The sequence below is a fragment of the Apis cerana genome, linkage group LG1 (assembly GCF_029169275.1).
Source record: "Apis cerana isolate GH-2021 linkage group LG1, AcerK_1.0, whole genome shotgun sequence".
In the NCBI taxonomy this organism is placed as follows: Eukaryota; Metazoa; Arthropoda; class Insecta; order Hymenoptera; family Apidae; genus Apis; species Apis cerana.
Genome location: NC_083852.1, coordinates 2445649 through 2926117, shown reverse-complemented (window position 1 = coordinate 2926117; position 480469 = coordinate 2445649). Strand labels below are relative to the sequence as shown.

The 480469-nt window shown below is 39.4% G+C and overlaps 4 protein-coding genes and 5 long non-coding RNA genes across 56 annotated transcripts; 5 read left to right on the top strand and 4 right to left on the bottom strand.

Moving 5' to 3' along the window:
• The first annotated feature begins 436 nt into the window (after positions 1 to 436).
• Positions 437 to 6997, top strand: LOC107994899 (protein henna). Of its 3 annotated transcripts, XM_017052028.3 has the most exons (9): positions 2705 to 2827; positions 2953 to 2981; positions 3587 to 3715; positions 4056 to 4210; positions 4307 to 4489; positions 4643 to 4839; positions 4983 to 5245; positions 5594 to 5823; positions 6640 to 6997. In XM_017052028.3, coding segments are annotated over exons 1-9 (1350 nt in total). In that variant the 5' UTR covers positions 2705 to 2826; the 3' UTR covers positions 6803 to 6997. The 3 variants fall into 3 exon arrangements, with proteins under 3 accessions (XP_016907516.1, XP_016907518.1, XP_016907517.1); XM_017052027.3 differs by lacking the exons at positions 2705 to 2827; positions 2953 to 2981 and adding an exon at positions 437 to 662; XM_017052029.3 differs by lacking the exon at positions 2953 to 2981 and having other exon boundaries at positions 2679 to 2827.
• A 472-nt stretch (positions 6998 to 7469) lies between these two features.
• LOC107994898 (circadian locomoter output cycles protein kaput) lies at positions 7470 to 15077 on the bottom strand. 2 transcript variants are annotated; one of them, XM_017052026.3, is made up of 12 exons: positions 14936 to 15077; positions 13568 to 13612; positions 13350 to 13498; positions 12988 to 13079; positions 12346 to 12550; positions 12184 to 12279; positions 12037 to 12112; positions 11480 to 11718; positions 11169 to 11410; positions 10664 to 11071; positions 10351 to 10512; positions 7470 to 10106 (listed from the first exon to the last, which is right to left on the bottom strand). In XM_017052026.3, the coding sequence occupies exons 1-12, from the start codon at positions 14974 to 14976 to the stop codon at positions 9690 to 9692; spliced, it is 2172 nt and encodes a 723-aa protein (XP_016907515.1). In that variant the 5' UTR covers positions 14977 to 15077; the 3' UTR covers positions 7470 to 9689. The 2 variants fall into 2 exon arrangements, with proteins under 2 accessions (XP_016907515.1, XP_061941183.1); XM_062085199.1 differs by lacking the exon at positions 13568 to 13612 and having other exon boundaries at positions 14936 to 15069.
• Positions 15078 to 18917: 3840 nt separating this feature from the next.
• On the bottom strand, positions 18918 to 474788 carry LOC107992839 (protein muscleblind). 43 transcript variants are annotated; one of them, XR_009832635.1, is made up of 12 exons: positions 445690 to 446499; positions 424970 to 427324; positions 424138 to 424479; positions 91642 to 91812; positions 90392 to 90472; positions 87815 to 88000; positions 74331 to 74549; positions 66171 to 66353; positions 60279 to 60320; positions 59622 to 59751; positions 37760 to 37844; positions 36842 to 36906 (listed from the first exon to the last, which is right to left on the bottom strand). XR_009832635.1 is itself a non-coding variant. In XM_062085025.1 (11 exons), the coding sequence occupies exons 3-11, from the start codon at positions 424321 to 424323 to the stop codon at positions 40345 to 40347; spliced, it is 1257 nt and encodes a 418-aa protein (XP_061941009.1). In that variant the 5' UTR covers positions 424324 to 424479; positions 424970 to 427324; positions 445690 to 446499; the 3' UTR covers positions 38698 to 40344. The 43 variants fall into 43 exon arrangements, 35 of the variants coding, with proteins under 35 accessions (XP_061941068.1, XP_061941009.1, XP_061941025.1 ...); XM_062085025.1 differs by lacking the exons at positions 36842 to 36906; positions 37760 to 37844 and adding an exon at positions 38698 to 40403; XR_009832642.1 differs by lacking the exons at positions 74331 to 74549; positions 90392 to 90472 and having other exon boundaries at positions 66192 to 66356; positions 445690 to 446497.
• Positions 44218 to 50658, top strand: LOC133667337 (uncharacterized). Its single transcript, XR_009832736.1, has 2 exons — positions 44218 to 45163; positions 45362 to 50658. It is a non-coding gene; the product is annotated as an uncharacterized LOC133667337 (long non-coding RNA).
• LOC133667335 (uncharacterized) lies at positions 80795 to 83672 on the top strand. The gene is made up of 2 exons (XR_009832733.1): positions 80795 to 81640; positions 82517 to 83672. It is a non-coding gene; the product is annotated as an uncharacterized LOC133667335 (long non-coding RNA).
• Positions 164276 to 179862, bottom strand: LOC133667336 (uncharacterized). Its single transcript, XR_009832734.1, has 2 exons — positions 174865 to 179862; positions 164276 to 174811 (listed from the first exon to the last, which is right to left on the bottom strand). It is a non-coding gene; the product is annotated as an uncharacterized LOC133667336 (long non-coding RNA).
• On the top strand, positions 254511 to 255297 carry LOC114576850 (uncharacterized). Its single transcript, XR_003696326.2, has 2 exons — positions 254511 to 254643; positions 254721 to 255297. It is a non-coding gene; the product is annotated as an uncharacterized LOC114576850 (long non-coding RNA).
• Positions 468283 to 469202, top strand: LOC133665649 (uncharacterized). Its single transcript, XR_009828780.1, has 2 exons — positions 468283 to 468905; positions 468981 to 469202. It is a non-coding gene; the product is annotated as an uncharacterized LOC133665649 (long non-coding RNA).
• On the bottom strand, positions 471397 to 474826 carry LOC107992733 (RRP15-like protein). 3 transcript variants are annotated; one of them, XM_017048780.3, is made up of 2 exons: positions 474765 to 474826; positions 471397 to 472168 (listed from the first exon to the last, which is right to left on the bottom strand). In XM_017048780.3, the coding sequence occupies exon 2, from the start codon at positions 472162 to 472164 to the stop codon at positions 471475 to 471477; it is 690 nt and encodes a 229-aa protein (XP_016904269.1). In that variant the 5' UTR covers positions 472165 to 472168; positions 474765 to 474826; the 3' UTR covers positions 471397 to 471474. The 3 variants fall into 3 exon arrangements, with proteins under 3 accessions (XP_016904269.1, XP_061941218.1, XP_016904268.1); XM_062085234.1 differs by lacking the exon at positions 474765 to 474826 and adding an exon at positions 472386 to 472561 and having other exon boundaries at positions 471397 to 472242; XM_017048779.3 differs by lacking the exon at positions 474765 to 474826 and adding an exon at positions 472386 to 472558.
• Between the last annotated feature and the right edge of the window lie 5643 nt (positions 474827 to 480469).

Below are 480469 nucleotides of genomic sequence, written 5' to 3'. Positions count from 1 at the left end.
ATTATCATTTAAACTTATTTGGAAATTCAATATTGTATCTCTTTTTATTTTAAATTACATTTTATTACTATTTTTTGCTTTTACAGATATAAAAAATATTCTTTCAATTCATTCTTAATTAATATTTATTTGATTTTATATCGTTGGAAAAATTTTCAAGAATATCTGCGAAGTCTCGTTTTCTATTTAATAAATGAAAGATCTGAAATCTTTCTCTTTATACAAATAGTAATAATTTTAAATCAAATATTGTAGTTAATAATAATAAATATAAACAATGAAATCATTCATTGATGTTACTGATAATAATTTAAAAAATTTAATAAATATAGTTATAATTTAAAAAAAAATATTGTTCGTTTTGATCGTTCGATATCGTTTTATGAAGTAGTCATACATATTTTTGCAATAAAGTAGCGTGGCGTTAAAGTAGTTTAATTCTCGCAATCGAGAATATTTGTGTGACGGAATCTTATTAAAACTCTTAAGCACGTCGCAACAAGAACCAGTTGCATCAAGACATTTGCATTGTGAAAATCGTGATCACTACGAATCGATTTTAAAAATCTTTGACAAAATTTTTCATCGAAATGTATGCGAAACCTATATCAAAAGATCAATCGATCATTTCAGATGAAGAATTTTTTTCACTTCCTGATAAGGTAAGAAAAAAAATTTATTTATTTACCATTTGTTTGGAAAATTAACTAAATAATAATAAACTATACAGTTATATTGTTATATAGATTTATGTTGTTTATTATTTATTATAAAAGAAATATATTTTTTATTATGATTAAAATTTATTTCGTCATATTATACATGTATACGTTATCTAGAGCGTAATTTAGAATAATATGGAGGAATTGTTGGTATGTATTTATTTTTAAGCTTCAACATTTATAAACTTAATTTACATTACTGTATTATTATTTTATGTTGTATTACAATTATAAAAAGAAAATTTTAGAATAATAATAATATTAGATAGAAATTTAATGTTATAAAATTAAAAAATTTTAACTCGGTTATGGAATTATTAAAAACTATCATTTGTTTATTTATTAAAGAATAGAGTAGAACCTTTTAATCTATAGTCTATAAATAACATACAATATACTTAAAATATATGGATAACAAAGAGTACAACAACGAATTAAAATTATATAAAATACAAAATATAATAAATAAATAATATAATACGTAAAATATAACGTAAATATAACAAAAATTATAATTATAATTCAAAGATTGTAAATGTTAGTAATTAGGTTCTATAAGAATATTAATGAATTTATAAAAATCAGTAATTATAATACATAACGTAATAAAATATAAACATAAAATGTAAACATAATATAAATAACATAATTTGCAACGCATATATATTACATAATTATTTATATAACATTATATAATCATTTAATTATCTTTCTATATTTCTCTAATATATGTGTAATTGGATTCGCGCATATTGATAAGAAGATTTTTAAAAAATGTATTGTTGAATAACATGAGATTTTTTTGAAGATTTATATTTTTTATATTTATATAAAAATAATCAATAAATTAACTTATCTATACGTCTTCAGAAAAATTCACAATCCAATGTAAATTAAATTTTTGAATTAATTTCTTATTCCCGATAAAGATATTCTATTAGTTTCACAATAGTTTCGCTTAATGATATTCTTAATGAGCTTCTAATAAATTCATTACCAAGTTTGTTATGAATAAACGTTACGTTAAAAATTGACAAAATATATTTTTATCACGTAAAGAAAAATATAATAATATTCGAAAATATTTGAAAAATAGAAGTAATAAATAATTAAGGAAAAATACACAGACGTTAGGATACTGATAGTTAATGAAATCACGTGGTCCTAGTGTCGTGTCACAAAGCAGTTTACCTTGAAAAATCGAAAAGCATAAACAAGATCTAAGATCAAATCAAGTTAATCTTGATCTTGATCGATTATTGAAAGCATAATGATGATAAAATTCCAACGACTGAATCATCTTATTTTTATAACATTAATTTTTAAATAGGAAAAATTGTTAAATAGACTTTTGATTGAAAATTTAAAAATTAATTTGACAAAAGAAACTATCTCTTACGCAATGAAATTTGGAAAAATTTTTCCAAAATATTAAAAACAACGATGATAAATATTAAAAATATTCGTTCTGATTTTTTTCGTTTCAATCTATTGCAAACTGTGTATATACTTTCATTTGTATCTCAATATACCGTAAATAATTTCCTTTATTCCATATCACTCGTCAATTGGCACAATAAGAGAAAGCATATTGTATCTTTTTTACAATCCACATCAAGCACGCGTATCTCTTTACATTCACTGTGCGAGTTCGAAGAAACGTTTCAATTAATGAAATCGACTTTGACATCTTCAAAAATTATTATGATGCAAAACAAGCGAAAAATTACGCGTGACTATGAAATTTTTCCTCATTTTTCCCTATTTCTATTTTTATTTTCGGGAAATTTTATCGATAACGTATCGATATAATTTTCCCAAATGATTCAATGCGTTTAAGTTGAAACTGATAATTTGGAGGATAATGTTCCGTTAATTCTCCCATGAAATATCGGATAATGTATTGAATAGCGAAGGAAAAGTAGCGAGGGAGGGAGGGGAAGTCCATGTATAGGAGATATATAGGAGACGGGTAATAGATTAACGAAGCATAGTTTCTCTAAACTTATCTTCGGATAAACGAATAAAGTGTTTCGTGAAGGAAGAATTTCATTTTTGTTTACTCGAGTGATCATATCGAATCATATTTGATCATAATGTGCGAAGTAAGGATAAAGAGTTTTGTCGATTTTTTTTGTAGTTATTCCATTTTTTTCTGAATTTTTTATTTTGATTATTGTTATTATATCTAATATAATAATTGTTATTTCTTATTATTTTTGAAATGTAGTGTACTATCTTGTTATTCAAGTTCAAAAGGTGTGTATATATTTTTTATGGTGCAAATTTATAGAGTTCGATTTTTGAAAATTGAACATGACGTGATTTATTAAATTTTTATATTAATAATAATAAACTATGTAAAACAGGATCTATTAGATATTTTTAATTAAACGAGAAAAGAAATTTCAATTTTTAATAAAATTAAATAACATGTAATTTTATATTTAATTTTTAACCAATCAAACAATTTTTAAAAAAATATTTTGATTCTCTTTGTCTTTTATATGTTAATAGTAATTTTTACGTAATATAAGGAAGATTTTTATTATCACGAAGATAAAGTTACAATAAATTACTTTTAATGGTAAATTTGATATTAATCGTTTCTTATTTCATTTATTCAAAACTTTAGAGATAAATATAATATATAATTGCTTTTTTTTTTTGAATTTTATTATGCTTAATAAGATTTAATATTATCTCACGAAGATAAAATTCTTTTGAAATTATGTATTTTTTAAAATAAACTGTATAATTATCTCACAAAATTGAAAGTAATTGAAATAGCTTAATTGAAGTAATTGAAGTTATAAAAATGATACAAAAATATTTTATTAATATTATATAACTATTTTGAAAAGCCTAAATTGGTGCATGGAGGAAATTACATCAAGGAAGGCAGGGATTCTGCAAAAAGTACTTGCCTGATATTCTCACCTAAAGAAGAGGATTCAGTTGGAGCATTGGCCAGATATCTCAAGCTTTTTACAGTAAGTGTATCAAGTACACGTACAATCGCTATAAATAGATGAGATTTTTCTCTTCAACTGCAAAATTTTAAAACGGAGCAATTAATTTATAAAATGAACGAAATAAAATAAAACACATAAAAATTAAGTTAATCACGCTTCATTCTTCGAAAATAATAATCGAAAATAATCAATGTCACTCAAAATTAAAATTATTTAATATAGGCGACAATATCACGTTTAGAACTTTCGATCGCTCGACTCCTTTCTCAATAATTTCAACCGAGCGATCGCGCTTGTAGATATCTGAAATTAATTCGTCTTCTTTCGCAATAATCTTAAATGGCCATCACATTTACAGGAATATGAAGTTAATCTGTTGCATATCGAATCTAGAAGTTCTCTTCGTCAGCCCAACGTGTACGAGTTTATGGTAGAGTGCGCGCCAGATGGAGACCTTGGATCGGTGATCGAGAAACTTCGAGAACAATGCAGTTACTTCTCGATCATTTCCAGGTATTTTAGAGAAATGATGATTGCTGGATACTTAGAAACAGGAACTCTTCTATGTCTTATGTAATTTTACATAATATTGCTGCTCGTATCTATCAGAAACCATAACGACAATATGGGAACTGTACCGTGGTTTCCACGAAGGATAAGGGATTTGGACAAATTTGCGAATCAAATTCTCTCCTATGGAGCGGAGTTGGACAGCGACCATCCTGGATTCACGGATCCGGTTTATCGACAACGGCGCAAATATTTCGCCGACATTGCTTACAATTACAAACAGTAAGTTTCGTTTTTTCAATAATCGAAGATTGTTCAATATAAAATTCTCGTAAAGAAGAATTATTAAAAATATGTACATCCTTGTCCCAAGAAACAAGAATATATAAACGAACACTTACAAACAAAAGGTTACGAATATCATTATATTATTAGTGGCCAACCAATACCAAGAGTAGAATACACGAAAGAAGAGATCGAGACGTGGGGTACGGTGTTTAGAAACTTAACGAAACTTTATCCCAAGTATGCCTGCAAAGAGCATAATCACGTGTTCCCTCTCCTGATTGAGAATTGTGGCTATAGAGAGGACAATATTCCTCAATTAGAAGACATATCAAACTTTTTGAAAGGTATTAATTATTTCATAAAATGAAAAATAATATTTCGTTAGTATTTAATATAAAACGCAAAAAAAAAAAAAAATAATAATTTCCAGCATTTTACTATACATTATATTCTCTTCATTTTATGATACTCTTACATTTTTACTCAGACTGTACCGGCTTCACTCTAAGACCAGTTGCTGGTCTCCTTTCTTCGCGAGATTTTCTTGCTGGTCTGGCTTTTCGAGTATTTCATTCCACGCAATACATTAGGCACAGCAGTAAGCCATTATACACACCTGAACCAGATATATGCCACGAAGTATTAGGTCACGTGCCTCTCTTTGCCGATCCATCGTTCGCACAATTTTGTCAAGTGGTTGGATTGGCTTCTCTCGGTGCTCCTGACGAATACATCGAAAAATTAGCCACGGTAACAATTAACTCATTTTGAAATTTGGATAAATTTTGTATATTAATCGATACTGATTAATCTTTCTTTCTAATTGCACCCTATTTATTAATTATATTTTATTCGTCAAACTTGTTAAAGAAACTATTGTCCGGGATTCAGACTTTCTTGTTGAAAGATTTGACGTTAAAAAAAATTTCTTTAGTATTTATCTCACGTTATTTTTTATATTTAAATATTTTTCAAAGTTAGACATATATTTGTCTTCGTCAAATTTTGATTACACTTTTAATCTTCCTCAATATTTTGTACTTTACATATTTTGTACTTCAGAACGAATAATAGGAATGAGGAAAAAATTTATTTCAGTGTTTCTGGTTCACTGTTGAATACGGTCTATGCCGGCAAAATGGAGAATTGAAAGCATATGGTGCTGGATTACTTTCGTCTTTTGGTGAACTCGAGTATTGTTTGAGCGGTAAACCAGAATTACGAGCATTCGAACCGGCGAGCACAGCTTTGCAAAAATATCCAATAACCGAATACCAACCTGTCTATTTCGTCGCTGAAAATTTCGAAGACGCTAAACAGAAAATGATGTGAGTAATAGAATTAGAATGATAATTTTGCAGCTATAATGATTATTTTATCATCTATGAGTGTTTGTGTTAGGCGATACGATAAAACGATATTACTATTAATAAATCTTGCACTTGAATTTGTAATTGCAATTTAATATGTCAGATTATTATATTATTCTAATCGTAAATAATTTTAATTATTCCAAATAAGTTTCATAGGATATCATAATTATGTGAAATGTATCATCATATAAATAGATAAGAATTATGATAAATAAATAATATAAATAAATAATTAATAAAATATGTTCAAATATTAAGTAAAAGCATTAATTTGTTATTATTTGTATTTTGATAACGAAAGGAATTTGCGAAATCATTTAAGAAAAATATATCAATTTTTTTTATATTATGAATAATTATGCAATAATCCAATATTATATTATATTATATTATATAATATATATTATATAATAAGAATTTTAATCTTAAAATACATTAAAATAAGATTCAATTGTTTATATACTTTCTTAAGTCGATATAATTTTTACATATAATTATTTCGAATACATTTCATCACAAATATAAATATTATGTTAAATTATAATATTTTAATTGAAACAATATTTTATCCATCCTTCATGGAAACGAAAAAATATTAAACGAAATAAAAATTTTGTCTATTTATAATTTTAATTTTTTTGATTGAGATTTATTTTTTATAAAGATTGGTCTATTTTATTACAACTTGTTAAATAACATTCTTTTTTTCATACTTATTAAATGAAAAATCATATTTTTCTTTTGATTTATAATTTTTATTTTTGATTCCAGAAAATTCACTGAGACTATACCAAAATCATTTGCGGTGAGATATGACTCGTATACTCAAAGTATTAATATAATCGACAGTAAAAATCAAATCGAGAGTCTCGTATACAATGTGAATCAAGAAGTACAAATTTTGATGGATGCTTTGAGAAAATTTAAACAATAATTTTTATACGTTATTTTATCGATTACTCACCTTATATTCATGTTATATTAATGTATTACATAGGATATTATTATAACACAACTTAGAAGTTGAATTAGAAGTTGTTTAATAATAAAGTACTTAACAATTTTTTAACAGAAAAGAAGAAATGTTTTTATGTTAAATAATAAATAATAAATCAATTTTCATGATTAATTTCTATATTATTTTTGTGATTTATATTTAAGTGATTAATTCTTAAGAGAATTTTTAATAGAAATTAATTGTAAAAAATTACAATTGATTTAATCGATTGATAAAATTTAATTCTCAATATATATAATACAGATATCTAGATATTTAAAAATATTTTTTAAAGTAAATCGTAAATTTAATTTTATAGCAAATTGAAGTGGAAATAAAGTTGGAGAAAAATATACAAATGTACGAATTTCGATAAAATAAAATAAAAAAAATTTCCTTACAAATAAATGATAAAAATGAAAAATAATATAGTATAAAAATTTTATCTTGATTTTTAAAAAATTCCTTGTGCTTACATTACTTTTATTTCTCTTTTAAAATTATATAAACAATACTTATATTTAATGAAATATTTAATGTAACAAAAAAATTATAAAATGAATGAGAGTAAGTAATAATTTCAAGATGAATATTACCTCAATAATTTCATTACTAATTTTAGGAATTTTTATTTGCACATTAGATATGTATATATTTTTAAAATTTTTATATTATCATATACAATCATTTTTCGGGAAAAAGTTATTGTCTTAATATGTAATAGTCATAGCCAGACACATTCATCGTGACATGTCCAGTTAATAGAAATGTATATGAATTCCTCAATATACTATATTGTATATTGTTGTATATTGTATATGTATAATAAGATAGAATGAAATAAAGTTCTTTTTTGCTATTTATTTCTAATAGTGAATAAAAATTTTTATAATTTATAATCTAAAATTAAAAAAAATATATTATAATTGATAAAATATATTATATTAAAATAATTGGAAAAAAATTAAAACTTCAAAATTCTTATGATATTTTAAAAATTAATTTTAAGCTTTGTATATGAAATTTGGAAGATTAAAAATTTTTTTCCACTATTAGAAAATAAGCATAATTTTCATTCTATCTTAATGTATATCCATTTAACAACGATCATAAAATATATTGATTTTGATGCACATTCACGGATATAATAAAACATCGTTCCTCTATAGACACATACAAATATTTATGATACATTTACAACAAAATATATTACTTTTTCATTTCGTTAATTATACATACATATATATATACGTATGTAAATATACCCTGTTTTTGAAAAATTTCTATTCTCCATAAAAATATTGGGATTAAAAAATAATTATATGAAAAATAATTATATTAATGATAATGAAAGTTACATTGATGATAAATAGTTTTAAAGAATAAAAATTTTAAAAATTATAATATAATTTATTCTAGTAATGTAAAATAATTTTAGAGAATCGTTGTTATTTCTAGATTTTTATGATTTTTATGATTTTTAACACTTATTTATTTTAAATTGATTGAGATTCTAAATAAATGCAAATGAAAAGATAATTTATCCATTTGAAATTAATTTATCATCTGTAACTTCCTTTGTTGATCCTTGATCATCTGAGGCATATATTTGAAATATAAAATGCATTTAATCAAGAATCCAATTGAAAAGCTTAAAGAAAAAAAAAAGTATGTCACATTTGCATTAATTTCTGAATTTTTATACTAAATAGTTATCAAATAAACTAATATTTAAAACATTTTATTAAATATTATATTGATTCTCTTCTATTAATTAATTAAACGTTTGTATTCTTGGATCCAGGTTATTCATTATGAATTTTTTTAATATTTCAAGTTTTTCTTCTAGAATTTGAAAAGTATAAATTATTATAAATTTATTTATATTTCGATATAAGCACTTTTTCTATTAAACTAGTCAATTACAAATATGTTTTGTACTTTTATAAATCATATTAAACAGCTATCATCTCTTATCACATCCATTTCAAATTCAAACGATGAGTGGACAAACTTTATACAAAATTTTTATACATATGTATATACGATATGGGAGACATAAAATGGCTCTTTGCAAGATATAAATATCAATATTTCGAAGAGTAGAAAATAAAAATATCGATTACAAATAAATAACGGAAGTAGTGATTCGTTATTATGATATTATGATATAAACTGGACGGATGTATTATGAAAACACAATATAAGAAAATTTTTATATTATTGTAATATTGCAAACTGAATATTACAGAAGAATTGAATTTTTTCTTTTCTCAAATATAAATGATATTTTTTTAATTAAACTTACAATTATGTTATTAAATTAGCAATTAATTGCATTTATATTTTTCTAATATATTTAAAAATTAATTATTTAACAAAATTTTCAATGATAAAAATTTAAAACTGTATAAATTTGATATATTGTAATAAAAATTTTTAATTCAATTATCAAATTTAGATAAAAATTCATTTACAATGAAAGAAAAAAGAAAAAAAAATAACATAAATTTGAAAAATAAATTTTAAAGGTTTTAATCTTTTTATGTCAAATAAAAAAGAAGAAAGACTTACAAAATCCGTCCAATTCGCATTCTAATTATAACACTGCTCCCTAGACGGAATATTTTTTTGTACAACTCACTTGTATAAAAATATGAAATCCTTCGTATCCATTGCAATTACAAGCGAAATTACAAAATTACATCGTTTCGACAACGATTATTAAATATTTAGGTCCCTTGATATTTCTCTTACCGAATATCTCTTCAAACTCCAACTTCCATGATAAATAAATTTCAATACGAACATATATTCAATTTATTTAATTCTGCGATGATCTTTGTTGATTCGAAGCTGATTCCATCTCGTTATACAACATGTCTGCTTGATGCGGACACATCTGAAAAGGCACGAGATCAGGCTGGTTGCCATTCTGTTGAGTTGGTCCTTGTTGTTGGGATTGTTGCTGCTGATGCTGTAGTTGTTGATGTGATTGTTGTTGAGGCTGAATCATCGTGTCTACGTTACCTTGAGCTTGACCAGACATTGGCACTGGACTCACTGCTAACGAATGCGAAAAGAATTCTATAGGCACTATAGGCATTGGAACTGTGATGGGAAGAGGAAGAACGTTCACTCCATGCACACTACTTGATGTTGGTAATTGAACGTTCGAATTGGTTGTATTGCATCTATTTATTTGTTGACACGTGTTGGTGGCATTGTATGGCATTCCCGTCTAAAAGAATTTTGTTAATTTATCAAATGGATTGTATTTTTATGATGGAAGTATAATATAAGAAACATTATGTAAATTGGATAATAAATCTGACAAATTTTTGTAATAAAATTATATAATGTAATTTTAATATAAATTAGAATGAGAATAGAATTAGATTTTTATAATAGAATTATGAAATTATTAATTTAAATTTGTTAAATTTGTAATTATTGAATAAATTGAATAAATTAATTAAACTCACATTGAGTGATAAAATTCCATATTTAAGCAGCTGTTCCGATACTTTTCTCAGTTCTTCTTGCTGATGCATTATTAATTGTTGCAGTTCTTCATGTTTTCGTTGCAATTCATCTTGAATTTGATTCTGCGCTGGTGTCATTACGATATTTTGCTGATGTAACATCTGAAATTACACGTACGTACTCTTGAAACAAAAGAGAAAAATGTAACGTGTTATTTCTAAGATTCAATTATATACTTCAATAAAAAATTTAAAATTAGAAACATTTATAAAAAAAAATCTATTCCAGAAATATCATAAAATATGCTATTACCTCTTGCGTTGGTAATGAAGATATAATCGGCACGGAAGGAGTCTCAAAATCTGTGTTGACGGATTGCAAATTAACTCCCGCATACTGTGAATGTTCCATGAAATTAATACAACTTTGATCCACTTCCAACAAAGATTGTTGAGATTGCTGTTGTTGTTGCTGCTGATGCCTAGTATCTATTTGAAGCATTTGAGTCTTCGATGCAACAGAACTGTTTGCAGATGTACCTTTTGAACGTGAAATATGCGTTATCTGCGAATGAGGTGAACTTTGCATTGAGGCTGATATTGACGAACTATCAGAGCTTTCGACATGATGTCTCGGTCGAGTGTTTGATGGTATTGATTTCGATGTCTTGGATGACTTTGTTGGCCACTGTGTTGGAGGAACTGGACATGATGTTGTTACCTAAACATTAATGCATTTGAATTAATGAATGTTATATAAAATTCGATAATATATAATTAATGACTTTAATTTGTACAATTAATTTTTCTAGATTTACCTGTTCTTGTTTTACTGACATTATAACATCTTGACTCTGTTCTTTATTAAAACTCTGCGATTCTTTGCGCAATTCTTTGATCACATCGATATAACTAACGACATAATGCGTACACACGATAAATTCAGGCTTTGAGTTCCACTGATTATACGTAATATAGAATCTAGTCTGCAACCATATCCATTGTTGTCCCTTCGTAAGGAATCTATAGTAACAGGAGGTTCCCTCACCCTTTTGCATTACTATAAATAAATTTTTCGTTATTTCGATTTATCAGCAATTTTTTTTTTTACTTTTGCATTAATACGTACGTGATTCATGACATGTTACCACTTTGTCCAAATCGTCTACATGATAATAATCGTATCCAGAGGTACCCAATACTTCAAATGGTAAGTAACCAATAATGGGTGGTGCTCGATGATCCAAAAACAAGAATTTCCATTCGAGGCTATGACGTGAGGTGAATTCCGATTTCGTATTGTCCATCACGGATAATTCACGGATCAATTGAGGTGTCTGGAGGCGTCCTGTACCCACGAAAACCAATCTAAGAAGACACAAATGAATTTATTGCAATATGATTCGATTAATAACATAAGTTTTATTGATAAATTTTAGTAATATTAAAAATAAATTAATTACTAAATTTTTAAATATAATTAATAATACTTATTCCTTCATAAATACAGACTAAATTTTAAAAATTGTGATGCAAATCGAAATTATGATACAAATAAAAGTGAATTATTTCTTTTTATCTTATCACAATTTTTGATATAATTTTAATATTAATTACTATTTAATGATTTATGAACAACAATATATTTTATTATATATATTTTATTATATAATATAAAAAAATTACTTTGTATCTTTTCCAGTAGTATTTCCGAATTTTGTATTAGGAAGCAGATTGTCCACTTCTGTATCGACATCAGAACCTATAATTAAATATTAGATAATAATATCAATATTAATGGAAAAATTATATAAACAATTGTTAATTACATACGAAAATATCCGACAAATTGCACAAGCTCGTATATTGGGTTTTCTTCAATATTTTGACCTCCTCTTTTAATGTGACACGAAAAAGATATTTTGTCCTCTATAAATATAAATATAAATAATATTTATAACATAATTATTTTTCTATTTTTCTTCAAAGATTTACCTTCTCTGATATTCCGTCGATCTTTTGTGATAGCAGGATTTAATAGTACATTATAAAGAGGAGATTGATCTTCTTGATACGTGATATCATAAACGGTCGTATTTTCCAATTCGTTTGGAAGATATCCAAGAAGAGATGTGACGCTTTCAGACACATAATAAATGCGCCCGCTTGAAGAAAATACCATTATAAAACCGTCCAGAGCCTACATTTAAGAAATGTTATTCATGTTTTTAATAATAAAAAACTTTGAACAATATAACATCGAAATTCGTTCCATCAATAATACTAAGTCTAAAAATTTTTATTTAAGCTTGAAATCATTTTAAAATGAAAGCATGAATTTCTATTTATTTGATTAATATAATATTTTTATTAATATAATATTTATTAATAGTCATTTTAAAAAAAGTAAATGCTCAAATCAATCAATTGAAAAATTATTTATCATGTACAATATATTATTAATTGTTAAAATTTTAATAATATTATTTGTAATTTTTCTAAATCACAATAATTAAAAATACAATTTCAAGCTTATAGTCAACAAACATAATATTTTAAATTGAATGCGATTTTGCATATAATAATCGAATTTAATAATGTAATTAATTTAATAATTAATTAATGTGACAAATGTACCTCTAGTATTAAATGTGTAAATTCCTCATTTGATAGAAAAGATGGTTTCCAATCTTCTTGAATTTCATGCACTCTTGATCTAACAGCTATCTCTATATCATTTTAAATTTCAGAATTAATAATAATTAATCAAAAAATCAATATAATTATAATAATGTACTATAATATACTATAATAAATTATAAGAAAAACAAAATTCAAATTGAAACTTTTTTCTAAAAATTTCTTTTTTCAAAATTAATTAGATAAATTAATTAGATATAATCGTGATCGAAATCGATCAATATTGAATATTGGACTAATATTGAATACAATTTCTTTCATTTATAATTAAAAATTTCGGAAAAATAAAAGTAACGTACCATTATGATTTTTTAAAAACAATATTGTCGACTTTAACACTGTCGATTTGTCCATTTTTCTCGTATTCGAACTGACCATACTACCAAGCTCATTTACAAGCATGTTAAATTGATCTCTTCGTTTCTTCTCACTCAAATTACGTGATTTCCTGAAAAAAAAGAGAAAAGATATTTCATATTTAAGTTAATATTCTGATTTTTAATAATTGAATGCTTACCGCTTCGAGTCATCTTTGTCATCAATATCATCGTCCATTGTGTCACTATACAGAAAGTTATAAGTAAAAAAAAAAAGGAAAGATAAGAAAAAAGAAGATAACATTCTAAAATTTAAACTATTAAATGATATATTTAATTATTTAAATATTTAAGAAATAAATTTAATTAATTTTATACAATTTATAATCGTAAGAGAAGGAAATATTATTTTTCAAATATTTATTTAACGTACATTAAATTAAAAAATTTTTTCTTCTATTTTTTTTTCTTACCAAAATATGTAATGTTTTATTACATGTATTTAAATTTATTAATTATTAAATTATTAACAATAATTACAAATATATCTGCTTATGATTTTCTCGATTGTCACAAGAAAACACGTGCGATACAATCAGATCAATATCAGAGACCGCTTATTGTGTAACAGGTTTGGAAATCAATATTGGTTAAAGAATGTTATCGGAAATATTTCGAAATATTCATTTTTTTTATATTAAATTATTTAATCAATATTTTAAAACTACTGCTTCATAAAATATTTCCTACATTTAAGTTATTTAAGTTATTTAAGTTATTATTTAATATAATTAAATTAAAAACAAAACATGCTTTCAACAAATGCTAAAAAAAAATTCAATTAATCTCAATAACAAAATATTAACATAATCAATTAAAATAATTATAACGATTTAAATATTAAAAAGTCGATTAAAATTAATATAAACTTGATCGATATACATGTAATAAATTAATTACTATAAGAAAAAAAATTATTCTAATTAACATAACAAATTAAAAATAATATTTCGTTTAAAATAATTTGAAAAAAATTATCAACAAATAAAAAATAAATATATAATAAATAAATAAAAATTGTATAAATTTTGTTTCGACTGCACATTTACGCGTTTATCGATTTAATGTCTACCAACATTCCGATCATAGAGCACAAACGATTGTAATCTCATCGATATGAATCATAATCTTCGATAATCAAACAGTAGAAATATCGATCGAAAACGATTGTTGACTGTGACACGGAGATGCATCAACGATTGTAAATATCGATTGACGCAACTTTCTATCATCACAGTGGATTGTCTCCATCGAATATCGATTTTCACGTAACAACCGAAAAAATCAAACTATTCATATATATTAAACTTTATATAATAACAAAATTATATAGTGACAATTAATAATCAAACTCAAGAAAAGAAGAAAAATATTTAAATATTTTAAATCAATTTGTAAAAATAAAAAAAAATTCAAAATCAAGAATGGATGACAAAGAAGGTATGTCAAATTGAATCATTCTACTAGAAGAAGATTTATTCTATTAAAGGAATAATTGTATCACTCACTCGGATTGTCGAGAGGATCGCCCTCGTGAATAACTCGCCATGTAATCTCGTCTACGTATGCTGTCACGATCGTTGTGTATACGTATCAGATACGTCTTCGATCAGCGGCCTCAAATCTTGCCGACTTTGTCCTCTCGAGGTTTTCCCTGATGACAAGTGATCGTCGACCACGTCGAATACACTGAATTCGGATGCCACTTGCGCAGCGAACAACGATACATTTTTTTTTGCACTACACAGATCCAGAGATAGGTCCAGATCAGTTCGCGCGCCAGCTGAAATTCGTCGATGTGTCTTCTAATAGTTAACACGGCTTACGGTGCACATACGTATGTATGTTGCTTACGTATATCTTCACTATGGAAGATCTCACAGGCTGCATAGGCCTGAAGTTGCACGCGGATTAATTCGCAATACGCCTATACTGCTATAGTTGCGAGAACGCGGTTACGAATTTAAGAACGCATATTCAAATTCGAAAATGAAAACATATATATAAATTAATTATTTACTAGATAGTACAATTTGTTCAGGTTTTTCAATTATCTTTGAAATTTTTAAGAATTATTTCCTATTCTTTTTTATATATTTTTTATTAAATTGTTTTTATTAAATATTTAAATGAACTTTAAGAAGTCATTATAGATGAAAATATTCTAATGATGAATATAAATCTTATGATTTAGATATTAAATTTTCATTTTATTTTTATCTTCATCATTTTTTTTCAATTTTAAATGCACAATTGACAAAAATTTGAAATAAATATATCATAAATCTTAAATATTTCCATAAGCAAGTATTATTTAAAAATACTAAACTAATATATTAAATAATATTTATTATTTACGTTATATATACATAATATATTTACGTAATATACATATATTATTTGAAATATTTTTAATCTTCAAAAATTTTCCTTAGTAATTTAAGTTAAATGAATTATTAACTTTGATAGGCGGTCAAAACTGAGGCTAACTTCATGCGAAATACCCATGGAAACATGATGGACGCCAAATAGCTTCCGGCAATGCGCAATCGCATCTTATCAATGCATTACCGCCACGAAATCGCGTGCATGAGGTGAACAGCATTGGAACGGATCGTAGTCTCATCCACAAGTAAAATCATATCCGATTGGTTAAAGCAAGTGCATTTCGATTGTTGCGCCAATCGCGACTGTTGCATACATAGTCTATAGATGCAGTGTGCTAGAACTTGCTGGGAAATGCGATTAATATGCCTATTTTACCAATGTGTATGTTCTCGTTATTAAAAATGCAAATTCCGGGAAACTTAAAATCAAAGAGAAAAATTTGAAATTAAAACAAATACTAAAAAAATAAAATATTATAAACAAATAATATTTTCGTTTGATTAAAATGCAATAATTAAGAAAAGTACATAAAAATTATTCATTGTTAATTGTTATTTTAAAATGATAAATAATAATCCTAATTAAATAACAAAAAGTTTTAATATTTCTAACTAAATTTCAATATATTTAATACATTAATTAAAATTAATTTTAAAATAATTCTAATTAATTAAATAAAAAATAAGTAAAAATATGTGACACTTATAAATATATGAAATTTAAAATCAATTGATTTATATATTCTTTAATAAGATATTTGAAAATATCTTTGAAAATATAGGACAATCCTAATAAGTAGAATAGTTCTATTGATCAGACATACTAACTAGACAAGATAGAACTAAAATTTAATTAAAATTTTATATCCTACATTATATATAAAAATATAAAATGAATCAAATAAGCTCTATTAAAATTTTTAATCAGTAGATTTGATGAAAAAGATGATAAAATGATTAAATATTGGAAATTTATGCATCTTTTAAATATATAAAGTTTGCAGAGCAAAGATAAACAAGAAGATGAAATAGTGGAAAAAGGATAAAGATAGAATAAAAATTGTACAATCAGCACCATCTCTAGAGTGCTACAAATAAAACATAAATATTGTCAAAGAGAGCAAAGAATAGGTAAAAGATATGGTAAGAATTAATTGCCAGCACCATCTCTTGAGTGCTATTAAATATATTTTTTCAAAAACAAAGTAAAGTAAATATTCAAGAGATGGCGCTGATTGTGAATTCTTATTCTATATCTATCCTTTTTCTACTATTTGTTATCCTTGCTTATTCTGTTTTATTTGTGGCACTCTATAGATGGTGCTGATTTCCGAATTTTTATTCTATCTTTATCCTTTTCTCAGTATTTGTTCTTCTTCTCTATCCTTTCTCTTGGCTTTAATCATAGACTTTAATCATAGACATTGGCTTTAATCATATGGATAAATTGAACACACTTTCATCAATTTTCTTTTTTCATTATGTTCTAATTTTTAATCTAAAAAATTTAAATATTATATTCTCGGCTTCAAAATATATTTCTAAGATATACAACTTATATACAAAATATAATATGTTCTGTATATATTTAGAAAATAAATTAAAAATAGAAAAAAATTTTATTTTTTCAGAATTTTACTTTTCAATATTGTTCAATAATCTAGATAATTATTACATATAAGGAAAAAGAAAAAGTATGTTATAAATTTTACATAATGTTTATTATTTATAATGTACTCAGAAATGTCGGGCCTCAACCAGTGGGCCTTCTCTCTCTTTTTTTTTTTACTTTTTTCTCTTTTGACATATTTGATTAATAAACATCACAATGTTAATTTTTTTTTCCTCTAGTCCATACAGTTTTCTCTTTCATCTTTTTCTTTCTTAATTTTCTTCTCTCTCTATTAAAAGTGACGCGCAAGCTGCTCGTATCCGTTTTATCTCTTCATGAGAATTGTAACGCTGAGACCTAACACTTTTATCGATTTTGGTAGCGCCACATGTAGAATATTTCATTTTCTTCTTTGTTTCTTTTTTACTCTTCTTTTTTTTCTTTCAATTTTATTTTTATTCTCGTTGAATACAATATTAAAAATTAACGAAACAAAATGAATAAATTTCTAAATTTCTCTTCTTTCTTTCGTTTCATTCTTTCATTGTAACAATTTATCTTATTTATCATTTATTTTTAAAACAATAAAACAATAATGGATTATCACGTAAGAAATTAACTCGAGAATGAAAGATATCTCGCTACAAATCCGTCACGAGCAGATTGTGCCTCGCAAAAAATAGATAATTAATCCAGTTCTTGATTCCTCATCCACAAGTTCAACATGCCAGCATATTCGTATAATAAAACATATATACATATATATGTAACAATTGTATAGAAAAAACAAAACGGAAAAAGAACAAAAATGAAAAAGAAACACATAATATTAAAAATGATTTACTATTTTATATTAGTAATTTATATTTATCGCAAAAAACTGTATTCGACGAGATGGAATTTTCTCTCATTCCCCCTCTCTTACTCTTCCTTTCTTTCTAATCATTCTATCTCTCTCGCTCGCTCGTTCGCTCGTTCGATTTGTTTTGATGGCCAATAATAATATAATATATATATATATGTATACATGTATACACATATATATTGTATATTTGAAGCATAAGTGCATTCGATTAAAATACAACTTAGCATTAATAATTTCACGTATTACAAAAGTTATCGTTGAATATGAAACAACTTGATGCGAAGATTAGAAAAAAACGCATCATTTATTTTTTTTAATATTATTTTTATCTTCTCTTTCTCTCTCTCTCTCTCTCTTTCATTCGCTTTCACTCTCTAACTCTTTCTCTCTCACTTTTTTAAAACTCTTTTATTTTATCCTTCTTTGTATTCTCTTTATTTCTTTTTCTTTTTGTCGTCTGTTCTTATTTTGGGCCGACATTTTAAAAGTATGTGAGTAAGTGGGCATTAAAAATAGGAAAGAGAGGATATTAGGATATTATTAAGAGATATTTTTTACTATCTCTTTCTTTCTTTCTCTCTCAAGGAGAGCGGTAAGGAAATTTGGGACCAGGAAATTGATTTTCCTTTTCTCTTTCTTTTTTTATTCATATTATAGTAACCAACCACCCCCACTGTACACGCTTCTGCTCGACTCTTCGTCCTCTCATGGACATTGAAAAATTAGGATACGCAAATGTCGAGATCGAAGAATGAAATTCGAAGGGGACGATAGCCGTACATGGGATATCTTAGATCCCTTCATTACCGATCGACGATAGTCGACATTAATATCATTACAGCATCATCTACGTCTCTCCTTCGTTTTATTCTCCGATTCGACCAATTGAAAATATGTCGTAGCTCGGTCGCCGAACGTTCGCGATTTGGAACAACGAGGATTGTCCTTCTCTCACCACTCTTTCTCATTCTTTTTCTTTCTCTCTCTCTCTCTTTTTCTCTCTTTTAACCATTCTACTTACAAATATTTGCTCTCTTTTTCTTTCTCTGTTAGGCGATTAACAACATTCAAAGTCTCAGCGACATGAAACAACGCGCGAGGATCGAACTTCCGAAATATCGTTCACCACGCGATTACCTCTGTATTCGTCGCGTTACTAATTTTACAATTCATTAATTCACTTGTTACGACGTATCTTTTTGCAACGCCTTCGTTTCACTCTCTTGTTTCCATCTCTTTCATTTATCATCTTTTTTCCTGTAAACATGATACATTCTTGAACACAACGAGATCATGACGCGAATGTAAACCGTTCGACGACCGATCAACGGCTGCAAGCTAAGAAAATCGGCACGGAAGCGATAGTGGCGCACGGGTACGTGACCATTCTTTTTTTATTATTTTTTTTATTTTTAAAGTTCTCGTTTATATTAGGAATCGAAGGGGGACTGAATATACTCGAAAAACCTTGGTAAAAATATGTGCCGTGACCCCGCGCCACTCGGCTCGCCGACGCTTCTGGCCCACCTTAATTAATTTCTTTTTTTTTTTCGTTTTTTTTTTTAAAGTTTTTTGTTTCACCTGTCTTAATCTCCAAACACTTCGTTCGGCCGTTGGCGCTATACGAAATGATCAGTTACAATATCATATTATATATATAATATATATAATATATAATATAATATATATATTATATTCTACATTACATTACTATGTTCGAAAAATAATATTACAATATATAGTGTATGTTGTTATGTGTATTATCATATTAATATTTTTTTTGTTGTTTTGTTACTCTTCTTATTCCTCCTCTCCTCCACGATAGTAACGCCTCGCTTTTTTCTTACTTATCGCATTTTTATCTCTCTCTCGCTCTTTCGCTTGCGCTCTCTCTCTCTCTCTCTCTCGCTCGCTCGCTCTTTCTCTCGTTCTCTCTCTCTCTCTCTCTCTCACGCTCGTTCTCTCGCGCAAATCATTTTCGTTTTCTCTCTTTCTTTCTCTCTCTCTCTCTTTTTTCTTCTATTATTATGCGCGGTAATACCTAAAATTTACAATTAGTTCATAATCCGAAGACGACGACGATGCTGCTGAGAGGGCAAAATAGAGAGAAATCTCGCTTATTATTCGTTTTCCCAGAGTTGCATATTTAACGTGTCTCCGGTGACATGTGTGTCATGTGTGTCCTCTGTATGTGTATATATGCATGTATACGGTCGTATAAAATTATTATTATTATTATTTTTCATGGCTAAGTCTCGATACGATACAAACGGCGCTTGAACATTTTTCGTTTAGAAAAATTCGTTTCGCGTGAATCAACGAATCACAGTGGAACAGGACGGGAACGATCGATTCGAGCCAACACGGTCCCCCAACACGGCCGTCGAGTTATCGAATCTCGATCGTTCTGGCCGTTCGCTATCACGGAATGCCCTAGAAGATTCATCTTCACCGTGGAACCATTTGTGTCTTGCTTCTCTCAGCAGTACGCGCGTGTCACTAAATCCATTTGGTGTGTGTTGTGTGGATGTAAAACCGCTAGGCGCTTTTCTCTTTTCTCTCATTTCTCCTCGCTTTTTTTTTCTTTTTTCATTTTTAATTTGAATAACAACCATTTTTTTTTTAAATTTGTTTTACTAAATATATCACAAACTGCCGGTGATTAGTGTAGCTATCGAGCTCGTGCCAAAACCGTTTATTTGCTTCTTTCGTTGGTCTATAAACCACGATACGCGATGATTGGGTCAAAAATGACCTACGCCAGTAGATCCAAATTTTATCTAATTTTCGTTTATTTAATCAATATTATTACCGATTGCGAAATCGATTAGGTCAAAAATAACCATCGAATACAAAGCAAACGTTCGTATCATTCGTGTATTTTTTGTTTCGTTATTTCGTTAAATGAGTGTTTTTTGAGGATGAAACGAATACTTTTTTTTAATACGTTTTGATTATATTTTTTTGTTTTCTCTTGAATAAACGCTTTTTGGCACGAATTCTCAAGCTACCACCGGAAAAATATAACGTTAAGGGATTACATGTTAATAGTTACATCACTGTCAATAGACGCGCAGCTCCGAAGGATTCTCCACGAAATATCATGGAACCGTTCGACGAAGAATCCTTCGGTCTCGTCTCCAACGTACGGTTAGTTTTAAGTTGTCGAACTAGTAAATTTTTTTTATTTTCCGTTTTATTATGCTGCCACAGAAGATTCTCCTTTTATTTTTTTTTTTTTCGTTTTCGTTTATTCGTAAACTGTAAATACCTTTATAAATTCATTACCTTAAAAGTATATATATTTATATATATATTATATTACGTAATAATTTTCGTTTCGTTTTGTTTTTCATTTTCTTCCTTTCGCATTGCTCGTTTTTTTCTTCTTCTCTTTTTTATCGATAGAATCGTCGCGGATGCCTAATAGAATCGATTTCGAAATTTTGAATTTTTTTTTTTTACTTTCCGTTCGTTCGTCAATTTTCCATCTTCGATTTATTCATCCTTCCACTATCGAAAAACTTTTTTTTCTACTCTTTCATTCTTTTCTATTTTCCATTTTCTTATTTTTTTATTCGTATTTTTTTCTTACTTTTTTTTTTTAGAAAACTTGTAGTCAAGGGGGGCGACCGTGTTTCTTAATTACGTCGGAAGGACGTGACAGAGGTTTCGGGGGAGTAAAGGACAGAGAGGAAACCAAGCAATTGTCTCGAGATATTACAACAAGTAGAGGTATAAGTAACACCGGATTAATTCTGTTTCATTCGAGGCTATACAGGCATTTTGTTATCATTTTATATTTTTTTTTCTTTTTTTTTTTTCTTTTTTTGCCGTAGACACCGCGAAAAATGAATGGAACACTAATACGTTCAATATGGCCGACATTGGAACACTCGGAGAAAAAGTGTTCGAACGAAAGTTTTTTTTTTTTTTTTTTTAAATGATGCGAGTCGAGCACCCATCGAGCATCGTTGTCGAGTTAAAAACGTTCACAATATATCGGCGTAATCTTTTTCTGATTTCACCGTATTTTTCCACCTGGTCTGATCGGTGACCGGTTGAACTGAAATTGAAATATCTTCGAATCGGAATCTAAATAAAATCGATCTGCTTATAAAGAGAAAAAAAGCTGTGGCCTATTGAATTGAATTTGAATTTTTGAATTTTTCGCACGAGGAACACTTTACCAACTAGGAACCTATTCATCAGATTGCGCTGCGAGCGTCTGCGTAGTCGTGTGTTTTTAGTTTCATTTTAAGAGGAGAACGCTTAGTAACTAGAACTGTGTATCTGGAACTATCGATGCGAAGAATCTATCATTGTCTATCAAGAATAAAAGAAAAACTTTTACTGATCGTATTAATAATTTTTTTAACGTGTTGACTCTATAGAGATCGAAGCCACCATGACGATACAAAGATTTAATATTTTCTTCGCGGTAGGGTGAAAATAATTTTACTTATTTATTTATTAAATTTTTTAGAACTAGTTTAAAATCTAACAAATATAAATATACAATTGAAAGACTCGAAAAAAAGAAAAAAAAATTTTCGATATCTTTTTCGAGAAGAAAATTAAAATTAAAATTAATTTTGCCAAAAGTATCTACATATTCGATAAGTTTGAACGATTTTCCCACCGAATCATCTAATTATCACTGTGTAATTATCACAAATACCGAATAACCTCGAGTCAACGTGTTAAAAATCCCTAACGACGAAGTATAAGCCGATATTTCGAACTTTCTAACGCGAATTTCGAGTAATTTGGGGGATCGATATCGAAGAACGTGTTTTTTAAGACAGCAACGATAAAGTGGGGCCTCGACGCGGAACGGGGGGGGGAGGGCATTCGAAACTAGCGATCAGCAAAAAGTGACACCGTGCAACTTTCTAAGCGGCTATCTATCTCTAATAGTATACAAACATTGTGGGCGATTAATATTACATACTACATATAGATATAGATATATTAATAATGACCATCGTCTAATTGTAGCGTAGCTCAGGCGTGCGCGTTTGCATACGTATAAATGACCAAGAACATCTAACTAACACGATTTCTACCACGATATAATAACTCGCGTATCTGTGTGTTTAGACGTGTGTAATAATACGTATGTGTATGTGTAATATGTGTATTATTATGTGTATATATATATATATGTGTGTGTGTGTCCCTTTATGTATACACGTCAGATCAGAAAAAGTCTAGAGAAGCGTTTTCGCAATAGGCGCAGAAGCTCACACGTGAAGCAAGGGAAAACACGAGCACTCGTTTTGACGTTTGTTTCGAATAAATCGTTGTGCGCGTTCGTTCACCTAATTCGTTCAGGATTATAATCGATTAGACGATCTGTATGTTGCGATGACACGTGTTCTATCTATCTATCCTAGAGTTGGCCATCCTATATCCACGAAGCGTCGCGTCAAACATGAAAACACGTAATCGCTTGAAACGCTTTCACCGAGTCGAAGGAACTGCGTCGAAAGAGCAGTGCGTCGTGATCATTTTTTAAAATTTCCCGCCGAAAGAGTGGAGCGAGCGATTCCAAGCCTCCTTTCGACACGGCGTTTCAAATGGACGATGTACAAAAGGCTCGATGTAATAAGGTTTACAAGATTTCCACTTGAACAACTTGAATACCAGTTTCTCTTTCTCGTTTTTTCCTCATTTCCCTCGAATAAGATTCACGGGTGATTAATTATTAAATGATAATTATTCAACGTCCTCTTTGTCTAAGTCGCTAGCACAGAAGAAGCGGGGGGTTAGAACTTTAATAGTTTGCGTTCACTTCGACGAACGAGGGTTCGATATTCTTTTTTTCCTTGTTTTCCTTTTTCCTTTTTTTCCTTTTAGTCGTAACGAAGATCAAGAAATGTGTGTTTCTGGGCAAGGGTGGGGTATGATGGGGACCAGATGTACGAGAGGGTATCCGTATTTTTTTATTTTTATTTTCTTTGTATCGCTCTTCGAAATATTTCTCAAATGGACGTCTCTTTCTGCAATCTTTTTAGTTTGTTGAAAAAACGGCACAATTGCGTGTGTGTTTTTTTTCCTGTTTCTTCTCTCTTTGTTTCTTGTTGTTTTTTCTCACTTTTTCTCGTTCAAGACAAGGTATATATATACATATATATATACATACATATATGTATATATATGTATGTATATTCGTCTGTAGAAGATCCTGCACCGGAGAGCAAAGAATGGAAGATGGCTGTTTCTCGCGGTGCGCGCGCGCGCGTGCCTCTGGCCCTCTGTGGTCTGTTGACGAGGAAACTATGTTAAAGGAAGCTAACTATGTTCTTCTTTCTTTCTTCTTCTTCTTCATCTTCTAACCTCGTTTTTCCATCGTTTATTTCATCTTTATTTATTTATTTTTTTTTTCGTTTATTCCTTCGATTTATTTCATTTATTCCTCTTTTAAATACGTCTACGTTATCTAAAATCATGTTTTACCTTTAAGTAAATGTAATTATTTAGCGTTTATTTATTTATTTATTTACTTCTTTTTTTTTATTTTGTTTGCTCGCTCGTTATTTAGAGAGTACTTTTTTCCTTGTTAATAGTTTTTTTACGTTTTATATTTAGACACTAAACGGTTACTTGGGCGTGAGATCGAATATCGTCTCCGCTCTCGTCGCGGTTTTTTCATTTCAAGAAAAAAATTGAAGGACGTGAAGGAGTGATGTAACCGAAGTGGTGTGAGCGAGGAGGTAGGGGAGTTTGGTTAAGGAGGAAGCAAAGAGAGAGGAGGGGGGAGGGGAGAGAAGATTCGGAGGAAAGAAGAAAATGGCGGAAAGAAGGGAAAGAACGAAAGCGGACGTAAGAGTTCGTCGTCTACCTTGGCGGAGATTGTTTGTATGCGGTTGGAGGATTTCCCGTTTCGTTGTACGATAGAAAAAATGGACAGAGTTGTCGGTCAATCAAAAGGATAGACGTTTCTATACGTATTTCCCTAATTAATCTCATTTCCTCTTATGTTTATCTTATGTTTTGCTCGTCGTCCGTGTTCGTAAAGGAGAAACGGCGGGCGGCCGCGACGGATTTCAAAAAGTCTTTCATTTTCTAAAATCGACACACTAATGAGAAGCTTTACTAGGGCGTTTAGGCTGGAATACAACTAACATGCAATTAATCGAACCGGTAAAAGTTTCTTTTTTTTTTTTTCGCTTCGTCCACTACCAGCTAAGAATCTGTGTAATCTATGATGTTTTTTTAACCACTACGACTTTATTTATTTAATTATTTAATCGTTTCCCGTTTAATATAATTCTAAACTCGAAAAATACTATTTAATTCATTCGTTAGCTTAATTCTCGAGAAAAAGTTAGTTAATTCGTCGTTACGTGTTTTTTTTTCACTTTTTTCTTCTTATTCTTCTTTTTCTTCATCTTCTTCTCATTCACTCCCATTCTATCTCTTTGTTTAAACATCGAGGCTACCAATGTCGAACGCGTTTTATCGTTTTATTCTTTATTTTTTTTTTATTATTCCTATTATTCTGTTTTGTTCTGCTAGTTGCTCGTTTATCTAGAAATTCCAAGTTTGAAAACACGGCATGTGTGTATTTCTATATGTATGTGTGCGTGCATGTGTTTGAACAATCTTCTCTCTGCTACATTATTAAAAATCGAATCGAGGTATCTTTTCAGTAAACAATCTCATCTTTTTCATTTTTTTCTTTTTCTTTTTTTAAACAATCTGAGAAGAAAATTATCCATTTCAGGATGATAAACGGATATTCCAAACAAAAAAGGAACTTGAATTCTCTCGAAGAATCATACATCGATATTTTTATATATATTGTAATATATCGCGTGTAGGTACGAGATATGACTGTTCGAACGTGTATGCATGTGTTTGTATATCTATGTATATTTGTAATATGTACGTTTTACAAGTGTATAACTTGTAAAAAAATTCAAATTTATTTCCATCCTTGATACATTTCATGAATCGCGTTCAACACCGTACGTTCGTCTTCTCTTCCATTCCATTCGTCTGGATCTTTCCATCCATCCTCCTGGGAAACAATCCGCTCTTGCGCAAACGACAATATTACAGGTTGAAGAAACAACACCTTTCACCTCTGCAGAGAAATATGGATTTCATCGTTTTCCATTCCCCGTCGAGTAAAACAAACACCCATTTATGTCAAGCATAAGTATTTCATTTTCTCTCTCCACTATTATTCCTTCTTCCTTTTCCAACAATCGTTTTCTTTTCTTTTTTTTTCAATTCAACGCTTTTGTTTCCTCTTTCCCTTTCCTCGCACAATTTCCCTCTTTGCGTCAACGGTTATCAAATATCATGGATTGAAACTTTGCCAAAAAAAAAAAAAAACTGTGACTTTTTCATCCAGAGATCCACCTGTTCCTCCGGTTATGTCTTCCTAGGGATAAGTTAATTTACATATTTCGTAATTAGCCCGCTTACCGTATAGAATAAAAGTCAAAAATATATCATCATTATATGTATATATATGTATATATATATATATATATATTCTTCGTTCTGTAATCTACCATCTATATTTAATTTACTCTAATGTACTCGAGAAGCGTGTACGCGCGACGCTATTTTTATTCCTTTCTCGTATTAACTATGGATTGAACGCGCATCCTCTATGTGCACGTTCGAATCCACATAGAACTAAAGCCCGTCATGCGATGTCTCCTTATACTCCGTCTATTAGCGGTTAGAACAAAATTCCCCTCGAGTGTTGCTCCATCCCTCCTTCGTTCTCGTCTATTAACGGACAAGCTTGCCCTTGATGTGGACGGTCTGTAGTATGTATTATATTTTCGGTATGTATATCGTTTGTTTACTCTCTTTCTCTTTCTCGCTTTACCTTCTACTTATCTGATTTTATACTTTTTCTCTTTCTCTCTTTCTCTCTTTCTATTCACTCGATATATCCGTGTGTATACGTTCTATCGACCGACCCATACGCCTTCTCTCTCTCTCTCTCTCTTTCTCTCTCCATTATTTTTCCACGGATTCCTTTTCAATCGGCAATCCACTTCTCGATACGGGCTAATGGCAATGATACTCCATTCGCGTTCCACGAGCCGTGGACGGGTTATCCGACGGCAAATCCGATCGGACGGACGTCCGTGTCGACAATTTCGGATTGGGATGGCGACGGTAGTCCAGTCGACGGTAGACAATCCGATTAAACGCGCGGCGAAAATATCCGTACGAATTCCCGGATTCGCACGCGTTTCGAATTTTTTTCGCCATTTCTGTTCGCTGTTTTCCATTTCTCTGCAGAGGGTCCTTTTCTCTCTCTCTCTCGTCCACGCCATTGAATCTTTCCATTTCCTCTCGGTCGTTTCTTGCCGCTCATTCTTGCCATTATCATTATCATCATCATCGTTATCCTTCTTCATTCGAGAATCGGTTTTTCGCTTCCTTCGGCTCCTTGTTGTTGTTATTGTTGTTGCTCTCTATTGTTTATTGGATATCTGGTTCGTTGGTTTTCTCGGCAGAGTCAAAAATGCGCGCAAGAAGCTAAATAGGTGGGTACACGCGAGCGATATGTTGCAGCAGCTAATTGAATGGTGGGACGCGATGGGAGACGAGCAACTGTGGATGCCCGATTTCCCGATTATTAAACAAAACGGGTGATAATTTGTTCGAGAAGTGAAGAAAATTACGTTTGTGAAAAAGGATCGAAAGAAAGTTTCGCGAAAAAATAACGATCTAAATGAAGTTATGAAATATATACGATTAATGCAAATTGAATAAATTGCATGATTCGAAACGTTAATCTAAATAAAAAAAAAAAATCAACGTTCAAATTAAATTAAAAACTTCGCGCAAATTGAGATATAATTGATCAGACGATTCGACAATTTGTTTTTTTCTTTAATCCTAAAATAATCCTAAACAATCTGTTAATAATAATTTGCATTCAGATAAATGAATAAATTTCATTCGTATGTAAAAAGAAGAATATCGATTATTAAAATATAACGCGGTTCACAGTTGCTCGACAATCACGTTACCGATGCGAACCAGGGTATATTCGTTAGCCACGCGAAACAGCATTCTTTGTTTCATTTAAAGCGACAGCGTATACAAATCGTCCTATGAGCCCGTCATCGCCGGGCAAAACGTTGGACAAATCATCGATCTCTACTGGATATAGATAATAAAAGAATCGTTGTGTTGCCTCTGGCGACACAGCATTCAGCGCGAGCAGATTCTTTGCGTTAGTATTATTATTATTATTATTATTATTATTATTATTATTATTATTATTATTATTTTTAATACGAATATAATTTAATTGTTTAATGTTATCGCTTTGTGATTGATTGCTTGCTGCAGCAGCTAAAACCCTTGACTCAAGTTGGGAAGCTTGAAACTCCGTTGTGAATTTTTTCTCATCGTATCTCATCCCTTTTCTTCTTTTTCCTTTTTTTTTTTTATTTTTCACTTTTTCATCTTTTTATCTATTTATTTCTTTTTTTTTCTTCGTTGACTTTCTCGCTCTCTTAATTTCTTTTTTTAATTCATCGTATTTATTCCTCTTTATTTCTCTTTCTTCATCTTGTATATCCTCTTATATTCCTATATACGTATATACACATATGTTGATTTTTTTTATCGTTAATTAATTACTTTTTTTTTTCTTTTAATCATTTTGACATATCTAGAACGATCTTAATCGTTATTACTCTAAGCGGTAGAGTAGTTAGCACTTTTCGTTTCTATTCCTTCCGTTTCTCTTTCTCCTCTCGTTACTGGCGTTTTTTTTTCTGCACTATCCGTTATTAACACTAATACTCTTGGTGTATTTATTACTAAGAACGTTTGGTATCGAAGGGAAAGACGGCTTTTTTCTTTTTTCCGCATCGTTTATCCTCAGTTTATTAATTCATTAGTTATTTCCTTATTCTATCCTCAGTTTCTTCTTTTTTTTTTTCGAAATTTTTAATGCCGTGACCGATTCGAGAAAAAGAAAAATCGAAAAAATATTCGTTGATCGACGCTAAGTCTTGGAATGGGAATTTTTAATCGTGGTTTTTGCTTTTTTCTTTCTTTCTTCTTTTCCTTCTGTAATAATCTCTATTCTTCGCTTCGAGAGGCGGGCAAACCTTTACTTTTATTATTTCTATTTATTCATTTATTTATTTTTCGTGCATAGTGGATGCATGATGGATGAAATTAAAACGAGTGAAACGTAAAATTCCAATTTGCAAAAAGGAATGGCAGCTGTAGGGACGAATTGTATTATGTAATATAATAACGTTTCCCCTATTCGAGAATTATTTATTTCGTGAGAAATGTTTTGGTTTGGCCCGCGTTCGAAGCAGAGGCATCGAATTTCACGTGAATCGGGAAAATTATTCGAAAAGACTCGCCTCTATACCCGATATTAGGATCACAATTGAAAAACGTCTCGTCACCCTATATTCATACGACGCTAGTGAACCACCTTTTTAATTATGGACATTCGTTTAATTATTGTACTTATAGTTTTTTTTATACATACAACTCACGTATTTCGTTATCATTATTTTTTTTTCTCGTTATCTAAACTCTATATGTATGTACATATTCTAGATGCGGGCACGAAGGAACTCGTCCGTCTATTCTATTCAATTTCCTTTCATTCGTCTATCGAACGTTTCTGCGCGAAAAAAGGAAACAAGATGGCGTATCTCAAAATCCTAAATGAAAATTGATATTCGTTTGGGGAGTAAAAAAAAAAAAAAATTAATCAAGATTACAATAATTTCATTGTACAGAATATGTCCCGTAATAAATAGGAAATATGTTTAAAAAATATAGTAAGTCTAAAAAAGATAGATATAAAAATGTATCTTATTTTATCTCGTTTACGAAATGTAATAAGTTTTGAATAATTTTTTAAATTTGTTATTTATTTTGTTCATTGTATTTCTGTGATCTACGAATAAAAATATGAATAATAAATGAGAAGAAAAATTAGATTTTATCCATTCTTCAAAATTTGTTCGAAATTTTAAAATATTATAATTCAAAATAAATTTATTATATTCTAGTTTAAAACAATTGATTTGAAAAGATAACCGATTTATTTATCTTTTTTGAAGATAATCAGAAACAAAATGACGGATTGTCATTTTGTTTGTCATCAAAAAACTTGTTGTATCTCGCGAACAAAGTCAAATGAAATATATATTTATATGAACTTCTTTCCTTGTTTCTCAGTTCATGAAAAATTTTTCCCACTAATTATGATTGTTTCTATACACGAATTATAATTCTAATAGAGAAAAATGATTTTATGATTTTCAAAAAAATAAAACGTGTTTAAAAAAAGAAAGGATAAATATAGAAAAATCACGTATCACGTTCGTAGGCGTATCATTCTAACGATCTTTTCTAAAGAAAAAAAAAAGACGTGTATACATCTTTACTGCTCTCGAAATAACGTTTTTATCCCTATATACACGAGTAATTTACAAGTGTCGAATCTTTCCCCTCTAATACCAACAATGACGTAAGAAACGTAACGAGAAAGAAAAGGTAAGGGAAGAATGAACGAAAAAAAGAAAGAAAGAAAAGAAAGGAAAAACGAAAAAACTGTCTGTGTGTATGTGTATACATATTTATATATAATATATATTTATATTTCGATTAAATTTCCTCTTTCATTTTCGTTTCTTTCAATTTTATTTCCAATGCTCATATATATTCGTCGAGCACTACCATTGTATCTTTTAACTTCTCTTTTATCTTTCTCTTTTTCTTTTTCTTCTTCTTCTTTCTTTTTTTTTTTCTTATGTACGTGTACGTGTTATGTGTCCTTTGATTCTTAAATGCTGTACAGGAACATTTATACTTGTTTAATCGTTTTAATCGCTCGTTCGATATTTTTTGCGTTTTTCACTTTTTGTATTCAATAATAATTATTTTTAATAACCTATATTTTATTTATAATACACTTATATCCTGTCAGTTAAGAGTTAATTTGTTACACCTATATCCGTTTAAATAATTAACGCTAATATTCCGTCTCTCGAGTTGTAGCGGTTAATTAATTAATTAAGATAGAAAAAAACATAATGTTAACAAATTTAGAAAAAGAATACGTGAAATATAATTGACGAGCTTTCTGGAAAAAGATTTCAGTTCCATTTTCTTTTTTCCCTTTTTTCTTTTTTTTTTTTTTTCTTTTTCTTTTTTCAATATATCTTAAATATAATAAAAAGACGATGATAATGAAATGGCGGTTGATCTTTAAATGGCGACTCCTAGGCCATTAAAAACTAATTAACTTATCTCTCAAAATTCATTTCTTTTCTCAAATATATATAACTCTTAATAATAATTATATATTAATGATATAACAATTTTGATAGAAAAAAAAATTTCTAAAGTATATAATATATATAAATTAGAGTCTTTCAAATAGATTTTTACATGATAAATAGTGCCGTTTTCCATAAAGCTGATCAATTTTTTAGAAAAAAATCGTCTTAGAAAAAACAAACGACGCGGCTGTCTCGCTGTATGATTGGGCTTTCATTGTCTTCGTGAAATCGTGCATGTCGGCTGCTTATATATTTGTATGAATGTGTATGTGTATGTGTGTGTGTGTATATATATATATATATGTTTATTCGCGTGTATAGACAAGTGAAGAGAGCGCGCAAAGGACCCTGGCCCATCTTGAATAATGACTAGCTCAACAACGCGTTTTCTCGTTTGCAATCTTAAATCCCGGGAGAGGGAGGGGGAAGGAGGGAGAGCGGGATGGGGAGGATCAATGAACTGATTCGCTCTTTGAACGGCTTGGTCGGGAAAGTAGGTGAAAGCCTTTCCTGGACGGTCATGTTCTTTTTTTTTTGTTTTTTTATTTTGTTTTCTCTCTAAAAATGTAACCGAACTTAAGAAAAAAAATTAACAACAAGAAAAATAGTCAAGTAATAATAATAACATTAATAATATAATAATAATAATTAGGTAATAATTAGGTAATAATAATTATTACAATAATAATGTAATAATATAATAATAATAATAATAATAATAATAATAATAATAATAATATAATAGTAATAATCTTAATAACCTTAATAATAATAAACATGGAAAAAAGTAACGCGAATGAAAAAAAAAAAAAATTCTTCGAAAAACAAAAACTTTGCAAATTGAAACAAAGTAATCGAAAAAAATTGAAATACTCTTCATTCAAATTGAAATACTTTTAATCTCTCGATTCACTTTTTTCTCACTTTTCCTCCTTTCTCTCTTTTTTCTTTCTTCCCTTTTTTTTTTTTTTTTTTTTTTTTGTTTCAACTTAATCCCTGGTAGAAACGACTATAACGCATCGCGATATAATACTTTTTTGCTTTTTCCCCCTTTTTTTGTATTTACGTATGATTCTGTCGCTGCTACGTTTTCATCACGCGTCGATTGCACTGTAATTTTTTACTTTCATCTCTTCATTGTTAAACGTAACCGGAGGGAAGAGGGGGGAGAGGGGAAGAAAAAAAAGGAAATGATTAAAAACGATTATAATAAAATAACGTTGAAATAAAATTCATAAAAGAGGGGATACGGGGAGGATTTAAATACTAGTACGGTAGGATATATCGATTAACATTCCTATCTATCTATTTATCTATTTATATAAATTGTATTTTATATATATATATATATATATAATATTTATATATATATATAAAATAAAAACGAATATTAATATAGTTAATAACATGAAATATAAAGACGGGGGGCGAAGGAGCTTCGACAAAGTGTAAAAACGTGTAAGAACGACGAAAGACTTTGTTACCGACGGTGGGTCCTTCGCGCGGCACGCGGGAAATTCAAATCGATCGAACGATCGATCGTTCGTTATTAATCGCGATCAATCATAAAATACATATTTCACGAAACTTATCGCCTATAAAGAAACAACTACTTGGAAACAGAGCACGTGATCGAAAGAAATATAATGATGAAATAGAATTTTTTTTACATTGGATTCGTTTCACGAGCAGCGATCAATATATAAAACGATTTGTTTTTCGTGTCACCTTTTCGTGCCATCATTCGTATTAAATCTCTCTCTTTCTCTATTTCTCTCTAACTATCCTTCTTTCTATCTATCTTCTGTTCTCTTTCTCCTCTTTTTTTCTTTCTATCTCTTTTTTTCCCCTTTTGATCTGCTTTGATCTAGCACGCACATCCTTCCTCTAAAAAATTCCATTACTTCTTTAATTAAATATAATTTTTCTCATATATATTTGTCATATACATTTGTCGTAATTAGTTAGTACTTAAATAGCGTTTACTCGCCTAAGAGTGTATTGATTTTCGGCGTTTCCTTTCGCGGAATGGAGAGAGAACGTAAAAGTAATAAAAAAAAAAAAGAAGAGAAAAAAAAAATATCGATTAAAAATTCATCTCGAAATTGGAGAGTCGCCGGAAACCACGTTGTAAGGCTTCGTTCCTTCGTTTCGAAGGAGATATTTATTTTTTTTCTTTTTTTTTTCCCCTCTTTATGTATATATTTATATATTTATATAATATGTGTAATATATATATATGTATGTATCGTTTCGTCGTTTCATTTACGATCGAATCCTGTTCTATAATCAATATTTCGCTGTTTTCTCTCACTCTCGCGTCGTTCGTTTTCCCTCCTTCGACTTATGTATATATTTATATATATATATATATATATATTATTATTATTATTCTGTTTAATTTTTCGCGAAATCAATGCCTCCTGGCGCGTGTGCACGTACGCTCGATCGATCAGGTGATCAGGTGCGTGCACACGCGCAATTATATCGATGTAGAAACAAAATATCAGTGAATTTTTCATTTAGTGTATATACGAGTATAAAAAACTTCGTTATTCGTTATATTGGGGGGTCAGTTTTTACTTTTGAATGCGCAGTGCATCCCTTGAAGATTTTTTTGTCATGTCGAGATAATCGATTGCTGATAGACTTATGGTCGAACAACCCTTCTGATATTAATCGTTGATTTTATTCAAATGTATATAAATTAACTCGGTGAAAATATACAAATATATATTTTTTTCTTTTTTCTTTTTTTTTTTTTTTTGAAGATTCCAGTTTCTGAAATCTTTTCAATTAATAATTAATAATTAATTAATTAAACAATTTGTGAAATAAATAATCGAATATCTTACATCTTAATAAAATTGAACAATAATACTGTAATGCTAAAAAAAAAATCGTTCATTCTCTAGAAATTCTTCTTTTCTAGAAATCTCTCTCTCTCTCTCTCTCTCTTTCTCTTTCCCTCCCTCTCTTTCTCTCCCTCCCTTTCTCTCCCTCCCTTTCTCTCCCTCCCTTTCTCTCCCTCTCTCTCCCTCTCTTCCTTTTTTTTAACATCTTACTACTTATCTAAAAAACTATACACAATAATATAAATATTTTTCTCTTTCACTTCTCGTAGGAACCAATAATCATCATTAACCTTTTTTCCCCCAAAACAAGAATGACTTGAACAGTCGGAAAATGGCTTTGAAAGGGGAATTCCTCGATACGATACGATAACGGTATCGATTCGGCAAGAGATAATAAAATGAACGGTAGCAACATCAAAAGAGTTAAATTATTCCATAACCGATGATATATCAGATCCACTGCAAAGATCCGAACAAGCCTAATACTCGTACGATATGAATTCGTTCGATTGGCACGAACGCGAAGAAATTTTACGATCCCGCAACTCGGGATATACTCGGTTTCCCAGGGGATCGTATAACTTCTAACCACGTTTCCCTCTGTATGCATAGTACGTAGTATATAATATATGTACACATAATGGTACCAAGATCTTACATGGAACATCAACCGCGATTCCCTGTTTCTCTCTTTCTCTCTCTCTCTCTCTCTCGAGAACGTGTCTCGCGATGAACTGGTAAATTCTTTTCAATTTATTCCCGATCAGCGATCGCGTGGAAGAACACAGAAATCACGAATCGAATAAGACACTCGAGGTTAATGGAAGTTTTCCACGGAAATGGGTGTTTCCGGAAATTGGAAGGTGAAGTGGATATAATTGAAGGGGGGGGAAAAAAAAGAAGAAAGGAAGATATTGAAGCAAAAAAGAAGTGGTGGTGATTAATAACGGAGAAAGAATCTCAAATCGAGCGAAACAGAACTCGATGGAAAAGCTTTAGACGATTAAACGAATACTTTGAAGCTCGATGGATTTTTTTTGAAAGAAAAAATTTTCTCTAAAATTCGATTATTTCGACGTACTCGTACTCTTGTTTTGCCTCTTTTTCGTGGAAGTGTTAAGAGAATTAGAGAGAAAAAAAAAAAAAAAAAGAAAAGACAGGATCAAGGAAGACCTCGTGTACCGTCGGCCACTCGAGTGTACGTTTCTCTCGCTGATCTTCGACAATTCGACGACCACTCGATGCGTCCATCCTACATAATCACGAATATTGCACTCAATTTTGTTCGCGACTCATTCAACGAACAAAGTAATCTTAATTAAACCAGAGATAATCCGTTTAATTAATACCGTTATCGAGTAACACGTTCCCGAAAACGGGCGAAACGACGATCATCTGACCGTCGAAAGTGATTCAACGAAAGTGAAGGACGAACACATTATGCGCGCAAGGAGGAGAAAATAAATTGGCGGAGCCAGAGAGAAACATAATCCACGACGAACGAATTTAGCGTTTCTTTTCATTTCGTCATTCGTTTTTTGTTTCATTTATTTATATATTCATTCATTTATTTATTTATTTTCTTTTTCGAATGCGCGTTTTTCATCTTCAAGGGATAGCACGAGGAGGGAGGGGGCGAGAAGAAGAATGGGGACGAAATTCGTACCCATTCTTTCCATCAGCCATACTGGCTGGATATCCATACGAATTTCGTTTCTTCGATCCGCCCCTCCCTCTTTGATCCGCGTTCGATCACGCTCGCCTTTTCTCCCGATCTCTATCTAGCTCGACGAAAACCTACGTATCGGAGGAGATTCGCAGAGGAGGATGAAATAGAATCGAGTCGATCCTTCCTGCGTCACCGAAGACGACGACGACGACGACGACGAAGAGAACGACGAAGACACATTGAAACACATATGCATCTCTCTTGTTTCTCCTTGTTTCGATCTTGCTCGATGTGATCATCAAGGCCGTTTTTACGAGAAGCTCTCTTGTTCTTTCCTCCTTTTTTTTATCCTTTTACTTCCTTTTACTATCTTTCTCTCCGTTTCTCTCTCTATCTATCTGTCTCTTGTCATCTCTCTTCCATTTCCTCTTATTTATTTATTTTTTTCTTTCCTCGTTTCGTCGTTTTCCATTTCTTCTTCCCTTTCGATCCCTCGTCGAGTATCTTCAAATCTTCTCTCAAGACTTTTCTCTCCCTCGTCCGCTCCATCATCTGCATCTGTCTGCCGGTTGTTCTATCTCCTCGCCTCGTCGTGATACACACATCCGCTAAACGAGAAGGAGTAACTAGGGCGTCGCAGGCGATGTGATCGCCATCAAGGGCGCTGGCGGCAACGCGACCGGTATGTGATAATATTTACACTGGGGTCGCATGCACGCGCCCTTCACTGCGTCCCTGCACACGGTCACGCGATTCTCGATCACCTCCACGTTTCCTGGAAAAATTGGATTGATGAGTTAGAGAGTGGAAAACAAATTTTTTTTCTCGAGAATCTCTCTCGGCTTCACGACGACCCACGCGAATGAAAATTATTTATAATTATATTACGATTATATTATGTTTTACGTATTCTTTTCTCTCTTCTTTTAACGAGCTTTTTGTTCGCAGCTCGCTTGAAAATATCCCTACGCATGATTGATTTTGTTAACGTTTTGTCAGCGATTCAGAACCAAATTGTAAAATTTTTAACGGTAATTCGAGTAAATGGAGTAATTTGTTACTTTGATAAAGTTGCGCTCGCGTTCGAAACAGCGGTGACCAATAGATTTGTCATCGTGATCGTATATTGCGAACACGATCGTTTTGCGGTGGATGCGCGGTCGTCAACAGCGAAACGGCCGCAAAATACAAATACCATCTGACCAGAAAATCGATTCGACACGTAAGGAACGTATATACGTTCATAGAAATCAAATATAAGCTGTTAACAATTGCTATAATATTATCTGGCAATTTATTACTCGAGTTTAAAAAAAATACACACAAACGCTGTACACGTGACAGATATTTAATCCAATGCATTTAACGATACATAGTAACAGCTTACATTAACAGCGTACTCGTAACTCGTTTCGTAGCTAGAAAATCGTCAACGACATAACGAACAAAAATAGAATAAAACAAGAAGCACGAAATGAAAAGTGTAAAAGAAATATTTAACGAATCAAAGGAACAAGAAAAAGAAAGAAAAATATATATAAAAAAAAGAAACAAGCTTCATCTTCCATATACTTAAGGGAAGGGAATTAACACACCGCGCCACGTAGCGGTAAATCATGAAAACTCACCGTCACTGAGATGGATAAACTTGCAGGCGGGACGGTTGCACACTTGTCGATTAAAATCTTGGCACACCGGGAGGGTGTCCAGTAACTGAAAGAAAATGTGCCAGATACTTTTATTACGGACACTTGGACGAAATCGATCGCGAACAATAGTTACAAGGAAAAGGAGGAGGGGGAGAAAAAAAAAACAACTCTCACAGTGTCTCCCATCAGAATCACTCGTCCACAATCACGCGCGCCATTCACGCTACGTTTCACGCAACAGGGCAGAAGACAAGTGTCCCGTCTTCCTCCCCACAATCACACGCACACATGTTCTTTTTGAAAAATTCATTGGACACGCACATTCAAACTCATTTCAGTGTTAGAGCATATTCACGGTACATTACATGCTCTAAAAAATCGGATCGTATACGAATATTAATTAATTGCTACTTAAGTGCGCGAATAATCGACATATAGAAACAGATATCGTGAATTGATTTTTGTGAATTGATTTTCTTCTCTCTTACGAATTTTTTTTTTTTTTTCTTATTTTTCTTTTCTCATTATTATTTCTGAAGAATAATGGATTTAAGGAAGTCGATTATTCGCGCAGGTCGAATTAAGAGGAAAATTTGCAGTAGAACTTTTCTGTTTTCAAAAATGATCATTCCCTATTTCTATTTATCGTGACATTGTACTCTAAAAATTTAATTTCTTTCTTTTCTTTTTTTTTCATTTTTTTTTTTTCCACTAGATCATCGGGCAAGTCAATAAATCAGCTTGCTTTCACCGTGATCGTTTTCACGATACGACACGAATACACAAGTTTCAAAAATTGGTGAAATTCGAATGGGCGAGAACAAAGGACTCGTTTTTTTTTTTCTACGTGAACGGTTTGAGTCTATAATTATGGTAATCTTTTTTTTTCTGCTTTTTGCCATCTTTTCTCTTTTCGATTTACTTCTTTTTTTTTTTTTTTTTTTTTTAAAAAAGCATTTCCCAACACTTTGTGTGCAAGGAGCGTGCCTATAAACGAGGATCGTTTGATTCGCAAATTCTTTTTAATTAAAGAAACGCAACAAAGAGAAAATTGAAACGAGATTAAATCAAACGGAAAAATGATATTTTCCATTGGAATAAATTTAGGTTAATATATTGGCGCCAATTATTCTGTACACGATAACGGATAAATCGATCAATTTGCGAATCAAATGTTGGAAGCCCTCTTCTCAGCGGGCCATTCAGCACAACGACTAGACTGAAGATATCAATGTTAACAAAAATCTGTGTGTGTGGAATATAAAGGGAAGCAACGATCGTAGACTCGTCTAAACTGACCCCGTCCTTATTGTCTTTCTCACTCTCCCGATCGGGGAACGAGTATGCTGAACAGTGACATAAAAACGTAAAAAATCTGGCTGCAGCAGGAATGAAAAAAAAAAAAAAAAACAACAATTGTAATACGTAAAATACTGTTGTGTATGTATATATAATAATACGAGCACGATCGAATAATAATCCTTACTATATATTTCCGTCAATTCGAAATTTTTGTATATTATATTTCCCTTCTTTTTTTTTTTTTTTTTTATCCATTCTACGAGCAAAATATAAAGAAGTCAACTTGGAAGAGTTATCTCTAGCATTAAGGTAAAAAAAAAAAAAATAATAATAAAAATAAAAAAAATAAAAAAATAAAAATGAAAAAAGACGCAAGAAAATGCCAGTTCCAAATTGTCGAAACGAAAAAACTGAAGGAAAAAAAAAGGAATATTTTAATGATGAAAATAATAATAATAATAATAATAACAATAATAATAATAATAAAAAAGCCTCAAATGAAGCGAAAAATATCCGACAAGCTATACTACTGTCCGTTCCTTTGTTTAACCCCGAGCGAAAGTTGTATGCATATTATATGTACACACACACAGAAACACACACGTACACTCGAATCTAGGAAAAGATTATCTGATGTATGTGTATATATATATATATATATATATATATACACATATCTATATATATATATGTGTATATATATATATATGTGTATATATATATATATAAATGTATGCCCGAGAGAATATATGAATATAGACAAATGCAGCAAAAAAAATAGATTAAACATCAAATTCCAGAGAACTGATATCGGTGTTAGCAAAAAACGTTAGGTCAGAAGCGGTTAACAACCTACCAGACAGAGTATTATATATATGTATATATATTAAAAAAAAAAAAAATTAAATTAAAAAACGAAAAAAATAAAAGAGAAAATCGAAAAACGAGGAAAAGAAAAGAAAAAAAAAATAATAATAACAACGAAAAGGAAAACTGATAGAAACGAATCGTTTACTTAATAGATCAATTGTAATACAGAGAATTAAAACATTTAAATTTCGCGGGCGAAAGTAATACCATAGGCTCACCATAGAAGCGTGCAAAATATACGTGTAAATAACGAAGGAAAGGAAAAAAAAAAGGAATTGAAATGAATAGAAAACATATAAATAAAAAAAAAAAAATAAAAAGTAAAAAAAAATAAAAAATAAAAAAAATAATAAAAAGAAAATGCTGCAACTGGAATTAAACCTCTTCTTGATTTATAAAGCGATCACCGATCGAGTTTCTTCTCGTGTGTTACACAATAACCAATTAGAAACTGCAACAGAGAATAATAATATTGATGAAAAAAAAAAAGAGATAGGAAAAAAAGACAAAGAAATGATTGTAAACGAACAATCCTTACGCGTGATAAACAAGATATATCAAATGATAGTAAATAGCGAATAATGATGGTACAGATAGTATATACATATATATATATATATATAATTATATATATATACATATATATATATATATATAGAATAACGAGACTAATCGAATATAATAATCAGAAGAATAACGATAACAAGAGTAAGAATAATAAACTATGTAATAAACTTTTGCAACTGCGTAAGAGATAATTTGCTACAAACACAGAGTCTGGTCATGCAAATAATGGCCCGGGAGAAGGGGGGTTGGTTCGTTCTGCTTGGGTGATCGATCAGATTTCCCGATTCGATTAGATTCGATTCGATATTTCCTTCCTTCTTTTTTTTTTTTCTTTATCACTTTCGCATACCTGAGAGTATCGCGAATTATATCGAAAGAGAAAACGAAAAAAAAAAAAAAAAAAAAGAACAGGGGAGAAAGATGAAAATCCCCCTCCCCCGACACGTACGTTAGATTATTGAAAAGAACGATTAATCGCGAGATTTTTCAACAGATGGTAATAAAACAGAGTTCACGCAATTCGTTCACTGTGATGGTCGGCCGTTCGTTCAAGGGGAGGAGGATCGCGCGTAAGACGTAACGTAGCCCCTCCTCGTCACCCAAGCAATTCGTGTGCTGCCAAAAGCCGACTTGAGAGGACCGCCGAAAGGGTTTTTGGTTCGCGTGCGTGAATTATACAAGACTTAAAAAAAGACACACACATCCACTCACTACTAAAGCTACGTAAATAAAATAGAGAATAATATAGATAGATAATATAAATAGAATAAGAAAGTGGGATAGACAGATAGAAAGATAGGTTGGCAAAGTATATCCACGGTGGGCGGGATGGGTATCCACGCCAGCGAACCAAACCGCCCCCGTTGGTGGTGGCTGGACAAAAGTCAGCGGTTATTGGCATTCGTATAAAAAATGTGGATAAATGGGATAATGTTCGTATAAAAGCTGTCAAAAATTAATAATATTCTACTGCAAATAAGTTCAACACTAGGTTCAACTGCGACTCCGCAACCATAACAACAGAGCTGATTATATATATTACATATATATATGTGTGTAATATGCTCACGAATAAATCAAGTTTCAAACATGGAGGAAACATGTGATAAAAATGTTAAGGGGGTGGGGGGAGAGTATTTTAAAAAAAAAACATATATATGTGGAGATATGCTAATAGGTCTCTTTTCGAAGAGAGAGATTTCGTGTGAGAGGTAGAAAATGGCGGACAACCATGAATCGTCTGGTTTGTTCTTTCTTTCTTTCTTTTCTTATTATTTCTTTTTTTTTCTTTCTCTTTGATTTTAATGGAAAGCTTTGTCAATTCTGTTCCCTGCGATTTTGCATTAAAAAAAAAAAAAAAAAAAAGAAGAAGAAAAAAGAAAAAAAAAAGAAGAAAAAAGAAAAAAAAATATGGAGATTCCGCGGGCACGCATCTTTGATTCTTGGCCCCGATTTTTTTTACTTTTATACGTTATATTTTCAATTTTTTTTTTTTTTTTTTGATTATTATTTGTTTTCTCGGTTACGTAATGCGTCAGAAGCTCTCTATGCAAGCGACAGGATTGTTCCGTGTTTTCGATTGGCGACAGCGGTAAAATTAGAATAGTCTGGAGAGTATCCAGAGAGCGGAAGGAGAAAAAAGTGTTGCACGTCACGTGGAGAATCGTTTCGAAAATTGACAAAAACTGTTACTGCTGCGAGATGGCTCTTTTCTTTTTTTTTTTTTTTTCTCTCCTTTTTAGCTGCTCTTGTTAAAACACGCGTGTTCTGCCACGGTTCAATTTGGAGGATCACGCCATTGTCGTTTTCTTTTTTTTTTTTTTTATGGAATTCAACTTGATTGTTTTAAAAGAATCGCGCGTGAAAAAAGGGGGTTGAGATATATGCAGGCTGTATGATGGTAATCTGTAAAAATGGTCGTACAAATGAAAAAGGATGATGATTTTTTTTTTAACGCGAGTCGAAAATTTGGAACAAAATTTTTACTCGTGTAAATGTTTCTACCCGGAATAAACGGTTTCCGTAAGTCAATTAAATTCAAGATTAGTAAATGATGGTTTAAAATTATTATTTCTCTCTGGGCAACGTCGCATTGAACGTTAAAATGTTAAAATGGTTCGATATTAATCACAACAAATTATTGAAATTGATCGAATGAAATCAAACTTGATGAAATAAAATTTTTCGAACCGTAAAGTTAATTTATAATACGTATATACTCGATGAATTAGAATTTGATTACCATATCGGAATCAAATTTTCTCCAAGACGAAGCTTTTCACGAGAAAAATCTCGCGTCACGTTTTCGACTCGCATTTTTCACGCGTGAAAATCACCATTTCTATCAAATTTGTACGACAAAATTGATCAAATAGTGTCGGAGAAGATAACATTATTAGGCTCGCGAGTCTCGAGGTGGCTCGATGGTATTCGAAGCGAGATTGACACGCAACCGATGCTAATACAGGGACTATTAATATTAATATACATGCAATATACGTTCGGACATTACGTAACAACGGTCCATAACCGTGAGAGATTTGTCTAGTGCGATTAAAAAATTGAGAAAAAAAAAAAAAAAAGAAAAAAAAACAATAGATGCATAGAAAAATGGGGAGAAAGATATAAATTAATAATTCAATTATTTAAAGCGGTTTAGGGTACAGAAAATTAATATACAGGATGTTTCACGATGAATGTTGTTTGAAATAATTTCGATACTTTTTCGAGATAACGAGGACAAAGAAATTGTTTTTTTTTTTTCTATTATTTTTCGTGTAGAATTTGTTGAAATGAAAATAGTAATTCTATCTTTTTTTTTTGTTATTACTTTTTATAATATTAAATAAATCTCTTTATTTTGATAATTTTTTTTTAATACTAATTATAACGATAGTAATAAACAATATATTGAATAGCTTTTTATATAATAATTACGATAAAAATAATCATTATATAAAATAATAAATCTTGAAACTACGTTTAAAGAAATGAAATGGAATAAAAAACGAATTTCATTAAAAAAAAGAGAAAAAAGAAGAGATTCTTAACTTTATTTTCAAAATCGAATCTCATTAGTTCAAACACCATTCAAAGCATCCTGTCTATAATTTCTCATAGATGCGGCTGCATTAGACGTATCTCGACAATAATTATTCACAATTAACGCGCAACGTTAATGAAATAAGCGTAATCAAGACAATGGCATGATAGATATATATAATAATAATAATAAATATGTATAGTAACAATACATATGTATATAATCTATATATATATATAAATATATATATATATTTATATTTATATATATAAAATACATGGCAAACCGTTCAATGGCAAGGTATTCGTACTAATTACTGAATAAGAAGCGTGCATCTCTTTCTTCGTGAAGGTTTTGTTTGTAGGGGGGTGACGACAACGCTTTCGAAATAGCATGATAATAATAATAATAATAATAATAATAATAACAATAATAATAATGATAATAATAATAATAATAATAATGATAATGATAATAATAATGATAATGATAATAATAATGATAATAATAATAATAACAACGATAATAATAATGATAATAATAATACTAACAATAATAATACTAATAATGATAATGATAATAATAATAAGAATAAGAATAAGAATAATAATAAGAATAATAATAATTATTATTGATGTAATAATAATAATAATAATAATAATAATAATAATAATAATAATAATAATAATAATAGACAAACACCAGATAAGGCAGTGGTTATTCGCAGTTATAGTTGCGGTGAGCAGTCGTGAGGGAGATGCCCCCAAAAGCTACGTGTTAGCCAAAGTTATCGAAGGTTCAGGTGCATCACGTTCAATCGTTCCAATTCCGAAAGGAGAAATCGTGAATAAAAATCCGAACTTTAAAAAAATCATCCCTCGTGAGTAGGTACTAAAAATACCTTGAGGTATCAAGTATCGTTGAAAAAATAAAGCGTGAAATGAAATATAAAATGAAACTTCGGAGCGATCGAAGCGCCACCATCCCCCCTGTTAACCTTGTAGGTTAGCAGCATTAAAAAGTTCGGGCTTGCATCAAAGCACCATGACGATCTGCGCGAGAGTTAAAGTTTCTTTTCTTTCTTTTTTTTTTTTTTTTTTAGTCGCGAGGCCGTGGATAGGACAATTGTCTTCCTATATGGACGGATCGTCTCGTATGGACGAAACACCGTGAAATTCGTCCACGGGTGGAACGTGTTCGTTTCTTGCTACACCAACAAAAAAAACACCACACGACTAAATGGTTCCTGATCCACGTGGACCGGGATCGTTATTGACAAACAAGATTGTTATTAGAGAGAGAGAGAGAAAAAAAAAGATAAAAAAAAAAGATTAAAAAAAAAAAAAAGAACACATAAATGAGAGGTAACACAGGCACATTACCACGCATGCATCTCGAAAACTCGTTTCACCTGTTCAATCAGCGTCTGGCGCTTCTAATGCAGACCCGAGACTGGGTAAAAAACTGGTTACAATAATGAGTCTACCTGTCCGCAGCTGTCTGTGTAGACGACACAGTGAGCGTTTTGGGGGACCACTTGGGCCCCGACAGTGGCTAAGGCTGCTAAGGCGATCCACATGCAGCAAACGAGGCAGTGTTCGGTACGGTTTTTTTTTTTTTTTTTTTTTTATTTATTAGATATATATATTTTTTTTCGAAGTATTTTCGAAGTAGCAGTAGTTTTTTTTAAAAAAAATTATTATTACATATTATTACATATTTTTAGAATTTTTTTTTTTGTTTTTTTTTTTAATTTGGTTTTAGTTTATTTCATATGATCAGGTTTTTAATATTGGCAGTCGGTCGCGAATTCGGTTGAGAAGGCACCAAAATCAAAGTGAAGCACGTCGAAACGTGCCCTCGGAGCACCCAGGTACATGTACACGGAAAAAAAAAAAGAATTCGAGTATGTTGTAGGTAATAGTAGGTAATAGTGGTAACAGTTTGTTGTTGTTATATATATATTTTTTTTTTTTGAGGATGAGGGTATTTTCATTTGTTTTTTTTTTTTCAAAATCATTGTCGCATTTATCGTCGCATCGTTCGTTGGAAGATGTCCGCCAAAAAAAGTAGGGGATGCGAAGATAAGAGATATTTTTATTCGTGGTATTTTTATTTTTTGGCAAATTCGTAATTTTTTTTTTTTTTTTTGGTCGATGGACATGGTCACAACGGTTATTTCGTTATTTTCCGATCATGGTGCATGGAGAAAAAAAAGTGGTGGTCGATGTGGGCGGCAGGGAAGGGGGCCAAAAAGGGGGGAGAGTTACAACAGAATGATAATGTGAATATTATTCACGGATGATGAAAGAAATTTGTATGTATATATGTATGCATGTGTGCGGACGCGTGATAACCGTGTGTAAATTTATCACCATTATTAACGATAATCATCGCGCGCATCATTGCGGTTGTTTTCGATTTTTCATTTTTTTAAAAATTATTATTATTTAAACGTATGTTCGTTAATCATCACCGTGTGTGTTTTTCAATATATGACAAAAATAATGGGATATATATATATATACATATATATGCATGTACCAGGGTGTGCACGAAAAATATGTGCGTATGTGTGTGTGTGCGTGTGTGTATGTATACGCGGACACAAATATAAATATATATATATATATGCAAAACACGTCGTAAATAACACGATAAATTGTCGGTGGTTGTTTCACGGGGTGATGGGCGAACATGGCAGCGATAATGCGGCAGCGGTGCACACATACCAAGCCAGTTCATATATATATATATACATATATATATGTATTATAAACCATATATATATATATATATATACGTGTATTGATGTGTACGTGTGTCGATCACGGTATCCACGGATAAAGAAAAAAAAAAAAAAAGTCATCGCGGAGGAACGATCGAGTATACGTTACAACATGTGCACAAACAGGACAGGTACGGGCGTGTTGCGCGCAGAAGAGAATATACCGTGTCCGAATTCGAGACCGAAAACGGTAATTCCGAGGATAAATACGATATTCGTGAGACGGCCCATCACCGAGAGACGTATTATATTTCGTTTGTCGATCGATATATGTATACACATATATATATATATATATATATGAAATACACGTGATTGTATTTAATTCATTTTTTTTTATCGTCGTGATGTAACAGAAACGAGTGTGTGACGACACAAAAAAAAATATATATATATATATATATAACCCGTTGAATAACGTGTGACGAGAGAGTACGAGTTTCGTTCGGTGGGAGAGGAGGAGAAGGAGGAAAATAAAAATCGGGACGTGAATTAAGAAATTTATTAATCACGATGAACGAGGAAGGGACAGGAATGAAAATCCCCGCCGGAAGAAAGAGAAGGGAGAGGACGAAAACGGGAGAGGACGAGAAAATAATATAAATATATGTGTATATAGAGAGAGACAGGGAGAGAGACAGAGAAATAGGAGAGAAGAAGCGTAAGGTTTGTCATGTGCGCGGGAGGGAGAGAGAGAAAGAGAAAGAGAGAGAGAGAGAGAGAGAGATTGGTCACAATCGCCACATGAATGCAATTAATCGGAGAAGGATGCGGGATTGGATTTCGCAGCAGTCGTCGCAGATTCCGTGGAACGGGCGGGTAACTCAGGCACGTGCGGCGTTTCAGGATCAATTTCGGGGAGATAGGGTGATTCGGGCACGTGCGTGGAGGGCCGTAGTGCGGTCGTGTGGCCGGACATTCGGTACAGTGAGAGAGGGATCGGGGAGGTATCGTCGATGGAACCGGAATGTAAGCGTTGACGGGACGGAGATCAAACAATTGTATGCGTGGTAATTTGTCGGTCGAAAGACGTGCGTTGGAAATCCAGGCGAGGGCAAGCATGAAACAGAAAGTTTAAAGAGAAGATTATGAACGATCGCGCGATTCAACGTGCAACTGATTGTTTTTTTTTTTTTTTGGTCGGATCGCATGTGTGTACGTGTGTGTGTATCGTGTTATATATATATATACATTGTCAATTATTTTCCTTGCTCTCCCTTGTGCGTATGTATGTGTGTATGTATGTATGTATGTATACGTGTGCGTATGTGTGTAATGTGAGCATGTAATGTGTTACACGCATTAAGAAACAAACAAAAAAAATGGTACAAGATTCACAGCAATGACGATATATGATATCAGCTACGATCTAATATGGCCTCTCTCGTTTCTCTCGACGAGAAAGCGTTGTATGTTTGTTACAAGGATAAGCGGATAATTGGAATGAATATAATTTAATTCGTTTCCACGAACCAAATGCAGTCGTGCTTTTTCTCCGCAAATATAAATATATATATATATATATCGTGAAATAATATAAAATATCGTGTTCGCATGCGCTTAAGCTTTATATTATTTTTATGTTATGTTCGTGTGATCTTTTTTTTTTTTTTTAATTATTATATGTTCAGTATTATGTGACGTATATATATATAAATATTGACACCATGCGCGTGTTGGTAAGTAACGTTCATGTCGCAATGTTAGGAACTGAATCGCAATAATGAAATAAATTGAAAAAAAAAAAAAACAAATATATATATATATAGACAGAGATAGAGAGAATGCGAATGAGAAGAAAAGACATAGAAAATAGATATAAAGAGATATATAGCAAAGAAAACATTTGTTTTTATTTCGTTCGTACATGATAAGTAGCGATGAAAGATACAGAGAAAAAAGATACGAGCACAAGCCATCGATTATAATAACATTCTACGGTACGCGTGTCGCGTGTGAAAGCCGTTAAAAAAAAAGAGATAGAGAGAGATGTATGATCTACGTGCGCGCTAATCAAAATACAGAGAAGAAGCGGTTTTTCTAATACGCGTCTAAAAAGAAAAGTGTCTCGCTGGATACAACGAGATATATATGTATATAATTAATCGTGAAGCTCGAAGTGCTTGAAGCTTGCATATGCGACAAAATAAAGTGCTACTGCGATACTTACATCGGAAAGAGTGCTTCACATCGGTTTCTATATCGACACAGGTGTATACAGATTGGACAGAATCTACGATCTAACCGGCCGATCCAAATATCACGTTCTTTCTTCGTATTCTTTTTCTCCTTCTGTACGTATATATACAATCTGTATACGTAGTGTACATGCATCCTCTTCTGGAGTTATTCGATCGACAAGTTTCACGATGTATTCGAAATAAAGAGGGAAATGATGAAAAGGACAACCGATGAGAACCGATTCTGTCCATTCGTATCCACCGATCGGCCGTCACACGTTGGACGTTAGAGTGCGGCGATAAACCATCGGTCAAATCGTCCTGGCCATTCGAGTGCAGCTCCGGTTTAATTTGCTCCAGGTCTGTTCGTGCGGTGCCATGAACATTTATTTTACGTATTCGCGATACGTAATGGCATCGACGAGTTTCATATCGCGTTATGTATATAAATATCTCTTTTCTTTTTCTGGAACCGTCGCGACTACTGCCACTGGGTAGCAGTGTGCGTGTGCGCGCATGCGCGTACGTTTCGTGTCACCTCAAACGTGAGGTTAAGAGTCAAGAATGGTGAATCGAAAAATAACCGTTAAATGAAAATTAACGGAATGTATATATTTGTCTTTTCGTTATCACTTCCCCTTTTAAGAATCTCACACTTTTTTTAGAATCGTTTCCTTTTTTTCCCTTTTTTCTTTTTTTCTTTTCTCGTGGTCGATGACACAGAACGTCGCGTAGCATATGATCGTCGAACAATTCTGCGTAGCACTCTTCTCGCCTTTGAATCGCAAGGCAAATATTTTGAAAGCGATCGAAACAGGTGAGGAGGCCTCGGCGCGTTATAGTACTGTATAATACATATATGTATATACTTGATGCGATCAAAAGCGTGGATTATTTCATATATATATATGTATAAGAGATATATGTATAAAATATACATAGGTTGTAAAATAGAGATGCATGAATACAGCCTGTTTCGGTGACACACACCCTTTGGAATCACGATTATCCTCTCGGTGAAGCGTTTTGCCCACGGTTAACCGAGACTCGACGTGTTGCAAAGGTCTCTCTCCATGTGCCAAGCAAATTACAAAACAATTCAGTATATATATATATAGGCACACGCGCGTAAATATATATTCTTACACAGGCGATAGCGGCTAAATAATATAATAATCGAAGCTGAATAAGAAGCCGACCGAACGCAGGAAGAGTTTGGGGTTCGTTACTTGGATATCGGAAGTTAACTCGAAGAAGGTCGATTTCCATACCTTTGTAACTTTCTCATTGTCGTTATCGATCATCTTGTTGGACTGTTGAAAATGTTGGGTATTTCCTACTGGAATTCGAAGGGAAATTTAATCGAGATAGTAAATCGATCGATTATTCTAATTTTTAGGCCATTCCTCCTTCCTCTACATTTATTTTTCCTTCGAAGCAATTAAAGAAGACGAGTCTATATAATGAGATATATTTTTAAATTACTTTGTAATTTAATTGACTCGTCGGCATTTCTTTCCACCCAAGATTTCAAAACTTTTGTAAGATTGGCGTAAGTATTTATATCTTTTAACCCTTTTCTCTCTTCTTATTTAAAATAATATTTTTGAAAATCTAATAAAGAAAAATCTTCAATTTTATGCAAAAAGAGCTTTAATTACTCAAAAAGGAACTATCGTTAAACGTTTTGACATTTTGATCCAACAATTTTCATCGATCCAAAAGATAATCAAATCGCAAGTATATATATAAATTCATGTAATTATATCGACCTTCTTCCCTTCTTCAATTATTAGTAAAATAATAACGGAGAGGGGGGAAAGGATAAGTCTAATGTGGCGATTGTTGATAAAAATGTGGCTCAGGGAGCGGGAACGTCGACGTGATAAGATAAACGGATAATATACCTAGATATTACTCCTTCGTGCCTCTGAATTTCGCAACTAAAGCGCAAGGATAAGCTGTGGTAGAGGCGAAAAGGTCAGGAATATGTGTATACATATACACACTTATCATACGTGTGTGTGTGTGTATATATATATATATATAAAACGTAATTTTACGGTCAGAGAGACAAGAAAGAAATAAGATAGTTTAAAAAAAAAAAAAAAAAAAAATATACAAGAACGCTCGCTTTGATGGCGTTCGTCATAATAAAGAAGCGGCTAACATCTACAAGGTTTCAAAAAACGACCGTGTGCTTGGCATCGTTCAAGGTGTGGGCTCTTTTCAGGTGAGAAACGAGCAATTTTACACCGTCTTGGAAATACAAAACAAAATTTGAAACGAATATTTTGCACTTTCTTTTTCTCTCTTTTGTTGAATCCATCGAGAGTGACGCTGTTAAAAGAAAAAAAAAAAAATGAATCGAGGAAAATAAAAATAAAAATACAAATATTCGCGCAAAATAATGAGCATCTTTGAACCAAAAATTCATAAAAATTATAATTGGTTTTGCTGCCGGTAATTCTCGAAATGCGAAAATAAATTGCGAAAAGGGATGCGCTAACGATTGATAAATTCAAAAATGTAAAAAAAAAAAAAAAAAATACACATATATATATATATTTGAAAAAAAGAACGCTAAGAAGGTAAGTAACAATACAAGCACCAAGTCGAACAGATTGTCGAAGGATATTAAAAAACAAGGGAAGCAGGAAGCGAGGCTAAGAACTGTGAGCAATAATGGGCGCAATATCGAGTAATACGAGTATATGTATATATATATACATACATATATATATATCGTATAATATGTATATATATATATATATGTATAAATATAAATATATATATGTATAAATATTACAAGGGATTAGCGAGTTCTCGGGAAATTCTGTTTCGATAGAAAGAGATGAAATAAGAAGAAGCATTAATAAAACAAATATTCATGCATTTCTCAAGCATTATTATTACAAATACTGGCTGACTCCTTGACAAACCCCGTGAGCGTGCACGCGCAAAAACGCATTCGGGACCTCGAAGACTCATTTGCATCATCGTTTATCAATTTTTTCATTCGTTCTCTCGAAATTTCGTTATATATTGTAATATATATCTTTTCCTTTTCTTTTTTTTTCCCTTTTTTTTTTCTTCTTCTAAATATTCCCTAATGACTGTCTCATTCCTTCCTACACTTTTTCTATTCCCTTTTTCTCGATCATAGAATATATATATATAATTACTTCCCTCTGCTCTTTGTCTCTGAGTCGACGACGCAGACTACACGAGGCTATATCATATACTCAATTATATCGTATTATATCGTATGTACGTATAATGTCGTTAAACCATCGATAATTGTTTTAATTCGTTTCCTTGACATTGAAAAAAAAATTGGACGACGTGTCGTTATCTCTTTTTTTTTTTTTTTTTTCCATTTCTTTTTTTCACTTCTACCTTCTATCATTATCGTTTCGCTTTATCGGACCTGATGATATCGTGCAACGTACGTGTCACATGTCTGCACGTGTGTGTGTATATGTGTGTACGTGTGTGCGTGCACTAAACGCGTTACAAGAAAATTAGCGCGTACTTGTTTCACAATAGTCGAATCGTTTCTCTTTCTTTTCAATCATTTCTTTTTCTCGAATGTTTTTCTCGCCGATATATATATATTCACGTTAAATCATCTTCGACGTCGTCCGATTACGTACGCGACCGATGGTCGCACATTATATACGTACACGCTCGATATTTGATTTTATTTATCGAACGTGCCCATGAGGACGAGTATAATTGAGAAAATCAGAGACAGAACACGGTACACGATAATGAATACTACCTGTATGCGCGGTAATATTACGCTGTTTAACGCCGTAGAACGTTTATAATTCTTATTTGACATTTTTATGTGTGTATATATGTATATATATATACACACACACATATATATTATGTATATATTTATATATAATAAAGTCAGCATAGGTCGTAAGATGGCTCACCCGCCATATTGGGCCGGTCATCTTGCGACGTTGCCGACACGATTTCTTCGTTGCACGATATCTAGATGCAACATTAATCGATAGGTATGCTTATATTTTATATTTTAATATAAATATAATTATTATGTAAGTATTATATATATATATATATATTAGACATTAGATGCTTTCTTTCAATGTGTTTTTCTTTTATCTCGAGTTTACTCTTGTATACTCAAGTACACGTGTGTCGTTTTGTGTGCAACGGTGTACGAGTGCAAGGGGAAGGCACTTCCGCTGTTTTTCGATCGATACCTCACTGAAATCTTGGGATCGTGTATCTTTTACGCGATGATTGTCCTTTGAAAAATTTATTTCAATCGCAAAAGTTATTAAAAAAAAGTAATAATAATAATAAAAATAAGCTAAATATTTATATCGATAAATATTTAGAAAATTTTTTCATTGACAGATTAATTAGATTATTAACGATTAAATTTTTAGAAAGTTCCCAATTCCAGGATTTCAATGTGGATCTAGAAAAAAATCAGCCACCCTCGATAGTGTACGTACAAGTGTGAACAGCGAGTTGAGGAACCCTAGAATTGTCGGTTCGTGTGCGTGACTCGTTAGAAACCGGAAAAACGCGTACAACCTGTGCACATCCTCTGTACGAGGCATTCCAGTTCAGGAGGCCATTCGAATTCGTTCACGAACCGTATATCGTTACCTTATCGTTACGTATCTTTGTGTACAGGGTGTATCTATTTATAGGAACCGAATATAGCAAGAATATTCTGCTCAGTGTGTCGATAGAAAATTGTACGATATTTCTTCGATTGCACCAAAATGTCTTCCTCCCTTAACTACCTATGTTTTTACAAATTCTAATAAATATTTTTATTCCTTCGAAATTTAACGGTAAAATTAATTTAATGGTAAAATTCTAAAATTACTTTATAATTGATTTTCAGGTATCGAATAATACTTGAAAATAATTTACGATCTTTTGATACAATAATGATAAATATATAAAAGTATTCAACAGAAGAATAAAAAAAAATTTTGAAATTTAATTCAAAATTTATAAAATTACGTATCTTACAATTATATTGCAAGAACGTAATAAATAAATAAATAAATATTTAATAAAACAAGAATAAAAATAAAAACATTTTAAATTAGTTTGCATTTGTATTGCAAATAACATATTGGAAATTATTCTACGATAAAGAAAAATTTGTAGACCCATCACATTTACACAAGATATACATCTTATATCTACACTGACTAGAATACCTTACTGAAATTCAATCCCACGTTTCGCATACACCCTGCATCATGTATGTATCTCTGTGTGTGTAAATGTAAAAATGTAAACATGTATGCCTGAGTACATGTACGCATGTCACGTGTCCTCTACAGTTACTTGTCAGTATTATACATCGAGAACGTACTATCACAACGAATCGCCAATCTCTTTTCTTCCAGAGTTACTCCGCATTTGGCCGCGAGACACGAGAGCAATCTCTATCAGTTTGTGTTTTTCGTCTATCGAACGATACAAAATAATACGCGTGTACACTCTGTCGCTATGGAAGACCGAGTTTCTTGAACAACGTTGGGACGAGAAAGGAATATATCGTGTGAACTGACCGCGAAGAAATTGCCTCGACATTTTTTGTGCGTGTTACGTTCGCGCGCACGTACAATACGTACACATTGCGTGTGTATTGCAATCGTAGCTGAGGGATTGCGATTCGAATCTTGCGACCAAAACAAAAGAAACCGAGAGGAGATCGAAACACGCGTTTGCGAACTTGTGGACATCGTTTGTAATGGTTAATCATTTTTCATTTTTCGAACAATTCACTAAATAAATAAAATTCACATAATTGTTAATCGAATACGAATCGAAGGAAAAATTTGATATTTTCAAAATTTGTTAAATAATCGTTGTCGCGTAGTACTTTGTTGTACCTCGCGGTTTCTTTCATTCAACATAACCTCTCTTTTTTAACTATCTTCATTGTATATGCCAGTGAATACTTAATGTATATATATAATATACGTATATAATAATACATACAATATAATTTTATCCTCGATCTTACTTTCTCCTTTAATGCGTTAAAGAAAATTATTATTTACATACACACACATATATATGTATGTGTGTGTTGTGTGTATGTTTATATTTATGTATATATATATATACTTTTTTTTCATCATTAATTATTATCATCATCGTTATTTATAATTCATCGTTATCCTCGAGTTTTCAAATCACTGGCAAACACGTGTAAGGATACGCTGAACAGAGAAATGAATTCTACTCATTCGCGTGACATATTCATTTCGCGTGCACTCGAATTAAATTACTGTTCGATGAAGAAATGCACAAATATATACTATATATACTATAATATACTAATTATTCCGACGCGTATATAAGATATACATGTATATATATATCTCTTTATCTTCCAGTGTTGGTGTGTATTTGTTGAATTTGTGCGGTCGTGTACCATTCGTAATGCGCATGTGAACTCGTTTCACGTACAATTCTTTTTCGTTTCTTTTTTTTTTTTTCTTGTTATCAGCTTATTAAAGTCTCTCGTCTTCCTCTCCGTATCTCCCCTCCTCTCGCAAAAACTTCAGCCTTCTCCTTTACGCGAGTGTTTTTGTTTGTAAATGCACGTTTTTTTTTTGTTATATTTTTCCTTTTTTTTTCGTTTTTTTATTACATAATATTTATTATATAATTCTTTTTTCTTTCCTCTTCAATATATTCGTTATATATTATTTTGCGCTTGTTTTGTGTGTTTCTTTACAATTCGGCACGATTATTTCGTTTTTGTTTCTCTTCTCGGCTAAATGCATAAGCTCGTGAGTTGCAATTGACGAGGTTCACTGTGTGCAATTTCCTTTTTTTTTATTTTTATTTTTTTTTGAACTCCCCCGAATTGAATCCGTGTCAGGGCAAAATGAGGCTTGCCTTCGGTGTTTCACGCGCTATTACAATGCTAATAGATAAATATATTATATATGTATATATGTATGTATGTATGTATTAATCATAGCACTAGATAAAATGAGATAGGACGAAATCTCTCCGCTAAAATCTATGCACGTACGTTATTTTTAATCATACGAATTAAAAGGATCGCCCGAACACGACGGCGTTTCCATTTTCCAAAATCTCATCGATGTGTGCAAGGTGTTTCTAGGAAACATACGTTACTATAATAGTTCTCAATTGATATCCCTAAAAGCTAATTGGAAAGGGTGGGAGGTCGGATCGGTAGAAATTCCAGTGACAATTCCGACGTAACACCAGTCTCTCAGTTGAAGATCGATTTATTCAACCCTTAAGGCCTCAAGCTGGATAATTCGTGTAATCTCCAGAATATTCAAGATTTCGTTTCAATCGTTTAAATTGTTCTTTTTTTTTTATTGAAATTGAAATTGATAAAAACAATTTATAAATATATTTTCACTTATACTTGGGATGTTAAATTTATAATTTATTAGATAAACAAATCCTTTGAGAAGAGAACTTTAATGATTTTGTTTTGATTTTCTACATGGATTTCTACGAACACTTGAAACCCTAAAAGGTGTCTCTAAATCGGATTAAGCGAAACGAATATAAGAATTATATTTCTCGAATATAGAAGACTAGGTAAAAAAAAAATGTCTGTAATTCACTGTCTTTCTCTATTTTCCCGTCCAGCTGCTCCCCCTCTCCATCTCTTTAAGAGTAACTTATATTATATATATATATATATATATATATATACATATATATATATATAAAATATGGTAAACGATTAAAAAATAGTTAAAATTTAAGAAACGATAAACAAACAATATTAATAATAGGGAATAAAATTCGATCGATATTTGGACTATAATAATAATAATAATAATAATAACAATAATAATAATAATAATAATAATAATAGTAGTAGTAGTAGTAGTAATAGTAGTAATAGTAATAATAATAGTAATAATAATAATAATAATTTCTAGAAAGTTGACGGTTAACGAGAAAATATCCGACTAAAGATGGACTTCAACGGCTGAACAAAAAAATAAAGGGACTAATAATATTCTACTTAAAAAGAGAGGGGAGGAGGGGTGGAAAGAGGCAAGTTTATACGTGCACACGAGTATCGCACGTGACGTGACTTTTAGGCCGAGCAACGTATCCGTCCATCATTGGCGTTAGAAAATAAAAAATATATATTTAGAATATATTATATGCGTAATATATATATATATACTATATATAGAACAAACATCGATATAAAGTACGATAATAATAAATCGGAGGAACGATATTTCCGGTGTCGCAACAAAATAATATTCGAAACAAAACGAAACAAAAAAAAAAAAAAGAAAAAAGAAGTCGCGTGGCGACGAGAAATTTCAACAACTTATTCATTATACTTTATATATTTTCACCTTATCGATTCTACATCACGTAAGTATCGCGGGGGGAAAATTAATAACATATCTTTTCCGCTTCTTTTTTTCTTTTTTCTTTTTCTTCCTTTTCTAGAATCTACGCAACTAAGAAGGAAACGTTACACGCTAGAAAAATAATAATTAAAATAATTATAACACGTTGTTGGAGTAAAAAATAAAAAATAAAATAAAGAACAGAAAAACAAACGAAATAATAATTAAAAAGGAAAATAAGAAATGAACCGCGATCACGGTCGTGATTAAAAATATTTATTCCGGATGGCTCATCGTCATTGTGATGAAATTGGCAAGTCTTCGAAGACACAGAAGAAAGGGAGGAAACAAAAAAACGTGAAAAAAAACGCGATAAAAATTTGCCGTGCGTGGACGTTTCTCGTTCGGTTTATTATTATTTTTCTTCCATTTTTTTTTTATTCCTTTTTATTCTTTTTTTCTTTTTTTCTTTCTGTTTTTTTTTCTCGATCGCAACAAAAGGGACGAAGTTAAATGAAGTTAATCGTTTCGCAAAAAAGTCTTCGCGTCTTCGTTATTCTCTATATTCGTCACGTGTAAGCATTTACGTTCGAAACGCTCCAAGTGGAATCGGGTCGATAAGGCACTGTTCACCGACAATGTCTGACTAGAAAATGAATCTATTTTCGGAACTCTTGTTTACTTGTCTGTTTGTTTACTTGTCTGTTTGCGTTTCTCATCCCTTATTTCGACGTTTCATTTCTCGTTTCGCTCGCTATATATTTCTTTCTCTTTCGCTTGTAGGAACGTTCCCCTTTACGATATTCAATTCCTTATAATCAATATAATCATAGTGTATATACGTGTGTGTATATATATATATATATATATATATATATTTCTAATCTCACGATTATGTTATCACGCTAAATCAAAAAATAGGTCGGCAACGATTTCGATCTAATTACTCTTTCGATATTCCCAATTCCATATTGTATCCTACACTATCGTCGAAACTACACTATACCGTACGAAACGGAAATAAAAACGATTTGCATCATAAAAAAAAAAGAAAAAAAATACGTATCCCTCTTCGACCATGATCCATCTATCTATCTATCTATCTATCTATCTATCTATCTATCTATCTATCTAGGGGGAAGGAATCACGATCGCGAAGAGGACGATCGAACAACCATCATCTGTATATATTACGTGTGTCTAGCGGGACGTTCCCCTGCGAAAGAGAGAGAAAAAGAGAGAGAGAGTGCGAGAGAGAAAACGCGGAGGGCCCAGAAGAAGGAACCAGAGACGTGAAAAGGGTGGGGCGAGAAAAATATCCCCCTTTTCGAGTGGAGAGCGACAACGACCCTTCCCCCCTCCCCTCCCGTTTACGAGGTCTTCATCTTCTTGTACGGTTGCATGATCACCCCAGAACTGACCGGAATCGCTACCTGCGGCTGGGCCGCGATCGTGGCCGGGTTCGGAATCTGCGGTATCTGGGGTACACCCGGTACACCGGCTGCCGCCACGCTGGCCGCGACCCCAGGCATGCTGGCGACACCCGGTAGAACCGTGTAAGGATTCTGCACGTATGGATTTCCCTGGACGGCGGCGGCCGCGGCCGCGGCCGCCCCAGGAACGGCCGGTATCGAGGCTTGAACGTAAGGATTGGGAAGGATCTGTTGCCTCATCAGCGAGTAAGGATTGATCGGCGCTCCGGTCGGTGGCCTCGAGTAGGCCAAGATTCCAGCGGAGAGGGGGGAGGTGAGGGCGCCGGGAATCCCGGTCAGGTTCGGAATCACCGGCCTAGGTGTCGCCGCTGTGGCCGGGAGGCCGGCAACTGCCGGATTGCCGGCCGCTGCGGCCGCGGCTGCCGGATTCACCAGCGCTTGCTTGTTCAACGCGACACCGGTGTAGTTCAACGCGGTGAGCTGATTGATACCGTACGACTGGGACGCCTGGGAGAGCTTGATCGCTTTCGCGTAGTTCTTCTGGGCGACCTCTTTGGCGAGGGCGGCGGGGTCAAGGGACGCGGGCAATCCGGATGCCATGCCCAGGCTGTTGAGCATGTTTAAACTTGCCATGTTCGTGGCGTTGTAGTTGGCCATGGACACCATGTTCGTGACCGAGGGCACGTTCGTCATCGAGGCCATCGAGGCCATGACCACGCCCGGCATCGAGGTTAGGCCGGCGACCGAGGTCAACGGGCTCATCGCGGGCTGCACGCTGGCGGCCGACAACGCCAATTGGTTCTGCAATTGTTGCTGTTGATGCTGTTGTTGCAATTGGTGTTGTTGCTGCTGCTGCTGCTGCTGCGCCTGTTGCTGCTGGTGCTGCTGGTGTTGCTGTTGCTGCTGGTGCTGTTGCTGCTGTTGCTGCTGCGAAATGGTCGCGGGACTCGCGTGATTCAATTCGGGGGAGTTGTGCGCGTTTTCGGCATCGTGATTCTGCGTTGGATTCGGCTGCTTGTTATTCACGTTACTATTGTTACTGTTATTGTCGGCGGTTGGAGGTGGTGGCGGTGGGTTGTTGCAGGGATCCATCATCACGCCATTGTTGGCGTCGGCGCAGTTATTGACTGTGGCGCCGCCGGTTCCTTGGGAGGAGGAGGAGGACTGAACTACCACCGCGTGGTGGTTGCTTTGCACGTTCGGGGGTTGCACGACCGATTGGTTAGAGGTTTGGGTGGGTAGGGGTGGTGTTCCAGTGTACTCACATGACACAGGCACGAAGGGCTGCTGCAGCTGCATTAACTGTTGATAGGTCGTCGCGCCGGTAGGCTGATAGACCGGCATGCCGGACTTGTCGCCCGCCGGTCGTTTATACGGAACCATTCCTGGGAAGGCCTGTAAAACAGAAGCGTGGGAAAGAGTTGGCGATTAATTGGAACGATGGTTTCGTCGTTATGGTTCGAGAACCTTGAGTGGAGGCTTCTCGTTTCGAGGGAAGAAGCCTCGACTCCGTCTTTCTTTCGGTTCGTTCTCTTTTCGATCTTCTACTTTTCCTTTTTCTTTTTTTTTTTTGAAATTTTTTTTTCTTCCATGCGAGAAAAAAAAGGATCGTTTCGTATTTTCGGAATTTCCTTTCGATTAAAAGTTAAAAATTCAAGATTGTTTTCGATATGAAACGAACGGCTTTCGTGAATTTTTCTTCTACTTTTATTCAAACTCAGCACCTTTAATCAATAAAAGAGATTTTACGTTAAGCAATCAACATTACGTACAGTGCTGTACAATCGTTTTTTAAATTTAACTAAAATTTAACTCGATTCGCGAAGGAGTAAAATAATGAAAATTGTTTTTATTCAATTGTTATATGTATTAATGTAATCAGCTTTTTTTTTATGATTCAGTGGTTAGATTTCTGCACTTACAAAGTTCTCGTAGTAGAACGATCCGACAGACTTCATGTCCATCTGCAACAAAGACAGGATCGGTTTCAACTAATTTCGAGGATGAGGTTGTACGAGTTGCGTCTGTATAATTGGATTCTCGTAGGAAAATGACAGAGAGAAAGAGATAGAGAGAGAGTGAGAAAGAGAGAAAGAGAGAGGAGATGTGGTATCGGTTCTCAGAGAAACAGAATTAGATATATTCAATTTGTCGGATGGGTGATACACAACACGACAAAAGTAGGTGATAGTAGTAGTAGTAATAGTAGTAGTAGTAGTAGTAAATAGTAGTAGTAATAGTAAACTAATAGTAATAATAGTTAGTTAGTAGTTAAGTAGTAAATAGTAGTAGTGTGTAAAAGTTGTGCCGATGACGCAGCTTGCGGCGACGTTCCCAAATGACGACGATCGTTGTTGGATAACACTGTAAAATTCTCGTTTTTCTGTTCTTTTTCTTTCTTTTTTGCTTTATATATATATATATACATACATACATATATATATATATACTTTCTTTTTTTTTTTTTTTTTTGTTAATTTAATTTCTCGTTTCGGCTGTTTCGCTCTATTTTTTTTTTTTTTTTCCTTTCAAACATTTCAAACATTCGTTTTCCTTCGCAATCCCTGTTTCTACGTAAGATCGAAGGAGAAGCGTGTCAAAAAGACCAGTCAAATTTCTTGCGTAACACATGGAACACCATGTTGCATCGAGGCCAATTAAATCGAGAGAAATCGTTGATCCTGCTTCGATTCAGAGTCAAAGAAAAAAAAAAAAGATGGTCCATTAGAAAACGCATAACGCCGAACGCAAACATGGACGATAAGCTTTTCTTTCTCTTTTACTTCTCGGTTCTCCTATTTTTGAGGGTAAGCTTTCCAGCAAACAGAGAGAAATTAGAGACAGACAGCGGCAGAGAAAAAGAGTGGAATAGAGAAAAAATAGCGGGTGAAAAGGAAAGAAGAAGAAGAAGAAGAAAAAGAAAAGAAATATACGTTCATCCGTCGTTTCGTTGTTATTCTATTTATTTCTCGACAAAGTCGTGAATCTCGATCGAGCTTATCACGGCTAATCTGCCGTGTATATCTGTATATCTGTATATAATCTTAAGAGGAAGAACTCTCTGAACAACGGAATGCTGAGAAGTAAGATTTTCTTAGAGAAATTTCGCTTTCGGATTTTCGTTCGAATGAAAACTGCCTGACTGGTTGGAAAAAAGTAAATAAAAAGAGAGAGAGAGAGAAAGAAAGAAAGAGAAGGGGAGAATAGCGATAATAAAAAAAAAATATATATATATATAAAGTTCCGAGCTTGAAATACTAAACATGGATTGCACGGTGATTAATCATCGGATAGAAGAAGCGAAACGAAAGGAGAGAAAGTTTCTTTTCTTCTTTTTTATTTTTCTTTTATTTATTTATTTATTTTTTTGCTCTTTACTCAAGTGTATTGAAAGATTAAAGTTAGAAGAAGAAGAAGAAGAAGAAGAATAGAAGAAAAGATAGATAGAAGCTGCACAAAGTTTCAGATGCAAAAGCTGAGAAGCTGGTATAAAGAAAAGGTTTGTTGTCGAGATATATATATATATATATAGAGAGAGAGAGAGAGAGAGAAAGAGAGAGAAAGAGAGCGGATACGAATAAGATTTGTTTTGTTATACGAGTATAAATATATATATTGCGTGTATAAATATATCGAATGTGATAGAGGGATAAAGAATAGAAATAAAAAGAAAGACAGAGAGAGAGAAAGAGAGAAAAAAAGAATGTGCTCACGAAACAGCAGGACTCATGGTGTAATCAACCAGATGTACAAGTCTCGGCGTGTAAATAGTGGCGGAGAAAATTCGTTTTTGCCATTTACAAAGAGGGATTGAGGAACATATCGCAAGCTCAAGTGCAAGATATACATGTGAAACAATGTCTGTCTGTCTTTCGGTTTTATCGTAAAGAAAAAACGCGAAATAAAAAAAAAAATAGAAAACATATTATTCGAAAAATATTACGAAGAATCGAATAGATGATAATAGGAGTTTACATTAAAAAAAAAAAAGAAAAAAATAAAAATGAAACAAAAAAGAAGAATCGAAGAAACGACGAAAGAAAGATAAGAATAGTAAATACATTTAAGAGTAAAATAAGAGTTGCTCTTGAGCAGTGCTGTTCGCCCATTGTGGCAAAATCTGTGATGAAATTCTCCTGGCAACGATACCCACAAGCAATACTAAGAGCAATGGGTAGCAATAGAAATGAGAGCAAACTTGGATTTTTAAGATTTTAGGCTCTACTGCTTATTGCATTGTCTATTGCATTGCCGAAAATGCTCGATCTTATACGATATTAGCCGACGTTATCCGATTTTACCCGATGTTGCCCGAACGTTCTCTACAGGAACAGCTCTTAAACAGCACTGCTCTTGAGAGAGTATTTTTCACAATTTATTTTAAAAATACACTGCATTAAGTATCCATTATTAAATAATAATAAAAAAAAAGACGAAAATAATCCTCGAAAGTAATTCTCAAGAATTTTACTCTCAGATATATTCGCATCCTAAGACTGAAATAGCGTAGAAAAGTTAGCCTGTGTATATTAAAGCAAATCTACTGTGCTTTTAGCAATTTCGACGTACGACTCTGGAAACCAAGAGAGGAGATACTGTCTGACGAAGAAAGTAAAATGTTAAATTAAAAAAAAAAAAAAAAAAGAAAAGAAAAAAGGAAAAAAGAAAAAAAGGAAAGTAAGGAAAAATATTTCACGAAAAATATCGCGCATACAAGTATTTTTTTTTTTTTTTTTGGTTCTCTATTCGAAAAAAGACAAAACTTTCGTGTCATCGTCTAGAGCGTCGAGGGGATGACGCTTGAACACCATCACCTCGGTAGTCGCTTAAGCACAACATGCATCATCGGCGCAAGCTCAGAGTTTACACAGATCTAACGCTCCGTAAACGCAGTACCATAAAATGGTATTTCATTCACTTTTATATATCCTTCATCTTCTCATCTTTCTTGAAGTATATATATTTACATCGTATCATTAAGTTTTTCTATGCACAACCACAGTGCCACAACGGTCTCTTCTATTTTCTCGACACAGAAATCGAAGGAAATCGATCTCTTTTACGTTTCTTTTTTCGTATTTTCGTTTCTCTTATCTAATGCAGGTCCTGGCGATACGGAGATTAGAGTTATAGAATTTCGTCAATGATGTTTTGCTTACGAAACACGGGCGCATATCATCGATAATCTGTTAAAAATCCGCTAAAATTGTTGAAAATAATTTAGAAGAGTTGTCTCGAATAATATAATCGTTTCATTGCCAAATCATATTGATTGATTTTTGATCATCGAGGCAAGATTATTATCATACATAAGAGAGAATGGACCGAAACGTGGACGATGATCGTCGATGGTATTTCGTCGTGTATTCGACGATTCGAATTGAATTTGAAAAATTTCGAAAAATGCGCGCGTGATTCGAAACTGTGAAGCAATAGCCATCGATTGGATCGCGATCGATTACGAACGATCGTCATTCGATCGCCGATCCTCTCTTATTTATATGGAGAGGATTTCGCCAGAAGGGGGTAAGTTTACGTGAAAATTGATCGTGTATATCGTCAACAACCACGAACCTTTTTTTTTTTTCTGCAATCGATAAACAGTGATCCCCTTTTCCCCCTTTTTTTTTGTAATTTTTTCAAATTCGATTTTTTTTTTCGACGAAATTTTATTCGAAACATCGACGAATATATATATATATATTTTTTTCTTCTTTTTGATTTTTGTTTGGCGATTTGTGGTTGATGATCGATAAAAAAACAACGAAGCGATCTATAAATACATTACGAGGCGTAAGCTCTGATACGGACAACATTGCAACGAACGACAGAATACGAAGCGAAATTAAACGATGAAAAGTAAGTAAATTGTTTGAAGAAACCAAAATGAAAAATGAAAGAGTATAGAATGGAAGAAACAGAGAAAGAAAGAGAGAGAGAGAGAGAAAGAGAGAGAGAAATATAGATAGATTTATTAAAAATTTTGTTTCACGAGCAAAAAAAATTTCGAGAGAAAAAAAAAATTTAATTTGTTCGTGTATCATATGCAATTAATTGGTAAATAAAATTTAATTGGTGTATTATAGTAAATAATTACTGACAACAAAAAGATATGAAAAGATATGAAAAGAAGAAAAGACGGAAAAAAAGTAATAATGAAGAAGAGAGAAAATATAATAAAGGAGCGCGAAAAAAATTAAAAGTGCGGAGCTTTATATATCGGAGCTATATATAATCTGGAACACGCGCAAAAATTTCTCGAGGTTGAACATATGCTTTTCTCGAGGTTGAACAAAGCGCAACGAGATTCTTATTAGAAGTAATAAAAAGGAAAAATAGAGAGAGAGAGAGAGAAATAGAGAAGAGAGAAAAAAATATATGATATGATATGACAGAGAAAGAGAAAGAGAGAGAGAGAAAGAGAGAGAGAGAGAGAGAGCTAGAGCTCTAAGCGCGCTCGGCAGTGTATTCACAATCGCAATGAATTTATATGTCCATAAACTTAAAGATACGAGACTACAAGGAATTTCCGGAAAATGGCCCGAACTTCTTGATTTCGTTCTTCCGTTTTTTTGGAACACGCGCGGCGCTACTATCGCTTGCGGGTGTCTGGAAGCCTTTTGGAAGCAGAAATCGTGATTTAGATTTAGAGTACATACGTGTTTCTCGATGCTCGAATTTACTGGATCACAAAAATAACATTAATATTAGTTGCGATTATATGTATACTATTATGTATTATTTTGTTCAATTTCTAAAGTTGTTTCAAGCATTGTAAAAAGTGAATTACTATAAATTAGCACCAATAATTTATCTTTTCAATTGCGTAAAACTGGATATTTCTTCAAATATTTTATATTATTGCGTTTATTGTATCAGTTATTGATAAAATTTTGATGTTTATTTATTGCAAATATGCTTATATTGCATTGTTTTGTAATATTTATCGATTGAGAATTAAAATCTTTCTTTAATTTTCTTTAAATTTCAATTTTCTCAAAAAAATTATAGAAAGAAGAAAAGTATTCTCTTTCCTTTGAGATATTATACAACGACATTTAATAATATTTAAATCTCACTACATCTAAATTAAATTAAATATTTCGATCTCTCCGAAATTTGTATTAAAAATCGGTACATATATTAAATGTTATATTAAAAGCATTGAAAAAAAAAATCTAAAAAAATAAAAAATCTGTCTACAAAAAGCAAGAAACTCTCTAACAAACGGCAATTAATCAGCGTAATTCGAAACGAAATAAAACAATTCATAAATATTCTATGTATATACAAATAAAACATCAATTTATCAAACTAAAAAAAAAAAAAAAAAAAGAAAACCATTCCGATAATCTATCGAATAATTCCGCCACGAATATTCCGTAAACTCAAAAATAAAGCTATTTAAGGTGCTAATTCACAGTTACTCACCCTTCGTGATGCAATGGTTTCCAACCAACGTCCATCGGAAACCAATATGGGTGCCAGTACATTTTGAGAATTGAACTCTGAAAAATCGCTCACGAGAATTGTTCCTGAGAATATTTCTCACGAATGTCACATTTCATCGTGACAGTGACACTCTTTCAATGTCCACTCGCGAGAAATAATAATAATAATAATAATAATAATAATAATAATAATAAAAAATTATTAACCTTCACTCTTAAATGCAATCGCACCCTAATAATATATAATTAATACACAAAGAAAAAGAAGAGAAAGAATAAAAAAAAAAAAAGAAAGAAAAATGGAACGAAAACAGTTCGGGCCAATTTCGCGGAATTCAGCTACGAAAAAAAAGGAAAGTGTACTTCATGCATAAGCCGTGGTACCATTAGCAGATCATCATTGGAGTCGCGCATCCGCTTCTTGCCGAGTTCGATGCTTGCCATACTGGCGCTCTGAAGTCCTCCGGGAACCGCAGTTGCCGGCACTCCTGACACTCCGCCAGCCAACGCGCCCATTCCCGCTACGTTCGTCGGCATAGTCGCCGTCTGCTTTTTCATTTTTAGTTTTTTTTTTGTTTCGTTTTTTATTTCCGTGTTTTGCGTGTGTGTATTTTCGATCGTCCAAATTTCCCCGTCAATCCATCATTTTTTTTTTCCCCAATATATTTCATTTTTTTTTTTTTTTGAATTTATATAGGAATATATATATTTTTTTTTTTTCAGTTTCGTGTCCCGCAGAGAGATTACCACAGGCACGCCGACCAGAGATTATTTCGTCACAGAGTAGACGTTTCCAAGTTTCCAAGTGTTGTTTCGTTGATGTATATTGTAACAATTATACAGTAGTTGTGCAGTGTGTTTTTTTCCAATTGTATTATTATTATTATTTTTTTTTTGTTTTCCATTCGTTGCATTCGGCGTTATATAGACATAGTAGGTGGTTCAATATTTTTTTTTTTTCCCCCGGGGAATTTTCAGGTATCCAGGGCGCACAGAAGGGGGAGATTTTTCGGTCGGCATAATTTTTCGCAGGCGTTAATTGGCAGGTAGCGAAGCGCACGAAGGTATATTTTTGTCAGCAAGCATGAAGAAGCATCGTCAGGCGGAAGAGGGCAAGATAAAAATCAAAAAAAGAAAAACAGACCAGTTGAGGCTAAAGGCAAGAAACGACAGTATCGCGTATATAATAATAATAATAATAATAATAATAATAATATAATATACAATAAAATATCCAAGTTAATCCAAGTAAAACAACGTATTTTAATTATCCTCATTATCTATATGCATAATTTATGTACAACTTAATTCAAAGCGATATATATATATATATAAATATATATATATAGCTTTATATATATATATATGTATACCAAAAGAAAACAAACATGATACATTATACGTATATATAATATGTACATCTGCCACATTGATGAAGATATACATATGAATACACGTGTTTATGTTTGACGGTCGAACAACTCGTAAAACGACACGTGTAAATTAATGCGCAGACGCGACACGCTTCTCGGGTTACTCTCACACGCGGCGCTCAAGCCTTGACGCGTGTACTTAATTGCCTTGCATCCGTTCTACCGCGATCTGATCGCCCATTCTTTCCCGCGATCTCTCGTTTTTCATAATGGAAACATCGACGTGGAAACCCGGCAGGAAGGGTGTCGAGTCGCGATTGCGCGCCAACAATCACACGTTTTTTTCTTTTTTCTCTTTTTTCTTTTCTTTCTTTTCTTTTCTTTTCTTTTCTTTTTTTTTTTTTTTGATCCAATAAACGCGGTCGGACGAGTTGGAAGAAACACTGCGAAATATACAAACTGGTGCTGGTGGAAGGAAATAACAGAGATCGTGGTTTCGGCGTTTACCCGGACCGTGGTTCATGGATCCAGCTGAAAAAATACAAGTTTGAAAGAGAAAAGAGCGAAATGAACGGAGAGCTCGATATGGCGATATAGCATGTGATCCCCTAAAAAGAAAAATCTGTGAACAATTTTCTCTTTTTTTTAATTGAATAAAAATAATAAAGATGTATATATATATGTATATAGAGATATATATAAGGTGGATAGATAGAAGATGGGAATCTCCACTCTGCTCGGCAAGTATCTGCGAACTTAATAACAATGGACACCTTTGTACGTGGTTCGGTCAAACGTTTATGGGAGAAACAGGCGTGTCCTGGTAATTGGAAATAAAGTGAAAATAAAAAAAAGACGGATCAAGATGGTAAAGTGATAAGAAATAATATATATATATATATACATATACATATATACATATATATATACATATAGAATCGGAATACAAGGAGCGAAAAATAACCGGAGGATCGCCCATCGGGATATGGCGTTTCTGACATCAGCAACACCTGCAATAATTGGTCGAGCTATCTGTCGAAATTTATTAGTTTCACCGTGATATCCTCTCGTTTCATCCTGCATTCTCGCGTGTACCCCGCCCCCTCTCCCCCTTCCTCTTTGTTGATTTTCTTCGAGGTCGAGACTACAGAAGAATCGGAGATGGAAGAAACGAAGAGATAACCATTCTCGATATTACATCGCGCGCGACTTGAGCAAGAGAGAAGACGGATGAAACGAGAGGAACGAATCCTTTCACTGGTTCACAAACAATCATTCTGGTTCCTGAAAAAAATTCACGAAATATACACATTCGTTTAATTTATCTCATTCACGCCCCGCACTGGTGCTGGTTACTCGGTGGGTCGCCTCTCTCGAAGTTCCTCATCTCTTCCTGGACACGGACGACGGTCGGTTTCGTTCGAGATTGTATCGAGCGTGTGTGTAGGCGAATGTACGTGTGTAAAGTGCGTGTCATATGTGCGTGCTGAACATTGTGTGTAACATTTTGTATGCGGAAATCGAAATACTGTTGGACAAGTGATTCCTTACTATCGGCTTCGGTCCATCGTGCTTTTTTTTTTTTTTTTTTGTTTTGCATCACATCGCAGCGATGGATATACTCTTTTCTGTGGGTGGTATTATATCGCGCGCGCGCGCGCACACACACACACATATATATATATAGATATAGAGAGAGAGAGGACATATTTCGTGTCGCATTGTTTGACAAACATTCAGACATCAGACGGCGTTAGCAATTCCGAAGAGTGCATTTTCGAACAGTCGCATTGAATTCGATTAGACGATGGATGGATGGATGGATGGATGGAGGGGGAGGAAAGGGGAGAGGGGGACGCGATCCTCGATTACGTGGTCGATGATACGACGAGAGGTCGAGGTTAATCGATCTAATGGAATATCGTGGAAACGATGCGAGAGAGGGGGAGGAGAGGGGGGAGGAATGAATGAATGAATGAATGGGATGCTCGAAACGAATGGATAGATCAAAGGGCGGAGTGATTAAATCGGTTTATTTGACAAATTCGCCTCGCCGACCGCGATTGCCTTTTTATTTTATTTTATTTTATTTTGTATATACATATATATATATATACGAATTAAACTGTTCACGAGGCAATGATTTCTGCGATCAAACGTTCACGATTGATTTTAGTTGAATGGTGTATCGTATTATTCTATTGGGTTGGGACTAAAAAAAACTTTTTAACTTTTGTTTTTTTTTCAGAGAAATTCATTGTCTAATTCGTTGCACTTGATAGACAGAATCTAAAGCGAGTTTAATAAAAAAAAAAACAACGAAATTTATTTTCTTTATAAATGGCGAAAATCGAAAATCTACTTTTTAACCAACCCAATATTTAAAAAAAAAAAAAAAAAGAAGTAAAATAAGACAACAAATGACATGAAACAATTTTTACAAGATCATAAAGATCGTACAGAGATAGAGAATTATTTAAGACGAAAATTTCGCGAATCTTGGTGAAATCGCGCGGCCAAAATGGCGGATACGTGGCACGAGCTCGAGGCAAATTTTCAGACGAAGGGTTACTCCATCGGTACGCGGTATGCACCCTTGGGAAATTGAAAACCACTTTTAGAGAATGAGACTTCCCTGCCAACAAGCTGGTCTGCCGCAATCATCCATGTGAGACTTTTCTTCCATTGTGTCCGGGTGTGGCTGCAGATCTTCTGACGCGCGACGTTGCTGAAAATGTCTTTCTCGCATTCTCTCGTTTCTCTCTTTTTTTTTCCTTTCTTTCTTTTTTTTTTTATTATTATTATTCCTTCTTTCGTGTTTTTCCTTCTATTTTCCTTTCCTCTTTTTTTTCTCTCTTTTGTTTTCGCCAGTTTTTCTGATTTTCCTCGCTCTTTTCTTTTTTCTTTCCTTTCTTTTTTCCTTTTTTTTTTTCTATCTATCTATCCCCCGGACAATGGACAATTTTCGGTCCCCCGAAGATACTGATTCGCGAACGGTCGAAGCGTAGAATATCTATTCTCCCCCGTCGTTCGAGGAAACGTATGAATTTTTCCATCGGCTGCCTCTTCAGCTTGCCTCGTTTCTTTTTTAATTTTTTTTTTCTTTTTTTTTTTTTTGCAATTCCTCATCGATCGTTCCTCGAGATCGAGAATTATCTCTTAAAATTCGGGATCGAAAACGAAGATCGCGCGCGAATATTTTTTTTCAAAATTTTTCACAAAGAAAAAAAAAAGAATCACGAACGATGATGGTCGTTCGAGGAAAGATCGCGAGGTTTCATTTATTTTTTTTTTTTGTTTTTTTCTCTCTTTTTCAACAAATCTCGAAATTTTCTTCAAATTCGCGAAGATCGTCGCGAGAACGCGTGCAAACGTGAACGAAGACAGGAGGGATCCAAGAAACACGCTCCCTTTCTCCCAACAATCCCATCGGATCCGAGACTGTCTCTCGGACAATTATTATTATTATAGATGCGTATCTTTAACATCTTTCCTTCACGTTTATTTATCTATATTTTTTTTTTTTTATCTCGATTTTCATATTACTTTTTTTTTCTCACTAGGCTCGACAATTCTCGAGTGTAGCGTTTTTGTGTGGGGCAGCAAAACAGCAGCGAGGGTTGATAGCCGGGGTTCGTGCAGCACAGCTTGTCAGCAGAGTGGTGTACGTGTCATTCGTAAAAGACATATCACTTTAACTACTTAATTCTTATTTACAAGATCGTGACCACGCTCCATTTCGACGTGGAAATTTCTGTCGAGCGTCTTAGGGAGCTATTGCATAATTGTCAATTAATACATACATACAAACATACATATATATATATATATATATATATATTATCAGAATGTAATGTTTCAACATTAGAGAGAATTAAATATACATATATATATATAAAACATTAATTGTAAAAAAATAGATAAATCGTGTGACAGTTGAATATATTGAAATGGAGCGGTCACGTGTGGCTGCGGAAACATCTTGTACTTTTATTACGACCTAGCCACCGAAACAGGTGATTGGTGTATTGCAACTAGTTCTTTGCACCTGGATAGCTGCGATAGGCTGCTAGAAAGAGAGAAATAGAACAGTGGTGTTTTTTTGGTGATGTTAACAAGAATTCTGCCTCGTGTACTACTCACTACACGCTACGAGAACGGCTGAACATCATACAAGGAATAATGTAGTAAAACTGGACGAACACAAAAGCGACAAACAATGAAGGTTTTGGGGAAAGGAACGTGGGAGACGGCGTATCGAACGACGGGACGTCGAGTGAGAGGGGAACAAGAGAGAATTAAAAAGAAAAAAAAAAAAAAAAAAAGAGAGGAGAAGAAAATCGTAAAACCAAAAGAAAATTTGGGAGAAGGGGAAGGGAAGAATGAGAGACTGAGAGAAATGAATTGGATAAAACGAAATAAACGAAAATACAGGAATAACTGGGTTACATAACGTGAGAGAAACTAATATAATATACATCTGGACGATAACCGTATCGAATTTGGCGCCTCGTTTCACTTTTCATTACTTCCTTACAAATTATTATCCGATGGGTAATAAATTCTGCGTTACCGATCGACACGTTTAATTAACGCGCGCTATCTCGTTCAATGGGGAGGGGCGCTAGTAACTTTTCTAGGGACATTTAGTCGATTCATGCTCGACGACACGCTACCCGCTACGGTTATCGCTTTAATTCGAGCACTGCGCAACTATTGGCCAATTTTACTTTGTGGTTTCGTTAACCTGTCTCACGTGCGACAGTGCCATACATAGAGAAATATATATATATATATGTATATATATAAATATATATATATACGTATCGCTATATAATAATACGTAATATATATAAAAATATATAAATAAGTGAATAGATAGATAGATAGAGAGAGAGAGAGAGAGAGTTCGATGTGTAAATAGCGTGTGTGTATATATATATATATATACTGTATATATATATACAGTAAGAGAGGGACTACTGCGTTGAAGGGGGAAGCCCGACGTATATACTCGACGTAGATTGGCGAAAAGCAGCGCAGCAACGAAAGCTCCTTTTGACGCAAACCCAGGAAACTGAAAGAGGGTGACAGAGAGTACACGTGAAAGATCGAAGACAGAGAATAGATAGAGATAGAAAAAGAGAAACAGAGAGAGAGAGAGAAAAGAGAGATAGAGAGAAAGAGAAGATAGAAGAGAAAATGACGTGAGGGATGAAAAAGAAAGAGAAGAGAAGGTGGAGAAGGGTTCGATGTGCGGTCAAGTAGGATATGCGTGCACTTCGAGAGTCTTTTGTTCTTCGAGAACGACGTAACTTCCGTCTTTTTCTCGAGGGTTCTCCTTTCAAAGCGCCTCGATACGCATTTACCCGGCTTCCCTTTCGATCGTTAGACGAACACTGATGTACCGTGGAACGGAACGAATCGAAAGAATATTCTTTTTTCCTCTTTCGTTTTTTTTTTCTTTTTTTTTTTTTTTAATATATTTGCCAACGGGTTACGAGTCGGTTCAGAGGCTGAAAACTCGAAAGTTATCCCTTTTCATTTGCGCAAATTTCGATCGTCCGCATGCAAAGTCGCTTCGATCCTCACCGGAGGTAGGCGTGCCAATTAAAGCCACGAATACACAACGTGTAACGGCCAGACTTTCACCACCAATATATCTTTCCGCGAAGCTCAGCCCAGATTCAAACAAGACAACAGCACCGGCTGATAACCACTTTCCAGCGACGAGAGACAAGAAAATAATAGGGATAGGGGGAAAAAAAAAAAAGAATAAAGAAAGATACGTGTACAAGACATCCGCACATGAAGCACACGCCACATGGAACTGAAAGAAAGAGAGAAACAGAGAGGCGAGAAGAGAGTTAGAGTGAAGAAAGAATGGTGAATGGACGTGAGAAGGAAAAACGTCGCAGGATGTCTTGGATGGGTTTTAACCGGGAATTAGATCTCTTTTTAAGTTGAAATTTTTTTTCTTATGATTATTCTCAAAGCACTGCCATTTAAAAGTTGAAAGACTAAATCTGATTTAACTTTCACTTATATTCTCAAGAAACTCGGAGAGTTTATTTGAAAATAAAATTATCGAAGGAAGGAAAAGATTGCTTCGACATTTCTCAGAGAAATAACGAAGAAACGGTTTACCACTAATCACAATATTCTCATATACCTCGTTCAACCTTGATCCCCAACTTCCAAGTGGCAGCGCACATCGTAGATTTAAATTAATTTTGTTTCACCGGAACAAAGTTTCTCAAGTTTCGTGGAAATTTGCTAATGACCACGCAATATCTAAGAGATAAGAAAGAAATTCGAGGGTCGATTGTTCGCACAATTCTTTCACCGAGTATCAATTCCGAGGGAAGTCCCTCGAGAGGAGGAAAACTTTCTTTCAAGAAATCCCTTTTTCAGGGATGACGACTCGTTAACGATTCGAGACCGAGAATGGAGATCGCGGCCAGTTTCTCGCGCGATTCTCAGACAGAAAGAGAGAGAAAGAGAGAGAGAGAGACACGGTTCCTGAGAGACTTTTTTTCCTCGAGCACGGTGGTCGACCGACTCTTTATCCATCCACCCCGTCTCTCCCATCTATCTCATTCCTTTAATGACGACAGCTACATCTTTTGTCGCGTGGTCATCGCGGCGGAGGATCCCTGGGATCGCGGGGACAAAGATTCAAAGGGAGCTCTCGGCAAGACTTATCGGATATTAGGATGAAAAGGTTTCCTCTTCGCTTCGGGAGGAGAAATAGAATGTATCGTATCATGTCGGGATGCCTCGAGAGGGAAAAGGGGTCAAGGTATCCCGACGAAAAAGCAAAAGGAAGGAGAGAAGGAAGAAGAAAAGGAAGAAAATAAAACAAAAAACAGAGGATCATGTACTCTGTCTAGGATAGGATAGGATGATAAAATCGAACGATTCGTTGGGATGGTTGAAAGATGCTTGATAGACAGACAAGTGAAAGAAAGTTTAGAATGACAGAAGAGAGAGAGAGAGAGATAGTTAGCGATGATAGAAAGATACAGAAGAAGAAGAAGAAAGGCAAAAATAGAGAAATAGATAGATAGAGAGAAAGAGAGAGAGAGAGAGAGAGAGAGAGAGAGAGAGAGAGAGAGAGAGAGAGAGAGAGAGAGAGAGAATGCATTACCGCAATGCTAGCCCGAGATTGTGCGGCCTTAATGTGGGCTTGAAGGTGCAGAGGGGGGTGGAAATAGCGGCAGGGGTCCCGATTGCATCGGCCCTTGACAGCGTCCATGCAGACCGTCACAGAGCCGTCCTCGTTCGCCTGCACCGTCTCGAGGGGGTGCGCAAACCGGCACTCCGTCTCGCCGCGTTTGCACGCCCCGCGTTGAAACTCGCGACATACCTACAGCAAGAGCGAACACGCATGGCATGGCACTCTATCTATGTGGCCAAAGGGGGCTGAGGGGCTTGGGGTGGGGCGCAAAACCGGGGGCAGCTCCGGGAACAGTTGGATGAGGCGATTAAGACTCGTGTGGTACTCGTGTGTCTATCTGTTTGTGTTTCTGTGTGTGTGTGTGTATTTCATATGCTGTGTATCCGTGGTGCGTAGGAGGAATACAATAATAACAATAATAATAATAATAATGTGTGTAATAATGCGTGTAATAATGTTCTTATATATCACAGAGGAGAATGGATCGAGTTTGGATTTTTTTTTTTTTTCTTCTTTTCTTTTCCTTTCTAGGACGAGGTTTTTATCTTGGGAAGGGCGAAGCGGAATGATAAACGTTCGGAATTGGAATTAGTTTCTCCTTTTGTCGAAGAAATGTATCTGATCTATGGACATTTACGAATGGCCGCGTTGAAATGGTAAACGAAATTAATGGCCATAGGTTATGAATGTATTCTCGTTATTGTTGAATATGCGTGTCGCGTGTGGAGGGAACGCGATAAAGGAGGATGGACGGAGGATGGGTTTCAACGAATGTTCGTTGTGCAATTTTGCAACCAAGGAATGAATATTAATCGTGAACGCGCGTGAATGCGATTTTGTACGTGTTCCGGAATTTTTCTTTTATTCGAGGATATTGATACATTCACGATTAATTAATTAGTTGATCGCTCAAGCTTATTTTAATTATTTTATTTTATCCTTTTCTAAATGTGGTCAATTCTTTTTATCGCGTATGTGATATACGAAAGAATCTGACTTGAGCATTCAACCGAGATTCCTGGTTAACTATTATAAAAGAATCGAATGATGATTTGTTAATTCGAATTCAATATGGAAAATAATGAGAGACATATCTCGAATAATATGTGGACAAAGTAGAAAAGGGGAATCGAGAGAGGATGTGTGTATAAAATGACAGATAGAGAAAGAGCGACAGCGAAAAAGAGAGAAAGAAAGAGAAAAAGGTAGAGGCGAAAGTGTGAGAAGAATGCAAGATGGAGAAAGTGAAGTAGTGAAGAGTGATCGGCAGAAGGAATCGAATAATGCGAAAGAGCGCCCCATTTATGGATTCGTACGGGTCTGTCCTGGGAGGCGAGTGAAAGAGAGAGAGAGAGAGAGAGAAAGAGAGATAGAGAGAGAGAAAAAAAAACAGCCCACCTGACTTTCTATCGGTTTCTCATCTATTATTTCTGGCCGTCAATATCGGTATCCCGATCCACTGATTCTAACTAAGCTTCGGAACTACAACACCGACACACTTTCACGATTGCGATGGATCCAGTCTTCCTCCCCAACGAATAATATTTAAAAAAAAAAATTTTTTCTCACCGATCGAATCCAAAAAAAAAAAGACTCCGAAATCTCCAAAAGATTTTCAATTTTCAAATTCAGAGAGCGGGCCATATCAACGCCCAGAAAAATGAAGAGAGGGGGTGGGGGAGAGAGAAAAAAAAGTACAGACACATCTAATCACTACACTCTACTATACTGGAACTAAAATACCGTGTTGAATTCTGTCAAATAGGCGTCGCTGGTGTACCCTCGCCCCGCCCAATAAGGTCAAAGGACACAGAGAATCGGACGGCTGTGTATCTCGAGAAAGAGGGGGCGGAAGGATGGGGTCGTGAACCAAAAAAAAACACGAGAAGGGGTGGAATAGGGGGAAGGTCGAAGAGGTGGATCGTGTTGGTTGTTGGGTAGTAGTGGTGATGGTGGTAGTAGTGGTGTGGTGTAGAGTATAATAACGGATGCCTCCACGAATGCATCCCAGTTCTCGGTGTTCATATCAATCGGGTTAATTCGCACATGTGTTAGAGGAGTTCCTTGCGCATGCATCACCTACTATTTCCGCCCGTTTGTCTCTTCCGTTTTTCGTTGCGATGCGCCCCGTTTTTCGAAAAATATATAGTCCGATGAACCTTCGGTAATATTTCACGGCGATTTATACCGCCGATCGTGCGAACGAGAAAGTGACAGTGACGGAGCAATGAAAAGGAAGAAATAGAGAAGAAAAAAAAAAAAGAAAAAGTAAATTGAATAAAAAAATGGAAATGTAGTTTATAGACGATAATTTAACCGGGTGATACTTTTTTTTGAGAATTGTATCTATGCTACGTTTCAATATTGATTGAATTTTTAAGAACGTATTCTAACTATTTAAGGTACTAAAGATTAATTTTACGTAACGAACAAATATAAACAAATTTATGAAATTTATCGAAGCTCGTTATATTTACGATATATGAATACGAAGCAATGAATATTTTATTCATTCGAATGAGAAAACGAAATTAAATTTGTATAAATAAATAATAAATTCGATAATAGGTTAAAATTAATTTTTTATCAATAGATGTGATATATTTATTTGTACAGTTGTGAAGTTTTTTTTTTTATTTTGTATTTTTGTAATAAAATATAAATACGAGTAAAAATATTGCCATAAATATTTTTTTTACGCGTAGAAAACAGTTTAGAAAATAAATAATGATATTTTATAGTTGATACTAGCGACACGATGAATACTTTTCTCGATAAATTATATCGAATTTCTGAAATTAAATATATATAATAGCGTTTTCATTTTAACTGAAATTTATAACATTTGCGTAATTTTAATATTAAAATAGTCATCTACTATGACACGTAAACTAATTGCAAGCCAATACTTATCATACTTATCCGATAATATATACCTAGCTACAATTTCAGCAATTGTGAATCATGCTTGCATGCTTAACAATTTTCTCTAACATTTACCTTAATAACAATATATATATATATATATAATAAAACTCTAATTTAATATCAAAATAAATAACATTCTCAGAACTCAGAGTGTAAGCGTTACAAGCGTTCTGAAATAGCTCGCAGTGAAATAAGTACGCAATTGGTCAGACAACGAGTCGCCTATACCCTTACTGAAAATGAAATGTTCTTGATTGGAATACGTTCTTAAAATTTGAAAATTTCTACTAATACTGAAACATAATCGTGTGAATGCATAATTCTCAGAAATGATCAGAAACTCAAATCAATCTAATAATTGATTCGTTGCATGGAAAATTCTTCGACATAGATGGCGCTTGTTCTTTGCTATTTATAGCATATACCAAACCTCCTTAAAGGAAATTGCGCCATCTACAACGAACGTATAACGCAATTTTCATTATCAACCGCAAAATGATTCTTTTTTTTTTTTTAATTCTCAATCAAAATCTCGTCCAAAATATATCGACGCACCCGTTTGCGTCGTGAATGAGCGAACCGACCGCAGAACGGAGTGAAAGTGCAGGACGAATCAATAACGAATCATATATAAAAAAAAAAAAAAAAAAAAAAAAAAGAAAGAAAGAAAAAAAACATCGAATTTCGTCAACTCGACTGTAACAACCGACTGTAACAACAAACTGTCCGATAAACCACGATTTTTTCCCTCCCGACTATATATTTTTCACGGTGCATCGCGAAACTCACCTAGCATTCCGTAGAGAACCATGCAAGCCGGGGGTACGGTGTGTTTCATTCAGCCGTAGACGTATACATGTATATACGCGCAAAACGTCCAGCGCGTGGATTAATGCAGGCGGCCAACGATCCGCGTCGTTGCGTATTGGCTGTGTGTCCGTGTGTGTTAGGAAGTGAGACAGCAAGCGGTGTGAGTGTGATAACGCATGCATCGCGAGACACGGTGCTCAAAAAAAAAAAATTTTTCGCTATATTTATTTACTTTTTTCTTCTTTTTTTTCTTTTTCTTTTTTTTTTTCTTTCTTTCTTTCTTTCTTTCGTACGCTCGTTCGTATTTGCGGCGTGTTCTCCGAACGCGTCGATGTCTCGCGCGCATCACCGGAAGCGGAGGATCGGTGAAAATGGCGAGATCTCGACGAAGGTCTTCGAGGGGGGAATCAAGCACGGGAATCGAACGATCAACGAGGCGTGCACACACATACACACACACACACGCACACGCTTGCACGCACACGCATACATACATACACGTACACAGGCGATACACGAATCTTATACCATAGATACCAAACATATATGTATATGTACGTAAAAAATATATATATGTATATATAAATTTACGTATAAATTAATGAAATTGTATATATTATATATATGGATACACAAAGATACGAATACAGATATATATATGTACACATATACGAATATATATAGATATATGGATATATATATATAGAAAGAGAGAGAGAGAGAGAGAGAGAGAGAGAGAGAGAGAGAGAGAGAGAGAGAGAGAGAGAGAGAGAGATGCAAAGAAATATGCAAATATTCGTGTGAGAAAGAAGAGAAGGAAAGAAGAAGAAAGAACGACAGAGAGCAGACAGAGAACGATGACAAAGACGGTGAAAGAGAACAGACAGATGAACAATCCCTTTTTTTCTCCTTTTTCTTTGCTAAAGCTGCGTTTACATTGGCCGAGCAATCTACTTGATGGGCCACAAAGTCGTTCACAAAGTTATACATCTAAAGCTGTATTTACAGTAGGGAAATTTTATCCATCTTGAATCGCTTGTTTTATTGGAATTTTAAGCAACAATTTATAAAACAGATTGACGATTTTTCCTTTAGCCTGATCCTGAACGAAGCCTTGTAAAATGAGACAAAAAAGTTGTTCCAATGGAAATGCGGCTTTAACGTGAACGATCAGAGACGTATTTTCATACGCAACCACTTGAAGCGAGCAATACTTTTCAAATCTTCCATTGGTTCCTTTTCCTTCAACGCGCACATGTACGTACACAAATTCGAACCTCCCCCTTTTTCCCCCCTTCCCTGGTTCCGTCGTTATTTCGAAAACACGCATATATCCGATAATCGGTTGTCGAGATTTTATCAAACAAAAAAAAAACAAAAAAAAATCGAATTCGTTGTTTCAGCGAATCGCAGACAGAGAGAGAGAGAGATAGATAGAGAATGGAACGACACATCGGCTTACGAGACGGGAACACGCATGATTCACTGAACAGAGAACGCGAGAGGGAAATAGAGAAAGAGAGAGACGCAGAGATACACGTAAAGAGAAAGAGAAAGAGAGAGAGAGAGAGAGATAGAAAGAAAGAATAACAAAGAGGGAAGAGTATAGAGAGTACACATTGATATGCGTGGCCGTGCTCTCTGATCACCACGCTTCCGGCACGTTCACTCGGAAACTTGGACAGCTTTATGGGACGCGTAATCGCTGGTGTGTGTGCTCGTGTGTGCTCTGGTTAGTCCGCCACGATCTATACTCGCTCGCGGAATCCACGGATCCACGGATACACGGGGAATCGAATTGCAAACGTGGGCGAGACCAAAAAGGATTCGACGCCGTGGGAGGACTTCCGTGGAACCAGAAGAGTTTCAAACCTCGCGTTCCTCGCCGTTCGTCGTTCCGTTTCCGATCCACACGACTTGTAGAAATAAATATATATATATTTTTTTTATATATATATATATAGATAGGTTTTATAACAATGTATATACGTTACCCAACTTTTGTTAATTAATGCGGAGAGAAAAAAGAAAAAAAAAAGAAAGATGAAAATAAATGAAGAAGGAAAAAAAGAAAAATGAGAAGAAACGAGAGAAGAAATTATTAAAAAAGTTACACGTACTGCCCGCTTAAGCACACACATAAAATCGAACATAACGGCGTGGAAACAAAGAATGATGAAATATTATCGATATTGTCACGTGTGTATGTTCATCGTGCTTGTACGTGTGTTATTATGTGTACGTGTCACGTGTCATCGCTTGTTGTATACGTACGTGTATTGCAGGTAAATGCATATATATATATATATGTATGTATATATATATATACATACATATATATATAGTTTTATACATATGTATATATATATATATATATGTATATATATATATATAAAAATATCAAAAAACTCGCATGCGATCGTATACATAATGTAAAAGCACCTCCTCCTAGCTGTAAAAGTAAACACATAAATCGCAGTTCACGTTCAACAATTAATAGAATTAGTTAAAAAACGAGATAGAGTGTGTGTGATATGTTGGCAATAAAAAAAAAAAAAGGAAGAAAAGGAAAAGACAACGAATAAATATAAATCTGGCGCTGTAAAAAATTAGATACACAAGTACGTATATATGTATATGTATAAATATAAATATAAATAAATAAATATACAGATATGTACATATATTTATTTATCTTCGTTGCCAAAAAAAATCCGAAGATATATATACTGCCGAAGATATACATATATATATGTAAAAAAAACACGAGGAAAAAAATTACGAAAAGCTGTAAAGAGCATTAGCTTTGTGCAATTACGCCAACGTCGCGACGGCCGACGCTTTTCCAACGAGACGGCTGCTCCTTCGTGTGGAAATGAACAGTTTCCGGCGTGTTGAAAAATCCTATAAAAATTGGTCTTTGAATTGGGATCGAGATTCGGTTGTGTAATTGTACTTTGTGAAATGAAATGCGTGGCACGTTTGGAAAAGCGTCGTCGCACCAGCAGCTCTGAGCTAGCTAATAGAAGTAAAAAAAACAGGTAAATGCGTGTATCAGCTACAAAGAAAAAGAAAGAATCAAAATTAATATTGTTAAGTTCGAATAAGAATGATTTAATTAAAATAAACGATAAATTAGAAAGAGAAAAACAGATAATAGAACGTAAATTTAGAGGTGTGCGGGATCGACTCGGGACGATCTTGAACTTCGGATTGGCTCGGCAATAATCGGTCGCGTTCGGCTGAAAGCCTCGATAGCTGCTGCCTCGAGCCGATCGCGCCCGATCAGTGCCGTGTCGTGTCGAAGTTACGACTGTCGTTCGAAAAGAATCTCGAGTGTTATGAATGTCGAGATGTCATTCGATATCGTCCGATCTTGTCCGATCTCGCCCGAATTTTGCCGAATTCCCGTTAATTCAGGATCCTGCACATCTCTTACGTAAATAGAACGAAACATCGGTACCGATTCCGATAGATTAAGAGAAATAGAAACAGAGGGACCTTAATAATTAAGTGCCGGCCTTTATGAAAATAAATCTCACGTGAGTAACATTGTATAATAACAGAATTTGTGACATGTTATACGATATTACGTAAGTAAGATCGCTCGATATAATGTATGCGTGGCGTATGGTAAGTTAAGGTTCGTAAGTTAAGTGTAACATCGATGCAAATAGTAGATGAATAGAAAATTAAAAGGGGAGGGGGGAGAAAAAAAATGAGAACAGACAAATAAATAAAGGAAATTAATGGACATCACTACGCTTTCATTCATTCTATTGTCATTGCACTACTACGTATGATTAGAATATAAATAAATAAATAAATAAGTCATCGTTTCTGCTTTCTACGGCGGTTTAGTTCCCTGATTGGTCAAGCTTCTTGCACGAATATCTTTTGGAAAAAAATTTTATTTCGTTATTTCTTTCTTTTTGTTTTTTTTTTTTTTTTTCCTTCTTTTTGGCAATGATCTTTCTTCTTTCGACAAAATGAAAAAAACTTGGGCCAATCAAGGTTAGTGATTAATTAATGTAATCTAAGTAAGGCGAAAAATCCAAACATATGTTCATATCGAATATTAATAACATTATATATAGATATATATGTATATATATATATAAACAGGCAGCAGGCAATTAATTTGAAAAAGATCATCAATGATGTAACGTCCGGGAGAATATGTATATCTTCTCTTTTTTTTTCTTTTATTATTATTTATTTTTTTTTTCATATGGATGTAAAATAAGGGGGGATTAGAGGTCGAGGAGGTTCGAGATCATCCAGACGGGATCGAATTGAGAGAGAGAAAGAGAAGAAGAGAGAAAGAGAGAGAAAGAGAGAGAGAGAGAGAGACAGAGTGAAATTGGGCGTGATTCGGTTTCGTTCGTCGTTAATAACAGAGTTATCGGATTTTTCAGCGTGACCTGTGTGTGCAACCTTTCTACTCGATCAGTAGTAGCCTGTGGCGTTAGTTTTTCACGGCACGATTGCGATCGAAAAGAAAAAAAGTACAAAAAGATACGAGAAATAATTAAAAAATATATATATATATATAAAGAAAAAAGAAATAATGAGATTCTAATAATAATGAAAAAACAGAATTAAAAAAGGTCACTTATACGATATGCAGAGACTATTTTGTTTCTTGCAAGCGGCATGTATGCACTACGGAAACGTTCGTAATTCTTCAAAGAGGAAAAGAAACAAAAAAAAAAAAAAAAAAAGGGAGTACAGTTTTAGCATATTTGGCACAAGTTCGATCGACTAAAAGAGCAAAAGGCACATTACATTAAGATGGAAATAAAAATATGTACGTATATATTTGAAAATAAAATAAAAAAAAAAAAATATATGACAAAGGGAGACTGTAAATTGAATAGAAATAAAGCAACGTAATTGAGAAGACTAAAGAAAAAAAAAAAAAAAAAAAGGAAAGACACAAAAAGCACACAAAGTTTCAATACTTGTCTTTTTTTTTTTTTTTTTTTTTAATACTATTTTTTTTTTCTACTTGTAATTTCTTTTTTGGTCGTACAACAGAGATATATATATATATATAAAACTTAAAAAAACAAAAAAAAGATTCAATAAACAGTCTGTGCATTGTTTTTTTTAATTTCAATTATATTTCTTTTATTTGAATTCATTCGTCAATAAATTTCATGTTGACCCGAACTTAGTGCAAGTCATCGAGTGTTACATCACAAACAGATATATCGTTTACGATATACTAATTATCATCATTATCGTACGTTACCAAATATTATAATAATTATAATTACCGTTTAAAGACCAATTATGGTTAGCTGATAAGTCGATCGATAATAGTTCCGAATTCTATTTGCAATAGTTTGTTTAATTAACGACATTACATTGCATAATAATTCATATATTTTTCTTTTTTCCGTATTCTTTTTTTCTTTTTCGTTCGTACTTAATCGTAAGGTCCTAACATCATTACTTTAGACGAGGGAGAGAGGACAGTACAAAAATTTGAAACGTGTTTTTTTTTCGCGGGAAAGGAATAATCATGGAAGATAGTGGGAAAATTTCGAACGCCGCGAAATATCGAATATTAAAAAGAAATATATAATAACAGTAATAATAATAATAATAATAATAATAATAATAATAATAATAATAATAATAATAATAATAATAATAATAATAATATTAATAATAATAATAATAATAATAATATTAATAATAATAATAATATTAATAATAATAATAATAATAATGATAATAATAATAATGTTAATAATAATAATAATGATGATAATAATAATAATAATAGTAATAGTAATAATAATAGTAAGAATAATAATAATGATAATAATAATAATAATAATAATAATAATAATAATAATAATAAAAATAAAAGGAATATAAAAATTCGAATATAAAATCGCGTAGGTAAAAAAGAAAAGACACTTGTCGAGCCCCAGGCTGAAAAGTTCATTGTAAACACGATAAAATCTCTAGCAAAATATAGGTTAAGTGATATCGTAATATTAATCGATCATTCGTGTAAAAATAAAAAAGCATCGTTTAGAATTTAGAAAACATCACGAAGAATAATATCGAACCAAGGCATCTTATTTTCAAACTCTCGTTCTCCTCGATACAAAACACAATCAGTTAATTTGTTAACCTACCTACTATATACACGTGTTACTATGCGCGCGCATGCATGGCTGGAATGGCGCGTAAGTACAAACGTATTCTGCATACGTACATGAGTGCATCATAGATTCTTTAAAATTCTGTTGTTAAAATTCTGTTGTTCTTGCAAAAATATGCAACGATCTTCAATGTTTTCACAAAAAATTACTTATATATATCTTTAAATCTGATCTATCATCTCAATTTCGATTTCATTCTAATGTTTCCCTTGAATTTGCCTTTTTAACATTCAAGGATACTTTGTTTCTCTACGTCGCCTGTATTTATACCATTAAGATGACATGATTTTTCGTTCATCGATTGATCTTCTCTTCATTAAGCATTTTAACCTACGATATATATCATATTCTTTTAACAAATATTTTCATCGCCAATAAACTTGAACTTTGTTAATTTTATTCATTAAGCAGAAATATTCAACAAATAGCAAAATTTCTCCGTTAATAATAGATTTCTATTTAAAATAAATAACGAATTACAATTTATTTTCCACCGAATTCACCAAATTTTCCCAAAATTCCATAAATAATTCCAAATCTCGCCAATTCTTCACGCTTAAATCCGATCGTAAAACGCGACAAAGAATTCGAGCGATTTCGAACTAAAAAAGAAAGAAGGAAAAAAAAAAAACTTTGAAAGAATCATTCGAACAGTCACGCGATCCATCGATTTCTCTTTCTACCCTGTTCCTCTTAGGCGATCAGACGTAGTAGAACAGAGAAGAGAAACGCCATAGATTTCCTATCCGTTGGCGTTTGGGAGTCGGTCTCGTTATCGGTCGAATACACGGAAAACGTATTAAATTCGCTTTCTACGAAGAGCAGTTTCTTGTTCCGGAGGAAAAAAACCGGGAGGGAAGCTCCATTTCACAAACGATCCGCGCCGAGAGTTTCACGCGCGCAACACCTTTACCACCACTCCCTCTCCCCCTCCATTTGGCCGCCGATTTTATTCATTTTCCGCCGCGCCGATCCAACGGGCGAAACTTGTTAATTCCGCGAGAAGACCCGGCGGGCGAAAGAAGCGATACAGGCTCCGGGGAAATCTGTAAACTCGAACGTTATAAAACTTATCCTGCTCCTCCACCCGCTCTAAAAGAGCGGGGCGGGGAGGAAAGCTTTCGTTGCGCGCGTAGAAGAGCGCAGTTAGAAGAAACGTTATCGTTGCGCGGATAAAATCCTTCCCACTTGTGTTACTTAGCGAAGGTCTGAACGGTAATTTGCGAGTTTCTCAATTAAGATCCGTCGTTATCCGTTTTCGAGGGATGAAAATATGCACGTTGTTTTAGATCGATCTTCCTTCTCTCTAAACGTTGTTTTTTCGTTTTGAACGATCCTCTAATACGTAGGTATAAGCAATCTGAAGACGAGATTTCTTTTTCTTTTTTTCGTAATTATGTAAAGATATATATTATATTTTTTTAAATAATTTTATTTTCGATTGTATCGGGTAATCGTTTATTTTTTTTCAATGTTCGAGTTAAGTTATACATCCGGAAGAAAAATAATTATATAAATAGGGAATTTTTTGGAAATTAGGAGGCAGGAAACGTTGTACAATGTTTGTTTGTAATTTCGATGATGTGTAAAAGAATTGTTTGCGTTAAAAGAGAATTTTTAATTTTACGAAATATTAGAAAGAAATATTTGAGGTTATTGAAATTGGTTGTTTTATTTTTTTATCATTATTTTACTTGTTCATGTTTTTTTGTAGATTTTATATAAAAATTGTTAACAGCATGGAATTACAAATTCCTACTTGCTTTTACATCAATCGAGACTTTTAACATTTCCTGCATGTTCCATTCAGTTTTGATTTAATTTTTCTCCATTTCAAGCAATTTCTTTCGTGATTTCGAACGTGTCCGCATCACGAGTAGCTTTTGTTATTTTAAATTGATTCTTTGAAATAAAAATCACAAAATTTGAGGAAAACTATTACCTAAAAAACAAATACCGCTTTTTATTAAAAATCTGAAACGCATCGAAGATCGTTGCACACCTGACTCTAATCCACTCCTCACCATGATATCTTACTATCTATCATTTTAATAATAATAGTTAATAATCACGAGTTTCTCATCGTTATTAATCACGTTTTTTTTTGTCGTTGCCATTATAATAGTTGCTTCCACCGATTTGTATCCAATCATACAATCACCGCACGAACAAAAGAAAAAAAAAAAAAAAAAGGAAGAAAAATCAAGTGGCCAGTGGCGCCACCGTTCTCGAGAACTCTCTAACCCCTATCTTCGTGTAATGCAACTTTCTTAAATTTCGTATTCACCATATACGTACAGTGCTATGATAAGTGATTACTAAAAAGGTTATATAGAAATCGTTAGAGCCACAATCGTTTCATCAAAAACGTACCGATATAATTGCCTAGTTACCGATCGAGGAGCCGTGTTCCTTTCTGCAGAGGCACGGACTCGCCATTTTGTTTCCGTTTCATCATTAATGAGCTTCGTTTCGCTCCAATTCGCCCTGCTACAAACGATCCGTGAAATTCATCGTCACAGCGCAGTTTCGCGCGGATCATGGTCGTTTAAGCGTTCGACAACTCGACCCCGATCGAATAAAATCGAAAAATAATTTTCTCGCCCCCTCTGGAACGAACGACAACGAAGCTGAATATTTTATTACGCGACGTATCTTATTATTATTTTTTTTCTTTTTTTTCTTTTCTTTTTTTTTTTTCCCTTTTTCGGATTTTACACGTTTTCACATCGCGCACGGATTATACTGATTTATCGAATATAATATTATCGTATATAAATATAAGATTTCCTTGGGACGATGGAACGAATAACTCGTTCTCCTCGACCCATCGAGATGATCTCGGGAGAATCGACGAGAACCATCGAGATATCTCCGATTTCCAGCCTTAGGTTCTTGCCTTTTCTTTTCATTTTCTCGAAAATCTCGAATTTTGGATCCCCGATCTTCTCTCGAACGTTCTTCAAACCTCCGACGTTCCTCGAAATGAATCTGACCCGGTCTCTTCTTCCCAAATAAGATTGAGAAAAACAAACGAAAATTCGATCTCGGCCAACTCCGCGATACGTTACCGACCGATGCACGGTACAAATCCGAAATGGAAACGCGCGAAGAAATCGGCGGGGCCGATTTAATTGCCGCGCGTAAACACAGGTAAAGATAAAAAACGAGAGAAAAGAAAATGGGGAGAGAAGAGAGCTTGTTTATCGGCGATCGATAAAATCGACTTCAATAGTACGCGTGGACGTAGATCAGGTTGTGGATCGGATGATGGTGGGCGTGAGGATTGTGCAACGGGGTACAGAAGGAGGTAGTGGTGATAGTCGTCGGGGATGGTGGATGATTGACAGATTGCATCGTGGAAACGGGCGACACCTGATTGGGGGGACCGGCCGGCACTTGGTACACGGTATTGGGCGCGGCCATCGGGCACCTTGAGGCCCCGGCTGCGCCGTGTTGGGCCCCATGCTGTTGTTGTTGTTGTTGTTGCTGTTGTTGTTGTTGTTGAATGTAGTTTGGTGGTAGACATACCTCGAGGCGGTCGGTACGTGGCATCTTCTGCGGCATCGCCACCGTCTGCGGGACCACGCCCAATGGGCTTCCGACTCCGGTTGGGTCCGCAGGCCCCATGATCGCTGGCATGATGGGGCTGGGCGCGAAATACGGGCTGTACGTGTTGCCAACCTGCGGCATACCGGTCAGGTACGGATTCGTCGCCTGTGAAAACAAACCCGGAAAGTATCCAGGTAACACGGATTAGAAAAAAACCCCACCTTCGCCTCCACGCGAGTCGTCATCGTTTGTGCATCCCCCGATCTTAAGTTACTTTTTCTCGTTTATTTTCTTTCTTTTCTTTTTTTTTTTTCTCTCTCTTTATGTGCTAGATGCTCTTCGCCAACCACCCTTCACGACGCAAGCGCGATACAGACCCACCCGATCTACGTGTGATGCGATTCGAGAACGAGATCTTTGTTACTTGGACGCGAGATCGAGATTTCGCGAGCGATTCGTTCGAACGTATTTTTCACATTGATATTTTTTTCTTTTTTACTCTTTGAATGCCATTAACGTTCTACTTTTACGTCTATAATACTATCAATGATGGAGAAATTTGACAAACAATTGGAAGAAGTTCGACACCTTTGTCTTATATAAGGATAAGTTTTATTTCTTTTTAAATATTTGTATATTAGATTCGAAAGCTTAGACAAAATTTCAAGCTATGAAAAATATATCGTTTCTTATTTATACTCTACTTTTTTTATTCGAAAAATATTGTGCATACTTTAAAAGAGCATGACATCGAGTAATAACAATTTTCTTTCTCTTCATTCAAGGATATATAAATTCGAAATATATTAATAAAATTCAAATCTATTCAAAATCAAAGGAGATTTCAATTACTAGATATTAAACCTTCGCGTATGAATCTTTAAAAATTGCAACGTTCTCTTCTTCGTTTGAAACAAAAGAAAAAATTAAGAAGCTAAGATAAAAATCAAATTTTAATCTTTAAAAAGTCGACAATTCCACGATTCCGGGAATCGCTTTGAAAACTTTGAAAAAAAAAAAAAAAAAAGAAGAACAATCGATCAAAAACCCACGAAGAAAAGAACGATGACGGAATAACTCGCGAAATCTTGATCTCGTTCGTCTCGTCGCGCTTGTAACCGCCATTTTGAGCGACAAGCGCGCGTTCCCATTAGAAGCATTTTTGGTTTTGCAGAGAACGGGCTTCCCAGAAGCGAAGGCAGGTAATTTGAAGCGCAGCCGAATGAGCTGAACGCCCGTTCCTTCTTCTTCTTAAGGACCCTGTGTGCTTGTATTCTTCGAACTTTCGACGTATAGAAGCTTCCAGGACAACCGAGGCACGCCAACCGCCGAAAAACTTTGAGCGATAATGGCCGTTGACCCGGAAAACACTTTTTTCCCCCTTCGAAGAGGAAGAGGGAAAGGAATATAAAGTCTTCCTTGGTTGGAAGCGTGCCTCGATCGTTCGCGATCGTTTCGCGCGCGTTTCCCTCGCTCTCGATTTTTTCTTTTTTCTTTTTTTTCTTTTATCTCTTTAAAAATTCGACGTTGATAGTTGTGGAAATTAAATAATTAAACGTGTTACATTGGGGAATTTGATGATCGTTCGAATTGATATGAAAATAGAAAAGGTTGGCAATCGTTTGTTCCGAGATTAATCTTTTGAAGATAAATATTAGCTTTTTTTTTAAAAAATAAAATCTTTTAAATAGTATTTGATGAAACAAAAAAAAAAAAAAAAGAATTTATGATGTTCGAATGCAAGTTTACGAAGAAAAGAAAATCTGTATGAGTAATTATTAAAGAATAAAGAATTTAATGTCATATTTTCTCGAAAAGATCAATATGATAAACCTTTTCACATTTTCGCAAAACATTGGTTTCAGAAAAAACTGCATGCACGTATTTTAAAACTTTTAACACTGAACAATCAAAAGGGAGTAACAAATATAATACGAACGAATTTCTAAATTTTTCATGGAAATAAGTGAGAGAAATATAGAGAGGGAGAGAAAAAAAGAGAGAGAGAGTGAGAGAGAGAGAAACGCCACGATTTAACTTGGCCGCAAAATAATTCATGCTTTCAAGGAAAAAACTCTCTAAAGGTAAAAAAAAAAAACTCTGTCGTAATGTACAGAGAAACTTCTTAACTTTTGATAAAAACAAAATGAAACATTTCGTGAAGCATGCATATCAAGTCTCAATCTTAATTTACAGTGCGGCACTCTTTTGAAAACAAGTTGAAGCTTTCATACAAACGCTTACTAGTCTTACAGGCACACTAACACGCGCGATAGCGGTGCCATCTGAAATAAATCTGCGGCTTCAACTTCGTTGTGTGATAATAACTCGAAATCGAAGATTAATTAAAAATCATTAAGGTTAAAAATATTACAAAAAAAAAAAAAGAAAAGAATAATAAGCAAGATTTCTGAAGAAATTCTATATATAGAGATATAATACGTAATTAAACATTCAATATTTACGGAAACAGATTTATTTCCTACGCCAGCGCCATCGCGCGATTACTTTAATTAACTAAAAAATTAGTGGAAGCCAACCAAAACCAGGAGTTACCATAAAGGCGTGGGTAGCGAGAAGTTGCTGCTGGATTTGCTGTTGAAGGTGATGGTGTGGTGCCGGAGGTGCTGGTGCCTCCTGTTCACCAATGACGTAATTGGAGAACACACCAACAATCAACCACAACCACGAGAGCCACAGCGGCAAACATAGGGGACAGACAGGCAGTCATACGAGTAGTATAGGATTCGATGTCACGTAGCAACGACTATGAATTATATGTCATGAAAATAAAAGGCGGGTGGGCGTAATGATGATCTGATTTCTTTGGTGAAAATTTCCTCTCTAGGCGTTAAAATTATCATAAATAATTAATTAGGGGAACGAATCAATTGTATTTCGCTATTTTCATTGCATGTGCACGCAATGAGAGACAACATTTGTTAAACTGATCGTTTATTTTTTCTTTTCTTCTAAATTTTTCCTTCTTATTCTTATCGTTCGTTCTTAAATGGAACAGATGGGGTACATTTTGTGGATTCGCCAAATGATATATATATACATATTGTATATATATATATATTGTGATTTCAAAAAGATAAAAAAAAAAAAAAGAAAGAAGTAACGTTGACGAATCAACAAAATAATTGTATTTGCCTTTTAATTTATATTCGACAGTAATCTAGAACTAATAATAACTGTACTACATTTCTATTTAGAAAAAAAATTGATCTTTTAATAAATATATATATATAATATATAAATATTGACTGTCTATCAAGAATCATGGATAAATTAAAGGAATAAGGGGTGACACTGACCAAAAAACATGCGGCGTGCTAAAGTTTACTCTCTGAAGTTTTATCTCTCGGTGCAATGCCCGCAAATAAAGAACGCCGATAAATGAAGACGACGAGGTGTAAAATTTCTCTAATAACGATACAAAAATTAAATAGAAACTTGGAAAGAAGAGGGGAAAAAACTTAAAATTTTTCAGAGAAAGAAGATGAGGAATAATTTTAATAACATAGATAATTGTAACATATTTATCATACAACTATTAATTGTTAGAAAAAGATATCGATCAACTTATATTATATTTCAATCTTTTTTAATAATAAGGATCAAATGATACACTTCATCGTGACTATTTACACAGCGTTACCTACCAAAAGGGTAATCTAGTGGTAGTCGTCGACTAACACAGACAAAACTCAAAAATCTCTCGACCGTGGTAAAAAGAAAATGTGTGGATGTGTGAACAGCAGAAGACGTGGTGCAACGAATGTGTTAAAGTTTGGACATACCACTGCTGGTACCTGGCCAGGCACTAGTGGCTGGGCCGGTGTAAGACCCATCTGCTGCATCAGCGCGTTCTTTAGGGCCAAATGGTTACGCCCGTTTATCAAAAGCTGGTCCTTCAGATGCTGCGGTGGATGGAAATATTTGCATGGGGGTTTTTCCCGATTACATCGGCCCTGAAACAAAAACAAAATGCAATTCATCAGAATCCACCATTAGAATTTAATTACTTTATCTTTCGTCACAGCTCAAACATTAAATTGTATTCTACTTCTTCCAACTATTTTAAAACAAATGATTATTCATTGTTTAATTTCCGCAATTTTTTTTCAACTATTAACAACTATTTAACAACCATCACATTGCGAGTGTAACAATTATCCACGTTCACAAACTCCACTTCTCTAATAATTTGTCCAAATCTACCTTTTCGTACATATATCGCGATAGAAATGTATCGTAAGATATTCAACGACAGCAATATAAAATTAACAAGAAGCCTTAAGGAAGGAAATTCCTCTTTGGCGTGCAAGGACACCGAGCTCGTATATACAAGTGGCACGGAAGCACGATTAAAGGCAATTTTAATTACGGATCCTTCCCCACCGTGAACAATATTCCCGCGAAGGGTTACACGCGTGCAACAGCATGCCACCATTATACGCAATATAGTCACGTGGTAGCCTGATGCGCGCGCATACGACCTATCTGCAATTTGTCCGTAAGTGAAACACTCACGTACAAGTGGTTTATAATGCAGCTAATATCGAAAGCTCCTACCTTTAGATTTTACGCCCTCTCGTAACTTGGGTGTCGCAACGAGCTTTAACGTGATTTCAGGCTTCTACATGTTCGTCGAGTGTAGTAATTTAAAAAAAAAGGTAGAAAATAGTAGTAAAAAAATGCGAGGAAAAAATAAGGAGCACGATTAAGAACATATGTTCGATAAAATTGTAGATAGCGGTAGCAAATAAAATTCCATGTATAAATTGGAATCACGATGAAAATAATATTTACGATTATCAAGAATTTTATGTAAAGAAAATTTTAGTCCATTAAAAAAAAAAAAATATATATATATAATAAGAAGTAGAATAAAAAGTTTTTTATTATTTTAACTGCATATTGCTGCAACACGAAATATGGCTTCTCATTTCATAAATGACGAGGGAGAATTTTTCTTCCACTTAACTCTTTCGAGACTAATGAGATAATACGACCCAAGCTAACCTTTATAAAGATTGCTAGATATGTCGTCGTATTTTCCTATTAATAAATAAAATTATTCTCAGATCTTAAAAATTTCGTTAAACACATTTATTAATATTTATTATTAAATAGAAACACATTTTTAAAACATTTCTTAGTATTTCAAATATAGCGATAATGAAGAAGACAAGTGATAAAATAAAATCGACTCCTTAAGTTGGAGGTTAAAAATATTAAATTTCAATTTTAATTCGTTCAATGATAATAAAAAAAAGCGATGTGAAGAAAGGAAAGATTTAAGAAGATTGACGACTAGTGGCTGCCAACAAGATGTTTTACTCGTCACAACAGGTTCTAAATAAGCCAGTTTTCAACCACCATTACTTCTCGACGACACAACTGTGACACGGAAGTGTAGGTGAATAAGAATAGATCGATAGAACGCAATCTCTATTCGCAACATCATGAAACGGGTTCTCACACTTGGGACACGTTTTACCATCGAATGATTGCACGCTCGTTGAAAATCCACCTCGTTGAATTTTCTTCGCTTCGTTGTAAATTGTTCGATTTATGATACAAAGGAAACTTGATTAACATCGAATTTCTATTAACACGTTGAATAGAAACTTCGATAGTTTGTCTGAAAGATTTATTAGAGGCCTTTTGTGCAGCCTGTGTATTGATTGACTATTTCTCGAAATTTCATTACTATAGATAGAATTTTTATGAGATATATTTCCTTTTCAAGAATATATTCCTTCAAATAATACAATAACAAGAAGGAGAATAATAAAACAAAATTGCTTACACGTAACATTTGTATCCAGAGATATTTGAGAAGGCCGAGTAATCAACCCGAGATATATTATACATAGAATACATGAATTTATAAATACACGAAATATAGTAAATTGTATAATTATCACGAATTAACATGTATATAAAACGTAGCGTAATTCGAATAAAATTAGATAATTACGACAAATATAAGTAATAACGTGAAACCATGTTTTACATATTCCTGTATTACATGCTTTTAATTATATATGTATATTAATGAAATACGAATGAAAAAATAAATTTTCCAACTTTTCATTTTTCTTCTTCTTCTTTTTTCTTTTTTTTCTTTTTTAAGAAAAAACAAAAACAATTTCACGTCCATTTCAAACGCAAGAATATCAAGATCCAAGGTATCGTAACACGTGAAACTTTCAACCACAAGTATAATCGACTGAACGTTCCCTGAAATTCTCCCATAATCTAAACCCAGTAGCATGATAACAGGGAGCGGCGAATGTCCTTTCCTCAGACACGGTCTGGCAACTTATGCAAGTTGCTTTTGGAACGACCGTTAAAATTGAACAGAGAGAGAAACGCGCACAAGAGATGATGCAACTTGCTGTACACACGGAATATCAAGTTGTAACAAATGGAAATATTTCGTCCTTACTTATTTACAAAAACCAATAAAAGAAAATTCGTGTAAATATATATAACACTTGTTCCGTCTTATTCAAGATTTTAAGCATCGTTTCCAAATCTGTCGATTCTCTGTTCATTTCTCCGTTAAATTTTACAAACTTTCGTTTAATATTCGCGTTCAAAAATTAAGTAAAAGTTTCTAATAAAATAAGAAAATAGTAAAAGAATATTGGAAAATTAATTGCAAATCTTAACCTTAAACTTATACAAACTTTTTTCATTATTTTTAAATTTCCAACTTCTTGCACATATACACTTATCTCCTTTGTACATCTCGTATAAAACTTTCCATCTGATCAATATCCTCTTAAGAAAAAGGAATAATGAAGAAGCCGTTTATAACGAATGGAAACAAATAAAGAATAAAACGGAAGATAAAGGAAATAACGCGTGCGACGTAGCCACGCGGATAGAGGAGAATTGTAAGTAAGGGGAGAGGAGGGGAGGGGATAAATGGCAGGAAGAGGGAGGGGATGGCACAAGGTCAGGCGGTGTCACGATGGTACTAATTAGACCCTAACAATATTAGTTCAGGTAAGACGTTCTAGGATGGTGGTGGGGGTAACAGCAGCCGGTAGACACCCGTGCTTTCTTACGGGAATCCAGTGGCTTTCCATAATAGCAGCTTGCGAGCGTGAAACCGACCTTAGAGAGGATGGGCTCGTTCGTAAAGGGATGCTTCCTCAAATATCGCCTAATTAAGCACATTCGAGAGTTTCGAGGAATAATGTGTACCAGCGGAGAAACTTTCCCACTGTGAGGGAACAATTGCTGCTCATATCAAATATATCGTATCACACGATATATTCCTTCTTTAATTGTAATTGAACCGATCTTTTTCCTCTTTTTGAGATTTATTATTATTATATTTTAATTCTCGCTATTAAAATTTATCTCTATTATTGTTCTAATAATTTTGAAAGTCGTCGCGTCTCTTTCTGGCTCGCTGATAAATAATTTGTTATTTATTTATTCAAGTCGAATTTTATTCTATACGAACTTTTTCGAATGAAAACAAGCACAGAGTTAATGTATAAAATAATGTATAAAATTATCGCACGAGAAAAAAGAACGACTTGAACGAAAGAAGTGGAAAGCAATAAAGAGGAAACTCAGTGTACACACAGTTCTCCGCTTCTAAACGTGTTAACATACGAACTTAAACGAATAAAATGCAAATTCCTTCCGGGCCACGGACCAGATTGTCCCGCATCTTTCTCCATTGCAATCATAAAACCGCTGTAACATCGTAAATAAGCTAGCTAGACAACAGAGTCCCGGGTTTTTGGCATTTATGAAAAACCTGCCGGTTTGCAATGATGCTTTTCGCGCTGATTCTTTACCTTTCATCCGTTCATATCCCATTACGATTATCTTTTCGTAAGTGAAAAAGACTCCAGTTTTGATCCGTTATATTAATAATTGACGCGAATTTTCTTATTTTTCGTTTACAAAGATTTTGAGAAGGGGACGTACGAGAAAAAGAATAAGATCTCTGGTTGTTGGAATCGTTTAAGAGAAGAAAATTAAAAAAAATGCAAGTTCTAATTTCTCCTGAAATAGAAACGGAGGAAAATGAGTATATTAAAAAAAATTACTCGACAATAATTTCAACTGCTGTTGTAAAACGTAAATGTAAATACCTTAAATTAAACAATATTCTTGAACGAAGGAAGAAAAACGAAGGGAAAGTAAAATTTCCGTAAAATACAAGAAAATTCAACATTTAACGTATATAAATGAATTTGAATAATAAAAATAGGAAATGAGATTAAAAGGAGAAAGGAATGAAATTAAATAAAAATTCGGACGAATTTTGAATTACGAATTATTCAAGATACAATGCAGATCGATCCTCTCTAACGATTCTCAACGATATTTATCAAAATTTTCAACAACAAGTAAATATCTTAAATTAAACGATATTCTTTACGAAGGAAGAAAAACAAAGGAAAATAAAATTTTTCTACGTAAAAATACAAGAAATCCCCTTCAACAATTCTCAACGATATTTACAAAATTTTCAACAAGAAATTTACCAATTTTCAACAATAAATAAATATCTTAAATTAAACGATATTTTTTACGAAGGAAGAAAAACGAAGGAAAGTAAAATTTTTCTACGTAAAAATACAAGAAATCCCCTTCAAGCGATTTTCAACGATATTTTCAACAACACGTAGAAATTTACCAATTTTCAATAATAAGTAAATATTTTAAATTAAACGATATTCTTTACGAAGGAAGAAAAACGAAGGAAAGTAAAATTTTTCTACGTAAAAATACAAGAAATCCTCTTCAACGATTCTCAACGATATTTACAAAATTTTCAACAACAACTAAATATCTTAAATTAAACAATATTCTTTACGAAGAAAGAAAAACGAAGGGAAAATTTCCTACGTAAAAATACAAGAAATCTTCAAACGATTCTCAACGATATTTTCAACAACACATAGAAATTTACCAACGTATTCACCGTTGATGATTCCGAGAATACGTTTAATCCTCATCGTTGGTTCGAAACGATTCCCAATTACAATTGCTCCAGACAGGGAGCAATGTCGAAACGTTTAACATTAACTCTCTCGCTCACGAAATATCGCGCGTTGTTTCAAAGCCCCAATTAATTTCCCCGTATTCCTCTGTCTCGCGAACCTCCTCCTTTGCATAACGCAATCACATAATCTTCGATCGAAACAGCTACTACGCTTCTCTCTCTCTCTCTCTCTCTTCGCCACGGAGGCGAAGGTTCAACTTAATAATAAACAGAGGAACACATTATCGTCGGGATGCAAATAACGGCAGTTTCCTTGGAATTTAAGGAGAGCGCTACATTTTAGGCGGCGTTAACTGGTGGCCGTAGTATTAAAGTTGATTTAAACGGTCTACCGATAAGAAACAGCATTCTCTCCGGGGAGCCATGCGAAATGTTCCCCCCTCCCCACTAATTTTAATGAAACTTTAATGATATTTAGAGGATTTTAGGAAGGAGGAGAGGGACGAAGGGACGTCGTAAATCCCGTGTTTCTAACAAGATGCGACGCGTCTTGGGCGAGAGTGGAAATTTTTTCCAGCGGGGATCGTTAAAGTTTCAATCTTTGATCCGCGGATTGTGAATTTTCGAGCTTTTAAGACATCCGTCCAAAGGAAAATAACAATACCACGACCTGTTCTTCCTCTGTTTCGATCTTGAAACGATATACAATAGAAACGATAGATAAGAAAAATTAGAATAGTGAATTACAAATGATACACGTTTAATTTTTCTTCGCATTCGTACTGAAAGTTCAAAAAAAAAAAAAGAAATTCTCACTTTAACATTTATATACGCTCATTCAAGACAGATTCGAGAGAATGAAGAAGATGAAAATAATCATTTACCCTCCCTCGATAAATTTCGATAAATTCCCCGCTAAAGTGTTGAACAAGTGTTTCGCAGGAACTCGGGAAGCGAGGAAATGGAAAAGGAAACGAGCACAAAATCGTAAATCGGAAGGGCCACCGACAAATAACCTTTAACCGGTGGTCATTCGTTGATAAATCATTGACCTCCTCCCTCCAAAACGAGCAGGTGCGCCACGAGCAAAAAATATATATTTCCACTCTCTCTCTCTCTCTCTGCTTCCTCCCTTGTTTCGACTTTCCGCCGTTGCTGAGGGAACGTCCGTCCGTCGTCGGGTGGATGAAGACAGGGGTGGGTGGGGCGTGAGAAGGGGTCGACTCAATTACAGTCGCTGAACGACGCGATAATTGGGATCAAGATTGATCGTCTTCCTTCCCCGACGCTCTGACCTTTCGCGAGAAAACAACTGCCGCCCGTTTCCTTCTTTCTCCCCCTCCTCGTCTCACCGCGCCGCTGAAGGTGTTGCGCGAACGGCCTTGTCTCGTCGGCAACAAATCGTCGCGTTCGTTCCGAGCCGAAACGCGCGTGCATGAATCATCAGCGAGTACGAGTTTGCTCGACGCGTTTCGAATTTCGTCGACGAGCGAAAAACAGGCGTTTTGTTTCGCACGAAGCGAGGACGATTGATTCGAGTGGGAATTATTTGTGTTATTTTGTATAATACAGGATAACGTTTATTTTTATCGCATAGAAATATATATTTATATATATATATAGTGAATTGTGTGAAATTTTAAGGATGAGATTCGTAAGAAGAGATAATAGTGTTGTTATTTGCTGATAGAAGATATGATATTTTGAATTTTTCATCGTACACGATAAGACCTTTTGCTTTCGTGTAATACAATTAAGATGTTTTTGTTTAATACCGTGGCTTGGTTACAGGAAAGGAAATCCACTTAAAGGGTTTCGAAATTACCAATGTGAAAATTTCTCGTTTAATCTCGTTAAAATAATATAATTGGAAAAGTTTTTCAGTATGAAAACCGCGTGGTAATTTCTCGAAAGTGATGGAAAGCTTGATTACATTGATATTTTCTCTCTCCTTCTTTTTTTTTTTTTTAACGAAAGAGGTAGTTGTTCTACCGCCACAACACCCTCCCCCCTCCTCCCTTTAAGATTGTAGACGCCTTTAATCACTTTGAGTAGCGAATTGAATAATTCAAAGGCGGGATTTGTAGTTGAGAATTGGAACAGAGCAAAGTGCCTGGAGCGATAGTTAATTTTAATTTAATTTACATTAGGGGATTTGTTTGTGCGGGCCGAGCGCGAGAGTATGCATTTAGACATAAAATCTTGACTGGGAGGGAAACTTGAGGGAGAAATTGTAAGGAACGTGCTCGCGGATTCCATCAAGATTTAAAACACTGCGAAAATCCTTTCGAGTTTCATTCATATTCTAGTTTACTTACTCGATTTTTCCTCTCCTCCTTCTTTTCCCTCTTCTCTCTCTTTCCAAACGAAGAGAAAACAAAGTCGAACGAGATATAGAATTTATCTTACGGAGAGTTATTATCCCTCCTCTCCTCATTGCAACATTACAACAGATTTTTACCGTAAGAATAACCAAATTTTATTATTCGTTAAAATTCCGATACGAGTAAAATCAACAAGATCCGTCTAAAATCGAATCGACCAACCCAATTAATTCATCTTCACCATCTTCGAAAAACGGAGGAATCCAATTACAATCTCAAGCAACAATCGAGACACGATACATTACCAAACCAAGCCAAATATACACACACACACACATATATATATATAGAGGACAGAGGGAGAGGTATATCGGCGCGAAACAAGCGTGTTTAAACGTAGCCACGAGGCTAATGTCGTAGCCAGCGTTCCCCCGGCGAAATTAAGGGAAATCGTGCGCCGGTTGCCGCCATACGACACGTTGGAAAATCGATATGCAAATCTACGCGCAAATTCTAGTAATCTTGGCCTGCACAGCCCTTGCACAACTTCCTCCATCGTTTCACGCGTTCACCACCGCCATCATCGCCGCGCTCCACTTTCTCTCCGGAGGGGGAGGCTTTCTTTTCGCCGCCAATCCTCCGCGAGGAATGCGAGAGGAGGGCGAAAGGTTATAAAGCGGGGTTTGAAGGATCCGTGTTCCTTCGGCCGCGGCTTCGACGGCGGGGCTTTGTCGAGGTGAAAAAGGTTGCGAACCTCTCCCCCCAGAGAGAGGGTCGAGTCGGGTCGAGTTCGTTTTTTTTTCTCCTTTTTTGCTGTTTTGAAGGGGAAGGGGGATGAAGGGTCGTTCATATTTGTCGGTCGAGGATGCCTTTTCTTTTTCTGCGAAACGTTTTGGCATGATTTCGGGATGGATGGATTGGAATTTTTGATTCTAATTAATGCCGTTCGATTTTTTAAAAAGGGAATGGAACTTGTTATTCCATCTTTTTATTTATTTATGTACTTCGTGCTCGAGTCGGGTTTCACTTATTTTCTTTTAATTTTAATAACAATTGTTTCGCGACAGCAAGAAGAAGAACGTGTTTAAAATATTCAGAGTTGGTGTGGCAATAAGATCGAAGGTTCACGATCCCGTGAACCCTGTTCGAAGCAACTTGGAGAGGTGAAAAACTGCTTGGGCAAGAATCGTGGAAGGAATGCGCCTAGGCGAGGTTTAATTTTTCAACCTGGTGGAGAAAAATGAGCGAAATGTCGAGGGAAATCTGCGGCATTAGTCGCAACGGTGTGTTAAAGGCTTCGATCGTTTTTCGATACTATTTCATCTTGTCCCTCTAAATTACGGTTAGTCGATTTCGCAAAGTGAAGAGTTGGATTTATTTTTAAAAGTTGCCGCCGTCGTTTATCCACTTTTCGACTCGATTTCAATGTTTCATTTAATTTTATCGAATCTCGTCAATAAGCTCGTCGAGCTAATTATTATTCAGAATCAGCCACCGTCGTTGCGTCTGTATAAATTTAAATAGCGAATTTAAATAACAAATAAATTTTGGCTCGAAGGTATGCGCGAGATTATCGAAAAATTAATCTCCTTACCGAATCAATTTCGCAATGAAGCGTATATATTTTATGTAATAATACTTTCGAAAAAGTAAAAATGAAAAGTCTGACGTCAGAATAGAAGAAGAAATAAAGGTAAAGACGAGTAACGAAAATTTTTCGAAAGACTTTATACGACATATGGAAATCTTTTCGAGAAAAAGAATTCCACCCCTTTGAAATATAAACACGTAAATAAATTCCAATAAAAAAAAATCCTATAATAAAATACAGAAAGATATACCAATCTATCTAATGCAACAACACGAATCACAAATATCTCGGGCAAGAAATTTGTAACGAAATTTCGAGAAAAAGATTTCCATCTTTGAAACACAGATACGCTCCAATAAAAATCCTATAACGCAATATTATCCTCAAAGAACGACGGAACTATCAAAGAGAAACTCCTACGCGCGATGTACACACGTTCTCGAAACGAAAAATTCATAAATAAAATTCTCCTCTAAAACAACAACGTGACAAATCTTTTTGGAATAACAGAAACAAAAATATTCGATATTACGATAAAAAAAGAGGAGCTCACCGGCCGAGAGCGTTAATTGCGTGTACAACGCGTAAGGGAGAATTAATGGCGCGCAAGGGTTGGGGGAGAAGGCTCTTCTGTTCCGCAATATCCTTTTCCAGGGGAGCAGGTAATACGATCAACATCGAAGCCTGCCCCCCTCCACCTCCGCCCAAGGAAATATCGAGATGGCGGGACGGCACGGCAAAGCGGATATTGGCGCGATGATAGGCCAGATTGAGAGGAACTTTGTTATCTGGATTACTTAGGGGAGTGGAAAAACACGGCGTTGTTCCCCGATCGACGACGTCACGGCATCTCCCCATGTATATGTATACAACGCGCGTTCCACCTAACTTACGCCCGACTTGGAAAAATTTAAGGATAAACGAGAAAACTTTCTCTCTCCCTCCTTCCTTCCCCCCTTCATATTGGCTAATACGCCTCTCTCATATTTCGCGTTTACGTCCCATCGCGCGGTTTCCCCTCCCTCTCCCCCCGCGAATTTCGACTCTTGCTTGCTATTCTTACCAACCAACGAGGTATACGCGTCGTGTATATATATATATATATGTATGTATGTATGTAGATATACAGGCCTCGGATGGAATCTTTGAACGAGCGTTCATGAGGCGGGAATCTTTTGGGAATGTCGAGATTCTTGGATAATTTGAAACTTTCTTTCCCCGAGCCTTGAAATGGGCTCGAATATTTTACCTCCCCCAGTGGGAGGGGAGAAGGGGAAGAATCTCGAAATCGAGAAGTTTTAATAGGGTGGAAAAACGGGGGAATTTTCCTCCTCCTCCTCCTCCAAGGATCCCGAGAGAGACGTGATTTCCCGCTTTGGAATTTTTATTCGTTCACACGCATTTCGGATTTCGGGTCTAGGATTAAATTCTGGGAAGTTATTGTTGAAGAAGGAAATCTCGGATCGGAAGGGAGGGAACGAACGATATGATAGTTGTATGTACGATTTTGGAGGAGGTTTGGAAGAGTTTCATACCTCTTTTTTCAACTATCCGTTTCTTCTCCTTTCCAACGTGAAAGGGGAGGAAGAGAGAGAGAGAAGAGAGAAGGTGAGAAAGAGAGAGAGTTTTAGCCGAGACGAGCCGGTTAATTCGAGAAGTGGCGAGAAACGTGTACGTTCCTCCACGTGAACAACCGTTCCTCTCTCGTGTCGGTCGTCTTAGAAAAGCTCCCTGACGCTGGTAGAAAAGCCAGGGCAAATGACATCAGGGGTCCCGTTTCATTACGCCGGGAACGTGAAAGCCCAGCTGAGTCAGTGGCTATATCCTTGGTGTAAAGGGAATTCAGTTATTTCCTTTTTTCCCCCCCTCTCTCTTTCTCTTTTTCCCTCTTTCTTCTTCCCTTTCTCCTTCGTTTTCCTTCTCTCGACAGTAGAGATATTTATCGGAACCGCAAACCGCGTTCTTTTTGTTTCTGAAGTTCACGCGGCACGTCCTCTTGTCACGTCGCGTTTTAGGGGAGAGGCAGATGATGGAACGAGGTTGAAAACGTTTCATGGGTCGAAATCGTATTCCCCGCGAGGTGAGGGAACGAGGAGTCGATGTTTTCGAGCGCCGTTTAAACAGGTTATCGTTAGGTCGAACGAATCGTCGTATCGATCTTCGAGATGCGAAAAATTTCCTTCTTCGAGTAGATTATGTATACGATATCCTATATAAGATTGTCTGAGAAAGAAGAAAAAAGGATTCCATTTCATTTCGGTGAAACGATAGAAAATTTACTTTGTCGGGATAGAAAGATAGAAGAGAGAAGGGGAAACCTTGAAAAATTAGGAATTTTAATTCGATGATCAACCGTAACCGCTATCTTAAATTAATTAAAAAGTGGACGTAAAGCCAGGGCGAGGAGTAATCGCTTTTATAATTTCGTGCCCCTCGCAAGAAAAAGAAAGCAGGAAAACGACACGCTTAACCGCTTCGAATTAATTGAATTTTTCATCGTCGCGAAAGTTGCGCCAAGTTTTCGAGCAAATGGCAAACCGGCTAACAATATCCGCCGGTGGAACACCGAACAGTGAATAAATATCCCGCCGCTTCACCGCTCGCTCTTCAACTTTCCTCCAGACAAAACTGTTTCTCCATGATCGAATCGACAGGATCTGATCCTGTCGATTCCATTCGTATCGAATCATCCGTCGAAAACTTTCTTCGATTCGTCGTCGGCTAAGTTGTTGGCCATCGATCGCAATTTTTATCTCATTCTGCATTGAATTTAACGCAAAAATTTATACTTACGCCCAGGATTATCATTGCAGCGCGAATATTTTAATCTCTTCGTATCGTCGATTTGCCACGAAAATTACGATTACGATCGAATCGCCTACGTTCGGCTAACAGGTCGCTCGATAAATCGTCCAAAATTTATTCTTGCATCCAGGATTCAGGATCGCTTATTTTAATTATCTTAATTATCATTGCGTCAGAAGAAATATATCTTAATCTCTTCGTCTCGAATTGTGACGATCGCCGATTTGCCACGAAGATTTAGAAATATTTGCGATAAAGGTACAATTATTTACGATCGATCCGCATTCTTCGCTCGATAATTTCTCAATTCCTCGAATTACGATCGAATCGCCTACGTTCGGCTAACAGGTCGCTCGATAAATCGTCCAAAATTTATTCTTGCATCCAGGATTCAGGATCGCTTATTTTAATTATCTTAATTATCATTGCGTCAGAAGAAATATATCTTAATCTCTTCGTCTCGAATTGTGACGATCGCCGATTTGCCACGAAGATTTAGAAATATTTGCGATAAAGGAATAATCATTCGTCGTGAAAGGATTGATCCATATTCGATAATTTCTCAATTCCTCGAATTCGATTGGCAAAAAAAAAAAAGAAACGAATTACGATTGCGATCGAAACGAGCAATCGAGTTCGATCGTATCGTCGACTAACGTTTATCGCTTGATAAATCGTCCAGAATTCCCCATCCCCCTCTTTCATCGATCCACGAGGGAACTCTTCTCTCTTTTGTCGCTCCCATGAATTGTAGATTTCTGCCTCATTGTTACGTTATTATTATTATATCGGTATCAGACAACGGTTTTCAAACTACACAACAATCGCCACTTCTAACCGATCTCTTTACCCGGACCCTCCTACCTTCTTATCCTATCCTTTAATTCCACGGAACGATTCTCGCGTTCAATTAATCTCCGCTTTTGCATTACTTCCATTACTTGCACCACTCGCGATCGCGGATTTATCGGTTTATCGGTTCGAACAGCGAGACGTTCCGAAAGAAATACATATCCGTTGTCGCTGGCGCTCGTTATTGTTAGATTTCAATGGAATCCACTTGCTTTTGTACGCCCATTTTTTTTCCCCTCTCCCTTCCCCCCGTTTAAATAATCTCGATTCAATTTTATATTCGTCATTAACAATTTTCGTATTTACTCGGCGGCTCGTTAATCCTTCGAGGCGATTCTTTGAAGATTGTCGCGCGACGCACAAATGGTCGTCGTTGGAGACCATTAAAAATGTGATGGATTTTTTTCCAGACGTTTAAAGAGGAATTGGACGAAATTGGATTATCCATTGTCGATGCTTATGCATTCGTGCAATATTTAAACGAAGTTAAGGAAGGATACATTTCGAGCTTGAGCTTCTTTTTCCTAAGAAAAATATTATTTTTAAATATAAAAATTCACGGGACTTATGAAAATGTGTACATCGATTTGATCTCGAAATTCCTTTTTTCCTTTTTTGAAATATAAAAAAACATTGCTCTCCAATCCCTTCAATTTCTTAATCTTCTAAATTATGAAATCAATCAAGATTCCATTCCCACTTACTTATCTTAGATTTTCACAAATTCAATTCGATCCAGTTTCAAACCTCTTCCCCCCCCTCAATCGATCCGATCGCACGAGACACCGGCAAGTTATTCAACCCATCCTCATCTTCGATATTTGCCCACCGAATAAGAGAATGTAGCCATCGCGTTTCCGCATCGATGATTATTCCTCGCGCTTCGGATGAAGTTTCCAATATCTCGAAGATCCATCCTCCCTCTCTTTCTCCCTCTCTCTCTCTCTCTGTCTCTTTCGCATCCAATCGAACGTGGCGCCAGACGAAAAGATGGTGGAATGAAAATCTTGGCCGTGCGATCACGCGGTTACGTGCGCGCAATATGCAAAAGCAGATTGCGAAACTTCCATTCCAGCGCCGGCGTGGATAACGACGTGGAATTATTAACGGGACGGTCGCAAGGGCGCGACACTTTCCAACTAAATTAGAGGAGTGAACAAGTTGGCCGCGAGGAGCGCGGGCGTCTCTCATTATCCTGATAAATTTGGTGGGCAGTGGTGGGGGCGGTTGGATGGCGAGGAACGATAAAGGCGGCTGCCACGGTACATATTAACGCGTAAAAGTTAATTCCGATCCCTGGCGATCCTTTATGTGGATCACGAACTATATTGGATCAAGCCGCCATCTTCGATGTCGAAGTTGGTATCCTCTGTACGGGAAGATAGTCCGAAAATTCCTAACCACGTTTACTACGTTGTGATAATTATGTCGTTCTTCAAACAAGTATATACAAATTTGTGTATATTTACGGTTTTTGATGTATCGTTGTTTTTTGGTAGCTTGAAAATGTTTCGATCGAGATTAAGTGAAAACTTTTCTTCGAGACGGAGTTTATTAGGTTAGGAAAACTGGTTTAAATCATTAAATCGATTGACGAGTTCGATCTCGATTAAAATTGAAATTAACAAATCGTTCTCTGTGCGTTCTCTTTGAAAACATGTTAGAAAAATCGTGGAAAGATATGATAAGTTGTGTGAAAGACGTCGCAAAATTTAAGATTCAGATTTAGTTATTTTCTTTCTCGAGATTATTCTCTATCGAATAAATTTGACGAGGTTTCGAAAAGCCTCCATTAAAAATTTCCATCTCCTCCTCGGAAACGAGAAAGGAATCGCGGTGCAAACAGCGTCGATGGCTTTAATCTGTAAAACATGAAAGAAGTCACGCCCGTATCGTAAACCAAATCCGTGGTAAACGGAAGCGCGCGCGCATGCGCGATTACACGTGATTCTTGAAACATATATATGTATTTGTGTGTGTGCGTGTATTTACGGTCGACCGGAGAAATTTATGTGCCAATGGCCAATCCGTATTTCACGCCGATAGGAGAACTATGAGGCATTAAAGCGACTCCATCTATAAAAAGTGAAAAGGGAGAGGAAGAGAAAAAAAAGAGGATAAAGAAAAGAAAAACATGAACGAACCTGGCCAAACAATGACGGCCAAAGTACCGATCTTCGAATTGAAAAAACAAACAAACAAACAAACGAAAGATAGGTGAAAAAATAAAACGGAGAATAGAAGGGAGGGGGAAAAAGAGAAAATAAACGGAGTAAAAAAGGAGGAAGAAAGTCGATGGAAAATATCAGAGATAGATTTCTAGATTCGTCGGCCTGTTTCCGGTAAACTGAATCAGAATATTTCGAATATATATGGCGAATACGTTTCAACAATTTTTCCTCGACGTGGTGCATCGTTAAACACGCCACCATTCGCACAAAATCGTGCTATTATAAATACTAAATTAAGCCAGTGAACCTGCTCTCTTGATGGACACTGCGCGCCACTGGCGTAATTGCCGTCGAAAACATTATCGAACAGAGAGAGAGAGAAACAGAGACGCGTACGAAGCTCGCGTATGGGAAATATTTGTATATAATATATTTACATATATATGCACCGTTTTATACGTTTCATGATCGAGATTTAATACTTGGCTGCTCTCCCCAATTTCGTCCAATTTTGTTTCTTTTCCATCTCTATCGTTTATCCTCGTCACAATAGACCGTTATCCGGATCTCAAATATTTCTATTTCCTCTTCCGCAAAATCGCACGTCACAAAGATCTCGATCGTTCGACCCAAGGCAAGCCACAGATTAAATTCCAATTTCTCCAGGTCCAAGGTCCTTTGGAAAACGGACGGAGGAGGGGGGATAATTATGGTGGAGATCTCTCCAATGACCGGCGCAAAATAGAATTCCACGCGCCACGCGTCTTTCGCCCGATCTTCCGCCGCTATACACATATCTATATATATACACTGAAGCGTGTTCTGGCGTGATTGTCGCCGGATCGACGATTTAACAAGACATTTCTCCGAGTGTGAGTTATCGTTTAATGAACGCCTCTTCGACTTCGGGACGAGTGAAGCACCCTAGAGTCTAGAGTGCACCGTGCGGGCCTGGCCTTGCCACTCGAGCTCTCTAAGGGCTGCCAACCACCCCCTCGTGCTCTCCCTCTTTCGTACAACCGTTAACCGGGCCCGTGATAATTTGTACGAGAAGATGGACGAGGAGGAGGGAGCGAGATAGAGGAAGGAAGGAAGGAAGAAAGAAAGGGAAATTTGAGTTCTTAAGCGTTCGATTCGTCAGCACAATTAAACGAATTAATAGGCGCCGCTTGGCCTCGTTCCTTATTCCTCTCTCAATCTTCTTTCGACATTCCTCCCCGAATTGAGAAGCCACGCCACTTCACTCAACAGATTCGACAGATTTTTCCCACTCGAGCTAAAAGTTCGACTAACAATCAAAGTTTGCTCGGAAATGTACCGATTCCCCCGCAAATGGCCAACCGAAAAACTCGAGTTGGATCGATTCTTAGTTTCGGTTTTGGCGGGAATTCGTTCCATCTTCGCACAAGGAAGAATTATTGTTTCGATTTTATTGTCGAGGCGAAAGAATTCGTGAGAAAAAGACTTGGTCGAACGATTGATCATTCGTAACAAGGATTTCGTATCTTTGTGTTAAAGTTCAACGAAATTTTCGTGGTCAAATTTCTTCGTACAAATTTACGATCGTTGTATGCGTGATCGGGTGTGACTCGTAAACGAGTTTTCTCTTATTTTCCCCGCCGCGATAAAAAGAAGGGGCTGAGAACTTCTTAAGAACGCTTGAGAAACTCTCCAACCCCCAATTTCCAACTTTTTTCTTTCCAGCCGCAAAAGGTGGATAAGATAAAACGTACGATACAGTGAGGTGCACGTAAATCAGCCGAGTACATCGAGTACGGCGTTTGCGTTCGGATCAAAGGGAAAAGAAGAGATCCGCGAGAAAACCTTCGTTTCGAAGGGCACAAAAAGGGAGGCGAAAAGGCAAGGAGCTTGGAAGCTTGTACCACCACAGTTTAACCTCTCTCCCGAGTCATCAAGAATTCTTTTTCGCGATGCGCCACCGGAATTTAGACGCAAAGGAAAAGGAGACGGTTCGTCCTTTATAGAATAACAATTTACCAAATTAGGCGGCTTCAAAGAAGGCGGCTCCTGATCTGGATACGCTTCTGGAAATCGAGCAGGTCGAGAAAAGAGAGGGGAACAAAGGAGGAGAAGATAAGGAGAGAGGTAAGAACGAAACAGAAACTGGTCAAAGGCGAGGAAAATTTCCCGAATTCTGAATGATCGGAAGAGGAAACGTTAAGAGCTCGTGGCAAACCTGTTTTCCTCCTACGTCCCTTTATTCTTTTCCGAATCTTAACTCCTATCTCCATCTCTTCCTTTCGTTTCGTGCGGATCCTCGAAAAGGCTTCGTGGTTTCGCCGGATGGAATAGGAAGAGTATCAAAGGCGAGGCGGTGTGAATCTCGAGAACGGACTTTAATAAGATTAAAGTCTGTCGTGATAATTGTTTGATGTTTCTCCTTTCTTTTCTCTCTCTCTCTCTCTCTCTGTAAAGACAATTTTTTTATTTATCCTTCGCTAAAAGCACGCGATTCTTCGTTTATACGTTTCTCAATAACACGTTTGATCAATTTCCACGTTTATACAAGTCTGGGATAAGATCTATTCACTCGTTGTTCTTTTGTTCGTTTGAGATTCGAATAATTATTTCATCCGCGAAGACGGATATATTTCGAATTTCCAGCTTGAAACAGCGCCTCCAGATATAAAAAGAAGAATTAAGATTCGAAGGGAGCCGTTCCTATTATCCTTAAAACTTATTCGTGCCACTATTTTGTCCTCGCTCCGTTCCAAAGCGCAATTTTAGAGAGCTTCCCCCGCCGTTTTATCGCCTATGAAATCGTCATCTTTATTTCATCTTTCCGCAAATCCCTTACAACGTGAAATATCCGCTCTCTCCTTCTCGCGGGGACAAATCTCGCGTGAGAAAAATTCGGACGGGACGCTCGAAATCCCCCCATCGAGCGTGGAAAAATCGCCGATAAATAATAACAACGATAAAAAAAAAAAAAGAAAGAAAGAAAAACGAGACGAGCACGCTTTTAACGCGTTCGAACGAAAATAAAGCAACACCGTGTGTAATTCCGTTTCCATTATCGTGGCCAACGTTTGAGCATATTCCCGGGGCAGCGGACCGGCAAAACAAATTTCGAAATCTGCGGGGGATCCGCGCCGTGTTGCCGGTGTTCATGAACGCATTACACACGTTTCGATGGGCTCATATCGCGTCCACGCTACATTGATTTAATCCTCGATTCTATATCGGCGACGTGAGCCGCGTACCACATCGCGTAAAAAAGCAATCGGGGAGGGAGCCGGGTGTTCATCATCTACTTTCGATCTGGATTATCGGCTGATGGTAACGGATGCGTATCGCGCGATGCGCAACGAGCTAAGAACCGCGGGAATAAAAGGGAATTTTTCGAGTTTTCTAATTTTAATTCTCTTTTTTTTAAATCGCTTTTCAAATCTTCGTGGCTTTAAATCTTCCATTTTTTTGGGGGGAATATTTCTTTGGGGATATTCTGACTTTTAAAATTTGCGAGGCATGGACATTTTTCTAACAGAAATGTCGAACGTATATATATATATATATATATATTCCCTTGAATGAACGGATCGAGCAAGTTACATTTCAATAACGTTGTAAATCATCGAACGCAACGAAGCTCGGTTAACGGATAAAGATAAATCGACATACGGCTACGTAATTAATCTTGGAAAATCGAGTTTAAAGTTACGAAATCGTCGATCTTTACGTGATTTATATCCGTGTTGAAATAAAAAAAAAAAAGTCGAAATAAAGATGCATTGAATTTTAAAAAAAAAATCGTAATTTAATTTTTCGTTTTAATTAATGAATTGCACTATTTTTCTTGTATGTACCACTCAATTACGAATCGCATGAAACTGCATTAGCTTGGACAGAAAAACAGAAAATTATTTTCTCCCCTATTCTTTATTATCCCAAAGAGAGACATTATTATCGAGGAAACGAATTAGAATCAATGAGAGAAAATAGGTGGTAGGAAAATCAGAGTAGAGGTTCCTGGGACGAATACGTAGGAACTTTTCCTTAGCAAATAGAAGAGGAACATAAGATTGTCGACGGGGAAATGGGCTCTCCATAAGGCGTGGAAAGAAAGGGAAGGGAAGGGAAGACAAGGAGATGCTTTATGGAGACCTTCTTCTTCGGTTAACACACTAAGGGTCACCTTGTTATCCGGAGTCATGGTCGGTTTTATTAGCTGGAATAAATTTCTAGCGATTGGACACGCTGCATTCGTCGAACACGAACAAGCTATCCCCTAAGTTTTTCGCCCTTTTCGTGGCGAGCGTTTCGAGACGAAAGATTCGACCACTTCGTGATGGAGAATTAAACGTCTCACGATGGGAGGGAATAAAAGAAAATATTTGTCCGATACTTCGAGTCGATTATTTATTTATTTATTTATTTATACGTTTGATATTAACCAATATTTACGGGAAGAAAAATAAATTGCCTTTTCGTACGATGCATTTGTAAAAGATGTGGGGAATGAAAAAAGAAAAATTAATAAGCAGTTAAAAAAGACACGAATGTAAATTTAAATAATAAAACGTTCTCGTAAATCGTTTGATAACTATGCAAGATATCGTAACACGTGTGCACCATTACAGGGGTGAATTCAAGACACGAAAGCTATAAATAAAGGATATTATACCGATTCTTCTTTTCAGTTAAAGATATAAGGATTCTTTTGAAACGATGTTGGATGGAATTTTGTCGGCGGAATTTTAACCGTGCTTTAAGTGTTATTTATTTCTTTTTTTTTAAATTCCTTTTTCTAAAATTTATCATGTTCTCAAGATTTTTTATTCTTTATATTATCTCTTTATAAATATCCTCGATGATTTTTTTTTCTTTTTTTAGATCGCCTACAAATTTTTCCCCCAAATTATTCCGAATCGTTCTAAGTCGTTTCGATCTATTTCCTTCTTTCAATTTCGTTTTATCAATGATAATTTCTACGAGATATTTCACGGAAATATATTTTTATCGTTTTACGCGAAGTATCACGTACACGCACGCTATTAAATTTTTCACATTTTTACAAAGATAGCAATTTGAAATGATAATATGGAGACTAGGAGAAATATATATTGCTTAGGGATTACAATAATATTTTACATTTGTTTACAAATGTTTTACCTCGTAATTATGATATAGTGAAAATACAATTTATTGTAATATACGAAAACAAGTAAAAAATAAATAAAAATAAATATCTCTGTTTTTTTAAATACTAAATATTTAGAATTGTATTTAATATCTATGATGCTATTCAATTTAGATTTCAAGTTTAATCTAATATCATAATCCTGGACGTTTCGTGATCTGCAATCTTATAAATTTTATTTTAGATCAAACAATTTTTTTTCAAAGAAAATTCAGTTAAAATTAATCAGAAAATTTCCCTTGCTTCCAGCGTGGAAACAAATATTCAACGCTTTAGAAACTCATCAGCGAATTGAACCACCGTGAACCGGAAAATCTGTATAATAGAAACTATGGCGCGAATAATACAAAATTACACGATAATAATGGCCGAGGCAATTACATGATTAACAAGAGTAACGAATGGAGAGATGTACCAGAGTTAATACGTTTTTCTGAATTTTTAACGAAACAACACCCTTTTACGCGCACAAACGCGTAGATAATATTTCGTTTCTAAAATCAAAAAGTTTTTTCTTAATCGCCAAATGCCAAAAAATACTTCCATTTATTCCAAATTCATCAATTTAATAAAAAAAAATTACACGATTACGAAAAAGATATTAGCATCGATCATTAATGAAATAATTAAACGAGTGTGTACATTAAAAATTCAGTAGCTCTAAAACGTCCAGATAATGTTTAAGAAATTTCGAGAGACGAATTTTGGCCATCCTCGTTCAATGTAAAACGGAAATCGCAGAGATCTTTTCGATAATATCTCTAAAATCACGAGTCAAGAGATTTTCTCAATCGCCAAATGCCAAACAATAGATCCATTCATTCCAAATCCATCAATTTAATAAAAAAAATTACACGATTAAGATATTACGCGGATACCATGTTTTCAACTGCGATATTAAATTCAATATCGATCATTAATGAAATAATTAAGTGTGTAACACGTATATAAAAATGGCTCCGAACGCGAACATTCATATTAAAAAAATTTCGACGGGAAGATAGTGTGCGCCGATATATTCGAGCCACGAATCCCTTGATACCGTTCTAGCTGGAACACGAGACAATCGTGCGAAACAGGGTTGGGTCCAGGTGCGTTGGCCACCTGCTACCGACGCCAGCCTCACCCAGCCAGCCACCTTCGAAATTCGCAGCGCGATTTGCAAGGCGGCAGACGAAACATTGGCGGGCGGAAGTCGGCGAGCAGGGAGTTGGTGAGACACAATGCCGCCATTTCCGCCGGTGGGACACGGCTGCTTTAACACACGTTTTTCGGAAAGAGCGGTGGGTTTCAAACTGCTGCTTTGGATAAAATGGCCAAGTCGAACAATGAAATTTGAACATTTTAAGGAATATTCTTTCCAGCAAAATTTTCTAAACAAAATTTGAATTCAAGAGGTTTGTGAATTATTGTATATCACCGTGTATGGTGGTATATCGTTGTTATTAATTTCTTAGGAAAGGAAAGGCAGAAAGTCAGACGGAGAAAAAAAGATTGTAATAAGGCGGAAAGGGCGCAATTGAGGTATCTAACGATATCTCCATCTGCCATCTCATCGCGTGTATATTTTATACTCATTAGTGGCATAGAATTAAGCTGCCGTGTAGATAATTGCAAACCGTACTTACGACAGTTGTTTGCAAAGTGCGAGAGGGGCGTATTGATTTTTTCCACGTTTCAAATATCCGCTCTTTGCGATGTTGCCTCTTGTAAATTTTCCAGTTTTGTTTTTTCATCATTCAAAGTAATTCGATCTTTCCTCTTTGCTAACGAAAAAGTTTCCCTTGGTTACATTGTATTGTATAAAATTCAACGTATCTAGTACATCAATAAAATAATAAAGGAGAATTTGGGGAAGGAACCGTGGTCAGTTTCTAAAGAAAACATTTGAAAAATGATAAAATTCGCAAGTGTTTCTCATTAAGATGGCTCGTTCCACCAATTTCAAGCGAAAGTTTGTCGTTGCAAAGTCAAATAATCGATAAGATACAATTGCCAGGAATATAGAACCGCAAGAAAATTCACTAGCAAGGCAACTTCCCACCTATCGCTACAAGTTCAACCACCAAAAGCGATCCGCACAAATTTCAATGGTATCGTAACAAGAGAACTTTGCTCGCATTTTACTTGCTAGACGCGTTAAATCATCTGTGTCTACGTCGTTTATCGCCAAACTGCGTACAAATGTTCCGCATTCGGTCGCGAAACTTTATTACTAACGCGCTAGGGACTTGTGACGCTCGCCTCCTGAACTCGAGAGAGGGGAAGGAGGAAGAAACAAGACGCGTTTAAACGAAGAAAATTTACGTTTACAACAAAATTATAACTTAACAAATTTATTTATATATCAATGATCATTGGTAAAAGTCTGAAACTATGAGAAAAATGAAATCTAGAAAAAGTGTTTTTCTCTTTTTTTTTTTTTTCTTATTTATTACCAATCCAAAATGAATTAGCCAAGCAATTTCATTCGTGACAATTAACTTTTACATTTACAAAAACGCGTATACAAATCCACCCTCTGTTGTCGTACGCTTTCCTATCCTCTTCTCCTCTATCATCTCGCATCTCTCCGCACCCCCAACCCGATTCTCAACTTTTAATCTGCTGGTGGTTCGACTCGATCCACTTCTAACCGAGGCAGAACAATCGTTAGCCATTTTCGTTCGCAGCCACGATGATATCTTTGGGGCCGGTCGTAGGCACGCTCGCCTTTTTTTTGGCCCACTAACCACGACGCAAAGGGGTTGAATAGAGGCAGAAGGGGGAAAAAAATCAGAGAAAGGGAGTCGAAATTGCTAACGACACACGGCGGCTAACCGCGTTGACCCTCCACGTGGAGAAGTGGCGTCGTCGTGCCCTTTCGCCGACAATTTCAAAGTGAAAAGGGCTGGGTATGCCTTCCGCCATTGTCTCCACGGTTTGCCTCTTCTCGCCCGCTATTATTCGTTTTGCGCGCCCAGGGAGTGAGAGGAGGTGGAGGGGAGAGGAGAAACGTTATTGCTTATTAAAACGATCGCTCGGGAGATGCGCTTTTAACCCATCAAGATCCAACGTTCTATTAAACATGGAAATTTCTTCCAGTTTTCCTACTTTTCGCATTTCGGTTAAAATGTATAATTTTGCCTTCAAATCCGTTCATCGAAAGAAACTTCACGATAATTTCATCATAATTTTAAGATCATAATCTCAAAACGATCGAAATCTCAACCACTTAGCGTAATATTAATCTAAAAGACGGTATATTTTCTGATTCATAATTACTTAACGAAAGAGTCTAAGAGTTTAGAGCCTTAGTTTCAAATACTTTCGAAATAATCTTTTTACACGATCTTCTAATACATCCCTTTTCCTCCAACATTCTGATCAGGAAAGAACAACAGATTTTCAAGAAAAATACGATCAAAGAAAAAATCAACCTAGCATAATATTTTTCCATTTCGCGATCTTCTAATACACCCCTTTTCCTCTGATATCCTGATCACGAAAGAACGATAGATTTTATCCAAAATCTGTAACTGTTTAAGAAAAACTCCAATTTCGAATACGATCAAAGGAAAAGTAACTAGCGCCACCTAGCGTAATATTTTTCCATTCCTCATTCCACGATCTCCTAATATACCCTCATCGTGAAAGAACAGCAGATTTTATCTAAAGTCAAAGAACTAGCAAAACCAACCTAACATAATATTTTTCCATTCCACGATCTTTTAATACACCCCCTTTTCTCTGATATCTTGATCACGAAAGAACGATAGATTTTATCCGAAATCTGTTTAAGAAAAACTCCAATTTCGAATACGATCAAAGGAAAAGTAACTAGCGCCACCTAGCGTAATATTTTTCCATTCCTCATTCCACGATCTCCTAATATACCCTCATCGTGAAAGAACAGCAGATTTTATCTAAAGTCAAAGAACTAGCAAAACCAACCTAACATAATATTTTTCCATTCCACGATCTTTTAATACACCCCCTTTTCTCTGATATCTTGATCATGAAAGAACGATAGATTTTATCCAAAATCTGTAACTACTTAAGAAAAACTCCAATTTCGAATACGATAAAAAAAAAAGTAACTAGCGCCACCTAGCGTAATATATAATATTTATTATGTAATATTTTAATATTATATAAATATTTATTATGTATTATATATTATGTATTATTTATTATGTATTATGTATATTTATTATGTAATATATTATAATAATTATTATGTAATATTTTTCCATTCCTCGTTCCACGATTTCCTAATATACCCTCATCGCGAAAGAACAACAGATTTAATCTAAAATCAAAGAACTAGCAAAACTAACCTAACATAATATTTTTCCATTCCACGATTTTAATACGTCCCCTTTCCCCTAACATCCTGATCACGAAAGCACAACAGATTTTATCCAAAATCTGTAACTACTTAAGAAAAACTCCAATTTCGAATACGATCAAAATAACTACCGAAACAATCGAAGCCAATTAAGCGCCACCTAGCGTCGTTTTCCACTTAGAAAAAGGAACGAAAGATTCTCCCTTCAAGGAGATTCAAGGTAATAATATTAATGGATGCGACAACGCCATTCGCATCTGGGACGACAGCCAACTTCCGCGCCGGATTCGTGCGTGGATGGGGACTTAAGTACGTCGAAGTAGATCGCGCGAAAGACGGCATTCGATCGGCAGGACGAAGCCTCTCGAACAGGGGCTACTGCTGCCACCACCATCTTCAGCAACTTTCCCCTCCTCCCCCTCACTTCCTCAACACGAGTCGTCCCTCGATCGGCCGGCTCGCGCCTAAGCGCGAGCTATTAGAGCCCTGAGGATCCCTGCGAATTTGCACGTGGGCCAAGTCACAGCCGGCGAAGTTCTTGCGGCAGCAAATCCAGAGCAAATCGACTGCTTAATCGAGTGACGAGAAATTTGAATAAAGACCCGGCTGGCAGATTCGTGGCAGTCTGCGCGCCTTTATTCCGCTCCTCCCCCCTGCGAGAACGATCCTATTATCATATCCGAGGATGGCGAGGAACGAACGAAATGAATAATTTCTAATTAGAGGGATTTTTGTCTTTTAAGGGAAGGATGGAGAGAGAGAGAGAGAAGATTATGTATTGATCCTAGATTCTGTATCTTTGATCGTTTACGCGATTCGAATCACGATAAATAAGATTTATTTTGATCTCGGAAGTAGATGGAAAAATTTATTAATAGATTATGTATGTATGTATACGTTCAAGTTGACATATGATTTATTCGAGGAATAATATTTTTGTTTACCACGGTTCTCTGTTTGCAAACAGGAGATGCAGACTTCTTCCCTTTGATTATTTGCATCCGTAATCCGGGATCGTGTCTTAATAACACCGATGTCGAAAGGAACGCGTAAATATTTGAGGATAACTTTGCTTTTCGAGCATGTTCTTTTTTAGGATAATAAGATTCGCACGATTCCGCGCCGTGAATCGAATGTCAGAGTTCGAGAAAGAGTTTATCGGATGGAAAGTTGGAGCCGACGACGATCGAGTCGGGGAACGAAGCTACCGTGCGATTTAATAAAAAGTTGTTGTACGTTTTTCACCGTGTAAACGTATAAAGCGACGTGTAACAGGTAGAACGAATGGGGAATGTGGAGAGAGAAAAAAAGGAATTCGAATCGAATCTTAATAAAAGTTTCAAACTTTCCCCCGAGTTAAAATTAATCGAAAGCTCCATTGTTTATTATTTATCAATTTATTTATCAATACCCATTTCCATATTTCATTAGCATACGCCTGTGCATTACACGATTTCACCTTGTTGATCACGTCACATAAAATACCTTATGAATAGGAAAGTGTATTAATCTTTTATCGCATCAATTACGCATCGCATCGTAATATCTCGCGTTAAATTTATATCCCTCCAGCGGAAAAATTTTATATTCGATTCGAATCGACACGCTGTCTCGATATCCATATTCATTCCGTTCTATTTTCATTCTAATTATATACATATATATATATAACTTATAAACGTTGGAAAAAGATGAACGTTACACTGCAGATAAAATACTATCAACATTACGTTATCGTTTATATTAGAATACATTAAACACGTATGCATAATTTTCAAATCTTTCCCGATAAAAGTTACCAAAAATCTAAGCAAAATTCATTTTACATCCGAATACGAATATTCCGTGGTAAAAAATTACTCGATCTCCCTCCCTCGCTCGATTTCCATCCCACGATTTATTTGCTAGAGGAGCGAGAGGATCGAATTAGAGTCGCCTCCCCTCTATACCGCTCGCAAATTTCTGTTCAGCCGTTCGAAATCCAAGAAAAGTCGGGGAAGAGAATTTCGATTCCTCCTTCCGAGTTCTGCCTGCCTCCCCCAGCCCCCCTCTTTGATATGTGCGGTTAAATCGGTTTTTCCAGACCGCCATCCCCATGAAATATTCACGAAACGGCTCGCCGCAACCCTTTGAGAATACCGAGCGGAGGAGGGGAGGGGAGGAGTCTTGCAAAACTAATAACTTTAATGAACAAGCGCGGTACAGGCGGCCTCTTCTTTCGCGGATGGGGATGTGATAGGATAAGAAAGAGATTTTGCACGAAGGCACGTCCGCGTGTGAATTCGTGAGGACGCATTCGAAAGTAGATTGCCACCGTGCTCGTGGGACATCTGGTGCATCCGGGGAAGGGAAGAAGAATTCGGTCGATCGGATCCCGGTAACGAAATCTCCTTCATTTTAATTGGGTCTATCTTTTTTCCTGTTACAGAAGGAGAGGGAAGGAATTTTATCTCCTCGATTTTTATTTACACCTTATTCTGGGAGGAGGAAGGGGGATACGCTCGAATTTTGCTCGTTAAATCGTATTATTTCGGACAATCGAACGAATAATTTGGACGAACGAATCTTTAGAGTTTCGAATATCTCTCGATATAAATACGAGTATAAGTTTGCGAAAAGCGGTGTTTCACAATCGAGCGTATACTTCTCCTTTTTTCCCATTGTATCCATAAATGCACAAAAATCCACTTCGCTGTATTGCGATACTGGATTCGCGTGGTAAGTAGGGGAAATCTGCAAAATCCGATATTCATCGTAAAGGAATCTACAAAAGTTGGGGAAGAGAGAGAGAGAGAGAGATATGAGAAGGAGATGTTGGACAAAACAAAATGACTGTGCATCGGTCCTTTGTCCGGTGGAAAAGCGGTCGAGAAGAGATTTCTTTTCTATCGTCTCCTTGGCTCTATCGCTTCTTCTCCTCGGAACTCTGCCAGTCTGGCTTTATCAGGGCGAAGAAAAAGAGACAAAGGCGAGAGAAGGGGGAGGAGTTTGTTACGGTCGCATGTGAATTCTGGAGAAGGCATTCGAAGTTGATTGCGCCGAGGTGGCAGGACATCTGGTCCTTTATATATACATTGAACGTTTGCATGGAACGAAGTATCTCTCCTTGAAGGGGAGCCAAGCGGAAAAGACGAGTTCGCCTCGGCTTAAAATGCTTCCATTTTCAACGGACATAGATCCGCGCAGATGTTCCTCGCGAGATTACACGGCTCGATCTTGATTCCCTTCTTTCTCAGTTTCTTCCAGACAAAGGGGGCAAGGAAATATATGCCGGACTCGCGAGATCTACGAAACAAATTCCGAAGGAAAATCCCCAATTTATCGATATTTAACGTTAAGATGAATGAAAAAAAAAGAGTAATTTTTCATCGAAATTTTTCATCTTTTATTTATAATTGGATCGTCTTGAAAATTTGTTCTCTTTCCTCGAAATAGCAAATTTTGTTTCTTCATCGTTCGTTTTGGAAAATAAAAAATTGCACGTGTATAATTATATATGAAATGATCGAACGAGATTATTCTCCGTGTAAAAATTGGTTCCTTCTATTACTATTATATTAAATTATCTCTAATAACTAAACCATTTTGAAAAAGTAAAATAATAAGTACTACAGAAAAATGGTAAGAATAAGACTTAAGAATAAGATATAAGATGTACAAAAATTAAAATACATTCGAGTTATTCTAGAAAAATTAAATCGTGAATTATCATCAACTTCACAAAAATTAAAAAACTAATTCTTCAAATTCCAACCACGACATTCCTAATTAAACCTAACATAATAAACATTAAATATTAATACCTCAAATCTTAAGCATTCAATTCCAACAGTTTCCAACAATGACACTTCCAATCTAATCTAACCTCACCACTTCTCAAAGCAATAATGAAAAAAAAAAATTCTCAAATTCTCCACCGCGACGCTATTGCAAGCTCGATGAAGAGCTCTACGATCTCGCGCAAGGCCGAGCCGCAACGATCGCGTAATCGGTGTTAAACAGCGGCAATAATTTCTCGTCTGGTCCTCGCTTATTATCGGCCGAGCCACGATTGTCAAGAAGAATAACGAGCTTCCCCGACGAGTGGCGAAAGGGGGGAGCGAAGGAGAGGAGAAGGAGAGGGACAGAAATGGCCGGTTTCAGTTTCCGCGAGCGGTCGTTTCACGGAAGCCCGATGTCACTCCACGTCCCGCGGAACCCGTGACTTCTTTCAATGAATGTTAAATTACCCCCCCTGGCGGCCAACCGGCGCACTGCTATTTCCATTTCGAGGCGGAGGCCGTGCCTTTGCACTTTACCGGTGGCTGAGCCGCGCACAGATGTCAACCGGGCCTGTCGCCGGTCCGGCTAACGTATAGCGCCGTCACATGCAACCTGCCGACATCTCCGCAACATGTAAATTTTCCGCGGCCGACGTACGCGTAACTTTAACTGCCGCTCGGCCACGAGGGGACACGCGAGGATGGATGCGAGTTTATGGCGCGATGCGAGCAACGGGAGGGGATACGTGGCCGACCGTGGCGCCCTCTCTCTGGCGTTAATTGAGGCTTTCAAAGTGGCATGATTGGTTTTCAGGTTAATTCTCGAGGTTACGTATCGAGTCCCCGCGTGGATCAAGTTGGCAGGTGAAACGCGTTATTATGCATAGAGATTGCGTAATACGAGTGCGGAATGGAACGCGTCTCGTCGAAGAGAATTTCGACCATCCTCCGTTGAGCGTTAAAAGTGAAATGATTCTCGAGGTGAATTTTTAGAGATGCTCGTCGCTTTAAAATCTAAGAGATCGTGTAATAGAATGAATATTTGAAGTTTTAATCAGTTTGTATTTGGAAATTAAAACTGGGATGATTGGTTTTTGGATTAATTTTCGAGGTTAGATATCGAGTCCCTGCGTTGATGAAGTTGGCAGGTGAAACGCGTTATTATGCATAGAGGTTGCGTGATACATGCAGAATAGACGCGTCTCGTTGAAGGAAATTTCGACCATCCTCCGTTGAGCGTTAAAAGTGAATTGATTCTCGAGGTGAATTTTTAGAGACACTCGTCGCTTTAAAATTTAAGAGATCGTATAATAGAAGGAATATTTGAAGTTTTGATCACTTTGTATTTGGAAATTAAAAGTGGGATGATTGGTTTTTAAGTTAATTTTTGAGGTTAGATATATATATATATATGTATAGTTCCTACGTCGATAAAGTTGGCAGGTGAAACGCGTTATTATGCATAGAGACTGTGTAATACGTGCAGAATAGACGTGTCTCGTTGAAGGAAATTTCAACCATCCTATTGAGCTAATTATTCTTGAGGTAAACTTTTGAGGTTAGGTGTTGAATATTTTGTTGAATCAAGTTTTAATTATATTTGAGAATTAAAAATGAGATGATTGATTTTGAGATTGATTTTTGAGGTTGACTTAGAGCCCATGGATTGGGTGTTATAATTATTTTCGTATCGGTGTATTTTGTAAAAGAAAATTTTAATTTTTCTCTGAACATCACGAAAAGTTGAAAATGGATCGATTATTTTTAAGATCGATTTTGAAAATTTTGGAATCGAGCGTAGGAATTTTATAATAACGTTTCGAGCGACGAAAGATTTAAAAATATAAAAATACAAATCTAAATGTTTTATTGGAATACTGAAAAGCATATATGAAGACCGGTGTCCAATATGAAAACAAAATGAAACATAGAAGAAATAAAATCGTTTCCCGCTTTAAAAACTCTAAACCATATTTGTTTCAACACTCTCTAACACATTGATTCGTGAAAATATTTTGTCGGTTTGCGTCCGTTTGTCCCGTATTTTAACAGTAGCTATTGCTTTTTATTTGCACCCGATAGTTTTACGAGAGGATCGTTGTTTTCGAAAGGTTTAACAACTTAATTAATATCTGTACCTATTACGATACACACAGCCACGTTTATATAAAATCGATAAAAAGAAAAACGTATCGTGCATTGTATATAAAACACCACAGAATAATACAAAAAATCAACGTATTTTTTTTTCTTTTGTTTACTTTAACAACAAATATTATTACTTCGACAAATTTTTTTTTTTTACAAAATATAACAGATTTACGAAAATAAATGAAAAAACGAAAATTAATTAATTTTTTGTACACGTGTTCACATTTTAACAGCCACATTAAAAATCATACCAAGTCATGGTAGAATAACTTTAAAAAAATTTCCTCGCGATTTATATAAAAGAAACAACAAATTTTGAGATGCAAATGAGAAACTTTTCCGTAATCTTTCGTAGCGTCTACATTTTATCTTACTGTTTTCTAAAAAAAAAAAAAAAAAGTAATATTCAGTAAGTTTCATCAAACTAGGGGACCCTAACTTGTTATATCTCTCCTAGTAACTACATCACGACAAATAACCAAGGGAGAGGAAGGGGGCTGTTGGGAAGGAAAAAAGGAACGGCAAAGAAAGAAGTGGAATAAAAGAAGGGAAAACGGAGTCTTAAAATACAAGTTTTCTCGAGAACAACGATGCCTCGTCGCGAAATTACGCGTAGGATTATCGCGACAAACAGCGATGCCTCTCCTTCTTGAAACACCTTCTGAAACTCCTCGTCGTCGTCGTCGTCGTCATCGTCGTTGTCGTTTCGTGTACATTACAGTAGGCCGGCTCTCAAAAGCAGATTTAAAAGTGCACTCTGCAAATTTCGTGCTCTCGAGCGCGCGAATACCTAGAGGCGATTATGAAAGGTGCAGAAACGACACGGAGGCAAGATTTTAAAGTGCAGGATACACTTACGTACCTCTGGACGTCCGCTTGGGGATGAAACTACCCGAGACCGAGGGCGAAGGGAAGGAGAAAGAGAATGAGAGAGAGAGAGAGAGAGGGCAACGTGGAGATGGAGAGCAACAGGTTGCAAGCGGAATTTGCGGATGTCAACCGAGGGAAGACAGCGCGGAGTAGCTCAAGGCGATCTGTATTGATCCCCTTATGAGTGCTTAAATTACAAGCGTATCCTTTCGACTTTCTTCTTTTACACCTTTCTCTCTCTCTTCTCGTTTTATATTTTTCTATTATCGTTCCTTCCCCTTTTTTCTCGGTATCTCGGTTGGATATTCGAACGACGGCTAGCTAAAGAAGGGAGAGAAAATGACGAGGAGGAGATATTATTAAGTAGAAACAGGATTTTGCTTTCAAATCGTGACAACAGTATTAGCAGTAGGGAATCGAGGAGGGAAATTATCTCCCTTTATTCCCTTCATTTCGGTTGAATATTTTTATTTTAAGAAATTTCCTTCCTCCTGCTATTTTCCCCCTCTTATCGTTCCAATTAACCAACCTCACGATAAAGATTAAATGCAGTAAGTCCATGGCGGAGAAGAAAACTAAAACTAAAAATTCCTTCGACTTGATATATATAAATATATCCAATTCCAAATCCTCTCTGACGCTCCCCCTCTCCCCTTAATCCGTACACGGGAACGATCCAACCCGAGGAAATCAAAATCCTCGAAAGATGAGGCAGATTTGGTCGCGAAACGACCGATTTCAGAGTTTGGGGCTCGACTCTCGATCGAACTCGAATTAATTTGTTTAAACGGGCGAAAGAGAGTCGATGGCGGCGGTACTGGTGGTGGAGAACACGGCCGAGGGTGAAGGAGGGCCGGTTAATAAAACGAGAGCTATCCCGTCGAAATTGCGCCGCAATTTCCCCGATTTGTCGCAAACAATGGCAGCGTGTGCAGCTGGGAGAGGTTAATTACGTAAACACGCTCCTCCGTATTTTTGCAACGTTGAATTAACACACGGAGCAGAGATGGGGCTGGTGGAACGTTTGGAAAGTAAAAATAACACGATTCATTTGCGACTCGACACGCCCCCGCTCTATATAATAATTCGATTCAATTATATATCGTTCGTATCCCCTCCCCTCCGTTTCGAAATCAGGCGAATTTATTCGGGCGACGGTCGTTAAAACCGGAACTGGATGCCGTTCTGCACTCGCGTTCCCATTAAAACTCGCGGATTTATCGCGGGGAGGCGAACTCTCGAGGCTCAATTAATTCGGGATTCCAGTCCTGTTCGAAGGATATCGTGGTGGGAGAGGAATAAACTGGCCGCGATAACGAGCGAAGGAACGGAACGGGATTTCTTTATCATTCATCAGTGTTTCACTTTTCTCGAGACGTTTACTTAAACGATGAAAGACATATGAAGTATTTGTATTCGATTTTCCAAACGAGTTGGTTTAATTTTCAAGAATTAAGATCAAGGGAAAAGTATATGTATAACTTTAATAACGAAAAATTACATCGAATGTGTTTAACACGAAGTCGATATTTAATTAAAAATCGATCTTACCTAATGCTTCAAGGTACGTATAATTTATATAATAGTTCGTAACCATAAAACCACTCCCCTTCCTTCAATCTTACTCGCGCCACTTAAACCCATCGCTACCTAGACATCCTAGACCGGAAAAAGAGCACGCAAAGAAAGAGAGAGAAAAAGAAAAGAAACGAACAAAACAGAGAGAGAAAGACTACGCCTCAAAAAGAGACTTCTCCCCGACCTGAATTACGGCATAAGAATAAAAGTAGCGGAGGCACGCGTACCTCGCCCGTAACTTATGAATTCCACGTAATTACGCGGGCAAACAGTGGCGGCAGCTGGCCCCGGATTTTCTCCCCCGCGAAACGCAAGCACAACCGGATAAAGAATAAAGAGAGAGAGAGAAGCTCGAAACGGAGGAAACGCCGTGGAAAAACGGAGCGAAACGATACGAGACGAGGGAGAGGAAGGAATGTTTCGAGGGAGGAGAGAAACGAGGGGAGGGACAAAGACAAAGGCTCGAGAGCAGAGGAGAAGGAAGACTGCAGGGAGGGGAAGATGGAGACGAGAGATGGTGGTTGGAGGGTGGTTTACTCGGTTAGCGTGGAAGGTTGGACGAAAAGAGGGTTCAAACTGCCTCGGTTCATTTCCATAAATACTACCGTACTGTGTCCTACGACCGAGCAGTACTGTCTACTCTGCTTCGAGGGAGGGTGGCCCCTCCCCTCGCTTCTCCCTCTTGTCGGACGAGGAACAACAACGGGGAAACAAATGCTAGGAAATACCGGCGGAGCTGCTCGCTCTCTCGCTCGCGGAATTTTGCCTATCAGCTATTTGTTGTCGTTTTTCACGGGGAGGAAGGGGAGGGGAAGAAGAAGCGCGTTGGCCGTTGGCAGGTTCGATCGATGAGCGGCGATAGGAAAAACAACGTCGACGTGGATTATTCATCGAGGGATCATCGAGGGTTGAGGGATGATAGGGGAGATTGAGGAGAAATTGTATCGAGAGGTGGACACTGGTGATAGAGATCGATATCGAGCCGAAGGCCTCGTAATTATTAAGCTCGATTCCGGTCGCGGCCCGATTTCTTCCTCTTCCTCTTTCTCTTCCTCTCTCTCTCTCTCTGTGTGCTATCGATTTTTAGAGTTTCGCTTTTAGAGTTCCATCGGTGATTTTAAGGCTCCTTTTTTTTTGTTTTTGTTTCAAGAGACGTTGTTTTCTTTCTCTAGAGATTGATATTTTAGGCATTAAATAGGCAGTCGATATTAGAGGCATTGTTTATTTCGTTTCTACGGAGAGACGAGTTTTGATAAAAGTCTACTCTGGTTTCGATAATTTGTGCACTCGTTTGGATCTGGAATTTTGTAGTTTAGCTATCGATCTTTAGAGTTTCGCTTTTAGAGTTCCATCGGTGATTTTAAGGCTCCTTTTTTTTTTTTTTTGTTTCAAGAGACGTTGTTTTCTTTCTCTAGAGATTGATACTTTAGGCATTAAATAGGCAGTCAATATTAGAGGCATTGTTTATTTCGTTTCTACCGATTTCTTCCTCTTCCTCTCTCTCTCTCTCTCTTTCTCTCTCTCTCTCTCTCTCTCTCTCTCTCTCTCTCTCTCTCTCTCTCTCTCTCTCTCTCTCTCTCTCTCTCTGTGTGCTATCGATTTTTAGAGTTTCGCTTTAGTTACATCGGTGAAGGTTTTTTTTGTTTTTCTTTCAAGAGACGTTGTTTCCTTCTCCAGAGATTGATATTCACGTAAATACCGGGTATTGTTATTTCGTTTCTTCGTGCAGATAATTTATGTACTTCGTAAATGTGGAATTTTGTAATTTTTTTTTTAGTAATATTAAGCTATCAGGTTACGGTATTTTTGTGCCGATTTTTTCTCTCTCTCTCTCTTCCCTTGCTATCGAGATTTAGAGTTTCGCTTCAAGAGACATTGTTTTCCTCTCTAGATTGATATTCGTGTAAATATTATGATTTTGTCTCTATGGAGATTGAGTTTCGATAATATACGTAATTTCGATATTAACCTATTCGACAATTTTTCTTATTTAAAAATATAACAAATTTCGTTACTTTTTGTATCGAAAAAAAAAAGAAACGATTAAATATCTAACGATCGATCTATCCATATATTATAATTTCCAACCTGGAATCAGTATGTACGTATTTTAGAATTGTAAATTTGACGGCGCAAACTGTTTTTTGAAAGACAGGAAGGGATTGTTTCGATAATGGCGGAATTTCGAGCGAGCGGATAAACAGGATTGGAATCTTTTGGCGGAAGAAGGGGGGTAATCTCGAAACAGTTTCCGCGGGAGCAATTTATAGGACTTCTGTAACGGCAGGTGCTTTCCAAGTTTTGAAATCTCATAGGTCTTCCCCGCGAAAGTGATCGTATTACTCGCGCTACGTACACACCTCCGCTTCAATTTTGATCCCGGCAACGAGATAGCAGTTCCTATCACTTTGCATAACCGTATCGGGAAAGTGATAATACAATCCCTTTCCCCTTCTCGACCCGGGCTATCGCTTTTTCATTCCTTATATCTGCTCCAAGTTAAAAAGGAAGATTTTTTTCTTTTTATAAAGTAAAGCGCGATAAAACGAAAATAAAAGAGATTTTTTTCGCAAGGCATCTCTTCCATTAAGGGTAAAGCGCGGTGGATGTTCGTGGCAAGAGGCATATCGAACAAGCGCCAGACATTTTCTATATGAATGTCATTCCAATTAAAAAAAATGGACGCAGAAAATATATATTTCAACTTCGTTGTTACTCGTTACTTCCTATAAATCGCGAGCTAAATATCGAAAATTCAGGGAGCGCGGTAACATTTCGAATAATGAAAATCCACCTTGTTCGAGAGTGACCCGTATTATTAAAAACTCAAAGTCGATAAAATTCAACGTGCGCCAACATCGAAGCGTCCATTTAAAAATTAGCAAAGTAAAGAGAAGAAGGTATAAAAAAAAGTTTAAGGGAGCCACACAAAGTTACCATACGGTAATATTGGATGAAATATTAAAACCCTTAGAGAGCCACGAACTTACCATGGTAATATTGCACGAACTTCACACACATATATATATATATATATACATTCCCACTTGGAGGGGAAAAAATCACTTACACCAACTCAAAAAAGTTTACATTTTAATAAATAGCTACAAGCCTAATCCATCTTCCAACGATCTTCAAACATAGATTGAAAATATAATAATCCATAATCTTCAACATCTCTCGAAAGTTTCACAAATTGTATCCCATTCAAAAAGAAAAAATCCCTCTCTCCTAATTACAAGCAAAATTTTGCTCCTCGTCTAGCGTCAAAAGAAAAAAAAAAAAAACTCAGAAACAAAGGCAATCCATCGAAGGCAATTTCGATGCCCCCAACTTCGATGCCCCCTTTTTTTCGCCGAGAGATCGTTGAACCGTGGAGCATTCGTCATTTTCTTTCTCTTTTTTTTTCCTTCTTCCACCCCTCCCTTCTCCTCCACCCCCAAAAAGCGACGCGCAACAAAGAACCTTGCGCGGGCCGCCTCTGTCCGTCGGCTCGTCGTAAATATTCATAGACGTGGGCCGGGCGCATGACAAACGATCTCAACCTTCACCCGAATTTCATTCCTCGATACCGCGTAATTGGAAGTCACTCGTTGCCAAATTGGATGCGGCGAAGATGAGTGGCTCTCGCGATTCCCGTCCAAATTCTATTCGGGGGAAGGTGGCCGCGGGGAGGAGATCCGTCACCGCGATCCGTCTTTGTCTCCTCTTCGCCATCCGAGCCGATCACCGCCGCCCCTCGTCACGCGTTATACTTTGCAAAATTGCGTTTTCTGCCTCGTCAAACGCAGCACGGTTACGCGCTGGATAATCAGGTTTACGATTGGGAAAGTCGGGGGGAGGAAACGAGCTCCTCTTTCGAAACGAGTTCCGTGGAACGAGCGGGGTTTTGACGAGCGTTTCGTTGTAGGATGGATTGTTATTTCTTTTCTTTTTTTTTTTGCAAGATTTGAATTCTTGATAAAGAGTTAATTATATCATCTAGATTTTTGTCAAAAGGGTAATTATTATAGGAACGTAGAAAAGAATTAGAGTAGAATTATGCAAAGTATTAAGAGTTGAGTATAGCTGGCGCTAGGATCGAATTGTTTGTTATTTAACGAATTGGTTACGATACAATTACGATACAATATTCGTAGAAATAATAATTGCTTCACTCTCTCTCTTTTTCTTTCACGACAACCATTCAAATATCGAGACATTTTATAAAATATCGTGATTTTATCTCTCGTTTTTGACGTAAAATTTCCCTTTGTTCGAGACGTTTCCGCGAATTCTATAAATATGAATGACGTTATCTTATTTCGAAAAATACGATTTTCCTTTTCTTGCGAAGAATTATTACGTACATAATGTCTTTCTCTAGCAGGGAAAGACTAAGAAAGCGATGTTTCAGTTTATACAGCGTGACATTTTCACTTGGAAGACGAATTTACGAACTTAGGGGGAATGTCATTCTTCGTAAAAAGCGAGAAAAAAAAAAAAGAAAGAAAGAAATCCAACTTCTTTTTAAGGAATTTTATAAAAATCGGATAATAAACTCGCTTTGAGTTATAAAAATATCGTTCCCTTTTTACGCAAAGAAACTGGAATCTTAAAGGTATTGTAAGACGCGTAAGGAAATAAATTCGTGTAGAAATACACGTTTCTTAGAAGAAACTTATAATATTTTTTTAAATATCTTTGTGCCGCAACGTGTAAAAATGTAACGATATCACGGCGTAACTTCATCTTCTCTCAAAGTTATTCGACTTTCTTGCTTTCGAGAAATCCATTGATTTTATGGAAATTGAACGCCACCATTCCGCATCAAAGAATAGCTCTCGCCATGAACATTGTTTCGCAAAAAAATAACCTTTCAGCTTATGTATCATATTTAATATTTTAGGAAGGAGATCATTGTTTATGCTTTGAACGTATTTTCCCTCTGATGAAAGTTTTAATAATGTACCAGCTTCCAATATGATATTTTATACATTGATGATTCAAGTATACGAATTTATATTGTATCTCTTGTTTTGGATAAATATTTACACGGATAATTTTTCACAGTAATATTAATTTTACCAATATTTGAGTTTATCCGTTTCGATATATTTTTATTAAATTTTGAAAAAAAAAAAAAACACCTTTTGATAAATTTGTATGCAGTATAAATGTCGTCAATATCGTCATAAAACATCACACTTTTTTCGGAATATGACATCCCCTCGTTCAACACGGGGACCACCGCGAATTATGTTGAATAAATAAAAGCGTGCGATGATAAATAAAATGAGCACATTCAAAAATGAGCACGATTAAAATTTAAAAAATCGAAGGCAATAAATTGTCAACGAACATGTGCAAACAATTCCCTCAACACATAATCTCTCATCTTTTATTGACGTATTAACAACCAATAATTTGCCATACAATTATTTTATTAAAACTTAATAACGTTAATCTCGGGGATAACCGATAAATATTTCCCCGAATGCAACAATTTTCACAAGCAAATTAACGTTCCCTAAAATTAACGACGAATATTCACCACCATTGATATGCGTATCATAATACATAAAACATGCCTCTTTTTCTAAATCCCTTACAAACTAAATTAAATTACTTTATTATATCTCGTTTGTTTTACGTACGCATCGAAAAATATACGATTAAAGGATTAAACATAATTCGGTTATATCATTTAATACTCTTCATTCAAAAAAAAAAAGAAACCACCCAACACGATCCATTACGTGCATCAATATTAACCATCCTCTCCACTACAGTCAAGACACGACAAAAAGACTCCACAAAAACCTCATCACCTCCTCTGAAAAAGTAAAAAAAAAAGAGAAAGAAAACAAATCACTGCCCCAAATCCAAATCCCAAATCATCCCTGTCAATCACACGCCATGCCAAAACCTCCTCCCCCTCCCCCTCGACTGAGAAATCTCGCTAACGACTCGGTCGAGATCTCGCTCGATTTTCCCCCTCCCCTGGCCAAAGTCTCAGCCTATTTATAATAAGATATACCGGCGGATGAGCAGGGCGGAGGAAAGTGTTAGGGCGCGCGTCCACTCGCCAATCCCTCTCCCCCCGTGGGCCTTCAAGGAGGGAAAGAGAGCGTAGGATACGGTGGCGCGCGTTAGTATATACCCCAGGGGTGTGATAGTGGTACGATGTATGGTTATTGGCCGGCTGGCGGCATCGATTCTCACGGCGAGGGAGCCACAGATCACCCGGAAACTGAAACTCCCGCCGTATACTCCCTCCCTCCTCCCGCCCTTCGGCAGATCGCGCTTCCATCCGTCGGCTAAATACTTTATTAGCAAGTTATACGGTTCTCCCCTGGCGATTCGGATCCGAATTCAGCCACGAAACGCGAAACCTGTCCGTCGAACTGGGTATACTTCTTTCCATCTTGTGTTCCTCCCGCTTGAGGAGACGTTGGAAACGTAATTTTTCAGGTTCTTTTCGATTTTCATGGCTCGAAGAATTGTCTCAAACGTCTTAAAACCGAGGATACTGTTGAAACGAAGATCAAGTTGAAGAGGTATTTTAAATTAATTCCGGCTATGTGAAGACATCTTGGAAAACGAATATTCTGAAACTTCGAATTAAAAATTACATCTCCACATATATGATAAAATAGTATTTCTCAATCTCGCGCAAAATCTAATTTAATCTAATATCAGTTCGGAGGAGAGGGGAGCGCGTAAAATCGCAATAGCTCGTCGTGTACCGGTTCGTCAAGCTTCTCTCGTGTTTGCGGATCCGTAAGTAATGCGAGAAGCTGGGCATATATACCGAGGCGGCGAAGGGAGGGGAGGGGGGCATCGGCAATAACGAGACGGCAGACACTGCAGGCTTCGCGCAGCACGAAGCGTCAACACCAAGTTTGCCAACGTCCGGCCCGATCCATCACCTCCCTCCCCCGATCGATCCCGATCGCCTAATTGTCCGTGGCTGGAATCGTTCTAGGAACGTCTTAGAGCGTGCAATTTGGGGACAATCTCCGTACGACGGCTCGAGAAAGACCCTTTGTCCCGTTCCTCGACCGATCGATTCCTCTCCTCTTCGCCTACTCTCTCTCTCTTTATATATATATATATATGTATATCTTTGTTCGTTCGCTTTAAATTCAATCTCGCGTAATCACGTAGCCGTGCGTGAACCGTGCTCTCCTCGAATGCTGGCGCGGCGCGGAATTGGTATTCAGTAAACGGGCGAGCGTCTGTTCTTCGTTCCACGGTACGGTGGGTCATTGAAGGGATGATGCGATTTCGGGATGGTTTCGGGATCGGAGATGGTTGTCGCGAGAAGATGTCGTCGCGAATGAGGGATTCGAAGAACGATGGATTCGATGACGGTGGTGTATATATATATATATATAGTGTGTACGCTTGACTTTGAGATCCGCGCTTTCATTTCCTGTGCTAATTTATCATGAGGTATTTCAGCGTTTGAGATAAAAGGAAAAGTCATCATCTGCGTTGGATCATTAGGATTCAGTAATAACTAGGATTGCGGCAATAAGTAAGAAAGGATTCTTCCATCGCATATGAAAAGCAAGTTTTCAACCGAGAACAAGATCCTGTTGAATGTTTAATGAGATGTGCGACGAGTTATATATAGCCAACGTATCAAACTATAGCTTGTTGAAGTATGTACTTCTGAATAATTATATTTTGCTTAGTTACGAAGAGAAGGGAGGGTATAATTTTCCTTAATAGAAGGGAAACGTTTTTGCTGGATATGTTGATATACGAGCGTGGTCAAGCAAGCAGAAAATGTTAATAATAATCCATCCCTCTAAAAATGTAGACTTTCTCCAATTCTCCATACAAATATCGAATATCGAACAAATGATGATTTCTCGTCGTAATCGTTCTTTTATTTAGAAAAAAAAAAAAAAGAAAGAAGAGAAAAGAAATTACCACCGAAATAACTCGAATATCGATTTATATATCGGCGTCCAATTGTTGATAATTAATGAAACAAGAGGGGAAAGCAATAATAACGCCCTCGATAGTTACGTACCATTGGCGAAGATGTTGAACACGAGACTATCGACTATCGATTCGTTCTATTGGTACTTGAATCGAAGTGCAATAGTTGGTGCGTCGGTTGTATACGGGGCATAATTCGAGTAGTAATTTAAGCACGGCGAATTCGCAATGGCCATTACAATACGCCGCGAATGCAGTTTAATCAAATATGTGTTTACCTGGCAAATAATCTAGTGTGTAATTACTAATTACACGCGGAGATATTATACGCGAGGATATATTACGGATCGGTTGAATATTCGTATTTAACTGCAACATTCATGGGGGAGGTGGATGAAATAATCGATGTATCTGGTTAATTATGGTCTTTCCAGCCTTCGATTTCTTATTGGAATAACTTTGTTACCTCGTTTCCGCCATTAACCACCTTTGATTAATTGAGCCGTTCGAAGAAGGGGAAGAAAAAGAAGAAGATTGGACGCTTACCTGAAACAAAAAAATTAAATACACGTAAATAGGCGAGTTTGAAAATTAACATTACGAAGTATACACGATTCATTTTCTGATAATTTCGTAATCTGGAGAAATTTGATATTATTCGAATATTCATTAAATGATTACAAATTAAATTATTTCGTTCCCGTGCTTTGCCGTTAAATTCAAAAATGTTAAACTGTATCGTTATGATCGTTGAAAATGTTGTTCGAAAGAAACAATTTTACACGATCGTGAATAATTTCTACGAAACGCGTAACGTCACAGCGTAGAAAGATGACTCGAGGCGTGTTTACTCGACTCGTCTCTCCTATGATTTATATCGGGATTTGGCAGGATTTATTTGAACATCGAGTTGGTAATCCGATCACCATCAATCTCGGCCGATTTTTCACTTTTCTATCAAACTTCACGCAACTCCAGGCGGGATATTTATCGAACAGTTTAAAGAGAGAAAAAGAGAAAGTGGAAGAAGAAGAAGAGAGAGAAAAAAAAACGAGAAAATTCAATTGCAACATTTCGTCCGAGCAGCGATTCGAACAATTATAAACAAGAGACATACGAAATTACCTTGCTCGAAACGAGGTTTCAAACAACTTTTCCCCGAATTGATTCGAATAATCCCGCGCAAAGAGGTTAGAAAAAAAGAGAAAAGAAAAGAAAAAAAACACGGATAACATAATAAAGCGAAGCGTTCCCCGGCGGACTTCATCAAAGATTCAACCGGTCGCACAAAGGGAGCCAGCGGACGAGTTCAGAAAATTTCCAACCCGGCGTTCACCAAATGAAAATTCCGACAGCACACTTCGAATAGAATTTTCCAAAATTATATCATTATCCTCGCCCTTTCGGCTAGGCGAAGCCACGTATAAAATTAACGAGGATATTTTCCGCGTTAGAGGGCATGTTTCGAAAACCTGCAATCCGTCCGACAAATTTATTGAAATGAACACCCTTCGAAGAGGAATCGCAAGATTAATATAAAACGTATAAGAATATTCTTTTCATTTCCCTTTATCAAAAACCGACTCTTCTTTCCCCGAAACCATTTTACGCGACACTTGGAAACGATGAAACGAGAGATCGATCGATACATGGAGCGGCCATTTTGGTCCCCTGAAACGGGGCAACCGGCCTCGACCGGTGCTTCAACGCGCAACGGTGTTTCTCGCGGTGTAAAAGCCGCCGGCTACGTGCCGAAAGGAAACACACGCGTCGTGACTTTTCCTCTGTTTCACGACTCGCGTTAACAGATCGCATAAAGATTACTAATGGAATCCGTACGAGCGCGTAAAAGTTGTTCGCCGACCAACTGGCTGGACGCCACCAACCTGGTTCCTGGAAGCTCTGCATTAGCGAGTTTGCACACAGACGTATACACGGCGGTGTCTCGAGCGCGTTTCAGCCGGATAGGAAAGCCGTGGAGTAGCGGCTGATTGGAGAATGCCCACGGGAGTCGTTTCGTCCTCGAGTCCTTTTACATTCTTATTCCACCGTCTCTCTCTCTCTTACCCTCTGTTGTACTCCGCCGCCATTCGCCAGGAACGTTTTACGCGCCCTGATATACGTTTACATACGTTCGAAACGTGTGTAAATGGCGGACGTGAGGCAACAGCCACCGGGGTACGCTTTTCGCTCGCGCATCAACAGAACTCTTGAAAATTTTACTCTTGCTCTCCTCCGGGAGAGGAGATACGTGGCTCCTTCGAGAAGACGGAAGGAAGAGGAAGAAGTTCGAGACATCGTGTACGTGTAAGCGTGTAGTAGAGGTCCGTTCGAATTCCGCGTCTGCGACGTTTTAATAAATTAGGAAACCTTCGGCCGCCTCCTCTCTCTCCCCGGGATAGCCGAACCGGGAATCGTTTATGGCGCGCTTTCCAAATGAATTCCTTATTTTCCCTCCCCGTGTCTCCCCCCCAGCTTGCGACCTTTTCGACCAATCGCGCGAACCAGGTGAATTTTACATAGGACGGTTTGTCCGGAGCGTCGTCAATTTTTCAACAACTCCCAACTTTTGCTCTACTGGGATGGTGGAGGGGCGGGTACCAGTGCGGCATCGCGAGACCGATACACCAGGTATCGAGAAACGGAGGATGGAAAGAGAGGAGGAGATTATTTTTAATACACGTTGCTTTCGAGACACTTTCGAGACCCATGCGACGCGTTAATTTAATCGTGTCGTTTCTGGAAGAATTCTTTAAATAGAGTTGGGCATCGAAGAATATATGATTGATCTGTTTTATGAACGATAAATTGTCGAAGTAACTTGGAGTATTAAATTTTGCTTGTCGGTGTTTAAGGGGTGAATAAGGATTTCGAAGAAAATTTGTTACTTGGAATTTTGATAGAGATTGACGATTTGTTAGTTCGGCAAGTTTTGAGGAACAGATTGAATTTGCTTTTACGTATCTAGCAGAACTCGTACTTTGAAGGTCTGTTTCAAACTCAAATTTATTATGTATAACACACGTGCTTTTAGTCGAGCTATCTGGGCGCTTGAAACATTCAAGTAGTTCGACATTCCGCCATGGTTAAATCGTTTTTTTTTTTTTTACAGAATGACGATTCTTTCACTGCGATGTCAATAAATTGTTCGAGAGAGTCAAAGCTGAACGAGTTAAATTCGTAAAATTATTATTAATTAAGATACATCTATAATAATCAATTATCTTAAAAACGTGTTTTGGATCTTTTTACCAGTAACATCGAATTTTCCCTTTTCGATAATTACAATTTTAAAATTTGTCCAACTTTTGTCCAACTGTCGGTAACGAATATAGAAAAATATAGTTAAATCACGATTAACGAAATCGATCGTGAAGTTGGAACGAAAAAGTACGCAATTTTCTCCGATTTTAACGATAAAAAACGGAGAAACTTCGTCGTATGGCTCTTTAAATATCCTACTGCCCTTTCTTCCCTCCGATCGATTTCTTCTCTATCGTTCAAACACGTGACCATTCTCGTGGCTCGATGGTTATAGCCTGGTCTTTCCTTCTCTCCCTTTAATTAATCCAAGGATTCCTTTCGAAAGCTCACTATGACCGAAGTTCGTTACATCTATGTTTATGAAACGGAAATCTTTAAGACGATTCTACAACTTTGATCTCTCGTTCAATTTAATTCCATTATTCCTCCTTTCGATCGAATCAAGAATTTCACTGTTAATGAAATCGATTTTAGAGAAAGTTAACGATCCAGTAAAACACATATCCTCCTAAAGTTAAATTTAAAAACTATTGATTTTTTTACTCAAAAGCAAAACCATAAACTCGACCCATTTTCCTCTATTAAAGGATATGCATTTACGTCCACGATTATTCCGTGCAATCTGAACGCACATCCAATCCCAGAACCAATAATACCTCCTCTATAAATTCGCATATTGAAATAGCATCCGCCTAATGTCGAATATTTCCTTCGAAGAAAGGAAACCGAATCGAACGAGAAGTGGCGTTTGATCGTGGAGGGGGGAATGGGATAATAAACGGAGAAGGAGAGGGGGGGGGGGAAGGAGGCGCGCGTTTCAAAAAAACACGCGATTCCGTAACCGGCGAATCTTTAATCGCGATCTTAGACAATATCGGGGAGTTCCGATATCGAATTCGAGCGATTCCTTCTTAAACATACAACACGGTCGAGATTTCAATAAAACGGTACGAAAGAAGGAGACGGCGCGAGAGAGAGAGAGAAGCATAGAAGCCAGACGACTATTTTCAAGAAAGTTGAATAGAAAGGAAAAGAGAGAGAGAGAAAGGGAGAGAGAACGAGAAGCCAAGCTCCTTTGTAGCGGACCGTGTGTACCCCGTTATGGAATTCCTTCCTCTTTTGATATCATATTGCATTCATCTCGTCACGATAAGCCTCGAATAAGAGGTAGTATAAAAAGTGGCTCAACGTAAGCCGGATAGAAGTGACAGAACGCGGGGCCAGAAAACACGGCTTTTCTCTCCTTTTCTTCGCCCCATCCATATATATATATATATATATATACATATATCCATCGAACCGAGTTCCCCAACGTGGAAAAAAGAGGTTTCCAACGTGTACTTGTCAAATAGAGATAAGCTTTCATAGTAAGAAGCAAATATACCGGCCTAATAAGCCTTCTCACAATTCGAAAACGAACCGTCCGCCGGCGCTAGAAAGCTAGGAGGCGCTCGTGTCTCGTCCGATGTACTCTCGGTAAATACGTCTAACTTTCAGAGATATCCTCGATCACACCGTATGATATTCGATCTATACGTAAAACTTCTTTTTAATCCCTTTTCGTACGATGTAAGTTACGTTGTTCTTTTTTTTTTTTTTACAGAGAGACGAATATGTATCGTTATATACGAAACCTAACCTATAAACTACTCGATGAAGTAGGCGGTTTTTCTCTCCTTTTCTTCGCTTATCTCGACTCGAGGTTCCTCTCTCTCTCTCGAAAAAAAAGAAAAAGATGGTTTCGTCAAGTGGTATACTCGTGAAATGGAGACAGCTTTAGTAAGAAGCAAATATACCGTCGCAATAACCGTTTCTCTCCAATTCAAACGAACTGTCTCTGCACGACGCTAGGAGGCGTTCGTGTCTCCTCGAGTGTACTCTGCGTACGTACGTCTATTCCGGAGATATTCTCGATTATATCGCGGTATTCAACCGCAAAAAAGTTTCCCTTCCCTTTTAACCCCCCTCCACTCCGCGTAATACGCGTTCACGTTTTTCTCTCTTTCTTTTTCTCTCCCCCCATTTGCCTTTTCGGCGGAAAGTGGTCCCGAATTTTATATACATACATATATATATATATATCGTTCGTTCCAAGAGCGGGTCCTAACCTATAAAACTCTGTCGAGCGAAATAGAAGTGTGCATCCCGCGAAATAAACGCGTTTCTCCCTTCCCACCAGATGGGTATAAGGACCTTACAATATCCAATTGTGAAGGGAGGGGGTGGGAGCGGCTGCGGCGAAAATTGTTTCGGAACGGGTCCACGGGGAGGGACACGAATGCTGCTCGTCGCCAGATATCGTAATGACGGTGGCCGTGAATGCAGCAAGTCGCTATTGACGGCCGTACGGAAAAAGTAAACGAAACGAGATACCTCTCCCTCTCCCTCCTTTTCTGCCAGAGATTCGAGGGAAAAGGGAAAACGGATAGAGAAAAAGTAGCGAGAGGTGAAACAGAGGGAGGGTGGGTGTGGGTTGAATAGAGAGGTTGAAGAGATGGAGAGAGAGAGAGAGAGAGAGGAGAAAAGGAGGGCAGCAGATGATAACGGGGAAGAGAGTTTTCGAAGGGTGCGGAGGTGGCATAAAAGCGAGTAGTGGAAATCCGGACTGGCTGAAAGGAGCGATGCGGGATTACGAAAGGATTTATTTGAGATTTTCTGCTGCCGCCGCTGCTTGCTACTGTCGGCGACGCTGGCGCTGCTGGTACTGCAACATCTCGACTTGGATCGGTGTACAAATAACAAAAAAAAGAGGGAGGGGGAAGAGGAAGGAGAAGAGGAGAGAGAGAGAGAGAGAGAATCCCCACCCAAGAGGGGATATAAAAAAGGATAAGTTGGTGGCAGCGAGAGGAATGGCGATACCTAAATCATACGGACGCGGCGTATCGAGAAATGTCGTTTTGTCTGAATCGGGACCCCGTTTTCTTGTTACAGGATCGACCCTCTGCCAGACCTCGGTCTTGCTTATAAATTAACCGAGATCTGGCAAAATATATATATATATATGTACATAAATATGTATATCGAAATATCATCGTTTCATTTTGTAGAGATACGTTTTGTAGTTTGCTTCTTGTTCGCGATTCGTCCTTGGCACGTGAATGGGAATAGTTCGTGTATGCATCTTTCAAGAACAGCATCGTCCGAGAATAATTCGTATTTTTTATTTTACGTCGTAAAAGATATTTAAGCATATTCTTTCGTATATAAGATTCAAAAGGACCTATAACCTAGAAAATAAAATCTAGATATATCTAGGAATTTTCAAACATTCCTATCATATCGTCAACTGAATTGAATTTAAATTACATTAGGAAAATTAGACCGAGTAGAATAAATGGAAAAAAAACGAAATTTTCCTCTACTCGCGAACAAGGAACAATAGGGAAGATCGAAACGGTCGCACGCATCGTCGCGTATAGATAAATAAAAAATCGACAGACAAGAAGAAAACTTCTAAAACATTCGCACCGCAAATTTAAATAATTACGTGCACGCCACCGTGCGAATCCGCCTTAAATGGGATAAGTAGAGGGGCGTGCGAAGAGTATTAAGCGCAACGTGACGATCCTTCAATTTTTCTCGTTACATCTCTCTCGTTTTCTACTTCGCACCTTCTTCACTCTGTTCGCGGAGTGAACGCTCCGCGCGAGTGTCGGTGTGAAGGAAAAAAGTGGCACAAAAAGTAAAAGAAAAAAGTTAAAGGCCAAGGCAGCGAGCGAAGAATGAAACTAATTGCGGTTCCCGGCTTACGAATGATTCCGTAACGACCACGATGAAACTTTTTTTTCGCGGTTCTAACGACGCCCACAGCGATCGTCGCCTACCATGTTCCACCATCGAAGGATATTGTCGTTGTTAAATTCACGGACGACCCACGACTCCTTTCCACCATTCTTCTTATTATTATCGGACATATTTCAGCAAGGGGACGCCGGGTTTAACGATACCATCTCTCGTCTCCAGTGTTAAAAAATCTTGACGGACGGTCTTTCCTCCTGCCGAACTTCAACCAGAGAGTTTTAATATCCCACTCTATCTACCCTATCTCAAAATACTTTTGCCATCTCTAATCCCTGATATATTATATATATTAATAATTCGATATCCGAAAAAGGAGAATATCATCGAATTATTATTTCAACAAATTGATAAGAAGAAAGATGCAGAAATAAAGAGAAAAAAATTCCTCCATAGTTCCAAAATATACGCTACAAAACTACCGTCCCCGAATTCCGTCGTCGACGATTCGGCGACAAAAGGGGCGAGCGGAAGCGGGGCGAAAAGTTGTCATTAGCGGCGATGACGTCGAAGCACGGTTCAGCCGGGGATAAACTACGGGGGCCGCATTAGTCGGGGAGCTTACGTTTGTCGACGTTCCCCGTCGCAACTTCGCAACAACAATTACGAGTCTCGGCCGGCAGCAAGACGTATATTTGCCGGGAGACCTTCCCAAAACCTTGGCTCGGTTAATAAAACCTGCGGCGCACCTGCGACGACGCGCAACGAATATCGTCACTGTGCTCGCGATTAATAATGGTTAGGTTAGGTTTAGGGACGGGTATTAAAGCGGCGGTGGTGTAAAATCTATCTGTTTACGATTCTCGAGGGGGCGTGTCAACGTTATTTCTAATTTCCCCGCGAATTACGGCCGCCACGCTGCGAACACGTATGTATAATAATTCTAAAATAAACCCTCCTCCCCCGACGGGGGAAAGGTTTGGTCAGAGATAAAAAATTTACGTTTATTCGGGGGGTGAGAATTGATGTTAACGAGAGAGAGGAATCGAGCGAGAAATATTGATTTTTTTCCCGTCTGAATTTATTCCGATCGGACGAATGCGGGGGAATGCGATAATGGGGATAAAGATAAAAACAAGATTTGTGAAATTCGCCGAATATTATTTAATTTTTCGAACGAGCGAATTTAATCGGTAAGCAAACCCGTTCCTCGAAGTAGCGCGTTAATCTATTGTATCGCGTCTTTGTTTTCATTTTCGAATAGGGAACAATCGGAATAACTTCGTTATTGGCATTAGCCGCTTCGAACAATAGCTAGAGTTCGCTCGATCGATGAAAATTTCGAGTTAGAGGGGGAGGCGTTTATCTTTTCTCAAATGCTCCATTTTCGTCCAACATTTTTATTCGTATGACTTCAACGGGAAGAAATGCTTCCCGAATGTTTTACTTTTTTTTCTGTAAAAAACAAGCGTAAACGAAACGAGCGATACTCGAAACGATATATATATCGAACGCAGTCGATTGCCATTCATTCTAAAATGAATTATTATACGCGATACGATGCTGATACCTTACAAAATATTCGAAAGATCCAATCATTTAATTCGAAATCATCGTCGAGTTATTAATACGGATCCTTCTCGCTCGGATTTTCGGTTTAATCGATCGGCCAGTTTATCGCGGCCCTTCTTCTCTCCTCGTTTATATATCATCGACAATGAGGGAGCCAGATACCTCTCCTACACGAATAAATAAACGAATCTTTCGCGCGATTGTCGAAACGCGTCAGCGCGGTGAATTATGAATAGCCTTGTAAACGAACGTGAAACAATGAAATATTATCGAAACGAATTTAACGAAGCTGGAACAAAGATATCGATGCCATCTGCATTGTGTATATATATAGAATCCCTTTTCATTCACCGCTTGCGCGATTTTTTTTTCCTTTTCGAGTTTTGGAAAAGATGATGTGAAAAGTGGTGTTTCGAGTCGTGTCTCGCACGCGAGTTAAAGTTATTTCTTTTCTTCCGTTCGAACGAAGAAAATAAGAAGATTCGTCAAGAACGTGTCTCTCGTGGAGAGAACCACTGCGGCCAGGTTCATTTTTAGAGGCAATCTCTCTGGTTGGCTCGTAATATATTTCACAAGAATCGGATATATTTCTGCGGTCCGCTTACATAATATAAAGGATTTATTCTATGCCTTTGTAACTGCATCTGGGTTTACGACACTGGGATTGTAATTCAACACCTATTGACACACTTGTATTTAATAGAACATGAACTCGGGGAGGCAGCCGTGTATATTGCGACAAACGTTGCGCTGGCTGGATTATATCAAAGGAAGACGACCGTGAGTGCAATTTAATTGCACGTGGAATAATGAAATTCTATTCCCTGTCTGGTGAATCTTAATTCCGAGACATCGATGCGGGGAATGTATAACTCGGTCTATATATACACGTATACACGTATGTATGCAACATTTGGAGGAGAACTGTTATTGCGATATAGCGGAGGAATCGAGCTTCCTCTCTTATTGGACCGCACAAAGCGATACCTGGAAAACTACTACTTTCACCCTCTTCGTCCCTTTTCGTAGGTGGAATCGATTTCGAGCCAAATAAATTTTGGAAAAAATTTTTCCTTTTTTCTCGACAACGAATTATTTTCTGATTTTAAATCTCGAAAAAAAAATTACCTTCCCCTTTTGAACGAGAAACAAGCGTAAATCTCGGAGAAATTCGTTTTCCCTAAAAACTTTTTAATTTCCTTCGATTAAATTTCGGTAATATTCGATGCAATTGGGATTTGCCAATCGTGTCGCGAAACCGAGTATCCGCAATCGAAAAAATAATTATGGAAGAGAAGAGGAGGGAGAAGGGGATGGAAAGAAAGAAAAAAAGGAAAATTGTTCGGTGGCTAAAAAACGCTCTTCTATTAATACGACGTAAAAAACTGTCCTTGGGATGAAAAATTGTTTAAAGAGCGGAAAATGCAATGGTTGCGGGAAGATAAATGTGACAGTTTCATATTCGAGTCCATATTCATCCGGTTTTTGCCGCGTTCGAAAAGCGGGAAAAGGTCGGGAAACGGTTTTCCAATTAACCAGAGCCATGTTCTCCTGCGTCGCAAGTATTGCAAACTCTTTGATCCGAATAGAAAAGAAAATGGGGCATAATCGAGGCTTGATCGAACGATTATAAATAAAAATATCCACAGGCTGATGAACTTTTCGCGTCGCTCGTGATCCGATAACAGCGATAAAGCTTGATTATTCCGAAATCGTGGAACGAGTCGATGAAGAAGAAACGTTAATATAATAAATAAAACGTTGGAATTCCGACAAGCTTAATCGCCACTCGTACCGACGATCTTTCGATTATTGCAAAAATTTATAACGATATGATAATCGAGTTTCGTTGCGGACAAAGGAATGGCGCACTTGGAATTCCCATATAATTAATAACAGCCGTATTTTATATAACCGCGGCGACGAACAGAACGGCTAATTTAAACGTTGAAACGTTGATAAAATTCCTCGATCCCTTGTACCCATTAACGACACGTTCGTTCACGATTATCCATTATTATTATTATTAAAACTTCCAGCTTGAACGTTGTGTTACAGAAAAATTTATTAACGCGACGAATTCATTGTAACGAACACTCGGTAACAATATTATAATAAGAAAAAAAGAAAGAACCATAACAAAGTTTTGTTCAAAGACAAGGCGCTCGATTAACCCGCTACAACCAATATTCTCGTCACAAACTCGCGTTTCGCCCCTGCACATACGCGCCATCCCCTGTAACAAATATTCGTACACACGATCTCGGCAAAGTTTCGCGCCCGATCGCCAAATCCCTTCCTAAAACGTCCCTCTTCTCATCCGCGCGGATCGATCACTATGATCCATTAGACGTTAGATCCTGATCGGAGCCGTGCGAATTGCGAGGATCGGTCCGCAGAGGGCGGTTCCTCCTCCGTCGTCCTTTTCTCGCTCGTCGACGAGGGGACGCTCGATTCGAAGGAAGTGGCTGAGGGGAGGGAAGGCTCTCACGTACGTGTTTCACACGACTCGTTAGGCGCCAGGACGGCTGGTGGTCCGAGCGTCGTGGAGGAATGGCGCTTTTCCCTTTCGACAACCCTCCACCGACATCTTCCACATCCACCGCATACACGTCGTTGGAGGATCGTTCTCTCTCGTTCCCCCGCCGATCACGCGAAGCCAAAGTCGAGGTCGAGCTAACCCGGGCCTAACCTGCCCTCCCCCGCGAATTATTTCCTGGGGAGGCGTAATCGTTAAGATGGAAACGACACGTGAGAGGTTAAAGGTCTCCGTCGTATCGGGTAATCGGAGGGGCGCCGCTCAGCTGATACCCTCCCCTTCCTCTTTGCTTTGCTTTACTCGCGTGCAAACAACGATCGCACGCGGTGGTTCCTCCTTCGATTCGAGCAGGAGGAACGGTCGTTGACAGTGTTGGCCGCGTTAAATGGGAGGAGAGAGAGAGAGAGGGATGAAAGTTCACCTGGAAGCCGCGACTCGGTTGTTAGATGGACGCGTGTCGAGTGTGTTTGGACGCGGTCGAACGCGTGGAGCAGGGATTGGCGTGGCGTGCGAGTGGTAAACGCACGAGGGATAGATACGTGGGGGAGAGAGAGGTTGCACGCCGCCCTCTGGCGGGGTGAATCGGGCGAAGGAGGGGGAGTGGACGTCGGCGTGCGGGGACGGGCGATAGTCGGAGTGGCGCCGCGACTCCCGTGACGTCTGTCGGCGCGTCGGCCAATCAATAGCATCCCCATGGCAACCACAGATAACATCGGACACACACCGGTGGCGCGCCGCCTTTCGGCCACCTCTGCTTCCCTCGCACGCACACACGTCTCCTCCGTCGGCAAGACTCCTTTCGACCATCCTCCCTTTCTATCCTTCCCTCTCTCTTCTATCCGATTCCTTCGGCGATCGGTTGACACCAGCTTTTGAACCAACGTTTCAATTTTCCGCGCACAGTTCTCCTAGCTTGGTATCGTTGCATTCGAATTTCCAATGCCGCCTCGCGTGGAAAATAACGAAGAAGCGCTAATCGATCTCGAGCCCTCGATTTTATCCCCTCGAGATTATTCCACTTGTGCATAAGGAGAGTTTCTCCGCTCGCTGCTCCATCGCTTAATTGCGTTTACTCGGGGAAAAGTTCCTCCTCCTAGACGAGATGCACCGATGCTCCTCCACTCCCGTCAATACTCCCGAGTTCCATCTCTTCCTCGCGTTTCGAGGACACCGAATCTTCCAACATTTGCCGCAGACTTTCCGACCAGTTACACGCTCGAACGAGGGATACCGGTCGCCTCTCCCTCTTCTCCTAATTGTCCCACGCGGCGTCTCCGGGGATTGGCGTTATGACGCTATGGGAAATGGAGTGTTTTTTGTTCCTCTCCCTCTCTCCTTTTCGGGAATCGAATTCAATCAACCCGATCGAGATTGAGTTTCTGTTTCGAGATGGATGTAGGAAAGAGTCGATTGACGGGGAAAGTGGGTAATTGGCGGCCTCGCAAGAGAAACAATCTTTGCGAGATCCCTCCACGGTTGATTAGACGTAGAAAATCCGTAAACGATATTATTCACCGTTATTCGTCTATTTGTCCATCGATTGAATCAAGTAATCGCTAGATTTTCACGAGTCGTTTCAAAAAAATAACACTCGCTCTTAAACCGGTTGACACAACGTTTTCAACGACGGATAAGACGCGTTTAAACGAATCCATCCATCGATAAAAGTGCCTCGTAAATTCAATTGGTTCGACATTCTCGATTTGTTAAAAATCCAACGTCGAAACAGTGAAAAACACGGGTGCAGAGGTTAAAAGCAGAAAAAAAAGGAGAGCGCGACTTTGACAGGGTTGGTAAGTGGGATGAGTGGCAGAGAGAGGGAGAGCTCGGGAGAGAGAGAAGCGTAACCCGGTTGGACCAAGTCCAGCCACTTCTCGACATTTTCGATCAGCTGATCGACGAAGGAAGAAACGGGTGGCGCCGTCGCTTTTGTAAATTCGATTCTTCGAAATTTTCGATAGATTATCGTTACTTTTATAGACTCATAACTTTGTTTAAAATATTGATATTCACTCACCCGAGTATTCGATTACACGTTTAATTACGTTTTCTATGCACGTTGTTAATTTGATTTAAAGAAAGAGAAAAGGTATTTCTTCCTAACAAACACGTTAAAAAAAATAAAATAAATCGAGGATAATAGTCGCAAGCCTGATGTGCCCACTGATGTGATTTTAATTCGCTCTCTGGAAAGTTTATTACATCCGTTCCTCGTCATTCGTCGTACGCGATATCAGATATTTATATTGAATTACTCGAAAGGACTATTCGGCTCCGTTATATTTAACTCGAGTATTATCCTCGCCGTTCCGAGACCCATTTATCCTCTATTCCCATCCCCGTCGTTTTTCTCGTTCTCGTTAAAGTGGCGCCGTAGACGGTCATTAGTCGTCCACGTATTCGAGTATTCCAACTCTTGACCCGTTCGATCGGAAAGTCGGTCATCGTTCCATCACGATCCTCGAATATTCGGATTTCATGGTTAAGCGACAGGTAACGAAAAATGCAAATCAGAAATATATAATGGAGAGGAGGACTGGAATGAAATAAAATAACCAGGATTCGCAACGGTCGATAGAAATATTAATGGAATCGTTGAAGAGATTAAACTCGATCGAGCTGATCCCCTTTCGTCTTGTTACAACTTTTCCAAAAAGGGACATCGAAACAACTTTCCATCACGACATGTGTACACACATAAAAGAGAATCTGTTCGCTTTTTCGAACAAACAATATGCTCTGCGCGCAGAATCGATCATTCGACGTGTCTCGAGGCGAGCCCCATCCGGATATTTGACGCGATTCCAACCTTCTCGAGACTCTTCGAGGCAACGATAAAAGTTTCCAACGGGACGAGTGGAGATGATCTTCGTCTCGAAACCGGATTACGGAGCTCGCTAACGACGCCGCAACGTGACGGCGAAGCGGCAAACTGTATACCGATATCGCTGACGCGAATTTTATCGTGTTTGAGGACGAGTACATGGGTTAAGCGTAGTCTAATACCACCGTTATTGGAATCTTTAAGAATAAGATTTCGCTTCTCCTCGATTTTTCACTCTCTCTCTCTCTTATCGGTCGTTCGAGAATATCGTTATCGTCGCACGGGTTATGGAATTTGGCGTTTGTTAGAGATTATAATATTTCGAGGAACGGCGAAGACAGGCGATTCGCGAAAGTCGAGAATTAAGATTTATAATCGCGTTGGAAGGGAAAGGGGGGAAGAAGCTCGATCGAGGAGAAAAAAATTTCACTGGAGAAAAGTTTTCTCCGACTTTTGCGTTTCCAATTTCGGGGTTTCGTTCCGAATTAATCGTATTTATCTTCCATTCAACATCCCTGATAATAAATATCGTATAAGCCGCGTGTCGATAAATCTACAATTTACGAAGAAGCAAGAGTCCCAAGAAGCGAGCAAACTGTATCCTGAAGAAAATTTACGGCTCTAAAAACTCGTTAACCCACTTCGGAGATTTCTACAATTTTAAACAACCGATAAAAAGAGGAGAGGAGAAGAAGAAAAAAAGAGGAGAAACAAAGTAAGCTGTTGTTTCTACCTTTCCACTTCGACCTGAACGTTGTTACAATCCGACCGAACGATACGATAAAGCTAAAATGGCCGGCGTCGTAAATCTTCCGAGCTCTGTTTGCCCGACAAAACACGGGAATGGAAGGGAACACCATGGAAAAGCTTGTTAAATAATCACACGCGATAAAGGTTAAAGTTGCAGAGGAGAGAACGATTAGTTTCTTCGTCCGTCAATGGGGTCCACGATTACAAAATTACTCTTAATTTTCGTCCCATTCTTCGCCGCTTTATTATTTATTGCGCGCGAATAAAGGCCAATTTGCACGGCTTCAAAGGCTAATTTTCTTTAAAATTGCATCGAACGAGGAGTCGGTAAAATTAGTCCTTCTATTTTTTTACTCTCTACATACACACACGCGCATATATATATATATAAAGATCAATTTACACGATTAATGGAATAGCTAATTTTAAAATCGGAGAGTTCGCAATTGCAAGATTAGAATCGTTAATTTCACCTGTTTCGACCAACCGATTACTTATGCGCATAAATCACCCCCCGTCGACGCATCGAGATTGCTCGCCTTTAAATAAATTTCACTCGAAAAATTTTGACCGATTCACCCGACGAAAGAGAGAATTACTTGCTCCACTGGAGAACTGGCTTAACGATCCGCCATTCTCTCGTATTTTCCTCGAGAAGGCTCGCTGGGTAAACCGCGCGATTCGAGGAGGTGGCGAGAGAAAAAGGGAGGATAGACAGGGGAAAATCCCCCGGATTTTAGTCGGAGAAACTTTTCTCACCTGTCGCGCCATACTTTATTCGGCCGACAGCCACTGTTCCATGACGGCCGTAAGGAAATAAGGGCGTCTACGCGCGGGTTGAAAGAACCAAGGGAGGAACGAGAGGAGAGAGGGCATAGATAGTCGAAAGTCGTTTCAGCCGGGTGAACCGTGTCGGGGGGAAATTGCAGAATAAACAAAAATGGATCCTCCAAACCAGACTTGCCGCTTTACGTATCCCGTGGATGTGAAAGAATCCCGAGAAACAACGGACGAGCTCGTAAATCAAACGATGTCTGCATCCACGAATCCTAAAGGGGCCCCCCTTTAATCCCACATCCATTATTGGGCAGGAGGGGGTGGTTTTCTTCGGGGTGTAGAGGCGCCCCATTACGCCATCCTCGTGTTTGGGACGCGGTTGGAGAGGAAGGGGGCGAGTTCCTCGCGACCACGCATTATTTCCTGTCGTGGCATTCGATGTAGATGGCCCCGGGCATTCCGAACGTTTGATTGAAAATTTCTTGAGACTCTGGAATGGTACGCGCGGCAATGGACTCGCCTGCTGGGGTGGCTTTATCCCTCTTCCACCGGCGCAGGCGAAAAAGGACGGAAGATAAAGATAGGGGGAGGGGGAGGATCGATCTATTTAACATCCAACACTATTCCAGACCTCGGCCTGGACGTTTCTCGGGGGAGGGACGCGCGAATTCCTAATCCGGACGAATGGAGGAGGGCCGAGTTTAGCCCGCACCGATTTTTCTTCTACCCTTTCCGATCGAGAGCGAGGATGACGGTGGTTTTACCACGGCCTCCTCGTTCCTTGGGGAAATATTGGGCCGGGTGAAAATTCGAAGGTACGAAAATCTGTGAAGAAATTAACTCGATCCGTAATAGGTGGAATTTGGTGTTTGATTTTTTTTTTTGTAGATTCGCTTTCTTGAAAAGTTATTAAGTTATTTTGAATGAATAATATATTAGAGAAGCTCGATAACATTGAATTTCGTTGGAAGGAATCTTTGAGGATCGTGGTGTACGTGGTTTGAAAGTCTTGTCTCTGTGCAGAAATTAACTTGATTAGTGTTGTGGAAATGTTTGATCTGTTTGATCTTTTTTTGTAGTCTAATTCGCTTTCTTAAAAAGTTATTAAGATGCTTTTAAATAAATGATATGTTAGAAAAGCTCGATAATATTGAATTTCGTATCGGATGAAAATACGATCTTCGAAAATTGTGGAGAAATTAACTTGATCCGTAATAGGAAAATCGTGGAAACTCTCGTTTGATCTTTCCGTAGTTCAAGTACTAACGTCACGAGTCATTGAGATATTTTCGAATAAAGGTTATCACAAAAGCTCGATAATATTGAATTTTGTTGAAAGGAATCTTCGAGGATCGTGGTGTACCATCGTTGTGTAAAGTGGTTCTACAATGTGGTTGATCCTTGGGAAATATTGAGTGGGATGAAAATTCGAAACTACGAAAATCTTGTCTCTTTAGAAATAAAATTAACTTGATCCGTAATCGTCGTCGTGGAAACTCTCGTTCGTTTGATTTTTTTTTATATTCCAATTCTCAAAGTAATTAAGGCGCTTTTGAATAAAGTGTATTACAAAAGCTCGATAATATTGAATTTCGTTGAAAGGGATGTTTGAGGGTCGTAGTGTATAATTTGTGTAAAGCGACGAATCGGTAAATAATGGAATATAGGAAACGGAATAAGAAAATGAGACGAGATACTAATATATAAGATCTATTACGTGGCTTATTAGAGTTCACCCTGGTGTTTTTTCCCCCTCTCGTTTGTTGCATCTGCCGCGACTCCTCTTGGAAGCTTCTTCTTCTTCTTCTTCTTCTTCTTCTTCTTCTTCTTCTTCTTCTTCTTCTTCTTCTCCTGGTCGGCAGCAAGTTGCCGCCAGTTATACGAAAAGTTGAAGCAGAAAGTGATGCGCCGCAGGAATCGGCGAAATTACTCGTAATTACAAGCATGATTTATTAACTTTGGAAACTTGCTATCTCAGGATGCGCTCCCGCTTCGAGACAACCTCCCTCTATATTAAATATACAGGACAATCCATGCACACCGGGTGTTCGAGAAATCCCAATCTCATTTTCGATCAACAACCATTCCAACAAAGATTTCAATCTCCGATAAATTCGTCGCGATGTTCGATTTTGAAATCGAGGTTGATCGACAAGAAAAAATTTAAATTTCAATTTAATTAATCGTTAAAATTATCGATACCAAGATGAATAATTGCACGTGATAAAATCGAAAAATAATAATTCTTGGAAATCCTCGAACCGATTCAAAAAGGACTATAAAAAAGATGGCGATTCCGTCACTCGCGCTTCGAGATCGTTGATTAATCGCTAAAATTATCGATACCAAGATGAATAATTAGACGTACGTGATAAAATCGAAAAATAATAATTCTTGAAAATCCTCGAACCGATTCAAAAAGGACTATAAAAAAGATGGCGATTCCGTCACTCGTGTTTCGAGATCGTTGATTAATCGATAAAATTATCGATACCAAGATGAATAATTGTACGTGATAAATCGAAAAATAATAATTCTTGAAAATCCTCGAACCGATTCAAAAAGAACTGTAGAAAAGATGGCGATTCCGTCACTCGTGTTTCGAGATCGTTGATTAATCGCTAAAATAATCGATACCAAGATGAATAATTAGACGTTCATGATAAAATCGAAAAATAATAATTCTTGAAAATCCTCGAACCGATTCAACAAGGACTGTAGAAAAGATGGCGATTCCGTCACTCGTGTTTCGAGATCGTTGATTAATCGATAAAATTATCGATACCAAGATGAATAATTGTACGTGATAAAATCGAAAAATAATAATTCTTGAAAATCCTCGAACCGATTAAAAAGAACTGTAGAAAAGATGACGATTCCGTCACTCGCGAGCCGAGATTGATCGACAGGAAAAATCTGCGCTTCGAGATCGTTAATTAATCGCTAAAATAATCGATACCAAGATGAATAATTAGACGTTCATGATAAAATCGAAAAATAATAATTCTTGAAAAATCGATTCAACAAGGACTGTAGAAAAGATGACGATTCCGTCACTCGCGAGCCGAGATTGATCGACAGGAAAAATCTGCGCTTCGAGATCGTTAATTAATCGCTAAAATTATCGATACCAAGATGAATAATTGTACGTGATAAAATCGAAAAATAATAATTCTTGAAAATCCTCCAACCGATTCAAAAAGAATTATGAAAAAAAAAATAGCGATTCCTCGGAATCGCGCTAATCGAGGTTGATCGAGAGGAAAAATTTGAGATCGTTTAATTAATCGTTTAATTAAAATTATCAATACACACGGATGAAAATAACAATTCTTGAAAATGCTGAAACCGATTCAAAAGGACCGTGGAAAAGAGCGATTCCGCGGAATCGCGCCACTCGCGGCAGCTAATTCGATCGTCGATCGAGCGGTTTAATCGCGAGCCGAGGTTGATCGGCGGCCGAAAGCCTTTAACGGTATCGAGGACGATCGCGGAAGCGATCGATCTGCCGGCGGCCGCGCACCCGTTAATGGAAAATGAAATTGTGGGCCGGATTATTATCCGGAGAATTTGGATTATCCTCGCGCGTAATAGAAAGCCCATTAGCGCGGGCATATTGTTTCTGGCGACAAGCCGCATCGTGCAAGATTACCCGATGCCCGATTAACGCTAAAAGTAGGCATAATTGCTATGATTAACTGCTCTATCAACCGAGATCCCCCGTAATACGCGGTTTCCGGAACCGGAAGCGACGCGGCCGCCGCCCATTACACGCGAATGAGAAAAACCGGACGCATCCGGTTTCAACGGATTTCGCGGGAGATTTGGTTAGGAAATCGAGGATAATCGGTTTGAAGCGTATTTGTGTTTTCTTGGGAGGGAGAAGCAGTCGATATTTAAGAAAAAGATTGGGATTCTGAGTGAACGTAACTGTAGATCGGTTAATGGGGAAATCTTGTTACAATTTGACGAATTTATAGACATTTTAGATTTCTTCTTTCCTTTCTCTGAATTTTAAAATTTATACCTAAACGCAACAGATCTTGATTAAAAAAAAAAAACAAGATTGTAAACTTTTATTATCCATAAAATTCACAGAGATACGTTCGAAACATTCTAATAAAACAGACACGTAAATCTTGCATAACGCGAGATCTCCGACTGTATATCGGTGCAATATCGACGTATCGATTTTTCCTTAAGAAAAATCCTAAAGAGAGAGAAAAAACGTAACGTTCTTTTCCCCGTTCTATCATAAACTTCCTTTGAACTTCCTTCAACGAGATGAAAAATCAAAGATGCGAGTCTCGTGGAATTTTTTCTTGGATACAACTTTCCTCGATCGATAACCAAACAAATCAAAGAAATTCTCCTAAATCATCATCCTCGATCGAAACGTGTTTCAAAAACCACTTCAGATCGATCCTACGCAAAATCGAAATGCAGAAATTTGATAAATAAAAAAAAAAAAAGAAGAAACTCACACTCCTTAAAATCGAACGATCAAACTTCACGCGGCAGCTTGTTAAAGCCCCCATTCGAAAACGCCGCTTCCGCTTCGGTTTAAACCGAATTACCAGAGAAGGGGGTTGGAAACGAGGATTTAACTATCGGCGCAAGAAGTTTTCGACCGGACCGGTGGGGAATTAAATCGAAGCTCGAAAGCGATCTTAATCGTTGACTGTTAATCACTCGATTCACCATCGTGGGAATCGAAACTTTCCAAATCGGTCGGCGAGGAAAGAGAGGAGAGAGAAAGAGAAAAAAGAAGAAAGGAGGGTGATTGATGCCGAGGAGTTAACGCGAGTTCTCTTGGAAAATTCGTCAGCTAACGAATACGTAGCCAACGGGGGGCGGCTACCCCCTTCCGAGTTTTAAACTTAACCGAGACCAATGCCTATCCGAAACTTCTCCCTTCTCTCAGTATCAATGCAGCTGGTACCGTACCAGTCGCGTGTTGCCGCCTACGATTGATTCCCGGTCATAGTGCATCGGCCAGCTCGACTAATTAATGGCGCATATCCCCCCTTTCGCCCCTCTGGTGTCACGATCACGGCGGAATTCGGCTTGGAAAAAATTTCGGGGAATCATTCCGCTTATTTATCGAGCCGAATGAACGAATTATTCCATCACTCGCGAGATATGTATCGTTAGAGGTTCGAGTAATGTAACGATCACTGCGTGCATAGATCGATATATTAAGGCGCAATCGAGCTTTAAAATATTGAGCGATATATATATATAAATGGTATGTTATAGGATTTAAAGTTCACTGAAATTTTATTTATGGTTTTATTGGTTTTATTATTCAATGTTGCTAGCAATTACTTCATAGTCGGCAGCTATTTGTTTTTCTTAGATACGCGTAGATCAGTCGTTTTGTAAACAGATACGCGCAATCACGTATAATCAAAATATATTCCTTCTGCAAAACTCGTACGTTTATATTTATCGTTGTCAACATGTAAAAATGCCCTGTAAAAATGTTAAGCTGCCGAAAATTTGCCGAAAATTTATCGCGCTACGGAAATTCTTCGAGATAAGACGAATTTCGTAAGTTTCATCGAGATATTGTTTGTAATTATAAAGTTTCTATTATACCAGCAATGCAGCAATCCGAGTGACGATCGTCTACGTGTTTAAAAAATTACGAATCGTTGAGTTGCAATGAAATTCACGGGATGTTTATGTGAAAAGTAAAAAAAAAGGAGGGAGAAGAATATAAAATCGAATTCATTATTCATAAAAAGGGAATTGATTCGTGCTTATGACTGTTTCCCTCTAAAATACATTTTTGCTCGAATATCGTTCAAGATCGAGGGCAAATTTTAACGATAAGCGATCTACTTGGAGAGTTATTTACGCTTTCGAGGGAGGTTTTATCGACGATGGGTCGGTTAATCCGCGAGTCTGCGTCCGCGTAAACCGAGCCAGGGACTATACGATAATTTCATCGAACGCGATTCACGCGAATACAGTTTCGAAATCTTTTCAGACTTTGTTACTTCGGTTAAAGTAATTGGGATCTAAACTACCCGTCCAATCCTCCAACGGATGCACAGATGTATACTCGATCGGAACGATACTTTTGGAAAGCTCGTAAAACAACGCAATAATTCTTCTTTTTTCTTACAGAGCAATTTTTCTAATTAAAAGAATAAAAAGACATAGGGGATAGAGATCTTTGTTCTATACCTGACTCGAATTTTCTTTTGCGTACGTGAGATCTTCGTGTTTCTGAGTCAATCGAAAGAGAGAGAGAGAGAGAAAAAAACAAGAAAATCCTTTAACGAACAATCTTTCCTTTTGCAAGAAAAGGGAGCAAAGAAATAATAACAATAACAAAAAAAATGCTTTAAATTCTCAACGAACAATTTTCCGGACTCGAAATCCAGAGTTTCGTTATTAAAATAGGATCCCCTTCGATCGGCCCTAATTACATGGTGCAAAAGCGAGTCGAAACTTGAGTCGGGAAGACACTATTAACGGGAATCGAGGTCGAAAAGCGGAGGGAGGGGTCGGGGTAAAGGGCAAAAACTAGAGGGGATCGAGCGGCCCTATCTGCAATTGCAATCGATAGTACGGCCAGACCTCAAGTTCTCGAGAGTACGATATTTAAATGTCAGGCGCATAACACGCGTTCGCCACCTCTACGAGGGTGTACCCTAACATTTATACCTCGCCCTTGTACTTAGCGCGAAACACCCTTCCGCGCTATCTCCCTTTCCTCTTTCTCTCTATCTCTCTCTCTCCTTGTTTCTCCGTCTCTATGTCTCTTTCTTTCAAACTCTCCGCCTCGCTTCGCTCGCCATCTATCAATCTCGCGTTTCGTCTTGCTTAGTCATACAATTGGTCAATAAAAAAGAATTTACGTCAAGCTCAATTATTATAATAATTAGCTCTTTTTTTTATAAGATAGATGCTTAGAATTAGACAGAAATCTAAATTTGATAGATTATTACAAGAAAGATTTAACACGAAGAAGAGGTTCAAGATCGAAGCGGAAGCTGCTTCGACGTACTTCGTTTCAAGTTGACGGTTAACAGTCTCGTAATGAATTCGATTCGAATGTTTTTCGTTTTGGAAAAGAAAGAGAGAGGCAATCCTCGGTCGAAATGCTCGATTGCACATTTCTAAAAAAAGAGATCATTCTAAACGGAGAGAGAAAACGGAAAATTGGAAGCGAAGAGGCGCTGCGAACGTTACGAAACTCGAGAGCATTCGACGGCAGCGCCGCGAAACGGTGGAAACGGGGAGGCTTGAATGGCTCCTCTGGATCCTCCTCGACTGTGCGGACGCGCGTGCGAGAAACGGCCGACGGTTTAAGATCGTCGCGTAATATGCAAACGTTATTAATCCGAGAATGGGCCACTTTGGGCCGTGAATGGCTTCATTTGGGGATACGGGAACCGTGGACCGTGGAACAAGCACGTTTCGCCACGCTTGTCGACCGGCCAACTTTCGACTCACGCGATCTTAATGGCTGCCCGTTTCCTCTCCTCACTCGTTAACTGCTTACACGTTTCGATTCCAGAAGGCGTGGAATTTCTTCCTTTGTTTTCCCTTTTAACATCCTCGCAATTCAATCACTTCAAGTATCGATTTAATCGATTTATTAATCGGAAAGAGACGAGGCATAAATGTGGCTTACGCTGTATATATTATTGTGTTAATAATATTTACATAATTCCAGAACGTGTAGAATGTATACAAACTTTCTGGACAGATGGATCGTGTATACTTTTTAATAACTTAAAAAAAAAAATCATCAATTTGAAACTTAATAAAACTTCAACTTTAATAACTCGAATAACAACGAAGAAACTGGGCTACGAATATATACCTTTCGCAGCTTTCTCTTTAAATCCAGCCATTTCTCCAACATTATCAAAATTTAAACGTGCGAAATATGCCAACTGGAAAACTCTGCGGAGATTCTTAACTCTTCTTAAAGTAAAGAACGTAAACGAGACGGGGAAAAAAAAAAAAAAAAAAGAAAATCGTGACGAAAGGACATTCACGAGAACTTCATCAACGTCAAAACAACGAGTCAGACACGGGGGCTGGAGCAGAAGAGGGGGCATCTTTTCGAGGGAGGAAATTTCGCGGAATAAAAAGACGACAAACTCGTCTGCCGGTGTGTAAATGAGGTGCACGCCGACACGAAAACTCGGATTGCGGGGGTAAACACGCGCCCTCGCGCGGCCATTAGGTATTCCCCGTGTAGCTCGTCGCAAAAGGAAGCCAGACCCAATTTTCCAGCCCCCTTTTGTGCGACGCGGCAACCTTCCGAGTTAAGATCCTCGCAAAGGCGTGGCGCAGGAGAACGCGTTATTAACTCGAGAGCACGGAGAACGATGCAGGTCGCATGTTAACGAATAAATCTCGGGAGAAACTGTGCGAAGATGGGCGGGCAGACCCAAGTTTCCGTTTCTCAATATTGGTTAATTAGCGGTGGAGGTGGTGGATGGCGGTGAGCTTCGAATTTTCAAATTTATGAAACTGTTCCTTGGCGCGCGTGCCGCGGCCGCGTTATCCCGCGCGGGTTAATTTAGAAGTTGAATCGCGTTGAATATTCCCTTGGGAGGAGAGAAAGATGGAGAGAGGGATTAGAGGGATTTTTTTTTTGAAAATTTTTTTTTTTCCGCCCAAATTGGAAGAATTCTGCAAGTTGTTGGATCGCGTTTCGACGGAGTCATTTGTGAAAGAATCATTTTCGAGAATTTTCGCTTAAGCTTAATTGCCACGATAAAAGGAGGAACGCAAAGAAACATCGGTTTCAATCGCGCTTTTGAACGGTAAATTTAATCAAAAGTGTCGTTAATCGATCGATCGTTCCTAGTTTTAAAAAGAAAAAAGAAAAGAGATGAAAGAAGATAACACAAGTTGGAACCGACTTCTCCAAGTACTAAATTTCCCCCACAAAAACCTGTACACCCGGGCCACAAAATTAATTACTCGATCAAAGCCGGTACATAGTCAGCTACAACAATAAAACTCGAGCAAAACTTTTCGAATCGAAGTTGAAAGAGGGGCGGAGGGGCGATGAATAATCAGCCGGAACAAGGAAAGAGTGATCCTTGGGTCGTTTCGCATACGAACGAGTCCATAAAATATTTCACAACGGTCTGGTTACACCGTAATTGATGCTCCCTCGAAGAGATCGAGCCGAGGCGGAATAGCGGGCGAAGGGAACCGGAAATCGAGCGGGGTGGGGGGACGTCGTCATAAGCTAGAAATATTTTTATTCGATCCGAAGCCGAGTTTCGTAACTATATCGTCACGAAACGCTATACAGAGCGTGGACGTAAGCAGGTAAGTAGGAAGGAGTTTATGGCCAATTTTATCTAATTTACGGTAAGACTGGTTTTTGGAATAACGAATAAATAGACGCCAGTCACGCATTCGGTATGCGTGTGTTGAATGACAATCGTGGGAAGGAAAGGACACGTGAATTGCGTTCACCATCGGTGTTGATTCTTGGCTGGTAACGATAACAGGGACAACGTATTTCGCCCGTAAACGTTCGGTTATTAATAAATGGAAAAGACGATAATAGAAATATAACCTTTCTCCCTTTCTCGTGTGTCCTTCTTTGTTTATCCAATTGCGTTAATCATCGTTACCGATTCTCGACAGATAAACAAGTACAAACGATTATTAATAATGGAAAGAAATAGTAAATATAACCTATACTTATATTCGTGTTTCTTTATCTAATCGTGTTTACGTTACATTATCGACCTGATTCTTGACGGGTCGATAAAAAAGTTTCAGGCATGAACGTTCGATTAAAAGTAATGGAGGAAACGATATAACCTATAACCTTTCTTCCTTTTCCACGTAATATCTTTCTTTCTTTATCCATCTTTCCCTTTCCCTCATTTTACCCTCGTTATCACTCGAAAGGAATGAAATCTCGTTGCGTTTGCTTTATTAACGCGAAATACGCTTGGGAAAATAACAGGCAGTCAATTAAACGGGGTCGCAGCGGCTTGTTAGTCAAAGAAATAGCGGGGAATTGGTAGTTTTTTGCGAAGGCCGGCTCGAAATGATTTATAGTCGGCGAGTTTTTAGCTATTTCTACCCCGAAATGACAGGCCGGCTAATTAACTCCGCTATTGTTGCCCCATGCCCGGGGTCTATCCCGCGTAGTAGCAAAACTATTATTACTCACGCCACGTTGCTCCGTCGGTAATTAACGAACACAGTCCGAATATTCTGACACGAGGAAAGGAGGGGGAGAGCGGATGACTCTGCTCTATCATGTTCTTCGCGTTTACACCGACTTGGCAAACGTTCTCCTCGCTTGTCCAGAATACGTTTCATACGATGTTTAAAGTTAACACCTTAACGGATTATTATTTCGTACGTATGAATCGATCTAATTTGTTTATTCATTTTAAAATACTCTATTTAAATCTTAAACGTTAATATTAATATATCGGAATTTTGTGATCGTTACCTCTTTTATTCTTCCTCTGAAAGATTGAAATTTAGAAACACTCGCTTACCTGGAACAGAAAAAGAGAATTTCTCGTGTTACGTTTTGCCAAATACGATATTAATTAACAATTTCTCGCGCCCAATGATTCATGGAAAACTCGATCACCACAAAATTTAACATATTATCGTCGTGCAATCGAAAAGCCAGGATCCTCCATCTTTCTAAAACCTATGTGCAACAAAGCCCTGTATATCAATAAAGCTTTCCTTACTTTCCTAACGAGCGACATCAGGTATGCGATGATTTATACCTGCCGGATGTTACCAACGGCTTAATATAATGTGCCGTTGGGGGATTTAAATAATTAGTATAATGAGGTGAGCGAGGGTACCTGAACCGACGACACCTCGCGTGCCTCGTCCGAAGACGTGCCCGGGGAAGACGAGAGACAAAGAGTGTGGTATTATACGGAGCGTGTGTGCGTGTATACAGAGGGGCTGGGAGAGGAAAGGGTGCTCCAATTTCAAACTGCTGATGTCAAGGAGAAAGGGTCTGGCCAACCGTTGGAGGGAACCTTTCTCGTATTACTAATTAATTATTTGCGGGCTTATACCGCGCCCTGTAACCAAATTTACATTATAGCGTGTAAGACTTTCTTACTCGCCTGCGTGTATATGTGTGTGTGTATGTGTGGGGCCACATGCGAGGTCGCCGTAAAGCGTTTTCACGAAAAAGCCGTTGGAGATACCGAAAATTTGATCGAATAAGTAACAGTTTCGTCGTGTGGAAATTTCACGAAATATTGCTTTTATTTATTATGAATTTTCTTATAAATTACCAAGAGAAAAGAAATTTCCAATAAACCGTTAAATAATAATTATATATAAATAATTGTTGAGCGAAAAACGAGCAGCGTTTTAATAAACTTGCTTTCCCTTTATTCCAAATTTCTAACCGTTTCAACGGATAGAAAATATTCGACACGATTTCATGCCAAACGACATTTCGTAAATCCTCGCGAAAAAGGAAAACCCTTTTCGAACTCCTCCTTCCGATCTTCTTTCGATCCTGCAAAATTCCAGGGGGGACGAAAAATATTCTCTCTATCGTCTTCGGCCGAGAAAAAGAGGAACGAAGAAGCGATCGAGTCGTTAAATTCCGTTACAGAGACGAAACGGCGCGGGATGAAAACAAGACGGGATAACGCGAATAAAGAGGAAGGAAGGAGAGGGATGAAGCGGTGCGCGGTTGGAAGCCGGTTGGAAAACGTGAGAAAGATACGCGCCAAGGAGAGGGGAGGGGGTCAGAGGCCAGCCGCTAAGGTTGGTCTCCGGATACACCCTTAGTTTCACATGCCCGCCGCATTTCGGAAAACTCGAGTTCACCTCTCCTCGGCTTATAGTTGAAGTTTGATACGACACGTTGACGGTGCGCGCGTTTAGTGAAACGGGGGGAGGGAGGGGGGGATGGGACCTCTGCGTACGCGGCATGAATAAAACATTTTCGAGAGACTCGTAAAACCTCGTGTTCCTCCCCTTTCCTCCTTACCACCGTTTCTTTTTCTCTTCCTCCTCTCTTTCTCGTTCCAGCTTCTTCCACCTTTCCCCTCTTCCCTCCTCGCTTCTCGTTCTCCCTCGCTTCTCGTGGATTTCGGACGAGAAAGGAGGGGGTTGATCCCGATCGCGGGGAGAGAATATCGATGCGGCAAAGTGGACGCTCGTGTCTCGATGAGGGTGGTTCTTTTCGGGGAGGAAGGGGATCGAAAATTTGGAGGAGAATTGATTGTTTGAAAAGATGAAACGAGAGACGCGCACATGAGGAATTAAGAATTAAGAATTAAGAAAGAAGTCCGTTTTTGCTAACGATACGATTAAATATAGCAGTACAGTGACTGAGGGGGGAGAAGAGGAAGTTATCGTCACGAGGATAACGGCGGGCTGGAGAATTTCTGTTCGTTCCAAGGGCGATAAATTTCCTCGTCAAATTTCCCTCGTGCAATTAAGTTTTATTAACGAAGACATTGGGATTCCGTTACGTGGTGTTCCGTACGTGTAAAACGCGCATCGAGCCGTGTATCGAGTTCTCGTTGTAACAAGTGCCACGTCAGGACGAGGGCCAGGTTCTCCGGTTTCATCCCTTCGTAACGAGCATCGATCTGAAATTCGTGAAATGGGCCGGTGATTTGAAAGCTGACTGGTGGAACGGTGGAAAAAATCGCCCAAGTGACATTTGATCGTTAGTCGAAATTTTTTGTTCAATCGGATCATCCAAGTATCGTACAAGTATTCTCGTTAATCTTTCTCGTGAATGTCTACTTCGTAAATGTAACGGGCTCTTCTGTTTAATGAATTTCACCACGATTAAATGGTACTTTTTGTATCTATCGTAGATTCGAAAAATCATTTGAGACGAATATAATTATATAGCTTCGGGAAATCGTATTAATTAATAGAGCCGCCATAACGTAGCGGCGAGATATGCAAAGCGCGCGAAATTCGAATCGAATATCCATTCGACCAAGAGCGAGTAACGGATTGAAGGGGCCAATCGTTCGCTTAATATCGCGTAATATCGTTTCAGGGGCACGATCTCAAGTTTTCGAGGGAATTCGAGGCTGGAGGTGGGTTACAATGGGAATTATGGGCAGGGCACGGTTCAACGCCGCAGCTGCAAAGGAAACACGGTGAATCAAACTTAAAACACCTGTTTGCCCGCCCTCCACGCTTCCCTGCACGTCTCATCGCAACTACGGGACTCTTCCCCGTGGTAAAATATTATTGACTTCGTTCTATTCAAATCCAATAATTTCGATGGCTCGATTTATCGGCCAACCATCCGTACACTTGTTTCCTAATCAACTTTTTCTTTATTTATCTTTCGTTCGGCTCACTTAATTCTTTTCGTCGTTTAATTTTTAAGCAAGATAAGAAAAGTTTTACGTGCTTCTTTTAAAGAGATTAATCTTTTGCATACGTTAACGTTTAGATAGACAGGAAGTTTCTAATTAAAAATGGCCAACACTGTTTTCTTCTCTATTGCGTTATTTTAATTATTTATTGAAATACCCGTAAATACCAAGCAAAAACGAAACGAATCATTCTTAAATGCATCCTCAAACGAATAACGAAGCGTTAATTGAAAAGAAAAAGAAACTTACACCGTTGTCTTAATTGTCACATTTTGTTATCTGAAAAAACAGAACCTTTGAACGCTCGAATAAAACTTCGAGGAAATCATATCGTGGAAAGGAAGCGAGGGAAAGGAAATATCTCGCGAAATGGATGACGCACTAAATAAATAAAAGAAAAAAGAAAAGAAAAGAGCGGCGAAAATAGAAAGCTTAAGATTATTCGAATCGCATGCATCGGTCACGATTTATCAGTGATATCCCAACAAACGCGATAGTTCCTCGAGATACGATCATTCAATTACCCAAATCGTATCTCGAGGGATATTTTCTAAAGTGCCTCGCGGCACGAAAACGTCGGACGAAACCGTCGAGGAAGAGGAGAAAGAGGGAGGGAAGAAGAAGAAGAAAAAAAGAAGAACGAACGTATGCAAATTGGCAGCTCGGGATAACCAGAAAGAAACTGGAGCAGGCTTCATGGAAAATTATTAACATTCCACCTTACAAGTCCCCTAATATCAGCCAACAAAACGCATGCATATCCACTATCACTCGCTTTCTCCTTGTTCAAAAATTGGCCACAGGGAGACGAACTTTCGTGTATCACGAATTATCGCGGGTTCTTGGCAAGTTTTGCCACCGCGTGTCAGGATTGTTTAGAAGACCAAATCAAGACATCGCATCTATAAATAAAAATCAAATTCTCAATCTTTTAATTATCGATTGCATAAATATCATCGAATTAAATTTTTATCTTCGTGTTTGTGCACACGAGAATTTGTATTTGTAGGAAGAAGAAACGAATTATTTGTTGAATTTATGTATATGTATAATGCATGAATGAACAGCCACGTGACATAGCGACCCACATCCATATAACGCAATTTGTTCTTATTCTTAATTTATTGAATATAATTCCTTCTCACTTTTGCTCAAATCATTTCCGATATTATCAATACTCCTTAGCAATAACGGATGTCAAACCAATGATCGACATTTGTGCTGAAATTTCTTCGACTCCATCATCGTGATTATTATTTTTAAGCGAGATACAGACATCTATCCCTGGAATTCAATTAGCCCTCCCCGATCTACCATTGAAACATCGCGTAATCTCGAACGTTGCGGAGAATCGGGTTCGAAAGTTTCGTTACCTTCGAAATTATTAGCTCGAGCTCGCCAGCTGCCAGCCAAGAAAACGGAATCAAACTTAATTTCGCTCCCCCCTCGGACACACCTGACTGCTCCCTGGCCTAAAATCTTCCCCCTCGTTGTAGGCCCACCTTGTATCCTCCCCCCCTCTGCCGCCTTAGACCGCGTAACTGACCGTGAAATATCATTCCGCAATTTCGTTTAATTAAAATCTGATTCAAAGTTGGCGAACGAGCGACCGCCCCGGATAATACTCGTTACACCGGCTGCGGTTAATGCATCAGCGAAACTGTTCAACTTCCCTCGCCAACCTCACCAAAACCCTCCCTCCTGCCTTCCTTCGGTTATCTCCGGATTCTTCTTCTTCTTTTTCTTTCTCTCTTTTCTTCTTTCCTTCCTTTATTTTCACTCGACTTTTCTTACAACTCGCCTCTCCCCTCGTTTTTTATCCGTCTCTCTCTTGGTTTCTTCGACAACTATCCGGGTCTTGCGCTTTCTTTTATCTTCTTTCTCTTTTTCTCGCTTGATTTATGGCGGCTTGCTTCCCGATTTTCCAGAAATTCCTCTTCTTCCTCTTCTTTTTTTGGAAATTGGAAGTCACCTCGTCGCTTCGTATTTTCGGATTTTTGTTTCTTTCCTTTTTGGAAAATGGGCTTTCTTTGAATTTCCCCAGACGAATGTATTCGTCACAGCGAAATTAGAATTAAATCGATCTTCAACGATAATTAAAAATTCCCTTAAAAGAATGATTTATTCGTCCCTATAAATAATATTTTAAATCGAATAATAATTCCACAAGCTCGATATGAACTACTAAATAAAGTTTAAAAAAAAAAGAGGGAGCAATAAAACAACACGGGGCAAAGTATCCCCCGACACCTGTAAAATTTCAATCACCCGAAACTCGACGGAGAGAAGCGAGCCAGGCCGTAAATATTCGTCCACCATAAAAGCGTATGTAGAGAAAGAGAGAGCACAAAGACAATTATTTGGCCGGGTATCGGGGATACGGTTTAATGGCGGCTTTCCCGAGGCGGTTTCCATTGAATTTTTCATCGTATCGCGTGCAACCGGTCGCACGTTCGGTCGCCTCGATCGACCCCCTCCTCTCTCTCCCTCTCGAATAAGGAAAAACCTTGGCCTCAGGGATATTCCTCGCGTAACCACGGCCTCCCTCAAGAGTTGTCCTAAAAGTCCGCGGCGATAAAAGAGCGAAACTCTATAAAATATCGCAGCAGCCGTTCCCCCTGCCTTATCAGTTATATCCGTCGTCTCGCGGATAAGGAACAGCCGTATAAAGCTAGCTACTCCGCTGGATTGAAAACGCAAACGTTATTCGTCTTTTACGCGCGTCCATGTTTGCGGCCCTTGCACGACTTTAACTTCGACCGTGACCCTTTTTCACGTTCCCCTTTCACGAGTTATTAAAAAATACGCCTCGTAACACGGTCGATGGGATAAAGTTCGAACAGGGGCTCGTGTTTGGAATATTTGGGAAAGCGAAGCCTCTCGAGTCGAGTGATTATCCTTTTATTTTTCCTTTTATAATCGACGAATCGGCGGGGGGATGAAGTTGGACGAACGTGAGCGTTTTTGAATAATGTTATTCGGATGCAGGAGGATGGAAGAAGTAGGTAGATCCTGTAAGGGTTGAATATTCATAGGGAAAGGAAGAGGAGAGAAATTCGAATTTTTCTTATTTCTAATGAATTTTGATTTAATCACGTTTTTCAGAATTATTGGATTAGCAGTGTATCCGAGTTATTTGTAGAGAGGGATGTTGGAAAGAAACTTATTCGAAACGTGTTTTGGTCAATCGATGCTTCTAATTGTTTCTAACTTCGATTCGTTCGCTTTTACTTGGCGCAAGTTACTAATGAAAAGTTGGACGGTGTACGTTATTCATAGGGTGAAATGTTAGAAAGTGTCTTTCCAACGGATTTATTATAGCGTACATTATTCATAAACCGATGTTAGAAAGAAACGAGAGAAATTTTTTCCTCCCTCACCTCGTAAGAGAAGTCTTTCGATCAATTGTAAGTTGACGCTTCTAAAATCTTTCTAATGGATTTCGATTTATTCGGTTTTATACAGTTTGAAGTTATTAGCACGTAGGATGGTTGGATACGCGGAGTGTACATTACGGAGAGTGCTCGGTCGAAGCGGAACTAATCCGTAACAAGACATATCCATTTCGGAGTCATCCATTAGTTATCGACGTGTTGGAATTTCGAAATGTCAATCATTCAACCGTGTACACCGGAGTTTATAACGAGATCTGCCAACAATTGAAGGATAAAGGGGGAACGTAAAAATAACTCTGGTCGCGTTTCATTTGTACGCTCGTTGTTTACAAAGCGATATCTCGCGATATACCTTGTATTTTTCTATCCTCCAGCCACAACGGAAACATCAAAATTTCCGCGAGAATTCCACCGCCGCCTCTTGAACCGAACTTTTAAAATTCGCCTCAAAATCGTTTCCCTTTCGTGGACAATTAAATCGTGGTTGAAATTAACCTACGTCCCAATTTTCCCTCCCCACCTTTGTCCCCATTCGCGTAACATCCTATTTATTAACGGAACAGAGCTCCTCCATAAATTCGACAATTCCTGGATCACGATTCTCGTCGCGACAAAAGGCAATTTTCCCGCGGCAAACAAGAGACACAAAGAACCGACCGCGGCTTTTCTCCACCAACGAATTTCCCGATCTTTGATAAACCAACCCGCTCCTTAAACAGCCTTTCAATTTACAATTTTCGTACACAGTATTTTCAACCGCGACGACAATTCGCGCACAACAACTTCCCAAACGATATTAAAATAAAATGGAAATTTAATCCAAATTAATATCGTTATTTTCGTTTCTTTCATATCGAAAAATTGTTCAAAGGGATCATCGGAACGTTCAATTTGGAGAAATGAAATAAGATGTTTGGAATGAAGCGGACTTGGTTAAATTCGGCGAGGTAACGGCGTAAGCAACGTGTCCCAAATTTGTCAAAGCGAGGATGTTCTTCCCGTTTCTTTGATTATTCGTCGTCCATTTGTCACGTAGCGCCTATTTGCGGCGGTAAGGCTAGCCGGATGTAACAATTTGCGGCCCGACTTTGATCTTCCCGCGTCATTTTCCCGCGGATCCAACAAATTCTCGGCTAACAAAGCGCGTCCATATCCCATCCCCGGAAGGGCCATCAGGTGACCAGGGCTTTGTCACACGATTATTGCCCTAATACTCGCCCGGACTTGCCCCCTTGGCAATCCTGCCGGTATCCGACCACGGCGTGTTCCCCTTCCAACCCCTCTTGTAAACCTCTTCCGGTGAGATGTTGCTTCCCTCCCCCTCGCCCATTCCTCGAGATCGAAACGAAATTAAATCCAGATGGCTTTTGAAATTTCTTCCTTCTTTTTAATCGAGCCACCAACTTGGAATTTTTTCTCGACCGAATTTTTCGCGCATTAAAATAAACATTAACGGAGAAGGTGGCTGACGAAATTATTATTTTCGAATTAAAATTCTATTATTCCGTGATTACTTTAAATTATGAGAGAGAACATTAATTTTCTTTCAATCCTCGCGCAATAACTCATCCACTGTATCATTTTCCAACGAAAAGTTAACATCCTATCCTAAAAATAATCAAACATTCCTTCCTTCGAAACCTATTTGAATCTTGATCCTGAAACCTTGCCATCCGATAAGTGGCGCGCGCCATCTGGGGGCAGAAAATTGCCCGCAGAAAATACCGATAAATACGAACCCGATTTATTATTGATACAGGATATTATTAAATCCGTTTCACCTCGTTCTTCGAGCCAACTTTAAATCTCTTCTCCTGCCTGGTTGATAAAAGAAAGAGAGGGAGGGGAAGGCGAGGAGGAGGAGGAGGAGTGAAAAAAAAGAGAGAAGCGAGAGAAGACGGCGCGCTGTCCACGAAGGTGGAAAAGAGACAGGCGAAGGGGGAACGGCGCGAGAGAGTGGAGCAAGCCGACGAATTTATTAACTTTAAAAGCTGGCTGCAATGCCGCCTATGTTCGAGGCGCTTTCATGGCTTTACGACCCCCCCTCCTTCCCCAGCGACCCGGCAACCCCGACTAACGCCCCCCATTCACCCTCCCCTCTCCACTCCACCCGCCCCACGGATCCATGATGCTCAACTTATAATTTTCTTTGAAGCTTCGTGGCTTATCGATTGGCCTTTATGATTGGAATTTGTAATAACTTTCGATCCGGCCACCGTTTCCCGCGCGCGTGCCTCCGCAACCCCTCCTCCAACCAGGCAGGGATTTCATATCGCGCTAGCCACCGCCGTCGTGGGAGAGGAAGAGAGACAGGTATGAGGTATCCAATAATGGAGTCACAAAGATTTAGTCCCTACTTGGACGGTCTTTGTGCGTTTCGCTCGATACCGAATGCCGTTGGCCGCCACCACGAAGGAAGGGGCGGGGATGGGAAAGAGTGGCCAATTACCGGCGGTGTCTCTTCCTTCCTTCCTTCCTTCCTTCCTTCCTTCGAATCCACGCTCTTCACGCGTGACACCGTTGATAAATGACGTTGGACACCATCGAGAGTGTCCTTTGTAACCGAGGAGAGGAGGAGGAGGAGGAGGATTGAAATTATTTCCGCGAAAGATCGAAACCTTTGGATTCGAAGGCTTCTTCCGCCTCGTTTCCGATGCGGGGTTAATGGGCTCGAATTTTGGGGAGTTGGGGATTATTGGAGGAGGATCTCGTTTCGAGGCAATGGTCTTGGGCCGTTTCAGGCTAGTTCAAGTCGAGGTATATGGAAATTTTGTATAACATCGAATCTTTGGAATAATGAAAACTTGATGAACCGCGTTGATAATCGTTAAAATCACTAAATCTATAAATTTGACAAAGAGGATATTGTATATGGAAATATCGATAAACAGCAGCATCCAATCCAATCGTAGCCACCCGAGCATGAAGTAAGTAACCACCTCGAGGTAAACGCTTCGAGGGCAGAATTAATTCCTTCCTATCGTTTCAGCTGCTGCGTTCAAACTTGCTGAACACGCGAGAACACGCAATGCCGGGTCGAACAATTTTTGAACAATTATTGAATATCTTTCGAATATTTTCGAACTTTTCACGATCCAGGGAGGAGGGAAATTAGAGCGGTTAATTGACCGTTGGAGAATTAGAATGTTGGGTGGCCAATTATCGGACTCATTAAGCTGGCTAGACAAATTTGTTCTTCCGAGCCGGATATCCAGGAGGGGGAGGAGAGATATATAGATCGCTTGGATAAAACTGTAATGCTGCTGCTGAAAGTCGGTCGATCGAATTGCTGAACTTGGATCTTGCCAATTACCTTGGCAATTGAGCGACTTGAGCCAGCGGATCGATCTTTCCCTTATTGCAGTTTTTAATGTCGAAATTTATTATTGAATCGCCCCGTGCAGAAAGAAAAGAAGCTCGATCAAAATTCGAAACGTTCATTCGTTTTCCACGATATTTTCGCCCTATTTAACTATTGCGACAGTATAAATTCACCGAGACTCGTATTCAAACGAGATTCAATTACAATTTGGGGAAAATTTAATTGACCTCTCTACATTATAATCGAATCCTTGAATCGCCTCGCTGGTTTTATTATGTCAATTTCGTATTATCGTCGATAAAATTTTATCAATAAGTACAATTTATTTCTATTATTTATATCCTCGATGTTAATTGCGGGAAATAATTTCTGCGACTTGACGATATATTTTTTATATTTGCGCGGTTCGCTTATCACTTCTTACAAGAGGAGCAACTTATAACAATTGCGTGGAATAACTTTGAATTTTCATCCATAATGATAATAAAATGTAAAGAAGAACATAAACTGATCGATTTTAAATTTTCAAAATGTAGTAACATTTAAAGTAGGTACGATTTCTTATTCGAGCTCCGTTCAATCCGTTCAATCTGGACTCTCTCATCATAAATTTATTGACCTGTAAAGCAATCAAGAGAAGAAGACAGAGAGAGATAAACTTCTCGAAGATTGAACATCAATTTCCTTTCTTTTTCCGGCAAACAAAGTGGCAGAAAGTAGCCAAGCGAAGCGCGAGAGAGATTCGAGAAATGTCTTGATCGCGTCATCGCGCAGCCAAGTTGAAAGTTGCTGCCAAGAACAGCCTCCTACGAACGATTCAGCCACGCTAATTTAATCTTTCTTCCAAACTTTCAAACTCGTTGCGATTCTTTCCTACAACCCATTCACCTCGAACAATCTAACGAGACAACCTGAACAAGATGCAACACATGAAAATATTTGAAAACTGTCAAAAGAAGATTATTATTATAAATATATACATTTCACAAGACTTTTGACAAGATTTTGACAATACAAGAAACGCAAAGAAAATATATTTGAAATATATTTGTCGAATTGCGAGCCAATTTTTACCAAAGCACCTATATATCAATTAATATTCAATTGAAAAATTTATACTTTTATCGTATCCACAATTTTGTCCGAAGATCTATGCATTCAAAGATTTATAAAAATAAGATATAATACAATCAAACTATTCACGCAAACTTTTCTCCTATTTTTAAATTATCGCAAAAAGAAAGTCTCTTTTTCAAAATCAGGAACAACCTTACAAAGATATTACAAAATCGCTTGCATTATTTACTTCGCCCTTTCTCCATCGCAAGATCAAACAAACGTTTCCAAAAACATTCGATTCAAAACCAGGATCGCCAACCTACAAAATCTTTCGACGCATTACGTACTCACTGCGGAAGACAAAAACTACACCTTCTCTCTATTGGATGTCACAAAAGAATACATCAACTCGATACAAAGGCAATCCTGGTCACATTACCATCGATAGAAACTTTTCCCTATTTCGACAAAATCGTTTACATTATTTGCCCTTTCTCCATCACAAGATCAAACAAACGTTTCCAAAAACATTCGATTCAAAAGGTATTTCCCAAATCGCCAATCTACAAAATCTTTCGACGCACTACATACGGAAGACAAAAACTACACCTTCTCTCTATTCGATGTCACAAAAGAATACATCAACTCGGTACAAAGGCAACCCTGGTCGCATTACGTCACATTACCATCGCTAGAAACTTTTCGACGTCGTCACAAAATCGCTTGCATTATTCGCCCTTTCTCCATCGCAAGATTAAACAAACGTTTCCAAAAACATTCGATTCAAAAGGTATTTCCCAAATCGCCAATCTACAAAATCTTTCGACGCATTACATACTACTGAAGACAAAAACTACACCTTCTCTCTATTCGATGTCACAAAAGAATACACCAACTCGGTACAAAGGCAACCCTGGTCGCATTACGTCACATTCGATCAAGCAATAACATTTCCAAAAAACATTCGACTCGAAAGCTATTATTAGGATCGGCGTTGCACGCGAGCCAAACGCGGTCGCGGCGATAATAAATACAGACGACGAAGCAATTACGAGGTCGGCACAGGCGGAACGAATACAGTGCTGGTACAGGCCAGTCGTCCACCGGGCAATGTTTCACCAGCCAAGGCAAGACGTATTGCGACTCGAAAATGCCGAGGACTCGAGTAGCCGCCGCGGCTCGAAAATGAATCCTTCACTAAGATATTACGTATATATATATATATATCCGCCTCTGATCCCGATCCATTCCAACGAGGACAAGAGAATGATGTAAGGGGGCGGCCAAAAGGGGTCTCGGCCCGGAGGAGGAAGCCGAGTCGGGGTTGGCTTTACGGGGGATACCCCGGGTAAATGCCCCATGAATGAACGATGAGCCTTGGGGACGAGGAGGCTCTCCTCTCCGCCCTCCCCTCCGACCAACCGAATTCGAATCGGATTCCGGAGTCGACCCAAATCACGATTAGACTCCCATGTTGTTGTCGATCAGGATACGGATCCTTATTATACCTTCTCTCCTTCTTCTGGTGTCGCTCAAGGAGCAGGGGGATTTAGATCGTGTTTCACGCCAAGTTTTTTGGAAATTTTCGAAAGTGGATATCAGAATTGGTAGATATTTTTTGATCTTTCCAAGGAAAGTCGAAAAATGTTTCGATTCCTTTTGTAAAGAATTCAGAAAAATAGAGAAACAATTTGTAAAAGAAGAAAATTTCAATGGGAGATATGTTTGCGAATACGAAATTCTTTTGGAAAGAAGTGAATAATCGGAATCTAAACCGATGCCCCCGCCAACGATTCGTGGCGTTACACGCGCAACTGCATTAAACCGTATTAACTTTCGGAACGAAGGACGAACAGAATTCGGTTAGCGTAATCGTGTTCATTATCCCCGGCATTCACAGGATACTTGTCGCGATCTGGGTCGGGTAGTTACAAACAGTGAGCCGGCGATTGCGCAGGAATTTAATATATACACGTATACATATAAAACGTCCCATTAGATTCGCGTCGTTTACGAAGATACGAGAGACAAAATGTGGATAAATCGTTTTAATCCGCGCGTACGAAATATTTTTTCCTTACCAACGTTTCATGGATCGCTTTGAAATCCGTTTGAACGGGATTTCGTTTCCTCTTACTTTCTATTTAGACGTTAGAAGGGAGATTTATCGAGTTTTCTCCTCGACAGTGGTTTTCGTTTATTACATAAATTTGTAGTGACTATTAAGCGTCGTATTTTACGTTATAAAAGTAGGAATAAAGAGAGATTAATCGAAATAAAATTGTTGAGAAAGGAATACGAAGTTACGTATATAAAGTTATTTTGACGAGGACTAAATTAATATCTGAATTTATTTATTCTTCAAAACGCGACAATTGTCAAACCATAGCTACGAATAACTTTGTTGGAAAATTTTTGACAACGGATCAACTTCTGGCTTGGAATCGTTTCGAAATATTTTTCGCGATGTATAAATAATTCGAGTAAAGGATCGTTTTTGAATATATTATATCGGCAGCAGACAATTGATGAAAATCTGGTAAATGGATATAAAAAGAAAGAGAGAGAGAGAGAGAGAGAATTCATAGGAAGGAATAATTAAATCGAAGCTTTGAAAGTTTAAAGAGGTTCGTCCAATCGGGAAAACATGAAACGTCGACAATAGATCATTCAGGTATTTGTTTTTCTCGCTCGATAAAAGAGAATGAAAATTGACTTAAAAACCTGGATAAAAAGGATAAAAAGAAAAGTTGGAAGTGGATTCGAAAAGTTGTCAAAGTTGTCACTGATCGAAGAAGTGAAATCTTTTTAATCGCACCACTCCTTTTAATTGCACCGACTATTTTATATATATATATTTGTATGTATGTATGTGTGTGAAGTACGTCAAGTTTTCGAGAGGTGGTATCGAAAAATCGATAAAATCTTGCGATGAAAAAATGATGGTGCCCAGTGAAGTCAAAAAAAGCCGAAAATCAATGCGATTCTATGTGCGAAACGAATTCACGATCGCTTTCAATTTACCGATCCTTTTCGAAAAAAGCGTTCAGCTTTTTCAATCTACGATAATTTTATTTCCTGTGTTATATATTTATCCTTTCTAATCATTTCGAAAATACTTCACTGCAATTCTGTACATCACTCTACATTACCCTGTCAAAAACTATTCACCAAGAACTGTCGTATATATATATATATATATGATATATACTCTCCTCGTCTCGATCCCTCAATCGACAACCGTGAAACTTCAGCGCGCGGTGAAAAAGTCTCTCTCAAACTCTCGACCCGTCCAATAATATAACCACCCAAGTATCCCAAGTTCACGAGAATACGTGAATCGCGAGAATAAGCGACGAAAGAGAATAAGAGGAAGGATCAAAAGGATCGAAAGGAGAGAAAGCTGCGATACCCCGGGAATACGGTTCGGATTGACAGATTCTGCTGACTGATAACTCTCCAAGTAGCATTGGCGGGATTTGATGGAGGAGGAGGGACGAAAGGATCCTGGAAAGGTGATCCTGCAGTACCAACGAGACATCTACGGAGGAGGAGGAGGGGGAGAAGAAGAAGAAGAAGGGTGGAAAGCGATTGACGCATGAAAGATTCATGGGGACGCGCCGATGGCCACATCAAAAATGCCGTGGGGCTCGCCTCGATTTCTCTCCTTTTCTTTCGTGTCTCGAGCAAGCTGGCTCGAATTACCAACGACTTGCTGATGCTGTTGCTGCCTCGATCCTTTTCCAGGCCCGTTAAGTCCGCTTCGGTAATCGGGCCGCGTTCCTCTCCTCGTTGATTAGCCGGCCGGAAACGAAAATCGGGAGGGGAGAGCCGATTCGATCGATCGTAATCGCTTCCCGTGGAACGAGCTGGTATTCGCAGTGCGGAGATAATTTTCCAAAGCTTATTTCTAATACATCATTAGTCGTCCCGAGGAGGGTTGCAAAGATAGTTTCTCGATTTTTCGGGAGATATTTGTTTCTGTATCGTAGTGGCAGGAAATTTTACAAGGTCTCTTCGAATTTATCGCCGAAATTTCCATCCAACGTTACGGGCTCTCGCTTGTGGAAATAAATTTAAAAAGAATCGATCCCTGGCTTAAATTGATCTTTAAGCCAATACGACGGAATTACGACTCTAGCCGGGCGTTATTGCCCTCCTCCTTGCCCTTACCTTAGGTTTCGCGTTACGACGTTAATATATCGTCGCCTCGGGATCACCGTCGTAATTATCCTCTAATACCAATTCATAAGAGCGTCGGCCATTTTCAAACCCCCTCTAACACGTAACTCTAGGAGAATGTAACGTTCTAACGCCTGTACATATGTATATATATATATATATATATATACACGTGAGCCCAACCAACACACGCGCGCGATTCATTCTCCTCTCAAGAGACCGATACACGTGTATCGTTTTCCATGATAAGAGGCCCGCACCACGACGAAAGGACGCGTCCTCGTCCTCGCCTCGTTTCTCGCCCAGTTTCCCTTACCTCCTTATTACCCTTAATCTTTATCTCTCTACCCTTAATTCTTTTATTTCGTCGTTGATTTTCCTCTCCGCTGTTTCTCGCCTCTCTTTCTTAACCTCTCCTGAGCGAGAATTTACATTTTTCTTAATCCGGAGAGAAGTGTCCAATCTCCCCATTGCTCTCGTTCGATTCTCGATGATTCAACTCGAAATTCGATTTCACAAATATATATAACATGGAATATTTATATTTTGATATTCTAGAGAGAAATATTACATTCTTTGTTTCAATATTTTATAATGTGAGATGCAGCCTCGATTCGCAATATCAAATATCTTTCTCATTTCGTTGAGAGTAAACGTTTCTTTAAAAGTGGAAGTAATTTCGAAAAATCAATCGATCATTACTATATCATCACAAAAAACTTTGAAAATAAATTATTGCCATTGTCAAACTAGGGCTAATGTCGAAGACATGATCCAATACGAGATACGAAAATCTATTTGGAATTATATTAACCTTCATAAGATTCTAAAATTCAAAGCTTCGGTTTGATCGATAAGAAAAGGGAGAAAAAAATCCTTGCAATGGAAATTTCCTTTCGAAGGAGGGCTCGAAGATGACCGAAATGACGCGCGTCGCCTAGTTTCGCAAACCCCCTCTCCCCAAGAGAAGAATTTGCCGCTGAAACGAAGCCTCCCCTCTCTCTTCCCCGCCAAAGGATCGAAGAGAGGCGGGAAGAGCAAGGGAGAGGGCGGGGGAGGAAAGAGAGAGCGCTATAATGGCTCGACGGTGATTTGTGGAGGGCGCAAAGTTGATTCAGGGGGTGAGAACGGCACAGCTTTTCGGCCGGCGAAAATGAGCTCTAAATCAGGGATGGCTGGGGGAACGGGTGTAGCAAAAAGAGGTAGGTTGCCATATAGATAGGGGGTGGAAGAGGAGTCGGAAGAAGCGGGCGGGCGGAAGGATAAGGGAAGAAGGATAAGAGATGAGAATGGAAAGCGAGAAGAGAATGGAGACGAACGATGGTTGACTCGCGGAGCTGAGGGGAGAAGCGTTGCTCCTTATCCTCGAAGAAAGGAAGAAAGGAAAAGGGGGTGCGTGATAAGGGAAAAAATAGGACAACAAGAAAGAAAACAGCGACACGATTCCGAATCTAAGCGACGAATAAAAATCTAATTTGAAATTTTCGTCGTTGGGGGTGAAAGAAGAAATAAACGAGTTGAAAAGAGACTCGAACGAGCTCTTCTTTTTGAATTATACGAGTAATAATATAACGGAAAGTAACGATTCGAGGAGGATGCCGTTTCGATGTCGAAAAAAAAATCTAATTTGAAATTTTCGTCGTTGGGGATGAAAGAAATAAACGATTCGAAGAAGCTCTTTTTTTTGAATTGTACAAGCAATAATATAATAGAAACGATTCGAAGAACGCCATTTCGATGGAAGAATAAAAAGAAAGAGAAAAAGAAAGGGAGGAAAAGTGGTGACGGTTCGAAAACTCGAGAGTGAAAAAGAGAAATATCCGACTTATCCCTCGCCAAAAATCAAGATCCTAGGGACGAGTGGAAAGAAAAAGGAGGTACGACGATTCGAAGAATCGAGGGAGGCGCGACGACGACCACGAAGAAGAAGAAGAAGAAGAAGGAGAAAGGGTAATCCGCATCGAAGCGAAAAATACGGTTTTTATCTCGAAAACGTAAGGTGGGAGGGTGGTCTGGATAATTGCGTAATTAATTACAGCTTTTATCCAGCGGGCCCGTGTCGGTTCGGGGAAGGCCAGCCAGCCCTTACCCACTTTGCCGACCGAGCACCTGGGCGATCGTGATTTACGCCCGCCACGGTAATTAACATAGATAGAAACCGGCCCCCACGAAACTCTCCGTTCTCTCCTCCCCCTCCCTTTTCCTCTTCTTATCGCGAGCCGTGACATTCAAACCAGCGGAGGAACCGGCGTTGGTACCTGGGCCAACGAGTGATTCTGGGAACTATCTGCCCTTCTTCCTCGCCGATCTATAAATGTTCGGCGAACAGACGTAAAAATGTAAAAATATCGTCTCCAAAAAGGGAGAAATATATATATATATGTGTGAAAGAAAATAAGAAGAGAAGAAGTGAAAGAAACGATTCTTTGGGGAAGTTGGAAAGGGGGAAAGGAAACGTTGTTCTTTCCTCGCCCCCTCGATCTTCGCCTTTGTCTCTTTGCGAGGATTCCTCGGGAAAGTAGGAAGATTGCGTTGGGTGATAAGAGAACTGGTGGGTTTTCTTGGGACGGTTAGATAGGTAGCGAATGGGGTTTCGCCACCTATTGTTCCACTCGGATTTTCACGACGGAACGTTTTGCGCGACGCTCCGATCGATCATTCGGATCGAATTTCGAACATCTCGCGAATTTTAAAAATTCGAAACGACTCTGAACATATTTCGCTTTCGGTTCACAGATGTAGCGCGAGTGTTTCGAGTTGGAAAAAAAATCATCGACCTCGAAATTAACGCCTCCTTCGAATACAAAAGGAAAAAAGAGGTAATATTCCAGTTGTAACTTGAGTTTTTCAATTTAAATATTGTCACGGAAATTTCTTCAAAACTTTTTCATACACTTTGCGAAACTGACCGTTTCCGAAAGCAAATCGTAAATTTCATTGCACGATCACGCGTGGATCAAGTTGCGATAAGTTACGCTCTTACTTTCCTTTTCTCCTCTCCCCCATCTCCTTTCGAGAAGGTAAATTCATCCCCCCCTATCCCGTGCACGCGCCGAAATGAAAAATAAACGGTAATAAAAGCAATTTATGCCTCGCGTATTACGCGTTGTAATAGAATTACCGAGTTATACGCGGGAATATTCGAGCGAGAGTAAAGTTACACGGCGTAATAATGGCGTATTACGGGTGGCTGGCAATAAAACAAGATCCACTTAAGAATCACCGTAACACCTGCTTGTCTTCGTTCTTTCGAGTCGGTTATCTTCCAATCACGTGGATCGTTTAACGCTCGATCGCGATCAATCTGTTGAAACGATGATTTTTATAAAAACACGTTTACAAATCGAACAGTGTGCTTGTTAAAGTAATCGTGATTTAATATCGTTACGAGGAAAATTTAAAATCGCGAACGTACCGAATAATAATTCAAAGTTATTTTCTCGAGAAAAGAAAAGGGAAAATTTCGTAAATATTGCGCGCTTCTCTCCATAAATTCCAAGGAAGAATCGACATATTAATAAAGAAACAGGATTTCATTAATATTCATTGCAAATTAATATTCGTTGGAAAAATCGTTAATTAGAATTGGCGGCAGACGACAAAAAGGCGCGATCGAAGGAAAATCGCCGCCCCATTTTCCCTCCCCTCCTTCGACCCAATTTCACCGCCGCGAACAACAAACTCCGATTCAATGCTCGCAGATATTTATCGCGTTGTTTACCAAAACCCCTTTCAATTTTTCGCCGAAAACGACTTCCTCTCCCCCGCCGAGCGTTTCAACCCGAAATGAACAAGACAGATGTCCCTCCCTCTCCCTCCCTCTCGAGAAAGAAATATTTTTCCAAAATTCCTCCATATATATTTCGTCCCCTCGCGCGTCACGAAAGAACCCTTTTTCACGCCCTTTTGGAAAAAATTCCTCCATCTTTCCCGAACATTTCGACCAAACTTCGAGCGTTCGTGCCTGGGATAGATGTAAACGTCGTCCCACGTCTCTGGAACTGTTCGTTCTTTCGAACCATTTCCACAAAGAAAAAAAAAAGATCGTGAAGAATAGAAAAAGCTCGATTCCTCTTTTCATCGACGAACGGATATCGCGCGTTCGTTTGCCCCCAATCCAATGCGAAACCCCCTTCGAATCAAAGGGCGTGGACTTTTCCCTTTTCTCATATAATAACAATAATCGCTTAGAAAAATTGCAAGAAAGAAGGGGTAACGAAAGCACGGAAGGCTCGAAAAACGATTGAACGGTTAGTTCAATATGGGGACAATTATCGGATAACGCTTACGTACCCATGAAGCAAACTCTCGAGTTCGGTTCCTATTCCCAGGCAGGAAGAAGGCAAGGTTTGGAAAACTTCTCTGGGATAGGGAGGGGAGGTCTTGTATGCTACGTGAGGAGAACAATCCTTGACGAGGAGGGAAGTTGGATTCTTAATGCCTGGGCTACTTCATCCATCCTTCCATTCGGTCGAGAAAAGTCGGCGATAAGAGAGGAGAGAAGTCCTCGGCCTTCGTGCAGGAACAAAAGCGAGAGGATGAGGGATAAAGCGTATGCAAATCGGTGGACGAGCGAGGTGCGAGGAGGGAGGGAGGATATCGACGGTATCAATTCTATTCCGCGCCAGAGATCGATGAGATTGGACGAGCCGAATGGAAAATATTCCGGGATTAGAGCGATAAAGGGCGAGTCGGGTGATGCTAGTCCACGTTTTTCTCACTGGCCGGTTATGAAAAGTAACGTTTCTTATGTTTTCGTGAGGAGGGGGCCTTCTTTTGGCTTTCTTTCTTTTTCTCGAAGGACAAGATTCCGCTTCTTGGGTAGCGGCTATCACGCGAAAATGTATTTATACGTATTTCAAAGTGGATATTATTTTGGATATCGAAGTTTACTTGCGAGATGAACGGAATTTCATTTTAAACGAAGCCATTAGTCTCGATTGATCATCGTGCAACCCCGTCGAATAATTACTCATCGTGGAGCAACCGATGAATTTAATATCGTAACGGGACAATTATCGTCCCACGTGTTTATCGTGATTCAACCGGATAATTTAACAAGCCCGCGTCAAATCGAAACGTGGAAAATCACGATATTTTGTAGCTGCGAGAGTAGAAAATAATTATTTTCCCTTCTCATCGATGAACAATTTATACATCGATCGAGTCAAAGTCAATTCGTTTATGCGACACAATTTCAAACGAAAATTTCACTTCGATATCATCGAAGAAAACGATCCTTTCGTTTCACCTTCCAAACGACGTCGCAACCTTTTCTAAATAGCGGTAAAAAAAGAGGGGAAAAACATAGAAATTCAAGGAACGAAAGCTCGTTCCCGACGAAAGGGGGGCCAACTATCGAGAAGGGAAGTGGAAGGGTCAAGCGGCGACGAAAAGTCGAAAAGAAAGAAAGAAATCACAGCGTGGCACACGAGAAGAAGGACGACGAGAGCCGGGTTCTTCCAATTGGATTTGCAACCGAGAGGTCCGATGCGACCCCAGAGAGAAGTTGAAAGAAACTCGGCAAGAGATCTGGAATAGCGGGGTGGTGGGGGAGATTTTGCGTTAAAAAACGCAGACGAGGCAGAGGTTAAGAAGAGGCAGCACGCGTCCGAAATCTTAAGCAGCCACTTTCTCGTCCTCCCTTTCCATCCCCCTTCACCTCCTCCCTTCTCCCCCTTTTCCCTCCCCTGCTCTCCGATTCCTTAAACTCGTTCGATTCCTGGCCACTCCCATTGCCACGGTTCCACGTCGATCTTAAGCTCGTTCGTGTGGATCTCAACCAACCTGAGCCAGCTTCCCAAACTCGCGTTTTGTATTCTCAACAGTTGTTGTCCGATTGAACGTTGGCTTATAAACGACCGATTGGCCGGCCAGCGAATGGAATTTTTGCTGCTTGCTCCAACGTTGAGGTTGAGATTAATTCAAGATTCAATTTCGTAGTGTTCGAGAATATTTGGAATGGAAGAGTACGAATTGTCGTTCGAAAAAGTTGTTACAAAAGGAGGTGAAAACGGAATGGAATGGAACTTTAAACCTTAACAAGGTTTCACGTGCGATTAAATTCAATTCGAATTCAGTTCTTGAAAGTTGAATGGTTGGAAAGGAGAATATGGTTGATAATGGCCAAACGGTTAGCGCGAATCCACCGATGTACAAATGTGTACAGCTGCAGAGTCAGCAGAGGACGGAAACGCATCGTCGGATTAAAACGGTTTTGTTTATCGACGAACGAAGCCACGATAAACGGACGACACACAGTTTTATATTATGGACTCGCGGTTACAATTCACGGATTATCTAATCTTCGTGGTATCGGGCTATTGTCTGTATTGTCGATTAATTGGAGAACGATTGGAGAACGAGCTTTATCGCGATTCGAATAAGTCTAACGAACGAATATTTCACAGATAATGAAAACGGGATATTTCTGCTATTTCTGGTTGAAATAATCAGGTAAAATGGTATAAATTAAAATAACCGAGCGGAAATTTTAGAAATACGTGTTGGTATTAAAATAATACAAATTTATTATTATTATTATTATAAATTAAATTGAATTAAATTAAAACGAGTGAAATACGAAAAATATTATAATTTGAATAAAATTGTGAAACGATAGAAAAACTTCTCTTTCTTTCTTTTTTTCTTCGAAAAGAAAATGAAATTAAAATTTTTGTCTAACGATTTTAAAAAATAAAAATGAAATATGATTCAAACTTATTTATTTACCTGCGCGTGAAATTAGATTCCCAATTTCCATGTAGAAATATTGCTTACCTGCAACAAAGATAAAAAAAGATATGTAACCACGTGATCGATAATCGAATAATTAAACAATTATTAAATACAAAACAATTTTATCGATTACATCGATCCTTCCATTTCCTTCCTCTCGTTAACCTTCCGCCATTTTGATACGACCATCAACGATCCTTTCCGAAAGTTACATATACGAGCTTTTTCGAAATAATCTTACGTCGAGAAATTCAACAACAATTCGTCCATCCAACGCCAGCCAAGCGTCTCCAATTAACAACAACGCGCGTTCGAGCACCGCATTAACGAGGATCCCGGAAGTGGACGAAAATACGAGGGTGGGGGGGAGTTGGCGAGGGAGGGGGACGCAATAAAAAAGTTATCGAGACACCGGTCGGCCCCAGTCAGCATTATCGGCCGCCAAGAGATTCCCTTATCTCGGTCTGCGAACTTTAAATGTTATTAACATCGATTTGCCAACGGGTTTCGATTTTATTCAATCGACCGATGCCCCATTGAATTTAAGATAAGCACCGCGATCGATCAACCCCACCCTCGCCAGTTATATCCACTTCCCTGTACACGTGTATATATATATATATATATATGTGTGTATAGAGCAAGTAGGAGGAAAAATTTATCCAAGAATTCTGACTTTCCAACTCCAGTCTATCAAGATATTTGATCTTTAGAAATATTTATTATTCATTGTGCAAACGATAAAAGTGAAAAGTCTCGGTACCTTTAAAATTATACCGACTTGCTATATAGAATTTACTGAGAAACGAGTCAAGAGGATCGATCGAAAGAATTTGGACTTTTTTTAAACTTTCATTTCCTGGAGATAATTCTAAAAGTATTTATCATTGTGTGAATGATTTTTACAGATTCTATTCTCTCGATAGAATCGATCTTGAACCGATCCTCTTTTCTTTCTGATCTTTAAAAACTTTCGTCGAAAACAGAATTTTCTCGTCTCGATCCAATTTATCTCGCGACGAAATCGCGCGATCGAGGAACGAGTTAAGAAGGAGAATCCCGTGACGCGATCCGCGTCGAGGAAAAGTTATCGAGAATAATAAATTCGGGAGGACCCATCCGTCTCCCCGAAATTGCTCGTCGCGGAGTGAGACGAAGGAAGGGTGGAATTACGCTCGCGGAAGTTTGCGAAAGGGTGCGAGCGTCCAGTTTCGACGTTGGAGGAGAATCGAAAGAGGGGGAAGGCTCGATAGAGGGACGTTGGAAGATGGAGGCGGTGCACCATGGAGGTGCAGTCCGCTGTATATCTTGGACGAGACATGAAAAATGCATCCAAGCCCTCCAGCCACTTCCCCATTCAAGTCCACGGCTACACCTTCCCCCGCCTTTTCGGATCAAAAGTTACCTTGCGAGAGTAACTTCGACCCGAGAGAGAGAGAAGGGGAGAGTCTATCTGTCTTCCTCCTAGTTAACAAAGCGCCTGGATTTGTTGTTGCGGATACGAGGGTGGATGCGACTGTCGAAGATTGGTTTGGAAAGGGTGTGTTAAGAGCGAGTGTGTTTACAGACTTCCTGGGATCGAATTTAAAAAGAAAAGAAAAAATCCCATCGATTTTCCAATAATTCTATTCGAAAAGATTTTCTTCTGTGTAAAAAGAAAGAAGAAGAAGAGAGGAAAGGGGAGGCTGGTTAAAATTTCTCGAGCTAATTGCCACGCATCACGGACACATGCATCACGGGCCACGAAGTCGGTCGTTACATCATATACGGTCGACAATGGGATCGGGGCTAGTTATCACGGTTCTTTGTATTCAAATTAAAAGCAGAAACGCGGGCGGGCAGATTATACGGAATAAGCATTTATCGTGGGATTATGAAAGCCCGGTATTGTAACGACAATATGACCTTATTTGCCCGGCTATAATTACCTTTTTGTTGTGCGGCGTATTAATAGAAACTCAAAAATAACTCGAGACCGTATCGCTAGGAGATTCCCATTTCCAAGACGCCCCTTGCAAACCCTCTGCGATAAATATTCGTACAGAAAAAATTTTATTCCAAGTTCGATCGGGTATTTCACGAATTTGCGCACACGTCTCGAATACAATTGGGTCAATTTACGTGTTGGGTAAGCCCGAGCAGAAATTACGGAGCACGTTTCGGGGGAATGCGCGAGAACCCTTTTGCCGATCAATTTCCAACCATCCAAACTTTCCAACTTCCCATCTAGGAGCAGCCTATGGAAGTGCCCTCTCCTCTTAGAGAGGCCGCAACAGAGGACGGGGGTATGCATGCATAGTGGCGCGACCTAATAACTAAATCATGAGGATATATAATAAAGGGGACGCAGATCAGATACAACGCCGGATAATGGATGCTTCCATTAAACCGTATTCCTCTTACGTCTACGTTACACACGTTGCGTCATTCTTGTTTCGCAGCCAATTATCTTCATCTCTACGACAACGTTCTTTCGACCGTTTCAATTTTTATATACACGTGTAAAACGATTCGATTCCATACGAATTCCATCCCGAATAATTCGATAAAATTCTCTTTACCCCTTGGAAAACTTCCATCGAATCGAAATTCAATTGTGAATCGATGAAACGATTCGGAGAGATTCTCGTATAATTATGTTCACTCTCAAAATTCACCGATTCTTTAACTGCGGTTTACAAACCACGTACTAAAAATTATATTTATACCATTAAAATAAGAATAAAGTAAATACAATAAGAAAGATTTTTTAAAATAGAGTATTATTATATCACTCGTGAGATATAATTTAAAATTATATCTTCATTTTATTTTTCTTATCGTTGATTATAAAATGCATAGTTTCTCGGTCAGCAAACGAATAAGCCTTCCACTTCTTCTTAAGAAAATGTTGACGAATACAGCGATTAAATTTCAGTATAAATTTTCGGATTCTAGGTTTCTGCAATAACAACTTTATTATACTTTCTTACACTGTATACTTTTCGTCAAAGAGTTATAATATTAAATTCACCTCGACGAAATAGAAACAAAAATTCCTAAGAAAGCTCAATCTTCGATCATCACCCATCGTCGTCCAAATTCGATCCTCTCTACAACACGTCTAAAAAATAGACTCCCCCCAAAATAATTTTTCGAAACACGCGAGTGGAAGGGCGAAAAGCATGCGCCAATTGCCGGCTCCATCCGATTAGGCCAAGTTTGTTAATTGGCGAAATTGCAAGCGTGAGTCATACGCGTTCGGTGACTCACCTCGTGACGTTCCCTTTACGACGGCCTGCACGCGATTCCGGAGCACCGATTATTGTACGCGAGTGGTGTACATCCACAGCTCGCTGGTGCACCACTCGCATCCCCCGGCTGCAGTTCCACGGATGCGACAACTTTGCCTCGTGGACGCGAAATTAGCGGATGGACGTGTGTTTGCAACGTATTTTAAGCGTGTGTGGAGTGTCGACGTGCGGCGAGTAAAGTTGGAAATTCGTTTGATGGTACGCGTGGAACTATCCATCCCTCTTAACTGCTTGCAGGTTACGTGCATTTGAATTCAGAATTTTTTCTTCGACGGACTATCAGCACCTTTTTTCCAATCCTTTTGTATTACTATTCCCCCTGTCTTTAATAGCCGGTATTATCCAGGTTCGTTCCGCATTAGGTAGAAAATCAAAATAAAATCTGCATCATGCGGAATCGTGATCTTCGGTGTTTCGAGAAATAATGAAGCGTCGCAGAAAGTAGAAGAAGAGGAAGAAGAAGAAAAGGAGGAAAGACTCTCGACCACGCTTTTCGAACGAAATAAAAATGTCATTACGGTTTGAACGAATGAAAGTTTGAACGAGAATTAATGTTCCGCGTGAAATAACGGGGGCAAGCAAAGCGCGCATAATTACACCATTATTTCCCCGCGCCATTGAAATTCCGTCGCGCATAATGAAAAATTCGTCTCTGAATTTGAAACGCGTTTAACGCAGCTCGTTATAACTCGAGTTCGCTCGAGTTCCTTTTCTTTCTTTCTTTTTGTATCGCCGCGTTTCGATTTCCCGCCGATTTCTCTTCCAAGTTTTTCGACGTCTTTCCCTTTCCCCGACCGAAAAAATATTTTCTCCCTCTCGCTTTCGATTCTCATAAAGGAAAGAAGGAAGAAGTTGGCGATCTAAGTGATTTATCGCGGATCTCATGCGCCAAAGTTAAAAGTAGTGATGGATGGTTACAAGTGGATAGATGGAAAGGCGAAAATATCGCGTTTACGTCATCCGAGTCAAAAGTAACGTCCAGAGTGTGTCGAAATTCCGTAGAATCGGATTCAATGGAAAATTCGATCGGTGAATCATTTCCATCTGTAATTCGCTATTATTAGATGCTAGGATCTAGCGGATATATAGTAGGACACGTTGTTAATTAAAATTAAATTTAGCCGAAGGATTTAACGAGATTTTCAAACGTTAGAAAAACTTGCAAATTCGATCGCGATCGATCAGAAGTGGGACAACAAGTTTCGAGTTTAGAAGAAGAAAAAAGAAAAAAAGAAAATACCATGTACGATCGGTCTGGGAAACTTGTCGATTTCGCGTAATCGAGGAGGAAAGGAGCGAGTTGGGTCTCGATCGGTATCCTCCATCAACGTTTGAACACGTTCCAAAACAAGTTGTAGCCGAATGGCCGAAGTTAAACGAGGAGCCTTACTTTCTCCGGATGAAAATAATCCCTTGGATTTTCATTTCATCACGCCAGACTCTTTTCTAATTTGTTTCAAAGAAAAAAAAGAAACTAGAAATACATCAACTGTTGTTATTATTATTATCGGCAATAAAGAAATTCTATTTTCTTAATTTTTCACACGTTCGTTTATATTATACCTATTAATATAATCGTAGTTAAAATTATCACGTCCTCCCTTCTTTTCTTTTCGATCCTCTATCACTTCCCGTATTCCGATTCTAATTAAATAAGCGGATGGGTTAATAAAAATATAGAAAAAATCGAATCGACTCAATTCCACGGTATGGAAAGATCCTATCTTTCCTTCCTCCTTTCTTTTCCCCCCCTTCCTCCCCGAGGGAATCAGTACGGTCACTCGAAAGGATCTCGAGACGAATCTTTTACGAGAGAATTCGCGAGCTCTGCCCACACCGGCAGGAACAAATTGCCGGGCAGAGAATCGTATTTTATTTCGCGCCGGTAAACACGGCGAAGTGAGTTTACGCCCGACAGAGCAAACAGCCGCGTGTAACAATATTAATCCAAATGAACGTTTGCTCGTCGGCATATTTCTCTTTCTTTCCTCCCTGCCGGGGATTATATACAGCGCGGCGACAAATTTTCATCCTCTCGCGGGAAGGGGAAACGATTTTTCCCTTTATCGCTTTCGATTCAAGGTTTCGATTATCGATCTTTCTTTCTTTCTTTTTTTTTTTTTTCTCGTTTCGCGAAGAATGAAATTACCGAAAATCGATTCTAATCTTTTCCCGATTTATTTTTAAGAGTTAGATACGGATTGTGAATTCGTAAATTTTAGAGAAGTTGGATAATAAATTCTTCCTCTCTCTTTATTTTCTAAAGGAGTTATATTTACCTCGATGAAAACAGTGATCGATAAGCGGCATATTTTCGCGATATTTCCGTCGTCACGACGGATTAAAAGAAAGAAAGGAAGGAAGGAAGAAGTCAATTATAGGATGAACGATATTCGAGGTGTCGTTCGCGCGGTACGAAAATGGAATATCGGTCGAATTAAATTCAATCCCGCTGTACAACGAGAAATTATCGTTGGTGGTCTTTGATACCCGGCAATCACCATGATCGATTTTCGCCAAGTGACGAAATACTGGATCGACCAAAAAAAAAAAAAAAAAGGTAAAAGAAAAAAAGAGAAATTAAATTTTCTTTTCATCGAGAGAGAAAGCGCTAATCGTACAATTCATTTCCAATTTTCCACCTCTTTTTATCGTAACGTACACTTAGTATATACAAAATTAACTTCGTATCGTATTTCACACTCATATTTTCCCTTAAAAGAATTACGATATTTTTAATCCTTGACCTTTTCACATCAAACGTTACATACCAGAAGAATTTCATACTCTTGAAAAATTAACAATTAACCAATTCACCTTTTTCCATTTCATAATTCATAACGGACGCTGTACGAAAGTACCTTTAACTATATTCGCGAATGTTCTCTTATCCGCGCGCCGAGAACAGCTCACCGCGTCGATTATTTTCGAAACGATTAGCAAAACCGAGCGCAAAACGGTCGAAACGGGTAAAACTGGCCCGCTCTCATCCATCCATCTTGCTCCTCCGCGCCGCGGTTCCACGATAATTAGCACGTTGTACGAGTTACCCTCCCTCCCCAGACACGTTCAAATTAGATTCGTGTTTACACGTCTCGCGACACCGTAGGCACCGTGTCACCACCAATCAGAAGCCACGTCTGATTAGAGGCCCGCACAGCTCATTAATTAGCGTGGCATCGCATCGCAGTTTGATCCTTCCTTTGGGCTGGACTCCTTTGGCGAAAACTTGGCGAAACAGACACTCTACACGTCTACGCGTATGGACGTGATTAACGCGGCCCATAGTTTCGATTTCAAAGGGTTAAACGGTTCCCAACGCTCTCGTTTCGTTGTTCGCGGCGGATGTGGCAATATTGGGCAACACGCGTGCAATTATTATTGGACGGATTCTGAATTTTTCTTCCATTCTTTTCTCCATTCTAACTTACAATTATATGAATCCGCGAATTTGAATTTTTTGAATTCTCTAGGAAGGATTTATTAAAATAGGAAATTGGGCATTATATGTATAGTCTAACGAAACGATTCCAATTTGTTATTTATTATAAATAATATATGATTGTATAAATCACATTATAGGAATCCGTGAATTTTTTGAATTCGGATTGCAATCGAGGAAGGATTTGTTAAAATAGGAAAGGAACGTTTCTTAGTCTAATGAAACGATTCTAATTTATTCCTGCTTTGCGATACAAGTATATGAATCCGCGAATTCGGGTTGAATTTTTCGAATTCTCTAATCGGATTGCTATCGTCGAGGAACAATTCTCCGATCGAATTACATAAGTAGGAAAAAATTAACATAAGAGAAATTAGGCATTATATGTATAATCTAACGAAACGATTCCAACTTATTCCTGTTTTGCGATACAAGTATATGAATCCGTGAATTTGGGTTGAATTTTATGAATTCTTTAGTCGGATTGCAATCGAGAAAGAATTTAACATAAGAGAAATTAGACATTATACATATAAGCCGATGAAACGATTATTATTGAGAAAATATTACTCGAAAATAAATTCAATATCGGAATTTACGTATTTACGTACGTATTCGTAGGTGGGGAGAGCGAGAGGAAAAATGAATTTCTTCGAAAGAAGGAACGAGTTTCGCGCGGGGAAATTTATTCTGGAATTTTTCTCAACGAAGAATTAATTATCATGTACGGATACTTGCACGCACGCCTCCATACGTACATACTTAAAATTAATTTCCCCGAAGAATCGTTAGTTTCCGGAAGTGTCGTCTCTATTTGTCGCATGTTTACAGGGAAGAATTAATTTATACGCAATTTTCATCCCACCGCTCATTCAAATTATTCAAAATTAATCAACACGAAAGAAAATTTCTCCGAGATCCTTTTCTTTAGCGTTCGAACTCCATCCCGTCCATATTTCAATTTATCAGATTATACATTTAAAACTCCAAAAATTAAGAAAGAGCAAATTTAATTCGACTACAAAATTCAGTAACAGATACAAGGAGAGCATGTTCTTCTCCAAAGTCTATGTTTCAAAGAAAAAAAAAAAAGAAGGTGTTTCTTTCTCGCGAAACACACCCACCCCCATGGTAACCCACCATGGCCATTGCACGGCTCGAGCATGAAAATATGCCGGCTCGCCCTTTTCCCTCACGCGAACAAGCATTTGTTATTTTAATAACCGCGCTTCGGTCTTATTTATCGTAACCTTCTCTCTCTCCCTCTCTCTATTTTCCTTCCTTTCCTCTCCACCCCCTCTCTTCTCACCCTTTTGTATTTTAACAAGTACGCACCGCGCGGCGAGAGGTCGAAAACGAGGGAACCGTGGCCGGGCAGTAAATACTTGGAAAAATGAGAATCGTCGAGTTTCTGGTGTATCGCGCAGTTAGCCGCCACCAACAACAACGCCGCGCCCAATTGTCGTAAATATTAATAATCTGAGCTCGCCGTAATTAGCGCCTCCTACCGTCTCCTTCTGAATTTGTTACGGGGGAGGGGGACTCGACTCGGTCGAACTATCATCACAGTGTAAACGAGACATCTTTCCTTTTGTTTTTTCATTCTTCCTTAAAGAAATTTCGCGCGATAGAAATAGGAAAAGAATCATTTTCAAACGCAAGTTTATTCGTATATTCAAATATACACTCGTTCAAAATGTTACCTTCTTTACCATCGAACGGTAAAGATCCAACGGTCTGGGGAAATTAAAACTCTCGAGCTGGAGAGTAAAATATTCATTTCTCGTTTCGAGCATCCACCGTTCTCGATCGAGCTCCCCCATCTTCGAAGAATCTTCCAACTCCTTCGAATAGAAGAAAAAAGAAGAAGGGAACGCGAGCCAAACCTCGGAACAAATACCAAGAAACTACGTAACGTGGCCGTCGATCGAGTCCCTTGATTAACCACCGGTAACCGAGATGGAGAGCCGAAATTCGTCAGGAAGCGAGGGAGAAGAAACTTCTCCTCTCGAAAAGAGGGAGAAGAAACTGTCCAACGGATTAAATATTGCGTCACGTCCGCGACTCGCATTCGGAATTCCACCGTGTCTCCTCCTGTCACGATGGGACAAATTGATTAGCGAACTGGTTCGCGAGAAAGGTCGAGCAAAGGAAGGAAGGTGTACGTGAGCTGATGGGGGAGGGGCTAAAAGAAAAAAGAAGGGGAAAAAAGGGAGGAGAAGAGAAGGAGGAAAGAAAAAGGGAGATGGATAGTCGAAACTTGAAAAAAAGGGAGAAACGCGAGGGAGGCGAAGGGGAGAGAGAGAAAGGGGGAGTTTGAGGAGTAAAGGTGAGCCAGGGGGTTGGTCGTGCGCCGCTCAGCAGGAAACTTTTAATTCCGTAACTCCCGGATTAAATTATCACGCCGAGACGATTGTCTCAGGAAAGATTAAGGAAAGGAGCCCTCCTGGTGGCGGACGCCGCACAGCCGTTTCTTCTTCCTCCTCCTCCTCTTCCTCCTCCTCCCAATCGTTCTTTCGGGAAGAGCAAACAGAGATGGAGAGATGTACAGTGTACACAGCGGGGGTGGAGAAGGGAACAACGATCAAATCCCTTTTTCGTCTGCAGGCACCGGTTGTTGCGCTCGGTTTAACTCGACTACGGCTGAGAAAGAAACACCGTTGAGAAAGCATTGGGAGGGAATGAAAAAAGAGTGAGAGAGAGAGAGAGTGAAAGAGCGAGGAATGGGAGAAGAAACGGGGTGAAACAAATGGACACGAGATTCACCTCTGACGAGAGTGGAAAAAGATGGGGAAGGGGAGGGAGGAGGCTCGACAAAGACGAGAGATAACTTCCCCCCATTTTGGCGAGGAGACGAGAGAGGGTAGTTTGCCGTTTCCGTTGCATCACAGGTAAGTAGCACCTCGAAGGAGGCAAGGAGACGTTGTGTCTGTGCCGCTCTGGCTTTGAGTTTTGATTAACTGGAAGGGTCGACTTGAATTCGAGATCGAGTTCCGCTGAAAATTCCGCGTCTCTCCCTCGCGAGACGGGGTGGAGAGATTGGTGAGGAGAGAGAGAGAGAGACTCGCTCACGTTTCGTAGTACTAGTCTCTGTTTGATTTGGATACGGTGACGTGACAGGTAGTTACGCGTTTGCCAACGTTTCTCCTTCGTTCTCCACCCGATATTGCGTGGTCTTATTATCGGAGAAATCTGTGACCACGATGAAGAATCGCGTAAATTGTGAAATTTAATCGAAACGACGTAGAGAGAAATTATTTAAAAGGCGAGAAGAGGAATATTTTTGTTCCGCGGGATCGTGTTGATTTTAATTAAAAATTATTTTTCGCCGTATTTTCGCCTAGGTTGAGTATAAAAAAGATGGATTAAATAATACGAGTTTCCAATAACGTTATAAAAGAAGTTTTATATCAGAGACGTTATGGATTAAGAAATTCAATTGCTTAATCGTTATAATTATATTTCAGTCTTATCCGTTCTTTTCCTGTTAAGCCTCTTTATAAGGCGCGCATTATTATTTAACCGCCGTTTTCTACCATTTAAATCAGCTTCTGAAATCAATTTCTTCTAATTAACTCTCCTTCCTTTCCTTTTTCTTCTAAAATTCTCGTTTAATTTTAAAGATTACGATCGACTCGCGCGCATTAAAATATCAAATAATTAGTTAAAAAGAACGTGTTTTCGCTTCGAATTAACCGATTTAATTCGCTTTATCATTTTGTTTCAAACACCGCGCGTAAAATTGCAAATTAAAATGGACGGAGTAAGGAATAAAGAAGAAAACGAACGAACGCAATGGGACGAGAAATGATATTAATCCACCACGGATGGATTAAACCGATTTATTTGTCAGCGGTTAATTGTTACAATAAAAGGGAAGGAGAATCGCATTCCATATCGGAAACGGCGTATAAACGTCGAAATTCAATAACCGGCTTCTCACCGGTGGAATAGAATTTCTTTTTCCTTTTTTTTCCGCCATACAGGGAGGATAATTATCGTTAACCGGCCGGCTAATTACCGATGCAATAGAAAGTAAGATCGTTAACGACACGTCCCTTAATAGACGGCCGCTAATGCTACCGATTCCTATCTTCTTCGCAAATATTATCTCTCGTATCTTTAATTACCGACCTACCCTCTCTTCCTTCCTCTCCATATATAAACACATAAAATGGGATAAATTTATGAATTCAATCAGTTTCGAACAGTTCCACGCAATGCAATTAAGAAGAATAAAGAAAGGACGGAAAAAGGATGCATCCTGTATTTCAAAACCGAGATTATTTTCCACCGATAATGGAAACAACCGTTCGTTCGCGTTGCCGTGGCGGGGCAAAATATAAATTTTCACAAAAATTCTCCGCCATCTTTAAGGAATTTTTACTTTATCGCGAAAATACGTCACTCCCTCTCGAAGCAAAATTTTAAAACTGTGAATAATTTCGAACGAACAAACGAACTTCACGTCTCTCTCAATTCGATCGTAAGAATAACGAAAGGAAGAATTTCGGAAAATTAATTCTCAACTTTTCGATGGAAGAAAGGGCGAGATATTCGAGGACAAGTTCAAGGCCAACGTGGCAAACGCGCGCATACGTGCTTGACCGTCCCCCTCCCATCTTTCACACCCCTCGCCCCGAGCAACGTTTATCGAGTCCTCCCTTTTTCTCCATCCCCCTCATCTCCCGGCCAACGATCGAAGCACACGCGGCAATCTAACATTTCCCTAAATGTTCGCCCATCTTCGACGAGAAGCGTCCTCCAGAAGGGGCCGTTTTCCACACCGATGGACCCGACTCGGCAGTAAAGATAGGTCAGGAGTGGTGTTGGAGAAAAAATCGTGCTGCACGCGCTGCCGACAATAAGATCATCCATCCCTTCGAGGGGAGGGGAGAGTTTTACGATGTCTGCTATTCGATGTCGCGTAAAAACATGACGACGGTTTCGTGTTTGCAGTTCGTTATAGGAGGGGATATGAATATTTTCACGGGTGATGATTCGTGCTTTATGGATATCGTTGCGGACAATTTTCAAATCGATTCCTTTATTCGAAAGGGAGAGAATTGAGATCGAAAAGAAAAATAAAGAATGTTGCTCGTTTTCGATCTTTCGCAAGAGTGGACAATTTTTAAACCTTTATCTCGATATAATTAGGAATTTAAATATATATATATTTAATTATCTTTGACGCGTCATTATCGGCAGCTGTGTTATTTTCATTTCGTCGGAGATGTAAAACATATACCCTCGTGAGAGTGAGAGTCACTTTCAATAAATGAACGGATCAATTTTTCATTATAGCGAACAAAACTGGTACCAGGATGTATATATATATATACACCACTTAACAAATCATCTATAGATCCGAGTGGAATAAAGAGAGATTCGCGTTTCCTTTCAATTGCAGACAATTATACGATCGTTCACGGGCGAAAGAGATTAAGGATAAGGAGAGAAAGAAGGCAGGGCGAGGCTTTAAAGTTGGACGACGTATTGCTCGACCGGCTATAGGAGAGCTGAGAAAGAATGCTTCGAGGCGGAGCCCGCCGACCGTGGAACGAGATAAGCGGGCAGAAAAGGAAACGGATATTTGTTTCGAGTTTGCCGTGAGTTTGTCGGAAATTGCGCGATAAGAAATAATAAGAGGAAAGATCCCGCGAATCGGCTCTTTAACCCGTCACGATTATCTCGGATCCGATTTCGCGTTCCAAATTCGCGTTGCATTCCCTCTCGGGGGAGAATCGAGATTTTTCTTCCTTTAAAAATCAATTTCCCCCCGGATAATTTGACAAGAAACGTAAAGAAAATTCTTTTTTTAATTTTTCTTTCTTTTCACAAAAGTTAAAACCGAAAAGTCTAAAGAGAAAGCGCTGCTTTCTTTCCTTTGGAGCGTGCGGTGAATTTCACGAAAGAATTTTGCGCATAGTGTTATTCAAAATTCTGCTATCCCTTATCTTTCTCCCGCACGCCTCGACCTGGGATTCATAAATATTTTACAATATATATATATATATCGCGCAAGGATGATTCTTACAGGACCGTAACAACAACGCGTCGAATTCCATCTATTCTCAATTTTTTACTTCTTCAACCGCCTCTTAAGTTAGTTGCCATCATCGTGCGAGAGATATCTCTTTCTCTTTCTCCATCCTCGTTTAAAATTTCATTCCAAATTCCTGGCTCGCTCGAATCGATCGCCATTTCCAATTCTCGTCCCCCTCCTCCCCTTCTCACTCTCCAACTTGACGTTCTCGCGTCTCACCGTCAACGTTGCAGCAGGGAAAGGGGAAAAGGTTCGTCCTTTTTGGATCCGCCCGATGCAACAACGCGGAAACGCGCGGAGGAAGAATTTTCGTTCTCCTCTCGGGCCACTTCGACCCTCGAACGGGGGAGGAGGAGGCGGTAATTGCGTTAAAGTGGACGTGGGTTGCACAAGGGCCGTCCCTCTTCCCTCCTCCGCGGACGCGGAATAATAAATTCTCAACAGCGCGCCGGTAACGAAAGTTGGGGGGCGGGGGAGGAGCTCTCTCTCTTTCTTTCCCGCTCCGTTAACACACGCGCCCACCTTCCTTTCCTCTTCATTACCGGGAAAATGTACGGGATATAAATTCCCGAATAATTCCAAATATTGCGTTGTCGCAAGAGACAAAGCAACGGTCGGAATTGTACAGGAGAGCGATTCGAAACGTCGAGGAGAAACGGAGCGGATAATTTTTATTTAGCGATTTGTTATTATTTATTATTATTATTACGTGTTCCAAGGTTTAGAAATAGAAGAGATGGTGGAAATCTGTAACGGTATGACGAGGATTCGTGATAAAGAGAGACGATTTTCGACGAGGAATTGGAAAGCTTATTGAGAATTTAATAAGAGGAATTTCAGTAAGGTCAACGCCACGCGTGTCTTCGCGGGACGAAAAGCGTGGACGTGAAGGGCGCCGAGGAAGGCGCTTTGTATTTTATAATAGGTTTCCGTTTGTCGTTGCATTACGGAAACATCGAAAAACCGAACTTATCGCGTCCTTTGTTCTCCGCTCGACTTTCTCATCGCAGGAAAGAGAGAGGAGAAGAAAGAAAGGAAGGGAAAAAGGGGGAAAGGTGCAGGGGGTCCGTTTGGTTGATTCCTGGTTGGTCAGCCGTGAAGAAAATTCGAACGGAAGATTTTGTAAGAGGAAAGGGGGAGGGGGGCGTCTTAAGGAAATAAGGAGACGAAGAGAAGGGCTGTGTGTGCGGAGAGAAATCGTCGGTGAGGGCGAAAGCGACTACATCCTCGATGACTACGTCGCCCCCTCGCCGCATTGCGCCGTCACGTCTCACGGGACTTCGGGGGTCCGTTCCAAGATGGTTCATTAGTTGTCGCAATGCAGGACCAACCTCCCGTGTCCTCCCTTCTTTCCTTCGTTCTCGCCAACTTTCCTTCCTTCCTTCCCCCTCCGTTTACATCCCCCCGCAAACCTGGAGGGAGTAGAAACGGAGGATATTTTACTCAGTCAACCGTGCGGCCGAGGATTTCCTCCAAATCCCCGTTTTGGATGCGCTTCCTTCCCTCTCTTCCCACCCTCGCGTTGCTTACGATTTCGAACTTCGATTTTTCCCTAATATCCCTTATAACTCCTCGATAAAACGCCGTTCCGATTCGAAGGAGGAATATTAATTTCGAAGAAATTTCAGTTTTCACGCGATGAAGGCGGAGGGGTGGGGAGGAAAGGGTTGAGAGTCACTGGGCCGATGATAACGCGCGCGCGAATATCGAAGAGGGACCCTTTCCTCTTCTATCCTCGAGAGGGGAGCGTTTTCTTGGCCCGGTACCCGCTCCAGGGGATTACGAATTGGCGGTGGAGTCAGTCGCCGCGCTTCGCCGAACTTCTCGCGGAAACAATGGCGCGCACGAGCTCAAAGAGCTCTGTGATCGAGAAGGATGGGAAAGTAGCCCGGCTACTGGAGAGGAGTTTTCTTCTTGCGCGCAACACCGCCCTGAGCCACCTTTCGCAGCATATCCCTGTAATATGGATTCCAGAAGCAGAGGATACGGCGAACCGTGAAACGATTCGTCGCTTTGACGATCGCTTCCAAAACGAGACGACGGCACAACGCGTTAAGCTTCTTTGAACGATCGTCGACCAATCCCCTGCATCTTTGATTGCTATTAAGAATACACGAATCGCGATACTTTAACTACGAGGAATCAGACTCCAATATTTTACGCGGTATCGCGCCTAATAATTCCTTCGTGTCTAAACCTCGTGTCTCGAACGTTATTCAGACGTCGAAAACTCGGGCTCCTGAACGTCACCGGATCGTTCAAAACGAGTATAGAGAATCGCCTCGGTCGTTGCTTCGAAACATCGAAAATTCCCGCGGACAAGCCCTTGAAGGACACGAAGGCGGAATATCGAATTTACTTAGGGGGGAGAGAACTTCGAGCGGAGGAGGAGGAGGAGGGAGGATTTGTGCTCGAACGAGCACGGCCGGCCTTGTCTCCTTTTGCCCGGCCAACCTCTCTCTCTCTCTCTCTTTCTCTCTCTCTCTCTCTCTCTCTCTCTCTCTCTCTCTTTCTCTCGGCAAAATGAAACAAGGGAAAGAATCGGATGATGAGACAAAGAAGAGGGGGAAGTGAATCGGCCCCTCGAATAAAGGCGTGAAAAGGCGCAGCGGCGCGAAGTAGCGAACACGTCGACGAGATAGCTTTCAAAAGAGGAGAATTAACTCTCGATTATTCGATTCCAACCACCTTGATCGATGAGCAATGGGGGAGGAGGGGTGGCTTCCATCGTTCGACAGTTCAGGTAAATATAATTATAATCGTAGAAACGAAACGTGTATGCGTGTATACAGGGTGTCTCGATAGTAAAATATATATATAGAGAATGAGAGTGATCGATCTCGAAGGAATTGGTAATACATTTTACACTCGTGAATCTTTTCCTCCGTTTTTCATTAAAATCGAAAAAAGCATTCTGTTCAGACTTGGTTCCTTTTTTAAATCAATTATATATAGTTCTATACATATACATTCGTTCGTTGACTTATAATGCGAATCGACTTCAAAGAAGGATAAAGTTTTTAAAATAAAAAAAAATCTTGTACCATATTTAGGAAATTATAAACGCAATTACAGGGAAATTCGATCGATGCGCGGTTCGAGAAGAGTCGACAAGATATTTTTACATCTGTTAAATAATGCATATGATCGTCTTCATTTTAAGTTTGCGGGCCGAATACAGTTCCAAGTTTAACGTTCTGCGACACCGGGTTCGTTGCAGCAAACTAAATTGCAACTGACTCGACACGAGCGAAACGACTTGCTGAATAATGAAGATACATTTCTTGAAACAAGCGAAATCGAGTTTGTTCCAGGTGCTATCCCACCGACCGTGTATATGCGCGCCCCCATTGAGAAACATTTATTACTTCCGCTTTATATCGAACGAATATAAATTAATCGAAAAGCTGCGTGGAAAAAGCTTCGAATGTTCAAAATAAACGATAAACGCGTTACAACTGTAATTAGCGTTCATTATCCGTTATTATGGAAATAATTAACTAGGAACATCATCTCGTACGTTCACCGAGCGATGATCACCCGCCATTACGGAATCAAGCATATAATAATAATAATAATAATTAACCGAAGCGATAACCGGTGACCACACATTATTACCGCAAAAATAATTAACTTTAAATTCTTCACCTCGTTATGATAAAATGTATACGTACAAAAATAACTATCGACCGATAAAAAATTCCAATTCTCGCACCTTCATAGATAACCGCTCGAGATGGCTATCCATTGCCAACCCCGTATTTACGATTAAATAAAATAAAATCCCTCTCCTCGGAATAAAAATTTCAACATCTCACATTTATTTATAAACCGTCCGAAGCAAAGCTTTCTGATCAAAAATTCCAATCTCTGACCGTTATCCGAAAAGAATATCCAAAAAAATATTCGCTCTATTAAAAGAGGAAAGCAACCCCCTCCAAACAATTAAGAAAAAAATCGTCACCCCCCCCATCCATCGATAAGGAAGATCCTCCTCGCGGTTTCCATTTTACATAATCTCGCTCGTAAATACGGGACGGTATAAAATTTTAATAAATCCCCGCGGCGGCGCGTATTTCGCGGCGCGAGACGAGCAATAAAATCTAAAAATATATATCCTTCGAAATAAAATAAAACGGTAAACGTAGCGTGAAACGGGGGGCCGGCCGCCGTATAGCGGCGCAATAAGGGGTGTCTCTGTCTTTCCCCGTGAAATACATTTCCCCATCGTTCTTTCGGTCCTTCGTACGTGGTCGAATTTAACATCCGCTCCTTTTCCTACGACCCATTCGTCTTCCCCCTTGCTCTTCCATTCTTCTCTCCTACATATGTGTAGAGAGAAGTTGTATCTATCATCCACCCGTCACAACGCTTCGCCTTCTATTTGACTTCGACTCGATTCAACTCGATCGTTGCGCTACTCGCGTGCCTCTCGATCGCGAGGAACGAGAGAAACGCTGCGTAATGCTCTTCCCGAGGATTTCGTACGGTATCGTAACTAAATTTATCGTTTCTTCCTTGGATTCGTTCCGGGTTTAGGATCGCTACTCGAGAAATTTCTCTGTGTTTCGCGTTTTATCTTTATTTGTTTATTTGTCTCTTTTTTAATTATTTCTTTTTGTCGTTTATTATATATATATATACCGTAAGAGTGGAATTGAATTTCGCGCCAAGCAAAATTGTATTAAGCTATATTTATTGCGACTCGTAACGAGTTTCTTTTTTTTTTGGATTAGTTTAACTGTTCCTCGAGAATTTAGAATATCGTTCCAGTGTAACCAAAGCGCAGTTGAAGCGCATCGAGAGGATCTTGCGAAAGAGAATCTTGAAAAATGAGTTACATAAACCATACTCGTATAAATTGAGAGCCAAAATGGAAGCAGCGTCATTACGTGTCTACTAATAACAGTTTACAGGCATTTGGATAAAACGAAAAAATTGGAAGCTGGAAACGGTAGAGGTCCATGATGAAAATCTTAAACAAATACCGAGGCCATCCTTGTAGTCGAGCAAAGTTACAATAATCCGTAAACAGACTAATTTATTCTTTTCCGAAACAAGGAGATAAGGACAGGCCTTTAATTAATCAAAATATGAGATCTTAACCCATCCCCAGATATTTCAATAAGTCAATTATCACTTGTTTTCAAATAACTAAAACGTTCAAGATGATAATTCGAGGAATTTCTCGAAAACATTTCACAAATTTCTCCATTTACATCACCACCTCTTCGATTAAAAAGCGCGTATCCAGCGATTACCCCCTAAAACTTCGAACTCGGGGTAACATCCTCGCGATTCGTTCCACCTCCTCTTGGAAAGACTCGGGCTAATTTCCGCGAGGCCACCCGTGAGAAGAAGAAGAAGAGGAAGAAGAAGTAGGAGAAGGAAAATTGTCGGCCCGTCTTACTTTTTCGTTAATATTAATTTCGCGGAGACAGCGTACGCCACCGGGAGGAGCACAGCCGAGTAATAAAGTAAATTCATTTCCATTTCTCTAGGAGAGAAAGAGATGTACACGTATATAATATATATATAAAGAGAGAGAAGAGAAGGGGTGCGGAGAGGAGGCGGCAATGCGGTAGCGAAGTTCCGTAGCAGCCGACCAACCCCGTAGCAACCCCCTCCGCATCGCTTTATTATCTCGAAAGCTATTTCGCCGGCTGCCTACTCGCTAATAGGATTGTCACTCGCGTGCCTTTTGCCAGGCCAAGGGCGGATAGTTCCAATTCTCGGTATCGCTATCGTTGGCCCGAGATATTCCCGCGTTCGTACCTCGTTGCAACCCTCCCGCGAGAAAATAAAAGAGAGAGAGAGAGAGATAAGGGAGAGTAAAATTTACTCGAGAAAACGATCGTGAATTATCGCCGCGTGAAATATTCTTCGATCTGGTTTCGAGGGGAATTTGATTTTTTGGAGAATATCTACGTAAATAGATATTCGGAGATCACGCGAAAGGGTTCGAATTGTGAGAGGAAAGGAGGAGAGGGAGGAGGAGGAATTTGCATTCGTTAAAACAGGGACGGGGTCGAGTCGACAGGGGAAAAAAGGTGGAGGCGCGACATAAGGCGGGGGCGGGCTGGAAAGCAACGTTAACGACCTCTCGAATAATTCTCTCTTTTCCCAACGTCTGGTAAATTAACGCCACGTGGACGGCATGTCGGATGAGACGTTCGCAAAGTTCCTGCACAAAAATTCGACGCACGATCCCGAAAACTTGTTCGATGGCTCAATTTCGTCAACGTCTATTCGAGAACGCCAATTCCTTTCTTTCTGGAAACCTTCTTTCTCCCTTCTTCCCTCCTCGAGACGAGAAGGAAAGGAATCCAGGTTAACGTTAACGTCGGAAAAAAGAAAGAAAAAGTAGACTCTATACGTTTCGTGTATTCCACTTAACGGAGGGAGGAGGGGAAAGACAAGGAAGGAAGCGAGCGAGGAGTGGAAGCATCGAAGGACGGTGGAGGGACGGTGAGCTCGTCGTCGTCGTCCGCCATGCTACTCGAACCCAATCCCACTTTCATAAGTTTTCCCAAGTTTTGCGGCAGCTAGTGCCGTCTAATAGCCGGCGCACCGTTTCTCCCTTTCCCTCCATCCTCCTCTCCCGCCCCAACCGCGCTCTATCTGCTCCTTCCAGGCCGCGCCGCTCCTTTTTTCCCCTTCCTCTCTCCTACGGCGGCTAAAAGTTGGCGGTTCGAAACCGAGCAGCCACGGTGGAGAGGCCGCGACGTAATTCACCGGCGAATATCCCGGCAGACGTTCATGGAAATTGGAAGCGGGGAGGGGGATGGAACGAAGAGGAATCGAGGCGAGGGGGAGTCCTTCTTACGACAAATCGCTCGTGTTCTTGCGCGATCGCGACTCCCTGTTCTTCTTCTTCTTCTTCTTCTCCCTACTTCGCCCTCGTTTCGTTTGGAAGAAGGGAGGAAGACGTCTTGTTTTTTCCTTTCTTCGGCTTCTCCGGATCTAGGAACTGTCCCTTTCGAGTCATGGCCGGTTCTCTTAAGGGGAATTCGCTCCAGTTGCAATTTTTGAGGAGAGAATATCTCTGTGCGCTTTAAGCTTCTCTCTTCGTTTATCATTTAATCATTCGTCGCGTTTAACTTTCGAATACGTACGAAAAATATAATTGTAGGAGAGGAGAGGCAAACGATGGAAAGCGACGGAAAAAGGACGATTATATATATATCTCGAGGAAAGGGGTAGCCAGGAAAAAGGGACAGTATCGGTGACAAACGATGCTTGGATCGACGTTATATTGAAATCTTAAGGGACGGTTATATTCTCTTAGATCGGCAGACACCATATGGCACAGGAAAAGAAGGAGGAGGAGGATGCGTCATTACCGTTGGGACCATCGTGGAACAAAACTGATACAGACTCTCCTCCTCCTCCTCCTCCTCTATGGAATTGATAAAGTTCTTCCAGAGTTTTTCGCCTCCCTTCTCGCCCAAACTACCCTAAAAACGGTAACTCGAAATTACGGTCGGCCAACTTCCGGTCCCCGTGACTCGATAAAAATTGTTTCGACCAGGAAGCGAGACAAGGATAAATGCGTGCGGTGGCCGGCATCGACGACCAGATTCGAGAATCGTGTCCCCCTCTTCCTCTCTTCCTCGTCGTCCCAGCGTAACGAAAAGCATTGGATCGTTTTATGGAAATTTAATGGCCGTCGCGGTTGGAAACGCTCTCTCGATGAAATTTAGTGGTTTGTTTTCTGGGTTAGGAGAGAGGTATCGCTTTTGAGTTTGCATAAGTGTCGCGTGTTCCATGCCAGTGATAGTTGTCTAACTGTATCTCATAGTATTTCGACCTGAAATTTTCTTTTTTTCCCCCCGTTTAGTTACAGAACGCTCGGATTTATCGGGTTATCTTTCGCAGAGATGCGAGATTGAAGTTTACAATAATCTTTTCTCTTTTTACGTCGTTGTTTTATTTTTAGAAAATGACGATCGAGGAGAAGAAACAAGAGTAATAACGATAATCGAGTTGTGCTTATTTAAAATTATCAAAAGTATTTAATCCGTATTCATCAAGAGAGTGGCGTTAATAAATAAATTAATCGATCTTTCTTACGAGGAAAAGAAGGAAAGAAATGAACGCGTGAAGATTTGATCTACTACTCGATTATTACACCACACGGTTGGCGTGGTTTTTTATCTCGTATGAATTAATGAGATATACACGCGGATAGAACGAAACATTGACCTGTTCACCTGAGAACAGGTTTAACGAGACCGATTTCACGAATCCGCGTTACGTTTGCGAACAATTTCCATATTGAAAACGATTTAAAGATTAAAAGGGGGAATACCGTGGACTGAACACGCAACGCAAACACAGCTTGTTTTTCCAATCGGGTAAAAAAGTATACAGAACCGAATGAAAATATTGTTGATTAAATATTGGCGCTTTTCGTGAAGCACGCCAACGGTAGATATAGTATATTATTATTCGTACATGAAACGATAATACCGATGGAATTTACGATTATCGATCGGTTAGGAAAGGTTTTTCGAATTATCACTTTCGAATTAATTTTCACCCGGTTTCATTTTCCATTCATAAATGTCTCTCTTGAATTGCGCAAAAAAAGGAGAAAAAGAATTTTCCAAATCTCGCGAGGCAAACGAAAGTCAACAAAAGAGAATTTTTCTCAGAATTTTTGAAAGCTCAACCCGACTCGAAACATTTCTAGAATTTTTAAAAACCTAACTAAAAAAATATATATATATATAAAGCAAGCACAATAACTGAAAATCAAAGAAAATAAAATTTTTTCACAATTACCCAATTTTAATTTTTTTATTTTTTTTTTCAAAAACTTTTACTTCGAAGCATTCCAAATCCAAGCAAACCAAGTAACGTAAATCCAAGAGAAGAAAAGAAAAAACAAAGTTCCTTGCAAATAAAGTGTCCACCTCACCTCGGGAACGATCAATTCCAAGAACGGTAGGTGACAAGCGTTGCGCTAAGCGTTCATTTAACGAGGAGAGACCGCGGTCGATTCATCATCGACATTATCGTTGCCGTTTCAGTCGGCGGCCTTTCATCGGTCGAACAGGGCGAGCGGTTCATTTTTTAAAAAAATAAAACCCCACCCCAACCACGACAGTGGATCGTCGAGGATCTCCCTCCTCCTCCTCCTCTCCACCTTCGGTCTCACGATCGCCTTTCTATTAGACGGAGCGATAAATCGACGACGGTCGTCGATTCGGTCGGCCGCCAAGTCCAAAAAACTGCGCGTCGAGGGAGGATTATGAAGGCGTCGATCAGCGACTAAAGAAGATTAAGTGGCTCGAACGTTGCTTTCCAAGTCTCTCCCTTTCTCTCTGTATCCACTCCAATCCTTATCCGCGATTTCTGAGCATCGTTGGAAAGCAACCGTTAACCAATCCTCCCCGTTGGATCGATGAAAAATTAGCGGTGAAAGATCTTGGAGTGGATGCGGGATAGTGGATTAGAGGAAGGGTGTTTTGCTCGACCAGGGTGGTTTGCGAGCTGGAGATGGATGGTTTCACAGGTTTTGGCTGAATTTTTTGTTTTCTTTTAATTAACGCGATTATTGTTCGATTAATTTTCTCGAAAGAGATCATTCGTGAAAATAGCCAAGTGTTCGCTTTCGAGTACGAGTGGGAAAAGGTGCGGGGATACTTTTTCTTTTTTGAAATTTAATTAAATTTAATTTTTTTCCAAACATGAAATATTCGCTCTCCGAGCAATTCGGACGAAGTCGAATTTCGAGGGCTGCATGCTAATCGTAAATCATGGAAGATTAAGTTGTTACGTGACACGTGAGGTTGTTACAACAACGTCCAAGAGGCGTGTTTACTTAGCTAAAGTTACCAAATTCGGTGTGATGCATTGTAACCGTAGAACGCTTAGAACGCGATATTCGTATGGAGGGTTTAATTACGTTACCTCTCTATTCTTTCCAATATATAATAATAATCCAACAGCCACGATAAAATTGAATCACTATACTCGAACAATTTTTTCAATAAAATCTCTGAATCAATCGTTTCACTCCGTCGAGGAACAGATCGAGGGGATGAGAATATTTAAGAAAAAAGTAGAACTAAATGACGATTCGATTCGACCTATATATATATATATATATATGAAAGAATTCGAGACGAAAGGACGAAAATAAAACTTCATCAACGGTGGAACATTTCGCCCGTGTAAATTTGAATATCCGAGAATAACATTCCCAAGGAATAAACCCCCTCATCAATCCTCTTTTCTTTCGCCTCTCTCGTTCGAGGCGATTTCTCACTTTTCTCCCATCCACTTTCGTCCCATTCGCACCAAAATCGGGAGGATATTTTTGAAAGCGACCTGGATCGATACGAAAGATTACAACCCGTAGCGTTGTAATAATTAATTCTTCGATTAATTTCAAAATGCTTCCCATTTCCATCGCGTTTTATTATGGAGAAGAACGAAACGTTGCTTTCGTTTTTAGGGAATTTAACTAGGGAGAAACTCATTGCCGCATAAATATCTACCTATTTATATCCGCTGTTGAATGATTTTGAACTTATTTATCGATTGCTTGAAAAAGGAAATTTCTTTCTGTGAAAAGAATTAAATAGCGTAATAGTGTTATTCGCACATTCGAAATCGTGGCAAAAATAGAAGGGGGTTGGATATTGATCGCAAAGTGACGGAGCATATATACTATACTTCTTTTTGTGAAAAATTCGTGACACGATATAGGAAATAAGGATATCGTTTCAATTTTATACGAGAAACACAATTATTTTAATTTCGATTAATCTCGTCGACAAATTTTCCTGATAAAAGTGATATAAAGGTTAAAATTAGAAGATGCATTCCGAGATAAAGCAGAGAATACTAACAAAAAAGGGGGAGAGGTGCGGCAGATATTTAGGTAGCGACACAAAAAGCTTCGATTCCGCATTTTCATCGCAGCAAATCGGAAACGAAGTTGAAAGCTCTCCCCGTGAAAGTCGCAAGAATTCCCCTCGCGTCCGAATTTTCGTTCGATTTTATTTAACAAATGGCGCTGCATTACGGAAACGTACGGAACACCGGAGTCGAATTCTAGATGCAATGGATTCGAACATCGCTTTGACGCGTCGATTCACCTCGATTCGGTCGAGCAACGTTGTAACCCGGATCTCTCTGTTCCCCGACTAAACCTACCGCCAATTGGCCATCGACGTAAACGTTTCGAATTAGCCGCGTTATAACCCTATATCCAACGTATATATCTCATTTCTTCCACGCTCAATTTACCAATAAAAAGAAAAGGACAAAAATTCCGAATTCGATGCCACCAGGAGCACAACAAATTAATCCCAAGCAACTTACCCGAATTCGTTCAAAAATTAAAGCACCCCCTTCGAGGAAGAACTACGTTTTCGTGCCACTTACCTGAAACGACAAATAAAATTGAAATTAAAAAAACAAATTGGATGATACACAGTTGGACGATAAATAAGCAAATTACAATACTTAGAAATAAACGAGTTTCTAGATATAAGTTCCAAGAACTTATAAAAACATCGTATAGCGAGAAGTTCGAGCTGCAATCATAAAGAAAAAAGAGAGAGAGAGAAAATAGGTGACCTATGACGTGGCTCGCGTTGGAGAAACAGAAAATACGGTCGATCGGTCGATAGCGCACGATTTTCGACGCAGAAATGTACAATTTTCAACGATCGGATCGTGGAACGAGTACATCGACACGCGAATGCGGGGGAGGGGGCAGCCGCAACGATAATTTCGAGATCGTAATTACACTGTACTATACGCGTCGAGTGGAGGGAGGAACGATCTCTGATCTCGCGTGTTCCCCTCCCGCCCCCGTCGCTCGTGTAAAAAAAAGGATGGAGCAAAGGAGCGAGGTCAAGTGTGCGTGCGGAACGAATATGAAAGAGTTTTAAGTTTGTTTATTAAATTTGAGGCGGAATCGCGGCCACCGAGCTCGCTCCAGATGCATGAAACGCGGCCATATCTCCACCGTCTTCCTTTTTACGACCTTTTCCACTCCCCTTTCTTCCTCCCTTCCTTTCCTTCTTTCCCATTTTCAAATCTCCCCATCCCTTTTCTTTTTATTTTATTCTATTTTTTCACCAGGAGGAGAAAAATTTTCCTCGAAATATATTCCAAGAGTTGTCTCGCCTCGATCGAAATTCTAACGATACACGCACATGATTTTGAAAAGATGGGTTCCTCCCTTCCTTTCCTTCTTTCCCCATTTTCCATTTTTAAATCTCTCCATCCCTTTTCTTTTTATTTTATTTAATTTTTTCACTAGGAGGAGAAAAATTTTCCTCGAAATATTATAAATATTCCAAGAGTTGTCTCGCCTCCATCGAAATTCTAACGATACACGCATACGATTTTGGAAAGATGGGTTTCTCCCTTCCTTTTTTTTCTTTCCCATTTTCCATTTTCAAATCTTCCTTTTATTTTTATTTTATTTTATTTTATTTTTCACCAGGAGGAAAAAAATTTTGCAAAGATGGGTTCCTCCCTTCCTTTCCTTCTTTCCCCATTTTCCATTTTTAAATCTCTCCATCCCTTTTCTTTTTATTTTATTTAATTTTTTCACCAGGAGGAGAAAAATTTTCCTCGAAATAATTCAAAAGTTGTCTCGCCTCGATCGAAATTGTTAGGATTTTGCAAAGATGGATCGCTCGCGTTCGCTCGAGGAACAAGTTCGGACAAGTTTGCGTTTCCCTTTGCGTTTCACTATGAACCAGAAGATATATAATTTGCGCAAACACTCGATACACATTTTAAAATATTCGATTTCGCGGTGCAAAGGTATTTCTTTGAGAATATTTAGGAGGTCGCCGTCCTCTTCGCGCGATTAAAGTAATTCCAACTGTACGTATAATTTCTCGGTGCGCGTAGTTTCATTCACCGAGACGCAAAATATTTCTCACGCGAATAATAATCCTTTCATCTCTCTCTTCTTCTTCGTCGTCAACACCATCAACCGGAAAGATAAACGACAATATCCCGCTCACGAATTTCCTTTCACGGTTCCCCAGATTCAGCGAGGCGACGTATTGCCGCGTAGAGGGCGCTCGAGAAAATTCTTCCACGCGAAAGAAAGAAGAAGAAGAAGAAGAAAAAGCGTGCGTGGGTGTAAGGAGTTTTGCAGGCTGGTTTATCAGATTCACGACGCCGGTCGTGGAAAGGCGGCGGGGCGAAAAAGTCGGGGCTCGAGGCCGAGACACGTGAAATATGAATACGTTTCGGTTGATTTGTACCTCGCGCCTCCTATTTCGTCGTGTATATTGGAGGGGGCGAGGGAGCTCGTCACGTAGCTCTGCAGCCGAAACGTGCCTCGATTCTCGCGGCGAGGAGGATTCTGTCGGCCGGGGTGTTAACAACCGGCCTCGACAGCGGTCGCGAAAACGTGAACCCTTCTTCGAGTAAGCGAACAAGAGTACGAAAGGTGTTTTCCTGGAATATGGAGCAAGAGGAAAATTAGGGACACTCTTCATCTGCCAGAGAAGTGGATTGTTGCATCGAGATATCGAAGTAGCAAAGATGAACAATTCTGGCAATCGCTTCTTTTGCTTCGTTTCTAAGCGGATCGGTTACGAAGGCTGGACTAAGGTTGCTTTTAATCCGTTTAAACATTTTCCGGAGAAAGTCAAGAACATCGGGAAAATTGTAGGAGGAACGATCGAGGATGTTAATGAAAAGAGTACGTAAGAAAGTGAATATCACGTTTCGCGTTTTATTATTTTTTTCGAGCAAAGATAATGGATTCCAATTATCCGTTCGATTTCCTTTCGAGCAATTTCCACAGGTTCGGTGCAGGAAACGGATATCTTCGCGAATAAGTTTATTTTCCGCCGGTGTTGCACCGAGCGTTGAAGGGGCGCCCTTTAGCGCGAGTGGAAGGTAAAGAAAGGCCTCTCGACGCGGATGGAGGAAGGACAAGGTGGCGCTGGCGAGCGAGTTTCAAAGTGCAGGCGTACTTAAGAACCCCCCTCTTCGACTTCTCTCCGCCGAGGATGGAAGCACGCGTGTTCTACGTGACTCTTCGCCCCCTCCCCGAGAAGAGCAGAAGGAGAAGAACGGGAGAGAAGTTCGTCTTTTATCCACATGTCGAATATCGAGTCGAAGGTGTACGGCCCTCCGTCGACTCGAATTCCCGGGTAATTAAATTTTTGCAATTCAAATTTCTCCCCCCAATATCCCGCCCTCCAACGGAAAAATTAGACGTTATGATTTATCGAGGGTGAAGCGAGGAGAACTCCCACTTCCAATTCGAACCCGCTTCTTATTTTCTATGAAAACTTCCAACTTCCATTCGAGGCGCCGCGGTTGTTAAAATTCTTGGAGAAGTTTGGACGAAATGTACGGCAATGCGTACGCCTTCTCCCCCTCTTTCTCTCTCTCTTGTCGAAGATTGAAGCACGTTCCGGCTGCAATACTACGTGACCTCCGTTTTCTTTAAGCACGAAAAGCTTTTCTTTCTCGCGCTTTTACTCTCTTCCTTCCTTTCTTTTCTTCCCCTGCTTCTTCTTCTTCTTCTTCTTCTTCTTCTTCGCGTTTAATTTATCTCACGTTACATTTCACGAATATCTGCCCAATATTTCTAACAAGTTTCCATCGAACGAAGAATCGCCTCGATAATTGTAATGGATCTGAAGCAACCGAAATGTCATTACACGTCCACGTAATTCTATCCCCGTCGAGCGTAAAGTCGATCGAGTGGAAAATATAAATTCCGCCGGTGTCACGTTGTGTGTGAACCGAGAGAGAGAGAGAGAGGGGAGTAAAAGGAAAAATAATTCGAATCGGAGGGCGGGTCGTTGGAATCGATGCACCACCGATTTCTCTGCCACCTATTTTTAATAGAAATAACATGACCAATTGATCAAACAGCGACCGATCGGCCGTGATACCGTGCGCGCAACAAGCCGTGTGACGTGTGGAGAAGGGGCAAAAGGAGGGAGGGGGAGAGAGAGAGAGAGAGAGAGAAGAAGGAAAATACGGGAAACAGAGATCATCGTTCATCGAGATATCGTTCCCATGGCTGGCGTGGTCGCAACAGCGAGTCTAATGGAAGAGCGGCGGGAACAAAACGCGAACCGCGAACAATGCGCCGGAAAAAAAGAGCGGTTTTTCGCGTTGAAAGGGGAGGGATCGATACCCTCCCCTTGAGTGGAAACCGACGGGGTTTGCCGGGCCCCGATTTTTCTCTTTACTCGAATTTCGATACCCCCTCCCCCCCTGGATACTCGATTCTTGATTCTGCGTTTAAAATAAAAATAAAAAGAAAATCACTCCTTCGATTCTTCCTTTCATGCTCGAGCAACTTATAGCAAGTTTTCGAAGGAAAAAATTCGACGATCATCTGGAAACCCCTTCTTTTTCCACCGCGTGTACAATCATCTCCGATTATCGCAAAATCCGGCACGGTTCATCTCTCCACTTTCCGCCATTCAGAACTACAGTTGAAAGCGCGTAAATCGATCGCGGCCGGGATATATTCGGCAAATTGCGCGCGGCGTGGCGGGATGCAACGTGAATTCGAAATCGATCGCCGTTACGAATCCGCGAAGGAGTAAAAAAGGGAACGGGGGGAGAAAAACGAAGAAAGAAAGGAAAACAAAAAGCCGATTGCTCGCGTTACGGGAGAGAATCAACAACCACCACCCCTGTATGTGTGTGGAATGGAATTTGCGGTGGCGGTGCGGGCGGAACTAATCAAGAGGCAACAAATAAACGTCGCAGCTATGAAAAATACCGATAAAATGCGTGAAACGTAAACAGAAACTCGTTTTATAATGGCGTGTGTGCGGTTTTCCAGCGTTGGTAAATTGTGTCGGGGGAGAAAGAAAGGAAAGATCGACGAAGAGATATAAAAGTTGTTAATTAAATTAAATTTTTCACGCTACTTGTTTTAAATAAGATTCTTCGAGATGATGGAACGAGATCAATCGGTAATAACTCGTTTTAAAAAGATATATATATATATATATGCGTGTGTTTACAGAAGACTAGCTTGTTAACTCTGATAACATCGCAGACGCGATATATATTTTAAGTGAAACAGGAAGCGGGGCATGCCAGCATAATTTGAACGCCTATCTATGCTTTACAGTCAACATCCAATGGTTATTATATACATCTGTAACGAGATTCGTGTGTCGCGAGCTAATATAACCTTGCCCCCATTTTCCTCGATTCGGATCGAACTAGATAAACTAAAACCCACGCCAATTTGCACGATACAATTTACTTGGACGAATCGCTACGATCATCTTCCCCGAGGAATAACAATTTTCTTCCCCCGTGAAAGGGAAGAAAAGAAAATTTCACGAAAACCGAAATAGTTTTCGAAATGGCCGGCCAATTTATATTTACGGTGGAGATTTCACGGCGGAAAATTGAATCTCTCGCCGGGGAAACGAAGATGATTAATTGCAACGATTTCACGGTTCGTCGTCCGGTCCACGGATGACAGTTAAAAATGATCCCTCTCTCGCTGCCACATTCCTCGAGCCCCGCTCACTCGAAACGTCTATATATACAATAAAAGACGGAGGACAAACAACAGGGAGGAGAGGGGAATGGAAAGAGTTAGAAGGGGAAAAAAGGCTTCTGTTTCCCGCTAACGATTCCAACGTTTAAACACCGTAATCGATACAGAAACCTTCCTTCCTTCCTTCCTTCCTTCCTTCCTTCCTTTCTTTCGCGATATCGAAGCCAGAGAAAGGAGAAGAGATTTCCTTTAATTGATCCTAAGGGTCCTCGTGAAGGACCAAGCCTTCTTTCTCCCACTCCATTAAATCCATCTGCATTCGAAAGACACGTCCTGCCGCGTTTCCTGTAACGAGCACGAGATCCATCCCTGTCCACCATCGCGTGCCTCCTTCCTTCCTTCCTTTCGCGCGTCTCGCCTCTTTTTACCACCCTCCTCCCCCATTCTCTCTCTCCCCTCCCCACCGAACCCAATATTTACACACGGATCGATAGCTCGACGAGTAGACAATACTTTTCAACGGCGTCATATCGGGGACTCCTCTGTCGGACAGCCGGAGAAAGCGAGCGAACAGAAAGAGAGGAGGAAGAAGGGTGAGAAGGAGGATGATGCGGTGTGAAAAAAAAAAGAAGAAAGGGAGAGGTTTGATACTGATTCAATAAGGGGTGAATTGTTGGTCTTTTTAACGGATATATATATATATATCTATAAGAAACTTTGAAAGAGTGGATGGATATGGAATTTGTGCGGGGAGAGGGATAAAGGAACGATTAAAGATTAAATAGTTTCGATGAGTTTTATTGTATACTCGGTTTTCTATCCTTGTTGCGAAATACTCGGTGAAAGGGACAAGGGGGAGGATGGAAGAGGAGATATTTCGGCCTCGTTTCATCCTTTAGAGGCGGGGGCCTGGCCATTACTGACCAGGGCCGCGTTGAATTACAACCCCTTCTGCGAGATACCGCAGAATTCGCGTTCAAGATTAAACGGGCGTAAGTCGTTTCAGCTCGAAGCATTTAACAAGCTGGCTCTTTGCGGTGTCGAGACGCAGTTGCCATCCCTTTACTTCTTACGCGTTTTTTCAAACCGATCGCGTTTCTTCGAGAAACTCGTGCGATATTCGTGACTTGAAATGTTGGCGAACGAGATCGTTGCGATGCGGTAAATGAATAATTCATTTAAAAACGACGATTTTGCTATCCAAATAATAAGAAAAACAAGATTTCTCAGAGACGATTTGTTTATCCAAATTAAAATTCAATTTCTACGTTCGATATATAAGAAACGGTAGATAACAGTAGAACAGACTCACCGTATAATATTTCGTGTTTCTTTTAAATTAAAATATCCGAAATATTATTATACATCCTTTAGGAGAAACAAGAAAAAAATTTAAAACATTTCTCCAAAGAAATAACCCAAAACACGAATCATTCAACATCGATAACGGAACGGAAACCGAGGCGTTAAAAAACAAACAACCCTCCCTCGTCCTCCCTCCCAGTTTCTCGTTCGTGGAACGAATACAGGGGATGGAAGAACAAATCTATCGGGGCCATCATGAGAAAATAACGCGCGTGGTAAAGCAGGTAAACTCGACTAATTTATATATATATATACACCGTCTGATTCAGAGCGGATCGTGTGTGGGTGGTGGAGGAGGGGGGAAACAGGGGTGTGTGGAGTACAGAGAAAGAGAGGGTTGGGCGTGCAGTTAATCTTCCCGGTCCACTAGACCGGTAGGAGAATCCGGCAATTAGTTCGTATCCACTGCATTGTCTTGCCTCGCGTTCCTCCCCCTTCCCTAATACTTCATACAGCCCCTTCCGGTCGAAACCTCGCCACTGTGTGCGGCGCAAAAGGCGCAGATAATGTCTTTCCAACTGTATGTAATTAACAGGTAGCTTCCTATCGTCGAACGACCCCCACCAATCGCGTACCCTCGTTTTTCCTCGCGGCGAACGCTGTTATTGGACCCAATTCCCCGATACTGTCGCGTTAACGAGGGAGTTGAAGGATTCTGAAGCGCGATCTCCTTTCGAAACTCGCGCCAAAATGAAGGAAATCACGAAATCCTCCAAATTTCAAATTTTACCCTTCCCCTTTCCATCCCCGTGCTTTTAGGGGTTTAATTTTGAATAAAAGGAGTGATTCCCGATTTCCCTCGCGGGGACAGGTATATACGAATTTACGAAGTTAGAAGGGGAACCTTATCCCGGACACGTCGCATAAAATATTCAAGATGAGCGAGTATCAACCGCGAGTCCTTGCATAAAATAACCCCCTGATACCAAGCCGCTGCACCGTTCTTACCACTCTGCAAACATTGGACCACCCTCTCTCTCTCTCTCTCCGTCTCTTTTCCAGCCCCTATCACGCCTGACTCGACCGTGAAAGATGATAGCGGTGAGAACGGAATGCCATTAGCATTTCTCATTCCTGCTTTTTGCCACTCCTTATCTATCGTCACCCGGCGTCGGCTGAGGTCGGTTCACCTCGGTGCCGCCACGGCACGTTCGAAATGGAAAATTTGACGAAAAAAAGGAGAAGAAGAGGAAGAAGGAGAAGAAAAAGGAGGAGCACGCTTCTTGCCACGCCGTGTCGCGCAATCTAATTACCTCGGCCACGCGACAGGAATTAACGATAAGAGGATAATATTCTCTCTCTCTCTCTCTGTTTCCAATTTCTATCTTATTCGTGACAGGGATCGCGTTATTACAAGACGATGCCAAGTTCGGTTGTCTTATATGCAAGAAGGGCTTCCAGCAACAGTGAGATGCTTAATTAGATTCTAAGTTTTTCTTTTTTTTTTATATAATGTCACATCTCAAAAATCTCTTGTTCGTTTATTCCAAAGATATTATGGTATTATGGTGTTATGGTGAAAGGATAAAGGGCTTTTTAACATTTTAATTTTTTAACGATTCGATTTTGTAAGAGCGAATTTGTTCCAATTTGGGCGGATAAGATGATGGATCGAAGTTGACGTGATTTTAATCCGATGGAATCTCCCCAATCAGAATCAGAAATTTTTGTTGGATTTGGAATTAAAAATTAATAAAAGAGATGGGGGAGGGCGAGTTCACGCGCTTCCCCTCATTGCGAGTGTAAATATAGGGAAATTCGCAAGCGTAAGCTGATAAATTTTTGGATAAATATATCGAGTTCAAACGATTCGACTCCGTCTTCTTCCATTTATTCGATCGACGAGAATGGTTAAAACGTGCGATTTAAAAATTTAAAGGTAAATCTGAACAATTTGATTCGTGATATTAATTTGTAGGACGAACAACAAGGATCGAAAAAAGGGGAAAGGAAGGAAGAGGAGAGAAATTAGCGAACCGCTCGATTCCCCTTCGAATTTACTTATTTCTACGAATTAATCTAAACAATTTGCTCGGAGATCCCTTCCTCTTAAGCCCGGCATTCGAAAATGGCCGGCCGTCCCATCCCACAGATATAAGAAAATTTTGCGGGTGACTTTAATCGAGCTTGGAAATTTCCCAGGAGCGGCAGGGGCAAGTTTCGAAGCGGAGGGAGGGGGAGAAGGGGCAGGTAACGCGAGAATCATTGAGTTAACCCAGAGATTCTCAACTAGGATTTCGCCACCCTTCTCCCTCCCTCCCCGTCAAATAACCCGGGATCGTTCGCTTATTTATGAAATTAAGATTCCCTTCGTTTACTACTCGCGCAGCAACACGAGATCTTTAAACGGATAATAATTTGCGGATGGAATAAATAAGACGAAGAAATTGTCTTATGTAGAAAATATCCTTTTCAAATTTTTGTTTAAATAAACACGGTTTTGTATATATATGTACAATAAGGTAAGGTAAAAGATCGAACGACGAAACATTGTTTATTTCGTTTTGAAGATGTCGATCGCGTAAGTTTGAAGGTTAATTTATTCCGCAGGAAGAATATAAACTTTTTCGTGAGCAAAATTCAAGAATTCTTTCGAGCATAAAAATAACATTCCGCATCCACAATTTTTCCACGATAAGCACAATTTCATCGCGAGAATGAAAATATATCCAAGAACCGTCTAATTAAACCCTTTCTCCTCCCCAATATTGCTCGAGCAAAATTTTTAATTGGAATCGGAGGAACGAACGACGAACCAAGAGGTTATCGACATTCGCCGCAATTTCATCCGTTCTTCCCAAAGATTAAAACTGGCATTCCTCGAATGCGGATACGCCGTTTCTCCTCCAACCGGGAAACATCAAGCCCGAGGGAGGAGATTCGGTTTCTGTATCGGCCAGGCAGAGAGAGAGAGAGAATTATAAGACGAGTCTCTTTTGGAATTATTCATTACGATCCCCTTCCACGCCTCGTTCGCGGTACTTTTCATCCCTCCCTCCCCCCTCCATAGTCGTCGTTCCCCTTTTGCCCATTTCGCGACGCTCACTTTTCAACTTCATCCGTAAACCCGCCCTCCCTGCTGAAACTTACGTCGAGGGCGGTGGGGGTTGGTTAGGCGTGGCAAAAATTGAATAGTTAAAAATTCATTGAAAAAAATCGCGGAAACCTTTGCTGCCGTTTTCCTCTTTTATTTATTTATCCCTTCCCTTTTCGTTTTTTGAGCGGCCGGAATCGAACATCTCAGGCGAAATCCTGACAGATAAATAAGGATAAATAAAAAATAAGGAAATTACGAACTAGATTTTTCGCAGAATTTTCCCTTCGCCGGAGGATCCGTTTAATTGGGAATTGGGAGCACGAATAACAATTTTCGACGATCGGGAAAGTTTGCGAAATTTTTTTTTTTTTTTAATTCTCCGGATTTTTAATTCGCTGAAGATTTTAACGAATCTGGATAAAAGTTTGTTGGAGCGTGGTGTTGGAAAGTTTCGTTGATGTCGCGATGATGTCGTTTCGAAAAGAAGAAGAAGAAGAAGAAAAAAAGAATTGAAAGTTTCGAAGAATTTTATAATTTTAATTTCACGTCTCATTTTAATAATCTTGAATGTTATCCAACCGATGAATGATTTAATCGAACGAAATGATTTCGAAGGGAATCTGGCTTTCTTCGAGCGTTGGCTCGCTTCGTCGTGATGAAAATGTAAAAAAAAAAAAGGAAAAAACGAATTAACGTTTCAATTTATTTTACATAATCTTGAATAAGAGTTGTATAAGCGTTACGTGTAACTATTATCTAACGAATGATTCAGTTGGAATAATGGTTGGCAAAACGTAGACAGAAATTCGAATCGAAAGAGAAAACGACAGTTTACCGTGCCCTGCTAATTTCCAAATGACAAGGTTCATTAGTTAGATAAACTAGATAAACAATTAAAGTACGAGCGGAAGCAATATTGCGGGTATGCCATTCGAATCCAACTAACGGTTCGCATGTAGAGAGTTAACCAATTCTCCGACATTGTTCAACATTGCTGCCATTTCGAGCTATTGTAACCTATTCATTTGAAAATCAAAAGCTTCGAAAACTCCAAGTAAACCGAGCACGTAACCACGCTCAATTGACCATTCGAGTAAAGAGAATTGCCCCACTAATAATATACATTCCTGTGACGCATCTTTCTTAATCAGAACGCTAAGCTTCTACTGTGTAATCGATAACACCGTCTGACTCATTATCCAATTTACGTGCGCAGTCTAACTTAAAAACTCTGGAAAGCCTGAACACTCTGGTGTCAAAGTTAAAACGAAACTTCATCATTTCGTCATTTTATAGAATCCACAATCTTTACCTATAGTAAGACGATGAATAAATAAAAATGGTGCTCTAATCAAATCCCATCAAACGTGGAAAGCAAATCCACGGTCGCCTATTTCTAGGCGAAGGACAGACTAACAACGCTGGATACATCAAATAAGGAGAAAATCATGCGGCCTATTCGAGCTCCAGCTATCTATCGAGCTGATCGAAACCTTGCTAACTTTGTGTACTCTGTTCATCCCTAATAGCTCGCATCCATTAACGCCAAAGCCGATGGAGGAGCAAAGTTGGAAGAAAGGGTTGTCGATGACGTGAAGGTCTCGCGGCGAACGAAAAGTATGGCGGCGTAACGAGACACGGTGCTCAGGGTCCCGAACCAGGAAAACTCGACCCGGCGAACAATGACTGGCCAGGCAAGTATTGTTCTCCGAGTAATTGAATCCCACCTGCCATCCTTTCGTCCATCCGATGCTTACTTCTTTTTCCTCTTCTTCTTCATCTGGCTGCTCCTGTCTTTCCGTTTCTTGTCCTACGGTTCTTTTTTTGTTGGTTCTTATTTGGAACAGTCTCTCTCTCTCTCTCTTTCTATCTTTGTTCATCACGTTTCCTCGCAACGTGAAAATTTTACAAATTCGTCTTTCTCTTAATTGGTTGGTTCATTTATAAATTTAACTCTGCATGTCGTTTCTTTCGTTTCTAATTTATAAATTAGACTCTAGTTTATCATCATTCCTTGAAAATATCATGAAATTTTTAATTTCTCCTCTTCTCTTGCATAGGTTTCTTCTTTTGTTTCTGATCGATTAATTCTTTAGATCGTTTCTAACGAAAATTTCATGATCTCTTTTTTATAACTCGAACAGACAATTCTTCAAGAGAATCGAAACCGCTTTCTACCTCATCCCTCCTTTCATCTTTCGTTCCTCTCCTATCGTTATATCCTCAAAATAAAAACGTTTCACGAAATCTTTTTACACAACTACGGGGTAGAACATTTCCCAAGAAAATTGACTTGCCACCCAAAATCCTTTCTTCGTTTTCACCTGCGGTTCTAATTCCAAATACTAATTCCACCAATTCCCTTTCCCCCCTTGTTCTTCTTCCCCCCTCGAAAATTCCAAACTTCGCATTTGAAACTCGAGATTTCCTTCCAGAAAATTAACTGCTCTTTTTTTTTAAATAAATTCTCCTCCTCTTTTTCATCGAGCAGTTTCCGTTCGCAGAGACGAGAGGGAGGGACGAACGAAGGGGTTGAGAAACGCGTTCAACCGAGGCCAAGAAAGCTGGCTTCCGTTAATGGGGAATGTTGTAATCTTGGGAAAGAGAGGAGGATTCATTTTGGAACAATCTCGTTTTGGCGTATTTCGCGACGCTCGACTCGGATTCGGGGATAATTTGAATTTGGACAATTCGCGGATCAGCTTTGCTCAAATCGCGATTACGGGGGAGAATCGAGCCCGATTGAAGGATCCTTGAAGCGATCCTTGATTCAAATACTAACAGAAAATATTCCTTTTCCCTGTATTTAATTTCTTATTTGTAATTTTACCATATCTTGACGATACGCAGAATGGGATATTTTAAACGATTTATATTCGTTCGATCGATCGTTAATAATGTTTCTATTTTTTAAAGTTTTCATCGATTAATCGAAGCCGTCCACGATAAAGATTTCTTTTTAATTATATTGAAAAAAAAGTAAAAATTGTCAGGCCAATAATTCCTAATTTACGAGTCGCGAATATTTCTTGAACCCCTTATTCTTTTCCAGTATATCGTAATCTCAACGAACAGACACAAACAAAAATAAATATTCCTCAAGATATCGAGATATTAATCTTCTCGCAAATCATTTAAATATCACCCCTCGAGAAAAGGAAGAAAAAGTATTAAAGAGCAGATAATCCTTCCCAAAAAATTCCAAAAAAAAAAAAGAAAAAGAAAAAATGGGACTCAATCCAAATCAATTTCCTTCGCCAAGATAATTCCATTCCCCGAAAATATGAAAACATCGGGCTGACAACGAAGCGGGGGAGGGAGGAGAGGCGTAACGACGAAAATAAATTCCACGCGCGGGAAAGAAGAGGAGGCGGGAATGGGAATTCTATCGGCGATATCCCGAAACGAATCGCGGAGAGAGAGGGTTGTTTTTCCATGAAAAATACAAAACAGAGGAGTGGCTCTGTTCTTGACAAACAGAGAGAGAGAGAGAGAGAGAGAGGAAGGAACGCCACCTATACGTGGAATATTGTATCCGTATACGGAATAACGGCGGCTATATACGGGGGTGCGTTAACCTCCTCCCCTCCGGGTGATTCGACCAATGTCGTAAACAGATATTGATATTGGCGTGTCATATTTGCGCGGCGTAGACGTTTCCCTAGGCTTTACCGAGGTTCTGGCTGGCCGAATGCGAGCGAACTACTTTATCACGGGCAGACGATCGCCATTTTATGCGGTGCGCGAAGGATGTTAAAATGGATATTAAAATGCGCGCGATTGGAGGGGAGGGAGAGACACGGCGTTAGCAATCGATGGGAAATTTTTCCACGGTTGGTGCACGTGTCCGATTATCGAGGGTTGGGACAGGAAAGAGGGAGAAAGGGAAAGTTTGGAAATGAATTTTTGATCGTTCCGAGGTAATTCGCCGTTTATTTGTTTGGCGTGAAAATTGTTGGCGTGGATATCTCGTGGAATGGAAATGAAACGAAAGTTTATTTTTATCTTTCGCCGTTTAAATCACATTTGACGAGTGCTTGGAAATTATGGAAATATGGCGTGGTTCATAGATTTTTCTACGTACAAGATGTTGCGGTTAAATTTTACAACCTTTTGTACACTTTTTTTTTCTTCTTATAGAACGACAATGATTTGTGGAAAAATGTTCAATTTCGAGTTGTATAACGGAATTGACATAAAACGGAATTGGTTAAAGGTAAAAAGAATTCTCAATCTATTTTCTTTAAACGTCTGCTCTCCCAACAACAAGGTCGAAATAATTAGCATGTTAAGAATATTTTGCGATACGCATTGCATTATACCTCAAGGTTTTGTAATTCACGGCGCTCGATGTTTTTAAACGTCTAACAACGGTCTTCCTCCTCCTCGAGAGACGTAGGTCAAATTAATTAGCGGCATTAAAGAACCGCAACTAGAATTTAGCATAGAATTGCGTCACCGCCAATCACAGTATCGTCTATTTTTAAAATTCCCGTTCTCCGAGAACCTTTCCCCACATTTTGCAATTCAATTCCTTTTTCATTTTCCGCGTTAATATTATTTCGAAGATAGACGAGCAGGCCTAGATCCGCTTCGGCCTTCGAGTAATTCGAATAAACTTCGATTGAAAAAAGACTTGCCTCGACCCTATCAACCGATCGACGTCTCGACGGATGATTTCGAAATTATTTTTACCTAATTTTCGAAACATTCGAAAATTCCATAGTATTTAAAAAAAAAGGAGTCTATCGTTAGACACGATTTTCTTTTTTCTTTTTCTTCGTCAAATTCTTCGCCAGATCTCTCTCCTCCCTGCATATTACGCAAAATTATCGCATTAGTCTGGAAAGGGTTAACGATAGGTGAAGAGGCCCACGCGGTTATTATCCGCAGGCACGATACGTGTCGCGATAGGATAGCAATCGATCGGTTTCAATTACAAAAATATCTATTTCCACAACGGGTATCTCGCAAACGGGCGCGATAGGTCGCGTGCGCCGGAGCCACTAGACACGACGTCGCCACGTATTTCTAAATTTGCATCTGGCGAGTCGATAAGGCATGCAATACGCCGGCCGAGCGAAAGGGTTGTAACCGGTTGAATTCGCCGGGCGCCGGGCTCGCAGACTAATCGGCGGCGGATCGGCACAGAAAATTTTTCCACGCGATACAATGTATTCCCTCCACTTTGTTATTAACTCCGTTCGAATAACTCGACCTCTTTCGCGCTGGATAATCGTACTCGACTCAATTGGCCGAATTTCATCTTGAGTAAAAGTCGTCGAATAAAATAACGCGTAGATCCGAATTCTTCCAAGTCCTCTCCTCCCTGTATCGGATGACGTTCGAAAAAATATTAACCGCGAAAAATCGAGGGATAAAAAGGATTTCCATTCCCACACTCGAGTGACGAGCCACACTTTCCTCCTCCTCTCTTTCGATGATCAAGCCGGCATTCTAATTACGAGGAGGTACGTTTCGAAACGCGGTCGCGGCCAGTGAAATTTGATAGTCGAACGAAACCCCCCTCGAGTCGCCTTTCCACCGACTCGACTCCCCTTTTGCACGCTCACCTCTCCTCGCAGAGCAAACAAAAGAACAGGTCTGCACACGGTCGTGCACGCCCTTGGCAAGCAAAGGGCTATCCGCGGCCCATAATCGGACGCGAGGTTAGGTTAGGTCCTCGCGTTTCGCCGCACAGACGCGAGAGGGCGATCGCCGCTCGCGATTGTTGATCGGCTGCACACAAAGGAGTGGCCACCGTGACGTCACAGGAGGGGGAGGGGGACAATGACGATGCTTTAGCTTCGCCTCGGCTACGCGACGAGCCGCCCCGACGACGATATTATCGCTCCTTTAACGATCGTAGCCGTATCGAGTGTGCACACCCCCTCCTCCTCCCCCTTGTACACACATCGTTCAATTATATCGAGGGAGGGGGGCATCTCTTCCCTTGGCTTCGTGGAATTCGTTTTCATAGCGAATGGTTTTGGGATATTCGGTTTGCTAACTTTCCTCGGGGATCGTTTATTTTTTTCTGCCACGTAAGCTAAGGGGGTGGATAATGCAAGTCGAATCGATAACGAGATTTTTGTAATTCTGATTTAAAGAAAAAAAAAAGAATGTTACGTTTTGTATTTATTTGTACAATTTAATGTACGAAATTTTCCTATTTCGCGTTTTATTGAGTTTTTTTTTATGATGGAGGGCAATTCTCGGAACATTCTCGTTACACTGGTACAGTTTTAATTAATTAATAAGTTCCATTTACTCACCGACCGGTCGATAAGTGGCGAGGACACAGGAAATCCATTTGAATTACGTACCTGAAACATAAAAGAACGATGGACCGTTAATCATCCGTGAATTCGCGCGCAAAATACACGCCACCGATCGCCTCGTTTATTCGGGACGTTTAGCGGACAGAGGAAGGATTATATTTTTGGCACGGGAGCAATATTTAATACAATAAAAAAATATATATATATATATTTTGGATGATCGTCGACAATTTGAGGAAATTTGAACTCGTGAGAGTACAAATTAATTCTTTATTATTATAATATTAATTAAACTGTGTTATTTGTTGAAACGTTCATCGATACACCCTATGGAAATTAATAAAATTTAAAGTAACAGTCAGATATTATCAAGCATCAAGTTGCATTGCGTTACTAATTGATCAGTTAAGTTAATCAGTTAACCACAAGCTGAAATACATCATTACTCCATTACATTACTTGTATCACAACCATTAGAAGATTGCTTACCGCTAATTATTATGGTTAATTACTAAAAGTGCACTTCACAGTAACACCAATATTCTATTACTATTATTACGCCGTTGTGCTATTTATTACATTATCAGTGTTAATCAACATTTTGATTATGTACAGAATTTCTTATCCCTCTTATCAACGTCCGAAACGAACTTTTCAGAGATCAACTCGAGTTCAATCTTCGATTACGCATTATTACATCACATTGCCGATACTCGATATATCCCCAATTCTACCGTGCAAAGGTGCTTAATCAACGCTTCCGAACGTACAAAATTCTATACTGTGACCACGCAGCCCATCCGCTGAATCCAATAAATCTGAAAGCTCAAACTGCGGATTCATAAATCCGCGTAAAATTCTATCCAACCGACGCATCTGCAATTACACGGAAAGAAGAACGCGGGACTCGTGATCTCGTATTTCCACCAGTAACACCAGAAGCTACATTAATCTCCCGGTAACACAACAACGGTTAACTGCAAGGACGAATTTGAAAATTAAGGATTTCGAGGGAACACCTTTGACCCAGAAAAAAAAAACAAAATAAAAAAAATAAAAGAGACGAATATTCCACCTTTCGGCTATATTTGTAAAGCTTATTTTACTATTTATTCCGGTCGCATTTTCTATTAGGCTTGCCATTATCGCACGGTGGCGCCACGGCGTGGAAACAGGGGGCGGAATTACAAGATGGCGGTAAGGTCACGTATTTAATAACGTCATATATCGGTCGAGATAAATTGGATAAGGCACGTATCAAGATTAATGCGCCCGGCCAACCGGCGAACGTTGATCCTTGACGAGACAATGCGCGTTGGCCGCGTTGAAAACTCCCCTTAATGGTAGTAGGCCGCCACTCGAGAAGAAACCCGATAGAGCCGGCTCGCTTTCTATCTTCGCCGATAGTAGAATCGATACGCATTGTTCCCTCGACACGCGTGCCTCGCTCTGCTGATTTTTTATTGCGGACCAGTATTTGTGCATGCGGTTAAGAGGAAGAAGAGGAACAGTATGTATACGGATTATAACGTAATTTTAGCTTACATTTCCCCGAATTTCACCGATTAAATCAAATTGGAATTTCGATTTCGAAACGGAAAGCAAAATTTTCTTCGCTGTTTTGAACCTTGTTCATTCAATTCTTTGTTCTCCATTTTCTCCTCTTCTTGAAACATAATTGATCAACGAATTATAAAGAACGATTCGATCACTCGTTTCGTTGATTCGTTATATAATAATGAAACTTAAAAATTGTAAGATATAAATTGAAAAAATTTCTGAATTTTGTCAATATACGCAAGCCATTAGAAAATTAGGCGTAGAAACGACATTTTCGAAAAGGGTATCTCGAAAGAGTACAGATATATATATATATATATATACATGCAGGTTGTAACAACAACGTGCAATCAAGATACAGGGTAGAACGATAGCTATTTCGAGGAGGCAGGAGACGGTAGCTGAGGGCTAGCAGACTGCGAGGTAGCACGTACTTAGTTATCAAAGGTTTGCAAGGGCAGCAGTATTCTCCTTGAGCTTTCTCGGAGGCCTTAAAGGTACCCTACGTGAATTTCTCAAGTTATGATTTAGTACCTGCTGGCTGACTTAGCCCGAAAGAGGAAACTGGGAGCTCGAGAGCTACAGGAGCTGAACTGGTCGAAACGAGCCAAGGAAGAGGATGGAAGAACGAGGATGCCTCGGTGGGCGGGGAACGTGGATGAAGATGAGCCGGGAGTAAGGCGAATCGCGTGGAAAATTTAGAAAGATTTGCAAAAATTTTAAGACAAAATGGATGATTAATGGACAAACCATCCAAAACCATCTTTCGAAAATTCTAATTAACATATAGAATATTTGCAACGTGACGGCAAGCGCATAGGCGGAAAAAGAAAAAAAAGGGTAATGAAAATGATCATAAAAGAAATAATAATAAAAATTACATCCACAGTTGTAAAATCCTCTTCGAATTAAAATCGTGGTTAAAATCACAAGAATTGCAACGTTGAAGCAAAAAAGGAAAAAAAAAAAGAAAGGAAGAGAGAAAAAGCAGAAATGGAGATATCATATCGTGAGGAAAGGTGAAAGTGAGAATGATGAGCGGAAACTGACGATGGACGAAGGAAACGGACGTGAAAAATAATAATAATAAACGCTGTAAGAAACTGCTCCGGAAGGAGGTATGCAGATTGCGCGACGAGGGTAATGAAAAAATCTAATATACGCTCCATTGTGTACGTGCACGCTCGCGAGACAAGCGGAGCGAAGCGTGCATCGCGAGAACAAGGAACGAGGGAGAGGGAGATGGAGAGAGATAGAGGTAGAGGGAGAGGAGGCGGAAACAGGGGGGATGAGAAGAGAAACCGGAAGAGACAGAGCAGACAGAAGGAAGAGAATGAGAGGGGTCAAGAGGAGGAGTAACTTCCTAACAAGGCGGTTAGTTGCGGCTTAGCAACGCTATGAACACGAAATATTGCTGGCTGCCGCCGCTCCTCCGCCTCTTCCCCTCCCTCCCCCTTTCCACCTCGACGACCTAACCAGTCCGCAACAACCTGTACCTGCCTGCGCCTCCACGAACGCTTAATACTGAAATACTGTTACACCGATGCCGGCCCAACTTCGACATTTCGATAATTGATCTCCCATCCATCGTCCAATCCTCGTCTCATCTATATAATGAGATCGTGAGCTCGTTTCTCCATTCTTCGTGCAACTTTGTTGTTGCAATTTCGTATTTAATCGTTTCGACGAATCGAACGAATATCGGTCCGTTTGATTTTAATACCCGATCTTTTCCCAAGATTTTTCTTTTCCTTCCTTTCACGAAGATAATCACGAAGGATGTTGAAAATCTCCAAAAATTGGTAACGTTCTTAATAGAGGCTGATTATATTATATTATAATATTAGGAGGCTTACTGTTATTTAATTCTAGAAAATGGCGTTCGACAGGAGCGAGGATAAAGAAAATTTTAATTTCGAAAAATATTCGATGTACCTCGTGTTAATTGTTGCTCCTCGAAAGGAGATTCGAAAAGAGGAATTAAAAATCAAAAATGGAAAGGAAGAAAGAAAGGATGGACGAAACATCGTACGTTCCCTCGAGGAGGATTGTTTGAAACGAACAATTCCTTTTTCCAAATAAAGACAGATCCTAGAACGCGGAGGATTGAATAAATAAACCAACCAAGGGGGGGAGGCGTTCTTTTTTATTCTCGCGAAAACTTTCCACTTTCGATCTTGACCCGTTCCCCCTTTCGTCTTAATTAACAAGTAATTCACCAGGCAGGATAATGTTTAACGCCGGTCCAAGATCAAAGCGATGGGACACGAAGGAAGGCGGGAGCAGGAGGAGAGATCGAGAATTTCCGCGCGAGATACAATTTTCTTTGAGAAAAGTTTTGCGACTGATTCGATTAAGTTCGAACGATACACACCCTTTGACTACGCGATCCAATTATTTGAAACGTGCTCGTTGTAATCGATCCAACAATTAAGAGTATGAAAACTTCTTTGCTCTATTTACTTAGATTCCACGTTTTATCTCCTTCCCTGCTCGTCAACTTCCGCTTCGGGGACGAGGTTAATCCTTTCGTATATTCCAAACGCGTTCATCTATATCGATCTGTACTTAATTTGCGCGTTCTTCGATATACAATTCTATTTATCTTTTATCTTTCGCGAGGAAGAAATAAATAAACGCGAAAAGACAAATGGTATTGGTGTTCGAAAAGAAGAGAAGAAAAAAGGCGGAATTGTTAAACGTGTATATGTATTGAAACGTCGTCCCGCGGCACAATAGGCAATTGAATTGATAATAACAGAAATTCAAGTTATACAAAATAAATTATAAATGTAATTTATGAGCCAACCTCGGTGAATAAATAAAAGAGGCTTACATAATCAAATATATAGAAACCACTAATTTTAATATTTCGATTTTCTCTTTTAACGACCATTCGCGAATAATAAATTCTCGGGGAGCTTATTACAAAATACAACGAAGCGGACGTGTAAAAATATCTATTGCGTAAAACCGAGAAATTCCGAAACGATCTTGGCAAAAATTAACCGATGTAAAATAACGATTGACGACAGAAAAAAAAATTACACCATCGAAAACATCGAGAAACTCGATCACCACCTTCTTCTTCGTCTTCACCGGAGAGAAATGATCGAATGATGGAGAAGAGAAGAGATGGTTGTTAAACGCTTGTTTAATCGTCGAACATCCGTGGAGATTTCGAAGTGGAAAAAAGAAAAGAAAAAAGAAAAAGAAAAGAGAAAAAAAGGAGGAAAAGAAGCGCGATTCGGATATAGTTTTTATTTATTTACACAAGGGTCGAGACCGCCCTTAGCCCAGACGCAGTATCGCAGTCGGTTTATATTTTATTCATCCCTTATTGAATTCGAGCTCAATCTCGCGAAAGTGTCTCCGCTTCCATTCTTTCTCTCTCTTTCTCCGTCTCTCTTCGCCTCGTCGGTTCCACTTTGGATCGTTATCTTTTTTTCTCTCTTTCTTCCCTTTCCCCGACTTCTTCCCGTGGATAGGTATTCCAATCTTCCTGTGTGTTCTCTCCTCTCCATCCCCCCTATCCCTCTTCCTATCGTTCCACTCTCCGCTTATTCCCCCTTTTCTCTCCACGTTTTCGTCCCCTGTCTGATTTCGCTGCCAAGTCGTCGCGATATTCCGAGACGTTCGTCTACTTTCTCTTTGGATCTGCAATCGACATCCTCGCTTTCTCGCAGTCGAGACCGTTTTGAAGGAAAGGTAGGTATCTACCTGGCGAGCTACACGAGCAGAAATTGGATTTGATTTTTTCCTTTCTTTATCGATTAAAATTAATTTAAATTTTTCCCAACAGATCTCTTCTCGGAAATTTATCATTTCGATTAATTGTGAAATACCGAATCGAATCTTTTCTATCACGTAATGTAGTAAGAGAAACGATGGTACGAGCATCGAACAATAGTGAATCTTGCATTGTGAATTCTCACGATACGTACTCAAAAAGTCGAATTGAAGTTTAGGAAAAAAGAAAGTTTCTATGAAACAGAGGAATGATGGTATGTTTTTGAGAAAGTAAGAGGAAGAGATTATATATCGAACGAAATTAAAAATTCACTCGAAACTGTTGCCACAGCAAAGTGATGAAGTCAAATGAATATATATATATATATACCAATGTGATTTATTATCGGTATCGGAACGTAACGATACGTATAAAAAAGCAGAGAGTTTTTGAAAATATTGGCATTCCAGAGCGAAGGATTAATTCGTCGGTTTAACGAATTAAACGAGGTACGAAATTATCGATACGCGAAAACTTTTGATGAAAAATATTGGCATTTCGAAAATCGCATTAAACATGGAATCTCGTACAAGTTGATTAGTTGTTGGAAGTAAATTTTTGATTCGATAAATTTTGAAAACGAATTTACATCTGGTTGACGAATTAAAATTTGGATAGAGTCGAAAATATCCTCGTTATAGGATCACAAGTTGAATGATTTTTAGATCCTCTTACACAGAGAAGACGTTTAATGAAGCCAAAGTTCGAGATAATTTCCAAAGTTTATTAATTGGTCTTCTAAACGATTCTGAAAGAAGAGACGAGCTTAATGATCAAATTCTGACCATTTTCTCCTTTGGATATTTCTAAAGGGTCGAGCGTCAATTCAGAATTTCAGTTGAGTAAAATTAAACGCGATCGACCTTCTGTTACGTAAAAGCAATTGTTTCAAAATCGAATAAAAGACTGTCGTCACTCAAAAAACTTCGTACAAAAAGAAAACGAAAATAAGAAAATAAATCGAATATATCTTAAGCCATTCGATCTAATTAAATCGAGAATAATCTGAAAGTAAATTCTTCGCTCCCGCCATTATTCATAAATTCCTTCATTTCTCCTCGAAATTACAAGCCAACCTCGTAATAGATCCAACCTAGACACCGGTCGATTAATTTCCAAAACGTACTTCTCCGTCAGGTGCTCAAGAACCCGTACAATTTCCCTTTGAATGCACACACACACACACACACACTTCCTCTCGCGTTTACGCTATTATTTTTGGCATCTGCCTCTCCCCCGCTCAATAATTCACCCTCCCCCCTCTCCCCATTTATATTTCACGCCGGGTCGGCGTTCCATTCGTTCCCGCTCATCCCTTAATACTCCCGATTCGTAGCACGGGCCGCGCGATTTAATGATCGCGGAAAGACGATGTTTCCGTCTGAATATTTCATCGAGCCTCCATCTCTGATCTTTAATTCTCTTATCCTCTCAAGACTGCTTAGCTTCGAGGCGTTAGCGTCAGACAAAACGACCAAATTTCTCTCCTCCCCCGCCTATTTATCCCTGCCTCGTGATTTCTCGCGTGCACGACTCGCCTCCCTTTCGAGAATCTGCGGAATCGTGCGGAATCTCAACTCGCGAGAGACGAACGTCTCCTGCGTTAACGTAGCGCCACGTGACCGTTAACTCGTTTCTCCAACTATTCATTGGTTATACCCTTTTAAATACTCGAATTATTGCGAGATTAAATTTACGTCCTCCCATCTATTTATCATCTCCGTTGCCTCGTTATTTTCTCTCGCGTCTTTCAATCGTCCGGGATCTTAATTTGCGATTTTACGAGGGACAATGTCTATCGCGTAGCGAAACGACGTCGGATATTAACACGACACTAGCGCCACGTGACCATTAACTTACTACCCAATACGCGTTTCTTTAACTGTTCATTGGTTACACCTTTTTAAATACTCGAATTATTGTGAGATTAAATTTACGTCCTCCCGTCTATTTATCATCTCCCTTGCCTCGTCGTTATTTTCTCTCGCGTCTTTCGATCGTTCGGGATCTTAATTTGCGATTTTACGAGGGACAATGCCTCTCCCGTAACGAAACGGCGATTGAATATTAACGCTGTGACGCGATACTAGCGCCACGTGACGTTAACTTAATACCCGACGCGCGTTATTCTTTGGTTATTTATTAGTTATATTTTTTTACTTTTTAAATACTCCAATCCTGAGTACAAATTTACGTCCTCTCATCCATCCGTCATCTTTCTTGCCTCGTGTCATTCAATCATTCTCACCTTGTGATCCTACGTGATTTGAGACAATGTTTCGTGCGCCGATTCTTTAGTTTCTTTAGTTATTTATTTCCTTTTTTTTTTTTTTACAAAAGTAACGAAAATATATTTTATTAATTTTTTAAACCAATAATCGATCGTCGTGCTGTGAGAATGGTTGGGAAACTTCAAAGTCCAATCTTCAATTTAATTTTTCTTCTTTTAATATATTATACGATGTTATTAATCGTGGGATGCATAAAATATTACGTCTTTTGAACGACATTACTGCCGATATTATTAAACGTATAATTTATAGAAATTCAATTATCGTCATGTTTGCTCAGTGTTTTGCTTAAACGTTACACGTGGCATACGTGCGTTTTACATAAGATCCTCGAGGTAATATAATCCTTGGAAGAGCCGTGTCTCGTCGACGATGAAAATAAGTAAAACAGACTTAGAAACAAGACTTCGGTCAAATGGACTCGCTTAATAACAAGATTTACGCGTTTCATAACGGGAAACTTCACCACCGCGAAATAAGATTTAAGTTTACGGCCGTGCTCAGCCCGTACGTCACGTGTTCCACTTTTTCGTATTCCCCGCTCGTTTCCACCTCCCCCCGCCTTTTATATTTTCCAATTTTTACGTCCCGCCCCAACCCGTCTTCGCCCCCTCCCCCTGCCTCGTGGTGGCGGGAAAATAACGATAATAAAACAACGATAAAAAATTTTCCTTTCCGTGCGGTACGCTCCTCCTATTAAAATCGAATAAACGAAATAGATAAATTGACTTTCGATGTCCATAAAACACAGCCACGCGGTGCGGGAAAAGTTGCACGTGCGGGAGGAATGCGCGTGATTCTATTTCAAAGTTTTACTGCACCGTAAACGAAATGTGTAACCAATATACCGGGGCTGCCAAATCTTCGAGCCCGTCGTATAAATCCACCGTGTTACGATAATTCCTTTTCGTCACGTACACATTTCCACGTACACGCGCGCAGGAAAACGCGTTCCCCCGTCGAGGCGAAATAAAAGAAGAGACTTAATTTCTACGTAAAATTTCAAATTTCCTCTGCGATCGTTCGTTACTCCAGCAACGATCAAATCAAATCAAATCGTTCTCGTCGAATCAAAGGGAATAGAATTTTCACGTGCAGTTATTACTCGGGTGGAGATCGTCTCTCGATCAACTTCTCTCGATCTTTAAATTTCGTAAACGAAGAAAGATTCGTTCTGCATAGAAACGCCAAAAACACGTACAGGCAACGGAGTGGCTCGCAATTAGGGAACGAGAGGATTCTCGTGAGAGAGAGAGAGAGAGGAAGTTGGTCTGTCGAGGGAGGGCAGAGAGTTGGACAAGACACGAAGGGGTGTAACGTTGGGGGCACGCTCGAAAGACACGGGGTGACGGGTGCGAGAAAGAGAGAAAGAGAGAGGGAGAGAGAGGCAGGTATCCGGATGAGGCGAATTCCAAAAGAGATGTGCTTTTAATTATACTAACGGCCGGTGTCCGATTAAATGAACGGAGGAGCCAAACTCACGGAGCGCGGTGCAAATTTAATTATAGGGAAGAGGAGAGGGTGGAGTGTGAGAGGATGAACGACAACGAGAGAACGAAGCTGATCCTGCTACCGGCTTCCCTTTGCTTCTGCGCGAGAGAAACAGAGAGAGAGAGAGAGAGAAAGAGAGGAAGAGAGGAAGAGAGACTGGACGAGGTAACTGGAAATCCAAGTATTTATATGACGGCAGTTTGTTTAGGCCGCTTATTAATGGGAGAGAGAAGAGGGTCGGTTGTAATGAAGGGTACCAGGATTCTATCCTTTGAGAATGAGATTGGGAACATGATGTTGCCAGCCTGCTCTTCCTTCCTTCCTTCCTTCCTTCCCCCACTCTCGTATTTTTCTTTATATATCTGTTTCGAACGGATTCCATTATTGCAACAAAAGCCGAATCTCTGCGTGTCATTCCGTTGATTCGATAAATGATAATAAATAACACGATCGTATACGAACAATAGTTCATCACAGTCGTTCAACTTCAGTTCTTTCTTACTCGATGAATCATTTTCGACAAGATTCTTTAAAATTCGTCTTCCGAAAAATATATATCGAAAGCTTTGCACATTAATAAGGACGGAGTACACAGGATGTATATTATTCTCTCTCTCTTTTTTTTCACATCCCCTTTTTCCCTCCTCGTTTCTGCCCATGACAGTTCTCCCTCCCTCTCCGTTGCCTGGTTAGCCGTTGGCCCCGGCCTCGATCCGTTTAAATTCATCGCTCCCTCTTCTACACTCGCATAGACGTCTGAATTGTCTTTCGACGAAAAACAAAGCGTATTCAACCGCCGAACGAGCTTTTTCGTCTATATGCATAACCGCTACACCCTTCGCCTCGAGTGTCTCACGACGCCGCATAAAACACTTCGATTGTCTCTGTCCTCTTCCTTCCCTCCTCCCCCTTTCTTCCTCCACCCTGTTTTGATTTCATTGGGGGAGGGAAGGGGAGGATGACGAAATTTATCTTCAAGAAAATTCAACGAAATTTTATCCGCGAGTCGCCGTCTCTTCGTTTCGTTACGATAAACAAATAATTGTCAATTTCCCGTCGAATGTTGAAATTGGATCAATTAGACAAACGAGGATTCGTGCCCGATTCCTTCGATTCGATGATTTTTCGTTCAGTTTAGATTACGTAATTTATTCAAAAAATTATTAGAAACAACTGAGTCAATTCATTTACTTATTTTACATTAGATGTATGCAAATTACATGCTCGTAGAAACTGATACACAATATGAGACAAAATATTCATTGTGCAAACCAATTTCCCCGATTAACGATTATAATCATTATTAATTAATAACAAGCCTCATACCGAGAATGATAAGCACATCGAATACTTGAGAACTACTCGCTTTTACCCGAGAAAAAAGAAGGAAGGAATACCGAGCCCTATTAAACTCCTAGAGCATCGTCCCGCGAATCCAGATCCCCTTTATCTCGAAAACAAAAGCGGAACAATGATAAACCGAAAAAAGAGAGGGGAGAGAATTACAAAAGAAAAGAAAGTATATACATATACATATACATATATATATATATATCACGTATGTATATATACGCGAGAATAAAAGAGGAAACGATAAAATATAATCAAGCTTGGTAGTTTGTTCAATCGTCAAAGGCAACGGTATCGCTAATTTCCTGGGAGCGGTAGCCTCTCAGCGGGGGCGCACCTATCGTTAACGAAATTCCCTTTTTCCGCATCGGGGGAAACAAAGCGTATTCAAAGCAACGGTGGCCGCGTTCGTTTATATGCATACAGCTCTCCCGTTCTCCGTCTTTAAATGTCTCTCCCGCGATGGAATAAAATACTGATACCCAACTCCCCTCTCTTCTCCCTTTCTCTTTCTTCCTTCCTTTCTCCTTTTTCTTTTTTCTTTCTTTCTTTCTTTTTTTTTTTTAAATCCCTCTTTGCGCTCGTTTCCCTCGTTCTCACGACGTGTTCACCGTGAAAGAGGGGGGAGGGGGGAAAAGGAAGGAAAGAAAAGAAAAGGAGAGGAAAAAAAAAAAAAGAACGGAATTCGTTTAGCCGCCATCGAATACATTTCTTTGGACGGTAGACGTCAATTAACTGCGCCCGATTGAAATTGACGTTAAACGAGAAGCTCGCGAAGGGAGAAGGAGAACGAGAGAGAGAAAGAGAGAGAGAGAGAGTCGAAATACACACACACACACACACGAACAGAGGATGAGTTTACTCCATTCAATTATGCGACTCAAGTGGACACGATGGTTTGGCGAACGTCACGTTTCGCCACGTTTATGCGGCCGCGTCCACGTTTTCCCTGGAAATTCAATCGGCCCTTTTATATTTCGCGTCATTTGATTAATTGGCCGTGCGTTACCATCTGATGGGGGTATTTTTCGAGGGTGCACGAGCGGAAATTTTTGTGATCGATACAAGTATGCGCGTGCAGAGGGGATTGAAATTTTTTCCCCCCGAGTCGAAAGAGCGTCGAGTTTGTGCGTTCGACGATTCTTACAAGGGGTATCGACGTCTCTCTTCGATTTTGATACGGAAAACGACACTTTCGAAGGAACTTTGTGATCCGATGATTCTTCGACAAGCAGTGTCGAAAATCGTCATTTTTGTTTTAATCAATCGTTATATACGAAAAAAAAAAAAGATGAATTATATCTCAAAAAAAAAAGACCTCTAATTCGATAAACGATCTCTGGCCGCGAAATTTAAACCGTGCAATTTCCGCCCGTTTCCGATTTCGTTACCACCTGGAACGTTTTTAAACTCCTTCTGAAAGAGAGAGAACGGGGAAGAAGGAAGAATAGGAGGCCAGGCACGACCGGTCGAAAATGCGATTCGTTATATGCGCAATTAACGAAAGGATGTTTAATTAACATCCACAACGTCGCGGCTCGTCGATCGCATCGAATTCGTTCGAATTAACGTTTCCTTGTCCCCTCCCTCCAATAATTTTCGTTTCTTCAAAAACGAGAAATCAAATTGTCAGAAACCTCTCATACTATTCTTTTCTTTTACACCAAATATCTAATCTTCAATTTTATTTATATTTAATTGCACAAATAAATATTCGAAAGAGACGCTCCTTGTCCCCTCCTCCCAATAATTTTCGTTTCTTCAAAAACGAGAAATCAAATTGTGAGAAACCTCTCATATTATTCTTTTCTTTTACTCCAAATATCTAATCTTCAATTTTATTTATATTTAATTGCACAAGTAAATATTCGCTCCTTGTCCCCTCCTCCCAATAATTTTCGTTTCTTCAAAAACGAGAAATCAAATTGTGAGAAACCTCTCATATTATTCTTTTCTTTTACTCCAAATATCTAATCTTCAATTTTATTTATATTTAATTGCACAAGTAAATATTCGAAAGAGCCGCTCCTTGTCCCCTCTCCCCAATAATTTTCGTTTCTTTAAAAACGAGAAATCAAATTGTGAGAAATCTCTATGAGAAATCTCTCGTATTATTCTTTTCTTTTACGCCGAATATCACTATCTAATCTTCAATTTTATTTATATTTAATTGCACAAATAAATATTCTGAAAGAAATCCCGTACAAAAGTTGAATAGAAAGTAATGGTTCCCCCTCCCCTCCTCTTTGACAATTGTTTTCATTCCTTTAAAGACGAGAAATCTGAGAGATCGTAATATTTACACCTCGTCTAAATATCCGAATAAATCTCGTCTTCGATTTTACATATATTTAATTGCACAAATAAACGAAATTCGAAAGAGACAAAAGAAAATAATCCGGAGAGCTGGATTACAAATATCGGGGAGCGTGTAAAATCGAACGTGTAAAAAAATGGCGTTATCTCGCTTCCTAATGGATTAAGCCGGCCGTCAACGAGCCGTGTATCCGCGAGCAACGAAACCGGTGAAACGTCGGAAGAGGCGGAAACCGCGTGTTCCATGCACGTTACACACGTAAGGAACGGCGCGCACACACGCTCGCCGCGGTTATTACGCCTTTCGAGATTACCGCAATTGCGTTGATAAACGGTCGAGCGTGCATTCAGCTCGGTGACTCTTCCCAAAATTGAGGCTTGCCGAGGAGGCAGTGTGTCGCTGGAAGGAGAGGGCCGAGGTTTAAGAGGGAAATGATGGAGGACTCGGACGCATCCGTTTCGTGTTTTCCGCGGTGATTTTGCCCACGTGCTCGCCTCGTCAATTGCGGCTACGAGTTCTCTGGCTACACGCGTATAGCCACTGACTCGCACGTATGCCTTCACATATGGCGTAGTTTCATCTTGATTCAGCGGTTCATTCTCGCAAGATAAAATTATCGTATCGACGATTCCCTACATTTTTACACGCGTATTCGCAATTTTGTTTTGATTAATATACGCGTTTCAGAGTTTTAGAAGAAAGTTTTAATAAGGGATTAAAATATGTGTAATTCAATGTAGATCGTTTTCTCAGATAAGAAATTTCACGATTTAATTTTAAAGATCAGAGCTTATCCCTTTTCCGGGGCGTATCGTTTGATTATAAGAATCAATGTCATCTTCTGAATTTTCAAAGTTTCCCTCGAGTTTCGCAATTTTCTCGAGTCCTCCTTTACAACGTACCGCCATTTATTCCGCGTAATCGTATCCAGAATATGATTCGCATAATCCAAACTCGAAGTAAGTACGATAAAAGTAATCCACGCGTTATAGACGGTGTCGAACGATGTTAAGAAGTTTATATACGATCGAATGGGCAAAGTGAAAAATGAAAATTAAATTTCCTTTGGTATGTAAAATTGCCTCGAAAAAGTAAGAATTTTTCGAAAAATTCTCGACGAGATAATTTCGACCATCCCCTAATAAAAGAATTCTCGTCGAGGGTTGAATGAAAATTTTTATCACTTTCTCTTATCTAGTTTTCAGAATCTGATTCTGAAGCTACGACCGATGCTCGCTCAAAGGTTCAAAAGAGGAAGCCTCGTTTACCATTAAATTAAGAGAATCTAATGGCGGCCACGGTGAGATATCTCTCCTAAAACCATTGGTTTAGCAAGGAGTATGCGGTCCTATCAGTTCCAAAGGAACGCGGCAAAGATAAAACGATACACGTATCGTATGAATATGTATACAGCGAGACGTGGGCATACACAGAAAAATAACACGTGCGATAAAACGTGCAAATGAACGGCACAAACAGGAACAGGTTGCGCGGAATGCAAATACACTCGTGCTCGTTAACGAAGAGGAAAATTACTGACCGCCACGTGTGGATAACTCTTCCAAAGTTCAAACGTTTCCCCCAATTCGCGTACCTGAATAAATTGATTTCGATTTGACGAAAGTTAAGAATGTTTCTTCCTTTTTTTTTTTTTTTTTAATTGTAAAAAATTCTAAATTCCCTGCGAACTGTTCGATCAAGGAAGAGAAATCGGGGATAAATTTTACGAAACGATTATTCGTCTGCGAGAAATTTGAAGAAAATTCAAGACAAAATCTTTCCAAACTATTCTCGATTTAACTTGAAACACGACTTTCCACGTTAAAGCTTGCCGAATATATAAAACGCGAGGTCAAACTGTCGCGCACCCTCCATGTCTATTGATTTTTGCGTTGTTTGGTTTCTCCAAGACATCGCGCCGTGTGTCCGCGTGCCTGTAGTCAAGTACTTACTCCGATACGCGAGTATTTCCCTCGAGGAACGGTCCTCCTCGGTCTGCCCTCCAGGCCCTGCCCGTTACAGGCTCCGATGAATTTCTAATTGAAAATATATCGCTTTTTGCCACCCATAAATATTTTCTGCAACGAAATAAACCTTGCGCTGAACGATAAATTATTCAACGACTCGTGGATACGCCTTCAATAATTAACAAACGTTCCAATTCTCAAATCTGCGATACAAAATTGCAAATTTCCCCTTCCCCTTAACCACTCGAGTGGACGTAAAAGAGGGACGCCCCTCGAGAATCTGAGAAAGATCCCGCAAATGTCCGACACGTCTCGAGAAGTTGGGAGTGGAGAAGTTTGAAAGAACATCAGAGTATTAGAAAATTCGGGTTGATCGGTGGAAAAACAGGTCGAAGGACGTGTTGCCAAAGTACTTAACTTACGGTAGAAGGAAGTTGGTGGATGGCGACAGGAAGTTGGCAAAACCATGGTTGACTGTCGTTGTAACAGGGGTAGTGTATTATACCGTGCGTACACATCGTTCCCCATTAAAACGAAATGCTGTTTCGCTATTCGCAGTGCGCCATTAGGTGTATGGAAATGGCGCATAACCCGGGCGATAAGTGCGGAAGGGGGTTGAGAAATGAGGAAGTCCCCCCCTCCACGGTAACCGTGCCGGTTCTTCGGGCTTATCTTGGCCGACTCGTCGACATACATGTCGCCCTTATCTACTCCGTACCATATTACACGGTATACACACACACACACACACACCCTTGGCTGGCTATCTTCAAGTGAGAAACGCGGCTTCGTCACAATGGAGGGTGGCGGTTCACGAGTTGGGCAGTAAGGCCCACCTCCTTCCTTCGACAGATTACACTTTTAACGACCCGATTCCCTTCGAGGTGAGGCGTTTCCTTCGAGACGAGGGACTTCGACACCCGAGTTTTGCCTAAGTTTTTATCGTTCCGGGTGGAACGGAGCAGAGTTTGGGATTAGCTGGAATAATTTTTTGTAACGATTCGTGAATTATCGATTAACGCGACATTCCTTCGAAGCGAAACGTTTAGAGCAAACTTGCACTTCGACGAGCCTTAGAATTTATCAGCTTTTCGCTGAATCGAAGAATTGCAAAAGTTCAAATTTCGTGCATAATGCGCGGTTTTGACTCTTTCTCTTAGGAATATTCGCTTCTGTTTATTATTAACGTTACGATAAACAAACCTTTCGCGATTTAACACACGGTCCCTCCATCGACGCGGAACTTTCTATCTGTGATCGATCGCACGAAAATGCCCGCCAATGCTCTCCCACCGACGAACCGAGGCGTGAAATTACCCACGACAATATCGGTTTGTACACTGTTTCAAATTGCTTCCATCTCTAACTATTATCGATCGACGAAGAAACCAACCTCGCACAAACACCTTTAACGCGATTCCCCCTAAACTCTTGCGCGCAATTTCGCAATTTCGAGTTTGTTCGAGGTCTAATAATTTGTACGCGCTTCTGGACGATCCCTAGACTCGAATCGCCAGAGGATCTTCTCAGCGAAAACGAACAAAGTTGGAAAGAATTGGTAATTCGTTGGAAAAATCCTTGGTCGACGAATAAAAAGTAGAACATAAGAATAAAATTGTACGATCGTCTCGCGTTATCTAAGGTATAACCGCGTCGAAGAGAAACGTTTTCCACGATTAATATTTTTCAGGGGAAAAGGGATTAGGAGAATGATTCACGGGGAGGACAATTCCCATCGGAGCGGATTCAGATGTTGGCCCCTGATTAACATGCTCGAGGAGGCATCGATCGAGTCGGAGGAAGCGAAACCGCCGATATGTCGATATTCCGCGGCCGAGAATTCGGCACACGGTGTCCCCTGGAATGTGTTTAATTGAAATTACGGCCTTCGCGTGTTGCTGATACGCGCGCCCGCGTGTTCTCCTAACGTCTTTCCGGTGCCCGTCCGGGGGGGATCCGTCGGAAATAATTGGATCGTGGCGAACGATACCGCGATATCTTCCCCCCTATTTTCCAACGTTTTACGAGATCGCGCAATTTCGATGGGTCGCCGACGAGATTTTCGACGAAATGGAACGTGTCGGATCTTTTTTACGAGTTTTTAGAAAGTTTAGTATCTTTAGTATTTTCGTCCTACTTTTCACAAGATCTGGTGAGTAGTTGAAACGAGAGGGGGAAGGGAGAAGAGCGAATTACAGGGAAGGAGATCCCCGAGATGGGAAATATCGGCGTGTAAATATGTTTACCGGTCGCGACATTCTGTCGCGATCCATCGCGAATCAATACGGCACCGCTAATTAATCAAAGCGATATCAGTGGCAATAATCAAGCGATGTAATTGCAGCCATGATTAACGCAAAACGGCGCCGATTAACGATCACAAACACGGTTCGTACGGCTCGGATGGAAAGTAAACGCGGCCGATTTCCTCATGCTCGAGCGGCTAGAAATGGTAAATACACGGAACGGAACGAACGGGGATGATATCCTCTCCACTATCGAATATGAAATTAATTTTTCACAGCCACAGTAACTTCGACGTTATCGGTATGGAAATGTTAAACATCGCTTTGTGTTCACGAATGGGGTTCGCTAATCGATTGTTTCGCGATTCGAAACGTAATTAGGAAAAAGAAGAAGAGGAAGAAGAAGGGGAAAAAAGAAAATTGTTTTTCGTTTTATCGTTTGCATACTTCGTTAGATAATCGGGAAATAATTAAAAGAAAATTACGATATGTAATTATAATCGAAGAGGTTTCGAAACGTAAAGAAAGGAAAAAAACGTTTCGTTTCTTCTAGCGAAATATACTTGATTTTTTTCCCCTTCTTTTTTTTTTTTTTTTATATTAAACCGTATTCATCAAGTGGAATGAAACATTACCGAGCCTTTCTCGCCGGTTTATATGCGTAATACTTTTATGGTTACATCTAACGATCCAAGTATAAAACTCGAAACGCTATTAAAGCGCATATTGTCTTAGCTCAAACATCCATCTCGTAACATCCTCGAAGCGACGCATCTAAGAAAATTACTTTTACGCTTCGAGTCAAAAGGAAAAACCGTTCTTTTCGCGGAACGAAGGAATTCATCGAACGAGGAATCTCTCTTACGCGCACACACACATTCGCGATTAGCCCCGGTGTTGATTATGCGGTTTCAACCCTTCCTGCTGCCTTATTCAACTTGACCCCCCACCCTTGTATATCTCCGCATCCGTTTTTCATCGTATCTCTGTCCTACGTCACGAGCCTTCCCTCGCCCCGTCTTCGTCGCTGTGTTTATCGTGTGTACCTAGCAGGCTCACGTAGGTAATCGCGTACGTTTACATGCGCGGCGCGGATCACAGATCCCTGATTCGTGTGCGAGCCGCCTCGTGATTACGCCGTTTAACCGACCGATTCATTCGCTACGTGCACACCGCAGCTATTTTCTGCTCCATGCTCGAAACCGCCATCGGTCGCCATCCACCGACCGACACCCTTTGTCTCGATTCACGCGCCACGGAATCGTGACCCTCGACATCCGGGGATTCATAATTTGTCGCAAGCGATAACGATTCTTTCTCCGATTCACTCGAAATTGATTCCTGCGAGTCTACGCGGATCGAGAAGTTTGGACGGGAGAAGGAAAGGAAAGGATCAGCGTAAATTGTTGCGTTCGTTCGGCTCGGCGGAAACTGCCGAACATGGCCGAGCGCTGTCGACGGAGATCGCTACCGCGCAAGCGCATGACGGAACCGCAATTTAATCAAAATTTCAGTTTTGCGAATGAGTGACTTTTTAATTAGTCATTACGAAAAGTCAAACGAACGAAAACAACGTTACAATGTCGAGAGAAATATTTAGAATAAGGTAGGAGAAAACCTAATAATTGTCGAAAGAATTAGAATGATAAATTTCAGAATCGACGAATTTATAATTCGTCTTTCGTCGGGCAAACTGTTAATTTCCAATTGTACGTCAAAACATTACATCGATTACAACTTCATTACTTCCGAACGGCAGAAACGAGCAACGAGAAGCATGCAAATTTGTGCACGCACCAAACGTTTGTTTCCAGACAATCAATTTACCTCGCTCAATTAACGACCAGCGTACATCGAAATTTCCTTCGACTTTGCGAAATTTGCCCTTAAATGTACGGATTAACCAGAGAACGTACGAACGTTGTATCCCACTTACGGAAACGAAAATGTTCGATTCGAAAGGAAAAAAAAAAAAATTTTTTTTCGCGCTTTATAGTTAATTATATTTTCCTTTTCAAAAAATTAAACGTCGTTTCAAACATTTTCATTTTCTAAAAATTATACCATCGAGCACGCGATATACATACGTATAATATATATATATACATAATTTTTCCGCGTATATAATAAAACGGTAACAGTTTGTCTACTGTTATCCGTTAAATAATCGGGTGGAACCGAGTTGATGGGAGGCAAACGGTAATTGGACAAATTGTTCATGAACGGTGGCCGTGCGTGCCACGCATTCGAGGCTTCTCGTTGCGATGCAATTAATTTCGCAGCCAACTGACCCCTCCCCTTTCCCCCCGCCTTTCCTTCTCGTCCCTCTTACACCCTATCACTCTTTTCCACGGCTTGCGATATAAATAGCTGATCACTAGAGAGGGAAGGGCTCGAGCAAACAAGAGGCTCGCGAGCAAACAACGCGCTCCAAGTTGCGCGTTCTCCTTCAGCAACTTTTCGACAACTTTTTCGCGGTTCAAGAATTTCGAGGTGTTGCAACAAGATCGCGCGTTTCGACCCCTCCCTCTTGCTCTTCAGCGTTAATCTTCACGATAAATCTTCGTCCCGCTCCCCAAATATTTCTCCGCTAGTTATCACGTGTGAACGAAATCGATGCAAAGTAAAAATTGGAATGATTATTCCGTGCACAAAATTTTTGTATCGTCGATATTTCACATCGAGGTTAATTAAGAAACGCAGTTACCTCTCTACGCTGAGATCTAATTATATTGGACGTGTGATGGCGAGTTTATATGATTTCGGTACGTTTCAGACTGGAAAAAGAGAGAGAGAGAGAGAGAGAGCGTAGGAAGGAACGTAAAGGTTCCATTAACTCGCTCGTTCCCTCGGGGAAACCTAGTTTTCGTAACGTAACGTAACGGGCGTGAAAATAAAAAAAAAGGAAACGAGACGTATACGAAAGTAATATCGATTCACAAGGTTGTAACTCGCGACTTGGCGAGCACGTAAGATGCAACCGTAACTGTGGATGGATACCCAACGGAATGGACGATATAAATTACCTTAACCCAGTTTTCGTATGACACAAGTTCGCTTTTATACGTTTCCCCTCTTTACTAAATTTCCCATCCAACTAAATTTCCACCCATAAAATCTCCCGTCCCCTACCTTTGAAACATCGTTCCACGGTAAATTGTTTTGTCTCCGCGTGTTATTCTTAATGACGTTTCCCTCCCTCCATTCCTGATCACGTTAATTTATATTTACGGCTCTTTGAAGCTCGAAATCCGTGTCCTATCTATCTAGGTCTCGAGATATCCAACGCGATCCTCCGTGACATCTCATCTTTTCCGTTTTCCCCTCGTAATTTCCTCAACGATACGATATCGCGATCGCGTTGATAACTTTATTGACAATTTTATGTCTCAAACTCCCCCTGCAAATTAAAAATCCCAAATACACTTATCATTACATTGCACTTCGTATCATTACTCCGTACTGTCCTAAAAACCCCACCCGAACGCTCGTGAAAATTAATAAATTAATAAATTTAAATTCGAATACCCCTTCGATATCGAATTAAACCCCTCTCGACTCGGTCAAACTTCGAAACGTAAAAACGTAGAGAGGGAGAGAGAGAGAGAGAAATTACTTCCACGAAAAAAAAGAGGCGGTAACCGAGCGTTCTTCGCGCCTCGATCGGCGCGATATCTCCATTTTTCCGCGCGTTAAACCGTGCGCGGCGGTCCATCAATAAAAATTATACAGTATCCGCGCGACAGCGAGCGCACCCCTCCTCCCCTCCCTCCGTTAACCGCAACGGTTCCAACGGCTCGTTCCAACGGCCATGACACAATATGAGAATTTAATACCCTCCCCCGCGTTCGTGGCCCGCCGGTGAAATAACGCCGTAATAACTGGCTTGAACGGCGGACAGAAGTCGGAGACTTTTCGAACGACGGCGTTGGAAACTTCCCTTGTATCGCTCGAAATTCGGCCAAAATGAAATTTCGTTGATCCGACCCTCTCCCCCCGTAATTTCGCGTTTCTCAAGCAAATTGCGCGTATTATAACTGTCCAACTGAGAGATTGTTTAATTATCGTTATCCCCGCGCTGGGTGGGAGACTCTTTTTCCGTAATTCGCGAAATTCTTGGATCACGAAGGTGGAACGATGCAAGGGAGCGAATCGTTGGGACGAATTTCGATACTTGGAAATGGTCGGAACGATTGTTGGTTTTTTGGAAATTTTAAACGGGAAGAAAGGTTGTGCCTTCTTCTCAGGGAAAATTTTCTCTGGGATTCTATTTAAATTAATATCGCGGTTGCGAGAGAGAGGATGGATTTATGGGATTCTTTTTTCCCCCCCTTTTTTCGAATTCCGTGAACAGCTATAGAAAGTATAAATACAGCGAGTGAAATACGAATCGTAGAAGAATTTAAATTCCGAGTATGTTTCAAGAATAACAGCGGGGAGTAGGAATTTTTTACGGAGATGTTTAATCGGCCGCCAGCTGTGGCTTATAGCGTGGAATTTAATCTTGCGCGCTTGTTACGACCGATTCGCGAATACGCACCATAAAGCGTATAACAACAGGCTGAAATCGATCCTTCTTCTTCGTCGTTTTCCGTCAAAAACAGCCCCACATGTTTTGCTCTTTCTTTCGAGGAAACGAGGGAAAATATTCGTGCAATATTCGATGATGCACGATGGAAAATATTCACACCTTTTCTTCGAAGCAACATTTCCCCAATAACTCGTCGCATCTCGGATCCCTTCCTTTAACCATTCAATGTATTATTAACGTCGCGTTAATAAACACGCGGATGCACGGTCCGTGCATATTAAAAATTTCCAACGTGGCCGGATGATTTGCTCTTTAAGGAGCCACCGAGACCACTATTCCATGCCTACTATCTTTTCAGAAAAAGAAGAAGAAGAAAAAAAAGAAGAGGGCTCGCGCCGCCTCGACTTGATTAAATTTTCCTCGGGCACCTGGTTTCCTGGCAAAGCGTCTTGGTAAATGTACTATTTCAGTTAAAACGTGTTGTATTCTAATATTGGATTGGTGGGAAGTCGGGTTTTGCGGATCAAAAGGTAAACCAATTTATCATGGTGTTATGCGTGTATCCGGTTTCGAAGCCGTTTGAGTAGATTAAGATTCTGTTATGGGTATTGTTATGTTCATTTATAGTTTCGGATTTCTTTTCGGTGTATTTATATATGTAGAGAGAGAGCGAGTAATTTAAATCAACCCTAAAACGTGTTTAAAAATAACTCAATAAATTAGAGAAATTAGAGAAATCTTGTTTAAAAAGAAAACTTTTAACTCTGTTACTCGAATTGAGCATAGCTTTTATTTTTGAATTAAATCAAGAAAAAAGTATGACGAACGAGAATCCACTATGCATCGATTTAAACGAAAGTGGTCTCAAGAGGGAAACAATTTGGCGAGTCTACTTGTTTCCCGGACAAGTTTCGCATAAATGAAGTTCCACTGTGCTTATGGAAATTAAAACCTCTTCGACAAATATTGGCGCGAAACGACTTATGAAACTTCCAAGTTTAATCTTGAATTTGATTAAGCTTGTTCGACGGGGAAAACCGCCCCATCCTGTGTTCCCACACCCCCGCGTTTTCGAATTAACCGATCGTGTTCGACATTGTTCCTTAATAAAACGGACCGTATTCGGTTTAAGGCTCGTCGATTGACCGACATATACCGGGGTTACTTTTGAATCTACTGGGACGAAAAGGAATATTCAATACTCCGGAACTATTCCGTGGATTGAAATTTTCAATCTAATTGACTCGTCCTGTACCCTAACCCGAACACAAGATATTGAATATGAACGATCGAATTAACACGTTCCATATCCAAATCCTCTTATCCAAATAATATCGATAAAAAGAAAAACCTTTATTCAATCTCCCTTATTCTATTGAAAACATCAGCCACAAAAAGATTGAGCGAAGCCAATAATAAACGACAGTAAGAAACGAAGGACGGAAAATAATCGAGGGAAAAATTTCGACAAATCGGGCGCGAGGAAGACTCTCATCAATTACCCGTTCGTTAAAAAAGGACGCACAGCGGCTGTGAGTGTGCGCGCGCTTCTTTTTATCTCGCTCGAAACGGAAGTGGCGGAGATGGCGGAACAAGCGCGCGTTAATAATCCGTGCGACGCGATGGGCGAGGGAGGACAGGCGACAGTGGGTGAAATTATCCGAAATTTCGGTGCAATTGGAAACGGAAGGGCGGTCCTCCTCCGCCCCGTTGGATGGGAAGGCAAGGGGAAGAGAAAAGCGGGTGGATAATTTCGGTTCTCGCGCGACAAAACATCGTGGTCGACCCTTTGCGTAATTGGCGTCACACCGGTGTTTATGGCGCCACAACGAGCCGTGCGCCGTGGGCATTACGCGCACCCACGGACGCGCGCGCCATTGCTTCCGTGTACGTGTACACGGTGTGCGCGCCGTCACGGTGTAAGTAACGCTTAACGGTGGAGATAGGTTAGGTAGAGGGCGGTCGCGAGCGGCGCGCTGATATACCGCCGTTTTCCGCTCCATCCGTGTATTTATGCTCGTGCACAGACGTTTGTGCACGGGCGGCGGGACAAACACGGGAAACGCGACACGGCTGGTCACGCGGTTCACGCGAATACCGCGGAGCTACGCGACACCGCAAAACTGAAACTCCTCTCTCCCTTTGGCGGCGTGGAACCGCGCCGCCATGAGACTCGGGTAACGACGGTTCCTCAGAGTACCCGTCCACCGATTCTTTTCGTATCAGTGTTTCCCAACCTTTTGCTTCGTAATCGTCTCTATTTTGAGGGGAGGGAGAAAAAGAAATTATTTTGTTTTTAGAGATGAATCGAGGTTCGGTCGCGATCCCTAATTTTCTGCGCGATGTTACAATCCTTCCCTTTTCTCGAAAGATCGAAGCCTACAATTAAATCAATCTTTCGTTTCTATCAAATTTCTACCTCTCTCTTTCATATAAAGCCACTATCTCTAATTTCGTTTTCTAGTGATACAGAAAAAACGAATGGAAATAATCAGGATATCTTATTAACACGAACGTATCGTTATCATCAATAACAATTTCAATCTCTCGAATTATCTCGATCGAGAAATTCATCGTTATCATTGCAGCGTAGAGGTGTAAGAATCATTAATTTCATATGGTATTATAAATTCAATATATGTATCTATATATCTATTTGAATTTATTCATTTTTCAACGATACACATTCCAGATATCGAACTGAACGCGGAATAAAAATATTCCGCCATCTAATTATCCATTTATATTCATAACCTATCATCAGTTTTCGCAGACCATAATTCATCCATCCATCCACACCAGTCGTAAACAACCGATCGCCGATAATAAGCTGACGCGGGTATCCTTCCAGACATCGGCCACCTAGCGGCAAGGGGCTCAACAACCCTCTCTACCTCATCACACGCAAAATGCGAACAATCATCGTGGTTGCAGCTGCTCCCTCGCGGTGCAACACGTGCATCCCACAAACGCCGTCTCGTTTCTCCCCCATCCTTGGAACGAAGGCAACGGTTAAAACGAAATAAAAGAAAAATCGGGAGGAAAATAGGAACACGAAGATTCATACGAGGCCGATGGAGGATGGAGTCGAGCGAGGAAGGATAGGGAGAGGGACGGAAGAAATGGCGCGATAGAGCGAGAGAGGGCGTTCAAACACTGATAAGAGACTCAATTATCGAACTATCACAGGGAGGCTCGTTCCGTTTGCATTTCCAATTATTTGCTGGGAAACGGTCTGCCAATACCGGGTACTCTCGATAACGCTGCCCTCCTCGAGCTGCCTCCGCTTTCCACGACCTTTCCTCTCTTTCTCTCCTTCCCTATTTTACCGACCGACCCGGCGGAATCACTATTTTCTCTGTCTCGCTCCCGTTTTCCATCGAGAGCCGGTGACAGTCCATTTGACTTTCTCGCGCCGCGATTCGCGTGTCCCTCGCGTCATCCCCGTGCGCCACCAATCCTCCCTCGAGTTCTCCTCCACGGCGTCCGTGGAAAATAGCGTATAATTACGTGAAATCGGATTAACGGTTTATAATTGCGCGCGTCACGGAAGATTAGTTGGATTAACTCGTGATTCGGCGATTTGGAGAGAGGAACGGAGATGGAAGATTGTCGATCGCACACGACGGGTTTCGATGAGTCGTTAATAATCAAATTTATTTTTATTTCCAACGATATAGTTGAATAGTTTTTGATAATATAGTTAATTTAAACTGAATCGATTCAATTATTCTTAATTAATAGAAACTGCGACTCGAAACGATTCATCAATTTGAGAAACAAACTGTACGTAGCGTAATAATAGACGGTTAACGGTATCCTTCTCTTTTCCATCACGAAATAATTATCGTTCAGGCAATTATCCTCCATTATAATCGCGTAAAACGTGATCCCGGCCCGCGATATTCAATTTTAAGTCAGTTATTAGGGACGAACGAAACTTGGAAACACTGGAATCGAAAAACAACGATCCTTCATTTTTCGTTCGACGATGCGAATTACAGCGAGTTTGTGCGTGAAAATTATAAACGCACAATCTTCGTTTCCTTCGAATAACGGAAGCGATCATTGCCCGATCTCTCCTCCATCCGCAACAATCTCGATTCCTCGAACGACTCGCGATTTTCTTCTCGCTAAAATTCCGGCGAAGGAAAAAGCCCTTTCCTATCCGGCCAACGATAATCTTTCATCCTTCGGCCCGGATTAACGACTTGTGGCGTCGCGATTAGCCTTCCAAACTCATAATTTAAGAATGGCTCGCCTGTGGCGCAATTCTTCCGGGTAAGGAGAGATCCCTTCTTCCCTTTGTTTCCATTCGGGATTAACGTTCCAATCGGTGTTATCGGCCGACATTACAGGATTAGAGTGTGTCGTTTAATGGGAAAAAACTCATTTCAGTTCCCGTCGAAAATCTGAAATTATCGCAATCGCACTTTCCGCAAAATTTCATTGAAAAAGATTTTAAAGGAAAAGTTCACACCATTGAGAATAAATTGTTCGAGTTCTCCTTCCAGTGAAATGATGAAAATAAAATATTTTCTACGCTTTTCTTTAATACTTATCGATTATTGTACAACGAACAAACGAATAAAATCGAACGAAAATGTCAACGTAATTGATTTAATTCCCGTACGTTAAAATAACAAGCGATTCCTTTTTTCGAGCATAGACAATAATGGATTGAGAATAGGAAAAATTGTTACGGAATTTTAGTTGGAAACAGAATTTCGAGAACGCAAGAATCTATTTTTCTCGTGCACGCGTCATTGATGGAATCGGGAGTAAAAGATTCATGGAACGGATACAAAGTTTTATGGTGAATTTTGGAACGCTGACAAATGCGGTCAGAGCAGGGATATTTTCGAGCCGTGACGCTTGAAACCGAATATTCGAATGATCGTGACTGGGCAGAAGAGTCGATGAAGAAGAGAGAGATGCTCTTTGAAACGCGAACTGGGACAAGCTTTGACCCTTTGATTCCCTGACACGAGTGATTTATGCTCGTTTCTATTTACGGAATGCTATTTTAACTCGTTTATAGGATTATATATATATATAATTTCGATTAAAATTCTAAATTAAATCAAAATCTTGCAAGGAAATTACCACACAATCATTAATTCAACGAATAAAATTCGCAATTTCTATTAACAAAACAGTAAAATTCTCCGTTATTAATCGAATCAATTTTCACCAATACTATAATTTCCTTACAATAACGATTAATCGCGTATCATCTCCAACGAACAAACTGGAAACGGAAAACATTTCGAACGCTCAAACACTCTTCATCGAAGAAACAACCGACAAACAAGAGAGAAATATATATATATATATATACACATACACATGGAGGAAGAACGGTAGAACGAGGCATCGAGGCGGAAAGGGAGAGGGAGAGGGGGAGGGGAGCCGATGGCACGATCCCAGGGGCGTACGATGATCGATTGAAACGTTAACGAAATAAAGCGGGCGCATCAGTCGCCGCGAAATCCATGACGCCCTCTTTCCTCCCGCCTCCTAGGTGATTAAAATTCGCGCGGGGTGGACGAGAAGTCGCCGGTGTCGTCCCTCCACGAGTCCACGGGACATTAATCATGGCAAGTGACGCGGACCGACATCAAACGCGAATTTACAACGGCCCTCCAACGGAGACCGATTTCGATTTCGCGGAGGATCGGTTCGAGGAGGGAAGAAGGCGGAAATTTGTCCAACGCGGCCGAAACGAATTCGTTGCTGCGAATATTAAATCTTGACCGGCCTCCATTTCAACCCTCGAATAAAGATCCCTGACTCGTCCAAGCGTTAAAATTACTTTGGATGCGAGAATATTTTGGACGATCATCATTTTACGTCCGCCCGAAATTTTCAATAGAAAATTTGCACGAGATTTAATTCTTTTATGATCAAGTGATCGTTTCTTGGAAATTTTGAAAGAGTTTTCGCTTGGAATGGGTCAAATCGTGTGAAAATTATATCGATGAGTGTTTATAATTTTTTAACAATCTCCATCTCGAGGGTTAGAAGCGTTTGAAATCTTAACGAGAGTGATGCTTTCTTTTTCGATACAACTCTAAAATGTATTTTTATTTATTTATCGTGAATTCTGAATACGAAAGACTCGAGGAACGCGGAAGCATAAGTTGAAACTAATTAGTCATCTCGCTGTCGAGACTCTTAAAAATTTCGATATTTCAGAGCTGAAGAGCTTCCCAAAACATTCAAAACTTTCCAGACTTCGAGGACATCGAAGTTCGTTAAGCCTATTAAAGCTTGCAAGATTTTTCAGGACCTTCGGGAACTTCTAATTTCGAATCACGTTTGAAGCGATTTGAACCTCTTCCACGATCAAAGAACGCAAAAGTTTGCCACGACGGAAAATCGAACAACTATTATACACACACACACACACACACACACATACTTTTTGTCTAATTTTATTAATCTATTAATAATTTTTATTCGATATTTAATTAATCGAGAAATTAAAATTTGTCGATATTATCAAAATCTACTATCAAAAGTTCCTTTTCCAAATGTACAACTTCACAATCTTCCAATCTAAAACAAAAACTATGTTCAACCACCTCAATTTTTAAAAAACTTCTCCAAAATAAGAAATTAATACCGTTTTACCAGAGAACTTCGTTTATTAACTTCTTGCAACTCCACTCCCTAATTCTCAAACAGAAAAGTCGCGTAACAAGGGACTACAAAATAACTTTCTGTACAAAATAATCGTGCATTCAGCAGAGAATATGCTTTCCAAATTTCGTTGTTAATCGATATCTATCCCGCTATCGAATTTTAATCGCGAACGTCCTCAAACAAGAAAAACCTAATTCGACGGTTCATCGTTCAGTAATGCTGTTCGATCTTTGCATTTTCTTGCTTCACCACTAAGTTAATATCTGACTAATATTTACAGCCAGATATATACAAGCTCGAAAACCATAACCACTCGAATTCGAATGCGAGAAGAAACGAAATAGATGCTTCTTAATATAAGAGATTCGTGTTCAATATCATTCAAGATAAAATGTTTCGAAACACCAAAAAATAAATAATGAAACGCAATGAGTTTAAAACTTACTTGATCTACAAGTTTAAAAAATAATATTATCAGGAAACAAAATTTAACTATTACTTATCACATAAGACATTAAGACGATCGATACTAGCGCCACGAGATCATTAACTCCTTACGTTCAATAATTATTTATTCCTCTGACTAGAATTATTACGGGTACAATTTTTATAAGCATAAAATATAAATACATATTTCGTTATAATCGATGAGACGATAGAATTCGGTAATTAGTTTCGTTTCGAATTTACGGGGAAATTCGGTCTACAATATCGGCGAAATGGCTCTCGGTAAAACTTTCCCTTCCGGGTTCAATCTGCAACAACGGCCTACACAATTCGCAATTTGTAGGCCGAAGAAAACGACGGTAAGTGTACGTTCGAGGGAACGGTGGAATCGTAAACGGGGGAAAGGGGGATAAGTAATAAGAAAGCGACTAATCTCAGTTAAGAAGAGTAAATAATCAAGCGGAGTGAATGACTGGCAATTTAATCAGACCGTTGGCCAAGATTTTGAATTAAACCGACCGGTGGTACCGGTGCCCATTTCATCCAGATAGTAAATCCACCAATTTCGCAACGGCTGCTAATTTTCGTGAAAAACTCGTTTTACATATTTAATTTCCCTTTCTCCCCCTTTCTCCTCCTTTTGATGAGCTCCCTCCACCTTCTTTCTTCCCCGCCGAAATGTAATCCAAACTTACGAATCCTGTATTTCTTTTCCATTTTAAAATTAAAATTAATCGACCAAGAAACACATGCCTCGATCGCATCATATCATCGAAGAAAATATCCACGAGCTTGATCGAATTTAACGAAATTAAATATCGGATCCAACGTATCTAGACTCGATCCTAAGATCGATCGGTTCTTCATGATGAGATAACAGAGCGAGATATTCGTCGATATTATCGCGTTATACGGATAGGGAGGGCAAAGGGAAACGAGAATGAAGACAAGCGGTCTAATTATCGGCCGATATATACCCTCGGCGTTTAACGTGTCGAGGACCGTGTCCAGGAGCTGGCGTGGACGTGGCGGAATTTTCTAAGATCGTAAACAATCGGCGCTCGTTACTAGGCACGGATAACTCGATAGCTGGTAGCTTAATGAGCGTTTTCACCGAGGCGGGGGTAAAGAAGTATTTGCACAAAACTGCACAGCTAATCGGAGCCTAATTAAATAAGGGAGGGAGCCTTAGGGGAGGGGGAGGGCCGGTAAGAATGAAAAACAAACGAGTAACTAAGTAAATAGCCGTTAACGAAGCGTTTGTTTGCTACCAAGTTGCCGCGGAGGAGGGGAGGGAGAGAGGAGGAGGAGGAGCAGGAGGAGGATCGATATTCTCTATCTCGAAACGATTAAAACGGGCCTGGATTCGCCGGACGAAAGGATTGATAACATCGATACACTTCTTTGGACTCTTGAGAAACGAAGAGGAGAAACGTGAAGAGGAGAATTTTTCGAAAAGTTTTTGCACATCCATTCCATGTACCGGGATTCCTCGAAATTTTGGAATTCGGGACGTTTTTTCGTCGAATCGACGACAGGGGAATCGTTTTCCAGGGTCGGATAGCATCTCGTGAATATCGAGATCTCCAAAATTTCGGGAATCTAAATTCGTGTTTAGAGGCGATGCTCGCTCGAACACTATTTGTGAACATTTCCAATTTGTAATCGTATCGAGGGCCTCGTCCCCGAAACACAATTCCGGTTCTTCGAAATCCCGGATATTTACGCGTCGCGAGATTTCAAGAATTCGAATTTCACCCGATATTTTTACTCAATACTTCTCCCATTCGACGAAATCCCCGAAATCCAATTGGAAATCTCGAAAATTCCAATACTTATCCATCAGACAAGAGATGTCTGCTCGCAATTCCACCGAAAAATCTCAACGGAACGACAATGCAAAAATCAGCCGCTCAAAAATAATAAAATCCAGTGTGAGAAACTGAAGAAGGACAAAGGAGAGAAGCTTCCCGTCCGAGATAATGACCCCGCGATTTTTAAGAGGAGGGACGAGGTGGGGAAGAGGTGGTCACGAATTCGTATCTCGTTCTATCTACCCGTGCCGCCCCTTCCGACTCGGAGAGGGTACAACGCGGAGAGGCCTTCTTCCCAAATTAGGCGCCGAATTCTCACCCGGCCGGCACCTCGCTGCCCTTTCTGCTCCCGTGCACGTGGAACGGAGTCAACGGCCCGTTATCGTTGCCTGAGATCGGGTGGCAGGCATTGCCCAACCACCGAGACCACCTACGCTTCCCACGCCTCGGCCGAGCAACAACGAGACGAGAGGAGAGGAGGATGTGCACGAGCGTGCCTCTCACGAGCAGATCGACGAGAGAACCGAATCGATTCCGATGTATCTAACTAACTACCGCCTTTTGAATTCATTCGTTCGGATCGTTGCTTGGGTAAGAATATGCTGAGAATTACTTATTCACTGGATACACTTGTGTCTACATTTTTCCTTTCTTTTCAATCGTCTTCTGATTTCCATCATTTTTCGAGCAGAGTTATCGAGGGGGAGGAGACCAATGCTTCCGGCACAGATTTCGAGTAAAAGTTTTATGAAAAACGAATCGTAGTTGTTTCTATCGAGCATTTTATAAAATTTATTTATTCCAACGATAAAAAGGAGCAAGAAAAACGATGAAACTTTTATTCTCTTCGATTATTACTATTTTCGAAACTGCGAGATACCACGTTCTAAATTATGAATTGTCCATTTTCTCTTCGAAACAACAGCGAACAGTGAAGAATTAGAAAAAAAATATTAACTTCTCAACTGGAGAATTTAGAAGAAACTTAACATCCTCGAACAAACTATCTACAAATTTTAGAAACTATCCTTCACAAAGTTTCTCCAAACTTGAGAGAAAAGAAGAAGAAGAAGAAGAAGTAGCAGAATCCTGACGAGAGCGATAATTCATCAGGGAGGGATGAATCGTTCCGATTTTCTAGCCACAGTCACTGAGAAAGCTGAATCAGCGGAGAGGGGGAGGCATTGGAAATCAGGGCGAGGCGCGAAAAGCGATCTTCGTGTATCGCCAGGTGACTCGGCAGTCTCAACACGCTCCCGTGTGCTCGCTCGAGAAATCACGAAGGGCCGCGGATATAACAAGGGGCGGGGAGGAAGGGAGGCAAAAGGAAAGAAAAACGAGTTTATCACGGAAACACAGCCCGCGGGAACAGGGAAAATATAATTCGACTTGACGCGGGGATAACCATACGTTATACTCGTAACGCGTCGCCTGGATGGAAAGTTAACTCGAGTCTTGTCCAATTTCAGGGCAACGGCCAGTGGCAACGAAGTTGCCTGGTCGTACGGCTGGATCAAAGACAATGGGAGAATCTCGTTAAGTAGACTGTGCAAGAGAAAAGTAACCGACGAAAAGGGAAGGGAGGGAGGCTCTTAATGTTGGAGGAAAATGATGGAGGAATTGGTAAATGAAATTTTCGTGATAAATGGTTTTGTATAAATTTTCAATTTCCTCGAGTTTTTCTCACCTTTTGAACGCGACAGCTTCGTTTCATTCGAAAAGATTTTTAGTTAACGATTTGTTAATATATAATAAAAAGGAAACTGAAGATGGGATGATGAATCTATTGAAGATTGAATATAGAAAAAAAAAAAATAATAATAATCGAGAATAACGTGCAAAATAAAGAATGTTTCACGATATATCGAAACGTCTACTAATTACTAAATAATATATTCGAGTAATAAACAACCTCTCATAACGAGAGTAGTTCTTAATTATAAGCAAACCAATTAGCCTTCAATTAAGCCTACATTATATCGCATTATTTTTCAAATGTGAATAACGATCGCATTTCTCGCGTAATCTCTAAATCATCTTCCTTTTTAATGATTGTACATGCATAATTTGCACGCTATCTCAAAGTCGTAAATTTAACGTATAAATGCTAATCCCTAGTCCTGAAGTCTTTGAAAACTTTATCGCCGTTAATAATACATTTGCCATCGGTAAAGGGGATAATCGTAAAAAAAATTCCAAAGACGAGACCACCATCACGCCTCGCTCGTTTAATTTCATTATCAGAAACACGATGAACGTCATAAGAGACAGGTACTATCAGCCAAAGATAATATTCTCATTTGGAACAGGGAATTGATGGGAGGGCGGCATTACGTCCGCGTTTTTTTACCGGAACGATGACCAGAGACAGCGACCAGCTACATCTGGCCGACGTATTTACGCGCCCATATGCACGGTAACAGGAGGTGCTCGGTGTGATTTGTGACCGGGCAAACTGTTCCGCCGCGATTCCCGTCATTCCGTGATACATCGCTGCGGCACGCGTCTGATGACACAGCTACTACGACAAGCTTCTCTATTCGCGCGACAGCGAGTGGCCTCGCGAGTTCCGGGGAACGCGAATTTCTCAGAAATTGTGGGGACGAAACGGTTAATGGAACATTTGAAAATCCAATGCGATAAAATTTATGCAATGACACACCGAGGTCTTTTGTTATTCTATTGGAATTCTTATTATTCCGAGAGTAAAATTGTTGCATTATAACCTATAAAATTTTCAGAATTGATATAAACGCTTGGAAGGCTCCATTTAACGGATAAAGAAAATGGTGCACTATTGGTAGAATAAAAGAATTTTGTTCCTAACTTGGAAGTTTGTGAAATATAACTGGAAAAGATTGTTTTGAATGTAAGGAATCAAAGAGAAGATAAATAACGGTAGTTACTATTGAATAATTTTTAGGTTATCATTGATTCAACGCGAAACTCGTTAAAAAATGATATAATTCGTTAATATAATCGATTATCGAAATCTACTTTCTATAGATAAAAATCGATTGGATTCTATCGTCCACGTTCCATCTATAGAGAAGTTTTGCTTACAATGGGAGCAGAAGCAACGAGCTCAGATTAGCATGGGTATCATTATGAGATGATGCTAGTACCTCTATTATCTGTAGATCCATTGTTCGAATACTGTACCACCCGAATATTCTATTATTTGAACATTCTATTATTCAATGCAATACTCTTCTATTGGATAAGATGACACAGTTTGACTTACCAACTACGATTCGTTTGAAAATACCAAGCATCCAATCTTTAAGATTTCATTCTTAAATCACTTACCTGAAACAAAAAAAAAAGATAATTAGAATTAGAAGATTGGTTAGAAATATATTAATACATATTTAAGAATAAAATTATACAAAACGAACAAGAAAAATATTTTCTATTCCTAAATCTTATTTTTATAATTCTATTATTCTAATCCATAATCATGATAATCATGAATCTAATGCTGATTTGACAAATGATAAATAGCAAAAAAATGAGAACAAATTCAGACCGTTCTGGCAGTTTTTCATATATATTACCATATATATTATATAATTATACATATCGTTAAGATATTCTATATTAAGTCGATTCAAATCGGCTTCAAAACTTTTTATTTTTTTTATTCTACTTCAGTATAACTATTTGAAATATGTTCTAAATCATATACACGTATACGCACGAAACTTTCATGAATTCATTTTCTTTCAATTTGTATCGTATATACGAATATTTTACGAATATCTAATTCTTTTCCTTCGCAGGAATTCACTATCATTTAAATATTTCGAAAGTTATTTATCTTCGATAAATTCTTACCTTTAAAAATTGACACATGATTGAAACGACGAAAAGACGAGACGATCGAAGAGAAGCACGCCGTTTGATAGGAGGTTATGTTGAAAATTATAAAGCACAAAAAGAAAAACGACACAAGACACGATTAATGAAATATGAATGAAAAAATGTATTATCACAAGAAACGACACACTCGAAGATAATTAATATGGATTGTAAATGAGAAATTTACACGATGATACGGTTAATTTGCGACGTAATTACGCAACAATTATTCTAATACCGTTTTCCGGCACTGAATTTGAACGGATCACTTGTCAATGCAAATGGCGGCTGACGTCACGCCGATCATAGCCGAATGAAAAGTTCGGGTAAAATCGGGCGAAGCCGTAGCGACCAACATACGTACACTTATATAGTTCTAATTCTGCAAGTCATCGCGTTACGCGACATATCCTAGGTTGAAAAGTTTACGAAAACTAATTTTATCCATATTTAATCAATAAAGAAAGTTTGGATTATAACTTATTCAACTTCCAGTCATCTTTCGCGTAAGTACAACAATAGTTTAAAAATCAAATTAATACCAGCTCGAACATAATTTTATTTCCTTTTTGTCTCCTTTCAGATTCTTTAAAATCCATTCGCCGACTGACGACATAGCGTCTCCGGTGCACAATTCAAACGAAACCATTTGCATTGCACGCACGTAGGGAACGCAGGTGCGTACGCAGAAACACGCGCGTGTATCCAAGCTACCGTGTTCCACTAGCTTGTACAACATTAGAGAGCGAAGTCCCACGATCTGTGCGATCCGCACGATGCATTCCGCGTGACGCGTGCTTCTTCGAAAACAACAATCCGTTAACCGGAAACGCGCGATGATGCTCGGGATACTTACGCAAGTTTCGAGTATCGACTGGCATCGTGTACACCGGAGAATTTGTAATGCGTCGACCGTAAGAGGATTCACAGCGTTCTGAATCCCATGTTAATAGGAATCGGGAGTTCCTCCGTTTCGCGTAGTTGTCGCTAATTTGTACCGTTCGATTATCGATTTCAATCGGATTTCGAGCTTATTGCCTGTTGATCAACATTTTTAAATTTTCGTTAAGAATGAAACATAGGATTAACGTGTCGTAATTTTGTAAAAAAAGAAAAAATCATGAGTTGAAATAATAATTAAAAAAAAAAAAAAAGGAAAAGATATAGAAAGATGTTCTTCGTGTATCGTTTATATAACTGTGTGAAACTTGCACGATTTCAACTTTTACCTTTACGTAGCATCTTATACATAAAAACCATGATGGATCGTTCCAAATAATAATGAACGTACTAGAAAGTATTCATTTTAACCGTATATCACGGAAATGACATTTCTCGTATCAGAAATAACCAACTAGACTAACAAGTAAGCAATTAAGGACACATGAATGATTGTACGACTATATATGAATAAAGCGTTCACTTTGTCGATAACTTACGGTCGCAGTCACTTTTGATGCATACCGCGGAGTGATTATCAGATTTAATTCTTGTCTGCGTTCCATTAATATTAAGTGATTATATATATATATATTTGAAAGCTACATAAAATAATCCGAATTTATCTCAATTACATAAAATTATTACAATATTTCATGCATATTTTACCATTTAAATTTTATTTATAATTTCCAATTTTTATATTTAAATAATTCTTTGTAAATCTCAATGCGACTATTACCTGTAACTTTCTAAATTTTTATTGACCATTACAAATATAAAAAAGAAAATAGAATACGAAATGAAAAAAGAATCCAATACGAATCGAAACATCTGTGTTCTAAAGTACAGTTTTGGAAATAAAATGTACAAAATAGTTATTCCTTTGGCGATTTACATTCGAAAAACATTGCAATGAATAAAATTGAAGTAAAGAAGCACGAGAGATACAATAAAATGCAAGCGTATCGAGATACGAGGAATCCACTGCGAATGTACGGTCACTTAAAAGTTAGAATGCGAACAGCCCTTCTTCTTCAAAAGGGCATCGGCGGCCATTGGGTCGGCAAGAAAAGAAAAATATGTTTCGAAGGTGGACACGCGATATCGCTCCATCCATTAATGTTGTACACGAGCACTCGGGTATAAGGCCGAGACAATATTGTGTTTTCTTTCGGTACCCGTGTACCTCATGCGGGTAATCACGACGACTCCGCCATTCCTCTCTTTCCCCCCCGTGGCCGTTAGAGCGGCACAGAAGTTGGCGATCACGAGGCTCGATCAAAACGCCGAATATACGGGTGGAAAGTTGCGGTTTGCCTCGTACCAGGAACACAGTTTCCTATTTAGCTGAACTACCCCGCGTCTCGTTCAAGGGATTCTCCCGGTGACGCCGTCTGTGTATCGATTCGAGCCCCCTCCGAGAAACAACTATCGCCGAATTCATTTCTATGGGATTGCAATTTCTCCATTTTCAAAATTCTCTTCTCTCTTCGAGAAGTTGGAAAAAATTTTCAAAACTAGTACCGATTGTCAATCCCATCAAAATGTACAGATTACGCTCACGAATACTGGAATAAAAAAATTTTGGTCAGGATCGATCAAACTTGGACAAAACTTGCCCGAAATCCAAGGATTATCGACGAGAGTTGGCAACCCGCACTGGCTGCGGTCGAAACATCGACCGAAACGTAAACCTCGTCCGTGAAATTCAGCAACCGTGACGCACGGTTCCGTATCGATTTTCGCGTCACGGAAAATGCAGACGCACGTGCGACTCCAACGGGAGGATTGTCTTGGTGGGAGGGGGCGAGAGAAAGAGACAGGGGACGACAACGACACGACGACGGCGACGGCGACGGCGAGGAGGAGCAGGACGAGGAATCGATGCGAGCAGCGCGAATGATAATGGAGAAATTGCGGCGGGGGAAAGCGGACGGAGATGAACATCGGAGCGAATGGACACACTGACAACCACGGGCGTGATCATCGTATTGTTCGATACGTACCTCAATTTTCCGTACTGTCTCATTCACCGCGCACTCTAATTACCCTCGAGGCTTACCCGCGTGCTTTTAACATCGATACACACGTACGGGAGGGGCGGAGGGGTGCGTGTGCGCGCGTGGGAGGGGTAGGCGAGGGCGCGAGCGCGTGAGGGAGGGAGGGCACGGTGGAGATAAGGTCAGGCGTAAATGGCAAATTTCACGGGAAATTTATGACGTTTCACGGTGGAGAGTAATTATCGTCAGATACACGATCGTTAACGGTTTATGAACTCCCCGAAAGGGGTCAATGCCGTCAACTACGCGTTTTCCATGCGGGATTACACACGTGCTACCCGAAACGCGTTTTTTCCCACTCTCTTTCCAATATCGTTATCCGATATTTCAACTCTACGTAATCTACGTTCACGCGTTTTCGAGTAGAATTCTCGATCCAACTAACCGAGGAGAGGATGTATCTCTTAATTATTAATCAAACCACGATTGATACCTCACCCTTCCTCCGTACGAAAGTAAATCGATCTTCATTCCAGCCCCGTGCACAACTCCCATAATATTCCTTGAAGGAACATAATCGCTCTTTGACGATCTCGATCCACTCGATCACCCAATTACCGCTTTACACTCTCCCAAATAACGCCCTTCGATCCGACAAGCTTTATCCCCGCGCCTCGACACACGCATCTCCTCTTACGAGGCTCGATCGAGACGCTTAATTACGATGCCAACCCTTGCTTTCGGCCAACGTTAGCCGAAAAATGTTTTCCATCTCGCCCCCTCGAAACCTCGACACGTTTCGATCCGCTCGGACTTTTCCCCCCTCGAAAAGGGAACAATCGTTGCGATTATCGGGTGTATGCGCGAGAGGGAGTCCAATTCTCTCGCGAGATTTTTACGTCCACGTCCTCCCTGCGTTATTAATTCCGTCGCCTCTTACGTCATCGATTCCCTACACGGAAACACACTCTCTTCCAGGTCCTCCCGTCCAAGGAGGGACGATGATAGCCGAGAAGCGAAAGTGGATAATGCGGAGATTGAGTTCAACTCGACTTACGTCCGCCGGAACTATTTGAAAACTACTTCGAACTGTCAGATTAACTGAAAGTATGTGGCGGCGGGGGATTTCACCCGCGGGAGGGGGCGGGCCCGACGGGGGTGTGCATTATTCATGGGGTTAAGCATTACGAATCTTCCTAGGGAGAATAATGCAAAGACGTCCGCGCCGCGTAGATTAACGGGAAACTTATTGCGCTCGGGCGAAAATGATAATTTTCCAGGGAAGAGGAGGGAGGAACGTTCTCTTCTTCTTCTCTATATTCTCTTCTTTATCCGTTTCTTCCTCCTCCCGTTGTACGCGTTTGTGGACAGTGTTTTGCAGACGCCGACGACGTGGAAATTCCGGAATGGAGGAGCGATTCCATGGAAATCGAGGTTTCTTGCGGAATGGAGGGATAAGAGGTTTCGCGAGGAACACGTAAGGCGATGCAATTTCTTGCGAGAGTCTCGTCTTTAGCGAAAAAAATAAAGAAAGAATAATAATTTTCACCCGTTCCAAGAATTTTCGATGGGATATTCTTATCTAAATATTTCTCAAAAAAATCTCGAAATTATTACGCACGCGTCTATATTTCAACCCTTCCTTTCGAACGAACGAACGAATTTGGAAACTGGATGGAAGGAATATGGACGAGGAACGAGCCGATCTTAAGGTAGGGGAGAAAAAAGAAACGTATCGAAGGTGTTAACGGAGGAGAGCGACAGATGAGAGTTGCGTGGGAGGAGAAGTGTGCGTGAAACGGGTGCGCGAAGAGAGCACAGAGGGAATATGTAACGAGGTTGAGCAGATTTTTCTTTTTAAAACTGCTCTCGCCCGATCTAAAATAAATTACCCCTTGATAAACCGATAACTTTACTCGAAATTTACGAAATTTCAACTTTATCCTCGCACTTATTAACATCGATCTTTCGTACATACGTATAAACCATAATAATATACATTGATAATTTACAAAATTTTCTACTCGTCAAATTTAATTCTTCTCTCTCTCCCTCTCTCTCTCTTACTTCAAAATCTCCCCTTCGAGAATATTCCCGACAATAATTACAACGCATTATCCACGGTTAGCTGCAATATCGACGCGCAAGACGTTCTCAACGACTGCCCCCAAGTGACTGTCCCCGTTCCACCCCGAATACGAGACGCGGTGGTGCAAAGAGTAGCGCGAGGAAGGTGTCGTATCGAGAGGTCGGTCGAATTCTGTTTGCTCGACCTCGGGGAAGAGGAGGGGAGGGCAAACAGAGGAACGCGGTGTATATTCCTGTCGCGGGGGGGAGAAAGAAAAGTAAGAGGGAAGCAGCCCGGAGTACGAAATGTTTCCCTCTGTTGCGGCGGAATTTGCCTTCGAAAATATCGGTTTAGATCGGCGGAGGGGGTCGGAACGAGCGGATGGATGGAAACAAGGAGAATGTGCGTGCGCGGGGAGAGGGGGGGAAGGAGCGAGACGAAACGATACGGACGAGCGAACGTGGGAAGAGGAGGAGGGGGAGGGGGAGGGTTGGAGGGAAAGTGAGCAAGGAGGGGGAGACGCGAGGGGCGACCCTCGGGTCAGGTAACCCTGGATTGCCCATTTCCAGTTTATTGCTAATTCATTCAAATTGTATTTGTTCCCAAATATACATTCTATTCTCCGGCTTTCCTCCTCCCATTCGTTCCAAGACGACTACTAGACACGCGTGTCTATACACAACCCGGTCGCAACAGTCTTCGTATGTGTTTACGTGCAAAAGTAGTTGCAACGTGTTTTATCCGACGATAATTCGGTTTTGCGTTATTTTTGCTGAGTGGAGAATAATAAGAAGCGAAGGATATATGTTGCGAATCCCTTAAAGTTTCATAACAACATAATTTTTCCTACATTTTTTAAATACAATACGACTAGAACTATTTCGAATTATAAAACATATCAGGTTGTAATATTTTATGTAGGAAAATATCTCGGAATATTCGTAAAAAAAGATAGGAAGAATAATTTCCTAATAATCGTACGTACGTTGAATAGGAAAAATTACACGTGTATCGAGAAGCTCTTTTCGACGTTTCAACCAATCTCTCTCTCTCTCTTTTTTTTTTTCGTCCTCACCCTTGATACCCGATCTCCTCCAGAGAATTCACGCGGCGAATATAGATTAAGTAATTTCGAGCGTGGCGCGAGATTCCGACGAATCGAGATCGTGACGTAGATCGAGGGTATCCGGTTTTCACGATCGATGCTTTCTTTCGAGATAACGCGCGTGAAACTCACGTTCGCGACAGTAAGAATAATTACGTTTGCGAATATTCCACGAGAAATCGTGCCCCTCTCGGATCGATAAAATTCATTCGTTCAAATTGTATTCAACGACGACGAATTCATTCCGTTATACTTTGTACACTTTCATTATTATACTTGCTATACTTTTGTATCCGTATAATCTTGTATATTGTAGCACCGGAAAATACCGATTAAAATTGTACGAAAATCTATAGAACAAAGCGAACAAAGTGAAAGCAAACGGAGCAAATTATATTTTTACACGTTTCTCTTCTTAAACAACGAAATAAAGATCACCCGAGTTCTTGTTCAGAGAAAAGATTGGATCGATGCGAAGAATTAGCGCCCGTTTAGCCTGATTCGAGGGATGGAAGAAAAACGCGATTGTAAATCCGGCCACGATGTGTCTCGCGATATTTCACGAGGGGGCGAGTACTTTTTCAGCGGGAGAAGTTGGCTTCTTCCCCTCCCGCCCCTCAATTTCGCCTCTCACATAATTTATCTCTCGCGATGATGCCTTTCGACCGCCAACTTTTCGAGAAGGGAGGGAAAATTAGCGTCCCTTCTGGCGTGGCCCTCTGTTGACATTCCTCTTCCCCCCGTTGAGAAGAGAACAGTAGCTCTGTATCCGTGTCACGAATCCTGGCCGACGAGCAAACTCGCCGATCGCCTCTCTTTCGAATCAACCTTTCAACAATTACCATCGTCCACGAATGCGGAAATTTACACGGAGGAGGAGGAATTTTCGTTCGCCGATCCTCTTCTCGTAAGTTCAAGCGGTTGAGAGACGAGGATTCCTCCGAGTGTCGAGGAATTCGGGAGTGTTGAGAATGCGAGATCTTGGAGAGCATTGTTTCGGCAAAGAGTCGATCATTTCTCTCGCGTTAAATTATAATTTAAGGGACGAAGAAGGGAGATGGTATCCTGGATATCAAATGGATATCTCGATCTCCAATTTCGGATTTAAAAAGTTCTTTGAATTCTCGATATTTGTATATGAATATTGTTATCCGTAGGATTATACGGGGACAGGGGATCTCACGATCTCGTTGCTATTGATATTGATTCACCAACGACAAGAGAGTCTAGGGAAATTTTTCTTTTATCGATGCCCGGTAAAATGGAACAACGATATATACATATATACGAGTCCAATATTAATACAAACAAGAATTCAGATACGGAGGATCGTAAAAATTTATTCGAGTCCAAAGAAGCGGTCAGTAACTCGGATCGATTTGAAACGTTTCAATTCATAATTCGGAAGAAGAGGAAGAAGAAAAAGAAGAAAGGAAAGAAAAGAGGAGAATCGATTTCTCAAGATTGCGGGAAGAATCCCGATATCAAAATTATCAAAGTTCAACAAACCGTGCACAACGCGAGCGTTAAAATCGGTCAGATTTCGAGGGGAAACGCGTAATTTAACATTCGTCTACCATCCAACGCCTGTATCAATTTTCCCAATCGATCCCTTTATCATCGTTAGATTTCACTATCAACTCTCCCTCCCCGCGCAACGCTGTCGAGATAGTTCCTCCTTCTTCCTTCCCCCCTCCCCTCGGCTTCCGAAATCTCGATCCACGCGCCCCGAATTTTATTATTATCCCCTCGAACCACGTTTCCGTGGAATGGAACATTCGTGAAATTTACAACGGATTTGCCGGCGGAATCTCATCAGTGTGTTCGAGGATTTTCAGAAAACCGTTCTCCCTCCTCCCATATTATCGGAATATAATACAAAAGAAACTAATAACGAGAAACTGAGAGGAGCAAGCGAGACGAGGAGAAAGAAGAGAAGGAGAGATTCCAAAACGGTTCCCTCATACTCGTGAATGGGAGGGGGGAAGAGGAAAGGGCAGAGGAGAAAGACTTTGCGATAGGAGGGGAATGGGAAAAATTCGCGATTCCCAAGTGTTCCCCGTATCGGTAAGCTCGATCGATGGCAAGTCATCGGGATTCAGTTAGCATAACAATACTCTCTCTCTCCTCGACACAATTCTCCACCACTCTCTCTCTCTCTCTATCTGGGTTCTTTGGATGGCTCGCCTTGCCACGGGGGACGGCGTCGAATCAATCAGAGGCACGTTCGACGTCGACCGAGAACCGAGCCGCGAAACCGCGTGACAATCGATATTTCACTTCACCTAGGAACCCGAGGTAACCGAGATCCGGTTGGAAGGGAACCGATACGCGCGTGTACCACAGCGCCCCCCTCCGCGCGATACATATGTAATCCCTGGTCGGTGGAAACGTAGCAAAGACGCTTCGGGCGGAACGAGATTTGGACCGAGGAGTGGCAATCGATGTCGAGGACCGGGTGGAGCGAATATTCGAGGGGGCGTGTTTTTATAGCATTATCTCGAAACGTTATTACGCTCCCTTCTCCCGCTTCCTTAAAGTCGAAATGCAACGATGAAGGGAGAGAGGATAACGTTGGAAAGTCGAGCAGTTTCGTATCGAAGTTTTTTTCCTTTCGAAATTTAAATTCATGGTTACACATCGTTAAGATCTATCGGGGGGGATATCTGAATATTCATAAGTCGTGGCAAAAGGGGAGAGATCTGGCTGGCTAAAAAAGGATGATAAATCGCCCTTTCGAAGCTAAACACAGTGTGCGAATGATACAGCTGTTGGCAGGGAACGGAAGAAGAAAGGGGGGAGAAGAGCGTAATCGCAAAGAGTGTAAGCATCTTAACAAGGGAGAGGTAGTCGAAAGAGTGCACGGAGTACACTCGCGAGAGGGAACACAATGGGAGAGAGGGAGAGGCGGACACGAGAAGGCGAACAACAACAAGCTTGGAGAGCGGCAGAGGAACAAAGAGAAACTGGGAGAAGAAGGAGAGAGGGAGACTGGAGAAATGAACTACTCGTAGAAGAGAATAGATGCGTAAGAATAAGAATAAGAAGAGGAGGAGGAGGAAGAATAAAGGTTCGCGTGGTTTACATGGCAGGTCTACGAGCACCTCGAATGTTCCCTGCCCTCTTCCGGATTTATGGATTTCATTATTGTTGGCTGGTCGTGGTCGGTTACACCGGGACGGACTAGGACCACCGCCACGTTCCGCAGAGCGGAGGGGAGGAGGGGGAAGGCTGTCTAAACTTAAACTTGCCGCCCGTTTGCATTTTATGAGCAAGTTCCTACGCGCCCATAAGAATCCCAACAGCCGAACCGGGCATCCATACATCCATCCATCCCCCAACTTGTCGGCCACCCACCGTGTCCTCCTCCTGGACGGAAGGTAACGTCCAGGCCATGCTCCAACCACCCGTTACAACCGAGCGTGTAACCCTGAATTACGTCCTCTGCTCGCCTCCACCCCTGGTTGCGAAGTAACCGAAAGAAAAGTCTCCGACTCTTTTCCATCCCCTTGAAATTTCCTCACCAACCATCTCTGTCGTTCCTCTTGTTGTTTCTACTGCTAAGAGTACATCCTCCCCCCCTTTATCTTTAACGATTTATCGCTGAATATTTATTTACTTATTACACGAGCGTATTCGATTCTCTTAGAATATTGCCAACGTCGAGATCGAAGTCCGGCTTCTGCGGGGGGAAGGTGAGGTGAAATTTTCGAAGGAGGGATCGGATACCTATATATATATATACCGGGCGTCGATAAAATATTAACCAGGTCTCCGCGAGACGCCGCGGAATTTCATTACGCAAATTCCAGGCGCGAGCCTCCTCGAAAAGAATCGTGAAATAATTTACACCTCGGGATCCTCGCGACGACACGTCCTCGCGCGCGCAACCGCCCCTCCCCCCGCCCGACCTGACGCGGCAATCCGCTAGGAGACAATAATACCGGGGGCAAAATTGAGTCGGTATAGATGTTGGAATATGCGAACGAGCCGGAGTGCACTGTTCAATAATTCAGCAGCGATGGTACCATCTTCTCCTCTCTCCGCCAGTTTCCCCTCCTCTTTCTACCGATTTCAACCGATTCCTCCTCTTCCTCAGCTGGTGGTCCTCCAGGTTTTCTTATCGGTCGCGTGCCCCCTGGTCCACACCGCCGAGCGAAATAAATAAATATCCCTCGCAGCTTCTCCACCGTATCGAAGCGAGATCCATTATCGATATTGTGATTCGGAAAGTTGTGGGCGCGAAATTGTTTCACTCTGAGTCGCGATGGTAATAATATATTTTTGCACGAATGATTGTTAAAATAGAAAAAAAAAAAGAAGAACGGGTTTGGATGCCATGTTATTACGGAATATCGTTGAATTTCTCGGATAATTTTTAAAAATCTGATCTAAAAAGAGAAATGAAATATTTTATCATTTTAATTTTCCCAGCCTTTTTAACAAACTCGTCGAAAACGTTGGCCTCGTTTGTATATATTGGATTTCGAATGAATGGTAACCGTGCTTCTAACGAATCACCTCGAAGAGCCCTTCGTTTTAATTGATTGTTATTTCGAACGTTTTCGAAATCAGCAATTAGTTGTCGCGAACTAATTAACTAATAGTTTGGAATTCTCGCGTAATAACACAGTGCATCGGTAATTTGGTGCGCAACTCTGTTGCAACAATTTCTCGATTAACAAATTGCGTACACGGTTCGCAAGATACATGTGTATTACGGGGAGAACGAGTTCGACATAATAAATTTCAATTTTCTATTTAATATAATTTTACAGGGAAATTTAAATGATCATTATCGCCGAGGTTGAAAGCATAAGTAAAATTTACGCCCGTTTAAAACTTTATTTATATAATTGGAAAGAACGTGACAAATTGTTTTTCATCGGATGGAATTATAAAACGATCTAAATTGAATTCAACGGAAAAATTGTTTGTAGAAAGTTTGGTTCATTGAAAATAATCAAAATTGCATTTCGACGAATAAATATTTCCCATTTCGATCGATTTCGAGAAAAATAGTGGTTGAAAACAGTGGTTCCCAAAGTTTGAACGGGACACGTTAAGAAATGAAGTTTCGTCCAGCTTATCGACCAAATTGTGCCACTTGTTTGGAAACCAATGTTTGACGAAAACTTCGTGGAACTGCCACTTGAAGAGTTTGATGAAGATAGATAGTTGAGTCGGATAAGCAAGATTGGAGAACTAATGAAAGTCAAATCGCTTTAGCGTAGAACGATCCGTAAAACGATGTAACGAGTTTTAGCCGAGCGATACGCTTGCTTAAAAAACGTGTAATTTTCTTTAAAACGTTCTTTCGCGCGAAAAACCGTACGAAAAAATTTTCTATCCAATTTATCATCGTCGACGAATCGAATAAAAATTTCCGATTTCCAATCGTTTCGTTTCTATTAATTCAATTTATTAGGATAATTAAACGATAAAAATAATATCGACGACTTCTTCTATTATTGTTATTCGTGCTAAATTAAAATTCGCGCGTTGTCTCTCCCTTTTTTCCTTCTTTACTCATGATCCTGTTTAGAACGGTTTCATCAGGATAATGGAATAGGTACACGCGTTAATTACTAATTATATACTCGGGCTAAATTAAGTAACACGAGATAATGAACGTGCCACTGCAAAACTTGTAGAAACCGCATAAAGCCTTAGAAATTATTTCTTTCGTTTATAATTCCGTGTAATATAACCCGTACTGCTCGAAAATAAATTTATTCGTTCGATATTTTTACATGAAACGAATTTTCTATCTCTCACCACTTATTGCGATTAATCCTGTGATCAACCTTCTATGTAATGAAATTCCACTTTGCTTACCTGCAACAGAAAAAGGAAACAAGAACAATTAATAACGATTTCCTGCGAATAAAACAAATAAAAACTAATTCAAAATTTTTCTTCTTATTTCATTCTATACAAATATGAAATGAATATTAAGTGGAATCATATTTCGAGTTAACATATATGTATATACATATATACGTAGAAAAAACTGGATTAAATCGTTTAAAAAGCAAAATGAGATTCCATTGTAAAAACTTTAAACCAAATGTTAACCATCGTGTTCTGCGATCACGCAGGGGTTGCAACGAGAAACAACGTCCCGTCAACGATAAATTTTTCCATCGCGCAACGCGAGACCACGATGAAACGCGTCAAGCTTTCAGAGGGAGAGAACACGCGAAAATTCACGCGCGATTACGAGAAATCCGATGGAATTATTTTAACCAGGGTAACGAGTTGGCGGCCGCGTTTAATTGCGAGCCGAGAAATTTTGTCTCCTCTCGGGATGAGACGCTCTTATGCGCGAAAGATTTATTATGGAAGGATATGAGCGGCTTTTGAAAGTCGCGATTAACGAGCGACGTTAATCCTTGATGTAATTCTTCGAACCGGCTATCCTCTCCCAAGGACCAAATAATCCTATGGAAGAAGACGTTTAGCAAGAATCGGGAAAATACCAAAGGTTTTCTAAACGATCAGAAATTCCGATTTCGTCAAGTACCGAGAAATTAAATCGTTCGAAAGGTCATCCGCATTTGTATCACGCGTATACATCGGAACGGATTGAAGGATAAGTCGGAAAGGTTACCATAGAAATTGTATATTGTTCGAGTATAAACTTTCAGTCTTATATAGATCCACTAGTTGCATAGTGGTTCTCTATTTAAACAAATTTCACATCACGTCTAAATAGAAATCTTAAATTATACGTGTACATATACTTGGATTGAATTCATCGCAAGTTAATTAAATTTCGAAGAATTATAAAATAATTCTTTGAAAGAAAGGAATCATCAAATATGAATTCTCTTATCGTCAAATTATACGCTATAACAAAGATTATAATTTCAATACAAAATTTTCAATTTTTCAATCACATAACATGAGATACGACGAACGGTGTTTAAAATTGGCGCGCAATAAAATCGATGATGGCGGTCGAAAGTCATTCGTAGTTATCGAAATTGTGGACGGCCGTGTAAAATATTGTTACAACGTATCGTGTTTCAAATTGAAATCCAATCGAAAACATAATGTTAGAGAGATGTCAAATTTATCGACACAATAGCTTTACCATATTGAAATCGATTAAACGTGTCGTGTTACGCTCTCAAAATCAAATTTACATCGAGATTAAATTCGCATCAAATGCAAAATTCATCGTGGGATATCGTGGCTTTTCTTAAAATTAAATACGATTTATCGAATTACGATCTCTCGGGAGAAGCGATCGATCGAATCACGGGATCGGTATCAGAGGTCGTCTCGAGCCGCAACGCGATCTCTGATACAGGCAGGTTTGAATATTGCATGAAAGGATGCCATCTAAACCACTCGAAGGACCGGCCAAGGTACCACGGGAGCTAACCTGATTTCACAGTGTTTAGCTTGCAAATAACAAACACATAGGGACGAACGATTAATTAACATTCGTCTTGGTAAAACCGCTGTTTTCATCTAATTGTTCGTTAACATGGCGTTAACATTTAAATATTTCAATAATTTTATGCTAATCCATGTATGTAGAGTAACTAGTCTTGTAGAAAAATTCTTAATAAACTTAACCAAGTAATCGGTCGATAAAACAGACCTAACCTAATCTACAAACGTTCTAAAAATAAAATTTCATTCGACAATCGTCTTTCTCTTTCGAAATTCAGGAAAATCTAATCGTTTGTTAACGCGGTGCAGAGACTCGAGAGCTTTAACGTTTCCTGTCAATAACGAAAGTTCTTTCTATTATTTAACCGTTGATTTCAATAATTCTGTGCTGATCCATAAATAGTCTTTTAAAAAGACTCTTACAATAAACTTAACCAAATAATCGGATCGATAAAACAGACCTAACCTAGAATTCGACAGTCATCTTTCTCTTTTAAAATCATCCTGAAAATACATCTTGAATTTGAAAACATCTGATCTTTCCTTCTGTACGAGCAGTCTCGACTTGGAGCTTCCTTCGTCGTTTCTCCCGCGATGTAGACACTCGGTAACAAAAACCAAGTCCCCGAAAAGGGGGAAAAAGGGCGAGGGTGGCGAGGTGTCGTCGCTTGTACCCTTGTTACGATCGATCTGTCGGGGTTCTCGTTTATTTCAACGGACTTGAGCAACTTTAACCGGCAAAATCTATTCCTGTACGTGGTGCACATAAATAAGAAAGTTGCGCGGAAGTTAAAAACTCGAAGGCGAGGCTCGGCTGGATTTATCACCTCGAGGGCAGGAAGGGGTGGCTGCTAGCCCGACCGAGGGACGAAAACGAAAGGTGTTGTGCACACGGACCCGGTGTTTTTGTTTATCGCCTTCCAACGTCAAACGCCTCCCTCTCCCCCGCCACTCGATTCTGAGTTACGGGACGATTTACAAAACCAATAAACCGGAGGTCTGATGGGTTTCCAATTTTCTTGCACGACTAGTGTCTCTGATTTACGCCGACTTCGAGGAAAGTAAGAAATTAGGAAATTTCTCTCTCTCTCTCTCTCTTTTTCAAGAGTGGATGGAACGATTGAAAGGAATAAGGAGGAATTTAACGAGTTGAGCAAACGGTGGTACGAGTGGCGATGGATATTCATTTATGATCCAAGTTTTTGAATAATTGTCGGAAGAGACATCGAGGTATTCTTTTAACGATTAACGTGACTGTGCAAAGGTATGGTTTTCGAATTAATGAAAAAAAGAAAGAAGGAAAAACAAACGGATCGACGATTTCATACAACGATCACACACTGGTACAACGTATAATAAAAAAAAGGAAAAAACAAATCCAATATATAATCTGTGAAACCAAAGAAAGTCTGAGAGAGAAAAATAAAGGTCAGGAAAGAAGAAAATGGCCGAGAGGAGGATGGAGAAAAAGTAAAAAAGGTATAAATTCTACGAAAGATGGATCGATGGGTGGTGAAAAGAGTATCGAGATACATTCCTCCCCATTTTAATGTCAAATATTTGGTAATGAATATCGTGGCGGTAGATCGAAACAGACAGAATAATATAGGGAACAAGCTTTAATACCGCTGATTGGAAATTTTGATCGTTGAATGGCCGGTCTATCCGGCCGATGATTTCTCCATGAAACCCATCCCTCCCAGCCCATCCATGTTCAAATCTCGGTTTACCACCGTGAACACGGAATATTAGCCAGGGAAATCCACGTTGAAAACTGCAGACAGTTACACCTTATAAAAATTTCCTTTCTTTTTTTATTTTTATTTTTTTTTTTTTTACATTATTTTTACCCGTTGCCTATAATTTACGTTGCGTTTCTCGATACTCTTCCGTCACTTTTAACCGTTGTTCCACTTTATTTAACAATGAAATATAATAATAATACGGGATACGAATATACGGGATGGAACGATTTATTTTAAAATCGAATTATACAACAATAATGATAAAATTTAAAAAATTGTAGAGGAACACGTGAGAATAATTTTTCTCAGAAGAAGAAATCATTTAAATTATTAAAAATAATTCTTCTCGAGAACGATTTCAAACATATGGAGATATATTCTCTACGTTTGGATTGATCGAAATATAACGTGTACACGTAACGCGTGAAACAAAGTCCAATAGGAGCGAAGAAGCTTTCTACTTTTCTCCGGAGAGTCAATGAGTCAGAAAGGTGAACGTTCTAAATTGTACGGATCGTGGCTACAGGAATAAAACGTTGAACTTTCACTGATATTATGCTCTCATTACAGAGGGAAATTCGCATCCGCGTGTTTAGACGAGTCTGTATCAATTTTTTCTTTCTTTCTTTCTTTCTTTTTTTTTTTTTTCGAGAGGAAGTCGAGAAAGTTTCGTTCCCAAGCAAAGTTCACTCATCCAACGATGATATTACGTACGTTTCAAACAAGTTGCTTTAAAAAAATTTGTACAAACAAACGTATTTTATTTCGAATTTTATTACATCGAAAAATGTATAGTAATGTAACAATTTAAATCGTTTTTTGTGATCGATAATTATTCAAAAATCACGCGGAAGCCATTTCACCTCGCGTGAATCGATATTCCATCATTTTTTGATCACGACACGCGTACAACACGAGACAGTTTCGAAAATAAAATTCCATCATTTTGTATTATAGTCTCGAATACAACACAATTTTCGAATTTTCAAATAATGATTGCCATTTGATTCGCGATAAACCATCGGATGAAACGTAAAATGGTTGCTCATGCGAGCCGATTAATTTTTCATTATAAATGTTGCCAGGCTTTTCTTTTTTTATCGAATGATAGAAATAAAAATACTAAAGGAAAAGAAAGGAGCGATGAAATTAAAATGTATTGAATTTATTCCTTTCCCATATTTTAACCATAATTTATTTCGCGAATATAATTTTAATATTCGATAAGGTACAATCTCGTTTGATCGAAATTTCTTTCTATTAAAAAATAATCGAAACACGAAATTCTGAAGTGAAAAAAGGAAAGATAATCAACCACGTTGGTTTTTTTTTCATTGAAAAAAAAAAAAAAAAGATCGTTCTTCGAACGAATCGTCGTCGATTCGAAAGAATCGAAGTCGAATTCGAATGCTTAGAAAACGATTGGGACGTGCTTCGAATATCCCGAACGGATGATTTATTTTTAATAAAAAAAAAAAAAGGAAAAATACCGCAAACGTGTCTTGGACGCGGTAGAAAGATTTTCACCGTTCGGACAACTTCGGTTATACGTGATGTGGCAAAAATTTTGAGCCAAGTACATTGTTCGTTTCGCCGGAAAATACTTGAAAAATATCGATTACGGTCTCTCTTTTAAATTTTCTCTCGAACAATTTCCCTGAATAGAGTAGAAAAATGAAATTACGTAAAATTATTTAGGTTTCGGTTACAGAGTAGAGTAGAGGAAATCCCAAATGAAACTTGAAACGAATCATCGTACCGTGATTTAAACACACCTCTACGTACAATTCGTTACGGATATATTACGCTCGCTGTTTGAACTGCATCATCAACCGCGTATGTTACATAATAAAATAATAATAACAATGCGTCTTGTTGCGACGCAAACGAAAGCCTCTTTTATCGGCTTAAAATAGACAAAGGTCGAAACGAAATATCTTTTCTAATCTTCGAGGAACGAGACTCGAGATTCGCGAAACAAACAAATTTTATACCCGATAAAAATCATTCTAAAAATCTTCTAAATAAATAACAAATACGCTCGCGTTAGAGTGAATATTAATACTAAATTGGATGGAAATATTCCATCGAAACGTTTACTCTCGGCGAGAAAATTCGTGAAAACTTGAAAAAAAAAAAAAGACCAAGGAAAACGCGACGTTGTTCCGTGTCTACGATTGTCGCCGATCATTGTTGCGGTAGAGATCTCTTCCTCAAAATCCAAGGAGGTCGAGTAAATGACAACACGGGCTCGTTCCAGCACGGTTGCAAACAGAAACCGGTTCCTCTCTCGTAATAATTTTCATCGGGCGTTTAGAGAAGGATTAAAAATGGCGGTGAACGAGCGAATCCGCTTAAGCGATAAAATTGCAGGGAAAATAATCGAGTTATATTTAATAAATTGTAAAAGCGAGAATCACGTCACGCCGAATATGAACATGATCGTTGGTCGATGGATAGCTATTCCATTAGTCGGTAATAGTGTGAAATTGTGGGGATAGATTTGCGAAAGTAACAGAAGTGGTAATGAAATGGCGATTGGCTAATAGATTGGTTATATACGAAAGGTTAACAGATCTCTCATCTGCCGGTAACTCTGGTTTTACAGTTACGAAATTGCGATTTTATTATTGCGCGAGGGGAGGGAAAGGGATCACGCGTATCAATCAAGCCGAGTACGATTTTTCAACAAAGGGATATTAATCATTGTTATGCATTTTTAAACGAATAATACGAGTCACGTGTCGCGTGCGTCTGTTATCCATGATCCAAACCCCTCCCCGGGTTACACACCGACAAAGAGCTGGATCGACCAACAATATCCATCGCGAAACCTCCTCTTTTATCGAAGGAAAGAAGAAGATTATCTGAAAGCTACCGACTTTCTACAACCCCGTTTCGTAATTACGAGAACTAATCTCCTGTCAGGCGTCCAAAATAACCGCGTCACACAACAAATTATCGTCGTAACACCGGCGATCATTAAACATGAACGGTACTTGGTTACAACGTTGCTCGAATGATAAATATCGGGGAGGTTTAGATCACGTTATGAAGAAAGAAGAATCGAAAGCTGGATTCAAACCCGACCCAAATTCAAATTCTCTCTCGACGCTGTTCGAGATATTTTTGCGTAGAATTGAACCTTGGCCAAGAGTAGATTCGAACGAAATTCTGGATCGCGTCTCTCAAAACCGAAATAGCTGAAAACGAGTGCACACAATAACTCGAAATCATTTCCAAATTTCCAAATCTTAATATCTCTTCGACGATCATGTTCAAATTGCACGAAACGAATCCTTCGCAACCCGACTTTCGACCCGCGCATTTTCCAACAGTTCAGCGAAAAGAGACGAGGGACAGAGAGAGCGTTGGATCGATGGTCGGGAGGCAAGGATCGACAGACGGATTCGACAAACGGAGAGAGGGCAGCGAGAGAGAGAGAGAGAGAGGGCGCACATTTTTATTTCTTCCGTTTTGGTTCACGGTAGAACGGACAACGAACAAATGGCCGGGTACGTGTACGCGCGCGACTTCCACCCGAATTGGCAAGCGAATACTTCGCAGCGAATGCAGATTTCGCGAATCATTTGTCAATCGAGCCCTGGCTGGCCCCGGCTGCCCGCTTCTGGGCCGAGGGGACACTTTAATCGACCATCATTTACTATCGTCTCTCTATCCGCTCTTTTTCTCACGTTTCTTTCCTTTCTCTCTCTTCATCCCCCATCTCGATTTCGATGCGTTTCTCCACCCATCCATCCGTCCGTCCACCCACCCTCCTCCTCCCTTTTTTCCCCTCCCTGTCCGGAGTATAGGCAGGGTGTCACGATTAAAACGCCATCTGTTGATAGTCGCTACTTCTCTCCTATCCTTTCTTTCCTCCTCCCCCTTTTTTTTCGCATTTCCTTTCAGAGTCCCGTACACATACGTACGTACACGCTGTTCCAATTGGAAATTGATATTCGAATCGATCGGCGAACGATAGGTTAGCGACGAGGCGCTGTTTTTCCCCCTTTTTTTCGCGCGCACAGTGCGCTGCCGCACGATGGATAAGTGGTGCTGTGGAATTTGTCGGGGGGGAGGGGTCGGGTCGTCGAGTTTTGATCGAGTTTCCAAGAGTTCGGGCAAGTTTTTCCTTGTATTCGCCCTGCCCGCCATTTTATAGCTGTTGTGAATATATTTCGAAAAATATGGCGGCCAGTGGAGGGGGAGGAGAAGAGGAAAAACATCGCGGAACTGCGTGAGCGCCTGTGACGCCGCCTTGGCAATTTAAACTTGATTAACTTTTTCTTCTTCTTCTTCTTCTTTTTTTTATAAGAAGATGGTTATTTCTACCATAACCGTGTACACGTACAATTCTATTTAACTCACGTACCATTTTTGGTACTCGAAAATAATCTTTGATCTCGCATCTTTGCTATGTTTATTACAATTTATATCAATTCTCTTGCGAAAAGTTGTATCAACTCCATTGAAATATCCATTGAAACGAATGTCTCGCGAATTGAAACCAACATTCTCGATCATTTTCCAGGGAAGAAAGTGTGCCAGAGGATCGTGATGAGCAAGATATTCGAATTAACGTTTTATCGAGAGATAAATGTTTCGTCGGGGACAGAGAAGATTCGATAACGAACGGTGTATTCCCAGGTATTTATATCGAGCCGTTGCTGTTCGTCATCCCTCCCCCTCCCCCGGGCTTTTACCTCGATTTTTCCAAAAAGAAAGAGAGAAAGAAATGGGGGGAAAAAATCGATCGCGAAAGGAAACAACTCGTAACGATTACTCGCGCCACCGCCCACGAGATCAAACCCTCCGCGAGAGTACAATCGAGAACCGTGACAGAACGCTCGAAGAATTCCCCATTCGAGATTCCATCCCGTTGAAAATATCGCGCGAGATCGGTATATCGTTTGCCGGAATGTTTTTGCACCGTGGATTTCGCCCTCTTCGACGCAATTTTTTCCTTCTCTTTTTTTTCACTCGCAGCCGAGAAATCTTGGTCGCTCCTTCTTCCGCCGAGAAGAGAAGAAAATTTTCAGTTCGAAGGTTGCTGTCGTTAGGATATCGTTGGAAGCGATCGAAAAGAAAAAGGAGGAAATTTTGGAAGGAAAAGTGGTAATATCGATAACATTTCGAGGAATAAAAAGAAAAGGAAAACGATTAAAGAAGAAATTAAACTTTGTCTGAAAAAGTCGCGAGAATTAACTTGCAAACTTAATAATTTCCAACTTGTTCGGATCCACGGTTTTAAACGTTCCACTTCTCGCGACAACGTCGCCTGCAACATCTTTTAACTTGATTATTAACGAGAAAGCGATACTCGAGGAGAGTTGTGGGGAGAGGGGGAGAGAGAGAGAGAGGCAAAACCGCAGACAGAAAACAGGCTAATGCGGTGACTCGAACGAGAAAGTCGATACGATATGTCTTCCGTCAGTTTTCCACGCCGTCACACCGTTCCCAGGGAAATTTTATCGTAAAAACGGTGGCAGCTTTCGTGCCAAGCTAAATTAACGCGGTCAAGATCGAACGTGGCGCAAACTTGCCTCCGATACGATTCCTTTCCTTCTCCAGGGACACCTCTTCTCCACGATCTCGTTTCCATCTCCTTCCACGATCCGATCCACCAATTTATTTACCATTTTCTTTTTCCAAGTTTCGATTGTTCGTTTCGAATTTGTCTTACTATTTTACTCGAAATCGAAATGCTTTAAAAATCGATCGATTTTCTGCGATTATTCACGAGTGTACGTATAACGCGTATTTGCAGTTTCGAGTTTATCTATCTTTGAAATCGATATTATCATTAATATTGATTCGGCAAATTTTCTTTGATCGATCGTTTACTCGGACAATTTGCGTAGAAACGTATCTTTCGCAACGTTTATACATTTTATTAACGATTTATTAACGACCGTTGCCGGTTGATCATAATCACTTGGATATTTCCATCTCTTTCGCAACAACTTCGATCCAACTCTTTATCACTTTCCCCATGTTTAAATCATGTTAAAATTTCTAGAAGAAAATTATCCTATCGCAGCTTAGAATTTAAATTAACCCCGTTAAATGATCTCGAGAATAAGAATCAGACTTGATCTCTATCCTCACTTACGTATCCTCCAAATATTTTCTCATCATCTTATCGGGCAATTGTACAAAATTGAATAAAAAACACGACTTTCCCCTTTCGCGTTTTTTCAAAGAAAGAAGAGGAAAACAGAAAGGGAGCTAAAACGAGAAAAGAAATTAAAGGAGAAAAAAAGGAGAGCAAGCTGTCTGCAAACGGCATTCCATCCAAGTTAATAAGATAACACTGTCGCGGCACAGCCGAGTCGATACGTAAGACGTTCTCCGGCGCAGTTTTCCGCGCCGTCAATCAGCTTCCTTCAGGAGAAACTCATCGCGAAGAAGCCGCACGGATAATAACGTCCTCCCCCGGGGACCGACCGGTAATAACCGAGCTGCAGGTTCTCGAATTAGAGGCAAAGGGGGCTGTGGTCCTTCTCGAGAACACAAGAGGAGGGACGATTAATCCACTGTCCAGGTACGACAGCATCATCCCCTCTGGAACCTCTGGATCGGCTGTTGCAGAGAAACGAAGAAACAGGCCACAAAAACTGGCCACGATCAGATCCGTTCTGGATCCGTCCAAGGTTCTGCGTATTCGTTTCGTTGGCGAGGAGATCCGCTTTGTTGACAGTAGAAGCTACGTAGCAGAATAGAATAGCTACGATTTGAATATTCGAAAAATTATTTTCATTTATAAAGTTACGTTAGAATAATCGAACTAGCTTATTCGTTACGATTATTATCTTAACCAGAAAAGAATAGGAAATTACATTTACAGATTAAACTACAGTTACGTATGAATCGTGATTAGCGTATTATGAGAGATGAACAAATTTTTATCTCGTATAGATCACGAATATTTTTCCTTTCGACCAGTCAGACCAATGCATTCCACCCTCTCGATAGCTTTCTTTCAACCGGATGAACAATAGTTCAATATCTGAAATTTAATTGATCATCGATTCCAAATTTTTCCAAACCAATTTCTCGCTTAAACTAAAAAAGAGAAAAATAATTCTAATCCAATTTAACGTTTACAATGTTTCGAAGGAAAAGAAAAAGAACGTGTAACTTAAAACTTTCTAGCAACTTTCGGTGTATTTATTTTCAAGTTTCCCCTGATATTTCCGCGGAAAGCGAGCTCGGCCACGGTGGTGTTGCGTCCAACGTGTACGCGCGTGTACTATATTTCGGATATTTTCCCCTCCGTCGAGTTAACGGCGCGCGTCTCGTAAAATCCGACGGCTGGTGTAAAATTCAACGGATCTGAAATTCCGTAGACCGCGCCAGACCGCCTGGGAAACGTCCGCCGCGATTACGTCGATTTAACGCAACTGTTTCGCGCCACCTATCCGGCCAAACCTTCTTCTCGTAAATGAACCACCACGCGAATAGCATCTACGAGCTGGAAGCTGGCAATCGTCGCTTCTTTACTCGGGGGGTAATAGGAAGTTGCGACAATCGCCTATTTTTCCGTTCATTCGTTTCGTTTTTTTTCTCTTTTTTTCATCTTTCAACAGCGAATCGTCAATCCGTATTATTAATTTGTACACTTGCGACTTCGAAATGTTGTATAAGGAATAAGTTTTGGGATATAAATGGAATAATTTTCAGGCGAGAACGATCGTATTCTAATCCGTTAAGATACGTCTATATCTCCGGATAAACGAGGGACGTGTTTTCGAAGAAGAAAAAAATCGAGGTGTGTTTTACTTTGCTACGTTTGCCGATAAAATGTTGCGCGAATGGCGCAACAGAAAGGAAAAACACGTACGCGTCGAGTAAATTTTCTTGGTGAAAACGAAGCGATCGTTCTAGAATCTAATCTGTTAAGATAGATACTGGTATCTCTGTAAACAAGAGATGTATTTTCGAAGAAGAAGAAGAAGAAGAAGAAAAAGAAATGGAGATCCCAAACGTATTTCCAAACTTTCTATCGGAAGCGTACATCCTCGGGAACAGAGAAAACCACTTTCACCCGGGCTCCGCGCGGGAGAAATCAATTACTATCCCGGCAAAATCTCGCACCTCTTATTACACGCGAAAGAGGAAGGAAACGTGACCCGAGCCAAACGTTTGCCCCAAACGTTTCCGTTTAATCGAAGATACGACTGTAAAAGCCACGACTAAAATTTCACCGCTATTGCGAGGACTCTCCTCCCTCCAGACGCGTGAAAAAAAGAAAAAATTCCTACGAAACATCCCTTTAACGGTCCAGACCCCACATATTCGAGCCACGAAAGAGAAATACGTGACCGTCTACTACCCACCCTCTTCTTCCATCCCTCCCAAGTAACCATAGACCGTGCTACGGCTATCTTCTCCCCTGAAACTCGTAAAAGAGCCATTCGTTTGACTTACGTTGCCGTTGCTCGTTTGTTATTACACTGCTCGTTACAGAGTCAATTCTGGCACTGGTGCTCGCGTGTAACGCCTCTTTATGATCGTGTTCGCGAACGAGGGAGAGGGATGAGAGAGAGAGAGGGAGGGTGCATCGTTTCGATACGAACGTAGTGACACGCAGCCATCTCGAGGCTGCGAAAGGGACGGAAAAATTAGAATTTCCAACTTTTCGAAAACTTTTACGATTAGGAGAGGGTTTACGAGGCGATGCACCTGTTGGTCGCGCGTGGAGGAATCGATGACGAATGCTGGTAATTTGGACTTGCAAGATTGGTTTAACGGATCGTGAAAAAGGGAATTTTGGGAAGGTTTTTAAGAAGACGAATTTTAGGAATCGGATAATTCTTATTTCTTGGCGAAAAGTCAAGAGTATCGCAGAGTTTAATTAATTTTCTAGTCCAAAATTTCAAAACTTGAAAACGAAGCATCAGAGTCTATTTCGCGGAATAATTTCTGTTCGATTTAAGAAGCCGCGAGACAAGAAGAAGAAGAAGAGAAAGAAGTAGAAGAAACGTAAATGGGAGTGGTAAAAAAAGGAGCTCGTAACGAGGGGGATGACGGTGGTTGGGAAACGAGTCCAGAAGGAGATTCGCGCGGAATAAGAGCGGTGGTGGAAACGGTAGCTCGACAAACGGCGCGGAGCCATTTCCCCGCATGCCATAATATCCATTATGCCGCGGCACAATGGAGCAGATACGTCGTTTAATATACAACGAACGGGGTATTGCTATTGTTGTCGCCACGGTAGAAAGTAATTACTTCATTGTCTCGATAAATTGCTCACCGGCTCGCCACGCGTTTCGTATGCTAATAATTAATGAACGTGACAATGCGAGCCGACCGTCTCCTCTCGCGTGCACCCCTCTCCCAATTCCTTCTCTCTCACAGTCGCGATCACAGGTTACCGCCCAAATCTTTCAATGTTGCTTTTGAACGAACTTTGAATTTTCGACTGCGACCATTGATTTCAACCATCCTCAATATTTAATCCATCTGAACACGAATCGGAATTTTAGAAAGATTTCGTAGAATCTATTACCATCCAAAAAATTTCGAGTCAATTATCCTCCCTGAAGAAACGAAAAAAGAAAGAAAGAAAGGAACGAAAGCTCTGAACAGTTTGCTCGGAAAAATACGAAATCCTACAGCGAAAGAGGATCCCACTTAATCCCATGGCCGCGAACGGGAAACAGAACTCGCGACGGTTCTGATAGAGCGTGCGCCGCTGATTTTTCATCCTAATTCGCCGCGACAATTGTCCCGAAGCTGGACAATCCCGGAGAGAGGAGGGGGTTGGTGCTCGAGATAGTTCCCTTTGTGTCGTGGCGAGCCACACACGCCTCCAGACGGTCCTCGCAGGCCGGAAATAAATTACCACTCGAAATCTCCGAAAGCCTTTTACCTCCCCCTTTGCGCGGGATCGAGAAGTCGCGAGGAACAATTTTATCGTATCTCTCGGCTCTCTCTATATCTATCTCTCTATCTCTCTGAGATGGGGGAAAGGGGACGCGTTGCCAGCCGTCAAGGGTTGGATGAGAATAAGTGGGGGTGGGAGGGAGAGATACAAACTTATGACGCCGGCGGAAAGACGGTTCTAATACGATTGTTGGCGACTCGAAGTGGCCGATCGAAGCCGAGGGAGGGAGATCCGGGAAATGGAGGTAATTATCGGTGGTTGGAGAAAAGATTGCCTTTTTTTTTGTGGGAACGAGAAAGTTAAGACGGTTAGAGAAATGTTGGACGAGAAATTGACGTTTTTAATCGGGTTTTTAACTGTCGGGCTGTTGGAAGTTGGATCTGCCATCTTTTTTTCGACTTTGAGATATTCGATTCTATCAGCTTGGAAAAGATATTAGATGTTGAGATATCGAAGAGGGAGGGAGGAGTGATCGAGGATTTTTCTCTTTCACGATTAAAGAAATTTGAATAAGTGAAACGACAAGCGAGCCGTTTCAACTTGGTGTTCACTTGCAATCTTGGTTTATAAAAGAAAACTCGAGGAAAAAGGGAAGAGGAGATATCTTGTTCGCAATTACGCGATAATCGTGCGTTTATTTCGATCGCGTTTCCATAAACGCTATCGTGTCCCCATGCGACATTTGAAGAAGGTGGAAAAATAAGTTAAACGAAACGCGAAATTGAGCGAGGGAAGTTGTGTCTCGATGACGCGACAAATGCACGGGAAAAATGATACGTACTTATCCGCTAACCGGATATAATAATATCCCGTAATAACGTTTAAATAGTGATCAATTCCATCGACCCGACTCGAATTTACACGCTCACAATTTTATTCAACCGAAATCGATCTTTTCCAAAAAAAAAAGAAAGAAGAAAAAAGAGAGAGAGAAACCCAATCTCGAAAGGGAAAAAACGCGTAATTGACAATCTCTCGTCGTTCCTGGAAGAGAAAAGAAAAGAGAAGCGATATCGAGAGAGTTTGGCGCGGATAAAAGAAAAAAAAAAAGAAATCAAGAAAAACAGCGAAACGACACCGATTCTATCACGATTGTTCTTGAAACGGGAGTGCAATCGCGAGACGGGAAGAAAGAAAAGACGATGGAGAGCGAAAGGAGGGCTTAAAGGTTGGCAGAGAGAGAGAGAGAGAGAAGGAGAGAAAGAAAAGGAGGAAGGAAGGACAAGGAGGGAAAGATTAAAACGAAGGCGTGTTGCGGTGGGGCGAGGGGGGAGTCGGAGTCTCGCTTCCATTACTTCATTTCCAAGGCTGAAAGGTGCGGGGACAATGGGCCGCCCCCGGAAGGTTGACATGACCGAAAGCCGCGGGATATCTCGATCGTTTCGAATGCCAACAGCGAAAACGAGACGTGAAACCGGTGACTGCGAACAAAGGGCAACGGGATCGCGAAAAGTATTGCGATCCGTCTCCTCCCCTCTCGTCTCCTCTTCCTCTCTTCGCGATTAACGTTTCGTTGAACCACGCGAGTTTTGTTAAACACCGTTTAAAATCTGTTCGACGATAAACAGAGATCAGGGAATCGATCTTAAGTCGAAATCGGGAAGGAGTCCATCTAACAAGATGAATTTTCGAAATAATTCGATTTAATCTAATCTAATCGATGGTTTTTTAAAAAAACGAGGAATAGAAACGAAGGTAAAAGGTTGAATTAAATTTACGTCGTTGCGCAACTCTGATCTAGATTCGAGTTCGTACATATGACCGTGCAACGTCACATATGGCGTCGTTCTGTGATCGACAGACGTTCGCGAATGTTTATTGATTTTTAACGTTACGATTTGCTGAACGTCGCGGCCAATATCGAAGCCGATTTCAACGTGGCGCGTTATCATTTCCAAGTGTAATCGAATCCACCGCGTTCGAGGAAATAATAATCGGGCGAAATTAAGCGTTCCGATTATACGAGGCGGCGATATTCCCCTGCTACGTTGATCGACGCGTTTGCGCGCAATTTTCGATTGTACGATTTGGTATTTTAAATGGAATAAAATAAAATTGGAATAAGATAAGAGCGAATAAAATTACTTAAAGTTAAAATTCACGAATACTTGATTGAAAAGAAAGAGGAAATTTGGATCGCGTTGAAGTGTCCCGTTCAATTTAGCTTTAATTAGCTCCGAATCGTCTCCTCTCCGCGACATGAGTTACCGTTCCGAGTATAGATAAACAGACGCGACGGAATACGCGTGGACTGATAGGCGCACGTTTCGTTGCACGGTGTTCCTCTGACTCATGCGAGCAACATTCGTCTTCCATCCATTTCTGATGCACTTATTATCCCGGTGATAGCCGGTTCGTGCCTGTCATCGGGAATTACTGTGTCACGAGTCCAATGACGATTGTCAGACGTTGTTATCTCAACGATCCGTTATTACCGTGGCGCATTGTGCGCGGAATACAAAGTGACAAGATGGCGTCGATCAGCTCGTTATTTGCACAACGGAGCAAAATTGTAATTCCATCGTCCTTTATTATTCCACTTTTAACGATTCTCCAAAGAAAACTCGACTTTGATCCTCGTCTCAACATCCTTTTCGATGTACGGCCTAGCTGTTAAGAATGCCAGCTCCCTGGCAAACTTTATATCTCGATTGGCAAAGTTTAATAATAAATAAAGTTGGATACTTTAAAAATCGAACTTATAATTTCGCGCGTTAAACGTTTGGAAAATTTTTATTAGAATCGATCGGATAGAAATGGAATCCGAGGATATTAATTTTAAGCTTCGTATTACGCGTAACTTTGATGAGACGGATAGAATCGATGAAAATTTTGGATACGTTGAAACGAGATTTTAACGGAGGAGACGAGACAGGGGAATATTAAGTTTTAATTTGGAGAAAGAAAAAGGCGAGGAAAACAAACTTCCGTTCGCGTCGAAAAAAAGAAAAGAAGATCTGCCACGAGGATGGTAGGAATCGGAGTTTTAATAAATTTAAACTCTGAAAATGAAGGAGGAAAAAGAAGAAAGGAAGGAAGAAAGAAAGAAAGAAAGGAAGAGAAGCTGGTCTATGAAGGAACCACCATTATGCAAACTCTCATTATCCAAATACTACGCGGTGCTCCGACTATTCCACTCGCTATCCACCTCCCCCAGGAAAATTCGAATTTCAAGAATTCGAATTTCTTGGAAAAAATTTCTTTTCGATCCTCTCGCTCCCGCTTTCTAATCGACTCGTGGCCGAGATTAGTACACGAGAACGTGCTAAGTATTTATTATTCGTCGGTTTCAACCTTGATAATATCGAGATAATTTCAAGCTTACCTAAAATAACATTTTATAAAACATCATCCTTACCTCGGATATTACAATTCGAAACGATTCGATTAAAATTGCTCAAATTGTACATTAGAGATTGTCATGAATGAAAATTCTCGTCTCGATAAAAATTACCTACGATTTCAGGCGAGAAGCTGAATTTCATAATTTCACAAAAGGAAATCGAAGACGCGTATATGTCTATGTGTGTGTGTGTATGTGGGCATAAGAGGCCGAGGAAGGAGCATCCTCGCGCCAGAAACAGTATATCATTCGAGAAGTGAAAAATGTTCCGGTTCTATCCAATTCTCCCTACTTCTCGGCTCGCGATAAGAGTATTACCGGATGATATATCGCGGCGCGTGTTTACACGGATATTAAAATTGTTTAATAAAAATGGAAGAGGCGCGGCTCCTTCCCTGATTATTAATACTCGAATAAATAACAAATCTGAGGAGAACAACCTGTATCCTATCTCGTTTCCCCGATCATTCTCACTATCGCCCGATCTATTCTCGCTCTCGGACATTCACGATACTCCAAACTTCTGTTAAACTTTAAGAAAAAGAGAAAAATGTTCTTAAAGTGGTCAAAATTGGGGGAAAAAAAAACAAATTTGGAAAAAGCCAATTCGAAAAGGTCACGATCCAATTTGCATTTCAAATGGGGGAAGTTAACCTCTAAACTTTTCCGAAAATTACCTCCCCAGTTTGTTCACAAACTTACCCGTGAACGTCGATATATATCCAATGGCTCAAAAAAAGGGGAAAAATCCGTAACACGTACTCGAAAAACCGAACGACGAGTCTCATAAACTCTTCGACGATCCACAACGATCCTCTCTCCCTTCCCTTTCAAATCGCGCAATGCTTTCTTCTTTCCTTTCTTTCTTTCCTTTTTTTCCTCCTGCCGTTTCCATCGACAATACACCCCCGTTTTCCCGAGAACACTGAGCGAAAAGCGCATTAAACTTTAATCAGAAAGCGTAATTCCACCCTTCTCTCTCTCTCTCAGCTTTGGAAGCTCTCGTAGTCGCGAATAGTTGCGAGAAAATAAATAACGGAAGGGAGGGTTAACGCTGGTATTCCACGGGCAATGCAACGCGTGAATTTCGGGAGGGTATGTAAGTTCTCGGCCGAATTAAAATCGGCCGTAAACCGAGAGAGGGAGAGGAAGCTTCGATCCCTCCCCTATTCCCTCTCCACGGATATAGGAGAACGCGCAGTTTTACGTTCGATGGTAAAACCTGGCGAAATGGCGGAGGCGAGTTGCACCCTCAAAGGGAAAATCACGCGGGAGACATAATAGGAATGTAGATACCAGCGAAAGCACTATCCACCAGGAATTTTCGAGCAAGTAAGTTGGATATTGCGGCCACGAGGATAAAGAAAGAGAGAGAGAGATATGGAAGGGAAGGAGCGCGGCGGTGGGTTCGATTCATTGATTTCCGGCTGCGATGTTTTAGAGAAAATTGAACTTTAACGCGTGTCGTTGGTCGCGAAGTAGCGATGGGATCGAGTTCGAAACGAATCTTTCGATCTTTTAAAAGATTTTAAAAGATTAACTTGGTACTCGATGTTATTAGGTTATTAGTAGGAGTCGTTCTCCAAGTAACACACTTTTCGAAGATTCGAATTCGATTATTTTGATAAAGTTAGGTATTAACAATTCGATTCAAGTACTCGATGTTGGAGTCATTTTTGAACGAGATGTTTGAAAGATAATCGATATTATTATTTCAACATCACACGTTTATCGACAGACGATATCGTTTACGATCAACGATACCTGTCTCGTATTTTTACCTATTGATTTATCTCGAGAAATGATTTATCTCCATATCTCGAGAAAGGGCGTATCTTTTTGCTCGATCGATCTTTCTCCATATATCACTTTCCTACGTCTTTGTCCCTTCTTAAAAACCGTCTCGTCCGTTCTCTCAGAAATAGTACTATATGGACAAAAGCAGTCCCCGATCCTCCCGACGGAGGAGAATCGTCCCGTTCGATTTCGTTTCAGGAAAATTATCGTGCCCTACAATCGTTTCTCCGCTAGTAGCCGCTAGTAGTTCGAATTTACCCGATTCCCAGGCGCGAAATTAAGGTTAATACGAGCCTAAGTGGGTTATTCGTCGACGAGATCGAAAGTAGCGATGGGATCGAGCGGGTCGCGAGTAATCGGCGGATTAAATTTGAGAAAAAGATTGTTCGATCCAAACGCGTAATACTAAGTTAATATAACTAAGTTAATACAATACTGAGATAAGTTCTTTAGATGTTATAAATATCGAAGGGATTGATTAACTAGCGTAATAAAGTCGAAAAGTAAAAATGATTGAATGTCAACGGATTACGCGAGAAGAAAAGAATTTATTGCACAAACTCAAACCTGTTTTCCCGTCAATCTGATAAAATATTAAACGATTAAATTAAATAAATTCCTCGATTCAAGAATCTCTTTAAACTTTCACTTTTCAAATCAATTGACCTATTGCTAAACTGTCGAAGCAGTCGTTTAATTAATTCAAACGTTACATAAATTCAGATATACCGGCAGAAGTTTAAATTACAATCGCGTAAATCGTATCCTCGCGCCAACACTTTTATTTCCATCGACGATAAAAATCGAATCGCCCTCATTGTCGATCCCGCGACGAATCCCAGGCGCATGCAAAATTACAAAAGGGGATTACGCGTCGAGTCGACTTCGAGTCCCCCTTCGGGGAACGGAAGCGGAGGAACTGTTGGAGCGCGCTCCTTAAGCGCTGTGGAACTGTTTTAAAAACTACGGCGGAGCAAGTTTTATTCCCTCGGTGTCTCGAACTTGTTGCCACGCGCCCCTTACCCGTGAACTTCGTTTATTGAAAACTATTTTGTTGTCCGATTCGCGAGGGAAAGTCGTGAAAAGGAAGTACGCGGCCTACCACGTGCCACGCGAAATTGCCGGTTATCGGCAACCCGTGTCACTCTGAGAAAGAATTTAGAGAGATGGATCGATTTGAGCTCGAGATTTGCGAGAGTTTCTTTTGCCAGAGATTATTATTTTATTCGGGGATCGTGTCTTAATTTCAATTGGAGAGGAGGTAATTCTTTTTTTTTCTTTAACTTCTAACTTTCAAATAGATTTTGATCTGAAGTTTGGATTAAATTTAAATTACTGAAGAAACTAAAGTGAAAGATAATCATGTTCTTTTTCAAATTCCTAATCTCAAAACAATCGTATAGTTGAAAAATTGAATTAAAAAATTATTCAGAGAAAAAGAAAGGGAAAAATAATTTCTTCGAAGAGAATCGGAGGACAAACATGAGAGACAATTGAAGAGTTTGGAAAGAGTTTGGAAGCATGTGAGAAATTTCGATAATATTTTTTTCTCTCTCTCTCTTTTTATATTTTTATCTTTTTCACGAATGTTGCATTCTCCAAGGAGAAAATATAATAGTGAATTTGCCGTGTTTGTTGACGCGCTCGCAAAATTATAATTCATATTTGAATTTTGCATTGTAAATTTCACTGCGCTTCAATGGGATTAAGATACGTTTCTTAATATAGATGCATATTCCACAAAATTCTGGGAAACGAGCCAGGGTGCTTTACTTTGCTAAGTTATTCGAAAGAAAACATTTAAAGTAGCGACCTTAATCTTGCAGACAGTACGATACAAGCAACGCGAATCAGTCCGTGTGTCCTAGAAAAAGAAAGACTGTTTCAATTTTTGCCACGTTTCTTGGAAAATAGGAAAATCCTCATTTCGCGCACAATTTTTTTTTAATAATACAACTAATAGATTCGAACGAGATATTTTTCTTGATCGATTTCGATAATTTTTAAACATCGTTTATAATATATTTCAATACTGTGATAACAAATAATCTCCATCATTAACTGATCAAATGGAAAAACAAAAAAAATAAATAAATAAAACGAGACGAAACAACATCAAAGAAACACAAAAGAAAATTCCAAAAATTCTAAATGCCGCGAAAATTTCCCTCCAGAGAAAGACTAACCCCTCCCCACTTCGATCGATAAAAACCGCTCGATATACCTCGTGTCCCGATATACATTCGACGATATAGATCGGGGTGTAAATTCTCCGATCAACGTTCGCCATCTTCGAATCGAGCGAAGTGAAAATAACAAATAAAAAAAAAAAAAAAAAATGAAAAAAACAAGAATCGCGTCATTAAACGTCGCCCAGCTTAATTTGAAAGCAAAGGGGTCGAGGATCGCGGTAAACAATTTACATAGGCGCTCTCCGAACTAAACTGTAAAAATAAGTTGCGCGTGGACGTCCGATGAGGTTTGTAATAATGATAACGAAGTTAATTTCCCATGGCGGATCGTTAAAACTCGACCGACTGTCGAGCACGTCGTCGCAGGGTCGCTTGTAATTGGGGGAAAATTTTAAAAAACAAAAACGTCCGCCACTTTGCCACCAATCGTTGAGATAACGATCGCGACGCGTGGGAGAAACAGGTTTTCCACGTTTGTCACGGGATCCTATCGGCCGTCAAACTATCGAATTTTTCCAGATTAAAATCCGCTTTTGCCCGAGTGTCACCTCGTTACCGAAAAGTCATCGCTGGTTCCAACGGGGAACGGAGAAATTTTGGAACTTCGAATCGACGATAAAAAAAAAAAACTGGATTTTTCCAGTATTCTCGAAAGTATAAATCTCAATCTCGTGTTGGAACATCACGTCGCCACAACATTCACAAAACCATTCTTTCGTTCAAGTACGAATATATATATATATACGTACATGTATATTTTTAAAAAGATATGTCAAGGAATTGAAGGAACATCTTAATCGATCGATCGATCGGCCAAGTAATAATTCTTTCCACGCCCTCCATCCGGCTCTCGACTCCATATTTCACCCCGTTCGCGCTAATAGCGCGCGAGCGTTGCAACAAAGAGCTAGTAAAAAATCAATTATCGCGCGAGGACCTCGTGCAAAGTGGAATAAAATTGGATACCTTTTTATTTATGGGCGGGGGACGTGGGCCAAAGTATTAGCCCACGGATATCGTTAAACAGAACAACCGTACGATCCATTACTTCCACGGGCTTAAACTGTCGTTAACGACTTTTCGCGCGTTCCTCGCGTAATGTCGTTACACGAAAGCCTCCCTTCTAAGTGGCTCGCGCCAAACCGACTTCACCCTCCGATCTTCTTTTTTCTTTTTCCTCTCTCTCTCTCCTTGCTTTCGTTTTTCCCTCCCCTCCACCCTATTTTTTCCACTTTTGTTCGTATTTCTGCTTCCAGCTTTTACCTGCTCCACGCGCCACACCGAGGGCATCGCGATTCCGCTCGGGATCCGCCGCGTTAATTGCCGCATTATCGCGACCTGTTGTTGTACGCGCCCCCCCACACCATCTAGCGTGTATTATTCCGGACTTACCTGGAAACAGAAAGATAAGAATATGTTGGGTTAGATGTTTACTGGGAACACCGAGAGAAATAACATTTGACAACGTTTGCGAACGTTTCGAATGGAACGATGAGGATACCGATTTTGCAACAGCGCGAATTTTTAAAAATAAAATTTCCATGGTAATCTTCCGAAGGCGTTTCTTTGTTCTAAAATTAAATCCAATCTATTCGATCGAATGATTAAATTTGGCAAGATGGAAAAGATTAATCGAGTCGAATTTCGTACCCATTCTTAAACGTAACGAACGTGTTCCGTGAATAACGTTTGTTACGCGTTGTTTAAAAATAGCCGTTGAGTTTTAGACGAGCACACTATGTTTCGCGCAATCCGCGCCAAGCTTTCCGGCAGATGTTTCCGCGCAATTTCTACCGGTTTCGACGAAATTTCTCCGGGAGGGGAATCTTCGCTTAGTCATACGGAAATTTCTATTTTCGTCCCCGTTGAACGGAACGGATATGACATTTAAGCGATATTTCCGGTCGAAACATTGAAAGTTTGCGAATCAACCGCGTATTGAGATCGCAACTCGCGAGAGACACAAGGAGGTAGGTAGATAGGTATGTACATATATATATATATATATACGAGTTCGACTCGTTGCAGCAATTTGCCTCGTTAGCAGAAATTGGTCTAATTTCAATTTGTGACAATTCGAAAATAACCATCGCGTTCTAGATATTCCGCGCAGAATTTATTCGTTATTAAAAATGAAAGGGGGAAAAAAGAGGGAAAGAACTTTCATGCTCGAAAATGGAAAAATGGGATATTAAGAAATTTGGATTCACTTTGTAATAATATCGATGATAACGATAATAATAATTCTCGAGGCCGCGTATAATATTATCAATAATTATTGGTGATAAATTCGACGTGGATGTCGAATTTTCGTGATATTTAATGTTTCACTTTTTAATTCAATTTCCAATATTCGAATTTTATGATGTATATTTTATTACGTATATCCTTTCATTTATCCCTCCCTCCCTCCTTCTCTTAATTATTCACATACCAAAACTTTATCAAAATTTTACCGAATTCTCGATTGATCTCGTATATATATATGTATTTATATATTTCGTCTAAATGGCTAGTTAAATAATTTCATTTATTTCTCGAAAAAAAAAAAAAAGAATTTTAACACGGATTACGAAAATAAATCATTTCAATACACGATTGGAAAAGCTGCGCGATAAATCGAGAGAAGAGATATTCATACCTTTCGTTAAATAAAACGCAACACGGATATTAACGCAGTCAAGCTGGTTTAATCCTTGATGAACCGGCTAAAGAAATATAAGAATATTAATACAATAATATTCGCATTTTATTTAACCTACATAATTTCCTGCATAATTTTATCGAACAATATCGCGTATTCGTTCCCGAGTTATCGAATTATCGAAAAATTAAACAATTCTGCTATTCCGTACAGCGAAACGCAATTTGGATTTATTGCAAAAGTTTTCAGCGATATGAAAATAATCGTGGACAATTCTTACGTTGTTAAACCATTTGTTCCAACTCATGTGTCCTACATAAATATATATATATATATATATACACATGTACGTTATGAAATATATTTCTGCTTCCGTGGATAATAAATTCCGAGTTATTCTAAAATCAACTAGGAGGATAATGCTCACGATCTATTTTATATCGCTGTAAACGTGTTCGGATTAAAAATAACTTGAACTTCGATATGGATCTCGAAATAGTGGTAGTAATAGTGGTTGGATATTATCTATCTAGTTGAATCGTTGAAGATATATATACATACATACATCTCTCGTAATAGTAATAAATCTGCAAGATATCGAAACGATATGTGCCAGACATTCGCCTCTATAATTATAATAAATCGAAAATAGAACGGAAGGAGGATTTTTCTCGATCGAATCTTAAATTATATTCGCATAGTGAGAAGTGAAGAAACAAACGATTCCTTCTCCAAATATGATATATAAAAAATATCACACGGGAAAAAAAAAGACGTAATGAAAAATCAATTTATATTCAATTTCTTTTCAAAACGGATTGTGAACGACGCAAAAGGGAGCAGCATTTCTTGCTGAAGAAGATAGCAATTTACCGTGTACTCGCATTTTATTAAAGTTTCTCACCTATTATGCTCGATTCTTAGTTATCCTTTGTATCTTTATGGTCGCGGCCGATGCTTTCGCGTTTCTATTTTCCTCGAAAGTTCACGGTCCAAAAGTCGGTCAACACTGAGAATATCTTCGAATTCGCGGTATAAAATCGGGAGAGGTTATTAATGTCGCTGCGCGTTCTAATTCTCCACCGAAGGGAGAAGGAGGAGGGGGGATAGTTTTCGAAGAAATGTCATTGAAGGGACGCGAGTGGAAAACGTATTAGATACAATTAAAAGAGCATTTTATCCGATCTATTAGCGATCTATTATTATTTATTTTCGATTTTGATCGTAATCCTCGTCGGTTGAAGATAAAATTTACTCGAAAAGGATATCGGATTGATCGTTGGAAAGAGGTAAATTTTCATCGTTAGACTGGAAAAGGAAAGAAAAAAATGAGAAAAAGGAGAAGAAATTCTGGAATGCAAATTTCTATCGACTACAACGGTCAACAGTTCGACCGACTAATCATGCAAGAAACCGATAATTGGATGGAATAAAAGAGTCGGAAGCACGGCAGTCTCCTCCAATAGAGAAAAATGTGGACGACGAAATCGCATGGAATTAAGACGCAAGAGGGGAGGGGAGGGGCGGTTAAACGAGCAGAACTGGTAAACAACGGATGCCAATCTTCTTAATACAATAGCTATCGAAAATCAATATCTGCTGAAAAGATTGTGCTCCGGATCTAAAGAGGAAGCCTCGAGAAAACAACAAAATATCGACAAACTTACTTACTAATATTTCGCTTTTACTTAAAAATCTCTCTCTCTCTCTCTCTTCGTTTCGATGAATGAAATTTTCCGCTCGAAAAGAAAAAAGATTCGCTTCTATGTCGGGGAGGGGAAATTCGCGCGTAAACTGGTCGATTCGGTGAATGGTTTCCGGTTTCATAATCGGGGCGGGGATCGGTTACGGGGGCGAAATGACACGGAAACGGTTGTTCTCCAAACGAATCGTGCACCTCTCTTCCTCCCCCTCCTCGGTGTTTCGTGCTTCGATGCGCCTGCTCAATGCCGACAATAATTCGAAAAGGGAGGTAAAGTTCTTTTGAATCGGGGATCGAGGAATCCGGTCGGCGGAGCGAGCAGTACTTCTTCGATTATCGTTTTTGCCGGCCGAACAAAACGGGGCATTCCCGGGATAACTAGAGCGATCGAGTTAATACGAGGCGTGGAGGAAAGGGGTGAGAGAGAGAGTGTGTGTTTGTGTGTGCGTGCAAGACTGTCCCCGGTGCCGTTTAATGGAAGGAACGGATGCTGTTCGTGTTTTTCCGCCCGGACATGCCGCGATCGATGTTGATGAGAAACGTGGATGAATGGGCATTTTTGTCGGTTTGCGGGATGCGTTGGTAAAAAAAAAAAACAATTAATTACCGGGGAGGCGGAGAGAATAATAAATAATGTTTTTCACTCCACGTGGTAAATCGAATGGAACGATGATAGGCAAATTTTTCGAAAATTCGATAAATCCGTTAATTGGTAGATCCATTCGTCAAACCTGAAAACAGCTCGTCGAACTGGAAATATTCTCTGTCGCTCGCCAAACTTCATTCGGATCCAATAAGTTCGATAAAAAAAAAAAAAAAAAAAGGAAGAGAATTTAGCAACCGTTCCAATGAAATCTGAGCCGAAAGTCTTACGATAGTTCTCTAACGATCGAACTTGAAAATTCGTATAAAAGATACGAAGAAATTCTGCATTGTGCGCTAAAAATTCATCGTACGATTCTTCTCCAGCGAGAAGGAAGAAATACGGTACTATTAACGTTATCCCAGACGCGGTACTGGATCGTTTCGTTTAATAGAATCGTTATACGGCATAAGTACGGCATAATAATAACGGTCGATCCCTTCTCCTCTTCCCGTGCGTTTCTGCGTGTGCAACATTCGAGCAGAAACGATATTCTTTTCATCGTGGAGAGGCGTCGCGGAGGTGGACCGTGAAAACGCAGCGGGGAACGGCAAACAGGCCGCAAACGACGTCCTTACGTCTCGTATCTCCGTACGTACCCTCCTCGAAACGTTACGCTGCCGTGGGCAAATTTACCATGCAAATTAGCAGATGTATTTCTGTCCGGGGGCCGAGTCACCGCCGAGTCCACCGGCGAAAATACCGTCGAAAGATCGCGGCAAAAAACTCGTTCCGCGGCTCGAACGGAAACGTCCGGCTTGCGGCAAGAATAATTACGTAATCACGGGCGAAACGTCGGAGTAAAAAGTGGCCGCCAACACCGCGCATCCGACTTTAATCCAACGGTTTTTGTTCCTTGCGCGGACGAGCCGTCCGAAGACGCGTGGTGTACATCGCCGGGGCGAAGAAGCAACGAAGAAAAATTAAAGAGGAAGGGAGGGGAGGATGGGAGAAATAACCAGGCAGCCGGTGTTTTTCATGCGGGAGAAAGGAGGAAGGGAGGGGGAAGGAGAGGAAGGAGTAGCGCTTAAATATACGAGCTATTCTCATCGTTCCTTCTTCACACGTCGCGCTATATCCTATATTTCCTACGTTTCTCCAACACAAAATGAGTTTCGAGTGTTTACATCTACGACTATTACTGATTATTAAATTACCGAAAAGAAGTATCGGGAAAAAGTAACTATTTCTAACGGTTATTGCGTCGCGTCAAATGTCGCAAGATCGGTCACGATCGGCTAAACTCGGCTCCGATCGGCCACGAGCAGAACTCGGTGGTAGGGAGAAAGCTCGTTCGCGAGTTAAGAAGGTAGGACGATATCGCGGCGTTACAAATTCGAAATTACAGGGCCAGGCGGGAAATGCCGAAGATAATATGGAAAAGAGAAGCTTAAAAAGTAATTACCGTTGAAGAGGGCGCGGTGGTTAAAAATTGGCGTACATAAAAAGTTTTCTAATTTCGGAAGCCAAGGACGGAGGCGAGAACGCGCGGAAGCGAAAGGGAGAGGGAGAGAAGGAGAGAGAGAGAGAGGAAGCGAATAGATGGAGCAATGGAAGGAAGGGCGCGTAGTTACGTCGGCTCGACGCCGCGTTTACGCGCCACTCGAATACACGAGTGGGACGAGACCCGCTCGAATAATTTAATATACGAATATTTCGCGGCTACTCGAATCGTACGAGCGAGCTTCGAGTATTCCGGTATCGTGCTATTAGTCGCCTACGGAAATATCCGCGCGCGTCCTCAGTATTTGAATAATGCACGGAAGCTTCTATTGTTGGTTCCGTATTTTTGCTATTCTACCGCTGCGGCGAAGACGGTTTCGAGCGAAGGGGGAATCAACAGGATGGATTTGCTCGGAGGAAAAATTTGTATGGAGATGGGTATGGAAAGGCCAATTTCTGGGCCAAGGGCTTATGATTCGTGAATGTGAAGTATTGTACAATTGGTCACGAGAAATTGTATATCGAATAAAAAAGGGAAAAAGAAAAGAAAAGGGCTCGATATGAATTTTAAAATACACGTATCAACCCATATTTCGTAAGAAATAAATACGAAATGAATCGGACGAGCGAAATTCTCTCGTCTGAATCCGTAAGCAGAGCAAAGGTGATTACCCTATTTTCATATATTCCGAATGAACAATTTCGAAAATATTTAACAGCACTGTCGATAATAGTACCGTCATACTCGAAAAGTTAAAATATTTAAAAATTCGAAAATTTTAATCTCATCTCTCCGATATTTCCCCAGATAGATACCCGGTTCAGTGAGATTCCCAATTTAATACAGGCGAAAATTAAACGAGATAAATCCTTCGTCTCCGTCCCCGCGCCGTATAAATTCGCCCAAACTCGCCCCCGTATTTCACGAAACGAAGCAGAAATAATTACCAATCGCTTAATCCAATCGGAGAAACGTTTCTTATCGAATCGATTTTATCCCCCCCTCGCTCTCTCTCTCTTTCGAGACGTGACAAAAATTTTCATTCAAGAGACGGATGTCGGACTGGAAAAGTGGTTGGATACCGGCGACGGCGTATCCTCGCGCTTAACGGGTCGCATTTAACAAACACGCAGCGCAATATCGGCCCATTAACCTAATTAGGTTTATGGTATCAGAGGTATTGCAATAATATATGTATATAGTATATATAAATATATATATATATATACACATATGCACCGACAGACCGACGCCAGTTGATGGTCGAGCGCACGCAACCCCCTGGCACAGCGCATTTCGAGTTCTAGTTTTTAAAGGCGGAAGGGAAGGGGGGAGAGGGATTTATGTCTGACCACGCTCGTGTGTTCCACTTGAAATTTTTTGCGCCCAGATTTTCGTACGAAAAACGGGGAAAATTCACCCCGGGGAGCCGTAACTCTCCAACGTTCTGGATTCTTTTCAACGTTTAATATCACAACCTCTTATTTCCCTTCCCTATTTTTCTTTATTTCCTTTTCGCGTTTCGCTGCTTTTTGTTTCGTACGATTCCTTTCGTTTTTCTCTTTTTCTTTCTTCCCTTCCTTTTTTCCTATTTCTTTTCAGTTTGTTGTACACGCGCCTTTTCTGGAGGGGAGAGGGGGGGTTAAACACACGTGGACGATTCTCGGTTCGCACCATGCTGAACGCAACCACGGCGATAATGTAAATGAAAATTTCGTTTTATTCTTCGCGGATTTCTCGTTTCGTTTCCGAAATTAGCTTCCTCTTTCGAAATTGAATTCGGCGGTGAAACTGCCGAAAGCTTTTAATTCTCTGTCACGCCATGCGCGCTATACGAAACTCCGTTCCACGCACACGAATCTACCCAACCAGTCCCCGTTTTAAAAATAGATTTAAACGCCCGTGAATTTTGCGATCGCCGTACAATGGGAGGGGGTTCGCCAAAATCGCCGAAATCCTATAATTTTATTATTCTCGCCGTGTTCAACTTGAAACTTGACGAAAACTGAATTCAACGTTCCTCCTCTCCATACACCGAACTGCAAAACGAAACATTTCAAACGATCCCATTAACTACCCCCGAAAAGGGAGGGGGATTATTCAAGCCGTGTTTCTATAACGCCAGATCGAGATCGCGCCGCGTATCGATACGCTGATAATTGGGGGGAGGAGGGAAGGGGGTGGGCAGAGTTTGGCGGAAGAGGTATTTCAGCGAATCGTCGTTGCGATCGCAAGAAATTTATCGTCCGGGGATCGGTTACGTATGGCGCAATTACCCGGCCTCCCTCCTGTGTATACACAGTAATTCGAACGACCGATGGTTGTTAATCCAGAGGAGAAGTTTGAAAGAGTTGGCGAGTGTAACGAGCTCGAAAGGAAAGGAAACGTATTCGCTATTGAATTCGAAACGTTTTAAAAATGGAAGTTATAACCACGTTTGCACACTTTCTCAGTAATCGTTAATTTCGAATGTATAATATTATACATCATTAATACAATAAGAACAATAAATTTTCACAGAACAAGTATAATAATTCGTAAATTGTGCGTTCAAGATCAGAATCCTTGAGAAAGAGCGAGCTGCGATGCGATATCGCGTTTCCCCATTCGATTCCTCCTTCCAAGGAGATCCGTTTGTTTCCGCCTCCTCCTGCTTTTGGGGGTCGTACACTTCACGGGGCATTTTTCAAAAACGTCTCGTTGCCGAAGTAAAAAGTCCAGGGACACGCCACGATCGTGGAAAATGGTCACGAGCGGGCCATAGGTTTCATGCGCGTCCTTAAACCGTCCGTCTGACGAAATGACGTGGCGTGGCTGGCGTCTGCCGCCGGATGAATATCCACCATACGTGACGGAGAATGGGGGCGCATCACGAGGAAAGTAATAACGCGTCCCGCACCTTCCTTCCATGAAAAGTGGGGATTTACCGTCAGATTGACGCGAATGACTCGTGAATCAAACTTGGTTGCAGCCAAGATGACTAATTATTGCAACGATAATTCAATTATTGACTCGAGGAAATACGTGTTTCTATAATTAATTACGTCTTAAATACGTCTCGTTGCATCTCAGAGAGTTAGTTCGTTGAAGTTTGAAACGGAAAAGGGAAAAGGGGATCCGTTAGGATCAAATCTGGATGGAATGGAATCGAGAATTGAAATTTTTTTCAGGATCGATTATGAAATTGTCGGGAAAACAACTAGCACGTGGATCGAATACTCGTTGAATTTTTAAAGGTTAGGTTATTTCGAACGTCCGAAATCGATTTCATGCCCAACGAATGAAACGATGAATTAAACCTGTGTCAAATCGCGGTCGTTTCACAGTGATTCCATTCACAGGAATATCCAACGTAAGGAGAAAAGGTATCTACTAGTCGGACCGGTGAATAGAGCTTTGGGGATCCAGCGTTGTATCAATCGAGCTATCCAGTTGAACGAGGATAGTTTTACAGCTTTTACAACGGGGACAATAGGAGTCAAGACATCAGAGGGATAGAAATTCAAAGTAATGCGAACGCTAAAACGTGAAAGTTCCTGACTTGAAAAAAAAAAAGAAGAAGAAGAAGAAAAAATATGGGATGAAAAGAAATCGACCAATCGGATTTGCTGGACGTGAATTCTTTGTCTCTTGGATCTGATTCAGGTCGTTGATGAATTTTTTTTTCTCTCCTTCCCCTTTTATGAATCTAACGTTCCTATTTTAAACGTCCACAGATCCTTTCTGCATATACATACGAGCGAGCTGCTCTTGGATTAAATGGTCATAAAATATCGAATTCAAGACGTTGAAATAAGAGAAAAAGAAAAAGAAAGAAAGAAGGGGGGAGGAGAATTGACATTTTAATTTCGATCATTTCGATCCAACAGTTGATCGTATAACCAACCAACTTTTTCGCCAGGTTATTCGTTTTTTTTTTTCTTCTTTTTAATTCTTGCATCCCTTAAGTGCAAAAAATTGTCGAAACACTCGGGGAAGTGAATATGAAATTCCTGCTATTTTTCCGACTTTCTCACGTGTAATGGAAATACGATATCGCGCGTTGGAAAGTTGGGGGGGAAAAAAAAAAAATTAAATAAAACGAAAAGATAAAATCGCGTTTAATTTCACCTGTCTCCGATCCTTTGCGTAAAAAGTGATTAGAAATGTACGATTTCGCGTGTTTCGGTAATTTTCACTGGAAAATTTTAACAAAAAAATAGTACGAAAATATATAAAATATATAGCTTGGAATTTAACGAAATTCTAAAACAAAATAAATTCTAAAATAATAAAACGAGTGATTCCTTATTATGAATTATAAGAATGTAATTAAATTACACTTTAAAATATATCGTTTATATTATTATCAAAAATTTATCCATTTTTTTCTTCTTCTTTTCTAATTTCTCGTATATTATTATTATGCTTCACATTTATATTCCAAGTATAAGAATCAACTCAAATTCCAATCGATTTCCTTCTTACACACGCGTAACATAAATATAAAAATCACGAGAAACATCAGCTATGGAATTCATTTTTAAAATTACAATTCAATAAAGAAACGTATCCAAAGATGATAAAGATGAGAAAGAAGAAAGTGGAAAAACATCCACCCTTGAACTGAAATTCCCACCGATTTCCTCGTCAAATTTCCTCTCAATTCCTCGAAATCACGTCCAATTATCCTTCCCTTGGAAGGCCAGACACTTGGCCTCCAGAAGCGCAATATAATTCCACGCCAAAGAAGAAAACCTCTCACGAAATCGCGAGAGAAAGAAGGAGGAAGGGTCGTCGTAACCGTGAAAGGATACATATATATATATATATACACCGTAGCATGAATTATGAAACAACGTGTTTAATGACGCGCCGGATCCAGCCCGCTGTAAATTTTCCACGAGGGGTTGAAGGGTTTTAAACCCTCTCACGGCCGGCCTTCCAGCATTGTCATTCCTCTCGTACGGCCTCTCATTCCTACGGCCCCGTCTCGCGGACGCTCGAACCCTTCATTCGCTTTCCCCGCACGTTCCTTCTCCCCGCCGCACACATTTTTCAGTTATTAGATACTCATTCCTAATTTTCCACGGCCCCCTCGTTTATTTTCCCGTTTCCTCGTTTCCTATTGTTCGCCTCTGCAACGCTTTTCGCGTATACCATTTCTCCACAGACAGGATACTCTTTGTCACACTCTCGATCACGGTCTCTCGCTTAATTTCTATAATATTCGATGACACCGGCTTGCCAATTCCGCCAATTCAACAGCCTGTAATTTAAATTACGCCCCCCCCCCCCCTGATTCTTTAATCTTTTCCTTTTCGTTCTTTATTCCTGTTTACCTTAGAGGAAGGGGAAATTTCTAGGAAGCTAACAAATTCACGATTTTTCCCTCGATCCAACCTTCTCTTCCCAAGTTTCTATATATATATATATATATTCAAGTGGCGAGGATCCAAGGGGCGATAATTAAAATCGTATTAAAATCGTAATGAACCGCGGCTACGGGAGGCGAGCCTTTTTTATCCCCGGGGCGGACACGGGGATTTTTCTATTAAACGAAACCGATTTAAAAGAGTATTGAGGATTTAATTAATGGGATGAACGGCCGAGACAAAGGTATTCAAACCTTGGAGGGATGGGAGGGTAGTCCCTGACGTATTAGCGAGCCTTCTTCCGATCGAAATCCGACCGCCGGTTTATCGCCGGTGTATAATATTTTCTATTCAAAGGATTCGAGAGGGGATCCGCGCCCGACAATGCGAAGTCCGACGAATTATACCGCGGAAAAGTCGAGCAAGCTGTAATAATGGAGGATCTCGTTCGTGGCCCGCGTTAAGGGGCTTGGGTAATCTTGAACGATCGCGGGCTTCTTTGTAATTTTTCCACTCCGCTTCATTTTCTTTCACTCCTCACTCTCTCTCTCTTTTTCTCTGTTGAAATTTGTATACCGTATATTTGGTCGATATACGATATTCCTTCTCGAATTCCTTCGTTAAATTCGAAAAATTCTGCTCGTTTTTTCGAGGCCTGGTCATTCTCGAGAAATTTCGATGGATTCGTTCCGTTATAAAAATAAAAATTACTAGAAAATGCCAGTTAAAGGAGTAATCTCGAATCTGATCAAGCTTCTTTGTAATATCGAACCATGCCTCGTTCTTTTTCCTTCGTTAAATTCGAAAAATGCTCGTTCTTTCGAGGCCTGGTCATTCTCGAGAAACTTCGATGGATTCGTTCCGTTATAAAAACAAAACCTATTAGAAAATGCTTATATAATTAAAGGAGCAAAGGTTTCTAATATTGTTTTAAAAATTCCATTGCTAATTCGAAAATTTCTGCTTGTTTTCTTTTCTCGAGAAACAAGATTAACACAGATGATAAAAATAAAACTTTGTCACCCGATTCGACTCTTTCCATTATTGCCGTTTTCATCCAATAACATTCTACGAAAATTTACACCCTTGCAAAAAATTTTCAACTTTCGCCTCCACCCGAAAACGAAAATTTTTTTTTAAAAGTTTCTCGTACGTGCCCCTATCGAGGGAATAACGAAAGGGTGGGTCGGTTGGCGGAGGGGAAGCGAGTTTAGGGCAGAAGGTGTCGGTGGGCCGGGTCTAACGACTTCCTGATGAGGCAACGTAAACCGCAACTTCTTCGTAATAGACTCTCCTGTCCCCCGATATCGTCCTTAAAGTGGCTTCGCAAAGCTGGAAGGGTGGCCTCGCCTTCAACGTTACGTACCAACCTTGTCACGGCTATCGGAGATATCGGCGCAATTTGTACCTTCCCTCCTTCTCGCACGCTCGTTCGAGATACCGTGAATACCTACAGTGTCCGCCAAAAGTTTGCAAGCACACGCGTTCGATCGCCCAAGTAATCTTGTCTCTCGCATTGGCTCAACATTTTTCAACATTTTTCGTGGATAAGTGTGCTGGTAGATACTTTCCTTCGAGATTCTTTTTCTCGTATAGATAAATCGAGGTTTGGTCGATAATAATCTTGTTTTCGAGAAAATAGATTAGAACAGAAGTCAAATTCAGTTTCCAAAAATTCTTTATTCTTGTGATATTCTGAGATTCTTCGTTCTTGAAAATGTAGAAAAGAGATATATAAAATATTTATATAATTATAATTAAAAAATATATAAAAATTAAGATATGACGAATTATTAATCCTTCAGTTTTCGATGTTTGGAAATAAAATATAAATTAAACATATGAAAATCACTTTAACTTAGAGAGCAAGTGATCATCGAGAAAACTTTGAAGAAATTTAATAGCGGAGAATTAATCTCTGAAAATTCAAAATTTAAATGAGAACTACAAAGAATCTTCCCAAATATCTTTTCACGAGAAAATAAACCGATCGAAATATCTCGAATAGGAAACAACGTATCGAGAATAATCGGTGTGTAAAAAAGAAAAAAAAAATAAGTCCCTCCTCTCGTCGAATGGAGTTAATTTCATCTGATTGTACGGGCAGAAGGATCGAGCGAGTTTGAAGTTTCGGCACGTAAGAAACCGCTGTTAAAAAAAAAAGAAACGCGCCGGTATCCACTTAACCCTGCAGTCCGCCCAATTGAATATTTTACGACTTTATCTCGTTAAGTGTCTTCTCCGTGGTCTGGTAAACGTGGACGTTCACGAGAAGTTACCGCTGCCCACGAGGTTACGCCCTATTTTTCTTATTTCTTTTTTTTTTATTTCCCTCTTTCTTTCTTTTTCCCTCGAACGAGCGAACGCACGCGCACGCGCACACACACACGATGACCGACGTTTAAAACCGCGAACGACTTCCAACCGGAGCATTCGAACTTTTATTCATAATACCAAGCAGAGTGTCGGTTTTCGAGCCACTTATGCACCGCGAAATTGAAATTATTCGGCTTGTTTAATTCGGAAACTTTAATTTCGCCCCGATGAGAGAAAAAAAGAGCGAGCGCGGCATTTCATTTCGCGCGATAAATAAAGGGGATCGATCGTTTCGAGCTTGTTGAGCCCTTATTCGACAATTTTAACATTATTATTCCTTTTCAGAAATAAATGTCCATCGCATTTCGATGGATTCTCATCTTCGCGATACGGAGAACGAGGAAAGAGCGGAGCGGATTTCCGGAGCGTTCGACGAAAAATCAGCTGGTTGCCAATTGGCAGATCCCGGACGGTGATTTTTGGTGGGTGAATCGGTGTCGCTGGAAACAGCGCGGCCCCTGAAGTCGGTTTATCCTGGCGATCTTCGATTGAGAGATAGCACGATTCGGGGACGATTCTGTTTAAATAGCGGAGCGAAGGGTGGTCCAGGGTGGTGGACGGATCGCCTCTGGGCGAAATGGATAGCGGGGATGGATGGAAAAGTTTCACGAGCGACATTGAAAGAAAACTTTTCCAGGGCTTTGATCGGGCAAAGGTTTAAATGACTCCGTTACAGAATAGAACCACTGGAAGTAATTTATTGCGTTTATTGTACGATCTCCCTCTTTTGTTTCGCCCAGTCGCCTTTGCCCGATCGTTTATCGGCTAAAAAATCCAGCAACCTTTCACCTAACCTCGCTTTTCTCCATTTGTTTATACGTGCATTTTTATAAATTTTATACGGAAATTTAGAATTAATTCGACTTCATGTTTTGTATACATGGTTTTACAAACTGAACCAGTATATGTTCTATGAGTGAAAATCCAGTAACGTTTCCTCCCTTCAACTTTTCGCGTTCTCGATTTTTTTGCACGTGAATTTAAAAATGGAGCGGCGATTTTTTTTTTTGAAATTTAGAATTTAATTTCAATCGTATATTTAGAGTAGCTGTTAAAATCAATAATTTTTATTATTCGTGAAATTTTCTCTTTCTGGCCATGCTTGTTATTTGAAATTTAGTAGATCTTTTTCTGTGGGGGTGAAAGTGTTTTAACAGTGAAAGTGATCGCGTATCGTTCGCTGTATGCATTCATTGAAGCAAGATTAAGATGAAATTCAATTTCCCTAAAATGTCAAGTTTGCATTCGTAACGACACTTTAAAACATAAATTTTCAATCTAATAAAGCAGACCTCCTTTCCATTCTTTTCTTATTTTTACTCATAGAGCACACTGGTATAATTTGATCGTTTGATCCTCTGTATTTTTGATTATGTCTTTTTAATAGTAATAGATAATCTCCAAATAGAATGAATAGAATTCTGAAATCGCAATAACAATACAAATGTAAATCCATTTCGAGCAGATTCGTATTACGTCGATAATTCTCATTACATTCCATCGGTATAAACAAAATATTTCTACAAAAATTTGATACTCGTTAAACGCTTCTCGTAGAAGTCCCAACAACAATTTAACAATGGAGAGAGTCGCTCGTTACCATTTCGATGAGGGTACAGATTTAGAGGTTGCGAGTAGAATACGACGTTAAATGTTTCACTCGTTATATTCCATCGTCCATTGTGCTAGCTAAAATATTTCCACATATTTAACGCTCGTTAAACACCTTCTCGAAACACCGTAACAATTCACCGGGTAGAAAAATTCCACGCCACTGCCTCGGATTTTACGGATTTAGAATCAACTCGCAGCTCTCATATTTACGGGTGTTAAACCATCAAGGCGCGCCCAGCTATCTTTGCAAAATGTCATTCGACACCTCGATACAGACGACGAGGAGCACAGACCCACCCATCTGACGAGACACCGTTCCAAATCGATCGATTCGCCAAACAGATTCCCATCCATTCGATTTCGAACGATCCTCGGTCAATTTTAAAGGCTTCCATCTTCGCGCAGGATCTCTCTCTCTCTCTCAAGAAGTTTGACCGAGATATTCTTATCGCGTGTGCGAAGAACACGAAGGGAGAAGTTTCGCGACGAAAGAGACGATATGGTCCCCGGGGAGCGGAGCGCATCAAAGAAAACCAAATTTCCTGCCAAGTTTTATCGATGCAAATATTCTTTTTGATTCAGACCTACTCGAAACACGTCACGTCCGCGGCGTGGAAACAACGTTCGGCCATGGACGCGCGTCGGGTCTCGAGAGAGAGACCTTTCCCTCCCCCCATGGATAACCGAATTTCGAACTCGCGACGACAAATTTCGTAAATTTCCTCGCCCTTTCCTCTTAAACGACATCGCGATTTTTGATCGCGTATTAGCTGGAATTCGGTATTTTATTTTTCATGTGTTCGAGGCGTTTTTATTCCTCCTCTTCTTAGACGGCGTTCCATATAGAAGAATTAGAATTATATTTGAGATACCGATTCACAAATTTACAGGCTCTGTGATTGTTTTCTTTAGAACGGAGCAAAATAGAAACGAAAGTTTTTTCCTTCGCAAAGGAAAATATCGCGCGATGAATCATTTTCGAAATATTTATTTATTGCCAACATCACAGGGTAAAGTCAGAAAATATTTTTGACAAACTTATAAAACGTGTATCTGTTTCTTCGATACGGAATGAAAAGTTGATGGTTCTCGATCCGAGAGGAGATAAATAAAATCGAAGGGAAATCGGTGGCTCCGTTTTAACCGTTGTACGGCTATTATTCTTTCAGAAGAAGCGAGCGGGCAAAGTTTTCAAACCGTCGGAAGTTTGGCAACGGAAGTCCCCCGCCATCGAATTTATTCAGATTCCACGCGGAAAGACGCGGATGCATTTATTGCGACTCGTTCGGGGTAATTTAGGAAAATCTTCTCAGACTTCTCTCTCTCTCTTCCTCGGCGACATCTTGCGGCCATTGAAACTAACTAGCGAGAGGGATTAAACGTTCGACATATTTAGGGATCTGTACCAAAGCCGAGACTCGTCCCATGGATGATAATAATAAGCGAGGAGGGGGTGGCTGAAGACTCTTGCCGCCTTTCACAAGACGCGAAATCTTAATATCTAAAGTTAACTCGAAACTCGATTTCATTTCGTGGATAATAAAGTAACGGATATTCGAGTTACGTAAAATATAAGCAAGTTTAAATTACGTAAGTTCGATAAAGCTTAAGTGGGCTTAAAAGGGCTTTGTGAAAGGGGGAGGGAAAAGAAGAAAAAAACGAAAGTTTTGGGTTCTGCAAGGATTTGTTACGTATTTTCTGGCATATTTTTTTTTGATCAGGTGTATTGTCAAGAATTTCGACGTTTTATTTATTTATTTATTTATTTTTTTTGGAATTCGTTATCACTATATCATTTGGCGAAATACGAAATCGATTTTCTTTACGTAAGTACAATAATCTGAGAATAATCTAGCGGCGTTAAGGTATGCATATGTATACGTGTGTGAACGAAGGAGGAAATCGTTAAGTCGCACACGAGTGTTAAGAAATCATCAAAAACTCATCAAGAAGCTGCGAAGAAAATGCTAAAGACATTTCGTGACATCGTAAACTTGTTCGAGACAATTTTAAACCAATAAATAACGACCAACTTCTTGAACGAGTGTAGTAAACGATGACAGTTTAGAGTATACCCGGATTAAAATAAGAAACAATATCAAAATTTGTTTTTTAACTTTGGATTAAAAGGTAATTATCTTCAAACGAATTGAATTATTCATATTCAAAAAAAGAAATGGCAAGAAAAACAAAGTCATACTCCGACAAAATGATCCTTTCTCTTCCTTAAGAAAATCCTTAACAATCGGTTCTCAATTTAAGAAGATTTCATTACTCAATCTGCATCTCAAATTATACTCTACAAAATACTCTACAACGATTACTTTCATCTCTTTACAATCCCAATTCTCTGGAACGAACGTTGCTAGAATCGATTTTTCGTCGAATTTTTCTTTTTTTTCAAAGGGATTGGATCGTTTTGGATTTAAATAATTAGACTTCGTCAAACAGGTATTTCGAGATTACAAAGATGAGAAGTCGAGGAGGGAAAAATTTGGCAAAAAAAAATCCATCCCCTGCAGAAGAGAAAAGAAAAACAAGGAGATTGAGAGGCGGACCAATACTCAATATCGGCAACGATCCCTCGGAAAAAGAAGACCCCTGACACTTACCCCCTCGTGCACGCTCGTAAAACGCTTCTTTCGGCAGCCGATGGTAGCACCTGAGAGAGTCGGCCAGGCGTCTCGTATTTCACTGTCGCGAGTCAAAACTCACGACTCGGTTCAAGTGAAATAATGCACGTTCTGAGGTTATTTATGAGAACGCCTGGGAAGCAATGGCGTTGCCAGTGCTCGCGGTGAATTGTGGAGGTGCCGTCGGAGACGGAGAATTTGCTGGTGCGCCAAAAAAAAAAAAAAAGAAAGAAAGAAGAAAAGAAAAGAAAAGAAAAAAAGGAACGAAGAGGAGGAGGAGGGGGAGGAGGAGTAACACGACAAAGACGACAAGCAGACGATGGCAGAAACTGCAACGAGCAGAAGCCTTTACGCTTTCGAAGCACGACTTTTTCGCGTCTGAACGTTACAGTTTCCTACAGTGCCAATTCCCAACGACTATTGGATCTTATTCGTGACTCGAAAACACGTTGGGAACGGTATACGTCATTTTCTCATTATTTCCACTATTTCCCACCGAGCTACGTTGTTCGCTTACGACAAATGGAGATATCGTTGTTGTTTAAATTAGGATCCTTTTTTTGCAAGTTCGTGTAAGATTTTTCGAGAGTTTGAATTGAAAGTTGCTTTCCGTTCGATCATTGATAACTTCTTACCGTTCGTTTCGCGAGTAAAGTAAACTTCTATCGTGGAATATTCGTTTCGCTTACCTGCAACAACAAAGAGAGGAAAAAAGGATTAATAACGATTTTATTAAGACTTTCAAGAGTAAATTATAAAAATTGGATATAAATTTGGAGTAGATGGAAACGAGATTAGATCAATGGATAATAATCAAAATATAACTCAAGATTTATAATTTTGAATAGCCAAACAGGAATTACATTTTCCTCGCAGTTTCAAGTTTAACTTTCCAATTTACGTACGTGCCAAAGGACTATTAATAATGGGATAAGCGTAAATATTTGCTATGTACATATATGAAATCATAGTGGAAACACTGCTAGGAAAAACAAAATGTGGCAAAATCGTAGAAAAATACCGATTTATTTTTCTACAAACAGTGTCCGATAATTAAATAGAAGGAACACACGATTCCCTTCACTTAACACTTTTATAAATTCTTAAAAAAAAAAAATATCTTTCAATTCCAAAATTTAGCCATTTTCCACAACGATATCTCTAATCCAAACATCCTAAAACTATAATTATAATAATAATAATAATAATAAGCGTCACCGATTAATTTCCGCCGCATTGTCGAATATAAACCGATTCGACAAATGATAAAGAGAGAGATCAGAGAGATCTGATCAAATTCGTGGAAGCCGAGGAACCAAGTTTCGCGATTACGCGGTGGCTCCGTTTATAACGTCGAATCCGTTTATAACGCCATCGCGAAATCGTTCTTCCAAGTCCAGTTTTAAACATCGGTAGAAGGAGGAGGAGGAGGAGGAGGATAGAAGGAGGACACAGAGGTATTGTCGTCTTTAGCTTACGAGCGCACAGTGGAACAAGATTCGATTCCGATTTAACAAATATTGTTTCGTGGCTCTGTTGCTAAAATTGACTTCCCTTCCCACGTTGCGTTCAACGATTTACGCAGCCGTTGAACAGGAAGTGATTCGCACCCGCAGGGGTGGAGATAATCTAAACCGTTGAATCGGAGAATAGAAGTTTTTCTGGTGTTTGGTAATTGGGAATTGATCGCGAAACGAGGATAAGTGGAGGTGGATTCTTTTTTTTTTTCTTTTTTGAACTTGAAATTTAATCGATTGGAATTTCTCTCGTGATTTCGTTTCATTATTTTTTCAGAAATATGTTATTCTTTGAGATTACGTTTTGTTTCTTTTTTTTTTTTTTTAATATTGGAAAGTGTTTAATAATATCGTCGAATATTGAATATTTTGGATATACGTTGATTATCGATCATACTAGCTTGTTATTTTGGGAGGTTGTGTAATAATAATTTCATTTTTTCCCGGAATTTTCCTTTTACCTTGATTCTGTTTAATATCGAAACCTGTTTAATAATATTGAGTATAAAGATTTCAAATATTTTTTTTTAGAGGACTTGGAACGAGGACGAAAGATAAGGAAAACGAAAAGAATATTTAAAAAAGTAAGTCTAAACTCAAAAGTATGCAATTTTCTTATACGAATCGTTATTTCTCAAGTTGGAAACTATCCCGGCATATTTTCGGACGGAATCGAGCGGTTTCCAGATCTTGGATGTATTTAGCTTCCCCCTAAGCTGATTTCGACTAGTTAGGTCTTAACTAATAGTTCTTCATTAAGATCAGGTTAAGGATCCATTATACTAAATTATGCCCGGATTAGATTTCATTAGATTAGGTTACGTATAAATTAGATTAGAACCTTCTTCTTGCTCAGCTTCGTTCAACAATGGATTAAACTTCTTCGCGATCCAACCTTTTCCCTCTTTTCATTTACGAAACTTCGATCAGCCAAGTTGAAAAGAAAACAAATCTATTCCCGCGAAAAAAGGATCCTCGTATCGTGATCCACCACCTCTCGAATAGCCTACCGTCACGCGCAATAACATGAAAAAAAAGATTGCACAACGATCAATCGTCTCATCCTCCTATCTCCTGCAAGCCAAAAAATCCAGAATTTCACCTTCCTCCTCTCCCAAAAAAAAAAACAAAACTACGAAATAAACGCGCAGCAAGATATTCCACACCAACATTCATCATACGAACGAACGAACGAAAGAAAGAAAGAAAGAAAGAAAGAAAGAACGAAACTCGTTACTCAAGCTCTCGCTATCCCAACGGCTATCCAATGACACCGATTCCCTCCCCCTCCCTCCTTCATAAAATGTCACGAGGAGTATCGAACCGCGGTGCAAGACCGGTGGTGTGTGGCGCAACGCAAACCGCGGATCCCCGGAAGGAGATCGATAATTTCGTAATCGCGTGTAGCGTTATTTACGAGGCGGCCCCCGAGGAGGATAATTCAAAAAAGCAGCCGGTCGCGGTGCGCCCGGCGGCGATAAATATTCCGGTGAAAAATTTCCACGGTTGATTTATCGGCCGTATGCCCTGTGTTCCACCGGCTCCCTTCTTCGCGGTGAATTGATCCCGGGGAAGAAAGTGGAACGGCTCCGATGAAAACGGATCCGTTTTCTCTGCGCGCCGCGAGACGTCGAAACACGAATCGACCCAAAGAAACAGAGAGGAGAGACGATTTCATTGTGGAATCTCGAGACGAAGGATTTTTTGGAAAAAAGATTTTCATTTTTACGATATAAGCATCGAAAAAAAATGAAGGAAAATTCGATCGATCAATAATAATCTCGAGATAAAGATGCTTGGAGTCAAGATTATCGAGGGATTTTCATTTCTACGATTGAATATGAGCATCGTGACGATACATGTTGAAAGAAGAAACGAAAATTCGATTAATTATCCGCCAGGATATTTTTATTCGCTTTTTCTCCGCGTGGAATCTCAACGATGAAGGAATCGAAAAAACGAAGGAAAATTCGATCGATTAATAATAATCTCGAGATAAAGATGCTTGGAGTCAAGATTATCGAGGGATTTTCATTTTTATAATTGAATATGAGTATCGTGACGATACATGTTGAAAGAAGAAACGAAAATTCGATTAATTATCCGCCATTAAATTTTTATTCGCTTTTTCTCCGCGTAGAATCTCGAGACGAAAGATTTTTTGGAGACAAGATTTTCATTTTTACGATTGGATATAAACATTGAAAAAAAAAAAAGAAAGGAAAATTCTATCGATTAATAATAATCTCGAGATAAAGATGCTTGGAAAGATTATCGAGGGATTTCCATTTCTACGATTGAATATGAGCATCGTGACGATACATGTTGAAAGAAGAAACGAAAATTCGATTAATTATCCGCCAGATATTTTTATTCGCTTTTTCTCCGTATGAAATCTCAACAACGAAGGAATCGAAAAAACAAAGGAAAATTCGATCGATTAATAATAATCTCGAGATAAAGATGCTTGGAGTCAAGATTATCGAGGGATTTTCATTTTTATAATTGAATATGAGCATCGTGACGATACATGTTGAAAGGAGAAACGAAAATTCGATCGATTAATAAACAATCTTTCAAGCGTCCCTCCAATTTGGATCTTGGAGCGAGGCTGAAAAGTTGATCGATCAATCGAGAAGGAGTGGGAACGGAGTTTAATCCGGTCATAATCAGGCCGCCGCATTTTCGCGTAACAACTTTTCCTTCCGTGTAATCCGTGGCCGCCATCGTGTCTCACGTACAATGGCCGGCCGCGTTACGCATACAGAATAAATAGGTGTCGATACGAAATCGCGGGGGATGTTGTAGCCGCAGTGTTGTAAGAAGGTGGAGGAGGGTGTGAAAACGAGGTGGGTAGTCGGTAAGCCAGCGGGTAAACTGCTCCGGGCGCGAGTCCAACGACGCCTGCCACACTCGATAAGGGACGTTTACATACGTCTTAAGAACGTCGTTACTTTAACACGTACGTACGTGGCCCGGAATCGCGTCCGGACATCGTGACAACTCTGTATATATTGGAAATGGATCGACATACATCCGACGTTCAGATCGATCGCGCTGGATCTTTACGCCCGTTCGATAAATCTATCCGGCCAGCAATTCTCTGCACCTTGTTTCGCCTTGGTTAATGGTTACGATCGATGGCGCGTCTCTGCTTGTGTCTCCGTTTGCGGACGGTTTATCTCCCCGACAGATTGCGCTCGATCGTCGAGGAATGGCGAGCAAATGTTTTTTTTCAGCTAGACTTTCGCAGATTTTTAGTTATCCTCGTTTTGTACCCCGTCGAAGCTAATCACTCGATTCGTCGATTATTTTAAGTTTTATTCAACTCGAATAATTATTTACGACTAAATTAAAAACATTCGACGAGGCACGCCAGCTTGGATATCGTTTCGTAACTAGCTTAAAAGATATCTTTCACGCGTCTACGCACGATCCAACGAGGGCGCGAGACCACCCCGTGAAAAATATCATCGTTTACGATTACGTCGAGACGTTTCATTAATCTCCAGCACATATACCGAGAAGGAGGGAGAAGGAAGGAGAGAAAGAATAAGAGGAGAAGGCCGAATGTGGTTACGTGCGGGGAGATTGCATCGTTAAAGGTGGTTGATTTTAATTTCACGGGGCGCGAGTCCTTCGGTTACGGCCACGAACACGAAATCTAAACTGGTCTTGCCACGTTGTTGCGCGCCGACGAAATTCGCCGTGCGCTGGCAGATTTGTACTGGTGGGTGAACGGTCGCACGCCCGCGTATGCACACAACCCCGTGAAGCGTTTGCCCGCACAACAGCCCTTTCCACGGCATCGATCCCGCATAATGGCCCATTACGCTGCCTGATTTCCACATTATCCGACGCGCGACGTACGCATAGAAGCCGCCAACTTCGGGACGGTGACGATTCCAGTCCTACGATTGCATCCTCCGGGTTATATAGGAGAGGAAAAAGTACGAGGGTGGATGATGCGGTGTTGTCTCCTCGTAAGTAAGGAGACGAGTTGATGTTGATTAATTAATATCGTTAATTAACGTATCTTTTATTTTCTCTTTGGTATGTTCCTAATTTATTCGAGAGTGATTCTAAATTTCTGTAATTCTTTTATAGTCGAAAAGAGATCTGATTAGGGGAAAGAAAGGGAAGGGGGAAAATATGGGCGGTTTCAAAGGTTTTTAAGGAACGAGATCGAGCATCGAATTGTTACGACGAGATATGTCGTCGTAAAACTCGTCCCTCCCTCTTAATCTTTACGATGATCGGTAATGACGGTGTTTCCAACGATTTACAGCCGGTGTCGTTAGAACGCACACGTAGTTCCGAAGTGTTCCACCTCGTGTTTCGATTATTATCCAAGCATCGATGTTTTCGTCGCGATATATCGATTAACCTTGTTAAACGTTTTTAGAAAAGTCGGAAAATTCTTTCTTAGCAATATCCAGATTCGTATAGAAAGACGATTCCAACTTTCAAACTTCATTTTCAACTTCGCATCTCCATATAATTATTGTATAGGAACCTAATCTAACCTAATCCTTGGAAAATCAAAGTTTCACCGTTTTCCGACTTAATCTATCTCGATTTATCAGTGGACAGCTCGCCAAACCCCGATTTTTGTTCTTTCACCACGAGTTTTCGTATTCATACGTTCATACGCAACCTCATGATTCCAATCGAAAGAAGAGGGAGGAGTATCGGCAGCATTCGAGTAAATATGCCGGAAGTTATTCCCAACGGCGACGAGGCTAAGAGGAAACGATACTCCCCTCCAAATCTCTCCTCTATTCTTCATCGTTCCAGACTCTTCCCTTTCGCTCTTCCCATTCGAATCCGCTTTTCTTCTTCCCCCCTTTCTCAGACGTTCTCTCCCCCTGCCCTCTCTCTAAAACCCTCCCCTCCTCCGGGAAGCGTGGAAAGCGGTCCGAGTTACGAGGCCGCGTGCGTTTAACAGCGTCTAGGCGCGTAACCGTTCGTGGAGGGAGAGAAGAGGAGGCAGGAAAGCGGCGTGCACGATGAGGAAGAGGAGTTGGGATAGAAAACGGGGGTGGAGGGAGAGAGGAGTGATCGATGGGGTGGCGTCCAAGCGTGTCTAAATAATTAGCTGTCTCTGTTCCGACCCCACACCGTTTGTAGTGGCCGCCCTATAGATAATACACCGTACACGACTGCGCCCTCGCGGGAGGAGGGACGGTTGGAGGGAGAGAGATGGACAGCCGGATCGTTTATTAACGTGGAGAGCGAGGAGGAGGGAGGGAGAGTGAGAGTGAGAGAGAGAGAGAGACGGCGCGTGATTTGCTGACCCGGCCGGAATCGTGAATCATCCGCGTCGCGTATGTAAAATTCACCAAGATTCACGGCCGAGATACAATTTCGAACAGTTTTCGGGAGATAAATTCGACGCCCGGGTGAATTTAACGGCGAGAAGGGAAGGCGCTCGATTTTATTATTACTATTGTTATTATTGTTATTATTAAGTTGATTCGTTCGAAAATAAGGGCGTCGATAAACGAGTTTGTATAAAATATATATATATATATATATACGCATTTCTAGGACGATTCTTGTTTTTATAATCTCAACGTTCGTATTGTCGGAGGGAAAATTTATTTTGTTACAATTTTTTATTAATCGGATATTTTGTTTCGATGGATCCTCGCTACTTCAACGTTGGAACGTTTGTTATTGGTGAATTTTACAATGCACCACAGATTTCTTAAATTCCTCGTGTTCGATCCAATTCACCCAAAACTCGGTGGAGAGATCAGCGCCACTTAAAGAAGCGAGCCGGCGAGTACGTCTTCGGTGCCACGATAGCGCGTGAATCGCATTTTAACGCCGTTGCGGCCAATAGTTAGTAAGTGTTTTACCGTGTAGTTTTATGACGCGCGAGTATTTCGAGCCTCTCCTCCTTGGAAAAAGAAAAAAAAAAAAAGAAAAAAAACACTCGAGGACGGCACACGCGTGTCCGTGAGCAATATTCACGGTAATATTCTTAGCTCGATGGAAACCTCTTCTAAGAAATCTCTCTCTCTCTCTCTTTCTGTCTCTCGACGAGATTTCTTCGAGATTCCTTATTTTTCCAAGCCATTTACCGCCTCGGCACGCGCGTCAAATTCTCGAATAGGTGGCGTGTAGCGCTTGTTCGTGACTTTAAATAATTTCTCGCCAAGATATTCCGATTCCGAAACCACTTTTATGGGAAAACTTGCGTTACGAAACCGTGGGCGGTTCTATCTAACCGCGGCCGTTCTTTGCTTACCCTCGAAAGAAAAAGCGATCGAAAGGAAAGAAAATAGAATGGTAAAATTTTCAGATATATATATAAAAATTCTACGCACGTATTACTCGACAGTTTTGATATTGTATCGTCATCATCGAATGAATCCGGAATCGAATCTATTATTCCGATTATTTCGATCGATCGATCGAACGTCGAAGCGTGAAAGAAGCAGGGTTTGACGAGATTACGAGAGGGGGAGAACGAGCTTCTTTTTCCCTCCCCTTCCCCCCGGTTTCTCGATGATGGGTGCGAGGAGTCGAGTTGTGGAGAGTTCCAACTACTTGGGAAGAAGTGCTCGAAAGGAGTGGAGTGGGTTTGATCGTTCTTTTTTGTTTAATTCTGTTTCGAGATATTCTTTCCTTTCTCTCTTTTTCACCTCCCTCCCCCTCCCTCTTCTTCTAGTTTTCAGGCGTGGAAGCATCGGTTTCGAGGAATTCCTACGATTTTATCGGATACTTAATTCCAGTTGGTGAATTTAATTTCCTTAAAATCCTGTTGGAAATTTAAGATCGGTGTACAAGCATCGATAATATTCTATCGCGAATCTCTCGAACCGGATCCTATCCTTCGCGGGAGATTGGTTTAAAAATTTGATAGTCGAAGTTACTTCGAAAGTTGTACACGATCCAACTAATAAGACACGAATAAATGCGTGGATCGGTAATTACGATCTCGATCGAAGATAGATTCTAATCGGATTTCATCGCAATATCGATATGAAAACGGATAACAAAATAATACAGATGTATCAAATTCTCGCAGATAGAGCTTCGTTCATTTCCACGAGCGCGAGAGAAAAAAGCAGAGGAAGAAAAAATTCACACGAGACACGATCGAAAGAATAGATGGCGAAAGGCTGTTCCGTTTCATCCAATCCCCGATCGGTCGAAAACATTCCATTATACAGCGTGGCCACTTGACGGCTCCTCGTGCGTTCAAAACCCCGCGCGAATCCAGCCTTTGAAGCGCACGGGTTGAAACGACACACCCGCTCGCGGCAATCGGCCGCCCTTTCTTCTCGCCGATATTTATTCAGCTCGTCAGTCGGGGCCAATCAATTTCCCCGATTACATCGAGCCAATCGTGACACGTTCCACATCCACGGCTGTGCTCTCGCGCGGATCTAGCGTGCCCCCAAGGGCGCGTCCTCCCCCCCTATTTAAATTTAATTTTTCTGCAGAGTGCATTGAAAGCACTCCAGAAAGACACCTCGTTTCTCTTTTTCTTTCTCGTTTTTTTTTTTGTTCCTTCCACGAAACTTTCCACTCCTCCCCCTTTACTTTCTTCGCAGAGCAGATTTTCGATCCACGTATTCGATCGCGTTTCCCCCCTATTTTCTCTCGTTTGGGGAAGAAATTCTTTTCTTTTTCAATGTCCGTTTGAATGGAGCGAGCAAGGTGATTAAAGAGACGTATTTAGAGTAGATCTGGAATAAGGTTTCAGCGAATCTCGAATAAGCGATTCCAGTTTTCGTGTTATCATTATCCTCCTCGAGTATTCGAAACTCGTCAACGAGCGACAAGTTGACGTACAAGTTGCCCGCCGCGAGACGTCAAAATCGAGCAAAAACGCGTTCTGAAAGCGTCTCGTTCGAAAACGCGTTTAACCCAGATAAAAAGTATCATTGTGTTCAACCTGATGACTCATAAATTCCACGGATCGCTATCAAAGACCATCATCCATAAATCCTCTAAATCCTTCACCTCTCGTAAGCATAAATATCTCGCGCAGGCATACAATATCGAACTCTTTTAAACGGGTTTCCATCATCTCGATCAAAAGATTCGGGTTGCATCCTCGCCGAGCAATCGTCGTTCCAGCAATCGTATCGCCTTGACCCCTTTCTCGAAAAAAATGAAAAGTTCGAGATGAAAAGAGAAAAAAAGAGGTATTCTTCGGAACGATTCCTTGTCTCCTTATTAATTCGAACGAACGTCGGTGGTTCGAGCAAGGTTTTCACGAGTGGGCTTTCTCGAGTTGTTATTGCGCGTCTGTTAACGGAAGGAGCGGCGCTAGTGTCGCGGGTCAGGGCTGTTCGCGCTTCTCGTTTGAAAAATTCACGCTGCGCCCTCGTTTCGCCCTCTTCCCCTCTCGTTGGATCCGCCTTGGATCGACCTCGTCGACCGGGCAGAGCGTCAGAATCAGAGAAATATTTTAACACCGTTTGAAGAAACTCAAGGAAGAGATTGAATCCTCGAGACGAGGTAAGAGGAAAGGAGGAATATTTGAAAGGGTAGGATCGGTGGAAAGTTCGACGATATCGAAAAGAAGCGGAAAAATTGTACGAATTGTTCCGAAAGGGAGGACAATTTTCTGAATTTTGAGAAACGAAGAAATTAGAGTTGGGAAATGTGAAAAATGATTGAAAATTATTGAACAATCAGTAATCGTTGATTGTTAATCACGAAATAATTAAATTTTTTATTTAATTATTGTACTTTCGCTGCGTAATAACAATACTGTGAACATTTTTTTAGAAATATATATATTTTTACATAGAAAATGTTTAGAACAGGTTACTTCACTATTTTTATCATTGCATGAAAATAATTTCTCTCAACAGGAGCCAAATATATCAGTATGAATAAATTGTTTTATTAAAAAACATTTATCCAAAATACTTAAATTTTATCGTCGTTCACGCATGAATTGTATTATTTCTAATTTTGTCCAAAATCGTCCAAGTATCATCATAAGCTAACGATAACCATTGCATGATTTAAAACTTACCGATTAACGATTACAGTTACTTTGATTAAACAATCGATTGCAGAGATCGATTACAAAAGAAGAATTAATTCTGCACGAAAGCTTTAACATTGCGAATTATTTTTATATTTCCAAAAAGACTTCAACAAAAATTATAGTTAAATAACCAACCATTCTTCCCCCTCTGCTAATATCGCATTCTTTAATCTATCACACACACACATATATATCGGTATTTTCCCGTGGAAAATATGTCGAAGGGGCGAAATTCCGGGGAGGAAAGAGCCTTTAAAGTCGCCAAGTCGTTCGAAACAAATTATACGAGTAGACTGGCAGCGGCGCGAGTAGAAAAAGAGAGAAAGAAAAGGGGAAGAGGACGAGCGAACCGCAAAACGCGCGCATCTCTCCATCGGATCTCCTTTGTTACGTCGTTACATTCTCGAAAAGAAGAAGAAGAAGGAGAAGGAGAAGAAGGAAGAAGGAGAATCTGCGTGCTCGTCGAAAAAGCGGCTGCTTCGAAAGCAGGGGTGGAAAAGCGCGCGAGAGAAGAGCATATGCGTGGACGGTTAGAGAGTGGTTCGGCACGAGATACCGTATAAAATATACTTAATCTGTATTCGGGACACGATCCCTGCCCGGCTGGGTGCCTAGCCGGCGGAATACAAAATTCCCGTATTCAGATGCTTTGCGACAGAAATTGACTTTATTGAGGTTTATTGATCCGCAATATTGTGTTCCGCCTGGCCTCGGCAACCGTTCCTTCCCTCCCCTCCCCCAACCCTCGCAAGCCGGGTGGCGTACGTGCGGCCGACCGTTTCCGCGCCTTTCTTTCTTCTCGCGTCTGCTCGCGTCTGCTCGCGTTTTATCCCGTGGAATTGGACAATTTTTCGGAGGTCACGTGTGCGGCTGGTATCCTCGCTGGTATCACGCGGGGGGTTGAAATCGCTTGGTTGGAATCCGTGCGTCGCCGTGAACGGGACGCGACTATCGATACATGGCGGTTGTGTCCCGTGAAAATTGGATAATTTTGGAAGGAGGGGAAAAGGGAGAGATTGTGGAACGTCGATACGATTGTTGGCGAAATGCGACGTCGAAATTTCGAGGGCGATGCCAGTTAATGCGATTCGATCTACCTGGGGATAACGGCGAAGGGAAAGTCGATAATTAACCAAGGATATTAGATGCACTCTAGAAGATCCTGAGAGATTTCGCACTGTCTAGACGGAGAATCAAACAGTCGACTGTTATTCATCTCGGAGCTGTGGCCCGAGGAATAAATTAATCTGTATTCACAGGGACGGCTATTAACCTAACCGTGGAAAATTTGGAAAATCCACGGAGGAATCGACGGCCAAACAATCCAAACTTAGTCAAACACGGTCAAACTGGATTATCCAGCGAATAAATAAATAAATAATTGCTTCGAAACACCGAAAGGAATTTGTCTCTCTTCTCAAACTCGTTCAAACTGTAATCAGAATTGAAAATTATCAAGAAAAAAAATCGAAATACTAAAAAAAGTGTTCTCTCTAAAAGAAATAGGCAGATATAGTTTACGAACCGAATAAGATCGAATCAAACTTGCTCAAACGATGAAAAAAACTGGAAACTACGTACCAAAGAATCTCTTTAAAATCGGTTTAAAAACAAGAATATTTCTTCCTTCACGAAAATCCGCAATAAATGGACGTAAAACGAGGTGAATCTTGGTCAAACCGCGCTAACAAATCCCAATAGAGAGGGAAGAATCGGTATAAAATCGAATCACTGAGAAAAGAATCCGCCTCTGCCCGAGTGTCTAAGGTTTCACCAAGGACCTCGAGCTGGACGAGGAACAAAGCGAGACGTCGTTCTTAAGAGGAGAATCTCGTCGAAGGACGTCCCGCCGCGGTTCCTGGCGGAGCGAACAGGTTTTAGTTCTCACAGTGACGCGGTCCAGGACGAGCAGAATTTCACGAGGCGATCGTGCCTCGCACGATCTTACATCTATCGTCGTTCCACTCCTCTTATTGTACGAGTCACAAAATAATCGAAGGGCGAATAGTCTTCCATCATCGTGAACAATGCTGCGTCGAACGAGGAGGGTTGGGATCGACGCAGCGAGGGATCGGGAAGGGAAATTTCGAATAATATGGAATTTTATTTCGCTTTCTCGTCCATTCTCTTCGAGAGGTATCGAAATAAAAATAGTAAAAACGACAAGAGTGAAATTCTTCCCTCGATTCGATACGAAATCTTGTCCCGTCGAAAGGCAAACGAGAAAAAGAAACGGTTAAATGGTTCCTCGTGAGAAAGATCGTCGAATCCGTAAAGCGGATAATTACGCGCGTCGCGCGGTTGATCCAACTACTTGGTTTCGTTCCAGTAAGCAGGATCTTCCTCGTCCTTCCGATCTTGACAAAAAGACCGAAGTTGAAGCACTGGGTGGAAGATAAGTCGGAATATCGAGGGAGGGAGAAAAGTTGAAACGGCGGTTCATCGCGCCAGAAACTTCGACACCGTCCCGTCGATGATTCGTCCCCCCTCTCTCTCTCTCCAACCGGATGAATTATAACGTCGCCGTCTCCTGGACGGGCCAGTCGACCGACTCGATAATCGCATTAATGAAAACGCCCGCTTTCTGCCCCGGAATTTATTCCATATTACCGGTACGTCCTCGATAATTCGACGTTTATAACCGGCCTGTGGAAATCGTATTTATGGGCCGTGTGTCAATATTTGATCGCGGACGGCCGATTTTCTCGCCGCGCCTCCCCCTGATTCGCACCACGATCACGTGGCCAATCGTTGCTGGTCAATCGGTGTGTAATTCGTTTTCCTTTTTTTCTTTTTTTGTTGATTCCTCCCTGTTCTTGTTTTCTTTTCTTTTTTTCTTTTTTGAGAGAGAGAGAGAGGAGAGAGGGATTGCTCGCCTCTTATATACCTAAACTCATTTATTCCTCCGCGTATTTGCATAATCGTCTTAAAACATCTTATCAATCTTATTCCGGAGTGGAAGAATTCGAAAATAAGAGTCACGCACGATCGACGGTGACAAAAATAATATAACTCGAAAAACCTGGCTCCACTGATTCTTCCATTTATCGTGAAACTTAAAAAAAAATTGCCAAGCTGATCCAACTGTTAACTGTCCTTGAAAGCGCAGCTTGTCAACTCACGTCCAAGAGAAACACGAGCGATATCCATATCCATCTCCTCGTATACCCCATGGATCATCAACCTTAACATCCCCGCGCAAAAATCAAGGACAACATCCCAGGTTCCTTTTTCTTTCTTTCTTTCTTTCTTTTCTTTTTTACGAGCGCTCGGTGTCGGAGGTATTTCAGCTTAGAGTTTGGAGTTTTGTCGCAGAGGGCGCCGAGAGGAGGGTAATCCCGAGCAAGGCGTAAAACCGTTGGAATACGGCCGGGAAGAGAGAAGAGAGTGGGTTACGCCTTTCTTCCGCGGCCCCTTTTCAACCGCGGTATCGTCGTCTGACAAAAATTTCGCCCGCCAATCGGACACGTGTTAGTTGTACGGCGTAATAGAGAGGGCATTTGCGTTGATAATTCGATCGTGGCCCGTGGAAATTGGACACGAGGTTCGTGAACGACGGAACGTGCCGTGTTTGTTAACCGTAATTCGGTGAATCGTTGTTCGGTGGCGCGGCTTCCGGCAACGCGATGGAAAAAACGGGAAAAATAAAAATGGAAGGGGGGAGGAAAAAAAAAAAGAAGAGGAATATATCGTGACTTTGGGTGAGCGGCGTTTAATGAACGGGTAATTTCGTTTCGACGATCGATGGAAGAGGGACGGGACCGGCGAATGAGGTTATTTATGCGTGTCGAAGGGACGGATTTTCGAGAGGAGAGAATGGAGCAACCTGAGAGAGTTTTTCCAAATCATCAGATCAAATTTCACGAATTGAAATTCAATTTATCGGAAAAGAAAAAGAAGAAACTCGGAAAAATATGGAGAAATGTGGAATATCGAGGTAAGATCCAAATTAACAAATCCACCAAAATTGCGATCCGCCAACCAAGTCTCAAACGTCTCTCCTTCCTCTCCTCCTTCCCGCGAGGGAAATTGTGAATTAAACCGGAACGCCTTCCCTCCGACACTTCCCTCGCCTCACTCGTAAACAGACAGTGGGCGAGAGAAAATTGCCAACGCGAAATATTCCCTCTCGTGGCAGAAGAAAGAAAGAGAGAGCGGCACGCTCGCTCCCTTAATTCCCAATATTTTTTCGAGACACACCCTTCAGCTCGGGCTCAACTTGTTGCGCTTTACGAGCACGTCACCGCCCGCTGAAATTCCTATTTGTTCCGGCGCACGATGGAGACTGGCCATGGATGCGAGCCGGTGGATGAAAAAGAACGAGAGAGAGAGAGAGATAGGGAGACAGGGGGAAAAGGAAAGAAAAAGAGGATAAAAGAAATAAAAGGAGGAGAGAAGAGAAGAGAGGGCAAGGGTGGTGGGTTGGACTCGGTGGAACGGAAGTTGGAAGGGCGAGGTAAGAAAGGACGCGTGTTCACCGGGCCAGAGGAATTTATGTACACACGCACACGCGCGCGTGTATGCAAAATAGAAAATGGAAAAAGAGGGCAGAGGGAGAGGGAGGGAAAGGGAAGAGGGCAAAAGGACCGCCTCGAAAGCCGGCATTGGACAGGTCCTCGGGAGCTGTGGGTAGGAAATTGCGTCTCAAGGGCAAATGGAGAGCCACTGGACCGGAAAGATGAGGATGAATAATAAGGGCGGAGCCGCGAGGGGAAACGAGTGCTAACTATACTTTGCGACGTGGTTGCGAAACTCGTTCCGTATCGATAGCTTATCCGTATATTTCCCTAAATATATCTATCCGGATATATTAATTATACCGATTTTGTTTTCAAAAATTCTTGTTCGTCGATCATCAATAAAGGAAACGTATAGACGTGAATTGGAATCGTAGTACGCGATATAAATTGTAACAAATATTCCCAAATCTCCAAGAAAATAAACGGAAGTAATTGGATGATTTCGTCAGCAAAGTTTAAACGTGGAATTAAAAAAGCAAAGAAGAATGGGAAGAGAGGGGTATCTAGCGTGGAAGAAACAAATTGCAGGAATGGGAGGAGGGATAGGAACGGTAGGGACGTTTAATGACGGAGAATTGCAAGTAATGGGGGGTAACGCGCCCTATTTAACGCCTCACCTTATCCCATCGCACGAAATAACCCCTGCTGCATCCCCGTTAATATTTTCTTATCGCCGACGCGCGCCTCTCTTTCGCCTTACGTCGCATTGCACGTCGACCCGAGACTCCTATCTTCGCACTCTGCTCGTCCGACCGAATTATTACGCTTCCAGGACACAATTTCGTGCGAGGAGGGGGATAACGTCCCACTTGGTTTGCACGCGTACGCCTTGAGGACGAGATTGCGAGGGATGGGCCTCTCACGCTCGAGCATGAATTTATTCCCGTTTCGCCTCGTTGTCTTCCGTTTCTTTTCGATCTTGAACGTATTTTCGAAATTTAATTCTCTCGAGTGATATTTTTAATGCAAAATTTTCTTGCTAGATAACGAGCGAATCGTCGAAACTACCGAAGAAGAAGAATGTTACTTTCGCAAAGTATAATGATCGTACAAGGGAAATTTATTGGACGGAATTAATTATGCCTACATCAAGGATACTCTGATTGAATTAACGAGAATATGTAATTCAGTGAACCGATGACCGTTTAAATGATACGTATTAATTTCTTCGCTAATCACCATTTAATTAATTATAATTATATTTCAAGTGATTATAATATTACCGCGATCATCGCGTGAAATGAATTAATAAATAAGTTTCACGTTTCAAAATATAGCAATAGACGTTATTCGATCTGAAAATGTTGTTATTTTATAATTAAACTTGATAAAAAAAAAAGAAGAAAATAAAAAAAGGAAAGATCGTTTAATTATTCGATTCGCTTCAATTTCAAGTTGAAGTATCGAGAAATTCCACTTTAATTAATACTTCCGATTGGCAAGAGCCGGTAGTCTACTTCCTTTTGAAGCCAACTTCGCGCCGAAGTCTAGTCCTGCGTTCGTAAAAACATCGCAATTATCTCACCTGTTTCCAACGAAGTAATTTTCTACAAATTTTTTTCAATTCTAACGAATTAAAAGTTGTACTAATGACATATCGATTTATATTCTAAGTCTACGATAAATTAAAAATTAAAATTACTAAAAATATAATATAAATTAATTATGGTATATTTTCAGTTTTTTAACATTGAAATCGTTGAAAAAGTGTAAACCAATAACGATGCTCGACTGGTGTGAACGTATTGATAAATAAGAAAGTCGGGAAACTGTATGTAAAACTCCTTCAACAAGGGACGAATCGTTGAATTCGTAATTCCGTCGTATAATATAAGCTTCGTTTCTTTTTCCCCCGATTAACCGAGTAATTAGTTTTACTTTTCCATAAAACACACGTTCGAATCGTTAAAATTTTTCAACGAAACTTAACCAGTATCCTCTAACGAACTTTTCGCAATGTTCCACTTGATTTATGCGCCGGTGTATTAACTCGTCGAAAACCATTTTTCAAACGGTTGGGTTGGATATTTGTAACTTTGCCAACGTTTTCAAAGTTTACCGACAAACTCTTTTATCGTGTCATTAGTTCGCCCCTCCCCTCCCCCTTCTCTAAGTTTCTTTCAGTAAGGATATCCTTTCGAAAAATTATAATCTTTCGAAGCTAGGATCGATTCCATTCCCCGAATAAAATCTTTAAGGAAAAGGAAAAACAGGCCATTCGAAATGAAACTAAACGTATCACGATTGCTTGAGACACAGAATTCAAACCGAAAATTAACAATTGAAAAATTACTTGTATAATTCGCTTCGATAATTTATTGCTCCAAATTATACGTCGAGATTATACGAAAAAACGGATCGACCTAATAATACCTACGTAAAGTAAACGTTGTTCAAGCATTATTTAACAAGCAATTACTCAAAGTAACTTTAATTCTAAAACATTCCAACTACTTACTTTTTTCCAGGTTTGACCAAAATTGATCAGAGTTTCATCTACTTTCATCTACCTCCCCCCCTCCCCCGTATCGAGAACGTATTCACCATGCCTCGGCGTATATTCATCGGTCACACGGAAAACGTTCCCCAAAACGGGGTAAAAAAAAAAAAAAAGAAAAAAGAAAAAGAGGAGAAAAAAAAGTTTCCAGGTATCGTGGATCGATCGGGGCAAAAGGGCTCGTTGCTCGGTCTCTTTCTCTCCTCCCTCGCCGAGTCGAGGTCTCGCGCCTCCTTTTAGGAGGCATCCAGCGAAAATCGTTGCGAAAGACTGAAATCGTATTAAGCGGGAGAGCGACGTAACGAAGGTGAATGTAAACTAGGCACGAAAGGACCCGGGCGTATAAAGCGAAAGGTGGGCAGAGGTGCGCTTCTACCGAAGGGGAGAGAGAAAGAGAAAGAGAGAGATAAAAAAGGGAGGAGTGGCAGGGTACAAGGGAGAGAAAAAAAGACATCGAAGGCATCGACGTTGAGGCACACCGTGTATATATATATATATATATATAAGAGTCGAGCCGAAACGAGGTCTGGTCTCATGAACCTTACATAAACCAACCTCGTCTTACTCTTTTCTCCCATCTCTTTCTCCCTTGCCCGTGTGTTACTCGCCCTCCCTTTCTTCCTCCTTCTCGAGCGTCCCTCCGGGCGAGATACGGTATTAAGCCACACGGTCACATAAAACGCTTTTAATTTCGTATTTCTTTATTCGAAGCCGACGGTGCTCTTTCCAGGGATGAGGTGGAGGTGTGGGACGTCGAACGTGGTATGTCGAATTTCAACTCGTCGAGGATTGCTTCGTGAATTCTTTTTTGTTTTTTATTCGTAGTTATTCGAAATATTTGTTATTACAAAATAGAATATGCGTCGCGTCTATAATTTTGTGCTTATCTGACTTAATGCTATTTTTTCCCTTTTTTACGTAATAATACTTAATTTCCAATTCGAAAAGAAAATATTTACTTTCTCAATAATCGCGTTACATACAAATCATTCGCATTTTTCCGATTCATCTAATTCATCTCGTTTAAAATCGAGCAACAGTCTGACCGGAATCATGGAAGAAGGTTTATCGAAAGATTCGAAACAAAGTGTCTCAGTCGCAAGCCGATATCGAAGCATCTTACCTCGAGGAGGAAAAGAAGGAGGAGGAGGAGGAGTGTAAAAACGCCGTTGAAAATATTCGATTTCCGGAGGAAGGAGGCGAGAGAGAGAGAGAGAGAGAGATGGAGCGAAAGTAGGCGAGCCCCTTAAAGCGTTCGGCACGTAGTAGCCAAGCCTCGAAGAATAGGGACGAAACGGTCCTCGACTTAGCACGGCCCTGATCGAACCGACCAGAATCTCCACCACCCCTGCCCACCTTTATTCCCGTCATATTTCCACGCTCGCTCTCTCGTGCACCCCTATCGCCCCCTCTTTTACTTGCGGTCTCCCTTTGTATTCATGAGGTCGGGAATCAGGGGTGGATCGTTCCTTGATCGTTGTAAACGCGAGGAACATCCAAGATTTTCCCTTTCGCTGAATTTTCGCCCAATTTTTCTTCTTTTTAAATCCCCTTCTTCAATTTCCAGATATGTTACGCGCGACGATACGCAGTTCGACGATTTCGACGCGTCTCTAATTCGAGTTATAAAATTGAAAAGTACGAAGTAGGCAATTTTATTTTAGCTTCCTGGAATTTTAATTAATATTAATTATGTTACTACTTGTTCGATATTCAAAATATTCAAAGCATTGAAGAAACCAGAGAAAAGAATCGGGATATGATAAAAATCACGAGGATCGAGCGACTATCTATATATTCGCGATCATTTCGCTTCTCGTTCCAGGAAAGAGAAGAAGAAGGGAAAAAACAAAGTATCGGACGAAAACTCGGCGTTTCTTCATCTCCTCGTAACGACGGAATGAACCGATGCAGAAACTAATGTCGACGAGGACGAACGGAGAACCGCTGGCGTAGGAACGAAGCCACAATGCCAACCGATTGATTTACGTTGCTCGTTACGCGGACCACTGCTTCGAAGAGAGAAAAATAAATTGATAGGGAGGGGGGGAGGAAGAGAAGCAGAAGAAAGGAGAAGTGAAAGGCAAAAGAGAGACAGAGAGAGAGAGAAAAGAGAAAGAGAAAGGCAGAGGATCTCTCGCGAAGCGGAGATCGCGCTTTTCATGAATGAAAAAAAAAAAAAAGAAGAAAAGAAGAAGAAGAAATAAGAATAAGGGGAAGTCGACGAGAAATGCAAAACGAGAGAGATTTCGTTTCTCTCTCGTGTTCGATCACGCCCCGCTAATCGCGACTTTTGTTAAGATCAACGATCCTTTCTTTCTCCTACTTTTCCTCTTCTTCATTTCCGCGCCGAAACTTATCCAATAAAGTCGTCGATTTTGTCTTCGATATCCTCTCCCCTCCCCTTCTCCCCCCACAGGCTACGTGACCCGAGGCGAAACAAATTTCCACCACGGGAACAACGTTCGACATACTAATTTCGGCGATCGATGCCCCCCCTTTCCCCCTCCATCCCCCACGCGATTATTCGTCCCCGTTCCCCCTATTTTTTTCCCCCGGCCGAAATAATTGGACGACGTTGTTCGATCCTAGAAAAATCGCGAATCCCGTGCGCCACGGGAGAAAGAGGGAGAAAGAGTAGGGGAGGGAGGAGGAGGAAAGTGAAAATTGAATTTCGACTCGTGGAAATCAATTTGTTACGAAAGTTGTACGAAATTTATTTGAAATCGAAATAAATAATAATCGTCAAGTGATTAATTTAATCGTTCCTTATATTTTATTATACGAAAGATGATCGTTTTTATTCGAATTTTACTTTCCCTCCGATGCACTTTCGAAAAAAACTTACTTCGATCGGTATTTTTATTTAAATATATACACTCGAATAATATTTGTTATTCTACTCATAAGTATTTAGTCCATAGTTAATTGCGATTAACAATGATGAGGGACCAATTATTCGAGACCGACACGTCGTTCGTTCTCAACCTAAAATTTTCTATTCCATCTCTAATCTACGATCCCTTGGGTTTTTTTCTCGATATCGCTTCGGAATTATTATTATTTTTGGAAGTCTAACAATCTTTGCACGAAGAAAATTCGAATTGGATTCCGTTTATTAACTCGATTCTCGTCTTTCGCGTATTTATCTTCACGAAATGGACGAGCTATTGTTTCGAGCTTACTTATACGTTTATTCGAATCAGAATCGTATCAAAGGTCTAAAGAAATTTCACTTTATGCAAGATTGAACGAGTCCCCCGGCCCACACTCGACGGAACAAGTAAATTTCTCCTCTCGATGTTCGGCAAACAAACACGATCTCGATGGATTAACGGTAGGTTTGCAATGCCGATGTTTGCAAAGAGTTTAAAAGAGTTACTTTTCGAGCAAGTGACACGTATTGTTTGCGCGAGATTGTAACACTCTGTATGGAGAGACGGCTGATTGCGAGGAACAACTACGACGACGAGGACGACGACGACGACACATGACGCAATTGCGGTGACTCACGAGTTTGTTTAAATAAGTCTGATGGTTTTATTTGTCGAGATTGCACACAGGGTGTGTAACTCGTGCTACGACTTATTCCGAGTGACGCAAGCGGACTATGCGAAATTAAAAAAAAATTTTTTTAAATTTTATTCTTGTTAAATACATCAGATCCGAATTTTTGAAATGAAAAAAAAATTGCAATTGAACCTGATTGATCGATTAATTTTTTACTTTTCTTTTCGATAAATTTATTTCGAAAAATATAATATCCTTTTATAATATTTTATAACGTTTTTAATGGAAAAAAAAAGATGGCAAAATAATCTGTCCGCAGCGATGACGACACGCTGATTGATAACTAATTTATTTTAATACGTTCAATAAACTAATTATTAAGGATAATTAATTTTAATTCGGATTAATGGGGGGGATATTCGAAACAACGTGTTGATGCGGTCGCAAGAAGGCAAATATTGAAAAGCGGGAAGCACGATAATTGGTGGAATGGCAAAGAATTAGTGGGATTGGATAAAGGGCGTATTATTACGTTTAAATGTTTAATTAGATACTTCAAAATTCTCTCTTTCTCTCTCTCACTCTCTCATTCGTGGTTAGTTATTTAACGCAACAAACAAACGATCAAATTCAATTCCTCTTCACAACAAATTTCGACTTTTATAAACAGTAATTAATCCTTTTGTTTAAAATCGAACAGACGGAGGAGCCACGATTTTAAATTATCCTTTTTTCCCTTCTTTAAACATTTTATACAATTTATACTATCCTTCTTTTTCGTGTCTCAAAATTCCACTTCTCTTTTATTCCAAAAATCATTCTCCCATTTGCGAGTCATAGTAACTCAATCGGTCCAAGTATCGAGATCAGAAACCCATCAAAAATATTCGACCCGAGAATCAGAGAATAATTCGATATCCCAATATTATACTCGGAATCGCCTCGGATATTTCTTATTTAAATCCATGGAAGTAAAAAAAGAGGGCATGATAGACGATATAAGACGAATAAACGAACGAATTCGAGGGAGATGGGAGGAAGGGGAAAGAGAGAGAGGAATAGAGGCGGTTCATCGATATTCGCAGCAGACGCGTGAGACGGATCGAGGAGCGAATCGAGGAAAGGACGAGGAGACGACGATTGGATAAAGGAGAAAAGAAGGTAGCAATATCTTCCCCGAGAGGTAATCCTAGTCATTAGTGTCCCGATAGGTTTGCTTTAATACTGGCGCAAGCCTGTACATCCTTCTTTCGGGCTCGACCCCTCTTCCATGCCCGCGACTGGAAACCGATCCACCTCCCACCCGTCAAGTGACTAATGGATTCGAGGACTGGTCCCGATTGTAATTGCAGATGCACAGTCGATACACATCGGATCCCGTACATTCACAGCCTCGCGATCGAGAGATCGAGATAGGCGTGTTCCAATGTACGGGTATCATTCTCTCGGGTGTCGGGAGATGGAGGTCCTGCGTAGGCGTGTGTTCTAACCTTTATCCACGTGACAATTTTGATCAGTCTTAACCAGAAATTGCAAAAGATCCTTGAATGTGCGAATATCGCGATAAAAGGCTTCTTCTGCTCTTTATGTCTGTACATCGACTATAAAAATGTGATCTTGGAGGAATAACGATAAGAGTTGCGAATAAGTAATAATTGTATTCTAACCTTTATCCATGTGACAATTTTGATAATTCTGAATCCGAAATTACAAAAGATCCTTGAATGTACGTTCTCAGATGTCGGGATAAAAGGTTTCTTCTGCTCTTTATGTCCGTATATCGACAATTTTTGTTGATTTTAGCTATAAAGATGTGATTTTGAAGGAATAACGATAAATAATAATTGTATTCTAATTTTTATCCACGTGACAATTTTGATAATTCTTAATCCGAAATTGCAAAAGATCCTTGAATGCGTTCTCAGATGTCGCGATAAAAGGCTTCTTCTGCTCTTTATGTCTGTACATCGACAATAAAAATGTGATCTTAGAGGAATAGAAATAAGAGTTGCGAATAAGTAATAATTGTATTCTAACTTTTATCCACGTGACAATTTTTATCATTCTTAATCCAAAATTGTGTTCTCAGATCGGGATAAAAGATTCGCTCTTTTGCTCTTTATGTCTGTACATCGACAATTTTTATTGGTTTTAACTGTAAAGATGTGATCTTGGAGGAATAAGCGAATATGATATATGAATATGATAATTTAATTGTATTTGTTAAAATGAGAATTCGAGTATTTAAGTTTAATCTTAAGTTGGTACAAAGATTAGATATATCGTTTTGCAAGGTTATAATATTTGATCACTCACCACTCGTTGAAAGTCTGATTAATGGAATTTCACTTTGCTTACCTGCAACGAGAAAAAAAAGATTGCAATTAATAACAATTTTGTATTAAAGAAATTCATAATTTTAGTATTATAATTTTTAATTGGACGGAGACAGATCTTTATCGCGTACAGATAAAGTGATTGAATTGAAATTTTTGTCAACGCAATAATAACCCTCAAATAAACACTTTTATGAACACGAGTTGCAATAACTACTGGATCTCAAGCATCTTACTTGGAACATAATAAAACAAATATCATAAAGTCAACTATCCCTGGCACGAAAGATCGAAAAGAGGATCGCGTAAAACCCGAGTTGGATAACCGTAACGATAAGATTATTCGCTCTTGTCCCCTACTTTATTATTCTCCAAAAAGCCAGGCTATTAGTCGCGTTTACGATCCCGAGGAAAATAAAAAGTAATGCCGGATAGGTAGGTACAAAATATTCCCCAGAAATTTTATTTCCGCTATTACATACCTTCATTTTTCTTATTATTATTTTCGAAGAATTTTCCATAAATCATCCTTTGATCATCCCGTCGAGAGACGATTCTTTGATAAAGAATTATCCCGTCTTCTTCGTCATCACATTTTTATCCAATTTTATCATCATTTTATTCATCGAAATTATTAAACGAAATAAACGGAGATACGATGCTCTCCAAAAATGTTCCACGAATTAAGCTTCGAGAAGCATTGAAAAAAACCACTCGTTCAAAATTTCTACCCACCTAGGCACCAGAAATCTCCCCTTTCCCCGAAGATGTCGCAAGAGAAAATGCGCTAGAAATAAATCGAAGAAAAGATCAAGACACCCGGCTCGAAACGGAAACCGCGACGAAGGAGACGGAAACCTGGGCTATTTTACGAGCGGGCCCGACACCATCCACCGTTTTATCATCCATAAATTTAATCAAGCCCGCGATTGACACGAGCAGGATGGAGGGACAATGGCCCTGGCTTGGCCGAATGGCGCGACGAGGATGCCCACTTTTCCAAGCTTTCAATCAATGTCTCGTGGACCGCCTCCACCACGCTGTCATCCGGAACTCGTGCCACTAGGTGAGCCGAGGACTTGGCTCGAGGGTGAGAGAGAGAGAAAAAAATTGATAAAACGCGTGCCTCGCCTCCTCGAGGAAGGGCGATAAGCGGCGGAGAGGAGCAGCACCCTCGTACCTGCCTTCCATCCCGATAAGACACCGATACAACCGCGACAACCTTCGACACCCCGTCGATTTTCCAACTTCCGCCCGGGGAATAATGTCTCCGACCCCCAACCGCCTCCCTTCTTTTTGCCATTTTTTCTTTTTGCCCACGTTTTTTGAACAAGTTTCACGTAATAATTCCAGGCGAATTCGAGGAGGGCTGTTTGAGAGACAATTTTGTAAACATCTGGACAATGGTGTGTAATTTAAAAGTGGATAGGTAGGATGTATTAAAGGATAAATCGAGCTTGAAGTGTCTTCGATTGAAGGATAACGGACATCGTGTCGAAGTCGTGAATAATAAATAATAAAGAATTGGGAATTGGAGAGGATGTTTTGTTCTGGATTTAGTCGGAGGGAGGTATTTTTATTATGTTCTATTTTCGATGCAGGGTGAAACGAATTTTAAACGGAGCTCAGATATCGAATAGAAATTCCGAACACAACCAAATCAATTTCTCTCGTCATTTATCCTATCAATTTATTATTAGTTTGTTTAGAGAATTATTGCGAAGAACTCGCTCAGCTGTTCCGCAGGATATAATAAGAGAAGAAACGAACAAACAATGCTTGCTTCTCGCCTTTTTAATACCCTCGAAAAAGGAATATGGATCAATGAAATTCAAGACCGGCTAGATCACCAGGGAAAGCAATATGCGATTGCACGAGCACAGATTGCAGATCTTTGCCGACGATATGAAACCGAGGAGAGGCTCTGCACCTTTAGAAATGAATTCGAATCGTGCAAGAGTCTCGAGATCGATCGGTGGCTGAAACCGCTGACCTCGATAAACGTTCGCGTGTATATATGTATATATATATATATGTATATATATATATCATATATCAATCGATAATTACCCGAATTATACGACATCGTCTCGAATAATCATCCATTGATGGTCGAATAACATTGTAAATTTCTTCGAACGATTAACGAGAGAGGCGTACGCTCGAACAATGGCTCGGCCATCTCACGGCTGGTGTTTGCCTGAATTTCAAGCGCGAAATTATCGAAACGGCTCGACCGCCGTCCTTCCATTAGAGGAGGAGCTCCGTGTTATTAACGCTGCTACGTTCAAGGACACGGTTAATTAAGGAACAGTTGCGGACGCTTCTCAACTGTTAGGGTTGTTACGTAATTGGCGAGGCGACTGTCGGGCTTTGCTCGTGAAAGAAAAAGCTCTGTTTTCTCAAAACTTGATTCACGACTGACAAAGATGAGGCGTAAACTGATGAAATTCTTTCTCAATTTGGATTTTAAAAATATCTTGAGAGACGAGAGAGAGAGCAGTCTATTCTCGAAGATAATGATTCTGAAAGGGGGCAGATGGAAAACGATCCATCCGCCATTTTGTACGATTCAAAATTATTTATTATTTTGAAATATCTTCTTTCTTCGAGATCTACGATGATCCAATTGCACGAATATTGCACGCGAACGATCCTACCATTAACTACTTATAGCCGCACCAAAACTAGTGCGACATTTCACGGATAAACATTTCACCGGGGCAAAATTGCGAACGATCAAACAACCGCAACGGATCAACAATCGCTCTTCACCGAAACCCCCCCCTCTCTCTCACAAACACCACTTCACCGATCAAAGATTTACATTGACCGCGAAAACAAGCAGCTCGAACCCCTAATCCGTGCTCCGATCATTATGAAACCAGTATATCCGCGGCGCGAGATTATTCCCCCTGTGTTTCACCCACTGCCACCAGATGTCTCACTCGTCTTACTTTCTCGCAAGTGCTCTTGTTTAACTTTATACATATATAGTATTTAACTTGGATCTTGTTCGATGAATCTCGAAACGAATCCTCCTTTTCTCTGCCTATTTTTTACTTCCAGTTATCGATAATACGTAAAAGAATAATACGTATTTTACAATTAAACAAGTTCGTATATAACAGATATATTTATATTGAGCTCTTTCTTTTCGGATAATTGAAATCTAAAGTTTTATTTAATAATTTTTCCGACCAGACGCAATATCAATTTCTCCGCTCCCTCGCGAGTAAAAGAAAGAAACCACATCCCGATCGTTATGAAAGCAGCGCGAAATTATACCCCACGCTTGGCCCGCATACCCGAACAACGAGCCCCGAACTCGTTTTGTACCCCGAGTGGAGGATATTTGTCGTCCCTATGCGGAACTCGAAGCCCGGTACAAGGAGGAAACGTAACGGTCCCGGCAGCAAATCGATGGCAACGCTCGTTCGTTCCTCCAGTTTTCGTTCCACTCGTGACACACGGAGAGAAGTTTCGGAGAGAAACGAGCAACGGGCGAAACGTGTTTGGACGTTTGACTTACTGTCTTACGGGCTTGTTTATTTACGCGGCGTAGTAAACCACCTCGCGAAACAGAAATATATATATATATATATATAGGGAGCCGGATGGAAACTCGATGGAAATACGACGAGAGAAAAGTTTTACGCGAGGCGAATCGAAGATTCTGGAGAGCGAGAACCACGTTTTTTTCGTGCTCTCGATCGACTACGTTTCAAATTAACGATTGGAAATAAGTACGGTTGAAATACTCGAAAGATCTAAAAGTGAACTATGTTGATTTACCTTCCACTTTGCATGATAAAGTAGAATAATTACGGAGGATCGTAGGGAGGGGAAGGGAGGAGAGGGAATGAGATTCGAACTCGTGATTTCTTCGATCGGAAGTCGAGGGTCTTTCTCGTCCTCTTCACAGAAACGAAAAAGTGAGAGAGAAAGAAATGTTAGATTTTGATGAAATTTACACGAAAAATAGTTTTCGTCTATCTTTGATCTTCGGATACGCGTTCGTGGTGCAAATTTAAATTTATAACTCGAAAAGTAAAAGTTTAAAACTGTTTTCGATACCTGCGATATTTAGAATTACAATACAGGTATCCACGAAGCAATTCTTGATCCCGGCATCCCGTATTTTCATTAGAATAAAGGATACCAATTTACATGAAAATAAGAAAGCCGTTATACTCTCATCGTGTAACTCGTGGCGAAAGTCAATTAAAAAGAAGCGTTTAATCAGCTTCCTCTCGGCCGCTTATTTTTCACGTTTTGGTCGAGGAATTTGTGCGAGGGGTGGTGGGGACCAGTAACCAGCTGGTTAACCAGGATTGAAGGGTGAATTATCTGGAGATTTTCCACGGGAAAAAGGACGATCGGCTCGAATCGATCACCGCGACTATTCTTGACGGTGTGGGCTACAATTTTTTCCTTCTTTTTCCCCATCCCTCGATGGGACGCTGATTTATCGTTGCAAGGTAAACAACGGTGTTGGCATTACACGTAGGCATCAATCCGTGGCCCATTAGGCGTATGCCTAATTTTTAATTAATCAACCGTTCGCTTGAAATCACAAAAGTGCAAAGGACGAAGTATGAAAAAAATTGCCTCTTTCGACGAGTCTAATCGATCTATCACACGTTTTTGATTTTGCATATATTTTGTTTCCTTTTAACAAGAAAACGATACTTTCAATCGAGATATTTTTTAAATCTGAATTTAAATATAAAGGAACGAAAAGTATTTATGTAAATTGGCGATGTTTTAAATCGAAAGTTGTGTGTGTTAACAGTGATTTCGCGTCCCCACTTCCGTAGCATAATTTGTACCTTGTAACAGCGCTAATTTATACCGTTGTAAACTATACACAATCCGTGACCCGTATTACCTAAAATACTATCTTCGCCAACGATCAGGTTTGTTATCAATATAATTATTACGCTTGTATTACCGCGTGCCAGTTCTCAACGGCCTCAACTTGCTCCTATCGCAATACGTTGTTGCGTACGTACAAACTTGTATACCCGAATTCAAAATTCTCGAATAAATCATCGATATATTCACCACTGAATCGAACGTTAAATCCACACCGTATTCGTAAACTTGAATAACCGCTTAAAAAATATTTCCGTAGAATACGGGATAAATATAATTTTAATTGATTTAACGACTATTATTATCTCATCCTTAGAAATTCTTACATTGTCCACGAAAGAAACAATCTCCCTTTGTCTTTAAACCTCGGGATCACGCGGTTCTTAAAGCGCAGGAGAAAATCTTTTCCTCAGTTTGGGAAGGAAAATAAGGTATTCTCGAGATGCAACAAACGATCAAACAAATCCCCGATGTTTTTGTCCTCGGCCATAATAAATTTCGCGCATCCTGTTTGTCACCGGGCCGATCCCCTTTTTTTCTTTTCCTCTTCCCTCCCTCATCTGGAGGGAGAAGGGTGGGCGCTTTAAACGAAGAGCCGAGAGACGTCGGCTTTAATGCCTATTAGCTACGTCGGAAATTGGACACACCATAAAAATTTCAGTGCGGAGAAATGACAAGAGGTGAGATCGGCCAGGCTCGAGGGGATGGGGAGGGCGGGGGACAAACGAGAAAAATAATACGGGAGAGAAGGAGAGGAGAGGAAAAGGTGGAAGAAGGAAGGGTAGAAACGCGAGAGATCGATGAAAGGAGTGGCGAGTGAAAAAGAGAAAGAGAGAGAAAAAAGGGGCGCGTATGGGTTTTAACAAAAGTCTCCTAATTAAAATGGCGGATTGGTCGGGGATAAATGGCCGATTTCGGCATTTTCTTCTCCTTTCAATCGTTTTAATTCGTATACGTGCGCGTATATTTCACACTCTTCTGCCTTGAATGGATCTTGTTTCCTCCCCTCGCGATGATGGAATTTTTAGTTATCGCCCTAGAATTAAAATTTTCGCAACGAGGCGAAGCGAAATTCGAAATTTTTCGTAGAGAAGAAAACACAAAGCATCGAGAATACGCGGCGCAATAGTTCTTAATTAAAAAAAAATAATTCCTTCCTCCCATAAAGAAGTGCTCGAAACTCTCGAAACTCTTGAAATTCTCAAAAACTTCCCCTCAGGTTCAGACTGGTATCCAGAATACCACGAATCCACGCGTCAACCATCCCGTTTAAGAATTCTCGAGAAGAACGAAAAGGAGAGCAGGCAGGCGAGCGAATTTTTTTCCCCCCTAACCGAAAAATATATTATCCGCGTGTCCAGGTTTCTCCCCTCCCCTCCTCCTTTCCTCTCTCTCTCTCTCTCTCTCTCTCTCTCTTTTCCACGAGCCACTTTATCACGAGCAAATTGGCAAGTTACGCGGTGTAACAAGTTTGCAGGGTGGAGAAGGGGGGTAAGGGGTGGTCGGTCGGTTCAGCAAATTCAAAACGCGATGAATTTACTCCGGTGTCGGTGACCGACGCCGGTGTTACCGCGCCAGAGAGCTAACTGAATTATTTTCAAGCTGCGCGACAACCTCCCCCCCTCCCCGACAAAGGGATATTTTCGCGCGCGCGAGATACGTACGAGGGAACGAGACGATCCCTTTCTAATGCGCGGCCAGTTTTAAATGCTATGGAAATTTCTATGGAGCGCGCGTTTAATTTGGAGGGGGGATTGAGACGGATCGCGTGAAATATGGTGATTTGTTGGTTGTTGCTTTTATGGAAATGAAGATGCAATTATGGCGAGTTTTCGACTCTCTCCAAGGGATCGTTGGGGGATGTTGCAAAGTGTTACGTTTACGTATTTCATAATTTATTTTTGTTTCTTTAGAAACACTCTGTTCGAGTACTCTTCGAGTGGAAGGAATCGAGAGATTCCACTCGTTCGACGATTCGTTCGTTTCTTTAAAGGTATTGATTTTTTCCACGAATATTTTGTAACTGCAAAACCGATCTACGGCTGTAAAAAAAAAAGAAAAAATTCGTTCCTGCTCATTCATCTCCTCGTTCTACCGGAATTTCATCGAAATATTTCTTTTTTAAAACTAATTTCCAAGATTCGAAATTCCTAATATCGGACGAAAGAGCGAGGCAATTTCGCGAAAAGTTTTGCAAATACGGAGAAGAAAAAAGAAAGGAGGAATCTACACATCGTAATCGAGCAAGCGACGCAACAAACAAACAAACGAGCGAACAACAAAAGAATTATTTTTCTCGGAGCGTTTAAGCCGAAAATTTGGCGGTTCCACCGCTTCGCTCGCTCCGAACTGGAGCGTAGAAATAAATTGGAGCTGAAAATCCTACGACGTCGATAACAGACTCCGAAATTAGCTTCGGCCGTGCCGAATTCCCAATGGAGATTGAACGGGGCTCGTTGCGCCTCCGCTATCGTGAATAACTACGTTTAGTACGGCTGCCAGTAAATGGCCTCCCCGGTTAAATGGGTAAACGCGTGTATGTATACGCTGGAAAATCCCTGGTAGCCTGGAATTGCAGAGAACACGTGATAATTAAAGTTACAAAAAAATACGAGGCACGGTTGAAACGGGGGAGAGCTTCGAGGGCGGGCGAAAAAGGGGGAGAGGGAGAAAAAAGGAAGAAAGAAAGAAAGAAAGAAAGATAGACTCTTGGACACTTGCTCCGTGGATGTGACTTTCGTTGTAATTATCTTTCTAATTATTCGCCCTGTCCACTTGGCAAAATAAGAGCGAGACAGTTACGTCTTAATTAATCCGATTCTTCTGTTCGACCGATCGGTTCTTTTCGTCTCTCTTTTTCGAGTTTTGGTTCGACGATATTTCGTGTATCGTGATCTTTCATTTTAGATCTTTAACAAGAAATTGGAGAATATATACGGTTCGATGAAAATTCAATGAGCAAGTACCAATGAACGATTCGATTTCCCGAAAATCGTGAATCATAGAGAAAGTTTTTCCATTCGAATGTGTAAAAAAATATGTATATATTTCGAAGCATCTCCAATAATAATAAAATAAAAGTTACACAATAATCGAATTCATCGAGGCTAATAATTTCTATTTATTGTATTTCAATGAAAGCAAAAAGTTTTCCAGTTTATTTTCCGTTCATTCGCGAATAACAAATAATCGAAACTGGGAATCGGAAACACGTCAGAACGCGAACCCATCGGAAGGCTCGTTGTTTCGGAAAATGCCGACGGATTTCACGGTTCCGCGGGTACAATGGCAGAAGAAACGTGGAAAAATGGAAAATACTCAAGGATGATAACGAAGAGTCTGGCCATCCTCGATACGATAATCCAGCGGAAAAGCAACACGCGGCGCCACGGGCCGAAATTAGCATTTGTAAAGCGGGTAATATTTCGCGGTAGAACTGTTAAACCGACTTGACATTTATTTCCAACCCGTCCCCCCATATTTATTCAAACGAGCCGCCTTCTTCTCTCCACGAGAAGGGATCTTCTTCTCTGTCTAAAAAAAAAAAAAAAAAAAATCCGAATTATACCAAACCCGACGGATACACTTTACAATTATGACGTAATATTTGCAATTGTAACGAATAATATATAAATATCCATTAATGAAGCAAACTTTTTCAAACTACCCTTTTTACAAAGGATTAAAAATACTCTGAAATTCCTGGTTGGAGAAACCGTTCGTTTTATTATTATTATTATTATTATTAAAACGTATACGAAAAACGATCTCTCTCTCTCTCTCTCTCTCTCCCTCTTTTCGTGACCAAATTTCAGAGAACAGTGAAGGAAAATACACGGATCGAGCCGCAAATGGTCGGAGAAGCGGATATCCCATCCCACGATCCCGCATAACCCACGAACTTTCTATCGTGAACGTGAAATTCCCCGCAAGGGAGGGAATCGAAGACGCAATCGACATTCGTCGAGACGCAGTTTGGCGAAAAACATTCTCCCGAAACGGAGGTGGCCAGACGTCGGTTATCGATTAGGAATGACTTTCGCGCAAACGTGTCAGACGAGAGAGAGGCGCGATAAACGCGATAAGGGGAGGAGGAAGAGGAGGAGGAACGTTAAGGAGGAGGAAGGAGGGGTAGGGCGAAAGTGTTCGACGAAAAGCCGTGCGAAAAGCTCCCCCCGGCTTCAAAATTGCAGTCTTCTGCTCGCGGCAGCGATCGACGTCCCCCGATAAACCAGATGGAACGACGCCGCCTCCAAACCTCCCGACGACCCCCTATACGTGGGAAATTGCGAAAATAGAAACTGAAACGGCGTGGAAAAAACCGGGTATCGCGAGTTTTTCGACGCGCCAAGACAATGCGAGCAAAGGTGACGGATCCGCGCTTAAGAAATTGCTGCTTTGCTGGAAAGGATTCCGAAAAGGGAGTGGAATCCCAGCGATAGTGGAAAATGGGGAGAGGAACGAGAGGTTTGATGCAGGTCTCTAGATTTCGTGCTTAAGAGAAGGAGACAAATTTTAGGAGAAAACGAAATTGCACCGAGTGAAAGGGATCACGATCGATTATATCGTTGGATGGGCGTGTTTGAGGGAGTTTTGGAGTTTCGAGATTGTGCGGTATCGGCAAAAAGTGGCAACGTCTTTATCTTTATCGTAGAAACCGATCGTTTTGAAAATAAGGTGCGAAAAAGAGGGGGGGAAAATTGAGAAGGCGAAAAAGATGATAACGGTCTTGAGATAAGAATTTTTTCCCTCTTCCGGCAAATATAACGTTATTGATAAGATACGTAACGATGGAAAAGTAAAAGTAGAGGAGCGTGACCGATTAAAGAAAACCCAATACGGTGCGTGCATAATGCGTAATTACGGATAACGACTCGGGGACATTGCGTTATCGCCATCAGCCATGCGCGACATTGGACTCGGTAATCAGGATCGAACGTCATGCATGTGTAATACGTGGAAACAAAATGCGTTAACCAACTGTCATAATCCCGAGAATCTCGCGAAGCCAATAACAGAAATATTGATAACCAGGTAACAAGAAATATTTCTCTCCTACTAAAGATAAAAGTAAACGTAAATTATCCGTGCAAATAATGATTCGCAAATAATGTTTCCTAGAAAATAAATCCTTCCTCTTCTTTTTCTCTTTTTACAAAGGCTAGAAAAGAAAAACATACGACGAATAATTATTACTGGTAAATTGAATTTTCCAATATTTGCAATTTTTTTCTCTCGGCCATTTCGAAGGACGCCACTGGCTAGGTCGTCGTTGTTCCTCCGATGACCGCTTCCCGTTAAATTGAAAGTTACCCGCGAGAAGGACTTGGTCGGATCGGTGGAGCCAGTAATCGGGTTCCCTTTCTTCTCCTCTTTTTTTTGTTCTCCTCTCCCATTTTTGCTCCCCTTCATCTCCCCACCACTGCTCCATCCTTATTCGCGCTTCCACGGTTTCCACGGTTATTTTCAGTCCACGTCTCTTTTTTCAACCGGCGAACGAACGCCGCCAGGTCCGATTTCACTCGTCTCGTCGGAAAACGATGTCCTGATTGCGAGGAGAAATCTTCCGGCGGAGTCTTTACAGTACTCCCCCGCCCCCTCTATCCACGTCCCTTTCCACGATATATTCCTACTCCCTCTTGCACAGGTTCGACGAATTTTGCAGTCGACATGCTCGTCTGCCGCTCGTCTCTCCTCCTCCTCCTCCTCCTACTGTGTTCCCATCGTAGTGTGCGTACACTCTCGTTCACGAGTGAGTAAAAAAAGAAAAGAAAAGAAAACGAAGAAGAAAAAAGGAAATTATAGTCGAAAGAATTTTTCGGATTCGAGTAATAATAAATTTTATCGAAAATGATTTTCTAGAAAAATTATATATTTTTTAATTATTATTATTAAGCGAATTAGAATGTTTCCAATTTCTCTGATTTAAAAAATGCAAATAATTAAATTACCCCGTCGAATCGACGTCTGTTACATGCGCGATATTTTACAATTTCGTTCGAAATCGTTAAATGTCCACCAATGTTTCTGAACCAGACTGTACGCGTGTATCTACTACGGATGGAGAAACTACCGAGAGAACGTTTTTCTATACTTTATCGGTAGACTTTGGCGATTCTTCTCAGAGGAGGAGGAGGCGGAGGAGGAGAAGGGACGCGGGGTGATTTTCGAGATGAAGAGGGCCGCTACCAGACCAGAATCGGCCATTGATCCTCTCTGATCCTTCCGCTGATACCGTTAGTTTCCAAGATTGCCGGGTTGCCACAGATGATTGAATTATTAAGAGGGGTTAAGCGGCCGATACAAGGTTTAAGTCTGGGGGGAAGGGTTTCGAAAGCGAACTCAGTCTGCGAAACGAAGTCCAAAGGGGTGGATCGGCGGTGGTCGGTGCGTTTGTTTCCTGCGGTTGCTCGCTCGGTTTCCACGACTGATTTCAATCGCGTGATATCTGATTTAAAATCTGATTAAAAATTTTAAAATATTCAAGAGGGAATAAATTAGCCGAAATATTTCAACGTATTTTCGAAAATCTAATATTAATTTTTTCCTTTTTAATTCTTACCGAGAGAAAGAGAGAGAGAAAAAACGATTCTATCCTTCTATTTTAGGATAATTCGATCAACTCGAGGATTATAGAAATTATACACTCGCGATATATTCGTGATTTTCGTAGCCACGAGAGGAATCATTGTCGAAAATTATATTTTTTCGCTAAACGCAAAATTAAAAATTACGTTAATTGATTAAAATCCGTTCCTCTTCTTCCCCCTCGGAATTATTAACGGATTCAATTTGCCGGCAGAATAATTCCGGGATTCGCGCGAAAATAAAACCGCTCGTGTCGCGGTCGGCTGGTTATTTTTAACGATCGTTACACTCGCAAGGAAACGGCTATCAGGAAGCGATTATTAACGAATAACGTAATCCACGATCCCCTCATGCGATACTTCTAATATTCCCTTCTTCTTCTTTTCTCCTTCTTCTTTTTTTCTTTCAAACAATCAATTTCAATCGTCGAGCAAAATCTAACAAATTCCAAGTTACAGGAGAGGTTTCGAAAATTTTCGAAAAGACAACCGATCGCATATAGATAATTCCGCTTTGGGGTTAATCGGAGAAATTTCTCCCTTCGAAACGAACGAGTATATAGGATTCGGCTATTCACGAAACCGGAACAAAGCTCCTCCTCGTCGAATGTCTCCTTTCACCCGAAACTTACACGCCGCGGGAGGAAGGAATTTTCTCCCGATTGTTTTGTCGCCGGTGTGTCCGTCATTCTCGTGTCTCGGTAATAAAATTTCCTATTGGCCCCGCAGGCGGCCCCTCCCCCGCCGCCGCCCCGATCAACTTTGCAAAACTCAAATCTAATTACCGAGCGCGGGGAATACCGCCCCGCTTCGAACGAATCAGAGACAAAGGGCCAAGGAGAGAGGAGTCTTTTCATCCCGGCCGCATACGACTTGGAAGAGAAGGGGGAGGAGGGGGTCCGTGGAACCAAAGGAGTCAAAGGAATTTCTGTTCCGTGTATATCCGTGTGGGGAGCTGCGGACGTAGCTAACACACGTTCAGCTCGTAACAAAAACGTCGGAGTTCGAATATACCGGAATATACTCGTTTTTAAAATTGAAACGATACCAGAGTTGCATAACTGTATTAACGCGATTTATCGTAAGATCGCCTCGCGGCTCTTTCGGTTCGCTCGTAGCTTCGAGGCGTACACTCTTCTCTTTGAGCACGCGTTCGAGGAACGACGTCATTCGAGGTTTTCATACTTTGGTGTTCGAAATAATTAAAAGAAACGTGTTTCGTTAAAGTATATACATTGTGATTCACAAGTGGACATAAAGAGGCGAAATGCATGCACGGATTCCAAAGAATTAAACGAGCCATCGGGGATAATTGGAACGGAGGAAACGGGCAATTACTCTTCCACGTACTTATTTTTAAACGAACAAGAAGAACTCGAAGAACTCTTGATTCTTGGCCACGCTTCTTGGATACGCCAACAATCGACGATAATCAAAATATAAAGTGCAACTCAAAACCCTGTAATGTTTCCTAACCTCTCCTCGATCTCCCAAATACTCGACTTTCCCAAATAAGCCCATCGGGACAAAGTTGACGCAACGAGGTCGCTTTGGGTGAGCTTTTGGGTTCCCAGAAAAAGGAAAGCGAAATGATTAAACGAAACGTGTATCCATAACTCGTTATAACGTACGAAATCCTTGGTCCTCGAAAATTAAATATATATGTATATAGACAGACAGAGAGAGAGAGAGATACACAGGTGAGGCGAGGCACGCGAGCCACGATTACGCTTTTCGTGGCCGGCACAAGTTAGGCGGAGCAAAGTGGCCGTGGGCTGTGAGCATTACCGCAATTAGAGCCAATGAAGTCGTCCGTCGAGGGACTCGGCAAACACCCTGCATATTTAACCTTGTCGAGGAGCCGTTCTCCCTCCCTCCCTCTCTCTCTCTCTCAACCCCAATATATACACGGTATATATACTTTGCCTTTGGAGGATCAGAGGAGAGTGTCTTTCTTCTTCGTTGCCATTGAACCCGGCCAGGCCACAAGAAAGGCCACGGAGAAAATGGGGGCGGCGAAAGAGAGCATCGATTTGAAAAGACTTTGGCGGGGCTTGGTTTGTGTCCTTCGTGAAATGGAAATTAAAAGGAAGGCACTCTTTGCCCTTTTACGGAGGGGCGGTCATTGTTCCACCGGATTTTTTTCGACCCCGGCGTATTAAGCCGGCCATTGTTCCGCCGAGGCGAAATGTTGCGGCCAGTTTGCCGATCACGTTCCACCGCGATTACGTCCACTCGACGAGCATAATCGCGTGAAAAGGACGGTTGTGCAACGATTCGACACACTTGGCGGGGAGGAGAGTTTCTTGAAAGGCTGGCTTGTGAAAGGGTTTCTCGATTCTTTTTCTTTTTTTTTTCTATTTTCTTCTCTTTTTTTCAGAAAGGAGAGAGACGATCAAAAAGTGCGTGTATTCGATGCATGCTAGACCCGGGAAAGAAAATTTTGGAAAAATTAGGAAAGGTATTCTTCTCTCATTGCTAGAATCTAGGGTTATCCGAATCTGTTTGAAACGAGAATTGGCGGATTTCCTTTGGAATCTTCTCGAATCTTCTCGAAGAGGTACAGAAGTGGAATGACTCGTCCTTTAAAATGAGTTCTCCCGGAAGAATGGATTCGTTACTTCGAATCGCTTGCTCGCCGCAGATTCGACGAATTCCAAGCGCGTTACAGCGGTACACCGTTATTGATGAACCGCAACCATCACTCGTCGGTTGAAATTCCGTTCATAACAAATAGCCTTTCGGTCGGCCGCGTGACCGAGGAATAAGGAGCTTCGGCTGATCAATCTACGAACCTTATCGCATCGTTTCAAGGATCCCTCGCGTCGATTTTCATTTGACTCGTCTCGAGAAAACCGATACAACCAACCTTTACGTTTTTCGTCGAGCGAACGAAGCTTTTTCTAGGAAAAAGCTAGGAAAAGGCTAGGAAAAATCGAAAAACGGGAAACGAAAATAGGGAAACGGGGCGGAAGAGATGAGAGGAACCGCGAACACCGCCTCGAAACGAATTATCACCGGCTCGAGGCGTCGTTCCCTCGGTCGTTAGAGGATTATTAACCTTCCTCCTCGTGGAACAATTCCTGTGGAACGTATCAGACGGTCGCGCGACACGCCGTTTAAACGGGAACTCGCGATCAGGGGAAAGGGAGGGGGAGAGAAGCGAAACAGCTCATGCAAATGAGAGGATGATAGAGAAGACCGAGCGATCTTGAGTTGGCGAAAGACGGGGGCGGAGGAATCGGCAGAGGGGGAGGGAGGGGAAGACAGAAAGCAACGGCGGGCACAAAGATAGGCACGGTTGACGGATTCTCGCGGGTAAAGGGGGCCTGGGGAAAAGAGCAGTTAGTACGACTCGCTCCGTTGATTCCTTAGACGAAATACCTTTCTCCCCCCGCGATCCTGCGTTCCGCCTCGCCTCTCCCTCTCCCTCCTTCCATCCTTTCCTCGTTCTAATTTTCTTTTCCTAGCTTCTTCTCTTCTCTCTTTTCTCTTCGACTCTTCGATGTTATTCGCCGTTACATCACGCGCCTCCTCCTTCTAGAGAGCCTCTACGATCCTCTTTGATGATCTCTTCCTTCGCTCTTCTCTTTGCGCTCCAGTTTCAATCGGCCGAAACAGCAACCGCTCGCATATGCGGCGAGTTTCTCGAGAAGAGGGTAACGTAAAATGATTTTGTGTTAAAATTTCTAACGATAAAGATCTAAGCGACGATCATCGATGCTCTTGTTAATTGGAGACAATCTAGCGTGAATCCAACTCGAATGGTTCGAAAGATAGGATCCAACAAAATTATTCTTCTCCCGATTTCGAGCTTATATTAATTTTTAGAAAACAATACCGCTTTTTATTAGAATTTATTATTTCGTTAGAAACGTGCATAACGTAAAAATATAAAATAGTAATACGATATAATTATTTTCCGTAACCAATTTATGGATCACTTTCTGCGACTATTCAACGACCTTCCAGCCAATTTTCAAACAAGAATTTATACATCTTATCCTTCCTGTTGTCGCTTTCTCGCCCAAATCTCTCCCATTAAAATTTCTTTTAATTTCAGCATCCCTTTTCCATCTCCCCTCCCCGATTCCCTCATCCACTTAATCGAATTAGTTTTAATCTCCATTTCCTTTTTTCTACACATCGGCCCCGTTTCTGGAAACGATTCCACCGACGTCACCACCAGCCACCATCTCCAACCTCTTTCCATACTCCCCCCCTCCCTCACCCCGGCCCTGTTGTTTCTGTCAGCGTAGGAAAATCCGTCGTGGCCAGTTCCAAAGCCTCTGAGCACCGACGACGACCTCTCGATAACCTGTATCTTCGAACGACGATTCCAACTTCACTCGAACCCCCCTCACGACGCCTGCAGGACCGTCAGATGCACACGACCGACTCCGGCACTCCCTCGTTCTGCCGCATTTACCTTCGATCCATTACCTTATCCGAAACGGGCCATCCTTTCGTTCGAATCGAGGAACCACCGCTCTTTCTTCCACTCGTTCTATCGTTGCGATTCCTTCTATGAATCGTAAGGGATTAGAATTGAATTCGTCCCCGTAAATACGGGGAGAATTTGTCTCGTGGATTGTTCCCTGCTGGGGAGATGAATCATGCAATCGTGGTTGATCCGAGCAATATAATCGAACGTTATTAATTCGTGTCGAGAAATATAAATGTCGATGTTTATCCCGATGTACGTGTTAGAGCGATTGTAAAGTTGAAATTCAAACTTTATTTCTTTGAGGCAAAAATATAAAGATCGTATTTTTGCAACAACTGTAAGAATTGTTCTCTGTATATTTATGCCTCCTCTTACGAATATTCTTCAACATTTCTTCATGTTGCCACTTCTCCCCGGCAACAAACGCGGATTTATCATTTTTCCGCTCGATTAATCGGCCTAATCCGTATCTTTCGCAACACCTTTCGCACGTTTCAATTCCAAAGGATTAACGAAATCTCTCCGCCGTTTTATCACGAGGAGGGGGCTGTCTCCTCCAATTTGCGTTCCGCCGATAAAACTTTCGTAATAACCGGATAACGATCGGGATATTAGATCGGCGATAAAAACGGGCTGGATCGGAAACAGAAATTTTTACTTAAAAGGACAATTGTTTCACGGAAAATGAAAAGAAGGAAAGCCGCGTCTACGGATAATATTATTGAGATATATTATTATTCGATTAAGGAAGGAGGACGCTTAGATGTAAATAATTATTAAGTAAAAAGCATGTAAATCACACTCGTATTTGCGTTTAAAAGTTTCTCCTCCTCGAGGAAAATGGAATTCGTTTCTACTTTCTAGCTTGTTCTTTTTCAAGTTCGAAAAGCATCGGATAAGAACCGAGGAACGACGAAAGGAGAGGAGAAGAAAGGAAGAGGATCGAAGGGGAGAAGAGGAAAAGCGCCGATGATAGGGATTTTCTCCTAGGTTGCGGAAGGAAGGTTGGCTAGAAAGAGAAAAGAAGTGGAGGGGGCCATAACTTTCGATCCCCCGGCAATCTCGGTTTATAGGGACTTGGTCGCATGACAATGCGGCCGGTTCGGCAGGTGGTGCGTGCCAGAAGCCTAATTCGGGCCACGGCACATGCCGCTCGTAAACCAGCTCCTCTACACGTGCCCGCCCCGTGACGAGAGAGAATCTAATTTCGACAAATTGCGAGGCTATAATGTCGGTTCGCGATCGACGAGAGAAGCGCGACACGCGCGCCATCTGCGAGCCAGTGGCGCCGCCTACCTAGTCTCCGGATAGCCTGCCTACTACAATATTCTTCCAACTTTTTACGCTTCGTCTAACGTTCCAACGCACGTCGACGGAAGACGATGTTGAAACGCTGTGCATCGCTTCGTAGGAGAATCGAAAATCAGCGAATATGGGATCTCGTAATACGCTTTATAATTGCCTTATATTGCGTTACAATTTCGAAAAGTACGATGCAAGTACGTCTACGAGACAAAGGTAAAACGCTTGTTTAATATCAAAGGTTATTGAATAGGGCGCCAAAGTTGTACGAATCCAATTTCGACAAAGTTGCACCAAGCATGTAACTTTGCGATTCTCGCACGGTGCATACGTAGCAATGTGCGAAGATGGCGCCACTTATCTGTCTGCAAATCCTAGGGTCCACTATAACGACTAGCGTGCCAATTTTCCATAAAGCTCGCGATTCAGGCGAACTGGGATCCACCCGTTAACCCTTTACGACGTGCTCACGCGATATTCTCGACGGGTTTAACGGGATGCGTACAGGGTTTAGCCGCGATTTTCTTGTTTAATGCTACCGTGGACTACGGTAATTCGTATTGCTATTCGTTAATATCGGGGAATGGAAAGTGGTGTTTCGCCAGTTTGCTCTGCGTTTAATAATAATTCCCGTTACTCCACTTTGCTTCGGATATGGATCGCTTTTTCTCTTTCTTTTTCCAGCGAGAATTCGATTCGCGACGATTCGATCTCTATGCGATTATAACCACGATCACGAAGGGACAAGCGTAGCTCTTGTTAATAGTCTTGTAATTTGGCTCGAAGTTAATCGGATGAACATGCCGCTCGTAAACTGTCGAAACAAGAGGCAGGGTGTTACACGAACCCTCATGGCACACGTGACCTGCTCCAACGGCGCAATTTGTAAGAAAGAATGGCAACCAAGTTGCTTGTTATGCCATTAAGGGGATAACTGCCCTCACCAACTTTCTGCAAAACAGCTTCAATTAGCTTAATTGTATCCTTGAAATGTAAAGATAGAAATAATCTTTCCGTTTGACGATCTTTTCTCTTTTCCTTCTTCTATTCGACAAAAAATGATTTATCTCACAATTTAGTAACGATCGTATCTACAATTGCTGTATCGTTCAATACTTATTTCAAATTCAAGCGCAACTGAAAAGTGAACAATAAACATCCACTTTTTCTCCACGCTATAAGCCTTGTTAAACGACAATTAATAATACTCAATTAACCAAAATTAAAATCTTAATAAGAAAGCCGATAAGGGATAAAAAAAACAGGAGCCTCGATCCAGTACGGGACCAGCTCTAATAATATCGAACAATAACAGACGAATTAACCCTCGTTATACCCACAAATATATAAAACGTCAAACGTCATCCAAACTTCGCAAACTCGCCCAAACTTAAACGAAACCCGTGCAACAAACTATCGATCGACAGATAGGCAGGAGGAACCAACAACACGCGGGAAACTCACTGCTTACCGTTTGCGTACACTTCGAATTCGTCTCGTGCCATAATTACGCGAAGGAAGGAGGGAAGAAATCCGTCCAAACTCGCGATGATAGCACGCGCTGACCCTCGTTCGAAAAGGAGGAGGAAAGTGTCATCGAGGTGGCGATTAAAGAGTTGGAGTCGGCAATTTCGGAGAGGAAAACTTCGATTTCCCCGTAAACTCGACGTAACTTTATTGTCGCGGGGGAAGGGAAGAATGCTGACGAACGAAGAAAGCCGCGAAAATCGGGAAGGAAGAGGCCTCTTCCTCTTCTTCCTCGCTGAAAGTCGACCAAGCCTCGCGGCGTCTAAAATTCTGTCACGCGCGCGTCATAAGTCCCCCGTGTCTTTAACCGGGAGGAGAAGCTCGCTTTCCCTTCCAACGTTCGGGGCTCTAAAGGTATTATGTACTTTGGGAAACACCGGTGAGCCTGGATGGTAATTTGCTTGTAAAATCGGTCGATAATTTATGCGATGATTATTCGTAATTTAAAAAAAACGCGGAACCAAAGTTCAAAGTTTCGAAGAGTGCCCTTCTCCTGTTGGAAGAAGAAAGAAGGAGAGAATTGGACGAGTCTAATTTTGAAATTGTTCCCCGGCAAAAATGAGAGAACGTGACTTATCAAGCTTTCCACCCATGATCCTCATTTAAGAATCGCCCACCCCATCGAGTGTTTTGCTAGTACGTACACGTACGTATGTCCCACTCGAGCAAACTCCCAACATCTCTTTCGAAACTGGGGCACAAATATCAAATCTCAACACACTCCTATCCTCCTCCTCCTCCCCCATCCACCATATCTACCCCCCGGACGAGAATCACGAGAAGAAAGCACCGAAAGTATCGGTGGTATCAAGTGGGATCTCGTTTGCCCGGATCTCAATCGTCAACCGGTGGGATGGAGATTCCACGACGATTCTCAAAATTCTGTCACGTCCCCGTCATAAGTTTGTCGCCGCTTTTTTAACCAAGCGTGCGTACCACCACAGATATTCCAGAGTTTGGGGTGTAATTCTATTCTGCCCCTCGATGGAACGCGATGGAGCACGAAGGGTAAGGAGGGGGTGGTTTAAAAGAAAGGGTTTAACACGAGGGGAAGAGAGAAGACGTCGAGGAAGAGCCAATCGACGTGGTAAGCATCGAACGTCTCCGTTTCGAACGTCTCGGTTGCTTGGGTTGGTGCAGAGGTCGTTGGAGGGTGGGTTTGGTAGCCACGAGGAGGTGGTGTGCGACGGTCAGGCGTGGCCGGCATACCAAATCCACGAGGGGGTATTCCGGTCATGTAACAGCTACCCAGGAGGAGGAGGAGGAGGAGGAAGAAGAGGAGGAGGTTTCGAGGCGGGGGAGGGCTACTTCCGTCTTCCTTCAACGGCCCTGTTTTACTCGTTTTCGCAGCCCGGTTCTCCATAGGGTTGGGGAGAGGGTATTAATTGGCTTACGAGGCGACACTCATTAGCACTTTGAGAGCACGGGAAGGGGTGAGCGGAGAAGGGGGTGGCGAGACGTCCTCCTCCCCTCCTCAACTTCGAAGGCGTTGCTCCACGTTGCCGGCCCGCGTCACGCGCCTTACTCTACATTCTCCCTCCTCCTCTCCCCGTTGCCCCCACGTCCCCTTTTCCTATTTCACCCCTATTTCTCTCCCTTTAATCTTCCCTCTTCCGAGGAAAATTGTCGCCTGGTACTTCCTACTCTCTTCTCGCGTGTTTCTCCTTTTTGTCTTTCTTCCCTCTCCCTCCCCTTTCTTTCTTTCTTTCTTTCTTTTCCTTTGTTGGCGAGAGATATATTTTGGACGCGTGTATGTTAAAATTAGGGAAAACCAGGCGAAATTAGGGGAGAGGTTCGAAAACTTCGGAGATTTGTCGAGGCATAGATGGACCTCGTCGAGGAAGTTTCGAAAGAGGAGACTAATTAACTGAGAGAGTTTTAGAACGGGGTCTCGTTTGACACGTTTTGGAAGAGATGGTTTATCAACCGTGTGAAGTTTGCTTTTATTAATGAGCAGGCTAACGAGCTTCCACTACCACTCATCTTTTCACCTTACTTTTAAGTTGAAGAGAAACGGCTCGTTCGTGTTGTGGTTTTGACTGTCGAATTGAGAAGACAAAAAATTCCTTTCTTTCCTTCCCCATAGTTATTTTGGCGCAAACTTGCAACGATCCATTCGTCCCCTTCTCCGTCATAATCAAACTATCCCTTTCGGGCAGAAGGGAGCACGTCGATGCATCCACGTAACACGATCCGTGGAGGATGTCGAGGACGAGCAATGATCGATTCACCGTGGATCAATCTTGATTAAGGCCTCGACTCGCTCTAAATACCATCGACGAGGCAACATACCTCGAACGATCCCCGATGTGTTCAACCTCGTGTCCCACGCTCCTCTGCACCCAAATATTTTCCCTTCTTTCGTACACTCTCCATTTCCATTAAAAGAAAAGAAAAAATAAAGACGGAAATTTTCTCCAACGAAAATCCCTCTCCCTCTGCGTCAAATAAAACTTCCGAGAACGAAGAACGTCCTATTATTTATCCAAAAGTCTGATCTCCCCCTCATAAAAACTCTCCCCCCCAATCAAAACTCGAAAACTCCAAAATGGGACCCGATCGATGGTTCCACTCCACGAAATCCATCGTGCGCGGGTAGAAGATACGGCTGGAGGGAGGACGTCGTTTCGTGGGACGTGCAAATTGCACGAGACGACGACGACGACGACGACGAGACGGTAATGTAGCCCGGGGAGGGAGGCTACGAAGACCACGACGGAACAATACCTTATCGAGCAGCAACATTGTCTACTAGGATCCACTCTCGCTCTCCTCCACCCAATATTCTCCCCTTTCGACCTCGCGCTGCGACGTGACGCTGCTCGAGAAATACGCGTACGAGCGAATCGCAAGGGAAGGGGAGCAGGCGCACACACAGAGTGTACACACATTGTCCGATTGTACGGAAGGGAGGGCGCGTAGACGTTGCGGTGTTCCGATCAAATTGGATCTACTGAGAGTTCGGGGAGGGAGAGAGTATCGGGTCGACCGCACCGCTGCAAATCCACGGGAACCACGAAATATTCGCCGGCCACAATTCCTGTCGTCCCGTCCCCGCAAACCGAGCGCCGCTATATTTTCCGGGGAAATGCCGATCGACGCTCACGCCCCGGATACTTTGCATAATATCGGGAAAGGTGACAGCGATACCTCGATCCACGCGTGATCGCTCCACGCAAGTCGGCCGGTTCGATTCCCTTCCGAAAATGATCGTTTTAGCGCGCTTAAACTTTACTCGTGTTCCCTTTGCGCTTCGGGAAGAATCAGCAACTCGATCACGAGTTTTTATATTTTAACGCGTACCTTTACGTGTAAAAGAAGAAAATTTGTTATTTGAATATTTTCATCGCTACCTCGTAATAATTTAATAAGGGAGAAACTAATTTCATTCCGTGCTCGCAAAACTCGGAAACTTTGAAAATAATATTTCTATCGCGACGGGGCTGTCAAGCCCGGACCGAACGCCGAAAATCTAGGTCGATCTAATTTGAGAAAAAAAAATTTAACTATTCAACGGTACGTCATTCCACGCTTTATAATATTACGTATAAAGAGCTTAGGGATCTATATTTTAAAAAAAGCCAAACACAAATAAATATTATCGATGAGAGTCGGTATTCGAGCGCAAAGGGTTGAAGCCCGATAAAAGTTCCTCATAGACCGCTCCATCTACCATCTACGCATGGCCAGTGTACGAGCTAGAAGAGATAAATCGTGACAGATCACCTTTTCACCTCAATGAAATCGAAAATCTATGTTCGCACATCTTCCTCCTACATTATGAACGAGCGGAATGTATTTAAAGTAAAAAAAAAAAAAAAAGAAAAACGCGATATTTCAACTTCGATCGAGCGAATCAATTATTATTGGAACGAGTTAAAAAGATCACGAGGGTCACGGGGTCACCCTTTTCAGCCACCATACGTAACCCCTCTCCCCCACGAAAGGAGGGAAGGGGTTAATCCCTGACTGTTCGCGAGGATTGTCGAATTTATCGCGACACTTACGCGTCCCTTGTCCCCGGCAAGCTTTCGCGCGAATTATTGGCCGAAGTGGACACGTTTCAAATATATATATATATATACACACGGTCTACAGGGAACCGTAAATCCTGCGTGGGCCCGGATGTTGTGTCGCGCATTGACGCGGCAAATAATGGATACGTGTAGTTTCGCGCTATGCTATACCGACGATATCGGCGGAGGGAGGACGGGAAAAATTAGACGAGCTTTTGTGAATGTTAAATGGATCGGAATTTATGCTTAATTTTCGGGTAATGGGAAGTGGATAGGCGGGTAATGACGCATGGATATTTTGCCGTGGAATAGGAAGGATGATTTATAAATCGATGGAGCAAAATTTTCGCTGCTATACCCGATTCCCCGCGTCGTGTCGCGCGTAGCAGAGGAGGGAGGGAGGGGGAGTTACACGATCACGAGCAGAATGTCGTCTGGGATTATCTGTCGAGAGAGATTAGTCAGGCGAGGGAAAAAAAAATGTTTTCGCGCCAACGCTTAACTGTAAATAACAAAGATACGGATATTATTACGGATATCGATAAGATTTTCTTTTTTTCAGTAGGAAGATATGTGCGCATATACTCTTATTCGCTTCGATTAAGATCCAAGAGAGGGTTTGCAAGTTCGAAGTCGAATTTATTTCGAAAATTTGGTCGAGGATATATTACAAATTTTCCTTCCCCTCGACGGAAAGCCTGCTGCGAAAAATTATCGTACAAATTCTCGCCTCGAGTAAATTTGTACATGGAACGATACAAGGAAGATTTCGGGACAGATACGTGGAAAGTGGGTCAAAATCGTGCAAGGGGTTACGCCCACTGCCACCCTCCCTCTGGTTGGCGAGCAGCGATGTTTCACGCGGGGCGACGCGGATTCGCGACGAGGACAATATCCGTGGCGCCTCGCGCTATCGACGCGGCCCGAAATTTCGTTACGGGCCAACATCCAAGCCGAGACATCCTTCGAGACGGGGGAGGACCGCTTTGACTTGGATGAGTCCGCCGCTGTCTGTCCCGCCATTGATCGGCCATCGATCCGCCCTTTCGTCTACGTATGCGTCCGCTCGTGCGTGATTTTATTTCAACAACGGAGAGAAAAGGAATCTGCCACGAACAGGATGACGAAGAGGAAGGGAATTCGAGAATCCGTGTTGATTTCTCGCATCAGTTTTAATCGAGAAATATAATAAGACACGACGATATACTTTTTGAAAAAAAGAAAAGAAGAAAACAGGAACATTTTCACCATAACCGAGGCTCGACGATCTCGTCCCTTCGACGATTGTTTTAATTCCTTCTTCCGTTTCTCCCCTCCCCTTCTCCTTCCTTTTTTTTATTTTCCACGATCCTTTTGTCCCTTTTACGCACGACAGTGCGAAGGACAAAGCGTGGAAGGCGTTTTCTTTCTCCCTTTTTTCCGAGAGATTATGAACCGTTTTGCGAGTCTCTCTCTCTCTCGACCAGGGTGAACGAATTAGAGAGGAAATGGGCTGAATTTTATCCGCGATTCTACGGCGCCGGTTTAAATCGGGAGGAGGGAGGGGGTCCGCTCCACCGCGTTTTCCACGGAATCAATTTCCCTTTTACCGGTGTGTTTTGTTGCGCGCTCTGATGCTCTATTTATTCCCTTTCGCTCGCTTATTTGTTTGTTTGTTTGTCTGTTTTTTTTTTTTCGTACACGCGAGATACTTGCGCACTCGGGAATCATCATAAAGCAAGGATCGGTCGAGCACCTTTCGAGCGGGGGATTAATAAAACTGTTTCGAATGGAATAAATGGATCGGGTAAGGGGAGTACACTGGAAAAAGTATTTTCGATCGAGTGCAACTGGTATTCGTTGTATTTCGCAAGAGGATCTCGTTGAAAATAACCGTAGTGTTTTCGACAGGTGAATATATCTATGGTATTATATTAATATTAATTGCACGAGGGGATGTTAAACCGATTCGAATTGTGTAGTGAATATATATGTATAAAAAGGGGAGAAAAACGCGTCGTTCGCGCTTAATTTTTCAACCGAAAATTGAAGAAGAAGGTACGAGAGATATCGTTGATGACGATTTTGCTCCTTTTGCCTTTATACCAAATATTGTATCGTAATTCAATTTTCCAATTTGGTTGGAGAACCTTATAAATTCGAATCTTCGAAACTATAGATCAGCGAATTATCGTATCTGCAAGCTTCCTGTTTAATTAATTCCATCGACTCGAATCTTCCGATTATCTAAAATTCGTACCCTTCACTCTTCCATTTAGGATCTAATTATCCAAGACAATTCGAAATACTTTCCAAGCTCGTTAATCATTTCGCTCTAAATAAATTACATGTCCACAAATTATATACGAGTCTTATATAAAAATGAGAAAAATTTTCGCTCCGTTCGTGTCGATTAGATTATGCATCGGGCAAAAGAAAGGATGCTTCGATCATCCCGATACGATCGACGTTCGGTCCAAACCACGAAACAACGAGCAGGCTGAAATATACAAGATCGAAAGGAATCCGACATTCCACGTAGCACGGCTATGACGGACGTGTTACGAAGATGGGACGTGATACGAAGCGGTCCTGGAGCATTACGTATTGACGAGTGTGCGGGTCTGGCGCTGGGAGAAGCGGGGAAGGACGGGGGAAAGAAGGGAAAGAAAAGTCGAAGGGCTGGCAATGGTTCCGTAGTGCGGCCACGTAGTCGCCGTTTGTCGATCGTACCGCAATAATTCCTTATTGCTGCTCCTCCAACTCCTTCTTCCTCGATCGCTCCACTTCCACCCCCCACGATTCTCCACGTCCAGCCACCCTTTCTCTCTCTCCAAGGCTGTCTCCTTCTCGTCATCCTCCGCTTTGGGGGAGGCAAGTTTTGGGAGATCAATTTTGGAGATTCGTTAGGCAAGCTTTCAATTAATTGCGTTTTCGATCTGTCGTTGTTTTCATTAATTTCATTCGATTCTTTTTTCCTTTCGTAAGAATTTGGATGTTTTCGGTTTAATTCGATGCTTCTAGAAATTACCGGGTTTCCAGGAGGATTGAAATTTATTTTAAGTGTCGTGCAAATCATGAAAATAAAGCATTAAGTTGGAAATTAATTCTAAAGAAGAGGAAATTTTTTTCAAAATGGTATTTAATATGTTCTAAAATCGAAGAAGCGATTGGTTAAAAGAATCCGGTTAATTTCTGAAGTGGGACGATATCGATTGCTAATTACTCGATTCGAAATGAAAAAAAAAACGTACTTCCTCGATATACACTGCGATATTATTCTCGATCGAACCTTTCCATTTAATAAATTAAAACTAACAAAGAGAGAGCACGTGGCTATTGTCGAAACGATTCTTTCGTATATATATATATATCATATATGAATCAGTAATTAAACTTTCCGTCAACCTAACGGTACCATTCTGTCACAAACACGATCGATAAATTAAAAATTACTTTCAACGAGACTGGATTGAAATTTTTAATTACCTAACCGATTCTTCCTCAAACATCACCTTTCGCCCATGTATCACTTAACGAAATAGTGGAACCGTGTCGGTCCCGATGATAAATTGTACAAAGTAACTACTTTGATCGAATTCCCGCGTATATATTTCCCACTATAACTGAAATATGGTAATTGGTTCCGATTATTTATTACTTAGCTAAATCACTTATTAACCGATCGATCGATCTTGGGCTCCTTCGAATTCTCGAGTTGAGGCTTTCGAGAAATTCTTTATCTGGAGAGTTTCGTAAATTCTTTTACGAAGCTGACTGACTGGTATTGTAACAATCACGATTGAATAAAAAAAATATTAATTATAAAATTGAAGAAGTTTCTTAAAACACTCGCCGTGATCGCGTACACTCCCGAGAACGCATCGAGCGCCAAGTTAATAAATTAATACGATAAAATCATGGTCGGCCGGCCCTTAGCCTTAAAACGTGCAAAACACGCCCTAAGAGAAGGGAAAGAGACGTCTCAGCAGTCTCGGTGGGGAGCAAGGTCGTCCTTCGTTCCGAGATGATATCTGGTTCGCCCGTTCTTTCCAGACTATACATTTTTATCTTCCTTTATTCTCTCTCTTGTCCGCTCTCTCCGTCTTCTCGTGAAACTTTAATGGAGCTCGTAAATTAGGCCGACTTCGCGATCGCTCTTGCGCAATCGAGGCTGGCGCACGATGTTTGAAAAGAAAGAAAAAACTATATTCCACGCGATTTGCGGGAATAAATTCGAATATTCGTGATTTTATTATTAAAATTTTCTTGGAATATTCTAAAAATTCTCAACACTCGATCGAGCATTTACCATTTCTCCTTCCTCTCTTTTCGATATTAAATCGCATGATCTCCAATTTCTCCCTCATTTTAACGCGACGCTTCTCTCGCATCGATGATCGAAACAATTAAGGGCACGCACGAGTCGAACAAATTCGTATCGTAATCGAATTATTCGAATGTTGGAAGCTCCTCTCTCGGCCGATCTCCGAGCGAGGAATGCGAACGATTGACCGTAGGCGAAAATTCACGCGAACCGCCCACGCTTCGAGACGCGCCAATGGCGCTAAATATGGAGAACAAGGCGGCCGACATTGAATGCAAACCGCCCGTTTGAAAGATGACCATTTCAATTTTCCATAATAATAAGAATAAGGAAAAATTTCGTCGCTTACCAGTCTATCGTTACCAGCCGGATAATTTAATGCGGAAAAGATAACTGAACCGAGGTTCGCTCACCTGGAACAGAGAAATGAAAAACGGGGAATTAATTTCGTTACGGAACGAAATTAATGCGATTTCGATGCGTGATTGAAAATTACCTTCCAAAAAAAAAAAAAAGAAAAAAGAAAAAGAAAAATTTAAGAACGTTCACGTTCTCGAGAACGAACAGTTTGCGCCCGAAAAGTTACTTTTCGCACGAGTAGTGGCCGGAGCGAAAGTTTAACCCTCGAAGTGGCCATACGCGGAAAATTACTCTCGAAATTAGATTGGAGAAACCGATTCTTAATTCGAAGTACGGCCGACGCGAACAACTTGCAACGTTCCAAACTTTCAATTTCGAGCAATTTCCAACTTTCATATCGCAATTCGAAATTCGGCCGATCGCCATTCGTTTACGTAAACTTGCGCGCACGATTTCGATTCGATCGTTGCCTTTCGTGCCATCGTCGTGGGAAAAAAAGAGAAGAAGCGATCGAGTGTAAATATTTCTTTATCCATGTCTCACGTACGAGGAACGTTTCCGCGAAATATCTTATCGTTCGAGAACGATGATACGCGTGCGTGAAAAAAAAAAGAAACGATAATTTCGCAAATTCACTTAAAGAGAAACGAAGCTATGTATAATTACGAGAAGAAAAATTTGAAGAAAAATATTTGATTCTACGCCTGTAAATTTCCAGCTCAAGGTAATTAAGTTACTGGAAAATCAGTCGATCTTTTTCTCGATAAATTTTCAAATTTTTTTCGACCGAAACGAAATGTCGAAGAAAAAATATTTTCACACGTAGAATCATATATCGTATCTTTTAATCAATAATCCGATTATTAGAAATTGTTGTCCAGCCGAATTAGTCGAATATCACGTGTGCAGAATCGTAAAATAAAACCTCTATCGATATATCCAGTTATTGGAAATTATTATCCGGTCCAAAATTCCATTTTCGAAATGAAAACAAAGTGTTGAGCAAAAAAATTTTTTATGCCCCCTTTTCTCTTATTATTTCACACACGTTGAATCAAGCGCGTAAAATCTCGATTGCGCTGTCAGTAACCAGCTATAATCCTCATTTTTACATCCCTCCTCATTTAATAGAACCACGTGCAAAGATTTAATTGTATTAACATCCGCTAAGTGAACACGGCTAACAAGGATGTCCTCCCATCTCACAAAAGAGCGGAGGCAATAAAGTTGCAATATTACCAGCCGGAATTGCTAGTTAGGATTAGCCATACACGTGGATGGAACAGATTTTCCTCGAATGCGCGAACGAATAGCTCCATATTTTCGCAAGTTAAATTTCCCGTGATCCGATGAGCTATATAAACGCGTATATCATCGCTTTCCTTCGTTTGCTTACCTTACGAATATCGAAATAAATAACGCGAGCAGAGTGCGTTTCAATAATAGGCGAACGAGCGACCAACTTTCAGATAGATGAAAAGTTTAAAGTTTAAAGTTGAAAGCAACCCCTGATGGAGGTGGAGATTACACGCATAAACATTCGTTTAAAAAGTACGAAAATTTGTAAAATATTATAAGATTAATACTACGGTGAACGCGACACTAGCGCCACATGTACGAGTTACTAGCATCTCATACGCTCACCTATTTCATCACTCATTCCTCCCTGAAAAATTAAACTATATCATCGAACACTAAAACTCCTATAACGTCGTCTTCAAATTCGAACGAGTCACACAATCACCATACCAACTCCTTCCCCACGTGTGAATAAAAATCCCTCCCCTTTCCAATAGAGAGAAAAAAATAAAAGAAATATATAGCGTGTTTCGTATACATTATCAACGCGGATGAATATTTTTTCATTCCACAATAAAATTGCGCAGTACACGCGTCGGTCTTCGCCATAAGCTTCATTGCGTAATCCTGGAATATTTTATTGCGCGTGGGAACGACGTACGTCATGTACCGCGTCGGTTTTAACGAGGATAGGATCGCCGTGGCTGTTTGCGTACGCGCGTCTTTCCCACATCGATCGATAAAAACGTTGTCGCGATTTATCGAAAGCGGGCATATCTCCCTTCCTTCTCCCTCCCCCGGTACAGGACGTGCCGAACCGAACCGAATTACCGACCGAGACCGAGCGGAGGTCGGATTAATTACACTCTACTTTCATCCTGTCTCGTGGTAATTAGAGGTAAGTCGGGATTAATCGTCGCATTTGAAAAGCCCGCCACTGGGTCGCCGGGACGATTAACCATGGCGGGTGGGGATCACGTGATGCGCGGACCAGCTGTTACACCAGCTTGTTTTTCGGGTGGAAAAATAGAGATGGGATTAATTCGGTTACTTTAATTTTAATTTTTAGCACGATGGTTTATTGAATTTTTGTCGTCCGTGTTTTTTCCCCGTGTTTTTCCGATTCAATCGATTTCCATTGAGGTTTGTTACAGCTTTTTCTTTTTTTTTTTTTTTGCATTTATGACACTCATGATGGGTATATTTTTAGATTACGGTTAGGTTTTGTCGATTTTTTTTTTGTGTGTTTCTTGTTAAATCGATTGGAATGATCGAAATCCATTTTTCTTTCTTTCTTTCTTTTTTTTTTTTATTGATATTCGCGATGGGGAAATACTTTTAGGTTTGTGGTTACGTCGATTATAAAATTTGTTGTTTTTCGGGCGGAAAAATAGTTATTTTGATGATACTGTGTTCAATTTTTTTCGATATTTTTTTCTCCAGTTGATTTTCAACTGAAAAATCATTTCATCTAAAAGAAAAAGAAAAAACGAAACGATTTCGAAAAAATTTTTTCGTTATTTAGATACATTGTAAGTATTTATTTCGTGTCTATAATAATATACTCGTACCATTTTACGTACATTCTCGTAATTTATCAAACGAAATGCCTCTCGATTATTTTCTTCTTATTATTCCATTAAAATAGTAAAATACTAAAATAGATAGGAAATAGATGTCAATGCCAGGAAAATACGATAAAACGCTATTGGAGTTCATAAAGGAAAGAATGGGTGGTGTAGGCGCGAGAAATGCGAATTTTATTGCAAAAGACGTCACTAGAATAAATGGACTCCTCGCGTCAGTCTATCATAAGATATCCATTATTGCAATAAACTGTAATACAATTACAAACGATCACTTATCCATCGACAAATATAGGATAAGAGTAGTACGCAATTCGTGGAAACACAACCCACGTATCGCTAAAATAAATTTCAATACTAAAATAGAAATATGATATTTGACGCCATTTTACTTCCCTCCTCCCCTCCCCCCTCTTTTTTCCACGGTAACTCTGTCAATCTTTGTATATTATCGATCGAGCAAACCGTTTCCATAGAAATAATTAAAGAGAGACTCTAACGTTTACATTCCGTGTTCGATTCTTGAAAAGAATCAATGACGGCATCGCAAGTTACAAAGTTGCGCTTGTCTTCACGAGTGACACAATAATAGCCGCTTATTTTTTCGCTAAGTCCGGTTTACCGATAGATATCGAAGATGACGCAAAGTTTCGCTCGATACTAAAATCTAGAATAAAGTGACACATTATCTCTCGAGTCTATACATTATATTGACCACAAGTTTTTAAAGTTTCTTGGAATACGTATTAATACGTATTCCAAGTATTGAAAAAAAAAAAAAAAAAGATTAAATTAGCAAAAATTTTTCAACGAGGAAGAAACATCGCAACGTTTTTTATTTCTGTTCAATCGTAAATTTAAATTTTACACGGAATTCGTGATCGTCCTTGAGCATACGTAACCTATACAAAGAATAATTAAACGATCCAAAGAAAAAAAGAGGAGCTTATTTATAGTTAGCTCCGATTTCGAAATTATCAACGAATCCTCTCAACCTTTAAATTCGTTACGTTAGCAATGGTACGCGCCATTTCCATCGGAAACTCAACGGAGCTCGTCGCCACAGGATTCCAAGCCAAGAGAAATACATTAAACCCACTTTACTATGCGCACGGGTATAGTTATATTTTATCGCTTGTCACTTTGCACGGTTCTACGTGCACGAAAAACGAATATGTGTACATCCGCACGTGATATCGAGCGTAAAGTAGGACTTGCGTTAATTAGTTGTTTCGCCAGATCGATGGTTCGCGCCGAAATAGCGGAAATGATATGATGAGCACAGCGTCCGACGTTATCGTTCGATGGTAAAAAATAAATTCAATGGTAACAGTGCTCAAGATGGGTTTAAAAAATAAATAATAATGAGAATATAATAATTAATACATTTGCGTTTTTGTATTATACTTATTTTTATATATTTTTTAATTAATTATTTTTTTCACTGTATTAATATATCGTATAAATGAAATGTAAAAAATTGAATCAACGTAGCATGAATTTTGATTTTTAAGAAACAATGGTTTTTTTCTTTTTTTTTTTTTTTTTTGTTATTTTCATTTATAATTTATCAAGCTATATATATTTTATAAAGAAATTATATTTCCAGAAAAAATCGAATGAATAAAACTGATTTCAATTACGTATAATACAATATACGTTTGAATTTATATAAAATTCGTATATCATAATCGAGAAAAGCTATATTCTACGTTTACTCGACGTTTATTTCGAGCGTCCAAATTCTACATTCAAAATCGATGGAATCGAATTAATTGTTTATTGTATTTGCTTAAATATAGATTTTGACCTATTTCTATTGGCGCTATTGCATTATTACAATTATACAAGTCCAGAAATATTTAATAGAATCATCATCGATTCATAATAATTAGCAAAAATAGTTATTAAATTTTCATTCACAGTGGATGATATTTTCCATCCAGGATAGCGTTAAAAATACGAAAGCTGACAGCGTATCCTATTTCTATCTTTTCAATCCGATTTTTCAATATTATTATCCGAGATGTCCGATCTCGAATAAATCGTATAATTCTCTTAAATAAATTCTCTTTCGTGGAATTTAATAAAAATCACTAATAATTCAAATATCATCCCTTCTTTTCTCAAAAGGAACATCAAGTAATGATAATTAAATATAGAGACGAAATAAATATTCAAAAATTTTCTATCCAAATTCCCAATCTTACCAAAAAACGTTTTAATAAAAGCAACCGATTCCTTTCGAACTTTCGAAAAATCGAAGAGATATCCAGATTTTTCCCCAAACACTTTTCCTTACGAATTTGCACGGCGTTAAATTTAAAAAAAAAATTTACATCCAATCTCTGGATCCGCGCAGAGCGAAGAATCTCCTCCAACTATCATTTACACCGGAACGCTTTCACGCCGGTTACATTTCCGGTTAAACGCGGGAGGTTAACTCGGGTGGACTATTTTCAAGGACGGCCACTTCCAGCAGGTGTTTCGTTAACACTGCTGCTCCTGAGGGAGGGAGAGAAAGACGCTGGTATTTAAGGGTGGCAAAAAGAGAATGACGGAGGGTGGCGGCGGGTGATATAGAGCGATAATGGCGCGGCTGCTCGACCACCTCGCCCCCGTTCCGTTACAATTTGCAATTACTGCATTTCCGGGTAAATGGCTTGTGCCGGTGGCGTGCACAGTGGGCCCTATTCTCTCTTGGAAAGGAACGGGGACGTGATTGCATCGGGATTCCATTCAACGAGTTTATGAGCCTGGCTAGAAGAATATACGCGAGGAAAGATAGTTCGGTAATCGATAGACTCTTCTACCCGGATTTCTGCACCTTGCTTAATTTATTGGCGTTTCTTTCTCATCTTCGTATGCGGATAGATGTCATCTCGATAATCGTCTCTGAATTTTTGTAGGAAGAAGAGGAGATTAATTTCAAAGCATCTTTAAGTAAATTGAAGATTATTCGAATATATGTTCATCTTTGATACGATGGAAAAAAATATGTATAATTTTCGTGAAACTCGGAACGAGTATTCGAACGAATCCGCGTAAAAAAAAGAAAAAGAAAAGAAAAAGGACGTAATGGAAAGGTATGCGGAGCAATTAGTAACTGATAATTAAAGTTCGTAAAAAGTTTGCAAGTTTTGGAAAATTTCGAGCGCGGGTTTTCAATGCACCCTCGTGGCGAGCAACCCTCTTCCCGTCGCGTTCAACTATTTATATGCGGTTCGTTCCTTTCGCTACTTCAACTACGGTTAAATTAGATTAGCACGAATTAGCGAGCCGTATTCCACGCCGGCGGCTAAATTTCAACGTCACTCGCGCGCACAACAGAAAAGGTTCGCGCGAGTTGGTTACAAGCTGTCTATTGCCATCAAGGTTACGTGCACAGCTACCACCTGCTTCTTGTTATTTTCATCGTTTGTTTGTTTATCCATCTACGAATGATTTTTTGAAATGAAATTTTAATTAATCCATCGAATTAATTATTCCCCCCTCTTTTTTAATATTCCGTCTTGATAACGTTATTCGGTGATAGAATTTTTTTGAAATTTATTATCCAGAATTAGATCAAAGGACAGATCGTTTTCTTGATGACGAGCGTGATTGAAAATAAAATAAAAATAAAACAAAAATGGTAATAAAGTTTTTGTTCAAGACGTTCCAGTCGAGGAAGGCCTCGATATCTCCTTTGTTTCCCGGTGACGTGAAAAATATTTAAAGGGGAATTCGAACGATTTTAAAACAGGGATATTATTAAAAAAGTTTGTTAATAAATGTTTGTAAAACTATTATTTTTTTTTCCTTTTTCTTTCTTTTTTTTTTTTTTTTTTTTACTATGAGAACGTAATACAGAAATAATACGTTTCATTTATTTTTTTAATATACTCTCAAAATTGTCCACCACGATAAACGTACTCGTAACGGATCTGCAATTCAAATTGCTATCCTACGCGTACATCTTCCAATTACGTACAATCGGCCTTGTCGTATCGGAAGCAAGCATTCGCGGAGACAGATATGATAATTGTGGTCTCTGATACTGTCATTGATACCTATTCAGCCTGTACGCGCTATTCTGCAGCCATGTTCGAGCACTACGATTCTATTCTCACAAGGACAATTTGCTCTTCTTATCAAGATTATCTTCAACGCATCTCGAAGATAAACAACGATTATCTTGAAGATAAATAAACTAGATTGCTGCGAATCTTTTCCTCTCTCTCTCTCTCTCTTTTTTTTTTTGATTCAATATATGATATGAAGATTTAAGAAACGAAAATAAATGGATTAATATTAATTCGGGAATAAATGGCAAAATTCATTCATCCACTCCATAATTTGAAAACTTTTCCAATTATTGATATCAAAATTAGTTTCCTATTATATTGGTTTCGAAAATCTGATGAATCAAAAAAATTAGAATATTATTAATTATCAAGATTTATCGACCTTCCTCTTGTAACCTTTTTATAATATTCACATAATCGCGAAATACATCCCCATCCTCGAACAAAATCGATCCTGAACAAAATCTGAATTCAAAAGATTGTCGTCTGAAGTGAAAAGGAGAAAAAAAAAGAAAAGTAAAAAGTTTTCGAAAAATTTGATCCCACGAAATACTTTCCCTTCCCGCCGGGAAAACGTTATTCGCAGCGAAATAAAATCCTAACCTAACTCCGGCGACACGGCGAGCATCGAACGCGCCGGCACGCATTTCCAGGTCTCCCTGCCCACTTTTGGGATTAACGGTGTTTGCAGAGAACGAGTATAAAATGTGGCAGAGCCACGGGGGAGAGAAGCGTGTAATTACTACGAGTGGGCTATCTACTTATCTCCGGCTTTCGCGGTCGTTGAAGAGGGCCAGCTTGAAGAATAAAGGATCTTTCTCGCGGGCAGAGGCCGCCCGTGAAAGAGTCTGCAGCAACACGGAAGTGCACGAGTTCTATATATCCCCTCCCTTCCCCTTCCTCCCCCTTCCTCCGCCTCGCTCTTGTTGCGCAGCGTAGAAGAACCAAGCCTCGAGTTATCGTGGACAGAGTATAGAGTGGGGATAGCGACTGGTGAAAGAGACGGAGGGGAGCAAACTTGCCGGTTTACCTTAATTAAAAGGGCTACGAAATAATAATAATAATAATAATAATAATAATAGTAATAATAATAATGATAATGATAATAATAATAATAGTAATAATAATAATAATAATAATAATAATAATAATAATAATAATAGAAAGGATTAACGAGAACGCGAAGGAATCCACGTGGTTATGCGGTAAGCATTTGCGGATGCATTTTGTGATATTTTGTTATTGGTATTGGAATACTCGCAAAGTTGCGAAATTGAAGGAAATAATTTTGATTTTATCACGTTTCCGTAAGTTTATGGGTAATATTGACGTAATATTTTGACTATTCGCAACTTGATTTGACTTATTGGTTCGTATGATGATATTTATGGCGAGATATCTTTGACAATATAGCCAAAAGAATTATTTTTGAAAAAAGAGAATTATTTTTATTATAGTTTTATAAGTTTTGTAACATTTATAATTTTGATGTATTGCATTTATATAAGTATTTTTGAGTTATTTCATGTTTGCGATTACTTTGTGATAATAATTATCGATGTTGATGATGACGTTATTCTCAACCGGCGAGATATCTCTGGTGAATTGTTGGTGAAAATGTACTTCCGCATCTCGTTCCAGCGAAAATTAAATACAATTCACCAAAGGGTCGAAATCTTTCACTGGAAAGTGAAAAAAAAGGGAAACTGTTTCTTTCAAACAATTAACTTAACGCAACTTTTTTTACCGTTTTAATAACTTTTATAATTTACTTTTTTTGACTCTTTACCCGCATTACCGTAAGAAATCCCCGGGGTAAAAAATTCTCTTGATCCTTTGAACTTGCGTTACATTTAATTTTTGCACAACGCGTTTAAAGTATTTGCTAAAGCATTTTCTAATTGGTAAAAAAAATAATCATCGCTCATCGTGAAATCAGATCGAAAATTATTTGAAGAAATAAAACATACGTAACGCCTTTCTAAAATTTCTAAATCTTAACGTTCGGAACGTTAATCAAATTATTTGATCTCGTTCAATATCCCAATCAATTAATCGATTTCAAAATAAATTTCTATCTACAAGTACTAAGAATAGGTGAAACTATTACGTTATTGATAGCCCATAATCAAGGTTAAATTCCTGTAACCCCTCTCCTAATAGAGGGAGGGTTGCGCTTAGCCGAAGTTTGCCGCAAGAAAAGCGGCGAGTAAGGAGAATTCGCCGGAAAGATGGGACGCCATGATCGTCGCCCGTTGTTTGGACATTGTAATCTCCGCTCTCTCCCTCCTCTCGGACGTTGTTAGACGCCATCGTGGAACAGGGCTGATCGAGTTGATCTTACGGTTTATAATCTTGTACGGCTACCCTCGCTTCGAGATCGAGTTTTGGGAGATGATCGTTCAATACGCGAATAAAAATACGAAAGTATAAAATAATCGTACATATACTTCGCAATATAACGATTCGATGATCAATCGAACGGAAAAAACGAGCGCAACACGAACGTTCTAAATACGAAAAATCCTTGACATTTAAATCTCTATTTTACCCATCGCGATTAGCAGAAAAATTATTCATCTCGGGCGTGGGTCGTTGCGAAAACCCACACGAAAACGCGCGGCGATCCATTAACCATTGATCGCTATCTATCTATCCATCGATGCGCCGCATTTATTTAACATCGACACATATATTTCACGCGTCGTTTAAAACGCTCCATTAAATCACCCACCCCCCTCCTAGGCGAGCTACACGCTCCCCACCCATTCCCTTCTGACCGACTGACAAAGAAGACACGAATGAGAAGAGAGAGAGGGAGAGAGAAAAAAAGGAACCGATAAAAGAGGCTCGTTCGCGACCGATGAAAGCCCAAAGGAGAAACAAAAAAAGTGTGAGGGGCGACAGGAGGGAATGGGAGGGACAAGTGGATTCGAGTAGCTGGGAAAAGGTAGGTGGAACGAAGAGCGGAACGTGGAAGGAACGTAACTGCGAAACCACGACTCCTTCTAATAAACGTTTCCACCGTTTCTACCGCGTTAAGTGACTGCCACCAAGTGATTTTTTATCGCGGTTCGATGTTATCTCGTATACGTTCGAGTGTTGCGTGGCGAGCCCGCTCGAACAGTTCTTACTAATTGCTACCCGATTCGCACGTTCGCTTCTTCCTTCTTCGCACACGGCGACTACTTTGTTGCATTTTCGCAGTGAACGAACGAGTGAATGTAACGTATGAGAGAGAGAAAGAGAGAGAGAAAGAGTGAGTGAACGATCAAGAATGCGAGTATACGAAGAGGAAGAGAGAAAGAGAGGGAGAAAGAGAGATCGGTACGTACGATCTCTTTCGATTCAAAGGCATGTACGTTACATTATATTGTGCCTTATCTCCGGTTGTTAAACTTTTATATACAGCTTATAACGTGAGGGAAGGGGATTATTTCAAATAATTCGTGTTATATCCTGTTTATAAATAGATTACCATTGTAATACGTTGAAACAGTGAAGAGGTAGTTGAATCTTTGGATTAATAGGAACACGGATAATCAAGAAGTGGGGAGGGGAGGGAGGGGATATAAGATCGAAACCGGATTAATATCGATGCCGCCGGTACATCCAAGGTAACAACGGCATCATCTCATTAAATTAATTATTTCTTCCCTCGTTCCCTGGTAATTAGTAGCATCTTGACGTTAATCGTGGCTTCGAATGGCTTGTCGAAGGTTACGATCATCGTAACACGATCGATCGTTTGCAACATTGAGATATTCTGTTGTTGGATCGACGCGTAAATTTAAACGTCGCCTTAATTTTTAAGATTCTAAATACTGATAAGATGATTTTTCCAATTTTTTTCTTTTTTTTTCTTTTTTTATAGCTGGGTGGCGTGAATTATCGTTATACGATAATAATATGAATTCGATGTAATATTTTCAATAATTTGATTGTAATAATAAAATTAAATAATAATTAAATTAACTTGAATTAAGAGGATAATATTTATGGTAAGTAAAATGGGAAGATTTCGAATCTGAAACAATTATATTTTTAAAAACGTACATTATCATTAGTTTCACTAAAAGTTTCACTTTGTTCAAATTCCATTTCAATATCGTATTTTTAACGAGTAATAGTATTCATCCTAAAAATGGAATCTTTCTAAATGAAACAACAAAAAATTATATAAAATTATTTAAAAATTAGTGAGAAATCAAATTAACGATTAATAAATTTTTTAATATTAGAAGATCTTAAAAAAATATGTTGATGATGAATCAAAATTACATGATATCTTTCTTTTCGTTATAAACAACTTAACAGGAATTATAATCAATATCAATCTTGCGATTTTTAAATTACCACTTATCCCATCAGCCTGCATTAAAATTCAAAATTGATTTAAAATTTTTATTACATAGTTATAAATTATTTTAATAACCCGGTTATAACATTAATCATGAATCGTTGAACCGACCAATCGAGCCAAACACGATTTTTTTTTCGTCGCAACGAAGTGTTCCTTGCGAACCAACCTCTCCAAGGACACAGCATCTCGCGAACAAAGAGAAAAGCTTTGTCGATATTCAGCCTCGATATTTTCTTCCCAACCTTGTTGCAGAAAATAGGGATGAAAAGTGGCAAGGTGCAAAAAGGGTGAGAGAACGTAATTCAAAAAAGAAGGAAAAAAGGGAGGGAAGAAAAAAAAGAAGAAGAAGAGAATACAAAAGGTAAGAAAAAGAAAAAAAGAATAGGAAGAGGAGACGATGAGGTTCTTTGCCGGTTATCTGGCAAGTCGCGTATCCAACGACTGCAAGGTATATCCCTTTACTCGGGTTGGAAGTTGGAGGAGGAGGAGGAGGAGGAGGAGGCCGACGATGCGAGAGGTGTCATTTGTACACAAAAGAGGGAGGCGAGGTCGGGTAACGCGGCAACGCGGCGTTTACGGGGAAAAAGGAGAAAAGGCAGCAGACGAGGCGAGAAAAGAGCGGAACGTGTATATTTACCGGAACGCGTGATAGCGCGACGGCGCGCCGTTGATCAGGGACCAGGAACAAGGACAATTGCCCGGAGAGTAAATACGAATGCGAGAATAAAAATTGGATAACCGCTCGAAAATTGCAGTTTTTCGATCCGGTAAAGGAATCGAAATTTAATTCCGACCTGACGATCCCTTTGTATGTTTTCATTTTTATTTCCTTTTTGGAAAAGAATCGCGAACGAAGAGGGAAGTAAAAATTCGAAAGCTCCAAAACTCAAATTTTGCAATTATTAGGAATCGAAATTTATTGTTGTACCCAATTAAACAAATCCTTTTACACTTGGAAATAACAGCGAGTGAAAGAGAGAAATAAATGGACGTAAGTGTAGGCGGGATCTAAATTTTGCATTTAGGAGTAAATGAAATTCGAAGTTCTGTTTGTATTTTGTCGGATATGAGAAAGAGCAAAGAAAAAAAAATCGATGAAAGAAGATCGAAAGTCAAAACAAACGTATATCTTTCGTTTCTTCCTTCGTTTCATCCCACTCTTTCCGATTAATCGCTCGTAGATAATTCACGCGCTTTGCCCAACTTTTATTCGCGCGAAGATTTTAAAATTCCAATTCGGGCGAATATTGGGCGAATTTTTTGACGAGATTTTTCTTAATATTTCACGGCCGACGAAGTGAGTCAAGGGGATGGGGTGTGCGGCGTGAATCTCCTTGAAAAAATAAGGGGAAGGAAAAAAAAGGGAGGGGGGAAGGGACGAGATTCGCGAAACTTTGGAATTAACGAGGATAGAGAGAGTTGGCGACGGTGAAACTTTTGTAGAGACCATTCAACTTCCACCCATACAACCCCTCTCGGGGTTGAAGACGCGTAGTATAATCCGGGGGTAACAACGTGCCAGAAAATACCCCTCTTCCTCCTCCCCTTTCCGCTTGCATACTCTAGCAACCGCTCTAGCCACCGAACTCAAAACGACGCTCGTTCGTTTCCACCCGAATTTACCACTGACCCTCCCCTCCCCTCCCTTTTTGTCTCCCCGCCTAATTTCCGCTTCATTATTTATTCAATACGTTAATTAGGCGGCTGGATGCGGATCGAATTAGGGATGACTTTCAATTTAACACAGTCTCTACCTTTCTTAGTCTCTTCTTCTTTTTCTTTTTTATTTCTAGATTTTAGAATAATTCCTTTTTCGATAATTTTAAGGAAAACGTGACGATTTAAGAGAAAAGAGAAAACAGAAACAGGAGGAGAGAGATGAGAATATCGAAGAGATTTCAAAAAAGCGTCTCTTTTAAAGAAAGAGGGATAATTGATGACTTATTTCGTATAACGAAGGATGTTAACCACGTGTGGCATCTTTCTTTAATTTATTACGACTGGTAAGATCTCTCGAAGGTAATTCCGCGCATTTTTTTATCTCTCTCTCTCTCTCTCTCTCAATTTCTTTTCTTTGAACAGTGCGATGGGTTTCAGACACAGGAGGCGAAGATTATTGCAGGAAGAACAGAGATTGAACTTGGTTAACTGGCATCAATTGCGGGGAATCGGAGAAGATTGATTCCGGCCGACGTGTAATTGACTCATTAATTTCCAGATGTTGCATCACGCGTAGGCGAGATTCTCGCAACGTTTCATTAACTGTTAATGAGATCATTGCTGCGAGGAAATGTTTCGGAGGAGAACCTTTCGCCGTTCCTTTCCATTCCCCGTGGAGGATCGCGCGCGTGATCCCTTTGTTGAAAGCGTGAAGCTGACGCAACCGTTCTCGGATCGATTGAATTTTAATCGTATTTAAGCAAAGCTACGCGAAGATTCAAAATATTTTTCAATCTCATTCCTTCTTTGCGGAAAAAATTTAAATAAAATTCCACGATATTTCCCCTCATTGAAGATCAAAAATCAAAAATCAAACGTATCGACGTTATCGTGTACAGAAATTAAGTAATTCAAGCTCGCTGATCGTATCGTGCGACGCGATAATTCGCGAAAAATACCTTGAAATCGCTTAATCTTGGCTCGATAAAAAGAAAAAGAAAAAAGGAAAAAAGGAAACTCGTTTATAAATAATAATAATCTCACCCGTGTGTCGCACCGTCAGATCCGACGTAATCACGCTCGCGTGATCGCAGAGTTCTCTGATGGCTGCTAAAGACACGACCGTAATTCGTACATCATATCCACGGAAGGGAAAATGCTTATGGACGATCGTCTCGCGTGCGTGTGCGGGTATTCGAAGAGTGTATAACTCTCGACAGAGAGAAACATCGCAGAAGACTTTCTAAAATATCGGTCGCAACTCAACACGGGACTCGAGAATTATTGGATCGCGAATAAGAATTAAGATTCGTCGTTAGGAAATACGATTTGCTCCTTACTCGTCAGAATTTCGTATTATTAATCATTGCAGCGTGTGTAACAGCGATTAGGTTTCTGTAACTGGAAACCCGTATTGTCGAAAGAACGGTTTGGCAATAGGAACGGGGGGATTATTAGACTCTCTTTTTCTTGGTTGCGTGTTACAGTGGCGCAATCGGGGGCTGTTATTAATAACACGGCAATCGTTCTCTCTCCGCCCGACCGACATTCGATGCAACGGAATCGTTCAGCTTTTAACGAAAGTTAAATCCTTTACGCGTGTGTGTGTATAACAATACGATACACGTGGATTGAGTCGATAAATAAACGAAATTGTATCGCGAAATAATTTATCGAGATCCCATTTAATCGTCTCTTTTGTGCGAACAGGGTTCGAATCGCCGACTTTCTCCCGGCTCTCGGCCCCGAAAACAAGCGATCGGTGATCAGGGTTACCCTCTTTTGAGTGCCTCCTAAACAACCCTTTAATTTCCATAGTGACTCATGTAACAAGGGGGAGAGGAGAGCGAGTTTTCAACTACCCCTAGAATCCTGTTCCACCACCCTGAACGGGGAGCGGTCGCGTTTTCGAGTTATAAACAAAAAAAAACGGATTGATAAATCATTCGAGAGAGAGAGAGAGAGAAGAAAAAAAACGCAAGCCGCAAAATATCAAACCGAAAGGGAGGGGAGGGGGAAAAAAGCCGAAAAAGGGTCTCGAATATCGTTGGAAAACTCTCTTTTTTTCCCCCCCTCCTCCTCCCCTGCGTTTTCGAATTATACAAAAGAGCCGACCGATCGTACACCGATTTTTAATCTCACCCTGTGCCGAGCACGATACACGGATCCATACACGGAGCATAAACGCATGAAGTGGAGCCTCGTTCGCCGCTATTCATCGATGAAAATAGAAACGAAACACGCGAATTTTTCAACGCGTGAAAACTACCCTCGTGAAACTAGTTATTAGTCGCAGGGGTCGCGCGATGGCGATGTGTACGAACGATGTGGAGAGATAGAGAGGGTGAACAGATATATATATATATATAGGGATGAGAGGGACACACGTTGGCTCGCAATTTACGTAATTGAGCTTTGAATTATTTACACTGTCGGCTGCTGCATCATAGTTTCTGTTCGGTAATAACTGACAGCGCGGGGCCAAATGCGAAATCGGTTGACACTTAACGCGATTCGAAATTACGAATGGCCTCCGACCGAACGACAACCGGGGGGCCATTGTCTGGATTGCGAAACGCTCGTTCGACCCGCTCCGTACATACCGCGTGACACATACGCATTTTTCACTATGATGAGCTAGAGATGACCAGCCAATCGAGAATATTCCTTTTACCGACGAGATGGCGCCTCGATCGAGGATCATCGATATACCGTTTGTGGGTACGGTTTTATCATACGATCACACGAGCAGGAAGAAGTAACTTTTTCGTTTCTGAACTTTTTATCTTTTCGTGATTCAACGACGCGTTAATCGTCCCTAAATCTCTGGTCCTTCTATTAGGCATAAAATAGAGAAAACGAATATAAAGAGAGGATAAATCAAAGATTAAGAGAAGAAGGGAGATGTTCGAGGAAGATCTGGAACAAGCGACAATGGCGAATCTGGTTACTGAAAGAAGAAGGAAATCTGTCGCTTTGCATTGATGTGTTTGCAGAACGGGTACAATATTTACGCACGTCCTTGAGCAAGCAGCGTTTACTTAGCGATTCACTTAACGACTCGCCGTGAAGTGATTTCGTCGTCTGCTAATCTGAGTGGCGCAGCGCGAAATATATAAGCCGGCGATAATGCGCTCGACAATCCTGTCGCGAATCAAGATTAAGTCGGCACGCCGCTCTCTCTCCCTCTCTTCCTCTCTCTCTCTTTCTCTTTCTGCGACGAGGACGACGAGAAACTCTCCTAATGCGGCAAACAAACTGTGCACATACTGTAATAATGCAACTGTTCCTAATAACGCGACTAATTTCGTCAGGAAACAGTGTCCTCAGAATGTTAATGCAAACGTGGGGACAGGGATTTGGGATTATCTTGAAATCTTTACTCGTGAATTTCTTATTCATTTTGCGCAACTTTCACCAACGTAACCCTACAAATTGTGCAGAATTATATATTAATGACCAAGCGAACATAATTGATATTTTAGAAGGAAGACCAAGCTCGGTTTTTACTCGATTCAAATCTAAAAATACACGTGAATATTTTAAGACTAATTGTAACAGTTCACAACTTCGAAACGAAAATTCAAATTTCTTTTTATTTATTTTTCTCTCTATCGTTCATTCATATAATATTATTTTAATATTACTTTAATATTATTTAATATTATAATTATATAATACATTATTTCATAAATAATTCGTGAGTTAATTCCTGAGACTTTATCGCGGCCATGATTACGATCACGTGACCGGTGAAAACTCTAGGGCGACATCTACATTAGCGTTGCATTTACGTATAAATGTACGAACCACTTTCGATATAGGCGATTAAAAAATATGATCGATAAGTATAAATCCATCGAAATATAATACACGAAACGACGGAAAAATAAATATCGAAAAATCGAAGCTAAGTAAAGGGTAAGGATTCGCTAAATGTTCGTAGAAATAACACAAGGAGACGCGAAATGAATTCTCCCCATCTGGCACGAACATTCATTTCGCGATTTCTCCCATCCCCTGGCAATCGCGCGAATATTTCGTCAAGAGGGAGCAAGAGGAGGTGTGTGTGCGTCGAGGAAACGAGCGGTGTGCGAACAATGTGGCTGCAATCACTGGATGGCTGGATAAATCGAAGAGGTGTGGAAGACGAGGGAAGGAAAGCGGGACGAAAAGCGGAAAAACTGGAGGGAGAGGCGGATATAGGAACGTCTCGTTCGGCGAAACGACTCGAAATCGAGGAAAAGCGAGCAGGTTTTTGGAATCTGGTGGGACGGACGCAGGTTTTGATAAGAGGTTGGACGAGACCCCTCTCCCGTTGTTCCATCCCGCTCTTCCCTTTTATAAAAGATAAACGCGCGGGCCATGAAAAATAAATTGCCCATTAAGAGGATCAAAAGACGATGAAATCTTCTCGACTCAACTGGGAGAATCGACGCTCGTAAATTAAACTTTCTCTCTCTCTCTCTCTTTTTCTCTCTCTCTCTCTCTCTCTCTCTCTCTCTCTCTCTCTTTTTCTCCGTCTCATTGCGGGTCCAAGGAGCTTGAATGTACGCGTATATAAAGAGACGGACGGGTATCGTGCACGGCGCGCAACGTACACGTGTATGAAAAAATACCGGCTGATTCAAACGTCAGTCCGAATGCTGATGAAAACCGCACGCACGGAACAGGCGCTCGCTGCAAATGGCGTAGGAAATTTGTTTCTGTTATCGCGCGCCGGGTATCGCGACGTCACTTCTCGATGCATTGTCAAAACGAATCACTGTCCACGGGATCGATAACCTATTTCCTCAACAGGGCTTCCCGATTAACCGCTCTCCCGCGGAGTGAAATTTCAACGAATTGCCGCGCCAGAAATAAAAAAAAAAAAAGGAAGAAAGAAAGAACTTTCGCCATTATTCGATTATTCGGAATCTGAGGATACGAGTTATTACGGATTGAGAATCCATCCTATATTATTGTTAATAATATCGAAAAGTAATCATCATTAAAACATGTACCACCTCGCAGTAATCGAATCGATTTACACGATAAATTTATTTTATCGATTTTACCTTTTCTTATCATTTCATAACTGCCATCTCCATTTCTTCGATATACACAAATCCATAGAACGAACCAAGAGATATAATTAATCAAAAAAAGGAAAATAAGGAATATCTCGACCTACCCCTCCCTTCCCCTAATTTTAATAAACAAAAGACATACGATAACCGATTTTCATCTTGGCAGGCAACGTCAACGTCACCTTTCCTCTTTCGAGCATCAATTTCTCCCGTAAAACTTCACGCGAACGGAGGCACAAGCCGCGTCCACGCGTATTTATCCAAGTCCATCAACGGAGCGAGGCGAGATTTCTGGAGTAGAAGGAGGAGGAGGGAGGCAGGATTTTCGGGCAGAATTTCTAGCGTAGTAGCCAGCGCGATTTTCGACGTCGGAGAGAGCGTTCGCGTTCGTGGTTGGGGGGAAGAAGGGGTCGGCAGTCAGCTGACAGACACCGCACCACCGACGCACCGCGGCGCGGGGGATGGCCAGGAAGGGTGAAAGGAGAGACAGGATTGTTAATGGAAAGCCATTGTTCTCTAATCAAATCATTTGCTCGGCGACGGGAAGGGGCGCGATCGTGCACGGGGGAGGAGAGAGAGGGAGGAGGGGACCGCGAGTGAAACGGAGACGAAGGAAAATGGCGGTCGTGGTGGGACAGGGGAGGGCAGGGGCCCGACAGCAGGTGTGCATACGATCGAGCCCTTCCACGCTTCCTAATGGCCTCGCATACTTATTTTATATTCGTCCGATAGGAATAGGTTGGAGAAGTTTTACAGAGGGTTTGACTCTGAAGGGTTGGCTACTGATAAAATATACAGTACAGGAATATCACTTTGGGATATTGGGATCGTAAAGTCGGGCGGGTAAAAATTCCGTCCATCGAAACTTCTCGAATCGATGTGAACTCCGAATACGAAGTTAACACGGGCGATTTATAATTTATCGAATTGTGTTGAAAATATTATCGTTTTAAAATTCGATCGCGAACAAGGTATTGTTCGATATTTTAGCAAGAAAGAATCTCAAGTGGGAACAAAATGATAGGAAGCGATTAATACGCGGATTAAAGTAATCGATTTAAAAATTGTATCAATCAATGGGAGCATCGATAAGATAGTAAATTGATATCTTACCTCTTGTTATAAGAGAATATCTGATCTATACCGTGTAATCGTGAATTTTTCTTTGCTTACCTGTAACAAAAAGAAATAAATACGATCGATAAGAATTTTTATAACTGTTATAAATAACGATAATAATTATATAACACGATAAGATTAGTAAAATATCGATAACTTTTCAAGTTTTCTATTATTTCTCGGTATTCGAAATTTTTAACGTAATTTCTTTTTATCAAACTTCTTCAACAAATAAAGTTCATCGATTAAACTAAATACAAAATATGCCATTTTTCCTTATATCTTCGTCTAATCTGTAAACTCACGATTGAAGCACAGACTACGATTCCTCGTTCATATTTTTTCGTTTTAACGAAAAATATCCCTCTATAAAAATTGGATCCTATCTCTATATCTTCATCTAATATTAATAACTTTATTCCTCTTGAAACTCTCGACTTTCAAAAGCCGTCCTCTATATATAAAATATACACATATACATACGCACACGCGTAATAATAATTATTCCCTATTAAACGGAATGAAAGATAAAATTGCGCAACGAAACTTGGATCGTTGGGTTCCTCGAATACGATCCATAAAAATCGTAACGCGAAAGAGTGGACAAACCGTAGGAAAGGTGGTAACGATTTTGAAGCGGAGAAACGGTCACATGAACGTGTACACGCGTGCACGCGTATGGCTGGTAGTTTGTAAACGACATTAAAGCTCGATTCCAAGCAAGTAATACGTAGTGCGCACACGTACGTAAGAGAGCCGATAGTTATGTGGGCACACGATATCGAGGGTCGATAATCGTTAACGTTGGTTAACGATAGTTACGAAGTTACGCGACCGTTCCCACCGACTTCAACGAAAGAATCGCGCGGAAAGTGAAAAAGTTTTCTGGCTTCGAAAGCGATCGGTTTTTAAAACTCGATCGATCTAACCGATATGAATTCTACATTTAACGGGGATCTTAATTTTGGGGAAAAATTTTGAACAACAGCGTATCTATATTCAATAATGTCTCTAGTTGTTAAAATATTAAGCGAAGATATTAAATCTTTCGTACCGTTTCGGGATCACGAAAGTTTCGAATTCGAGACGCGTATGCGAGTGGCGGCCCGACTTCGGCTCGACTCGGCAACGATCGGGCGCCATCGGTTCAGAAGCTCCACGCCATTTAATAGTATTATTTAATGCCTTTAATCTCTATAATTTAATTTTCTTTTTTTTTAAGTAGGAAAGATTATATGTATATGTATATATATACACACTTTCACGAATACTACGTGAAATTTTACCAGAGATTAATTTTTGATCAAAAGTATACGTTACTTTTAGTAATAACAAAAATGAAATATCAAATATATAATAAGGAATATCGAAACTCGATGTGATCATGCGAAACAACGAACTCTCAAGCATGCTTTATCAACGTTATAACGTTCCCCGGAACTCCGTTATCGCGAGCAGAGAACTCCTTTCGTCGCCCCGTGAAAGGGGGGCGGGGAGGGAGGCACGCATAAAATCGAAAGGAAAGAAGTCGCGGAACTCAATGGCGGATCGTAAACGGGCGGCGTGGTGCATAAGCGGCGAGCGTTATTAAAACTTGGAGGTAAAATTCCGAGAAACGAAGGGAATAGTCGATGAGTATTTAAGAGGGTGGATATAGAAAGAAGCGTTCCAAGAAGCGAATGACATCGTTTCGTATGGAAACCGATGAGCAGTATATAGAGTGAACTATGCTACGTGTAGCGGGAGACTAGAAATCGCTGATAACAAGGCCACCGATATCGACAAGTCGATAATCGTTGGGGGACGTTAACGGCCGGCCAGCTCCTACGACAATCGTTCAGACGTTTAGCCAGGAGAGAGAGAGAGAGAGAGAAAGAAAGGTAGAAATACCGAGAGGAGACTCGAGCGTAGAAAATAGCTAAAGCTGTTGAAGAGGTCAACGATGGAAATGTACCAAGATGTGAGATGTACCGCTTCTTCTAATTTCGAGAATTTCTATATAATTTGTTCCTCCCCTCCCCTCGATCCTATATTTCTAAAGATTATATAATTCGACAAGGAATACACCCAAGAAAACTGTGTGAAGAAAAATATAATTTTCCACGTAATTCCAATATTGCCAACTTTTGCCTAAAAATCGCGAACAACCTAGAGCAACCCTCTTAAGACGCGGAACGAGTCGTGGAGGCTCGTTGTCGCCGGCTAGGTTACCGTGGGAAGCCGAGCAGCACTCTTTAACGATCGTCAGTCACACGCACGGAGAGTGGCGTGTATACGTGTACCCGTGCAAATGCAATAAAATGCAGTGGAACATTGGGCGCGAATGAGAGAATGAGAGGGAGAGAAAAGGAGGGAAAGAATTGTTTCAGTGCTCGGCGTCCACCGACCTGTATACGCGTTGTTCCGCGTGTGCTGATCGAGTCACGCTGGTCACTGACACGTATACCACCCAGCCATCCTGCGCCGTGTGCTGACTCTGTCCAATAATCACATTTCGTCGCTGGATAATCATCATAGAATCCCGTGACGGATGACGGGGATTGCATTGATTCAACGCGCGCAGCCTGCTCCCGTTTCGATGCGAAACGAACACGATGCCGCCTCTCCGCCGCCCGGCGATACTCGCGCGCGGCCATTATTGTCGTACCGTGAGCGAGCTCGTGCAAATTTATACATTATCGAAGAAGAAGAGGAATTTAACACGATTTGTTTTTTCCGATGTTTAAACGCGATTGCTTAGATTTGACAAATTAGGTGTAATAAATTTACCAACTTCCACTATACCGTTATGTTCTGTATGTAAAATATATCCTCCATTTTATTTTTTTATTATTCAATATGCAGTTGCGGTTGCGCAATCGAAGAATTTCAAAGTATGGATATGCCTGGGGAGAGGAGGGAGAAAAATAGCCTGTGTGGCTGGCCATTGTGTTTTTCAAAAATAAAAAAAATTTATGACTCGTCGCTTCGACGAATCTAGAAACGTTAGGGCTCCCTACGGCTTCTTCCTCCACGTCGGCGCGATCTTTACCGATACTTGGTAATTGACCAGAAGTACATCGATTAATTGGAACAGTTTCCATCCAGTTGCAGTTAGTCCCCTCCTCCTTTGTCCGGTAAAACTTGAGAGATAAAATAAAATTGTTCGAAAACGATACGCAAAGTGGGGTTTCGAGCCAATTTCGAATTTTTCCCCCCAAAGAGAGTATGTTTTTGATTAAAACGAGTAAAAATCTGCTACGACGACGACAAGATTCTCTATATTAACTCTAAATATCTCGTAGAACTACGATGAACTGTCTGTCTTTACGGTAGCTCTCTCTTTCTCTTGGCAAACTTTTCTAATCACGTTTCTTATTGTTCCATAGTGACGTTCCTTTGCCTCGAAAGGAACCTTTGAAGTCTTAATTGGTTCCTTGCCGGGTTTCTATATTAAGTCGGCTAAAAAGGAGAAGGAAGATGGTCGATCGGACAGATGGATCAAGGTTTTTTCGTTTATTGGATGACTACTGTGGAGTCAATTGGACTCTGCTGCTCGAATCGTCGACGAATTGTATTTCCACTAGGAGTAATCGTTCGATTACCTTGAAAATTGTGGATTCCTCGACGAAGAGAAAATTTCTTGGATAATTATAAATTATCGATGAGTCGATAGCGATAAATGGAATATTTCCGGGAAATTTGATGTAATAATAATATACTTGTTGAGAAATTGAATATAGATTTGCGAATAAGACGAGAAATAATCGTGTACTTCTATGAAATGTGTAAGGAAATTCCGATGTGAAATTTTTAAAATTTTACTAAACGGGCGCGGAGAAAGTAATTTTTTTCTAGATATTAGTTTAAAAATAAAAAAATTTAAACGAACGAATTAAAAGAAATATTTTTATTTCGAAAAGAAATTTAAGAAATGACTTCGAGGAAACTCTCTCTGCACAATAATAATTCTATACGAAAGTGTTGTATGTCAAAGAAGTAATTTATATTCGAATTCATCATCGTCGACGACGAAAAGAAATTGGAAATTTAAACGACGTTACGTCGAATTTAGATTTATAATGTGCTCGCGAGTATATTGTTTCGTGGCATATTTTTTTCGTTTCTTTCTCTGTTTTTTCCCTCTTCTTTTTTTTTTTTTTAATTTTATTTTTATTTGTTTGATGAATATACATTTGCCAGAGCATTTAAATATTGGCCGATATTGAGTTCCTACAATCCATATGAAATGCAAGCAAATCTGATTCAGCAAAACGTTTCAAATTTGAAGAACGTTTTTATGGTTTAACAGAATCACTTGAATATTTATTTCCTTTCTCGACGCGAATTAATTACAATTTGCGGTTGAAAAAAAATCTTCAATTTCAATATGTTCATCAAGTATGCATTTATTATTCGTAATTTTTATATTAAATATACGGCAATAATCTTATTTAATAATCGAAACAAATAAACAAACGTTTAATTTTAATTTTGTACATAATCTGGTGGTATAATATGGCCCGATAAAGGAGTTTAAAGCAGTTGTTTAAAAAGAAATATTTGAATATCTTTTTACATTTCTTTTTTTTTTTTTGAATTAATTAAAACTATTGCCTTCGAAAAAATTATTCGAGAGAATTACATAACCCAAATATCGCACACGAGCATGCGTACATGCGATTAAGATGCGCGCGCACCATACTAGGGAAATAAAAGCGCGGGAAAGTAATAGAGATACAAATTTCTCGCGCGTGAGAAATATCAAAGATTCGTTCTCATTTTCAAAAGCTAAGCGTGAACGCTTCGTTCTCGATTATTAAATTGAAAAAACTTTGTTTGTAATTATAAATTGAATATTATAAAATAAGCGAATAAATAAATAGAATTAAAAGCTAAATATTCTTCGTTGCAATAATATTTGATTAAAAAAATCCTCTAATTTATTTATAATTGTACGGTAAAACAACACTCTGAATCTATAAATTTCAAGTTCAGAGTGAAAGTGTGTATAGTAATGCTCTACTTAAAAGTTTATTGGCATTCGTATTAGGGATATAACATATAGTAATATTCTACCTACAAATCAGTTGCGTTAGGATTAGATTGTATATGGGATAGCAATACTCAAGAACTTCGATACGATTTTCATTACAGTGATATAGCACAATAGTACTATAAGTATACCAAAGTTTCGATTGAGGTTATACGTATAAATAGTACAGCATGCGATATTCTAACTAACAGTTTACTTCTCTTTCCACGATAAACGTACATGTAGAACATATAGCAACATTCTTTCTGAAAGTCAACTTTGTTATACTCTTAAGTTATATGGACAGTAATTTAATATTCTTCTTGTAATATCTCGCTCCTTTGATTGTGGCAGATCGGTATATACACATGTATATTTAATTTTAGTAACATAATAATTTCAATAATATCAATGATAATATCAATCCATAAATTGCGTCATAAATTAATCGAATAGAAATAAATTAATCGTTTCGCTAACATTCTTCCATTCGATAAAAAATTTACGTCTGATCTTACAATTATACTTATAATCTTTGGCAAATTAATCCCGTTTCAATTCGATCAAAGCTATTTGATACGCGTGATTCACTGTCAAAAAAATTTCTTTATCGTTCCCATTAGAATCACACCACGCCACAGTTTGTGTCCCGTTTAAAAGTCTACCATCGTTCATTGCATGTGACGTGAAAGCAAACGATTATCGCTAACGATGCAAATTCTCCACCGTTACGTTTTTATCTTATTCCCCGTACAGTACATTCCACGTGGTTTCCTTTCACTCCAATACGACTTTGCCATTTTCTTTTTTCTCTCTCTCTCTCTCTCTCTCTCCCCCTTTTTTCCCTCAACTCTTTCAAAAGTTTCTGGCTCGGCTCGTGCAACGTTAACGCACGATTTGCGTTCGGTTGATACGTGCCTATTAACATATCGCAATCGTGGAATTTTATCGGGTATCCGAATGCGCGACCAGATTTTCGAATGAATTCCTTTCCATGCAAATTTGCATTTCAAATGGAGGGGGAGGAGGGAAGAGATTTGATACCTATTGTGAGCTAAAGAGCGTTTTATAATGACTTATATCGCTTCTCGTTTAACGTGATAACGTGGTAGAACGAGACATTTCCGGATTTATCATTCACGTTACGTCGAGGAGTCGAGGAGTTAATAAGATTTAGAGGGGGAGTTCAGTAATCCAAAAGTGGAAAAGAATTATCCTTCTCTTTATTTTCCCCTCTTTGTAAAACTCTCGATGCTATTTTATCTCTCTTATTATTAAGAAACGTAAAAGATAAATAGGATTACAGAATACGATTTAAAGAGATCGTATCTCACGAGATTCGAGAAAAATTTCCCAAGTCGTATCAACGATAGATTAAACTATCGAGTAGAATAACAATATATATATCCCTCTCTCCGCACATTAACCCAAGAATAATCGAGATACTTTACCTCTCTCGTCAAATCCTCGACATTAAATCTCGTTACGTGTCACATGATAAAAAAAACAAATAATCGAGGAATCGAGGAAAAAATTCACACACAGTTACCGATTTTGCCAATAAATCTTCCTTCTCTCTCTCTCGTTTTTTTACATTTTTACTTTTGCCAGCTGAGATGCGTGGAAATCGTGGTATCGCGGGCGTACACGATTCATCCTAGCAATCCAACCGCGCTAAATATATCCGTTTACCTCGCGCGGATCCGTTTCTCGTTGCAGATGAAGCAGACGCGCCGGGAAACCGGTTGATGATTCGACCGGATTTTTAACACGATTTTTAAGATCGATGACGCAACTAGCAGACGCCTTAAATCTAGGCGATTCTTCTTCTTTTTTTCGCGTATGTAATTCAACTTCTTTATTCCATGCGAAAAGGGGATCACGTACTAAAATCATGGACGGGTGTATAAACATCGTGTTAATTTTGATGTTTACGCAGAGTCCCAAGAATACTTTGCTAAACATTCTGAACAACTCGGAAACCAATAAATATTTTGAATACCGAACACCACCATATTCTAACAATATATCCTGTTTTGATTTCAATAAAATATTCTTTTTCGAAGAAGCGAAGCTACAATTTATATCGATCGATCGAGATCCTGGAAATAATTCGGATTCGTAGGAAGAGTCGAAGGATTTTGCTAACTAATTCGAAACTAATGGTGGTAACGTAAACGGTGTGCACCCAGGCGAGGGGGGAATTTTTAGGGAGGCGTGAAAATGAAGTTCGGGTGGTAATTATGATTAGGAACGTTAGGTCCGAGTCGTTTATCACGGGTGATCCAACGTGATTAATCTGATGCGGATATCGGTTCCGCGGCGGCAGATGGATCGGTATCTAATCAGTCACCGCGGTTGTGTCACACGGTGTCCTCGAGGCCGCGTACACGGCCCTGATGTATGGGCTCGGTTTTCGCGCGTGTCCCTCGATACACATAGCGCCATAAAGGAGCGCGCTGTTGCTCGGCCGTTCGTGCGGCAAACAACGGCTACGATTGTTCGAAATCGTAGGGAGGAGGGGCAAGGAAAACGGTAAAATGCCTGGCGACGAACGCTTTAATTGGGAGACGAATATTTTTTCGGAAACGAAGATCCTTCTCTTTTCCTTTCGTCCCATTTCGAGTGGAACGCGAAAGGGAGGGAGGAGAAAGTAGGGAGAGTGAAAAGTGAGGATTTTTGCCCAGGCTGGCTACTGTCCATGCTGTTCGTCGTTAGTTTCGAATTAATAGGAAAATCGTCGCTTCATTGGCAACGACTCGACTTCCCTTCCAACGGTTGGAAATTTATCGGACGCATCGCGTGGCATAACGATGCCCGAGCTTTTATTTTCACTCGCCGCACTCTCACTTTCATTTCGGCTGAAACTCGTTTCCACTCGACCGAGGAGCGTGCGTCTCCGCCATCCGATCACTCGTCTCCCGCGTCATGCTTAACTTAATGACGCTTCCATCGCACGCGTTTTCCTCGCGCTTTTTACTCTCCAATACAATATTTCCAGTTTCGATCACTTCGACCCCGCTCACGACACGTAACAAATCCCGCATAAATAGTTCGATTTTCTTTCGCTCCAAACATTATCGCGCATCTATTCGTGTAAAACGATGGAGAAACGCGAGAAGGAAATGATTATTGCGTGGAGCAAAAAGCAGAAATGGGGAGGGGAGGCCTTAGCCGTGACCTTTTTTCCTTTTCTGCCTCGATTCCAAATCATCGGCCAACGCGAGAGGCCGGGAACGGAAGGGAGATCCGCCTCGCGTCCACGGAACGAGGCGGAGGAGGCGGGTTCATAATTCTTGGGAGACGGGCCGTGAGATCTCGCGCCACTGTCCTCGAAACCCATTAACCGATGCCAGCCAGCCCCCGCGATAACTCTGTCCACCCGCCCACGCCGAGGCCCCCTCCTCGCCTTCCTTCTCGGAAACGTGGCGGACCGTGGTCGCCGCGTTGAATAACATCCGTCAGAGCGAGGAGAAGAAGGAGAGAGAGAGAAGAGGAGGATCGCCCGCTCGCGTAACGAAAACACGTAACGGCGCGAGTCAACCAGTCGCGACGATACGTGTTGGAAGACGTCGAGGGAGTCGCTTTTGCTCCCTACGTGCAACTGTGCGATGCGATGCGATGTTTCGCGTCGAAATTTGGAGGAAACGTACGATGTTTGTATGCACGATTGAATGAGAATAATGTTTCAACGTAAGTATATAAATATTTCATTTCTATCGAATAGTTAGGATTGGATATCTGCGAGCAAGTAAAAGTGGTAATCGGATGATTGTGTTGGGGACGTTGTTCTTTTTCTCTCTCTTAGGGGTCGAGAGATCGCTTAATTTTGAAATTAAATTTGAAGAGTTAATAAACGCGGATAAAAGTGAAAGAAATTGAACAGAGGGTATTTATATTGTTTTCCGGAGAATTGTTATTAGCTTAACGCAGTTTCATGGTAAAGCCCCAACGGTTTCTAATTATTGTAATTATTAAATTTATCGCGATAGATGTTTAACTATAATTATAACGGTTTAATCATTGTTTACGCCTCTCGGTTTGTACGCATTAATGAAACGTGAAAACAAACAAGCGATGCCAATTTATTCGTATTAAAATAAGCGAAGCAGGGAAATGGTGCTATCTCTGCATCGAGGATGTATTAAAAAGAAAAAATCAATTTTCTCCCGAAACCACATTTTCAAGCCCCCTGTTCTCGGATCCGAATTTTTATAAAAATATATATTCTTCCTCGTCGTGATATTGCCGATTCTTAAACTCTGGACGGAAGCGGAAGTGCGCGGCGGATCATCGGTCGACCGCGATATTTCATAAAATCCGAACTAATTCCATCGCATCTCATCTCTCGTTTCAATATCGAGCAAAGCGGACAAAGAAGCCAAAACGAAGTTTACACGGTCGCTGATTTTCCATGATTGAAACCTGTTCCTATTTCCATTCTTCCGCGACTTATTCGTCTCTCCTTCGATCGAACGATACATATACTTCGAATAAAAGCGAATTGGAGCCATCGTTATTTATATTTACGCCGTTTGAGATAATTCAAAAAAAATATATATCCTGGCCAATCGATTCTAATCGAGAGAAATTAGAAAATTGATTTCGTCTTGGACGAAATTCGAGAGTATTTGTCGAGACATGGTACCGTGCGGACAGAGAGAATTGTCGCGGCCAATATTGTAATTCCAATTTCCCGAATTCGCGCGCGTCGATCTTTCCAACGCGAATTGTCGCCGTCTTTTCGAGCGGGCGTTAAAGAAGATTTACAATCGTCGTTTCGCCCACCGTAAACGAAGCATTTTCGCGGGCGAACGGTTAAATCCTTCCTGGAACGCCGCCGGGGGAACGTTTAAGGGAGCACAACAGAGAAATTTTCGAGCGATCCGCGCGGATATGTTGCGCGCCACCGCCGACAGATATCGTCGGGATAATAGCGCCGTTCCATACCTGTGCAGTGCCGATACATCGCGGCTAACAATGTATTCAGACGTCGAGTACGAAACCGTCCTCCTCCTCCTCCCCACTCTTTCTCTGCGACGTTTGAATCGTCGAGTCGCGACAACGAGCACGATCTTCGAGCCAAAGTGATTTCCAAAAGAGAAGGAAAAAAGAAGGAAAAGGAAAAGAAAAGAGATCGTTTCCCCACATTTTACGAATAAACTCTCTCTTGCTTGTCGTTATTATTATTGTTGTTGTTGTTGTTGCACTTTTTTTTCCCCCTTCCCTCCCCCGTTTCTGTTACCAGGCAGGAGGGTTGCAGAACGAAAGAGATGGAATCGGTAATGAAAACGCATGGCCGAGAAATTTCGCGGCCGCCTACTCGTAAACCTATCTTTTTCACGGGTATCGGTCGCGCGGCCGGACAATGGGTCGTTATCGACGCGAGAAAAATTCCTCCCCTCTGATTCACGCTCCCCCCCGCGCGATCTTTACGACCCGTCCGTGTAATAATATCCGGCCAACGCGTATTTTTTCGCCTTTCGAAACTTTCCTCTCCTCTTTCGTGTACCCAGACCAAACGTTGTCCTGAGGAGAGGAGCGACAACAGCCCGGCCGAGGTGGAAGGGAAAGGACAGAAAGAGAGAGAGAAAAAAGAGGAAGGTAGAGAAAAAACAATAGGAAATAAAGGGGAGAGAGAGAGAGAGTTGGAAAAAGGAAAGAAAGAAGGCGAAGAGAGAGAGAAAGGCAACGACAACGACAACGACCATTACGAGGAGGAGCAAGGGAACGACACCGACCCACACGCTCGCGTACACGCACACACACGCTTGCGTGGCAGCGTGAGCGTGTCCGTGAATGCGAGCGGCTCACAACTCGCGCGGGCATAACAGGATTTAAGCCACTGTAAAACCGGTCCTCCCACTGGATACCACCACGGCCATCGCGAAAAATCTCCGCCGTTTTCTGTCCGCTCGTCGCGTCGCCGAACTTTGCTCGGCGAAAAAAACAACTTCCCCCCTTCCCTCTATAATACTAGTTCGGACTCTAGACGAGAGTTTCGATGTAACCATCCTCTAAAGTCTTTCACATCCTCCATCCTGCTCCTTCTTTTTTCTTCTTCTTCTTCTTCTTCTTCTTCTTCCTCTCTTCGCTTTTTTCCCTTTTCGATTTCTTTCCTCTCCGCCGATTTAACGAATCGATTGAATTCTTCTCTCGTTTAACTTTGATCGACGGTTTTTTTTAATTGCGATCGGGTAATGAGCCAGCGTTTTGACTCGACAGGGAGGACGAAATGCCAAGCTGACTGGACATTTCGACGGGGATTTATTCGACGGACAGAGGCTTTTGCCTTTAGCGTTCCTGAATTGGACGGAGGTTAGGTGGCGGCTCTCTCCCGAGGATGGATCGATCGTTCTTTTCAACGTTTGCCAATTGAATCGCGCGAAATTGTTATATTAAATATTCCGATGAAAAGGACGTAAAATATAAAATAATACAGAATATAATCATCCCCAAGAAGGAACGAACGTATAAACGGAATGAAAATATTGCAAATAATAATTGGAAATAAGTTACACCAATACGATAAATTAGCGTTTTTCGTGTCAAATCCCAAAGTTTTTGCCGATCGCAAAACCGGACGATTTAACTCGTCAGCCTCGATTATGGAGCAAAAAGAGGATCGATTAAAACGACCAATGAACCGCGTCTAACGCGGCAGTTGTCTAACGAGCGACGATTTTCTCGCGGTCGTTGAGAATTAAGGATCCATCCCATCCAAGGGGATCTCAGCGCAGCACACGGAAGCACCGTGTTCCCGCTGTAATTTCCGTGGCGCGTCGGAATTGTGGCGGCGAATCCAGCGTTCCCCGCCGACCGTGTCGACATACAGGGTGTCGATATATTCGCGAGTCATCCGTGATTTCTCTCTCCTCGAGTTTTAATTTGATCGAGCAATTTCGATCCGCGTCGAGAATCCTCGGAATGAAAGCGTAGACTCGAACACTCGTCGTTTCATACGTGTTTCAAAGTTCGAAAACAAGCTGCTGCAGAGAGAGAGAGAGCGACATAGGTGGAGATAGAGTTTGCAAACCGTGAAAGACGCGAGAAAGGAGGCTCGTGGGCCGCTTTCAAGGGGGCAGCACGATATTGCATGGTAACTGCATAGCAGCGTGCTTCGCCGCTTTGAAGGTCACGAGTCGACGACTCGAACAGAGCCTCAAGACCGGTTTCCTCGCTGGCCCACGTCGGCCACGGTCATACAGGGTGTTCGTATCGAAAGCATACGCGTCCCGTGGTTTCGGTAATGGGATCGGCGCGTATAATAATACCGACTGGAAAAGTCGGGGATTATTCGAGGAGGCGACGTTCGATATTCAAAAGTTTCACGCGAACGATCGATAAATCGCGGTGCGGTTATCACGGATAAAGAAATAATTATCGTTGCCACGAGCGAAAGAATATAATTATATTAACGATTTATCGTAACGAGCGTTTCGTATAATTTTATGTAAAATTTCTGCATAGATATTATCAATAACTATCTTTCTACGTTATGATGATGTAATTTGACACACTTTGAATATCCCTCAATCTACTTACCGTTCGAGCATACCGTGAAATATTCCAACTATGAATTTTTATGAATTCTCCTCGCAAAACTTCTCGTCGGAGTATCGATTAAACTCGCTTCCAAGAAACATTCTACGATTCGAGGGAGCTGTTAAAAGGAAAAGTGGCAAGCGCAAAACGATTAAACCCACGTTTATTCCCGGTATACGTTCGATCCGATCTCGCGTTCGCCCCGTCGAGATTTCGCGACGTCGAATAAAATACGATCTATTGGATTCCATTATCTTGCATTCCTGATTACGTAAAGGGTATATACTTTGCTTAAACGTTTTGAATTACGTTCGCAACGCAATTCCCAGATATCCTTATCTCTATCTTCGAGATCATCTTAGGTGAATTTACATTCGCCAATAAAACGATGCAAAATGTGCTTCTCGCCGGAAATTGTCTTCCTTTCCTTTTTTCTCTCTCTCTCTCTTCGACTTATGCACACACGCGTCCCTTCGATTCTCCTCTTTCCGAGAAAATATCGAATGGCGAGAAACAATTATCAATAATTGTTTGATGAGTAAAAATTTCAAAGTCAAATTTCAATCGAACGTTTCAATCGAAAGACATCGAATTTTCGCGGGAGGAAAATTCTGTGATATTCGATCGTTATTATTTTTTTAAACTACGCAAAGTTTCCAACAATCACGAAACTTTGGACCAAACTCTGCACCGTAATTAATTCTCATAATTAAATTTCGTCCGTTCTTATTCACCGTCGTAAAATCGGAAAAATAATAAAGAAGAAAATCTATAAACCTCGCGCAACAACTTACAAGTTTCGCTCGTGACTTATTGTTACTTACTCCGATATACCGCCAGAGGAAACCACCGTTCTTCCACTCTAATTCCGCATCCAGAGAAGACAGAGAGAAGCCAAGCACGGAAAGACGCTCGAAACGTTCGAAAAGAGGAATCGAGTCGAAATCCCTGGACAAATGCGCGAGTCGCGACACTATCCGTTTATCCTCGATTTTTCCGATCATCGTAACCGTCACAGTGCAAACGAATCGATTATTAAATACCGGGCGAATATCTCGATCCTTCGTAATCGTCGATTCGTGGCAGATTCTCGGTCCTGGCAGCACACCCGGTACACGGCACAAGAGTACGTAGTTACGAGTAGCACGAGAGAGCAAACGCGGTACACTATATATTTTTGCTGACAACGACGAATTGCGACGAATATTTCGATCGTGAAAGGATCGCTGTAAGGGCGTGAAGCAAGCGTGAAGATATTCTTCCTTTTTCTTTTTGATCGTCGAGATTGAAATTTTTCTGTCCCCTTTCGAAATTCTGATTCGTACGAAAGAGATATTGCAAAGTAGCGATATAATTGAAAAGTTAAGTAATTTGAATTTAATTTAATCGATACAATAATTATGAATATTCTCGTTTTCGTACGTGCAATCGCACGCTTCATCGTTTCGCGATCATTACCACCGGTGTATCCGGTGTAGCGAGGCGCTAACTCAACCAGCGCGAGAATTATGCGTCAAAGTTTTAAATTTGCCGTGTACTCGATAGGGAGAGTACTTATACGTAACACGGCGGAATGAAGGAGTAGCACAGCGGAAACATGTTCCAAAGTTTCGCTCTGTTATAATATCCTGTTCTGCATTCCCGTTTTATCCACCTTGTAATTATTCTTACGCTCGCTTGAATTAATATTTATAACTGTACTTAGCGAGTACCAAAGTTATTACGATCGATGATCTCTCTCTTTGGCTTTTTTTCAACTTGAAATTTTACCAACAAAGTTCAAAATACGCGACACCTTTCAGATTTCGATTGAATTTTGCACACGTGTTTTCTAAACAAAGAATTGGATCAGGGAGAAAATCATTCGATCAGGAAGCTTATTATGTATAATTCGATGGCAAAATTAAAAAGAAAAGAATACCAGATCCTACTTAGTTCTCATTTATATTTATTCTCGACAAAATTGGAATAGAATCGGAGAGAAGCGAAACCTTAAAGACCCTAGACTCGAAATGGAAGATCGATCGCAGAGGTCCTTGAATCCATCCCGGGGAACGATTCGAGGGATTCTCAGAGTGGACCGTTTTGCAATTTTTCGGCCAACGATGCGGGGGTACGGTACCCTCTCTCCTATCTAACCACGTTCCAGGCTTTTATGCTCCCTCCTTTGGTATTATTCGCGAGGAACGAGAGGTCTCGGAATCAAATTTCAGCGGAGATGTCCGTGGGACACAAAGGCGAGCCAGAATTTCGAAGGGTTTGTTTTAGGATGGCGGATTCTTTTGTCGTGTCCCGACGTTTCCCCCGAGGGTTTACTTAACCGGGGGTACAATCGGCCACGTCTCGAGTCATCTTGGCGAACAATGAAGTCATCGGTGCGCCGAAATCTTCTTTTCCCACCGATCGAAACTCTTTTTTCCATTCTTCTTCGATTGCTCTATTCGAAAGGAGACGCCTATTTTTTATTGACCCGAAATCTCGAGGATATTCCAATAATCTATTGTATTAAAAGTTTCTTTCATTTCTCAATAATAAGCTAATTACGTCAGTGAGTGGTAAACAATTGCATAAAATAATTAATAAGTTTCAGCTTCCTAGACGATTCTAGCGTAACTTTGTAAATGATATTATAGAATGTTCAGCTACAACGATGTGGTACGAGACTTTTTTCCATCAGTGAACATATACACATATGTATTCGAACGAAAAGATTATTCACGCTGTATATATTTCTTTGAATAGAATCTCTCGAAAACTGAACATTCGCGTTCTTTTTACTTATTAAATGTAATTAGGCGCGCGAAGTGAACTCGACGATTGCTCGATCGACGAAAAGAGGCCGCGACAATCGTTATCACGGTCTCGCCACCGTTAAAAATAGGCTCGGCGGATTTGGGATGTAAGTTGTTGAAGCATGTCCCGAGACAAGCTCTACACCTCTCGTCTCGAGCAGTTGGGGGGAGCAGTTGGAACACGGAAGTCCCGTGATCTCCTCTCGTCCGACCTTAAACCTTGGAAAATCCTTCTGAACGAAACGAAACGCCTCTGTCTCTGCCTCCACTCCCCCACCCTCCGTCACCCTCTTTCCTTTCAACCGCCACTCTCCCTCCCTCTTTGTTTCCGTCTCTTTCCGCGCGATTACAATTTCAAGTGAACGGGGTGAATGGGATCGAGTTTAACCACGCAAGAAGTGTCTCGCATCGCGGTATAAACCATGCATTCACTTCGAACAGATGTCTGCGCCAACTTCGTCGATCCTCCATCGATCACGTTCGAGAGATATATATATATTCTTGCTACGTGAAATTAATGATAATTTAACTTTCTTTATATATTCCTTCTCCATTTTTCCAGCAACTTGTGACCGAATTCGAATCCCTGTTTCTAAGAAGATGTTTCTAAGAGTTCTATGCGACGAGTTCAAGCGATGCGACTTTTCGCATTCCAGTTTAGGAAATCAGGCGTCGAAGCTGGCGAAATGGGAGAGAAAAAGCGGTAGCAAAGATTTGAAGCCGGAAATTTTAATTTGAAAGGAGAGGATCGCGTCGAGAAAGTTCGATGACGATGAGTTGGAGGAATCGCTCGACCCAGAGAAGAATTGACGAGCAATATCCGACTGAAACAATCTTGGGTAATCTTGTATCCGATTTACGCAATAAAATTGAATTTGGAAAAAAGGGGAATTAAACAATATGTATATATGTATATTGAAATTATTTGTAAAGCATTTTGATTAATAACGTTGATATTAACACGTCTTGCACGTTTTACTTATTATATATTGACATCCGGTCCATTCGAAAATATTCTCAACCCGTTTTATAATAATAATCGACACGAAACGAGCCGGCTCGAATTTCGTGGCCCTGCCTCCTCCGCCCGTGCCCTCGTTTCCGTCAACGAGACGGGTGCTCTTGTTCGTGATTTTCATTCGTTTTCGAATAAAAATAACAAAGTGAAAAGAAATGTGGAATAAATTTATTTATTAGCTGTTATTCGAATAAAATATTTGCGAGATAAATTCCATCCGTTCCCTTTTATTCGTGAAATAAGTATCGTTAAACGTTCGCTGAAGTAGGAAAAAAATAAATCGATTATGAAATCTCTTGTCGCACGTTTGATCGAAATTTCGATATCGTATCGATCGAGGTGGATGAAATTTAGAAGTTTATTTCAATGTTAAGGATTGATTGGTTAACGAAAAGGTGAGATTTTCGTGTAATAAATCTGACAGAGAAATGAATTTCTTCGATCGTCAATTTACAATTAAAGCGTTAAATTACAATTAACCGTTAGACATTTCATATGCACCAACATGATATATTACACGAAATGTCGATTAATTAACGAATCAAACCGTTTCCTTTCGATTCGATTTTTCGATTCGAACGAAAGTTGGTCTCCCGTCGACTTTTGCCAACGCGAGAACCAACTTTTACTTAAAAAAAAAGAAAGAAAAAGAAGAAAAATTTCCTCCCCGGTCTTTTACTCCCGACTCGTTTCTGTTTGCATTCTTAATTGCGGTCAAACAAAACGCTGGCAGCCACCAACTTTCGTTTCTAATTCCCCGTAATTCTCGTCTCGTCTCAATTTCAGGAACAACGGTTCGAAAAACTCAACAATTTCGAAAATTCGAAACAATCGTAATAACAATTATCCCGACACGATTCGTTCATTCGTCGATTCGAGAAACAATCCCCTCGAATTTCTCCAACTCGCAATCCAGAACTCCATCGAGACACACTTCCGACCGAATTCTTGCGGCGAGTTCGCGCGCCAACGCTCAAAAACCCTAGTGGCCCCCCTTTCATATTCCCAAACTCGAGATCCAAGAAACTTAGCCGCATTACCATTCAACGCGATCCCCTAAACATCCTGGAGCTTCGACAAAAGAACAACATCTCGGCTGCTGCTCCACGCCAAAACTCGGTCGCCGCGGATCGGTTACAATCTCCGACCAGCCAACCGACCAACTCTACCGCGCAATATCGCCAAGCTATGCGCCGCTTCGAACCGCAAAAATGGCTCGAGTTAAAATATTGAACGCCTTCCAGTTCCTTGGAAGAACAGTCTCTCTCTCTCTCTCTCTCGGTTCGTGTATCCGCTTTTCTTATAAATTTCCCTTCCACGCGGCTATTAACCTCGGTTGTTGGTTTTTCGGCTAAGTTGGAATTCGGCTGGTTGAAAATTTGATCGAGGCGGATGGATGCAGTCGACTCGAATGCTGAAACTCGGCTGGATTACACGTATATCGGTGTATATGCACGTATGTATATGTATATGTATATATATAAAGGCGAAACGTGGGGGGAGGAGTTTACGTTGGCGTGTAGGAGAACCTTTTCGTGCTTATGGAACGAGCCCTCGAGTTTCGAAGGAACTTCGATCGATCGCGCCCTCCCACTAAAAGGTTTAATTACGATGGAGAATGCTACTGTCACGTGACTCGGATCAATCGCTGCTCTCGCTCCTCTTTCTCTTTTCCTTTTCCTTTTCTTCTTCTTTTTTTTAGGTTAAGTGGGGAGGTGGAAGATCGAATGACGAGCTTCGAAGCTTTTCCTCTCGGAGGGAAAGGATTTTAAGTTTTACGGAGCTTTGCATTTTCTGTGTAATAAAGCGCGTTTGGTATTTTGGCCTCGAAACATATTTTTTAACGTTGAGTACCTTGGAGTACGGGTTTGACGCGAGTCGTGGAAGATGCGTGAACGGTCGAAACGCAATTTCACACGTATCGCTTTATAAACTGAGGCTAAATTAAGGATTAAAATGAAGAAACGTGTTTATGACGAGTGGCGGCCCATAAGCCGTGGTCGACTCGATGTTATCGGACGATGGATTAAAACGTTATGCGTGGTTATGGATTTGTCGTGTGAAAATTTTTAAATCTCATCGACGAGTCTCGATGCCAAAAAAATTATCAACGTCGCGATAATAATTAAAATCTAACGAAGCATCGGCGCGAAAAATTTAATTTCACAAGAATCGAAGAACTCCTTCCCCACCCGTGCAAAAGATTAATTACAAATTTTCGCCGCCGTCGGAGAAACTGACGACACAATTTTAATTTATCCGGGGGAGGAACACACACTCCCACCCCTCCCGTTTTTCGACAATTCCTCGCTTTTGTGCTCCATCGCGACAGGGAAAACATTTTTCCCCTCTTTTTCCTCCTTTATTTTCTTTTATTCTTTCTTTTTTTTCCCCCCATCGGAATAAAAACTTGCGTTTTCGACCGGTTCCGGACCGGGTCGGATGGGAGCCGATATCGCGGCCAGGATCCAACCGACTTTGTCCCAGCGGGTGTACGGCAAATATTAACTTTCAGATCGTTTGAAACGCGGGTCGATCGAAACCGTTTCCAAACCGTTTCCAAACGACGAAAAGAACTTCGCTCGCTCGCATTGTGACGGGCCGAATTCCCCCACGAACCTTCCCTTTCCAGGGAGGGAGGATCGACTACAATTGGGAGAGTCGCGCGATCGCTTTGTTTAGATTCGCGTTATTGGCTTTGGGGGGGAATATATTCTCGAGATCTGCAAGGAAATTCGCCTTTTTTTTCCGCTGTTTTTTTTATCTCTTTCTCTTTTGTTCCTCGTCGAACATAATTGTCGAAGAGGCGCAAGAGAAAGTTCGTGGGAAAATTCGTGGAGGCGAAGAGAACGGTGTAAATCTTGACACATCACTCGAATGAAATAGAAATAATCTTGAACGATATATATAAAAAAAAAGGGAGAGAAAGTAATCACGCTCTTCGATAACCATTTCCAATAATAAAATTTCGACGAAAATTAATAAGCATTGTTGTGCGAGATACGCAAACGTTAACGTATAAAAATCGTCCCTATTTACATTCCGAGTTATGTACAACTCGCTACAGTTTCCACGTGTACACAACAAACTTTCAACTAGAAAAAATTCCGAGTTTAAGTGAATTCTCTCGTAAGACGAGGAAGACTTTTCCTCCGACCGGTTCCGCGATATTAAAAAGGATACACATTCGTAAGATTGATAGCGCGAGAAACGTGTTCATCATGTGAACATAGGGAGAGGGAAATCCCCAGTCGGAGGTCCAGTTTCGAAATATCGAAACGTCCGGAAGAAGAGTTTCTTGGGGGGAGGGGTAAGTTTTAAAAGTTTCTCTCCATGCTCTCGATACTCGACTTTGACCGATACTCGAGAACGAACGACGCTCAAAGGTGGAGGGTGGGAGGCGTCTCTGCCTCTCCAGAAAGATATTCCGCCGTTATCTGATCGGCCGATACGGTGACTTGCTACGGCTGAGAGAGGGGGAAAAAATCGGCGACGATAGCGCGATAGCGGGTTGTGCCAAGAGGGAAAAAACCGAAAACGAGAGAGAGAGAGAGAGAGACATTTAAAGCGTTTCGAGGAAGAGCTATTATCGAAAAAGGATTTTGCCTTTCGTATTTGACGAGTGATTCGCCTCCGCTATTTCGAATTTTCATCGGATGGGATCGATCGAATACCTTTCTCGTACGGAAAGACGGAATTTTTGAATCTTGAATTTTTACAGGATCGATCGAATTTCTATTTCTTTGTATATATATAATGCCGATCTTTCCTACAAAATATTTCTAATTTCGAATTCGAATCGAGCGGAATTATTTGGAATATTTTTTGTAGTTATGCGAATTATATTGCATGGAAAGTTTTGAAGAACGAATGATGAATTATTTGTCGAAGGATTACGCGTATCGTATTATGTTTTCTTTGTTATTGTAAGCGTCATATTTGTATTTCGACCAGACATTTGTACCAGATATTTTTACAAATGTTTCAAGTCTTCGTTTTATCAACAGCGAATTAAAATCACTTTTGCGCGGTGTTGATTTTATTTATACGTCGGCGAAATTTAAATTCAAAATTTATAATTAGACTCGAATAAACGCAAAGTCTAAATCATCGATTTCGTGATCGATTACAAAATATCATCGTAACTTTGATAAAAGGAAATATCTCGCAAATAAATCATGTTTGACTTGAAACACGCATCGCAGAATGATCCAATCAAACTCAATTTCGTTCAACACACGATCCATTTTTCGTTTATTCGTAAATAAGGGAACACGCGATATCGAATAAAATAATTTATCGATATTTCGTTCAAGAAATATACAAATACATCATTATTATTCCTCTTCTAAACTGTTATATTTCTACGAAAAAAAAAAAAGAGAGAAATTTCAAATCTAATAGAGGAAAGAATACAAATTACACTTGCAATATTTTTCCATTCTTCGTTAGAATCGTACACTCGTAGAAAAATCAAAATGTCGATCCTGAAAGGGAAAACAACAAACCCATTTCCATCGAAAAATTATGCAAACACCCGTTTCCTGCTACAACAGCTCCCCTCCAACAGCCACTTATTCAATCTCTTCTCTTCCACCCCAAAAAATCCTCGAACAACAAGATTTCAAAACTCGTTCACCCTCTCGAATCCTCGATCACAATAAAATTTCCTTCTAATTGTTTCCTTTAATCGTGCTCGCCCCTTTCTTTCTTCCCCGCCATTACCTCTCTCACTCGCGAAAAGAAGAATAAAAATATAATAATAAAATCACTCCAATTATCCTTTCGTTTCGGGTCTCGGTCAGTGTACCAAGAACAGATTCTCATTCTTTTTCATAAATCAAAATATCCACCGAAATATCAAACCTCTCCCTCCCCCGAAACAAATTTGTCACCATTCCAAAACCTATTTTTAACACATAACAACACGAGATAATTTTCAACACACAGACGCGTATTACGCAAATTTTTCTCTGATCTTCGTCTCATTAAACTCGTGTAAAAACGCATCGATCGTCGTAAAAGGCGAAATTACGCGACATTTCAATCTCACTGTTAACCACTTTCTGCGAAACCTTGGCCGTCGATTCGTTTCGATGCACGAACGGCGGAACATCATCAATCGGCTATCGCGGTGGCAAGGAACGCTCGTTAAGAAAAAGTTTGAGAAAAACGGGGGAGACAATTGGATTTATTAAAAGTGGTGGGAAGCTGGGGGATCCTTGGAGTCTTCCCCCTCCTTCTCTCCTTCTTTCTCTTTCTCTCCGCCAACGAATGACCCATTTACGCGATTCCTATCTATTCGAACTCCGCTCCGAGGCGAATGCTGGATTACCCTGCGGAAATCCGTCCTCGACTTCCTCTCCCGCGTTACAAAGCAAACGTTAAACAGAGAGAACTCGTCGTGCTTCTCGTTATTCTTTGGCTTCTGCTACTCGCCCCGTTTATACTCTACGTTTCCACTCCCTTTCTCCTTTTCGAAGGAGGGAGAGAGGGGTTCGTACGTCTGCCGAAAGTTTTGGAATCGGTTCTTTTATTTCCCCTGGTTCTTACCTCTTACCGCGACTCTGGCCGAAAGTGAATTTTTCTTCGCTTACCTGTAACATAAAAAAATAAAGAAAACGGTTTATTAGAGAATTATTATAAAATTTCGAGAGGGAAATAAAAGGAATAGATAACGTCTTCGATCTAACTGGATTTCTATTATTTCCGTGATAAAATTTGATATTTTCTGTGGAATTCGATATCTTACGATCCCGAATTTCGAGGAGAAAAAGAACGGAAAAAATAGATAACATCCTCGACGAATAAAATACGCGCGATTGTCCCGATTTTTCTATTTTTAAAGAAAGAACGAGTTTAGCTCGGTCATGTCTACATCTCTCTCTCTCTCTACCTCTCTCAGCCAAAAAAACAGGAAGAATCGTGTGTCGAATATTGTCCAGCCAGGAAGGCGAGCGTTCGTTCGCCCAGAAGGGACGTCATCGTTGCGAGAAAAAGAGAGAAAGGGAGAGATCCTCGAGGTTTACAGAGCGGACGGCCGCGAATTTCGACGCACGCTCCCCGAGGGCTCGTTTAATTTTTAATTAAGCCCCGGTTCGAAAATCTAACGGGTGTCCCGGGTGGAAACAGGCGGGATCCTCGACACCGGCCAAAGATTGGCCTTTAAGAGGCCGTTAAACTCGAAGCAATCCGCTCCAGGCTGCGGATAGATGTTACGGGATAACGTTTTGAATGGAGCCGGCCCGAGAATTGGTGAATATTTTCCTGGATTCCAGGGGGGAGGGATATTAGATCGCGCCGAATAAGTTTCGACCTCTCTGTTGGAACCTTAATTTCGCCGCTCCCCTCCCCTCTTATCTCTTTCCAGCTTCCCTGAAATTCGTCCGCCTGGAATTTTCTCCGAGATACGAATTTTATTTTCTGCGTTTAATTATCGGCAAACCGAGTATGTCCAAATGCAGCCGTTCTTTCATCGCGATAAGGAATGCCAGAATTATGGTCGAAGCAAGTATTTCTGACAAAATCAATAATTATAGTTGTAACGCAATACAACCTAATACTTGTCTAACTGTCTCTCCACTTTGGTCATTTCTCATCGTCTCCGTCGGATGGACGATAGATTTTCTGGCGAAAAAATGGAAACGCGTCAAGAACGGGGAGGAAGAAAAGCCGTGCGTTTCCCTCCTCGGGGCGGAAAGCCGATGCTCCGGAGGCGATAAAACACCTCGGCACGGCACGATGAAAACGAAGAGAGGAGGGTGGAAAAGAAGAGAGCGGAAGGAGATGGCGGAAATAAAGGTGGCGGAGGGCAGCGGCCGCTGCCTGGAGGCCGCCTCTCATTCCCTATTCCATTTGTCCATCGTATGGTTAATGGAAATGGCCGTTGGGAAACGCGGTTGTCGATGAGAAACGCGGGTGAATTTACATGACGCGATCGAAATGATGACCGCCCTGTAATGGGCGGTGGAAGATATCGGGGTTGGGGGCGGAAATTAATTGTGGATTTTCCCCGCGTGATGTTTCGAGCTCCGCGCGGATATATCACAGTTTTACTGCCCTGTTACACCTATTCGCGAATACCACCGCGATTATGTACGCAACTCGTGCGAATGTTAAATAGCGCGGCAGAGAATGTTCGATTGCGTGCAAGTGCGTGTATTAAGTATTTTCGGATACTAAAAAAATTATACATAGAAGGTAACAAACAAAAGGTGGCAATAGAAAAGAATTTAGGAGAAAAGTCATGGAAATAGTGATTCTTCGTAAAACGTTTCGTAAGAATTGTTGAAACGAGAATAAACGGGAAATGGAGAATGATAGGAAAATTATTGTATATTCGTCAACGCGTGCGATGAATATCGATGGAAATTCGATCGAGCGAATAACGTTGAAACGGAACGAATCGCTGGACATATCTATAAAAAAGAAAATCGTAAGTACCGACGAGTGTGGAAATATTTTTAACGAAGTTATACATGTAGAGAGAAAAAGAGAGGAAAATATCTACTTTCCATCCTATATTAAATAATTCAATCTTCAGTTCCAAGGGTGGATCTAAATATTTGAGTTTTATTCGCGTGAGAACGAGTAAGAACAAAGGCACAACTTTAGAAAAACGGAATGGATTTTTTTTAACTCGATTAATATTAAAGAAAGAGGAAAGCTTTTAAGATGAATTTTCGCCAATTTTGCGAAACAATCGCAAAATAATTCGTTTTCGTATTAAAAATTACACGACTCTCTTTATATATAATTCCTCGTCTAACGTTTCTTCCTCCTACAATTATCTATACTTCTCGTGTGTGACGAAAACGAAGATCTATTAAGATCTAAAGTGAATTTAACGTAAAATCTCTCTCTCTCTCTCTCTCTCCCTTGATAGACTGAGATTTATTCGAAATATTCCTCGGTATAAGGAATATATTTTCAGAGATAATCACGTGTAAAGATTAAAATGAGATACCTTGTATAACACTCTAATCACGTAGTCGGTATTATTTTACATAAACTCGATTTGCATATGCAAAACTAATATCGTATCATCTTGGAACAAGATTCAAAGTATAGTCAAAGACAACAATACGCGATTGATCAAAAGCTTGTTATTCCTGGATAAACTACTTCTTTGATTTGGTTAAACAGTTAAAGTGCCTGGCAATCTGACAACGCGTGACGCCAACTTGACGTCTAGGAAAAAAAGAATCTACCTCGCAATTTACATAATTATCTCAGAAACATTTTCTTCTCTTATTTAGTTCGTTGAAATATATAAATATATATTTTTCCTTACTGATAAAAATAACTCTCTCTCTCTCTCTCTCTCTCTCTCTCTCTCGCTCTTTCGACAATATACCTTCGTCTCGCCTCGATGAAAAAATAAAATAAAATAAATAATCAAGAGCAATCAGATTGTCTTCGAAAACCGAAAACCACCTACAACCTTTCCAAACTTTCTCTCCAACGCGATCTCCGGCGAAATCCACCCCCTCCCTCCCTTCCCCGGTGCCGACGACTTTTATCTGGAGGGGAGGGGGAGGAAGTAACGAGCAGCTCGTTTGTCTGCGAAAGTTCTCCGTTTCCGCCACGCCAGTATCCGTGTACAGCAATATCGGCCTTCGCAGCGCCTTAGAAGTTAATCGGATTTAGCATCGTGCCGCGTTGCACAGACATGATCCATGGCCCAATAAAACATACTTGCAGGAAATATATATATATACGTGTATATAAGACGACTTTTGTGCGAGGGACCGCGTATCTCTATCGATCTAGAAACGATATATATGTATCGTGGTTTCTTCTTTACCTTTACGGAATTCGAACCACCCCTTTCCATCCCCTAGAAGCAGGAACGTTCATCGAACAATATGAAAATTACAGAAGGACAAGATGATCGAGGTGAACTGGTTCTCGGAGAGAAAGAGAGAGAGAGAGAGAGATAGATACGTCTCGAGGAACTTCTTCCGGAGGGGGGACAGAAACGATTCAGACGATGAAAAATTCGTTTGGAAACGTGGTCGAGGGATTTCTTCGCAGAAATTTTCTATTGGAGGCATCGGTTTGCAGATACGTGGCGGATAATTAAAGGAATCGCTTTTAGACGGAGAAATTGTTGAGGAAAAAGAAAATTTTTGGAAAGTATAGCGAGTTGATATTTTATTGTTCCATGTGGGCGAGTCGTTATTTTACATATGAATGAATAATGAACGCAATTAAAGATTAATCGAGGGTTGGAGACGTCGAGGTCGTGTTTGATCTCGAATCGGGGCGAAAAGTTATTTGTTTTGAGGGGAGTTTAGCTCTTATTTCTTTGGGTTAGTCGTGAGCGCAGCCAGTGCCAGACTTTATCGATCAAACCGTACCAGGTGTTACAGGATAAAAATACGAGAAAAATGTTACGTAAAGACATTACGTCCTCGAAAAATATATCATCCATAGACTGTTAATATCTCGACAGGGGAATTTTTAAAATTATCAATGATGACGAGAGAATAAATTAGCAAATTTACGTGATCCATCTCGATTAAAGGAAAAATTAAATTCAACTTCAATTTTTTATATTCCGTTCTCCCATCGCTTCTTCTTTTTCTTTCCACTCTACCTTTCCAAAACCAACACGTTTCAATTCGTCGACCACGTCACTTAAAAAAAAAATATCAATTACAAGTCCCATTCCCGGTTCGAAGCCTGTACAACTCTGTCCATCGACCTACGACCAAGCATCGCACCGTTCAATCCCCCTCCCTCCCTCCCTCCTGGACACAGAAACCGTGTTATTATAAACCGAGTGACCGAAAGCAACGTTTGCTCACCCATCCATCGTCCAACGGTCAATTAACATCGGAATATTAGAAATGAACGGCACGGAAACTCGATACAGATCCATTGAAATGGCTCTCTCTCTCTCGGTGTCAATGCTCGGCTGATTCGAGCATTGTTGGTATCCTTGATCCATGGGAGCCGGTTAAGTCGCACGCCTTGTAACGGCGATAAACAACCCGTGCTCCTGCGTGGACGGCGTCAATATCGATTGCTATTCCACCCCTTGAAATTTGAATTTCGATAAATACGTTCCACGTACAAATAATAGGATGAAATTATCGGGCAAAGCGATAATTCAATATTGCAGACGGTACTTCGATCGTTTCGTGTTACTTGGTTGGACAGTTGAGCGAGGATGGTCGGTGAGATGACGATTCGTCGTGAGAACGCGTGACACCACGCACGCGCGCACGATGGAGCAACTCTCGCGGCGAGAAGCGCTTCGAATTTCCTTTGGGAAATATTTTTCCACGGTCGATCGAGAGTTGGCGGCTTAACGAGAGATCAGGCAACGTCGGCAACGAGCCCGGAGATTGAATAAAATCGTGCGTGTCGCGAAAGAAGGGGCGCCTCTACTCGTTGACGTATGATTAAACCTTGCCCCCCTCACGATCCGTCTAACCTACATTTTTCTATCCCGATTGTTTCTGAGTCCCCGCTCTTCTCTATTTTTTATCAGATACAAGGTGAATGAAAAATATTAGCGCAGCTAACATTCTTCTTAAATTTATTTCTTTGATGTTTTTTTGTTAATTTTCGCATTTGAACAACTTCCCCAATAGTCAGAAATTTGAAACGGATTTTTTAAATACAAAGCGAACAAGAAATAGTAACGAATTAACATCGCTCTTAAATTTACCTCTTTTGATATTTTTTCTCCTAATTTTCGCGTCAATTTACACGAGTAACGCGACACTTACGCGTTTGAGGAATAGCACTTTCTCTCCAGTAGGCAGAAATTTGAAACAATATTACGTGGTCGTAGGAATTTCAGCAATGCCACTCAAAACTGTATATACGTATTCCAGACGTAGATGCTCTCTTAGAAAGTTTAACGAGGATATAAAGTTATAATAGCATACCTCGAGCAATTTAACTTGAAATCATTAAACAAAGCAATTTGGTCGCGGCCAAAGAAATATTCGCTCGCATTGGTGGCCGAAAGTAGCGCGGCTCGAAGGAAGAATATCGAAAGGAAACGATAAAATACAACGGCGCATTGCAAAATCACCGCTGGTTAAAATTCCAACCGAATTGCCAACCGAGGAAGAGAATTATCGTCGAAAAAAGTATAGCAGATCTATCTGCCTAGTATTACTCGTTAAAACGGAAATCGAGTCACAAGGAGGAACAAGGATGGATAAACGATAAAATAATTGGAGCCACGCGTGTCGCGCCGATCTTACCATTGTCGATTAATTAAATTAGAGGAATCGATAGGCTCCTTTCGCAATGGATTATTGGTCCATTTAAAACCAGCGTTTCCATTAAGCGATTAATGTTTCGCCGAATAAACCAGAAAGGAGATTCCTCGATCTTCGACGTGTTGCGTTTCTGTAGATCAACCGTCCCGAAGATGGTCGAAAAATTAAGCGAAAATAAAATCTTACGAGAGGAAATTCTACTGAAAGAATAGAGAAGAAAGATGTAGAGGGAAAGATAATTAAACAAAAAAGAAAGAAAATAGCCGAATTATGGTCGCTTCAACCCTGGCTGTGAAAAACAAGCCTTCGAAAAGAGGAGAGGAGAGAAGAGAAGGGGATGAGATCGAACACGGCAATTCCTCTAAAAAACAGGAAAACTCGCGGCCGGTCATCGAGCGTATTCCCCTGATCGCGATATTTTTTCCCCGCCGACGAATTAACTGATTACTTTTCGTCCCGCAATTACGCGAGAGATGCGTGAACGCAATTTCCACTATCCTCTATCCATTTGAACCCTCGAATCCGTTATCGCGCTACTCCCAAAACCGTATAACTCGAGAAATTTATTTATTTATTTATTCTCCTTTCACTCGCTCACGTATCCATTAGACGAAGCAAAGAAGCGAAGAGGAACATCATCGATTCGAAGGTTGTAAACCGTTCACCTTTCGATCATCCCTTTTTTATTTCGTTGACGAATTTCAAACAATCTCTCGCGATCAGCAGGGGAAGGAAGAGGGGAGGTCCATCCTCTATTGGCCGTTCGCCAGTTCGCCGGTGGCCGAAGGGGTCCACGTTAGCGATAGCGTAAACAGCCAATAGGAAACTTGGACCGATTCCGCCTTTGAAAACGGTGCCCTTGGTGTGTAACATTCCACCGTTCCACTGTGATTGAAGAGGCTAATTTAGATGGACGCGCGCGCGGTGTATGGCCGGCATTCCACGAGGGGATGGGGAGAAGAAGGGGGAGGGAAGAAACTCTCAGTCGCCCGGACAAATGACTGGCAGCAACTGACCTCACCCGCGTTAAGAAGAACAGTCGCTTCTTCGATCCTACGGTCCTCCTTTTGTTCCCCTACATAACGTATAACAACCCCTCCGCACAGTTTACCGGCTCACGACACAGGCGAAAGTGGTTAGAAATGTTTAAAAATCGTTGAGATCGAGTCGAAGTCGTACATCTCAAAAAAGAGCAGCCGTGTGCATAAAGGGAGTTGCAAACGGTAATTAGCAAAGGTTCGAAGAGTAATTAGGGGGATCTGTTTTTTAGACAATTTTTAAGGACGGAGGGATCGTTAGAGGGGTCGAAAGAAGGGAGGAGAGACAGAGCGTTTAACAAATCGAGCGTTCGTAAGGGAGAAAGAAGCGGTTCGTTTTTCTTTTTTTTCTTCTTCTTTTTCTTCTTTTTTCTCTTTTTTGGCGGGATGTTACGTGTAATGGGAAATGACTCGGGGGATTGGCTCGGAGCGAGATTGAATTTGACTTTTTGAACGGGAAGCGAAAGGGCTGTGCGCGCGGGAGATTTTTCGTGAGATCTTTGACAGAATGGGGCGTCTCGAAAATGCTTAAAATAGAAATCGTGGGACGGATTCTTTTTTTATTATCGTTCGAAATTAAATTTTAATTCCCTTCGGTCGAAGAATATATATATTGAGCATGATCGAGGTATTGCGGCATATAATTACGCGATTATGGAGAAAATAGATCTTAATACTATTATAACAGAAGCAATCTATTCAGCTCGGACGAAGCGGTAACCTCAAAGCGGAATCGATCTTGCTACGGTGTTATCTCCTATTCCTAATGATCCACCATTGTACCCTGTACCCGGTACCTATAATGGAGGCTTGGTAATACTATTGATTACGCTTAACTGAAACTGGCCCTTGCCGCTTTGCGTGCAACGTGTATCCCTTAAATTCCCCCGGTTTCACCTGTACACGTATCTCCGCCCCGTGCGCTCAAAAATACACCACCCGGGCTGAAATCCCCCCTATATATATATATATACCGGGGAGAGGGGGGAACAGGATCGTTCAATTTTCGAGAGCTTAGCCGATTCTAGAGCCGAATCGTGTTATAAAAGGATTTAGAAGCTAGATACATTTGCCAATTCCAGCAACCCCCTCTCCTCGGATTCCCTGTTCGTATATCTTTGCTTTAAACTCGTCTCGTTTCTCTTCATTTCACTTTCTTGCGACTGGCTGCATTTTTCGGATGTTCAGAATTTTGTGTTTATTTTTTCGAACCTCTGATGTGACTCTCTCGGACACCATTTGGATTCGATTGAATCTTAGTGTCGAAAAGCTAGATTTCCTTTCGTACCTTCGCCATTGGTACGAGTTTGACAGATAGTGGAGATAGGAATATTGTTCTCGAGTTTCGTAAGCATAAAATACTTCAATTCGAAATTGACGAAAGAGAGAAAGAGGGAGAAATGCATCGATTGCTTTATAAAATACGCGAGAGTTTAATAAATTTTCTTTCTTCGTGCGTGACGATACGATAAAACGCGAGAAATCGTCTCGAGTTAGCCGACGTATTAAAATTATAGCCAGAGGCCAGGGTGTGGTATACGAACAACGATGTTAATTCTTAAATTTAGAATCCGAAAAATACGAATATTCTCTAAATGTTTTGATTACGACAATCGTTGGAAACCGATAAATATTTTGAATACCGCGACGATGATAAAAGTATCCACAGGATAAAAGGATTGAACAGAGACAATTCGTCCCTAATTACGCGAGTCGTTACTTGGTCATAATTAACAGATAAAAACGGATAATCATGAAAAGGAGAAGAGAAGGAAAACAATTACTCAATTTCTCAGACTTGCAACTCGCAACGCTCGAAGATACACAAAATCGTAGGCCAAATATTTATCGTCCACGGCCACGGCTAATATTTGTCTCTCGCGATATCGTTTCCTCCCGCTTTGTCGGGCCTCGCTACCACGTGCAGAGCAAACAGCGCGAAGAACAAAGAGAAAACTGGTCCCGGGCGCGAGACGAGGATGCACCGAAGAAAGGATTAAACTCGCGGAACAGTTTCGAGTGGAACGAAACAAGAGGGAGAGAAGAGAAAGAATGGCAGAAAGTGGAAAGCGACGAAATGCGCGCGTTTGGGGGAGAGAAAAAAAGGAGAGGTGGTAACAATGCGACTATAATTTCCGGGAACAATGCTCTCATTATGTCTGGCACTGGATATGTACACACATCCCGAGCACATAGCCCGGCAAACTGTGGCAAACGATACCGAACAGGCAGATGTTTTATCAGCTACGCACGTTCTCTTTTTTTCCCTCCCACCTTCACTCTGTCTCTGAAGAGAACGTTGCGTGCCATTTTTGAGCCGTTAATCTGCCACGATACCGTACAGACTTGTGCGGAACCACCTGTGCTCTCTAAGCCAGATGTCGAGAGATGTTCGTTTTTATCACTCATCCCGGGACGAAATAAGGCTTTGGGGACCCTCTGAATGGAGCTCGAGACGAGATCAAGCGTATAGCGAGTAAATTTAAACGTGAGCGTTTCGAAAATCCGAAGCGATATTTTAATCCAGATTTCACGATAGCAGCGATATTCGAACAGTTGTACAGCTAGGATATTCAAAGTAATCGGATCGATCTACTGCCAAACCGGATGAAATAATTGTGATATTTCTCCACTTTTTGTTTATTAAGTCAGAAAATAAAAAAGAAAAAAAATAAATTTAATCATTATAAAAGTATAAAATCGTATAGAAATAGGAATCGAACGATCGTTCTTGTACTCTATTTGTTCGAAAGATTATAAAATCTGATCCGAAAGTTTTGCTTGCTCTCTGTATCTGTATTTCCTTACGAGCCAAAGTGGATTACAATTGGAATTTATCTCGGTAATACTGGAGCATGTACTCGAGGAAAGTACTCGGTTCAAAGAGTTTTTCCAAGATTCGAAACGTGGCGCATTTGATCCTATCGCTATTTTCGCTCTTTCCTTCCTCCCATCCTCAACTCATTTGCTAGAGCCTAACGGGACAATTTGCTTGAGTAGTTTGCTCGCGAATTCGCGAGGCAAGAGGAAATATTCCTGAGGGGGATCATCCGGGGCGAAAAAGTACACAATAAGTCGAGTTTCCAGTACGATCCCACTAATTGTCGAAAAGCTGAGAAAGAAAGGGAACAAAGAGGGCGAAGGAAAGTGGACAGATAGCGGTTGGAAAGATTGTCCATCCGATCGGCGCATTATATTTTTCTCCTTCTCCTCTTTCTTTCTTTCTTCCTTCCCTCTTTTTTCATATCGAAAAGAAAGAGAGGGGGAAAAGGAGGGAATACTCGAGCTATCTGGTCTAGCGAAGATTTTGAGCCAACGAAGCCAACCCTCTTGTCCCAGAAAACAAAAGAGCAGCGGCTGTTGCTCATTCGTCTCCTACCCCTTTAGTTTTGCCTTTCACCCTCCTCCCTCTCTGCCTTTTTTCTTCTACTTTTTCTTTATAATTCTCTCTCTCTTATCAAACCAAAGTTGGCAAGTGGCTTCGCGACATCGATTCCTTCGCTTCTTCTCTTCCACCGTTAACCTTCGATTAATACGATTCCGATATAATAATTACGAGATAACTCGTTCAACTAATCTTCCTAATTTTAATAATCACAAGAATAAATCTAATTGGAGTTGGAATTACACTGCAGTTTCGAACGTGATTAAAGAAGAATTTCTGCAATTTCTGTTTATTTATTTTTGTATCGGTTTCGCAGTTCAGAGTTTACCTAGCACAAAATGTATATGAATCGTATCTTAAAAGTAAAAGAATTCCGCTTTGAGGGGGATTATTAAAATAGGGGCGAAGATGCGGCGGTGAGATAACGGAATAGCCATCGTCGCCGTTTCGTCTTTTCACTTTTTCAGTGCGGGATTCAAGTGCGGGATCACGGGGTTCAATCGCGAGTGTTATCTGCACAGTCATCGAGTCTGCATCTAGTATTATCCTCCCACCTCTCGGTTTAACAGTTTCTTAAGATTTCTTAAGGAGATTCGAGTCATCGTCCATGCCTTCTTCTCTTTAATTTTTCCTCGAACCACGCTTGCGTTCGGTACATTTTCAATCTGAATATCGAAAACAAAAATGTCTAGATCCAACCTGATCGATGTTCAGGAATAATAAGATAATAGGAATTCTTCACACATTCTTTTGTCCACTCTCAGTACATTTTCCACGAAGATCGAATACTCGCTTTTTAATTTAGAAAAATAAATTCTGATTGTATAAAATAAATATTATATTTATTTGCAAATATACTCTGAAATGTTTTATGCAACAAAAATATCCTTACATATCCCCCTGCAATTTAACAATATCTTAAGATCCATGCCTTTCTCTCTTTAATTTTTCCCATCCTCGAATTCACTACTTTTCCCATTAAAGATCGAATACTTGTTAAATCAGGATTGAAAAATTCTTCGTATTCACATCGCATTCGCGAACAAAAATATCAGAATCAGAACCTAGATCTGTGTTCACGAATAATAAAATCGGCGTTAAAGGGGAAACGGTTACTCTAAGGAAGAAAAAAAAATTGAAGAAAACCAGAAAAAGGAATATCCGGCTATATTGCCAGACCTCGGCCGTATCTTCGGGATTATTTCATCCCGTAAGACTGTTCTCCCACGCCGTGAAATCTCCTCGAGATAGTTCCTGGTAGAGCTTGCGATACCGATGCCCTTCCTCGATGCAAACAGGGGAGAGAAGGGCGGAAGGAGATAAAGAGAGAGAGAGAGAGAGAGAGAAGGAAAAGAGGGTGGGAAAAAAGCGCACTGGAGAGGAGAGAGAGAGAGAATCGGGAAGAAAGGCGAGAAGAAGGGAAGTTGATACTCTCTCGTTGCCGGGGTACTTGGCCGGGGCTCTCTTAACTCGGCTATATTTGCGGGGATGAATAAAAAAGGAAGGGAAGGGAGAGAATGAGAGAAATGGATGTTAAAAAAAAAAGAGAGAAAAGAGGTTGAGGAAGGGGGGGAGAAAGAGAGAAGGATATCCTCCTATCTGGAAGATTATTGCATCGCCGCGAGGCACAGCTCCGCGCCGTTTCGAATTTTTCTCGCGATAATTCGGGTCAGCGATATCGGCGCCGCGTTTAGCGGTCGAAAGCGGAGGGGGAGAGAAGGGGTTGACGAGCGGGAGAAATGGGCTGAAAAAGTGGGAGCCACGAGGTGGAAAATGGATCTCGACGCGGCGAGGATCCGAAAGAGCATCGGTCGTCCTCGACGAGAGCAATAAGTTTTCAGAGACTTGATTTTCGATGGATCGATGCGATTTCAGGAGGATGGGATTTTTTTTCTCTCTCTCTTCCTTTCTTTCCTTCCCTCGTTCGTCATCGTGAATAATAACAGCTAATTTACACTCGTCGAATATCGAGTAGACATATAAAAATTTTCGAATACATATATATATTTGAAAATGTATCGATATCTGTTCCGTTCGAAATGTAACGAAAACGATCGACGAGAAAAGAAAAAACTTCACGACGAGCAGGGAGGGGCTCTTGAAAGCTCGAGGAAGACCATCCCTGCTTCCTGATTCCATCGACGGGAGGGAAGGCGCGTATATCGCGCTACGTTGCTTTATAGACAGAAGAAACGGAGGAGAGGGGGGATGGTTGCGGTGCATACAGACGGAGTCAGAAATACGACGAGCGCACAATGTGTTCCCGAGACAATTGCCGGGAAAATTGTGTAATGCCGCTATTTACCTTGGGCAAATTGACAATTTATGATAGCGCGATTACGCCTCTAATCGGCTCATCTACCGTGTTCTTCGATCGTTCGTTCTTGCCCGTGATACGATCTTGCCTCGAAACTTTTTCCCCTTTTGCAACGTGATTCTTCCGCCAAGGGAACGTTCAACTTTCTCTTCTTACGAGCAATTGTACATATAAATACATATCTTTATTCATTCGTGCCTTGTAAACGTATTAATAGATGAATCAAGATTAAAAACGTTAAGATTAAAAACGGGTAAGAGGGGGAAAAGGAAATTTTCAATAGCGATTAGTAGAAAAAGTAGAAAGAGAAGCGTTCCATCCCGTGCAAATCCATTTTGGTGAAACTTGAAATTTTATCCAAGCGATCTGTATAATTTGGAAATTCAGAGGTAGAGCGGTGCCGCGAAACGTAATTAATGCATTGTTAATCTAGTATCCCGCACCCTATATCCCTTGAGAGAGAGAGAAAGGGAGAGAAAGGGAGAAAGAGCTGAAATAAAACGCTCGAAAATCACCCAACGAGTTTTTTTCCAGCTTCCTGTCTCTGCTCCCTACACCACTTGCCTTCCCCTCTTTCCCCGTGTACCGGCCGGAAAATTTCCACCACGCGTTCACCGCCAACAAAATTCTGTAATCTGCGATCGAATACATCTCTCTCTCTCTCTCTTGATTTATCGATCACGAGACAAAACCGAGATCGTAGAATTCGGCGGGAATCATTTTACTCGCATTGAATTTGTCCAACGAATCTAATCTTTCGCGCGGCGAGAATAAAAGAGTCCCCCTTTTAACTATTCCGATGAATTATTTGATGGAAAACACGGAAAAGCGAGAGCGTTGCGTACAACGGTCGCGTTATTTCTCGATTTTCGAACATCTCCCCTCCCTTTCCTCTTTTCTCTCGCCGCGCACGTTCCACGCACGATGTCCCTCCTCCTCCTCCTCCCTTTCCGTTAAAAGCACGACCCCGAAGCTCTTCAATTATGCAACATTCGTCACTATTAATCACCTCTGCTCGTTTACCACCACCACCCGACCATCCCGGCGATCGTGAAATTTGTAACACCCGATAATATAACGTTGAAACGGCATAATTCATGCGTACACTGCTCCCGTACACGAGGAACCTTTTAACAGTTTTTCAGCCGGACGCGCACGGTTTCGAAACGACAACCAGCGCCATCTAGTCAGACCTCTTCCCCCTCTTTCCTCAGACACACGTCACGAATTACGATCGACGGCGCGCCGATGCGTATCGCGTATATTTCCCTAGGCCTGTTCTAAAGGTTATAAGCTGCTACTTTCGAGGAGGAGGGGGAGTAGGCGGCTAATCTATTACGATCCGGAAAAAGACGCTCGCTTCGCCGGAACGACGCGGGATCACGCGATAAATGAAAGCGAAACAGCCGAAATTGAAATAAAATATCGGATATCGTCGATGCCATGGGATAGAATAGGCTAGCAGCAGCAGCAGCAGCTTTTAAAGAAATTGGCTGACGCGAAGTGCCCTCTCGGCTGCATGCGATATCCGCTGATATACGCGCTGGTACAAGCTACTTTTATTTTAATACAACGTGTCGGCATTCTTTTTCTTTTTTCGAACAGAAATTTTTTCAATACGGGAGAAAGAAAAATTATCGCATCGCGTGATTTAATTCGCCGATTTAATGCGTGAAAGCGATACGAATTCGGACCTGCGATCTAAAAATGTCGAGACGGGAACTCGAAGCGTTGATCACGGAATAATAAAAATTTCATTTCTTCGCTCTCCAACTCGTATCGAAATATATACATCGTATGCTCACGATCGCTTCGACGCGTCTGTTTCTGTGATACCCACATCCTTGTAAAAATAAGAATTTCCATTGAAGGTAACAAGGTGCAGAGGGGTCCGCGGGCGGAAAGGAAATTCTCTCCGTCGTGTCAAGTCTTCCTTACTCGAGCAACCGCAAAACGAAACAAACGACAGTCGGAAAATTCGTTCTCTTGTACGAATCTATGACGATTCCCGTCTTTTCCTCGGGTCAAACGGCGCGCGACAGATCGGCCAATATTATCTCTCAAACGTGACCTCCTCCCCCTTTTTTTTCATCGAGAAATTCCGAGCGGAAAGGAGAATTCCTGGTGAAAAACGTGTTCACAAAATATATATATAGGTAGTTTTTAGCTGTAACATGTTTTTGTACTCAAGCACCGTGTCTCAAGACCATTTTAGCATCAAATGATATAACTAAGCGGGGACCACACGCGGGAAATATGGTGGGCATTTTCTGGACGCGGGGCGGAGGGAACGGACGGAGGACAGACGTGTGCCGGCTGCTATTATTAAACCGAGACGCATACCCCGGGATGCGCCAGTCGTGTCTTACTCGGGCCGGCGAGCAAGTGGCCGACTTCTTGTTACCGGAAAACTCTTATCTTAGGGGGGGATGAGCGGATTTAACGATTCCACAGTCGTTCCTTTTTTCCCCCCTTCAATTCGCATCCCGGATAAATTGGGGAAAATGAGAAATTATTTGTCTTCGTTTCCAATTTTTTACAACAAATGTAGATGCGAGGAGGGGGGCGCGTTTTCAAAGGATAATAAAATCGGACAAAAAGAATATTTCTGCGCCCCATTACTGCATATTTCAAATTGATCGAAATTTGATACGCTTTTCAAATTCGCAGCAGACACGTACACATACGGAGAGAATTTATATACACGTAGGTGTAGGACATTTAGTCGCGCTCCATGGGAATTCGCGAATGGAAAATAAAAGAGGGGAGGGGAGGACCGCGTACACACGCGTATGGAGAGGATGGGGGATGGGAAAAAGGAGGAACGTGACAGAAAAAAGTGGCGTGAAATATAGCGACGAGCGGGGGATCATTAAAACTCCTCCACCACTTTCGCACTTCAACGTATTTCACGCACGGATGTGCGCGTAGCTATTGTGCAACCACCACCCCGGGTTCATCCGTTATCGCGCGCGTCCACGACTTTTTCCACCACGGGGTTTTATTATCTTTACACGTATGCGTGAAACCGGAAAGGAACGTATTCGACACGAAGGAAATCCGCACCTTCGTGATTCTTCTTTCCTCCCCCCTCCCGGGCCTGCCCTACTTCGTATTCTCCACGTTTTTAAACGTCGAGAAGTGCAGTTTATTACGTATATTACGTTCATTCTTAACCGAGGCAACGTCTCTCGATATCGCGAAATCGAGAAATCGGGTTTTGTTTTTTAATGGAAAAGTAAATGAAGATATGATATCCCGCTTATACTGCAAATTTCTATGCAATCGAAACGTGTTCGAATAACACGTGCATATGATATTAAAACACGCTTATAAAATAGCGAAAAGCATGGCATTGGAATCTGTTTTTGTTTTGTCCCGATATCTCAATCGGTTGCCGAAATATAGACACTCGAAGGTTTCGCGATTGAGAGAGAGATAATGAATGGATCCGTGGATCGAGTGGCCTACATTCTTTCCTCGAAATGCGTACTATGTTTCTCTAGGAATCGCGTCTGTTTATCTCGAATTTGGGATACGCACGAGAGTGAAAAAATTACTCTTTTATTCACACGACGATATCTCGAGAGCCGAAAGTGGTATCGAGATAAACGAAAAACCGCGTTAAAATATAAAATTTCGCGCTTCCAACGATCGCTGACTCGTTGACCGGAAGTTATTAGCTTCGAAGTTACAACGATTCAAAGTTTTTCCAATTTTAATAGGATTAAACGGTCTCGAATAAACGGCGAAAAATTACTTTTTCTTTCTTTTTCTTCCAATGAAGATCAACGATTCGAAGTTTTCCTAATTTTATTCTCGTTTAAAGAAAATCACTTCTTAACTTTTTTTAGATAAAAACATACGCGACACGAAAAATATGTATATTTACATAAATATCCGTTTAATTTACACGAGTATCTTAATCTAATCTCATTTCCGAGCTGAAACTGGAAAGAAGAAAGCGCGGCCAAACAACGACATACTGCGTGTTATAATCGATGATTCACCGATGAATTTCAAAGAGCAGCAGCGCGTCGTTTCCATCGACAATAGGAGGCCAGTCGAGTTTCGCAATAGCGTTACCTAACCTCTATACACGCATACGCGTCGCGGCGGTGTGCCTCCTCTCTCTCTCTCTCTCTCTCTCTGTTATTGTATTTAAAAATGGAGGACGCGCGCTACGAATCGTGGATACCGTGTGACGTATGGAGTCACGCAATGCGTACACTCGAGTCACGTAGTATTATTCTTTCCCTCCCTCGTGAATAGGAAGCGTGGACACGGAGAGCGCACGTACTTTGAATTTACCTCTCGAATGTTATTATTATATTATAATGGACGCTATTTTGACCCGCTCGTTAAATTTTCTATCATCAATCTTTCCATCATACCTATTTCGCTATTTGTATCAATAGACCAACTTTTATGAACCTTTTGTATCCAAGGTCGCGCTATTAAGATAAATTGTTCGGATTCAACTTGACCTCGGGCTTGTCGGGTGTATAATGGGAGTGTATCGAATCGACTTGGAAAAAAGAAAACCCGCTCTAACATCTTTTTCTCTTTCTCTTTTCTCTTCCTCCTTGTGATCCCCTCGTAGTTGCTCTCTATGGAGCATCGCTCTATGGAAGCTTGCATCCGGGAAAATGCAAATCTGATCGGCACTCGGGCGAATTTACGATGGAGATCCATCGTTGTTGGCCTCGCTAAGGGTCTGAGAAAGCAACGATCAGCACTTCATTAGCGCGGCGTTCTCCTCCTGGCGAAGAAGCCGGGCTGCAACTCCGACGAAACGTCGTAACGCTTTTCTAAAAAGGATACACCCGGACAACGACAAATCTCCTCCCGGTCAGATCGTGAAATCCTCCTCGATTCAAGACAATCCCTCCAATCCGAGAAATTACTCGGCACATCTTTCATCATTCGACAACACAGAAAGCAAACTCGAAATCTGTATCTCCTCGAGCGAACGTTCGAAAAGGAAGAGGGGACGAGAGCGTCGCAACGAAATTGATCCGAGCATTAACGCTCGTTCGATGGAGAGAGAGAGAGAGAAAAAAGACGCAACATCCACTTTTGATCAGATTCAAATTGAGCACGCGTTGAGTATTACGTAACAAGTGGGCCGGCCCGCCAGTCTCGACTTAATTTATTTGATTTATTACCAGGCGTCCGTATCAAACGAATATCCGATGCCCTCCAATCGATATTCACCCCCTGCCCATCTCGCGTACGCATAAACCCCATAGCCATATTCCTGTTTCCACGTAAACAACGTGCCTGCGAAATACACCCAAGATTCTTCTTTTTAAGGCCCAAACCAAAATCTACACGAAGAAAAAAATAGCCAAGACGTAATTTCACACGATTATCGATCGACTTCGAAATCATGGTGAAATTAGCATGAAATAACGTCTCGCGACAAAGAAAAGGAGAAGATCGAGAGGAGGAGGAGGATACAGGGTTTATCTCGCATAGCTGAGCACAGGCAAACTGTACACACCGTCTGGCACGAGGACAGGCACGGAGGCAGCAGGGCTACGGGCCAGGAATCGATAACACATGACGGCATATAGGCACATACTGGACTGACCGCAGAATGCCATCCCCACCCCCGCCGCGATCCCCCTTTCTCGGTTGCATCCCCCGACGACGACGACGACACGAAATGCACGCGCTCGTGTGCGTGGCTGAGTGTGTGCGCGCGAATAGGCAGCCACCCCCTCGCTCCTCCCCCGTTCTATTACAGGCTAATGCCGTTTCACTCGTAAATTACGCGAAACCGATAGATAACCGGCAACCTGGGCGCAGCTACGATTTTTATACGCCGCGCGCGCCTCGAAAAATCCTCTCTCGCGTAAAGAGAGATAAAGATATTTGGGGGGACTTTCTTCTCAGGGGCGAGTGTCGTCGAAAGTTTTCACGTTGAACGAAATATAATGAAATATTCGATTAAAATTCACTTTTCAAGCTACTTTTCAAATAAAGGTAAAGGGACAACAAAGCCTGTGTATAAAAATGCATATCGTGCATCTTAGGAAAAATCGAAACGTTGGAAAACGATTAATCAAAAAAAGGAAAAAAATCGTTTCGACGATCGTTTCAACGATACAAGTCGAATCACTTTCCTTTCACTCGCGTCCCCTTTACAAACGTTCCGAGACTAACTGAAAAAAAAAAAAAGAAACGCGAAAGCGATACGGAAAAGCCGTATGTGTACGTGTACGCGTACGTGTGTGTGCGTATCCCGACGATACGTGAAACCGCATCTCTGAGGCGGAGAGAGGGTTCGGATGAGACAGAGAGAATAAAAAAAGGAAGGGGGGGAAATACGAAAGGCCTTCGGATGGAACAGGTGGAAGAGATACCAGAGGGAGCGAAGAGAGAGAGAGAGAGAGGGAGAGAAGAGCTCTTGATCTTTCGAGGCAATTAAATGAATTTCCACTTGGGTGGAATGGCAAACGTTTAGAGAAACGGCTCCCTCTACGTAAGATATTCCGACGAGCACTCCTAGATATCAGAGAGGTAATATCGGGAAGGAGAAGAGGCGCAGTTTGTGGGCTAGAAGTAATACACGAGAATACTCTGGATGTACGTCTCTCTCTCTCTCTCTCTCTTCCCCGGTACAGAAGGTAGCAGTCCGTCCGTCCATCCGTCTGCGCTCGTCTGTCGCCGACTCTCTCTCTCTCTCCCTCCTTCGAATCGATTCCCCCAAACTACAATGCACCAGCTATAAACGGACAAACGCGCGCACGCACGCACACACGGGCATCCGTTGATCGCCCTCCTTAACATATATCACGGGGATTTTACGATTTTCCCCTATTCCCCGTGCCCGCCCTCCGCCACCTCTGCCTGTAAAAACGCGTTAGCGCTACGAGGACGACTAGGAGGAATTCTGAGCGTGGGTTCGCGGTTGAAAAGAAGCGGGCGGGCGGGGATGCAGTATCGGATGCCGCCGCGATAAATATAAATCCTCGTCCTCTGCACATCCCCCCGTGTAACTATCCTTCACGGAGGAGCGTCGGAGAAACGCGCAGCATCCACGGCCAGTGCCAACGAATGAATCGAATGAACTCGTGGAACGCCGGGGTTCGCGTGCCTTACGCGGAAAGAAGGTCAGACGCTTCCACGATGCCGGGGCCTTTGAACCCTGGGACGAAAGACAGCCGAGGGGAGGGGGACGCCGAGGAAGGCGCTCACGCCCTTTGCCCCGATACGCGCGCCAAGTGACAAGTGTCTTTCGACCGGTTGGCCGCTCCAGCAATTTTATCTCGCGCCTTTCGCTTCTCTCTAAATTAGATCGTACTTGGATTTTCGAACGTTGATCGATGATTGAGCGAAGGGGGGATACTAAATTTCGATCTTTCGAAGGTTGAAATATCGGTATTTAGCTTTTAGAATTTGATTTTACTTTTACACCGTGTTCTATCGTTTAAGAGTAAAGAAAAAAAAAAAAGAAAGAAAAAGGATGAAATTCATCGCACGTTTTTACTCAAAGAGAGAATTTGCACATGAGTGCCTTTGTTCGCGCAGGGGAAGACGTCATCGGTGCAATTTAAATAAAAATTACTTTACGCGGCGTAAAATTCTTGAAATTGTTAAGTGCATGTCATAACGAGAAAAAAATGTAGTGGTTTACGATCGTAAATGTAAATCGTCATTGGCTCGCCGCATCACCGATTACAACGTTCAAAGAATCATAATCATCGACGGTTTAATTGCCTCGTATACGAGAGCAAGTACTCGAAACAACGCGAGTACACGGATAAATTCCACTTTTGAAAAACCGATCAATCGATGAAATCGTAAAACCAAATACCCGCGTACGCTTTGCCACTCGAGCATCGCTCGAGCATCGACAAATACATGCTTCCACGTGTGTCCACTACTTCAAAAGTTTCTGCTATCCTCGTTACAACTTAGCGTCATTTGATATCACGTGGATATCGGAAACTTGGCTTTGACTCATTTTTCAGAAAACGCGATATAACATTGCCTTTCGAGGAATCAAACTCATCGTTTAAAAATAGTTCTATCCGGTAACCGAGTTCTCTCGTAGACGAAATTTCATACAATCCCGATCTAATTTTTTAAACGTATTTCCCTTAATTTAAGATTGTAAATTTCGCACGGAATAATTTAAATTCACTTTACAAAATTACCATACATATACCGTGACGTAACATTTCTTTTTAAAGTAATTGCACACTGCTAGAATTTATAGAAGAATCCAATATTTATACGCAATTTACTTAGCATCCATTCCGCGATTATTAGCATTAAAAAAAAAAAAGTTGTGCCTTGCAATCTCCAAATGCATCTATCTTCGCCTTCTTCGCGATTTTTCTCTCAAAAAGATGAAAAAAAAAGAAACAAATTTTCCGCCGTTCTGATTCAACAGCCACGATACCCAGCGTCTTGCAACACTCCAAAGATATCTTTTCATCGAAACGTTCATCCTTGCCCAGAATCCCTCGTACAACGATCGCCGTTCATCGTTACCAGCGAAGCGATCAAAGCTCCACCTCGCGCTGAAAACTGGCAGGTGGCCAAAAATCGCGTTTCCGGATTGCCGGGAGCCACGATCGGCGCACAACGATCTGCGCATCGGGCACGAGAATTTCCCCAACCGTGTGTCGAGGCGCGCGCAGTAACTTTAGATTCTTGCGGGATTCACTGGGCAACGACAGCGTCGTATTTCCGTGACGGGATCAGAAAATCGGATTGGTGGACTGGTGCGTGAGACAAAGTGAGAAAAGAAGAGAGAGCGAGACGTGGAGAACGTTTCACGGTAGTAGACACGAAAAACATAGTTAACAGCTGCTACCGTCGCCACTACCGCTACAGCTATCGGCGTCGTTGTGCTTCTCCCTCTCTCACTCTCTTCCTCCTTTTATTCCGTCTTCGTCCCTCTCTAACTCCGGCACCTGTCGCGTCCGTTAACGCGAGACTAAAATACGAAACGACGTAACTCGTGAGCGGAATCGTCCCACGGAACAAAACCTTTCGTTCGACGTGGATACGTCTCTCTCTCTCTCTCTCTTTACCTGGCAGCCTCTCGCCGCTTCCTTGATATTATTAGTTATTGGTTTTAACTCTTTCCAGACGGATTTTATCAATGAATGAATACGGCGTTGTAACAATGAATCGAGGAGGGGAAATAAGACGAGCGAATAAATTTATGAAACGTGTAATCTCGTTTTCAATAAGATTCGATAGATTCTGTTCTGTAAATCTTAATAGCAATAAAATTGTAGAAACTTTCATATCTATTATTTACGAGTTTTTTCGTTATACAAAAAAAGAAATTATACCTAGTTGATCGTGAGTTGAAAAATAGGATTTACGAGCGAGGCGTGAAAGTTATAGTTGTTCGCGTAGTTTTCTAGTGATGGTACGATGCTTCAATAGTCACGTGGCACGGTGGTGAACGAACGAAACAGAGGTTAGGAAATGAAGATGAATGGATGTGCAATTTATAACCGTGGCTCACGTTTGATTTTCTTTTTTACCGCGTTAAAAAGAAAATTGTTGTTAGGTAAGTTACCGAGATGTTATATCGATTTTAAAAAAATTGTAACGATAAAAGTTTATCTTCCGTTTTTATATAGAAAAAGCCCGATAGATTTTCTTATTTCCACGGTTATGACATTAATTTTTCGTTTGAAAGAAAACACCGAAAATTTATTGTATTTACAACGTGTCTACAAATAATCTCGAAAACATTTAATTACGACCCACTATTTCGCCACAATGTTACTCCTCTTGTCACGGGACCAATCTCAGAAACTAATACCTACATAACCAAAGACACGGCTATCCAAAAACAACAAAGATTTAACGAGGAAAAATAGGTCATCGTAGAAACTATCAATCTTTCCTCTTCCCCGGACCGTAGCAGAAACAACCTATACCTCGTGATCTTTCTGAAAACATGAGTCTCTCATATACCAGCCAGAGACAGAATTGTCTCCCCGGCGACGAATTACTCGCGTAGGTGGCAGTCACCAGAAATATTACGACCGAAGATAACAACTCCATCGATTAAAATTCTCTCTCTCTTTCTTTCTTTCTCTCTCCGTAATACGACTTCTTATTATTAATATTATTATTATTATTATTTCACCGGTCCAATAACAATGCCTCTAATAATATAACGGATACACGTATTTTTACTTTAATCAACTAAGAGTGATCGAAATTTGTTTTAACGAATCTTTCTATTTTTTTTTTTTTTCTTTTTACTTCAGTAACATTTATTGCTTCTCATTCTCGCTTAAGCATCGAGTTTAAAAAATCTTATTTATCACCATTGTTCCGGTTTTTTAAAGAAGTTAATTCACGAGGATCAGTCGATAAGCGTCAAGTTTCATTTTCTCGAGTGGCGAGAGTTATCAGCGTGGGAACGAGGCTTTATCGTTCTACGTACGTGCAGGACGCATGCGAATTGGAAAAATTGGTCGAACAGGGAAAAGGGGGAAAAGAATGCATTGCGTGTCTATCGTTTCACGGAATGGGTGTAAGTTTATACATAGTTATATATGCTTTGGAAATGGGCGTGGGCGAATCTCGCTATCATATCTTACTTCGAGCCTGATGTATATATATCGTAGCATAAAATTAAAAAAAAAACTGGATAATAATACGTTTAATATTATAAAATTAACATCCTTGGCGAAATCGAAATTAAATCTCCACCCGATCCTGATGTCATCATCAGAACGAACAGAATAATTCGATGATGTGCCGATTGATGCGAGGAGGAGAGTTACAAAGTGGGAAAAGAAAGTGTGGGATCGGGGCGTGACGAAGCGATAAAGCGCAGTTTAACGCGAAGAATTTTCGACCAACACCCTTCTCTCCCCTCCCTCGCCCCGTGACATCTGCGACCAAGAAATGGCCGGCGCCCGATGTCGTTTTCCCCGCCGCGTAAAACGCTCGACAGTCAAATTAATTGAAAGTTTTAAGGTAATTGGAATCGATAACGGCGAGGTGAATAAGAGCCACCCTCCCCCCTCTGCGAAGGGGTGGTCGGTTGAAGGGTTCACAAGGGAGGAAGTTCTTGTTTCCTCTTCCGTGCCTTCGAGGAAGTCGAAAAGAGCCTCGAGAGAGAGAGAGAGAGAGGCGACCAAGGGGAACGAACGGCCTCTGTCATATTCCTCTCCTTAAATACGGACCCACCCCTCCTCTTCCCTCCTATTCCACCTCCGATATTGTATATTCCGGGGAAATGGAGAAGGGGTCGATTAGGTCCACTTTAATATCCCGCCACCATCCAATCGGTCTAATTGGAGTCGAACCTACGAATCTCATTGACGGGGGAGGGGAGAGGGGAAGAGAAAGAGAGAGAGAGAGAGAGAGAGAGAGAGAGAAAGAGAGAGAGAGAGAGAGAGGATGCCGGATCGTAACGTTCTTAATACGCGTATGGTGGCCCTCGAAGGGAGAGTCGATGGGTCGAGAGCGAGATTTCGTGGAAGGGAAGAGAAAAGAAAGGCAAGGAGTTTTATTGGAGGAGGCGAGGATTCTGAATTCCGAGAATTTGGAGAAATCCTGGAAGAATCGTATCGAAAAATATAAGCAAAGTTCCCTTCCTTCTTAGTTTGGAATTGGAGATCGGATATCAAGAAAACGGCAATTCTAATTTTCGTGGAGGAGGATTAATCGATGAACTGGGTTCGAAAGGAATCCGTAACGTGAACAATGTTCGCGCGAATCAGCTTTATGCACGGCTAAGGGGGGAGGAAGAGAGAACGATCCAGGGGAAGGGGATCGTTACTTACGCGTCATGAACCCTCCCCCTTCTCTTCCCGATAGCACGCGAAAGAATAGCCCCGATTTTCGGCCACAATTTTCTTCCTTCCAGCAAATTAATCTAGCTTTTACCGTAGCTGATACCGTCTCGAACATTAAACGCGGGACGGTAGACGTACGAAACGGGCAATAGCCCCTTGTTCCATCCCCTTTTATACCTCTGGCTCCTCGAAAAATGAGCCTTTATTTCATCGGTCGAGTGTAAGGAGAAGGAGAGAAAGAGTAGAGAGACTCTTCTCTTATAGAGAGAAGACGGTCCCCACAGTAGGACCAAACTCCCGTCCACCTAATGCAATGCTTTATTGCTAATATTTCTTCACGAGCAATATCGGTTCGCGCCTCTTCGGCTACAAGTTTCTCTTATATTTCGACGAGCGAACATCCTACGCCCGGACCTATTTACATTCTTCGCTTCTTTTACACCCGGGTGATCTCCAAAAAAAAAAAAAATAAAAAAGGTCGAGCCGATCGTTCGCGAGATGAAAATATTAAAACTCGTTTTGGAAGATCTCGTTTCGTATTCCTATTATTTTTTTTTAAATTAGCAAAGTAGTTCGACTTTGGAAAAAAGGTAACTTTATGAAAGTATCGTAAAATTTGTTAACAAAGCCTGAAAAAGTACATCACGTACATGTATATAATGATATATCAAATTCTCGTCGGAAAGGAAAGGAGAAGAAGTTTAACTAAAAAAAAAATCGTGGAAGATCGAGACCGAAAGAAAAAAAAGAATGGGACGAGCGTGATCGAGGAGCGTAGCAGTGATCAGGTACAAACGAGTACACGTTGCAGAAGCGGAGAGGGAGATTAAACGTGGACCGGCATAGACGTGGTGTTCCATTCGGGCGAAACGATTAAACGTAACGAGTGCCACTATTGAGTAAGAACGTGCGAGCTGCAAACGAGGCAAAGAGATGGGCGAGGGATCGGCGGACAACGCGGCCTTTCAGCCGGGCCTCCACCGACATTAATAGCTTCCAGAATTAAACGACGACTCGGCCAACGTGGCCCGACGACTCACGTACCGACGTATACATCATTGTCGACGGTGACGCGCGCCATCGTCGTACGCGAGCACACGCCTCTCTCTGTCGTCCGCCCGACCGACAGTAAGAATAATCTGACCGTTTAATCATCGAACTTCATTTCTGCAAACTGTGGAACAGAGAGAGAGAGAGGGAGAGTAAACGATAAATACACGAAGAAGAAACGATAATGCGTCGAGACGAAGGAACAATTCAAATTATTTTGACGATGATTGGAGAGATTACGGAAAAATCGTCTTTTGTTAGGTTTCTTTTTTCTTTCTTGTGTGTGTGTGAGATCATCGAAATAAATTTGAATCTTTTAATGGAAAGAAGAGAATATTTGAAGCAGTAATGGAAGCTTGTAAAAGATGGTTTTGAATTTGTATAATTAAAAATAGTTAGGAAAAGTGGAAAGTTTGTAAAATTGCTTATTCGTTAATTAATCATAATATTATTTTCCTTATTTTCATTCATTTATTTTATTTCAACTTTTTACGCTTTATCGTCTCTTTAATATTTCTAAATGTACTTTCAAGCTATTGGTGCATTGTATTGAGTGAAGAAATATTGATCTCGCCAACTCTTAAATTTATTATCCAGTTGCGTGAAATGTCCACTTAAGAGATAATCACACGCAATAATTATAAATTAAAGTTACGTTTCTCTTTTGCTTATCGCTCTGTTCTATCTATAATAATTGATTTAAAAAATTTCTCGATCAAAATACATTCCAAACTAGAAATCCAAATGAGAAAAACTTGAAATCCATTCTCTATTTCCGTGAAATAATTCTCTTCCTCAAACTCGACGTTAAGAATATCGAAACGCCTTCCACGAAGGAAATAGCAACGATCGATCGCGCACCTCCTGTTTCATCTAATCACCAGCGGCACACGCGTGTCGTTTCACGTTCCCAAAGTCCCCCTCCCCTCCCCCCTTAAACTCTGTCGTAACTGTTTGCAGCAGAGGGAAAGAAAAAAAAAAAAAAAAAAGATTTCCAATTTTCAGATCGAGAATATCCTCCACCCTTCTTCGAGAAATCGTTCCTGATTCATCAAACTCGTCCACCGTAAGTTTTTCATCCCGCTTCCCCCCTCCCCTCCCGTTGAGTAATTGTCGCTATTAATAACTGCAAATTCAATCCCCACGGATCCAATATCCATCGCCGGATTGGCCGCGCCCCGATCGTATCTCCTTCTCCTCCCGTGTACACTCCCCTCCCCCCTCCTCCTCCAGTAGTAGTTTCTTCCTCCGGAAGAAATTTATACGGCGACAGCTTTATTAGAAGTCGTCCCTACTCGTTACGCGAAATTGAAAGTCAGGGACGTCAATCCCACATTGGAGGAACAAATATTTAGAAATATGAAAAATCGGATTTGCATGGATCCGACTCCAGGATTGGGTGGTAACGAGGGGCCGAATTAGGAGAATCTCATCGAAAAGTCTAATCCGACGCGATTGGATCGGTGGACAGGTGGTTAAATCGTAACCGATGGCGTGCGCACCGACGCGTGCAAAGGATCGCAGGTGTTGTTCTGAATGAATGAAGAAGAAGGAACGATAGATCCGATCGGATACGAAACTTTGGAAGATGGCTCGTAATTATCGGTTAAACCCGTCCCCCTGCCGATAGGAAACGAATACGAAGGAAAAAATAATTTTTTCGAGAACTCCCTCGATCTCTCTCAACTTCGAATTTCGAATCGTCTTCGATATCGAGAATCTGGACGATTTTGTAAAAGTAACACGCACGGATGGGTAGACATGTATATCGCAAGCTCGTACACGCTGGTTGATAGAATAAGGACGACGCTTAGCAGCCACGTATGGTAGCCAAAAAGCGGATAATATAAGAGGGGGAAGAGGGAGGGGAGGGAGCGAGGTGCGAACTCGATTATACAATGGTTAGTTACCTTGATACTGTCGTAGCAAGCGGTGACCCGTCCGTTCTGCACCTCGACGTTAGCCGGTGGATGGGCGAACTTGCACTCCGTGTCGGGCCTGGTGCACTTGTTGCGCTGGAACTCTCTGCAAACCTCTAGCTGCAGCCACCGGGAGTCCTTGCCGTTCAGCAGGTTATTCATGTTGACCATTGCCATAATTCCAAGTCCTGGAAGACCGTGGGACTTATAACTTCCTCTTCGAGCGAAGGATAACACAAAAGTCCGGCTATTCGACCCGACTTTTCAACTTTATCTCTCCTCTTCCTCTCGATCCCCACGTAGCCTGTTCACGGTCGCGTTCACTCGCACCGTCTGATCGCAGCCAAGGATACAATTGTTTTTTTTTCTTTATTGAGACCGGCCCACCAAACTCATTGGCACTTGGGGGAATCTCCCGTCGAACCGTGGAAAACCGCGCAATCATCCGTCTCATTCGCGCCTCTTTCCACCTACTTCGATCCGCTTCCGCTTTCGATCAAACCGCTTTCGGCCCCCTCTCTCGTTTCATTCACGCGCCCAGCCAACGACGGATCGTGACCCGGCAAGCGTCCGCTCCTCCTTTGTCTTCGTCCGTCCGAATGGGCGGGCCGATCCAACAATTTCCTACTTTATCGATAGATCGATAGGAGAGAAGACACGAGAAGAACCGAGCGGACGCTCGGCCGGATACGAGAGACACGCTCGGGCATTCGTTCGACACGCATTCGTAACCCCCCCGGGCTCCATTCACACCGGTCCGCTCATCGAAATCCCCCCAAGTGCCTCGAGTATTTTCTGATACTATGATAAATATGGTAGGTACCTTTTTCGAGCAAGAAGTGTTTCTTTGAGTAGGAGCGAGGAGTAACTTATTGTCCCATGAACGGGTCCCAAGTGGCAAGTCTGCAGATCTTCGATCTTTTTCTATCTTCCGTGTAGAGTTTCTCTATCTTCGGGCCTCTAGCTTTTCTATCTTCCGTGGTAGTGCGAGTCACGTAGGAAAAAAAAAAAAAAAGAACACGCGGCAAAGAACCGTGCGAAGATTCGACTTATCTTCTCTAACTCGCCCGAGTTTTCGGAGAACCCTCTCTTAAAATCCTCTCTCTTCCTCTCAATTTTCCTTCCTTCTCTTCTTTTTTAACTCGCCTCGCTACCTTCGTTGTCGCTTACTATTATTATTATTAATATTATTATTATTATTATTATCGAACACCCGTCCGTGTGTACGTGAAAGGCTTGCTACGATTGTCACCGGCAAATGTACGTACGGCCAATTCTCTATACTATTTTTAGACGATCATACACACACACACACCGTTATCGCCTCGGTTGCTCTTTATCAAACACCACTCGTTATCGATCGCAGCCGTTTAGTCGGGTGAGAGACCAGTGTGCGCGGCTCTTAGCGCTGTTTGCCGGTTAAGCTGTGTTAAGCGTGATTAACGTGGAGAAAGAGAGCTTCCTTTTCTTTCCTTTTTCTTTTCTTTCTCTTTTCCTTTCTATCCTCGTCACCGACTTTTTAAAGTCTCCAGGTGGAGAAAATGTTCGCGTCTCGAGGCCTCGAGGTGCGAGGTTAGAGATCGGTGCGACGGGGGGAATTTGCGGTAGCGATTGGCGAAAGAGGAAGAAGAATTCTCACGTGTGTGTTGGTGAGAAGAAAGTGAAACAGGAGTATCAAAGGTTGGCAACAAACAAACGTACGTTTTTTCTTTCTTTTTTCTTGTGTGTGTATATATATATATATATTATGTATATTGTCAGCGATTAGGCTTCGTGGATTCGTTTAGGCGATGCTGTTGTTATTGTTGTTGTTGCTGCTACTGTTGTTGTTGTTGAGCCTCTTTCCGATCTCTGCTTTTCTTTCTCTTTTGTCTTTATAGACGAGGTAATATAGGCGTAAGTAAGGTAATCCTTCGATCCTTCCTTCGATCCTCCTTTTATCCTTTGCACTCGGACAGCTTTATAGAGGGCGCGCGCTTTAGCAACCAGAGCGATGGTACAGTTGGGCAAAAAAGCTTGAAAGCCTTCCGAGAGAGAAGCTGAACGTCGACCACGAGGAGGAGTATGCGTGTATACGTGTGTTACGTGTGTATATGTTGTGTGTATACAGTGCTGCTCTCTTAGGCGCGTTTCGTTTATCGAATAATTACAGATGTACAATATATATATATATACATATATATATGTAGGCTGACTGTTGCTGCTGTTGCTCGACTTTTCTATTCTTACATATACACGCGTATATATATATATATATGCGTCTCAAAAAGCCGGTCGTGGTGTCCTTCAAGCCGGTTCTCAAGCTAACGCGTGGTGTCTCGTGGTACTCTACTACGAGGACGAGGATGGACGACTCCGGGAAGAGGTAGTAGTAGTAGTAGTAGTAGTAGTAGTAGTAGTAGTAGTAATAGTAGTAACAGTAATAGTAGTGGTAGTAACTAGTAGTAGTAGCGGTAGGCCGTAAGAGAAGAAGGTTGATTCTGGAGGTGAGGTAGCGTGAGGCTCTCTCTCGAATTGGGAGGAGGGGAAGGAAAAAGAGGGTCACCTGAACTGTACCTCTTCGAGGAGGAGGAAGAAGAAGAAGAAGAAGAAGTAGAAGAAAAAGGAGAAGCAGAAGGAGGGACGAGAGATGCGGCTTTACTCTTGAGGTATAAGGTGAAAGGGAGCGGTGGGGTGGTCTCTTCGGTGGACGAGAGAGACGCACAGTCGGGGAGCAGGGAGAGGTTTTTCGAGAGTAAGCACGAGAGAAGGCGAGAGTGGGCGACGTAAGAAGCGGGGCGGAGAAGAGGCGGCGGAAGGGACGGGGGGGCAGACAGGGGGTCCGGCTGCGTGGATCGGGGATCGTGGATCGTAAGTGGTTCCGGGGTCAGAGGCGGTGGTATGCCGGAGGGGGAGGCGTGGGGAGGTGCGAGAAGGGGCGGGCGGGGGAGGGCGGGGCAGGAGAGACGTGGAAACGATGGAAAAGTGAGGAGAGATAGATAGAGAGAGAGAGAGAGAGAGAGAGGAAGGGGAGGAGAGAGAGAGAGAGAGAGAGAAGAGGGAGGGAGAGGAGGTTCGGAGGAGGGAGAGGGGGAATTGCGAGTTAGCGAGTGACGTTGCGTTTCCGTTCCTCGGATTTACGTCATTTATTCGGCGCACTCCTGGTTCCTCCCGCGGTCGAACTCCGGATTCTGCTGTTCTGGAAACATACCAAAAGCGAAAACTCGCGTTACTGCGGATGCAAAGGCTTAAAATGCTTGTTCTTGTTTTCACGGGGCGAGAGGGGGGGGGGGCGACTGGTTGGTACGTACGTTGGTGGTAGTGGGACGAGACGATGATGAACCGGACTCGATGAAAGGTTCGAAAGAGAGAAAGAAAGAAAGAGAGAGAGAAAGAGAAAGAGAGATATGGACGACAGATAAAGAGGGAAGAGAGTGTGTGTAAGTACGTGTACTAGTACAGTGACTCGTGAAAGTATACAGTGGATAACGATTATTATAGAAAACTTTTTTTTATGTAATTAAAAATGGAATCAAAAGAACGTGCATCCTTCCGAGGATGTGTTTCATTTTCTCGTGAATCTTTCTGTTTTCGTTCCAAATACTTTCACGGATCGGTTGTATACTACCCTTCTTGATTAAAATATCTCATCCAGCATTTTATCATCGTAATTGAGAGAAACGATAAAGCGACGTACGGGTGCGAATCCATTGATAATACTCTTTTGCGAGTTAGAACTGTTGAGAATCATTTTTCAATTAGAGTTACAGTCCGGACGATCAATTATTCTTTTAGCCACGGTTACTTCGAATGAGACGCGTCCTTACTCGCAAAAGCGTATTCTCCACGATTACATCGATCGTTCGTGAATACACTTTGAATATATTCGCATCCAAATTTATTCCCGTTGAAAGAAAAAAAAATTCGATTTTTCGAAGAACACTTTCAAAATGCCGGATAAGAAATTTGAACTGAGGAAAGCAGTATGGGGATTGAGGGTGGGGGGCGATGTGTAAATGAATGATGATAAAGCAGAGGCCGCGAAAACGGGCAAAAGTAAAGTATAAGAAGCGCAGGACTACCAATGCAAGCACGCTTAATCGAGTATAACTGAAGGCGTTTTTCTTCTTTTTCGTTGCTTCGATCGAGGACGCGTCGATCCTCCGTCGATCAACTATACGCATCGATATCGAGGTAAAAATTCTCTTCTTTTACCGTGAAGCGTGAAAAGAAAGAAAAAAAAAATGAAAAAGAAACGTTGATTAGATTAGATAGCCGCGATATAAAAATCGTACGAGTTTGAGTACGCTGCCTTCTCCCGTGTCTCGTCCGTAAAAAATTTCGCATGGTTTTTTTCCGTCCCGCGAGCGATTTTAAGATAATCCTGAGGTATCGGAATCAGAGGTAAAATAAATGGTTCTATTCGCGTGACAATCTTGGTCAAAACTAATCTCGAACTAATAAGGGAATCTTATCGCTTCGAACGCGTAATAATTCTTATCGCGATAACGTTGGGTGGACGAAGCTAATTTCACGAAATACTCGAAAGAAAGACTGGCAATTGGAAAATAGGATTGGAATCGAATATGTTGCAAGAGATATTTTGACGTTGTGAAACGAAAAAGGATAAAATATAAAAATATAAATTTTTTTTACACTAATTTGACATTTGAATAACTTTTCTTGCGAGCGATTAAAAAGTTACTCGAAATTTAATGGAACTAAAAATTCATAAAGTTTCTTGTAATCTGATTCGTGAATAATGAATATTGAATGCCATTAAACTTAACACTTTACTTATGGACTCAGGAATAATCTATAATTTTAATCATTCTAGCACTCGTCCACAAATTAACGAATAATTACAGGTACTTATAGTATTCCGAACCATCGTTCGGAAATATTCCTACAATTTGCTCAATATGGTTTCACGTTAATCGAGAATCCATACAATCGTTTATAATTGATTAATTGGATAGTAATAATTGGAAATGTTCGAATAAGTAAAATACTAGCAAAAATATATAAGAAATTTGAAGATTTTTTTTTTTAAACATATCGTGTTAAATCGTGTTTCGAAACAGGAGAAATTTTATTCCGCATAAGAAAAGAGATAACGGAATTATATTTGGAACGCGAACTCGATAACCTCGCATTCTATTAGAAGAAAAACTTTTTATTTAGCGTAAACTATTTATTTTAAATCGATCTATTGATCAATATCGATAAATTAGATCATCTTTCGATTATTTTCGGTATTTCAAGTTCGGTAAATTAGGAAATGCGAATCGACGAGCACCGGTAAATTAGAAAACCTCGATCGTAAAGCCGATCATCTTTCGGTTATCTTCGATCGAACGGCCGAACTTAACCGAGAATAGCCGAAGCGTGATCGCTTCGGGATTCGGACATTCTCGGTTATCTCATCAGTTTTACCATTAAATTATCCGATGTATTCGTACAACTCGGACAATTTTTATCTAAATTACGAACATTCTTCCATGATATTGCACGAAATTATCGGAAAACAAATAAAAGGAACATAACGCGTAATAACACGATATTTATCCAATGTATATACGAAATTCTATTCGAGAAATCGTTGGATTCTTATAGATATCTGGAGAAATATTCACGTGATCGTCGATGGAGAATGGCTGGCAAACGCAAACGTGGCGAGTTTGAGCATCCGCTTTGCGCGTACGAGGCAGAGAGACAGTTAAGGTATAAAGAAAAAGAAAGAAGTTGAAGAGGGTCGGGAAGGAGGGGGGCAAGAGTAGCGCGGAACAATTTTCCGTCGCGCAAGTAAGCCGCTTACGAAAAGCGGGCCCGAGGCGTTCCACTCGTTTCTCATGTTACTCGAGAAGAGTTATGGGGACGTATGTGCCCGTTCAACGGCCGGTGGAAAATGCCGGGAAGAAAAACGTTTTCGTTCGAACCGTTTGTTTTCACGGGGATTTCCACGGCCGCGGCAGAAATCGTCCGAAATAACGCTCGCTCGAAATTCGATTCGAGCCGTCCTCACCGCCAATCAAACTCGAATTTTTCTCACTCGATCGATAAGATTTTTTCCACGGATTTTATCGTCGCTCGTATTTTTTAATCAGTTGAAAGATATCGTCTCTTTAGCCCGTGAATTACGGTTACTAGTTTCGAGAATTTTTCTATGTGTATAAAAAAAGGGAGGGGAAAGATGTTTTTATCGAAATAAATAATCGTAAGTTAAATTTTCATATGACACGTTGATTGAAATAAAGAATATTTGTTACAAAAAGGAATTTGATTTCCATTCAAAAAAAAATTCTCGTATCTATTGATCTAATTAAAAAATTTTTTAACGATCATTTCCTTTCTCCCCTCCTCCACCATCTTCTTTCCATTTTTCCTGTTTTGTTTATCAAAGTAATAAAAGGAAATTTGATTAATTCTCGTAACACAACGGGATATCAAGCAAACGATATTAATAAACAGGTACTACTGCACGAATAGCTACTCGTTAGCGCACAAATGTATCTGTATTACGGTAATTTTAAACAAAGATACGAATTACGAAATAATTATTATTTTTGCGGTAATTTTAGACAGAAAACAAAAAGGCTCGTAAAACCCCGTGTAGCGTGTGATTCAACCTACTGCAAACGAGCAAATACAAACTCTCTTTTCGTTCAATTCTTTTTTTTTTTTTTTTTAATTTTATTTTTAACCTCTTTGATAATAATTGTTCGCTTTTTACTTTCGAAAACTAATGAAGGGATTTTTAACGAGTGAATCAAACCGATGGAAATTGCCGGCAAATAAACAGAGATATTTTATTAAAAATAACGAGACCAATGTTACAACAAAGGTAACAATACTCGATCCGACCTTTTTCCATCGAGACCACTGCAATCGTCCGATAATTAAACAATAACTTTATCGTTTCGAAAGATACGCAATAACGGAAAAAAGGAAGCCGCGTATATAACGCAAATTTAATACTCGATGCAAATATCGCAATACGACACTCCTTTCTCGGTATCCTTCAATTTAAAAAAATTGAAACTCTTGCTGACCAAATTAGTTTTCTTCCTTCGACTTCGGTCCATCGATTAATCTCCCGTGAATCGTTTTCCTCGGAATTCTCTATTCAAATCGATTAAGATCTCTTATTTCAATTTGAAATCCGAGAAGCAATCGTTAAAACAATCTTACAATTTTTCTACGAATGCGTAAATATTCCTCGGTAATCTGGTTATCCGTTTAATCAAAAATTACCTACGGGTGCCTACGTCTATTTATCGATCGGCAATTACCAAAGGATCTTTCCCGAAAGGCAGGCGTAATACATATCGGAATACTATTACCAGGCATGCGAGCAAACTTACGAGTTCTGTTTCATTTGATAATCGAGCGATCTACATAGAACAACCGCACGAAATCGAAGTTAACAGATACGACCTCTCCGTTCCAATGACCAACCGCAGTGATCATCAATGAATACAAATCGGCCGATTATTAAGATATAATTGACTTTATGAATTATTGTTCCCGTGCTAAAATAAGACCGGCAAACAGTCATGCCAACGATGTCAGGCGCGATTCTGTTTATAAATATTGGGATATAAAAAAAATTTACTCCAACGAAAGGATAGTTTTGATAAATTTCGCAAAAAAAAAATATAGAATTTGTCAATCAAGATGGAGCAAAATATATATATATATTATCCAATGGAAGAAATAGATACTTCGAGTAATTTCCTAGTAATTTTTTTATCGATTAACAATCAACCAACGCAGGAATCTTCTTTCGATAACGCGAATCTAAACACGGATTAACAACAACAATATGGAAGAACACGATCCGAGCGTTATTGTTTCTACGTTTGTATTATCGATACCTGGTTTCGTTATCTTTCACCTGGTGATCAGTTTTTTCGCCTCTCGAAACACTTGGCTCGAACCTCTTTCTCTCTTTCTCCCGGTCGAATCGATATACGTGCACGAATGCGGGGCTTCGAGCTTCGTCCACTTCTTTCACGTGACTACCGCAGAAAAAGAGGGACGACCGAATCAATATCTCTCACACAGACTTTTCGTGATCGCCGACGTCGACGTCGTCGCCGACGCCAGAGCGTTGCTCATCCTACTACCCTTCCTTCCCCCTCCTCTCCCTCTCCTCCGCCCTCCCCCTTATCCCCTCCTCTCCAAGGACGTCCTTCGATGCGTCCGCATCGAATTCGCGTACGAACCACTGAACGCCTAATTGTCCGTTTCCACCGTGGAACCTGCTCTCGAAGCCTTACCCATCGAAACAAGCCTGCCAACAATCTAAACAACCACAGGGACAAGGATCGAGAGATTAATTTTTAAACGTTTCTAAACGTTGAGAAATTGAAAATCCTCCTCGCCGGTGACGAAAGAAATATTTATAACAAATTAAACGCGAATTCTTTGAAAGAATTGCTGGAGAAATAGAGCTCCCTTAACTTTGGACGCGATTATTAGAAAAAGAGGGAGAAAAGGAATAAAAGTATATGAAAAATATTAAAAGTGAGGGTCCGAGCGCAGCCTCGTTATCCTATCCACCTCAACATCTACGTCCCCGTGACAACAAACTGACACGCGTTAATCGGATCCCACGGACGGCTGCATCCCTTTGATCTCTCGCTGATCACGCGAGAGTTTGACGTTTCACCTTCGAGGCGAGCATCCACCTTGAACCCGGTCGGACGGTCGCGTGTCTACTTCATAACGCCGAGATCCCGCCCGATTGTAAACAACCAGTGATCCGAATAACCAGCGCCCCGGTCTGCCGTACCGGTTCTCTAGCCCGCAAACGGAACAAAAAGGGGGAGGAAAAATCATTTTTAACGTTTCCGATCGGCTGCTCGCCGATTATCCGCTGGCTCGTTGTCTCGCGTAGACATTTTCCCCCCAAGAATCGCGAAAGATCATTTTCATTTGGAAGGTGAGAAACTCGTCTCGACTGGGAAGAAAGAAGAAAAAAGGAAAAGAAGCGTAAAATATCCTTTCGTCTCTCGAATTTATCATACGACGAATCATCACGGGATGAGCATATCCAAGGTGAAAAGAAAAAAGGAAGAAGGAAAATGTAAATCAACACGTGAATTCGATATGATGGAGATATAGAATTGCTGGGTGGCGAGCGAACGGGATATAATTTTTACAAGCGATACGTATTTCTATCTAGCCGCGTGTTACGCGTGGAAGGTCACTTCGAGGTGCACACGTAGCCGTTGCTCGTTGCTTCCACGATTTTTCCTTCACGCAGGTTGGATCGAATGGAATGGATCGGGGGAGGGGAAGGAAGGAAGAGAGGAAGGGGAGGAGGGGGTGAATAAAATGGGGGAAAGGAGGGAGGGGGAGAAAAAAGGAGGAATTGAAATTAACGGAATGAAAACGAGCATACCTCTCCAACTGGCAACGAGCTTAAGGGTTGTCGCTGCCTGTAATGGAATTAAGACCGATTAAATTAGCTAAAAGGATTTTGGGCATACAACATGGTGGATGGAACGGTCTCGATATTGTTACCGATGAGAAAAACTGTTCTTTTTCTTTTTTTTTTTAAATATCATCGTCCGTGAAACGAACGAACGAACGAACGGACGGCCCCCGATCAGACGAATATGAATAACGATAATAACCGTAACGAGATATTACTTTGAAAGACGATCGAAAATGCCTGGGAAGATGAAAATGAGACGAGACGATTTGTCCCCGAATAGGGGTGAATTTCTTGAAATTTATTTTAGCCGAAGTTGAAATTAAAATTGCTGTGTTAATACGATCTAAAATTATTAACTTAATTGACGAAAGAAAATTTCAACTCCAAGAAAAGAGAAGAAAGGAACAAGCTGTTCTGAATCTTACGAATCGTTATTTACATACGGAATCTAATTTTCGAATATAAAAAAAAAATAATAATAATAATACTTAGAACGGTAACACAGTGTGAGAAGTGTGATCCGGCGTAGAAACGGGAAACTGGAAGCAACGCAGAAGATCCAAATTACAAGGAGAGGAGGAATACATTTTTAGAGCAGGGTGGAAGCGTTATTTTTGATACGCTTTGGGTGGAGAGGAGGGGAGGGACAATATTTACGAGTTTCCATCGGTTGTCGTATCGTTTGCATTCTATGGAGCGCGTAGTGTGTACGGGAGGGGGGAGAAAAATAGAGAAAAAAAAAGAAAAAAATAAAACGAAGAAAAAGAAACGGATTCTTTAGAAGGATCTTGAAATTCACCCAGTCAAGTAGCGAAGAGAAAGACGTCTTCCTCATTCACTGTGCGAACACGCGCATCTGTGCATATGTGTGCGTGCGTGTCTGCAACTCTAAAACCTCCGCGCCGAATTCCAACGCGGTCTGATGTCTTCCTGCCGACAAGAAGTATTTCTTCTCCTTCGTTTTTGCATATGCATCCCTGCATTCCAGGGCATCTGGTGTATGCGAGAGGACGACACAGAGTATCGTCTACCTCGCGCGACCATCTCCTCTCCATGCTCTTACGCATCGACGAACTTGAAGAAACTTTTAGGATATCCGTGTTCCGTACGTTCGAACACGTAGATTCGCTCGCTACCAAGTTCGCTCAGCAATGGATCGATCGTCGAATCGATAATTGAACGTCGTTTTTAATGGCGGTGTTGCGAATAACATATTTCGATCGAATCCGAAAAGTTTAATCGCTTGATTTATGAATTACTATGGGAAAATTGGAAAAACGTCAAATTTTTTAAAGATACTTATTGCAAATTTTATCGGTTTATCGAAAATTGGACGATTCTTCGTATATATTTTATCTCTGTAGAGTTTTATTTTTTGGTAGAATTGGAGTTAAATATCGATCCGGTATTTTCGAAGAAAGAAATTAAATATTTAGAGATAATTGTAATGATTGAACTGATAGCTTATGATGCTTATGCTTTTTAGAAATTAATTAGTTGTATTTTTTTTTTGTAATAAAAAAGAAAGAATAAGACGAACGCCTCACAGCGAGTATTTCTTGAATTATTGCAAAGATAAAATTGCTGAGGGTCTATCAGACTCCCAACTTACGGGTTAACTCCTTAACTGATTGCTGGAAACGTAAACGAAAGTTTGGATAAACCTACTCTTCTTAGTTAAATTATGCTATCTAACCATTTTGGACCGCCTAAAAAGTTTTATCATTTTCTTTCTGTGTCGTTCTTTTTAGGATAAATAAATTAAATTTCTAGATTTCTAAAAAGTTCGTACGTAATTTTACTTACAAGGTAAAATATGGGTGGAAATCGAAATCTCGAAATATCGAAAAATCGAAACATCTCTTGAAAAATGAAAAAAATATTAGAATATTTTAACTGAAGATGGCAGCATTGCATGGACCCTCGAGATCCAACTCTCCAAGTCACAAAGTAATATCATCACGATTATTTCCATTTGTAATTATTCATACGAGAAATTATATAAAGAAAATTTCCAACCATTATTTACTTCAATATTATAATCCTATTTGTATATGAAAATACCAATATCATATTATTTTTGTCGATTTTAACGCAGAAATGTAATATGAGTATTCAAATGTATATTTGAATGATAAATATATACTTAATAAACGTATCCACGAAGAATTCCTGATCATCGTTGATCCTGATTATAAAAAAAAAGCAAAAAGAAACAATCGAAACTTCCCTTAATTCTCGCGTGACGTATACACCAATCAGGGATTAAAGTCAATATAATCGTGACGACAATAAATGTGAAATGTTTTCCCAGTGAAATCAAAACTCAGGTGCACGCTTTTTATCTATCCATGTTGTTTGACTCTTGCCAGCCTTTTAAGAAGATTGTCGGCTGGTAGGTATACTCCTATAGAATTGTGTTCTTTTGTGCGTGGCCATAGAAGGAAGGTATATGTATAACTCGCAGGGAAAACCTCTATGTCTGCGGGAGCAATAAAAGCTCAAGGCCTCCTCCCACCCCTCCTCCTCCACCGATACCGATGGATCCTTCCATCGATCTGCATTCACCACGGTTGACACGTATTTCACGGTGGAACCGCTGTGACAGGTGTTAGACAATCATCGATTATCCCCGGTTTGACTATTCCCAACCTGCTATACCGTCCATTTTCCCTTCGACAAAAATTCTTCTTTCTCCCCCACCAATATCGACGGAACGCTCGAAAATGTATTTCCACGCTTTCACGTATTTGTCGTTCGAAACGTCAATGTGATGTTTCAAAAAAAAATAAAAAATGACAGTATCCCGTATACTTTAATTTACGCTCGTCAAAATTCTAAAAAAAAAAAAAAAATCTCCATTACACGCAAGTTTCCCAAATAACAGTGATTTCATCCGGCAATTATGTCAATGATGTCATCGTCCGTTGGATCTCACTCAACGCTCCACGCATCGCTCGCGTACGAATTTTTACTCTCTGAATTCTTGCTTCGCGTATAATAAAAACAGAAAAGGAAAGTCTTTCGCATCGCGATCAAAAATTTCGAAATATCGATCGACGCATCCTCGCGATTAAGATTACATGGCGGATCGTCAATCGTTTTGAAGGGAGAGTTTTGGCGAGCTTAAATATAATGGGGAAAGAGGGAGGGGGAGGGCGGGTACGCTAAGTATTTAAAACAAGTGAAATTTCCCTCGTGGAAGTGAGCTGAACGAGGCAACTTCTACAATAAGACCCGAACACGCCATACTTCGAAAGCCAACGGTATTATCAGCTGAATGGAAAACAATGGCGATATTGATCGGCGATTCGCGGGCATCGGTTCGAACCTACACACACACACACACACGCGCGCGCGGACGTGTTTCGGGCAGCGAGTGTGAGTGTGAGTGTAGAGTGAGCGTGGGTGGGAGCGCGCACACGCGCCATCACGCTTTACACCTACACTTTTCGGGAATTTAAGTGGCTATGAAATAACAAGTTATCTGATTTCACGATCGAGCATATTTCGGGAGGAGTATCCGTGACAAGGGAAATTATCCGGATGATTATCAATTAATTTTGAAAAGGTAATTATTAGAAATTGTAGTGTTCTAAATTTTTTTTTCTTCCTTTTTTGATAATTGAGTTTTAATTCTTCGAAAAGAAGATCCGATATTCGTCTATAGGATGATATACAAGAGTTGAGCGTTATATAATTATATAAACAGAGGAAGTTGTTCTATCTTTTGACGATTGAGATGTGTGCATTCTTTGATTGAATTGAATTTTTCGCTGGAAAAAAAAGAGGAAGAAAACTTGATACGCAAAAGGATAGAAGAAAAAATAATACAAGACATTGATTTCCGTTGTAACTGTATCGGGTATATGTTTCAACGATCGAATACGAATGGACTGTTTAATTGTTCCGGGTATCACGCGGAAGAGTTTGAATAATAGGATTTCGGATGTAGTAGTTTAACGTTGAAGAGAAATTTATACGGCAGTAAATAAAAGTTCGAAACGATTCGTCCGGTTCGTATAAGTATTATATTTCCTGTTAATTTTTTTTTTTTTTTCTCTCCCATCGATTTGATATTCATATTGCAAGTAACAGAAATTTATCATGTTAACTCGTAAATAACAGGTATTTTCCCCGTTTTCGAAAGGATGGAAATGAAGCAATTTATTCACGATTCTTCACTTGTCAATATATTTCTCCCTCTCTTAAATGGTTTATCATTCGTCGTCTATAATTTATAATTCCTTTCGACAAATATTTCTGATTCGTTTGTACATCGAAACAACGTACGTTAGTAAAACGTGAATGGTACGCGACAAATATTCGTGTTTAACATTTTTTTTAAACATTTTGGATCGTTATATTTAAGATTTTAGATTGTTGGTTAAAAATTTTTAAACGATTAATTTTTTTTTTTAATCAATTTTAGGTATATTTAAATTCTTAATAATATTTGCTGAAAAAATTTTTAAAATTTGTTTGAAATATATATTAATTCCATGCTGAGTTAACAATATAATATTTAGATAGTGATTTCAATATGGCTCGTGTTAAAAGTGAGTATAGAAATAATGTGAGTGAAAATTGTAAGTATATATACATGTTCTCAAATGTTTAAGGATAATTGAAATGCAAATGATAAATTTTCCAAGAAAAATTTATTTCTCGCTAAAGATTCGTTATTCGTTGAATAGACTTGCGTTTTAATTTTGTCTTATATTAAATTAAACGCTTGATATTAATTGTATTGTTATTTTTCATTCAAATTTCAAAAATGTAGCCTTCAGTTAAAAATGAAAATACTGGCAGAGAAAATTATTTTATATCCATTTTCATTTAGAAAGAAATAAATTAAATAAATATTTTTATACTATTTTTTGCCAAGTAATTTTTATAATGTTTGAAATAAATTCATTAAAACACAAGATATATATTTCACTATCCTAATTATACCACCTTCAAAGATCATTTTACAAACATTAAAAGCATCTCCTCATTAAATCAGAGACTACTTTGTTATAAAATTAATGCAACAACGTATCAAACGTTTCCCTTGCCAACTTCATTTTCCAAGCCAAGAAATGCTAAAAATATATCATCTACATATATATGTATATATTAATATATTTCCATAAATTATTCCTCAAGAGAGCGAATTATTTTTCAGGGATAAATGAATTAAGAATGAAATGAAAATCCGTCCAAAATAGGAATAATGTCCAATTACAAAAAATACATTCTAAAGACTCGATATTCATTCAAAAGTCTTGAAAAAAATTCCTATTTTTAATAAAATCAACATTAATTATTCGAATACTGAAATTGAAATGATTCTTAATTTAAAAAAGTTAAGAAAATTTAAGAAAATTTGAAGAATGGTATTCACCAATATGCAAAATTCTCAAATTAACATGTTTGACGTTACATTCGAATTGGAAAGAAAACTACGCGAAAGAATACATTCGCAGAGAGGCGCCACTTCTCATTACATTAGGAAAAGCATGCGCATCGCGGCGTGTCGCAACGCAGTATCATTTTCACTAAACTCGAGAACGGCACCGCTATAACCTCTCGACTATTTCGGTAGAAATGGCCGTGTAATTACACGTTGAATATTTTCCGTCGGAACGAGCCTTCATGCAGCGATCGTTCTTTTCCTTTTTTTTTGTTTCTTCTTCTTTTTTTTTTTTATAAACATCGACCTGTACGTTTCGAAAAAATCGGGTAAATTATCGCAAAATTATTTCTATCTATGCAATTAAAAAATTATAGAATAATTATACTATAAAGATGAGACAAAACAAAATATTTCTATTTTTTTTGCATTTCGATTATTTTCCATTTATTTTATTAGTACTAATTTACATTGCGTCAAAAGTCATAAAGCTTCGTGCATAGTAATAATTATTCGAATATTAATAAAATGACTGAACGCTTCTTGTTTCTTACAATAATAGAAAGGAAAAATTCTTATTTCGTTTCAATATTCTACAATGCTAGAAAAAAAAAAAAAGGTAAAGTAACTATTATCTTTCCGCTTATTTTCTCTTTGGTAAGTACAGGTATAAACTTCGCGTTATGAACAATACTCTCTAAAATCATTGAACAATATTCCACTAACGGTGGACTATAATACTAAAATCAAATTATCTCAATATGCATAGCTGATATTCTGGCATTCTTCTTCGCATAATAGACCGCTCGAGAAGTGAAATAAAAAAAAAAAAAAAAACAAATATGAAAAAAAAATGCTCATGAAAAGAAAAATATTCCATTTGCCTAGACGAATAGAATCTGGAAAAATACAGAAAAGACAAACACGCGCGTCTCCTACCCTACCGATCAAACAGACTATCGTCGGACGGCGAAATATAATTAGATTTAACGTAAAAGTGTCGCAATACAGGGGACGTTGCGGGGACGCTAAAAAACCGCTGGAAAGCAATTTGACGCCACAGAGTAGATGCATCGGGACGCTTTGAAGCCATAAATTCGTGCAGGATGGCGAGGGCGCGACTACGGAGAGGCAGCCGTCCAATCGGACGTCGCGCTCGGCTTGCTCGTTCATGCATTTCAACGCTTGCAAATCATTCATTCTGACTCATTGTCGAGAAGTCGGCCGCTATACGTGTACCGTCACAGTGCAAAATGCTCTCAACGATGAAATTCCACATGGGAACATTCTACACGGCCGTGTATGCACGTGAGCGTGCGCGCAACGAAACGCGTTTCGACCGTGTGTGCCCTTGAATATTTATCGTTTTCTGCGAAATCAAATTCTATAGCAATGAATGTACCATCAGCCCCGGCTAGTTCGCTAGGAAAACAGAATTACGATCGGCCCGCTTTTAAATTAAAAACAATCCGACCGTTTTCTATCCCCTCTCTCTAATTCTCGTTTTTTTTTTCTTTCCTTTTTTCTTTCTTTTTTTGTAACAACGTTAAAAAGTACACGCCAGATATTACGAACTTTTGCAGTTTTGGAGCACGTGAGCCCTCTTGCGGAATAATTCACGAACTAATAATATTTACTAGTGAATTGTTAAAGTAGCAAGTTAAGGTAAATACAATGGATTTTTTGTCACTAAATGTTACTAAATATCAAATTATTAAGTCTTAAAATATATTTGTTATTTGAACTAAAAAGAGAATCAAGAAGAGAGACGTATACAACACGTAAACTTGTAAGCGACAGATATCTAGCTATATGCCACTGAATTTTTCACGCGAGAAACCAATTTTACTATGTTATAAGGAAAAGAACATCTTATAGAACTATTTTTCACAAGATTTTAAAAATAAAATAGATAGCTTCCGAACGTGAAATAAAAATGTGTCTCCATAAGATGCAATTTTTCGATCGATCTACAACGCGAAGAGATAGGTCAGCCACGAGGAAAAAGAGGAATGAAGACGGAGAGACGGAATATATATATAAAAAGATCCGGATGAAAAGAGAGAGAAAGGGAATGTTGTAAGACTATAAGTTCGTTCAAGCGTCCGAAAAAGGGGAACATAAGAACACCCGTGAATTTTCGTTGATGTATCGCTCGAGGCATATGCGCGCTAGTGGTCCGGAGAGAGCGAGATATAACGACAGAGAACGGGAGCGATGACGGGAGAAAGAGAGAAATATTTGTAGGTTACGTTGGCGGGTCAACGCCACCTATCTCTCCCTCGCGAGAGTAGCCTGTCACGGGACTAAAATTAAAACGAGGCACACCCACCCCGCCCACACACGTACACGATGCCCAGAAATGTTCAGGGACAGACACCAGAATCGACCTTAAGGCTTCGAGCTTTCTCTCCCTTTCTCTTTCTCATCGTTAACGTTGCCAACACGTTATACACACTGTGTATACACTCGTTGCTCCTTTGTGCTTTCAGCCTCGACGGCTCGCCTGTCCTTCAACGTAACGCAACGACGCGTCTCACGGATTGCGTTGTCGTTCGCAAGTGTGTCCCCTGTGCGCGCCACTACCTCTTCCTGCTCCCTCCCCATCAACTTTCTTTGATGAGCTTCTAATAAGCCTGCAACGTATACACCGGCCACGTATCTGCTTTCATATCTCTTCGCTCTCGCTCCGTCACACGACGACGCGATGCGACGCGACACAACGGCAATCCTACAATAGCGCGCCTCTTTTTCGTACGCTTTCCACGTTCACATGGATGCAACTGGTGCGCGAGCATTTCTGTACCGTGGTTATATACATGTATGTACGTGGAAACGAAGTTTCGTCGAGGTTCGTAATCTAGATGGCCTTCTCGAGTTATCGATCGACCCCACGCGTCGATAAGTTTCCCATACCGACCGCGGACATCGTGGTGATTATATTGTCCTAGAAGAGTCGCGCGACGACACGGAGGCAGAAATACCGCGATTAGAAGCACATATATCTGGCGTGGCGTCGCATGTAACCAGTCGGACGATCTGTGAAACGATTTACGACTTCGAGGGCCGGCCGCGATCCTGCCGGCACGACCAGCGAAAATTCGCCCGCGGATGTTTTGCGAGGATTGTAAATTAACGACATTTGATATAAATGTGATTTCTGTTGGCACCCAACCAACACGAAATGGTATAAATAGAAGTTCTTCGCCGGGGATCCCTACCGCGTTTGTAACTCTATACACAATTTCTGTGTGTTTTATTTTCGGGAACGGTTTTACCGTAAAAGCGTGACAAAAACGTGGAAACACACGAAGCTGGACGGCTCGCGGGAAACTAGAACTTCTGACACACTATTAACCAAGATAATTTCGACTCGGTTACGTCATGCAGTCCATAACACAGGCTTCTCTCTCTCTCTCTCTCTCTCTCCCTCTCCCTATCCCTCTCCCTCTCTCTCTCTCTCTCCCTCATTCTATCTATTTCTATTTCGCTCGCTATATCTATGTTCCGTGATCAAAGACGATGATGTCATGGGATAATTCCTACCGATTATAGAAGAATTACTCACGTTGATGTTTCCTAATTCAACACTGAATTCGAATAATTGCCGGATGAAAATTGTTTAAACGGTTCAAAATACCGAGTTTAACATTTCTATTTTTATAATATATGTATTGAAGATTTTACAATAATAAAATTCGTTTATAGCATCATTTTTGAAATATAAGATATCAATTTTCATGGAGAAAAGAAAAATGAAACTATCTTGAAAAGCAATGGCGCAGAATAGATAACATAGATAGATAACACATTTTATTCAACGTAGATAACATGTTTATACAAATTGTGAAAATGGCAAAAATAAATTAAATTTTATGTAATTCATCGTTCATTTGTGTGGTGTAAATTTTTTCAAGCCTATTTATATTTACCGCTCTATAATGAGATAATAGAGACATAATGGAGATAAAATTCCTATGTTAACAAAAATAAGAATTCAACTGTCAAGATATTTCAAAACAACGATACAAAAGCTCATAGCTATTAGATTATTGCAAGAAAAATACAATTGCCAATATTAGTATTAAATCAAAACTTTAAATATATATTATAACCTATAAATTGTAGCTCAACGCATTAACATTATTAATTAATCCTAATCATTGTACAAGAGAGTTAAAAATGAACTCCAACGTATTCAATAAGTATCATTAATTGAAACGAGTTCTATTCAATTATAATTTCAATTTTAATCAAACAAGCAAGCAACTTTTCTCCACTGTTCGATCAAACATTCAAAAAGATCTAATCTTAATTAATTACACGCGAACAAGAATCGCGAATGCAAAAAAAAAACAATTATCCCAAAGATAAATTTTGGAATAGTTCGCGTTCTATTATTACTCGTCTTTTTATTTCAATCTTCAACAATACTTCCGGCATGCACGCGATCTATACAGTACCGTCATAGGTGTGACTTCCTGTGATCGCTATAAACAAGGACGCCGTGTTTTAAAAAGGGTTCGGAGTATGTACTATACTAATGTAAGACTGAATAGGATAAAAGACACCGAGGTCGGAATGTTAGTGGGACACGCCCACAAAGGTACTGTAATTTGATGCGTAGAGTTCGTATACGTGTAGGATGTATTTCGCATCATTTCGTTCAACATTCACAAGACGTAGAAATTAGTCTTTCATTGTGTATATAAAAATAGCATTTATCTCCATTAATTAGGAATCGTTGGAAAATAGATAAAAGAAAAATGATGATAAGATATAGATATATTGATTTCTTTTCGAGCTTTTCAATTTTTGTTTCAACAAAACTGTTGCAGAAATATTAGGACAAATATTTTTAGAAAATCCCTAACATGATATTTATAACTTTGCATTTTAATTTGTTATCGATCGAAATAAAATGTAGTAATTCAGAAATATATTTCTAAATTTATTAAATTTATTAATATTAAATTTTATTTCAGATTTATATTCAATAATGTAAGCGCAATTTAATTGCAAAATATAATTACTTCATATATGAAAAAACTAAATCTTTATGTAATGAAATATTTTAGAAAAATATATTTCACCAATATTTATGATTTTCAAACGTTTCTAATATTTACTCCGAAAAAAAAAATCAAAACTACAAATAACTCGCATATATATTCACATTGGAACGCGAGATGATGGAAAAATCTCATTCTCTTGCACAGTTGAAAAAATACGTCATAAATAATACGACTAAATAATATCAGAGAACTATATTTTTATTTATAAAAATATAATCCACTATTTTCTTAATCATTAGATATTACATTTATCATTTTAATCATCAAGATATTTATATTATTAACGAAATATAAAATACGTATTTGCTTGATTGGTAGTCGATGCTTGTTAAAAAAAACGATTCATAATATGTTCAAAAAAAGAATTTCAATGAGAAATAAATGTGTACATCACGATAAAGAATCTGTGGAAAATAGTGAAACGTTATCCTACCATTTGTGGAAAAAAATAGAAGTCACGATATTTATCACAGCCACCAGCTAGACACTCTAAAGTAACGAGTTTCGCGAGTGCTCTTCTCACGCATCATATTATCTTGTTTTAGGAACGTGCCCGGTACAGGTGATGCATCTACATCAGTAACCACGAGCCCTAGAGGCATACCAAGCTTCAGACCTGTCTACATCCACGGTATTTTTACCCGTGGAAGGAAAACTTCACGAGAATTATATCGTCGGGCACTTTTGCCGTGGATCGCAAACAGCGAGCGAGTCATTAAATTATACACAACTTTCACGACGAAACCGGTTGAATATAAAATTCGAAACTATGGAATAATGTAAAATAATATTAAGAAAAAAGTAGAGATGGTATTATCGAAATGGAGTAAAATACCGCGATAAAAAGCGTCACGTTAACGACTCTTGTACCGCGTGAAGAAAGGAGAATTTAATGACACGTGGTTAATCGGTTGTTGGATATTTGCACACGTAACGTGCGTTACACGGGTTTAATACGTGGGTTTTGTGTGACACTTACAATGGAACTTTACAACGATTCTCAATGAAAGGTTCGTGTAGAAACGAAAACGTGACAGGTCAAGATGTCAATAATTTCATGTGCAAATTCAAGAACCGCAGTAATGTATTTGCGCGCGTTTTTTTCTGCGTTGCGGTGGTAACGAAGAAAACAACGATAACACGCGCGCATTAAGATCAACAATTTTAATAATGACAGACATACCTACGATTCGAAGGTTATGTTTCTTATGACAACCTTGGTTGCCGTATGGTGAACAAAATCGCGTGCAATATGGAACAACGATAAATCTGCTACCGAACAGAAACGTAAAAATGTGGCGACAATTCAAATGAGTCAACGACACGCGATAAGCGGAATGAACATCCGAGTGAAAAATATATAAAATGAGTTTCGTAAAATAATCTAAGTAGCTCGTGAACAGCATAAACAAATAAAATGGTACATCGTCGTTTCTGCAACGGCGTAAAAAACGCAATTACGGAAACGATGACGTCATCGGTATGACGAGGTAAACCATAATATATGTCCAAATGCATACAGCACAGCGCCCACGCGCGGGCAATGGCGTGTACGACTTATTGCTCTATAGCTGCACGTATACGAACATATATAGATGTACACGTACACATACATATGTATCGTAAAATAGAGAGCTCTGTACTACCTTGCGCCGGAACACGCGGAGGTATCAGCCGCGATCTCGCCGTGATGTCGGTCACCGTGACAGGTTAGGCGGTCGGTGAGACTTCGCTGCTTCTTTGGAGCTTGCAACTTCTCACTGTAGTAACGAACAACACACAAAAGTACATATATATCTTATTTGTCAGCACTTATTTCAACGATGACACGGCTTGTTCTTTCAACGTGTGACATACGAGCTTCGCTTTAATAGCCGTTTCCTTTGGACGCTGCACTTGCTCTCTTTCTCACTAACGAGAAACGGCGAAAAATATACTTTTCCTTTTATTACTCTCACTTTACAGTTCCGGTCGATCAGCCGGATCGCGACACACGAAGAAAACCACGAAAACTTGTTCTCACTTTAACAACGCTGGCCCGGATGTGTGCTCAACTGCTGCACTGTTCCAACTCATAATCAGTTTACTCGAACACAAGAATTCCGTTTTTATGTTCGCTCGCGCTTTCCCTTCAATACATCCGCTGCTAAAAACCACGCGCGACTAGACGACGATTGCAAGAGCAATAACGACGACGTACTGCGTGTGCGACGATGACGACGGCAGTAGCAGCAGCGGCGACGGCGGCGGTGGCGGCAGCAATGGCGACGACGAACAACGACGAACGACGTCGGAGGGACCGGCTGATGGAACGGGGCAAATATATGCAGCTGACGATTTTATAAGAGGGTGAAAAGGTAAGGCGAGCAATGCTGGTTAGGCGACGGGATTGCGACTGCTTGCTGCTTGCTTGGCTAGCCGCTAGCGGGGGCCTGGCGCGACACCGACTGTCCGATGCCAGCGCCCCCTCACCCCTCCCCCTCCCCTCTGCCGTTCCCCTTTCGCCCCCACCTCACTTGTCCCACCACTTCTCTTCCACTACTTGCCCGCCTTCTACCTTTCTCACTCTTCACCCTACCACACACACACCAATTTACTCTCCTACTCTCTCTTTTCTTCTCTCCAGTCGCTTTCTCGTACCATTTCGTTCGTTCCTTCACATTCCCCTCCATCTGTCTCGCTTAATCACACCTACGGTCTTGTACGATTCACACACTCGACCATCAATTCTTCTCTTCTCCGTCTAACATTTTATATCTCTCTCTCGTTCTTCGTCTAATACGCAACGGCTTTACGTTTTCTCTCCTTCTACCATCTATCGCACAACTATGCACCCTCACTAATTCGGACTCCCTCGTTTTCTCTCTCTCTCTCTCTCTCAGTCTTTCTCTTTCTCTCTTTCTCTCTCTCTCTGTCCCGCTCCCCTTCGCGTACTCCCTTCGCTTTATCATTCTCACCCTATCTTCGTTAGATCTCCCGGCTCCGTCTCACTTGATCGTACGTACGAACTTTCGTGACATACACCGTCTCGCTCTCCCTTTCCATCTTTCTCTTTCTCTCGTTCCCTCTCTCTCGCTCGCTCTACCCTTCTTCTATCTTTATTCGATCATCGTTTATCTTCCTTTTCCCTCCTTTTCCCGACTACGAGGAGCCAGGATCCCTTCCCCCGCATAATATGAGCTACCCGTCTCGCCCCTCGCTGCACCCATGCGGCCGTATACCATGCCACGTCGCCGTCACCGCCACCACCGCTGCCGCCGTCGCCGCCGCCACCGCCGCCGACGATGAGGCACCAACCGCCCCTCTCCATGGCTCAATAAGCGTTGTTGGCGCGCATGCGCCGATCTAGTCCCCACCACCCACACTCTTCATTAGTCCATCTCTTTCTTTCTCGTGTCGCCTGACGACCCAGCCTGCTTACCCTGCTGGAGAACCGGCAATGGAGTTAGGTTAGGTTTGGTCGCGCATCGCCCGCTCACTATCACGCTCGCCGCGGGTAGAAGAGGGTTAGTCAATCTCTCTTTCTTGCTTTTTCTTCGCTCGTCTCTTCTCGTTCCTGCCTCTACGAAACAGAACTTGCAAACGCGGTACTATACATCGGCGTAATCTTGTTTCTCTATGCGCTCGTGCGCAAGAAAAAAGACAGAGCAAGAGAAAGGAGGACGTAAGGGGTAGCGAGATCCGAAGGAAAATTCTTTATATTCGATACCGACGATCTTTGCGTATGCCATGACGCGCAACGAGTAAAGATCCTTAGACACGATAAACTTGGATCACTGCATATTATTTGTATCGGTGTAGTACACGTACGAGTATATATGTATATAATATACAGGAGATCGAGGTGTCCGCGAAAAACTATGATGATGGAAGATGATGCACGGTCAATCTTTTTCTCGAATTCCAGATTTTCCACGTAGCGATCCAACATCAACCATCATCTCGATAAAGAACACTTTCACACGTCACGCTTGATTTCACATTGACGCTACGTACAAATACACGGAGTAAGTTAAACGGACTTTCGAGACGAAAAGAAAGGTGAAGGAACTTCTGGCTCGTACTGTACACCTGCTTAATCTCGTTCCCCTGGCGTACAGAAGAGAAGGGGGTAAAGTGACAGTGTGCGAGGGAGGCAACGAATGAGATCCGTAGAAAATTCTTTATACCGACGCCGATGGCCTCTGTGTGCTACGGTTCGCAGCGGGAAAAGATCCCGGTGTCTGATACAGAAGGACCGTGCATATCGTTTGCACGAATATCTCCGCCCGTACGTTGTATACATACATACATACACTCTACGTATACAAACTTATCACGATCTATTGTTACTATTCGTTCTTTCGTTCATTTTTATTTTATATTTTGATTCATCGATTAGCGAAAAAAACCAACTACGCGCATAATACGAATTTTTTTACTTTCATTTTTTAAAACGTTAGCATTCTAATCTAACATTCTAATCGTTCTAACTAGTTTACGATTTAAAATTATCACGCGAGAAAGATGATATTAAAATTATTACCATCGTTATAGCAATGAATGAAAATGTCGATGAACTTTTTCAAACGTTGAGAGTTTCTTCGATTCGAAACTCTTTCTTTAGGGATTCTCGATACCAACGACGGAAGCGGAAGCGCACCATTCTCGCCTCGCTGCCTCTGATAAGCCGAGCATTCTACTACCTACACATACATAAATATACTTTCCGTTTCCAAAATCACGAAATTTAACGTGTTGCGTTGAAACACGTTATCTTAATACCTTTTGGTTCTCAATAAAAGACAACAATGCAGCAATTCTATTATTGGTGAAACTCGTCGATCGAAAATCGACGTTCCCTCGAACGTAATTTTTCGATAGCGTAGTTATCCATGTTTAATCCTGTCGAAATGGTTCCAGAGGCAAGCAACGCGTATCGAATAATTCCGTAGCGTTGAAAAATGAATAGCCTGTTCCAACGGCGGTATATATCGTACCAAGTCAGGTATACCCGTACGTGTACATAAAAGTAAGAAAGAGAGGAGATAGAAGAACGCGCTCGAACGGAGGGTGGGTTGTGGAACGCAGAGGCTGCGAGCGGGATCCGTGGCAGCCGCTGAGGTGTGATACGGAACGTCGAGGGGGTACGAGGTGATATTTCTCATGAAACTGAACCGAATAAATTTTTAACAAAAACTGCTGACTCGCTACATTACTCTAGCTTCTCCTCCTTTTTTTTTTTTTCTTTTTTCCCCCCTTTACAACCAGTCCGTTGCCATCTTTTTCATCCCGCCCGTCGTATCCGTCGCTTCTCTTCTCTCCAACACATGACACACCGCGTTACCGGAAATACGAGGGATCCCCATTTGAGGTCAAACCATCACGCGACAAAATTTATTTGAATATCCGATTGTATATAACTTTTGTGAAATATTCCAAGTATCCACGAAGGATAAAATGTCACAAAAACAACACCGTTAAAGTCTCGGGAATTATTTCTTTTTCCTTGGCGTTTTAGGAAGGTAGGAAGACGGTGAGCCGTACGAGTGTCGTTTCAGCGCTACTATCCGCGTATACGAGCGTGATTCGGTTTCGCGTTAACGTACACATGCTGGCCATTGCAACGCTTTTACAGTGTGTATTGTTTTATGGATACTGGACGGTGTAATATCGCGCAACCTCCTCACAATTTAACGAAAAGATAACGAAGGAAGATTGTTAATGCTGGCACGCGTTTCCTCCGGTAACAACGGTATCAACGTAACCACAAACCACGTAAACGGGATGTAAAACGGAAATGCGGTTCGGCTATTGCGAACACGGTGTCAGCTAATTTTAGACGAGTCAATAAACAAGTGCAATTTCGGTTTGTAACGCGATAAAAAGAGATTAATCCCAGATATTCCCAGAAAAAATAACACGAAGAGAGATACACGGTATGCAATTCACGTTCCTAATTCTTTTAGCCTTAAACTGTTGCTCAGAAGTAAGTTGACTAATCGAATGAAAGACGTAAATATTTTTTCCAAGTATATTTTTATATCGATTTGCTTTTTAAAAAATCGATCAACAATATTTTTCGAACCAAGTTCGTCTCCACCCAACGCGCAAACATCGTTAAATCGGAAAGTGAACGATTTAACGACCCTGACCAGTGGTTTTGACAGCGTCCATGAAAGAACAAGCATCGTTACGTAACCAGTCATCGGTTTTTTGAAAAGGAAACTTTCCCTCTGAACCATTGTGCCCCTGGCAAAGGTGAAGCTAATGAGCGCGGCTTTTTACACAAAAAAAAAAGAAAAAAAGAAAAAAAAGAGGAAGAGAGTAGGATCCAGGCTGGATAGGAGGGGTGGAAAAAGGAAAAAAGGAAAATTTTCAACGGTGTAAAGTAGGAATAGGAAGAGAGCGATTCGATCTTCAACCCCTCGGAACCATTTCATTCCAGGTCCGCGGAAGGGAATCTTCCGAATCGAGAAACAAGCGTAACACCGCGCCGAATGAAGAGAGAGAGAGAGAGAGAGAGAGAAAGAGGAGAGGAGAGGATAAAAACCCCCTCGAGGTTCGACTCAGCATCCCACGATATCTACATCTATTTTTGGCCACGGTCAGCTGTACTTGCACGGCATTAGCATAATGAAGACAGTTCGTCTCCTCTCGTTCTCTTGGGCAACGCGTGTCCATCTCGTTTCCCAACCCTACACGCGCGCACATACTGCGAAAGCGCACCTATCCCACCCTTCCACCTCCTCCTCCTCCTCCTCCTCTTTCTTTCTCCGTGTGTCTATTTATCCTACCTATCTGATCATCTATTTCCTACTTCCCTTTAAACTGCTTGCATAAAATATTATACGGCAACGCGAAAATTTCCGAATAAATAGCGGAGTAAAACTTTTGTAAACGAGTATCACGTTAAGGAGGGTGGAGGGAATAAATTAAGAAAGGGGGAAAAAGGAAGAAAAACGGAAGATCTTTTTCCCTTTTTCCTCTCTCTCTCTCTCTCTCTCTCTCTCTCTCCCTCTCTCCAGAAATAGAAACACTGGTTTCATCGAATGAAGAAAAGAGATTTTTAATTACACGTTCATAGACGCGAGTTTAAAGCTCGAAAGACGCAGTTTGGTAGCGAGGCGAGCGCTGCGCAAGAGGAAGGAAGGGTCGAGTGGAGGGAGGAGGTGGAGAAGAGGGGCAGAGAGAGCGGCAAGGAGAAGAAACGGCAAGGCGATGACAAAGCAAGAAGGGAACGAGGGCCATCGCGAAAGGGAGAAGGGCGCAAAGGTAAAGGGGGAGAAAACCTGCTCCAAGACGGCGCATCGCGGCGTACTAACAATACAATAAGATAACAAGGTCGGGCGGGGAGGGAGGGAGGGAGGGAGCCGTGCCGTAACCTGACTTTCGTGGATAACTCGCGCGCGACCTCCTCCTCGTAAATACCCTCCACACACGATATTTTGCCCCCCACGAGCAGCCTAATATTTGCGCGAGAGAGAAAGAGAAAGAGAGAGAGAGAGAGAGGATTCATAATCCACTCCCAGTGATAAAATTGGCCGTTATTCAACGGGCGCGATCGTGCGCCATTTCCGTCTCGTGGGACAAGCATTCGTCGCAGTAACCATAACCCCCGTGTGTAACGAGAGTTGCCGAAGAAATTGCGCGCTCCTGTCTCCTCCGTATCTGCTTATTCCAGAGAAAGTAATTTCATTTTTTTTTCTTTTCTTTTTTTTTTTATTTCGGTTAATGTACTTGATTATTATTGATACCGATTGGCGACGATTATTATCCTCCTTTGCGAGGATAGAGAAACAAGGGATTTGTGGAAATCTGTGCAATCGTGTGTATTTTCTGAACGAAAATTTGGGGGAAAAAGATTTGTGGACAGATAAGTAGGTAAGATTGGAAAGATGATATTGCTACGACACCTCCTCTTACTCCTTCGTTTTCTAAACATAATTACGATGTTGTACGTTGTATGAATGACGTCGATTATACGGGTACTTCTCGCTTTAAATAGATTTATGGGGCGTCGTTGACTGTAAACAGGTGGCAAATCGAGGTAAGACTACCTGAGTGTAAAGTAGGCAAAGGGATTATCGCAAATAATGGAATGGTGGCCGACTCCGATCCCAGCGAGGAACCGAAAGGTAAAGTCTATGGGTTTCGTAGTAAAGAAAAGTGTAGAAAAGAAACCACTTTGGAAAATGATTCGTGCTCGTCCAAGAAAATTGAAGAAAATTTCGTAAGATTAGAAGACATCATAATCGTGTCAAAATAGAAAAATTATATATGCAGAGATATTTGAAACGTTTATCGTGGATTTTCTAGAGATGATTTAATTTTTTTCAGAAAAAATGGATAATTATATCTATTTACGAAAGAGCAACAATTACGAATTATTCATTTTCGATTGGCCTTTCCATTGTTAAACGACATTTTTCAGTCGCAAAATCGTACATATTCCATTAATGTCGCCGAGTACATTAATTCTAATTATTCCGCCATGGTAAAATGTTGAATGGAATTAACGACCGTTTGTCGTTTGTCTTCGTCATCGCCGTTCGTACGACTTCATCTTTATTAATAGTTGAGTATTTTTCCTAACTTATTTCGATATCTATTCCGTTCTCCTTTTTTTTTTCAAGTCATGGGAAAAGTCGCATCTATTTATTGCATCTAGATCATTCGGAATGATGATACGAAAAATTGGAAATAAGAGATGCCTAAAGAAACGTTTCAAAATATTAACTGAAATATTATAAGAAAAAAGTTTTGCTTTAACATTTATTCATGATTTTGATACGATCGTATTATTGTCAAAACGCTTTTTCGAAGGTAATTCCGTCGCTAATTAACTCAAGAGCAATATCACTTCGTTATCATAAGAACATATTTGCTTTTTAAATTTTCTTTATATAGAAAGAGAACTTCGAGTATTTGAATATTAAATTATGCAACTTCGCTTCGAAAATAAGTTAGAAAATATTTCAAAAGTGATTTTTTTCTCCGTGTGTATGTGCCTATTAAAATTATCGCTGAAGACACGCACGTTTTAATCAATTTCCATTTCTATTCATCCATTTATTCGCACGAAGCGAGATTATATATTTTTGGACGGGCGAAAAGGCTATCATTATCCGAAGGGATAGATCAGATCCGAAAGGAATATCAGACGCAATGACAACATCGTAAAGGGGCGAGATTTATTTCTTGAAAATTTTCCTTCTGCCACGAATCCTCGCTTCATTGCCAAACTAAACATCACGTCCCTCCTTCAATTCAGCCAACCTCGTCTTACTTTTCCTCCTCCTCCTCCTCCTCCTCCTCTCCTTCTTCCTCCTCCTTCTTTTCTTTCACCCTCGTCTTGTTCTTCGCCTTCTTCCGCTCGTTCCCGATGACAGGAGTAATTACATTTTTATGTTGTTCCGACACGAGGCCGTACGTGACTGCAGCGAGATCAATTTGTCTCGAAGCCCGGCGTGTTCGCAATGGTAAATGTTATTTACTCGGAATAACGTCAAGAAAATGAAGAGAAAGAAATATATAGGGGGAGTAATGAAAACACGATTGTACGGTGCAACGTCTCCTCTCCTCAACTAGGCTTTTCCTACGATACGCCCGTATCTTTTTATAAATATCATATACAAATATTTAGATGTTTGCATGCCGTTAATTAAATTTCTTCGAGAATCGTTCAACGCTCGCGTTGATAACATTACATTAACATTCTCTCCCCGAAGATTCTTAAGAGATTACGATACAATCGATTATTCGTTGAAGTATACGTCGTAAAATTTTTAACTCTAATCTAATCTACTCTATGAAAGAAGGAAAAAGAAAGAAGGAAAAAATTCCGGTTTATTACAATCATCGAAAACTTTCGCTATTAATTCCATAGAAAAAAAGGTATGATTTATGAAATGAAGAGACGCGTGAAAGGGATGTTACGTGTATGGAAAAGTTTCGCAAAATGTATCACAAAGTTCGAACCGTGCGAGGCATACTTCACTGATAATTATTGGTCTTAGGTTTTACGAGTGTGAACATCATTCCCGATTTTCGCAATAAATACTCGAACACCGCTTATTTCAGTGACGTTGATGCGCCCGGCCGATCGGCCGTCGCGCAAAGTGTACTTCAATTAATCGATCACTTCCAACGTAATCCCGATTGACTTATAACTGGGTCGTTTATAATCCGTAACACGGCCGTCGAACGATTTAGTATTTCTATACTTAAAAATACGATCGTGTGGATCCAACGTAACGCATTAAGATCCCCGATTCGACGAGCAAGTCCCCGTCATCTTTCCATTACGATTCTGTGTTGGAAGAGGAGGAAACGGAATCGAAAGTAATAATTAAATCGTGACACGTTGAACGTTTAATGGCCCAATTAGGAAATAATAAGACAGACACTCAAAGTTTCAAAATAGCAATAGTTTTATGTATGTAGCAACAGTTGCAAAGAAATCGAACAGGCGAAATCAATATTCTCGTGGATGTTGTTTAGATGAATGACGTAACCGCGAGAAGTTTTATTTATTATGCGAAATATTTACGCGCAAATTATCCATTTACATAACGCGAAGATATGAAATCATCGTGGCAATAATTTATATTTATTCTAATATCGTCTAGATAAATATTACGTATTACAGACGAAATATATATAAATATGAGAGGAAAGGAGAAAAAAAAAATAAGTAATAAAAAGATCGGATAAAAACTGAAGTAGAAGAAAGATTAACGTCTGTGAAGATACGTTGATTAAACTTGAACGATTATTATTATTATTACTATTATTATTAAGCGTATACCTTAGCAATGATATACGAAAGGATGGAAAGTTTGCCCGGGGACGGGAGGGGGGAGGGTAATTTTCATCGGGGGGGGATGAATCGTATCGCGATGACGCAAAGCAATTTGGTCTTCGTGTATACTCCGTTGTAACCAAAAATACTACGATAATAACTGTCAGAAGTTTTCTTTTAGTGTCCATCGATTTGACATTCTTCTATAAATGGTGGATAAAACCCGGTACGAGGACCTCGACCGATTCTAAGAAATCGGCTCGTAATCAGAGGGGGTTGACGGTAGTTTAGCTTCACGATTAGTCAGCCCTTGCGCCGCTACACACCCCGTTCGTCGTGTGCGTCCCTCTCTCTCTCTCTCTCCTCCTCCAACGTTGCATGTGTATAGGACGCTCGAGTCCCTCTTCTTTCTTTCGTGAGTCACTGACGGAAATTACGATCGATCGAACAGGAACGAACAAACCAAGTAAAGGTTGCGTCCTGGCGTCGTGTTCCTACCAACAATCCTCCTCGCGTCACTCTTATCGTAAACGCGTTTAGGACACCGATGACACTGGATGACGGAACGTCTTTGTCGAAATTTATTCCCGCCACGTGCCCTCTCTCCGCTTGATCTTGTTACCCTCCCGCGAGGATGGTGTCGATAGTCTCTTGTACACGTGACGCAAGAGGTAAAAATTTCCTTGCTTCCGAAAATTTTCGAAAACCCGTTCCGCTCACGTTCTCCATCCTCGAGCGTATAAAGAAACATCGTCAACGGGGTTAGTTACGGTTGAGGAGGTCGAGGAAATTAACCCCTCCCTTTCGAATAAATTTCGAAAAAACTCGCATATCGTTTTATCGTATGATATATTTGTTCGATTCCTAGATTCGAATATCGTGCAGGAGGATTGCTGATGCAGATAGTGAAGATAAGGGTGGCGCGATTCCATGGTTGATCTTTCATCAATTTTCGTCAACGGCGAAAGGCGAAATCTTTCATGTTTCATCCGGCGTGCGTCCTGCAAAGCACCTTGTTTTCCAGGGAATCTCCTTCAAGGAAAATGATGGACATTCTTGGGGAATGTCCCCGGTGTCTCCCAGTGCGTCGCGCGTCCTTTAAATCTTTTCTTTCCTGGAATGATGATAAAGCGACGGCGGCGGTTACTGAATATTTACGCAAAAATCCCTTCCGAATCGATCGAAACCCTTTCCATAGCGGAGATCCAAATTATCATAAGCTTCAAATTTCTTAAATTTGGAAATTTCTTTTGTTTCCTCTCGTGCCTCTTTCCAGCATCGAATGTTTTATCATTCGGCCAAAATATTTTTCCCGTGAAAATTTGTCTCGAGACGCGTTCGAGGATCCTTCGAGGATATTCAAAATTGCAATGTATAACATATTTCAATTACATCAAATCGAAAAATTAATCCGGGTAATACCGAGCGGAGGAAATGAAATTTGAAAGCACGAATTTGCAAAACGTGGCCATAATTTGTCCGGATAAAGTTAAATTTTGATTATTCGAGGTACATAGGGATCAAGCCATTCGGGGTTGGGGCAAAGTTTTCGCGGTGTTAACGCGGTGGAAGAACGGTGGAGCCAATTTTCAATTTCGAAAGTTCGGTTATTAGCGTGTGTCATCGTTCCGCGAAAGAGCCATTCGTTCGCCCTCGTGTTATTACTATCCGCCGATGCTGTCCCTGATCGTAAAACTCGCGTAGAACGCGTTGCGTTTCCCAGCCGCAAAAAGATTTTCCTAAGCGACCGAGACTAAGGTAGCAGGAAATCAATGCGGCAATAACACACGCGCGCACACACGCGCGCACACACGAACACGTCTAAAGTAAGTGCGCGTCTGGCTCGTATCCAGATGCGTTTACCGATGAGACATTTTTCTGCATAAAAGAACAGCTGGGATACGATTACGGTGTTGGGTATGGAGAGCCATCAGTCGTTATGCTTTATTTTCGTAGCTGGTACAATATTGCGAGTCGTATCGAAACTATGGTATTGGCTCCGATATTTCTCAGATTGATTGTTTATCGGTTTTCCCTTCCCCGTTTCCCTTCCAATGTAAAAATCTTGCTCCAAAATATCATGGTTGGAATTTGAAATTCAAGAAAATTTCTTCTCGTTTCTTAATTTAAAAAAAAAAAAAAAAGTATTGTAAACGAGAAACGCAAGAAATCATTTGGTTTGGAAAAGAATTATATATTGTATATGTATATTCGAGTTATATACATTTTTATCGTTCATTGCCAATATATTCGAACAGCTTAACGCATTGATCCGCTTATATATCGTTAAATTTAAATATCGCCGATATTAGTCACACACAGTTCATCAATATTACAAACAAATTAACATTCACAGTTGCATTAATATTCGAATAAAATTTAATAAGTAATAATGTTATTCAATTAATAATCACGTTAATAATATATCGGAATATCTCCCTCTACCGCGTGTTTGTATCAATTTCTATCCGATTCTATGCACGCCATTACCGATCAAAATTTAGAAATTTCTCTCCAACATCTACTGCTCGAACAATCATTCTTTTCACCACGTACGATCGTTACATCGTACATACTTTATCTCCACTTCCATCCACTTGTTACAAAATGAAAATAAGAAAAATTGGATCCGAATCGATGACAATTTCCAACAATTCTGACGTATCCACCTTGAAAACACGTGGCGCAAAGTTGGAACAAATTCGACACGCTCGGCTCATCTTTGGCGAAGATCGAGGAGGGCACGAGATGGGGAGGGTCCCACGGGTAATGACCCAGGAAGAGGATAAATATAAAGATCGCTCGCCCAAGAGATTCCGAGCATACGCGACCCCCTGTAGTAGTCCTGGTAGCCGGCTGCCACTCCGTGGCCTTTGATCGGTCCCAGATTGTTCCAGGCGAGGCATTCATAGAGGAAGCCATGACCAGTCTCAACACCGATTCTTTCGATCCGGTTCGCGTCCGTGTCGCGGACGGCTCCTCCCTTCTTCCAACGCTGTTCGCAGCGGCGACAACCCCTTGAAAAAAATTCCACCGCGCCTTTATTCATATTTCTGCGCATTATTTCTCGTAGCCCCCTCGTAGGACAGGTTACCGCAAGATCTGCACGCCACGGCGCGTCCAATATATAAAATCGCGCGATAAGACCGGTTCTGGCGCTACTCCAGCGCCATCTTATCTTTTTCCTAAATACGTTGACAAGATTCGGCCAGGAGTGTTAAGCCTTCCCTTCGAATATATATATATATGTATATGTCACGTCAATCTTCGTTAATGAAATGGATTGTCGAACCGGCCATCGATCGACTAATTTTCGATTAATATCACTAACGTACAACTTTCGTGACAAACGGAAATTTTTTGTGTCTCCCTTTTTACTCGATTTATTCGTGGAAATTTCATTCTCTTTTTTCTCCTTGTCTTCTGGGATATATAATCAGAGATGGAATAATTTCGTGATGAAGAGGAGATGTATCGTTTCTTGTTCAAGTTAACTTTATGGAGAATATTAATTTATTTTCGTTACTATTTGCGGAGGAAGATTAAGATATTAATTTAAAATGTCTCCGAGAAGGGGATATTCTTTGATTTATGATTCGAGTGTTTCTGTGTCGCTTGATTGATGAACCAATTGAATTTACGATCTTGTTTCGATGATGTTCAGAATCAAATGGAATGTACGTTCGTATAATTCGAATAATATAAAGAATTTAAAGACGATATACGAAAGCGAAAGAACGAAAATCAAATTTGTGAAATAATTCTTATCCATCCCAAAAATATAACCGCTACAACCGAACCGATGTTTCACAAAAATTGGATCGTACGCGTCGTGTTTCCATTTCTACATTCCTTTCTACATACCGTGTACATACGGATATTTCCTACGCAGATGTAGAGAAAACGATCTTTTGAAGCCTTTGATAGGTCATCGGAAGGGAAGGTAGGGTGGCTACGACCAACAACATTTCTCAGATGACAAATAAGAAAGCAGCGAATCTACGCGGTGCATCGAGGAGATATATCTATCCAGTTTATTGAGAGGCGACCTATGCATTATGAAACAATCGTGAAAGCAGATAGAAATTCTGATAGAAGAAACATTCTCGTAACTTGTCAAAAATTTTGGAATATCACAAACTTGAATTTCATTCCATTTTAATACCTTCAATTATCATCATTTCGTGTACTTTGTTTATGAAAATAAATTTCATATATAATTACGGTATTCTTAAAGATTCTTAGATGGAAACTGGTGGAAATTGGTGCAATTGTATTCGTGAGCCAGAATATCCGGAAACATCCTCTTAACTCGTCAAAAATTTTGGAATTCCACTTGTGGTGATTTTCCAAAAAATAAATCCCACATACATCGATGTTCTTAGAGATTCTACAATCGTTAGGTGTAGACAAATTTGAAATGTCTTGGATGGAAATTGGTGCAATTCGTGAATATTTGGAAACATCCTCTTAATTTGTCAAAAATTTTGGAATTTCATCTCTTTCAATTTTACCACGTTCAATTATCACTACTTCGTATTTTCTGTACTTTGTTTACGAAGAATAAATCCCACGTACAATTACATCGGTGCTCTTCTAGAGATTCTACGATCGTTAAGTGTAGACAAATTTGAAATTTCTTGGATGGAAACTATGGAAATTGGTGCAATCGTATTCGTGAGCCGGAATATTCGGTCACAGATGCAGGAGCAGACTGTTCTACCTGACCTATTAGACCTATTAGACCTTTGCCAGGCTAGACGCCAGAAAGGTTACACAATTAGGAAATGGCTAGCGTCCAGAACTCTAGATACTCCTTTAGAGCTACCACCTACAACTCCTTTCACATTGTGTTTTCCCTTCTTCTCCTGCTTCTCCTCCTATCGTAATCTTTCTTTACGAGAATCTCCCTGTGAAAGTCGAATGTTACCCGCTGCAATTTTTATTTCAACCAGTACTTTCCGACTTCAACTAACAGCGTAAAATATTACTCGTAATTTCTAACAGCAAACGCGATTTCCGATACATGTATATACACAGTGTCGGGAAAAAGTTTCGAATCCGCTAACGTGTTCCAAGATTTCAAGAATTTAAAGAAAAAGTTGGGCTGGGAAATTTTGTTATCTCGCGAAAAGTACTCTTGCGAACAATCGATCGATCCGTTTGTTCGCTTTTTCTCGTTTTTTATAGAAAAAAAAAAAAAAAGAAAAATCTATCGAGTTTATAAAATATCTTTGCCTTTCGATTTCTCCTTATTAAGTGGCAAAATTCTTTTCTTGTAAAAGAAAAAAAATGTATCGATACAGATTGTTAAGAGTGTTAATTTAACGAAGAAATACGATGGATTCCGAAAAGAGATTGGACATTTTTGGAGGGTACTGTGATCATTGAGAAAATTGCGAAAACAAAGGGATAAACTTTTAAGGAAAACGTTATTTTTCTGAAATTTAGCATCCAAATGAACAAAGTTACATGGGATTCGTTTTACACGGAAGAAGCTATTAGTTATTTGTCCAAGAAGATTTAAACTTTGAAGTTCCATTTTGGATTTCGACCAACTTCGCTTCGAAAAATGGATGAAATTCTCAAGCGACGTCTAGATAACGGATTTGATAATTTATAAAGGGGGAGAGTCGATGTTTGAAATGTATCATTTGAAAACGGTTCACAATCGTGTTGTCGTGCAACGACGTATTTATTGGCGGCGCTTCGTTAAAATCAAGTTTTCGTTTGATCTTTAGCCAGACACGCGTCCAAACCTCATGAAATGCCGCATAGCATCGATTACAAAATCCTTATATTCAGGTAAATTCAAACACTACGATGTATACATCAATATATTGGATTGGATTATAAATTCATTTTCTTTAAAAAAAGAAAAAGGAATCAACATATTATATTTTAATGTAAAACTTAACCTAATGAGAGATATATCAGAGTTATATTATTTTGTACATTTATATTGATAATAATAATTAAATATTGATTCACTTATCATTGTGGTAATTTATGTCTCAATCTAATATTATAAAATATGTACAGAAACGGATAATAGATAAAATCTACAATTATCAAATGAAAAACATTTGATTAAATAATAAATGTATTCCTATGACTTTTTCTCTTTTTTTTCTCACTTATCTATTTTTACATATCACCGAGATATATAAAGTAAAATATTAAATATTTATTAAAAATATTATACCTGTTTTATACATGATATTATACATGATGTCGTCAAGTTATACAAGATGTCGAGCTTAATTAGCTACACGGAAATTAATATAAATACAGTAACAGAAGTGAGATAACGAAGAATAATGATTAAATTGCGTAAAAAAGTGTGTATTAAAGTGTATTAAAGGACAAGCGATGCGCTTACTTAATTCCTCGCGTATTAATCGCCAGCGTTCATCGATATAATTAAAAAACTGGATAAATCTGAATCGGTTGAGTAAAATTAATTGGAAGCAGCTATTTGTTTATCGTAAACAGAAAAACTTCACCACGATGTTACTTCTGCTTTGATAAAAGTAAACGTAGAAATGCGTTCGGGCTCTCTTTCTCTCTCTCTCTTTCTCTCTCTCTCTTTCTCTCTCTCTGTTCGCATTTTAAAAATGCGTTTCTCTCTTTCTCGAAGAATGAAATTTTAAGATAAAAAATTGGAATGAGAAATTAAAGGATATTTAAGAATAATCGGATATAAAATTTTTATCCGCGTTATATCTGGATGTCGTGATAAATTGGTTGGTAAAATTTTAAAACGCAATTTCCTATATCTATCATTAATCTTATAAAAATTTACGTTTAATTACCTCATTCCCCTATCAATATTTGGACGAAATAAAGAATTTACAACGATTGAAAAAATTATTTTCAAACAAATAATTTTTCTAAAATTTCTTCACCTACAAATACCATTGCAGAGTAATCTACGTATCGTGCAAATTTTATTGAAAATAAAATAAAACAAGAACGAAATAATAGTGGAAAAATAACGTACAAAAGGCCATTCAATTGCACAAATGTTTTTTATACTGATCACATTGAAGCCTTTAAAATATTCCACTATGTAGAAGGTGAAAAAAAAAAAACTCGAACGAATGGTTACACTTCGATACGAAGCGAAGAAAAATTCACATTTTTTTTTTTCTTTTTTTTAAGAAACAACATTATTCCCCTAGTCGGCTGTCTGTTAAAACATAACGGTCAAAATACGTGCCTCCTGCATACAATTCACCGATGAATAATCCATGGAACCCATCAAACGAAGCGTGACCTCGAACCCACCTACGTACGCAAAGTACGCGTAAAAAAACGTAGCGAGAACTACGTATAAACGTATCACCGAAATTATCTCGTATCCCCCCCTTATTTATTCCCTTTTTGCAATGCCAAATATTCGCGACGTCCACGCAATCGCCACATCGCCATATTTTCATTCGAGGGTTATACTCGTACGTTTGCATATTTTTCCTTTTTGCCGAGGAGAAACCGGGAGCCATGATCCTCCAGCATCGTCCGAAATATTTCGATGACGTAACGCGGAGAGAGATCGAACGAGGGAAGGGGGCTCACGGTTTACATATGTATTCCCTTTTATTCGGTCGCCATATGGATGTGTGAGAGTGTTCGCGTTTCCCCTAGCGTACACGCAGGTCCGATCGCGTTCGCACGTGGCATAAAACGGACCGTGCATGGAGAAGGCCATTCGTGTTGCCACGATCAAAATGTATCGTCGTATGGAGGATATAAAAGTGGATAGAAAAAAATATAGTATATTTTGTCTCGTTCGAGTACTGTGATCACGGAGTATGAAATTTGAAAGGATTAAGACGTAAGGTTTATGGTGGAAATATATATTTATGAGAATTGTTGCTTCCTATCAACGAAAAATAATTGAGAACAATTTTCGAGAGTGTGCTAGGAGACAGATTTTCAATTTTAATTTTTAATTTTTGTACTTGTGTACACACGTGGTGATCATATTTGGAAGATGTATAAAAAATTATACGTAATCACTTTGAATAATTATTTCGGGATGTTTACTTTTAATTTGTTTCACATTTTAACGGTTAGTATCGTCAAGTTTCGTTTGTACCACTACGTATGAGGTGTTAACGAATGTAATCCCAATTCCATACTAAAATAATGAAGTAAATATGTATGCTGTTCGGATAATGGAACGTTTGGATAGTAGATGTTTGGATAACGGGGATTCTATTGTAGTTTGATTGTTTCAAGCAAGATTGAAATAATTTGATCTCTTCGGATGGTTGAGAAATTCAAATATTTGAACGATTTGCTTGTATCCAAATTCGTTATCCAAGTAATCTAAATAATAACTATAAATAATAAAAAAAAATAATTTTTGAAACTTTTTTCACATTTGTAAAAATATAGATTTGTAGCATGTAGCAACAATTATTCGATTACGTTACGTACATTTAAAAATGTTATTTGAATAATTGAAAAAATAGTCAAGAATCCATAATATTCGGTCACGATTCGACAATATTCATTATTATTTTATTAATTTACATAAACACGTTTCTACGCGTTCTCCATTTTTAAGATGGAAACGAGTATAATTTAATGCCGTTCTAGTCGTGGCGAATAGTCGATTTGATGCACACGTCGAGGTTCATTTCAGAGAATATAGGCTCGAGTTCGATCGTCTCTGTTTTCGAACGGCCTCTCGTAAGATGCAAATTACGATATCGTCCAAGATATACAACATCGTTTCGAGGTGCACGAATGACACTTAATTTGAATTTTTAACGCTTTCCTTGTACACCTACTACTACGTTTTTAAATTCACTTTATCGCTCCAACATCATTTTTCTTTTTAATAAAATAGCCAAGCCAAGTTCTAAAACAATAAGCTCCAGCTTTCCTAACTTTGTTTTCCTCGCCTCTTTTCAATGTTTCATTTATTTTACATTTTATTATTGTCACCATTTCGATAAATATATCGCACAATTTCAACTGTCGGGCATTGTATTCCGTGTCGGTGAAAAAGCCCATAAAAAACGAACAAAAATTTATATTACTTTGACGCAACAATCTCACCCGGTTAAATTTCTCAAATGTCACGCAACGCGAGAGCTCCAAACAGAAATCCATTATAAACGATAAAACGGTCGGGTATGCCTTCGCCATACTCGTTCCCCCATTATTAGAACTCGTCCGTGCAACAACGTGAGGCGCTGTCATCACTTTCGAAATTCCGCCGTTCCATTTCCGTGAACGATGATGCAGCATCAGTACGGGTTTCGACAATCGTATACACATCGCTCGAAGCGATTACTCGCATATTCGCCGGTTGGCCGGCGTGCCTCGCATAATCGCTAAGTTATGCACGTTAAGAAGGATGTGCGAGTTAACTTAGCTCGTTGCATTAGCGGAGATGAACTCATTCCGCCTATTTCTCTTCTGTCCTGCCTCAACCTTCGCCTCCTCCTCGTCCCATTCCTCCTCCTGTGACGCGACCAACATATTATACACACATATATTTATATATACACACGTATACACCCGTATCGCGCACACGAACGTAAGAACAACTCGACCGGTCTTTCTCCGGCGCGTTAAGCCGACCGTTGTTTTTCCTCTTCTGCCCCGCCTCTACGTTTCTTCGCGAGCATTCTTTGCTTCCATTCTGTGTCTCGCCGCCTACACCCCTCTCCGTTCCATTTATGACGGATTTAACGAACCTTGAAAATCACGTCTCGCGAAATGTTTATCAAAATCCCGAGACGAGTACACTCGATGCTATCGTGGCATGGTCCGTCCATGGTAGTGAAATTGTGGAAAGGGAGTGTACACTGACTCATCGAGGAATCGCATGAATCGACGCCGATGGACCGAAACGTAATCGTTTAGCCAGATTAAACGATTCGATCTATAGATATGTGCACTACGTGCACTATTCTGATTACGTGTATTATGTAACCGAACTGTTGAAAAAGAAGTTTGTTGTAAAAATATTTTAAAAATCTTCTAGTTTAATTGAATTTACTTAATTTTTAAGGTTAATTTTTAAGAAAGCTGATATGAAATGAGATACGTATTTATGTATTTTATCGTAATTAGTATTTAACTATATATTGATTAGAATTAGATATAATATTTTAATAATTGTATAAAATAAAAGCGTATAGAATTAATTTTTTTTAACGATTAACTCTAAAATATTGAAAAATTGTGTTTCAAAATATGTTAGATCGTTCTAAAGTGTTTAACAATATGATGAAATGAAAAATTTGTTCTTACTCGCATTCTTGCGAAGAAAGTGGTGCACAGAGTGCCATCTCTCGGATACCAAGAGAACTATTCCCTGCAATTGATGTAACTTGATGTAATACGTACATTAACGTATTTCTCATTAATTTAGAATAATAAAATTGTGTATCTAATCCCGAATAAAATTATAATTATAAAAAATTAATTATCCAGCAAGGATGAGGAGAAAAAAAATTGAAATTTTAATCAAATTTGATTCCTTAGTTAAAAAAAAAAAATTAATTATCTTCTTACATTAAACTTTCGCCTATTTTGTTACAGATAAAGTTGATATAAAGGATTGCAGAAACTTTCCATTCACAAAAGAAAATTCTAAAATAATTTGAAAACACGTTGCTGGAGCACAAATTAAGAAACAGATCTGGATATTACCCGCGCCTGAGAAAAACTTATGTCTCAGAAATAGACCTCGTTAAATCACGCAACTTCCACTTCCATAAATTTTCCCTTTCCTTCCCTTAAAAAGAAACTCAAACTTCTCGTCCCAGTTTTCTAGAAATACCTCTTATACCCAATTTGAAACTGTTAACGCATCTTTACTTAAAAAAAAAAAAAGAAAAAGAAAAAATACATATTTCATATACTTTAATACAAACATTTACTTTTATATTTATATTTCACCTACTTTTAAACTCTTACCTTCTGACAAAGAGAAAACAAAATTTTCCTTTTTCCTCTCCTTAGGTTTTTTATTTAGAAAAATTTAACGGCAAGTTTGGCGCAAGGTTACAAGGATTATTCCAGTTTCAGTATTCAGAGAATCAATGTTTGTAATGAATTATGAAACTGGCAATCTTAGTAGTTTTTTTTTTTTGTGCATTCGCGTCCCGTTGTCAGCCGAAACGATGAAAATAAAACGTTGATCACGAGATTCAACGTCGCCGCTTGAAAGAAGCATTAACCGATCCGACAAATGGCTCGTCCATCAGAATAAAACTCAGTGTAAAGGCAGAAGGATCGAAGAAGTGTCTTGAAAATGAGCGTGGAGAATAGTACGTTAGTCGACTCGTGGCCCTCGTCCAAAATCGACTATATGACCGGCGAGGAACATTAATTTGTAGCCGCATTAAAAGCATCCCATTTTGCGTTCTACATTGTATTGTCCCTTTTTTTCGCAGTGTCTGCTCTTATATTTTGTTTGATCGATGTATAATATACATTAGCCAAAAGTTTGAAAATCATCGATGTGTCTCGTGGAATGTAAAAATTGAAAAAAAGAAAAAGAAAATTAGAATTTCATTACAATTACAAGTATTTCTTCTCGCTCACTTTTTTAAAATATATATACACATCATAAAATAATAAAGTATCTGCTTTCCCCTCCCCTTTTTTTGTGTCCAAATTTGCAAATTGCACTTTGTCTAATTAAATATTCATCACTCAAGAATTTAATTATATCCAATGCGCGTATTCTCAGCTTAATAATATCGTGATATTAATCAATTCATAATCGAATTTCGATAAATATGGAGGATAAATGTGGAAGTATAATCAAAATAGATTATGGTATAAATTTAAAAACAAAATCTAATATCGTTACGTCTTTTACATGACAAATCAACGCGTAGCGGCAATGCAGCACCTCGATCTATCCACGTTATTCCTATATACTTGTGTATCGAGGGAACCTGGGACGCAGTAATATAATGGTTTCGCGAGCAGCATGGAGAATCGTCGGTTTCGTGACTGCAGCTTTTGGTTCGTGACTCATTCGTGACTGGGATTGGGATCTGACCTCGCCGCTGCACGAGTTAACCATTGCATTAAAGTTCGAACGGTAGCGGTAAAAAGTGCGGGAAGAAAGTGAACAAAGACCGCGTCCAGCCGCGTTTTCTGAACTATAATCGACGAATTATCGCGAGTAATTATCAATGCAATCGAGAAAATTATTTTCTTTGTCTTCCTCTCACTTTTCGTTTTTTTCTTTTTTTCTTTTTTCATGAACAGTGTCAATCGAACATTTTTATCGAAACGAGTAAAAATTAAGAAATATCAATCGAAGAAATCAGACTATCGGTACGAAGTCGTTACGAAGAAAATTTCCATGTTTTATTTTATTTTTAAACGTATAATAGATAGCGTATCCTCACTATCGAGTTTCCTATAATATCACATATGTATATGCCTGGATATATTATGCTTCCAGATTGGACACCAGCTCACTTCCAATATTTGATATTACTTATTTTTCCGATTATAAGAATTTCTCAGAGATCAAAACATTTATCTCAATATTATAATAATACCGCAAAGAAAAATTTATTCGTCATGGAATCATCTTTTCAACACCAATTTACATACCTTAATCCTTACAGGGATGTAATTTGAACAAAATTGAATTTTTGAACGTTCCTTTCTTTTCCGATTTCCATCGCGTTTCTATCTTTTTCTTTTTCTTTTACATCTTTCCTTGCACACTTGCACTCTGTTGTCGATTCTTTCTTCTTTTCCTCTGTCGCGTATTTCCTTCCTTCTTACGCGAGGACGTTTCGTTAGCTCGTAAAGACATGAACGGAAAATTTGTTTAGCTTGTGATTTAAAGCGTCGCTTAACCCCCTTATTCCTTTCCATAGGGGTTGGAGATTTGTTGTTTCGTAGCCACTCCGCTAACTGCGCGACAACGCCGGAGTCACATAAGCAATAAGCGAGAACATGGATATCGTGCAGTCGATTTGGCCTGTGTAGTACGTTTAAGAAAGACTTTTATGTTCCCTGGGACAATATCGGGAAATTTATTCACACCGGAATTGCATTGTGCGTCGATCGATACACACGTGCACGCGTGTATTACCTCATACTCGACGTTCTTATTTTTTTTTTACCTCGAAATTTATTATATATATATATGTCAGATTTACATACCCCAGTGTTGGTTGAATGACAAGGACTTTTTGAAAATTGTATTTCTATTTTAATTTTTTAAGATTAAAAAGTCAAGGATTGTATTAAAATTGTAGCTAAAAATATAAGTTTCTTTTAGCGATTAATAAAGATTGAGCAATTGCATTCATTATTGTTACGAATTATTTAAGATATAAATATCGATGCGTGCTAAATAAGAAAATATAGTAATGTATTTGTATACTTATTATTTCACATTAAGAAACAACACGAGACATCTTGTGGTGCGCAATACTAACTAACCAATGTCTCAAGATCCTGTGGATTAACCTAAACGAGCAAGGTAATATCGAGCAACGGCATACAAGCTTTAAAAGACGTTTCAGACGCAATATCAGTTTTATACAGGGTAAGTATGCTAGTCTTTTTATGCCCATCCGATCTCGGGTCAGTCGTGAAAGAGAAAGATGAAGCTAATCCCTTCGACTCTCGTCGAACAATCAAGTATGTGCAAACTTTCGGCTAATCCTTGCGGCTGCACTTGCCTTAAACGTATCCACACACACAGTGGCGCCCTCTGAGCAATCCTGCACGTGTCACGGTGTAATTAAATATTTGTAAACAGAGGAAAGGGATTCTCCGACAAGAGTTGGCCCAAGTTGTCGGTTAATTAGAGAGACAATGAACTTAATCGCATTGCCCAAGTTCGTCACAAAGGTGTCCGACCAGGGTGCGAAACGAAAGAGGAAGAGAAAGAGAGAGAGAGAGAGAGAGAAGAGGAAGAAGTTCTTCGCTTTGGCGTCTTGAAGTTACGACATCCAATCTTAAACTCTCGAAGCTCCAGCTGCGGAAACTATCGCGTACTGCCGCAGAATTTCTTACGCGGTCCAGGGACAGGAGACTTTGGCGAAAGAAACTTGAAACGCGACGATCGTAAGAGCTGTTTCGAAATGTTTGTTGTATGTATTGGCTAGTTTTGGGGGAGTAACCGATTTTAACCTTTAAAAGTTTGACAGAAGAGACGGGATCGAGAGAGGATTTTAATGGATTCGAAAAAATTGGAATTTTTTTTATGAATAAAAATTAATGGGATTGCAGATTTTTATATGAAAAAATTTAAATGCGCAAAAAATCTGCAAGATATCCGCATATAATATTCAAAAATATATAGGTTATGAAGGGAGCAGGTTAAATATTTTTATATTTCAAATAAATTTATTTTCTATTTTATTTCGTATAATTACTATTTTATCCTTCCCATTTGTTATCTCTATTTCAAATAACAATCCTGTCCAATGCAAAAAGATAAACAACCAAAAAACAAAATCCCAACAAACTCGAGAACCCTTTCCCTATCTCCCGTTATCGAGAACACGATAAAAGAGGCGCGACCTCGCCGAAGGGGGTGGTCGGAGGGAGCGATACGAGCGGATTCAATGTGTTCGTTAATCCGTTCCGCTTAATGCAACGACGGGGGAATGCAGGATCCCGGTATATACATCGAAACCATGAGGGTTGAAGCCTCGCTTCCCCGTCGTCGACACTGACCGCTGGGGGTAATTACCGTGCCCGATGAAAAGCTCTCACGCTCAAACCCTTTCTCGACTAAGCCGGGATGCGATCAGTCAGGCGTCGATCCCGACCCTTAAGGTGACCCCTGGCCATCGAGCAGAGTGTGTCCAGTGCCAATAACCGGTCATTTTTCTGCAAACGATCTCAACACGTATGTACATACCTCTGTGCCTCGTTTCCCTTCCATTTCGAGTCGGTCCAAGGGGTGCTTACTTAGTTGGTTCGAAGATATAGGGAAGGAAAGGAGGAAGAAAGTGGGCCCTTATAACAGTGGCCTGGTTCAAATCATGGAACGAGGTCAACCGTGGAACAACTGTGAAGTACGGATATCGATTTTTTCCTTGTTTCGGTGTATGTTCGAGATGTAGGCAATGGACAATTGGTCGGGCGAATTGGATAATTATCTTGGCGTGATTAAGTGCGAATTTTTTCATAAATTTTTAAATCTTTTAAAGAAAAAAATCTATTAAAGAAAAGAGTAATAACAATTATGATATTTTATGTAATTTAAATAATTATTATATATTTAAAATAAAGATGGAAAATATATTAAAAGATTTTTATCCATCTTAAAAATAAAAATATATATATAAAGATAAATAAAATGTAAATATTCGTAAGAAATAGAACAAAAGTAATCGATAAAGTATATCAAATTTAAAATTATTGTGATTCGAAAAGCAATCGATATTACAGAATAGATAAGTGCGAGTACAGTTGGTAAAATACCAACGAAGTGTAAGTAGTTTCGTTTCGAATTCATTTAGAATTTTTATAATTAAAAAAATTACGCTTTTTATTGAAATAAATGAAAATATTTCTAAAAGAATTTCTAAAAGAATAACTAGAAAAAAATTAAAGTTAAAGAATATTAAATATTTTTGTAGTTATCTATCAAGAGTATTAAAATATATATTACTAACAAAAAGTAACTTATCAAATTTATATTTATTTAATAAAATTTGTGCTATTTAATTACGATCATGACTTGATAAAATTATTATTTTGTTTCAACTTTTAACAAATTATATTTTTACAATTATTTTATTATTTTTCCTTATTAGTGATGTATTAAGAAAATAAAGACTAAAAGATTATATCTTATAAAAAAATATTTTAATTAAACAAAATATTATAATCATTTTAAAATACGAATAATATATAGAGAAAATATCGTTAAAAATAGCCGCGATATAACACGATACAAAAATATAAGAGAATATAAATAATTAGAGCATAGAAGGTAGCAACGATGTTTAAAATTCATGTGCCTATTGACCTTAGAGTAGGTCAATCAAAGAGCGTATCTACGAAGTATAGTGATTACTCGTGTCAAGAGCAATTATCAAAAGAATGTATAATACCGACATACTCAATAACTAGAGGTGCATGGCTGAGCATAATTAAATCTAATCACATTCAGATTTTATTAATAATTTTAGGTTTTATTATAATTTCTTTCTAAGCATTGTTTAACCAACTGAGATATAATTAATATCTCCTTAACAGTTCTATTCTAATAAATTGTACATTTTATAATGATTTAATAATGAAAATAATCAAAAAACTGAATTCTATGAAATTCTATTGTAATTTGTGAAATAAGATTTGTATAAAATCTTTTTTAAATTTGGATTACAATCTTAACAATTCATAATATTATTTGAATAATAATAATTGTTAAACTAGATTTAAAATTCTATTTTTTTTCCATACATTAAAGTTTATTTTGAATAAATTGTTTCTTATATGTAATTAAATCTTATATGTAAAATTGTACAAATTTTCTTATTATTATCAAAATAAAATATTAAGATTTTGCTTTTTTATAAAGTAAAAAATAATAACACTATAACTTCATATAAATTTTATATGAATTATTTCTTATATTTACATAAATTAAAATATTTTGTATATTTTTTTTTACAATTTAATCATCGCTATCCATATCTTCAACTGCTGAAGAATCTTCGTCTTGTTCTTTACGATCCCAATCTTTTAATTTTGTTCCCATTACAAAATCTTCTCTCAACACATTCCAAGTTTCTTTATCTTTTTTCTTTTCAAGCTTTTCATTTTCTTGCTCTTCATTTTTTACATCATTATCTACTGAAATACTTTTACTTCCTCCCATAAGAACATCCAAAAATTTAGTCTTATCGATACTTCTTAATACTTGTTCACGTTTCCTTTCTAATGGGCCAGCTTCGGATAACTTTTTATTAATTTCACCTTGCTGTTGTTTAACAGCATTAAATAATTGTATTACACCTTTTGTAGCAATTTTTTGTAATGTTCTCTCACGTTCTCTATCCATTATACTTGGTTTTACTCTAATACCTAATTTTTTTTCCTTTAACTGTGGTTTTTTAACAACATCTTTTTCTTCTTTTATTTCTTGTGAGTTTACTTCTTCTTTAATTTTCTCAATATCTAATAATGAACTTTCTTTATCTTCTTTCTCTTTTATATCACATAACCTTTTCGCTTTTGATAAAACTATTGTCTTTTTACGTTTTGGCTTTTTTGTCTGTAGAATTTTACGCATAGCATCTGCCCATCCTGAATTTCCTCCAGCATCACTTTTAATGTCATCTTCAAATTCTTTTTCTATATGCATCTTTCTAGGATTTATATAAAAACTTTATTACGTTATTCAATTTTGTATACTTATTCAAAAAATATTTTTATCTAATTCCTATAACATTTATAATATATAGAATGAATTAAATAATATTCATATAATTAAGACGAATAATGATTTTAAATCATGATTTAAAATATAATTTATATAGGTTATGTAGAAACAAGAATATTTTTTATATAAATTCTGAATACAACCTTTGATTTTTTCGATGATATTATATTATTGATGTTTATTATATTATTGATCACACACTCTTTATTTGATTGAAAAATTAAAAAATATATAATACTAAAATATTTTAATTATGAAAAAAGGGAAATTCAATGATTAGATATATGGACATGTGGCGACATCTTTCGCATAATTTTATAAAAAATAAAAAATATTCATATGAATAAAAAAATGCCATCTTTGGAGTATATTTTAAACTTTATGAAACATGGAAGCGAATTATTTATCATCAGAATTTCTATATAAGTTTAATTAGTAATGCACATAAAATAAAACTACAATATTGATGATGCTTAGAATTAAAATTAAATTTTTTAATGTATAATCATAAATAAAGTATATATATATAGCAGATATAGCAGAATATTCTATAATAATCCTATATTATAAAACGAGATATGTAGAATGATATGATACCTTATAGACCTTCATGTTATATGTTTTAAAATATCGACTTCGAAAAAAGCAGAATCCTTCTTATACTGCAATTTACTGCAGCTGATACAGAAATTAAATTCACTTTATTCTCGAAATTTATACATCTATATATATATATATGAAAAAATCCACGAGATCTACTTTATCCATACTCTTTTACCAAAAATTTATTTGAAATTAATGATTTTTTCTTATATAAGTTTGCAAAATATTTGATTTTTAATCATTATACAAAACAAACATAACAAAAGGAAACTGAGCTAATAAATTAAATTTAAATATAAAAATTATATTCAATTATATTTAATTATATATATATAAGACACAAACACAATACATCAATATTTTATATATTCATTATTATGAAAATATAAAATATTGATAATTATATTGATAATTTGAAATTAATGAATCAAGAAAAAATTAAATTAAATGTATTCTATACATATTTCTATATTTATTGTAATCATTTTTAATCATTTTTAAAAACAACACTACAAGTTATTACTACTATCATTTATTACATTATTTGTGCACTTATAAATATATTTTATATTAAGCAATATTTCTAAAAAAGTAATTTTATAAATCATTTATATTTTATATTTTAAAAAGCTTTTATTTAGAAAAATGAATCTTTAAATTTAATTAAACTTAAAAATATCTTAATTAAAAATGTAATATAATTAGTATATTACTTTTAGAAGCTTTAATTCTTTAATAATCTATTTCTATATTAGCTAAATGCTTATATATCCCTACTTAATTCTTACTTAACAAAGATTTAAAAAAATAATAATTTTCTATATAATATTTGAAGATTACTTTAGAAAACTTACTTACAAAAAAATATCAATAAAATTGAAATTATATAAAAATACAAATATGCTTTATTATTCCATATTGATTTCCGAAATAAAATAAATAAAATTATAAAGGATATAATTAAAATAACATAATAAAATTCCATAATATGTAATTATATAATTATAGAATTTTATTAATTAATAATTGGTAAAAGATTCAAATACTACTTTTTTTAAATATATAACTTTTTATGAATTAACAACAAGAATTATAAAACAAAGTGTAATAAATGTTTACTTAGGAGATTAATATAATAATTAAAAAAAAATTAAATATTATGGTTTGGAATAATATAAAAAAATAAATTTTACGATGAATATTTATCATTTATACTAAAAAAATTTATTAAAAAAAATTAAAATTCAGCATTTTAAATGATTTGAAAAAAAGATATATTAACGATATTTTCTGCAATATTATTTGCAAAATGTGATAATTGACGGTGAAAAAGAAGAGAATTTTGCAATTATAAAAATTATTACAAAAAAAAATCTATTTGATAAATTCGAACAATAAACTGTAAATAGAATTTATATTGTAATAAATTAATATTCTTTTATAAAATGAAAATATTTTTAAATCAATAATGAATGCTTTGTTATTATTATATAGCAAATTATTACATATTTCAAGAAAAAATGGAATTTCTAATCATTACGATTATTGATAGCACAAAAATGACAATGTATATGTTTATAATTTCGATTATCGAATCACGAATTCAAAAGAGAAAATGCAAAAAAAATTTGGTAACAAGTCGAAATATGTCGAAATATGTCAAGCTTGACGATAATTTGCTCAAATGGAAATTAAAATCATGAAACAAACGTATTAAAAGAGTACATATATTGAAATCAAGCAACAAGTGAATTCAAATCTAGACTCAACGAACTATCGGTAACCTCATCGTTGATAGAAAAAGAAATAACTCAAAATACTAATTAATTTTGTCATTACAATAATAAATGAATTATTAAATAAACAAAAATGATAATAATTTATAAATTTAATAATAAAATATGAATATAATTACTTACTGCGTAATCAAATCATCGAAGCCGGTTACGAACACACGTCCGATCACAATAACTTTCCACAGGTGACTAATGACGCATACACATAGCTCAAGTAATGGCTTTCTGATTGGCTAGCTATTCGACAATCGAAATTACCGTATTGTACAATATATTTTAATTACTCTAAAATAAATATAAAAATTAAAATAAATATATTCAAATAGATTTTTAATTTATTTATTCATGTATATCTTCATTTATTTTTCTATTTATTTTTTTTTATTCATTCTGAATATTTATTTTTTGATGTATTTATTCATACCTTTCTTTATGATTTAATTATTTATTCGTTTATTTGGTAATCTAATTATTCATTTATTTATTTATTAAAATACTTGTTTCTTATTTCTTTAAATATATTTATATATATATATATATTATAATTTTTATAAAAATAGGAATTAATTTAAAATATTATAACAATAAATATTATAAATATTAAAACAAAATTATTAAAATTAATGTAATTTTTTATATTTAATGAATCATATTTAATTGAAATAATAATTTCACTATGAAACATATATTTTCATACACACAATATATCTAGTGATTTATTACTAGTAATAGAAAAGAGATTATTAGAAATATTTATGAAATATAAAAATTAAATTCGAAGATCAAAAATTTAGAGAAAAGAATTTAAAAATAATTATAATTTATAATGTATAAAGAGATCACTGTAGAAATAAATAAATCGATCAATAATTAATAAATCGATAATGAATTATAAATATAGAATGAAGTATAAATATAAATCAAATAAACAATAAATAAATAATTTAAAAATTAATAATATATAAATAAATTAAAAATCTATTTGAATATATTTATTTTAATTAGTAATTAGAATAATTAAAATATATAATACGATATATTAATTTTGATTGTAGAATGGCTTACAATGTCAACCAATCAGAAAGTTATTATTCGAGTTGTGCGCGCGTGTTGTCAGTCAACTGTGGAAAGTCATCGTGATGGGACGTGTGCTCGTAACCGGCTTCGATGATTCGATTAGGCAGTAAGTATTCATATTTTATTGTTAAATTTATAAATTATTATCATTTTTGTTTATTTAATAATTCATTTATTATTGTAATGACAAAATTAATTAGTATTTTGAGTTATTTTTTTTTCCATCGACGATGAGGTTACCGATAATTCGTTGAATCTAGATTTGAATTTACTTGTTGCTTGATTTCAATATATGTACTCTTTTAATACGTTTGTTTCATGATTTTAATTTCCATTTGAACAAATTATCGTCAAACTTGACATATTTCGACATATTTCGACTTTTTACCAAATTTTTGTGCATTTTCTCTCTTGAATTCGTGATTCGATAATCGAAATTATAACATATACATCGTCATTGTACTATTAATAATCGTAATGATTAGAAATTTCATTTTTTCTTGAAATGTGTAATAATTTGCTAATGCGTATGTATTTTTTTTTCAATAGCTTTGTATATTCAATCTATTCTTCTTTATTATTATTATTTATTATTATTGATTTTTAAATTATATTTGACAATCTTTCAAAGATTAAATTATTGTTTTTTTTTATTCATTTCGCGATTAATTTTCAAACTAGTGAATAGTTTATACTTTGATTTTTTAAGATAGAACTTTTAGTTGATTATTCTTTTATTTTTATATGGTCGATTAATATATTTTAGACATTTATTTAAAAAATTTTTATTTTCTTTTGTATAGATTATAATTTTATTACCTTATCCAAGTTCAAAGACAAAAGAAGTTTCAATATGGACGTCATCGTACTTTTTCAAAAAGAAGTTTGATACTACTGGTTAATTTTTTTATTGTATGTATTTATTTTGTTTTTTTCTTATATTTTTATATATTTATTGGTAAATTTTTGTTCAATTATAATAAATATTGTCAAAATTTTTATTAATACTTCTTAATCTTTTAAATAATAATCTTAAAAATATATATTTTATTTTCTTATATATGAAATTTTTTATTCATAAAAAAATTAATTAATAATTAGTTTGTAATTTTAATGATAAAATGATAATATTTTCAGAAACAAATATTAGATAGAAAGAAAATTATGGAAAGAATATTTTGTTTTTTTATAGATCCTATTTTTCTCAATTACTAATACAGTATTATTTACAATGGAATTTTATGATTTTGTGCAATGCGGTTGGTACATTCAATGTTTGCTCCGTAATAATTTTTTAATATTTTAATATTTTAAAACATAATAGCTCTAATTAAATTCATTATAGTCGCGAAATTAGAGTCAGTGCTTGTTTGCCGAGTATAAATTAAATTTATACGTTAATATATATATTTTTTTAAATATTTATTTTTAATAGAAGATAAAATAAGTGCTTCTCAAAAGAATAATGCAATTATTATGCGAAAAGGTAATTATTTTTATATATTTTCTATTAATTTGTTATTATTTATAAACTTTGTTTAAATTATGATATTTCACGTTTTTTTATAGTTTCTATTTCTTCATATTTGATAAATTATTAATGATAATTATTTCGTGATAACATCCTGTGGATTATTGATACAGATACAGATTCTTCGCATTCATCGGTGAGTCGCATGCATTTATATTCCACTAGTCATTCATGTCGTAGGATTAAAGATCTGATTCGACACGGATGATTAGTTGTATACGTAGATTTTTAAGATATATTCACGAGCACAGTGACCACAGGTATTTATTTATAATATACCCGTGAGTAATAACAATTACTTGTGTTTTTTTATTTAATTTAGGTTAAGGTCTTCTTGAGCTTAACGGGTTTTATTAATAATTAACAATTTTATATGCAATTTTATATTAATATGCATATATTATATCAATATAATATAATAATTAGTTCGAATTTCTATAATTGAAAATGCAATTAAAATAAGAATAAATGATATTAAGTAATATTTACAATATTTAATATTAAAATAATTTGTGAATTTAGTGGTGAAGAATGCATATATATTACTATTAATTCGATCAGTTATTTTTATTTCTTTTGTTATAATAACAAATTATTCGTGTAATTTTCGTTTAATATGATCTAATTTCATAATATAATTTAACATCTGTACATAATTCAGTTTTCTCCGTATAAATATGAATTAAATTTTATTTTGTAATAAAATAAAATATAAAGTAGAGTCATAAATAATTTTATTTATTATATTAAAGTTAATATAAATAATTTATTAAATATTAACAAATATATATATATATATATATATATTTATAAGTAAAATCGCAAATAATTTGAAATATATTAAGAATATAATGCAAATATTCTCTTTGATTTGAGAAATATTAGTTCGTTAGATACAAAATATTTATACTAATCTGTCTTTTTAACTCAGGATTTTCAGGTTTAATCCTTTCCGTGTCCATTGCCAGAATCTCTCAGGATGCTCAGGACTTACGTGTCCAGATGTTATTTGAATGGGAGAGAGGCAATGGGCATGATGACCTTAGCTCATAAGTTTTTAATAATTTCTCAGCGATTGATGCGTTAGTGTATCGTGCACGACATATTTTCCACATTGTGTGTGTGTGTGCGGTTAGATTGTGAAATTGCGTCGTTTCTTCTAATATTTCATATAATTTAACTTGAGATATTGAAAATATTCACGATTATTCTCATTATAAATTTATACATACGAAATTATAATTTTTATTTTTAAATTTATATCAAATTACGCGATATTTTAATATAATAAATAATATAAAATTTTTTTCATATCTTTTCATTAATAAATATTCATAATTAAAATTAAAGATATACACGTATTTTTATCGCGTTTCACGCAATGGTCGCTAGCCATCGTCAGTCGATTTTAAGAAATTAAAATACGTAAACTTAGAATGTGCCAAGCTCGAGTGTCGGATGCATCCCGGGACGTTTTCTCTAGTTTAGGCTCTTGCGCCCGAGTATTATGAATGAGAATCGTGGAATGAATGTGTTGGTATGCTTGTTTTGTCATTTTTTAAATACAAGATTAGATAGGATAGGTAGTATACTTTCTGTGTGTGTGTGTATTAATTATAAATAAGTAGAGCCGGGCAACTTGTCATAATCTCTGATCAGGGGCGTGTTTTCGTGTGACAATCTGTTTCTGGAAACGTAATTTGAAAAATTGAGAGTGAAGTTGAGAGTGATCATCGATGTCACTTGTTTCTGGCTTCATTTACATATTGATTTTTCGAATTTCGCGGTCTCGAAACGAAACGTTGCGCATGTGTGAACAATGGTCATCCATGTGCATTTCAACTTATGCGATTTAGTTTTTTTTTTTTATTTGCGACTAGGGAATCTCCAGCCTAGATATAAGTTTTAGCGGGTAGTTTGAACTCGAAGAAAGAAGACGAAGAAGCCCGACAAACTGTCACGCATAGGACTGAAATGAATGGCTTCTCATTTTTTGAATTTTTTTCGAGTCCAAAGAATGGAAAGTCATTGTTACTACTTTGTCACTGTGCTCGTTTTAGAATATGTAGTAATATTAGTATTATTTGCATGTGTTGTGTTCTTCCAATCTCTTTTTCAATATCTCTCAATATTGGAGCATTTGTTGAAAATGTTGTTAAAAATATTGTTTTTGCTAGTGTAAACATTTTTTAATTCTTGTATTTTATATCATATTAATTTATTTAATATACATAAAATAAAAATTGGTAAATCAGCATCATCTTCAGTGCGGTAGGTAAAATACAAACATAGACAAAAAAAGCAAATAATGGGAGAAAAATTGATTGGTAGCGCCATCTCTTGCATTATAAAAGACATTTCTTCAAAGGATAATATAGAATAAGAATTAAGCATCAGCGTCATCTCTTGAGTATTCTACATTATCCTGGAGATGTATTTGATAGTCGAGAGATGGCGATGAAGATTAATTCTTATTTTATTTCTATCTTTCTCCTATTATTTACTCTCTTTATATTATGTTTTATCTGCGATTTTAGAGATGGCGCTGATTCTACAATTTTTAAGTTATCTCCATCTTGCTTCCAGTATTTACTTACATTTATTTATTTGTACTTATATTTGAAGATAACTACAGGAAAAATATATGATACTAATTGAAATTTATTATATAAATAATAAATACGAAACCATGATATTATCATTTCAGTTTCTACAATAATTTAAATAAATCTAAGTATAAAATGCAATAAATTTTATATAGGTTTACAAAAAAATATTTTGTGATAGAATATTTTTTGTTTTAATTTTATATCGAAATATAGTTTATATTTCGACTAATACTAACGTTACTATCGTATTCCATCTGAATCGATAACTGATGATAATATAACATAGAAAGAGAGTCAAATTCTCGAATTCTCGTTAGAAAAGAAATGCAAATTCTTTTTATTTTTTCCTCGCGGATTTTATTTATTCTTATTAGGTAACTATTAAAATCATTCTTTTTCAACTACTTTCCTTCAGACAGGTAGCAAGACTCGTACTCCAAAACGATCGCACTGTTTAAACTGAAAATATTTGAATCTCCATAAAAATGTCTATCATTTGCAATGGTATTTTACGAACAAAAATTCTCTTTATCATATTCGGACAATATCAATTTTGTTTTTTCTTTTTTTTTTTTGCGCTTAATACATATTATGCTATACTTAAGAAATCA

What these genes read in the sequence shown, in the direction of transcription:
- LOC107994899 (XM_017052027.3), top strand. Translation starts at nt 591, where the DNA reads ATGTATGCGAAACCTATATCAAAAGATCAATCGATCATTTCAGATGAA. An exon ending in ATTGCTTACAATTACAAACA is followed by an intron (nt 4,490 to 4,642) that starts GTAAGTTTCGTT and finishes TTATATTATTAG; the next exon opens with TGGCCAACCAATACCAAGAG. An exon ending in GACGCTAAACAGAAAATGAT is followed by an intron (nt 5,824 to 6,639) that starts GTGAGTAATAGA and finishes TTTTGATTCCAG; the next exon opens with AAAATTCACTGAGACTATAC.
- LOC107994898 (XM_017052026.3), bottom strand. Translation starts at nt 14,976, where the DNA reads ATGGCGAGTTATTCACGAGGGCGATCCTCTCGACAATCCGA. An exon ending in TTACACATTTAATACTAGAG is followed by an intron (nt 12,551 to 12,987) that starts GTACATTTGTCA and finishes TCTTAAATGTAG; the next exon opens with GCTCTGGACGGTTTTATAAT. An exon ending in TGTCAGTAAAACAAGAACAG is followed by an intron (nt 11,072 to 11,168) that starts GTAAATCTAGAA and finishes ATTAATGTTTAG; the next exon opens with GTAACAACATCATGTCCAGT.
- LOC107992839 (XM_062085004.1), bottom strand. Translation starts at nt 424,323, where the DNA reads ATGGCAATGGTCAACATGAATAACCTGCTGAACGGCAAGGACTCCCGG. An exon ending in TCGCTACCCACGCCTTTATG is followed by an intron (nt 88,001 to 90,391) that starts GTAACTCCTGGT and finishes TTGTTTTCACAG; the next exon opens with GCGACGAATCCGTACCTGAC. An exon ending in TACCACGGCTTATGCATGAA is followed by an intron (nt 60,321 to 66,170) that starts GTACACTTTCCT and finishes TCTTTGTTGCAG; the next exon opens with ATGGACATGAAGTCTGTCGG.
- LOC107992733 (XM_017048780.3), bottom strand. Translation starts at nt 472,164, where the DNA reads ATGCATATAGAAAAAGAATTTGAAGATGACATTAAAAGTGATGCTGGA.